The sequence below is a fragment of the Anser cygnoides genome, chromosome 1 (genome assembly GCF_040182565.1).
Source record: "Anser cygnoides isolate HZ-2024a breed goose chromosome 1, Taihu_goose_T2T_genome, whole genome shotgun sequence".
NCBI lineage: Eukaryota > Metazoa > Chordata > Aves > Anseriformes > Anatidae > Anser > Anser cygnoides.
The window spans coordinates 42,646,095-43,121,106 of record NC_089873.1 but is presented as its reverse complement, the minus strand read 5'-3'; the positions used below and the strand labels follow the sequence as shown (position 1 = coordinate 43,121,106).

At 38.1% G+C, this 475,012-nt stretch overlaps 2 protein-coding genes and 1 long non-coding RNA gene across 9 annotated transcripts; 2 read left to right on the top strand and 1 right to left on the bottom strand.

Moving 5' to 3' along the window:
* Positions 1–12,422: 12,422 nt before the first annotated feature.
* On the top strand, positions 12,423–94,497 carry PAWR (pro-apoptotic WT1 regulator). Its single transcript, XM_066993415.1, has 7 exons — positions 12,423–12,954; positions 13,130–13,777; positions 52,974–53,102; positions 75,064–75,098; positions 84,029–84,176; positions 85,554–85,658; positions 89,861–94,497. The coding sequence occupies exons 2-7, from the start codon at positions 13,292–13,294 to the stop codon at positions 89,945–89,947; spliced, it is 990 nt and encodes a 329-aa protein (XP_066849516.1). The 5' UTR covers positions 12,423–12,954; positions 13,130–13,291; the 3' UTR covers positions 89,948–94,497.
* Positions 75,105–84,019, top strand: LOC125184648 (uncharacterized). The gene is made up of 3 exons (XR_007168971.2): positions 75,105–80,427; positions 80,936–81,014; positions 81,126–84,019. It is a non-coding gene; the product is annotated as an uncharacterized lncRNA (long non-coding RNA).
* A 22,108-nt stretch (positions 94,498–116,605) lies between the features above and the next one.
* Positions 116,606–472,782, bottom strand: SYT1 (synaptotagmin 1). 7 transcript variants are annotated; one of them, XM_066993398.1, is made up of 11 exons: positions 472,606–472,782; positions 393,389–393,503; positions 347,558–347,617; positions 246,148–246,339; positions 212,108–212,292; positions 198,564–198,686; positions 195,256–195,423; positions 191,658–191,825; positions 170,970–171,087; positions 124,533–124,666; positions 116,606–119,751 (listed from the first exon to the last, which is right to left on the bottom strand). In XM_066993398.1, the coding sequence occupies exons 4-11, from the start codon at positions 246,317–246,319 to the stop codon at positions 119,545–119,547; spliced, it is 1,275 nt and encodes a 424-aa protein (XP_066849499.1). In that variant the 5' UTR covers positions 246,320–246,339; positions 347,558–347,617; positions 393,389–393,503; positions 472,606–472,782; the 3' UTR covers positions 116,606–119,544. The 7 variants fall into 7 exon arrangements, with proteins under 7 accessions (XP_066849499.1, XP_066849513.1, XP_066849505.1 ...); XM_066993412.1 differs by having other exon boundaries at positions 198,564–198,677; XM_066993404.1 differs by having other exon boundaries at positions 246,148–246,336.
* Positions 472,783–475,012: the final 2,230 nt, after the last annotated feature.

Below are 475,012 nucleotides of genomic sequence, written 5' to 3'. Positions count from 1 at the left end.
ACCCCAAGAGGAGGGGTGAGCACACGTGGGGAAGCAGCGCTGGGTGCAGGGAGGATGGAGGGAGTGTGTCTGTAGGGGCTGCAGGACTTACTGGGTCCAAACACTAGCAGTTACACCTAGAGTAAGAGGCTCTGGAGATGGAACTGTGTTTTTACCCACCGCATCTCCCTCACCATGAACAGTTTCCTCTGGACCTTCCCACTTCCTACCATACGCCACTTCCAGACTTCTGCTAAATGTGTCAGAGAAGCTCTTTGTGTAGATTGGTGCAGTTGTTTGTTGAGCACCAAATACAAAACATGAGTCTTGGTGTTACTCTCCATGGTAAACTGTTTTGTGCTTAGATGAGCATTAAAACTGGATATTTATCTTCCCTCTTCAATAGTTGTAAGCCACTGTTTGTTTGGTGGTCTTGTCTTAGAGCAAACGTTCTCTCCTTTCTAGAAAACATAAATACATAGAGGTCATCTTGTAGAAGAGAGAAAAGTATGCTCTTGGGGAGCTGAAGATACCTGTGTCAGGAGATGTGCATCAAGGGAAAAGTTTTAATTATTCCCTTCATCTTTATCATACAGAAATGGGCTCCACATGAGGTGACTCCTATCTCTGCTATCTGACTTAACAGTGAGGTTTATATTCAAGAGTGAAGGTACCACTCAGTGCCAAAAAGATGAGTAAGACGGTAGACAGGAGATCTCTAGTGCTAAAGAGGAGCAGGTAGCGAGGAGGAAGTACGGCGCGATGCCAGGTGCTGTAAGGCATCACCACGTCAGAAGCTGAGCGGTGCGTGTGGAGAAGGGTAGGGGGCACATCAGAGCAAAACTGGCTGGTAGCCAGAGTTAGTGCCCCATCGCATCTGAGTTCCTCAACAGGAAAATTGTCCAAAGTTAGCAACGCTATGAATTGTGCCTCGCTGCGGGCTTTTAATACTGCTTGGAGGAGGCGTTTCTCTTTTAGTCATTTCTTTCTAAATGACATGGTGAAAGTAATCATTACTGACTCTTACTTGATCTGGGTGATCCTGAAAGTGGCTTGACTCTACACAGCTGGCACTTCACAGTTCCTTTACTGGCAGCCTGTCTTCATCCCAAGGTCGTGCCTACCTGTGTAGCACGGTGGCTCTTCCAGAGAGGGGCTGGCGCCGTGTTGGTATTTGCAGCAGAAGCAGAAGTGATCCCATCGGGCACGCCGCAGTGAAGTGCAGCCTGTGGTGCTGGGAGCTGCAGTTGTGGCCTCAAGCCTGTCCCATATGGAAGGTGTGGGCAGCTCTGCTTTCAGTGACACTGGGAGGTTTTTTCCCCTTTTAGTGGTAGCTTCAGCTCCTGCAACTTCACATGATGCAGTGTGGTCAGTAGATAATTTTGACACTTCAACTGTGCAGCTGATAGGTTAATGTTTTATAGATAAAATTTAATTTCCAGCTACAATTCTGAAGACTGTCGCAGCAAAATGCAAGACAAAATCACTGGGTAGCATACAGTTTGAAAAACTACACAACTATACAAACTTTATGTAAGTTGTTGTGGAACCTAATTTTAAAGAGGGTAAAGAAAGAATTGCAGTTGCCTTGTAGAGGGTTGCTTTCCCATGTTTTTTTTTTTTTAATTTCTTCTTTTCCTTAAATTTTGCAATTGTTTATTTTTTCAGTGGCTTATGAAATACCTTAATCCTTCATTTCTACTGCAGCTTCTGCTGTAGAATTTCCAGCATAGACTGCCCGCGAGTTCTTAAATAGAAAACTCCAGAAGCTTACGGAATTGTTGCCACAGGATTGTTCTAACTCTACAAAACAAAACAAAAAACAACAACAGCAAACCTATACAGGGCTTTAAATCTTAGAACAATATTCTCGCAGTCCTGAGAATTGTCTCTGTGAAATTACATTTTTTCCCCATGTAGGAATAGCCAGTCTGTCTGCCGTGAGTAGAGCAGACAATTTGCTGAAGTTTTTCAGAAGTTGTTACTCTACATGATTATGTACACATTGTTAACATTTAGCTATGGTGATTCAGCTTCCTCGGGTTCTTAGGTCGAAGCCACTAATAACAAGGGAAAAAAAATGTTGGTGACTGGAGGTATTTGCTTTACATTTGTTTTGAGTGCAAGAGCAGCAGTTGGGGTCTGTCAGACAGTAACAGCAAGTGCCCTGCTCCAGTGACAGTGCTCTGCCTCAGCACAGACTTAAAGAATATACCAGTCCCAAAGGTGACTGCAGATTCTCATATGAAAGACAGAATTAATAACCCTCCCCCCCCCCCCAAAAAAAAAAATAAAGCTTCAAAAACCCACAATGAATTGCTGACGCTTTAAAGGGAGAGCTGCTGCCACACCGATGAAGTCATCAGCTATTCTTACTTTTGTCAGCACCTCCCTGGTCTGTATTACTGATTAGATAGCAAAAGTATGTAGCCTTTAGAGAAAGGAGGAACTGTTCGTTTTTTCGTCTGAAAACATCACCTGTTGGATGTCTAATGTTTCTGATCTGGCCCAGGGATAATGATGGCAGGGACAAAAGCCCCGCATTCCAACCCTAATTATTTCACCCTTCTTGGTTGGGTTCTACCCATCTGTTTCGCAAGCCTATTAAAGCTTAGCAGAAGTAGTTAGCCAGGGCAGCACAATTCATCTTCCAGTGTGGTCCTTCCAGCGTTTATAACGAAGGGGAAAAAACAGCAAGAAAAAAAGGGGGGGGGGGGGGGGAGAAGAACCCTTGGTACCGTCTTTGGGAGCTCCACCTGTTGAGCGGGCAGACGGGCTGGGCAGAATGGCCCCTTGAGCAAACTGTACAGCGAGAAGCAGTTGCAGACCTCGCTGGCCTCGAGCTGGAGCATCTCTGGACCCCAGAGACCCCGGCACCGCAGGTGGCTCTGCCAGCCCCAGCCCTCCCCTACCAAAGAGGAGTGGGAAGCCAGCCCCGTTGCCTGTGCTCGTGTCTACATCACGTACCCTTGTTTTCAGGCTGCATCTCGGCCTCAAGAAAGGACAGGCCTGACTCGGGGTCGCTACGCTGCAGCTAAAATCAAGCTGCTGCTTTCAGGGGGGCTCACCCAGCCCCGCGCCCTGAGGCTTCCAAGGGAAAGGAGCACAGCATCATCCTGCCAGCTGGCACTGAATACACGTCTAGAGAAAAGGTACACAAAATACACGTGTGGGGACACAGTGTACTCACTGCCCAGACAGAAGATTTAACGGAAAAGTGAAATTGTTTAAAAAGAAAATAAATCCACATTTGCACAAACTGCTCTTATCACGAGCACGGTTCTCCAGCTGTCACCAGCTCACCCCTCAGGTTTTTATGGCGAGCAGCAGGATACGAAGTCTTTCCTCCCACCAAATCTGCAGCCACCGGTGCTGCTTCACGCCCGCTAACTCAGCCCCAGCTATCCCCTTCCTTCAGCTGCCGTGTCAGCCTGCTTTTGCCGCTAGTTTCCCCCCCCGCACCGACAAGGAGCGACCCGCTCCCGTTTAAAATCCCCGGGCGGGGCCGTGCCGGGCCGTGCCGGCAGCCAGCAGGCGGCACCCGGGGGCCGCGGCAGCCGGGCCCCGCTGCCCTGTCAGGGGCGACCCGGGCCCGGCCCAGGCCCTCGGGCACCCGGCCGGCCTTTGGCAGTGGGGTTTCCGGGGCTGCCCGCTCTTGTTCCTTGGGGGTAGCCCCCCGAGGTCCTTCTGCCTCTGTGCGAGCCGAGCCAGAGCTGGGCTGCGGCAGGGAGCGGGGCGAGGAGCAGAAAACTCGAGATAATTGAGGCGTGAAGTGAGGCTGAGCACAGCAAGGCCTCCGTGCACGCACCTCGTACCAAAAAACTGTGAACGGTGCGGAGAGCTCTCGGCCTGCCTAATGGGCTGAAACTGTCCCCTCGGGACAGGCTGGTGAGCCTGGAGGAATGGATTTGGCTGGCGTGGCCCTGCTGGAGCCTCTTGACATCGGTATCGGCATTGGCACTGGTATTGGCATTGGCACTGGCATCGGTACTGGCACCGGTGCCCTGCACTGTGCCAGCTGCCCTGTGGCCTGGGAGCCAGCACATGCAAAGCACCTCAGGAAGGCTCAGCTGGAGCCCAGTGAGGAGGGGGGGGGAGGGAAAATTTTAAAAAAGGAAAAAAAATCCTCCGTATCAGGCGTTGGCAAGCCTGCGTTTTATAGCAGTACTGAACTTGGCTGAAATGCCAAATGCAGATTAACTCCTTGCCCAACCCCATTGCAGTGTGACCACCATGCAAGTGTGTTGCTTACAGGCTTTGCTTTGTAACCAGAGCACTGTGTACACTGCAATATCTCTAGTCTCCTTTTCCTCTGCCTCAGTCAGTCTCTCCTCCCTGATCATTGTTTTGCAAACACGTATACTATATCACAAGCACTGCTCACTTTCCTTTTAACATTATTCTCCAGTCTCCTCCACCTTTTCTCCTCAGCCCTGCAGGGTTCTGCCCCTATTTCCAAGCCACCATTTATACCTGTTCTGTGTGCAGGAGAGAGCTTTGAGCTACATTCTCTGTAGTTCAGGGTGATAGCCACAATAACCGAAAGATCCAAGAAGCCACTGCCCTGGAGACCTTAAGCACTCTGAATTTCCACAGTTTCTGGGGAGTGGCACTCAGCATTGCTACACGCAGACATCCAGCGTAAGAACTCCCTTCATGTTTTACTAACAAGTCCCTACAAGCTTACTGACATGCCACAGCTTCTGGAGAAAACTGACTCCATCTTCTGCTCATCTCGGCTGTCAGCCTCCTCAGCCGCTCCTGCACGCCACCCAGATTTCCGGGACCCTCCTGGGGCATTCAGCTCCCAGCACTCCTCAGTCAGTTCTTCTAGTCACTGCCGATTTCTGCCCCGCTAGGCTGTCCCCACCCTTCTGCTTGGTCCTTGCATTTTCTACTCATTTGCTGCTTCCCTGTTGTTTCACTCACTCTTCAGAGCTGACCATGGGTTACTTCTTGTCTTGCTGATAGTTCCACCGTGGTATCTTCCATCAACTTCTCTGCTGACCACAGCTTCTGCAGCCTCAACACTTGGTGTCCTCTCCCTCCACCCCTGCTACCTGCCGCCCCTTCCCCCTTTTCTTGCACCTCCTTATCCCGAGCCTCTCACAAGCACACATCCCTAATGGTTTCAGAGATGCCATTAATCTTTCCTGACCACAGGATCTTTTTCCCCTGATAATCTAATCTTTACTCAGGAGGAATGAGGAATGCCTCTACCAAGCCATTTAGTTCCCACCTACTCCAGTTTCTCTCTGACCCAAGGGAGTGCTTCTACCATAAACCAAGCACCATACAAGTCACCTGTTCCTGTTTAATCCAGTTACTGCCCTCCTCAGGAATCAGCACTATTTTTCATAGGCTTTGTTCCTATTCTTCTCTGTCATACCTCTAAACAGGTTCAGGTTGAAAGCAGTTAAAAGTCGTACAGTTTTTCCATTGAAATGTGGCTGCTTTGGGGAAAATTTACAAATAGCATTGGCTGTGGACTTGCTTGCGGGCAGTACAAAGTATGCAGCTTGTCTTCTTCCAAGTAATTTTTTAACTTAAAACTTCTTTTCAATATATATTTGAAACTTGTTTAAACGCCTTAGCAATTTTCACCTTGAAATAGCGAAGAATGTATATTATGAGCAAAACTCAAAATTCAATTTTAAGCATTGCCCACGCTGGTTTATATAAAATGGTTACGATATAGGCACATAGGTTTTGTTGCTCAGCCCCAAGCTTTCATGCTAGATGTTTATAGCACAGACAGGTATCACTGAAAGAAGTTTCATAAAGTACCATCATAATTTTAACAATAGAAAGTAAATTTCATTTTTATCTTGTTTAAGCTGTTCTCTCCCTTTGTATTTTGTTTGCTTTCTTAGCAAGACTCTGAACTCTTTTCACCGCTCCCCCTCCTCTGCTTACACTCACTGATATGTCACAGCCATTGATTGATTGCTGTTTGTGTTTGTTTTGGACACTTCCAGATGATTGCTACTAATAACCAGTACTGAATTCCTGAAATATCTCCCTGATTCCTTCTACAAGGCAACTTCTTTATGGTCCGTCATATGAAGAACCCTGGGTCCTAGAAATACTGTGGTGCAAGAGAAAAGTAATTGCCAAACAAAGAGCTAGCTCAAGCAAAGCACTGTAAAAAGCCGTCACACTAAATTCCGCGTGCACCCCAGTGAAGGCCCAGTTTCCCAGTGGGCCCTCTGAGGTCGGTCAGTCCATCCTAACCGCATGCCTCGGGGGGGACACGGCTCTGAGCCCCCCGCACGCCTGGTGCCGGGAGCCCTGCCCTGCAGTGGGTGGATTGGGAGGAAGCTGTGGAACAGGTTTGCCAGAGGGACACGGGACAGTCCGGAGACCTACTTCATTTTTACTGGCTTTGCCTTGGCCCTTCAAAGAATCAAAACAATTCATAAGAGCTAGAGGGCTGTTTATCGAAAAAAAGGAAAAAGAAAAATCCCCGAAGGTTTATAAAGTGTAACTAGCAGACACAGACAGACAGCAGCCCAGTTACCACTGGATTTGGTTTCTGATTATTCATTTGCAAGCTTGCATCTGGAGAAACAGAAAAACAGGAACTGAATTGTCTTTGGCAGGGACCAGAATCTGTTGACCCATGCTTTAAACCTACCCTGAGCATCAGCTGTATAGAGGCAAGTCTGTTCACAGCTTGCTGTCTTTAAGAGGAGGGAACAGGCTCTGCTGGTGCCAATAGTCCTTCAGCGCTGGTAAAAGCTTCTTGGTGTACAAAGAGTTTTACATTAAGCACTAATGGAGGTCATCAGATGTTGACATCCAGTCTGGAAACGTATCAAACATAACACAAAAAGCAACAAAGGTGGCGTTATTCAGATAACTTAAGGTTATCTTAACTGTAATGTAAACCCCTGATATTATTTTGGTCATACGGCTAAGTCAGCCAGCACTGAATTGCCAGGGTGACAGATATTATCTGAGGTGGCACAACAGCTTTGTGACCAGGCGGCCCCTCTGTACGGGTGGCAGCCCAGCTGGCTCCCTGAGCAGTGTGGAGCACAACGTGCATAGGCACACGCTGCAGAAAGCATCTAAGGGTAGCTCATGTCCGGAAGACTGCATGGTCCCTTTCTTCTGCGGGGGACTGCAAGGACACCAGAGCACCTCTGTTCGTTCCCAGAAGCGCAAGTGTAGAGGCTGGACTAATAAGCCAGCACGCAGCCAAACCCCATGCCTCCCTGATATTTTTGCTATGAGGGAGCACGGGCACTCTGGGGGACCATTTTGGTTTGACAGACTCGGTGCTGCTCAGGTATGTCTAGATCATCGAATCATTAAGGTTGGAAAAGACCTCCAAGATCATCAGGTCCAACCATCACCCTACTACCAATGTCACCCACTAAACCATGTCCCTAAGCACCAAGATGTTACATGCTCAGATGACACCTTAGAACATTCTTCCCAACCCAAGTCTCTTCACGTTCATCTACACTGAATTCCATGTACTGCTTTGTCACCACCCCTCAGCTTGGCAATTTGTGATTTTTCACTTTATCAAATTGCGTTGTTTCTTTTCAATACTTTAATTTTCATGGATCCTCCATAACGACGCGTTGTGTGAGAACCTCCCTAGGTTCCTTCACAGGGAACAAGAAAGTGGAGCCAGAATGGAAAGACTGTCTCCTCTATGTGCTTCTTTTGTATCATGCTCTTATCCTATATCCTGGCCCTACTGGTTCACTGTCAGGGTTTTGGAGTTTTTCCATTCCTTTTGCAAACTGGTCCTCAGGCATATTGCTAGCCTGCCTAAGAGCATTCACCCTTTTCTCCCTTCTCCCCCAGACACTGTAAGATTTGTCAGCTTTGGTTTTCCTCCACCTTCTTATACCTCACCGTGTAACATTCTGAATCCACGTCTGTTTTCCATCCCACTCCTCAGCAAGTTGCTCTAGGGCATACGCACTCAGTTCACCGTTCAGATCTGGCCCTAGAGAGTACCTATTTCGACAGTGAAAAAGAGGTAGAGTGGTTGCTCAATAAACTATTTCAAAGCTATGCTGACTGAACTTCATCACAAATAGCGAGGGGCAGCAAGATAAACAGAGCCATAGGTCTTTTTTCCTGTAAGGCAGGAAAAGCATACAGTGCAGAATGCGAGAAGCAGCGACTGTGAACTGTGGCAGAAAATGTTCTTATCAAGCCTTTGAAGTCATCTCTACCGTCGTTCCTATCCAACAACTGCAAACTGGAGACAGATGGCAATCTCTGCATGAGTTTCTCAAACTATAAGATGAAATACTTCGAAAATCAAGTAAACTTCCTTCTGTAAATTTTTATTTTTCTTTCCACACTGCACGCCTCCATCAGTTCAATGAATGAACTTTGCTGCAAGAGATGATAGTACATGGTTTGAAGAAACTATTTCGTTATTTATGGTCAAATGACAGCAGAGTTCAAGAACGGTAAAGCCACATACAGAAAGCAGACTAGAAGGTATGGCCCCTAGGACTGATCCTGAATGCTAATAGCTGCTGATAAATCCAGCTATTTTACAAAGCTTTGTTATAGTTGAATGCAAGATTTCAAATCAGGACCTAGCACTTAAAAAAAAAAAAAACGTTTTAAACATCCAATTCAGTAACACAGCAAATAGTATACAGTTGGTATTTCAGTGAAGGAAGGAATGCCAGATTTGTATGAGTTTCCAGACAAAAACCAGAACAAAGTAATACAGCTAAACCATTGACCACAGGGACTAGAACATCACTAACTGTCAGAACCTTACAGAGGACCAGAAGTTTAGCACTGCGGCAGTAAGCTCCAGTGAGGGGAAAAAAAAAAGAAGAATAATTTAATTAAAAGCTGGAAGAAAAGTTCAGGAAATAGAAATCCATGCTGATAGGCTAAGCCTCTCAGCTTTAGATAGCGTGTACAGCTCTGAAGTAGCAGAAAGTTGTATTACATTGCAAGGGATAGCATTTTATCCACATTTAGGCAAAAATGCAAAACCAACCAAGACCCAGTGATAAGAGAAGTTGGTAGGTAAGATGAGAATAACCAAAGGTTAAGAGAGAATTTGAAAAGCAAACAGTACGGACATAAACAGAAATAAAGCCTCTCTCTACATACCTAAAAAAGAAAATTTTTAGAGACAAAATATGCAATCACTTTGCTGTCCTGAAGCCAAATGGGAAGCATCTCCATGTTATCCTTCATAGCTTTGCTTCTTCACTGGGATCCACCACAAATGAATCTTCTGAAGCAGGGGGAAGAGGACAGCGGTCAAGGCTGCGGAGCACCACCGAAGTTTTTAAACAATTTTGACTGTCTCTGACAGAAACACAATCTTCTGTTAGAGATATAACTGGGAATAGCAAGAGAGTGCAAGGAGGGAGACACGTACTTGCAAAGTGTACTTCACCATATCTTGCCCTAGGGACATGGTCTGTGGCAGCGTGAGCGACCTGAGGCAGGAAAGCAGGCATTGCCACCAGATAGCAGGGCATTGGCTGGGAAAGCATTAGCAAGAAAAGGTTAAAAGAAGAGTCAAGATGGACAGCAGTGCTATGTCATAGGATCGTTTTACTTTTACATGAAGATTTGACATTAGAAATTTCATGCAGCATAGGTGGGGATTTTACAGAAAGAGAGGAGTTACAGTAAGTCATTTAATGGGAAAGGTTTAAAGAGAAGGCTTTTGAAATTCTATGGATAAAAAAAAAAGCATGTATTTCTAAGAAAAGATAGCAATAAGATTTCACTGAAATAGATAGGCTATCTGGGGTACAAAGTGGTATGGGTGAGGATTATCCAGAAGGTGAAATGCAAAGCAGTGGAGAGGGGAGGTTTAACGGGACTGTGCTGGAGAGAGCTGAATAAAATTCGCAAGAGTCATGGAGCAGGCCGAGCAAGCAGGGGACTGACAAAGTTTGTGCTGGGAGAAGCAGCATGAAGACTGTTGGCTGAGTGGGCTTCAGAGGGAGGAGAGGAGGGCACACCAGGTAGGCGCAGTGAGCGGCAGCTTTGGGGATGCTCAGGTAAGACAGATGCGGCTGGGGTAAAGTTGGGAATGGAAGGAAAAGTGTTTTCAAAAGACAGGCAGGGAAATGCAGCAGTCTCTGCAAAGATTTTAGGGAGAGCTTCCAAAGATGCTGAAGAAGGAGAGAGTGTTTCTGTGGAGGGCATATGGGCATCAGCCGGTACAACAAACGCTAACCAGGAGCCTGGGGACAACAGGCAAACAGACATTGGCCAGGAGTTTGGATGTTGTCCTTAATTTGCTCAGTTGGTAATACATTAAGGCATTCTCTATTTTATTTTCCAGCCCTTGAAAAATGCTACTTCATAAAAGATTATGGCTCAGATAAGTTTGTACACAGAACCTTAATAAGGTTGGATAATCGGTTGGATCTCTAGCAGAAGTCACAAAAATCTGAAACAACTTGCAACCTTATAAAAAGGAACCAGCTTTAATGTGCCCAATCCCACAAGGCACTTCATTTCCTCAAGATTTTAGGAATAAATCCTTTTTTTTTTTTTTTTTTAATTCTAAATTGAAAAGACAAAGTGTTTGGTTTTTGCCTGGCAAAGGAGATCAAGATCATCCTACCAAATCCTGGTGGTAATTTTACCTCTAGTGGAAAATCTCATTCCATAATAATGAATATACAAAAAACAATATTTTAAGGCTTAGGGACCCTTGTCATCATGCCAGCTTAAAACGTAGCTAATAAAATGAATTGTATTTCTAGGCCTTAAGTATATCCTCGAGATTTTTTTTTGTAAGAAAAGAGAAATGTGCCGTTTGCAACCTACTCAGCTGTTCTCAGTTGTGGCTGAGGAAAACACGCAGCGTGATACTTAAACTATTTGGGACTTTATCCCTGAAAGCTCTCCAGCACAGACAATCTTATTGAGATGCAAACGTCTGACAGTCAGCATTTTTGTATTGGGCACTCAAAGCCCAACCTCACTCACCACAACATAACTCCTGTTAATATATAACAGACCGTAAGGAACTCAAAGCCTTTTTGGCACTGAAAAAAACACAACAACAACAAAAAAGGCAATGTTTTTTATAGAAGATAGAAGCAGTAAATCTAACAGCAATGGCAGATGCAGCTAAAGCCCAGCTGCAGCACTCAACCCACGGGAGAGGTGGGCAGGTAAGATGCTGCCCAAGCCTCGCAGGAAGACCTGGGTGACGGGGAGCTAAGGGAACCCTCAAACTGAAATACACCACTCTGTTTCTCCATATGCACAACGTATTACAACTAATGACTTTGTTAAATGATTTTTACACATTTTTAGCCAGATAGGCTGCTCATGGGGAGCAATGGCAAGGGGCGAAATGCTGGTGTTGTTACAGCTACGTGATACTCTCAAGGACAGCTCTTCATCATGTAAGAGGAAGAGTCTGACAGAATGGGAAAAGTACTTTGCAGGCAAGAATTCACACTAAGGATCCTTTTTCTAAATTGTGTTTTCTAAAATACAGCTCAATAGCTTTCTAACAAAACTCTCTAGAAGATTTGCGAAGGTAAGAATGTTTTTTTGAGGCAAGAGCTAGTTGAGTCAAGATTAAGTCAACGCTTCATTAAATGCTTGATCCGCAAATAGAAATATAATCAACTTCAATAATTTTTTACTGCTGAGCATTAAGGAGTAGAGCTAGTATAGACCTGTATTTTCAACATCTACTCTTCTGCCTATTAACAGCTTTCCAGCATAACATGGAACCATTAACCTGTTTTGTTTTGGGCTTTACTGTTAGCCTGAAAGATGAGAGGTTTTGTCTGTGCTGGGGATGCAGGTATCTGAACTTCTATCTATACAGACACATAAACTCCTTCAGAACCACCTGCCTCCCCACGAAAAGCCCTAAGCCCAAACCAGAGCAGAAATCAGATACGAGCGAAGTGAAATGCCCAAGTAAATGAATGATCACCAGCTGGGCATCGACGGTTGGTGAGGTGAGGCACAGGAGGTTCCCTCTGAACACCAGGCAGCACGTCTTTTCTGTGCGGGTGACGGAGCAGTGGCACAGGCTGCCCAGAGAGGCTGTGGGGTCTCCTCCTTGGAGATCTTCAAAAGCCGCCTGGACATGGCCCTGGGCAGGCTGCTCTGGGTGGCCCTGCTTGGGCAGGGCTTGGGCCTGGTGGGCTCCAGAGGGTTCTGCCGGCCTCAGCCACTCGGGGAGTGAGTGAGTGTGTGTGTGTGTGCGACTGCGAGTGTGTGTGTGAGATTCCCTGAGGCATTGCCCACCACTGCAGGCTGCAAGGCTTGAGCAGGAACGGGGATGAAGAAGCCTGCTATGTGCGCTGTAGGGCACAGGCAGCCTCCCGCAGACATGTGGGACCCCGTTTTGCCAGGAATTTTTAACCTGTATCTATAGCATCTGTACCGTTTCTGAAAAAAAAAAAAAGAAACCGAAACCGTTTCAGAAGTTTACACTCTAAACTCGTAAGGACTTTTATTAACCACACGGCCGGGCTCAGCATTACACCTCAAAGTCGGAAAAAAAGCGATGAGCAACCGCGAGACGTGCTGCCGGCTGGGCACGGCCGGGCTGCCCGCGCCCCTGCACCTTGCTCCGGACCTGCGGGGAGGGAGGGAAGCGCCAGCCCCGTCCTTCACTCCCCGGCACGCGAGGCAGGACGAGGCGCACGCACGGCGACAGCGGCGACTTCCAGGCGCAGCCCGGACCGAGCGTCCCGCGGGCGGCTCCCGGGCGGCTTTCACAGCCCCGGCCCGACGGCCGCGGCCCCGGGGGAGCCCCGCGCAGGTGCCGGCGCCCCTCGGGTACCGTGCCGGCAGCTCCCGGCCCTGCCCTGCCCGGGCTTTGGCCGAGGGGAGGGGAAGGGGGAGCCGGGGCCGCCCCGGGGCCGCGCCTTCCGGGCCGGCGGGAGGCGGTGCCGCTCACCTGGGGCCGGCAGCGAGCGAGGCACCGAGCGAGGCACGGAGCCGCGGCCCCGCCGGGCGGCAGGGAGGGAGGTGAGCGCCGGGCGGCTCCGCTCCCGGCAGCCAGGGTGGGAGGCAGGGAGGGCGTCGGGGCCGGCGGAGGGCGAGGGGGGCCCGGGGGGAGCCGCCCCCGGCGGCCGGGGCGGGAGGCAGGGCGAGGACGGGCTGGCAGCGGGACGCCTGACGGCCCCCCTTTTGTTCCCCGCAGGGTGTTCGCCGTCCGCCGAGCCTCCCTCCCCGCCCCCGTCTCGCCCGCCCCGCCGGGCCCCTCTCGTCGGCGGGCGGCGGCAGAGCCGCCTCGGGGCGGGCGGCGGCGGAGGTGCAGCCGGGGCGCTGCCGCCACCACCACCGAGCCGACCCCGCCGGGAACATGGCGACCGGCGGCTACCGGGGCGCCGGGGGCAGCACCACGGACTTTCTGGAGGAGTGGAAAGCCAAGCGGGAGAAGATGCGGGCCAAGCAGGCGCCGCCGCCACCGGGGGCGGCCGCCGTGAGCGAGCCCAGACCCACGGGGGTCGCCGCCCCGGCCGAGCCCGGCGGCGGCAGCTGCCTGCCCCCCGCCGCCCCGCCGGACCGCCCGGCGCCCCCCGCCGGCGGGGCCCTCAACTGCCTGGGCCTGGGCCGGGCCGCCCCCGCCAAGGAGCCGCCGCCGCCGCCGGGCCTCGCCGGGGGCCGGGGCGCTGAGCCCGCCGCCGCCTCCACCGCCGTGCCGGGCTCCCCCGAGGGCGAGGAGAAGCCGGCGGGCAAGGGCAAGGGCTCGGGGCCCAGCGCCAGGAAGGGGAAGGGGCAGATCGAGAAGAGGAAGCTGCGGGAGAAGCGCAGGTCGACAGGTGTGGTGAACATCCCGGCCGCCGAGGTGAGCGCGGGGCCCGCCGAGTCCACGCGGCCGGCCCCCATCCCCTCCCCTCATCCCTGATCCCTGCCCTGCGTTTCTTCCTTAAGCCGCTGCTGGGGCCGCTGGAAGTCCGAAGGGAGACGCGTGCCCTCTAACAGCGCCGTCAGAGCGAAGGAAAGCGGGTTTGTGGGCGCTGAGTAGATGTTCAGGTGTAAACAGCGCTCGGTTTGGAGCCCGAAAGAATTTCCTGCGCTGGAAAAAATGTGGTGGTTGAAAGAGCATTTTTTTTTCTTGAAGGCAGAGGAAGATATTTTTATCAGCCAACACCACTGTCCTCTGTGGTTTGCTACTAGTATAAAAATCTGGCATTGATTTATAATACTCCTAGAGGAATTCAGAAGAATGATAACTAGGTCTTTAGCTTTTTTCTTTTTTTTTTTTTTTCAGTTAATAAGAAAAGCCACAGGAAACTTTAAACAAAGCTGTGTTTTACTCTCCAATTTTGCATTAATGCTGATTATCTGTCTCTCCGTAGAAAGCATTTCTATTATCTGTTCTTCTGTTACAGATGGCTAAAATGGCAATAAAAAGTTCTCTTTCTAGAGCAGCAGGAGGAGAAGGAATCCTGTTTGCCATACCTGCAGTCATTAACACTTTCTTTTTGATACCATAAACGCGTTCAGAGCAGACACTTTCACACAGGACGGTATCAGAAGGCAGGGAATGCCTTTTAGGAGCTGTACAGGTCTTTTAGAATCGCATTTTTTAGGGGCTGGTCCTGCACTTGATCAGACTCTTTACTTGAACAGCCTCTACCTTGAGATAAAATGTTTTGGTGTGGGTCTTGAATATTACTGCTTTGGAAAGTAAGGGGCACAAGCAAGTTCTTTAATCCTCTGGTTTTAGAGCCTGCACCCCTCCTGGACTGCCTTTGGTTGGTTTTGTATGTTCCCCCCTCAGTCTGCCCCCATGCTCCTGTATGGACTCTTAAAAAATGCTGTGCCATTATTTCCCCAGGTAAGGTGGTGCCAGTTCAGTTAATACTGGCTTTGTACATTGCAGCAAGCGTTCATCGTAAAACATCTTACTTGAGGGGCCTCTGCCGTACCCCCTACCCACAGTCTTCCGCCACCCCCCCTCGAGGCTGGTGTTCAGCTTCTTTGAACTGGTTTTCTGAACTTGTGTTCTTGTGGCTTTTGGTGGTGTGGTTTGGGGTTTGCTGGTGGTTGGATTTCTTGTTTGTTTGTTGTTTTTTTTTTTTTCTTTGTTTTAAATATTGCTCAAAATATTCTTTGCTTTCCAGGAACACACACTCCTTGCTCAGCAACTGTTAGGTTCTTCTGTGTCAATTTGCAAGTGTAACCTGCTGCATTGCTAAGGGTGGTTTATTTATTACGGTTGAGATATTTAGGTGTTGAGAAGCAAGCTCTCACCCATTCACATCCTGTTGAGGGCCTGCTCGTTTTTCTGAGTGTCACCATGTGCTGGCATTTCTTGCAACCCTCTCATCTTTGTACTGCTTCCTTCTGAAAGTAGCAATTAGCATCACCTTACCTTTCTAAGGTCAGATTTTTATAAATGCAGATACCTGTTGTACGAGGTGTTTCTGGGGAGACTTGTTGTAAAGCGTTGCATTCTGGCTGGCATGTATTTATACAAAACTACTTCTTTCCAGCATTTCACATTTCTTAAATGTTTTTAATCATTACCACTTGCATTCCAAAGAATTATTTAACTAGGGAGCACTAGATCATTCCTGATGGTGGACAGCTTCAAAAACTGTGTCCAGTGTCAAATGTGAGTAACTACTTACTAATGAATGTTTTACAGAGTATTTACTTGTGCTGTCTTTCTGTTTATTCATGAGGAAATGCTTTAAAGCACTGATTCAATACGCTCAGCTTAAGTTCTCTTGACTCTCTGTGACTATGAAGCTGAACTCGGACCAAAGAAGGCTGCTGCTGTGTAGATGATGGCTTGTAGACTGAACTGGCTTGCTCTTACAACACTCCAGTTACTTGTCGTCCTCCTTTAGATGCTAGGCTTAGCTTCACTGTGCTGTGTGGTGATTTGGTAGTAGTATACACTGAATTTAATCGCTCACACCATGCAGAGCTTCAAGTGCTGTGCTTTAGAACTGCTTTTTGGAAGATGTTCTTTTAGAGCCTTATTGGCTGTTCTGTTGTCTTAGCTTTCAAGGAAACAGTCTCTCTAGAACAGCATTGTTGTTGTATAATCAGCATGGCACTGCAACGGGGAATGGCGAGAAAGAGGAGATTCTGGTACTCTGAAATGAGACCAGGTAACTGGCTACAGAATGCACCTGCAGAAGATACATAATGCCCACGAGCTTCTTGGCCCAAAAGAGAATATGAAAACAGTTTTCATCACCAAAGAAACAGGATGTAATTTCAGTTCTAATGCTGTTGGAAAATGTAGTATTATGAAGTGGTGGAATAAGGAAAGTTCGGGTTGTCTCGTTTATGTTGAAGTGGTCATGAAAAATGTTAGCAGATCGTTATTTGTTAATGATTAATTTCTTTTCTGTTCAATAGGAAGGGAATGGAGCTAGGTCTTAAACAGTACTGTCTTAAAAGTACAGTCTTAAAAGTATTTTGTATTTAAGTGATTGGAGGCCAGAAACCAAAGGGGAGGCCGTGGAAACGAATGGTGACAGGTTGGGTGTAGTGGCGAGGCTTTGTGTTTAGAGGCCGTCGTGGTGGAATTAAAGGTTGGTTTATATCTTCGCAGCACTAATGCTTATCTGGGTACAGATGCCTTTTGAAAATGGCTGCTGAAATGCTTGCAGCTTTGTTACTTTTCAGCGTTTTTAAAGTAGTGTCTTGATAGCGTGTTGAATCTTAGTCGTTTAATTTCACTCTGAGTAGTGTTAAGCGCTGTGGGATTTGGGCTTTGTTGCCTTGCAACAGGTTGTGAAAGGTAACTAAGTTGTATCTAATTATCATCACTCCTTAAGTTTACTTTAGTTTATTTTTTTAAGTATTAAGCTTTCCAGCCCACCCCACAGCTATCTGTTAGAAAGCATTTTTTCAGTCTGTAGATACTCACTTGATGCAGGTGTTAAGTTTACTCATACCATTTCCCCACTTGGAGCTGTGCTCGCATCTGTCCAAGAAACACACAGAGTTCCTATCGTGCTACGCTGACAGTGCTCTGCGAAGACCCACAAGGATGATGAGAGCCGTGTTTCGTGTTGTTAAAGCAGTTCTCCTGTCCTGCTCCAAGCAAAACAAGCTGCGCTGGTGAAAGTGCAGCTTTACTTTTGTAACTGTTTACACTGGAGGATTCTGCTGGCAAAGCTGCGCTCGTAAGCTTTTTCTGAACCCCAACCAGCAGAATAACAGCAGTTGTCGTGGTTACCTTTTTAGAGAGGTATATGTAGAGTCAAAGTCTTGGTTGATCCAGGAGGGAGGATAGCTGGTTTTGCTGTAACGTGCTTATGGACAGAGTTTACATTTCACCTGACCAGCTGGAAGTCCTCTAAATTCACATGTGTTCTTCAGCTAATAACAGCGTGATGAATGATTTAAAAAGGTGTAAAGAACTCAGATCTGTGTATTTTGCACATGAAGCTGCCATACGCGAGACACAACAGTCTCCTGACCTTTCTGTGGAAAATCCTAATAGCCTAAAGGTAGCGTAACAGGTAAAAACGTGGGCTCTGCATAGGATGTGCAGCCGATCTGTCCATCCGTTGTCATCTCACCAGCAGCCCGAAGGGTTTGCCTTCTTGCAACCACGCCGGTGGCCCGCTGCCTTTCTCCCTGGAAGGGACTGCGTGCATGGTGCTTGGTGGGTGTCGTACTGAACGGCAGCGTTGCCAGCAGAGGGATGAGCTCTGCCTGTGGGGAAAGAAAGGGTTCCTGCTACCAGAAGCCAGCGTGCTGCGATGAGTAGCTGACAGAAGGCTGCTGCGTTCCAGTTGGAAAAACCTAAGGAAACTTTAAATGCCAAATGTGTCAAGCGTAGCAATTACCGTGTAAGTTGTGAAGCAACTGAAACGTTCTCTGAATGGCTGGAAACTCGAGAGAAGAGTGGAGCCCGGTGTTGGCGATTGGATTCTCCTGGGCAGAAGTCTCCCTTCAGCAGAGTCTTTCCCAGCAATTCCCTACCTGAGGACTAAGGTAACTGAAGGAGCAGTTCTAGCCTTCTCTTCCTGTTAATGGGAAAGCAGCTTTGCGTTGTCCAGCGACTCTGAGCGTTTTCTTGTAAAACAACTTGCTTCTCTTTGCTTATGTTGGAAGACAAGTGTCTCAAAAAGAGATGTTCAAGAAAATCCTGGGAGGTTGAACAAAACCTATTTTTGACCACTGATACCCTTGCCATCGGTGCAGAGGTGTTAGTATTATGACAGAAGTTTAAAATATATTTATTTGTCCTGGATGACCTTTGACAGCATGTTAGGCCATCCTCCTGCTTGCTTTGTCAGTGAGCACATGTTTTTTACTACTTTCTATTTATGCTTCCTCCTTCAAGTGTGTCAGGGTAAAAGAAGTGATAGAAGCATTCTCAGGTTCTGATAAGGGATTTTATCACAATTACTTACATTCAGTCTGCTTCGTTGTTGATACCTTTGTGAATTCTCATTTTGACTTAGCCTCTGGGCAACCTATGCAAAGGGCATTTTCTTTTTCCACCTCTTTTCAGTACTTAAGCTTCTATTACTGCTTTTATTTTTTCTGCTTCTGTTGTTGTTTGTTTGTATATGTTCAAAGGCATGTTTTAATGCCCTGACACTTACATAGGTAAGCTTGTGTGCTCAGTTAAGTCACATCATAGATGCAGAAACCTGGGAGGTTTTCACTTCCAGTACCCTTGCAGCAGCTTCCAAGTCACTGCATGCACACCTTCCAAATCTATGGTGTCTAGGCACTAGATCAGCTCTGTTTTGGAACAAGGCTGGGCAGTCCAATAGTTTTCCAGCTGAAAATATACATGCAGATAGTGTAATTTCTCTTCAAGAGGTGATAGGGATAATTTCATCCTTGCTGTTTTCATAGACAGTCAGATTGCAGTCCAGTATCTACGGCTGGAATTTACAGCACTCAACCAGCAAATACTGACTCTTTTATGCATGTAGCTCTATCCAGTGCCAGTTCCTGCTGGAATAGGAAAGAGTGGTGGAAAAGAATCAGAACCCACCAATTTCCCCTCTGATTCTCTTGACTTTGCATTTATCTCGTAAGTGCAATTTTGGGAAGGTTGGTTTTTAAAATGATCTTTTAATAACGAGGTGCGTTTGGAAAACATTATTGTAGTTAGCTTTTTCACTCTCCTGTTTTTGGGATGAATCATTTGAAATGATACCGTTATTAGGTGGAAAATAAACACAGAGTAAGTAAAGTATTTCCTCCTCTATTGAGTACTGAATTGTACAGAAAGTAAGAAAAGTATTTAGCTTAGCTTGTAATTGGTGGTTGAAGGCTTCTTAATGTTCTGCCTTGCCAGTTACTGCCTTTTCTTGCCGGCCTGTTATATAGCCAGTTACCCTAAATAAGTGTAGATGTTGGTTGGCTGAAGATAAATATTCCTTTGTGTTGTTTTTAGGTTATTTCTCTAGTACTTAAGGGTGAAATGTTGTCTGTCCCATCATTGTTTGTTCGTAAAGCGTAATTATATGACAAGATACATCTGGAGCAACAAAAATGTAATTGTGGGGCGAAGAGAGGATACAGGCTCTCAGCTGTGCATTTGTCCACTTCTGCCCTGAAGTAAACATAGGAAGCATCTTGCTCTGCACTGTAAACGGGGTGACTTCAGCCTCACTGAAAATCACAGGCAGGGAAGCGTCGATGTGATCAATTACTGCACTGAAGTGAGCACGCTGCTAAGTATTACTAAAAATGACTTACCTGACAAATTTACAAATGCTTTAGGTATCTTTTCTGTAATAAGTAATTGCTCTGAAAACACACAATTGTTGTTTTGTAAAAAAATATCTTGATCTAACCTCGAATTGGAGATGCTTTGCTTTATTGATAGGTTGATGGTCTCCTACAAAGCAAAAAGAAGCTGCTTTTTCCTTGACTTTTGGCAACTAGTGGCTTGGACATAAATGCAAAAATAATAACTTCAAGTTCATTTCAAGAGATTTAGACTTGTATCCTAAATGTGAGCAATAAGATAATGAGGTTAGACTATAGCTGAAACCTCCCCTCATGACAAGAGACAAGTATGGACAACCTGTCTCGAGTCTGATCAGTAGATTTAATGTAGAGGTCTGTGTGAACAGCAGGTGTGCCTTCCGGCCTCTCCACCACTCCACCCCAGTTTGATACCGGCCGCAAACCTGCTTGCAGTACCTTCCATCCCGTTGTTGAGGTTAATAGCCACGTTGTATGCTGTTGGCCCTGGTACCAACCCCTGAACTGGCTGCCAGCTCAAGGTCATAGTACTGCTCCCAGCCTTCTCAGCCCAAAGATGCAGCCAATTTTCCACCACCTACAGTACACTTATGGGGCCCACATTAAACCAGTTTGGCTTTAAGGATACTATTGGGAGCCCAGCTCAGAGGCCTTTCTTCACGCTATGTATTAGAAGGAAACTTTGAAGGTTTCTGGAATTGCTGGTGCAGAAAACCATTATATGAGAGCTGCTGACACTAATGCAGCTGAATTGTTACAATTGTCTGTCTGAGAGAAATTCCTTAGGATTTTCTCATTTCTTATTGGTAGTGGAAGTGCTGCACAATTTTTACTTTCCTTCTAGGGAGCAGGACTGAAAAAAAGGCAGTTTGAAAGATGGCAAGAGGTCAGTCTGTCCTGTTCTTTTACTTAATGTATTGTCTCAGGTACATGAAGCTACTAATACTTTGGAAGAGTAATATTTAAAAAGATTTACTTTGGAAAAACTTACGATAGTTTGATATTTAATTGTTTAAGGAACAATATTTTAATCCCCTAAAATTGAGAGTAGTCTAATGCAGCTATGCTGAATGATGAAAAATGAGTTGGTGTTTGGCTTCATTCCCAAGGAGGATCACCTTTGCTATCTTATCTCTCTTAAATATCTCAGTATTTAAAAGGGTATTCCAATGGTAATGGGATTAAATAGCAATCTCGAGTATTTGCATAGTGTTTTCTAAAGTAAGTTGTAATATTCATGTAGCTGTGGAGGAAATAATAGCTTAGTATTATAAGCAAATCATGAAGACTGCAACAATGAAAGGCTAAATGAGCACTCCAGAGTTCTGAAACCTCATTGTTTGCATTTGTCATGTTTTCAAAATCCCTTTGTGACTTTGGGGACCATGGTTCATCCCACATCTGAATATTTGGAGCTAATTGCTGAGAGGCTTATTTATTTAACACATTTAGAAGGAGATATCTGGAATAAATTAACTTACAATATATTTTGTATTTCATAAACTTAGAATTTTGAGTTCCTTTTATACTAGAAGGAACAAATTATAGATGATGCACGTTTTAGATTTGTATACTTTGACTACTTCTAGTGAAACTATGCTGATTGTAGTTTTTAATTTCCAAAGCTATAAGTAAATTAGTCTAAATGTATTTTTCTACTGTAGGTTCAGGAGACTGAAAAATATTGTGCCCCCCCAAAAAAGGTGGTGGTATTTTTAATAGAGTGAGAGACTTCTGTCTGAACTGAGAAGTGTGATTTGTTTGTGATTTATGGCTTCATAACTATATATATATATATATATTTGTAAGAACTATTTACGTGACTTTTTTCAGTACTTTTCATTAATTAAAAAAAAATACAACCCTTGTTCGACTGTGTTTCACAGATGTGACTTATGTGAGGATACAGAAGAGTGAAAACAATGAATGGATTTCAGCAGTCATTTATAAACCACCAGAAGTCTTGTGAATTATTTTGTTACTTCTCCAGTTATTATTTTCCTTTCCAGCAGCCTTTTCATGCTTTGAATGTACTACATCCCGGATGTGTTACTTTCAAAAGAAGCAAGCTAAAAAAAACAAACCAACAAACAGCTTCCAAAACAAATAACCCCTTACCTCCCATGCCAGACAAGCAAAAAAAGCCCACTGTAGCCCCCCACCCCTAAAGAAAATCCACCTCTTGACTATTATGCTCAGCAGACTGTCTTACCCTGTTCCAGTTTTGCTTTACGCAACTTGAATATTCATTCTTCTTCAATCTGAGTTTGAGCAGATCTTTTTTTGTGTCCCTTTATATTCTGACAGGATTTTTTTTTGATTATTTTTGTTTATTTTCTGTATACCCAGTAAGAGCTGGTGGGAAATGACCTCTGCTTGTCAAAAGGAATCTAAAACAATTCCCCTCCCATCTCTAAGTAAAATACAATAATATGAATTGATGCAAAATATTTGTTTGCACAAATGTAACATTTCTTACTTCATTGCATCTTTAAAATTTACATGTTTTCTAAATTCTCTTATAGCTCTAAGCGTAAAGGGGACTTATGGAAAGGTCACTGTTAAGTGCTCAGTTCCACACAGCTTTGAGCTGATTCCTTAATATTATCTTCACAATATGTGGTTTGCATCCATTACATACATGTGAACATTTTATTGTGAATGTTTTTCTCTGCTATATTTCTTTTAAGTTGGAGTTCTATATTTAAAGACTCTTCAAGTGAAAGACCGTAGGTGGATGACTATTTCCCGTGCTTTACAAGGTCATGGGAAATTAAAATAAAAACCACAACCCCAGTGTTTTGTTTCAGGATTTTAATGTGTTTGATCTGCTTGCATGTTGCTTGGAAGGGCTCGATGGGATATTTAGGTCTCTCAATCCAGGCCTGCAAATGCCATACGCAGCTCTGTTGTGTAGTCTTAACCGTGTAATCCTCACGTCATTTTAAAAGTAACCTTTATTTTGCCTTACATAAGAACGTAATCCTGGTTGAAGGTACACTTCAAAAACAAAAACACAAAACACACCAAACAAAAATGCCTCAGTGAAACACAGTAACATGTCAACAGCACGCTTTGCCTATCTCAACGCTCATCTGTCTTCAAACACAAACGTGGAGTGGGTATGTGCTAGGCACAGGCTTTGCACAGGAGCTGTTACGCAGTCCTTCATCAGCACTCATTTTCTTGATCTGAAGCCTCTGTACGTAACATTTTGAACTTCTCTAAGTCAGAGAGTCTGTAGCAGCTGAGAGACTTGGAGGAGCACGGTTTGGGGCAGCACTGAGTGCTCTCTGTGTGTAGGCCTTGGATCTAAGCGTCACTGAGGTGGGAAGGAACCTCAGGAGGGCTTTAGCCTGACCTGGTTGCACAGGGCTTAATCCAGTCAGGTCTTGAAAACCTCCAAGGATGAAAAGGGCACAGCCTCTTTGGGCAGCCCTTCTAATATCTGACTGTCCTTGGGTTTTCTGTTCTGTTTGGTGAGGGCCTCTCTTGTTTCGATTTATATCCATTGCCTCTCATTCTCCTGCATGGGTCAAGCCTGGCTCTCTACTTGCTGGCTGCCTGAGATGGATGGAAAAAAAAGATGCTTTTTTATTTTTTTTCTTTGGCAGGGCAACAACCTAGGCCTGCTTTACTCAGCAGAAGTAACAGGTGCTAATAGGATTTGAGGCACAGAGGCAGGATAGCCAGGCAGAATGATGGCAGTATTCAGATATGGAAAAGGTATTATGGAATAACTGCTGTTTAGCTCTATATACGGCAGCTAAGCCAAATTCATTGACCACCAGAGAAACCAGAACGATAGGCAGGAGCAACTGGGATTTCTCCTCTTTCACCATTCCTCTTCTCAGCCCTCTCTAACCTTTTTAATTGTTTTTGAAAATAAATGGAATCAAGGAAAGCTGTGCTTGTCCTACCCATCTGCTGCAGAAACTGGTGTGTATTTTATGAATTAAGCACCATGCAATATGTAGTTCAGTGTCTGTAAGCACATGGGTTCACATAAGTGACACCTACGGTCATCTGGACCAACCTCTTCCTGCCGCATGCCTATAAGGTTCATTTAATCACGTTGCGAAGCTCTAGCTTGATTCTTTCTCTCAGTACACTGTAAGAAAATAAGTCTAAATATAGTTGGACTGGCGAAGGAGCCACACAGCTCAACGTTCTGCTCCTACAATGGCCATAAACAGACATGCAGTAAGGAAAAATAATGTGGAAATCTTATCACGTATTTCCTGTGAATTAATTTTCTAGCCTCTTGACAGTTTTCAGCTTGAATACCTTCAGTATCGGATGAAGGTTTTTAAGTAGACAGAAATCCTCTTCCAAGTACTTTTCAGTCTTAACTTGAATGTATGTTAAATATTAGCATACAGTAAATCATTGGGTAAGGAGGTCCATGTTTCTAGCAACTTTTACTTATGATGAACTACCTTTTTATGATTATTATTTTGCCCCCCCCAGCCCACAAAACCCAGCGTGGTATCTGTTAGCCTCATTTCATGATCCCTCCTCACTAGTTATTTCTGTGGCAAGGCTGTTGTAATGCTTAAGAGGCTTCCTATTTTTTGCTCCTTCATTGAGGAAGGTGATCCATCTGATGCTCTGCCAAAATTTTAGATTGGTTTAAGTCACTATGGAACTGTACCTAAAGATGAGTTTTTCTCTGCAGATCAGTTCACATGCACCCCATGTTTCCTTACAGACTTCTGCTTTTGCAAGTATTCCTCCCAAAAGATTTAGCAGTTTTTTGAGATACAGGACCTCACTCTCCTACCACTTGGATGAGAAGTTCAGGATCCTCATCATACAGGTTCTTGTACAGACTTCTCCAACCAGCTCCTTTATCAGAATTAGTCCTTCTGAAATAAGTATCTTATTAAAGACCTTCTTTAAAAAGGAAAGCTAATTATCTTGCTGGCTGTATCTGCTTGTGGTGGTTCAGTACAAAACTCTAATGTCCTCTTTGGTTACCAAAATACAACCTCTTATTGCTTTAGTAATTTGGATAAGAAGTCTGTGTACTAAAACATTTGGAAGTATTCAGGTTCTACCAGATAAACAGATTGACTTTTAAAATGTTGACATCTGTTTTCCTTGTATATTTTACCTTTTCATTTCTATGTTCTATTCTGGCGAGAGCAAGGGAAAATTGACCTGAGTGTTGCAGATTGCTGTTGGATTTTATTGTTTTGCTTGTAAGTAAAAAAAAAAAAATAATAATAATAAAATTGTGGAGTATAGAAACCGAGGCTCCTGTGTTTACAAATTGTGTGTGTATAAATGCTACATAAGAACCTAGTTCCTAATGATTGAAGTTGTAGCAAAATAAACAAATTAAATATTCATTCTTGAATGGGTCATTAATTTAAAATAGCCTCTTAATTGTTTACATAGTGCTTCTTGTCTTGTTTTACTGCCTTCTTCAAGCCAGCAGCACCAACGGAAACTAAGCTGACCTACATCTTTTATAGTTGGAAAGGGTGGAGAAGTTGTTGATATTGAATGCTATGGTAGGTGGTAGCAAATAAGAAATTTGATATTCGCAGTTTTTTCTTCCTTCTCTACAGTGTTTGGGTATGTATTTGCCCACCTAGGTCCTTTTTTCAGATTAATAACCAGAAAGCTGTTATGCTGAAGCTGAATTAATATTTTTCTTAACAAAGTAGTTTTTTCTTCCCCTTTTTTAGAACATTTGGTTTTCTGCCCAGAAATACGAAACTTTTTGATTTGATATGCTTTTCCTGTGTTTAAAAAGTAAATATATCCAATATATTCTTTTCAGCTGATGAAAAAAATGACCTTTATTGCACAGTTCAGGAGCTAATTGATGTTCTGGTAGCCCAAAGCAGATTATTAAACAGGCCTAACTTGGAGAAGCTCTTAAAACATCAGTATGCTGTGAGTAGTCATTTAGAAAGAGCTCTAAGGACACTAATTTAGTCTGATAAATTCTTCCAAGGTGCAATTTACAGTTCAGTTGATGATGTGAAGTATAATCTCAGTTTCTTCCATAAAAACACTTCTTTGTCTTTGCACGTTAAATTAGGAATTACTTATTATTGATTGATTAAGCAATGCTTTGCCAATCCAGAACTGTGCCAGTGCCTTATTAATCTTAGTTTTTAAAAATCTTTTAGATAGTTGTTTTGAGTTTGGCTACACATCTGCTTGTCGTCTGTGTCCCAGGGTGTCAATAAGAAGTTGGGATACAGGATGTGTATTTTTTTTTTCACTTGTGCTGATGTGGCTTATCAAATTCTGTGTAATAAATCCAGTCTGAAATAATGCCATGACCTCAATCTTCAGGCTCTTCGTGAAGCTGATACCTACCAGAGTTGCCTCTAGAACAGAAAGTCAAAAACTTGTCTTCCTCTTATTTTCTTAGGTGTTGAAGGCTTTTATGTAAACAGTCATGTAATTTCTTGCATACTTATGTTAAAAGTTTTCCGTGAAGTCTGTTTTGAATGAAGATCTGTACATTTTGGAACATGGGAGGTGGTATTGAACCTGGAAGTGCTTGGTCCTGCTGCGGATTGCTTTTTAGACTTGGCACTAAACAGGTTGCTTGGCCTCTGTGGTTAGATCATCTGCTTTGCAGCCAGGGTTAGTTATCTTTTTCTCCACTCCTATAAAAGCTCTTAGATCTGTATATGGAAAGGTGCTGTGTAAGTTGAACTACTAACTCCAAGATGAAAGGTTTAGTTTTTAATGTGTGTATGACATTGTCATTTCAATTAGACCAAAGCTACAGACATAAAAAAACTTATAGAATGTGCAGAGAGATTTTGCAGAGAAGTCCTTTGGGTCCATCCATTAAGAAAAAAAAAGTGAAGCTGTTGAATTGAGATGTTCTACACTAGCATTTGATGCCAAAAACCTCCTTAAAAAACAAACAAACAAAAAAAAAAAACCACCACAACACATACCCATTTCTGATACAGAATGCTGTGTTGAGTTTAATGGGTGTTTGGCAATTTCATTATTAGTTTGCACACTTGTAATTTTTGTTCATGAAGTTTGAGCAGACCAAATGGCTTCTGATCTGGGGGAAGATGAGACAGAACCATCAGACAGTCAGACGCGATAAGGTGTTACACAACTGGATGTTGGGGAGGCTTGGGACAAGTATTGCTGAAAGTCTGACTGTAAGATGTGACATGAATGAGGCGTAGTCACGTTTCTTTCACAAACTTATTAAATGCTCTTAGTAAATGCAGAAATGTGGTAAATTGTCAGGTTTGGGAATCTACAGCTGGATGTTTAAGTAGCATGTATTTGATGTGCTAAGTACTCTAACAAAGCATTCCAGTGAAGTGTACTGAGACTGGGCGTTTTGAGCATACTTGACAATTAAATCATATATAGGGGCCTGCATTCAGACATTTCTGGATAATGGCATAGCTAGAGTCCTAACATATCTGTGAAAGAATTTCCTATTCAGCCTATTTCTCTACTCTTTTCATTTGTTACTAATCAAAAGAATTGGGGAAAAAAAAAAAGTCCTTAATCTCACTTAATGAACTCCTGTGGCTAGAAAGACAGAAACCCTCAAGGTAATTCTTCGTCAAAAGGGAGGTAAACTAAAAATGAAGAAAATTTATACAGTAAGTACACATAAACTTGTAATCTGATGAAGATGATGTGCAATGTAATTATCTTTCATGAAATACTGGCACCTCAGGCAGCTAACTTTTATAGCAAAATGTAGCACTTACTTTTAGCCAGAGGCAGAAACCCATTATCTGACAGTTTTCAGCCATTGTGTATAGTCTAAAACATAAATGGGTGTTTTAATATAATCCCACTTTGTGGGTTTGCTTCTTTCAATTAAAAAAAATTAGGCTCGTCAGATGTCAGATCAGTTTTTGTCAAACTTACCCAGAGGCTATTTGAACGCAGGTGTTGCTAAGCAGCTCAACACTAGAAACCACTTCTCATAGCATGTTACATTTTTTATAAGGTGAAAGGATGTTTGCAAATCAAAGCAGAAGAAATTAGAAATGGGTATGTTAATGTATTTTTGCATGCATGAAATGTTCCTTGCTACCACTCCACTACCCATTTGATTCTTCATGAATTTCTTTGTGTTCTGTTTATTTAGAAAGATTTGGAGGTTTATTTGTGTGTTTGTATGTTGTAAAGCTTTCAGCACTTGCTGTTAGCTGGCTCACAGAGACTGGAAACTGAGATCTGAAGCCTGAATTCTCGATGTGGTAAGCTTTCAGTTAATTGTCTGTTCCACTATGATAAGGGTAGAGATCCGTATGGCTTTTTATAAGCTGGTACAGTTTTTTAGTTTAGGTTGAGGATTGTTGTTCTGCTTTGAGATTCCACTTGGGTCGATCTGGGATCACTGTGACAGTGTGCATGCACTGCTGAACTTGGGGCTGCTAAATCTCACTGACCTAGCCTGGCTCCATCTAGAAGCCCTGGGAAATGGGGATGTGGAAATGTGATGCAGTGGTGTTCAAGCAAACTCTCAGACCTTGGGATGCCAGCATTGCTTCCCACTTCCAAGAGTGTTTAGTGGGCTTGCCATTATGTTGCATAAATGTAACTAAGTTCTTAAATCAGGGCATATTTTTCATTGATTCATGTTGCTGAGGAAATAAGCCCTTCCACAAGCTTCATTTTGGAATAAATGGTATTAGAAAGAATTGACTTTGTACCACTTTGGCAGAATAAAATGGTGAAGATTTATCTGAAAATGTGATTCTGTCCATTTGAAATATGCCAGTAAAAATCTTCAACTTTATATTTTAAAAAACTAGATGTATTGAAATTGTAGCAAATAACAAAGAAGGCTAAACTGAAGAGTAAATTCAAGATGTCGTTATCTCTTAATACGTTACAGAACTTCAGCAGAGATCACAGCAGCATCTTTAAGAATGTTCTGACATTTAGCAAAAGTGGATGATGAGGACCGATAGGTAACTGTAGTATGAAAAATAAATGAAAATATACAGCTCCGGTCTTGCCAATATCAGTATTAAAATAACAACTTTAGGACATTAACACTGCAAATATATTCTTAAAAAGCAGGTAGTTTTTAGTCATCAACACAGAAGTAGACTAACGAAAGCACTAATGAAATCTGAGAGGAGTATCTGACAGGAGAATCGTGAAATGCATTTGCTAATTAGCCTTGCATTCATAGCAAAGACTGAAGTTTCTCCTCTTTAAATTAGGCTCAGTTCTCAGATGTCTCAAATATCATACAGGGATCTTCTAGTTAATGAAAGCTCAAAATACCTGTTGCTTATTTGACTTCTTTTGGATGATGCTGAAGGAAAGGGTGATTCTTCACCTAGACACAGTTACAGAAATTGCACAGGAGTAGCTTGTGTACCACCTTAAAGAGATTGCCATCAAAGATGCAGCCTTATATCTACACTTCAGCCTGGCCTGTGCTTTTCTGCCTCTCCTGATGTGCATAAACTATTTTTAAGACATGACGCTGGCTCATCTTAATAGATGCCTGGCTGTAAGAAGTGAGCTGAGAGGGAAAGGTACTGGTGGGGGAACCCAATGGGCCGAGTGTGGCCTGGTGGGGTGTGAAGCGGCCTGTCTGGGCTCAAAAGCCCAAGGGATTCGGTGGTAGGCTGCAGGTGTTTGTGCGCCGAGACAGGGACCTGCCTCTGAAATCTGCTCTGCACCTAGGCTGGGACCAAAATAAGTGCGGGTGGTTTGCTTGGGAAGGGTCTTGGCTTCGAGTCACCTGCAGGTGCAAGGAAGGGCATGTTTTCTCTGCTATAGGCAATTCTTCTGAAAAAAGGCTGTAAATAATACGTTCTGTCTGTTCCTTGATACAGGGGAAACTTGTTTTAAAAGAGTTTTTGTAGTTTACGTTGTAGTTACGGAAATCCGTACCTTAAAACAAATTGCTTTGAGAAAATTATACATTTTATAGCCAGTGTTTATGTGAGTCGGCAGCTGTTGGTAGAGATTGATTTGAAAAGTGCAACTGTAAGTGGAAGTTTCTTGAAAACAAAATTATTCACCTTATTTTTCACTTTTTACTTTTCAATGCTTAATTCAAATTGTAGGTGTCGCACATCATGTCTATAAGAGGACATTCTCTTAATCAGTTGTAACTGCGGGCTTTATTTAACAAGAAAAATCTCAAAATGGCATGTTCAGTCATGCTGTAACTGCGTGACAAACAAAATGCCTGAAGCCGCTAGAGATAACAGCAAACGGGGACTACCTCCTAGCAAAGAGACCCTGGCTCATTAAACAGCCATGTTCATCCCTTGTCTTCCAGCCCTTTCTTTTCTTTCTTTCCTCAAAATTCTGGCACTGCAGTGCACCGGCACCAGCATGCACTAGTAATTAAAAGGAGAAAGGATGTGAAGCCTATATGCCCAAACAAGTTCACTTGAGGTAAAAATATGTAGAACTTCTCTCACTGATAGTTGAGAAGATTTAATTTGTAGTGAATTTTTTTTCTTTTTTTTTCCCCCCAAAATAGAAAAAAAAGGGAAAGAAGGGGGGGGGGGGAGGAATAGAGAAAAACTCATTTAAATTGCAGCTAACGAGCTCCTAATATCCATGTTGTTTGTGTGTGTATGTGTATAGTGAAGAGAGAATGAGGGTGGATAAAAAGCCAAAATAATCTTAGAGATTCTATTTTAAAACTTAATTCTTAAAGGGGAAAGAAAAAGATAGGGGAAACTGTATGTGTCTTTGCTCACCTTCATTTAGAGCAAATAGATTTTGTTCTTGTGGAACTGTTTTTTTTTTTTTAATATTATTTCTGATTTGTCTCATAACCTGTTTGTCTTTCTGTAAGTAATTTTGTTTTTCTGTAAGTAATTTGTTTCTGACTAAATTTTTAATAGCCTGTTAATGACCATGTCTATTTCTGTAATCCATGTATGATTTACTGTTGTTCATTCTCTACCCACAGTATGTAGTTTAATTAAATGAGGCCGATTGTTTCATTAGTATGGTAGCCATTTAATTCCTAAATTCATCATGACTTTTAAATGTATACTTCTTGGAATTTATTCCTTATTTATTGCTTTAGGCCCTCATTCTTAGCGTGAGTTTGTAATGTTTATGCAGAACTATGCTTGTTAGGGGAATTTAATAAAAATTACCTTTTGAAGATTTAATGGGTTGGGTTTTTTTTTAAAGACTGTGAGCTGGAAGCTTTAAAATAAAACATCCTTTCAGACTGTGAATGCATATTGCATGCCTTGGACTTTTTTTTTGTCTCCAGGTATGTCTGAGGTAGAGCAAAGGTCAAATGTTAACCATCTCCTCAAGTTACGTTTCAGATTAAGAAGACATGAATGTCAGGAATTCGCAGGATTGAGTTTAGTGAGGCCAGTAATGTCAAGGTATTAGCTGAAAATGCGAAGAGGGGGGGAGAAGGGAATGTGGCAAGAGGGAGGGGGATATTTTGGAGGTATTTAAATGTGTTTCACTCAGAGCAGGCAATGCGTAATGAGGGATCACAGACCTAGAAGTGTGTATGTGGTGAAATTGTGTGTGTGCGTAGATTTTTTCTTCTAAAGAAACTATTATTGGTTGGGGAAATGTTTTGATTTTGTACTAAAAACATTTGCTGTTGTTTGGTTTTTGTTGCTCTTATTTTTGCTCAAATGTTTTAACACCTTTGAAAGTCTGCAAAATAAATAGGTGGAGCTGTAATCAAGAATGTTTAGTATTTTTTTTTAATTGGGAAGCTTCTCAAGAATGTGCTTATTTTCTGCTTAAATGCATTTGCTGCTTATAATTTTAATGAGTTTATAGATGAGTGCATTACTTTCAAGACCAATCCTCTTCAAAAGATGGAACCGTCCTTGAAAGGTGGATTTATTTCTAAGAGCTTTGTAAAAAGCCATTTATCTCCAAAGGGTCTTTTTATTGTTCAGATCATAATCCTCTCCTTTAAATATTTCATCTATCAGTCAGAATGTTTTATACACAGCAGTTGGATTGCATCCCTTGATTTTTAGGGAACATTGGACTAGAAGATAGCGCTATGGCTGAGTCAGTTTTTGCTGCAACATGGCTAGATTGCTGCTGCTGCTGCCATCAGCACGAACAGCAGTCCAACACGAACTTGTCAGGAATTCAGTCCCCGTGGTTATGTTATGTGTAAACTTGCTTATGTCATTGGTATGTCATCAGCAACAAAACCTGGACAAAGGATAACTGAGGAAGGAATGATTCCCACTCACCTGTTTTGAAGCATTTAGCAGGAAGGAGAGCTGCATAGCCCCTTGATAGTAAGTAGTGAAGGGGAAGGTGCTGTGAAACTTAACAGATCAACTGCACTCACTGTGCTGCACCTGCTGGTAGAGTGCTGTAACGTAAATTGGTGTGCCACTTCCAGATGTGTTTGCTAGGATGTTTAAGTACAGCTTGTTTTGAGGACCAGAGGACCAGATAAAATGAAAATACACTGATCTGTGTGCCTTTTTTTCCTTGAGCTTGATTTGAAGGCAGCCTCTATTCCCAAGACAGGCTTTTACCAGTTTTATGTTGATGTGATTTGCCCAAAAACTTTTGTTATTTTTGTCTTTAGTTCTTAACTTTGATAAAAATATTCGATATCTGTTAATTTCTGGCATAGATCTGACTTTGTTAATCCCACTGCTCACTCTAGTTATTAACTGCAGGTGTATTTGTTTTAAACAAACAGCCCTTTCCTATCTAAGTGGGCTTTTGGGAAAATCATCTTGAGAATAAGCTTGAGAAGTTACAGAATCACAGAATCATCTAGGTTGGAAGAGGCGTGCAAGATCACCTAGTCCAATCTCTGACTTAGCACTAACAAGTCCTCCACTAAACCATATCACTAAGCTTTACATCTAAACGTCTTTTAAAGACCTCCAGGGATGGTGACTCAATCACTTCCCTGGGCAAGACCTCCAGGGAGGTTACTTTTTAATGAAAAGTACTTTCATTACTTTTTTTTACTTTTTTTTTTACATTTCATTACTTTTTAATGAAAATAAAGTTTGCGTCATATGCCTTGTTGTATACCAAACCATTGTGAAAAATAACTTACTTACTTTACTGGAGATAGGTATGTTTGGACTTAATTAACCAATGTGTTTTGTAGACAAGTATGAATCAATTTCATTAAATTCAATAGAATTCATATTTGTATTGCCATTATTTTTCTCATATTTCATCACAAGTCCTTGCTCAGGATCCTCCAAAAGCATGCCTTTCAAAATTGGGTAAAAATGAGTTTGAAATCATTATGGCCGTGTGTCGTTCAGTTATGGCAGTTGGACTCTATTATACATACAGTGTATCTCTTCAGATGGTCTTCATTGGTGTTATTTTCAGTGACATGTGAAACAAATTGTTAAAAGCTTCGCCCGTATGTCCCTTCTTGCTAAGATAAAGGTGTGGGAGGGAAGTCATGTTAAAAGTAATCTGCTGTGGTCATTTTTCCTCTAGAGCTTTTAACTCATGTATTCATTTCTTGTTTTCCATAAATTGGAGAAGTTGTGACTTGTCTGTGTGTGTGTATATGTATATATACGTATGTAGCCAGAAGAGTAGGAGTTGGAATAGTCAAAGCGTTAAAAAAAAAAAAGAAACAAAGCACTCAGATAGGGCAGCTCACTCTTCAGAGGCTTATTTATAAAGCAGATTTTACAGGAAGAAGCATACATCTATTTGGGTTAAGTGTGTTGTCACCAATCCATCTTTCTCCTTCTCCTGATGAATAATAGCCTATCAACTTGCTGTGTCCAAAACAGAAACTTCGGCTTTTAAAAGCTTTTCCTTTGAGTGTTTTAGAGCTTTCCTGCTTATTCTTCTTAAAATATACGTCTGATTACATTTGCTTTTATTTTATTTTTCCCAATTTTGTTGTTTCTGCATTTTTGGATACATTTTCGGATTTGTGCCCGAATCCTTCTTTGCACAGAGATTTGATTCACAAAAGATTTTGCCTGAATTGTCTTAAGGAGGAAGTATTAATCTATAATGTTGCCCAAATGTGAGAAAAAGCCAATCCAACCATCAGATTTCCAGGTTGGGGTGGGGAGGGAATAGCAGGGAATAAATCAAGAAAACCCCACTGACTCAGTAAATGCATAGAAATGTTGGCTGAAAGAGGCTTTTGGAAGTCTCAGAATATTACTTTCACCGTTGCTAGATCAGGTCAGCCATGGCTTTGTCTGGCTGAGACTTGAAAACTTCTAAGGATGGAGGTTCCACCATCTCTCTGAGTAGCCTGGCCCAGTGCTGTACTGCTGCCCTTCACTGAGATGTTGATCCTGGTGCCCAGCTGATGTGTTTTGTGGCCGTTGTCCATCTGCTGCCTCCAGCAGCCTGCCTCCATCGTCTTTGTAACTAACCTTCATGCAGTTCTCTAGGTTGCTATTGCATTGCTCCTTGTCTTCCTCGTCAACAACTAAACCAACTCATCTTCCTCAACCTCTCCTCCCAGGCCATGTGCTCGTGCTCTGTAGACCCTCTCTAGTTTCTTCTCCTGTTCACTTGGGTCTCTCATTTCAGAAATGGCTCTGATTTTGTACACTAGTCATCTTTTAGTGTGAGTAAGGGGAGTATAAAGTACCTCATTTTTGCTCTTTCTCCTCACCCTTATTGTCAGTGAGCAGAAGCATATCTGAGAGAAGTTTAATTTTGTTGTTTCTCCTTCGTAAAGTAACCAGTAATTGGAAGCATAACAGAGAAAATGTTTTGTTAAGGGAAATGAAACAAAGAAAATTACATTGAAACAAAGGTGATTTACCAGCTGTTAGTTAAAAGTTTGCATTTTTCTCAGGTACTTTTATTTTTCTCCAGATCTTTCTGGTTCCTAGGGAACTCAATTAATTTAGCTGTTCTTCCAATGGTGGAATCAAAATGGATCGAGAAAGGATATGTACAACACAGTAATTCTAAGTAGGAAATATTTTTTAGGTTGTTCTTCATTTTTGTAACTGAAGCATTTTTATTGGTAACAGAACCAAAAGTATTTCTAGTAACAAAAATAGTCAATGTTTATTTGGATAGATATGTATTCACATATTTCTGGTATTTTAAAGACTTCTGCTGTTGCTTGCAGCAGCCATCTAGGAGACTCATAATCTTAGTGAATTATGGAATGCAAATACAAATATATCTATTCTCCAGTTATAGATAGCTGATATTTCAATTTGAATGTGAAACAGCATTAACTGTTTCCTCTGACCAGTAAAAAAAATTATTAATTTCTCAGGTCTATCCTAGCATCTTAATCGTTCTGATTGTGCTTGTCCTGGTAAAAGTTATTTGCCTTCTTTGTGCTAATAAGGGAAAAAAAAAAAAGAAAAAAGACATGCTCCATAATTCAGGGAAGAACATTTTCTTTCTTGAAAGTTTTAAGAAGAGTTTAGAGATAATATGGACTGCATAGTGTTATTTTTAGAGGGCGGTTCTGAAAGTCAAATGGCGCTGCTGTTTGTGAAGCATCACTAAGCCTGGTGTTTCCAAGAATGGTTTTATTTCTTTGGTTTCCTCTCAGAAAGCCAAATTTTAAGTAATGTGTCCAAAGAAATTATTTTGTCTTCTTTTTAGCTTCCTGTAATGGACAACATGAATCCTCAAGTATGTGCTTCCTGGTGGTGAAGTTCTCCTCTGCTCAGAAGTTGAAAAAACCCTCCATCTTTTGATTCTGAATTGACTCTTTAGTCATGTTGATATTAAACTTTTGCTTGGGCAATACAAAAAGGAGATCTGTTCATGCTTCGTTAATAGGAATGATGTGGAATGACATGCTCCTATATGAGTGTTTGATCTTTGCTTAGTGGTGGAGCCGAAAAGCAACTTGGGGAAAGTTCACAAAGCCATTTTGTCATCCTAGGACTTGCCAATATTATATTTTTATTTATCACTAAAACATGTGCTAGGGAATGAGAGCTGGCTATTGAGGTGCCTAAAAGTTATTTTTCTTTGACAGTTTGAGAGAGTTTCTCCCTCAAGTTGGCACTAGTCTTCCACTAGTGAATATCTGAATTGCTGGTCTGTGCATAACTGTGCTTACAGTGATTCAACATTTGTGGAGGGGATTAGCCTTGGTAGTAGTGTTCAATAATAATGGTAGGGTAGCCATAAAATCCATATGATATGGTCTCATTTGCAAGTAATGCTAAATGAGTTGTTCCCCCCTCCCCTGCCCCCACCTCCTTTTCTTTCTTTATGACTTGTATGTAAGAAGAGTTGTTTGATTTTTAACTACTTTGCTATTAAACTAAAGGTCATGTGAGAATCCACAGGAATCGGCCAGTTTCCAAGAATGTGACTCCTGAAAGATGGTCTGCGCTAACACGCTGCTCCCGTAGCCATGGTGTGCTGTGTGCCTGGGTAAATTAGAGCGCAGCTTATTCATCCTCCTGCTCCATCGCAGGAGCTGCATTTTGCATACCCACTACTCTTTATTCTTCAAACTTCATTAATAGTTTCGGTGCACGAGTAAAGTTCTAGGTCACTGGCCCTTTCCCTGTTAGTGTTAATGGAGCCCTCTTTAAGTCTCCTGGAATGCTAAGAATGAGGTTTTACTTCCTTTTTTGGGAACTCCTAATTTTTGCCAGTTGTATGATTACTTCAAGCTTCTGCATTGCTTTAAGCAATACAACAGAATCACTAATTTATTTACTATGAATAATTAGAATTTACAACACAAAGAAATGACATTTAAGCCTTAGCCTTTCAGGAAACTAATTATCATGTATATGAAGATTCCCTGGAAGATGGGAGCTGAATGCTGAGAAGATTTAATGAGGCTGTTTTCAGTTTCTTTTTTATGTTAAGGCCTGTTTTTACTCTGATGCCCTACTGATAGGCTGAGGGGAAAAATCAGATTGGAATGAACAAGTAAGAAATTACGTTAAGACAAGCATGTCTCAAATCCTAGAAAAAGATGCAGGAATTGTAGTTGAAGTCAAGATGTGCAGTTCTATTCCTTAATGTAAAATTACCTTTTTACGTGTCAGTTTAAGACTAGCAGCTTCAACTTTAAATAGTGTGGGTTAAATAGTGCAAGGTTAGATCCTGTAGTAGCTTTGAGAACTGCAAACATGTTTAATTTATTTTAGAAACAGTGTCGCAATAAGTATTTTCCTCTTAGCAAAATAACCCCTCATATTATCATATTAAAATGGACTTTGCATGTTGATGGTTGTGTTTTTCAAGGAAAACGATCAGGAGGAATGCGAATGCTGTCTATTTTGTGCGTGTGTGACTGTATCCAAGTTACTATCCGTAACCCAGGTTTTGTTCTGCTGCAAACTAATTTAAATCCTCTCAGGAATGCACAATATCCTTGCCAAAGGGTTTCACAGAGCAGTTGAAAGCTGTGTTTCAAAATAGGCATTCTTTACAAATTCTTCAATTAAAATGTTGTCTTTCAGAATAGACTATAATAATGCATACACTTTGTAGCGAATAGAGGTAAATGTTTAGTCTGCATGGCTGAATAACTCAGAGCTCAGCACCGCTAGCTTTGCGAGTAGTGCAGCTCAGTAGAGGGGGGCGTTTGAAGAAAACCACAAATTAAATCACCGTAGGAGCATAATAAATAAATAAATGAACAAACAACTATTGGATAGATTAAAAAACAGTTTCAATTCTTGTCTCATCTCTCTCTTTTATTTTTAAAAGGTTGTAAATAAGTAATATATCGAAGCCAGCGTAGTCAGATAAATCCTCCAATTTTCCGCCATTTGTCTCAATGCACAGGTGATGCAGTGGCTTTCAGGTCTTCACTCTGGAAGGACACAGCCAGCATCCCTTACTGAGAGCTGTGAGTCCTGCAGCTTGGGCTGAACTTGCGGCACTTGCAGTAGAAGCTGCATTCATCTGCAGGGGAGGTCCACAGGAGACTGCTTTAGACTTGAGGTTGTGATGAGCCATCGTCTGTGAGGGTGATGGTACCCCCTTTCACTCACCTTTCTCACTGAAGGTTTGGTTACTGGCAGTGGGTGTGCTATTATCCAATTACAATGCAAAATGAAGGGCTTATTTCTGTTGGTTTGGATACTATAACAGAATCTCATCAGTTCACAGGTCTGGTAACATGGCCATGGCCAAGTGCTACGTTTCATTTGGAGGATCTGGCCTCATTTAAATGTGCTTTTTTTTTTGTTGTTTGTTTTTTCCTCAACCAATTGTTCAGTCATAATCTAAGTCATGTTGCTTTCTCTTTCTGGTTAAATGAGTATTATTATGATATATTATCAGGTGTTTGCCATTAGCCGTACAAGAAACATTTCTGCCTGGAGGAAACAGGATTAAGTATTCATGTCAAAAGAGGATTTTCCAGGGAGTTCTTTCCTCTATAATAAGGATAAACGTTTGGAAGTGAGCATGTCCAGATAACTTGCCCTCAAAGTAGTTGACCAGAGTAGTCTCTGGCCCATAAATATTAATTTGTCAGAAACATTGAAATAGTGGAAAAGTTTTCAGAGAATTTGAATATGAAGTTAGGGTTATAATTAAAAAAAGGCAAATCCAGTAACATAAATCTGGATCAACAGATGTTATTTGGTAGATGTCTGTCTAGATAAAATAGTGGGAGATCTATTTTATTTAATTCTCTTGGCTAAAGGACAAGCAGTGTAATTTAGCAGGTCTTTTTTTCCTAGGATTTTATCTGGATGTTTGAGAGCTTAATTGCAGAAGTCTGTTGTAGTCTACTTGTGAATAGCTTGTGTTAATAGGAAGGCAGAGGTTGTAAGAAGGTTAGTAATTTTGACTGAAAAACTCAGGGAAACATGGATCACAGTGCCTTCAGTAGATAGGACAGACTAGTACTAATTGAAGTTAATAGTATGGTGCAGACAATTGGGTAAGGTCAAGGGGGAGAATGTAATTTAAGAACTGATTTTCTGTGCTTCTCTCTTGAAAAAAAACAATCTGAACACTGAAATGACAGAAGAGCAATCGTCCTCATTCCAGGAAACAGTCTTTCCATCCCACCATCCTTTCTTGGCAGGGATGAGTAGGAAAGTGTTTAAGGACAAAGTAGGTACGGGGCAAAATTCTTTATTTCTGTTACCTTCCCAGATTAGAGCAAGAATCCGCACAGGGAATTCTTGATGCGTGCATCCAGGTCTTCTCATGAAGAGCCAGAGTGCTGCAGCTGTGTAGCACGATGGTGTGATAGCAGAATTACCCGGCTTTGATTCTTGCTTCTCCCAGTCCCCTGCCTGACTGCAGTTGGTCTATGTGGGATCTATACATAGACCAACTCCACGGGTTGGTGGGGAGAAAGGTCTTCTTTGTGAAATTCACTGTATTTGTTATATTTGTTGACACTGAAACTTTTCATGCAAAGAGTTTACTATTGTAAAATCTTAGATAATAAAGCTGCAGGGGACCTTGACGGATTATCTAGCTCATCATCTTGTCCCAAAAGGATTCTTGTATATCTGTCATCCCTAACATGGTTCATCTGCTGTGGATGTAGTTGATACATTCTTTAAGATCTCTGGTGACAAAGATTGCTTTTCTAGACAGACTGCCTTTTTGTGTTTGTCTGTGTTTGTTCATTTTTTTTTAATGCAATGCATTTGTTGTTTTTGCAACAAAACTTTATTAGGTGCAATGAGGCGCATAAGTGCATCAGTCTACATCCTATTTGCAAGGTAATTATTCTGCTGTTGATGACTCAATAACGTGTTCATAATGTTAGCTGGATTATTTGGCACAAATCCTTTCTTACAGTATTTCATATCAATGAAGAATGACTCTGAAGTCTTTGTGGGTGTTTGATGTGACAGTGCATAGATGCGCTTAAGTTTTCCTTCCTTCTGTATATGTTTTAAGAACAGTCTTCAAACACAAACCATACATTAAAAAACAGCTGCAGAAGGGAGTCAGAGCCTCTATTAATATTCTAGAATCCAGTAAAGAAGACACTCTATTATCTATAAATAAAGATGGCCAAAGTTTCACACTTTCAGATTCACTGCCAGAAAAGATCCTAGTCCAGATTTATATTTCAGGCATAAACTGCTACAGCTTAATTTTAAAATACTTTCTGTTTATTTTATTGCAGCTCTGTGTCAGAAGTACAATAAAATATCATAGAAGTGTGAATGGAACTCTAATTGTTTTAGGAAATGGGAGTTCCACTTAACACTGGAAAATGTTGCTTAAAGCAGTAATAAGAGAATATCAAAGCCGTAATACGTAGGGCATAGTGTAATAGCTGTGTTACGATCTCTGTGGTCTTGATTTCATTAGATATTTCTTTCCTACAATTGCCTGCATATGTTAGCAGGGGAAATTACTAATGCGAGGAACACTATTGTAAGGTATATCATAGAATCATAGAAGGCTTGGGTTGGAAGGGACCTTAAAGGTCATCTAGCTCCAACCTCCCTGCAGTAGGCAGGGATGTCACCCGCTAGATCAGGTTGCCCAGGGCCCCAGCCAGCCTGGCCTTGAACACTTCCAGAGGTGGGGCATCCACAGCTTCTCTGGGCAACCTGTTCCTGTGTCTAACTACCTTGAAGAATTGTGAAAAGTGAAGAATTTCCTCCTAATGTCTATTCTAAATCTATCCTCTTAGCTTAAGACCATTCTTCCTTGTCCTGTTATTTTCTACCTGAGTAAAGAGTCCTTCTCCATCTTTTTTATAAGACCATGATAAGTATTGAAAGGTTGCAATGAGGACTCCCCGGAGCCTCCTCTTCTCCAGGCTGAACAGCCCCAGCTCTCTCAACCTTTCTTCATAGGAGAGGTGCTCCAGCCCTCTGACCGTCTGTCTTTGTGGCCCTCCTCTGGACTTGCTCTAACAGCTCCCCATCCTTCTTGTGCTGGTGGCCCCAGACCTGGACACAATACTCCAGCTGGGGCCTCACAAGGGCAGAGCAGAGGGGCACAATCCCCTCCCTTGACCTGCTGGCCACCCCTCTGTTTTTGCAGCTCAGGATGCAGTTGGTCTTCTGGGGTGCAAGCATGCACTGTTGGCTCATGTCAAGCCTTTCGTTCACCATATAAGTTAATAACTTTGGTAGCATATCTGTGCTCAGAGAGGGGATAATTCAACACAAATTTCACAATGTCTTAGGCCAGATTCAGTGGTTCTTGTCATTGTGTTGTGTCTCGTGTTGTGCTTGGACACCTTTTTTATAGTAAGGTAAGTATCAGGTCTGAAAACAACTTTTTGCTGTTGTTTCTGATAGGTTAATTTTCAGCAGGATCAGTTCCTGTCCACTCAAACAGTTGTGCCAGCACCAAAGAATGGGCAGTGCCAATATGAACAGAGGTTGAGGTTAGGTTGTTTGACCATGGTCTGTGGATATTTCCAAGTTCACGCTGTTTGTTGTGGGAAAGCTGGGTAAAGAAGTCCATCTTGTCCTGTTTTTTTAATCCTGTTCATTTATATTTATGTTGCAGTTTACTTTTCTTTCAGTTGTAATGGCCCCACTGCGAAGGGGCCAAGCTGTGAGAAGGTGTACGTTAATCCACTGCCAGTAACTCATTTGGCATTTTTACGTTAGGAATCATAACATGGGGCCGTGCCTTTATGTGAAGACTTCCAACAGTTGGGTGAGCTCTGCAGTAGGCCCCTTGTTGCTACGTCCAGTGGTAGCAGCCATGCAGGTTATGAAGTGTTCTGTAGTCCACAAAACCTGTAGGTTGAAGAAGTCACCATGACCATGTGTCAGAGCTCTGAACTCTTGAGTCAGTGGTTTTTTTCACCTTAAAAATAGTGTTTACCATTATCAGGGGCACTACTTAAATCCCAAAGTAGTTGATTTGAGTAATGTTCCACATCAGTACGGGCTTTAGATGAATACTTCAGCATTTCTCTGGTTCGATTTGCTGAGATCTCAGTTCTGTGAGAGTTCAGGCATTTCCAGGTCAGGGCTGGTGTGGATCCTTGCTTGCTTTTTGCTTGCCTCACCCCTGCTGACTCCAGCACTCTTTGATCCTGTAGCTTGCTAGACTGAAGCGTATAAAAGACTTTTATAGGGTTAGCTTTATGCCAGTGAATTACCCTGATGTGGCTTGCCTGGAGTGGTGGTGCGGAGGACTGGCAGAAGCCCATGGGCAGAAGTGGAAAAGGGGAAGACTAGGACAGTGGCTCAGCCTTTGTCCCTCACGTTTGTTGGGAACTGTCAGGGAGGGAAGGCAGTCTTGTTTTCTTGGCTGGAAAAAAGCAGTTCCAGGGGTTCACCTATTTTATATGGAGGAAAAAAAAAAGGAAGTAAATTAAAATCGAAGTAATGCAGAATTATTTCAATGTCCAAATAAAGTTTGGCTCAACTTTTGGGTGAAGGTTCAGTTCTGATTTCACCTGGGGCAGTTTCCTTTCTTTAAGTTGCCTAGTGTCCTCATACAGTTGGTCATAGATAGGCAGAGAGACTTTTTATTTCTACGTTTTTTTTTTTACCATGTTTGAGAGACTTTGGGATTCCTTACTCTTCCAAATCTACAGATGAAAATCATGTGGCATGGAGGGGAAGGGTTTTAAGTCGTTGAACAAAAAGTAATGTTGTGTATGCAAAGCCTTCTACTAATTTTAGTATCTTTTAGTGCAGGTGCTGAAAGGTCAATTGCTAGCCTATCACTTGTGTTGGACCAGGAGGCTTTTTTCTACCCTAAAGCAACGTTAATGTCCATTTAAGGAAGAATGTCTGCAGGAGCCGGTGGTATTTACTAACTGCGCCTGTGAAAACATTCCTCCTCACCCTCAGATGCTCACTCAGCCTTCTGTTCTCCAAGTGACATTATTACAGGCTTTAGCGTGTGGTCTGAGAAATTAAAAGCACGTTTTAATAATGTGAATAGCAGGGTCCGGACCCTGCTGACACTTCCTCTCTTGCCTTCCCCTAGATTTCAGTGCAAGTGGCTGGGAGATTTGGGGTGTTTTTTTTTTTGTTTGTTCGTTTTTTTTTTCCTTGCTTACAACATGGACACCCCTACTGGAACATCGTTTTATCCATGAAAGTTTCCTGTCCCTGGGATTCTTACAAACAGATTTTTCACCGATTTAAGGCACTGTTTGCCCTTGCGGCGGTGGCTTGAGGTGGGAGCTCGCCTGTGGTGCTGCAGGCCCGCGCCAGCCCTGTTCACTATGCTTCGCGGGCTGTCCTGGGGCAGCCTGAGCACTCTTGGGAGAGGTAAAACTGCCCACCTTTCCTCTTCTGGGGATGGTGAGGCCCGAATTACCTCGTGTTCGTCCCAGATTGGCGTAGGGAAAACAATGCGTGTGAGCAGTTACCATGGAGAAGATGGTGCACGTTAATTGGTGTGTCAGTCTTAACCTTCACCTCATGCTCTCTTCGAGCTCAAAGGAACACGGGAAGGGCTGTCAGGGCCCTTTTGTTCTGCGCCTCAGCGACCCAGACCCTTGCCAGTGATGTGCTGCACAGAGCAGATTCATGGATTCCTGTCAGAATATAACAGATTTTATCAAGCATCTGTAATTGATGGATCTCTGAGTGCTTCAACAAAGAGGACTTCACCTTTTATGCCTGTTATACAGCTAAGAAGTGCGTGTACAGTTGGTGTTTTGAATCAAGATAACAAATGCCTTATAAGCTGAAATCTTAATGATGTGCTTGAGCTGTCTGGCCTGAAACGCTAAGTCTGTTGACACGCAAAGAACCTCTCATTTGCTGAAGATCTGACAAAGACTTCTGCTGTGTTTTGTACAAGTAAAGGTATATCTAAATACCAAAAACCTTGTCAGGCACTCAACAAATCTGGAAAAACAAACAAACAAAAACCTCAGCCCTAATGGAAAATTGTCTTTTTTGTTGTTGTTGTTGTTGTTCTACACATTTTTCTGCACTTACAGGAATAAGTTTTGATTTATCTATCTGGCCTTTTCCCTGCTGTATTTATTCCTGCCTTACTCTGGTTCGATTTGCCGCAGAATCCCATAGCTCTCCAGCATAACAAGGAATGGTAGCGCAGGGCTCTGGGGAGTGCAGTTGTTCTGAACCAGCTCTGTGACGTGACTCATTCCTCCCACTGCTACCCCACACCACATTTCCTCACACCTAGATTGATCTGTTTTGTGTCTCTGCATGTTCTTCTCTCTTCTGAGGTCACCATATGCAAATGTTGCTGCTGTAGTGAAGCCCTTGAACCTGCTTGTACTGTTTTGTGGGCTTAAAGTGTGCACAGGAAATGGTCTTGAGTGGCAAAGTCTTGTCTGGCTGCGTGCTCCCATCCCGAAGTCCTAATTTTCCTTACCTTCTGCAGGAAGCGCTGTCTTGACCATGGTAATCAAAAGGTAAAGATCTGGGGTGAGTGCTGCAGGGAAAAATAAAGCAGATTGCTCTGGCAGTTGCAGAAAAATCAAGAAAAAGTAAAACGTGTAGATTTGCTTCTCCGAACGTGACACAGAAGTGTCTTCGCTTGCTTGCTTATTTTTGCTGCTGCAATCTCCGCTTGCTTGCATAGTTCCCTCTCACCAGGCATTGGCTACATGTTCTTTCTATGATCCTTTCCCACAGCTCTCTGTCCTCCCACTCCTTCTCCTCCTCACCCCAGCCCTCCCTAAGTCAATACACCACCGGCTCCCTCAGTTGCCCACATAGCCTTTGAATGGGAAGAGCCGAGCACCTGCTGGGCTGTGTGCGTGCTGCCTGCTCAGGTGGGAGGCTGACAAACCGCGTCTGTCTGCTGAATTACGGTGACAGCTAAGCTGCATCTTGCACTTGAAGCAAACTGGATTTTCAAAACACCTTGTGCAAGTTTCATATCTTGAAGATACTGACCTGTTATTATGCTATTAATATTATGCGTTGCTATTTGTAAACTACCTCCCCCTTCCCCCTACTGGTGACTTAATCAAAATATGGGTACAAAGGAACTGTGATTTCTGAGCTTGGTTTTTGTAAAGAAGTGGGGGCACAGATGCTGATGATCGAAGACCTTCATACTGCTAGGACTTGCAGCATGAGAACCTAGCCTGGATTTCCACCAGGAGCCTCGGACAGTCATAGGAGCATTTATACAAAACCAAAACTGTTGGCAGAGCCCCCAAGGAAGACATCTTCACTCCAAACTGCAGAGCTAAAGGGTCTTCTCAGAAATCTGAGTTGGGAATCAGCTTCACAGTATTGTTGCTAGGATTAAATTGTGGATATAAGGTCCTTTCTTGAGAAATAGTTCCAATATCAATTGCAGCAGCAACTTTAAACTGTTTCTATCTTACCTGGGTATTGCCAGCCTGGCAAATATTAGCAACTGGGGATGTGCTTTGTCTGCCCACATGGCTTCTGTCAGTATTTTCTGTCTATTCCCAACGCCAGTGCTGGAGGCTTCAAAAGTGCTTATTTATTGCATTGAACATCAAATTTAACAGTTATTATCCAGCTATGTGTCAGTCCTGTCCAATGTGATTTTTCAGTACTTTCTTTCCTTTTCTGCTTCACAGCAGAGTGTAGCATCCTCATCTGTCTCTGGTAAAACATTTGGTTGTTTTAGGACTCAAAAGGAAACAAAGTTGGAGAGATGAAAAACTAGTTGATATTTTTATCAGTTTTTCTAGGGATTCAAAAGATCCCACTGCCAAATCAGAAATGCAGTACAAGTCTCAAAAAAAGCATTGTGCCAAAGTTTACTTTTTCCCTTGGAATTGGTTCTGGTTCTAAGTCTATTGTTCTGACTTGTCGTGCTCACTTGGTTGTCAGCAGCCTCTTTCCCTTTGTTTAGTTTGACCAATCCCACAGCCACTGTCTGTAAACACTGAATGAGATTCACTTGGGTAGAAAAAGCAAAATGACAATTAGCCTGTTAAGCAAGAGAGCAGAAACCTATGAAAGCACTGTACTACATTTTTAAAAAGCCATTTTAAATGCAACTTGATACTCAGACAATATAAATTGCTACAAACTGCATGGTTAAGGGGACAGGATAGTTAGAAATACAGTACACATTAACCTGTTTGATCTCCTTTTAGAACATTCCTCAAATACCGATCTCATCTTTATTTCTTTTTAGAAATACCATCTTTAATTAAGGGAAGAAAACAGGAATTAGCTGCCTTCCATATTACCTTGTCACATGAAAAGAAAAGCTTCTGTTTTGAAAATAGCATGCTAATCTCCAGGATTTGTTTCTCTCCCTATTCTTCTGGCTTTAAACAAAGGGTGCTTGATCTGTTTGGTCTTCATCGACATGAAGATGCATCTTATTCTCTTTTGGAGCATTGTTTCTGTTTGTTTAGTTTTGGCATGGCATTTGAAGGCAAAACAGTGGTGGTTACAGGCATTCAAACTCCATTATCCATGTGTTCCCTGAGTGGCTTTTGTTTAGCCATTGTTCCAGTGGGTAAACTGCTCCTATTTCAGACAGTTTATATTGTCTCCATTACCAAATATCTCTATGAATTGTATCTAATAGAGGAGGACGTTCTATAGGAAAAAATAGTATAGGCAGGCACTGAGCCTATAGACACTTATTTTCTGTATACCCAGGCAAAGATCTTGCTTCAATTTTTGCAACCTGTAACTATTGTTTGCTAACATACAGGGCATGACACAAGTTGTGAAATAGTCCTTCCATGTATGGTACAAATATCTTCAATGTTTCTCTCTTCCTTCTGTCTGTAACAGGCAAACCTTGTTTTGCCAAAGATTTTTTGTCTCAGCCACTGGTTTGCAATCTCTGTATTAGGTTGGATGCATCACTTTAAGATGTTGTTCAGGAGGCTAAGGTGGTGGGTTTGGTGGTCAGCTCAACTCTGGAACAAAATTAATGGATTTTTCTTCTGGTTTCTGGTGTTTCTTGGGAACATTGCTCTAACTTTGAGATTTGTATGTTCAATGGTATTTGTTAATGATAGCTCTATACTAGGCATAACTAGCAGCAAAACAGGGAAAAATATGTTTGTTTTTTTTTCTAATCGGCAAAATCTGATTAGAGCAGGTAAGAAGAGGAGTGTGAAAAATTTTTAAAGGGGGGGATGTTTGTTTTCACTCTTCTAGTGTATAGAGCTGTGCTATATTTGAAGTTTGGACCCTTAGTTCTGAAGTGAGACAGAATGGATCATATCCATCAACAAGAGGAGGATTTGGCTGCTTTTCTCCTAGCTTCTTTATTTTCTGTTGGGATTAGTTCTGTTTTCTTTTTAAGAGCAGGGCATGAATGCTTTATCATTTAGTTGAGTGATTATTATATTCATATAATAATTTCCCAATGGAACGGGTGTCCGCAGTTTGACTTCTTTGCATAGTGGTTTTCCATTAGTTCTGCTGTTTGAGCTTGGTGTTTAATTCTGAAAGCTTGCCAATCCATATTTTCTATTCTGTTTTTCTCTTTTCTAGAAGGATTTAAATAATGCTAGATTGACACCCTCCCCATCCCCCCAGTTTCTCTTCTATCCTCTGGTATGCTGGTATTTCACTGAGTGACTTTAATATTAATATCACGTACTAAGTAGTTAAATTGAGCATTTCCACCAATCATTCATGACAAGCCTTGTGATAAAGGATTCTTTGGCGATTAGTTTAAGTTAAACATTTGACTTTTGAACTCATTTTTGTGGTATGTTTGAAGACAGTGGTGGCCAAACAGTGTATTTTGCTGAGTAACAAACGGCAAACATAGCTGCTTTTTGTTATTATAATAGAGGGATAATTGACATTCTGGTGTTGATGTAGTTGATGTTTTACTTAGCTTTAAAAGAATTCAAAATACTTTGTTATTTTGCTCTAATACGGACAAATAAGGTCATGGCTCACATCCCCTTCATTTTTAAGTGGATTTTCAAATGTATCCTGTTGAAACAAAGAACGCAAATTGCATTTGCTTGGAAGTAGAATTAAGCATATAAAGGGTGTACTTCAAAGATCTCATTTTGGGTGAGAAAAGGATAGACTTGAAACAAAACGTAGCTGGGACATATAATCATGAATATGATGAGCTCTGTAGAGCAAGACGTGCATCTCATTGTCCTCCAAGTGATGGCTGTCTCTTGGCTGCGCTTTGTAGGCAGCGTGGTCAGGGTGAGCACATCCTAGGGCTGCGGTCAGCTGTGCTCTGGCCCACCTGCTGTTCGCTGACCCATTGCTGCATTCGGGTCTCTTTTGATCTTAGATACCAAAGATTCCTGTCTTTATTCCCTTTCTGGGTTAAAAATCCATGCTTGTGATCACACTAATTGTTGATATTGGAGCGCTTCATTGGGATACGGAGACTGTCAGAAGTGCACAAAGATCATTCAGATAAGGTACCCGAGTTCAGTATCCTTTTTTGGATTCTTTTAATGTGAGAATTAAGGTTAAGTGCTTTTTTTTTTTTTAAATTTGCTGGGTGATCTGTATTCATAACACTGTTTGTATGTTTTACATAATTCCTATGAATAACATTAGCTCTTTTCACCCCCATAGAGATGTTTTTCAGCTTGCCTAAGTGCTTTTCTTTACACGTTAGACCTGATAAAGGGTTTGTGTAGTGAAAAAGACATAATTTTTCCAATTTTACTGCTGTTCCGCTGTAAGATTATATCACTGTAAACCCATTTTACTTAAATATTTTGGGTACTGTCTGGACACTTTACAAGAAGTGTGTTAAAATGTGTGGTTAAAACCAGTGTTTCTGAAGGGGAAAGGTAATGTAGTCTCAAATCGTTGAGGTTTGGGATTTTTGCTTGTTTTGTGGAGTGCATTCTGAGGGGGTGATGACAGAAAGGCTGGATGTGTGCAGAGGTAGGAAGCTGGAATTTAGCAGATACCAGGGCTCTGTGTGATAAAGACAGAAAGCCTTTGATTCCCCATGCGGCATGAAGAAAAGTGATTATCAAGAAATGATGTGTAAAATAGTCTTGTACTTGCAGATAACTTTTCCAGGCTTTTCTGAAGGGTTAGCTGGGTTGATTCCCAAAACACACTTCATTATAGTTGATTTTCTAGTCACATTTTAATGCAGAGTGAAAAGCAATTCTTCATCTCATATTTTTGTCGTGGAAGTTTTTAGGAAGTAGTTAAATTTAACATAGACCTTTGTGCTTTTCCAGCATCTTGGTAAGAACTTGCGATACCATACTTTAAACTTTTACTAATCCCAGAAAATGACCTCACTGTCCTTTTTTAAATTGTTTAAAGTTGTTTTGGGGCAATGAGAAGAAACCTAGATTTATTTCCTCTCCTAAATTGTTGGTGTATTTCAGAAGCTGAAGAAATGTCAGGATAGTGCCTGTGTTGTGAAGATTCAATTTATTGCCCAAACATGAAGTTGAAAACAGAATTTTACTGACTATACATAGACATCTGCTCACACGTCTTGCAGGACTCCTTAAATATGGTACTGTCTCAAGTGCTCATCATTTTTGAAAAGCTGATGTAGCACAGCCTTCCCTGGAGCTGTGTGAAAGAAAGAGCTTGAACCTGCTCGCATCTGGTTGAGACAAAATACCTGGGCTAATTAAAACTGCTGAAATCAACCTGACTGATTTTTCATGAAACGAACTGGGAAGCTCCCAGATATGTGCTCCGCCAGCAGAACTGCAAGGCGAAAAAGCAAGTTGGTGCAGGAAGGGGGATGGGGACGGGGACAATTTGCATCAGCACAGTTGCGGCCAGAGTCACTTGTGTGTGTTTCGAAACCTCTCCTTTTGCATTTAGAAATGCTGCTCGGTCTTTTGGAGAAGACGGCCCCTCCCCGGTTTTTGTTTGTAGGGTGCCCAAGTGTTTATCGGAAGCGACCCCAGTGAATCACGCGGGAGGTTCTGCGCAGCGCCTGCTTGAGCTGCAGGCCGGCGGTGTGCTGGAATGTAGGGCTGTCTTTGGGGCCGCTTCCTTCATCCTTCTGATTCTTTCAAAAGCATCTCATTCTGCTTGTATTTTCCATACTAGAGGTTTACAGAAAAATGTTTATTGCTAAAGCTTCAAACATTTACTGAAATGCTACAAAACCTAAAGAATTTCTGTGGATTCCTTATATTAAGATCAGATGTGGGAATGTCACATTGAATGCCTGCTTTACAAAACTCAGATGATTTTAATGGAAAATAAGCATCTGAAATGGTATGTGCCTAGCAGCAAAATAAAAAAGCAGGGGGAGGGGAACGGACGGGGGAACGATATAATGGGTTGGGATCACACCTCGGTGGTTCCCAGTCCGATCCTGGGCTGCCGCTGACAGAAAGCGATTGCTGTGCTCGCGGCCCTTTCAGGGGCGTGGAGCTGGTTTCTGAAGCGAAGTGCTGCATTACAGGGAAGCCGGCAATGCAAGCAAAGCACTAATCCGCCCAGCTGAAATGGCCTTTGGGTTCAGGCAGTTTCAGCTGTAGGGCAGTTTGAACAAAAAAAGTTCAAGAGCGTTCTTAATTTTTCAGTCATAATTAAAAACTGTCAGGTTGACTTTCATTGATTTTAATTGATCTAAAAGCTAGCTTAGAACATAAATAGCACTAGGATTTCTGAGGTAACTAAAATTGCTGGTATTGTGTGTAAAGTATTATTTTGGATACAGAAAGCTAATTTTGTCATGAGCTTTAAGATCCCTTCCAACCCAAACCATTTGGTGAGGCTTAAGCAATGGATTTCCTCACTAAGGCTAATGGTTATTGATTGAAAAATCTTAGTAACTCTAATAAAAAATGTTCAAATGTTAAACTTCCATAATTGTTGGGCTGTAAACTGGTGCTTAGCAAGCATTTCTTATGAGGGCACTGTTCAAATTGACTGTGGCTTGGGGCTTGAAAGAGGAACGTGACCTTTGGGTTTGGGAAACCAGGGAAGCCTCTGGCAGCGCCTGGCAGCCTGAGGGGAGGCCCTGCCAGCCCCAGCCCGGAGTCGCAGTGCCTGCAGCTCCTGAGGGATGTCCCAGCCCAGCCGGGCCTCGTCTGCCTTCCTTGTAACCCCAATGGCAACCCACTGCTGCTGCGGCCCCCACCGCTCATAAGCGTGCTTGCCCAGGCTGGCCCTTGGCCTGCTCCCATCAGCGTTCACTTCCCCGGAGCAGGCCGTCGCTGCAGAGGCTGTGTTCTCCAAGTGAAGTTTACAGCAACTGCTCGGCTAACTGTTCTGTGCTTGGGAAGGGAGCCTTTAACTGTGGGAGCATGAGCTTTTTGGGGTTCATAATACCTAGCAGTGGCATCGATTTTCAGTCTGCTCTGATCCTCGCCCTTCCTGAGAACGAAGGCGGGTGGGAGCGCGCACCCCTGGCAGGCCCCAACTGCGAAATTCTGTGGCTGGAAGTTTCCTGACAGATGATGACATTTTGTCCCTGCCCAAAACTACCAAGAGGGTAGCTAGTAGCAGGTGATCTTACATGAAGAGAGGAAAACATTCTTCCTCACAGATGTAATTGTATTCAGGGACAAATAGTTCTGTGAAATGCGTAGGGTCTCTAGAAAAACTTAAAGTATGTATCTGGAGGAGAGAACTTGTGAGGAAAGGAGCCCTTGTCTGCTTGGTTGTTGCAAAAACAATTTTATTGCTCGTACAGCATTATAAGCTGAGCTTCACACTTCCCTTTAACGAATGTTGACCCTCAAAGCTTTTTTGAGGTCTGCAATGATAACTGTTCTCTTCTTGGTCCTGTTGGTTTTCTCCTCAGTTTATCAGAGGCTGCTCTTCCAAATTCTAGTCAGACGGTCTCTTTCCTTTGTGTTTTTCTGGGATCTTAATCCTCTACCTGGACAACTTGGAGGCTAGCAGAACAAAAGTTTTTTCTGGTCTTCTAACAGCATGTCATTCTTCATCTGCATGACATTAATCTGAATTTATGTGAGGTTCTCCATTAGCCTCAGAGGTCTTTCTGAGCAAGGCTGGCTTCACATGAGCTGAAGATGACTTCGTTTCTTGTTGCACTGAAGGCATAGATTTATTTCTAATTTTGTCACTTCAGAATGGACTATTAGGATAGTGAGATAAAATAGGATACAGACTTAAGTTTATATTACCAAAATTTGTAACTGTTACAGTTTATAAAAGGTAGAGGATGTTGATTTAAAGATCAGCTCCTAGAATGTGCTGTGACAATGTTTTTTAAACTCTCCGTTACTAATGGGCCTGAGAGAACCAAGTGAAATATTTTTGATTTATAATTACTTAATTTGAAAAGATCACTTCTTGAAAACATTTTTTGAGTGTATAATGATTTAGATGTGATAGTTTTTCAAGTGTGTCTTTCCTTTGTGATAAAAGTAGGCAGGTCTACATTAAAATGTTGATTAAAAGTATACTGGTGAAATTGCGTTAGGATTCTGGCGTGGGTGGGACTGCAAAGAATTTAAATGGCCTTTATTTGGGTTAACTTATGTTCAGTTTTGGAAGCATATGCCCTTCTAGTTTGTCAGTTTTCCAGCACTTGTCACTGTGGAGTTTGCTTTGCAGCAGCTAAAGTTAGTTTTTTTAATACACTGATGTGATTTTCAATTAGCAAATAACTGTGGTTTTTCTTTTCAAAAAATACTGCATTCCACCATTCTCATTGTATGCTTTTGCCTACTTTTGTGTCCTCTGGAAAAACTGATGTCAAAGATTGTCCGTATCTAGGCCTCAGAATGGTGATTTTTTTTGTGTGCATTAGAAACTGGCATTCAAGTCATTTGACACGTGCCTCCGTACCCTTGTAGCCCAGCTCTCTGCTTCTCAAGCTGTTAGCCATTCATTTAGAAGCTTTTTTGAATGCCCTAGAATAGTTCATTCTCTGCGTTGTTTTAGTGCAGAGTGCTAGCTTGTGATGTTATTTTTTGGGGGGCTTCACGTCTGCTTCAAGATAGTCTTCCAAATAACTAGATTGTAGTTTTTCTTTCTGTAAGGTTGTGTCAGTTAAGCTAATATAGACCAGTCTAGACACAGCTGACTTAATCCAAAGGTGGTTGAGCTCTAATGTTTCTGCCCTGTGTTTCAGAAATCAGAAGTGCTTCTGAATTTTTTTTTGTACTTTTTGTGTCTCTCCTATCAGCAGTCAGTACTTTAGAAATGTAATCTTTTGAACCAAGTATTTCAGTAAATCTAGTATGAAACATTAGTGGTGTTCTGTACCTCTTTCAGATCAGTCATGTAGAGGTAAAATTATTGCTCATGACAAATGGGATTGTAAAATCATAGAATCATTCAAATGGAAGGGACCTCAGGCACAGTCCAAGCTCCTGCTCAAAAAGCAGGATTAGCACTGAACTCAGACAATGTTGCCTAGGGCTTTGTCAAGCTGGATCTTAGTTTGATTATTTCTTTTTTGTGATTAAGTAAAAGCAGTTAGTTGTCAAACTTTATTCTTGTACTGGAGGTATTAATATCCATTTAAAATCAATTAAACTTTTTTGAAATGTAAAATTAATCTTTGAAAATATTAAGTCACTGATGCATGAATTTTATGAAATGTGGGAAATACGTGAAGCAACATAAAAAGACAATTTTATAACTGCATATTTTTGTTTTTAGAGCCTTGATGAATATGAAGATGATGAAGCGGGGCAGAAGGAGAGAAAGAAGGAGGATGCTATTACTCAGCAGAATACGATACAAAATGAGAGTTCCAGTGCAGATACCACTGGCTCATACTTACTACAGGTGAGGTGTTAACACTTTCTCCTTTTGGTATTTTACTCAGTTCTTAAACTGGTGTTGCCTTCTTTTTCGTACTCCTACTTAACAGTAGATTATATGATATATGGAAACAAACATGAAATTTAGAAGCTGTAACATATCTAGAAATAGAGCATAAGGTTCCTTTCCCCAAACTCAGCACTGCTGAGACTCAGCTCTAACAACAAGATTGTTAAGATAAAGGTATAAGTGTCCACCAAACACTCATTTGATATGAGATAGAGAAATGTGAAGATAAGTGAAAAATACTTGTGGGTTTAGAATATTCAATTAATTGGAGGTAAGCTTTTCAGATCAAGACCCTTAGAATATGAAATAGTCAACTATTGGCTGCCTGCATATGTGATTATTGGTGCTTTCCATGCATCCAGTATGGATTTGATTGGTAGGAGCAGAGGTAAAATTATCTTCTTCCATGCAGTATTCTGCTTCTTTTTGTTGTCCTTCATTCTCTTCCCCAGAATCACTTGTCTCATCCATTGTTTACCTTTTAGGATGTTTCTTTGCACAGTCCTGACTTGTCCACTCTGTCACAGCCTATGATTCTGATTCTGGTATTGAAGCAAACACACGCAGAAAACACCTTGCCTCTACAAAATCTCTTCCCCTCCTTTTTATTCTCCAGTCCACTTGCAGTAGGTGATACTCTGTCCCTTCAGAGGCACAGGAGGTTGGGGTCATTGCCATCTATTTCCATGTGATTTCTCCAAGGTGTCCCAGTGGGACATGGGGAACACAACTGCTTCTTCTTCATGTGACTGAATGCTGCAGAGAAAGCACAGCCTATAATACCTTGCACAGCCCCTCTCAGCTGCCTCTTCTCCAAGCTAAGGAATTCTGTTTTATTTAGCTCTTCCTTGTACAGAAGACATTCAATAACATTCTGTACTTTTTCTGCTTTGACTCTGCTTTATTTGGGATCAGGAAACAGAAATGAAGAGCATGTTCAAGATTAAGATTCAGATAAACCACTCTACAACCGTGTGCTCTGTTTTTTTTTCTGCTTCTTTCCTGATAATTCCTGCTAGTCTTCCTTCTCAGTGTTGCTGAGCACTGAGTTTACTTTCTTTGTTTGTAAAAGTTCAACATTTTGGGTTTATCCCTGAGTCATCGTAGCTAGCTCATATTCATGCACATGTAAGTTGAGATGCATTATTATCTTTTTGCCTCACTTGGTGCTTATGTACACAGTATTTCACCTACTGTTTTGCCTCCCAGCCACTCCTAATAGAGAAGTCCTACATATTTCAACAGTTGATTCTGTTCTGAATAGCATCTGTGGACATCACCTCCCCAAACGTATTGAAAAGCACAGGTCCCAGAATGAGTTCCCATGGAACTCTCTCAGGTACTCCATTCACTTCAATAGCTTCAACAGCACTTCAATAGCTGGCTGTCAGGTCCTACCATCGTTTCATGGCTTTTCACCGCTAATTTATTCATGGAAAGACATCATCTCTTATTCCAGTGTAGTTTAATTTCTTAAAAAAAAAAAGGGGGGTGGGGAAGGGGGGAATGCTGAAATTCAGTAGACTGTCAACCAAATTTCTCTTCTGGACATCTTTTGACTTAGTTACACTTCAGAAATCTCGTACAGCTTTCTATTTTACAGGTGCCCTGGTGACTCTTCCAGACTATATCATACTTATTTATTTACTTCCTAATTCTGTTAGACTCATTAGCACCACTTTATTCAGAATAAATATCAGACTTACTGGTCTGTAGCTCTCTGGTCCACTCTAGAAACTTCTTAAAGATGGTGACTGTGTTAACGACTGCTACAAGGGCAGTTTTAAGTGAGAGATTAAGTGAAAAGAAAATCATGAGGAAGTCACCATGGATTTACCAAGGGGAAGTAATGCATGACCAACATGACGGGGTTCTATAATGAAATGCTCAGCCTGATGGATGATGGCAAAGCAGGGGATATTCCTAGACTTCATTAAGGCCTTTGGCACTGTTCCCCCTAAGATCTTCCTAAAAGAAGCTGCTGAAGCAGGGTCTGGATGAGCAGACAGTGAGGTGGATCAAAAAATGGCTGAACAACCAGACCCAGAGGTGGCTGTGGTGCAGTCTCTACCTGGAGATCCCCAGGGGTCAGTACTGGGTCCAGTCCTGTTTAACATCTTCATTAACAACCTGGATAACAACTGAGGGTAGAGTGCACCCTCAGTAAATTTGCAGGTGACACAAAACTGGGGGGAGTGGCTGACTCACCAGAGGCCTGTGCTGCCCTCCACAGGGACTTTGACAGGCTGGAGAGGTGGCCTGACAAGAACCTCATGAAGTGCAACATGGAGAAGTGCAGTCCTGTACCTGGGGAGGAACAGCTCCAGGCACCACTATATGCTGGGGGCCACCCACCTGCAAAGGAGCTTTACAGAAAAAGACCTAGGAGTCCTGGTAGACACCAAGCTGAACATGAGCCAGCAATGTGTCCTTGGCACAAAGGAGGCTCCTGGTGGCCTGGGCTGCATTAGGCAAAGTATTGCCAGCAGGTCGAGGGAGCTGATCCTTCTTGTCTGTTTGGCACTGGTGAGGCCAGGTCTGGAGCGCTGTGCCGACTTTCGGGCTCCCCAGTACAAGAGAGACTTGGACGCAATGGAGAGAATCCTACACAGGGCCACCAAGATGATGAAGGGACTGGAGCAGCTCGCTTATGAGGAAAGGCTGAGAGAGCTGGGACTCTTCAGCATGGAAAAGAGAAGGCCTGGAGGTGTTTCATCAATGTCTGTACGCACCCTGAAGGGAGGGTGCAGAGAGGGCACAGCCGGGCACTTCTCAGTGGTGGCCAGTGCCAGGCCAAGAGGCAATGGGCACAAACTGGAACACAGGAGGTTCCCTCTTCCTGAACACCAGGCAGCACGTCTTTTCTGTGTGGGCGATGGAGCAGTGGCACAGGCTGCCCAGAGAGCCTGTGGGGTCTCCCCCTTGGAGACCTTCAAAAGCCTCCTGAACGTGGCCCTGGGCAGGCTGCTCTGGGTGGCCCTGCTTGGGCAGGGCTTGGGCCTGGTGGGCCCCAGAGGTCCTTTTCGGGATTCCTCATTCTGAAATGTTTTTATACATTTTGGAAGTTGTTTGTCAGGCTTTTTTTTGTTGTGCTCTGCTTTCACTTTTTCAAGAAGCATTCCAGAAGTTGTCACTTCGTTTCCCTCGTGTTATTATTATATAATATTTTGACTGTATTCCCATGTCCCTGTTTTTCCATCCATATATTCTATTCATTTTGAGCAGCAGTCTCAGTTTCTCTTTAGCAGACTGCCTGCATTAATTTTACCCTGCACAGTTCCAAGTTTGTCACCTCCAAATTCAAACAGGCACTACTTCTTTGCTGACAGAGCACAGCAGGGGTGTCTTGTCACTGACAATACAGTGTCCCAGTCCTTGGATCTGGCAAAGACCCAGGCTGCCTCATGCACAGAACAGATGGAACCGTAGCAAGTTGAATCTGCTAAGACTTAATCAGTTTATTACTGACTGTCAACTCGCTTTTAATAGAATACTTTTATAAGTGGCCCAAACTTGAACAGAATTTGACAGTGTTATTTCAGCTTTGATGAATTAGTTTCATTTTGATGGTACACTGTGTGACAGTGGAGCCTCATTTTGTTCTTAAAATTGAGGTTATACTGTAGATCTAAGAACTCAGTCAACTCTAGTTGGTTTAACCAGTATTTATTATAATTCTACCTATTAAGCAAAGTAACTGCATTTCTTCAGTTATAGACTTTTTCACTGACTTGTCCATTCTATGATCATTTTATGAAACTTGTAAATAATTACTGTGACATTTATATGGGAATCACAGATAGTAATGACTCTGTGTCTGATAGACAAAAACATTGCTGAATGATATTCTCTTGTTTCTAGTCCTTAACCTGATCTTTCAGCTTTATTTTAGTTTTATTTTAGGGCATTGTGGGCAAAATGCAGTTTTTGAAAACAGCTTTGAGGGCTTTGAGGGCTCTGTCTGAATTTGAAGTCCTTGATCCAAAGCACAGAGATTTGAGATTTATTTAAGAATAGATAGGAGAGTGTTTTTTCCTGAAGCAGGACTTATTTTAGTTGAAATCAACTTTTTTAAATTTTTTTTATTTATTGGAAATGTGGATGTGGTAGGTCTGGCAACTTTATCTAAACATTAAAAATACAGTGCGATCAGAACTGTCATTTAACTTCGGCAAAAGATAGTGTGGAAAGCTTTACCTCACCGGTTGAATCAAAACTAAATCTACTCCCAAACACAGAACAAGTGTGCTGACTGTCTTGCTTAATTTTTCTGCTATATTTCATTGTGCAGCTCTCAGCTTGTGGGTCAAAATGTTGCCAAATACTGACTGAAGTGTATGGGGATGCAGGCTGAGAGCGGTAATGCTAAGGACAAGCAGTAACTACAGCTAGGAATTGTCAGTCTGGCAATTATACAGGTCCATCTCTTGCTTAGCAGAGAGGGTAAAATTAAAAATAGTGCAAAAATATTTGATAGCAATGTCTTTCTTGCAGTTGGACAGAAGTGTTGTTACATTTAGGGTAACGTCTCAGTTGAGGAAGGGGTTGATACCTACTCAAAATAAAGATAACTTGCATCAAAAAACCCTACAAGAGTTGGCTGAAAAAAATGATCAGTCCAATGAAGATATTTTTAAAAGCCACTTAGAACACTTGATGAGCTCCAGAAGGTGGAAAGATGCAACTACTGTGTCAATAGTCAAAACATATATATATATAAACCTTGTGGGTGTATATATAAAAGTATATATATATACACACACATCTATATGCAAGGCCTTATCTTTTTGTATTAAAGAATTCAGGTCGTGCTGATACCATGGACAACTGCCTCTTGGAATTCAGTGGCTCGGGGAAGATTTTAGGAAACTAGATGCACAAATAAGTGCCCTTCTTGGTGTAATCCTGTTCAGGAAGTGCTAATACTGCTTTTGTGTCATGTTAGAACTGATACCCAAGTGTGACACCACATTGTGTCTGTATTACTTCGTGGTGTTCATGGAAAACCAGAGACCAAATTGGGAAAAAAATGAGAAGGTTAACCCAAAGCCTATATATATATATATATATATATATAAATTTATTAAGAAAGGAGAGTGAGAGTTGGCATTACAGTGGCTGTAGTAAACTACAGAGGGATGATTTATTGATATATAGTAGAGTTTTCTCTAGGGAGAAAAATGGGGGTAAAAAAGCATTCCTAAGGCAAATCAAGCTCACCATAAACGTAAAGCTTGCTTTTTTCACATTGTGGGTGATCTGTCAGTGTGAGAAAAGGGGTGGGTAAATGTGTAGATTCTCCGTTCCTTAAACCCTTCCAATCGGTCGTGGCTGTTTCTTTTTTTCTTTTTTTTTGTTTTTTAATTTTTCCAGAAACGATGCCACAATCATACAGACTATCATTTTCAACACACTGTAGTAGTTTGAAATCCTGTGTTTTGTGTTATCTTAGCTTCCTTTCTGCTCACGTTTTATTTCAGATGTTGTAGTGTCTGTGAGTGCTGGTTGTTGTGCTAGGCATTGTGCGAACACACACAAAAATGTCATCTGCTCCGAACAGTGTGACATTTAAGTATAAGATGTGGGAATAGTTGAGTAAATACGTATTGGCAAGAGCACCGAGAAACAATAAGGTATTTGAGATCTGCAGTTATTTTTGACTTTGGCATCGGGATAGGGTTTATTGTGTTCTAGATGTGTGTTTTTCTCTCCGGTGAGTGATGACAAAAGGAGTCTGACTAGATCAGATGTAGACATCTAAAATTAGATGGGCTGAATCCTTTCCTCTCCCTGGCAGACTTGGACCAAGCATGTCAGAATGTTTTGGTTCTAAAGGAGTTGGAAGTGGGTATCACATTAGCGATAGTGTGAGATCGTGCATTCAAGCATGAAAAGAGGATACTCAAGTCAGTTAGCTGATGAGGTTCAACCTTTGTGAAATAAATACTCCGAACCCTTCAAGTGAAAGGTAATGATCTACAAAAATCAGAATGTTGTAGAACATCCTGCCGTAAAATGGGAATGCTGCTCTTCATTACCGTCACACAGCAGCACAAGTTGTCCGGTTAATTTCTTAATACCTGCTTAAGGAGCTGCAGCTGATAACTGGCACAGTCACCAGTACCTTTGTGTGAGGAGTGACTGACAGAAGTCTCCACAGTCTTCTGCTAGACACCTGCTTTTGGATTTGTATTCCTGGCATGCAGCTGGTAGGGGAATTCTGCTTCTCAGAAGTTCTGAAGTCTGGGACTCCAGTGGGAGATGTGACTCATGCTTTTTGTTAAGCCACACCTGCTGTTTTGCTGTACCTGATCACATATTGCGTGCTGCTGCGGAGCCCAGGAACGTTCTCAAGGCCCTTGGGCTCTACTTAAGAGATTACGGTCATCTTGTTCCAACCATTAATTTGTTTTTATGTGTGCTATTGTAATGGGCATTTCTTGGAGTTCCCGTATTGCTCTTACATTGTGTAGCAACAAGAAACTCAAGAAATTTCAGGATGTTCACTCTTAACAAATGATTTTATGGAAGATTCAACATCCGTAGGACATACCTGAGACAGTTAAACATCCACACTGGAGCACAGTCAACAACACTAAAGAGATTTGCTAGGCAAAAGATTTCATTACATTTATAAGACTCAACCTTGTGGTTATTGACATACTGTATCTTGCATCAGATCCCTAAAATAAATTCAATTTCTGTGCAGTGTTAGACAGGCTAAAGCTTGATCCTAGTGCTGTATTCCTGTGGAGCTGCTAATCCAAGACAACACAGGGAGAAGTTGCAAAGCTGCTTTAATTTTCAACTCATAATGCAGACCTGCATACACAGCAGTATTGCCACATCTTGGGCTGCTGTCACTCCTCTCAGTAATTCAGATTTTTGTTCTTTGCAAGTGATTAGCTTGTGATAGGTGTTTGGGTTATCATTCTGTTTCGTGTACAAACTACCTGGTACCTTGAAAAGAATCTTTCTGATGGGAGATGAGGATGGGATGAAATTTTTGTTCTCTACAAGAAATGGATTCTACGTAAGAATGCAATTTGTACTTAGTCAGCATTCACCTAATGATATAACTGCAAAATTATGCCACAGCTAATTGGGTTCATCATAGTTAACTTCAGCAGCGAATAGGTTAGAGGGCTGGTGAAATCCCCTAAACTTGATTTATTAGAGAGACCATGCAGTTACGACTTGCACATTCAGTCAGAAGTCATACATGAGCATATAAATTGAAGGAAAAACATGTATGATCTTCTTTTAACCTTTTGTTCTAAGTAGGCTTAACATTTCTCTGAAGCATTGCAGGCGATTCCTAAAAGAAATGCAGCCCAAGGGGGTTCCCGCAGAAGCACTCTATGGCAGTTATATTTGCTTAAATACTGTCTTTTGCCTCAGATGTGGCCCAGCACGTTGAAATTCTCAGAAGCAGCTGTGCACGCCAGTGTTACAAAGCTGTAAATGTTTAATAGAGGCAGCTTACAAGCTATGCTGAAAGCAATAAATAAAATCAAGTTAGGGAATGAAAGTCTCTGGTGGCTTCTAAGCTGTGTGAAAAGCCATGAGGAATGCAGGGAACTGAAGTATTACGTGGATCTCCATTAGGAAACAGCTGAAAACCTGCTTGGCACAAGCATCCCAAGAGTTTTCTGCTTGAATCTTATGCCAAGAACATGCTGCCAAATAAGCTTCTTAACTTGCATTGCAGTTTATACCTGTCTATTTTGCGTTTACTGGCTTTTTATTTCGCAAAACAGTGTAATGACATACAGCATCCCTTTGCAATAGCTATTATCTGTTGCAGTAACGATGTTCATATCTATTCGTACCTGACCACAGCTTTTCAATGTTTTCTATCTAGGTTTCACATAGTTCTTGCAAAGGAGAACTGTGTGCCTGCATTTAAGAGTAATAATTCACCTTTTATAAGTGTATTTTCATGGTGTTACTTTCTGTTCATTGAGTTATGCTACAGGGAATGCCCCAGTTTATTGACATGCTTTTATTTTTTATGCTATATTTGTTCAGATGTTAGGCCAGGTATTATTTTACATAATAACATGATCATAATACTGGCATACTTCTTTAAAAAAAAAATTAAATAATATGTGTTTAAAATACAGAAATATGTAGATTAGGAGAAGCTGTATTTGAGTGTATGAAGTTGTATGTAGTTGTGCAAAATCAGATTGTAGGACTCTGGCATTTGACAGTTAAATTACCAGATAATGTTGGGTTTTCTCTTTGCAGATTAACGACATGATCTGTCTCACAGGGATGGTACAAAACCAGTCATTTGTATTCACAAAGCACTTAGACAATAACAGTGAATGCAATAGAAAGACTCATGAGGAAATTTTATTGTATGTCCAAAGTGTTCCCATAGGATGGATTAAAAAGTACTGAAATCCAGTGTTTAAACATTGAAGCATCACTTATTTATTTAATGCACTTACATCTCAAGTAGGTTTTCCATGTGCAGTGGTTTTAAAGTGACATTAGGTACAGGGGATTTGCTGCTTTGCACAGTTCCTGACACGAACCAGGTACTTCCCATGTTTACCTGAGATTCTTGGCATGACTTGGGACACCCAAATTATTCCTTTGATCTCTCTAAGGAAAATATGAACCCAGGAATTCCATCTTTCCACGATCATGTATGATCAATCCATCACGCAAGCAGCAGCCTACGGTAATACAGGCACATATCCAGAGCAGTTTGAGTACACCAAGTGCAGTGAATACGGCATGGTGGCTGCTTCTTGAAAATGCAACAAATGCAAACCCTGGGCAGTACTCACAGAGTACGGTGCTTTGTGTGGTGTTTCAGAGGTCTTGTGCAAAAATGTGTCATGTTAGGACACCATGAGAGGCAGCGTCAAACATGTAGCTGTAAGGATTTGAATAAAAGTTGCCTAAATTATTGACATTCTGGTGCTTTCTGGGCTGGTTGACTTTGCACTCTTAATAATTGTTTTGTAACGCGTTTTGTCTGTAGTGTTGGAGACTGGGGAATGGGACAAAAAATGAACGTAGTAGCTTCTTCATTAAGCTACAAGGTCACTGCTCTGAGTTTAGGGGTGATAATGTTGCATGGTGGTCTTGTCTGGTATAATTGGAGTCTTTATATACACTGAGTTAATTGTTTTGCAAAAACGAGGTTGCTAGATTTTAATTAAATTGTGTGCGTGTTGTTATTGTTGCTTTTGTAAAAAGGCAGTTTTAAGACAGTGGAATTCCTAGCTGAATGGGCTGCATAATCCTCATGGCTGCGGCAGCACAGGTTTATTTGCCAAAATCTTCCTCCTGTGCTCTCCTGTGAGCAGCCTGTGTGTGTGCGGTGCTGAGCCACGCGCGTTCGGTAAGTCTTGCATTCCCAAAGGATCTGCACGCGCTCAGCAAGTCTGGTTCAACTCTATCGCATGTGTGCTACCGGACACTGCTGCTGGTGAGGAATGCTTTAAACAGCCACGTCAGGAGCATTTAATTTAGTAGAGGAATCATTCCAACTTCAAATCTCGTTTCAGGAACGCATTTCACTCCCGGTAAATAAGTCAAATGTACCCATGAAGTCTTTTCTAGTGGAGTAGTAGTTCCTGTGTGCACACCCACAGTGATTCGTCGCAGGACCTGCATGAACACTGAAGCTGAACCAAGCCTGAGCGGTGGCTACTTGCTGCTGCTTCGGGTTCTCAGTGGTGCCTGGCAATGGCAGGGGTTTCAGGCACTTCCTAAATCCTTGTGCGGACCCAACGGGAAGCAGAGATTGTACATTATGATTTCTTTCTTGTAGCTTCTGTTAAGTTGTGCTGTGATCTCTCCATTAAGATTTTTTTGCTTTGTCTGCTTTTCCTTTCCTATTTTCTTATCACCAGATGTTGCTGCCATATACTCAGCCTGTTTTGAGCAGGTTTTTGTTCTGTGGTTGCTCTGTTTGTTTCTTTCACTGTTGACTTCATGAAGTTACGCTCCAAAATTGCATAAGCTTGCACATTAGCCTTTATATGGCCAGAATGAATAGGAAGCAGTTTCTCAATTTCTCAGCTAATGCTTTTGAGCAGTCAGCAGGGGCCTCATGTCAAGGAATTCATTTTCCCACATGCGTGCTTTTTTGGACTGGCATCACTTTTAACTCAGATAATTGAATGCTGGTTTGGAAAGCTTCTTTTATTCCCGAAGGAGTCAGTGTGGAAATTCTGCTCAGCTGTCAGAGATGATGATGTCTAAGTGGGTATCTCCTCCCAGTCTTAAGATTCCTTGAATAAAAAAGGTGACCCCATGGAGCACACACTGCAGCTGAAGTCTCTGTGGGAAGAAGAGCCCTCTGGTAAATACAAGCTCGTTGAGCAGGGAAGGACTTCTGCCATATCTGCTTGTGCAAATAAATGACCAGTGTGACTGATGGTAAAAGCTCCTGTAAGATACAGAAGTGCTCGGGGTGTGGGCACAGGGGGGAGGACACTTCTGCAAGACCCTGTGTGGACCAGAGGGGTCCTGCTGAATGCCCTTGTGTACAGGGGAGGGGGGAAAAAGTTACTTAGTATTGCAGAAAGATGAGCAAAAATGTATGCAGCTCTACAGAAATAGGCGTAGCAGTACTTGTCAAACATTTTTGTGAGGTGGATCATACCTGCAGGTTATTCACAGTAAGTTACAGAGGATGGCAGTGGTAGTTGCTCGCCTGGGCTTGCGCGTTCAGGTGCTGCCTAGTCCAGCTCCCCGGTGGGCTGAGGATGGGGTAGAGGCCCCCTTCTCACTGTGACCGTCGTCCAGTGTGAATAACGTGACAGCCTGGGAGGGAGAAGGACTCCAGGATCCAGAGTTGTTTGGTGGAACCAGTCTGGCTGCGTTTATACTGCTAGACAGCACAAGGCCTGGGCGTCAGCTCAGCTCCTGCGCTGCTGATAGTGCCTGTGGCTTAATGATTAGCAAGACTTTCTGGCATGGTTCTGGTTTGTGCAACCTAGTGCTGTCCTGTGTCGTACCCAGGGACTGTTTGAGGACTAATGCACCAGGAACCAGCCCTTGTAGCCAGTATGAATGTTGCAGCACGGGGTTTGGTTGCCTGTGTGGTGCTACTAGAACCTTACTAGCCTCTGCGTTCCCAAAAAAAGCTGTGTGCCCTTCATCCGCACATTGGGGGTGTGCAACACAGACCTCGGTTTCATGCTGTGAAAACACTACTGTGGGCTGCCATTCAGCCCTTGCATTGTTTTCAGCTGCTTTTAACTTTAGGGGTTAAAAACCACCACCGCCAATAAACAGCACAGATGGTTGTGGCTCCACTGGAGAAGTTGGGTTTGTGACGAGTTATGTTTCTAGTACATAGTGTGCAAGCCACTGCATAGACAAGTCAACACGTAACTTACCCATAGACAGGTTGAAAAAGTTACAATGCTTGGGAAGTGTGAGATGAATCCCATCAAAAAGAACTTTGGGAACTTGTATTTTGTCTTTTTGTGCCTCTGGACAGAGGCTAGTGTATGGTGAAGTGGAGATGCACCTAGTTCCATGCAGGATTTTATAGTTTTTTTATAGTTATACTTGCTATAAACCACCCCAGCAAATTATGCTTCTGTTTTCACTGTTGTCATCTCTACTGTGGATTTCATAGCACAATTCAGCTCTTCTGTGACTAGAGGTCCTGACACTACTTTCTTAATTTCTCTGAGCTGTAAAGGTTTATGCCCATTTGAATTCTGTCTTTTAAAAAATGTTCTCATTTCAGTGACAAGTAATGTGTGTGCCTTTCCCTTATGTGCTGGAGGTCTTCAGGTTTTTGGCAGCAGTATTGATCCTCTCTCTCTCTTTTTTTTTTTTTTTTTAAATGAGTGGCTGACATGCTGCATTCGGGAGCTTTGTTCAAGTATTTCCAAGCTCCCATTTTGTTTTGAAACCCGCATCTTCCGTTTACTACTGTGCAGTGCTGATCCATGAAGGCTGTACACTGCTTATAATCACTGTCTTTCTGATGATGTTTCCAGCCCTGCTCCATCAGTGAGTCACTTCAGGTGCTGTCGGCCTGTTTTAAGCAGCTCTCCTTGTCGTGTTCTCTGTTGGAGTGCCTAACTGCTTGTCCTGCGCTCTTCTGTCTCTTTGCGGTTGAACATTGCTTGGGTAGAGAAATGAAGAAAAACGATTAAAGAAAAAACTCTGCTCGTGCGTTCAAGTGTTTGTGGCTTCCTTATTTTTTAAGCTGTTTTCTTCTTGATTGTACTTGACTTCCCCAGGAGTTGCTTGATTACCTGCAGGTGTCTTTAATCTTTTCCCCTTGCTTAATGCCCTCAATACATTGCTTCTTGGGTAGGAGTTGAGGGTCTTTACTGCCTTGTTAGACATCTGATTTGATTCCCTAGACATTCTTCCAGAGTTTCTCAGAGGCCTCCTGGCTCTGTGTAAGCAGGGAGATGACTCAGAATTCTTTTGGCTTCACGACGGTAATCCCTATCACTTGCATCCAGGTGTTGTAGCATGTCTGTGTTACTTCTTGTTTGAAGTCCCTGTTAATTATATATTAATTAAAGGCTGTAGTTAAGGCTTTAAAAAGTAATTTTAAAGCTCACTTGTATCCAGAGCTACAGAAAGTTAACTTTTCCCTGACTGAAATCTGTTTTTTACAAGCTGTTTTTTCCCCCTGCTCCTTTGGGGGTTACCTGGCTGTACAGGCTGATCACTTGCCCTAAATAAAACTTTCACTGTATTTCTTTCGTTTTCTCTTTCTCCAGTGTCTCCTTTGTCTGAGCAAATCTGTAATGAACAATTTTGTTTATTCTGCTTTACAAATTATATGTAATAATTTTGAAACTTCCCGGACATAGTAAAGACATCATATAGTGTTACTTAAATCACAGAACTGCCAATGAACACAAAAGTAATATGCTACAACTGAACAGGAAAAGGTACACCATATAAAAATACTTACATGTAAGTGTATGCAATATAAATACAGCATGCCTTCCAACCTTAACCTCTCTGTGAGTCTGTGAAATTAACATCTGGTTTGAAGCTGATTAAGAGATAGGGGTGAACTGTAAGAACTAATAAACTTTAAAATCCTCCATTTGTTTGTATAAAAATGCAACTATGTTTGTAAATCTTATCTACCAAGAAGTAGCCCAGAAAGTTAGGCATTAAATTTTAGTTCATGTTTTCCAGGCACAGAACCACCGTGACCCATGTATTCCAATCAGTTTGTTAATAGAAGACATTTGCACCTTTGCAACTGTGGAGCTATGCAAGATTAAAAAAAAAAATGAAATAAATAAAATTGTAGTAGCATGATGTGAAATCAGTCTGACCTCCATGTTGTGCCACAGTTGAATAATTGGTGTACCAATATACTGGATTTTTTTTCCTTCACAGTTGGGCAGCTGGCTGATAGTTGGATTAGCCGCATTTGACCCAGCAAAGTGATTTGGGACAGGCAGTGCGTGTGCTCCAGAATGCTTTGGGGAGCATGGTACACAAGCATTTTGGTAGCTGGGACAGAGTAAGTGTGCATGCAGTAGCTGTGAGCGTTACTGCCCACGCTGCAGTGTGGCTGGCTCCTCACCAAGGCGCTCGAATATCCTTGAACCATGCTTCCCAAGCCGGGTGTGCGGGAACATTTGAGTCACCCGGCGGCAGCCAGAGCCCGAGGGTTCCCCTGGATCCGGGCAGGTCTTGGGAAGAGGCATGCTTTGCCCATTGTTCCCGAGTTCTGGAAAAGCAAAACCTACATGTGAGCAAGATCTGCGCGCAGGCGTGTTGGATGTGCAGTACTTAATTGAGGCTCTGCTCTGTCAGGCAAAGTGAGCACGTTGCTCATCTGCAGTCCAGAACCACACACACATTACGGAGAACTGCATGCTTGCAGAAGATACCTGTTTTCGAAAAATAATTAATTGAATAGCTTTTCTCCCCAAAGGGTTGTGCAGTCAAGAAAGAGAAGACCTGAAACCTGTTGGAGATGCAAGGGTTTTATATGGGCTGCAGCGAAAGGGTCTGGGAAATTCCAATTGTCTAGGGAACTGCTAGCTCATGATGCTAGCCTAATTTATCGTTATGGTACAATACCATACTACCTCTGAAGTGGTGTCTTCTCTTTGGGTCTTGTTTGATATTATGCCATATGTATATCAACATATATTCTTGTCGTTTAGAAGTATTTGTATATCTAAATGTGTAATGTAGATATATACACACAAATACATACAAAAAAGACATTACATACGTATAAAAGAACTGAATGCAGATAAAGATGTTTGAAGGCAGATGCTCTAATAGATTCATTTAATTATAAAACTTAGCCTTTTATTTTCTGTCCTTCCTAAAGAAAGCATTATCCTTGTGTAGATCTGTAATGCCATTGCCTTTCCACTTCTATGAATGCCTACCTGAATCCATCAGACAGTATTTCATAAACAGGTGACTAGAAGCTCTATTAACCTTAAATTTCCTCTCTTTAGCATAGGTAAAGAAATTGTATTCCTCTTCTCCCCTCTGACATTTTTGTTAGGTCTCAGTTGTCTACGCCAGCTGCCTCACAGGGAAGAGATTGTTCTTTATTGCTGACCTGTGTTTAAATCTCTGGGTGCTTCATTATCAAAATAGCTCTGACTATTGCATTTGAATTTCCAGAATACTGGAATGTCTTTTTCCTGCTCAAAGATTTATTAATTCTGGTACAATTCTATTCACTATGGCATGTTTTAAAAAGATCGGTTGGATGTAAATTAAACAAAGCTCTTTTAAAATGTGTTGGTTCCTGCTTGACAGAGTACAAATCAAAGGAAGATTAAAATATGATGCCAAGCTATTTCAGAACAGTAGGTCAGCTTTTATTTTTGTTTGATCTTACCAGGTTCCTGTTTCAGTTTATTTTGTAACTGATTAATAGGTGGTGATAACTTCATGCTTTCTTAACAGTTTTAGAAATAAAAGCTCATTTTTACAGTGGCTGCTTATAAAAGAGATTTACTGGGTGTGTAAAGTGTTTAAGGTCAGCTCTAAGAAATCCACGCCAGAAAAAAAATAAAATGTAATGAATCTGAGCAGTAGATGTAAAATCTTGGCAGCTAGTTGACTAAGGGGAGGGGAGGAAGCCTGGGATGGTTTTGTGTGTACAAGGCTTCTGCCCAAGTAGAGATTTAGAAATTGCACAGCTACAGGGGGTGCAAGTAGTTCAGTAATATAACTTGAGGCTCTAAAAAGTACCTTGGAGTGCTTCTAAAAGGAGTGGTTTCAATGGAAATAACCTTTATCATTTGGGGTGAAACTGGTGTTAAATTCCATGGAAAACTTCTCTAGAAATTTTCAAATGGTTTAGAATCAGGAATGGAAAGTAAGTGGTACCCTCATGGCTCTGTTACTCCTGCGAGATGCTTTTTCATGGGAGTTTGGATGGGAGGGAAAAGTGGCATACCTCATTTTCCTTCCTCCTGCTATTCGCAGCGGTAGTTATTTCTGGCTTGTATTAGCATCGGGTTGCCTTTCAGTTAGCCAGCATTCAGAAGTAATCGTACTTCTAATAGCTGAATTAGACGTAGGCTGCACTGCAGAACGTCTGTAGCTGCTGTTTCCAAGGAAATGGCAATAAAAAATTGTACTGAACCTGAGAAGAAAGCAGTTAGAGTTGATCAGGATGTGATTCATGTTGGAGATTTGAGTTAACTTGATTGCCTGGGTGGAAGTAGAATCCACCTGTTCCTTGGTATAAAAAAAACAAAACAAAACAAAACAAAAAAACAAAAAACCCTTCCTCTGGGCAGTGAAGTTGTATCTGCTCCCATCTTGAGGAATATTTAGGAAACTTCATAAGGAAACCTGTATTAGGATTGCACTTGAAAACTAAAATTGTTTTGATGGCCCGTTTTCAATCAAAATTTTACCTTGCATGTTGCAGCAATATTGTCATGTAGTCAAAATGTGAGTTTACACCAGTATTGTCAAATGCGAAGACACTGCCTGTATTATACATACCAGCATTTACACCAGCGTGCCCCAGCAGCCTGTTTTGATACAGACAATTAGCTTTAATTGTTTGTGAAACTTTTAAGTAGTCTTCAGGGTATCCCAGTGAAATATTTTCATAGTTTGGCTGACTTCTAGGGTTTGTACATGTTTTAAAACAATGTTTGTTAATACATTTTAACTAACGGATTTGTAATGGTAGTGTTGGCTTAACATCTGGAAATCTTTGTCAGACACTTGTAAACACGGACAACTCTATTTATTTAAAGCCTGATGACCAGCCTGTTCATCTAATCTGTGCATCGGCTGGATGAAATACCAAGATGAGCCAGGAGGAGAGAAGGGAATTAGCAAAGATGCTTACCTCCTAGTTCGACACAAGTTAAATTGGCAGTAAGTGGTTTCGTTAAAGGAGTGGTCCCAGCTGCCATTTGTGCCCTCGTGCTCTTGCGTAGGTATGTGTTAGGCTGCGTGGTGAACCAGATGGAGCTCATCTGCAGTGAGACAAATCTGTGCTTTTTCCCTGGTGATTTCACACCCCTGGTGCATTAACTTGTGGCTGTGCAGACTTGACTGTAGGCACGAGGAGCAGGATCGGGGGCTTTGTAGGCATGGGGAAAAGGGAGCGTGGCTGGTTTCTGGAGCAGTGCTGACTTCTGTCTGTCCGCAGTGACCTTGCACTCCCACTTGAGATGGAGTGAGAGCAAGGCTACTTGATTATAGAAATTATTAGTGGTAGTATGATGTTAAAAGATAATATAAGATGCCAGATATGTGCAAGAAAAGTAATTATTTTTTTAAAAAGAGACTTCCAAATAAACTGATCTCTTTTTGCTCATAAAGAATTATTTTGACAAATCATTCATTTCTGTAGTAATTATTGTAGATTTTAAACGTTGGCGAAAACTCAATTTAAAACAAAATAACATAATATTTGCAAATTACTATATTTATGCATGCCTAATGGTCTGCTTTTATGTTATTTTTTTGTAGAACAGAAATATTCTTCCTTTCCCATCTCTATTTCCTGCCAGCCTCTTCTTGCTCCTTGCACCATTTTCGGAGAAAGTCACAAGTTGTAACACGTATTTGCGTCATTTTAAGAGTTTTTAAATTGTTTGAAAGCTTAAAGTAATTTTTGTTTAACAGACACATAATGTTGATTTTAGTGTAGCTACATATATACTTGTTTTTGTAGCAACCTTTGGACAAATAAGACACAAAAATAAATTTCATAATGTGAGAACAGAGACCAAAAATGGATTTCCCTGGTGCTTGCATCACTGCCTTAAAGAATGAGTAGTTTGTATTTACACGGGAGAATGCAAAATAACAAGTCACAATTTACAAGGTCTGCAATGTTAGTTTGGTTATCAAAGTATTGATGATAGGAAATCGTTTTTACGCATCATTTGCTGTATATTTTTAACTTTCTTTTCATAGTTATTTCTAAAAACAACCCCCCAAAAAAACTACCATAGAAACATCTGCTACAAAGGACTAGTTAGTATTCTGCTGTGTTTTTTTTTTTTTTAAGTTTTAACAGCTGTCATTTGTAGCAAATGAGAGTATTTGCTGTGAACTTTGTTCTTGAGCATTTGTTTGCTTTCCCAGCTTTCTCTTTCTGAATAACTGGCATGTCTGAAGAGTACCGGCAAACTTCTAGAAGCCCTCTGTTGAGGTGCATGCACAAGTCTGTGTGTTTAAGTCGCTTACCAGCCTGTATTTGCACTCACTGGATGAAAAAGTCTCATAAATTTGTGGTTATAAGATGTATACATTACATCCTTTTGGTGTCTAGAGTAGGGAACAGGCACCAAGGCTGAGGGATTTCTTTGTACAAGGAAACGTGTGCTTCACTGGACTGCAATGTCACGTGCAAATTCTCCCCTTTTGTCCATTTTTGCTTTTCCTGGCATGTTCATCGGAGAGCACAGCCATACTGTTGAGGCTTCAGCATTTTCCTTAAAAAGAAGCTGTTTAAAAAATGAAAGTTGAGGAAGCTTAAAGCCTGAAGTTCCCATTTGGTCCAAAAGGCTGAGTCACTGCTTTGAGGAAGTATAGCATAATCCGGGGTGAAGATTTTTACCAGCAGTATTAGAGGACTGCTTTAAGCATCTCGAATGAGCAGTGCAGCACGTTTTAAATGATTAACAAGAACTTTTCCACAACATAGCAGCAAAAAAGGCAATTTTATGAATATGTTTGTTATCTTTTGACCAGTCAGTTGAGTGACAAGGTTCACTGAGTACAGGGGTAAAAAGATAATCATAGACTTCATCCGCAGTAGGAAGTTAGTGCAGTACTGCAGAAGAAAATCTGCAGTGAAACTTCCAGTGCTGAGGTGTTTAGTCTGCTTGATTTTTTTTTTTTTTCCCTCTGACAGTGTTTCTGACCTTGTGGCCTGAACACCTGTGAGCATTTGGAAGACTTTCACAACACATCTCGTGCTTTACTTTCATCCAAAGGGAATCCAGTTTGCACATTCTGAGAAAGCTTCAGGATAAGATCTGGAGCACAGGAATAGGAGGCGGTTGGGAGGCGGGTTTTGAGAGAACACTTGTGATCTGTGCTAAAAGACCAGTAGAGATGTAGCACGGGCTGCAGGAGCACAGAATCACTAAGGCTGGAAGGGATGTCAGGAGGTCTGTAGTCCAGCCCCTGTGCACAAAGCAGGGTCAGCTAGAGAGAACTGCTCGGGACAGTGTCCAGTTGGGTTTTGAATTATCTGCATGGGTAGAAACCGCGTAGCCTGTCTAGGCATCCTGCTCCAGTGCTTGACCTGACAGTAGAAAGAGATTTTTATGTCTGAGTTTCCTGTATTTCAGTTTGTGTTCACTGTGCCATTTTGCTGGGCACAACTGAGTCTGCCTCCATCTTCTCTTTACCCCATCAGCTATTTATATGCATGAACAAGATTCCTCCTGGGCCTCTTCTCCAAGCTAGACATTCCCAGCACTTTCAGCCTCTCCTCATATGTTGGATGCTCCAAACCCTAATCTTCATGGAGCTGGACTCACTCCGGTACGTCTTTGTTGTACTGGGGAGCCCAGAACCAGACCCAGCATTCCCGCTGAGGTCTCTCTAGGGCTGAGCACGGGGGAAAGATCACCTCCCTTGACGTGCTGGCAACACTTGTCCTGGTACAGCCCAGGATCCTGTTGGACTTCTTTGGGCAGACTGCTGGCTTGTGTGGTACTTGGTGTCCACCAGGACACCTAGGTCCTTTTCTGCAAAGCCCACCAGTCCCACAGCACATACTGATGCTTGGGATTGTTCCTCTCCAAGGTGCAGGACTTTGCATTTCTCTTTTTGAACTTCATGAGGTCTTTGTACATCCATTTCCCTGCCCTGCTAGTGTCCCTCTGCATGGCACCGCAGCTATCTGATGTATTAACCACTCCCTCCAGCTTAGTGCAGTCTGTGAATGTGCTGATGGGGCACTTCGTCCCATCACCCAGGCCATTACCAAAGGTGTTGAATGGCCCTGGTCCCTGCATCAAGCCTGGGGCATGCTGCCCGTGGCTGGTGTCCAGCTGGATGTCACGCTGCTGCTCTTCACAACCCCTTGAGCCCAGTTCAGTCACTTTTCAGTGCACCTCACCGTCTGCTCACCATATTCCATCAGTTTGCCTGTACGTATGTTATGGGGGAAGGTGTTGAAAGCCTTGCTAAAAATCAGGATATACAACATCTGCTTTCCCCTTGTCTGCAAAGCTTTTCCCCTGTCATCTCATCGTAGAAGGCTGTCAGGTCAGTCTGGCTTATTCCCCCTTCATATATCCATGCTGAGTACTTCAAATCACCTTCTTTCTGTAATAGATGGGTTTGTTCCATCGCCTTCCCAGGGACAGAGGAGAGGCAGCCTGGCCTGTAGTTCCCTGGATTTGCCCTTCTTGAAGATAGAAATACCATTTGCTTTCTTCCAGTCTTCACAAACCTCACCATACTGCCATGTCCTTTAAAGATAATGTACCTTTCCTAAACTATAAAAATAACATGGGTATCGTTTAAAATTATTTCCTTGCCATTTTAGAGGTGGAATGAGGTTGCTGTTTCACAGCTGTAAATTGCTACTTTTCAGATGCTGTTATAGATAAATTACCTGTGTTAAAACAGCAATTTTGCACTACTCTGTGGGTTTCTTTAAATAATTAATTCTCATGATTTAAACAACTTTGTTCAATATTGTTCTTCTGCTTACAGTAGGAAAAGTGTGGCATATATTGCAGAAATTGAAAATGTTTCATAAATTAACACTTTAAAATCAAGGTTTTTTTTCTGGAATACAAATTATTTACCAGCTTTATTTTCTATCATAAAGTCTTGTTATCCTCATTCTTAGCTAGTTTATTGTTACTTACAGAGACATCAATAAACTGATCATTGAAGGCAGTGTGATGTTTCATAGGATTTTCAGTGGATGGAAACATTTCTTGCATCTTGTTTTAAAAACTCATTTCTTCCTTTCTGTGTAATTAGTATCATAAACAGACAAAATTTGATGCTTTGCCATTATATATTTTTTTACCAGTAAGGTAAATTATTAAGGTAAATTACCAGGCAATTATTCAGTTCATTAACTCCTTAAATATTCTTTTCTGACTTTTTACCTAGTACTTGCTGATGCTGGGGGGGGAGGGGAATTTTGTCTATGACTAATAAAATAATTGGTTCACGTTCTTACAACATCCTAAAAAATGTTTGTGGATTTACTGTCTGATCTAAGCCATCTTTTATCCAAGTGAAACATGTCTTAACTTTCCTGTGTGATCAGGCAGTTATTGAAGCTATGAGCATAGCGTTATCAATGCAAATGTATTGTTTCAGGTTTTTTTTCTTAGTTGTCATAATGCATCAGTGGGTTTTTTTTAGGCATTGTGTAAAAGAATAAATGAGCACTTTTTCCCACTGCATTTTTATTTCCATTTCCGTCTTTACAGAGCAAGAATAAAAGCGTAATGGGTTATGTTATTATTCTTACTGCACTTGTGGGAATCTGAGAAGTAATGGAAGTCTTCACACTAGAAAAATAATGAAAATACTTAAAATTCGCAAATAATCCATGTATATATCTTTGAAGGGCCAGATGCAGAGTTCTTGCACTGTTGAACTCTTGTTTAAAATGTGTTCTGTTTCTATTTCAGTTAAGATCTTTTCCAAATAGCATTCAAAGGAGAGGCAGAGTATACGAGTTTGTAGTCAGAATGCCTTAAGCCTCTGCAGGTATTTAGAAAGCAATGATCTAAAAAATTAACTTCTCATAGCTTGACAAGTTACTGCCTGACATTTGAGTGCACAAAACAGCCACATACAGACTTCCAGCCTGCTTTCTTACCAGCAAATGCCAAGAGAACACCACTTGAGTTAGCCTGACTGGTGGGCCAGGTCGCAATACCTGGGTTAGCGTGGTGAAGGGCATACCCATGGACAGGTACCATGGCCTAGCTGGTATGCATTAACTTGATTTGGGTCTCAACCCTGTACTGCTTGCCAGCTTCCATTTTTGTGCAGTCTGGAAGGACAGCAGTGCTGTCAGGAGATTTGGAGCATTTTTGCTCTTCTGCTCCCCCCCCCAAAATAAACAGCTGATAAACAGCTATCAAAATGCACAGGTATTAGCAGTCATAGTGCAGGTGTATTTGTGATAGATTTGCATACTGTTTTAGTAAACTGCATGTTCTGAACATGCAAGTGCATCACATTTTAAGAATTAATGAGAAATTGTCATTAAGGGTTCTGAGCTTGTGTTCAGAAGCAGTAGCTTGATGGCAATAATCCTGGTATTCTGTCTATTCCTGACAGCCAAAAGGTGCAAAACTAAGTTACTCAGTAGCTGTTTGAGGCATGGACCTCCTGCTCTTAACTGCAGGATTCATTTTTTATGACATAGTAAAATATTATGGAAATACAAATAAAATAAAAATATTAATAATGACGTTTTGCTTTCTGTTTCTTTCAGGACTCCTCCAGGGTGGTTTCAAGCAGATATAAAAGGTATGAAATCTTTGTACTTAAAACATTATTCATGTACATAGTTCTGCCAGATGTACTTTGCACACCAAGTTGAACATGATCCAGCAGTGTGCCCTTGCCGCGAAGGAGACTCATGGTGGCCTGGGCTGCATTAGGCAAAGTATTGCCAGCAGGTCGAGGGAGCTGATCCTTCTTGTCTATTTGGCACTGGTGAGGCCACACCTGGAGCGCTGTGCCGACTTTCGGGCTCCCCAGTACAAGAGAGACTTGGACGCAATGGAGAGAATCCTACGCAGGGCCACCAAGATGATGAAGGGACTGGAGCAGCTCGCTTATGAGGAAAGGCTGAGAGAGCTGGGACTCTTCAGCATGGAAAAGAGAAGGCCTGGAGGTGTTTCATCAATGTCTGTACGCACCCTGAAGGGAGGGTGCAGAGAGGGCACAGCCGGGCTCTTCTCAGTGGTGCCCAGTGCCAGGCCAAGAGGCAATGGGCACAAACTGGAACACAGGAGGTTCCCTCTTCCTCAACACCAGGCAGCACGTCTTTTCTGTGCGGGTGACGGAGCAGTGGCACAGGCTGCCCCGAGAGGCTGTGGGGTCTCCTCCTTGGAGACCTTCAAAAGCCTCCTGAACGTGGCCCTGGGCAGGCTGCTCTGGGTGGCCCTGCTTGGGCAGGGCTTGGGCCTGGTGGGCCCCAGAGGGTCCTGCCAGCCTCAGCCCTTCTGTAAAAGCCAATTTAAGTGGGGTGAGTGTTTGATGTGTAGGCTGTTATACTACTGCTACAAATATATAGCCTGATTTGGGGATAAGGACCAAAGTGATGCACCAAACTTACCCAAACCCTTCTGTTATGTTACTATTTTAAAATAATCTTAGCTAGTATTCTGCTGGGTCTTACTAGTTGTGAAGCACCAACTTCTTAAGTTTGACTGAGGTAGATAATTTTGTTGCTCTCCACAGTAGTATTGAAAGGAATTTCTATGGATTTATCATACTAATGTCTCAGTTTTAAGGGATGCTGCTCACTTAACATGTCCTGTTTTGTTCGTTATTTGCCTGTCTTTAAGACAAGTATTACTCTTGTCATTTCTCAAGTTCATCAGTCAGAAACATATCTCAGACGCTGCTGATGCACCTGACAAGTACATGAAATTTTTGTCCGTGTGGAACATACTGACTCAGCTATTGCATTTATTAGGAAAATGTAATGTTAACATGAGGTTTAAAGTATGTCAACTGAAGCAAGGCATTTTTGGAAATACATATTTATTTCACACATGAATTTATTCTCTTTTAAATATTTCCTTTATTCAGGTAAAATATATAGATGTTTTATTCACCTGTATTTATATATCATGGCTGCAGCAGTAACTGCAAAGAGCACCTTCAGTTACCTAGTATTCACTGGTGTATTTTCTACACCTCAAACTTGTACACATATTCTTTTAGGCTTTACATTTCTTAGTGTGATGCTTTCTTTTGTATTTAGGTTACTGGGTTCCCATAAACGTGGCCAAGTGATACTTTTTATTGCTGTGGGGTTTTTTGAATCACTTTGTTAAAGCAGAATGGGTGGACTTATTTTCACAGCCTTAATACCCGTGTAATTCCATGATTTCTTTTCTTATTAATCAAGCACAATTTAGTTGAGTCTCCACTTCCTCTTGAGTACCTGTGCGGAATTTTGTTGCTGTTAATGTCTGCCAAATACTTAGTTGTGTGTGTCATAAGTACCTGGTGGGTTTTCCTGAAACTTTATATTTACTCTGTACTCCCTTGCAAAAACTTGGTTGTGTCTGGGGTGGTAATAAATAGAAGTTTGAGTAATCACACACATCTGTAACTTAGTTGAAAATAAACTAATTCTTCTGATAGCATTGCAAAAAATAGGAAACTCCTAAGTTAGGAAATACTAAAATAAGACTTGTTTGTGCAGTCTTCATTCAGTCAGTTTTAGTTATATGAAGGATGTACATTCTTTGTTTATGAACTTTCCCCCTCAGGACTTGCATCACTTTCAGGATGAATCTGACTTGCTGTGAGCTGCAGTTCAATATTTTGTTATGTATGTTGCCATATATCTTACTCATTGCATAGTCCTCAAACCTCATTTTGAGAACAAAGGATTATTTTCCTGTGAGGTCATCACAGTACCCAGTACCCAAATATTAAATGGATTTTATTCTAACAAAACCTCGGTAGGTGTACAAGAGCCAGTACTTTACAGATAGAGACTTAATGCCTACTGTGATTAGAGATAGAAGTATCTACTGATTTTTCTCTATATTAAAAAATTTCTACCCTCCCCCAAAGTAATTTTTCAGTTAAGAGCACTTGAACAAGAGTGGCTGCACTTCCTGGTGTAAATCCTAAAGGAATCAGGACCAGGCTCCTCTTTTCTTCTGACAACATTGGGCTTGTTCTCCTCTTCCCTCATCTGCAATGCAGGAAGGTCCTAGAGAAAACATCCTGTTCTACAGTAAGCATTATTATTAAGGCCCAAATGTGTTCAACATAATGGGCTTTTAACAACTTTGTACGTACTTCCTTAGGTTTTCAGGAGAAGAGAGAAGCAAATTCCAACCTAGGGCCAACCACTTTGAGATCCCATTTGAAGCTGTTACTTGCACTGCTTTAATGACAGGTGGTCAGTACTTGTGGAGTGGGGAAGAGAGAGACTGTTAGTAGACTTTACAGCAAATGACAGCACAAGTGGAAAGAGTTTTTTCCTAAAATCTTTGGCTCTGTTGTAGACCCCCGTGGGAAGAATATATTATTTGTCAGAAAATTTCCAGTCATTTTCCCACATCTTTACTGCTTCTGACTTACTCGTTTGCTTTCTCCCTCTTTCCTAGTTGTTCCTCACCAGAAGTGACATCTCAGCATTTTTCTTCGCTTCCCTGGTTTCCATTTCCTGGCCCAGTCAGGCACCCTTTCCTCTCTCTCCCCCTTTCTCATACATCCTCATATTTAACTACTGAGTTGCTAGTCTTTGGCATTTTTCTGATCTCTTATTTTCTTCTGTTCTGTCTCCATCTTCTGACTTTTAGCCCTCAGTCACAGATACCATTCCAGGCTTCCAGTACCCTTCCTCTCCCTTCCCATGTAGCTGTTTTCATGTCTACACTGAGATACCCATCCTCTTGGACCCAAGAAGACAGGAGATTTATCAACAGCAGAGAAGAAGGGTCTGTGCTGTGTGTTGTGATGGAATTCCTACTCTCGCAATATATTCCAGGGCTCCAGGAATTGCAGATTTTACTACCTACTTAATCAGACATACTGACTACTTTGCCTTGTATGGATGCAGGAATCCATGGTTAAACATTTATATGACATTGCTGAGAAACCCATTTCACTGAGTGCCCTTTGACGGGAAGATGTGTTTACAAATGAAATCTGCTGGCTGCTATGTTGTTCGGCTGACTTGGACAAACTGAGCCTGTCTCCTTATACAATAAAGTAAATAAAAGTTTGGGATGAGGCTCTTATAATTGTACTCTGTCTTCTGATTTTTTTTTTAATTCCACGTTTATATCCTAGAATTTTGTATTGGGGTTCATTTGTAGTTGCATGAGTTAACCACATAAAACATTTTCAAAAGAAAGTGATGGTTTTGTTGTGATCTGGAGTGGCACGGTAGGATGCTTTAAAACCATGACCAGTATCTTCAGGGTCATGCTTACATGAAGGCTGCGGGAAATGCTCATGAGCTTATATGGGAGTTGTGACCAGTCATCTGTGCTGACTGTGAGCTACATAGAATGGCTTGGGTTGGAAGGGACCTTAATCATACAACTCCTGGGATTAGGGGATCTAACTATCCCATCTAACTCATGGGATTAAAACATGTGGGTATCCTTCTGGGGCAATAGCCCATATCTATTTTCTCATATTTAGTTTTTCCCTAAGCTTTTCTAAATACGATGTGCTGCATGTTGGCCGTTCCAACTGCTGTAGCTGGGTCTACCATTTTCTGCACTGCTTTGCGTGTAGTTCTTTTAAATCAAGAGGCACACTGCCATTGGTAAGGGTGGTTTTCTGAGTCAGTTCTGATGCTATCACCAGAGTTGGTGTCATCAGTGATTTCTCAAACAAGTCAGTGACAAAGTGTATTGTTTCTTGAAATACTTGAGTGCAATCTACATGTAAACATGAATTATGTTTCTCTTGCATTCTGTGAACTAGAAGTTTGCGAGTAACAGCAAAGCGGGATATGCATGTGGGCATAGGAATATTTTGGCTTATTTTAAAAAGCCATTTAGCTTCTTTTTTAGAAATGCCTTAAATTAAAACTAAAACCTTGCAAATTGGGGTTTAAAATAATTCAGAAGATTTTGCATGGTTCATGGATCAGACAGATCAGGCTGGATCAGTTTACAGAAAGAGTCAGATTAAAATCTCTTAATGGTTCAAGGGTGTGTTCCCCTTATAAGTTTGTTTATTAGTGGAAATGAATGCAATATGGTGTGGCTTTATGGCTTCCAGGCAAACGGCAGAGGGATTTTTCCCTCTTTCAGGATAGCAGTGCAGGCTCACACGGAACCCAGCAGGTGGGGACCCTGCCCACTAATTCTGAAAGACCGCGTTGGACTCCGGTTTAACATTCATGCAAGAGTAGAAAAATAAATGAGGTGTAACAGATCACCTGCTCCTAGCAGGAAGTGCTGTGAAGGAGATGTTAAAGCCCAGCTAAAATTCTCTTGTTTGGTGGTTTTTTTTTTTTTTTTTTTTTTTTTTTTTTTGATTACTGAAAATCTTAAAGCGTAAGGAAAAAGCTTAAAGTCTACCAATTTACATGCCACCTACTAACCTTGGTCTCACTGCCTCAGAAAGGATGCAGCTGCAAAATACCGTTTCGTAACACTGTGCCCGGACTTGCCTACTCGCCCCGGTCTGGGAGTTGTGCAGCGAGGCCCCGACGGCTCAGGTTGCGTGCTGAGCACTGTCTCGTCACGCCTGCCACGGCAGGACCTCAGCTGTGCCAAAATGAGCACTTAAATAGGCAGGGATCACCCAAACGGCTTTTCTTGACTGTCATATCCCCTTTTCCACTAATTGTCGATGTTACAAAGTAGTGGAAAAGCTTTGGGTATTCCTACAGAAGCTTATCATGGCCTAGCTTGGGCCCCCTGCAGTTCCTCACTGTAGGATGTGCCAGAGCGGCTGGGCCTGGTGGTGCCTGAGGGAGCTGCTGTGGCTGGCAGTCAGAGGTGTCCTGCTCAGTCACCTTACGGCCAGGGCCAGGACAAGGGGATGTGAGCTGCAGGGACGACACGGCTGCCTTCCTTAGCTTGGCACCGACAGCCTCTGGCATGGCTTAACCGGTCCGAAGCAACAGAAGTCTGAGGTAGGCTGTTTAGAAACGCTGCCTTCTGCTCGTTCTTCCAAAGAAGCTGCTAGCTGCTGGCTGGATTTCAAGGTGACACAATTAATTATGAGTTTCCAAATCAAGTCTAATTACATGATTCTGGAAATGAACATAAATGCATTATAATTGAAATCATTGACATTTGCTTTTGACGATAGGTGACTTTAATTGGATGAAATTGTCATTTGGGCAGTGCTTCATGAAAACATTGAAAGAGACATTGAAAGGAGCAAGATTTTTTCCACCCTCCTGTAATACTGCTATTAAAGCTGACCCTTTGCAAATAACAGGTTTTATTTTATTTTAAAGGAAGTGACTGGAATGTCATTCTAAACTAAAACTTTTTGTGTAAGAATAGTCAGAAACTGCAATGTGGGTTCATTTCTTTGCTAGTTTGTTACAACAGGCAAAATAATGAACTTTATTTATGTCACTTTCCTTGTATTATGGACTAATAACTTAATTTTATTATTTTTTTAATCCCTAGAAGTCGTCATGATATGTCCTTTATACTTATGATACTGAAAGGGAGTGTGTTCGGTAGGGCCTTCTCCCCATAAAAATAGGTGAGGAAATTTTTAAGCGTGAGTTTCAGGGAAAATACAGAAAATGTCTTGATTTTCAGTATTAATGAAACTCTTCCTATCTAGTTATTCTTTCTTTTAACTTTCCTTTAGGAACATCTGCCAAGGTCACTCACTGGAGTTGAGATATTCCACTACTGGCAACAGGGATCGTTTCTGAGTGATGAAAAATTCAGTCTTTTTTTGGTGTGGTCTCTCCTTGTGACATTAGCAGCATGAAACAACACATCTTTCAAAAAGCTAAATAATCTAGAATTTATAGAGTTAAGCTAAAATATTTCTCTTATGTTATGTTGCAACATGCGTATCCGGTCCCTAGAAATGTTTTTAAAAAAATCTTCTAGATGGAGAATAAACAGTGCTAAATATGGTAATAACATTAAGCTACAAAATTCCTTACAATTGTGTCAGTGTGCCTTGGAAACTTCACACATACTGGAGCAAAGCAACATTTATATCCATGAAAAGACATTCTTTTGCCAGATATGCCTGCTTTTGATTTGCACCGAATCCATCTAGATTTGCACGTTGTCAGCAGGGGTTTTCTAGAGTTATGAAATGCAAAACTGTTAAATGAAAATGTTAATCATATACTCTCCTGTGTGTTAAAGGAATTGTTGTAGGGATACTCATGATGCTTTTTATTCTTTCCCTGAGTGCTCTCAAAAGCCTTTATATGCATGTTGCAGTGGTGTGGTTTCACAAAATCCCAGAAGGGCTGAGGCTGGCAGGGCCCTCTGGAGCCCATCTGGTCCAACCCCTGCTCACGCAGGGCCACCCAGAGCCACTAGCCCAGGACCATGTCTGGATGGCTTTCAAATATCTCTATCCAAGTTCTGGTTAATGGTGAACAATTATTATTATTTTTTTTTTGGCCATATAGATGTATATTTTCAAAGTTTTGGTAGATCAGAGAGTGCAAAATCTTTTTCCCTCTGCCTGGTCCTAGGGTCTTCTGTTCTGCTGTTCTTAATTATGCCTGTTACAACTGTGGGAAGAACACCATTAAATCTGTGACTTTGAAAATGCTTGACTTCTAATATTTATATTTCTAATTCAGTACTGGTTTTGTACATAATCACAATGCCGAGACCATAAGCTTTTTATAAACTAGTTCATGCGCATTCGCAGTGATTATCTGTTAAGATTCCATTGCAGTGCTTTTTAAGGTTACGTGATCTAACGCAAAAAAAATTATCACCAGCCTGATGTGATAAATAGGTAACTTTAATATATATATATATAATATATATATATATATAAAAATACATATTTAATCAGAGGAGTATCACTGCAAATATTTTGTGCTGATTTTTTCCCATGGTGCTTGTAACCTGTTGTGTTTTGTCTGGCTGGGATGGAGCTGACTTTCTTCATAGTGGCCAACGTGGTGTTGTGCTTCTTCTTTGAAGCAAGGCTGGGAGAGGTTGGGGTTGTTCAGGAAAGAAGGCTCCAGGGAGACCTTATTACAGCCTTTCAATATATAAAAGGAGCTTATAAGACAGACAGAAGAAGACTTTTTGCCAGGGCCTGTATTGACAGGGTAAGAGACAATCATATTAAAGTGGAAGAGCTTATAAAACTATTATCATATTAAAATGAAAAAAAAATATTAAAACTGAAAAAATCGTATTAAACTGAAAGAGATTTAGATTGGATATTAGGAAGAAATTCTTCACTATGAAGGTGGTGAGGCACTGGAACAAGTCGCCCAGGGCTCTGGAACAAGTCACCCAGAGACGCAGTGGATGGCCTGTCCCTGTAAGTGTTAAAAGTCGGGTTAGATGGGGCTTTGGGCAACCTGTTCCAGTGTTGATAACTCACTAGTAGTTTGGCTGTTGCTGAACAGTAATTGCACAATGTCAAAGCCTTTTCTCCTACACCTTCACCTCCCCTGCAGTGAGCAAAATACTGGGAGTGGACACAGCTGGGACAGTTTCCCTGGGCTGACCAAAGGGATGTCCCATACCATATAATGTCCTGCTCAGCAGTAAAACCAGGGTAGCAGAAAAAGAAGTGTGTGTGGGGGTTGTAGACTAGCTTCCAGAGTAGCTATTGCTCAGAGACCAGTCTAAAAGATAAATAAACTGTCTTCATCTCTCCCCATGAGTTTCCTCTGTTTTGCTCTTTCCATTCTCTCCCCAGTCCTGCTGTGGGGAAGAGAGGAGGGAGCGAGCAAGCAACTGTGTGAGTGCTTGCTTGGCTGCTGCCCGGGCTCAGCCCACCACACCCAGCTTTGCTCAAGTTCTGTTGGCCAGTTTCGTATTCTTGGTCAATTCCTTGCAATACAGAGATACGGCTGTTTCAAGGTGACCTTCAGGTAGCCTCTTTAAAACTCTCTGAGAAAGCAGGGATCAAGGTTTTATTTTTTCAAAGAGTTGATGAAAATTTCATAATCACCTTTCAAAAAAAGCAGGTTAGTACCTTTTTCTGAAGACTTGAAAACAAAACAAAAAAGCACACAAAAATCAACTATTTGCTGTACTGATGAGAAATTTCCAAACATTTTGCTTTGTGATATCAGACAGGCTATATGTCTCCTGAATTTTATACTGAATTTAGATAACTTTCAGGCAAATAAAATGGGATACATTTCATAGGGATACAGCAGTAGAGAAGATCAAAAACTTCTCTACAGTGAATTCATATCTGCTGCTTAAATTACCCTGGCCAGAAAAGAAGAGATTCCATAGGGATCAAAACAGGCAGGCTACTATAAAATACTAATCTAGGGAAGTTGTGAATTACAACATTTTATCATAAGGAGATACACTCTAGATTCTTGGTACAGGTTGTATCTTGAGGCAGTATTGTGCATGATTCCTTGAGGCAGTGAATTCATTGAGTTCTCAGAAACACAAAGCTGTGAAATAGCTGCTCTGCAGTTTATTAGACTGACCTCCTGAGTGCTTTGGAAAGGACTCTATTGTTGCTTCTTCCTTTTCCATTTTGTTAAATCTCTAAATAGGTGTCTGCTTTGTTCTATGCCTTTGTAGCACAGCTAATGCTCCAGAAGACGATGCTCTCAATAGATATTCCCGAACAGAGAGGACAACTTATAGCAGATACAGCAGGGATACAAACTCTTCTGGGAGCTCTGTACCAAGTACTGCTTTGGAAAAGAGGATTGAGGAGCTTGAAAGGGTGAGTACCAACTAACATGTGCATGGTATAAATCTGAAATAAAGTACCTTTGAAACTCCATAGGGAAATTACAAGTAAAAATACATAGAAATGATGCTCAGTGCTTGAAGTGCAGATACTTATGTCTATAAACATGTATGATGAAACAAGCAGACTGAAAGAATGTGAACTTTCTAATCATTATAAATGTTTAGTTTTCATTTGGTGTAGAAGTGCAAAATAATAAGGTAAATATAATACACTTAGAGAGCCAGCTGTTCTCTGTGTATTTGTCATATGTACCTTGTGACGCACCAACGCAGGGCAGATAACTTGTGGGGAGGAGGGGCTCACTGGCTGTTCAGAAAATAAGCAAGTCTGTTTCTGATCTACTTCTAGTTTGAGTTTTTTTAATGTATTGAAGTGTTATAAAATTTGTTATTTAGTTGTTCACTGAAGTTTTAAGCATCTCAAATATATTTAAAACAAAGTTTTCATTATTTCAGACATTTTTCATACAAACATATTTGGGAAAGTGTAATAATGTTAAAGCTGTGTTTTTCACTTAAAGCATTCTTTTGGCTAAATACATCGTGTGTAATCTATTATGGGCTTCTGTTTCTTCCTCTGAAGTGTATTTTTGTGGGTAACTTGCCAAATTTTCTTGAATTCATATGGATGAAAGTTACTAAGTAAATGCAATTTGAATAGACTTTTTTTTTTAAAGGGTGAAAATAGGGCGTGTTCTGTAGAAATTAGTTTTTTTGTTTGTTTGTTTTTTTAAGACTTAAGGAAGCCAGCTTTGAATAAAATGTGCTGTAATCCTCCAAATCAACTTTCTTCTGAAATAAATAATAACAAATAACTGAACTACCAATAACAGAAAATAGGAGAAGATCTAAGGACTTCTTTTTGCTATACTGAACACTAATTTACTGAATTCCTAATGGATGTTTTAATTTTCTCTTGCATTTGAGCCCACAGACGTTATGAGTCTTCGTTTCCTTTGTTAACTGTAGTATGAAACAAAAAGAAAAGGAAAAAAAAAACTATAAAAATTTGGAATCAGAAACTTTACATTTACTTATTTGTCTTTTGGGCCTTCTATCCACTTCTGGGCTCACTCATGCTTAAGGTAGATATTAAAAAAACATCTCTGGAACCAGAGATAGCACACAGGTTTGATGTGGGTAAAATATCTTATTAGATGTGATTCATTAGCTCCTTGAAATATAAAGGCTTGAAGACATATGGGTTTGGCTCATAGAAAAGAAATTACAGGTAAGTGCTTGCGGTGTGTGTGTGGAGGGTTGCTTTGATTAACTTTAATGTTAGTTACTTAAAACTGTCTTTAAGATGCACAATTACATTTGACACCAGTACATATTCTGTTTTTAGGAACTTGCAAAGGAGAGACAGGAAAATCTGAGATTAATGAAGATGACACAGGACAAAGAGGAACTAATTGGGAAACTGAAGGAAGAAATTGATTTATTAAACAGAGTAAGCACATATTTTCTTATATGGTGCTATATAAAGAGGGGAAAAAGCATCTCATCTGCATTCTCAGTGCTCTGTTTCAGGCACTTATATCCACTGGGCAAGATCTGAATAGAATTAAGTGTTGGGAGTTTTTGTTTGTTTGTTTCTATTTATGTAACTTTTCTACAGGCATGTAAATAAGTTCTATTTCCCAGGTGGCTTCTGTTCATCATCATTAACATCATTAATCTCTAGTGGGACTTGACTCTTGACTGATGTGCAGAGCCAGGATGTACTAGGGAAATATGCTTCTAGTAGTCCAGTGCAGGCTTTCCTATAAAAATTCAACAAAAAATTTCAAAACTGGCCTTGGTTGATCCAACAGTGAAGGGAAACAATAACTCTATGTGCATAGTGCTAAACTTTCACTTGCAACAATGGAGGACAACATACTCAAAAATTCTCAAACTAATCTACAGTACTGAAGGAGCTGAGAATATTCTGAAACATGTCTGTTATTTCTTTTTATAAAGAAAGTTGGAAATTATAGGATAAGTGAAGTATTGTCTGTGTTTTGGAGAGATTTCTACTTTAATGGGGAATTGATCTTTATGCCACTTTTATATTCAGCAAGGGATCTCTCACATCTAAGCTGATGACCTGAGTATTAGTCAATGAAACTGTTCACTCCTACATAGTGGGTAGCAAAGCTACTTTAAATGCTGGTCACATCTGATTTCCTGTCTCAGAAGTCAGAAAAACAACAGCAACAACAACAACAACACAACAGAAGTACCCGATTCACTCAAAGCTTGTGCTTTAGGACCATGATAGTTTCTAAGGTTTGCTTTTCCAGAAGAGTTCTAGAAACAATGTTCATTTTTTCTGCTGTATTTGAAGGATGATGTCCTAAATTAAATCCATTGAGTATCTGACTAGGAACTATCTTATAACATGTAATGTTAAGCAGACCCTGTGTATTACATGCATTGAAGTACGATGGCAATTTCTGCTTGTTGTGTGGAAAGAAAGCATAAAATGTAGTCCTCTGAAAAACCTCTTCACTACAAAATGACTAAAGTTGTACCATTCAATGAGATATATGTGGTGGTCCCTAGGTAGCCTCTGTTAAATGGAGAAGAGAATGCTTTCTTATTTTTGTTATCCATCAAGTCAGCATTTATCATATCTATAACATTATCTATTAGCTTTATTGCAGAGCAAGTATTTATGTTTGAATCCCACAGACTTTTCCTATCGAAATAGCTGCCTTTTGAATTTCTGGCCATTTTACAAATTTGTCTTGCCACAGTTTGAAGCCAGCATGTCTCAAGTGATAACTTCCATTAAAACAGATAGTTTTACTTTCTTTTTAAATAGTTGTTGGATTTATGACTGCTTTTATATTGGCTATCCATGTGGATTTAGAAAGAGGAAAGCTTTAGAATGTTAAGAAAAGCTACAGAAGTATTGCATCATTCCCATAAAGGAAAGGAATGAAAGGTAATATGCGATCATATTTGCCTAAGGTTTGTCTTTACAACTGCAGTCACGAGAGCCAGCATTTAAACATCCATCTGCTCTTCATAGAACATTGCTCTGTAGACCTGGCACCAGGACTGGGTGCTTTACATGGAGGAACAGTTGTGATCTTCAACCTTCTGTTTGGATAAGCCGATGACGTCCTGATGACCTAGTGAGCTTACGCAGAGATCTTTTTAAAAAGTTTTACTGGTAGGGAACCTGAATAGGGGTCTTGAAATTTGACCATCTATGCATTCACAGTATTTCTCCATTCATCAAAAAATGCTCCCATTGCATGTTAGGTTGTACAGACTTGGAAAGATTTTCAAGTCAGAGAGCCTAAATGCCATTTTATTGCATAGCTTTGTGACTGCTTAGCCCTCATATTTAGAGAAGTGCTCTTTCTAGAAGTTTCGGTCAGTTCATGACCACAGATGCATCCTTCATTGCCAGAGACTGTGTGTTACACTTGAAAAGCTGTTTTTCCAAGAATCCTGAAAACTTGTTGGCAGACTTTTTCTTATTTTAAGTAAATATATTTATTTAATGTAAAAATAAGATTTTACTGAGAACACTCAGTACAAAGATACTTAAAGAACATTAGCTGCATTTATATTGAGAACCAGAAAAGGCCTTTTGTCATAAATGGCATTTTTTCATTCCAGTAGATTAGCCTCTAAAAGTATGTCTGCCACTTTTTTTTTCTTTTTCTTTTTTTTAAATAAGATAAAGGCAATTGCTTAACAAAAGCCTCAAATATGTGAAAGGAAAGGCATCTCAAGACATTTAAATATTTGTAGGCTATGTTCAACTATTGACTAGTTTGTACTCAGTCATTTCTGATCTTACTGTCCCTATAGTTAAATGCACGTTTGGACTAAGAATTCACAATCTACTTAGTGTCAATGGTGTAGCTATTGGTTCATTTGGAAATCCAAACTTTCCAGCTAGTGTATTTTATTTACTAATAAGAGTAAGTTAGCATTGCAGTTTTTAATTTTGATAAGAAGCTTTAAATTCCAGAGTGGCAAAAACCATCTGCATCTCTCAGTCCATTATTTCCTTAGATATTTAAACTGAATTAGTTATTTTTCTTGGATCATATTCAAGAACTTCTTTGGAATGTTATTTTGTCAGCATGAACTTTCACAAACTATTTACATTTTATTTTGAGTAAACAACAGGTATTTTTATACAGAAGGCTTTTAGGTAAGCTTTAATTGAGCTATCTAATATCTCTGTTAACAGCAAGATCAAATGCAGTATTACATATGCTGAACTAAAAAAAACACATTTTATTGAAAAAGTATTTTGTTTTCCATCTGATTATTGATCTGCTCAAGAGATAAAACTGTGTGGGTTTTAAAATTGCATAGCTGTTCATCAAAACGTTTACATATTTAGATTTTTAAGTCACTTATATCTGTTACTTTCAGAGCAATCAAATGCTTTTCCTGGAAGTCATTTGTTCTGTGACGCAGTATTACCTCTGTTAGGTAAAAAGCAATTTCTGCTAGTGATTTCTTGATTCCACATTACAAAAACAATACACAACTTGCAAAGGTATAGGTTAGCAGTATGGATTTGGTTTGGCAAACTGAAGAGGCTTTTAAAAATCAGAATACCCATTAACACACAGTCTCTAGAATGCACTTCTGGAATGACCCCACTAAAAAGAAACAAGAAAATAGGCCCCTTATGTCAAACAGTGCTTAACGACTTCAAGGAACAAGAGAGAAAAATCTTTTCACTATTACTGTTTTATATTTAATCAAGCATGACAACAGCAGGAATTTGCAGACAGATCAAAAGGCATCTAAAAGCTCTGATCAGAGTCCTGGTTCTTCCTTCTTTGGCCTGCCTTTCATTTTCCTCTTCAAAGTGCTGTCCCTGAGGTCACACTCCTATTTCCTCAGTTTTTTGTTTTCATTCTGTTTCTTCCACGTTGTTTGTACAGTAAAATTATTTTTACTGAACTAATGCTTACAGCAACTGCCAATTTCGTCATTATTCAGTTTAAAATCTTGGAAAGACTTGGTAAGAAGTCAAGCACTGAATTGGGAACTAATTAAATACAGTAGTTAGTGGAAGAGAGACGGACATTTGAGGTAGGATCAATCTATTTTAAACACAATTTTTTAGTATTTGTCTGTTCTTTCAGTAGCAGTTTAGATAGAAGTTACAATATGCCTTTTACTCTTTTTCAGAGAAAATGAAAAAGATGGGCATGTGTTACTTTTCCTGAAAAATGTTATGCTTAATTTAAAATACAAAGCAGACTTTATTGCAGTAATAACCAGCGATGTGTTCATCAACACAACAAATGGGATAGTTGCAGACAAGTGCAATCCAGGGAGCAGAGGTAGTAGCCAAATAAACTCCATGCTAGTAAAGTAATCACACCTATCCAGTTTTGATTTCTTGTTGTTTAATTCCTACTGCAGCTTCAGTTTTGCTTATGTATCTTTCCACTTCAAGGTTCTTATAGGTGGGAATATAATACTAATGTTTTCTACTTCTGGTAACACTTGGAAAAATGCCAGGTTTAGCAGATTTAAGGAGATAGCTACTGTGACACAAATTCTTCCCAACCCCAACTTCTTGATTTCAGAGCTAAGATGCTAAATTCCTGCTGCTACTAATCAAGAGTTTGTATTTAATGTCCTGAGAAATGTGTATTTTTCTTTCTTCTTTCACAGGACCTAGATGATATAGAAGATGAAAATGAACAATTGAAGCAAGAAAATAAAACCCTCTTAAAAGTTGTTGGACAGCTGACAAGGTAGAAGATTCAAGCCTCAATGAGGAAAGATTTAAAAACTACTGATTGAACATTAAGGTCAATATAGTAATACTTCCTGTGTTGCATTATGTTATAATAACTGTCTTTATATTTATTGTTAGGAAACCAGATGAATGTTTATTTTCATAGTACTTTCTTCTTCATTCAATGAAATGGCATCAAAATTGGGGTGTATTTTCATTTTCATTTCTCATAAGAAAAATAAAAAGTTTTGACATATTTCAAAATACTAAATTCAAAAATATGGGGGTTTTGTATCTTCAGATTACATCTGGATATATCAAAGTAATTTAAAATTCAGAGCACCAAGATCACTTTCAGTCCATGTGGATGTATATTTTTGAAATGAATAGAAGCAATACATACATATGAGCTTTGTTTACACAGATCCAAAATATATATTTTGTGAAATATTTACTTTTTTGTTTCAACATCTGTAAAGTGGATGCCTTTTTACTGTTGTATAACATTTTGCAGATTGATTTCTTGCTCTAAAAACTCTTGTATGTTGACTTTTTTTTTTTTTACTTTATCTGAAAGACTGACAATAGAGTAGTAGCAATTTTTTTTTTGTATAGCAGTATTGTGGCAGGAGGGGGAGGTCTTATTAAAAAATAAATAAATCACCTGTGGTATCAGCATTAATGAATTCTTAGAATCACATTGAAGTTGTGCACTGCAGTTTATTTTAAAGCTTTTGCTTTAGCAATGAAATGCAATTTTACTATCAAACAGTTTTGTTTGCTGTGTTGAGAATACAAACAGAGCCTGGAGCTTTCATTTTTGCAAAGATATTTTTGCAATACATTTTTATTTAAAGGTGTTGTCTTAAGGTGATCGTAACCAATGTGAGTTTTTTGATGTTTCATTTTTTAAGCTGGGTCAGAAATTTTGTATATAGCAAAATAGAGAGGAATAAAAGAGATTCATGCATTTTTGAAACATCATATGCTTAAAAAAACACTTTTATCCTTGATTTTAAACTAACAAAGTGTTTAAGAAGTGCCTGTTTAGATGTTACAGTCCACTTACGAGCACATACTGATTCTTCTATAACATGACAGTAGACAAAATTCTCATTTTACATAAACCACAGACAATTGACAATTCCATTCCTAAAATTCTTATTAGGCAGAAATTTGATGTACTTTATTTCATATTAATACAACATATATTTCATTCATTTCAATCAGAAAAAATATATAGGTCACTTGAGTGAGGAGACTTGAAAACATTTCAAGGAGTCCAGGCTTTTTTTTGATGATTTTGAAGTTTCGTGTCAGAACATTGCATACGTATAGTTTGTGTTACCTTAAAACTTAAAGGCAACTTCAATATGTAGTAGCAATCATCTTTTCAGATTTGCCAGTTGTTTCCATAACATGTATTTAATGACTGTAAGAGATTCGTAAACTTCAAATTCAGGAATTATTGTTATGCCTTGGATTGTTTTAAATATAGGATATGTTTTTTTACACATTTTACATATGTGTATTCTAATGAGGAATTTTTCAGAGCTTTAAAGTATTTTTTAAGAAGTATTTTTCAAGATATGCCAAGATGCCTTGGAGTTTTCCTTCATAATGGAAGAGATATCCCATAGGACACTGTTTAAAACCTTATCTCAGGGTTTTAAGTGGTATGTGGGGTTTGTATTGGCCCTCTAAAGTATGGTATTCACCAGTGAATATTTGTCTTAACATTAGTCAAACAGTAAGAAGTCCCTTCATTTATCACTTCCATAAAGTTAAAATTGAAAGTCATAAAAAAAGAATAATTTGAGGTGTATGCCTTCTAAATAAATACAAAACTTTTATCTGGAACAACATCTGATTTCCTTCTGTGTATGCTATGTAGGGAATATACATACAGACTTAAAGCATGGGATGTCAAACATACTGAAACATCTCTAAGGACTTAATGCAGAAACACAGATACCAATACAAAGTTGTAAATGAGGTATTTCACAGTTTGTATTTCATATACATTTTAAACCAAAGAACAACGACATCAAAGTATATCAGCAAGAATTGCTTGTCATTGTATTTACCTCTTCTTGGTTTGCATGTGTATTGACTAAAGTTTAGCAGCAGAAACCCCAAAATTGGAATTTCATTTTTTAACGTGGACACCCAGTTGATGGGAATATTTGGCAGAAGCACTTACTATATCCTACCTTGAAGAGGTACTGGCAAAAGGAAGTTTCCAAATATTTGAAAGCAGTAAACCTTCAGGCAGAAAGTGTGAACAACAGAACTGTTGGGAACTCACACAGAAAGTACCTAGACACTATTGTTTGTTTTGTATACAGATGTTCTGTATACAAATATAAAATGCTTCATAGTCCTAAAAATACCCACAAAATATATCTTTAAGCATCACATTTTTTCTGACATTTTTGAAGATTTACATGGGTTTTTATCTACCTTGCCAGCAATTCACTAACTTGAGCCCATGTGCTCTCCCATCCCACACCTCAATTTTTCTCAATTGTCTGATCTGAAAGCAAATAAATACACTGCTGCAAGTGGGAACCCACCTCTCTTGGGAAAGCTGTATGATTCTGGGATGAATCTGGATAGTAACATACCTAGGCTAAATTAGAGCTTTTTTTGGAAGGGGGTGTTATTACGCAATATTAATTGTCTGATAAAGATTTCTGAACTTTCCTATCTTTAAATTTGTACCCAACTGCCTAGATCTAGCATCTGTGTTTCTGGGTAACTTGAGTCATCTAAGGAAATCCAAACAGAAAAGTACCCTAGTTGACTAAAAGAAATGAGAGAAAATGCTTTAATAATGAACAGCACATAATACTTTTTTTAAGAATGCAAAATGATGCTCCTGTTGTGGCTGCATATTGTATAGAAAAGAGGTGCATCCAGAGCTGAAGGTTAAAATTGTGCAGAAATATTTCTATTGATGATTACATTACAATTCCACAGATGTTTGTGGGATTTGTTCTCTAAATTAGAAGATTTGCCATGTATAAATGTTGCTGATTTTTACAAGGAAATTCAAAATTACGCATTTTTCATTTCAAAATAATTAAGTGGCGATGTGTAAGTGCATTGTTACTTGATATATATATTAACCAAAAGAGTACAGTCTGTATTTGCAAAGGAGTGTTTTTTCTATCTTTAAAGAAAAAAGTTTCTTTGTTAATTACCAGATTTATGTTGACATATTCAGATATTAATTATTTTTCTGCTATTTCTCTTGGCTCTGAATTTGAGAGGTAGAGTAGTAAAGAGGGTAACAAGAAATAAATGAATTAATTCCAAACTAGGAAGTATAACCTAATGATTTTTTTGATTATTATTGTTCAGTTGTACTGAGAGGTAGCTGTGGAAAGACTTGCAACTGACACAAGCATTACAAGAGATACAGGGGTTTTGATACATGGGAAGCAACTGATTAATCTGCATCAAAACTTTTAAAAATTTACCTGATATTATTACAACTTCTACCATAGGACCAGAAGGAATACTGGAGATCAAATTACTTTTTAATTCTCTCCTAGGAAGGCAGAGGAACATTGACTCCAGCTATTCCATAGTTTTCTGCACGTTTTTCTGTCTATTTCCAGCTTGAATTGAAACAAATCAGTATTAGTAGCCAACAGGAAAAGTAATTATTGGGAAACAAACACTCTATAGATACTATCAGTCTACGACTTGTCAGTATTTCTTAAGTTCAAACCCTTTTTGAAGATGTCAGTTGAGTTCGGTCCATTTTCATCAGTATTAATGATCATAAACATCTGACACTTTTAGCAAGACACAACCATTTTCGTTGGAGAAACTGCCATTGCAAGCCATAACTTAAATATGTACAATAAAATAAATTTGTGCTGGAACCAGTATCTGCTGAGACTGAGGAGCTAAGGATTATATTTAAAAGTTCTGTTAAAAAAAATAAATCTGGATCTTGTCACTTAATTTGATATGGATGATCTCTACTAAAAGTTCATTTCAGAAAGTCATTCCAGTGTCAATACCTGTGTAAGGAACATTTCTACTCTTGTTATTGAGCATTTCTTTAGGACTACTTAAATATGTCCAGGACACAGATATGTGTTTTATGTACCATTCATGGTCTTACAGGTATGGTGACTTACTATAGTAAATCTCCATTCCTGCTTGTACTGCAGCAGATGTACATTACATTGTTAATTTAATCCTTTTGTTTTTATTTCTGGATTTCTGGTGTAACTGTTCTTGTTCAAGGTTACAGCTAGTTGTGGTTTTTCTGTTCTGCAAAAGTTGTGATAGTTGAGTTTACCTCTGAAAATAATCTCATGAGGAGTCATTTTTTAAAATACCCATTTTATGCATTTAAAAAGATGAAGCATCATTAAACTATAAATAACTAAATACCCATTTTAGTTTTGAACACTGAATAGTTGTAGTATTATCTGTGGTATCAGATTAAATTTGATGTTGAGATTTACTATTGCAGGTAAAAGAAACGCGTTTAATCTAACAATAAAGACTGTGTGCCTTTGTCCAAATAAAACAAAATTCTTTTTAATCCAGGCTGAGTATTTATTGTGTTCACAGGAGAATTAACGTTGTCTGACTAAAATTCTAACTGGATTTGTCACCAAATATGGAAAGCATTTGGGCAGGAATTGACAAGAGGAATATTCTGGTGTATACATAGTAGTCTGAAATAGTGACAGTTCTGTATGGAGGTCTAGTGCTTTTTTCACCTGCACTGACATGTTTGAAGCTGAGAGCTTCCACTCTAGCAGCCGACAGCCTTTCAAACATGGAAACTGATGCTTACATTTTACTTAGCATTACTAGAGCAGGAAGGTATGCATAGTCTCTTGGTAATATCTCAACAGGGTTTTATGTGTGAGCATAATTGACTGAAAATTTCTAGATTCACTAGACATTTGAAATAATATTAATCAGCAGACACAGGAAATGGGTAGAGTCTTATACCATGTAAAAGGATAGCGTGTAACTTTCTTAGGCAATGTCAAGTCTTCTTAGGCAATGTCAAGTCTTCTAGGCCTTTTTTTTTTTTTTTTTTTAAGCAAAAGTTGCTGCCTTCAGAGAAGACTCTTAACGCTTTTAAATAGGACTCATTTTATAGTCTGATGAGGGTGTTTGCCTTGAGAAAAACAAAAACTCCAGTCCTTCTTTTCACAAGCACTAGAAGTTTAGCTGGAAAAGTTCTTGGGGCAGAGTTGAGGGTTAAGTATCAAAGGAAGTCTGTAAGTCTTTTTTTCGTTTGTAGAAGAAAATTTTGCTACAGATGAAAACCAGCAGTGTTTGTGAGTGGTGGGCATCGATGTTGTCTCTGCACAGCAGAATCCTGCAAGTACCTTGATATATTGAGGAATAACTGCTGAGTGCTAGAAATGACTGACTACATTTTCTGCTAGTTCAGCCCCCTTTGTGCAAAACATGGTTAGTAACTCGTAATTGAGTTGTAGTTGATGTTGCTGATGGCATAGGAAAAGTGAGATTCTCTTGCTTTTTTCATTTTATTTTAGACTTTCTTCAGAAATGTTTCTTTAACGTTAATCATTGAGTGATTAAACGGTAACCTTTGGTAATAGTCATCTAAGACTTAGAATCTTTGAGTTAAAAGTTTCCTTCTTAGAAGTCTTTAACATCTTTGACTTTTAGGTATTTGTTACATGGTAAAGCTCTGTTACAGATTGTAACCTATAGTTACAGCTTTCATCTTTTACTAATATGAGTATCAATCTGTTTTGAGAACTGGAATTAAAAGGGAGGTAATGAAAAAGTATATATATTGGAGCTAATTCTGTGCTTTTTTTCCCAGTAAACAGAAGATGTACAGGTTGAAGATGAAGAGGTTCTATAATTGATATGCTCATTGTTGACTTCATGTTATGACTAAAAAATATCCATGCTTTCTGAAATAGCAAAAGGCCACTTTTATAATGTAGTGACTGCAAAAATGAAAAGTTAATCTCTGCTTAGTCTCTTACGATGGGAACTCAAACAATTTTATCAGTTTCCTTTAATGAAATAACCTGAAGATATTTAGATATTACAGGCGCATTCAACAACCTATTGCACAATCTCATGCAACAAAGCAGTATCAACTCTTCTTTGTACCAAGGTATCTTCTAAAAACCCTAAGCATAATTTTAAAGAAAAACATTTTTTTTTCTCTTGCACAAGATTATATTTGAGAAAAGTCCAGATTGATAATTGGCATCTTGACACAAGCTCCATTAGTATTTATCTCTGCAAATCAGGTTTTGTAGAGCAAGAGCCTGTGGAATGAAATCTTTTTTTCTCTCTCCCTTAGAAATGTTAATCTCTGCATTTGCCTGAAGGCTCGTTATAACAATGATGCATTTTAGAGAGTTTAAAATTTTGATTGCAACAGTGTAAGTGTAGTTACAGCCAGCTACCAAATATATTTAATGGGTGGGGACAATAAAACCACTGAGGCTTTGCAAGTTGAGACTGTCTAGAAATAACTCTCATATTTCTCTGTGAAGCAATTATTTAGAAAATGCTAATTGTTCCCAACTGAATCACTCCTTCTACCCATTTAACTGCTTCTGTTCATTATAGTTTGTAATAAAATATCACTTATAAAACCCTGTTATAGTGGCACTCTGGCTTTGTATAAAGCAGTGACATTTTAAAAAAGACGGACCACTTTCAATTCTCATTCTCCAAATTATAGGATTTACAAAGATAGTTAAAGCAAGGAAGAAAATTAGGAAAAAATGTAAGGGATGAGACTGTGCTGAACTGAACACTAGGGAGAGGAACAGGTATGTGAAAATGAAGACCTAGGTTTTCTCCAACATTTTTTCATATACTTTTCAATATGGAAAGGATGACAAACTGATCTTCCTAAAGATCTACAAATGGTTCTAGTTATTGCTACAGTCCAGTATTATTAAGAGAAAACATGATCTCCAGCCCTTCATGTTCTTGTCTGTACACAAACGCTTCAAAGTGAAAAGAATAAAACTCTCGGTCCTTCAAGAAATATAAATTACTATTTAAAATCGCAGCTTTGATCATGTCTTTCCTAGACCATGCTAGGCTGTAGATGAGTAGGCAGCAATTTTGGACATTGCTTTCCAAGTGTTACCTAATTTGTGGTACTACAGTATTATCAGTTAGTGTGTCTGATGTTTTTAGGGATGTGTAGGGCAGATACTTAGATTTCTAGCAAAACCATGGTACAGCTAATTCTCAGGATATGGTGTGAGCCCCTTGCTAAAGCACCAGGGCCTCATGGAGAACTTCTGACTTGCTTGCATCTGAGAGCCCTTTTTGCTCCATCCTGCGGATTTAAATAGAACAAAGTCTTGTCCTGTAACTGCTGAAAGATTTGTGAAAAACAAAAGACAGCTGCCTTTGCATTATACCAGCTAGTAGTGTGCAAGTGTTACAGAACAAAATAGTAATTAAAGAAATCTTTTAAAAAGCACTCAATATAATATGAATGCAGTCATGTAGTACATTTTCATATAATTCACTATGCCTGTTCTAATGTTGTGCTCATAGGATTTTTAAAAACACATGGAATAATTGAAAATATATGGATTGTAGTTCTATGTTTACAAAGTTAGAATCACATTTTATGTAACAGAAAAACTGTATTCTGATGCTTCCTGAAGTACATCCATTTAAACAGCTGTGCTTATTTGAAAAGTTTTCTTAGAGGAAATGCTGAATAGAATTAGCAGATAACTGCTGGTGTGATGGTCAATCATTTTTTAGTACTAAATGTTTCAATACAAAAATTGATGGCTTGAAATAAAGTTCCTGTAAGAACTGCAATGATTGTTAGCTGTATTATAAGTAAAAACTAAGACCACTTAAAAATGAGGTAAATAAAACCTTATTTCCCTTTTCTGACTTTATTTAATATTTAGGAAGTTCAATAAACTATTTGCCTTGTTCATCCATTTCACCGAGATTTTATATGTATATTGTTGTCTGATCTACATAGCAGCAGGAGAAAGACACGTCTCTGGGTGCAGTTGACTGTAGAAGCCCAGAACTGGTAAGGACCTCAAGAAAGATATTTCCTATTTTGAATAAAGAGTCCGGTACAGCTCTGTAAGTGTGTTCTTTATTCAGATTCCTTTTAAGCAGCTGTCAGCAGTCTACTCTGAGAAGCTGTCTACTTAGTGCTCACATCCCTTTTATTTTATAACCTGCCCATTGAGTTTATGAGGCTTTCCGAATGCTGCTAATACTTTAGCTGAGACAGTTGAGAGCAGATAGAAGTGCACCAGCTGTCTTCTGTGGGAGCGTGTTCCACACCAGGCCCCAGAGAGCAGAGCTCAGCGCCTGCCCCTCCGCTCCCCTCGTGAGGGAGCTGCAGGCCGCCATGAGGCCTCCCCTCGGCCTGCTCTGCTCGGGGCTGAACAAACCAAGGGACCTCATACGTCTTCCCCCTCTAAACCCATCACTGTCCTCGTTGCCCTGATGTCTTTGGTCTTTCTGTTCTGTAGGTAAACAAAGAGGCAGACTCTTCACGTGTTCTGCTTTGGCGCTTCCATCTGTTCTGTAGGTAAATAAAGACACAAGTCTTTCAGGTGCGTCACTTCTGTATCCTTGGTTCTTCAGCAACAACGTGTTTTTCTTTTGACAATTAAAAACAAGTAGATCTCATTTGGCTACTTGAGGATTCCAAAGTAGGAGTGTAATTGTGCATTTTCTTAGTTTTATTTTCTTCTGTTATCTTTTGTCTTGTTTCATTATGACACCTCCTGAGACTTTTAGTGCTGAAGCTGAAATACAGTTCAGTTTACATTCTAACGCTAAGGGAAGTTATCCCAGCAGATTACCGTTTTCCTCTGAAGTTGGAGTGTTCTGTATATTTTGCTGGATTTTTAATACCATGGGGGCAAAAACATTTAGCGAAGGGTTCAGGAAATGCCCGTGTCGATCCCTCCAAACACTCAGTATTGGAATCTATTAGCAATCTTTTCTGGCCCATGTGATTATGTGGGATAAGCATCTGAATGCAGGGGACAAGATTCAGGTAAGCACTATGGTGGTCTTTTATTGTTTTTTTCCTCTCCTGGGCTATGCACTAGACTATACAGTGCTAAGCTTCTGTGACTAGACAGCTGAACCAACATATTTCAGGGCAATACCATTAACCGAGTGCTGATATGAAAACCTACCGGACAGGATGAATCAGCTTCCATTTATTTGCAAATTGGCAAAATGTCACGTTCCTCCTCTGTTCTTCCTCTCTGAAATTTTCGCCTGCTTTTCCCACTGCTCTTTTGCAAATAACAGTGTGTTCTGATACGAAGAAACAGGAAGGTTTTAAAGCAAGTCACCTATTGATTTCTCGGCTGACTTGTTCAGCATTGAGGCACTGAGACTCAGGATGCAGTTTACTAGGCGTTGGCACTACAGAGAATTTTCCTCCTTGTAATATGGCAAAGCGCCATATCTCCTCAGCAAAGAGACCGAAGCAAAACATATTTTTCCTCGTAATTATGTGAAAATTAAAATAATAAACCGTTTTGAGATCTTGGCAAGTGATGCTTTGGATTTTAATGAAGTTTAATCACCTCTCATGAAAAGTAATAATTAAACCATTTTGTATAAAGCATCCTAATTTGAAATCATGGACAGAACTTTTTTTTTCCCTGTTCCGTCCCCTGCATAATGTTACATTATTTAGCTTGTTAGACATTCTTGGCACTTTCAAGAAGAGATAAAATGACATTCTGAGGAATCTTTTTCAGTGCTTAAGAAACCAGATCTCTATAAAAAATATCCTAATGAGCACAGAATGTAACTAAATATTAGGCCTTTTTCCAAAGGAGAAAAGAAAACGTTTTTATTTAGTGTGAGTTTTTAGCAATCCATGTTCTGCTTTGTGACATGTGGAGACTAAATGCACGTGTAGGAGAAAGTTTTGGAAGGCTTGTCTTTGTGTTAGAGTTAAATGTGGCTTAAATCCACAGAACAATGGGAGCTTTGGATATAGTTTACATTATCCTGTGCTGGTGGCCAAGATAGCAACCCATGTTCAAATTAAGCAATGGCTTAAGGATGGCTTAATAAAGGATGGCTTTTCTTGCTAACGTGGCTACTCAGTCACAGGCCTAGGTTGGGAAGTGCAAGGCCAGGCAGAGCAAGCCCTTGCTTTGAACCCAGCGTCATATAGTCGGGGGAAAGGCTGGGTGTTGTGTATAGCCTTTTATCCTTTGTCTAACTACACTTTCTGTGCTGCTTGACTTCACTGCGGTTCTCCTGCAGGTCTTTTTTGTTTGTAAGTCACAGAAATTCGGGTGTGTCAGCTGGGGATGGGAGCTCGAGCAAAGGTCAGGTTGGAGAGCAGGTAGGGACTGAGGAGCTTTTAAGCACGCCTGCAAGAAGTGCATTTGTGTGAGGTGACCGTGTTTGGCTTGGGAGGGGAAAGACAATGCTATTTGCTTGGTATGTTGGCATGGAGATAGTTAGCACAGAAGCAAGGCCGCGCTGGACCTGTGGAAAATATTATTTACTATTTCTTATTTAAAAATAAGTCCTCGTGCATGCAGGTTTTTGTATTCCCTTTTATTTATTCAGTACAGTATAGAACAATACCTCTGGGATGGAGAGGAAGCAGAGAGGAACAGACAAGGGGGGGCAGAGTGTAAAAACTGAATATGGCAGAGGTTTTAAAGCAAACGGGCAGAGTAAGTCATACGTGAGGGGAGGGTGACTGCAGTCCTTTCGCCAGCAGACAGCCTGTCCCAGCACTCAGCAAAATAATAGCAGTCAACCAGAAAGGCATCCAGTCAACTTAGAAAGGCATCCAGACTGGGCTGTGAAAGGTAAGAGCCGGAAGGTTCTTCCTTTTCAGGCATGTAATCTTTTAAGGCTACAGCTTTAGTCAGTTTGCACCTGATAAAAAATCTCTATGCTGTTACTAAGCCTATAATGTCCTTGATAAATGATGCAGTACAAGACTTGAATAAATTATTTAATTTCAGATATAGTTTGAAGGTGTGTTTGAGAGATGTAATTTTTAAAATCTTCTTGATATGCAATAAAAGGAGTAATGAGAAGGTATCCATAGGTAGTGAAGAAGGCTCAGCAGAAGCAATAGCAGATTTTGAGCAACATCTGTGAATGTGGGTGCACTTTGGTATATTCTGTTAGTTCTTTTTATTTTTATTTTTAATTAATGTATGGCTGAGTCTCTGATGCTTGCTGACAGCAAATTTAGTTTGGTGGAGATGCAGAGACATCTGGGAGTTTCCAATTCTGCAAGAACCAGCCAGAATATAAAAGACAGTTCATGAAGAAAGAATGGAGTGGCAGAGATACTGTTGTTGCCTCAATAAGTGAAGAGGGGAATTTGACAACAGGTAGCAGCAGTAAGGACAGAGCCCTGCAAACTGTATATACCAGTATCAGTAGCAGTAATAATCTGCTCCTTTGAATCACAGCCAAAGTGAGAGTAGGGTTATCCAGTCTGCGAGGGAAACTAAAGAATAGCATAGGATGATCTTAGCATTAAGTGTTTTTTCTATGTGTTGAAAAACGGGGCGGTGTCTGGGTCCTTTGAAGGGATCTTTTACAAGGAAGGAGAAATTCCATTGTCTCATTCATAGGGCCAAGTACATCTGAAGGAACCTGAGTTTACTGTTTGTATTTCTCTGCTCTGCTGAAGGAGGATTCTGATTTTATTTAAGTCGGGTTTTTGTTTGACTGATTGATAAAGGGGACAGATCTGCCCAAAGGTTTTCCACAAGATCTTCGCAGCTCTGGATTTTTCTTTGTTTTATAATTCATGTTTAGTATTCAAGAGAACAAATGTTTTAGCTATCTAGACACTGTAAACACTTCTTATTCCTTTTCCTTCTTCCAATTAGGGTAAATGGTAGGAAAAGCATTTGAAATTGTCATTTGTGAGAAGGGGAGAGGTGGATTTGATTACCATTGCTAAGACTGTGATTTAATGGTTTTTAGTGTTATTGGAGAGTTGGGTATTTTGGAAAGCATGCCCAGAACTTAGGATGGCCATTCTGGAACCAGTTTTTAATACATTCCTAAATTAGGAATTAAAACCAAATGCAATACAAGATTAATTAGTCTCCATGTACTTTCCCTTGTCACCATGGAGTCGTTCTGTGAGAGCTGTGTGCCAGAGAGGCAGGACAAGGGCAGTCTCACCACAAGTAATTTCATTGTACAAGAACAAAAACTAATTCCCAAGTTTCCTCCCAAGTACACTCATGTTAAGTAGAGGATCTGTTCAGGATTGTATTACTAGTTCTGTAGCAATTACAAAAAATGCCTACATGGAAAAGCAGCAGTAGGAAAACATCTGTGTTTCTAGCTTGTCTCTATAAGGTTTTCTTTCCTTTTGTGTTAATATAATACAGATATAACTGTGCAATCCATTTTTTTCTTTTAGTACATTTTTTTCTCATTTGTTTTTTCTCTTCCTAAGAGAAATGAGTAGAGTCAGCTTGACAGAGCTAGCCAGCTTTCTGTAGATCAAGGGCATGTGATTTGTGGCCCATAGTTGGGAAACCACTGGTATTAACTTGTTTATGAAATCTACTTCTGCAGCCTGATGACTGGAGAAGGACGCCAGCCCTCAGGAGGGATCAGGCTTGGTGCACTGCTAAGGAGTAGGGGAGAAAGAAACCCCATTGCTTGCTTGACCACAGGCTGTCTAAATCACTCAAACTCTGGTTGAAACACTGACCTCTTTGCACAATTAATAATAGTCCCTTTCCAATAACCCTCTCTGCCTTGCTCTTTGACTTGCTGCTAGGAAATCTCTGTCCAGTCTATTACTGGAATATATACACACTAGCTTATGTGCAACTGGTGATATGAATTCTATCCTCTATCAGCATTTTTGCTTTCAATAGCCTAGTTACTCTTTAGACAGAAATACTTAGATATCTCGGTCAAGCCCCTTTGATCGGCTGTTTGCTGGAGGCAGCTGTTTCTTAGAGACCTCGCCTGCGTGCTCTTCCAGACCAGCCTGGGTAGGGTTGCACGAGGGCTGAGGCTGCCAAGGTTCTTGGCACCTTACTCAAGGTAGAAGTACTGCAGGGCAACACGTGCTGATAATTTCATGAAAAAGGCCTTGTGGAAAGGCTAGGATCAAAGAATTGTAGTACGGGAAGCAGCCTGCTTGGGAATGAAATCAGAAGCCATTTCAGCAATCCTCTTTTCCAAAAAGATGCAAACAAGCAGTCTGAGAACTTCCTGAAGGGGTTGGAGCAGAGGCCTGGACAAGGAAAAAGAAGAAAACTTGTGGCAAACTTCTGCCCACATTCAAAGTCCCACACTTCCAACTCCTCTGGGGCTGAAAGGGGTGTATCTAAATGGGGTTGTGTATTAGAAGCCCTGTCCCTAAGTAAGGGAAAAGGGATTCAACAAAAAACTGACTGCCCTTGGTACAAGGTAAGATAAAAAGGGAGCTGTTTTACTGAGTATGAAGGACTTGTGAAGGACTTTACATGGTAAGAGACCAAAGCACCTGGTGAGATCCAGATGCCCAGCTCTATTTGTAGTGACGTTTCCCGTTTGAGCTCTTGTACTGAAGTGGCAAAGAAAGAATTCTTTAGCTGGAGGCCAGATCATTTAACAAGGCCTGAAGAGACCAAAATATCCTGAATGAAAACTTGTATGTGGTGTCAGTAGGTCTTGGAAAGCTAAGTATTACTTCCTTTTTTATTACATATATTGCAGTCTGTTGGTATTGCTGTTTAGGAACATATGTTCTGTATCTCATCTGTATTTTTTCAGGTGTAAGAGCTACTCTAATTTTAACATCAGACATACAGAACTACAAAGGCTATGTAAAAAGGAGAGAATAGCAAAACAAAACAACAGAAGAAAACTCAAAGGAGCCTACTGTGTGGCTATCTTCATGCATAGGTAGAGGACTGCTTTTTAATTAAAGGACAATGGAAGTTTTTCTCATGAGGAAGAGGTGGGGCTTACGTTGTTTTGCCCAAATGATGAGTCACATGCCAATTTAATTCAAAGGGGAATAAAAATTCAGTCTGCCTTCCCTCTCATACAGAACACTTTAATGTAATTCAGTTTTATGGAGTATATTCCATAAAATAAAGTTCAATGGTTTTACCTACTGCTTATAAGCAGACCCCTGAAGGTGTACAATGACACAAAGTACTGCTCTCTGAGCCTTTAAATTCCACAAGAGCCAGAGTTTTGATGAAGTCACGTCTCTTGGCCAGTCTGTTTACTGTCTCCCATTTTCAACATTCTTCTCTTGACCTGCAGTGTTAGTTTATTAGCTCCATTAAAAATTCCAGTACTCCAGGTCAGTAGACGAGTAGAGGTTTTAAGTAATTCAAGGCTGGTTTGGCATGGAGTAGATATGGGTGTGTGATTGAGTCAAACTCAAGTTATGTGTAGTTTATCCTTATTTTACTCAATTGAAACAAAATGACAACGAAAAAAATCCCAATAAAATGGTGATCAATTTACGTGAAATATGGACAGTACCAAAGTTATAGTTGCAGGAAACTAACAGATTAATGAAGCTGCAGTATTACAGCTGCATCTGCTCTAGCCTTTAAAGTTACCCATCAATTTGCAAGATTCTTTAATTAGCATACATTTGTAAATTCATAATTGATTTCTCAACAGTAAATGTTGCTTACTGCTAATGCTGTGAACATTTTAGAGACAGTAAAGTAGTTTCGTACTGTAGACATGGCTTTAATTGTATTTTTAATGCTGGAAATAGAATTCTTTAGATCTACATTCGTAAAGAATAGTTGAACCCAAAATCTATTCACTACCCCACCCCCCACTGCATTTTTGACTAATGGCTGGGACAGCAAAACCGTTCTGTCCTGGGGCATTGAAAAAGGACACTGGCTCTTCATTTGAAATGCAAACTTTTCTCTCTATTTCTTGAATTTATTTGAATCTGAACCATGTGGAGATGATCACCAGCTGAAGACAAGACAGACCCATCACATCTCAAATTTTTAGGGAGCTAAAGCTGGTAAAGCACCAGTGATTCTTGCTGTTTCTGTGGGACCACTAATAATTAAAAACTAAAACAACAAAATCAATCAAACAAACACACACACACAAAACAAACAAACAAACAAAAAAAAAAACAAAAACAAACAGACAAGAAAACACATTATCTCAGAATCTCTTCAGATGGACTACCAGTTGCTACCTGCCTAGCACTAGCCACTGGGCAGAAGTGAATCCACATGAGAGGGTTTTTATTGTTCCATTTGTCATCACAGTATTCAGTAAAGATTATGGATGGGTGTAAGGAAATAGAAAAGACGTCATAAAATCTACTAAAATACTTTTGTAGCGAGAGCAAAATCCAAAGAGTAGGTAAGCACTAGTCTTAAATATCATAAACCTTTAGGTCTACAATTTACTGAACTCTGTTCTATTCATAGTAATCTGTATCTTCTCTTGAGTACACCAAAAGGGAATATGCAGAAATAAAAAGTGCAATAGTCAAACACAGTTCTCCCTATGTTTGTTTTAAAACCTCTTCAGTCATTACAGACTTTACAATGTCTACTATGTGAATTTTAGTTTCAGAAAGTTGTTGTAGCACATATCAAACAAACGTCATGCTTTGATCCCAGTTGCGTGCAGGTTTCTGTGTGTGTGCATGTGTTTACACAGGCATACATGTATGTTGGTTTGAAACATTTTTCTGGTCTTAGTCAAAAATATATATATATACGAAGTATAATACTTCTGAAGTATTAAAAGAGCTAGTAAGAGTAGACCAGAGATATTTTTACTTTTGATTTTGCAATACAACATCAAAAACTCTTCTGTCCTATTTTTCCCAATTTGACATTTTTCTGAAGGATGAAGTAATGACACAATATTAGCAATGACATTTGTGCCTGTCAAGTGATTTTCAGTTGAGTGTTTATTTCTGTCGGTTTGGCTTGTTCAGGCTTCTCCCCCTGCCACCCCCTTGTGCAGAGATGGTGGCATTCACAGTCCGTGCCTGACATCTTCTGGTGGCATTTCCATACTGCACAATAGCCTATACAGCAGTTGAAGAAGAAAATTATAGGGTCTTAAAGTTTAAAACAGAACCGTTTTTGTGAAATTGTCCTACTGAGGACAATGGTTTCATAACCATTCAGGATTATTTTATTTGTCTTCTTCTGCACCATCTCATTTACATATACAATATCTTACACAAATTCTGTGTTTGGTGTTATTCCTAATTTTCCCTTGCAGAATTCTTGATTTTCATGACATTAAAATAAAGGGGAGGGGTGGGGAGACGACACGACTTTTTTTGAAGCATATACCAAATAGATAAATTTTATCTTAACTGCACTGTGAAGTCTAAGGAATTTTTTTGAATGTATTCAGCATCTCACAGATTTGGGACTTCTGTCATGTAGCCACAAAGCCTCATAACAGTACAGGCTTTAGATTCTCAGAAATTTCATTTCCTTAAGTAAAACTTAAAGCAATGTCTTCTAGCATGCTGGACTTCTGCCTCTCGTATTTCCGAGGAATTTACTGAGCTGCTGTGCATATACGAAGCAGTAGGAAGATAGGTATGTGTTTAATTTAAAAGAGGCTGATGGTTTTGTTTACAGGAATTACATTCTAGTCCTTCATTTTCATTCCTTTCTGCATTCCTTTCATTCGGAGGCTCAGACTGTTTACATGGTCAGCTTCCCTGGAGTGAAGCTAAAGCTAGGAGGAGGACATTTCGATTTCTGAAGAGGCCTGCTTGGGAAACTCCCCCCAGGTGAATGGCTGCTGTGCAGAGCCGGTGGGAACTGAAAGCCCTAAACTGCCAGCATTAGCATGGGGATTTTTTCAGTACTCCTGAAACAAGGGCTGCTGCCCGTGCTCCAAGTGCCTGCTTCCCTCTTGAGGTGGCCAAGGATACGGTGTTCTTGGGTCCAGCATGTGCTGTAGCCTCTTACTAGCAGTGTTAGCTCCCTGAATTTCTTTAAAGTAAGCAAAATCTCTTTGGACACAGTTCCAGCCTGAGCCTGTGGCCTGGTTCCTTCTGTTTCCCTCAGAGCCACTGCTGTCCCCTTGTGTGGTCCTCAGTGGGAAGGCTTCAGGCCTCTTTGTACTGGCCTTCAAGAGCTTTCCCTAGGTTGTACGCAGGTAAGTGAGGCACAGGGCAGCACCCAGCTTTCTTACATTCCTCCTTTGGGATGCTGTTGATTTTTCAGTGCTCTCCCTGTACTTTTTGGGGTGAGTGGACAGAGCAGTGTGCTACATTGCTGTTGCATCCCTTGATGCTTCCTGCAGTCTTCAGAGCTCCGTAGGCGATAGAAATTGAAGTACACTTCTTAGCACTTTCAGTGTCATGTCAAAAATCTTGTAACTTCTTTTGCCTGATTGTTTGCCATTCTGGAAAGTCCTGAAATTACTTGTGAAGAGTCTTCTGAACACGTCCATCTCCTGCTCCTTTTAGAGACCTGGGCAATTCTCCTCAGACAAGGTCATCCCTGAAATGAAATTACTGAGACAACAGAATCATGAGGGAGTGTTTCAAAGCATCTTTGCTGTGTCTGACTGGAGTACAGCTGACAGAGCATTAAAGGCATTTGTCCTACAATACAAAGCTCAGATAGCACCCTCACCTACTAAAAGGATAATCCAGCTCCTCTCTCTTCCTATTAGTCTGATGTGGCCTGCAGTTTTGATCAAATTGAAGTGACCAGCACTTAGGAAGGCTTTACCATTCTTGGTCTGGTCTGACATAACATGAACTTGCATTTCAGTGTGCTTGCTCTGCTGAAGATCCAAGTGGAACTTGTGTTGAGAAGGGTTCCTAAACTGCTTCAAAAATCTCTTCAAAGCTAAGTACCAGAATAATGCTTTATAAGCCAACTTTTTAGAAGGTAGCTCTGGATGTGTTATGAGGGATTTATTATGACACTGACATTAAATTGAAATGCCCTTTCAGTCTCTACATGAGCACTGGGTGCCTAAGCTTCTACGGTAGTCACTGGAGCTCAGAGAGAGAGAGGATGCTCCCTAATGTACACACTCCCTGTCTTGCGAGTGAAATTGCTATCTAACCTGCTTTGTCTGTATTGACCACATCTCTGCTGTCTATACTGGCAGTTATACATCAGGTGCACTTGTATACACCTGTATGTGGACACCTATAGTTGTATGTCTTAAAACAAATCCCCACCCACATTACAAACTGAATTAAATTTTGCAGCATCCAAAAGTAATAGCTTTTTTTTTTTTTTTAAAAAAATCACTCTTCCAAATCATTTTCCTTGTAAAATCATTTCAGTTCTGTCCAGTCAATAAGTAGCCGTACCAGATAGCCAGTCTTCTTCCATTGTATGAAAAACATTTTTAAAGATTTTAACATTTTAAAGATTTTAAAAAGAAATCATAAATATAATTTAAATATGTTTAGCTATTATTACATTCCTTTAAGAACATTCATAACTGTAGCAGCTGAACACTCAAAACCATGCCATTTCAGCTCCAGCATTAACTATAGAAGTGGTAAATTTCCTGAGAGATAAAATAAGCAATTTCTATCAGAATATTCAACAGGATACTGAACAGACTGAAAAATCTTCATTCTTCCTTAGGAAAAATGGATGTTTGGTTAGGCAGTTTCCATGGCTGCGTATCTAGATATATAGGAAATATATTTGCCTTCAGTTTTTAGCTTGCTGTATTTTACAGTTGATTTTGTATATTTGGATCTGGGTAGAAGGAAGAAATACAGCAAAGTATTTGGAAATATTTGAGTGCCCTTCAAATTGAAAAAGAATGAGAAATGATCTTATTGCTCACTAATCTTTGCTGTCTGATTCTGAAAACCCACATTTCTTATACATCTGCTACCTTCAGAAATCCTCTTCGTACTCATGCAGTTAATACACCTGGCTCACTCTCTGCTTTCTTCATCTTCCACAAAGTGGAGCTCCAGCTGCACAGAGAGAACATAAGATGGTAAAATGTTTGAAGCATAAGGTAAGAATATTCTGCACTGAAAAAAAGTTGAAGCTTGACAGTTGCACGTGAAGGAAAGCTAATTCATCAGTCCAGCTAATTGATCGATTCCAGCTCTATATCCAGAAGTTAGGCTTCTCATCTTAATCCATCCTGAATGAGCGATGAAGTGTTTGCACATGGTGTACCATTTCTTTACCTTGGCACAAATCTTATTTGAGGGTGTCTAGGATTAATGTTTTTCGGAGGAGACTTTGGTTAGTTTTCAAACCAGTAGTTTCGCTTACAAGTAGAGACCAACCAATATGATGTTTTTCTCTAAGGTGAAAGTGTACTGCAGTTTTAGTTTCCTTCCTAGGCATATTCAAATACACTGTCATACTTCAGTTCTCTGTGAAAAATCTAAATGTGTGGTGGCACGTGGCTAGTCGGGAATAGTTTCTACACTGACTCCCCACAAGATACTGCACAAACAGCTTTGTGAAATCTCAAAAAACTATTCAGTGATAATTTACTGCTGAGTGAGAGCCTGCAGATATTCCTGAGGTTGGAGCTGCGGCAGGACCAAAACTAATCACTGCTGCAGCTCTGCATGGAGTATAACTAACCTTAGGTCAAATTAGTGGCATTCAATTTCTGCCTACAGAGAAGAAGAATAATGCTTACCAACTCCTTACTGAAACAATTCTTGAGATATCATGATCGAGGTTTATACCGCACCTTGACAAAGCACTTAGTTATAAAAAAACCTAATTAGGGTATTAATGCTATTGTTACTATATAACTGTTACATACTACCTACAACACTTGTTTTCTTCAAATTCTCAAAGAGAGAAAAATTTTTTTCCTAGTTACATGTGTGGAAAGAAAGGTAGGAGACACATGAAGTAAATTACATGAGATTCCATAAAAAAAACACACAACACAATAAGAGTCAGGAGGCAAACCTGATCATCCCAATGTAACATTCTGCCCGTCGGGCCAGCGATTACTTAATTAGCTCCTAAACACATAAGAAGTTCAATTATCTAGGACAGTAAGCCTGACATAAAAAAAAAATAATTAGCTGCAGCTGTGGCTGGAATCAGAGAAGGTTTGGGAAATGTAGCCCTGGACTTTCGAGCAGAGAAGAAAATACAGTGTGCATGCAGCTGCAGAGTACTGTTACTGCCAGTGGTGTCAGCTGGAAACCTAGAAAGGCAGTGTTTCACACAATTTTTATTTACAGGATCAGCACAGTCCAGAAGATGGATCGTCCATGTCTGTGTATGAACTGGCACTCATTGATCTGAAGGGGGGAAGCCTGGGGAGGTTAAGCTAACACTCTGGCACAGCTGGTGCGTGAGAGGCAGTGGCTGATGGGTCACTGGGCTGATGAGACTAATGCTGGACCTCCCTGAAATACAGATGTTCCTGCTCCTTGCTGTTATGTTTAGCAGTAAACCTACATCCCACCTCCCTTGTATGCCTGTTACACCATGCAGAGAGGAAGGGAAAGTCAAAAGGGATGGTGTGAAACCCAGTTCTGCCCAAGCTGAAGTCCTTAACTGCCCCTCAGCTTTATCTCCCTGGATTCACCCACTTCTAGTGGAGAGGAAGACCTGAATTTAGGTCTTTGCTGCATCCACTCTACTTCTTAAACACAGGGAAACTGCCTGCCTGCCTACCTGCACATACTAAGTAAGCAAAGAGCTTGCTTGCTGCTGTGTACAAAGTCCTTGGTTTCTTTTAGGCCTAATATTGGACTGTATTCTCCAGACAGTCTCCAGAAGCCATGTGTAAGGAACTGGTTATTTCATGGTATTGTCCAGATCAGTAATTTCCAAAGTGTTTGGATTTTTTTTTCTTGATGAGTACTCAGTGGCTGTGTTATGGAGGCATGTGTTGAATTATATTGCCTGTCAAAGAAGACCATGTTGCTGCTAATAAGACCAAATGCATTCCATGGATAACTGTTTTAGATTATTAACAGGATCAAATATTTTCGTATGTTCTGCTAAGTAATTCAGATGAAAAGGGTACAATTCTTGCAGGATTTTGAAAACAGATCTGTCTCTACAAAACCATGTCACAGTAAGTGGCTGTTCTACACTATGGAAACACATTGATAACGAGATGATCAGGAACTGACATTAATCTCTCTCCCTTTTTTTTTTTTTTTCCCTCCTTTCTTTTGCTCTCTTGGTACAACAATTTTTAAGGATAATGAAAATCCAGAGGACTTTTGATTAAGATGATTTGACAAAAAATAACATGCTTGTTTAGTAGATTACGTCAGTGGTAATTTCAGACCTACAAAGTTAAAAGCATTGGATCTTGAAGACTTTTGCTTTGGCTTTGAAGTCTATATAGCTAGCATCATTAGTATAGGAATGCCCAGGTTCCCAAATTGTGGACCAGAATTCTGCATGGTGCACATCATAGGAAAGAAGTCAAACATGGCAACAAAGTGAGTGTAAATGAAGTGGGAAAATGTTGTACATGCCTTGTATATACTCAGCAGGGAGCAGTCTGTTGCTGCTTATGTGTGGAGGAGACCTACTGTTTTAGAGGTGCTGAGGAATGCAGTGTGCCAGTGCATATTTGTATTTAACAGCTGTTAGTCAAGGAACATGCTGTGTAATTTTGTGGGGACATGAAATATTCTGTCATGAAGGAGCTCCTCATCTATCCTTGAACATATCAAGAGTGTGAGAGGATTTATGGAGCTGTCAACTAGGAGATAACTAATGCACACACATATGAAAGAAAGTAAAGATACTATAAAACAGCCTGGCTAGCAGGAAAATGCATGAGTTCCCGTTTAACTTGCTAATTCTACCAACACATTTCAAAATCTGGATTCCAGTGTGGTTTACTTTTATTTCAACTATATTGGCATTCTGTGTAATGTTTGCTAATGTCTGTATCATGTAAATTTTTCTTTATATGAAAACTGAAAGTGGATATGGGATAGTGGTGTGACCAAAAGTTTGCTCCCCTTGAAATGCCTTAAAGGGAGAAAGTAAGTCAAAGCTGCTTAAGCTGACTCAAGAGTGGAGATGGTCCTCCTAGTATGTGATCAGAGTGAAGTATTTGTGCTGCCAACTTCAAACGAGGCTGGGAGGAGACAGGCTGAGGCTAACGTGCAGTTCGTATTGATTGTTCAGCTACCGTGGTTATAATGAAATGTGCTTGCATTATGGTGCTAGGCAGACACAGTTTGCTCTCTCTTGGGTAAAGGGTTACAAGAGATTTGATGAAGGCACTTGAGATGATGAAAGTCTTGGTGAGAACTGACTTAGAAATTCTGGTGCAGGGCAGAAAGAAAAAAAAAGGCCTCAGTATCGCCCCGTCCATCACATTTCTTCTCCATCAAAAGTGCCACTGCACTTCTTTGAAGTGCTGGTATGACTCATCATCGCTAATAAGATATATAATAAGAACATGAAGAAAGTACACTTTAAACTGCACATGTACAGGAAGGTACTGTGGGAAGTGATTGTAGCATCTTTGTACTTTCTACTCTGAAGCATGTGTCAACTGGTTGCAAAGGCTCTTGCAACTCAGTGTTTTTTCCTCAACCCATGTTTCTAAAAGACAGTTAGGTGCCAGTTGTAACAGAGTGGTTTAATAAACTTTAGAAAGGAAAGGAAAGTTGGCTAAGCAGAGGTAGAACATGAGAAGGAAACCGAGAGAAGAATCAACAATACAAGAGTCTGCTCAGCTGGGTGAGGGAACACAGTAAATACAACACAAAGCGGAGCAAACATGGGATCAGAATTTTAGTTAGAAAATATCTTGTTGCTTTGACATAACAATGAAATAGAGAAAGAGTATGGCAAGAGACAACAATATGGTCCCCTGGTCTGCAAGTGATTTCTTTTTCTTCCTGTCTTTTTCACATTTATTCCCCTGTGTTATCTGTGCTTAAAATGTCAGCTGGAGAAGATTGCTTACTTTTCTTGCTTGCCATTGTTGCATTACTAATTACTGCAGATTTAGTTATGGTCATGGTGCTCAAACCTTTCAGGCAGCTATTTGTGTTAATTCCAAGGAATGAGAGCATTAAACAATTCTTACCACTGGACTGAAGTGAGACATGTCATTCTTTGTGTGGGGAAAAAAACCTTTCTGAAACACGGAGCAAAACACCAATGGTAACCTGAATCTTCTCAGCATTTTATTCTGGAGACTTAGAAGTCTCAAACACAAGGCAGTATGAAGCCTGAGGCAGTATGAAGTATGAGGAATCATCTTTACTCTGGTATGAATTTGTAGCTAGATGCTTTTTCTCTAGTTCTAGTATCATAGAAATCTGTAGCTACAACGCATTCACTTGCCAATTAAGTAATTTAGCCACTTGCTATTAACTTTGAAGAGGTGGCTTAAAAATTCCTAACTGATTTAAACACTAGAGGCAACCTTTCACATGAAAGAAAGAAAATATACGAAAGCCATTTGACTCTGTGAATGTCACAGAAAATATCTCAAAAAAAAAAAGTTTAATAATATTGCTAGTTTCATGAAGAAGAAATGCATCTTGTGCAGGATGCAAGATACTGAGCCTCAGAGTTCACCAGAATGAGTGGATGATAATGTTTCTGACTAAGCGCAAGAGAATTGACTTCAGCATTACATTCCAGGCTACAACCTGCCAGGCTTTCAATCAGGATTTACAGCCAGCGATCCTCCTCCTTGTGATGAATGGTCCAAGGGAGCAGACAAATATAGCCTAAGCCCAACCTGGAATTCTTCAATGACAGATTCGTGTCAGTGTTTTGGAACAACCTTTTAGTGGGTGCTTCTGCTTCTTAGGAAGAGTCATGAAATCTTCTAAGGTACAAATACAATTAAGTACAAGGAGAGAACTGTCCCTGGACTCTGGGAGAATACAAACAAAATCTGGGAGGTTTTTACAGGTTTGTGGGATAATCACGAATAGCAGCAGATCAGAGAATATTTTGCTGCTCTTGTGCACCAGTCTTCTATTTTTGAGAAAACTGATGTTGGCTGTGTTTGGTGTATAACATCAGTGCACTGCCTACAGAGCTTTCCTTGTTGTAAGTAATAAAAGAGTATACAAAGATATGAAGTGGTTGACAGAAATTAAATGTCAGCCATCAAACTGGTAAGTCTGATTCTGTCAGAAGATGAAGTATTTTATTTTTTATTTTTTTTCTAAATGATTGTTCAGAATCTTGGTATGTTATTGTGCAGTGCATGTCTAGAACAAAAAGACCTGCCCCCTCCTTCACCCCAAAAGCCTGAAGAACTGTCTTCATTTCCTCAGCCTATTTGGCCTCTTCATAACCTCCATTAAGGATGTCATTCTCTTCTTTACAGAAATTTCTTTTTTTATGTTGAATGCAGTAAAACCTTGAAATAAACCTCTCAGTGTGGCTCTTGTGTCTGAAAATACTGCTGTAGGTATCATTCACAAGGTACCACAGAAAGTTAAATTCTTCTCTGCACTAGTTTTTCAAATACTACTTTTTGGTGCAATATTACAAGTATTTTCTGTATTGAGCATAGAAGGATTTACTGCATATAAGGTAAATGCAACTAAGATTGGGTAAAAGTTCTTGTGGTATACATAGAAAAATATATTCCATGCTTTCTTTAACACCTGGATGAACAACAGTGTCTGAACTGACACTGAAAATAGGGGCTGGACATGACTGTGGTAGATGTGGGGGTCGGTCTCTTCTCACAGATAACTAGTGATAGGACTAGAGGGAATGGCCTCAAGTTGGACCAGTGGAGGTTTGGGTTGGAAATGAGGAGACATTTTTTCTCAGAAAGAGTGGTCAAGCATTGGAATGGGTTGCCCAGGGAAGTGGTGGAGTCACCGTCCCTGGGGGTGTTTAAGAAAAGGTTGGACGTGGTGCTTAGGGACATGGTTTAGTGGGTGACATTGGTGGTAGGGGGATGGTTGGACCAGATGATCTTGGAGGTCGTTTCCACCTTAATGATTCGATGATTCTATGTATGTTCTGAAAAGCAGGACAGTATGTATAGAAGAAACTGAACTGGAATCCTGGAGTGAAAATGCTAATGCATAAATAAATAAGGGCATTGAGTGTTAGTTTAATCAGAAAATATAATGTTCTAATTCTTGCTTTGCATAAGTAACAGGCAATTAACTTTCATTGACTCATGATGTGAAAAGAGATCGAGAGATGTAGATCCTTTGCTTTGGTAACAATCTGTCAGTTGGGAAGAATGTTTTTCTTGACAGTTGATTAGGGGTTAAATGAGCTGAATAAAATTGGTAATTTTTGCTGCATTTCTCACTTAGTATAACAGCTATTATATGAAGCATTTTTCCTTACATTAGTTGTAATAACTGGCTTTAACTGATTAGCCCTGTTGGAAGAACTGTTTTTGATTGACAAAGTGTTTTGGTATTCTCAAGATCAGCCAAAATGGTTGTTAGATATAGAGCCTGGATCAAAAGTATTTTTATCGACTTTCATAGATTTCAGTCTGCTCTTAAGCAAAGTGATGCTCTTAGGGAATCACATGCTTGGTCTGAGGATGCAACAGCTTATGTCGAGGAAAGGAGCAGCAGCATCTCATACCTCCGTAACATGGTACCTGCCTGTATCTCTGGGGAACTGCACTGCACTACGAGAGCATTACCTCGCTCCTGCAGACCAACAGGCAGCGTCTCACGGCAGACGAGTCACAGACGATGACCCCAGTCATTGGCAATCTGGAAGAGTACCGCTGGCAAACCCACCAGGCCCACGAGAAGACGTCGGCCTGCTCTCACTCGCTGATGACCGAAGTGGCATGGGTCTGTCTGGTGCTCACTGACTCTAGACTGAAAAAAACCTGAACATCTGGGAGAAAAGAGCAGTTTCTGAGCAGTGGGAATAGGGAAAAGGGTCAACTCTGAAAATGCCTGTAATGAGCTCCAGCTCTTAGTAAGGCCTGATGCAGGCAATGGCAGATAAGTATGGTTAAAATGATGCATATCAGTAATTACCACAGTGTGGTTCCTGACAGGAATGATAACACTTCTTCTGAGGTGGAGGAAAAGGCAAAGGTAGAGGGGATTGCTGTGGAAAATGTTGCATGTTACATAAAACAAACAGGGCTACAGAATTTTTGTTTGTTTGTTTTTGAACTGTTTCTCTTGGTAGGCTCAGGAACTTCAGCTGTTTTTTAACACAGTGCTTTTCAATCACTTTTCATCCGTGGATTCACTTCTTCACATATTTTTTTCTTTTTTTTTCTTTTTTTTTTCCCCATGTAATGTTTTTATCTCTTATTTACTGATCTTTAGTCTACAAGAGACATGATTTTAAGGTCAGCATTAGAAGTAGCTTTTGGATGTAAGTTAAAACATACCATCTCTCTCCAAACAAACAACTCTCTAATCACAACTGTCTGGAGGAGTACTTACTGCAGAGGTAACTACTTGGAGTTCTGGTCATGGTATAGAAGGTAGTCTATTTTTTGATAGGAAATGATGCTTTTTGTTGCAAATAATCAGACTTCTTTGGAAAACAGGGTAGTAGTCTTTCATCTACAGTAGAGACAGAGAATTCACCTCCTGGAGAACTGCTGGCTGGGCCATGCAGGGGAAAGCAGCTTTCACAGCCCCTCTAAAGGCGCTGTGCCACTGCACTTACTATACTTCCAAGTTAATGATTGTACTAAGGTCCAAGAGTGAAATGTCTTTCTAAAATAGATCAAAAGAGAAACACTGAAACATCAACAGGAAATAAAACATTTTTATTGAATATCTGTGTAATATGTATGTTATTTTAACGACAATTGGAAAACTCTACTGTGGGAAGTCACTACACAAAGTGAAACAAAATATAAACCACCTCATCAAAAATGAAGGTAAAATACGGCTAAAGTTGTCAGCTCGCGGGCCACGAGCGATATGGCAGGATAAAACACCCCAAACATTTCTACAAGATACAGAGAAAACCCACACAGAGAAACACTCAAGCAGGCAGTAAATATACACAAAGGCAACTAGGATCTTTCTACAGCATCAGATTCTAATACTTCACACAGCTTTGTCAGAAAGGTACATGTGGCTTCTTTGAGGATGAAAATGTCATCTTGGTCATATAGCAGGTTCAGTCTCTGAGAATCATAGTACCTTACAAACCAATTCTGCGGTGACATTCAGTCTGGCAGTGTAGGAAGAGAAAGCATTAAGAATACCTTAACACAATGAATCAGTTCTGGCAGTTTGAACCTGCAGCTATCCTGAATGAACAACTGAAAGCTGGAGACCATGAAGCTGAGTATCTGCTGTTACACTGGAAAGCTGACTGTCTAGTTCTCCTCTTTGGTGGGGTTTGGTCCTCAAGATCAAGATTTTTAAGTATTCCAGCTTGATGCTTTGCATGTGTGCGCCTGTTTCTATCAGAAAATGTCTCACTTGTGTTTTTTCCATGTTTCATGTAAAAAAGAAAGAAAATAGGTCTTGCTATTCTTACTTTTGGAGGTGGGGAGAGATCCAGATTTTTACTCTCCTCCCACTTCTTTGCTGCTTCTCTTACCCTCCGCATGCACTGAAAATGTTGGAGCTTGGCTGTCACTGCACTGACCTCTCAGACTGTCACACCTCTCTCAGAAGCAAAGTCTTGAGGGAGGGTGAAAAATTTCGTTTTCAGCACACAGTTCCCTGATTACATTCATTTTTTTTTCTTTTCTTTTTTTTTTTTTTACAATAATTTCTTTTAGATACAATTGAGAAGAACATCACTGATTAATGTCTCATGCCTCCCTCCAAAAGGTATAGCATTTCCGCATTTCTGGGGTAGTTTGCATGACTGAAAATAATGAACTTCTCAAAGCATTATAAATATATTCACAGCTTGGAAAGATAAGCAAGAGGCCTCAAAGGACGGTACATGAGATAGAAGTGATGCCCTAACTGACTTGATGAGATGGTACAAGCTGAGATGACATGCTGGCTAGCCGTAAGATGATTATCTACAGTAAAGCGGCAGGGGGCGAGGGAGAAGGAGGTTGGAAATGTGGAATATTGCACAGGGCTTGACAAAATGCTGCGTGGTCAACCCATTCAATATAGCCTCCTTGTCCCCTGCATAGCTCTCCAGTTCTAAATTGGTCCGTAATAACTAGAACTGCTTGTGCTATGCATTCCTTCGGCAGTGCAGTAGAAGGGAATGGCAGTATTATTACAATATCACTACGGAATAAATTGATTGCTATCCACTGAGAAAACTACATTTCTAAGCACACACGGCAGTCACAGTGATACACAGAGCAGTCTTTCAAGACTCTTATGGAATGACTAATAGCTTCATAATAGTGCCATTTACTACATAATAACATTGAAAACATTTAAAAACTCCTCCTGAAACGAGCATCTAGTATACAGAAGAGGTTGCTTCAGTTTTCTAGAACTTGTTCTTTGTTTTCACTTTTTTTTAAAGGACAAATTAAAACTTAAGTATAAATAGTATATAAAAGGTCACTAGCTGTTCTCTTTTGGCTTACTTTGAAGTGCATTTAGAACTATGGCTAAATTTTGTCATCTTCTGATGGGATTACAATACTGTCTGTTTACCATGAAACTATTTTGTATAATAAACTCACACGGCTGTGTCTAAAAAATATTCTGCATTCCTTCTAATCTGAGTTAGTATAATAAAATATTTTGTTACAAAGTCTAATGTGCAAACTCATTATAATGTGAAATCGTGGATGGAATTCACAGTATGCAAATTTTGTATAAAGGTGATAACGGAGAGCTACTCTTGTTTTCATGGCAGCATTTCACGACCGCTGCATCTCCCCCCTCCCTTCCCCCCCTCCCTGCACAACCTCTAGAATGTTCTTACTTTGTATGTTAGATGAAATCATTGCCTCCTATGGAACTGCTTCCTCGGCTTTCAATCAAAAGCCATTTCAGTCTGTTATGTGTTTGCTTTGGAATATATACAAAAAAATTATATCCTGGCTTCTGGCTACATCTCCTTGAGGTCAGCCATGGAGCTGCTCAGATCATGCTAAGTTGCCCGTGAAAGAAGTCTACCAAATTGGATGTGCCCCTCCAAGATTACGCATAGCGTGTTATTAGAATGGTCCAGTTGAAAGCTCAGATTTAAGTTGTCCTTTAAGATGTCAGTGTAACACTACTAGTGCCTTACAAGTTGGAATTTTTTTTCTGGAATGCAGACGATACAATAGTTACCCTATAATATATTATCAGCTCTCCTATATCTCAGTCAATTTACATAATTTAAAATAGAACATCTTATTAAAAACATCTAGATATACACAGATTAGGAAACGCTTACAACATACAAATACACAAACTAGAAATAAATTCTCAGCATACTGGTGTATATATACAACTGTGTGATACAATAAATAATTTCTGTCATGCTCTATCTACACATCATATTGCTTAAAAGAAGAGTAGATCTGGGGGGGCAGTGGTGAAATGAAGCGCCATTAGAAGGCTCTCTACATTTAAAGTTGTGCAAATTAAAACAGGAATTTAAAAGTACAACTGATCTGTGTCAGGAACACATGGCTGGAAATGAAAGGACCCATATTACTGAGGTATTTACAGATACTGGCTAAAGAGCACTATGTGGGCAAATGCAGAAAGGCTTCTTCTTCTTCATAATTTAATGTAATTTAATTTAATTTACTTCTTGACTGCCAGCATGGCATCTACCTCCTCCTCGGGCTGCAAGGTGTGCCACTGTGCAATGGGCCGCCTGGGGTTGGCCAACATGTCTGACCAATGCCGCAGCTCCGCTCCAGTGCTGTTGTAGCCCACAAAGACTTTCCCGATGGCATCGTTCTTGCCAATCTTGTCATAGTCCAAAACAGTCACAACAATTTGCACTTTCTACAAGGAGACAGAGAAAAACCAGTGAGCATGACAGGAAGGGGCAGGCAGGCAGGGATGAATCTCGGCATGGGCACAAACAATTGAGACTCCATGGATGAGAAGCGGGCAAGTGCATGTTCCCCTAGCCATAAGCAAATTCAAACTCTTGTCTTTGCTTCTTGTCAGCCTTCCAAATGCATTTAGGTTCATAACCTACACATTAACTTGAAATTCACACCCTTGCATCAAAGAGCTTCACATGGGAATCGAGGTTGCATTTCTCCTTTAACAGATTAGCAATGTATAGATTCTGTTGTTGTTACTGAGGAATCAGGCTGCTAGAAATCTGTAGAGCTAAAAGTCTTAAGATAAGCTAATTCAAAAGTAGCTCAATTTAACACATCATTATTGTTTAAGTAAGTTAAACTTAGCACTTACAATTCAGAAATGGCTTTGCCCCAAGTTATCGTTTTCACTGTTGTACTATATTCTGTTTTTTTGCTTTTATTCTTCTAAACAATTGTGTCCCATCTATCTAGCATGCTAGCATGCTTTCAGGGAAATTCAAAAGATAGCCCTTACAGTTGCTATATAGATAAGTACATATCTGTGTGCATGCACAATCATAAGTATGTGTATATACTGTGTATAGTATATATACATTATAAAAGGAGTCAGGAAAATAGGCTGTTTACTCAGGGGAGCTGGAAAGAAGGACCAGCTGCTGTGTCTGAGGGCTCTGACATAGTGGTGCTGCCAGGCGCAGTAAAGTCTGGCCTATGGCTGAGCCGATGGGTGCAGGGGTGCCACTTCTGCTGCAGGAATGGTAACCTCTGGCAAACAGGGTTAGACTGCCCACAAAATCTGTGGGAGCCCATCTGTCAGAGCTCAGAGACCATTTTTTGTTCACTTGGACTGGGCACATTGAAAGGTGGTGTTCAAGCCAGGCATTTGCGTATGCATTTGCGTGCACACACACGCATTCCTCTCCATCAGGTCATTAATATTTGTCGAAGCAGCACAAACAACTACTCCTTCGGTGGAGTGGTGTTCTTCCTCAACAGCATCTAAAACGTTAAACAGCCTTGGGCTGATTTTACTTAACTATAAATGCTTCTCCTCGGGGACTTTCTTTTAAAGATGAACATACAATTCTTTTCCTGACTTCTTTCCATCCCATGATAAACACACACAGCTCCTTATGCCAATGTGAGCTTTCTGAACTGGAGGCAGAAATGCACAGAAACACATTTCTTCCAGAAAAATCTTTTATTCTCAAGCATAAATTTTTAAAATTTAAATATGTGTACAATCTAGATTTCTTACTAGCATGATTAATTTTTTTGCTTGTAATAGGATTTATCTTTTAAAAGTAACTAATGCTTAAGCATACCTGCAAAACCAGACTCATGAGGTCTATTTTATAGAGTCCATTCACTTACAAGGTTCTGTAGTTCTCTGATCCAGAGAAAGAGATGATTCCAACAGGCACTAAAGTATTTATATGGTTGCTGATGACAAAAGTGTACATCAAACTCAAGACTCTCTCTACCCGGAGCACTCAGGATATATGACAATATCCTGAAGCAAGTATTTCTAGATGCCAAAATGATGTTTCTGTGTTGCTGTTTGCAATATACTCACTTTAATGTTGATGGTACCTCCCCAAATGGACATTTATGTTTTAGATGCATGATACAATCACAGATATAAAAAGTAGACACGAGTATCATTTTACAGTATAAAAAAGTTGCCTGCTGTACCTAGAAGCTTGGGAGCAAGTTACTATTGGATTTTGTTGTTGTTGTTGTTAATCATAACGCAACAGTGAGCGCTGTAAACAAAAGACACTTTTTTTTTTTTTTTTGATCTATAAAGATGCAAGAACAGCTAGCTCAGATGGTTAACGCTGGGATGATTTTCACTTCATGGTCTCTGACTTAAACCTACAGAGAAATGTAAGCATCTCTGTGCTTTTGTACTTTATATTAAAGGAACAGCTGCACTGCAAAAAACCAACAGGTGCTAGTAGAAAGCACTACCTCTGCTAATACACATTTGGATTAGTAGTTTCCTTGGCATGATTAGGCATTCTTTGGAGTAAAAGCGCCTGTAGACTTTGCTACTTACAGATGTGGTCTGTCTCAAAAGTGGTGAAACACGTGCTTGATTTCCCTGTTAACAACAGGGTTTGACTTCCCAGTGGTATTCTCACATTGTCTTTCAAGATCCCACTTTCTTACACACTTATTTCACTTAAGAGTCAAAGTCCATATTTGCTATTAAATTGTTTGGCCCATTTTAAATTACATAGATGTTCTGCTATTGAGCTGCTTTCCCTCCATCAGCTCTTTCTTTGCTCTCCGATGATCACAAAACTTATATAACCATTATTTTTAATTGTCTCTGAAAGTCTCTTAATGACTTTTACATGAATTACCCAAAATAATTCTTACCATACTAAGTCTAAATAGCATTTAAGATGTGTTTTTCTAATGATGAAATTACTATAGTAACTATATTGAAATAATTTGTAAATATATTCTTTTATAACTAATTACAAAATACATTGACATATGACCAAAGTCCATAATTACAGATTTTAAATTGAAGCTACATGTTGAAGAAAATAGCCATAATTATTCCCACATACTTATCAAAAAAGTGGCAAAATTTTAGAGAGCTAAACTACAACACTTTATGAAAGGTCTATGTCCACCTTACAAAACCGACAGGATCAGAAAGCAAAATGGCCAAGTACTCACAGAATGTAATCATGCCAAAGCACATGTTTGATAACTTGGAGGTATCTATTCAGGTTCCCCAGTCCTGTCCCTATTCAGAAATCAAGACATTCCAGAGAGGCTCGATGTGATTGATCTTTTTTGCCTCTGGCTCTTCGGTGCTTGTTATGAGATTTTTCACAGGCACAATGACCAGCTTTCATTAAAATCAGCGGGAATTAGGCTCCAGTGGATTTCCCACTTTTGATTCCTAGACTCCATAGACATCTGTACATGCTGTGGGGTATGAAGAAACTCCTGAAAGGGACAGTCATGCATCCAAGTCCCAGTGCCTCATCTTCTCTAGCTTTATTACCTTTGTCAGTACCAAGTCAATAAAAGGCAAGCACACAGCTTTTGTTGAAATGTAGGCCCTAGCTGCTGGACTTCTCTCCAGTACAACTGCTATCAGAACCCAAGATATAGATTCTTAAAACCCTTACCAGGCTCTCATCTAATCAAGAGGAGGCTGCATGTCCCTATTTGCATTGCAGTTTTCCCTGAAAATGTCTGTTGGCTGTCATTGTCTTGCTACATGAGGATTTAAATGGCATCAGTGTTAACTGATGGCACCTAGCTTGTACCTAGACCTCTTTTAAAGCCCACAAAAGCATGTATTCCCAGACTGTTTTAATTATTGTCATTCAACCTGGGAGGCCCCTGAAAGTAGACTTTCCATACTGAGCTCCATCCAGAAAAGAAATTATTTTGCTTAACATCTGCATGGTCCCAGGTTCCCTCTGGGAGGGTGGGATGCCACCATGCAATTCTCTTCTCCTTCGAGGTTATTTAAACCACTGCATCTTTCCCTGACAATGAACACTCTAACAAGTGAGCAACAGAACAATAACAGCTTAACACTAGCAGGTAAGACTTAACAAAAATGGAGGTGGCCTGTACCAACTTATCATTACGTGGCTTACATTTCAGAGATCAGATCCAAGATCAGTCTTGCCCTTTCCAAGTGATCCCCCCAACAAACAGATGAACTGATGCACTGTGGTCAATCATATACTTAGCTATTTATGAAAAATAATGAGTGTTGCACTCCCAAAACAAGCCATAGTCTCAGGTGACAAAAATACTTCCTTAAGACATTGCAGATCAAGGTTCAAATTCACTTAGGGAGGGGACTGAACTCAGTGCAGATTTTCCATATGTCTCCTGAGATGGCTAAGAAGACCACCTCTCTTGTGAGAAAACGTTATTTAGCTTGAGAAGTCAAATCTCACTCTCATGAGTGAGAGATGACTTGACTTCCAGTAGCTCAAAGGTAGGCATCTGAGTCCCTGAAAACAGATGACACTGCTAGTGTAGGCAACCTCCAGCTCAGCGTGCTGGCTTCTGAGCCTCCTAGTTTTAAACACTGAAATCCTTGGGAACAGCATCCAGAGAACTACTAGAGCTCCACCGAGCTGACAAGAAACAGATCCTGACTGATCCCTGAACCTGACTGAACCAAACTGACCCCTGAGATTCTCAAATCTCTATTTTCCAAGAGATGTAGAAACCACTGAAAAAGTTCTAATTGTTTGGTGGGTAACTGGAAAAAAATGTGATTACAAAATGTGTTTTACTAAAGAGCGATGTTACAGTGCTTTCAACAAACAGGTCCTAAAAATGCAGGGAACACAAATATGATCAATGATATTGATGCATTATTTGAAATAATTTGGAGGAAATTACTCTATATGCCTTTTCTTCTATCCCTATACATTTTTTGCAGGCACATTCTTTTGCTATCTCCCTGTGGATTTTTTTTTTTTTTCAGAATCCATTTCTGTTAACATAAAATGTCAGTTATCCATTTCTCACTGATGAATCAAAGCTTCATAAATACTGTGCATTTTATCATTTCCCTCTTGAAGCAGTCACACTCATCTAATGTAGCACAGTGCTGGCACCTAGGTGCTAATGAAGGCATGCACACGTGATAATTAACACGAGTCCTGTTAAATATTTATAAAGGCTGAGAAATGGAATGCAGAGAGAAGACAAAACACTGTTTGACATTACCTGAATTTGCTCGAACGGTACTTCAAAGCTGAAAGACTCATTGTAGTAGGGATTCAGAGTATTCTTTTTAATTGTGGTCTTTTTCTTCTTCAGCCTCTTACCATTCTGCATCAGATGGATTTTCACATAGGGATCTAAGTAATCAAGAGAAGAAGTAGAGGTAAGAAAGGTAGTTCAGTGCACTTTCTACAGATTTTAATCCCACAAATTCCAGACTTGATGAAAAAAAATAGCAACAAGCAATTTGCAATTTAACAGTCTTAGTTTCCACTGTAGAAAAACTCCTATACAATTGCAAAGCGTTCCCAATGGAAAAGGTGCAAAATATTTATTGCACTGTCTGCTTAACAGCGCAAGGGAAGAGTAAATTCCCACCTAACTTTGTTCTCCAGTTCATTAATTGTCCTGGAAACGTTTTTACTGAAACATTATTTACTAACTGCCGACATGTCTTAGCAATGGGCCTTAGTGCTGTGAGGAGGGTTTCCCACGGAGCTCTGAGCATTGCCGAATACAGGCAGGGTGTGCGCGGGGCTAGAGGCTGGCTACTCCTCCCCTCACTCCCTTGTGATGTTTTGTGGGTTTTCCTGTCCCGAGCTCCCCGGGGAGCTGCACAGAGCACACGGCCAGGGCATGAGGCAGGAAGGGACTTTGCCCCACCAATACTACTTCTCTATCTTAGCGCTGCATGCAGCCGGAGTAAGGTTCAGGCCATATCAGCATAAATTATGAATCGGTTTTGCTGCTCCCTACTGAAATCCTATTCTTATTTTGTATGACTTCTGGTGGCTAAGTAACAGCAATGATTTAGTACCTAATCAGGTATTCCTCGCACAAGCAAAACTCATTGAAGTTACTGCCATGAAGTGATATCTCAGTGGTTATACTTCCAATGGAAATTTCGCCTGCTTAAAAAAACAGCGCTATCAGTCTTTAATCTGTTACAAGAGCCATTTAGAGAATGAACTAGCAGTTCTTCCATGGCGGTGTTAATTAGCAACACCTTCACTGAGCTTGTGTTTTTGTTTAGGCCTACCATAAAGCACCATTTGAAGAGTCTCATGCTCATCCTTTTCAACAACCTGTATGGTACAGTCACCAAAATTTAGGTATGCACCCCTTTATCTTTAGGCAGCTGAACTATGATGGAATTGAGGCAAGCCATCCCTCTAGTGAGTTGGTAGGAGCTGTACAAAACACCCATCAACCACAAGTCAAGTGTGGCAAATATTAAGAGAACCTGAATGCAAGCTATCACAGGAAAGGGCTTCTCCTGAGAAAAGGATGGGGCACAGAAGAACCACAAATGAACACTGAAATTAAATATTACCACTATGAGCAAACCATGCTTTATGACCCTCCAGTGAAGTTCATGCTTGGAGTATCTGAGGAGAGTAATTGCATTCCGCTGTTAAAAATGTGCCTTACTGTGGAAGACCGAGGAGTTCAGGACAGTTAAGTTACTGGAGTGACTTGATCACAGTCTACACTACCTCCAAAGGGAATATAATTTTGGTAGTGGACTCTTCAAGTCAGCTGACAAGGGTATAATAAGATCCAATGGCTGTGAGAAGAAATTATACAAATTCTAGCTTAGAAATAGAATGAGGCTCCCGATACAGCTGAAATAGCTTCTCAGTGTTTGTGATGAGCTCTCTATCACAGAGGGTTAAGATTCCTTCTCCCTCAAATGACGTGAGTTCAAATACAAATTAAATCTGGGTAGTTTTATGCTCTAGGCTACATAGGGAATTGCAAGGGTTCCTTTTGACTGCACAATGTATGAATAAGGGCAGAGCAGAAACGTGAACAGCAGAAATGCTAGCAAAAAGACAACAGAATTCTATTTTTTTTTTTAAATACTGGGTTCAACACCATGGCATACTGTGTTTTGAAGGTGGAAAGCTGGCAGACCTGGATTGCTTCAACATTAGCTGATTCTTGAGAAAAGCTCATCTACCTGGTTACTTTTGCTCAGGCTCTATGCTGAGTGCACAATTGTTTTGACATGCACAAATGATGTTTTAGTTATAACTAATATACAGTGAGAAATTTCAGTAGTCAAGGAGCCAGTGGTAGTGTGTTATGATATGGAAATTAGATATAATGCTGTTAAAATATAATTTGAGTAACTAGGCTGGGCTGGGAGGCTAAACAGTTCAGTAATACATTATTATTAAGGGGATTAGAAATGAAGAATTCTATTAAAATAAATGTAGTCAATATAAGAAAATCATTTATTGACCTGTGTTTATACACAGAAAATATACACAGATTTGATGATTATTCATATGCCTATAAGGAACTCTATAGCAATGATTTATATAGCAACACAAATACATTGCTATCTAGATAAACATTCCATATTTTGGAAAGAAACGTTTTAAACCTAGAATTCAAGTGCAAGTGAATATTTGGGGACTACATGTACCTACACTTTAAATAATTGCTTCTATTGACTTTAACAGATGTTCTATCTTTCTGCTGTTATTATAGCAAAATTTGACCTTGGATAACTCATGGCCACAGACAGGCAAAGAAGATAGGTTTTGTGGTTTCTTTTTCATGTTCTAATCAGTTTCTTATGTTTGTCCGTCCAGGGATTTGAGTTAGGCTCAGAGAAATGCCAATTTTTCAGTGGGAAAGATTCAAGTGGTACCAGGTTGCCCCCGTAGTGCAGCTGTCAGTGGCAGAGGTCCCAAATGGAGCACAGAAGGGTACATAGCATGCATGTACATACCATGTGATATAATAGCTTCAGGTTTTCTCTACATAGGGTGAAATTGTCAAGCCAAACCAAATACAAATTAAAAAACTAAAAAACCTAACTGAAACCATGTTCCTTCTTTTCTAGTTTTAGGGGAAAGTATTAAATAACTATACTCAAAACTATATAATATATATATATAACTAATATATGTATATACATATAACTAATATATGTATATAACTATATACAAAAACAGAGCAAATCAGAATGAGGTGTCCAGCTCAAGTATACAAATGGACAGTGGAGATTTTAACTGAGTTTATCCTCATTAGATTGCACATCTACTTTCTGTTTCTTGAAGTATCCTGGTCTTACCTAGTTCTCTCCTCTCTTTATTCTTCTACATCTAATATCTGACTCCTCTCCAGCACTGCACTATCTTCAGTTACACTCTCCTCCCATACCCCACCACATTAGCCCTAAATCCATTAACTTTCCAGTAATCTATTTGTTTGTAACCTACACAGACAAACTGATACCTGCAACTTCACAAATAAACCTCTGAAAAAGACAGGTTCTGTTCCACCATGGAAGGATAACCAAAAGAAAGCAGAAACTCTGAGAAGCACCAGTCTCTGGTAATTTTTCTGAGATAAGGTTTAGTGCAAATGGAAACATCTCTCTACTTGCAACGTAACCTCAGTTGTGGCACCATTACTCATGCCGAATAATGCTTTAATATGTAAATAGTCTTATTGAACAAGTGAGACTAGTAAGGATGACAGAACTGATATTACAGACTAGCAATGATAATTTGTATGCTAAGTGCATAGCACGGGCGCAAAGGCAGAATTCTTTTGACCCTGTGTAAATGTCTACATCCAATCCCAATGAAATTAAAAAAACATTTTTATTTATGTACTCTGGATAATTATCTCATTCCAGAGCAGATATCTGTCTTTGGTCAAATGGATTGTACCCCAACATATTATTTCTCGCCACCTATACAAGGCAGCCTATAAACTTTGATGTAAACAGTTATACTGCAGAAATTTCAAGTTAGAAGACATGAATATCACTCTGTTTTTTCCTACAGTTTTGTTCCTTTTGAGTAAACAAGAGTTTAGATCTACATTACATCCCCAAGACATTACATTACCAATCTAGAAGGGATATTGCATCCAGGGCACTACAGATGTTCCTCTGCTAAAGGGGACAGAATGGCTGTGTGTGCCTTGCTTAATAATTCATGTTAAGCAATGTGTGTGATTAAATAAAATTCTGCTGTTTATTCCCTCATTAATGGTCTATCCATGAGTGCTAAAAAGCTGTAAAATTCATAACTATTTGTGCATTGTAAATTTTACACTAACATCTCAAGGGAGGCTAGCTGAACAGCTTTTAGAGCACTGGGGGACCAGCTGACATACTTTGTTTTCCTGAAGTTTGCAGTAAGATGCCAATATGTTATTTAAAGGATAAATAAAATGGTATGTCATATCGGGCAAAGACATCTTGATTCGTGTGGACTGTGATGCCCATATACGCAATTAGAATCCACTTAAAATAATGACTGGTTCACCACTATCATGTTGTAGGAAAGATGCTCTTAATTATCAGAAGTTTAGAAGAAGCAAACTTGTCATTTGGAAGAAAATACTACATCAAAAAAGAAGAAAATCATGGCTAATGAGTATATCTAAGGAAAAAGTGGAACTCAGAATGCCCATCAGTGGGTTTTAAGATGAAAAATATGTTATAGGGATCAGTAGTTAATGAAAAATCATTTTCCACTTAGGTAGCACTGAATTCAGCATACAAATTTCCACTTGTATGGATCTTCAGCAGAAAAATGTCAACAAAGTACTCAACTTGGAATGGCTTTACTACAGTGGTTTATTCTGAATGCAAACATAAGGATGGTGCTGATCTTTGATAAATATTTGTAAGGCTTCTGTAATCTCATGAAAATATGAAAGCAAGCAACTAGAAAGTTGACAAATTTGAAAAATGCTGCAGGGAAAACACTGGACTTGATTAGGTGTGCAATTACAGTCCCCAGTCTGTGTGCTGGGGAAGAGTAACTGTTGAAAGAAAAAAATCCCACACAGTTCTGTGCAGCTGGACCAGAGAAAACCCTCTACAAGCCTCAAGGAAGCCTAACATCATTAATAGAAAAAAACTGAGCCAGAACAAACTAGTCATAGATAGAGCTGAGTAAAGTTTCATATGACAAACATTGTAAAAAGAAGATGTTCTCAAATACAATGTAGAAACCGAGGAGAAATACAGTGCCAGAATTGCCTTCAGCTGTACTTTTGTCTTGAAAACGTTCAGGATAACTGGGTGCTAATTAGCACATGTTTTTCTCTATCAGAAGAAAATGTATGCCAAGCCCGTGCCAAAGCACACATCACTGACATTTGGAGCAAAGGTGTCAGCAGATAGCGGAGTTTCCATTTCAGGAAGCAAAACGAATTCTTGAAGAGCTTGGAAATTGATCCAATAAGTAAAGAAAATCGGATTTGGAAATTCAGCCTTAGAAATGGCTCTGAACACATGGTTAGGGCAGAGGTGACATGCAGGGCGGATCGTTAGTTCCATGCTAAAGAGCTGGAATCACTCTCATCTTGCAGCAGTGCAGCAGGGCGGAAAGCCGAGCAACGCCAAGCTCGTGCCTTTGACCAGAGCAGGAGGGGTGCTGGATTCAGTACTGCACCCACAACCTGTTGCTATTCTGTGCAAACTCACTTGAAAGATTTTTTTTTTCTTTTTTTCTTTTGCTTTTCTTTTTTACTTTTTGGCTTATGGCAACAGGCAGCAAGGAGACCAGCAATTTTATGCAGCAAGCAAGTCTATTTTCTATAGCAGCTCTGCCAGGGATGAACGCTGACAAGGGACAGCAGTATCTGTATGCTTTATCCTGCCTTTGGAGAAAAGCAGCAGTGGTTGCCACAGCAGTGCTACGTACAGAAAGCATCAGGGCTGCCGAGAACAGAGCAAAGCAGGACAAACTTCCTTGGTAGTTCCCACAGATTTGCTGATTTTTCCCAAGGATCATGGGACTTATTCCCCCTGTGGGCCTATAAACCCTTCTCTCCCGGGAGAGGGATTATTCACATGATGCCTGTGGCTTTCAGGCCATGGATAATTTGCCTTAACTTTTTATTCTCCTGCTTATTCATGTATGGATGAGAGAGGATAATTAAAGTCTCTGAAATAATGAGTTTAGAGTGATATTGTGCCTTGATTGTCTAAGCCAATATTTTTCAGATGAATGGAATGCTGCAGAAAGGGAAGGAAAGCCAGAGGGGGGGGAAAATATGTTATCTAGGGAAGAAACAATATAAGGCACAATTACTAAGAAGGAGTACAAGTGCTAGGGTACTTTCTAGATTGAACAAAATATAGGGTTTATATTCATTGATGCAAGCTAGTGGGTCTTCTACCTTCCTCCACAAATGTGCACATGAAAAGTGGGACATAATTTTTAAGCAGCAGCTGACATCCCAAGGGAAATATTGCAAAATATTCTTATTAGGAGCAATTATCTTGGCATAAAATATAGGTTTTATGTTTTTATTTATTTATTTATCCACAACATTTCCCTGAAAACAGGAATGTTGATTTTTATTTAAAGTTTATTTGTTACTTAGTGTCCAGTCCTCAGCTAGTGTCACTTGGGACTTCATCATAGTTTCCATAACCCCACTGGGCTATAGATTACTTGGTGTTATCAGCCAGATCTTGAGCTGTAGCCAGTAATGCACACAGGAAAAGTGGGTAGCAAATATATTTGCTGCAGGTTCCTGTGGTGGCATCTGTGCCAGTTCTGACCCCAGCAAAACACTTTTAAAAATCAGTTTAGTTAAGTGGGCTGAGGGTTCAGCTGAGTGCTGGGAATATTCTCCCAACACCACCCAGTACCATAGCGGCCATGAAAAAAGTTAAGAAATTGCAATCAGCCTGGACAGGGTGTCAGAGAGGCCACAGATAGCTGTAAACAATTTAGTTAAAAAGACTCAGAATGCATGTGTTAATATTTATCTGTGCCCCATGGGTGGACTGCTCCAGATGCAGCACGCTTACATGCTCAGGACCCTTTTTTGCTCATATTATGTGTAAAGTTGGATGACTTCAATTATGTATTTCCATAAGCATCTTTAATAGAAGAAACTCAAAGACTAGATAATTTATAAATGAAAACATTTGCAAATACATGTTCAATAACAGGGGGTGGATTCTCACAGGAATAATGGATTCCAATAATCCATTTACAGTGGGGGAAAAGGGGTCAGTATTTGTAAGAACTAACAATAGCCCCCCACAATAATGAAAAAAGTTAAATGGCGAGTATAGCAAAGCAGTCTCAAAATAACAACTCTTCACCGTTGTGCAGTTAAGTGAGTATCAAGTTGTTATTGAAATGCTGCATTCAGAGAACCAGAGAGCAATGGGAGGGCGGAGGTGTTGTAAAACTGACAGCAGAGCCAGCAATTCCCTCATCTGAGAATCCCAAACTGAGATTGCAGAACACGTAGAGCTGACAGAAGAAACAGAAACATTCACAGTGGCCTAAGGGCTATTCAGCCAGCAGATGAATCTATAATTCCACCCCTAGTGCTTCCAACTGGAACATAACAACAAATGTTACAACGCCAGATGGGGAAAGTAGCATAGAACTGAAAAAAAAAAAAGAAGCCAAAACTCTTATTTAAAAACAGCACAAATTAGCGCTTATGAGCTTATGATTAAGTTTACTGCCAGAGCAAGGGCAGTTGATCTGTCTCTCTTGCATCCAAGCAGATCATTTCAACATAGCTGCACATAGGCAAAACAAATAGTTTTAGAAAGCTCACTGTGGGTTGAACCAAGGGGAAAATGCACCTTAAGTTTTGGCTGTGTGTAAACACATAATACCCTGGTGCAAAAGCCAAGGAACTTAACCCAACACTTTGTAAATGTGATTATATGCAAACTTCAAGCATCAAAGCACTAAACCGTACTCTTCTGTATTTGCACCAAAAAGGGAGCCTGACTGCTCATGAAGCTTGAATTTAGTTATGAAATACAGCATGGCATTGTAAAACTTTAATATGCTGGGGAAGGGGAACAAATAACAAATAAAAAAAGCACACCGTAATATATAAAATGTTATAATATGTATCATTATGTATGACAAAATATACAGATGGAAAGAACACAGCAACAACTAAGATGAGGGAGGAGTTAGCATCAAAAGGTGGAATGTTATTAATTGGGGTTGCTGATACAGGCAGACTGTCCAGTACAGGAATTCAGACAGAAACCAAAGCAAACTGGCAATATTTCAGGCAGCGAATTCCAGCAGATTGCTGAGTCTGAATTTATGTAATGCCTTTTGATGCTATAGAGAAAAAAATTAATTACATTTCTATTTGTTAAATTGGTGGTACTGAAAATAACGGAAAGAAGATAATACATAGAGGTTTAGAGAGATTCAGAGTACTGTCCTGAAGTGAACTGGGGAGGAGGATGGGGGAACACAAGCTGACTGAGGAATAATGACATATAGAACAGGGAAAGAGAGAAGTAGAAGCACATAATATGGAAAACAAAACAAAAACAAGGAAAAAGAATGGGTCACGTAGGATGCTTCAGCAGAAAAAACAGGAACCAAGTGTATAATGGTACGTCTAGCTGGACTGTTTGTGAGTACCTGGAAGCCCTGCAGTACGGGGCTGCCGATCTAACCAGGTCATTCAGGGAGGGGTATCAAGATTTGGGGTGGAGGGACAGAAGTATAGTAACTCTCTCGGAGACACATGCTGCCTGGTGGAATGAATCCACAAAAACAACAACAAAAAGCAAGCATGTGAGGAGCGTCAGGTGGAACGGATGGAATTTGGACAGGCCAGGCACCTGGGTAGGAAGGTGCCTTAACGTGCCTGGAAAAGTGTTCGGGAGAGGAATTACACTTCACCTTTTCAAGTCTCCGATGTTTTACTCCTGCTGTGCCAGCTTAGGCTTTTCTGGTTTTATCTATTTTGTTTTACAGAATAAAGCAACCTTCTTTTCTCTCCACCCCTCTTTTGCTGATAGCCAAGAGGTCCAACTGCTAATTGATGACTAAGGGTCTTTAGACCCCTCTGTTGGCTAAAGGGATCTGAATGCTTATTTCCAACATCCTGAGGCTAAAAGATACAAGAAACAGGTTCTCAGTCTGCTCTGCTGAGAAGAACGTTGCATTTTGAGTGCTACTATTGATAAGTCAGTGGAGCAAAGGCTGGTGCCAGGTCTCCCTTCTTTGATGTGAGTGCCTTCACTTGCATTGCCTGTGCAATCATCATCTCTGGGCCTCTGTCATATCAAGTATCTGTTCCTGTGGGTATTTGCTGCAAATAGCTTCTTGCCTGTGCACTGGATGATGGTGTGACTATCAACATTTTAGGAGACTTGATTGAAAGAAGCCCAGGGGGATTTACAAATTTTTGTTAGTCAAGAATTTCTAGTTGTCTGTCGATGTTTCTCTGTGCTTCCAGGCTTAAGTATGTGGGATGACTGTCCTGAGGATGATTACCATGCCAGACAGAGACAAGGGTGAGGAAAGACACCTGAAAATAACTGGAAGGAAGCAAAGAAAGCAATTTCTTTCATGTAGTGGAAGGCTGTGTTCATAGAAAGAGCGATCTGAAAGCAATTAATGCCAATCAGGAAGAAGTACAGATAATAATCCGAAAGAATATTTTGCCACAGCCAAGCACTGAGATACCCTTACTTAGGACAGACATTGTGGAAACTGCAGTGGGGTAGGGAACAACCTTCAATTTCAATTTTCTGTCTCTGGAAACAGTTGAGACAATTTTCCCTTCACTTTTACTGTACATCCAACAAACTGAAAACAAATTCCTCTTTTGGTTATGTCCTCACACCCCCATGAAAAAAAAAAAAGGCACTGACACTAAAAACCCAAACCCTGTAGCTGTGATGCAAAACAAGTCCTAATCTCAAATTGCATAGAGGACAAATAGGAGTTCTAATATTACTATCACTGAAGTGAGTTGCAGTATTCCCTGAAAGGAATTAATCAACACTGAAATACAGAGAAACTCTATTAAAAACAAATAAAAAAATGTTCTAGCTAGTTTATTAGCAATTTATTGTAGCAAGAATTTACATTTTGTGTTATGGACTCCTCATGTCAGCATTGCCACAGAAAAGTTTCATGGCTTGACTGCACATCAGCATTGTATCACTGAATTCTGATTGTCTCTACAGTAAAAATGCTCATACAGACTGCTTGGGGGTAATCTGTATCCTCTCCCACAGAGGGCTAGAAGCAGCATACTCAAAAAAAAGACAAAGGCAGTGATAAAGGCAGCCTCACATACAAAACACTGAACTATGATATTAATTACGTCAGATTTTTTTTTTTTTAATTTCAAATGCAACAAACCCAGTTATAACTGCATACTCCATATCCTGGTGGCAGTTGAAGATAATGTTACAGGAATTGGAAGGAAAAGCAAAGGATAAAAAAATAGAAAAGCAAAGCAGCAGTATCTATTACCTGCATGCTATGTAAAGAGTAAGAAACCCATAAGGAAAGCCTCAGTTTACACAAATGAGTCATAGGAAAAATGCAAAACATTATACTGAAAAATAATTCTGATTTTTTTTTATTTATTTTTTAAATATTGCTGATACTTTACAAACTGCTTTTCTCATTCAGGTAAACATTCAATCTTAGACAATGTGAAAGCGATATGTTTTATGAATCAGATGATTAAACTAGAAATATTGAGAGCTAATACTTTCGGAACATTGCAGTACAGAAGGAGTTAAAAAAAAAAAAAGTCTTACAACATCTGTGACTACCAGCAAAGCAGGCTGGTATGAACTCTTCACAGCTGAGAAACCAACACCAGTTATGCTTTATCAAAGGTGATATGTATTTTAAGAGGATATCAAGACTTTCCAACGTTTCATTCATCAGTGCTTGTATAGAAGGGGAGCCCATGAGCACCTGGTTTTCAGTCTCAGTTTGAAATATCATTCCTAGTACTTTTTCTACCTCAGAGATTTATATTTGTATAAAGCTCAATTCTCATTTTGCTTCCATTATTTTTTTTCCCTGTTAGATTACAGCTACATGATTGCAGTCCTGCTTTTAGCCTATAAAGCATCAACTTAGAATTACTAGGAGAAAATAAATAGCTCTCTTTCCCCCCCCTCCTTCTCAACACACTGCATGTCTTCTCAGCCTGGTTTTGGTACGTATTTTCTTATATAAACTTATAGTCTATTTTTGGCACCTAATTTAGTGTGATTCACAGGATCAAAGTATTTGCTACCTCAACAAATACAACACCAATCAAATATGAAACCTAAAGCAACCCATGACACAGATATGTATTTGTGCCCTTTTAGACACAGAAACCACATGAAACCCTTCCCTCTTGTCTGCCCAGAGCAAATCCAACTGACAAGAGTTTACTTCTTGGTGGTGAGAAAGAGACTCTTGGAATACTGCAAGGCAAGAACTGTGTCTACCAAGGGCATGAAAGGGGCTATTCCAGGTGGTGTTTCCCAATATTGTTCTGAAGACTGACTTTGTCTTGGATGAAATTTAAACACAATTAGGAAGAGCAGATCAAAAGAAAATTTCCTTGGGAAGGGCAACATCTTCATCTAAATCTCAACAACAGAAGCTATTAGGTAGGTTAAACTGACAGGCACTTTCAATTGAGTTCAACTATGTTACGTCTGTTTAGCAAAAAATGACAACTGAGTGAAAACATATTTTGCAGTATAACAAAAAGTTTTGAAAAGCCTGAAGGTCAAATTTTGAATTCAGGCCCTTGCAGAGCAAGGGCTGCGGGACTACATTCCTGTTGACTCTACATAATGAAAAGCAATGACCTGAAACTCAAGCCAAATTTTTACTTAAACAAGAGTAACATCTGGATTATGCCCAGGGTTATGTAAGTTATGAAGTCCTTGGTAGAACAAAAAATTTACCTTTCTACAATGCCCTAGAAAAGTTACAAGAAAGTACAAGACAAGGAGGTCTCTGTGTTGCAAACACAACGCCATGGGGCATTTAAAGGCTATAGTACAAGCCTTTGTCTTGTCAAGGTAGACTATAGTACAAGCATTCAAGGCCAACAGCATCTGCAGTATGAATGCTCTGCTGCTGACAAGAGACCAAACAACTTGACAAATGGCAATATTAGATGAAAGATGGAAGTACTTCTGAGAACATCACCAGTAACTCATGCCCCAATGTACCCCAAACTTCTTCAAATTCTTGCAGCCATTTAATGGCTACAAATGGATATTTGACTGACATGTTATGGTTTCACCACTCACTGTACACCACTTTAGCTTAAAAGGCAGTCAAACGCAACATAAATGATCAGAAATCCAAAGGTACATGATAGTTTTCAGCTTGGGTAACTGCTACAAATTTATATAGCAGCTATCCAATTTGTTACAGAAGTGGTGGAGCAATCTGATCTTGTGCTTCACTGAGAAGCCAGATTGCATCTGTGCAGCTCACAACATTTTTGTGTGCTACTTCACTGAAACAAGATCTGGATGTAGTCTAGTCATGGGATCATGTTCTATAATCAAACAACCCAAGAATCCAAAGAGCACATATGAATTTCACAAACCCTTTGGCTCTTCAGAATTGAAAGTAGGAATATTTGAAAAGACAAGCCTGAGTGTGAGGTTATTAGATGAGGAGGAGGAAGAAGAGGATGACACAGGAGTGAAACTGGTAAGTGTTGTTATTTGGGATCAATAGACTTCAACAATGGTAAGGGAAGGGTGGACGACACTGTTTCCAAGCCAAGTCAGGGCTTGTTGTGTATAATTGAGAATATAAATAATTCCAGCAAAACTAAGCTGGAAAAACAATATTCTTTTCAGGCAATGTTAGCCAAATTTAGAATAGATTTTCAAAGATATTAAGTATATTAAGTATTATAAATATATTAAGTATTTGAAATTGTAGATGGGTCCATTGGCTGCTGAAAGCTTGGATGGGTGTACGCTTTATTGGGTTAAAAAATTGGCTGGGTGGCTGGGCCCAAAGAATTGTGGTGAATAGAGTTAAAGTCAGTTGGAGTCCAGTACTAAGTGGTGTCCCCCAGGGCTTGGTACTGGTGCCACTTCTCTTTAATATCTTTATCAGTGACCTGGACAAAGGGATCAAGTGCTCCCTCAGTAAGTTTGCAGACAACACCAAGATAGGCACGAGTGTTGATCTGCTTGAGGGTAAGAGGGCTCTGCAGAGGGATCTGGATAGACTGGACTGATGGGCCAAGGCCAACTGTATGAAGTTCAACAAGGCCAAGTGCTGGGTCCTGCACTTGGGGCACAACAACTCCATGTAATGCTACAGACTAGGGGAAGGGTGGCTGGAAAGCTGCCTGGTGGAAAGGGACCTGGTAGTATTGGTCAATAGCTGACTGAATATGAGTCATCAGTATGCTCAGGTGGCCAAGAAGACCAATAGCATCGTAGCTTGTACTGGACATAATGCACCCAGTAGGACTGCCCCTTGGTACTTGGCTCTGCTGAGACTACACCTCTAATACTGTGTTCAGTTTTGGGTCTCACTACAAGAAGGACATTGAGCTGCTGGAACATGCCTGAAGAAGGGCAACAAAGCTAGTGAAAGGTCTAAAGTGCAAGTCTTACAAGGAGCAGCTGAGGGAGCTGAGGTTGTTTATCTTGGAGAAAAGAAGGCTCAGGGGAGACCTTATCATGCTGTACAACTACCTTAAAGGAGGCTGTAGCAAGGTGGGGATTGGGCTCTTCTCCCAAGCACCAAGCGATAAGGCAAGGGGAAATGGCCTGAAATTGCACCAGGGAAGGTTTAGGTTGGATATTAGGAGACATTTCTTTACTGAAAGAGTTTTGTGGTATTAGAATAAAACCAGGGAAGTTGTTGAGTCACCATCCCTGGAGGTCTTCAAGAAATGTGCAGATGTAGAACTTAGTAGCGTGGTTCAGTGGCAGGCTTGTCCATACAAGGTTAAAGGTTGGACTAGATAATCTTAGAGGTCTTTTCCAACCTGAATGATTCTACAATTCCATGATTTTCAAATGTACATAGCTCCTGTTAAAAGTGGTAAGAATATGAAGCGGTCAATTCCCCTGGAGCCTATACCTTCAGGTTTCCTGTGGAAACTCCGATCGAACACTTTTCTGCACTAGTGAATACGTGGGTGACAAAAGGCTTTTTTTTTGTGTGTCTGTGAATAACGAAAGCCAAGGCTGTCACTCAACAGCAATAATAAATAGTTAAAATTCCTTTTGTTTCATGTACATCCCAGTAAAGGCAATTAGCAAGCAATAATATTAAGTTTGTGGATTTCAGAAAGACAAAATATTCTCCTGTCAGAAATGAAGATCACAAACATTAAAAAGAATGACCTAAAGACAATTGAGGTTTTAATTAAAAAAGCCAGATTTAGCAAACAATAAACTTGCCTTTCTGATACCCTCAGAGGAGAGGAATGGGGAGAGGGAGAGGGAGTACCTCCAGTTAGCTTGCCATTAGCACAAAGGAAAACAATTGCAGGGCTTAGGGAGGATTTAGCTTTAACAAGTGCTTATCACAAAGTCATGTCACTGCACACTATTGTTCTGTATTTGGAATGAAATTATTTTCCAACTCTATATTAACCTTTTAGAGACCCTGCTTAGTGGAGGAATTTAATCCTTTGGCTTTTGGTACTTCACCAGAAAAGGCCATTTTGAGATTTTGTGTGTTTGGCACCTGAAGAACACTTTATTAAAAGGAAAAATAAATAAACAAATAAACAAAAAAAATAGAAAACTGGTTTCATTCCATAATGAACAACAAAAAAGTTGAGTGTCTAGAATCAAAGTGATAAAGAAAATAAGACAAAAGGGGAAATCCTAAGTTTTTTTGATTCCCAAAGCATTTAATTCCTCTGTGCTATAATTAATCCACTGATACTGTGACAGAATGCTTTCAAGCTATGCATTAGTATAATGAAAATTTCATTGTGATGGAGTAGGTGTTTTCCCCACTTATTGAAAAAAAATGTTTTCTGATATGTTCAACAAAGCCTGTTCAGCTAGATAACACAAAACAATTTTTTGTTTTACCATGAAGTAAGACAAAAGTGGTGATTTAGAGAGTAGTGAAAGCGGAAATTTTAGTGCATGTGGGGAAGCCCATTTTCTGGTCTTTATTATTATTAGTGCAACAACTATCGTTGTTCTTCTCGGCAGGGCTCTTTTCTCGCTGCATTCCCCAAGCTGAGAGGAGCCCTCTGGAAGTCATACAAAATCTGCTTTTGCTACCATATTAGGAATCAAACAGAGCAGCAAAAGCCCCTGGCTGAGTGGGGATAAATCAACAGGGAATGCATTTGCCTTCCAGCCAAATGAGTATAGCAAAGTGATTCAGGAAACAAAATAAATAATAATTAAAAAACAAACCCTAAGCAGTAGGACTTACAGCTTCTTTATCTGTTTGGCTTTTATCATACTTCCTACTGAAGTGTTGCAGGAAGTAGATTTCCAGATATGAGAAAACCCTGTTCCTTACTTTTTTTTTTTTATTTTTTATTTTTTATACTATGGAGTGAAATAATCCTTAGATGCATATCAATGACCAGCTTCAAATGTTTTTATCACATCCTTTTTCACTGGAAAGGCATCACTATACTGCAGTGCAGCCAGTATAAATTGCTCTCACTTTATTGACATAAATTTCAGTATACAGCAACTGTCACTCTGGCCCTTCCACCGCGACTTCCCCTTGTCATGGCTGTAGTCAATTCTTTCACTGGTCATCAGCTGTGTAGTCCATTGGAAATCTCACCTGAAGTAGAAGCTTCGCTGAGGGTTCAGCTCTTTGTGTGTACAGGCAGAATACAGGACTTGCTACTGTACTTCAGTACGTGTGTATGGACTTAGTTTGAACAATCTTTAGTAGAGAGGGTCTGTAAGATATCTAATCCATTACACTACTGGTGAAAGGATGTAATTCCATGTAGATATGACTGAAATCTATAGATTTTGTATCTATTCTGCATGAATAAGGTAAAGCCATGCCAGTGCATAGCCTATAATATGTGATAAAGCTTTACTTCTATTGTAACATATTTTGGGAGTGCAAACTTGGTGTAATGAACTTTTCTATATCCATACCTTGTTCTAACCCTCAACCATTAGGCTCCTGTGGCATCCCTTATCTTACACAACCAAAACGAGTGGAGAGATTTCCCCACAGAATTTAATTGAAAGGGTTGTAAAGACAGTGGCAGAAATTCTATTTTGACTGTAGAAATATCGCCACCTCTTTTGATACAAGAGGTGGTTTGTGGAAGGAGGTAGAGTAACAACAAAAAAGAAGATTGCATGTATGCCTTTCATTTATTCAGGGGAAAGAAATCAGTAGGATTTTGTCACCCAGCATATTGTCATGGTATAAAAATAAACAATGGCTGAGGGAATGCACAAACAGGATGGCAGTCATGGCTTTCTATGGCTTTTGAGACAAGAAAAAAGCTGCAGTTTCCTAATTATATACTACACCCCCTCAAGCATACTGATTTCATTCTTATCTCTTCTCCTTTCTTGCTCAGGCTTTGTAGCTGCATGCTGCTGTCAGCTGCAAGTGTGTTGATTTTCTAAAAGCCAGTCTTAACTAGTCAAATATCCACAAACTATATGAACATTAGCAAACAAAAATTGTGTATATTACAGTGAAAATTATGGCAAGATACTCCTATCCACCCCCCAAAAATCCAAAGGAATGACAAACAAGTTGAGAGGACACTCTGGTATCTTTTACACTACTGCGCTGCCTGCCATGCTGCTGCTGGCCAACTCTTCACATGATTTTCCCTTTGCCCCATACTCAAAACTGGTCATTTATCCCTTGGGAAGATCAACTTGTGAACCAAGAAGTGGTGGAAGATCAGAAACAGATAGGGTGTCACACCGTCAAGCACTTGTCCACCCTGGGGCCTGGGACAGCCCCGTGGTTATAGCTATATGCAGGCTGATTCACTGAACAGCAATGTGGTGGCAATCCAGTAACTCAGCCTACAACGATCTTGCTGCTAGCTTGGGTTCATTTTTCTTTTTCTGGCTGGAGTGAGCAAGGAGGATGCATTCTATTTTCTTAGTTGTGTTTGTTGCTTTTTTGAAAAGCTGGGGCTCTAAGTGGGAATTTAAGAGGAATAGGGTATGGTGAGGCTTGAAGCCCTGTTCCCCACCATTCTAGCTTAGGGGACTTGTATTTATACTATTAATTGAAATTAGACAAAAAAGGTACACAATTTACAGGAGACTTTGCATTAAATTCATTAGATTCTCCTTTGCAAGACAGTTATAACATAGTCTGTAATAAATATTGCCCACCCACAAAGAAATATTGTTCAATTAAGAGTTAGTGTGTAAGGAATAACATGACGTTGTCAGCAAAAGTTGCAGATTACAAAGAAAACCGATAAAAAGAAGTGAAAAAATATAGCTTTTATACTGCTACAATTTTCTGTCAATTAACTTCCTCAGATCAACCAGAAATGAAAAAAAGAATGGATGGGATTTACTCTGAGTCTTGCTAGCACGTTTGGTATCTTGATTAGATTTTCACAAAATAAAGGCTTAAAATGCCTTTAAAGCTTCAAAATGAGCTCTGTTGTATAAATTTGCCTACAAGTTATCCACTGCACTGCACCACAGCATTTCAGATTTATTTTTCACAGCATACCTCTCACTTGAACCATGGCAAATTCCAGACAGTGCTGTAAGCAAAACCCACAGAAGCTCAGAAGCTTTTGAAAGGCTCGGTATCTTTCTGCTTCTCCTGGAATTATCAGTGCCTTTGTTTCATAAACTTTTGAACTTTCCATAAACATGTCTTGGCATGTTAAAGTACTGTCCTTCACCCAACGCCAGACTGTGAAAATACAGTAGATTACAAAAAGATTTGACATTTATTTAAAAAATACCCATATACCCCAACTTCATATGTTTTACTTTTTGTAAGTAAAGAGGTGACTTTGCCAACCATTTCTAAAGGATTAAAAAGCCTGCTGTGTCATCTCATATATCTTCGTTCAGTCTCTAATGCAACCAGAGAGCACAAAGGCTGAGAGAAAGCCTTTTATCATTTGCAGTTATTGACTAGGCCAGAATACAGTATTAGGTACCTTAGAAACTTTTAGCTAAAACTTCTTTGCTTTGAAAAATGGCTGATCTTGTAAGTGAAAGAAAGCAAGCATTCTAACCTTAAAAAGGTTGTTATTATTATCCAGAAATCTAACACATTTTAGGGAAAAATCGTGAGGGGTACTTTAAATAACCTATTTTCTACTACATTGCTACAAAAGTCCAAAAGTTGTTGGATATTTCAAATACACTAGGATGAAAGTTGCTTTGGGAGAATGTTAGCTGCCTTCAATGATAAGGTCTTTTATTAAAAAAAATATATATATCAGAAGGCAAAGGCAATTTAAAAAATTGCTGCTTCAATGGAAGTGAAAGCGTTTTGTTCTGTAGCTCTTTGTTGAAGATGCAGCTGATCTTAAAGTTAAGGGTCTCCAGCAAAATATTGGCCCTTTTGTTGGTCCTTTTCTCCTCCCAGCCTCTTGCAACTGTTGGTGCATCTTGGCATTCACAAACTAAAGTCAGAGGTAAAAGCTGATATTAAACACCGGAGTAATGGCCAAACTAGGTGCTAAGAAGTCTGCAAAACAACCATATAAATTATATACTTTATATATAAATTTGTAACTTTTACTTATATAAAATATATTTCAAGAACCTTTCTATTTGCTGTTGGTTCTGGGGGTTAGGTTTGCTTTTGCATTTTTCTTCTCTTTCAGTATGGACTGAACCTGGACTTTATTCTAAGCACTATTTACTGTCCAGAGATATCCTACTGAAGAACTCTGGTATTGATATTCATGCCAGCAACCAGCTCCTGTAAGTACTGTATCATTAGTGAAGTGAGACTGTAAAATCAACTGTATGCAAACTTTAAGAATATTGCACTGCTGCCAATTCTTGTGATTTTATCACAGTCCTTGAGATATAGAGTATATTTCTTGAAGCTTTAGTTTCTCGGCTTTATGTTATCATATGAGATTCTCAGCTTTCATTTCAAATCAAAAATAACATCTCTAACCCTCATGGTTAGAAATAAAAGTCTGAAAGCATAGAATCCAAAGCTTCGAGTCAGGAATGGTTTATTTATTACTACTTAAATGTGTTGATTTTTAAGCCAAGAGAAAGAATTTTGAGAACCTGGGTTTGGCAATAATGATAATGTCCTCTAATTACCAACAACATGCTATAAAAACTGAGCCACTTGTGCCCTTTTCTCTTACATCTTCTCTTAGTTCCCATTTCAACCATTGTCAATATGCAATGATAAAAGCTTTAAAGGCATAGGAAGGCCTTTTACCAGTAGTTTTCCCTGACATTTCTCCCAGGAAATTTTCACAACAGAGTGATGTCAGAATCAGTCAAAAGAAAGACTTGAGAAAATTCTAGGAGTCCTCTTAGGATGGTGACATCCCCAACTGATACCCATGCTGAACTGGGCAAAACATCAAAACAGACACAGGAAAACCACCAGAACTGTACTGGTTGACTCACTATCAGGTCAACATGAACTCATCCACACAGGTGTTCTCACAACTTTGGTAAATATTTTTCTAGCTACTGTAGTCAGTGTTACACTGCTTTTACTGTTGGGAGAACATTTATCACTAAATTTCCTATAGCCCTCTTCCAGCTGTAAGTGTGATAGAAAGCTCCTTTGTCAATTATTATTTAGGTTTCCTCCTGGGGAGAAAATAAAGCAATTGACTAATCAGACAAAAGTAGGGTTTTGAAGTGCTGGACACAAGAAACCTCCCTGCAGTTTCCACAGCAAACTAGCTGTGCCACGTAATTCTCAGATGGTGCTTGTTTATTTGGCCTCAGTTTTGTCAAAATCCAACTTAGAGCTATGGTGAGTGTGAAAGAAGGGTACAAAGCAGCTGCTCTCATACAATCAGGAGGATAGCAGCACCTGGCTTATGTTCTTACTCCGAATCACTCGGAAAGAATCTGTCCTTCTCTGCTGGTCAGAAAGGGAGATAAGCGGGATAAAAAGACTCTGTCTGCAGTTATCCTACCTATCCTCTATTATCCTAGAGATTCCTTACTAGTCTGGTATCCTTCACCCTGATGTACAGTGCTCATGTGACCTCTGTGTTTTGTCGTGCTCAATTAAGACGAGGTTTCTTGCCCTGATTTATTAACACGGAACAAATATTTGGATCACCTTAGAATCATAGAATCACAGAATGGTTTGGGTTGGAAGGGACCTTAAAGACCACCCAGGTCCAACCCCTCTGCCATGGGCAGGGCCACCTCGCACCAGACGAGGTTGCTCAAGGCCCCATCCAGCCTAGCCTTGAAGACTTCCAGGGTTGGGACATCCACAGCTTCTTACCTTAACCACATGTATCCTGCTTTCATTTTATGTCTGTAGAAGGTAACTATCTCATATCTGTTTACATTGTGGATCCACCTCTAAAAGTGACTTTGAAGGTGGAGTAAATATCTAGATCATCATTTTATTGCCTCAGTTCATAGCACAGGGCATCTGACTTCCACTGACAGTTGCCCATGACTGCAACCTGAATCGAGACTTTTTCCTCCAGAACTCAGTGCACAAACTACCTTGTTGTTTATTTCTCATTGGATTTTATTTTTACTTTTAAAAGCAAAGCAGGAACACTGAGACCAGCCAACCTGATCTTTAGCATACATGTGCACTATTTTGCCAAATGATTACTTCATCGAGTTTGTATCTCTTGGGATGACTCTCTTATTACCTACATTATCAACCTTCCACATCACTCTGAGGTGCTTTGATAGAATTTAAAGAAACCCAATGAGCACAAAAACCTCTTAATAGCTACAAGTATCTCTGAAAATGATATATTCTTTTGCTTCTTTCTGTATTGATTCTGGAAGTTTTAGCTTACGTGGTAGCATTTGCTAAAGACTTGGTGTTCACCATTTAATGTTAAGAGGTAAAAATAAAACAGTAACACATCTATTGTAGAATACAAAAATTAGTAATTGAGAACAATTATATAGTTGTTCTACATTACATAAAGTAATGCCTTATAGAAGCCCTCACAGCTATTACAAACTGCTTATGTCATGACACATTCAGCTTGGAAGAGTGACAGTACTGAATATATTCAGCTTTGTTTAAAGATAACATCTCTCTTTTATCTGTTGATTACAGTAACTTTTCTAAAATAAAAACAACAATTAGAATAAGAACTGGAAAAGTTCTCTCTATTTGGTGCTCTACAGGTCTTCCAAAGAGCTAGATGAAAACATGATTTGCATTCTGGCAGACTTAATCAAATAGAATTGGAGGAGAACAGCAACCCATTCATATCCAGGCCTAGAGTGAATAAAAACAGTTGACTGGTTTCAAATGAGATACCTATTAAGAACTGAAAGAGGCTAGCCAACTAATCTTTGCATCATCATTCCCCCTAGATTTTTTTTTAAATCATATAAAGAAAAGGGGCTGTGTTACAGCCTATTTGGCCTTTTCTTACAAAAAACAGAGAAAGAAACAGAAAGAAGAGGTAGGGAAGGAGCATTGAACATAACGGTTAAGAAAGATACCTGAGAGGTGGGTCAAAACAGTTGAAATCTTTACTCCAATGAATATTCAGTTATTTAGAACAATAATTTGAGCAGAGTTAATCTCTAGGAGCTAGTAATGTAGCATGGGGGGGACTCCCCTGGGAAGGAGGACATCTGGTTCCCTGCTCCAAATGAAGTTTACATGCTCCAAATGCTGAGTTTGAAAATCCTCCTGGCTGCATTTATTCCTAGGAGTAGAAACTTTGGTACCCATAAGGGTGGACAGTAAGTTTTGAGGAGCTAAAAGAGTTTTGAGAAACTCAGAGGAGCCAAGAACTAATTCTTTTTCTAAACTGTTGTCTTGATTCCCTAAATGCCTCACTGTAAACACTGTTATTTTCATGCCACTCTTTCCTATAATGGATATAGAAATTTTCTTTCCACAGGCACTGTTTAACAGTCTTCCACTGACATGATAAAGTAACTGTGTTTTGCACGAACAAGGCATCCCAGATTGAATTTACTGGCAATTAAAAATGCTGCATACAAAAACTCGGATAAACTGAGAAACAAGAATTGGCTGAGTCAATTGCAGACTGCAGAATAGCAGCAGAACAAGCACTTGGGTGAGCCCTGCAGTGTCCATGAGAGGTAAGCCAGTGGGATTTTTGTTTGACTAACAGCTCTGTGTGACACACATAAAGTAAAGACAGGGCACAATTACAGCTTTTATGGTCATCGAAGCACAATTCCCCAGCTTGCGCTCAATAGACAAAGACTGCTGATCAGTGAAAATTATGTGGTGCTCACCCCCAAGAGAAGAAGAAGGACCACATCGTGTTACATATTTAGATGCTAACCAGCACCCTGCTAGGTCCTGATCCCAGACTCCGCTCTCTGGCAGTTCCCATGCCACAAAAACCAATTGTGCTGACCAAAACTGCCTTTGAAGCAACCCCCGTGAGAAAAGAGTGAGAAAGTGATTCTAACAAAGCAAAGACAAGAAGGCACTTCAAACTACATCAGGTAATTTAAAATTGTGCACAGCTCCCTTCCAGAATAAATGGGTACATCACCATCTTTGGTGAAATTTTATCTGTTCAGATAAGCAGAGAATTGGGCTGATAATGCCCTACCAGACAAAATTATATAACTACTTATCTGTAAAGGTTAGCTTTGTTTTCTTTATAATGGAATTATCTCCACAAAACCAGTTATTTAGCCACTTTAGTTATAAAACCATGTAGGAACACCACAATTTCTATCATCAGTTTATGACCGTCTTTCATTATTATTAATTCCAATAGTGCTATACAGTGATAATGAATCACAACAGGGGCACTGTTTCAGATATTGTAGCACAGTATAGCCACCAGACCTGAACAACTTCCTACTACATTAGGATAATTCTCACACACTTTGTCTTTTTTTTTTCAACCCTGTAATGTTTTTGTTCCATGTTTTATTTTCTGTGCTTTCAGCTTCCTAATCTGAGCAAAACCAATGATAATATTTTCCTCTTTGATAAATGCCCTAGTGACATCTCAATTCATATTCATAGCAATCTGCCTGTTTCAATTCAGATCAATAGTCAGACCCAATAGACGTGTCAAGACCAGCAAGCGAAAAGGCATACTTGTCAAAACTTGAAAAGTCAACTCTAAATACACCATCCAATATTTTAAGCATCAGGAATGCTCCATAAACAAGTAACATGGCATACTTAGTTGTTCAAAATAATGGGATTATGTTTTGTTAGACCTGGTCTCACTGCTTTGCATCTTGCTAAATTATTTACATCCATGTTCAATGAGTATAGAGTGGTGCCTTTACAGCCTGGTTGCACTTTATGTCATCTTTCACACAGAGCTACATGATTGAACAAGTCTTTTGTTGAACTAGAAAATCAGGTTCATGCTCAACCCTAGACCAATTCTGTAATAATCATTTTCCATCTTTCAATCTGACGTTCAATTCAAGGACTGAGGGGAGATGAAAACTGTCTTTTTTCCTCATGAGAATTTGTCTGGTTCAGATCTAAACATCAACAAAATATATGTTAGGAACGTATTGTCTTCATTTATATGTGAGTAACTTTTTACTTGTTCGTTCTTTCTCTGGCTCTTGAGGATAGCCCCCTTCTGGCATCTAAAAACCCTGCCTGCCATTATCTTGCACTGGGGAAGTTATTTACTGTTGAAACTGTTAACCCCTCTTTTTTTTTTTTTTTTTTTCAATCTACTGCTTACACATATTAAGCATAATAGATGCTGCATACACTTTTGAAACCCTGACAGCATCACCCTTAAGTCTATGGATATATATCTTTTTCACTATGTGAGACATGTAAATGCACAGAGAAAGACACTCTAACCTGGTTTACTGTTACAGGCATTTTCTTTTTATTAATTGCTGTGGCATCACATCTTTATTTGTAAGAGAATCTGCTAATATATTACTGACTTTTTCATACTGTCCTAATTTTCTTAGCATATAATTTGTCAGAAATAATGCTCACTTGACTTTGATCGTATGCTAAATTAATTATGTTTTATGGATCTTATGTTTCATTTCTCTTCAATTTGAATACTTAACAATGTTGGAATTGAGCTTTACCATAACATTCAAAAGACAACCTAGCGGTTGTTTTCCATATTTACACAGTATTTTGGTTACAGTAAAATGAGCATTTTCATAGCCATTTAAAATGCTTAAGTGGGGCAGAGTATGATAAATTTTTAAGAATGGTTTAAACAGTCATCAGTTCATGAGGGATCTCAATGCACATTAGCCCAAAGACTGTTGTTACCTCAGATGTTCTCGTGCTGTTATCCTGTTCCTAGCTCCAGCTAGCTGCCTTTTTTTAGCCTCATGTTGCTGCCTTGTATTTTCTCACATATTTTGCACTCCCAGGAGGCCAGTCTAGTATCTGCTTGGCACAACAAGCAGGGCCGCCTGAACAAATAGAATCTTCTGCTATTTCCTAATTGCATTTCTCTTAATCATGCAATAATAGGAAATTCTTATTTTCTATACTCAGAGGTTAAGTAAAGATTGTAATAATTCTCAAAGAGGATGTCTTTCTCTTTTCTTGGAAATCTTACCCATGAATAGAAAATAATGAAAAGAGTCCATTTCAGCTGTTGGCCATCTTCTTGATATACATGTTACAATTAATGACTGTGGATTTTATTTTCCTTTTTTTTTTTCCCCCTTTTTTTTTTCCCCCAAATTACAGCACCAAGCTCCTAGGTATTCCTTACACAGGACTAGAAAAAAAATGTTTTTTTCCCTTGTTTTCAAACTTCTTTTGCAGCAATTGCAGCAAAAATAAACTGGAGCAATTGCTCTATTCAAATGACGTTCAGAAATTTGGTTGGATGCTCATTCTGATATCAACACAGTTCTAGAAAGGGATTACAATTCTACTCATTCACATATAGAAATGTCTTTGTCATTAGGTTTCTTTCAATAGTTTTCATTTTCTATGCATAGACAAACAGAGTAAGGTATAATCCTTGCCCCAAACAGTCAGCAATACAAATACAGCCTATAAACATTTTATATATATAACATTCCTCTTCCATCTCATAAGCTACTATCAGAATATCAATTTAAATAATTCCTCTGAAAATATTCAACAATATACACTTTGTTTATTCAATGGTGGAATAAGTAAAATCCAGTAGTTAGTAGCACTATATTACAAGTGAAACAATAGAAGTATTGATTACTTTTTCTGGGAGATTGCTTAATTACTAAATGCATTTATAGGCAGAAAGGACAAATTTTAGGTAAGTAGGCCTTTTCCTTTTAGCCAAAACAGTCATCTGATTGATCCTTGAACTAGCATGGCAATATTTACATGACAGGAAAGTCAGAATTTACTCACAGTTGGAGGCTAGTATTCACACTGCTAGTTTATCATTATAAACTGTCTCTTTATACAACCTAACAGAGTTGGATCCTGATCCATGACCAAGACTACTGTGTACAAATAAACAGTAACAACATGATTGCTGTGTTGATGAATTATAGGCTAAGCTGACAGGATAGTCTCAATTATTATTGTATTGAAGATTTTGTTTTCTGCATAATGAAGACAAGATGTTTTTATTTTGCTGTCTTGAACTTACACATTTGTTAGCAGCTCTTAAGAGTTATGCCTAGGTTAGTCCAAGTTGGGTGTGCAATACTGGTATTTCAAACTATCCACAAATCACTCTCTGAGGATAATAATCAGTTGTAAAATGAGAAAAACCAAACATTATTTCAGAATTTTGGTATTAAACACCCTCCAAACAAATAAAGTGAGAAAAATAGTTTGCATAAGACAGGAGAATGCCATTTAAGTGTATCAGATAAAGAGTAACACATTTCTTTCACACAAGAAAACAGAATAGATATGATAAAGGTATTTGTCATTCTCCCAATTCTGTGATGGTATATTCTGTGAGGTACATTAAACTAGCACTATAAAGGCTGAATGCAGAGTTCTTCAAAATCAAACTACCTCTATATAAAATTTTTGTTTTATCCTTTCACTTGCAAGGTAATTTGTAAAGTGATAAGATCAGGATTCATCCAAAATAATTGAATTGCGTATAAACTGGCATCATTATTGAAGAAGACATAAAAATGGGGAAAAGAGAAAAACATACAAAAAGTATTACAAAAATGGTTTATACTAATTTTTGTAAAGCATGCCACCTAACCAAAACAGATGAGAAAGCATTTGCAATTACTGGCAATAGGAATGATGGAACTGACCGCTGAATAAAATGCTTACCATTGAGTCCCTTGGAGCAGGAAAGACACTGCCAGCCACAGCTACATGTACAGCTGTAGCTGTGAAGGTGTTCAGCCACCACAGAGTGCAGTCTGCACACCTCCATACCGCTTCCAGAGTACATGGTTCCCTTAGTACCCCTGCCAATGTCTACAATCAGTCAGAATTTCCACCAGTTGCAAGTTACTGTTGCTCAGAGAAGTAGCAGGTTTCCAGTATAAACCTAATAACATACTGAGCCCCAGAGTAGTTTCATTTTCCCTAACTCCAAGAGAATCATATTGTTTATCACACAAGAGGCAACCGTGTGGAACCATTTTTTATTTTATTTTGGAGAACTGTATGGTATGATACCAAGTACATAGGTATAGATGTGATTTTTTTCCACTTTTTTTTTTCTCCAAATAATGAGTCCCAAGCATCCATGGACCAGTGAAATACTGTGGATTTCTAAACATTACTGTAAAGTCTGACATAAATCTCACATAAATCTTAAAGCACTTTGGTAATATGGTTGTAGTCTTTTTTTTTTTTTTTTTTTTAAATCTTAACATTTTCCAGTTGTTCAGTTGAAATGCCATCAATACTTGACAAGCTAAAAGACTGTCACTTAACAAAAAACTCTGCATCAAAGTTTATTAAGTCTATGTATACATATACTTACATGCATATGCCTGGTCAGATTGGCCGTATATGATGCGGAATGCTGATTTAATGCTGTATGTGGGGAATGTTTATTCATTTCTTTCAGTCTGTCTTGGTTATAAGATCTCCAAATTATTCTGATTTGGAAGCAGTGTGGGAGTGGGGGAGGACAACACCTGTTCAGTACCACTTCTGCAGGAGTACTACTCCCACACATAGGATTCGCATAGTAATGAAAAGCAGTATTTACAGGTTTGTATTTACTATATAAATAGATGTACACCATATATTAATGACCAAATCACCGAGCATAACAAACTAGAACTCTGTTCACATCTTCATTTGTCATAGCTATGAATTCCAGTTGTTCTTCTTGCATTATTTTTCTACCATACTTACTCCTCTGCTTTCATCTCTATTATCAGTACAAGAGGTGTGCTGTAACATACATATTCCCCCCCCAAAAAAAACCTGACACGTTACATGTTTAGTCATTTAAATCATGAAGTGTTCAGCTTCACAATATTATCTCTATTTCCTACATGATGTTGTACGTATCCTCAGACACACGTGGTGGACTGTCTCAGCAGTGCTAATTTCCTTATAAAAATATAGTGCGGTTCAGCAACATTTGTCCAACCGAAAAGCCTTTGAAAAATATTTTCTAGTCATTAGGCTAGATGCCGGACTGTCTTGCACCCTTTACCGCTACTGGGTGATCCACAGCTTCCTATCTATCAGAATCAGTTCAGCAGGAATTGCTGTTCCTTCCCTATACCAAAGAAAGAAGATTGCAACTAACTTCTCTGGAAAACACAAGCTTAGTTCACACAATTTAAAAAAGCAGTGGTGTTATCTACTCTTCTAAGGTTACAGTTATCTAAACTTACCCTAAGGGAAAGGATTCCCTCCCCCAAATAAATGGCTGTCTTGCATACTCAGATCAGTAACATCTCCAACACTTCCTGCTCAAACGAGCCAAGGTCTTTAGACAGGTCTTTGCAGAATGAAATCGATCAGAAAAGTAGAAAGCCTTCCTGCAGTCTGGAGAGTGTCTGGATTGCACCATCCAGGAGGGAGAACCACAGCTCAGCAGCCTTGTCTGCAAGGTCCTCCTTCCCTCCTTCTCTATGTGTCCCGTGGGGCACGGGCTGCAGGAGCTGCCTGCCATCCTTCTTGTTACTGGTGTTCCTGCAGCCTTACAGGGCTCCTTGTATTGCTTAACTACAAGCACATTCATCTTATGACCGTGACATTTTCTGTCCACAGCATGAGAACAGATAGGAAGGAGATACCAGCACTTTGGTCATGTCGTGAGCATATTTTCAGTTGCATGATAGGAGAAAGATTGGAGAATTTAAGCCCTGCTGTGCTCCTATTCTAGGTGAATAGCTGCTTTAAATTACGCTTTAAGCTGTTTGGAAGAGCTGCAAATATGTGAAACTGCAATGCAGTTGTTTCTTAGTTTTCCATCTATTTTTGTATTTCATTTTCTAACTTATCTTGTTACATAAACCGAGCCTATTCCCACCCACTATTCAACATCCTTTATTTCATATCTTGTTTTTCACTGATCTTCTCTTGACATAGTTTTTTAACTTCGGGCTATTTTATTTTCAGGAGCTCCAAATATTTTATTACTGTTGTGAACGATTTCAGTCCTCTCTAAAGCTTTCCTAGATAGTTCATTTTAATTCAGTTTAAATATTTTGGCTGATTTCAAAGAGTTAACAACTGATATCGTGTGCTGTTGAACAAAGTATTCTTTTGTCTACCTGTGCATCAGTTTGCTCCATGCTTACAGGTAACTAGTAACACAAGTCTTAAATACATGGATTTGAGATTAATGCAGTCAATCACGGATTTGAGATTAATGCAGTCAATCTATCTATGTAATCCAATCAATTTGTTCATGTTTAAGTATGTTTGTATGTTGTGATGGCATTTGGGTACCTCTTATAACTAAAATCTAGCACTAAATTAATAATACCCACAGAGAATTGACAGGCCCCAATTGCTTGTGTACTGCTGCTGTCACTAAACTGAGTAAATAGTCTGTCTGCGTTGCAGTACAGACAGTGGGGATGATGTATTGTAATGCAGATTCCAGTCCTGCGCATTAGCATTAGCATAGCGGCTCAGCGTATGAAGCATTTATACTGTGCTAACTTAAAGAATTGGCTTCATCCCCATGTAATACACAACTAATAATTACACTGAAAAGCCTCCAATTAAAGCTCTATCTGAAAGCTTTCCATACCTGCTGAATCCCAAACAAGGAATGGTCAATGTCAAGTAAAAATTAAATTAAAAAGTGTTTGATAAAAACCTTAATTAAAAGTGTGTCAGAACAAATACACCTCACTTTATGTCCTGAAGCCCATTAAATTTCAATATGACAAAGTGCCACTAGGCGTGAATGTCAGAGATCCAGTGCTGCTAGAGATTCAGTGCTGCTTTCCCAAAGCCCTTTTTGGCATGAAAACTTCCCCTCTGCATTCTGACCGTCTCTGCAACAGGAAGGCAAAGCGGCATCTCAGGAAACTTGTCTCTGAAGCCCCCAGGAGTGCAGCTAGCCTCTGGGAGGTGGCAGAGAACAGACACAGGTATTAAGTGTTCCCTGCTCCTGGCATACAGTGTGCTACCAACGCTGTTTGCATCAGCTTCTGGGGAGCTGGCAAAGACAAATAGCAATAATAGTATTGGCCTTCAGTCCTTTCTGCATTGAGATTCAACAAGCACACGAGCAAACAGCCACAGCCGGCTAAGCACTGAAATGGGCCCCAGTTCTAGCCCTGAGATAAAGGACAGCAGCAGCCTTAAGAGCCAACATAACTTTAACCAGCAACAACCAGGACAACTCCGAACTGTCTTCAAAAGCATGAACACTACACCCTCTACCCCCCAGAGGCAATCAGAATAAATCCCTGCAAAATACTCCACTAATTTCCCCCTACAGAAACAAACAAACAAACAAAAACAACAAACAAACAAAAAAAACCAACCTTATTTTCTTGTCTCAGACTAATCTTGGATGGGTAACACATTTTTAAGACCTATATTTTAGGTACTAAGGAGAAAGACTGAAGGATCGCAGAACCTAATTGTAAAATATATGCTGCAAAATACTAGGAGAGTACTCAGGCCACTCAGGCCATCACAGGCACAAAGTTTTTTTTTTTTTTAAAAGACAATTAGACAAAGTAAATGTTTTCAATTTCAAGTAAAGATCAGACAGCTTTTATTCAGTTATTGCTAAAAATTAATAGACTAATATAATGGAAAATCAATGTCATTTTCATATATTGGTATTCTTGCAAACAAGGGTATCTTGATAATTTTTTGATAACAAAATGTTGAATAATACTGTTCCCTGTTATAAAAAATACCAGAGACATATTCTTTAAACCTGTGGCAAAACCCTCAGAGAAGAAACCCAAAAATCATTACAGCACTCTATAATTACCTTATGATTTTATCAGTGTGTGTGTCGGCAGGAGCAAGAAAGAGACTGCTCTTCACACAGACAATTCTATCACAACAAGGTTTACAAAGATATTAATGTAAAAGCTTCTCATTGTCTGAAAATCCTTTGCCATGGCAACTTAAAATCAGCTGCTTCCAAGTGATTTTAAAGCTCAGCCGTCCTTCCTAACCCTTGAGCTGCAGACCTGGTATTTCAACCACAACTATTAAATCTTCCTAACAGGTGTATACATTATCTCTACAAAGACCTGCATGATGAGCAGGTCCATTTACCCTGCAGGGACAAGTAATCATTGTGGGTCTCATTCGTGACAGAAATTATTGTATCAGAAATCCTGCATTCAAATCACTCAAACTCTTGCACACACACTCCCAGAATGGCTAGGGCACTGAGATGTTTTTTGCATTACAATGAAGCTTCTTTTCACCAAACTGTATTTTTGTGCAGCTTTGCACTTGCTGACAGCATTGATCTTCTTATCATATTCAAGGATATCTGATAAGAATTATCTGATTCAATGGGAACTTGAGACAGTTTCAGCTACAGATGTACCAAAATTTACTTTGAAATCTACAGATGCTCTTCCATTCAGCCAGTGAGACTGAGTACACAGATAAGTCAAAAAAAATGTGTTACAAATTTGAACTAGAGAATTGCGTACCTCAATTTCTGTGAATATAAAAAACTACAGAGAGTACATTTTCAGCTGTGAGCTTTTATGCTGTGTTGGGCTAATGGTTCTCAGGCTTGTGTATCACAAACAGTGGCTGTAAACAAGTTAACCTCCCTGACAAATTACCTGATTCCATGCATTTCATAAAGACTGCTTATATTTCCTATTCATCCATTAAATTCCTGGTTCACGTTCAGGTGATAGCAAGAAAGAATAATATTTAAATTTCTGCTATGTGGTTTTGGGGCAATTCTTTTTGGGTTATTTGCATGATCAAACTGACTGGAGATCTTAATTAAGTACAGTTATGATACAAAGAATACACAGTCTCATAGGCCATGTAGTCTCAGGTAAGAAAGGGATCTATCTGCATACAGATTGAAGAAGCTGAGAGAATCTCAGAGCTCTAGACAAAAGAAACAGTGAATTTACTTAGGAGATTCAAGACTTACAACTGTTATTACTGCCACAGTAGCACTCAGAGGCCTCTTTCAGTTGGACATTGGCTCTATATGATAAGAAGCATGTCCCACATTGGCAATGGTATCAGTGGAAAAAAAAAAAGCATAAAGAAATGCTCTTCATGGTAAAGCCTAGCCAAATACCTTTCATATGGTCAAAAACTAACTTAATAGCAAATCTGGAAATAGTACTTAAACTTAAGATTCAACATAATGTTTAGATGCATACTGGACAACAATGGCACATATTGAAAGGACTAAATGTAAAAATACCTTACACATACATGTGAGAGGACATAGATATCAGTGCTTTCTGGAAAATGATTTCTTTTTTTCCTGAATGTCCAACATCCCACCATGGCACTTCCCACAGAACACAGCTGTTTGGTGACACAATGTCCAATGCCCCTGCTCTCCTGAAATGTTTAGGGTTATGGAAAATGGCACACTTCAGATCCCTTTAGGATGTGGTCTGATTAGCATGCTCAGCTCGTGCTTAGCACAGAGATAGACAGAGCTTAAGTCCAAGCCCTGCAAAAAGCACAGCCTTCATATACTCAGTAAAAAATGTAGCTGCCTGTGGAAACTGAGAAGGTGGTTCTGAGGACTGGGTCTTCATGAGCAGAACCTGCACTTGGGAAGCAGGAACCTTGGTCCTGTCCCTACACAATGAGAGGGAATTCAATCCTCCACCTTATCAGACCATTTGGATACACACATATCCAAATACAATTGAACTTTTTCTCTTTTGGTTTCGTTTTGATGCCTTAGAAAGCCAAGAGTACTTAATAGTCTAAGCTCTCCTTTAAATAATATTTTTATCAGCTTTTGGACAAAAGAGCTGAAGGGAGTGAGCAATATGCACATTTTCCTTCTGAGTGCTCCTTTTCAGATATGGCTATTCAAGTAATCCGATGGATGGTTAAATCCACACGCAACTCTGCTATTTCCCTATTGACTGTGCATCTGAAAGACTTGAGTAAGCATTAGCTTAAGCCTCAAAACATCTACAGAGCCTTAAATATTAGACTTTTTTTTTTTAATTTGCCCTCTAATTTATTAAAAAAACCAACCAACCAACCAACCAACAAACCCTAAAGAACAACAACAACAAAAGCTTCACTGTGCTGTGAAAGATCTGTAAAAGAGATTTTAGTACAACTGAGAAGCCATCCTTCTTTTCAGTTTATCAAGACTTGGCCCTGAACTTCTCATTCAGTGAAAATTTGGTCACTGTGACTGACTTAATCAGGAAAAGTTGGTAAAAGTTGATTTATAATGTACTTAAAAGCCTAAATATGTATGGGATTTTCAAAAGTACATCGCTAAGCAGCTATCAGAGAAGGACTGAAAATCCCATCTGAACTCCAATCCTGTATCTCAAAACACATAAATTACTTAACAGTTGTGGCCAGATGTCTACACTCTTGTTTTTAAAATTCATTCTGTAAAATTCACTATTTTACTCAGTAATTTTTTTCCATAGTTAAGTGTATTTGGATATCCCTTCTGTCTTTTTAAAATCACCTGTCTCTCACAAAGAACTGAATGCCAGTTGTTTACATGAGCAAGAAGATGAATAAAGATGTACCAATGGCCTATTCATGTCTGGAAAAGAAAGAAATCCAACACTCCAGTCACTCACTGAAGCTCAATTTCATAGACTGTACTTGTTTGAAATAAATGTGTTAGCAGAATTCCTGATCATTTTAGTAAGGGTTGCCATACCCTTCATTGCCTTTAATTTATTAGCATGTTATCTATTGAGCTTCATGCCCATGACAAAGAGTAGAACTGGAAGTCTGATGTCAGCATATGCTGTGCTGTCAAATGTGTTGATGTAAAGCTTGAAAATATGCATTTGAACCAATGTTAATGCTTCAGCTTACCAGGACTTTAGAGAGGAAGAGGCAAGCTTTATGTGGATTTAGTGTGGTTATTGAAAAGTTTGTATTGTTCTACAGTTTGTGTTTTATGACCATTGTCAAAACCATGATGTGACTGTATTTCAGCTTGCTCGGTCTTTGGTGATTCATAGATGGCAACTCTTTATGTCTTTTACCAACCTAGAATTATTGCCTTCCTGACAGTCTGCATGTAATTTCTTTCAAATACTGTTAACTGGAATTGTTTACCTTTTTTTTTTTTTTTCTTCTTTCTCAATTTCTCTAAGCATCATTATTTATCATGATACCTGATTAAATATCATGCTAACCTGATTAAATCATTAAGTGATTTCCTGTTTCTTATATGCATTAATTCTTTTATTCTGATCAGCTTGTCAGACAATCTCTAATCACTGTGATTTTTCTCTTTAATAATGCTTGCAGATTATTTAGAAATATGTGCTGTTTAGACCTCTTTATTATCCCCATGTAAAAATTCACTGGGAAATTGTTGACAAGAAATAAAATCCACAGACAATGGCAATGTTTCTTGTCTCATAGAGGCAAAAAGGTGGCATTCATTTATATAAACACAGAACAAACATCCAGTCAACAAAAAGTACTCCAAAAAATAGCCAAAACCTTTACTAATTCTGTATATGTTTAAACAAAACAACATAAGTGAATCCAAAATCTATCACCTTTTACATGACAAAATAGAAACTTCACCTGATGGAAATCAATAGGACAATTTGTGTATGTCTTACTTGTATGATGTGTTACTCTGCATTACGGCCAGATTTTACTTCTTAAGATATGTATGCAATTTGACATGCAAGGAAGAAAATGAACATTCACTGTATAGGATACTATCACTGAAGGATAAAACTGGCAGATGGAGAAATATGGCTTTTAAACTTATGAAAATAAATAAAAATTAACAGAGGAAAAAAAAGGCAAAAAAGTATAACTGAGCATGAAAGTTTTGCATATGATCAGAATGATATCTTTCAATGAAACAACATTAGAATTAATATAGAATACTATTGTACCATATGGATGTTTGGATCTCTGCCAGAAAAATTGCACCATCTGTCCTTTTACCAAAAAGTGGACCGAAATGTTATGTGTTACAGTAAGACTACCATTCTTTTCAGTGTACCAGACATGATACTGACTAGGAAAACACACTTCTCATTCTACTGTGATTAGTAACGATCCCAAGACAGCGCAAATTTAATCTTCATGACTGTGGAATTGTCATTAAACATACTGAGAAGAAGCTTGGAGCATTTTTATGTTCTTTTTCACTGAAGTGCAACATTATTAGAAAAAAAATAGACAAGAAGTCCAAGCTCCTCCACCTTTCTTATCCTGCTGTGAGTACCATAACTTTGTATTGTCCACAGATGGCAGCACTATCAATTTACTTGCTTCACTCTTATCAAACACATGAGATAACAGCCATAAACAGCACACACAACATGCGCTTATACAATGCATCTCATTTAGTTTGCCTGATTGCTATAATATAAGTCAAACAAACAAAAGAAAAAACACATTCCCCTAGGGTTCTTCAAATCTGAAGCAGATTTCATGGAAATTTAACTTGATTTCAGGAATATAATTGAACTAACAATCTGTTCTCTCAGACAGGATGTCCCCGGCTTGATATTATGCAGGGCTGGACAGATGCCAGAGCAGATTTGAATGTACCCCAAAGTGCTGGTGAAAAATGACTGGGCTTTTCTAAAAACAAGATATATGTGCTGGGTAGGTCAGGCAGCAGTACTGTGGATGATGTAAGTCTTCCCTTCCATTTAACCTACCAGGGCTCAAATGTGCTAGAATTGTAAACAAAGAGAAAATGCAGCAAACAGAGTGTAAACAAGAAAAGCCAAAGTGCTTATCCTGTGAATGCTCCGCAGAAAGCAAACCTGTATGCAAATACACAGTGGTGGAATGCTTAGGGACTGTGCTCTATGCTGAAGTATGAAGCCAACAGCCAACAGAGCCAAAATATGCTTTCCAAAATCAGAGTATGACTTAGTTTATTCAGATTCAGGGTCTCGCATGCACAGAAAGCAATTAAAACTAGAGAGGCAGTAATGGAACGATTTGGAACAGCTATATAAATTTTTTTTTTAAAGTAGTAATTCCCTTTATCCAAAGACCAGAAAGATAAACAGACTCACAGCAAGAAAATGAGAATAGATTTAAATATGAATCACTAGAGCATGATTTTTGATGAATTTGAAATAAAACAAAGTTTTTTGTTTGTTTGTTTGTTCGTTTGTTTGAGTTCCCAAGGAAGCAGTGTAGGTGATCATTCTGTCCTCTTTATGTGCAAGCACCAGTCTGGTGACTGACTGCCCCCTTTCTGTACTTTCTAGTATATTGGTCAGTGTCAATCAAACTTGACATGATCAGAGGCCTCTCCAGGATATTAAATTCCTACAGGCTGTGTAAATATAGGCAGCCAGGTGGAATGGAGAGAGCCTACTAAGTATCTCTCCATGAGGTGAAAGCTGCAACATGGTCTCACCTCTTATTACCCACCAGAAAATACATGTGTGAAAGACGTATTATGAAGGTTCTGACTGGAAGTTTCAGCTGAAGCATGCATTTTTTTAGACATTAGAATAAGCACTCACACTCCAAAATTTAAAGGAAATCACGCCCTGTAATTCCTCTGCTCACAGAACTGTTTTAAATTACTAGAGGGCTACTGTGGGCCTTGGTCTTTTGACAACGCGTAATGAAACAGAACATTTCATTAGTGCAAAACTTAACTTGAGATTGAAAATCTGTCAAGTCCATGCCCCCATCTACCTCATGGAATCTGTAGTTGAGAACCGTAATACCTAGAGACTACAGCAACTGGCATGTTATAAAGATCATGGATATATTAGCTACATAAAGGAAAGTGTTCACTGGTGGATATGGAAGGTGCACTTGTCTGAACAATTCTAATTTATAAAACATATATAATTGTCTATGTTTTGGCATGGACTCTCTTAGACTTCTCCATTTTGTTGCTGGAAGTACCCAAACCCTGATCAAAAAGATGCAATACATGCCCAGATTAGAAAAAAGCAACATCTATTTCACATTTGGGTCTATTTTTTGACTAATTAAGGTCAAAAAATTTGATCAATTTAGGAAATCGGTTGCTTGCTCTCCTGCAGGGACTACCAGCCACAAAGTATGAGCAGACCTGCAGATGGAAAGATCGTTCTTGTCAAGTACTGTTTTTTCTGACCAGAAGCCAGGAAGCAACTTCCTAAAGTAGATGTTCCTCAGCAATGGGGCACTATGGATGGTCTCCAGGAATGGCTGAGCCAGTCCCTGACCTCCATTGTCCATGGAGAAATGTGATCTGATACCATTTAAGCTTGCTTAGCCCCAGTGAAAGCGTCTTTGAATAACAATAGCAAGAAACCTCTCCCAGGAGCATCCTTGGTTCTCCCCTCCACCCGACTGCACTTTCCAGCTCCAGATCCCAAATACTTTGTTAAATACCATGCAGCTTATTTTAATAAAATATTCACCTCTATTTTTTTGTCATGAGGGAGCAGCCTGAATTAACTTAGCTCCCAACCAGCTGAAACAATCTGCAGTGCAAGACTTGCTGATGCTGCCAGATAGTTACATAAGCATTTCTTCACATCCCACATATCCAGGGCTTCTGAACTTAAAAAACCTGTCATGTTGCATGCTCTCATAATCACCACTTTTAGCATCCTTCAAATGTTGACAAGCATGTGATGGTTTGCTGATGGGAAACTACTGATATAGCTGAGTACTCCAACAGCTTCCTGGAACCTGCTGCAGAAACACAGCCCCTCGCAACAAAATTATAATGATAATGGCCCTGGAGCCAGCTGCACTGCAAAGATTTCTGGACAGACTCAAACAGAATTTAAGATGCTTTTCTCAGTAAGGCTAAATGAGGACATTATCATATTCTCTTCACTGGAAGGGTGGATTTAACCTGTAGACCTGTAGGTATGAAGTGTTCTATGATACCACCAGGAATCTGAAGAAAAAGAGCTACCATGAATTGGGTTTGATAGCTGAGATTATAAGAAACCCTTACTTCTCTGACCTGAAGCAATTCCTACAGAGACACTGCTGAGCTGCAGAGATTACATGTGGATCCTGAAATCCTTGTGTGCTGCTGTTTAAAATTTGCTTCTGACCACTATTAGATCATAAGCAGTTTAAAAATATATATCTGTATCAATATATATATATATATTTTGACAAACTCAAATCTGAGAGATATGCTGTGAAAGCCCACAATACAGAACTTACAAATCTTCCTTTTTGCCTTCAAAAACGAACAAACAAACAAAAAATGAAAACAGCTGACCTTTGCTGTGGGTGGGATTCATTTTAACAGTTTTCCTTTTGGGCATGTTTTACAAGAAAAACTTCTAAATATTATTCATTGGTCATTGGTCAATTGTGTAAGATAACGATTGAATTTTGCAGTCAAATTAAAAAGTTTATGTCTGTTGGCATACATACAGGACAGTTGCTATATGATCTGTGCTTATTTTGTGTTTTTCCTGAATGACCACTATATATTTTACTTTTCATTTATTACTTTACTATCTAACGTTTTAAGATGCCAAAATAAAAACCTGCATACGAATGATTTTGATTTAAAGGGAGCAAAAAATATTGCTTTTTGTAAATGTGAACACAGTTCAGCAGAAACAAAAAAAATCAAATAGGGAATGAACAATAGCATATTCTTCAACAAGACATAAATAAGGCAGCATAATAAACAAAAATGGAATAAAATCTTAAATGGAATAAAATCTTAAATGGATAAAATCTTAATTTCCTCCTAAGGACTACAATCCCTGGACTAACACCTATAAAATGTCAAGAGATGTTCCCTCCATATTGCCAGTTTTGCTATTGCATTATGTTACTGACATGCATCAGTTGAAACACATCTGGCACCATCTTATCAACAACACTTGTATAATATATAACAAACACAGTTTTCGCTTTAAAAACAATCATATTGTTAGGGGAGATTCCTTAGATTTCTCTTACCTTTAGCTTTGCAAAACAATCATCATCTTAGCTGTCCTAAACAAAGTATCTAAATAGAGGTGTTGCTTGTGTAGATACCTCACTCATATCCAGCCTTGTCTTTCCCTTCAATATATCTGAAATTCAGTGATAAATGCACTTTACAATAATATGCCTGAAGAGCTCAGTTCAATCTTTTTTTTTTTTTTTCCAAAGAAGATGTAAAGATGCCTTTATCATGATACAGAAGATACAAACACCTGCAGTGTTGACTTCAGCAGCTAATAAATAAAAGCACAAGAAAGGGTACCTAGGAATTAAACCCTGATAAATCCCCACCTCCGTCACATAGAAACATCTTTGCAGGGAGGAATAGTGGCATTTCTAGGCTTCAGTTTTCCACTGTGTCGGCAGGTAATTTGCAGTTAATCGAAACACTGTGACTGACACAACTAGGGTAGGGTGGCTCTAAGACAGTGAGGACTATGCTGGCAGGTTGGAATGAGGCCCAAATGCTGGTTTTTCTACCTCATCAATAGGATCACAAAACGAAAGTGAGGGATAAAATATTTGGAAAGAGAATCCTACTGAGATCCATGTGATTCTCCTGAGATGCATGAAAGGCACGATGAGAATAACTGAATGCTGGCATGTTAATCTCAGTCAGCAACAAGGTTATATTTATCTCCTGTTACTTAGAGAGGGGTAATGGGAACTTTTGAGGGGATTGTATCAAAAGAAGAAAGGGCAGGACTTGACTTCTGCCTTCAGTAGGAAGGTTTTGGAAAGTGAAATTTGGAATTGGCAATGGGAAAGCTTCTCTACCGTTTTTGTTGGAATGACAAATATCTTGTAGCTGCCAGTGGAGAGCTTCACTTGCCAAATGTGTGAGCAGCTTTGAATAACTAGCACAGATAAAGCATGTATGTAAAATAAAGATACTGACAGAGAAGCCAGACCACCTTATTTCCTCTCTCTCATTACACTAAAGTACACAGTTTCTCCATCTTCACAGATGTACTTTCAGCACAGTGGAGACATGCAGTTCCCTTTTCAGTATATGGCCCCTGCTCGCTTCAGGCATAATTCAGGATTGGGATCAAGGGTCTCATTTGTGAAATGTTTCTGTCTGTTGAGATGCACAAACAAAGTGGCTACACTTCGGAAATGGAGTCAGGAGGCCTATAAGAAGTAACCACATAAAGGCCTAGCAGAAACTAGTTGTCTTTCTTGCCCACATGGGATTAAACAAAGAAAAAATGCATGAGGGATTTAAAGTAACATACATATAAATTTTATTTAAAAGTTGTTTTTGTTTCTTCAGAAAGCCCTACAAACTTAATCAAACTCCAGCTGCATAACAGTGCTAATATAATGCTTATGCTGTCTTAAAAATGTGTATGTCTTTACGTAGTCCTAAAGAGGAGATACCCTTGATTATACTTTTTTTTCACTTTCTGCGATCATTTAACTACCCATCTAAACTGTATTTATAGAGATGAAAAAAGGACGTTTTCTTTTTGAGACCATATTTTATTTTTTTCTTCCAACCCATTAAAAAAAATAAAAAGAAATAGACTGCCATTTTCAGAGAGTAAAAATAAATTAAACTTGCTCGTAAGAGAACTGACTAATTTCCCTAAGGATGCCTGAATCTATCTACAGTATTTCTACATCTATTTTATAGCCACTCATATTGCTACGAAATTTTAGTAGAGCTTGAAAACCTAAGTATTAACCATCTTATTTTCATATAAGTAATTAACACACACATCTTCACACTTGCTCTGGGAATGCACAACCAAATAAAAACACACTATAATTTAATCAGAAAAAAGCACACACACACACATACACACAAAAAATAAATGTATTATTTAGATGTGGATATGCAAATAAAAAAATGAGAAGTTTCCAGGTTCTCTGTTTTGGGGAAGGAGGGAGGAAATCAACAGCAATGCTAGAAAATTCTGACTGCTGGCCGAGTCCATACAGCTGGGTCCTGATCTCCTGTACCTTTGGTCAGCATGTATGATTAAGGAAATGTACACGTACAATAAGCTTTCTTTCCTTTCTCAAATCAAGAAGTTGTTCAAACACCTGCTGAGCCAAGGCGCTTTTGTGGCACAATGTTTGTCCTAAGGTTACTAAGGTTTTTCAGAGCAATGCCTACAGGTTTTGTCCAGCTTCACTGGTAATCAGATAGCACAATCTCTTTTTCCTCATTTGAAGTGTAAGAGGAAAAAAAGAGCAGAACAATTTGACTTCGCTTCTTTGTAGGAGCTGCTGCATTTGATGGTTCATCTAATACAATATATTGTTGTGTGAAATAGCCTGTGGCAAATGATTCAGTGGAAATTGTGTACTTGCTACAAAATGGACAATTAGCTAGCAGCTTCCTCATAAGAACCTCCAAAATGCCCTAAAATATCAGAGTTCATGTATCCATTAACATGGCTTCTATGATGAATATGTTTCAATTTTTACTGTCTTTTGATTTTGGAATTACCTTCATCAGGCTCATTACTTCACACGATTTAATGTTGAAGGTTTGAGTAGTGAGTAGAAGAAAGCTTAGACCTGATTTAGCCATTGAAAGAGGACCATTTCGGACAACCCCCTCTGCCCCCATCACTGCCCAGTCCTAGGGAAGATGTTACCAACAGAAATGTTGTTCTGTGAAGGCGAGAAGGATTTTGATATGACAGAGATTTGGTGACTGATCCCATCACCACTGTCGGAGCCCAAAGTGAATTTACTGTGATGCTGCGAGGCTGTTTTGCAAGTGATAGAGAAATGTATTGTTGCAACCATCTACTGTTGGAAGTTCTGCCCATCAGTGTACTGCAGTAGACATATTGAAATATTAGATACTGTAGAAATACTCACTGAAAGTAGAGATCTTAAAATATTTGTTGGTACTGATCTCTGTTGCATTCTTTTGGATTAGGCTAGATGTAAATGCAGCTGTTGTGTTTTTATTTTAATTTTGTCTTTTAGTAAGGCTGTTTTTCTTTCACTTAATATTCATGGAGTTATGCTTACAATATGGATTATAGCAAGGCCGTGGCACTAATAGTGTATTTCTCTTCACATATTATTACATTCGTGTTAGATAGCTTTTAAGGTTTCTTAAGTTTTAATGAAGTTATTAAAGTGAATGCTCTGACTGCATAATTCATGAGTCTTCATTCTGTCTTCAAAGAAACAGTCTCTAAACAATTTTTTATTTTACAAATCTTTTTTTATAATTTGGTCCCCAGAGATAGTTGAGATTTATAGTATTTGCTTGACAGATACAAAGAGGTGCTATGTATTTTCTATTTATAACTCATAAATATTGAGATTAGCTTTCACACATCATGGGCTGGGTTATGGGCTACTTTCTCTTCTGTGTGGTATCTGCAGGTTCCTGCAGAAGGAAGATCACATGGATCCAATCAGTCTTTGCGGTTCTTCCTAAGCATTAATTTGGCACAAATGGATACAGTTTAGGGTTTTCTATAATCTGAATAATTTCTATAAACCACAGTGCCTAAGCAGGATCTGAGCCCATGCCAGTTAGGTCCTCACCTCCCCATTGGTAACCTGAGTCTGACCTCAGGGACGTTGAGAGGCAGCAGCATGAAGGAGATAAAGGGAAGAAAAAGCTTCCTACTAGGATACATTCCTAGTAATTAGATTCACTAAAAGCTAAGCATACTAAAACAACACATAAAACAAAAATGCAGTGTCTGTTTTTTTTTTTTTTTGGGAAATAAACCTTGCTGAAATTAATCCTAAAAAGACGATAAGCTATGTTAAAGCTTGCACTTATTATTAGCTACTAAGAGATGAAACTTTTTAGAAATGAAACAATATTTTGTCAGTAATACATATAGACACTGAACTTCTTAAGAAAAGGCATTTAAGCCAAAGGGCCTGCGTAGCTAAACACTCATAACAATGGTCTGTTCAGGTGCCAGCCTGTCTCAGGTAATGTATTTCAATTTCTCAGTCAAAGCAGGGAAAGCTACTAGAAAATTGAAATGAAAGCTTTTATATTTCATATTAGGAACAAAAATGAATATAAATGCAGGCTACAACTAAATACATTGAAATCTATAGAATTGCCTACATAAATGTGTGTTAATATTGGAAATCTTCCTATAAAATAAAAAAACACTATTTATTTTACAGTATGCATTTATCTGCTGTCAGATGTGCTAAGGGTTAAGCTACCATTTCTTTTTCTTTATAAAACAAGCAAAAAATACAAATACAACACAAGATTAAAATGAATTTAGATAAAAGTTTCATACTCATTTAAATCAGTAACTGAAATCACTACCATTCTGATTTAAATGAATATCTCACAAGTTATAATTGTATATCTCACAAGGTATAATAATATAAAGACAATTTCTGCTTTCTTTCTGGAGCAGAAGGGATTGTAAACCTGAATAATGTACTGTAATTCATAGACAACCCCTGTAAACTGAAATGCATTGCTGAGCTGCACTGTGCCCTTATCAAGGAATTAGTTGGACTGTGTCTTTATCAGCTGTTTGGAGAGATTAAACGGCAAGCTGGTTTTGAAATCTTCCAGTTTTGCAAGTCATCTAAAGGCAATTAAAAAAATACAGTGACTTGGGAGTCTAATTTTCCTTGATTTTCAGTAAGACATAAGCTTCTAAGCCTCTTAGAAATTTTGGGTGAAATATGCCTATAAAGCCATGTAACCCCAGTTTACCAAATTCCAACAAATAAAAATAATTTCTTCATAGCTAACATTCCTACATATCACCTGCCAGATGTCAGTTTCATTAAAAATGCATTTGAATATAATTTAAATAATTAAAATGCCATTTTAAAACATGCATAATTGTTTGCCAGAGGCCCTTCCTCACCAGAAGTAATAATTTCCACTTGTTGTGGCGACTTGATGAGCTCAGGCTGAACAGTTCCAGTGTTTGAGCCAAGGTTTGCTTTAGTCACAGCCTGATGTTGCAATTAAGTTTAAGACCTGGGAGTTTATTGCTCAGATGGGTGATCTGGTTTTGCTACAAGGAGTCTAATGAATTTGATGATTAGTTTGTTGTCTTTTATTATCTGTCTGAAGTAATTTATGCTAGGCTTTTGACTGTTAATAAAATTTATGGAAAGGTTCAAAATGCAGGAGATAAAGACTTTTTTTTTTCCAACTGTCATAACCATTAAATTGGACGCATAGGCTGACTAGCTGGATTAAGGTTTCACCAGTAGAACAACTGTAGCCATGCTAGGAAAGATGGTATTTTAAAACTACTTTGATTGTTTTCTTGCTTTTGATAGGTGCTTTCTTAACTGGGCTCTGTTTCTGCACAGCATAAATATACATGTTGAAAACCAATAATGTTTTAAAGTATGATTGACCACAGTTATGGATGCATTCCAATTTTTAATAAATTATTATTAACAAGAAGTTCAGAATACTACTGAACCACAGTGACTGACTTGGTCTTTGTATTGGGACAACAGATGCATAATTGCTAAAGCTTTCCACGTCACTGAGGAGCAAAGGTATAGCAGATATTCACTAGAAGCAGTTATACTTAAAACGTGCAGGGCAGCAGCCAGAAGGAGACTGCAGAGTTGCCTGCTGTTTGCTGTGAATGCTTGGCAGTGCTGTCAGACCTCCTGCAGGAGCCAGAGCCTTGCTTCTCCTTTGTGCAATGCGGATAAACTCCACTGAGAGGCAGAAAGGCTAGATGGAGGAGAAAGAGGAGCCATTTCCAAGTGTCTATCTTCTCCTTTTCCAGCATCTTCTCCAATATAGGAGAGGATAAAAAAAAAGATCCTAAACTCAAAAACTAAACACTTCTCAGCAATTTTTGACAAACGTCTAAGATTTTTTTTTTCATCTGTGACACCTACGTAATTTTCACCTCTTGCTAATGGTCTCTCCTTGGTGACAGTAAGTGCTGTTGAGTATATAGGTAGCATTCAGTCTGAGATAATATTTGATTGTTAGTGTTTTCCCACCTCCACTGCAATGCAAAACTTTCAGTTTTGCAAAGTGAAAAGCAATTCTAGTGTCTAGAGAAAATAACGAACTAGTGGGGAAAGTGTTTCCTAATCGAGATAAAATCCTGCCACCTTCACTACCACTTAACAGTACCTTACTCTGAGATTAGGTATTAGTTAGTGTGAATAATAACAGAATCTCAGCTGGATTTCAAGTTATTTCTGCATAATTTATTCAAAAGATAAATTCCCTAATGAAAGATACTGTATCCACTTTAAACCAATGTTATTTCATCTATAATTACTGCCTCAGGTGTACCACACTAACTGCCATTTATCACTGTCAGGGACTTTTGAATTCCTACTACAACTATGGTATCCCATTGGGTTTGTTTGTCCCGGAGAGTACAAGATGTTTCTAGTTTGGTATGGCCCTAAAAAAGAAGAACAAAACCTGTCATCCCCTAGAAATACATTTGAATGTCCTTTACTCTGTTCTGGCACTTCATCACATAAAGGAGAGTAAGCACATTCATTTCCAACAATGCATTATATTTTTCATCTCAAGTTGATAGAAGATCTTCAGTTCATTGGTACTTCTCCTGCCACTTTCTTTTCTTAGGGGTTTTGTAGCCATTAACCATCATGTCTTTCAAAATTTGTAAAACAATACAGACGTTCTGGCTCTTTGACCTCTACTGTAGTCAAAAAGTATCACACTTCCTCACCAAGAGAATGTATTTTTTCATTAGGAAACAATTATGAAGGAAATGTTCTTAAGAACTGTAATTTGCAATCGGTTCAGTACAGGCATTGAGGAAACAATTAGTGGTGTGTTCACATTTTAGAATGGGTGTTCAAAAAGTTAGATTTGATTCAGGTAACAACCACAACAACATTTTGATGTCTTTTATTTTATGATATCTGCTGTTGTACAGTGGAAGACTTTAGAAGCAAGTAAAATAAAAGAACAATAACTGGCTACTGGTATGAGACTTTGTTTCCTTTCACTTTATGAAGGCTATCCTGTTGTTGTTCACCTGAAGTGGTAAACAAAACCTCCAGGCTTACTTCGAGCATGCCCCCATTCCGATGTGCACTTTGTATATAACTCTTGCTTGTATCATTTTGTTTGTTTCTTGTTTATTCAAAGTGAGCAATTACATCATATGTGTGTTAGTGACAGCTGTCAAAGTGTTCAGTTCTGGAGCTGTGATAGAAACATCCTTATTCTCAAAGGTTTTTAAGAGAAGGTATATAAAATAAACTTCTCCTGCAAAGACCTTTCCTTATGAAGCACCTTGTTATTTAATTTGGTCTCAGCTAATTGGCAATTCAGAAAGTAATTTGTGTCCGAGAATTCCAGACACAGCAGAGAACAGAAGCCTATGTGGAGCTCCGCCAGGTCCCCAGGACACAGACGTGGTGTCACACGTGCTGACTGTGCCCTCCCTTAGAGATGGTGTACATCACCTCATTCACTGCGTGCTTAGCTTTACTATGAGGACTATTTGTAGGTATCAACCTCATCGACTCCCACAAGTGCAAGACTGTCATTTTGATTGCTGGTGTACATGTAAATGCAGAACAGTCCCAAATCTGTGCATGGGAGCAATCACACCTGAGCCCTTCAAATGCAGAAACAATTACCCTAGCACCTCAGACAGTAGTCAGCACAGTGACCTGTGATGAGTTCCTCTATTATGTATTATCAGTAACATTGTAGGGAAATGTTCACATTTTGTGAGATTAAACAGACAATAGGAATTGTAGTCAGATTTCTTTTTCTCTTGCCTGAATAGTCCATATTTATCTCCAGGTAACAGGAGAGAAGGAAAGTACAGAGAGCACTATCTGACTGCTTAACTCTTCAGACCTTGTCTTGGACTGGAATGCGATGTATAATGAATTTCCTTTTTTAAATCTAGAATGAGTTCTGTTATACCCAGTCAAGCTTTAAGTTTCAGAAAACACAAAATGCATTTTTCAGACAGTGAACAAGAGCCCTTACCCTCTCAACCAAGAGATCTTCAATGGAAAATGAATTGTTTTTCTGCCTTACAAACCTGCAAAGTCTACAAGCAGATTTTCATGCACATACCTGACAGTCCACCGACATCCATCTTCTTCAGGTTCTTCGCCTCCAGAATGACAACAGTCAGCTTGCCAGCAGTAGGCACATAGCGCAGGGAGAAGCAGATATCACCCAGCTTTTCTTGCTGTGAAAGCAAACAAGTCATTGTGTTATAATTTTATTTTTTTTTTAAATCATTTTGAACCTTTTTGAGTTTGAAAAACCAGGATTACATCTCAAACTCCTGTTGTAAAACAAACCATTCAAATTAACAACATGTCTGCCACAAGTTAAATCCTTGGTAACCTGAAGTCCATTGTAACAACTGGAGTTCACAGCAACTGTGCTGGATGGAACCAAATGACAAGATGTGCTGGCTGCAAAGCAAGCTACACTGCCCCCCACTTCACCTTGGACAATCAGGATCCCAGACTGTTTGCTCTGTAATATTAACCAAGTCAGTATTTTTTCCAGTTCGTGTTTCAGTGGAAATCAATTAACATACATATGCAACCACTACTGTTTTCTGCAAAAGAGTAATGTTGGTTCTTTCTCATCACGACTTGTCACAAAAGCAAAATGTAGATAAAACACAAAGCACAAAACAATAAATGTAAGAAAGACCTGTCTCCTATCAGACAGGCAAACTGGGAAGGCAGATAGGCAGGGAGTGTATCCCTCTTCACATCGGGAGTGGTTGGAAGTTTTGCCTTCAGCCTTTGCAGACTATTATCTGGGATTCTGCCAAACACAACCTTTTGCCACTCATTGCTTAGTACTTTCCTAACAGTCCTGGCAAAGAGGGAGAGGCTGAATTATGGGCAGAATTACTGGAACTTCGTTTTAAAACTAGGAATAATATATTTAAACTTGCAGATACAGGAGAGAAAAGACCAGACTACTGCTTAGAAATGATCTTTAGGATGATCCGAGCTTTCCTTCTTCCTTTCAGGCACAATGTTATCTCTAGGTGAGTAAATAGGTTTCCTTTAAGAGAAGAAGAATCATGTTATACTAAAAAGTCCAATAAGGCATTTTAGACAGCACTGTTTCTCTTTCAAAGACTGTCATGCTTATGGCACAAATCTGTTTTCCACAGTTTATTCTGGCAGTAAAGTACATTTTTATCAGTCCCTTCGGCTCCAGTGTTCTGTTAGGATAAATCGGAAGGTTGGTCGCTGAAAAGTTTTGGATGTGTATCCAGGCTTTTGGTTAAGACACTGGGTAATTCTGGCAAAAATTATGCACTTTTTCCCCATACCACAAATATAGGAAGGACATGGCAATTTACCAGCTTCAAGGAGTCAAGGGGAAATATACAAAGGCAGAACCTTACCTAAAAAGCTGTGGGAAAACTACCGAAAGTAACTGCTCATGGGTCCACAGTTGTAGTTGGAATGTCACAAAGAAAAGACAGACCACATCCTAAGGACTTTACCATGGAAAATGCACCAAAATATTCTTCTCTAATGTCATTTATGAGAATCTGAGCTTTAACCACCAAGCCAAATTTTCAGCACTGGTAACAGTTAGATATAGAGGTCTAGCTATACAAATGCTCAATAACTGTTTTTACAAGTACTTTCTACTGAGAGTAAAGTGCCTATGCTGTGTTAAACTAGGTTTTATTTGCTGAATTTTATGCAAAGTATCTAAATATCTGTGTGCACGAGCATTTTTGAAAATGAAATTCCTACCGAATAACAAGCATCTATTCTACTTTTGTGGTTTCCTTACATTCTTCTCACAATAGCTCTTAGACACAAACACTTTTTTATCCAGGCTTGGATAAGTATCTGCAATATATCCATCTGAAGGATGCATTCCAGATACTCAGCAATACTTCAAAGTTTACATCTTCCTCCCATATCAAAAGGTGTGTAAGTCTGTCTCAGAAGAATTTCTTCTGGACACAAGAATCTGCTTGTGTTTTTCTTGCTCAAGGACTGGAACCTTATATATTAAAAATTACTCAGCATCATGTAGTTATTGATCTTTTTAATGTGCAAAAACTTGGAAACTTCAATAATAATTCAATACCTATAAAGTGATAGACTCTGAATGGATTATTACAAGTCAGGAAAGAGACCATGGGATTGTAATAGATAGTTCCCTGAAAACCATCAGCTCAGTGCTCAACATGGCCAGAAAACATATAGAACAAACACAAAAGTTGTGTATAATTAGGAAACAATCAGGTGGAACAAAATGAAACAAAACAAAAGCTTATAATGTTAAATGTATGTATCATGTATAAGATATGCACACATGCCTGTATCTTGAAAACTGGTGTGGTTATGGTATCCCTCCACCTCAAAAAGGATATAGTAGAACTGGGAAATATTCCCAGAAAAGCAGCAGGAATGATGAAAAATATGATACAGCTTCTGCATTAGGAAGAGTTAAGTAGATTACAACTCTCCAGGCTGGAATGGGGATATTGGGAAAGGGTATCTTAAAGACCTTGGTCAGACCCAGGAGGGCCATAATGATGTTATGCCTTTGTTCAAAGGAAGAGATCCTGATACCACAAAATTTACATTTTTAACTCATATCTAAAATAACCTAAGATGTCTTCCACAGCATGAACTGAATTTTTAAGAAAGGACTCACTATTCCTCTTTGTCTGCATAGGCTTTTATAAATCTCAGTATAGATTCTGATCATGGAAATACAGATTTCAGCATAGTTCACTTTTGACTGTGAGTGTGCAATGACATGGTGATAGCAAAGCATGTTTTTGCTACCCTGTCATTCGGTTTGGGAAGTTTGTGTTGGCTGGGCTAATGGTGAAGTTGATCTATCACTTGCAGCTTGCTCAGAATGGAAGAAATCAATTGCTTATTGATTCGTGTTATCATGATCACAGCTCACCCAGCCACCTGGTGTTCCTCGCTGTTGCTGTTCTGTTACATGGTAGACTTGGTTTAAATTAGCCTGGCTTACTCACAGGCTGAGTAAGACTGAAACGGGAAATCTGAAAGCTCGTCATGGTCCCCCATCTCAGACATGTTTGTACTCAAGTATCAACCAACATTCAAGGGCTCTGCCCTCACACCTAGATTGACTAGGCAGTACGTCGGTTGTAGCAGTACAGGAGCTTGTATTCCTCAGAAATGTACCTCACTGACAGAATATCTAAACATCTATTTTGGAAGGAATTTTTGAATTAATGACGTATTTCCGATTGGTCCTTTGATTGTTCTTATCTTTTTTTTTTTTTAATGTTTGTACTGAGACTGAAGTGTCTCAATAAAATCGTGCTAGGATTGTTTTTGCCAAGCAGAGTGCCTCAGCATAGGCTGGAGAAGGTATTTTACAAACAGTTATTGCCACAGAGACCATCACCTCTCACCAGCCTTTCTCCATCTATAATCATGTTATGCTTCTGTGCAAATACTGCAATTGTCTACACAGAAGAGTAATTTTATGAGAGTATTTAATGCATTTTTAGCCTCATCTAATGTAATTTTAGCTGCAGGAAACATGAAGAAGGCAGCAGCACCATGTAAACAGCCAGTTTTCCATAGATCACCAGCAAGCCATGGGAAATGGCAGCAGATGATGGGCTTATTTCAGTGAATAACTTGAAGAAAAAGCAGAGATACCTGTTTAAATCCCCACATAATCACATGTAGAGCTTTTTTGCTGTCATTAAAATCTGTAATAACTAGTTTTCTTGAATATTTCTTGTAGTTTAACATTTCTTCTTCGCATTGCTGCCAAGAGTTTTCTATTCCTAAGCTGTGGTTTTTTTTTTTTTAATTTTAAAAATATTTGTCAGGCAAGATACTGCAAGTGGCAGCACTGCAATGAAGCAACAGAAAACAATCACTAGAGGTGTGGTTTGCAGGAGATAATTACAAACCCCTGCAGGGCTATGAGGTACAGATGAGTGCTTCTGGTATGGTGATTATCTCATGAAGGTGCCTTATTGTTATTATGAATTTCTTTCAGCTCTATGTATAAATAATTTATGTTAGTAAATTACTTTGATCTCTGATGAAAACTGTAAGTTAGTGTTAGAAAGTTCCAACTGGGAGGTTCACAGACATTAACCTATTCATGTATAACGCCTAAACACCAATCAAAAGACTCTCTCCATCTAAGCAACTTCATAACTTCATTACATTTAAAGAGGATGCAATGGAGCAGAACATAAATGACATAGCACTGGTAACACTTCTTCAGCTTAGAAAAGGCTGTTTGAGGTCCTATTGAGAACCTGATCCTTTTAGAGAAGACTGTAAGCCTCTCCTGCCTGTCTCATGTTTTTTCTTGTATTTGTCAGTAGTCATTTTTACCTTGACAGCACACTTTCCTAATAAGCTACAGAGAAAAATGCTATTTATGCAGATTACTCTCATTCACACTGCAGAATCTCTAACAGTGATATCTGTCTTCTTAATACAAGCATTCTCCACGTTTTGTGTAAGATATTACAAGAAAGTTGATGCTTGCAGCTCTCTTGGTAAAACAATACCAAAATAACAAGCCACAGCACCACACTTTTTTTTTTTCCCTAATTAGATCTAAGACTCCAAAATTGTCAGTACAAGAAAGATATAAACACAGTGCAGTGGGTTTCCAAATTCAATAGCCAATTTTGATTGTAGATATTTGCATGAGACTAAAACAAACAAAATAGGATGTTGTTTGTGGGTAAAGACCCAAAATACAATCTTCCACCAATCCATGTTTGAAATATAAGCTAATAGTATTGATAATAGATGATCAAAGGGCTAGAGCACCTCTCCTATGAAGACAGGGTGAGGGAGTTGGGTTTGGAGAAGAGAAGGCTCCGGGGAAACCTTACAGCGACTTTCCAGTACCTAAAGGGGGCCCGCAGGAAAGCTAGGGAGGGACTCTTTGTCAGGGAGTGCAGTGAAAGGACAAGGAGTAGTGGCTTTAAACTTAAGACAGGTACATTTAGATTAGATGTAAGGAAGAAATTCTTTACTCAGAGGGCAGTGAGACTCTGGAACAGGTTGCCCAGGGAAGCTGTGGGTGCTCCATCCCTGGAGGATGGGGCACCTAGAATTAGGAAAATACTGCTCCTCCAGGTTAAGTAAGGATCATACTGGAAAAGGAAAATGAAATACTGTGGGTTTTTTTTGGTCTTCCATCTTTTTCTCTAAGCCTGAAATTTTGTTGCCACAACAGCTATCTTCAACATTACTGGCTTTGAAGGCATTGCATTTTTGATAAATATGCTGTTAAACAACAAAGAAAATTTCAAGCCTGCAAGAGGTAAAATCAGGAAATAAGATATTTTTCTCTTACACTTGCAAACAGATGACCCCACAATATGAAGACGGTTCTGCCACAATTAGACGAACGAGTGGGAAGTGAACAAGAAGGATATAAAATGCAGTTTGCATAAATAGGCTAGAAATAGGTGGTGCAGCAGGGAAAGAAAAAGGAGGACCAGAAAGAGAAAGAAAAGCTGGGGCTCATGTGTCAGCCCATTACTACAGCACTTTCAGAGATTCTTACATGAATATGTATTTACACCATGTAACATTGAACCCCAAAGTCTATGAACTACTTTGGGGATATAGTGCTGAGAGTGAAGAGGAAAGGCAGAATTCTCCCCCACCTTTTCAAGCAAAACGTTGATTACAGAAGCAGGTATTTCAGACGTGAAATGTTAACTATAAACCCAGTCAATACAAACTTAGGATTTTAACAACTAAACCATTAATCTGACAAGCAGAATAATTCCTTCACTGTCTAAAAGGATTTCATTCCCATGAATGGAGCAGCCACACTATTATACAGCTGAAAATAAACAAGTGCTAAATGCCTCTGGAGATAAGGAAGAACCTTCTTCAAGACTGTACCTACTGCACTTTTGAAGAAAATATTTTAAAATAGTACAAATATGAACAGACAAGTGTCCTACCACATGCTTCCTTATTCAAGGATCAGCCTTTATTCACAGGAATAACCCACTTGTCTTCCAAAATGGATCTACAGTGTTTGTGATCAAAGGTCCCTCTTGTTTGCTTTTACTAGCATTATTTCAGAAGTGCTTTTGTAGGTAACACTCTCCTCAAATGTGAAAACTTGGCCATAAAATGAGCTCATTTTAACGTACAGTATTCAGTTACAAGCCACATAACAAGTAAATTAAGAACCAAAGCTAAGTGAAATAGGCTACAGCAGGAGATCTCAGAAGAAACAGAGGGTTCTTGAGGCACAGATCCAAAGGGCTTGTTTCGGATGCTATAAAAAAGGGATTAGCAGTGACAACAGTCTAAAGGAGAGATGGAAAGGAAGCTGATGCTAGGTGAACAGAGAACAGAGATAGAAGCAAAGGTCCAGGAGGTAAGTTTTAAAAGGGAGTTTTAGAGTAGACAGGGAACAATCTTTCAAATGAAGGGAATTTATTAAAGGTATCAGGAGGTGGTATCTGTAGGGATATAGTCATGGTATAAAGTAGGTGTGCGGAAGAGCCAAAAGAAACAGCTTTAATTGCATATTCCTTTCGACTGCTTTCCCTACTACAATTCTACTCTCTGACTCCTTTGTCATACAACGTCTGTATGCCAGCACTACTTTTTACCTTTGCTTAAAGGGAACAAGGCCTGGCAAGATCTTCCTATGGAAATAAAATCTACTTTATTTTTTCTCTGAACAGCACTTGACATAGAATTCTTCACAAATCTCTGCCTTCTTATTGCAATATATATATGTAGTAGACTGCATTTCTTTTAACTGTCCTAATTATGTTATACTCTTCAATACAATGGTAAATCAGACTTGCAAGCAAGTTGGGCAACAATTTGAACTAGCCAATGTTATTAAAATATTAACAAGTCAGGTTCTGTCAGGTTCCCTCTTTTAGACCTCTTCATTACATTTTTAACTGTTTAGAGAAAGCACTTCTATTGCTGTTCTCTAAAAAGCAGAAAAAAATGGGGGAGAAAACACTGTTATTATTAGTAGAAAATGACACTTCATGGTCATCAGTTTAAAAGCATTACAATCAGCTGCCTCTTCCAAAATTAGAAAAGCTGTGGCTGAAGGCACTTGAAATCAAAGATTAGCAGAAACGCACCCTTTCATTTCCAAACGAGAGACGATGCTACCAAACATATTGAGTTCTTAATTAAAGAAGACAAAAAAAAATAAATCTTAAGTAAATGAGAAAGGGAAGAATGAATTAAAACAAACATATACACCCAAAAATCATAGACTGGTTTTCAGTAGCTCTTTGCCTATCCACAAATGCTTGCAGCTGTCTGCTCTGCTTTAATGATTGCATCTTGCTCTATTTTGCCACTTCATTTCTCCTCAGCTCTTGCCTGATCATATTTCTAAATGTCACTCACGTTTATGCAGGCCAGTGCGCAAAACAAAATTAATTTAACTGAATGGCACATTAATATTATTACTTTTGACAGCATGGAAAACTTATTAACTATAGCATGTCACGAGGCTAGTCTTCTAGTGAGTGGTCTAAGTACAACATAGAAAGGAAATGTAATACAGTTGAAAGGTTTTTTTTTTTTGGCTTATCAGGCACCAGGAGAAGTCAAATCTCAAAGCTTTTCCATAATTAATAGCAAATTACATGTACATTGTAGTCACTCTACAGAAAATCCTTGTCCTCTTGTGATAGGACATAGGAAGTCACAGTACAGTACCCTCACATTATTTGAAAACATCTCTCGAAGTAAGTATGGGTGCTTTAATGCTTAGTTAATATAGTTTCCACTATGAAAAGAGTGTCTTGTTTCCAAAAGTGATTGACTCAAAAGCTTTAGACTGTAGATTGAAATTACAGCATACATCAGAAAATATATAGGGTCAGCAGACAGAGAACTGTAATTAAGAATCAAATCAATTACAGACTTCTTACTTGTATCCAATATAGCAACTTATATGAGTGAGGTACTTTTTTCTTTAAAGTAGCACATGCAGATTTTGGTCAGGATCAGTGTTGCACTGTATATGGTGCTGTATCAAAAACCTGTCACAAACAGAGTCCTTGCTAAAATGACCATACATTTGCAGTTAATGACAAGACAGAATGCACAGATTAAATGAACCAGTAGCTGAGAATGAGTGGCAAGATGGAGTGAGTAATTCTCCATGGATGCTGGTAAATTCTGATGAAATCCAACAGCCCCAGTGAAAGACTATCAGGTGAATTCAGTGACTCCATTACTGAAGCTATACAGTATATTTCTGTTCGCGAACCTGCAATCTGCAAGAACCACAAAGGGAAATTCAGTGGAATCTGTGGATTACTTTCATAGGCAGCTATCTTTTTCCCTTTTCTTTGCAACAAACTATGAAGATAAAATGACCTTGCACCTTGTACCAGTCACAGATATGTTATAAATAAATGGCTTTTTTTTGCAGTGACACTAACTCAGCCTGGTTCATTCAGCTCCTGTGGATATATGTCCTCCTTCCTCTCATTTTTTGCTTGCTGTAACAACAGTTCAGCTTTCATGCTCCCCCATGATATCCCCCCACACTACCTCCAGCTCCCTTCTATGACCCCAAATCACAAACTCCACACAATACGGCAGCCTTCTTCAAAATCTCCTAAATTGGCAGTTAGATATCTAAGAGGCAGTATGTGATGTAGTTGTTCTGAAACTAGAAATGCGCTGGTTAGCTAGTGGCAGGCTGGAGATTTCACCAGTAGGTGAGGTCTTAAGGCAAGACAGTTCTCCACCTGTAATTTATCCAGATGAAGGCTTTTTGCTTCGTGTATAATTTCAACCAACACAATGCCATTTATTATTATATAAATGCTATTATTTCCACCCACTGCTTCTGTTCTACAATTACTGGCAGGATTTGAAATCCTGTTCTGTATCCCTGTTTTTCATTTGGAAAGTTTTCTTACATTGCCCTCTTTTACTAATTTTTGCACTGGAGATTTTTCTAGAGCACCCAAGCTTCCTAAAAATATGAGGTAGGGTAAAGGATACACAGCTGGAAAAGAGGCAAGCTGAAAACCCTCAGAAAACCTCAGAAGTGCTCTTCATGTAGGGCTTTCTAGTTTCTGGGAAGTTGGAAATATGTAAAATACTCTTTCAGATGCTTTCAATATTTTTGTCTTGGTTCCAGTTGAAATGAATAAAATAATGCATGCCCCATGAACAGAATTTTAGAATTCAGCTTGGTAAAAATCTGTGCTCAGTTCAAAAATGATTTTCTCCTAACTATTGCTGTGTATTCAAATCTATTAACTTTCTCTTACCAGACTCATTGCCACTTCTTAAACCAAGCATTCAAAAATACATTTTTATGAATCCACTGAAATATATTCAAGTTTTTGGATAAATACATACAGGTAAAAGCCTCTTATATTACTCCACTTCCCCAGTATTTCACTTTGAAAAATGCATTCTCTTAACGCATTCTTTAGGAAGACAAGACAGCTCATCAAAGGTCATCGTAGCAATCAGTACAACACACTGAATTTCATTAATCTCTTCTGTAAAAAAGAACGAGGTCACCACAATCATCTATAAAAATCTAGGAAAGAAGACTGTACTTATCATGAAATCTCTGGCTCAATAATATTCATTTTTAATAAATCTTAGACCACAAGGGAAATTCCATAAGACTGGAATGGTGCTAATGCTATGCCCATCTTACTCAAAAAAGGCCAAAGGGGATGAAGGCAGAATCTATCAGCCAATTGCCTTTTATCAAACCCAGATAAAACAATGAAGAATTCATAAAAGTTTGCATTAATGATGGTTTAAAGGATATGGAATGTAATGAATGTGAAGTCATATGGTTATCTGGAAAACAGGCCTTTTCAATTAAAATCAGATTCATTCTTTCATAAGATTGTAAATTTGTCTGATGAAGGAAACATGCAAAAAAATCATTCGAAGGTCTGTTGCTGTTTTTACAAATATGAAAGTAAATTTTTCTACTGATAAAGTAAGCAAAATTATCATAATAATAACTACTAATGCAACAGGTTGGTCAGAAAGTGCTAAATCACCTAGTCACCTGGAAACAATCACATAGATCACATTTTTATACAGACAGAAGCAAAAATCTGACATCCTAGGAAAAAGAACTCAGACTATTTCTATATATATACACTGAATCGGGAAATATATCTTACAAGGCAGTGTTTCCTGCTAAGCAGTTAGGGTCATAAGCTATAGGCCATGAACTGAAAGTGCAATGCTATGCTAAAGAGTCAACAGTAGAAGAGCAGAAGTAGCATGTGGCTTTGCTTCTCTGGCAAGAATAGCACGAATGCTGCATACAGTTCTTGTGTATGTATTTTAAAAAGATTTTGAAAAGTAGAAAGAATGTGAAAGGTCACAACTCTTATTGGGAAACTGGAGAAAAAGCCTGATCATGAGAAACGTGAAAGATGAATTTCTTCAGTTTTTTTAAAAGATGATTGAAAGTAGCTTGATTGCAGTGCATAAGTACATCCATGGAGAGGAAGTATCATAGATTAAATGGCCTGAATCTAGTGAAGAGCATAACAAGAATCAGGGACTTGAAGTAGAATCCAAAAACATCCACATAAGAAATAAAGTACACATTTTAAATGGAGAGATAAGAGTAATTGTTGAAGTTATGAGTGATGTGTTACTTTCTCCATTACTGACGTTTTTAACTTCTTTGATTTGTAGACTCTTTAAGTGTGTTCCAACAGCGGTGCAAAGCTGCCTATAACAAATGCTAGTCTATTGACAACAGCCTTAGCTTCGTAACACTTGTCAGTATGATCTCACACAGAATTATCCAGCAGGATTTTCACAAAATTCTGATTAGACAATATCACAATGTGTCATGGGAGAGGTATTTTGGTGAAATTCTAAAATAAACATGCAGGATAATGCCACAAGGCCTGAGCTTTCAAAGTCTGCAGTCTGTGGCCAAGTAGCCATGACAAAACATCATGAGCTGAGAATCAGAGGGTTTCTAGCTCCTTGCTCCAAAACCAAGCAACACCTAACTTCCAAGCTTGTTAGAGCGTTTCCTTGTGTCTCCCTCTCTCCCAGCATGGCACAGAGGTAACGCTACTGTCTTGCAGATGCAGCAGGTTTCCTAGTTTGAGTATGATTATAGGAGATTCTTTACATTCTTTAAAATGTTCCTTGAAGATTTAGGAGTCCCTCAGATTTAGGGCAGACAACCTCATCTAATTTAGAAAAAAACATCCAATTTGATAGGAAACCATACTATTTCTAAATAAAATATAGGCTCTTGGAATGACAGATTTTGTTGTTGTTGTTGTTGTTCCAGAAAGAAAATGTTAATGTTAGCTAGTCTAGTCTCAGTGCAAACAAAACAGATCAGATTTAAAGACCCGTCATCCTCAGTGAGTTGTAAGAACTCAAATAGTGGTGTCTTCTGGAAATAAACCCAAGTAATCAATGAACAGGTGGGCTAAAAAAAAATCTAAGGAGCATGTCCCAGTGTTTATACACAAGATATTCACAGCTTTTTATGTAGGGATTGTGCTCAAGGCTGACAAGCAGCCAGTTTTCATGATAGGGAATATATAAACAAGAAAGTTTCAGGGTCTTAAATTCTTATACAATGAGACCAGGGTTTGTGCTTGCAGGAACTTATGCAGAGCTCTAGAGCTGAAATCCAAGCAGGAAGCCAATATTCTCAAGTCATTCTGGAACACATGATTGCTGCAGCAAATCTAGTAGAGCTTAATTAAAATCTGTTCTCATTTACAATTACCATATATCAGGCAATATTAATTATTGTTGGACTTCATGTCTTTAAATATGAAAGATGTAACTTCTAATACACTAAATGAACATTTTTTTCATTTAGGTAGATGGATCAAACTAAAATTACACCATTCTCTGCTGAAAATTAGTAGTATGGTATTACAGACAAATATTCTGAAGAAATACTCATGCCTTTTAAATGACTTTAAAGACTCAGTGATTCAAAGGATATGTAGAAAAGTATAATTCTATATTTAGAGAAACATTATTATTATTTCTATATCAAATTGCAATGAGACAATTTTTTGTGGAAAAAAAAGGATAGGAAACATGCTCTGGTACTGGATGGCACATGAACTTAACGGTGTATTTTTTATTTTATTTTATTTTTTTTAAGGCTCTGATGTGTGTTGTAATATATAAGTTAATGCCTGAGAGTCATAGAAAAAGAAAATGCAGGAAAGAAAATCTGCTATGACAAGATAGAAATCATGGGTTACAGAGATGTGCTGTGGAAGAACTGCTTTAATTCTGTGTCACTGAATTGTAATAGTTGTACCTATTTTCCGTACAATAAGTACGAAAGCCAAAAAAAAAAAAAAAAGTAATCAAAATTAATTCAAATGACCCACATCTCCTAGAAAACTTGCCTGCTCTAACCATCACAGAAAATTAATGTTTGGCTTGACTGATTAATGTGAAAGTCTGAATGAATGAAAACACTTTCAGCATAATCCACAGCTATCTAATTCCGGGCTGGGCATTAACAGACAGGGGACGTCAGCTGCAGACCTCAGGGCACTTGCATGAAAATAAGCTGCCGCCTGTTGTGAAGCCTGAACTCCACTCATCAGCAGAGATCCTCCTGTCAATTTTGCATGACACTGAAGAAGACATAAGAAAGCAGAGGTAAAATAACTGGGTTCCAGACAACTCAGCAGCTCTGAGGACTACCTGGAGCAATTTAAGTAACACATACACTTCATTAAGAATCTAATTGGGAGCTCTGCCTACTGCTGTCCATACCAGCGAGAAGCTGCAGTGCCATGTTCTACACTGGTGGCATCTAAAGCAAGTTATAAACCCCACATAACAGTAATCTTATAGGGAGTGATTTAGGTTAGAATTTTATGGCAAGGTCTGTATCTAAGAAGAAAAGATTTGATCTCAAGGTCAGCTACAAGTGGAAAAAGGCACTAGGGTTCCCAAATTTAGTTGCCATTATCAGTGACAGTGGAAGTAGCAATAATTTCTAATTCTGTTCTGTTATAGGTGAATGCATCCAACCGATCAAGCAGCAATAAAATACCACTTTGAACTCTTTTTCTTTCTGATGGTTTGGAAACTCCTGCCTTTGGCAGTATTTCTATAGTTGTAATTGCAGATATAATCCTCAAGGAAAATATCTTGGCCTATGTGTCACTGGGTTCAGCTGCAGGTATTTCTCTTCATCTAGTGCTATGCCAGCAAGAAGCACATACAGACTGGTTGCAAAAGCATACCTGCGTTCAGAAAAGAAAGCAGAACTGATGACTGTAACTCAAAGAAAGTAGTGTTCTGCTCTAAGTAGACAGCAGGGGTAGTAATTCTGTGGTACTGAACATACTCAGGTCCTCCACAGAAACCAATTCATATTGTGGAAGCTCTGCCAATGGAAGGGACAGAACCACTGTTCTTCAGTATCACTCCATCCGTCTGTCAGGCAGCCATCCAAAATAAAAAGTCTCAGTTAATGCAATTAATGGCTGCTTGTGAAACTACTGAAGTTTTCACAAAAGCTTTTTCGGTTCCATCACAGAAGATACATCATCAAAGAAAGATGTATTTCTGCTCCATACTCAAGACCACATCTTACACACAGAGTGAGAATATGGTGAGAAACGAGGAGGTGGAGTGATTCACAGAAGTTTGATCTCTGGTCAACATAGATACTAAAAACCCAGTAACTTTAGACTGCGGAGGCTAAAATGTGCAGCTTAATTATTAACCGACTCAGGTGTATAGAACGATGGTAAAGGTTAAAATAAAATGCCTAAAAGAATAAGAAACTGAGACACAAGACAGCATTTTATGATTTTCTCCCTATGTGTGGCCAGTGATGTGAAAACCTACAGAAAGACACATAGAGGAGAGAGGAGAAATGGTTTTATGTTTAGACAGTGCCATCATTCTTGGAGTAAAATTCCTCACTCTTAGAATTATACATGACAGAGACATTACAAAAATGAATTGTATAGCACCAATATTGTAAACGTTAATGCTCAGATAAGGTACAGAAAAACATTTATATCTATCTTTTTCCTCTTTAAATCTTATGATGTAGAGTTACCTATGAACATCCAAGAATAATAATATTTGCTTTGATCTGTGTGATTGAAAGTGAAAGACTAGCCAAAATCAGCCCTTCAGAAAGAACTGTGTGTGTGTAGCAGAATGCAAGATCTTAGAAACTGGAAATGTCAGTTCTCCATTAACCTACATGGTAAGAATACATAAACTGCAGAAACAGCGATATTCTATGATGATTTTTTTTTTCTGCAAATTATTATTTTGTACAACAGCATTCTGCCCAGACTGAATTAGACATGAACAAGAGAAAAAGGCAATGCTATCCAAAGGTTTATAAAATCTAATTTAAATCCTCATGTCCTGAGTGTCGAGTGTCCTATAGTTATGATGATAACATTCACAGAGTAAGCTGTAGAGGGCTTTGGAAAAGAATGATGAAAGTATAAGGTTGATTGCACTAAAAACACACAGTTACATCAACAGTACCATATCAACATAACAACGCATCAGCCAATGTGAATAATTTCCTACAGGTAACTGTAGGAATGAGTTACTATCTGTTATCAGTTTAGCCTAGAAATAAGACCTGGTAAAACATTCTAAATTCATATACTCTGCTTCTTAAAAACATTAACATAAAACCAATAGGAGCTCAATACCACCAAATTGAAAATACAGTACTATATTTTAGATTCTAACTGTGATTTCTCTAAAATAAGAGCATTTGGTGCTACTGCCTGTCACAGGTACAGTGCAAAGTGCTTCAAATGCCAGTTAAGCTCACTGTTAAACTAAGCTGAAACACAATAAACAGGCTTTGAAAAGAGGTTAAATGGTTACTATGGTAATCCCTGACATGGTCTAAATTGGTGTTTAAGAGCTGACAGAGGAAAAAAATGAAGAAAATGACTAACCCCTTTCTTTCTCAGACTGCTATTGCTAAATCTTTGTCTTTAACCTTTTCAAAAATACATCTTTCTCTGGTGTTTCTGGAAACCAAGATGCTCTAGTCTGAAATGGGGTGGGCACAACAACTAGAGGAGACCACAGTCCCATACTATGCTTCAACCTTTTCCTGAAAAACCTGTCTTCTTTGTGAGAGCTGGTTGTTCCTTGTGCCTGTTAAAATTCTGGTCTCTGATCTGAAGGTTGCTGACAAAGTTTCCTCCTAATGACACTCACCTAATGACACCTGGTTCATGTAGCAGCAATCAGATAATGATTTTTCTTACTCTGTCAGTTTGCAAAAGGAGGTAAGAAAAAGCAATAAATTATCACCTTGGACTACTGCAAATCTTTTGCCTAGAATCCCAGTGAGAACTGCAACTTTTGCCTCTGGATAATGCATTCACTGGTGCTGGTAGTCAGAAAAATAAGTAGGCACATAAAAGTCCGTGTGGAGAACAATACAGGAGAATTTCATTTATGGTATGTTCTGTGGTCGTTCCATGCAAATCAGCAGACTCTGCACATGTGCTTACAAACCCTCTCAGACTGCAGAGTTTTATAACTGGGAGTACCATGAGTTTGTCTGAATTCTCTGGAATTCCTTCTATGCTTCAAACCAAAACATCTCTTTGTAGTGCAGTCTTAGTTTCTTCCCCTTGGAATATACTTCAACTCATGCAAATGACTGATACCTCAACAAGCCGAATGAATCACCTTCAGGTACCTGGCAGAATGCTTCCAGCATCTAAACAATATAGATTCTGCTTAAGACTTCATAAAAAGATCTCCTATGATGATTTTGATCCCTCTCAGCATATTTCTCAAAAGGCTCCCCAGAACCTTGTTATCCAAATGCTACTGTGTGTTTAACATCCAAGTCAAATGCTTTTGAGCTCCTTGGTTGATCTGGCTTTTCTCCTCTATTAAGCATTTTAAAATAACCTGTATTTGAGCAATTAAGAAAAAAAACCCCAAACATTAACATGAAGAGGGGAATTGTCCGCTATTCCTTCCTTTTGTGTCGTAACTTTTGGCAAGGTTGTTAGGAATGTGCCTTGCCTAGAACCATTATTAATATTGTTTTGTGTGTAGATTATTAGAAGATGTAGAGCACCAAGTATAGGATGCACCTTGTCAGCGCAGTTTAACCTCAAGATGCCCTTCCACGCTTGAAAGTCAAATGTGAGTAAGCATGTTTTGGACAGTTATGCAATGCAAGGTTTTTGATCTGAGAGAGAATACTATCCAGAATCAGTGGGGTCCAGCATGGACAGAATTTAGCACTATCAACCAACTCCTGCTTCTTGTCTACTGTCCTCTATACTTGAATTCAATGTCTATAAAGCCAGAGAGTCTGACGTGAATCAAGACAAGTTCCCTTTTTTTTTTTTTTATTTTGGTTAAGCCAATTACATTATTTTTGTTATAAAACAAGAATGCCTCTGACCTCTAAGGCTTGGTGCCTTTTCCAGAGAGGGAGCAAAGAAACATAATACCCAACAAATGTATACAGGGGGATTGTCAGCAGTTTGAACATGAAAGGTGAGAAAAGAAATGCAGAATTCTAATAGTCTGAAACAGTACAGATGCTGCTCTACTTAAGTCACATCTTTTTATCTTTCAAATTGTAGATTTCAATATCTTCAATTTAAAGAGGAAAAACAACTAGTTAACTGCTGAATAATTTCATATCAGGCTTGCTTATTCTCAAATTTTAGCTATCTCCCTCATATTAAGATCTTCAGTTTTGTTCCCTGTCTCATTACCAAATTCAGCCGCTCTTTAGGACAGCTGTTGTACTTATTGTATATTCAACATCCTGCATTTACTGCGTGTAATTCTGCCACAAAATCTGAAAATTAAAACACCCTTAAACTTAACATTTTAGAGTTTTAACTGGGTGAAAGATGAAGTGAATTTGAGAAAACTTGAACATCACACAGAAAACATAGTGATCCAATATAATATGCAGCTAAATAAAGGAGACCTCACATTTTAAAATTTGACACTCTGACAGCATCTCCATAGGGATAATGATACTTTCTTTTTGCAAAGCACTATGATATCTGCAAAGCTGTACAAGAGCTAAGTGTTATTATTAGAGATAGGAAAAGGCCCATTAAATCATCTGTCCATCTCTGATATAACGGGAAATGACAGTGATTTGCTGCTGTGATTTGACAGTGACATTTGTAAAAATGTCCTTTCCTCTTAACTTTCTGCAAGTTTCAGTGCTGAGGATTCAATAAGCTAGATGGCTTACTAGTTCTGTCAGTCTCCAACTTCTCTGAAGCTTACAGAGGTATTAAATAAATATACCCATTTCAGGCCCACTTTTCCATCTCCATCTTTCAACTTCTATTTTTTGAGGAGGAAGGGAAGAATAATCCACATGAATAACACGCTTGTCAAGCTTCACAGAATTGCTCTTCCACTCCCCAGCTGCAGACTGCCTGCTTCTCACCCATCTGCAAAGCAGTACTGTAGCGTCTCTCCTGATTGGGATTGTGCATCATGTAGGAGGGAAGCTGTTGTCCACCTTGCTGGTGTTTTCTAGCAGATTCCCACCTCAGAAGCCACGTATAAAATATACCCATCACAGCCCACTGTGATACAAACACGCATACATCAGGTAATTCATCCACAGTGGGTTCCTTGTCATATACTGCATGTAGTCTTATGTGATGGCAGTCATAAGAGGTCTGCAGAAGTCTTGGTGGTGGATACTGGCAGGTCAAAGATCCTTATTCCCATTGAATAAGGTTCTGCTTCTCCACTGCTTTCAAAAGCAAGAATTGTTTCTGCTCTTCCTTGTATTACCCCTACTCCTAAAAAAAAATAATTTAAATGTTTGCTGCAACAGGTTTTCAATTAAAGTGCCAATATAACAAAATGGATGGAGAGAAATCAGTTGAAGTATGCAGGAGATGACTCTTGGTATGATTCATACTGCTGTGAGCAAAGAAGAGGTCTGTCTGGCCTTCTGTACCAGAGTGATAACAGATATTGGATGCAGTGTGTACTCAGATAAAGTTAATGGCAGTGACATCTGGTAGGTGACACAGAGGAGCAAACTCCTATCATCTGTTTTTTTACGCTCTGTGCCCAAACCATTATATGTCAGACTTGGTAAAAGTGAATAATCTTTCAGTATCTACCACTCTTCCCTCCTATGCTCTCAGTCATAGGAGACTGAAGGACTACTAGATAAATCACCATCATATATTCACAAAGACAGTGGAGCTCAAAGCAGCTAGGGAAAAAGGATTCAAGGAATGTAGCTCGTTAATAGTGGCCTCCCCAACATTTAGCAGTCATTGCACAGTCTCATACTTTTCCAAAGCTCTATCTCGGTCATAGCAAAAACTTACATAAAGTCTTGCACCTTCAAAGTGATTCACCAACATAAATATATTAATAAGACCTTTCCCAGAAGACAATGGAGTATCAGAGAGACGGCATTCAAATGGCTGGGCTGTGAGAGGTAGAGCTTCAAATAGTTCATTAAACCTTCATCCTCTGCCATCAATTTCAAGCTCATTTAGAAGAAAGGATGGAAAGTACTGTATAGCTTCATGAGCAAATAGAAGAGTAACAGCTCATAAAATGATTTTGCCCTCTATGATTACAGTGTTAATTAAATTGTATATTCTATGATGTGCAACAACTGAATTCTACATGAAGTGAAATAAAAATAAGATTTTCATACTCAGTTTGAATGATGCCACCTAGATGGCTCTTTCAAAGTGATTAGTGACAACTGCCACTGATGTGCTTTGGCATAAAACTTGTTTTCAGGTCATAATGAAGACATTAAGGATATTTTGGTATGTGATCCTTAATTGTCTACATATTCAGAATTCTAGTTAGTGGTAGGTTTTTAAGAACAGACAAACCTAACTAAATGCTGTAAGGGCTAAAAAGAAAATAAATCATATTCTTCAAATAATGCAGACTATGTATAGAGGTGCTTTTCAGGGATGAATTCATTATGCAATGACAACATGTAGAATAGTCTATGAAAGATTTTTTTGTGGTAATAGAATTTCATTTGTCATACAATTTTAGATGAAATCCAGTTGCTTAGGGTTTTAATTCAATTTTATCATGTTTTCTTACAATTAGTAAGGCAGGCTGCCATGTGATGTTTATGGTCACTGTCAAGACACACACGTTTCTGTTGTTATGCATCTGCCCCATGTAAATCGTGTTAGTCTTTACATGTGCAGTACTGTATTTGTTAATTCTGGAGCCAGAATACTGCTTGGTCAGAGGTATATCTGCCATGAATTCTTCAAGGTCTGCTGTGGCAGCCAGTAATGGGTTTATAGAGATAGGGCCTCTCCCAACCCTTTCTGTCCCTTGCTAGTTATTGCATAAAATCTACTGGAATTTGTTTGGCATTTTTGCTGCTGAGCAAAGCGGCTGGAATATCAAAGGTGGTGAGGTAGTCAAATCTGGAAACATGAATAACATTTTCTGTGAAACACAGCTCCCCAAACCACTGACAGATGTAACTCTCTTGGTTCTTGGTAGAGATTTCTTTTCCAAATTGTGCCTTTTTATCTTTAGCTCTATACTTGGAAGGAAAATGTACCATAAAGCCTTGTTAGCGACATCAGTTGCAATAAGAGAGCCACGCAAATGCTGCCTCAATGAAATAATTCCATGCAGAATAGTCTAATGTAGCAGTGACTTTCAAATCAATGCACAGTGGAAGAAATTCATCTGAAATACAGTCTTTAAAAGCAAATATTCAAAATGGCAAGATTGAAATCTACTATTTTGCAAATCTGAGAAGGCAGGATGATTCAGCATTTGCTGTTATTTTTCACAACTTGCAGTCTCAACCCAATATTCATTTTTTTTTTTCACTTGTATTACGGTAAGATTTCATCCAGAGATTGTCCCTTCTATTATAGAAACTGTGGTTCGAATTCAGAGCAAATTATTAGCTAAATTAGACAATGAGGAATGCAGACTCAGATTCCTTCTTCTCTCACCAGAGAATTGAAGCATGCTGTGTAATCTGACTAATATGAGTGGGCAGATATTACGTAGCAATCAAAAGGAAAACTAATGAAAAATTGAGCACAAAATAGTCTTATAACAAGCAAAAAGGTGGATGTGCCAGTATGAACAGCCTCACAGGATACAAAATATAGTGGTGAAATATTTCCAAAAAGCATCTTGTGTACATGTACCATTACACACACTAAATAATGAATGTATTGGATATTGGCACAGAGAGGAAAATAATAAAAGGTGATTAACATTTGAGAAAAACGTCATTCTTTCCAAGGTATCTGTCAAATCCATGTTCTAATCAATGGATATTATTACATAGAAGTTCAATAAAATTGTAAATTATTTTAATAAAAAGCTACTATTTTCTTTATGCACAATAAGATGCTTTGAGATGCAAACATTCAGAATTATTTGCGCCATAAAAAAGCCTAAATGCACAGTATTCTTATGATTCAAATGCAAATTTTCTGTATCCAAAGTGCTCCAACTCAATAAAAAGTCAAACTCATGAAAACTTCCCTTAATATGTTGCATAAAGTATCAAAAAGATTGAAAATAGGATTAGCAAAGGAGAATGTACCTTTCAGTGAGTATTGGAAAAGATGATTATCAAAATTTATCAGGCGAAGTAAGTCTGAGAAATGCTGATAACAGATGGGAACTGTCTTGGCAAAAAAAAATGTTGCTAGTTTGACTGTTTCTCCGACTGAGTACAAAAGTATCTTGAAAAATAGAAGCAGCCAATTTTTCTTACCTCTTCTTTCTCTGCACTTTGCAAGTCCCTCCACTCCTCAGTCACATGACCGAAGTCCACCGTGTTCATCGCAACCTTATATTCCCCTATGATATCATGTTTGGAGAAACGATCAAAGTCATAAACTGCCATCACTAAAGTTTTTCCACCCAGCTCGGAGTATGGCACCTGTAAAGAAGAGAGAATGACAAACTCAGTATCTCAGACAATAAAGATCAGTCCACTACAATGCAAATCTATTTCTTTGGTTTATCAGCTGTCATCTCAGGTAAATTGAAAAGCAGAGAAAATTATGAGGTGTATTTGTTTCAGAGTCACCAGATGCAGTATTTTTCAAGACCAGGCTATGGCACTCAATAGAACAATGTGGCAGCTCACTCATCACTCTACGGGTTTTTCTCATTTTACTTCAAATTATATTGTGGGTGATGAAACTGAAACAGGAAGCCCAATTATTTGCACTGAAGATACATGAACTTTTCACACAATGGTGTCTTTTCCTCAATAAATCAAGTGTCATCACTCAGAAATGGGTAGCTCTCAGACTGATGAAAAAACATAACTGCCTTACTGTATCTGACACGAAGTAATTAGACACTAAATAGTTTTCTTACAGTACCACTACCTATTACTTGCCAAGGCATATTTTTCATTATTATACCTTTCACACTGCAGACACTAAGGTGCCTATAAGTCACAGTGTACAGTTAGATATTGTGGTGGCAGAAGGCCAACTTCTGACTAATTCTCCAGCTGTTCTGATGTGTTTCAGACAGACGCTGTGGGTTTGGATGTTTATGAGTCACATTTTTAATATTCAGATGAAGATGTGCAGTTCAGGTAAGCTACACTTGAGTGGCTGTCTGGAAAAAGCTGAATTAGGAATTGTTTGGACTTATATTGAACACTTGGTCAATATGAATATATTCTGCAAGTATAAATGGTTTCCATGGGCTTCAGCAAACATTTCTCTATTAATTGTCTCTATAAGAAGAGAACTGAAAGCATGGCATTGTCACTGGCCTTGTTAACCGCTATATGTTCTGGTCTGTTTAAACCCTAGGGTTGTTGTCCTTTGGTACTCTTTAGCTTCTGCTTGCTCTTTAAAATACTGAAGAATGACATGAGTAGTTTTTCTTTTTCATAATATTTTATATAATGTTTAAAAGAAGCTTTTCAAGTTGAGAGCCAGCTCCAGCTTCCATCACTGAGTACAATAATTTCAATGAGCACAGGGTTGTGTATTACAGTAAAAGTAAATAAATACTACAGCAAAGCCTACTTTGATTCTGTAAATTATTTATAGCTTCTAAAAAGCTATAGAAGACAAATGTATGTGGAAGGCAAAATTCTAAATAATTTCACTTTTATTTTTATGCAGCATCAAAAACAGAAGAGAAATGTTCTAAAGCTTCTTTCTCCTCCAGTTAATTATAGTGCCTAATGGATTCTGGTCATTTGGAATGCAGGAAAAGACTACATATATTGTCATTCATTTTTTATCATTAACTTGACCTCAGTGAAGCTTTATTTTTAAAGAAGATCTAGTGGCAATGCTTCCTCCATTCATTACCTCTAAAGCAGCCTAAGCCTACAGCTTCATTCGGGACAACCAAGGATGTTCCCAGCTCTTGTAAAGGATTGCTCCCTCTCCCTGCTTTCTGCTGTGCTCAGAGGTACTCAGCCTCTTAGTGCAGATGAGACCTTGCTTAAAAGACACATATAGAGTCTTTTTCTGGCACAGACATGTCACCCTTCCAGACACAAACCCTCTCTCTGCTTTGGGATAGATGCAGGAGCCTTTCATCGGGAATCATTTTAATCATCATTGTGGGCCTGGGGAGAAACACTTTTGTCTTTTCCAGAGTGGTATAGCCCAGCTAGGATTTCTCAGTTTCCTTTCACTAGCTCAGTGCAGGTATACAGTTCAGACAGCTGTAGCCTGATGAACACCTAAACCCTGGAATGGCACCATGGATGTCTAGGAAATAAAAATGAAAGGGGACTAACGCAGGGAACTACCTGAAGAAGATCCTAATCTTGGACCTATTAGGTCCAGGTCTCAAGACACACTACAGAAGAAAAACTACTCATATCTTCCACATTAGCCTTTCTTTCTGGAAGGAAGGCAGACAGCTCACAGCTGTGTCCTAGGAGAAGGTAATAAAACAGCCCTGGGTTTCCCTGTGGGCAGCTCTGCTTGAGAGATGGATAGGAGGGCTGCCAGCAGAAGCTGTGACCCACCTGAAGTGGGTCACTGGAGTAAGACTCTGCCCAAGGAAGTGAGATGCTGTCAGTAATTCCCAGGGAAATTAAAGTTGCAGCACTAATTAAATGGTCACTTGTCTTCTTTCACAGTAGTCCCAGAACAATGATAGTACTTGGCATGCTCCATAAATTTTCTCTTGAGTACAGACCACAGTACTCAGGGGATGATCAGTACCACATTGGGATGCACCTAAACACTTCTGTCAGGTCTTGCTTGGAAAACACACATTTTTCAGTAGAGTAAAATTTGCTTATTATGATGTGACTTAAAACAAGTGGACATTATAGTCCAGGAGTGGATGCTCTGATTTATATTTTGTGTTTTCATCTTAGGTGACAGCATTATTGGTTCTTGCTTTTCTTTTGTGAGCTGCACGGGAATCTGTAATTTATATCACTGTTTCTTTTTAAATACTCTCTTAGGGAAGCTCAGGAAAAAATAACTCCCCACAAAAGATTATTTTTATGGACATCTTCAAGGGAAAACATAAGCTTATATATTCAGTAGTAGTTCTGGCCTCCAGGGATATCTTTCTCATTGAATGATTACATAGCCTGAATCTCTCACTGTTCCTGTTTTCAATCTGTAGCTGTCTTTATAAGATTGGGCATAGAAAAAAAGGCCTAAAGTAACAGCAAAAGAATGTATATTAGGAGAAGCCCTTTGAAACATGCTGAATAGTGTACTTTTATTTTACTTAACTGGGGTTTAGGTATGGCTACAGTTTTAGAAATATACTATTGAGATATAACGTTGGAACAACTTAAACTTTACAATGTAAGGTATAGCTACATTTATTTAATATGTATATTATTAACCTGAGACATGATTTCCGTTCATATATAAAGTAGCATGGTAAAGGATTACTATGACAGACTAGCAAGATTAATCTGCCATACTGTCCTTCATCCATTTACCTTCCCCGAGTTTTTATCTATTTCTGAGGCAAAAAAAAAATGGTATACTGAAATTCATAGATCAGACTACAAAGAAATTTAAAGAAAATGCTGGTTCAGTGAAATTCACCTGACAGTTGTCAAAATTTCAGTTTTCCTACCTTCTTGTAAGTTTTATCTAGCCAGAAAATATGGATCAGATTGTCACAAATCAGGATAACTGAAATGCCTAAAATCAAACCATGCCTTTTACACTACACAGGTCTGCCCCTGAGCTATACCATTTTCATCATAAGACTGAATATTAGAGGTTTCTACAACATGAAAAATCACTATGTCACAGTTACCAATTAACTAAGATGTTTAACTTCGTAGTCGAGCATGAGATGCATAGTGGCTAAATAAAGAGTTTCAATAATTATCAAGAAAATACCTTGAATGTAAATTGCTCATTGAAAACAGGGTTGAGGGTCTTTCTGTGGACTTTTGTCTCATATTTCTTCTTCTTATCAGGCAGCAGGAACACTTTCACATAGGGATCAGATGTACCACCCATATCTAATGCAGGCAGCTCAGCTGCTTGAATAATCCCAACCAGAAGCTGAAAAGACAGAAAAACAGCAAAATGAAATTTCAAACAGATATTTATAAATGAAAAACTGTAACAGACAAGTACACATGCACACTCTATTTCTGGTCTATGAAAAACTATTCCCCTCGACCTTCAAGGAAGGCAAGCGAAGCAACACTATAGACTTTTGAAAACCAATTATGGCAGATGCAGACGGTACAAAGGCTGTGTTTAAGCAGAAAAGAGGTTTTCAAAGGGCAGCTGATTACAGCTAAATACAGACTTCATCTTTTTAAAGACTGCAATCAAATAACTTTCAATTGCCATCGCCTCTTGTGCATTATTTTTCTATGCTGCGCACCATGAATAGAAATCACATTATTAAACAATCAAGAATGTCTAATTTTGACTACAAAATTTGTATTCTAAATCCCCAACACATAACCTTCCCCCCCCTCCAAAACACAAAAAGGTGATATATCAAACACAAGTCCTCAGGTAGAGCTTTATTGAAAACAAATGGGTCTTGCAGTCTTTCTTATTTTTAATTTCTCTTGATACGTATGTGGATTGGTTTAGGCAGTAGTCTAAGGACACCATATTAAAAACAAACAAACAAACAAACACAACAACAACACCCACCATGAAAACTGACATCTGGTAACTAAGTCCTAATAACAATTCTTAATCTCACTGTAAGACAGAAAAGTTAGTTTCTTAAATCTTTTACATACTTTTAAAATAGGACTGCAGCACATTTGAAACTTGTAAATGCCATGGTCATTTTTTAGTGTTACAAATGAAGTCATATGTTATGTTATGTTATGTTTTCTAGACATCCCAGCCTATATTAGGCTGCATCAGCATAATGGAGTTAAGAGAAAGAAAATACTTTTAATTCTGATTTAATAGGCATGAAACTAAGCTAAACATTCAAATGAGTCTTCAAGGTCAATCCGGAGACAAGTGATTAAAAACTGGGAAAAAAAATCTGAAAATACTTTCTTCTAAATCAGTGCTTCAGTCATAATGTATTGTCTCCTCTCATGGATGAATTGTTTAAAATTGGAATCAGAAGCTCTAACAAACAGAATACAGAACACTATAGTCAATCTAGGAAAGAAATTCCTGCCTTCTGAAAGTCTTCTCAGAGTTGGACTATCTTTTTCCAATTGTAAATTCTCCGTATGGCCTGCATGTTTTCCTACTTATGGGCCTCTTAAACTCCATGAAGCATTTTCCTTTAGCTATATGAAACACTTTTTCTCTTCTCTCTTGTTCTTATTCTAGATGCATAGTATTTTATAAATACAAGAATAGGCTCAGAATCTACATCAAGTCTCACATCAGAGAGTGAAAAACAAATCTATTCCGTCTAATTAACAAACTGGAAACACAATTCAATTAATTAATTAATTAATTAATTCTCCTTTAAAAATTGTCTCTGTAAAACTGAAGCATCACGCTAGAGAGTAATTTGGTTATCTTGTCTTCAGTCTTAACCCTGTGCAATACGTTAATAACCACAATTTTGGTTTGCAGTTTCAAGCAATACCAAAACTATACCATAGTCTACCGACCTAAATCCCCTCTTCTACTCTTTCATATAATCTATTCTCAGACAAATTCCAAATTGAAATGCATTTTAGAGCAGCAAAATAAAATAGGAATCCATAACTCAAAGAATTTACTATATTAATTAAATACTATACACTTTAAAGATTTGTTGCTTTCCCTTCCTATATCATTTTGTAAAATATAGTTCTCAAAATCTCAAAATTTCCTTTAAAAATAAAGTTCTTTTTCATATTCTGAAGAAACTGAAATCAATTTGTCAGAACACAATTGCAACTTTCTCTTCCTCCCCTCTTCAGATCTTCTGCTTTTGAAGGGTCTAAAGTTTCACGCTGATTTCATAGTGATTTCAAGGGGGATCAGTTTGCCCCAGTGCATGGCCAGAGAATTTTCTTTGGGAGTCAAGGGAAAGCTCCTTTAACTACAGGTTCTTGAAAAGCTTCAAACTCTTTTTCTCTCTTGTGTTGAAAAACAAATACTGGTAGTCAGAAGATGGGGGAAATATTATAATAGCTTTGTGCAAATATCCTGCTACTGATAGCAAATTTTTTCTTAATTTCTCTTATTTTCTTTCTGTTGTAACATGTAAGTGCACTGCAATCCATGAACAGCATGAAATAAAGAATCTGAATGTGGAAATAAATCACAAGTATGTGTGGAAGTCAGTTCAGATGAAGAATTAATAAGGATTTAAGTTCAGCATTTTTTTTTTCACTAAACAGAGAAGAATGATGTGTTTTTTGACTGAAGTTGTCAAAAAATGAAATACAGGCTGTGTATTTTCAAGTTCACTGAAAGACATGGAGTAGAAGTGAATAAGTAAGATGTATTGGTGTGCTTTGGTCCGAAGTTAAGCACAATGAGCTTTAATGTCTGTCTATGAGTTGGTTGAATGGGTCAGTTGTATATCCTAATCACATTATGGTATCTGTTGCTACTGAAAATTCGGGGAAGTAAGCCAAAGTTTGGTCTTAATATCTTCAGAGTATGGCATGAAAGTAATATCTGTCCTTGGCTGGAGATTCTTCCTGTCCAACTGTCCTATTCTTTGGAGGACAGAACTTTTCATCTGGATTTTAGTTCCAAACTAAATTGTCTTTAGCAAATAGCTGTACTTCATGGAGAGCAGCAGAATTTGAGATTGCTAGTTAATAAGGCAAAGATGACAAGATGCAGTGAAAGAAAGCTACTTCTGGTAATCTTACAAACTTGCTAAAAGACCCACTGATGAATCAACTTACTTTTATGTCTCTCTTTCCCCCCTGCCCCCCATCTTTTTGCTTGTGTTTTAAATATGCAGAGGCAGAAGCTATCTTTTATTGTTTACATGTAGATGCTGTAGGATCATGTAGCTTGACATTGATTGGTGACACTTTAATATGTTATTAACAATTAGATAAAACTGTCTTCAAGTTTGATTAAAGGTATAAATTTAGAGTACATTGAACCCCTATTTAGTAATATTTATGTCATGAATCTTCGGTCTTGCTTTCTCCCTTTATTCAGTGCAAGCTATATTTACCATATCTACATGTATAACTTCATTTTCCCTTGACCACAGAGAATTGAAATGTTACAGGTTGGTTGTTTCAAACCTGATTGTTCTGGAAGTCATAATCCAAAGAATATTGGATTTTCCCTAGTTTCTCCACTTCTTTGGGTTCTTCTTTCTCTTCTCCATCAGTCAGCCCAGTCTCAGCATCATCATCCTTAAGAGCCTAGAAAGAAGTAATGTAAAATTAATATATAAGGCTAACTCTTAAACACTGGTTTAAAACAGACACTGTCCTCAAATCTATTTTGAAGCCATTAAAAGCAAGCATGACAGCAGAAATCCAAGTATGCAGTTTTCGTATATATTTATACTATTTAAGTTGCTCAAAATGTTATAAACCAGCAAGCAAGCAATGGAAGTAGGAAGAAAGCTTCTTGAAATATTACAAGCAACAACTGTTATAAAACCTGAAAGTAGAAAGAAAATATCAACTTGATATCAAGGAATTCTTCTGGGCTCACACTGTCTCTTAAAGAGGCACAAGGAGGCAAACATGCTATTAAATATGCAAAGTCACGCATTCACTCAAGTTAAGGATATCTTGGCAATGTGAAACCTAGTTGTGCATGCTGTGAATTGTTTGCAATTGGCAACACACTTCTGTAGGATTGCTATGATAAAGAGCATGTGTTGTGGATGTGTTCTTCCTACAATCATATGCCAAACATTTCTCATGTTTATTTAGAATGAATATGGAAGCAAAGGTATCACCATGCCATTAGCAAGTGCATGTTTCTCCTTTTCCCTCCCTCCCGAGACCAATTTCATTTTTGTTCATTCTTGCTGTAAAGCTTAGCTGAACCAAATTGATTGAAAACTGATTCTGCTTTGCTTGGAAAGAAATACAAACATAAGAAATACAGAACTCCATACAGTTTTGCCTATTATATAAAACCTGCTATTTTTAAAGGATGCAGCAGTTATCTTAGTTTTTATACATAATGAAAATACTAAGTGATGCCATTATTTTTGCTGTACCAGAAAGCAGAAGCATCTGCACAGTGAAAAAGCGAATTTATGCCATTATTAAACCGTAAAAACTGTACTTAACTATGTAGTTCTTATTCAAGCAGATTCTTTGCTATGTAAGAACTGAAAACGGGCAAAAGTGATGAGGAAAATAGTGAAAAATTGTGGAAAATGTGAAAATAAAGTTTAGATTGTGAAAGACAAAGAATCAATACTGAGAGCATTCATCTAGAATTGTGATTTGCACACTACAGAGTGAGTGATATAAAAGTACCTTCAATATGGAGCTTCTGCTTGCACAGACAGACTATTAAGTGCAAGAATAAGATTTGCTCTGTTTTATTTTGTTCTTTTTTTTTTTTTTTTTCACAATGTGTGGCAGTCTGAAGAAATCTACAGCATTTAGACACAATAGGTTGCAGCTGGAGCTCTTTATCTGAAGAGACAGCGAGGCTGGAAAGTAGCAATACCCACAGCTGATGGTGGCTTGTGAGAAAAAAAAATGCAGAAAAGCGTTAACATTCTCACTCAGCCATGAAAGCTGTGGGGGCTATGCAACAGTTGTGTGGGTGTGGTAAGAGGAAAGATTGATCTCTGAAGTAGAAAATGTTATTTTTCAGAAACCGGATCTAAAATTCAAAAGGTCAGACTGAAAACTGTACAGTATTAAGTAATTATTTTTCTACTTTTTGAAAAAAAAAGAAATTCAGCTGGCATAGCTCAACTGAAATCAATGCAACAACATTGATTTATGCAAGCTGAGGAGCTGGGTTACAGTTAAATACCTGAATGTTAGTGAGTGATGGACTCTTTACTAGGAACATAAATTACAGCGTACCAGCATGAGGTCAGTGAGAAAGGTTGACAGTGGATGAGAATCACCTGTAATGCTGGAAAAGTAATACTTCTGAACTAAGCCAATTCTGTTTGGAAGGGCTGAACTGCCTGATATTAATGTTATTTTGAGATATTTTAATTGCTGAGCTGCTAGTGAGTTCCCTGGCTGTGGCACAACAACATTTTTGTTAACACAACAACAAAGATGGCACTTAAAACCTAGCAGGTTCTACGGCAAGAGGATAATGTTGGAACAAAGCCAGTCTGGGACGCAGTCCCTTCAAGACCATACACTGGACTTTCAGGATATGGAATGGCGTGATTATACCAAGCATCTTGCTTTCACTGGTGATAAAAATAAGGCTGAGATTCTGTGATCACACACACACAGAAAAAAAGATGTGACTCAGTCAAACCGAAACAACCACATTGATCTGAGCCTGGAGACAACAGGAAGCAATAACTCAGAGTAGGATGTTAACTCCAGGACCCACTGCTCTGAATCATCACAGTATTGCCCTAGCAGAGGACTCCATGATAAAAGAGTGATAAACAGCTCCAGTATATCACTGTTTCTGGGATAAGTACTGGCCTTTCTGCTATTACATCTACTTTTGACCTGGATTTTGTTTGAGCAGAACAATCCTGAAGCCATTCCTCAAGAATAAAATGGAGAATGCAAAGAGAAACTTCTGTGTTAATTTCCAGCTACAAGGCATCTGTAACTATTGCATCAAGGCAAAAATTACATACCCATACGCTCTCTAGAAAAACTATATACTCTTCTGCATAGCTGATCAAACTGGGAGATGTGCCAGAGCTGTGGGTATCTCAGAGGGATTTTTTTTTTAACTATGTCTCTAGAAATTACAATGGGAAGTTAACATCCTTCTTGCAAGTGAGTTCTGAAGTGCAGGCACAAAACATTGCATGACTGGGAAACTCTTCTCCATAGGTTATCAAAGTCCTATTGGAAGGTGAAAGCTATTTCCCAGGAGAGATGGAAAATGTTTCATATTACTCACATCAGCTGAGTGGCTATATTGTTCTTGACCTTGACTCAGATACATTGAAGAACTAAGAAACACTAAGAATAAGATGGTGTTCAGATTTGGCCAAGGTTTTGGAGTCAGGGGAGGGAAGAAATAACAAATGGTTATTTCTAAAGAAATCAGTATATAATAGTTTTTACCTTCAGGAGAGGAATTTGCTTTCAAACCAAAGGCCAATGCTTCAAGAAGAAGCTGAGTCAAAGGAAGCACAGAAGTTTCTCATGTGTGATGCAACTGCTGTGTTCCAAAGAGGAAGAAGAATTGGATTGCTTCAAAGGACTTGAAATACCCCCCAGGGATTTTCATTTTATATTGAGATTTTCTGAAAGATCAATATTTAATGGAATCGTACTGCAACCCACAATTTATAATACATTATATCACACTATATTGAATCTTATTGTTGTATTGCTACAATCAATTAAAATAAGCAGCTATATTTTATTGGTTTTGGAATCAGTAAAATGTTTTTAATTATAAGCCAACTTTCTCCTCAAGCCTTTTCATCTGACATGACAGTGATCAGAAAGCCTGGATTTCAATGCAGAGCAATATAAGTCTTACTTTTCCTACTATTTCTTTTAATTCCATGACATTTTAATGCATTTTGTGCATGTGTGTGTGAAATACACATCACAAATCTATTATAACATCATGCTGATAAACAGATTTTTTTTCTAAGTTGGGATGAATGTGAAATTTGCTCAGGTGAATGTATGCAGAAATAAACAGCAAGGAAAAATCTACATCCTCTTACATGTGTGTAAGTCTCTAAAAAATGCATATTTACAGGTAAGTAGGAATGTACAAAAAAAGTGTTGATTCATCGCGAGGTGACACTTTCACATCTAATGAAATCAGCAAGTGGGAAAAGTTACGTTGTGCCAAGGACTGTGCCAGAGCCATTCAATATATGATATGTTTTCTTAGAGCTGGAAGACAAAATGAATTCTTTGAGCACCCTCTGATTTAATCCATATTTGAATGAAATCTGTAACTAGTTTGAACCAGGGGTACAGACATAAATTTACATATGCCATTAGGATTTTCGTTTCTGTGCCATGCTTAGTCAATTGTTCCCAAGCTCATCTACTCTGCAGTGGTTCCTACAACAAATAGGGCTAAATTACAGCAATCTGAGATCCACAGTTCAATCTGCTGGCTCTTTCTTCACTTCCATCACATAATTAAGGGTGGTTTTACAGTCTCCTCTTTTCTTCTGGGTTGTTAAAGAAAATGCTTTGTTTTCAATTTTTTGTAGTTTCATCTTTTGCATAAAAACTAGAAAGAACAAAACAAAGCACTGCTTTTGATCACAATTCTACAGACTCCACACCCTGCAGTGGGTTTTTGCAATTCCTGGGCTTCCTCCCCGCTCCACTCCAGCACTCAAGAGAAGCCTCTTGATGGTGACACTGCCCTTCTGATTCTTTGAACATCCCTTGCTTCCAGCTCAGTTCCACCAACGGCCACGTGCCCTGTCACTGCTATTCACCACAAACCACAAGATATCTTTGGGAATTTAAAAAGCTTTATGTATTCTTTTATTTACTCCCTCCCAACAGTGTATTTTCTTGCCCTCTGTACAGCAAAGCAGAGGCCACAATTCCATCTGAGTCACTGTGAGGACACGAAGAAGGTGTATACACCAAGAAGGTGTATTTTGCTTTTTGATTCTGCTCTCAGTTATCTTTGTGTATCATTGTTAATGCCTACTTCACAATCTATTGAGGACAGCAAGCAGAAACAACGTGTTTTACTGTTGTATGTATGTCCACAACACTTTCATTAGCAGTGTTTTAGGGTTGCTTATATTTGAGGGGTGACCTGTGGCATCACTTTTAAGGAAGCAAGTTACCAGTAAGCCAGGAGACGTGTTAGATTGAAAGCATAACTATGACTGCTGTAAGGTTATTTGTGGCACAGTGCATGCTGCAGTCTGAGTTCTTTCTACATCTGTCCTATCAATAAGTCTTCTTGTTCATGTGGGGCCGAGGATTTTTCTTAACATGTGAGTGATGCCCAGCCCTCAGGCTTGTGCAATGCCTGCTGAGTTGAATGGAAGAAAACAATATTATTTTGTAGCGAGAATGTTCTGTGCCATGTCCAACAACAAATTTATCAGAAAGGCAATTTTTCCTCCTATTGATGTCCGCACCTAGGAATGGCTGCGTTTCCACTAATGGTGGTGCACGTCTTATCAATTTTCACATTTGAGTAGACCACAATTCTGATGTGGCCAATTTTTATCCTGGGGAAAAAGAAAAGCCTTTAAAAATTCCTGGCTGATTCCCTATCACAAAACAGAAAAGCCTGCAATTGCAACACATTCTCTATCAGAGTCCCTCAGAAGGAAAGACAACATTTCATTCTTTCAGCATCTGCCTTCTCTCCATGAATTAATTTAAAGAGCATGTTGTGCATGGGTTTCCAGTGGCTGAGCCAGGCTTTGGTCACTGTGAAATCTACTTTGCCATTACTGCTGTAAGACTGTTGGCCTCACACATCAGCAGTGGGCCACACCAATGCACAGAATGAGCACAGCCCTGCTGTGTCCAGCATGCGATGCCTTGACATTACTTCCTTGCTTGTTATCCAGGTTTTAAATGGTCTGTTGGATTATTCAAAGGCTTTCTTTCTTTAGGAGCTTGATGACACAAGGCCATCACATTCAGCTTAAGAGCTCCCTGAATTGTTGGGGTACTGAAATACTTACTACTTTTGGTTCAATGGAGGAACACAGCAAAAAGTTGGAACTAAGTCCCCAAATCATTTTTTTTTTCTTGTAGACAGTGTTTATTTGCTGAAAAGAGATGCAGTCAATCTCAACCTGGGGGCCTATTTTGGAAGTTCACCCGGTGGGTCAGGGCTGTGCTTTGAACACAGGGCCCATGTGCATGAACAAAAAGAAGCAAGCGTTTTTGCAAGTACGCTAGCATGCTCTGCCCCCACTTCCCATATGGCAGTGGTTCGTTGTGCTAAGCAGCAGGCTGTGAGTAGGAGGCAGATTTAGGCTGCTTGGCCAGTGCATGCTGCTCAATCAATTGTTCTTCATCCTCCCCAAATGAATGGCAAAGGGCCAGATGGAAACATGCTTTGGGATAGAGCTGGATCCTGGGCATGGGAGGACCACTCCGAGTACTAAATTTATTTCTGTTTGAGAAATTTGTCATACTATATAATTAGTGCTACATCTATTTAACAGTGAAAATTAATCTAAATATAGCCAGACATGATTTATTGGGTGCAACATTGACATACAGAAGAAAAAGCTGGCAAAGAACTGTCCTTTTGGCTTATTTGCATAAAAAGAGATAATCTTTGACCATCCTCTCAACAGTACCTTGTCAAGACCCAAGATATTCTCATGCTTTAAGGTTATTCTGCTATTTATACCTATTATCCACTATTTTGTTTGTAAACAATAAATTCCTTTGCTTAAAGGAATTAAAACACCAGTAGGTTTTGAAATATACACATTATTGATATGAACTGCTGTTCCTTTTGTAGGTTATTCATTTCTGCTAACTTCAGGCACTTAGTGTAAGAGTTTAGCTCTCCATATAATCAGTAGATACAGGTAAATGTGTGATTCAAATCACTTAATTTACAGAATAATTGCATACTCCCTAGACACCATTCATTAGAAACCTGCAGACTCTGGTCTTGAATAAAGAGTTCAAAACCTGGTCTGTTAATCAAGAGAATGCAAGAAAAAAAAAATCTTAACTATGGAAGCTTCCAGTAGCAAGACCTTCAGTATAGAAAACAAGACATGTAAGAAAATGAGTAGGATCCATATCTTCATATCATTCTAACATTACAATAGGTTACAATAAAAGTAATTAATTATTTTACAGGACAAAAAGGAGGAAAAAGAAACTAAGGAAGCAGGCAAAGCAAGCTTCTATGTCTTGTTGGGAATGGCTGAGAAGAAGAGATAGGAATGCAAATAAGCCCAGACTTGTGGCTCACAGCTGTTGCTTTCATAATTTCCAGGTTCTGAAGTCTAATATAAATCTGAGCTAAATAAGAGTATTGCAGAAAACCCTGCAGAACACAAACACTCATATATAGCACTGTATCTTCATAAACATTCTGCTTTCACATTTTTCAGGAAGTTTTATGCATCCTGCACAGTTGGTTTCTGAGACAGGTGTTGAAAAAAAAAAAAAAGCAGGATGATTGCTCAAGCCTGAGGTTGAATTAATACACAAATGGGGCTCAATCAACCCATTTTGACTATTACATTATAGTTATTGTTCTTGTTTTCGAAGAATGACTTGTTCACTTTATTTTTGACTAGTTTTCTGCACTGTACTGGGTCTGAAGCACATATTGTCTTTCTGAGTGTGAATAGGAGATACTTCATTGCATCATGGATAAACCATGGTGAACATTAATGTCAGCATGGGCTGAAGATGCCAACAAATGGGAATTGAATGGGAATTGGCTTGATGAGACCGGCAGACAGCACCATGGAATAAATACACTGCCTACTCTCTAGGCATTCAACAGGGAAAACAAATAAACACACGAGCAAACATTGCAGAAGAAAAGACCAGCAATGGAATTGCTGTCCCCCAAGAAGATCCCATTGGATTATATCTGGCAATAAAGGCTTGGGTTCCCTCAAATGAAATCCAGGCTCTCTGGAATTTGTTTCAGATTTTCCCCAACTTCATTTTTGGTATCTTCTTCACTGGCAGTTCACAGGTCAACACACTACTTTGAAATGTTTCTGAGAGCACCTAACATTAAAAAGCTTTTCCCTTCAGTATTTTGTTTCTACGAGGGGAAGGGTGTTTACTGCTCAACAGCTAAAATCAAAAGGTGAAGTAGTCAAAGAAAATCATTACATGCTGAAGTTTGGTTGAGTGAAATTGCAGCACTCACTATCATATTACTTTATAATGCCCCATAATTTCACTGCTATTAATACACGAAAATTAAACAGATGAAGTTATGATGAAGTCAGTACATAACCCCACTGGAAAGGAAGGCCTACATAGAGGAAAAAAAAGCATACAGAGAAATCAGTGATAGACTGAAGGCCACAGTAAGTCAGCAGCACAGTCAAGAACATACTTTATAGGTTCCAGGGTATAGTACATATACCTGATATGAAGTCTCCTCTTTCGCCTAACAGACACATCCATTGTAAAACAAAAATCTTTCACTAGTGACAGTGTTTCACCTTGATGCAATGAAGAATGACTGAGATATTAAATCTCCTTCTCTACAAATGCTTTGTGACCTAATAAAAGGTACAGCCAACCACAGCAATTATTCTCCAAGCAATAGGGATAAATTTTACTAATTTTTCAGTGTTGCTGTTCATGACTGAAATGATTACGTCTATTCCTTTCCTCAGCAGAGGCTGAGCTTAAGCAAGAATTTTGCTGTATCAGTGCATTAAATTCAGACCCAATAATTCAGCAGCAAGAATAGTGTCTAGAGCTGGATGTTTGGGGCTTTTTTTTTTTTTTTCCTAAGGGAAAAAGTAGTGGCAGCCCTACTGGAGGCATGGAAGAGACTGGAAAGTTACAAAGATAAAAATTGTGAAGAGAAGATCTCATAAAAACACTAGCGATAGTGGTCACTCAGATGCACCAACAGAAATCTGCAGTAAGACCACTTAAAGCATTTACATGGTGTATAAAGAACTTAAAGCATGTGTACTGTACTGAGATGATAGGAGAGCACACAATAAGTTTCATGAAGTACCAATAATTTTAGTGACACTAAGAAAAAGACAGTAAAAATACATACTGCTTTTGTCTACTTTTGATATGATGACATTTATACAAGAAGAAAATAACACTAGCAAGTTATTTTTAGGTGCCTATCAATTTTAAACTTGAGCTTTCTAGTACAGTTTGATTTAATATTTTAACTAAAGAAAAAATGACAACCTCTTTTCTCTATACCTCTGCTAGCCTCCCCCCCACCAAGAAAATACCCAATCAGTTTGGTTCAGCTTCTTGATGTGTGTACCAAAGCTACTACATATAAATCTCAGCTGAGGAGCCAGCGCTGTCAGAAGACTATATGTATCAGAGCTTTAGACTAGGTGCGTCCAAATAGTGAAATAAACCTACCGCAAGTGACAATCCAGAACAGTCATGAGACACAACATAGACAAGGAGGACATAGAAGGAAGAAATAAAAATTAAAACATCCACATACAAACATTAGTAAAAACCACGGAGAAATGACCTTTTCACAGTAGTACATTCTTATAATAATTTGCCTCTCCAGAAGGAATCATACCCTCCCCCTAGCCCTTCATGGAGCTGTGTGCTCTACTTGAATAAGTAACCACTGCCTGCAGTAGAATTGTGTTTAAAGATTGAAAACCTAATCTTTACTTCATCTCTTCTCCAACTTTACTGCAACCAAATTTGCAGTATCTTTACTTATGTCAAGCTATATGGATCTATAAGGGTTTGGCATGGATGTGCAGGTCTGCATGGGCACAAGTAAGGGAGAAGTTCTCTTTGACAAATGAAACCAGGCTAAGATGGAAATTATACTTCCAGAGGCTGATACTTTCAATTTGCCAAATGCTGCTCCCTTTCAAGTTCTGTGTGCCTAGGGAACTAGGATCTTGCAAGATGCCAAGTGCCTATCAACTGCTATTATGTACTCTCAGCTGAAGGCAGCAGGTAATTAGCGCTTGCACGTTCAGGCCTAACAATGACAACTAAGCTTTTTGTTTTTTGACAACATTTCAGATCTTTGGTACTGTACATTGCCCTTTATAAAGAAAGTTATTATTATTTTTGTAACCCTTTCTATTTTATGGCAGAACCTCTAACGTGGTTCATTTCTCTTTATTGAAATATTGCACATTTAAGATTGCCTGTAGCTCAGCATGCACTGATAATTCAGAATTAAACTATCAGAAGAAACAACTGGAAAGAAAAGATAGCAAAAAATTAAAACATTAGGAATTACATTGCTAAAAACTATTGAACACCAAGGACTTAAAATCTGTACACTACCAGACTGCTAGGTAAGAATTTAAAGGGCTAATTCAAGTAGCCTGTTTTTGAAATCCCAGACAGTGAAAGGGAAGGTTGGCTGGAGACTTGGTGATGCATTCACTTATTAAGGGTCTGACATTTACATCAGCAGAGATTCTATCTTCAGGTTTAACTGTGCAAAACAAACCATGTTGGTTAAATTGCAAAATATTTGGGCAAAAGTATAATTAAATACCTATATAGAATATTTTGAAAGGAATCATCTTGAAATAGCTAATTATGAAACATTTCAAAGTTTGAGCTATCTTTGTTGACAGATAAGAAACCATGATTCAGCTTTTTATCATTTTTTCCCATGAAAAATAAACTCCATATTAATTACATAATACAATTTTGCATTTAAAATATTTATTTTCCAAGAACCCATGGTCATTTATCCAGGTCCTAACAAATATAATTAAAAACACTGAATAATATATTGTAAGTGCAACAGTGGTCTTAAATGATACGGAAAAAACTCCACATAAATATCAACCAACAAATTGTACATTATTTATCCTACAACAAAGTGTTAGGTTTGGTATCATTAGTAACATTGGCAGAATACAACAAATGTCACAACGATTTTTTCCACAAACATAATCAAAGAGTTCTTCCAAATTATGCTTGCTTCAATGGGAAGAAGTTTGCTAACAGTAGCCCAGGGTGACCCAACAATTGATGATATGATTTTCCATGCGTGGCTGTGGGGAAATATCTCACAATTACTTAATAACAATAACCAGAACAATATCTATAAATCCAATACAAGGAATTCTTGAATCCTAAACCAAGGTGCTTAAAGAAAAGAGGTTTCACATTTGTCATATAGAGAAAACAAAATCAGTAAAATACAAAAATCTTTTTCAGAGGAGAACCCAAAATTTCTGTTGTCTTCTGAGCTCAACCTCACTAATCTTCCTGAACTTGGAACAGGTGCATCTACATTAGTGATTTTGTGTTCTAATGAGGTTGTTTTCAGGTACAGATTTGCCTCGTGTCTACACTTGGGAGTTTTGCACTTCAATACACCAGTGTGACATATGAAAAACATCTTTCCTCCTGGTGGAACCAAGGTTGAAACTGTGCACCTGGGTGCTGTCTGAAGTGGTCCACTTGCAGTGTGGATGCAAGGGACTCTGTCCACTTGCTCTCTTTGCTTGTGTAGGAGTCTGTGAGTTGTGGTAAGACAATCTGGGATGGCTATAGGGAAATCTGCTTTGTATTTTCACAGATTCACAGATTTCTCTAGGTTGGAAGAGACCTCAAGATCATCGAGTCCAACCTCCGACCTAACACTAAGTACTCCACTAAACCATATCCCTAAGTTCTACATCTAAACGTCTTTTAAAGACCTCCAGGGATGGTGACTCCACCACCTCCCTGGGCAGCCCGTTCCAATGCTTAATAACCCGTTCGGTAAAGAAGTACTTCCTAACATCCAACCTAAAACTCCCCTGTCGCAACTTTAGCCCATTCCCCCTCGTCCTGTCACTAGGCACGTGGGAGAATAGACCAACCCCCACCTCTCTACAGCCTCCTTTCAGGTAACTGTAGAGAGCGATGAGGTCGCCCCTGAGCCTCCTCTTCTCCAGGCTGAACAACCCCAGCTCCCTCAGCCGCTCCTCGTAAGACTTGTTCTCCAGACCCCTCACCAGCTTGGTCGCCCTTCTCTGGACTCGCTCGAGCACGTCCATGTCCTTCCTGTAGCGAGGGGCGAGTATTCCTGTAGCGAGTATTTCCTACTGGCTGTAGACACATGACTACACCTGGAACCTACAACTGGTATGACCTTTGTTAGCTGTAGTGTAAGATTAAGCCTCACTCTTTCCTTTGCCTCTCAGATGCTGACAGTGTGTACAATGGCCACTACAAAATGTTCATACATACAGCTTGACAGTAATGAATTTTGCCAAAGTTTGGTGTAGTGTATAACCTAGAAAAGTTAACTACTGTCTAATATATTAACATTTCAGTAGTAGCTATTGCAATTAACTAGTATGAACAGGTAAAAAACAACTGAATTTTTAGTATTTTTCTTTTCATACTGTCCATTTAGCAACAACAACAAAAACTGCCCTCTTGTGTGATGTTGGAAACTTGATATAGCTCTGATAGCTCTGCACCTTTGAAGTGTATCCATTGTTTTCCTCCCCTTACCTGAGCTCATTTCACACTCCACTAAGGTGATCCAGCTGCAGTTGGCCATCAAACTTGTAAGGTCTCCTCACCCACCTTTCTTGCTTTCCTCCTATCATATCTCACATACTTGGAGAATTGTGCTAACCTGTTCCAAGACTCTTGAAGACTGGGTGATGAGCTCTATCCATTGCTGCTCCATCACTGTATAGTGGGATCCCACCACTGGTTCTGGTCTGCTCTGTTCACCTAGCTACTGTACTCGAGGGTTTTCTTCTTGGACCTTGTTCTTGATCTAATGACACTAGTCCTCAGGTTCCCAGATTTAGCTTGTACTAATCAACTTGCTTTCAGTTCAGCTTTCTTCACACACTAAATTGTGTCCAGCTTATTGAAGGAACTACTCATTCCTTACCTTGCTTTTATCTTCTCTCTTTGGCTGGATAAGCATTTCTGGTTTGCTCTGACTCAATCTTACAAAGGGTCTTGGAAGCACAGACACATGTAATATCTTTACAATAGTCTCCTACTGAGGAGGTTTTGCAAAGGAGTTCTCTAACTCTCCTGAGAACTTTCTGTTTGAAAAATGCAGCCCTTTGTCTTAGCTTAGGAAATATGGCATTGCATTAAGGACACATGAATTCTTCACATTTATTATTTCCCCGTTCTTCTGCTTATTCTTAACAGTTTTCCTTATGAATTCTTAGCAGCAGAATCACCAGGAAGGACAATACTAAAACCCTGGCAATATATATATATATATATATATACATATATATATATACACACATATATTTATATTTTTTCTTTCAGGAACATATTAATTAAGTCTGTGGCACTGAGGATTAGGTCCTGTAACCTTCTGCTTCTCTTGCGTAAAACAGATCTAAATGACAAGTTTTCTTGCCCTCATGAAAATGATACTACTCAAAGGACATTATGCTAATCTCTTCCTCCAAGTTACTCCATTGACTTACAGCTACAAGTACGTTCTGTTATCTTTAATCTCCTCCTCTCTAATACAAAATCTCCCAGCACCACTGTGCTGAATGACCCATGCTCGCTCTTTTTGATTGTTTTTCCTTGTTTCTATGCTTCTCATTTTCTCCTCTATATCGTTGTTTGTTTCTCAGTTGAACTTATGCTTTTGTGTAAAAAGAGATTCAGAGTACAGATCTGTTTGTTTATCATTGATGCTCAGAACCACTGCTAGAAAGACATACAAATGTTGTACTTAGTCTTGGTCAAAGTCCTGAAAAAGGACAGCTGAAAATTGCACACATTTACTGCATTTTTGGGACAGCCAAGATACTGTCAATAAACTTGCCCCTTCCAGATGAGTCACTACACTCCTGTTCATTTTTTTAGCAGAGAAGAGAAACTGGCTGACTGCTTTATCAGTGATGCCATACCCATATTCATTTTTTGTGATACAACTGAGAAGATGCTGACAATGTCTCCTCTTCACAAAGCCACTATTGAGGCAAAAAACAAAACATTTTTGTAGATGCATCCTTCAAATACAACTCAAGAATTGAAGAAAAGGAGAGGTACTTTACCTGGTCTTTCATGGTTTTCCCTAAATCTTTAACATCTTTCATGTTAATAGCATTCTTCCCTCCCTTCTCCTTTCCCTTCTTCTTGTTCTTCTTTTTGAACAAGCATTTCTTACAGAGACAAAAGCAGCAGGTAAGGATTAATAGGACTACAACTATGGCTATGGCTATTAAGGCCCAAGGTGGCACTGGAAAAGAAAAAGAAACACACACAAAAAGAAAGTGGTAAACTGTTAGTAGGGTTAAATCTAGAAACAAGCACATTTCTTTCACAGATAAGCCTTTTGCAAAGAAAATACCTTGCAGAAATACCTGAAATTCGTTCTAAAATATGCTGTCATCATTTGTACATTTCTCCCAAGCAAGCATTTGCACACACAATGCCAATTTAACTCATCTATCTATTTAAGTGCCTGGTGACACAGATCAAACTAACTTGCAGCTATTTTGATTAATTGACCATCTTAAAACAGTATGTCCAAAATATTTACACTGTGCAAATCTGTAAAATGCTTGGCACATTTAGGCAATTGCTTCTTTCTTTAATCATCTCCACAACCCACCTGGCACTGTATTGTGGCTGAATAGGGTGGAACTGACTTGGACTTTCCTGTTTTCAGAACAGCATCCGTTCCAAGCAGTCAAGTTTTGATGAAGAGCCCTTCTCCTCTGCCCATTGCTGTACCTGACAGACTCACAGACTCCTCACAACAGATGTAGGTTGAGGCCACCAGTAAACACTGACCAAGGGCACAGGACTGTCAAACCAAGGGCGTTTGTGCTATTAGTCATCATGCCCTAACACTAGCAGAGTTTTAGTACATAAGTATATTTTCACCTATAGTTTCCTACCAAGAAAAGCATAGTTCAAAGTTCAAATATTTCATTCAGTCCAGGATGCTGGACACAGCTGTAGTATGAATAAATAATACAAAATACTTACTATGATAAAATGGTCTTGTTAAAAATCAGAGTTTTGGAAAAAAATGAATTAACTTGAACACAAGTAGTCCAGGAGTGAATTGTCTTCATTCAACTCAGCTTTAATGACCACTGATGCTCACATTTAACCTGAACACCCAGTGAAACTTCAAATATTTTAAGCTGTCATTTTCTAAAATCTCTAAACACATTCACTCTACTAGGTCTGTAGGTTACTTTCTAACTGTTTTACCTAAAGGTCTGTAATATGATACAGAGCAAAACTGAAGAGTGAATAAAATTTGACAAGTTGACATCAGTGAATCACAGAAGTGAATGGACAGCATAAATAGAGAAAATTAATTGCTTAAAGAAGCTAAGCAGAGTGTGAAGAATGGTCACTGGAAATTCCAGTAGAATTTACCAGTTCAGAAAGAGGACAAAGCACCTAAACCTTCCCTACTCTAAGTTTAATGACCACATTTCTAACTTTTATTCAAATGTTATTAGTGACAGATACAAAAATCATGTAGGAAAAATAGTTAAACAATAATTTCTGTAATACTTTTTGTGCATCCAAATGTTCATTAAATGCAGCTGCTATAAAAGGGAAGCTATGTACCATATGTAGAACAAATGAGAACTGATTACTAAACAAATGAATGTTAAAAGATAAAGAGTGAACAGATTAACAGCTGTTTATGGGATGTATTTTATGGAGTCAGCAGCAGCAATTCTGCAGTAAAAGTTGCATTAGATCTGCACTTATCACATCTTAAAATGTGTATTTCATGCACTAATGATTTCATTTTTACTTCAGATCTGGTGTGATAACTCCTCGTAGCACAACTGACTCTCCTACTAAATTTTATTTTTTCATCTGACACTCACAAATGTGAAAGCATTGCCTTTTAGAGGCAATGTGTATTCTTTTCAAATTTAAACTTCATGCATGTGCCTAGACTGCACTAGACACTTGGCCTTTGAAATTGTATTTATATAACACTGTACTTTATATCTGAGCTAATTCTTAGGAATTCTGACAATATGAAATGAATGATGTGCCTAAATTTATCAGCTATTTGTTTTGCTCCTTGTCAGGAGTGCTCAAAGCATGATGTGAGGGAACATGGGGAGCAGCAGTATGGGATAGGTTTGGGGCGGGATGGCACTGTGGGAGGAAAAAGAGGACGGGCACAGCTAATGCAGGTAAGCTAGGAGAATCAAGGAATTGAGACAGGGAATGTGGGCGTTAATAGGATATATACATACACATCCTACAGATGAAAAAACTTGTGTAGGTAGTGAGTTCAGATGCCTATGTGCTGAAACTATTGTGCAAAGTGGTATTCTGGCACTGTTGCCTTGGTTTTCTGGAGCATGAACAATGTAGGGTGCCTTGGGGAGCATTTTAAACACTTGCAGTACCTCAGCTTCTTTTTTATCATGTATTGTCTGCTCTCATCTATTTGTAATTTAATGTCACCCAATAGCTCTTGTGATGCAATTAAAGGACCACCAAATTAATATCTGAGACACCAAAAATTATGCAGAATTCCTCATTATCTCTTCAAAGAATATATACTACCTTTTTATTACAGAAAGCATAAGTAATAAATGATAAAAATTTGGGGGTTCCCAAAATCCAGACATTTTCAAAAATGCCTTCAGCATTCAAGACTGAAAAAGCAAAAAGGAATGAACATTTTTTCCCCAATAAAAGTGTACTATCTCTGTCAAGGAGATGGCTCAGCAGAACGTTGTCTCCAACAGACATTGCTAAATCTAACACTGCTGGCAGGGGATGTACATGCTAGATTTAAGACAAGTGAAACGTACAGTTATTGTTAACTTTGAAATGATGCTCGTTGTCTTTCAAAAGCATTATTTAAATAAATGTTAATAATTTTTACATGACAGCCAAGATTTTACAAAATTATTAAAAATCCAACATTATTATTATTGTCCCAAAATTATTAAAGACTTTGAAGGTTCTACTCAATTCATGACACTGCCAGAAGATCTTGAATTCCAGAAAGCAATAAGTTTCTAAAAATTAGTTTTGTATAAAGTATTCTCAGGGTGGACAGTCCAGAATGAAGTGACCAATGTCACTATAGCTTTGGAATACTCAAATCTGCAGTCCTTAATTTTTTGGCATACCAACTGTGAATAATATCTATAAAAATTTTATGGACAGCATATGAATTTGGTGTTGTAGATTGGCTTACTTTAGAGCTTCATAACGATTAATTATGGTTGAACTTTCTCGCACATAAGCAAGACTTTCAAATAATTTCATTTTCCTAGTGTTTAAATGGACAGCAAAGGGAATCTACAGTTTGAATACTACCTCCATCTATATTAAACGAGGTTGATCAGGTTCAATAGTGTAGTTTGAAACCTCAGTGGGTCTTTGGACATAATCCATTAAACAAAACACCTCTGCAGCAGACGAACTGGGATGGGTGACACAGAAAACAGATTCTGACCAAGGGATTGAGAGATATCAGAGAGCCAGAAGCGACTTGTACAATTTGTTTTACCAAGTACCAGCACAAGGGGGTGCTTTGAAACAAGCAATACTTAACCAAGCTATCAAGGAAAAGCTATAGGTTTAAGTATAATTAATATGTGCATAAGCTTTCTGGTATTTCAGTACTATTTTCTTTGTTCTGCTCCCGTGGACAAATACAGAATACTTATCTTGAAGACACTGTCATGAATCACTACCTGATTTGGTGATTCTATAAGGCTCTTAAAGACAAATCTGTTGGAGGGGATCTGCTAAGGTGGCATAGTTAGTAAGAGTAAAGTTTTGAATTAGTAGCATCGATCCAGTCCCAACAGGGTACATTCCAGGACTTAGCTCAGAAATGCAAGAGTGGAGTAAAAGGAAATTGCAGTGAACATGAAAGCTTTTTCCTGACCAATAGTGGGTCACTGAAAAGAATAAACTCTAGGATTATGTTGATAATGGAGATGTTTTTGGTACCAATACTGCATCCTTCACTCATGCTGAACATCAGTCAGACATGTAAGCAGTTAAAGGACTTGTGAGGTTTTCTTCAATATGTTGTTTCCCACCATTAAGGTCAGCCCATGTTGTATGCATATTGTGGGTCACTTGATGCATCTGTAACCATTTCATATATATGGCAGCTGTTGTGCACTGATATTATCATCTCAGTTTGGACTTGAGAAGGGATTGATGAGGCAGATCTCCAGGCCATCCCCACTTACCGTGCTTGAACTCATGGTGTGCATGATGAAAATAATGTGAATATAGGCTCCCAGAGCTGCCCTAATGAAAAAGGCACTCATGCCCATGTGAGCAAATCTAGTCAGAATCATTACATGAAGCATGCAGTGTGGTACTGGGTCCTTGGGGCTGACTGCTTCACACCACAGATTTGCTTCTATTGCACTGCACTAAACATAGCTTGTCTTCCAACCTGTAATCAAATCTTGTTCCACTGAATACATTAGATTCAAAGGAAAACATGTTTTACTGAGTTACTTGATTTAAGAGCTACAAATTGTGCCCTTTATGCAAAGATATCCTTACTTAGCCTTACACAAAAAGCTTGGAGGGGTATAGGCCTTGGGTCTAAAACTGACATTCCCGTTAGGCGATCTAAAATTATCAAATGCCTCAGAGGACATTTGACTCCAGAGGAAAGACAGTAGAGGGTAGTCACAAAATGTGTACTAGAATCAAAGTGCTGCAGTCTATAAAAGAGAATAAAACCCTTCATCCTAATAAGTTTCCTCTCTTTCTGTGTGTAATGTCACAGGAAATTTCATTAACTTAAAAAAAGAATCTAAAGAGAGAGAAGGTCAAGAAAAAAGATGAAGAGAGGAGCTGAATTAAAAAGCGAGGACTTCCATACCAAGAATGCTGTCCAATGATAACTCGCAATTAAGCAATTAAGCAGCCCCATTTAAACTGTGATAGCAAAGGACTATCAGATGATGGCAGATTCCATATTATTGTACAAAGGAGGCCCATGGCATGTTGCAATTGATACATATTAATAATCTATGTTTCAGAGGGGGAATGCTACTTAACCAGAAGATGCAACCGTCACATAGTTGTATGTAAAGCACATCACATTAGGCTAAATCTCTGGTAGCCTGAGCATGAGAGCACTGGCAGTTTTTATTTATTAAACTGTACTATTTTTTTTTCCACTTACTGCTTCTTATCAGGAAGGAAAAATAATATATAGCCATATTAAGACTTTCTGTATAGCAACTCACCAGGGGCCACATTCTGGGAACCAATTTGACTTTCATTAGAAGTTACTTAAAAAAAAAGAAAATGTACTAAAAGCACGGTAATAGATACCACTACTCATAGCAGAACGAATACAAAGGTGATCAATGCAAAGGAAAGGAAATGCTGATACATGGTAGAATGATTTGTAAAGGAGGCAGGGAAAAACTGCAAATACAAACTTAAAAATAATGATTTAAATGCTAACCTTCAGGTTTATACAGCTACATTTCCTCCCCTAACACTTATATATGAAACCTTGCTTTAACAGCATCTTAGCAAAACACTATTTTCACTTAAATTTATCTCTGATTTTTTATGTGGTCCAAGATAATGGCTTTGACCCATCACTAGAAGGAACCTCTACTAAATATCTTAACAAATGCTCTCATGCTGCATTTCCCCTTTTCTATTTTTTGAGCAATGTGCTGTTACATAATACTATCTCTATGAATAGTTTATGGGAGATACTGAGGCTTTAACTGAGATAAGAGATATGCGTTTTGACAGTGAAAGTTCCCTATGTGCAAAACAGTTTGTGAAAGTGTACTGATTACATGGGCTTCAGCCACCAAATATACTTATGCCTATAGCTTCTTTGTTAGATATCCTCATGTGAAATTATTCTGACTTCTTATAGCTAAACATTCATGTCTTTGCAAATAAACTGACATTGAATTTAGCAGTAATCCTAGACATTGCTATAAATTTAGCTGAGGAACTTGGGTCACTCAAACACTGCATGTACCTATTGCATGCTCCCTAAGCTGGAAGTCAAAATACATAACATGACTAAAATATTAACCTGAAGGTGAACCCACACCTATTATTCGAATTTTCAGGTCACTTGAATTTATAATTGGTAGTATTAATTCACCTTTTAGGATGCATGGCAGTTGTGCATTGTGGTAAAACACATTTACCGAACAGCGTATCTTCTTTCTGTAGAGCAGAACTATTTTTGTCTTTGTTGCTCTCCCTCTCTCCCTCTTTCCTACATATTTTGCTCCCTCTCGCCCTCCGCTCCTCACTGCTCAGTCTCATCAGCTCCTCTGCTCCTTGTCACTTGAGGTACATGGTGGAGAAGGTAAAGCCAGGGAGTCTCCAGGTGAGACAGGATGGTGAGGCAGCAAAGCTGCTGAGATGTCTCCTTGACGGAGGTACCTCAGAGAGATCACAAAGGCTTTCAAGCTCAAGTGTCAGGTTTCATCTGAATAAATACTAAAACAAAAATAGCTCCTCTGTTAACCAGACTACCTCCTCTCAAACTCAAAATGAAATAGAATAAAAGCAAAAGAGTGTTAAAACAGATTTCCCCCCTGCTGCCTGTGTTGCTGCTGGTCTGAGCCACTCTCTCAGGCTTGCCTTCAGCTCAGCTGCAATTGGACACAGTCCTTGAGAACCATGACATGGTGCTGTCACCTCCCTTCCATCCTTCCACAGCTCCCACTGGTAGCTTCCTCCCCCTTCCTTGGGAAAATACAGCCATTTTGCCCATCACCCTCTGCATGAGACCCATATCCCCACTGCCTCCAACATGTCCCCCTCAGCTGGCATGCAGCAGACCAGAGGAGAAACCAGAAGCCTAGCCCCCTTCTGCACAGCATGTTCCTTGTGAAGAGCTGCAGCGTTGGCCAGTGTGACAAATAGACCAGCCTCTCCTGTCCAGCAAAGCCTCTAGGTCACTTGCTACAGAAAATGGAGTAGGGAAAGAAAAAACCTTGGTGGAAGATGCTTTCTAATCAAGTGGATAGTATTTTTAGACTGATGCTTCCTGTCAGTTCATTATATCTGCTGCCATAAAGCTTTTAACACAAAATAAATGAATTCAGGCTCTAGATAATTGCCAGAGAAAGCACTAAACACACTCAGCAGCTGGGGAAGATGAAGAAAGCTGGAGCCTCGAACTGGACCTGGAAGCCAGACAGGTTTGCTGAAGGCGTTCCAAAAACTGTGTATGTACCAACACCAGCTGAGGCCAAATACTTCCCTGAGAAGGCACAAATCAACTCATGGGGCTAATATTCAACACTGACAAACAAATCTGCAGAAGCTTGAGATGACTGTTTTCCATCATGTGGACAATGGCATTTTGTGGTTAAAGAGCATTTCACTTTTCCTGTGACACATACTGCGTGTTGCACTTCAAATTTTGATTGATAGTTTGAAGGAAAAGAACAGTAAAAAAAAGTCATGCAACTGCTTCTGACTAGAATTTGCTAATGGACAAAATACTCCAGTCATATCAATCTGAGGACTTGGAAATCAAGATAATAAGACTCAAAAGTAATGAAATTGATGGAAAAAATCAATTATGCTTATGTATATTTGATTTTCTTAGCTGATTTCATTCATTGCATGAATGAACACTGTTTTGTTTCATTTTCCTTACTTTTTTTTTTTTGAGCACTTGGGAATGTATTTGTGTCACTTTTTCACGGCTTTCCCTGCAAATGAGGAGCAGGGTTGTGTTTCATTTTTCAAAAGAGGAATCACATATCTTGCATACCAAAATTAGTCATGCATAGTACATGTTCAATGTTAGAAGTTTCAAAATTAGATAAAAAATCTATTGCCAACAAAGGAAATGCTATGAGGGTATAATGTCATCTTAAAAAAAAAAAAAAAGATCTATGATTTCTGACAACATGAAATTATAGAAACTATCTGACTTTATGCCAATGGTCTGTTAACACATAGAAACGTTAAACGCAGGTATAAATGAGAACAGCTACAACTAACAGAATTGTCAACCACTGGAGTTATACACTAAGTTCCTACTGAAAGTAATTACCAGTTTTATTCCTTACTGAGATATAATATTCATTTAGAAGGTCACAAATAAAAATGGTTCAGTTATAGCATCTTTCATAGGTAGATCACAAACTGTCTTATAAATAAGGTAGGTAATATGTGAACTGCAGAGATGCAGACATTAAGCCACAGACAATAAAATGACTGGTTAGCATCATATAGAAGACACTGTGGGTGCATCAGTCTACGTTACTGACTAGTATGGTGCACAGGGAGCAACAGCAGATTCATCTGCTGCGTGTTTCCAGTATCACGTGTCCTCGCTCCAGCAGTGGAGCTCATGTCCGCAGCAGGTCCTAGGCATGCACCTGGCAACTGTGGGGAGCGATGTGCTGGAGGATGCCACGTGCTCTTTGCAAGAGAGGCACACCAGAGAGTGGCCTGGGGCACAGCATCAGCCTTGGGATGCACCTCAAGCACCACCCTGGAGTGTGTGGCCCCCAGCTCCCTAGAACACAACACAAACTCACACCTACAAGGAAGCCCTCCAGCACACTAAATCACTAGTGCCTAGTGCCGTGTGTGACACCACAAGTGCCCTCAGTCTCTGCTCCAGGCTCTTAGAGCTGCAACCTTTCCAGCATGTCTCTGGCACATCACCTCCTCCAGTGCCTGGAGCTTGACTGCACCGTTACAGCACCTCTTCCACCTCACTTCTTCTCAAGCCGCAAGCCAGAAGACTACTTCCAGGTTTTCTGCATGGCTATTCCATGCAAAAACAGTGAAGCTGCAGGAAAGAAGGGGACACGGCACTTCCCACCCAGCTTTGGAGCAGCTCCTGCCAGCAGGGAAGCGCAGTGACATGAAATTGCTCCAGGATTGCAGGGTGTCTGGACCCTTAAAACTCAATTTGGTTTATAACTATAGAGCTGTAACATAAACACAGAGACTGAAATTTCATTTGTCACAATGTACTACTTTGAAAATAAATTTTAGTTTCTTATTGAAAACTTTAAAAGCAATATTTTTTCCCTCATTCCTGCCATTTTATTATCCAGCCAGCAATAATGTGTCCAGAATCCATACACTCAGACAAAGCACGAAGTATGGGATAGCAAGGGGTAAATAGACTTTACTCACTTCTCATCCATACCAAACTGATGACTTTACCCATTGAAACAATCCTCCTGTTCCTCAGCTTTGTTGCTAGTTCAGATTTTCATTTGTCACCTTTTTAAGATTCCCTTCCTGAGGATGACGGTGGAGTACTCAGTGAAATTTACTACCTTTCCATGTTTAGTAAGAACAAAATGTCAAAATGCAAAGTATTTCTAACTTGTAAATAAGCAAACTCTTTCTGTTTATAAAAAGTATGACACAATTTCCCTTAGGACATGATCTTTTGCCTCTATCCATCACACAGCCTGGTAGAGCTGTATTATTGACTTTGAACAGATGCTAAGCAGGTTCATATATCTGTTTTTATTGAGCCCTTGAATAGGCCTGGGATAAACTTGTTTTTTCCCCTCAGATATATAAGATTAAGATAGGTTAAAAAGACTCATTCACAGCTTAGAATGTACTACCTTTACATATATATACATATATATGTGTACACATATATGCCATCTGCCATCCACTTATTCAAGAAACATATGCATTCTGCAGTCAAGAATCATGGAAATGGTTTATTTCTAAAATTGATTAATACTTTCAGATATAAAAGCCTTTGCTGTTTTTCATTTTTTGTAAATCACTTCAGCAGGAAAATATTTGCATACTTAAGCAAAATAAGCAGTGAGAAAGGCTAATTTCTAATAGGTTTGGGAACTTTTTCATATAATGTCCAGAATGATTAAAAAAATTAATTTCATACCTGTAGTTCTAAAGAATCAATTATAAAAACAAACAAACAAACAAACAAACAAACAAACTAATCTCCTTCTTCCACACAGAATTAAAGCTTTGTTTTTAAATATACTTTTTTCTGTATGTTAGGCCACTTGCAATATGTAAGCAGTAATTGCTAGTCTGAGAAACCATATTTTCTTCTGTGACAAATATATATCTATAAAAACATAGTTCTTTTGCTGGGCATTAGTGTATACCCAATGAAATTAACTGAATGCCTGCATTTCTTGATCCGTTATTTTAAATGTACAGATATAACTTTGAACAAGATTCTTTCATTAAATATTATCATTATTAATAGACACTCATTTGTGTGTGGGTAGTGCCTAAAGGCACCGACTCAGAAGAAATGCCTCACCAGATCAGGCAGTGCACACAGATGAAATAAGAAGGCAGTCTGGCCTGAGAGGCTTTGCAGCGTAAGGTTCCAAGCCTGTGGCGGGTACATGGGCATCTCGGTTCAACCAATTGCTCACAAGGGCCAGGGCCTTAACCACGCATCAGCCTACAAGAATGCACCAGGCTTGTACGCTGCCAGCTACGGTTCATCCAAGCACATCGCCCAGCACACCGCTGTGCACAGCCATTGCAAAATAACCACTTTTATTATCTCAACAAGATCCTGCTAGGATCCTGTCCACCCACAACATGAATGCCCTCTTTCTGGGTGGCACCCAGCTAGCCAGCCAGCCTGGCACCTCCATAGCTTGCCATTGGCCAAGGTTATGGCTAAGACTGGGCCCTGAACAAATGGCACTGAAAACCAAGAGACCCTCTTTGGCTGGGACCCTCCAAAATGAGTGCCTGAGCTGGCTGCATTCTCAAGGCAGAAGCAGTTAGTACCAGACAACCCAGGTTTCATAGAATCATAGGATATACCAAGTTGGAATGGACCCATAGGGACCATTGAGTCCAACTCCTGGTTCCAAATGCATTGTCCAAATGCTGCTTGAACTCTGGCAGGCTCAGTGCCATGACTACTGCCCTGGGGAACCTGTCCCAGTGCCCAACCACCCTCTGGGTGAAGAACCTTTTCCCAACACCCAGCCTGAACCACCCCTGTCGCATATTCATGCTGTTAAGGACCAGATTTCAACTGTGGCCCTTTCTGGTTTTCCAAATCAAGCTCCAAATCAAGACAGAAATTGTTCTCCAGGCACTCAGGCATCTATGAAAACAGTTGGCAGAGAGCAGCTCGTAATACGAATGCCCCAAGTAAAAATATAGTACATTCAACAGCTCTTCAACACAGTCTAGTCTGTGGCTCCACTCTTTTCCAGAAGGTGTTTCCAGTGCTTGAGGCCCTGATGCACCTCAGGTATAGGCTCACATTAGAACTGATTTTGGAGACGATCCAGGACGGGTGCAATTCCACACCCTGCCTGGCCCTGCTCACCCTGGTGGGACTAAGTGAGGCTGGCCGTGGCTGTGTATCTGATCTTTGCATGGGACAAGGTTGTGCAGGGTATGTGGGAGAGCACTCCTGGCAGGCACCTCTGTTGGCGAGGCGCTCCCACGATGCTCAGCAGAGGGCAGAGAGCAAACCAGCCATTCTGCAGGTGTTTTGGTAATGTTGTATGGGTGACATGGCATCGTGAGATGGAGGGCAATTAGGTGAGATATTCTGGAGTGAACAGCCTGTCAGACTGCCTGGGCTTGTGTGTGTGCTGAAGGACTGAATGGTCTCAAACTTTCCCCATGCATTCTTGCTAGAAAATTTTCACAATCTCTATGTATTGCTGATCAGGACACTTGTACCAGCTTTGCAAATCTGGAGGGAGCTGGTACTAATAGCCCAGCCATCCCAAGCCTTGGGATGACAAGAGAGAGCCATTGCCACTGCACTCCTCACCTGTGCCTCAACAAGCAATGTATAAGGTAACTTCCTTCAGTCCTTTCTGGCTGGGCCAACCTCCCAAGAAAACACTGCTGACATGAATATGCACAACAGCTTTTGCAGAAGTCTGTTCTACCGGCACATGGCTATCAATATGAAGACGTGTATCAGAAGGTATTATAAAGATACGTTTGGTGGAACCTGTATGTTATTAGACACTTATACAGTTAAAAAAAAAAATTGTTTAATTTCATTATTCACTGACAGTATACAATTCAAGTCTATTAGGCAAAATGGTTTCACATGCTATTTAAAAAATTGTAGACTTTGATCTTTCTGTTTAATTGTTCAGTTTTATTTTAAAAGACTGAACAAAGAATCTTAATATGGGTTGAGCACTTGACTAGTATTTCAACCTCCTTTATTTTGCAAGAAGCTATCAGGGCTGCAACCCACACATCAGGAGTAGCCTTCGTAGGAAGAAATCTATTTTCGAGATACAGTTAAGGTTAATAGCTATGTTGCTCTTCTTTTTCAGAAGCTCATTTAGCAGCACTATTATGATGAGGATGATGATGATTGATTACTAGCTTCTGCCTTTTTGCACAAAAAGCACCATTCCTGATTGGCTAACTAGCAATGTGGTAATGGTCATTAACTTTGTTGCAGGAACCACTGCCAAAGTGATAAATAGATTTGGTTTACATTAGCTACCAGCCTAAAAGCATCATTTGACCTCATTAATAGCTCTAATCAAATCTGGAGTTATGCTCCCTAAGAAGGAAGGCTATCCTTTTTAGGTTGGCAACTCAGAGTCTTTTTATTCTGGTCTACGTAAATACAAAAGTTGAAATTTTATTCCACTGAGGTAAGGTCACAATCCTCTCCAAAACACATTGTTTAAATGCTATACTGTCATTTTGTCCTTACTCCTTGTTCAGTCTGAGACAAGTTTAAATTGTTCTTAGCAGGAATTGAAAGCTACCCACAGCTGTTCTTTTTGCCATGCCCAGGAAAGGTGCTTTTCTTGGAAAAGTGGCCAGTTTGCTGGAGGAAACTAGAACATAACTTTTGTTTGTATGTTTGGAATTTCATGTTAGTATCTTGAAATCTGCAGCAAAACCATATGGCTAATGTATGGATTTAGTCTGTCAGGTCTGTGGAAGGAAATAGTTGCAGACTGCATTTTGAGCTCGTAATCCAGATTTCCTTCATACTATCTGCAAATTGTTTTTTGTATCCTTTATCTTTACTTCTGTAAAGCGCAAGTAAAACACACCCATCACTGGTGCTGTGCTTCTGACTTTGCAATCTAGCAACGTTAGAAGTTATTAATTTAGCAAGCCTGGAATATGTTTTCTCTCATGTTGTGCTTCAGTCTTCTGCTAATTAGCCTGAATAATTAATTCGCACAAGCTTTAGTCAGCCCCTATATTCAGCTAGGCCATGAATGTATGTTACAGCTGCAAACCTAAGTTGGCAGTATTAGTTCAGGGGGATGATGTGGATCTGAAAAAAGCCTGGAAAGGATTGTTTTCTAAGCAAGCATACCATCCTGCAGGACAGCATAAAATGTTCTCATCCAGTGTGGATTAGAGCAGGCAGTTTGCCCAATGCTTACTGTGTCCTGTTAATATCACTGGCTATCAGCAACAACAACTACTATCAGTTTGTCTCATAAGACAGCAACTCTCCCTAAAAATCTGATCCAAGTACTTTTATCTGCTTTTTTTTTTTTTTTTAAACTGGACAGAAGTTGAGGTGAAGTATGACTGTGCAAGAAGCTTTGGCACAGAGAAGAAACCATAAAAAGAAGACCCTTTTCATCAACGCCTGTATTCTGTTTGGTGATTGCTTCTTCTAAAATTTAGCAATGTGGAGAACAGGAAGAGGAAAACTTTCTCCCCTCTCAGTGTGGCCTTTATTTTGAGTTATTTTATACACAATGCCGTGATTTCAACATAATTTAAAAGTACTGTCAACCATTATAGCTTCCGGCTTGATGAAGGAATTTAATCTAAGTCTCTCCAGTTCCTGGAGGAGCACTCTGACTTTCAGATCAATATGTAAGAAGAGGAGAGCTGTGCTACTGGCGTATCAGAAGACTCAGCCTTTTTCCATTCCTATCCCCCTACTACCCCCAAAAAAGGGCTGCAGGCATCTGTCTTTCAAAGGGGAATTTTTCATCTTGTGTTAAGTGGACAGATGAACCAGTTGCTGCTCTGAGAAACCCTGCATCTTAACCCCTGCATCTGGCTTGCTGCTGGACAGCCAGCCTGTGAGGCTTTTCATTGTTCTGAGACCCCGTGACTCCCACCTGCGCTGAGTTTGAAGTCCAGCCATGTAACACTGAATGCAGGCTGCAAGCTGTTCTTAAATTATGTCAGTCTCTCCTTTTTTTATTTTTTTCCTGGATATGACAGAAAGAAATAAATCCCCTCTTTCAGTATCAGAGTCCACCTTTGATTAACTGCACTAGGTGTCAGTTTTGCCTTACACTGCTCAAATGAAAACCAGACACATTCTAGGCACTTACATCCCTTATGGGATCTAATTGAACAAGCTCCATTGACAGAATGAGCATCCTCTTCCTCTGTCTCCTGATGTAGTGTCCTATTGACACTGAGTGTGCTCAGCACAGATTGATCCTACAGGTACATCCAAGCCAGACTTTCTTCACTAAGTGAAGCATCCCTGTAAGGGCATATTGAAAACTCCGTGCTGAAATGTTACCAGCATCTTCTATTCATTGGGAAGGAAACAGGAATCAGAGCCTTACACCAGCTCTGAAAATCAATTATTCAACATTCTTGTCTGACTTTTGCTTCAGTAAATGATCATCACTGTCTGACGCAAAAGTTCTATAGGAAACTTGGATCTATAGTCCTGTCCTCTGGATTACAGAACTCCAAGTTCATTGTGTTTTATCTTTGAAGTGCCTTCTGAAAGACAAGTTGCTAATTGGCATAAAGGAAGATAAGTACTATTTTCCTTTTAAAGAAGGAAAGCCAGGAGAAAATGACCTGTGACTTGTTTTAGGGATTTCAAAGAATGTCACTAAAATCTGAGCATAGTCAGCCTAACCCCATGCCTACAGTACGTTTCTCTCCTGAGACTGGAATATTTTCACTCTAGTAATATTTTGTTCCTAGTATTTATAGTCAACCTTAGCAGCTGCTCTAGATGGCACATTTTCTTATTGCTATTTAACAATTCCTGCATCCTTTCCTTGCTCAAAGTGCATCCCGTTTATTAAAATCATTTAATTAAATTACATTCTTCTCATTGGATTCATTTCATTGCTACTGATCAAAAAGGCTGAAAAATTATCAACTCTTAAAATTAAAAGTACATATCAGAGTTCTTACTTCTGTCCCTGTTTAAACACAATTGAGCATGCAGTGATTAATCTGAAGCTTGGCCAAAATGGAGAAATAAAAATGAAAAGGGAATGCTATAACTAAACATTGGAAAATAGTCTCTGCTGGAATAAGAAATGAGGGTAAAAAAATCATTCTGCTGAAGCCAATGTCCACTGTCTTGGTGACTTTTGCCCAGTGAGGCTTCTGCCCCAAGTTTCCAGTTTTTCTCGCAAGAATTCTGTCATTAACTAAAGAAGCAGCTGTGCTCTCTCCTGATAATAAAAACTTTGCAATAGCTAATCGACAATTGTTTCAAACCTGTAGCATCACGAGTAATGAACAATTAATCCTCTGTCTCCTCAGAACTGAGTTAAGCTCAGAATAGAAAGGGAAAGGCAGCAAAAGAAAATGGGCTCTGTGAAGCATGAAGAAATAAAAATGAAAAGATCATAAAGAAAACAAACATTAAGGGTAGAAGAGCAATCAATAAAGTCCAAAGCTCACAAGATTGTCTTGGAAAATAAGCACTCTAAAGGAATTTAAATAAGTACAAATGGAATTCACAGAAAGATTTATTTAACATTGAATTAATTCTTCAGTGCAATACCCTTTTCTCTTCCCCTGCATGATTTTCTTTTAAGCTACTTCACTTTCTGTGTATGGTGCCACACAGCAATAACAACGCAAATTATATAAGTTCTTCCACAGTGATTATTCCAGCAGGCAAATGGTTAACACACTAAAATAAATGCAAATGAGATGGTGGTTTGTTATTGGCTGAAAGTGCCTCAAAACAGACTAATAGTGATACATAGATGCAACTTTGCATCTGTAGTCTAATTAAAACTAATCTAATTAAATATGGTGCATCTGTAAAGCAGCTTGAGCACTGCAGATAACATGCAGAATTCCTTTTATAGTTGGAAAAAGATACCAAGAGGCAGTGTCTGCCATTTCACTTTATTTGGAACTACTTTAATAGCAGGTGAGTAATCAGCAAATAAATTCTATGTAGCTGCTCTGGAATTGTTCATTCACAGAAGCAGAAACAGTGATAATGTATCCACAGATACATTACTACAGCAAGGGAGGCCAGATTGACAGGGGGAGGTAATGGCCTTTCATTAGACAAAATGATACAGCTTGAAAACAGAAAAAAGCTTCAAGCCATAAGTCATCCTTCAGCCTTACTTATTAAGGCAGAACTCAACTACAAAAAAACACTTTTGCAGATGTGTTATGTTACTGACATGAGCTATCCACAGCAAAATCAGGCATGATCAAAACCTTGTCTTGTCAGGAGATTTCTTTCAAAATATTCTTACAACAGAATCACTTTTTTTTTTTTCCCCTTCTTTTTTCCTGGCAAATAAACATTCCACAGACTCTGTGTTCAGTATGAAAACTTAAAGCTCACAACTGAAATTCTGCCATAAGCGACTTTAGCATTGAGAATTAAAATGGCCATGAGGCAATAAAATAATGTGTATGACCCTCCACCCAGCACACACTCTACAGGCTCTGAGAGCAATGTACAAGAATGAATTCCAATAGTTCACCTTTCTTCTTTCCCCCCACAAAATTTCAGGTAAGACACTTCAGGTTAGAAAACTGTCTTAAAAATGCTCAAACCAGATGACAAGGATGAAAAGAAGGTCAGGAGGGCAAATCTTTACAAAAAGTTAGTCACAAAGTATTTCCATAAGGTATTATAGTAGACACAGACACTTGGCATATTCCCCCCGAGAGAAATAGTCCAAACTGTCTTGATCTTATTGTACCTTTAAATAGCTATGCTTGTAGAAAGCCACAGGTATGAAGGCATGGAGTGTAAAAATGGATGTGCACAAGTCTGGATCCGCACAGATATAGGTGCTCTCCAGATCTCATTGTTTTCCTTCTTTTTCTCTTTCTCAAGGCTCACCAGACTGCTAAAATGGTGAATTCCAGTATGTGTGACAGGCAAGGCCCTATATTCCTGGGAAACTCAGGAAACACTTTATGTTAGAGCAAGATTTACATGTAGTAATTATACTGTAGATAGGACACTCTCCTAAAATGCCAGCAAAGTGACTCTTTGTACTATTTTCAATGTAATATTCACTGTAAAAAAATGGAAATAGGCTTGAGAGTAGAGTTCTGGACACCTCTTTTCTTGTCTGCTACCCTACACAGTGAGCTTTTTATCCCATTTAGGCCAGAATCTATGTCAGATTTCCAGCAGAACAATCTTCCAGATTCCCTGGATCTCCCATGGAGGACTTCAGCCTCAGCCTCAGTGAGAAGCATGAGTAATGCCTCCAGGCAGTCTAACCCATAGCTTTTTTTCTCTGAGAGTGAGATACAAGGGGTTAAACTTGCATAGGCTGAGCAATATGCAAGCCATGTTCTTCCTCCTCTTGTGATAGTGCCTCAGCAACTGTCCTTATTACATAATAAAATGGGTGACAACACTATCAGCATTTCTTTAGCCAGTCCAATTAGTTCCAAGAATGAAAATACAACCTCTAAGTAAAAGCGCAATAGAGAAGACAGATGAATCACGCACTGAAAATTGGGTCTGTTATTTGAAAAATGTACATAGAGGGTTGTATTATCAAAAAGAAATCTAAATGATGAAAATTCTGAAAATTGTCCCATTAAAGTAATTTTCTTTGCCATCTGATATTTCTGGAGAAGCAGAGCACTGGTTTGAGTCCTTTCCGTTGTAAACAGTTCCATTAATTTCAGCAAAACTATACTGAACAATGTTTGTAGGATTAGGTTTGGAGGTGAACTTACTAATACACAGGGAAAAAGCATTGGATATTTTTGACAGCATTCCATAAACCTAGGAAGTGTAGCTATAAGCGTAGCTATTCACAAAAAAAGGGATATTTTGGTAAGTCATAACTAATTATCAAATGAAATATCAGCCTGAGATTGCTAATCAGTCATTTTCACGGTATTTTTCTATATGATGGTGTAACACTTATTGCACTGTAGAAGTATGCAAAAGGCATCTTTCATAATTCAAAACCTACATTAATGTGAGGTTTATGTGCTGCATGGGCTATCACAGAGGCCCGTGCACAAGAATTAATATACCCCTCTGTGAATAAGTGCACTGATAGTTAACAGAACTGTGCGCTACAGTAAAAAGCCTTGAGGTAAGAAGGACTTCAAAGAACTTGTGTTTTCTTTCTCTTAAATATGCAACATGAAGAAAAGTTTGAAAGGAAAAGCACTTAACTTTACACAAGGGAAATTTTATTCAGATCTAGATTTTCTTAATGTTATATTTTATCTATGTATCATACATTTACTTAAGGAATGAAAAGGAGACTGTAAAATACGCTGTTACTTTTACATCACATTTTGATTTCAGTGCAATTATTAGCTTTTAGAGTGTGGTACAAACACGTTGCTGTATACGCACTGCATTAAGGACATTGCATTTACTCAGAATCATAGAATGATTAAGGTTGGAAAAGACCTTCAAGATCATCTGGTCCAACCATCACCCTACTACCAAAGTCATCCACTAAACCATGTCCCTAAGCACCAGGTCCTGTTTTACTCTTCAATATTTTTTTACTAGTCATTATTTATTGTTTTTGTATTTTAATTTATTAATTATCTTTATTATCACTCTTGTATTATTTTGTAGTACTTTTCTCCTCCGTTACCTCAATATATAATACCCATAAGACAAATTACTTTTATAATGTATGAAGACCTCAGCCACCTGTGAATTGTCTTTAAATCAGCACAGACTTCTAAGCTACCATAAAAATAAGATGGTAATTTATATATTGTAAAAAACAGATAAGATACAAGATAGAGTAAGATACTAATTAGTTTTAACAATAACATAGTAAAACTGGTGCAAAGTTTCTTCTTCCAGACTTAAAAGTTGCACAGTACTTAATAAATTGTGACTCTTAAACCCACGTGGCCTTTGCTGTATTTTCAAGGACCAAGGAAAGCAGCAAAATCAGTATTAATTTACCCAAACTCTCTCGGAATCAAATCTCCAAATATTTGCCTCACTTTCTGATCACTGATGCTAGCACATCACTCTTCAGTATAACAAAATTAGGACAGATATGGTAAAAACTCAAACGAGGTTTCCAGCAACTAGTAGGTTGCTGCAGCTCATTTTGAATGTCAGTTTGAGTGTTTCTAATCAGACTTGTTACAAACTCCTGGATCTGCTAGGTGATGAGAAGCCTGTCCTTCAGCTGAGGAGCTGAAGAACTGAATCATGGATACATGCAGGGACAATGTAATGTATGAGAAGCACAGATGGTAGGGGTAAAAGTAGGCCTTTATATTATATTGTTATGGCAAAATAGTCCTTTAATAAGGGTACAGTTTTAATTTCCATCACCTGCAGTATGCAGCGAGCTTATAAGGTAATATTTTTGTGCTATGACTAGCATTCAACTCATCCCATAAATAACCTACATTGGCAGTGCTGTCACAGAGGACTCCACTAAAGAAAAAGAGGATACTTATATTTATTCAGGCACATCATGTAGAGGTGACACTTGATGAAAGAGTAAGTCCTTCCCTGGAGCAGAGCTAAATGCCATTTATTTCACTGCTGATAGCTTGGAGATCCAGTGTCTCTGCAGTGGCTTCCCCAGATCCAACCACTGAAGAGTTAAAAATACCACCTCAGACTAAGCCCTATTTGATATCTCTCTACTTTGTCAGTCAAAGTATTTAAGTATGGCCAACTTGTAGACTATGTTTTGACTGATAGCCCTTTTATCCCTTTATGAAATCGGTTTCTGACAGGCATATCATTTGCAAGTGGCTAGTAGTGATTTAATTGGCCTCGCATGCCTTCAAGTTAGGTCATCTCATGCCAGCAAAAAAGTTTCTGGAAGCCAGCACGGGAACTAGTTTTCCTTTGGCTTCTCTCTAAACTTGGCAATACTGAAGTTTATCCTGGCTTGTCTCTGTTCTTGGCCTTATCTGAGGTCACACACAACTTTGCTAACTGCCATTGACATTGCAGGGCTGTATGCAACACTTTTCTGACACTCCTTCCAAAAATGTTTCTTGTTCAACTAGTAGCATAGTTAGTAGTAGTTAGAAAACACTTGAGCAGGGATATGAGCTTTCCAGTTCATGAGTCAGTGGAGGAATATGTCCAATGTATTCACAAGGTAAAGAACAGCCACTGTCAGGAGCCCTATTAGTCTTGAGCTAAAAACCAGCTAGTCCTGCCCTCATTACTTCTGCCACTGTGACAGGAAAAAGCTGTATATTTTACAGTACGTTAAGCCCAAAGTTACTTAAAAATAAACACCAGTATTCAGTCATCTGCTTCAATAGAAAGTTAGCTGAATGATTTTCACTCTTTCTTAACATGATTTTTGTGAAGTAGAGGGAAAAGTAGAGAGAGATTGGTTTATATTTATTCTTTTTCATCAGAAGCATTCTATGGCAGACAGACAGCCCGGAGAATGGAGCAGAGACTTGCACTGGCGGAGAGCCTTATGTCTCTCTCAGCCATATGTCAAAAAAGTTTCACAGACCTAACTCTTCTACTCTTATTCCTCCAATAGACACAGATGCAACTATATTCTCTGTGAGCCTTAGCACTGCAAAACTTTTTTTTTTTTTTTTCCTTGAGAGGTAGAAAGCGTAAATGAGAGGTGAAGATATTGTGTGATGAGGGAACCAGGAAAAAGGAAGCAAAAGAGTCAGAAGATGAAAGCCTGTGGGAAGAACTGGAGCTGTTAAGTCACAAATGAGTTATTATTTATTCTCAGATCACAGATGTGACCTCTAATGCTTGCAAGTCATACATCTTATCAACATACTCTGTAATAGAAATTCTCATAACATCAGACCTATTGATATGGAGATTATGAAGACATATACTGTCACTAATGGTCATCTGTCTTGTAGAGGCAAATGTTGCACTTTTTTGGAGAAGAAATAATTTTTTTTCTTCTTCTTCTTTTTAATTAGTAAAGGCACTTTTAAGTTCACCTAGCATCAGGACAGGAACATAGATATTTTCCAGCTCTTCATTCTCCACTCCCCAATTGTCAGTGAAAAAAACAAACAAACAAAAAACCAAAAACTGGTGCAAAACACCTTTATTTCCTTATCCCATAAAATATTGTGGGAAAGCAGATAATATCAGCATTGTTTTATTACATCAAGCATCCTCGCTGACGCTTCAGTCTCCTAATGGCTCCCAACCATTGGTGTTGAGTGAGTAACAGACTGCTGTAGTTCAACACTCTCACCATTTGAGTGATGGGCATATTAGGTTTGGGAACTGAATGGTAGGTACACTCCCCAATAACTGTAAGTACAGACATCTTTTATTTCAGTCCTATGTTGAGGTAAGTATATTATAGCTTGTCTTTACTTAAAATAAACAAACAAAACAAAACAACAACAAAAAACAGCTTTGAAACAGTGGCCCTGTAACACTTGCTAAATGCTCCCAGCACTTTATAATTTACAGTTATCCCTGATACAAGAGGGAAAGATTAAAGCAGCCTGCCCAAACAGAACTATCCATAGCATTGGTGGCAATCCTATACTTTGGTCTTCAAGGAATCAGCTGCTGGGGTTCAACCACTTCAAGGAGTATTGTATATTGTGATAATCTGATGCTGACTTTCAGATGCTTCTCAGCACCGTTGCTGAGAGGAGGGAAGAATCAGGGAGGCATTGCATCTGCTGCCTGCTTATTGCCACAGACACTCCCATACACCCACCGAACAGCTAAGCAACTCACTGAAGTTCATGGATGACCTAAACCCAGAAGAAAGCTAAACAACATCATCTGCCAGCATCCTGGATCCCTCTCAGGCATAGAAAGCAGCACCATGGTGGCCTGCTTCCCCCTGAGTCAGTAATGTTGAAGAACAGCAGTGGAGACACATCGATGCAAGAGCTGCTGTGCTTTGGAGGAAGCATAAAACCAATGTCCTGAGCTTTTGTGGAGAGGAAAGATCCCCTGGGATTTTCCCAAAAGGGTTGTAATGCCTTACGGCCCCATCCAACTCTCATTAAAATAAATGGAAAGAACCTCAATCACTTCTGTGGAAATTGGATGTTTGCAGGGTTGGCCCAAATCCCAAGTGAGGTAATTACATTCCTCCAATGGCTTCCATTGCAAAATTTCAGTGTCCCTCCCACCAGTGATCTCAAAGTAACACTACTGATCATTTAAACTAAATGACTTTTCCTAAATGCTGTCTTTTTTTGACAACAATCATGAGAATGTGTGTCGTGATAATAAGCTATGTGACAAAAGAGGGTACAAATCTCAGCAAGCAGCTTGCTAAAATGAAATGGGAGAAAAACAAACTACACTGATATTTATGAAGATATGAAAAGAAATTTGCTGCTACCACTACACATATGTGTAGTACACATCTCCAAAATTACATCATTTGTAGAGTTATACACTTTTAAAATAGCCACACCTAAAGTAAAATTAATTTATATTAAATTATGGATTCATGTAGCAGTTCAACATATAAATTGCAGCATGTATGAGAAATTTACTTATAGTCTTGATCCTTCAAACCACCATTCATTTGCATGCAACAAATTTAATTAAATGGGCTATTCTGTAGCTTAATGGTTAGTACACATTTAAATACTTCCCTAGATTAAACGCTTTGAAATTCTACAATCTGCTGTGTACCATTTCAGTACCTGAACTCAGACTACATACTCAGCTTATACTTGCTTGGCTATATCAAATAAGAATGTACTTCTGTTGTTTTTTATGTTATTTAATGGAGTGGAGTATGTTAGTCAAGAAAATGACTTGAAAATGAGAAAAAACTTGTTCATCGGCTTGCACTCTGCCTGCACTGCAGGCTTCAGCTAGCGCTTCTATGTCATCAAGGATTTGGTATCACAACTTATTTTACTTAACATTGACACAATATAGGGGTTTGTTTGTTTTTAAAGAAGATGTATTTTTTTCCTTCCTTTCCCAGGAATTACTGGGATAAATATTCAGTTCATTAGAATGAAAGTGCTTCTTGTCAGTATCACCATAAAATTATACCTAGTTTCCTTATTCTGAGTGACAGCGAGAAGCACTAGCAATGTTGGACAGAACCATGTACTTTGCAGAATCAAAAAACAACTATCAATAGTTGCCTAACAAAAATAAGCTGTTGCAAATCAAGGATGTTGCACAGTTTAAACACTTCGGTTAATGCACTAACTGAATAGAAGAAAGATTTTTGTAAATAGTTTCCCTCTTCCATTCTGTTTCTTTCTGCATGTCTATATTTACATCAAAAAAGCAGCGAATTTTTGTACCACACAACCATTGTTAAATAAACACAAGGCTGTTGTAGAATAGGAGTCAGTAAAGTCAATTCTGACATTTTTTTCATGCTATTTTATCATCATTAATGGTATGCCCTGAGTTCAGATAACAATAAGCTTTCTTTTCTGCCCACTGTTCTTGCCCTCACCTTCCTGACACTGTTTTCTGTCAACTTGGGCACCTCGCTGTCCTATGACTTAAAACCCACCAATAAATATTTCATGAGGCAAGAGAGTTTGGAAATTGGTATTCTGGAAGACTTTCACAGAAGCGATTACCATCACAGAGTTGTAATCTAAAATGCTACGCTAGACTGAAATTTATGAATAGTAAGTTTGCCTTATCTTCCTCTGTCCTCCTTGCCCTGCTCATGCTGCAAGTAAAACTGCACCCATGGTGTATTACAAACAAACAGCTAACTCCTGGACTGAGATCTGAAATGCTACAACCCAGCTCAGAGCATGTGTTTACTGAAAATTGGGTACTGAGGTCTTAGAAACCATGATAAAATAGCTGTCTTTGGAGGGGAAGCAGGGTTCAAAACCTAAAGAAACACGTTTGAATGTTGGGTTAGCAAGCATATTGCTTGTGCCAATTTTTTCATGTGAGTTCTGGATAGGAAAAAAATGTTAATACATTTATAAATGAAATAACACAGAAAGAAAACAGAAAATTCAATGAATTCTGGTGAGGAGGAACTATAAAATGTTTTCAAGAAAGGAATAAGTTTTTTTAGCATTTTTGTTGTTGAGGGGAAGAATGTATTGCCTCTGTATAAACTGTTTTCAGTAAAAACCCATCTAATACCTGTTCTAGTTCTGTAGATTTCCTCCCTTCTGGAGTATTGCCATATGACGGATGGACCTGGCACAGCTCACAGGAGAGAAGGTTTCTTCTGTGGAAATGACTTTCAATACTACTGGCAGCTCACTAGCTTTAGGATATTTCTTCTCTATTCCTTGTCAAGAAGTGCCACCCCTTCTCTACGATGTCAAACAAATGTTTTGTGTGGATGCTTCAAGCTAACAATATGGGAGCTGCCTGCATAGGCTGGGAAATATCATTTGGGCTGCAGCCTAAAACACCTGAGTTCCTGATCTTCCTGAGACTAAAGGGGGTCAAGTTGGAAAACTCACTTAGATCTGCCTTTCCTGCAGCAACAGTGGAAAAGAAACACAGGATTCCTGGGGTCAGGTTCTGGAGCTTAGTGTAGGATACTTGTTCAAGAGTATGGAGCCCTAAATACTCAGTGCATTTGCTTATTTTGTCCATTGACATTTCACAACAAAATGCATATGCTGTCCTTCAGCCAGTGAGTTTCCTTGCTCTTCATCAAATTGTGCACTGACAGAAGAGAGTGAACCTACTGGTCTCAAAGTGAGATAAATCAGGTCTGTAAGTTTACAGGCTATGAATCCACTTGTTCTAAAGGCCTAACCTAGGGCTCTCCCTAAACATTGAAGTCTGTGAGACCAGTATGATTTCAGGCACATCTCCCTCCAGTTTTTTGTACTGGGTAAACTGGACCTCCTGTTTCTTGTTTGCTCTGAAGGGGACCTAAAGAATTTAACTCAGATCTGTGAATCTGATTCCCAGAGCTCATCTCTTCAAAGTTCAACGTGGAAACCCCGAACATTTCTGGAGCTCCTTTTGAGATGTGGGCTGAAATGCCTTTCCCATCCAAAAGGACAAACCCCATCTTTTATTTTGGTGGCTCTCACTGCGATAAGGAAACAGTGCCAGCTACAGTACTGAAACATGCCCCCAGATGATATAGGGCCTATGAGCAAATTAGGGAGCTCTTGCTGAAGTTGATAATTAAGATTAGAGGCAGATTCAGAAACCTGCACAGGAGTAGGCAGATGGCTCGCTCAGCTGCCAGCTGGAACTCAGCCTTCCTAAGGCAGTCATTCAAGTTCAGCAGCACAGGCTCCTTCTGTGGAGTCAGAGCAAAGTCTACCCGTACCGAGAGCTGTCTGAAGATTTGAGGCCACCTCCACAGCTCGTGCAAACTGGCTGCGTGCTCTGGAAGCGGTGGAGGTTTTCTCATCTAGATCAGTTCAAGATCTTGCTTGAAACACAAGCCAAACATAAGATTAAAAGAATGCAGGAAAGGATGCTATGGACCTACAGCATTCCTGAAAGCTCCTTCTGGTGGTCAGTGGCTTAATGTTTTACCCACCTTGGCGATATGGGCTTGATGAACAGAATAAATACTTCATTTAACAATAAAAGGATTTTTGTCTCTTTAAAAAAGTTTAAATACTTTAGACAACATATATCAGCCAAAATAAGTGGGGGTGTTATGTATATATAATCCCTCAGTGAAGACTTTAGTTTAGATAATTGTCAGCAGCAAACAACCAGTGCTAAGTAGAATTATTAACAATAACAACAAAGAATGACATTCTAAATCTGTGCCAATTTACAACAGTGCCTCGAAATAACAGAGGCTTCATTATCTACTCTTGTTTTTATAAAAATGCATGAGGATATCTTATAACTTGCTACAATGCCTAGGCACTAGGCAGAGGCACTATTAACAGAGGTAAGGATGTGATATCAATCTTACCAGTAATTCCTGTATTTTCATTGCCCATTTATACCATGTATTTTTAAAGCAAATCTATTAAACATAGTCCCAAGTGCTTTTTTCCTTTTATGAAGTACATTGCTGAGAAGCAATCTTTAAATGCATTCTCAATTTTAAGTTGAGAACAATTGTTCCATGAACTCTCTTTATAGAGCATTTTCAAAGCAAGATTACAAACCAAATTATAACAGATAATGGGTAATTTCTGTAGACACTTCATCTGTAGGTAAGTTAGAAAAAGACTAGCAAATATTGTGTTTATTTTATGTATGTAAACATAATTTTAGTGCACACTTCCCCTCACACAAAGTAATGAAATTTTAAGATATGTTCTCAGTACTGAAAGGAAGCCAGCAACCATGCTCTGTTTTCTCCTTGTAAATTGAATTCTCTACTCAATTTATAAGGCACTGGCACAACTTGACATATCTATAGTGCAATAAAATACCTACCAGAGTCATTGTAATATATAAAATAATGATCAAAGTGATGGGCAAGAGGAGACCATTGGGGGTACTCCAGCACTATTTGTTAAACCCTGCCACCAAATCAAAGGTAGATGCTCATCTCTGTTTTTGTTATAGATAATTTTCAACCCCACGGATGCAAAAGCTAATCTGCAAAAGTTAAAGGGGGGGTTGTTTTCTTATATTTTGCTGAATGCTCTCAGCATCATGTATTTTACTGGACTTGCTTCTCCTTCCCCTTGTTTCAGATTACACAACTCAAAACCAACCGGTATTTCTAAAAATGATGCTTTAGACACGTCATTAATAATGTATAATTCTGTTTGACACTGAGGTTATACTCTCAGTGTACTTCTGTTTAACAGGCAACATTTCCTTTCAAACAGGTAAATCCTCAAGATGCTACAGGAGGGCATATGGACTTAGGGTCCTCCCGGGACTGGGATGGAGCTGGTACCCCAGGTCAAGCTGTAGGAATCTGCTTATTTTTCTCATGATAGAATTGATCATTATGATACCAACAGAGTATAATTTAGCAGGATCTCAGACCATGAGATCCTGCTCCTTCTACACATGGTTTTTCATCCATGTTCTGACTCGTTAGATTTTCTCTTCCATTATTCTAGCCCCTCAGCAACTGTTTAGATACTTTGGATTTGAAAGCTGTATTTCCAGGAACCCTGATTTCAAGCATTCAAAACATGTTAGGTCCCTAAGATTAATGAAGTTATTTTCATGCTCTGAATTTATAAAATAACAAATTTGAATTGTTTTTCCTTGTCTTGTGATTTTTATGTCTTCTAGATGTGTGTGGGCAGTGTTTTCAAGCTTCTCCCTACTTGCAGGTGGTCTAGAAAATTTTATTCAATGAAGAATGCTGAAGTTGTCATGTAATCATTGAACTCTGGGGCTGGGGGATTCAGGGAGAAACCAAAGTAATCTGAGATTTGCATTTAAATTGCTATATTTATAAATACTTTTTTTTTTCCTCTACTATTGCACTGTAATAGTTCTGTCTTGTACCTGTTCCATGTTCTAAAATAAATCTTTATTTCTAATTTCCCTTGTTTCTTCCCCAGTGTAAAGCTGCATGTATTTCCCTATCAGCAACTGACAATGATTTGATGATAGAACAGAAACAAGAAGACTTAAATTTATGCCTTCCTGCTTTCTCCAGCGCTGTTCTTCAGACTTGCTGGAACATCAAGAATCTTCTCTCTTTATTCTTCTCTAAATTTCTCCTGACAAGTCCTCTTTGCCAGGACATGAATGTCAGACTGCTCCTAAGCTGAGACCACTGCTTATTGTAGTGATATATATGTGTGTACACTAATTCATGTATGTATAGACATAGAATCATAGAATCATTTAGGTTGGAAAAGACCTCTAAGATCACCTGGTCCTACCTTTAACCTAGCACTGCCAAGTCCACCATTAAAATCAGAAAGCATTCTATTAGCAGCATTTCACTTCTTTTTTTATGAACTTCAAAAAAAAAACACAACAAAACACCTGCCTTCTCTTTCTCACGTCAGTGCCACCTATACTCAAGAAAACATTAGAAGAAGTTGTGAAATGAACAGTCGGAATTTATTTTCTGCAAATGACCAAACCAGGAGGTTGATAAAAATTAAGATTCAGAAATACTTCATGCACAAAATTTTTAATTTTCTAATGAATTATAGACAAAAATCAGCAATATCTCCAACCTGAATCTTGATGCAAAATAATAATGAAATATTAAGAAATAAACTTCATTGCCATTTAAAGAGGATAATAAGCTGGTCAATCAAGGAGGGCAGAAAAGCAGAGACTAGTAGGAAATAAAATAGAGGTGTGTCTAGAATGACTACTGAAGGCTGTAACTTTAATTTAAATGGCTAAACATATAAATCAAGAATTATTTTATTTGCTGGTTTACCCAAATATATCTACAAGTCAGTACGTCAGCTTATTAAGCTGTTATTTAGAATTAACCCAGACCTGAGTCTTAGAGTTATTTTTACATTTTTATTACAGTTTCTTCTATAGCCTCCAGTCCCATTTCATTTTGAGAGCTATTCAGAAAGCCAGGGAGAGGTAAACAAACCTTTCTCTGCACAGCTGTAAACAGATTGTGAAACAAGTCTGAACAGGATATCGTTTTTTTAGCCTGAATCATCACATAGCTTTGAGCTCCTGGTTTGGAAGACTATCAGTCACTTGTGCACAATAAATCAAATTTAGGTGTTTTGAGGGCAAATGGAGGTGTGAGCCAGCCAAATATTTTAGAATAAGGTTGGTATAGAAATGTAACTTTTTCAATTACAGTGTAGGACAGCAACAAGCATTAGCAATAAGCAGTAACTTCCTATTAAAGAGGTAATGATAGTATCCAGCACTGAAAGCATTCAGATATTGCCGCTATTCAGGATTATACCAGAAGCACTGACAGAGTATGATTATTCAGTCAGATGTGTTGTGGGATTTTTTTGGTGGAGTTTTTGCTCTTTTATTTACCTTGCCAGCAGAACAAGGTCTTCTGTTCATAAAAGAATGTATTTTTAGGAAACACATTAAATACACTTTGATTTTACAAACATGCTCATTAAGTAAATTAAAGATAAAACTTAACAGTAATCAGCATTGTATGGTTACTATCGGTATCTTGACATTTAAAGCCTCCACTCAAAAGCTGTTGTTGTCTTGCATTCATTTAGTCTTGCAGAACCTAGTAATTGCTTTTTGTAAGTATATGGCAGGTATTTTCCCAGCCAGTAGAGAACGGCCCAGATGGAAAAGCAGGGAGGGAGAGAAAGGAAATAATCAATATAGCTTATAAAGACTTTTAATGCAGTTTTGTTGTCAGAAGTGTGAAGTACTACCATTTTGTCTCTTTGCTTTACCTCCTTTTTGTAGGAGCTGAGATGGTACCTTTTTTCCTCCTTCTGGTCAACAGCTTAAAAATCCTGCTGATTAAAGATAAACTAGGATAGAAAATATAAGAATCGATTAAGATAGAGTGACTTTTATACACAGTGCAGTTGAAAAACAACTGTCCTGTGATTATGCAAATCAGCCACTCTCAACCAAAATGCAAGGATTTACATAACGGAGAACAAAATTCTTCACAGTTATGCCTCAGTAACCTTACAGGATTCTTGCACTTTAACTGTATGACTCATTGTAATACAATGATCCCACTTGCTCACTCGCATTATTCAGAGTGAAATATATGGTAGGAAATCACCATTTTGTACGATTTGTGTGTTTTTGGAAGACTACAATCTCCTGCCACAAAATGTGGAGTATGTTCTTCTTTAAAGAGATACAAATCAACAAAAAGCTTGTATCAATCAAAATTTCAACTGGGTTTACATATTGCATCACTGCTCTTGTAGTAAATGTATACTAATACAAATGGTCCCTCTGTTCTTCTTGGAACTTTTATTTACTCATTTTTTTTTTTTGAATGCATCTGGTTTTGATAAATATAAGACTTCTCTGGTGCATGTATTACAGGAGGAAACATCAGTGTCATTTAAATTGCACAGACCCTATCCTGGAGTTTTGCGGAGTGAAATCTTATTGGCGATTCTCATATTTTTAGTTAGTTAAATATATCTAGCCTATTTAACTTGTGACTTTTGTGTGTTCTACAAAACATACTGTTTTTAAAAGATGTCTGTTCTGATATAAGGCACATGGATGGAACAACTATTTATTCAGCTGGGTATACTTTGCTGTACCTTTACCTTTGTCATCACCATTATTTGATTTTTTTTGTGTGTGTATATAAATATGACTTGATATTACAGAATTTTGATGTAAAGACAGAAAGAGGAGAATATTTATGAATTAGCCCCTACTACAGCTGGGCTTTTTATCACTTTAAGTTGATTGCAGGTGAGCTTTTTCACAATATGGCAATATTATATCTTATTATACTTCCATTAAATCATGATGGCTTATTTTCCATCTGCAGTCATCTTAGGCAGAAGCAATTAAAACATTTAATTATTTCTCTCTTGTAAACAGACAATAAAGCACTGGCAAGAAAAATACTCTCCCAGTAACCAGCAAGCTTTCAAAGCCTTCCTTGTCACATGGTGATATGTCTATCCTAGCCGAAACCAGGACAGGATGAAAAGACCTTTGGAAGTTTTAATGAGAAAATACATGAGATAAAAAATATGTTGGTCCATGCTGGTCTCCCATCAGCAAACATCAGAGAAATTGTTGACTATGTCATTTCTCTGCTATGTCTAAGATTCAGGGTCAGGTCTGCAGTCTGAATCTACCAGAGAACATAATGGTCCACAGTCCACATGCCACAACAGTTTTTAGGCTTAAGTATCTGTGCTATCCCCAAGAGGCTTCTACACCATTTTGCTGCTTTTCTATCTCTCACATGGCAAGAAATTCCTAGAAAGACCCTGTCAAAATGATTTTGTTGGAACAAATTTACTTTCTGCTCTGTCGTAAGAGAGATTCACAAACAAACAAACAAACAAATAAATAAATAAATTGCAACCAGCTGTACTAGTGAAGGCTTGTCAATTTTTCTTCCAAAATGAAATCCTGAACTTTGTTAGGGGCTAACAACACCTCACTGACAACTGCCTACTGACAAAAAAACGATCAAATAGTAAGGAAATGCTTTAATCTTCTGACAAGGAAATGAGGCCGGTATGGCCTGGTCTGGCCTGGCCTTACCCCATGATATTTTGGAGACAGTCTACTTAAACTTATTTTGTGATCTATTTGTGTTAGTTTATAAGGGACAGCTGTTTATTGGCAAGAAGCACATTTAGACCTGCCAACTAAAGTCCATTTATGTAGGATTTGTTACTGTTCTCAAAGGAGAAGCGAAAGTTATTTGGATACAAAATGTGCCAACATTTCAGTGGCGTTACTTCTTATTTAAATATTAAAAAAAACACGCCCAAGCCCTTCGCAGTACAATGTACATTTAACTCTCTTCTTGAAACATCAAAATTAATATATATATGTGTATAAACAAGCAGAATGTTATGTTAAAAAGTCCCAACATTTATTTGATGGAGATGCTGAGAAAATCCAATCACATCTCCAACCTCTAGAAGGTAAACATGGGACTGGCATGGCATTTGTGATCACCCAGGTTTAGTTTTCTACCACAGAATTCCTGCGTGATCTTAGATAAGGGTTGGGATGTCTAAAATGAAGGCAACAATATACACTTCATGCAGTCATAATTTAAGATGACCTTTGTAAAGGTTGTGTAAGTTTTTAAAAAAGTATACTAAACGTAGCGCAGACAGCCTTGACCATATTTGTTCCCATAAAGCAGCTACATATTCTAAACAAAAACTATATCAAGAATTTTTTTTTTGTCTTTGAAGAATTAAAAGTAGCTTTTATCTCAAAACTGGAAGGAAAGACATTAGTGCAAATAAATGTTTGCTGGGTAACGGCTGATGCGCTATTATTACTGAATGGAAAAATTAGAAGCATAAAATGCAAGAGGTAATAAGAAGACACACTGATAGTCCTAATTTTTAAAGGTTTTGGTCTTGCCTTTCAAGACAGGGAACTGATGGAAACTTTAAGAGACTATTCTGCCAAGCAAAAAGGAGACTATTACAGGTAGAAGGAGAAGCTAATACAAATAATAAAGATGAAAATGGATCAAGCAGGTCAACAATCAAACTAGTCAAAAAAGGCAGTGTTTTAGATTAATTCTTTGATCCAGGGCAGGATTATCAAGACTTTCCACAATTCTCTAAAGAAGCAGATTCCTATTTTGTTTAATGTGACATTCAAAGAACTTCTCTAAGTTAGGAAAAAAGATCTGCATGATGTTCTGTTCTTACTCTCAGCATAAGGCATCTTATTTTATAATTACTAAAATGTATTTCATCATAAATAGAGATGTCTTATGGCCTAGTACATTTTCCTCTACAAGCAATTTCATCATATAAAAGTAGGTTTTTCTTTCTTTTCATGATAACAGGAGAAGTTTTATTTGGAAAGATTCTCAAAATGGGACCTTCCAATTGTCTTTATGGTTGTTTTAAAAAAGTATGCAGCAGTGAATTCAAAGTTCCTATCTATGTATTTTCCTAGATCTATCAATTGTAGTTGCTAACACAGTGGAGACAATCCACAATTTTGCTATTCTGAAACTAAAAGCTTAAAAATAAAGTAATATCTACAAAAAAAGTCATCCACCTCATTGATATAGCATGATGAGCTATAAATTAAAAGAGAAAATATTTTGAATGGACACCATTTTTCTCTCAATATCTTGTCTTTTCTTTTTCCCTCTTCTTTTTTACTTCTAGCAGTTTTGTTTTTCCCATGATATCAGCAGGCAATTTCATTTCAGTATGGTCTGCACTGGACTGTGCAGATTATCAAACTAATGACATACGGACTTCTTACCACTGTAACACCTCTACTCTTGCAAGTGAGAATTTCAAGTGACAGAGCAAAGCTGTTTGCTATCAATTTTGCAAAAACTGCATCTGCCAGATTGCCAAGGTACATTTCAGAGATAAAAAACCAGTTAATATTCTGATTTGTTATCTGTCTTTATCAGTCAAACAGGATTTCTTTTTACAAATGATAATGTTCTAAAATGAAAACTATCATATATGTTAAAATAGCTTCCTGAAAATATTTTACATTTAGTTATTCTTTTGAAGTAAAATCATTAGAGATTGAATGTCTCTATAGTGCTTGCTATTGAAACACACATACATACATGGTGTCCACGTTCATTTCTACAAAATGCCAAAATTATCTGCTTGTCTCTTTAGGTGTTTTTTAATTTTGGTAACAAAAGAAGGATTTTTTCTTTCTTATATAAAATGACACTGAAAATGCTGAATTAGTTGTGTGTTTAATGCCAGTCTATGCATACGAAAATATACCAAACAGGTTCAAGCAGACAGTAGTTATCATAAACAGCAAAAAGCTTTGTGTACAAACTGACGCCTCAACTTTGAATCAACACTTTCTAACAAAGGCCAAAATAACGCTACTAACAGAAATATACACCGGTACTTTAAAAGTATCCTGCATAGGTCCAAGAACTCATGCAAACAAAGTTTGATGGCAGATCTAACAAAATTACTGAGAGGGAAAAGAATGTCTGTTTTCATACATTAATGATGTATTAGAGATATTTCCTTGTTAAAAAGCCATTATTTTTCTGTTTCTACATTTCCTAGTCCCCAAAGATACACAGTTCCTTTATTTCTCAATATTTATGGTTTGAAGTCAAATTCTGCTTTAAGGTAATATGACCACACTATTTATAATACACATGAAACCAGAAGCATTACTGTTAGGAGATACTTCGATCCTGTGGCCACTGTGAAGTCCAGCTCTGAAGATTCAGCAATAATTTGTTGGAAAAGTTACAATGACATTATCAAGAATAGGCTCAAATCACAAATGAGTTTGTTCTCATCTTTTCTACTGCAATTAATTCGGAGGAGCTTATTACACCAGGTATATCTTCTGATTTTTTTAGTTTGAAAACATTTAGTCTGCACTCTAAATAAATGACAAAGACAAAAATTTCAAGTTAAATCTAATCTGCCAGCAGAAGCTTTTAATCAATCAAGTTTTACTTACGTGGAATTTTGTTCAGTTCATTCATGAACTTCTCTTTTAATTTAGAAAATGCATCTTCTTTTCCTCCCCCTCCTCCGGGACTGGCTGGTTCAGTGACATTACTTGGTGGAGCTGCTGCTACTGTGGTAGCTGGCGGTGCTGCCAGGGCCTCATGATGACTTTCACTCACCATTTTAACCCCTGTGGAAGCTGCTGTTGGGAAAAAAAATATATATATATATTTACATCATGAAAGTGGATCTCATATCAATAAAAGACTAAATAGGCAGAATATCACTTGGTGCTCATGCTTACTGGGTAAATATGACTGCATCAGCAGACTGCTTTGTGTTCTTCATACAATATTTATTAGACCAGAGAGAAGTCTTTTCCAGGGTTAATTTCAGACAGAATCATTTTAGTGCTTAGTGTTCTTTTCCAATAATGTTGATTCTCGAACTGCTGAAATTGAAACCTCAAAATTCCTGTAAAACGCTCATGCAGATTTACCTTTTGCTCTTCAATTTTGAAAGTATAAGTACATGGGGTGATAAGTGCTCCCTACGTGCAAATTTCACGGTGTATTTACAGAATTATTTATCCAGGAGAGTTACAGAAGTGCAGATAATAGCCAAAGTTTCTACGTAAAATAAATGAAGTGATAAGAATATAATAAAAACACTTCAAGATTTCTTGACAAAGTAATAACCTATTGTTTTATACTTAAGCAAGTTGTATATTAAAAAGAAATTGATTTGCATCCATTTTTATCTTTATTTATTGAAGGCAATTTTCCTTCCAGTTATTTTGTGTGACATTTGCTACTGACAATATTCTGTTAAATTATTCACATGTCTCATTGGTGTATTCATGAAACCACGACATCTGTAGGGTATCTAAATGCAGCCATATTGAAGAATCTGAAAGACTGTCACAAACATAATCCTACATTGGCATATTTTTCATTTAATGTTTAATGGGCATTCTGCAAAACCTCTGTTTGAGCTCATGGTACAAAGTGAAGAATCTGGGGCCTGTGCGGTGAAGGTGAGATGAGATGTTCAATGCAATTTCAGTATCACCAGAAGGTTGGCTGAAATGTTTACGTTGATTCTGAACACAATGTTCTGATTTTCTGCTGCATCCTAAATATCACTAATCTGAATAATCACACTCTGTTTTCCTTCAGAAAACCAAAGGGAGAAAGGGCTTGAAAGATAACAAACATTCATTATTGCTCTGAGTGTACAATTGCTCTCAGTCCCAAAAGAAACTTGGCCTTTGACCTTGTGCTGAGAATTTTAAACATCAGATGAAAAAAGGCAACACATCAAAATTAAAGGAGCATGACTGCATGCAATCTGACTGCAGCAATGGATGTTGCTGAAAGTACTCAAATCACTAAATCCAAATGAGGATTGGCTTTTTGTCCTTCAACTTTTCTTCTGTAAGCCCACAGTAAGGAAGATCTCCTACCACATGCCTCACCGCAGGAAGAACAAACCTTTGGAAATCACCCTGACCATTCCCATCATTAAACAGGGGTTTGTGCTTAAGTGTATTCTGGAACAGAAGTCATCCTTTAATACCGTCATTTGATGAAAAAGATTTTAACTAAATAGGGGATTGGCCTTATTCTGAAGAAGCAATGTGATGGATATTTTGCAGCAATTTTATTGACGCAGCACTGAATGAAGCAGTATTCCCTGCCCGCCCATTGCTCCTGCCTTTGCCCTCACAGTCTCTAGCCTAATATAAAATCGTGTTGATGTTGACACAGAATATGTGTGTGATATAGCTACATAAATATTTCATACACATGCAGTCTTATCTATTTGCCTGTAACAACATGGGAGCAGTTCACTATCTAAAGCAGACCAAAGCTGCTGGAAACATTCCAGTTAATATCCATGAACTTTGGCTCATGTCTGATGTCTTCAAAGATTTCCCCACTTGCCTCCCACAATAACAATCGGGAAAAACATGTAGTGCATAATTTGTGTAGTATGGAATAACGTGCCAGCGCTTTCAGACTGGGAGACTTTTTCCATATGCTCTGATGAATGCCAAATACTATGAAGCAAAACATGCAGAGCCATCAGCTGTAAACATTAATGTTGTTTTATATTATAGCATTTTGTCAATGAATGTCAGTTAAATCAGAAGAAAAGTTGTATGATATATCATAATTAAATCAAAATTAAATTGCTTAATTATAATATATTGCTTAATTATTTCAGGCCTGGCAGTTGACTATTTTATTTTGTAATGGAAGACACAATTTGCAGTGATGACTTTCAGCTAATTAAAAATTAAGGCAAATGTAATTTATTTGCTTCCAGTTTTGGAGCTATATTTTGAAAATATATTAGGAGAACAAATTTTTTACTGTTACATTTTCATTTATCCAAAAGAAGGAAAAAATAACAAAACAGAGTATTTCTCTAATCTCCAGGAACAAGCCTCAGTAGAGTCCTAGTGCAGTTAGAGGTCACTACATCTAATGAGGCATGCACAAATGCTTTGAGACTTGCTACAGAGCCTTTGACCTTTACACGCCAATGACAGTGTCCTGATATTTTAAATAGGTGTGAAGGGGCTGAAAAAGCATCTTGTCTCAGAAGAAGCTGTCTGCAGTAAAGAATTTTCTGAAGAGCACATGCCCACTCCCTTACAGAGATAACATCTGATGGCTTCTATTATTGTAACACCTGCAGCAGCTTCCCACAATAATGGTATAAACACTGCCATATTATTAGAGACTGCAGAGTACTGGATAATTAGATTTAAATTGGCATTTTACAAAAAAGGGGTTACTTTAATGCTGCAGTGCATTGCTAAAGGTGAAGATCTACAAAAGACTAGCAGAGTACCTGCCATTTATGAAATGGCCGTTGAAAGCAAAAATTTCTTATAGGTTAAAAAATTAAATATCATAGAATTCAATTATGATTTCCAGTGAAGTGTTCACTACAATGGTGATACTGCTAGGCATGAAATGCTGTACGTTGCATGTGCAACATGCAGTCATAACTAGGAGTACATTTGTAGTCATAAATAAAATTATTTCATTTACATGCTTCTATAAAGCATAGAAGCATTTCATTTACATGCTTCTATAGAGACTATATTGCTTGAGCATGCTGATTCTTTGGTATACACTGTCCATTCTGACTAAAATCCTTATTAAACAGATGTAAAACAAACAAAAAAACAAACAAAAACCCTGAAAAAAATACATGGAATGCTTGGAAGCAATGCTTGTCATTTCTATCCAGAAGTAGGCAAGTGTTGACTGAAAATGCAGAAATGATGATTTGAACCCTTGAGGATGTTGGGGATTTAGAACCTTACTATTCCCTATGCAAGAAAAATTTTGACAAAAACAAGTATCAGCTCAAACATCTACAAAATTTCTACATAATTTCCTCTGAAAAGGAAGAATCTGAATAATATACAAATGCACCCCAGAGATTCACAAGAAGGAATATATTTCCTCACAGAGGTACAAAGTATTGGCTGACTGCTTGCGTATTCTGGTATGGATACTGGTGGTGAGAGTCTTGTTGGAACACACCTCTGAGAGAGCAGTAAAGAAGAGGAGTCAGACTTTAGACATGGCTGATTATAGGGCATGGAGTAGCCTCTGAAAAAATGTGTTCCAGGGGCAACAGCCTCTCTTTGCAAACATTCAAGCATATCCAGAGTGAGAGGTGGGCTAATCCCATGGGAAATTTTAACTTATTTTAAATTATTCTCGAAAAATAAACTGAATAATGTGACAGCATTAATGAGAGAAATGTAGAATGTTCACAGTGATTCCTATGAAAGGAGGATCATCATCATCAGGATTTGGAACGAGAACAAAACTCAGAGCAGTGTATCATGTTATGGCAATGGGGAGATTCATGCTAGAATAGAAAGAAGAAAGGAAGGAAGGAAGAAAGGAAAAGAAAGAAAAAAGAAAGAAAGAAAGAAAGAAAGAAAGAAAGAAAGAAAGAAAGAAAGAAAGAAAGAAAGAAAGAAAGAAAGAAAAAGAAAGAAAAAGAAAGAAAGAAAAAGAAAGAAAGAAAGAAAAAGAAAAAGAAAAAGAAAGAAAGAAAAGAAAAAGAAAGAAAGAAAAAGAAAGAAAAGAAAAAGAAAGAAAGAAAAAGAAAGAAAGAAAGAAAGAAAGAAAGAAAGAAAGAAAGAAAGAAAGAAAGAAAGAAAGAAAGAAAGAAAGAAAGAAAGAAAGAAAGAAAGAGAAAGAGAGAAAGCTCAAATGACAGCAAAGAAATTTGCATGGTTTCTATGTGGTTAAGTTACAGCAGGTATACCATAGCATCTGCTGAAGGATTTAGTGAATACTTAATCCCAAGGACAGAAAATTGGTGTATTCCTTCTGCATGGATTTCAGTCAATACAATTTTGCTAACTTCTTCCCTTACCTGATGAATACAAACTGGGTGGAGTGAGATGGTGAATAGATCAGACATGCCATGCTGACCAAATAATTCTCTCACAATGAGAGATTTGTTGGAAAGTGCCATTTTACCTTGCTACTTCTCAGATTTTTCTGCCATACTAAATATTTAAATGTGGTTATTGAAAATGTAAAAATATAGTGTTACTATGAGGAACTTTATAAGTTTTCAGAAGTAATTGTCACTATTTGTTCAATGGTTATTGCTGTAACTGTAACAGAGCTGGTCACTGAACCCCAATAAACATGCCAAGTTGTAAATTGGCATCTAGATTGCTAAATAGTATTTCCTGTACAGCTTTATCTTTTCAGCATCCCAAACATGTTCAGCTCAGCAGTTATATTCAGCTTGGAATGTAATCACAACACTTATCCAAGAAAGAAAAAAATCACACATAAACATCACTTGTGTTCCTATGGCATTTTTGTTTACAGTTACCATGCACTGAGAGAGAAAAAACTATCAGCTTTCAGTGCTGCTTTGTCCAGGGTACAGTCAGTGTTACCAGAGAGAGGTTTGACACCACACTGAAAATTTACCTTATTCCATTAGACTGTTTTTAATGAAATTAATTCATCACTAAGAAGATGGGAACATTACCAGAAAGTCTAAAGCTATCTACAATAAACGATCTCTTCCTAGATTGAAGTATTCTGGGATGTTAATAATACATTTTATACTCATTCATCTTCCCATTAATGAAATATGCTATCTTTCTAGCTTCAGTAATGGACATTTATTTTAAAAGACAAGCTCAAAAAAGAGACTTTCTTGGCTTTTTGTAAAGATGGGTCTGTAACTACATTTTCAGAAGAATGGAAGGTCATAGTAAAGATGTCATATCAAAACAGCCTTTTCACCACTACCACAGAGGCTTACAATGCAATCCATATTTAATACTGCTTTAGTGAAGATAAAGGGCCAACATTTTATGGGAAGAAAAGGTTTGATGAAGATCTTGGGTGGGAGAATTCAGATGTCCCATCTGTGCTGCTACAGATGCACAATAAACTCCCCAGCAAACCCTCAAAGAATCACTTTTCTGCACCTTTTTTAGCGAAGAAATATTTCTCCTGCTGCCATATGTAAAACATCAGTTCAGCTGAAACTTTCTAGACTCCAATTTTACATTAGATCTTTAAAACTGTCTCTAGTGTTTACAGCTACACATCAACACATTTTTTTGGCTTAGCTGAACAAGCAAGATAAGGCACATAAATCTGTCCCTAGAAGTCCATGGCTACTTTATTGCTTCATTTTAGAAATGTCTGTGCCAGTGGCGTCCTGTCAAAGGAGCATCACTGATTCTGCAGCAGATGGCAGAACATCATGTTGTGATATAGGAACGGTTAGTTAGATGTGATGAAGACCTCACATATGTGGAAGGGAGAGACCTCTGAGTCCAAGTTTAAGCAAGTGTGGGGGTGGCAAAGGAGTCACGTACCAAGTCAGACAAAAGTGTTGCAACCCCGAGGTAGCAGACAGTAGGAGAGCTTGGCAGAAATATTTTTTGACAGTTAGTCAAAACTGTTAGTTTTGGGAACCAACTAGGAGACTGAGTTATCTACAGCACAGTCCCAGAACAGGCAACAAATCTTCCCATTATTAGGCATGAGCTCAGCATCAGACTCCAGAATTTGCTTAAAATAGGAAAAAACATTTTAGAAAAACAGCTGAAAGCAAGTAATGTGATGGCTAAATCCAAGCTCATCTTTTTTATTTATTTTTTTCTTTTCTATTTGTAGGCTCAAACATGTTTTGCTCCTCTCCTCAGACATCTATTTAGTTATTATTTGAGGTGCTTCTGGCAGTGTAACTGTCCGGAAAGTTTGTGTATTTAGATATGAATGTCATCCTTATACCTCCTCTAGTATTGAGGCAAAGCATGCATGTGAAGCATCTGAAGAAGCATCTGAAAAGTCAGGAGAAAATGAAATCTTGTATGATTTCCAACCTCATATTCATACTGAAAGCCTATTATCTAAGTATGGGTTATATTCAAATAATATCCAAATCTTTGTGTACTTTTCTTAACCTGTTTAACTTTTAACATTCATTTTATGTTTAATAAATGTAGAATATATGTAGAATACGCTCAGAATAGTTCACAGTTTTCTGTCATGATAAACATAAATATATTTTATTTAACTGAAATGATAAGAAAGTATGATTTCATCTCTAAGCATGTTTCAAAGCTAATGTCACAGAAAATGATCTGCCCAGTGTACGACAAGCCATCTAATTTTTTTCATAGCCATCTGATTTATTTTTGTGAAAAGTGGAGTAAGACAAACTCCTCACTACATGGTAAAATATGTGTGTTTCTCTTTTAGTTTCCTGATCACCCTTACCAAATAAGGTGGAGCTATTCAACGAACCCGGCTCTGAAATATCTCATGTTGCAGAGTCTCTGTAAGGGAAACTTTGGCTTCTCTTTTCAGAAAGAACCTCAGTCTGCTGATACATGATCTATGAACAGCTAATCGCTGTATGCAGCGATCTGCATACCAAACTATGCAAAATGATATTTTCAGACACCCCTTAAGTTGTTGATAAGACTGCTGTTAATTTAAGAACAGTGAAGCTAACACTAATTCTTTTTTCCAGCTAAAAGCCATAATTTTTTGACTGCACTTCAAACTTACTTTCCTCAATGCAAGAGCCAGAGGAGCCAGAATAGCTCACAGAGAAACATAAAAGTCGAGAGGAAGGAGTAATGTGGCAAGTCAAGAGTAGCGAGCCCTGTGCACAGATTCACTATATAAATGCCTATTTCCCTGACTGCGTTCTGAAACTATTATTTTCCCCTAAGTATATGATATTTCTTAGTCGAGCATTTCTTTTGATTTTTAGAGGTAATGGGGCTGGAGACAGGCCTGTCTCTCTGGATGTTGACATTGTTGTCATGTTTCAGCAGCAGTGAGGTTACCAAAGCTGTCAAAGCATCAGAATATGTATAATTTAACCCCTCTGCCTTCCTCTATTGCTGCAATGCTGTTCCAAAATGACTGAGGTCCTTGATACTAGCTAGAGTTATGAATAGGAATGAGGGAAAGAAACTACAGCAATTTCCTCCCACATGATCATTCTGTCATCTTTCACACTTGCATCTTGTTTCCTGAAGCTGTAATCTGCATTTCTACTCCCCTGGTATTTACTTTCAGACTTCCTTTATACAGCAGTGTAAGACAAAAGAATTCATATAAAAATTAGTGTTCAACTGCATTTAAGCATGAAATTCTAATACAGTCCACAGAGAATTCTTGCTGTTCCAAAATCATTTTAGAGTAATCCCACAAATAATGAAGCCCTTTGTATCAATAAAATCCTTGTTATGTACATTGCGTAAAATCAATTTATATTCACATATTTGGCTACTGTCCAATCAATGTCTCCAATAAAGCCTATAAACTAGGAAAGTGCCACAGAGACTAGCTATGATGTCGAAAATTCATAAGGAACAAAACAACAGAAATTGTAAAATAATACAGAGAGAAACACTATTAATATTCCTGTTTTGGTATCTTTGAATTGTTCTTCTGTTGAGATTTCCTGTATGTCCCAATTTTTGCAGTCAGTAACTGTGAGATTAGTGAAATTAATTAGGAACAAGCAGGATGGTACATGCACTAAAGAAGCAAATACAGGGGGGACCTGAGATATGCAATTCACTGCTACCTCACAGATTAGTTAAATCCTGGACTTAGGTTGTGAAATAATTGGCAACTCTGAGTGTGATTCTACTCTGACAAGTTACTATACAAAAATGGCACCTTCCTTCTGAAAAAGATCTGCTCCCTACGTATATTCAGTCATATATGCTGAATTTAATGAGTATCACATTTCAGCTTCAATACTGATTTTTTTTTCTGTTATATCTCCAGTATAAAAAGCTAAGAGAACATGAGCAAGATTTTATTCCTTCTGTGCATCATGAATGCTATTATTAACTAAATTTCAAAGACCAGTTGATTACATCTCTGAGAACCTACTGCATGTTAAGCAGTTATACCCAAAGGCATGGGATTATATACTTGTAGGCAAGCACATAAAATTTGGGCTGTGTTACTGGTGGTAGGTGGGAGAAGGAAAGAGCTCAGCTAGTTTTTCAGATCTTATGATAAAATTACATGGCTGGCATTTAGAAAAATGTAAACAGTTGGTATTTGGCATTAAAGCTCTAAGATGCGTCACCTAAGTGTACTAATGGGAAAAATACTCACATGTGACTGAATTATGTAGATCAAGTTTTGCAAATTCTGCGCGATAAAGGATTCAGATTTTTCAGATACAAGCAATCTAGTATTAAAAACCTCAATAGTTCACGACACGGATATCAACCAGGTAATGCTAAGTACTTGTGCATGTACAAATATACCTGTCTGTATATATACATCATGGGTACATAGCTATCATGTATGCACAAATGACATGCTGCGATGCTTGCTATGAGGTGACTAAGAAAGTATTATGACTTCACTGTCAGCAAAGCAAACAATGTGAGTCTGAGTCCAAGAATTTTATAATAAACAGTTTTGCAGTTTTATAAAGATAGCAGCTTTGTAGGGAAATACACACTTTTCAAGAACTGTGATAAAAATTTTCAGAGATTTCTTCAGCCACATGACAGCAGCACTGAAATCAGAAACAACCTGGCAAAACCATGAAAGTAAGCTGACTGGCTGTGACAGGTTCTGCTAACTGCAGCTATGTGGAAATTACTTTTTCATGAATGTCACCAATCTAGGAAAGAAAAGTACAGGGGTGCAGGAAGCATCTGCATTCATATTTTTTTAAAGTTTAAAATAAAATAAAATAAAATAAAATATATTTATGGCTAATTACTGTACTTACTCTTTGAAGGCAATCTTATCAGCACATAGAAAGAGAAATAGTGGAAATTGGAACTAATTGTCCCATAATGACTGATATTTTTTCCTGCTGTTGAGAATGATATGCCGTCATCCAATAGCTTTCTGCACACAGCAGGAGGGAAAATTATCAATCAATTATGAGACAATTAATTCCTAACTTGTAACATTTTTCTACTGAAAAGAAAAAAAAGATCCTAATTTAAGATTAAAAATTATGCATTCCCTATGGTGTTTTGGAAAGCCATCTCTTTAAAATATTTCCTTATAAATATCTAAAATTATTTTCACAATTTATAGACCTACACTGAAGCACTTTATAAAATATATGGGTAAGCACTACTCTCTGCTGATAGTACTATTAATTCTCATTCTGCAGATATTTCTATAGGTGAACAATGTAGCAAGGATGCCATCACAAGAATGTTGTATCTAACTCATGCATGAGCAATACTAAAGAAAGCAACTTCAGAATAAAGGTAAGGAAGTAAGAAAAGAAAAGTAAAAAAAATACTTGGATTTAAAAAAAATAATTATAATTAAGGACTGAATGGTAATTTAGGGATTCTCATAAGTTTAAAGCTTTCAGATTTTTTTGCACACGCAAATGCTTGGTGTGGCTATCTTCCCATCTCTTCTCTAGACCAGAGAGAGCTCATGCGACATAGCTTTGAATCCCTTTGGATAGACCTTGGCCTTACTGCCTCTGTTTTGCTGCATCTGTGCTCTGAAAGGGAAGAGTCATCCCTGTTCAGCTTTTGAAAAAAAAGCTCTTTGGGTGCTTGCCAGGAGAGGACACATACCTTACCTGGAAGAAAGTGGTAGAGATGGTTCAGAAGAGCTTTATTTATGAGTCACTCCTGATTTTAGCATACCCTGCTGATTAGGCAACCACTTGCTCAACGTTCTGGCTGCTGAGCATCCCGTTTTGAGGTACTCATGTCTCTAAAACCATACAGGAAGCTTGGTCTAAAGCTATGATACAGTCCAAGGTTGTAGAGAGTAAAGGTATTTATATAAACAACATAAAGGGCCCTCTGATCAAATCTACAACCTGTATTTCCTCTGCTTGCATATACAAGATGACCAAAGAAGTCTGGAGTCTCCAGCTGATGGTATGACCCTTTCCGGGTCATGAATATCACCCATTTCAATCTGGAAGTTCAGCACATCTTTGAAAGAAACTCTTCAGTCATCTGCATCTTCCAAGCTCTCAGCTGGATTGAGGCCAACTGAGATGCCGGGGCTGAATCCTGAAAACCATCCTCCTGTGTGCCTCATCTATGCTGGCAGGTAAAGTCCCAGAGCATTGTGCCCTTTTAGACTGAGGGATGGATCTACCCTAAATCTGGACAACAGTCTGCAGTAGCATTCTGACGGAGGCAGTGATTGATAGACTACTCTGCCTCATTAGCCACTTACTGCTGCAAGAGGGCAACTAAGGTTAGCGCTATTGCCAAAACAACCTGGGGAGATAGAAATCCTATTTAATAGGCATGGCTGATTTATTGCTATTGCTGGCTTTCCCTATTTTGTTCTGTGCTTCTTTCTTCTGGCCAGTACAGTTCTCCTTGTTTTAAACCATCGACTCAGTGCTTGTTGGTGGGAAAATGCTGTTCATCAAAAGCCTGTAAGTAGGGTAATTCAGTTTTTCAAGTTTGTGGATGCAAACTTGAGCAAATTTTACTTATGCTTTCCAGAAATAATCTACTAGTAATTGAACTTGGACTGCACTGAACACTCACTGGTTACTGGATGGTTACAGGAATGCTATTTTTCAACACAGGTACTGCTGCTGTGGTTAGATGTCTAGCAGTTAAACACCCTAGTACACATTGTCACATACTTCGCTTTCCTGTAGATTTACTTGATTGAGCTGGCTGTCCAGCTGGGACATCAGAAGGGCTGCATGTACATTAATTGCCATACATTTAACATTCATGCAGAAAAAAACAAACCACACAACAGTTTTAAGAGAGCAAAAATGTGAGAGAAACCAAGTTCTACTTTGTATCGACATCTTCTTGATATAAAAAATAAAAAATCTCTTTTAGATCTTAATTTGATGATTATCATATACATATTGTCTAATTGCATGCTTCAATGTGTTAATGCTTTTTGTTTATTTTTTCTTTTTTCTCTTTTTTTTTTTTTTTTGTGAAGCTCAATGTTCAGCTATGGCATTATAACCATTTGTTGGTTATAAGCCTCAACCTGGACACGTCTGTTTAAAATGAAAACAAAAGAACTTGCTGATCATACAGGGATAGGAAAATAATCTGTTGTCACAGAGCACAGAACAAAGACACACAGTGAGCTCCCACTTTTCTACATCACCATAGCTGGCATATAACTATATATCTTTGTCAAACTTAGCTGAAAATAGTATCAATTTTACTATTATGAGATTGGGGCTCTGCTGAGCAGCATGGCAGAGCAGACGTGCAGTTGGGGAGCTTTGGCACTAAAGGCACACATCCTCTGAGCTTGTGTGCTACCCCTGCGTGGCTGGTATGCTTGGCTACCAGGCAGGGTAGCACCATGCTCACGCTCCCTGCTGCTCCGTGTGCTCAAGAGGAGGAAGTGGCCGGGACTGACAAGGGGTAATTTTCACTTCATCTCCAGCCTCTGGTAGCTGTCCTCTGTGCTCTGCAATCTGTAAATCATAGTGCATTGCTCTGGAAAGGATGAGGATACTGAGCCAAACCAGAAGCAGGATGTAGGGAGGCCAGCATGGTCTTTAAGACTCTTCCAGCACACGTGTTTCTGCTTTGTTGTACGGGCATTTTGCCTTCATGAAAGCATGTAAACACAGGACTGGAATCCAAAGATAATGCCAGCACTACTTGCAAGAGCTTGGTCCTCTATAATGAATGCAGCACTAATTATTAAAGAAATTCTTGGCTTTCTTTAACAAACTTGCAGCCAAGAGCTTTCCAGAGATTATATCTACATTATAAAAAAGGAGCACAAAAGCATTCAACATGATTGATGAAAATGTTTGCTTTCTCTTTAGCAGAGTAATAAATAAGTTAGCATTTCAAAGTTCTCTGAAGAGAAGAGATACTAAAGAGAAAGCACGTGGATGCATTGTTCTGTAACACAGGTATTTGATGAGCTCCAGAAATCTCTTTGGAAGAGAAAAGATGTATTATGGTGTGTGAAAAGAAGAAATCTTCAGGCTGTTATCTAGTTGCTAAGGGCTGGTTCTTGATGAAAACAGAGCAGAATAGAATGGATAGTTTAAGCACTGTGAGGTAAAAGCAGAAAATTGGACTTAGAGCACAAGGGACATTCACAATGAAATGAAAGTGGATGCAATAAAATGTTAAGAATGTGACAAGGAAAAGATTATTCTAAATATGAAGAGACGAAAGTCAAAGTTTTGCCTTCACTTCAACAAAGCCTTTGGAGAAAAAAAAAAAAAAAAAGAGGAATTAGCCCTCCTGTAATGTACATTAGCAAAGAAAAGAGAAAGATGAAAAGAAGAATAACACCTCAAGGTCATTTTAAACCAAGCAGCAGCTATTAAACTTTTAATTACAACCTTGTATTGCATGTTTGTTTATTTTTTTCTATAATTGCTAGGAAAAAAAAGAGAGAAAAGCTTGAAACAACATATTTCTGAACTTCACTCTGTTCGTACTTTTGCTGCCAAAATCTTAAACAGGATAATTTAAAATTGTTTAAACTTAGACAGAAAAAGACTTTTTATGCATTTGAAAGAGTGTATTATCTAGTTCCTTTAACACACACTAGAGCAGCACTTTTTTCTTGTCTTCTGCCCATTACAAAACCAGCAGTTTTAAGTTCACATAGTACCTACAGACTAAAAGCCAAGGTATCTCCTTAGAAGTTAGGCACAATTGCCTTGCCCTACACCTGTGCAGTCTGATATTCCTCGAATACTTTAAGAAACCCAAAGTCAGTACCCGCTGGAAGTCCCTTCCTATTGAAACCTGGGCTAACATGGCATCTGTGTTTCAGATGTTACCAGCTGTCACTGTAGGAAAGTGCGAAGCAGCATTTATGGCAAACAGTGGCATTTCTTTTTAATCCACAAACAAAAGCAATTCCTGGAATTTTCATCACCTTTCCAACCATTTGAAAACAATAATTGTTAGCTCTGTTAAATACCTTCTCTTTCTAAAGTAATACTCTCCAAATGCAAATTGTAGTCACAGCTGCACAGGAAATCTACTGCCAAAATACACCATTGGGAGAGAAGAAAATATAGTGGCAGCTGGCTGTCTCCAAAGAGGGGGAGTGTCACCTCTGTGAAACAGTCAGCTCTCACAGAAGAAATGCTAAAGAGCAAAGGACTGCAATACCACCAGGCACTGGCTGAGAGTGGACACTGCTAACAGGAACAAATTGGAGGCTGTGAGTGGACACTGCTAACACGAACAAATTGGAGGCTGTAACTTTAGCAGAAGAAGGAAAGGTCAGGAAGGCTGACAGAAGCACTGGTATGCCTTTGCCTACATGCACAGTGAAACTTCAGTCAAAACTGTGTGGTTTAAGAATGACTTTTTGGTTAGTTTGGATTCAACAAATATTCTTTACATCTCTTGCTCAACCATTTACTTGTGTTTGCAGAATCCTGACTAAAGCCTGGGGACTGCTTCACTCGTTATTGGTTTATCTCCCATTTCCGTGAGTTTATAACTAGCAGGGGACAGTTTAAGGAACAAAACTCAGGGAGATGGTGATGTAGCCCTTCTGTGCAACTTCACAAATCAAGTTGTGATGTCACAACATTTCAAAGAAATCCATGTTGCCTGTGACATGGGAATAGCTCAGTGCAGCAGCTTTTCCTCCTGACAGATTGGGCAGATTCAAAGCAGAGATCTACAAGGTGAGAAACTGCAGCTGATGAGAACTGTCCTACAGCATCCAGTCCTGTGGTCAGAGCCCAACTTGGAGGGGAAATGTGTCACAGGAACACTGAAATTATAATCTCAAATTTGCAGAAGACACCCTGGAAGCCTTATATTCCTACTTTTTCATCTAACATAACCATAGTTATATGATTACTACATATTTTACTGGGTCATTTGCAGTGCTTGAATCATGAACTTTTGGATTTACACTGCAGCTGCCCTCCAGCTCAGTTTGCTACTAAGAGCAGTAGTTTCTGAGCCTAGCCCACATGGGAAGAGAACAGCGCACACTTTGATGGGCTTGTTATGAAACCAGTTGTGAGATGGCAAGGAAATAATGGACACTAGGGTCTTAGGTGTCTGTATTCTGCTTAACAAGCGTGACTATTGCCTTGCATTTAGAGCAGTGGCTAGAAACATTACAGGCACATTTATTTGTCTATCTAATTCTTTCTGACAGGCAAAGGTAGTAAAGGGAGTGAAGTGTGCTTCCTTCTGTTGAAGCCTACTCACACTTCTTGTGACAAGCTAGCCTGTGACAACATGGGCAAGCGATACATGATGTGAAATGAGAATCTGGTCAATAATAAAGCTTGTGAATTATGTGGAAATACACACACTTGCCTAAAAGGCATTTAGAGCTAGCTGCACTTATCACTTATGCCTGAGATCTATGAGCGTAGCCTGAGTGGAAGCCACAACATGTTGTAATGGGTCTTCAGTTTGGAAAATCAGAATCAGCACCTTGTGATGCACTGCAGACACTCTCCTTGTCATCACCAGATTTCTCAGAACAACTTGCATAAAAGTTAGTTTCTTTTAACATCAAATACTTGTACTTTTTTTTTTTTTATGGCTGACTATCTTCTTCTGCTTATTTGGTGTGTTTTTAGCTGTGTGCCACCTCTCCTATTCCCTTTATGCTCCCTGTTTCCTTATCCTGGTGTGTGACTCATTGACTCATGCTGCTATGCTACCCCAGGAACCGCATTGCTTGGTTTCATTAACTGCCTTCAGCCTGTCTCTTTAGATCCCTCCTCCAAGCATATTCTCTCTCCTATTATCTGTTCTTCCCCTCTATCTTACCTCAGTTTCTGTGTAAAATTTATGAGAAAGGTTTTCAGAAGCAGACGGGGATATCTAGACACTTAGCTAACAGTCACACCTTTGAAAAATCTCCTCTTACACCTTCATAGTTCTCTTGCTATGCAGTAAACCCCCTTCCTACTTTTAGCTCTCCTCCCTTGCATCAACCATCCTTTCCTTCCTTTGTTCTCTGTATCCTTTTTTGCTTACCTAAGGTAGGCCACAGCTATGCCAGCACATCTTTGCAGGTCAGTCATGCCAGCAAAACTTCTAAGGCATGCAGTTATCTTAACAGAAACAGCTTTTGTCAGCCTGCATTACCCAGTTTCAGAAGTAAGTGTGACTTCACCAGCAAAGATGCCGCTTCTTCAGCATACGTTCTACCTACACATGCAGGAATGGGTCAGCACAGTTACAGAGGACAAGACTTCAGACAGTCCCTGATGCAGAGACCGTCCTTTTAGAATCAAAAAAGAGCAACAAAGGACGTTCACTGCCGTGCAAAATAAATATCTGAGAGAATGTATTTATCAATCTCTATACTCTGTATCTATCTAATGGGCTAAAGAAATGGTTCGGTTTGCAGAGTATAACTTCAACTGCTCAATACTTTAACAGATGCAAATAGATCTATTCATTTAATATAGCTGGAATGAATAATAATCAATTCTCCTCAGACTTTTTTCATAAGTCACAACTGTTTAGGAGTGATGGAAATTTTAATTTAAAATGGCTGTCTCATTAGAGCATGGGACTGTTAAAAGAATTGTGTAAGAAAATTCATTATAATAGCCTAGAAAACAAAAGACTGTTTTTAGCAAACCTGTTCATCTCACTGCACATTGCAGCCTAATGATGCCGTACAAAATTTAATTGGCTATATTGCAAGCCTGCTACTGCCACTTGCAACAGAAACTGGTACCGAAAAGGTAACAGGAAATTGTATCTTGGGCACCTATCAGGAACAACTCTTAATTTTTGTTAACAAAAATCTCCATAAACTCTTTAGGGTTTTTATTTTAACAAGTTTTTTGATTACATTCTAGGCATACACAACCAAGAACCTCTCTCCCCTGAGACACATTGGAGATTTAAAAAAATGTATTTTGTGTAAACAGAGAGACACTGTATGTACTCTTTGGGAAATGAATTGTAATGTGACCTAAAGTCTTCTCCCACACACTGAATCCTCTTTCTTGAAACTACATTTACTACCCCTGGAAAGCTACAAAGCCTCATTCCTTTATGCAGGTATCAAACCCCGAGCAGTAAAGGGTTAGGAGTGATTTCCCATGTGACAGATTAATCCACAACAAGCTGTTTTAGGGTTTCTTGAAGGTCTATTCAAAACATCCCATTCTAAATACGGCCAGACACGATATACTATGTTGGATGGGTACTCACCTACATTAAACGCGATGGAATACAGGTTTAATCTAGTGTAGTAAATCTCTATATTTTTGTGTACTCATAAACATAGAACAGCGCTTGGCCATATTCCAAGATCTACTATGTTTCTGTTGCATACTTTACACACAAAATATGAATCATAGTTAAACCCTGTAAATATGGGAAAGTAATAGTCATCCAACTCATCTTCATTTAGTTATACTAAAATGGCTATAATGCTCAAGAAGCCGAGAAGTTAAACAACCCGATCCACTTCTCTTGGAGTAACTGCTTCTTTTTTTTTTGTTTTTAAATAATTTATCATCATTTCCCTTTAAGGAAACTTTCCATTCTTACCGTCTGTTGTGCAAATTTTTTAAATTATTTTTGCTTAATTTTTTATTGAGTAGGAAAGGAATATAAAGCAAGGATATAAAAAAGGAAGAGTTAATTTTTGAAAATAACTTCTTCACACTGAACAACAATAATCACAGTTCCTGTTCTGAATGCCTGAAGACAATATTTTGTGAGCGTATCTCCAACTGCAGAATGTAGTGAATGTGTAATGTTTAGGGTAGATATGATTGAAATGTTTTGCTGTTCAGAGAGAATAAAACGTAAGTAGCTAAAAATGTGATTTGTCAGGTATGCAGCAGTCACCCCTCTTGTTCTGGGAGGAGCTTTGAGATCTGTGTGTGAGAACTAATACTATAGCTAATATGCAGGTTTTGTAGATGAGCATAGCTCTAGGCAGACAAACATTCATCTGTTAATGAACTGGACATAAAGAAGGACAGTTTTGACCCACGAAAACTTTTATTGTTAAAAAAATAAGAAAAGGAAGCAGATTCTGCTTTGACATCTTTGTTCTGCTGCACAGCTTGCAAACTGCACAGCAGGGCTTTTTTGTGGGTTCAGTTCCTAAGCACAGAAGAGAGACTTTCCCTGGCATACTGTAAAATCATTGGAAGGGCAAACTGGTGAATCACTTTCAAATGGTGAAGCTTATGAATTCCACAAGCTGGAGGCATTGGACATAGTTCAAAGACATTACAAGCTTCACAAATTTAACAACCTTGGATTTTTCCCTTGAAAACAGGAAAATAAAATGTAGGACTTAAAGGTACCAAGAATAACATGACATGTTAATGTTTGTTTGCAAATTCTACCTTTGAGTATGCAGTTCTGACATTTCTATTAACTCATCTCAAGCAGATAATGTTTCAAAATTTTGAATAATTTCTATTCAGTATTTTGTTTGTTTGTTTTATACTACTACCTCTATGTAATGCATTACATCAGTTCAATACATATATAAACAAAACATGTTTCACAACAGAATCTGTAGAATTTTTTTTTTTTGAGAACTCAGGCAAAATATTTGTAATACTGCAGAACTTAGTAACTGCAGATTAGCAATGGGCTGTACTATTTGATTTATATTTTAAATTCCTAATTAAAGTCATTCACTTGTAAAGAGTTTAAACTTGTACATCTCTGACAGCTGAAAGTTAATAAAACATTTTCAACTTCACAGAAACTGTTAGTGGATTTAGCTGGTATAAATGAGTATGTCCAGCACACAGTAGGTAGTAATGTCACATTTATTATAAATGTATTCATAAAGCATTTCAATCCCATTTTTTTTCTGTATTAGCACATAATACTTAAAGAATTTTTAAATCATTACACTACACCAATTTTTGTTTCTGTTTGTGTTTCAGTGAATACTGATATATAAAACATGGATTATTCCAGGACACTTTAAATCCTTAGTTATGCAGTAGGAAAGAAAATATATGCAATCATATTAAAACTATCACAAACTACAAACTGTAGCCAGCCAAATTGTCATTTTAGCTTCAGTTATATATTTCCTGTCTTCCAAATGCTTAGAAGACTTCTTGGGATTTATGCAAGGCATTTTTTTTCTCTCTAAAGACACATTAACACCACCCTTTTTACTGTCTACATTCTAGTGGTTTCATACGATTTTAATCCCAAAATATCTAATCAGAAATCTTGATTTCTAATGCAACTTTGAAGTTTGGATGCATTTTTCATAAGTTCTAAAAATAAAGAGTTCTGTCTTCTGCAGTGACATGTCATGCATATGTATGAAGGCACTGTGACAAAATTCCAAGGCATTTAAATAAATGTAAATGGAAGGGAAAACATACTAGCAAAATATGATGCAGCATTTTAGTCTTCTATATACAGGAAGTCTTTGAATATATCAATATAATTAAGGGCAACCCAGTGACAATGGCAGACAAAACATGGTCCTGCACTTGAGTTACAGATTGGAGACTGTTACAGGTACAGTCTACAAGTGAAGTACTCATTTGCTGAAACATAACATGTCTTTTTAATGTGAGCTTAAACAGCACTCATCCCAATTATACTGAAAAACAAATAGAGAAAAGAATGAGGCTTTTGAAAACTGCTGTTATCAGGAATGACTGTTTTGTAGAGTTGTGAAAGCTTAGTTCACTGTTCCCATGTTAAAAGAATTCAGTCTAATTGTATCAGATGGGTAAGATGCATGGCTGGGTCAATATATTTTGATTTCTAGAAAAACCTGTACATTTTTGTACTGGCTCTGAAATAATTCCAACTGGTAAAACAGAGCACCTCCCACTTATCCATAAACAAACAAACAAAACCTGTGAAAACAGATCAGATGACATGAAAAGGGTAAAATGTGTGCTTTCACATACAGACTTTTACAAAAAATGCTTCCTGGGAGACCCTCTGTAAAAGAACAAGTGTTGAAAACAAGCATTCCAAAAAAATGCCCCCATAGTCTTCAGTGTTTGAAGAATGTAGTCCAAAGTGAAACTTAGCTGGAAGATAAGACAATTAAATCTAGATTCCAGTACTCTACTACTGCAGTTAAGAGTGTCATACAGTCCTTTCAAGAAATTTGTCAAAATTCCTCTTGAATTCTATTCGGGTTGTTTCTCTTCCTACTCTTACTGAATCTCATTGCTCTGATAGTTGGAAATCTTCCTTTAACTTCCAATCTAAGTTTACTTGTGGCCATTGATGTCTCTTAGCTTCATAAATATTTTTCCCTTCCCAATATTTATATCACCAGTATTTTTCAATGTTCTTAGTCTTTTCACTAGAGTGAAAAAGCTTGTTCTTTTTGTAAAACTCAAGTTATCCAGTCCCCTGGTGATCTTATTAGACTTATTCCTATTTTTTAGCATTCTCTTCTTAATCTGGACGTATCATACTAGTCCTAAGAGCATCTGCTGTCATTGCCAAGAGATTGATAGAGAAACAGAACCTTAGAAGAAATTAGAGAGGTACTCAGAGCATCCTGAATGGCATTGAACCTATAATGACACAAGTAGGCCACCACAATTACTGAGAAATGTAGTTTTGCCTTGTGCAGCTGCTACCTATGATCATCTTTATCCTCTCTTCATTACGCACCCACATTTAAAAGTTATTTTAGGCCCTGCTTACTGAATACCTTCCCAGTTCCTGCTACTGGCACCTCAGGAGCTGGTTTCATGAAACATTTGTAAGGCACTGAACAGACAGAGTAGAAAATAACCTTTAAAAGCTCAAAAATAATTTTATTGCCTAAAGCTAAGTATTTTTTCAGACCTAAACATAGCTTTCTTTTTGAAGATGAGTTTTATTAAAAAACAAAACAAAACAAATCAAATCACACACACACAACAACAACAACCACAACAAAAAAACAAAACCCCATTTTTAGATTTTGTCATTTTTTTGGCCAGGATAGAGTTAATTTTCCTCCTAGTAGCTGGCAGGGTGCTGTGTTTTGAGTTTAGGATTAGGATGAGAATAACGTCGATAACATGCTGATGTTTTAATTGTTGCAGAGCAGTGCTTACACTAAGCCAAGGACTTTTCAGCTTCTCATACCAACCTGCCAGTGAGCAGGCTGGGGATGCACATGGAGCTGGAAGGGGACAGAACCAGGACAGCTGACCCGAACTGGCCAAAGGGATGTCCCATACCATATGATGCCATGCTGAGCAATTATTATGGGGTAGCTGGCTGGGGTGGGGGGAACCTCACTTCAGGTCTGGGCTGGGCATCAGTCAGCAGGTGGTGAGCAATTGCATTTTGCATCACTTGTTTTATACACATTATTATTATTAGTGCTATTATTATTATTATTCCTTTTCTGTCCTAATAAACTATCTTTCTCTAAGCCCACAGGCTTTTACTTTTTCCAATTCTCTTCCCAATCCCACTGGGGCAGGGGGACGGTGTGTCTGAGCGAACGGCTGTGTGGTGCTTAGCTGCCAGCCGGGTTAAACCACAACAGATTTGTACATGGGGATAGATGCATCTGAAGAACAGCATACAAGGGCTGATAGTATCCAGAAGTGGCGTTCCCAAACAATGCTGTTTCAACCATGTCTGTTCTAGCCACGCAGAGAGATTTTTCTCCACTGTTCCTGTCCTTTGGAGGAGAAATAAAGAGGTACACAAAAGTTCAGATTACATATACAAAATCAGTGAAGACTTGGCTAACTAATACCTAAGCGGTGGAGCCTAGTGCCATATTCCAATATCCAGTGCACTCCACTAGAGCCATTTTTTCCCACCATCTTCTGTTGTTATGTAATATTTATTAACAGACTTCAGATAAGAAGATTGTGGAGTGTAGTGATCAAACACCAGAAAAAGCAAAAGCAGAAGTCAACTTCTGTTAAGAGAAATAACTAATTAAATAGTAATGGCCATGGATTCAAAAACCTGTGAGTCTGTAAATCCCTCAACTCTGTATTTCACAAAGCCCAATATTAACATTTAAACTTGGTGAGAATTTAAAAGGACTAGTGTTGTGTTCCTCTTTGACCTTAATTGATGTTTCAGACTGGCATTTCAGCCTTCTGAAGTCAGCTTCCTCCCCTGACACCAGGAGTAGCAACTGGAGAAAGAACAGTTTGGGCTGAATTCAGATGCAGCTTCCATCTCCTCTTTACAGGTGAGGACAGAATTACTGTCTGCCCACTCCCGTTTCTCCTGCTGCAGAGGGAATTCGGGACTAATGCTGAAGGGGAGGAGACAAGCCTGCAGGGAAAACACTAACCTAAAAATGCCTACAATGGGAAGGAAAAGGAAATCCTGAAAGGGGTATGTATAAAGGAATAAAAATGAAGGAAAAATCACTTGAAAAGTGGTACAGGTAGTAAAATAGTTATGAAAGAAGGTGGCAGACAGAGAGGTGTGATTGTTGACTGCAATCTAGGAGGGAGAATAGAAAAACAAAAGAAGAAGAACAAACTGTGAGAACAGAATCTAAGAGAAAAAGTGAAATATGGAAGAGGGTGAAAAGAATGCAACAAAGGAATGAGTTACAGGTTATAAGAAAAGTCACAAGAAGGAAAGTAAAAAGTGGAAGGAATGAATAAAAAAAGCTATCCAGTCTTATTTTGATCCACTTATTTTGTATCACACAATTCTGTTAAATATGCTGGATTTTATATTCAAATAGTGAAAGAAAGAGGAAAAGAAATTGTAATTAATTTTTTTTTCTTCCATTTTCTGGCAAAGCTAGGCACCTGTGGACTGGCTGCCTTAAATCTATGTAGTCACTATGTGCACCACAAAGTGGCCTCTTGGTGACCACCTTGTATTTCCACAGCATGCTGGGAGGCAGACTCTCTCTTGGAACAGAAACAGAGCCAGAAAGGAGAGGTGAAGAAAAAAGCCTGCCCCTTCCTGTCTAATGTCCTGTACAAAGGTGCCTATGTGAGGGATTCAACGGACAGGAATGAATTCCTGTAGGGGCTACTGAAAAAACCTGTGCTTGGCATCTCATTTGAATCTTCCTGAGATGGAACATGTTCCCCTTCCATTGATAGACCAGCTCTTAGGCAAGGTGAACAGTCTTCCACAAGCTGGGGCAGGGAGTCTTGTCTCCCTCGGACCCCTTTTTTCACATGCAACTAAATAGACTAAGGAATGAGGTGGTGACATGAACCCCAGCAGTGGACTGGCAGGAATGGGGCCCACATCTTGAACAGGCTGGATGCAGAAAGCATCACACAGGTAATGGCTTGCAGCAGGAGATGCAGTAGAAGCAGTGAGAGTAGGACAGCTCTGAGCGATGTGTAGGTTTTTTCCCCCCATTCAAGGCTCCTGCTCTGTCACCAAAATGGGGTGATTTTTGCTGGATTCTTCTCATTATCAGGTATGATCCTTGTGGACCACTTCTGGTGTGTGTCTCCTATCTGCTGAGTAATCCTGCTCTAATCTGTGCCTCCAGAACACAAAACTGGCTTATTTGGCACAAAGGTTAGTTTAAAGTCATCAAATTTTATGAAGCAATTTAAAATGGGCTTTCACATTCTATTTATAAATACAACTTATTTTATGAAGGCTCCTTGCATAATCTTCATCCTTCACAGTCAGCCATTATCACATAATGTTACATTTTTTTTTTTTCAGAAACTGGTACACTAGTTTATAACAGCTATTAAAATCCCCATGCTTGTACATGCTACACAATTAGTAATGTAGATGTTTAAAAATTCCTAGATACAGTGCAAACAACAGTGCAGTCTATTGCATATATTGTTGCCATGAGACCTTCAATATTTTCTCCTCTATGTCCTCTGTGAGTATAAGAAAATGTTCTGAATATAGATAATTTGACTAGAAAATATAAATGACTTTATAATACAAATGAAATAACAGCATAACTAGTTCATCAAAAAACTTCCCCCCTATCCCCTTATTATTGTCTTTAACTCCTAAAGAAACGTGGAACAAATCTTATCGCTGCTGAAAACACCAAACTTCACGTTAACCATAGCAAACACTAGCCAACATTTTAAATTTATACAAAAATAACAAGATTATTGTACACCTGTCTCCCAAAATGTTTTCTGTTCAGTAAACTCATACATAGTACAGTATCTTGGTTAAAATATATATATATATAAATACCATTTATAGATGTGGATAGATAGATTTATTTGTCAGGCTTCAAAATAAAAGCAGCCTCACTCTCTAAAAGGAAAGGTCCAACCAAACATAAAAGCAAAGAAATGAACAGTAAATTCTATAGGAATTGCTCTTTGGGTCCATGGAGTACAACTGGAAACAAAAAATCCCTTTCTGAAGACTATAAGTACAGAGTACACCGTTGACAGTCTGTAATAATAAATTACACAGCCATTCGAACAATTTAACATTCTACAGAAAAAAATATAATTTGTCATTTTAATAGAATTATCTATGTAAAATGCAGTAGCATTATAGTTGTCCTAGCTGGCCTTTGGTAAACCATGCTTCTTCACAGGTCCTGGAAATCTTAATTCAAGACCAACAGAAGTTGTCTGCTCATACAAAGCAAAAAACAACTCAAGACTGAGAAGCTATTTGGTAAAAAACTATGAAACAGTGCAATCTATGACATTTTGAAAGCAAAACATACCTTCCTCATACAGCAACAGGCAGATTGAAAGCTATTAAAAGCAAAGCAGAAATTATTGCTAGTATTCTGCTATTCAACATGCATACTACTGAGATGTACTGTCCATAACATGTATTGTACATTTGGCAAGCAATTAGCATTCAAATCTAAAGAGGTAAAAAAAATCTTAACAATGAGTACAGAATGTTTTAATGCAAATTTGCATATCTTTTCAATTTGTTCTTATCTGCAGTGACTGTGGAAAAACAAACAGGATCACTAAAATCTGTAATAAAGTTGAGAATTGTACAGAGACTCTTGGAGACTTCAAATATCTAATATACAACAGACAACGGAAAAAATAACAGGGAAGTAGAGTAAGAAATATTTTAAAATGTTAAAGATGACCTCAAGCTTGGATTACTTACGATAGGTAGAATAAGATTATAGGAGTAATTATATTTCCATGGATGAAATTTTGTCAAACCAAGAATTATTCTGATCTTATGTAGTAGGTGGTGTGGCAAATGCTACCTAAGAGTAATAATGATGACGATGTAGAATATCATCCAACCTTAACACAGTGTAATGAAAATGATTCTGGAACAGAAAGCTACTACTTTGTGAAAGCAGAAATTGTGAATTAATTCTATTAATTTCATTTATTCTTTGGGCTATAATATCCACAGAAGATGCCCTGGACAGCATGAACTATAAATGCTAGGTCTGGTATACTAGTCCACATCACATTACGACACCTACATTACATTCCCTTTTAGCTAAAGACCTTGTTTTCTCAAAATGACCAAAGATGCTTTTCACCAGCTACAGCTATGGAAAAGTGGATAAATTGTGGAAATTCCCATAAAATTTTAAACTGCTTCTACAGCAGTTTAAAAGCTACCAAGTGAAGGAGTGGTACAGAAGCTGTGGACACAGAATAAAGGATGCAGTTACATTGCCTAATGGAGTGAATGTACAAAGTTGCTGCAAAGTTGTTGCTGTTCCAGAAGTCAGTTTGGGATATTTGGAATACAAAAAAGGTCAGAACCTGGGCAGAGATTGCTAAATCTCTAAGCGGAGTTTCAGTGACTTGATCCAGTCAGGATTTTAGGATGAAAGACAGCTACAGCAGATCCACCACACTTTGATTAGCATCTCTTTCTGTAACTCTGTCAAGCTACATACAGCCAGGAGGATTTGGCCTCAGAAGTGTTAATATTTCAGCATAAAGAAAGGTGACACTAGTTAAAGCAACACCACCCCACTTAAAAATATACTGAAGTACCTCGTCTGTTTTAATGAGACTTTGATTTATAATTTAATTGTCTAAGAAAAGAGCTGAGCACACTGATTTGCTTTACTGTGTAGAGGTGATTATTCATTATTAGAGAGAATGTTCTCTGTTATTAACCTGGAGGCTGCTGATGTCTTATATGTAATCCAGCTTGCTCAGTGAATTATTTTTAGCAGGAAATGTGGCTTTTATTCCAAACGCAAATTTTCTCTGCATATTCCATTGAAGCAATATATTTGTTAAAATAAACACAGGAAAAAAAGGTATTTCAAATTAAATGGTTATTTGCAGATATCACAAAGCAGAGACATGCCTAACACTGATCATGTCTTCAGAGCGTATTGAGGGAACAAAAATAAAAAGCCCAGTCTCACCTCTGAAGTGAAAACAGTCAGCTTTATAACACATTTGGGTGTAACTCATTACAACAATGAAAGGAGATGAGAAGGGGCAAATGCTTGTTTTCTGTTTTAAATGGGTTACAGCATATAAAGTATTTTTAGCAAAACAGCATGGATTTGCAGAGATTCTGGGAAGACACAAATCTCATTGAAGACAATGGGAGAGAAGGTACTTAGCAATTTTGAAAATCAGGTTATTGAAAGACCTTTCTAATGATTATTTTAGCTTTCTTAGCAATCTTGCTGCAGAACAAGCTTAAATGAATCATGATTTCTGAAGCACCTTGTTTAACTTCTCAAGCTCAGCTTATATTTAATCAGAGAGGTGTACATAATGTTCTGATTATTTCTAATGCTGCCAGCCCTGTAGCTCTGTAGCTTCTTTTGAGGCTGACTATCCTGGTGGTGGTGTTATTTTAGTCAGTAGATGGCATTAGCTGCCTCAGTGTCATTTTTGCTGTATGATTTATCAAGAAGTGGGTCAGCTACAGCCTGTGGGTGTGTGGATGTTCCCAGCAGGCTGAGGAAAAAAAAAAAAAAGAAAAAAAAAAAGAGTAAGATTTTGTTTTCTTTTGTTAATTACCCTTGCCATAGTTTAGTTGTTTCAATGGACAATATAATTAGACAATAAGGAACAGATCCACCAGTAGGCACACATCTTCAGATTGCAGTGTAAGAAATTGCACAGACGTTTGTGCTCAGACAGCAATCCTCAGCTGTAGATACTGCTCAGGGTTACGGGGAGTTGGCACAGAGGCTTTGAGGACAGCAAAACTGTTCAGAGACAAGTGGAAAGACAGCTGACACAGCTCTACCCTTCTCTTACCCCCCTGCTCTATCTGCCTCCTCACAACTTCTATTAATAAAGAAAGAGGCATGTTAGATATCAAAGCCAGATGTAAACTGATTGGCATGATTTATATTTTACAGATTTTTTTTTTTAAATATATCTAGCTGCTTTTTAAAAGGTTGTTTTTCAGTTATCTTTGTAATAAGATTTAGGTTGTAAAAATACACACACGTATATATACCGTAGACAAAATCTTAATCCTTTATTATTCCAGTATCCAGTGGGAATGTTCAAATATTCCTCTGAAGTGGTTCCAACCCAAACCCTGCAGTTAAGTGCCATGAAAGTGTGTTTGTATGTGTTTGAGACCCACAATCTGAAATTGCCTAGTGGTGAGCAGGAAACAATTCTCTGCTCATGTAAAAATAATTCAAGCAGATTTTTCCCCCTTCCATACTGAGATGAATTTGACAAACTTCAAAGTCCTTTCCTGCAAAGTCTGAAATACTTCCACTCCCTTATCCCATAGCCAGTGACGAGAACTGGCACTGGGGACACCCAAGAAGTTAAAGATGCATCAGTTAAAGACTGAGTTTCCACACCCTTGCATATGTCTAGCCCACTCAGGCAGTACTGCACCTCCTTGTGGTCTGGAAATCTTTGTTTCTTCCTCAGCCCTTCCAATGCAGTGCATACATTCCCACCGATTATTTTCAATCTGCAGGTGCTAGTCATAAAAACAGAAAGATGCTTCTATTTTGTGGGAAGGGGCAGTGTATTTCGAGGGCATGTGAAAGGAAAACGGGTAGATGATATACTGTGGCTTTCACTATGTTACAGGAAACACTGAAAAACAACATTTTCAAGCACATTTCTCACCTTTTTGATTTCACATTTAATTGACTTACATGGTTTACTTCATATTTCTTTTATTTTTCAAGGCAAAAACTCACAAGAAGTATTTCTAATTTGCAGGTAGTGTTTCCTCTTGAAATTCCATGTATTTATTTTGGTTGTATATCTGAACTGGAGCAAATTTTCAAGAACAAATCTAATGATTTTGCTGAGGAACATGTATTTTTAATCCACATTAGCTATGCATATTATTTTATATTTACCATTTTACTGCTGAAGTAATTTTCTTTCAGAAATGTAGCTCCATTCTTTTATCCTATTTGCCAGCTCTGCATATTGATATATATGACAGGTGAATCCTTATCTAGTCAAACAACTATATGCTCAGGCAAATCAAAAAATGAATGCTTCAGTACCTTTAGCCCAGCTACAAACAACAAGATAATACAAATACCCAAATGCCAAGCCAAACAAAGCTAGAGTTTTTCAGACTGTCATAGAGTGTAACTGAAACAAATCAGTTCTAAACAAGTAACAAATGCTCCCTTTTCTTAAAATTCTGAATTAGTGGGATTATCCTCTTCCAACCCTCTAAATATAAATGTCTGGAGTTCCCTTACCTAGCTATTCTGAGTATTCTCTTGCTGTATTGGAGAAACAGTATGGGAGGCAGTTGGGAAACATTATTTTAGTTTCATATGTGGGTAACTGAAACTCAGGAAAATTAAGGACTTTATCAGGACTTTATCAGGATTGTATAGAGTATTATGGAAAAGCTTATTCCCAAATTTCCAATTCCACTATCTTTACATCAAAAAATTGCAAATATGCTGCCATCCATAGCTCTCTAAGTGCCAATAGAAAATGCCAATGAGGCATTAATAAAGTCAGCTAGCTAGAACACAAGGGTGCTATACTGCTTTTGCCATAGTCCAGATAGTGATGTGAACTGGAGATACATGAAGATAAAAAGTCCTTAAATACACAGAAACCCAGGATACCATTTCATCAAGGGTAAAAGATTTTGCATCCAGCCACTAAAATATCCAGTGCTGGAATCAAGATGCTTCTTGCCAGTCTACATATGGCATCACACTGGCGAGTTCACAATACAGAAACCATGTGCCCCAGAAGGGCAAAATGAGAAATTATTGATGAAATAAACCAATAAAATAGAACAGGGGCTCTTTAGGACTGTAATCCATCTTGCTCTGTTCTCACAAAATTTATGCCACATGTTCAAACTGCAAATAATGTCAGGATAATTATTTACCCTAAAAAAAAAAAAAAAAGACTTTGGCTTCAACTTTGAACATCATATTTTTTTAACAACAAAGGAAAACAGTGACAATTTCAGTCCCCAAACACTGAGCTGGCAGAAGGCCTGAGCTGCTGTTCTTAAATTCAATGACACTGAAAGCTTAATAAAATAACTTTACCAGGGAGCTCATAACACATAAAGAACAAATGAAGAGATCCAGTTCTGAAGGGAAATGAAGAATTTAGAAAGACTCACAACGGTGATCATTTTAGAAGTATATTTCAGTGTTGAAACCTGTATTTGATATTTTAGAAGAAAAATTGGAAGGAATGAAATTTCAAGGCAAGCAGGAAAATACCGAGCTCTCTCAGATACCAATGCATGTCTAGATAAGGGCAGATAACTATCCATGTATACTTCATACCACAAACGATGTAATGACAATAAAACCACACACACACTAGGACAAGAGAAGAGGTGATTAGATCAAACAAGTATCTTGAGTCTTTTCAAAACAGAAAAAAATCCCCCCAGCAACTCTTCAAATATGAAATGACAGTCATTATAATAGATGATTTTTTTTAATTAGCAATTATTTCCAAATTTGCAATTTTCAGTGACTTAAACATCTGCTGAAAATTTAGTGCCATGTCTGAATACCCTGAATATTTCATATGATGTGCACATTAAAATTATTATGCTATTACACATGACTTTGTAGACCTAGTTGTATGCACTTAACACTGGGGAAGCTCCCAGCTAATGCAACTTTCTTAGATCTGTGAAGCAAACTCAAATTACCAGATGAAGGCAAGCATTTTAAACAGTGTGAGCGCTCTCCTATACAAAAGCAGGGAAATAGGATTAACAATCTGTGTGAAATTATTTATTTTTCTGGTTTTCCTTGTCTTTTATCCAGCTGCATCTCCCTGGCAAGGCCCGGCCGAAGTGGTTCTGTCTGACATAACCTTTTATGCCAGCTGAATTTCAATATTTTTTCAAAAGTATTTGCTGTGCTGGAATAAGACTTGGCTTGAGTTGCACAGATTAACACCACAAATATTGACTCATATTTGGTATTTCCAGAGCTGCACAGTGTGATGCATACTGAGTTTGTAGTCTTGGAACAATCCTGAACAACAAATAATATGTAGGAGGCTCAGCTCAATGTAAATTTCTAAATGAATAAATTACTAGAGTACCTATTTCTCCAAAATCTGGCCCTAATGTTAGAGTAGCCTAACATTATTCAAAAATGAAATTATTTAGTAGAAAAGGTATTTATTCCAACAAGTACAGATACATCTTTTCCCTTTACTACTTATCTGAGTACTGTGCTGATCAGTCCCTTACAAAAATTTTGAAATAATACTGTTTGGAAATACAATGCTTAGAAAGAAAAAGACTGAACTCCCAGGGTTTCTCTACTGGGCACCACAATATAAGAAGGACATAACATTACTAGTGAGTGTTCAAGCAAGGGCTAAGAAGATGGTGACGTGTCTAAAGGGTAAGATGTATGAGGAGCAGCTGATGTCCCTTGAGCAGAGCAGACTGAGGGGAGGCCTCATGGCGGCCTGCAGCTCCCTCACGAGGGGAGCGGAGGGGCAGGCGCTGAGCTCTGCTCTCTGGGGACAGCGACAGGACCCGAGGGAACGGCATGGAGCTGGGACAGGGGAGGGTCAGGCTGGGTGTTAGGGAAAGGTTCTTCACTGGGGGATGGTCAGGCACTGGGACAGGCTTCCCAGGGAAGTAGTCACGGCACCGAGCTGCTGGCGTTCAAGTGTTTGGACAATGCTCTCAGACAGATGGCATCGATTTTCAGATGGTTCTGTGTGGAGCCAGGAGCTGGACTCAATGTGGACCCCTTCCAACTCAGGATATTCTATGATCTTTTTGCTAATAAAGTTATACCTAACTTTCACCAGCATAAATACAATCAGAAGAACAATCCAGCAGCCAAAATGCTAGCCTTGGACTTTGGATTCAGTTCTATAACAGCAATGATCATAGAGATCTACGGTAGAAAGCTCATATGAGCTTTGATGGGACAATAAAGTATTTATTTCCTAAGTATGTTTTAGTATATTCTGAATATCTTGGTGCAGCTCAGTGTTTAGATATCTGTTCATTGCTGTGAGCTGCTAAAATGTCACTATAAAAATACTGCTTAATCACATGCACACAGAAAGTTTAATGTAGGGCTTATGAAAAATTGGCACAAAACTAAGATTAAGAAATTGTTAAAAGTGGTACCACATTTCTTACACTGGATATTAAGAAACACAGGAAAATTAGCACAGGGATCGAAGCACTACATTAAATTTATATTTTCTATTTAAGGTTTATTGGAATCATTTTCCTGCCTGTGCTGACCACCAGGGTCCCTGTCCAACCCCTGGCTAACTGATAGTGCTTACAAAATGAGTTTCCTTCATCATTCCCTGGTCATTTAATAAACTTTCTCTTCATCTGCTCTCATATGGATTTATCTCCCTGGAAGTGTGATGGCAAGAACTGTAGATAGCATTCCAAGTAGAATTTTACTAGTGTCACTAATTAACAGATCTCTATTTTTCCTGAGTATCTTGACTAATAACTTCTAGAAATCTTGCAGTTTTTAATGGTGGCTTTTCTATTCACCCATGGCTAGAGATGATTTTTTCCTTCTTTGTTGTTTTGAAGGTTTGAGAACCCAGATAGGGTAGAAATTTTTATGCCTGTTAACCTTTCATTTATTATTTTTACAAACTATCTATTTCTAACAATCCTCTCCTAAATCTCAACCCATTTCCTCAGTGAGATCTCATTCTTTCTACAAGCTGCAAACACTTTCCAACTTGTATCAGGAGCAAATTTTTTTAGTCCCCTGACTTTCTGGGAACAGTTGTTAAAGCAGTAATAATGATTCAAGTCCTATGCTCCTTTAAGAACTGTATTAATAACCTCTTCCCTTTTCCATAACTTTAAACACAGCCCATCATCATGCTTCCCCTTTTTGCTACTTTGTTAATCATTTTAGAGCTTTTGTTCATATTTAAAACACAACTAAGATCCTTTTTTTTAAAAAAAAAAAAAAAAAGTTTCCATATCAAATGATATAAACTCCATACAGATAAAGTTTGCTGAGCTTCATTTCTTGAAAAAAAAAAAAACAAAACAGTTATTTCATCAATGAACATGGTGGAGTTAGTCTGGAATGCTCTATATTTGGTAACTCCATGTCGGCTTCAATTGCCTCCATGCCCCTAATCATTGTTTCCATTAAAATATCTTCTAAATCCTTGCATATTACTAAGGTCAGACTAATGGTCTATTATTGCTCAAATCATCATTTAACATGAAAGCAAGAAAATAATTTTGTGCCTTCTCCAGGCACACTTTAAACCATAGGCTTTTAAAACATCATTTTCTAAATCTAGGACATCTCTAAATTATTTACAGTTTAAAAACCACCACCACCAAACAACGCAGGCAATAGGAAATGAAAATAGGCATGATAAATCAAAAAGAAACAACAACAAAAAATCATTTCTGAAAACTTATTTTGATCATCATTGCTCATTAATCAGACTATTTTAAAGATGTGTTTTAATTATTTTATCTTGCTTATTAAAATGAATTTTAAAATATCAAAGTGCCAGAAAATATAAAATAGCTAATCCTTAATCTTGCTTTTCTGAGGAATTAATATTTCTCTTTAATATAATCCTTCTGTCAGGCAGAAATGTGGATGTGATCCTCAGATGTAGAATTGCTAGACTATAATGTTTCATTTCTCAGCTGAATTGATTCACCTGTTTATCATTTCATGAGTTTACTAGAAGTAGTTATGAAACACAAGGCTAAACTGGTATCTTAAAGATGGCTCAGTTTTCATGTTGACTGCCAAAGAACAAAGACTTAAGCAAGAGACGTAATATTTAGCATTGCTGCATACACACATATCTCTGTGAGATAAAGGGACATTTTGGGTTCTCACCGCTAGAAACTTCAAAGGAGGTTTCTTCTTTAGGTAGCTTCTGTGTGCTTAGCTTAAACAACTCAATATACATGTCTTTATAAAGTAGCACATGCTGAGTGTAGATAACATGAATCAACAATTCTTATGCAGACACAATTTCTATAAACAGTAACATGTTACCTGTAAAATTTCCTAGATATGGTTTGAATTGAAAATGGTATATACATATAAATAGACATCTAATGGACATTGTTGTCTATGAGTTTAACTATATTCACTCATAAAGTATATAAATCAGTGATACTGTTCTTTAGTAACAAATCAGTGTTGTCTTACACTTCTGTAGAAAGATTTGCAAGAATTTAGTTAAGAATTACGTGAAATGGTGTTAATGTAATATTAAAAACTGCCAATAGCTTAGATTTCAGTAAATCCTTATGTGAGAGGAATGAACAACTTACAACTATCTCTGTAGTTCAAGTAGCAGTTTATGGGTTATTTAACTGGAAAACACAACAGATTTGCAAGTTCCGTTAGTAGCAAGAAATTGCAAAATAGAATAATATCAAATTTCCCTATCACAAGCACTAAAACAAGCTCATTAGTGTCTGTGGAGACAATAAATTTGTACCCCAAAACTATCTGGAATGAAATTCTGGAATCTTTATTTAAAGACAGGGTGGAGTACTAGGTACAACCTCTTGTGCTTATAATGGTACAAACAGAGTAGAGCAAAAAATCAAACTGCTATAGGATGAGGATGGTGTAAGGTGAAAGAGGGTGAGGACAGAGGAAAGGAAGAGTTCCTTAAAGCTAAATGCCTGCTTCTGAGACTGCCTTTTATCATCAACTTCAATATCTTTTCATTAGAAAAAGTGTTTTACAAATCACTATTAGCACTTTTATGTCCAGCTCAACAACCTTTCTTCCTTAATATCATAATTTATATGCAAAAATAATGTGCCTGATTTAATATGCTCATCAGTCTTTCTACTAATTAATGCATACATATTTTCTATCAGCAGTTGAGCTTAGTAACAGTAATTTTAAAAAGATACAAACTGTATATCAAAATAATCACTATGCTACCATGAACTTTTTTATTTTTATTTTTAATGAATTCCAATGTTCATGTATCCTTTCACATGTGCTTAGGACAGAATTAATGCTCAAGACAGAATTCAGGAGTTTTAGCACAGCAATTTATATCACAGTGCATTTGACAGAGAAACTGAAATTTAATTACTAGAACTTGGGAACCACTTGGGAACCACTCCTAACAAAGAACAACAGGAACATGCTTCTTTGGAGCCCTTCTCCACCACAATAAATGCAACAGATCAGATATTGATGGATGAAGTCTGCATCAGCTGTGAATAAAAGGATCTGAAATGACAAAGATTTAAATTGCCACCTTTATCTGCCAGCAGGTTGCTAGAGACAAAGATAGATTCGAAGAGTTGGAAGGATCCCCAGTTAAACTGACCAATTTTGTGCAAACTCTTGATGTTATTTTGTCTGTTTTTCTACAGCAAAACCTAATGAGTTGAAGATAGTAGCTACAGTCCTGAGCCAAAACAGTGCTTCCATTTGTCTATATCAATAATATTTTTGTAAACTCATTTTGGGGAATAATGTCTTTAAACGCTGTTCAGCTAGGGAATCCTACCATGGGCAGTATTTATTTTCATTGCTGGTGTTAGTGGCATACAGGCTAAATGCTGTACTGCTAAGATAAGATGTACTTGTCTCCTAAGCTGTGCTTAAGAATTCTTGTTTAAAATGTTGCTCAGGCACCTTACAATGCTTTTCCAAGAAGCATTTCATCTTGGAAATAGAATTTAAATTTTTATGGATCCCATAAAATACTATGAACTTTTGCAACACATTTCAAGCTGACAGTGACATCATTAGTAATCAGTACTTTGTGTTGTTTCTTCTTCGCCTAACTTCAATAATCTATAGGCAGATGAGTATTTTAACTGCAGTTCTTAGGGCACAGAGAACTTTCCAGACTTTACTTTGGATACTGCGTTTGAAGCAAACTGCAAACTAGGAAGAGAAAAAAGAGAAACAGATGTACGGAAGATACTTTATACAGATTTTATTTATTTATTTTTTTTTTTAATCTATCTAATCTATGTATCTAACTTTATCTAATTTTTATAAATCTAAAATTAGGTGAGATGAATGTAATTCTTGGCAAGTTTATGAGGTGCCATGTGTCGAACTTTAATTTATTTTCCAGAAGACAGCAGCCTGGAAAATAATGATTCCTGGGAAATAATGACTCACCCAAAAGAAAAGGGTGGGTCTTACAAGACTGTAAGTGAGGAAAGGGGAAAAGCATAGCATAGGTTAATATGAATTTGTCAGAAACCTGAAAACTATTTTACAAACTTATAAACAGGAAAAGTAAATTTCACTTCGGCTTCAATTATTCTATGTACAGCTTTAGTAACAACTAAGAGGAAGAAAAATGGAAAGAAGAAAAAAATAGACCTGAAAAATATAAAGAAGTATAGGATTCTTTTATATTTTCTTGCATTTAGACTATGACCAGTATAAAAAAAATAAGATTTAAAGATTCATTTTATTTGGTTAGAGAGAGAATGAAAAGGAAGTTTTTCTTCCAAGCACCTGGCCTTTGGAAGCATTCACTGTAATTGAATCCATGTGAAAAAGGTGGGTTGCTATTTACAAGTTTCATTTATATGAAAATGACCACCTGCTATGGTAATGAAAAAGTCAGTGTGTTAAAACTGGAGAAATATCTTTTTATGAGCTACTCCTTCACTATCCTTACAAATATCATGGAATGGTAATAAAAGCTATTTTTCATATTTTCTGCTTGAAGTTTGAAAAGAAGAATCCCTAACTTAGAACAACAGTTTAGTAAGAATGGAATAAAAGGGATTGACCCCAGTTTCCATCATGTCCCCAAAACTAAACAAAATAAAATGAATTTTCAGCTACCATTAAAGCAATTCCCCATTTTGTATTCAAAGGGTGTAATGACTTTATATAACTACACGAAACTGAGAAATGGTTAAGAAATGTACCTCATTCCCTATTGCCACTTAATCCTACCCAATTATATGAAATCCTTGGCTGAATAATATTGATTTAGTTATTGATTTATCATTGATGAATCCTTTTTCCACTTATCTGTTACCTGATTCAAGAGATATGTATGTTAATACTTATTACAACTAATATACTCACGTTATAGAAGAAAGTATTTTACACTGGAAATACTATTCCCACACCCGTGGATGTCTGTACTTACAGAATTGTAATTATGGTTCAGTAGAAATGGTATAACAAGAACTCTCTTGATTTGAAGGAAAGAAGGCCAAGGGACTATTGGCAAGTATTTTCTTTGTTTCTAACTTTTAGAATTCATTCTCTTCTCTCCTCTTACATTTACAGGAGACCTGATTTGTCAACTGTCTGGACAGATTACATAAGTCTTTTGTGTATACTAGAGCACGTGGCATTTGGAAACAGATTTTTAAGAAACTTTTTTTTTTTTATGAGGAAATAGATTTTAATGACTTGGAAATCAAAGATTATGTAGAAGTTGGTGAATTCTATAAATTAGAATAAATAAACAAACAGATATTTATCACAGCATTTTACAAAGACCAAACACAGACTTGCTAGCATTGGAAATTTTATCAGGTTAGCCATTTCCTACCTAGAGATGACCATAGCAGCAATAGTTCAAGGAGAACAAGGAGATTTCAACAGAGAACCTAAACACTTTTTGGAGATACAGGGTTGAAGAAGCTTATAGCACCAAAACTAAACTGGCATGTGTTTTACACATTAACACTAAATCTCAAGTTAGCTATCAAACAACAAAAAGATATGGAAATGCTAAAAAAAACAAAACAAACAATTCCCCCAAAAGTAAGGATAAAGGATGGTCCTACCAGAGTTTAGGACTCACAAATATACAAAATAAATGGTGCAGTTCTCAAACTATAAGCAAGCTCAAATCTGACGCTACCCTTATCAGAACCATTTAAGTTTCTTAACAGTTCAGTGGCTCAGTATAAAAATGTATATAATTTAAGCAGTAAGTCAAAGTTTGGCTTTCATTTTCTCAGTGAGGACTTGGCATTTAAAATATCCCTTTAGCCCTGTTTTTATTTTGTGCAGATTTTCTACGTTCTGAAGAGATATACTAATATGCTAAGAGATATACTCACTCTTTGGAACATTGGAATAATCTAATTCAGCCACAACCAGGAAGACTTTTTTTTTTTTTTTTTCCACACCAAAAGAACCACCTTTGCAAATTAGAATGTCATTCTGAAACAGCTGTTATTAGACCCATTCCCTCTCCAAGCACATCTCACCGAGGTTCCAAAGCAATCACCAGCCATCAACCCAAGAAAACAGGTTCAAAGCCCCAGAGACACTTGCTATAGTTGAACTTCTGGAAATCTTAAGTCTAGACAAGGGTGCATCTCATTTCTAACAACCTGCCACTTACACAACCTGTTCCCTAAATGGAATTTGCTGAAATAAACATAAAAGATTCCCATTGCCTTCAATTAACTTAATCAAGCTTTAGCTACTTCCTCTTATCCTCACCCTCCCACTCACCTTCCCAATATATATAAATCATCCTTCTGCTCTATTTCGCTGCTTCCAATTAGTTGTGCTTTCTTTCCCACTGACTTTCCTCTGTTGACTGTTCAAATTTTTTTTTTTCTTATTCCCTTTTCTTTCAAACTTTGCTCCTATTACCCTTATGAAAGTGCTCCCCGGTCCCATGTTAATCACAGTATGGTCTTGCCACATACCTTAAAAACTCTTGCTATGAACACCTGTAAAAAAGCACAGGTGAGACCACTTCTGGAGGGCTAGGTCCAGTTCTTGCTTCCCAGTTCAAGAAAGGCATGCAGATACTGGAATGAGCCCAGAGAAGGGCCACAAAGATAATTAAGGGACTGAAGCATCTGTTATATGAGAAGAGGCTGAGAGAGCTGGGAATGTTCGCTGCACAAGCCATGACTGTTCCATCCCAATGAGCTGGAAGTGAGACAAAAATGCCAGGAGGCCTGCATGGATGAACAAGGAACTCCTAGCAAAACTCAAACACAAAAAAGGAAGCATACAGAAAGTGGAAGCAGGGAGAGGCAACCTGGGAGGAATAAGAGACACTGCTCAAGCATGTAGAAATGCAATTTGGAAAGTGAAACCCTACCTTGAATTGAACCTGGCAAAGGATATCAAAGGCAGCCAGAAGGACTTATACTATAAGTACAAAGGTGACAAAAGGAAGACTAGGGAAAATGGGGGCCTGCTGCTGAATGGGGCAGGGGAGCTGGTGACACAGGACATGGAAAATGCTGAAGTACTGAATGACTTCTTTGCCTTGGCCTTTACTAGCAAGGCCAGCCTTCAGGAACTCCAAGTTCTGGAGAACAGTGAGAAGGGCTGAAGCAAGGAAGGTGTACCCTTGGCTGAAGAGGATCAGGTCAGGGAATACTTAAGCAAGCTGGACATATGAGTCCATGGGTCCTGATGGAATACCCTCACAAGTGCAGAGGGATCTGCCTGATTCTCAAAGCCACTCTTGAGAACCTTGGAATAAGTGGGGCAATTAGGAGAAGAGCCCAAAGAGTAGAGTAAAGCAAATGTCATTTCTAACATCAAGAAGGACAGGAACAAGGACCAAGGCAACTACAAACCAGTCAGCTTCACCTTGATCCCTCGGATGGTCATCGAACAGTTAATCCTTGAAACCGTTTCTAGGCACACGAAGGACTAGAAGGTAAGAGTGAGTAGTCAGCACAGATTCAATAAGGGGAAGACATGATGACCTTCTGTGAAGAAATGGTTTGGTAGATGAGGGTAGAGCAGTGGATATTGTCAACCTTGACTTCAGTAAGGTTTTCAACATTACCTCTCATAAGAACCTCATGGAGAAGCTGATGAAGTATGTGCTGGATGAGAAGACAGTGAGGTGGACTGAAAACTGGCTGAATGGCTGAGCTGAGAGGGTGTTGATGAGTGGAAAAAGGTCTATTTGGAGACCAGTAACTAGTGGTTGTACTCCAGGGGTCAGTACTGGGTCCAGTTCCAGCATCTTCATTAATGATGCCAATGATGGGGCAGAGTGTAGCCTCAACAACTGTGCAGATGACACAAAACTGGGGGGAGTGGCAGATACACCAGAGTGTGGTGCTGCCATCCACAGGAATCTCAACAGGCTGGAGAAATGGGCTAACAGGAATCTCATGAATTTAAGCAAACAGAAGTAAAAGTCCTGCACCTGGGAAGGAGAAACCCTAGGCACCATTAGAAGCTGGGGGCTGCTTGGCTGAAAAGCAGCTATGCAGAAGAGTACCTGGGGCATCCTGGTGGACGTAAAGTTTAACATGAGCCAGCATTGTGCTCTTGTGGCAAAGAAGGCAAAGTGTATCCTGGGCTGCAGTAAGAGTGATGTCAACAGGTCGAGAGAAGTGATCCTTCCCCTCTCAGAACTGTGTCCAGTTCTGGGCTCCCCAGTGCAAGAGAGACATGGATATAATGGATAGGGCCATGATGATGATTAAGGGATCATCTCTCCTATCAGGAAAAGCTGAGAGAGCTGTGAATGTTTAGTCTAGAAATGAGAAGATTTGGGAGGATCTTATCAATGTGTACAACTATCTCAAGAGAAGGTGAACAGAAGATGGAACCAGGCTCTTTTCAGTGGAGTCCAGTGCCAGGACAAGAGACAAAAGGCACAAACAGAAACACAGGAGGTTCCTCCTGTACATAAAGAAATACTTTCTTATCGTGTAGGTGATGGAGCACTGGCACAAGTTGCCCAGAGAGGTTGTGATATCTCCCTACTTGGAGATACTCAAAAGCCTCCTGGACGTGGTCCAGGGCAACCTGCTATGGGTGGCCCTACTTGAGCAGAGGGGATGAAGGAGGTGACCTTGAGAGGTCCTTTGTAACATCAACCATTCTATGAATCTGTAGCTGTCCAGAAGAAAAGGCTTGGTAAGGACAGACAAGGTATGTGTGTGAGACATATTACCAATGTGTATAATTAACTGACTGGGAGGAGGGAATGAGAAGACAGAGCCAAACTCCTCTCTCCTCTCTGGTGCCCGCTGACAATGCAAGAGGAAAAGGGCACATATTAAGAGAAAGCAAATTTAATTCAAATATAACAAGAAACTTCTTTACTTTGAGTAAGGTCAGGCACTGGAACAGGTTGCCCAGAGAAGCGGTGGAGCTTCCATCCTTGGAGATGCTTAAAACCACCTGGACTATGGCCTGGGCCACCTGCTCTGTCTGACCCTACTTTGAGCAGTGGCATTGGACTAGATCCAAACTAGATTTCCAGCAATCTCTGTCAAACACAACTATTCTTTGAGTCTGAGAAAAGCAAGCATTTCAACCTGAACATGGTAGGAGGACAGCAGATAAACAGTAGCGTATTCTTCCAAACCTCCCATCCCTACAGCCAGCTGCTATTATCTGTTATCTCTTTTGTTGCTCTTTTGTCTAATTTTAGATTGCAAACACTTCAGGGCATGGATGACATTTTTATTTGCTTAAGATGTGAACAGCAGCTATATATAAACTATATAAATGATTAATAATGATAATAGCAGCAGCACAAGAGCAAAACAGAGCTCTGTCTCCACCTCCTATTTAATAATCCAAGAAGCAGAAAAGTCCACAAATGAGTAAACTTTTTAAAACTATTTTTATATTTAGCCCCTATAATATTTTTTAGATATATTGGACAGCATTTTCCACCTTTACAATGCTATGGAAAGTTGAAGAAAAAAAAAAAAAGAGATCCTAAATTTCACAAATTCAAAGAAAACTTGACTTTTTCTGCAAAATAAAAAGGTTCTCTAATTCAAAAGGTCAGATAGAAAATGTTAATGAAAACAGAACCCAGTCAAGTCAAATAAAATAAGAAAATAAACAGGGATTTTGCTTCAGGCAGCTTGAATTTGATTTAAGCAGCACTCTTGGAAGAATCCAGCTGTTGTTTACTGAAATGTGAAATAGCATGCTTATTCTTTTATGTGACAGCATTCATGATCCTTCAAATCAGGATGTAACATATTTCTTCTCATCGCCAATAATCTAAGTTCATTTTATGTGCAGTTACTAATTTGACCAATTACCTGAAAGCTAATTACTCAGACTTTACAGGATGGGACAGCTAACCCAATGTATTTTGATTTTAATTACTGGTATTTAATAAGGAGCACTGCCAAATACATCCATACATTAATATTTTACAACAGAATTACAGATATTTTAATAGTGATTGAACAAGTCTATGATCATCTTTGTTTTATAGCCTCAGAGCTTAATCTAATTTTACCTAATACAGAACTAGGCTATGCTTTAGCAATTACTGTATATTATTCATGTTAACAATTTACTTCTTTTCTATGAATATACACTGATTTTTTACGTTCAGACGTCATAATTCTCTCAGGACAGCAGAATAACCCAGAAGGCTGAAACCAATGCATTATTAAGAAAACACATCATTCTTCAGGAATATAACTTGTGGCAAGTGTAGGCACGGATGTACTCAGCCCAGACTAAGTGAGCCCTCAAAAGCATAAACTGCAAAAAACATCTGCACTTCTATCTAACATATCTCTTAAAACCAACATGCAGCCATTCCCTCATCTATAGTTCCCAATTATTAACAAAAAAATTAATGAAAGACTAGTGCTACTACAGAAAATATTTTCCTTTCATTGTTATTGTGCTATGCTCTATATAATTGCATATATTATATACATTCCATAGTACTGTGCTAAATGTTCGGTGCAATTTTGCACTGCTTAAAAGCTAAAAAAGGTCAACAGGGAGAGATATGCTCCTACAATCCATGCTTAAACATTTATTTCAGTCTCATGGTCTCCAAGCTTTCACAAATGCTTTAAGAGGAGATTGGAAAGAATTTGCTGCCCACTCACGATGATGTCTCATAAAAGGTTCTTCAAAAACGGATCAAAGGCTGTAATTTCCATGCCATTTTTGTTCAATTTCCTTTTCTCTTAATGTTTTCATTTTTGAAATGGCTATGATTGCAATCCAATTTTGCCCACACAGCACTGCAGGTCTAAATGAACCATTTATCACAAACTTTTTGTCTTTTGGCTGCTCATGATTTTATTTGCTTTGCAATTTTTTAATTTCTTCTTTTTTTTTTTTTTTTGGTACTACTTATACTGCATTGCAATTACCTTCATAATTATACCTGCAGCGATTTACATTATTCTGTTCCCAGATGCATCATCAAGACTTCTGATCCAACCCAATTGCACTTTAATATTGATGTTAATTTTTCCTCCTCCTCCTCTATCACCAAAAGGATTTTCATAAAGATCGTTCCAATTGAAGAACTTTTCTTTTTTTGTTCTTCCTTCAGCATGCACAGAATGCTGATATCTTGCATTGCTTTTGCTAAGTGAGGCTGCCTTAGTTTACAAGTGAACCTCTTTTTCTTTCATTCTACATCTTCACATACAGAGGAAAAAAAAAAAAAAGATGATAAAGTTTAGTGCATATTCCGTTGATTCTTATCATCTCACCAGACAGAATGTAATATTTTGAATAACAATTGTGTTGCTCTTCTTCAACAAAATCTGTACCAGACATAAACAGATTCTCCATCGTTTGTCTAAACGTTTTCAAGTTCCTTGCATCTGATTTAAAAAAAAAAAAAGCTTTATATCTCTTATTAACCAACAAATAATCTTTCAGAGGACATCTCACCTACTAAATTAGGAGAGAAATTTCAGAATTTATAGTAATCTAGTCCTTTATCAGAATAGCCAAAGAGTGATACATTTTCCTTTAATATTTACTGTTTTCCTTTGATTTCTCCCTCTGTTCCAAAACTTTAATAATAGTGTTATTTGTTACAACTTATGCATATCACAAGACTAAGTATTATTTAAAAGATAATTTTTATTGCTATACTTTTCTTCAAATTTATCTTTCAATATAAAACAATATGGTATATTATAAAATGCAAAATAGATTTGTTTCTGATTTAATGGCCTTAAAGTGAGAAAAATAAACTATATATAATAATCAGGGGACTGATAAGTGAGACAGACAATAAAGTAGTCAATAAAGCAATACTCAGAAGTCCCAGCAATCCAGTGATACATGGCTAAAATACTCCAAATTTTTGTTGCCACAGCATTCACATCATTGAGACCAGTAACTCACAATATTTCAGCTACACACAGTACATATACTATAGTCTTGTGAAGGCTAAATGACACTGTGGCTGGAAGTCTGTTATTTGAAGACAAAGGACTATATATGCTTATGTGTGTATATATACGTGTCTGTGTGTGTGTGTTTGTATTTATATATCTGTATGTATATTTATTTATTTTTTGGAGAAGACATCTAAATAAATATGTTTAGTAATGATATCATAAACAAGGAGCAAAAATTCTCTCTGAATTTTCATGGGTGGGCTTGTTTAACAGTTGGCTGGACTGACGCAGCTCAGAAAAATTAAGTCCCATTTGGTGAGGTTATTGGAAATCACTGGATACCATACTGAACTTCTATACATATACTCCTGTCTTTTACATAGGTTGTAAACAAAGTTGTAAGCAAACTACAAAATATGACCAAAGTAAACTAGAATTCCTATGGAAGTGTAAGGGGAAAAATAAATATCAGATAAAATAAAATTTGTGGTTATTTGTTTTGCTATAGTCTTTTTCCCATGAACAGGATTTCCTGCTGTTTGATAGTAGAATGCATGAAACAGTGATGGAAATTATCATAAATACATTTGAAATACTTTGATTTGGAGTTGGGGGTATGTCATACAGGAAATTAAGTGAAAGACTTCTGCAAGTCATTCAGTAATGATGAACAAGAAAATAAAACAATTAGGCAAATAAAAAATAAATTCCCAAATGAGAGAGATATTCTGTAGTACAAAAAAAGAAAGTCTGTAGTATGGAAAGAAGTAAACCAGCTCTTTTATTGGGTCTCAGTGCTTGTAAAACCAGCTTAACTGCAATGAAAGTAGATACTTAAAGGAAAGAAAACCCTAAATGTTTCTTTGCTTAATTTAACCAAGTAAGATTATGAGGGGACAACTATTAGATGTTGTTTCTATAGTCCTTTAAATATTTTTCATCTATAAACATGCAGGCCACATTCTGTTCTCAGAAATACTGATAAAAAACATAAACTGAAAAAAAATATGACATTGATTTCAATAGAGCTAATCCAGATTTATAGTTACATAACTCTGAGTGAAATCTATCCCTGTACATATTATCTGCTGAAGAATCAGAAATTAATCTGTACATGAATGAATTTCTGTAACATTGCATTCTATTTGAGGAGTAATTAAAGTCAGTGATAGCTGCAATGACACTTGCTAGTATAAGATCTGAAACTGCCTCAATTCACCCTAAGGAAAAAATACGTATACGAAGTAAACAACAATTGATTTAAGTTGGTAACTTTGGATTCTTCTCGTGTCATGTAGACCAGCATTTGTTCCACAGAGACTGTCAAGATATCTTTTATTAGAGATGTGACTTTTGCTCCTAGAGTGTTATGACCCATAGGTACAAAGGTCTTCAGGAATTATTAAAATCTCCTGAATCTAGACTTAGAAATGCCTTGTGAGTTTGAGCCTTAATGTGCTTTCTCTCATCAGGGTAATTTTGTTTTCCCAGCACTTATGATTCTTGGTTTTAATGGTATGGAGAAAGATAAAACCAATTGATACTTAGTCCTTTTGATTTTCAAGAAAAAAATGCCATATATCGGTGGTTACAGTCAGTGACAACTGCTTTTATTTCTGGCCAAGGCCATTGACCATAAGAAGATTACAATGGTAGAGATATTTTCTTCATTAAGAAAAGCAAAATCTATGGTCAGTAAACACTTACTGTATTATAATAAAATAAGAAGAAATAATAAAAGTAAAATGAAATATCATTATTTATTTGAAATTTTAATCTAATGTCAGCTCTTCTTTTCTTCACAGGCATGATGCCAATTTTTAAACAAGTAGAAACACTGAGAACATGGCATATAACACAGTGTAATATGTAACAGAAAGTGATCATTCAGTTACACTATCATTCAGTTCAGATAGAGAGGCATAAGTGTAAATACAGGTGGTGTTCGTTAGGTGGGAAATAAAAAGCTCATTGTAATATTACTTACTAGGAAATTAACGCAGCACACATGCCATGTGAATGTCTGTATATAGTAAAATGTATCTCATATAACTTACATAGCAATAAACGTTCTTTTTCAAATGAAAATGAAGTATATATACAAACTGTATGATTAGATTTTTGTTTTGTGTCCCTAAGTCTTACACCTGTTGTCACCAGCTTGATTTACTCTATGTATAAAATGGCACTTGCTGATACAGACTAGAGTTCCTTGCTAATCTATAGCATGTTATCTTTTATTACCAAGGTCAAAGAAAAATTTCATACTTCCTTCTATATTGGATGTTACTACCATAAATAAATATATTTAAATTTGCCACATTGTATGACATACATAAAAAGAAAGCCCTCAAGCAATGGTTGATGGACATTTCAATGGAATTCTACTTCTCACAATAAACTCTTGATTAACAGTGTGAGAATAAAACTTAAATCTCACAATGGGATTGCATATGAGGTGAATGAGATATAAAGGGAGATAGTTACACAGCTATGTTCCTAGGTATCTCTTAGATTTTTCACCCAACTTTCACTTATGTTGCTGTAATTGATTGATTGCAATTTCCTCCATTCCAAATTTTTGTGCCAAAAAGAAACATTTTGTTCCATTTATCTTAGCAAGTGACAATGTTCCTTGGCATGTGATATTAATAAAAAGTCATGTTGCCTGTCTCTCTAGGTTGGTCACATCAAGGTTGATTTTTAGTAGCATTTAACGTTTAGTGAGATTGTTAGTCACATCCCTATTTAAATAATACATTTCTGAAAATAAATACAAGTATGGAAAAAAAAAAAGCCAAATTTAGATAAGTTACATTGCATGTTCCCCCAGCACATCACACCCTGCACTCTCTTCCCATATAGAAGCAATAGAAAGGCCTTAGATTTGCTTTTCATTCCTTGGTGATACCTTCAGGTCACTAACAGTGAGATCAGATTCATACCTGGCCTCCTGCATGGACCCCGTTTGAAGCTCTATTAAAATGCTGTGTAAATGACCTAGAACCGACATTCCAGGTGACAAACCTGCCCACCATGCAGCTTGCTACTCATTGAACCATGATCCTAACAGTTTGAAGAGCTTTCCTGAGGTTTCAAAGTATGCACAGCAATTCAGGGTTACTGCATTCTGCTTGAAACACATTTCCACCCTTTCTTTAAGCAATGCTGCTCACGTCTTACACAAGACAGCTACTCAAGCACATTCAAGGGCATCCCCCAAGAAACAATATGCTAATTCCGTATCTCTAGCTAAGCTGGGTCCTGCTGCACACCCAAACACACTGACAAAAGAAACTAAAATCAATGACACAGACTGTTTAACACAATGAACAGTGCTGGTAAAGTAATATATTATTACCATGTCATAATATCACACATAATATGCACACATATACATAGGCAAATATGGATATGCTTTAATGATGAATAATTAAAATCATGTTGGAGAGTACAAAACTGGAATACAGGCATACTATAAAACTAGTACAAATCTGATTTTAGTGCACTCATTTCTTCTACACAACTTCTGTTTAAGCTATAAACGTACAAATTTTACCATTCCAATACCAAAAAGTCTCGGATAAAGGCATTATTCTAAAGATTTTTCTATATTCCTGAAGCAAATTCATCATTCATCAGTATTTATATTGGGATAAACCATGAGCTTATTTTGTCTGTTTTTGTTTTCTTCTGGAGTTTGTCTCTATGCTTCATATTTAAGCTCACCTATACTTTATATTAACACTTATTGAACACTGCTGCAGTTATATCAATTTGCACAAACACAAGAGACAGTAAAACAAGGTGTTTTGTAATGGAAAAAAGCTATCCATTATTTCCTTCATGAAATGAAACATTTCTCTGTGCAGGGATAAAATTTGTAAGCAGTAGGAATCGACTAGCAAATTATGCTGGACAAGGGTAGAAAAGTACAGAGCAATGTAAGGACTTGATAAAGAACTTGTGAAGACCGAGGCTATTCCTTCGGTGATGCAGCACAGGTCATTTGCATGCAAAACACTCACCATGTGGTCAATCCTAAAAAATGTACTCCGTAACTAGCAATCCCACAGCTGACACTTGTACAAGGAACAATTATTTTTGTCTGGTGAAAGCTACAGCCGCATACTCTTAATGATTTCATTATTTTGCAGACATCTGGTTAGGGATGCTATATAGCAAAAAATAACTAATTATTGCTAGAAGGAGATATGCTCAACACCATGGTGGTGCTGGTCATGACCCCTAGTGGCTGAGGGGCAGCACCAAGAGTTGTATTTCTATGGTTTAAGAAAATGGAAGGAGAGGCAAACTTTGCATGGAGAGTAAATATCTTTCTTCAGATAAACTGAGACAACAAAGAAAAGTGTGTATGATTTTGAATTTATAATATCAAAATGGGAAGACTGGAAGGAAGTGACAGTGAAAATGGGAAGTCTTGCCTTCATTCCTCCTTATTCTGTTTCCTATTCCTGAGTCCCAGTGTCATGAGAGCTGGTGAATGCATAGACAGGGGAACTAGATAGTCTTTATTCTGGTGGCAGAGAGCTGTTAGACTACAGACAGAAGTAATGAAGCTCCACACTAAAGAACTAAATATATAGGCAAGTAACATTAAGTATCAACTTAAGAAGTTAATAACTTCTATACCTATTGGCAAATGTTTGATGGAAGGATGGTGAGATAGATAATATATATATGTATATATATATAATAATATGGGATCATTATATAGTAATGTCAAGTCTTTGGACTTTGTGTACTCTGATTCATGACCTGTAAATCTCACCATCCCCTGCACCATGGCCACCTGTGTAGAGTAAACCTGAGCTCTCCAGTTGCATGTCATTCTTAGCAACTCCTCAGCACTTCTTAGGGAAAACATGAATCACTTAGACCACCCTGCCAGATTACAGACAACAGGCACCAAGTCAGTGAAGTCTCTTTTCTCCTTTTTCTCCAGTCAGGAGGCAGAGAAAGAATATAGGTGAAGCTGATACTAACTCACAGTCACACATTCACAGGGCCATGCTGTCATGCTTAGATTGCAGTGAGCTCTTTTGCCTTGGTATTAACTGGCAAGAACTCTAGCCACACCGCACAAGTCCCAGAAAGCAAAGGTAGTGACTGATAGAATTAAGAAGAGCCCACTTCAGGAGATCAGGTTTATGACCATCTAAGAAACCTGAGGGTGCAGAAGTCCATGGGACCTGATGATATGCATCTATGAGTCCTGAGGATGTTGATGGATGCCATTGTCTATCATATCTGAGAAGTTGTGGCAGTATGGTGAAGCTCCCACTAACTGGAAGAGGGTAAACATAACCCCCATTTATAAAAAAGGAAAAGAAAACCTGGAGAACTACAGGCCAGTCAGTCTCACATCTGTGCCCAGCAAGATCATGGCACAGATCCTCCTGGAAACTATGCCAAGGTACATGGAAAATAAGGAGGTGATTGGTGCCAGCCAATGTGGCTTCAGTAAGGGCAGATCATGCCTGACAAATCTGGTGGCCTTCTACAATGGGGTTATAGGGTTGGTGGAGACGGGAAGAGCAACTGATGTCATCTCCCTGGACTTGTGCAAAGCCCTTGACATTGTCCCACATGATACACTTGTCTCTAAAATGGAGATTTGATGGATGGACCACTTGGTGTGTAAGGAATTGGCTGAATGGTCATACTCAAAGAGTTGCAGTCAATGGCTCAATGTCCAGATGGAGATCAGTAACGAGTGTTCCTCAGGGTTTGGTACTGGGACCAGTGCTGTTTAATAACTGTGTTGATGACACGGACAGTGAAATTGAGTGCACCCTCAGCAAGTTTGCCGATGCCACCAAGCTGTGTGGTACAGTTGACACGCACGAGGGAAGGGATGCCATCCAGAGGGAGCTGGGCAGGCTTGAGAGGTAGGCCTGTGTGAACCTCATGAGGTTCATTGTTGAACCAATTGTTGGCCATTGTTGTCAATGAACCCTGTTGGCCAAGTGCAAGGTCCTGCATCTAGGCCAGAGCAATCCCAAGCACAAATACAGGCTGGGTGGAGAATGGATTAAGAGCAGCCCTGAGGAGAAGGACCTGAGGGTGTTGGTTGATGAGAAGCTTGTCATGAGCCAGCAATGTGCACGTGCAGCTCAGAAAGCCAACCATATAGCGGGTTGCATCAAAAGCAGCATGGCCAGCAGGTTGAGGGAGATGAGGGAGCCCTCTACTCTGCTATCATGAGACCCCACTTAAATTCCTGTATTTAGTTCTGGGGCCCCCAGCACAAGAAGGACATTAATGTATTAGAATGAGTCCAGAGGAGGGCCACAAAGACGGTCGAGGGGCTGGAGCACCTCTCCTATGGGGACAGGCTGAGGGAGCTGGGGTTGTTCGGTCTGGAGAAGAGAAGGTTCCGGGGAGACCTTATAGTGGCCTTCCTGTACCTATAGAGGGCCAACAGGAAAGCTTTGGGGATCTTTGTCAGGGAGTGTAGTGATAGAACAAGGGGTAGTGGATTTAAACTAAAAGAGGGCAAACTTAGGATATAAGGAAGAAATTCTTTACTATGAGGGAGGGTGGTGAGACACTGGCACATGTTGCCCAGAGTTGTGGATGCCCCATCCCTGGAAGTGCTCAAGTACAGACTGGATGGGGTTTTGAGCAACCTGACCTAGTGGAAGGTGTCCCTGCCCATAGCAGGGGGGTTGGAATTAGACGGTCTTTCCCTTCCAACCAAAACCACTCTATGACTCTATTCTATGAAGATGCCCATGACACCACATTGGGACTTATCACAGGGTGATGAAGAACTGCGATGCAAACATGGCAACTTAATGCGAGAGCAGCAAGTTGCAAGGCATACTGTTGCTCTCTGCTGCTTCATTTGAAAGGAAAGCTGGGTGTTTATTCTCACACCTGTGATGTATACTGTTGAAATTTTGGGGGGGTGTCCAAATGCTGTTCTTACCACTCAAGCAAGACATCTACCACTGTGAATCAAAGATATATTCTAAGTAACTTAGATTCTAGTTCACAGTGTTCAAGGTTTTTTTTGTTCTTTTTTTTTTTCCTTTACTGTGTTTCATTCTGCTTCCTCCATTTTATTATTTTCAGTTAGCTTTTTCTCAGAAACATTCTCTCTTTTAATAATACTTAAGTAAGCAACCAATTACTACAGTAATTGCTCTTTAAAATTAATTAATATAACAAAATGGCATGTCTTAATTTGCATGGCATAGATATCACAGAATTCTGGCACTCTTTTGTGAAGGATGTAGTTCAAGCAAACAAAAGCAAGTGTACTTGCAACACATATATTGTGAGGAGTAAGGAAGTCAATCTTCTACAGATACAGAATTACGGGAGGATGGAGATGAGGTAACTTTACCACATTCACCCCACAGCAAAAAGAGGCCCAAGTTGAACCTCTCACAGCTTATCTCTCCACAGCTGTGCAGAAAAGTGAGGTAACTGAGAGAGTATCAGAGAAAGGTTTTCCTGTACTACTGGTACAGATAAGCTTGTTGTTTGCTGTACATTAGGTGGTTTAACCATAACAGTAGCTTCAAATCATAGTTTAGACAAAATAGCAAAGATTTCAGTGTTTTATCAACAGCTACCACGTGAATTTGAAAATTAGCTTTTCTTATTGTTTTCTTCCTTTGTGTTTTATACATCTAAGATATCTAATTTTATGCCCTTAAATAATTTGTCTTAGGCTACCTGCTCAGACAATATCGGGAATTGGAATCAGTACCAGAAACATCAGAAATACCTTTACTTTACAATTTTTATCTGTCTCCTTCACAAAAGAACCACCAAAAAGAGTTAAAACACTAGGAGAAAGTCCTGCATACTCAGGCAATAAATATCAAAGTCTGATTGCTACTCCTATCTTCCTGTTTTATGCCACAGAGAATCTGTTAGTTATTATATTACAGACTAGGCCAGATGAATGAGTGAATATTTTTATTGTGCTACAGATGTTTTTACAGTGTTTTTTTTTTTTTTTTTTGTTTTGTTTTGTTTTTTAAGCAGTCAGAAAGAGCATTGCTTGATATGTGCAACTGTATGTATGTCTTCTGCAGATCCAAAATCAAGGAGGGAAGATTCAGTAATAATAACGCCAATACAAAAATGCAAGAGGTTGCAGAATTATTTTTTAAACATGATCTTTTTATCTTCTTTTTCAGGTTCTCTTTTTTCTTTCAGTGCTCCTTCTTCATTAAGTTCTTGTTTGATAAACAGAGTACACAGGAATATATAAAGATCCCAGTGGTCTCACACATGATCATAGGTAATTTTTATAACTGATCCAGAAACTACTCAAGCATAAGGTCCACCTGTCTGAGTGGTATAAAAAAAGCTGAAAAGCAACCAGATGTGGACAAGTGTGAATTCCCTTCACATTTCTCACTCTTGTATAGCTCCCACCACTTAATATCAGCAGAGCAGCCAGAGCAAATCTCACATCAGCTAGCACATATGTGATGGCATTAGGGCCAGGTGGCATAAATTAACATAGTCCCCTGATGTTCAGACTGACACTCCGATTCAGCATAGCCTAAATCTGTCCTAGAACTGGAGTGCTATTGTTATTCCAGTGAGATCAGTGGAGTAATGCCCAAACTGTGGAAGGTTTTCATTAAAAAATGTTAATACAGATAATAAAAGGTAAAATAGTATTAATGATGATCAAGTTTGCTCACTGGGTAGATTTTCTCACCTTGAGACAAAAAATAATCTGCAAAATGCTCATATACCTTTTAATTAGTACGGCACATTAATACTAAAAGTCATTTTACTACCCTCTGTTATCTAAGAGCCAAGAGAGGGTATGGAAAAATAAGACCAAAGTAAACCCGAAACATTTTTGAATATTTTCTCACTTAGCACATTTACTTATTGCAGCCTTTTCACCATCATGCTCACTTAACCACCTGCAGAATTCTTACAAAGCTATAAAATGGGACAGGGCAAAAGAAAATGCATAAAAATACTGACTCATACCTTGGAATATATTCTGATTCTTTTGCAAGGTACTGCAATATAAACAGGCACAGCCAAGCATTACATTGTGCCTATTTATTTTTGTCGTATGGTAAATTAAACAAAATGAACATTAGCATAAAAGAGTGTTTTTAAATGGAGGAGACATATATATTCTGTATTTCAAGTCTGTAGTTTAAAGAAAATGGTTGCAAATCTCTGAACAATAAACCATGAACAATAAACATACTTTGCTCTTAATTTTGATGTGGGTCCTTTATCTTTCTGTATGTATGTACATATTTTAGCGATATATGCAGATATTTGATAATAGTACTGTTTGAAGGTTCTTTGTAAAGAAAAAGCATTACAATGTTAAACTAAAAATGAAAAATATTAAAATATTTCAACCGTAATATGTTTATACTGCTGATCTAAAATGTTTGTATGAGGGAGGTAAAATGAGTTCAGTTTTCCTCTTAAAAAATTCGGCTTTCATTTTAAGAACTCATAAAAATCTATAACTTATTTTCTGGAAGTGATGTATTTAGCTAGGGCTGAAAATGGCATATTCTAATGTCACACTGGTAACTGTTAAAAAAAAAAAAAGCTAAGATCAAATTGGTCTTGTAAAATGACAAAATATTCCTTACACAGTACATGGAAAGGTTTGATAGGGTGGTCACCTGTAGAGCTGTAGAGATACTGACCCATGGCATCTAAACCACTCCACAACGTGGTACCAATACTTGCAAAACCTTCATCAGTAACCAGCAGACCTTCTCATGTTGTTACTTAACGTTGAGGTTTTTTGTTTGTCTTATTCTCAGCTCTGAAAGTAAATTTCTGAAATTAGCATAGTCTTTATTGTGAATGCTGAAATAGTACAATTTTTCAGTGCTCCTCTTGTGACCAAATGCCAGTTGGAGAATATCACCCTACGTATGAGCCAATGGCTATGTATCAAGTCCTATTCTAGCAAGACACTAAGTTCTCTGAGAGTCATTTACAGCAAAGCATTAACGTCAGTGCAACTCAAAGTCATACCTTCTTTTCTGACTCACAGATAGATTAGAATGCCAGAAAGGACTATTGTCATCATGTGGTCTGACCTGCAGTATTACAAAGTGTGTAGGGATTCCCAGAAAGGATTTGTAGCAGAAAATATGTCTCAAAAAATCATGACTTTGATTTATAAACTTTCAGTCCTAAAGAATATACCATAGGTATTTTCAGAGGTATTGTGACAATTCTTTATTTATTGTATGAATTCATCTTTCAATTGATAATTTTATATCTTTGTCTGCTAGGCTTTAAGTTTTGTTTTCAGTTTTCTGTTTTCCATCTTTAAAATTATAGAGTGTTATAAAGTCTTCCCTAAATGATTTTTTCACTAAATAAATTGAATAAAACTCCTCAAGATAACGTATCACTATACAGAATATTTTCTAATGAATCTTGTGGTTCTTTGAGTCCTCTTCAGGTTTCTAACATCCTTACTGAACTGGAAATGTTTTCTGTATTCACTAGCTGGACATAGGTAAAGGGATAAAATGATATTCTTAGGTTTTTTAATATATTGCCCTGTATATATGTTCAGTGATTACATTAGCTCTTGTTGGCTATTGTTCTGGATAAAAAACTTAAGCTGCCTTCATTATTACTATTCATTATGGCAACAAAATGCTTTTCATGGATAGCACCCCCTATTCTGTAATTTGAGCTCCCTTCCTTATATCTTGTGCTTGCTAAAACATACTGTTTGCTTCGGCACAGTTCAATTCTTTTTTATTCAAGTCCCACACCTGCATTTCCATTATTTGGCTTGAGACTGATGTCAGACTGACAGGCTTATAATTACCTAGGTTATCTCACCCATTTAAAAAAAAAAAAGTTAGCACAACCTTAACTCCCACAGGCTTCTGGAACATCCCCAATGCTTGATACAATGAAAATCGATATTAAAAATCCAGAGAGTTCTTTTGCCAATCCTTTAAAAATATTTAGATATGAGTTACCCTAATGTACTGACTTAAGATTTCCAGCATTAGTAGCCTTAGTGACTGCTCGAGTGGGAAGAATTTCATAATCACAATACTGTATTAGTATGACAGACAGCTTACTCTCACACACAGAGGACAAGCATTTATGAACACTTGGCTTTAGCTCTTTGTCTGTCACACACTATTCATTTGATCAGAGCCATCAATTCTATAATGCTGGCTGAATTATTATTGTTTAGTCTCCTTCAGAAATAGGAACAAAGTAGCTAAAACTTAGTACACTGTAAACATGTATGCATACATGAAAACATGCAAGTAGCAGGGTTTTGCCACAGAAAACACATAATTGAAGATATTTTAAAGGAAGAAGAATGACTATAATGAGATGAATCATCATGACAAAAATCAGTATCCAAGAAAATTTTCCTTAAGGAATCTGAAGTCTAGGCATGTATATGTTCATTCTTTACATTTGCAAAATATTACACTCTTCTTTCCCAAGAGCTAAACACCTGCTTAATTTTCTGTGAAAGCAAAAAGAGCAAATACTGTAAGATTCTACCTAGCAAAGTAACAGTAAATTTATTGCAAAGTTATGGTCAAGTAAGTGAATTTTGTAGAAGGTTCAAAATAATACCTCATGCTGGACCTTTAACATCAAGAAATGGTAAGTAAAGTGGTCCCAGAGGCAGAGAAAGCAATTCAAAAGTCAAGACTCTCCTGGCAATACACAGCTGGAGAGGATACGTTTAAAAAGGTAGCTCCTTAAATAACAATCCATACATTTTCCCTGTCCGTAAATTCAAACTTCATTAACAGTCAGGAAAAAGCTGTAAGAATAGAGACATAACACCATGCAAATAACTACCTTTGTACGGAAGTGGTGACAGTCACACATGGTAGGGATGTTTAATAGGAAGATCTGAGGACTAATACTGGTCTCAGGTTGTGCAGCAAGAGTGGCAAAAAATTATCAACCATGCATTTAAAAATATGTATTTTTAATACAAATGGAAAATAATTTATTAAAAACAGTGGAAATTGTTCCACAGGTAATTCAGCTGTAATAAGCTGATCTTCAAAAATCTTTTTAACAGGATCCTGAAATTCTTCAGTTTTCACTGCAAGTGTCAACAAAAGAGAACGCATTTTTACCTAGTAACAAACAACTGTTATATAGGCATCAGCAACAACAGAAATGTACAGACTTAGAGAATTATTCCAGTTGCCAGTATTTTATTACCTGATTACTTTTGAGCTCTAAACTGTTAACTTCTTAATCTCACAATGTGAGTGTCAACTGTTAGTGATGAGGCAGACACATCAGTAAACACCTTTTTCTAGGTGCACCTGCTTGTTCTTGGCTTCGAGTGACATTTTGTGCCTTTGAAGGGATGTTCTGCAGAAAGATGTTCCCAATACAGTCAGAAGCTGCCACAGCTAGCAGCAGTTGAAACCAAACTAGGACAGATGGGGGAATATTTTATTTTGCCTAAGAATATCACTTGAAAATAAAAAATCACTGCATTACCACCAAGAGATTAACACTCAAAAACATGATACGTTGCTATTTCTCTATTTTATTTAGATTTAATATTATATTTCTGGAATGTAAGAAAATATTCAAAACATCTTTTTTTTTTTTTTTTTTTGCATAGGAAAAATAAAGAGATCTATAAAAACTAGCTGTGTCTTATAAAGTTTTTAAGGAAATGGTGTCTTTTCATTCTTTTCCAGTACTAAATGATCTTTAAGATCCCTTCCACCTCAAAACCATTTTATGATTCTGCATCATTTGAAGGAAGCAAGTAAACCAACCTCAAACAGTTATTTTTCATTAAACTTATCCATAAAGAATTTAAACTTTGCATTTATACTCCATCAAATTTTCCTAAAACCAAATACTTTTATGTGAGTATTTACACTTGAATTATCAAATTGAAAAGGCATTCATCTAATGTATCCACATTAATGCATCGAGAGAAGGGGTGAGTCAGAGTTATGCAGTAAAAAAACATGGGCAGAGAGGTGGGCCAGCATTATGAGAGGCCGCAACGTCTAATGTGAGACTATGGTAATACACCCGCATCTACCCTGTAAATGTATTTTGTAAGTTGCAACATGTGATAAAAGGTAGATTAATATGAACTGGTACATTGCAAACGCCTGAGTGCTCTGAACACGAAATTAAAGAATTATTATCATTGCTATAAATATTTGCACTGTATCTTACTGTATTTTTTATCTGAGAGGCTGATATAGCTGTACCTTTCACTTCTTCTGATAATGGAGGAAAATGGTAAAATTGGTTAAATTGGTAAAATATCGTTACATGGCAATACAAAACAAAATAATACTAAAATTGTCTCTGTTTCTGGCCTGACTGAAAGCATAATGATCTCTGAATGATACAAACATAAGCTGAATAGAATGGGCGCAGGCATAGCTTCCAGTTTTTATAGAACCCCATATCCGTTGAATCATCACAGCTCCAATAAAGATAACAGCATTATTTAATTTCTTAATTAAATCATCCAGCTCTCTTTCCTGTAAAGCAAAATGTTTATGGCTCGGTTACGAGATATTTTCTTCCTTTCACCCTCCAAACTCTGCAAGATGCTCTGTACATTATGCCTTCAAAGGAAAGTAGAGATGCAAAGTTCCTGCTTGTCTGAGGACCTTTGGAAAAATACCTTGGTGAAGACTTTAAAAGACTGGTGTTTGAAATACCATTCTAATGTCATAGTTAAGTATCTGAGAATATGGTACCATGAAAAAGGTAATAGGAATGTGTACATCAGGAACGTGAACACTGCCTGTGTATTGAGTTCATCTGTTCATCTGGTAACTGTGAGATTGTTCTTTCCTCATCCACAGCTTCCAACAGATTCAGAAAAAGCTTCTAGGTAGTTACTTTGATAAAGCGTGACCTAGCATTTGAGTGCCTAAAGAAGGGCTTAGAACCCCACTTCAAAGGTAAGTATTTTTAAAAGCAAGCCTAAATTTATCTGTTCCACTTTTTTCTATTATTTGTTGAACAATAATAATACTGCCTCGCATTTACAATGCACTTTGGGATCTCCAGCTGAAAGATGCTATTCAATTACTGTCATTAAATCATTGTTAAAAATGAGATTCCCTATTATGCCCATTTTCTAATCAGCTCAGGGACACTAAGTTCAAAAGTTCACCTTGATTCTAACTGGATTCCTAATCTGTTTAGGAAATTGAAAAGAGAAGGCAGAAAAGGGGTAGGAGAAAAATGTCCAGTGGTAACAAAACAAAGGGAGAAAAGAGCAAGTAAAATTAAAGAGACTGTAAAATAATTGTGAGAAGGCAAGAGAAAAAAATCAAATTATATGTATGACTGATTTCATAAATAGACTACTAGCAACATTAGTTTTGTCTTTGTTCCTGCTGTCATAAATTATACACAATTCCTAATAGTTTTTTGTAATGTATTTATTTAATGACCTTCCCTTATCAAAATTCCACAGAGAAGAAATGGCTGAGAAACCAAATGATTGCCCTGCCTGCCCACAAAATACTTTTAAAGGTTAATTTAAGATATGTCAGACTGTAGAAGTTTTTTTCTCTCTTTATGATGTTGATCTGATATAGATACAAAACCATCCCCTCAGACCCACAGCTTTATGTTAACCTGTACTTCCTATGAAATACAAGACTAAGGTATTGTCACACATACTGTGGAGACAGACTTCTTGATACCAAAATGTGTAAAATGATATTTTTAAAGGCAATTTTAAATGTCTTTAAAATTTCCAACATAAAACACATTAAATGGATATGATTTTTAGAAATTACTGGGCACTAGGTTTTCAGACATTGATTCACCATTATCTAAATATTAAACTTTCTTAAACACATGATCAAATTTTTAAGGAATTTTGTTTCTAAGCCTTATTTTCTTAAAGTAACACCTCCACTTGGTTTGGCAAAAGAGTAGTTAAAGTTTACACTAGATGAGGATGTCATATGTCAGCACAAAGCAAAATCATTTTACACTTCTCAGATATTTCCCCATATCTTTTTTCAGAATACCATACATTCATGGGGCAAAGGCATATTTGACCCATTCATTGAACCATCTGTTCAGCTGGAGAAAAGTACCTTATGTTCATGTTCCTTTCCTCCTGGCATAAAACAAACAAAAAAAAACAAACAAAAAAACCAATACAACAAAAACATGTGTTCTTCAGGAAAGACAGATAACCATAAAAACAAACACCCCCCCCCCACCAAAAACAAAGACCTTTATGCATAAATATTAAACTACAAATTCACATCCCCTGTACATACAAATCCACTTCAATATTTGCAGTTTCCACTTTTCTGAAGTAATTGTGTATTTCCCTTAAGTATTTTGAGTTTCAGATATGATTTATATTTCCAGGAGTTGGACACAGCAAGCTGCATGGCAAGTTCATCTGCCCTAATTTAATTGACAGACACTATGTTCCTTCATAGTCAATGGCGAGAAACAGCTCCCTTAGAAGATGAGTCATCCCATCCTATAATAGAGGTTGAAATAAAATAAGATGAATTGCCCTTCCACTGGCTGTAAAACCAGCTGAGGTCAGTACTGTGAAACTGGCTTATAGGTATCTACCACTAGACAAAATGAATCCTACTCCTTAGTTCTCAAATCATTAAAATTAAATCTAAATAAGATGAGAGCAACATTTACAGCAAATGACCAGTTTACACTGCCTTAGTCATTTTTTCCAGTTTCAGCAATAGTATTAATCTGTTTGACTGGCACTGCTAACTGCAGTTTTCACCTTCGCACTTCATATATTAAAACATGTCAAACCAGCACTGCTATCTTATCACATCCATGTTCTGATGTCAGTGTGCCTTCAAAGTGTGGCGATTTACAACTGAAGATAACCTATGGAAACAAATTGGCTGAAAAAACATTGCAAAAACCTTGCAAAAATATATAAATGTTCTAGCAAGTGATGCTGTTGGAGAAGGGACAGAAGTTTCTTGTAACATACTGCAGTGACAAAGTAACTTTGGGATATATCAGAAATAAGCATCAGTAACCATACAGCTAATAAAAGAACTAAATCATGCTGGGTGAGAATTTTTCAGGTGAGTCCACACTGCATCCAGGCAAGGTAAATAGAGAATACAGAACATGGAATCACACATCAACACTGTATGCTCGCACTTAGCTATTTTACACATAAAACTTATCTGGGGTACTGATAACCACATGCAATAAAAGATGCAGATTTTGCAGACAAAGCGTAATGGTGTGTTTTATTCATCTGGTCCTGTGTGTGTTTTAAATCAGGAAGTGCCGAGGTAAAAAGTGCAATGAAACAAGTACGAATCCTGTTTATTGAAAGCAAAACAAAAACTTTGGAGTTTGGCCTTAGCATGTTAGCATTTAGCTTTCAAGCCTTTGCAATTATTTTTAATTGCTTACATCGTGTAATATTGTTTTAGTGCCACTCAACAGGAGAAGAATTATGGTTCTATTTTAAAATAAACAGAGTAAAAATATTTTGTAAATCAACAGCCAATCTGCCACTATGCTGCAAGTATTTGGCAGGGAAAAAAGCTGTTTGTAATGCATTTCAGTGCAAGTTTAAAAGTTCTTTTCTCCAGCAAAGCTGATGCAATTAAAATATATATATATATTTATGCCATTCTTCTCAGGAAGCAGTAGTCCTTTAGCAGTGATATTATTTAATCTTATGGGACTGTTTTACGTTTGTGTTGATGAAACAGCAGGCAAGAACATGAGGACTACACTTTGATGCTGTAACTATGGAATTAAATGGATTGATGGATTAGATATATTTTTTTTAACCAGTTATATTAATAGAAAAAGTCAGAACAAGACCTAACCATCACATTGATTTTAGGTTGCAGAACTTGACAGAAGCTTTGGCTAATTCTTCTTCGAGGCCGTACTCTCCTTGGGGTACCTGAGATATAAAGTTAAGGCCAAAAACTGACAGATGGATTGGAATTCTTTCAGTAAGGTTAATTGCTGAGACCACTTCCATCTCCATTAGGCTCTAAAGTGGCAACAAATCCACTTTCAAACCATTTCATCCGCATTCTCAACTTCCTATCCTTTTGGCAAAGGCAGCGGGACTGTATGTTCCACAAATACATCCCCAATTTGGCTCCCAATGCTCCACCCCCAGCCTGGCACGGTACCCCCTGACAATTTCGTCCTGAGCTGTGAGTGGAGGGGTCCGCAGAGAGACTGGTGTGTGCACCTTATTAGCAGTGAGCTGTAAGAAGGGAGGACCAAGTCTGGCCTGGAGTGAAACTGGTGGCAGTAACTCTTTGCCTTGAGGCTGTTGGCAACAGTGACCAGACAGTAACACGGCAAAGTGAATTTGGCCCAGAATTAACATGAGGAAGAAACTGGCAGCAGGAGATGAAAGGGATAATGATCGGATATTTGGTTCAGCAAACCACAAAGTGCTTAGACCAGGAGTCTAGTGATATAAACCAAGCATGATAAAATACTGCGTGCATATGTTTGACTCAGAGACCTCTAAAGATCCCAAAGCAGCAGCCTCCTGTAGGTGTGACAGCTGTGTGGAGGCATGGCCTCGCAGGAGGAGGCCCGGAGCCTCACCTGTTGAGGCAGATGCAAGGGCCATGGCTCCCTGGGCACAGCCGGGCCATGGGCTACCAACAGTGTGCAGCTGGGGCAGGCTGTGAGCGAGTTCGCGGGGTTATTATTCTAACTGCTAAGTGTTATTATTTGTAATTGTTCTGTTTTACGTAGAGTTTTTTCAGTATTATTGGTATTATTGCTTGACTATTTTTAGATATCATTGTCTTATCATCAATAATCATCAATAAAACAAATACTTGAATTGGGCAAGAACTTTTCTCTGTCCCTGGCACAGCCTCACCCACACAGTATGCCATGACAAAATCCGGCATACGGTGTGTGGGCAGAAGGCACTGAAGATAATCAAGAGCTGCAAACCCGTCCCTGTGTTCCAGCGCCATGAACACACGGTGACAAAGCAGCGGTGACAGCCAGCAGCGTGTGGCTGCCCTGCGACAGCGTGGGGGCAGCTCACCTGAAGGGAGGTCTCGTGTTCCTAACCCCACTGCTGCTGCTGTGAAACTTCCATGCTCATCTGTGACAAATTTATAATGCTGTCCTTTATGAGGAATAGCTACAGTCCAAACACTATCATTTTCAAATATGACCAAGAGAGTAACAGAACAAAGGTAGATATTTCCCCTTTTGTTTGCAAAAATACTTGTATTTGAGAAAAAGGGGAAAGGATGATATTACAGAAAGGAATTCAAGCCTATTTTACGCTTGCAAGTGCTGGGGATGCTTTCTTCCTTTCTTGGATAAATGGATAATTATTTTTTTTTCTTGAATAGGTCTGATATACTGAAAAGTAAGAACTTTTTAGAAACTGTTATCAGTGGGCTAACCAATGAGGGTAGGGAGACTGCCATATATACTAACAGTATGCTCTGTTATAAAGTAGTACTATATTTGATAGATCCCTTTGTAACCTCTTGAAAGACACAGAAAAGGCAATTAGGACAGAAAGGTCTTTGAAAGTGTGACGGAGTGCCACTTCAGTACATGATGATCTTGTTCCTGACCTAAAACAAGTGAACAACAGGGCAAGGCAAAAGGCATCTTTTCATTTACACTACAAAACAAAACAAAACAAAAAACCAACAACACCTAAACCAAAAAAAACCCTACTCTCTTAAAAGCCATTGTATAGATTGTACAGATCTATTTGTGTTCTAATTGCACTTTTGTATCAAGTACTGTAAAGGTGTTTGTTCTACAGAAGCCTCATTTCAGTTACGATTAGGTAGATTGAAAAGAGTGAAAAAAAGCACTACAGTACCTAAATTAGCCATTGCCCAGTTTTGCCAGTAGCGCTCTACTGTAATGATCAAACATCCCTTAAGATGCCAAGTAAATCTACCTTGCAGTGGCAAGTAGTGATTATTATCATCTGCCAAACTTTTGTACTGACCTAGTATTACTGAAACTCTTAAGGTGGCAGGAAATTCACACACACATATATATATATATTAATATCCACAGAACAAAAAGATCCAGCCCACTCTGAAAAACGTTTTCCTTGAATTGGTCATTAGTAATCTCATTCTTTTCAAAATGAAAAATGACTGTAATATGCACATGATATTAGGAGCCAAGGTAAGTTAGTAAAGACTTTTTTTTTTCCCCTACTACAGAACAAAGGACCAAAACTACTTTTATTTCCAGTAGATTTTTTTTTTTTGGCATTGAAAGATAGCTAGGTAAAGATGATGATGTTCTTTCTCACATCCCACTGAAGTTCATTCATTTTTGCACTTCTGTCGATGCTTTTGAAAAAGTCTAAAGAAATTCTTCTAATTTATATGCCCTTCTTACGCCTGCATGCTGCCAGTTTAGATGTCACCTGCAATAACAATGAAAAATTGCTGTGTGCCTTATGTTCTATTCTTCTCATCTGCTTTAGAAACTCACTCCAGCTACCAGAAGGGAGTTCAGTTGTGAGTAGTAACAAATCTAATTTAACCTCACTAAGTCACAGTTTTTTCATCTTAATAGCTATTCTGTACAGCTTGGAAAACTCATTAATGGAAAGACTCTCAAGTCTAGTTCACCTCTTTTATGAGAATGGACAAGATTACCAAATAGAATGTATTTCTTCAAAAGACAGATAACTTAAAGACATCCTCAACTATAATTGTGAGTACTATACAGTTATTGACACAAGCAGTACCTTCATACTGCTTCTTGTATCACCTTGAACAATCAAGTATGCTTAACAACAGTGAGTGACATGCAGAGAAATTTAAAATAAAGATAACCATAAATGTTAGTATGGAAGTGAGCTGCAGTTCAGTTACTTGTATTACTCAAGGCAGCAGCATATTCTTTCATTTACTGCTCTGATGAGATGGTACTAGCAAGACAGACAATCAAAAGGCATTAGCTGTCTGTAACATGTCACCATTTAAGTTTTACGTTAACTAAGGAGGCAGCAACTCCTGCTTCCTTCCACCAAGAGACAAAAAGTGTTTCTCACTAACGTGACACTGAGGACAACTTACAGAAAAATCTGGATATCTAAGTAAAGCCTAAAAGTGCAGAGTTGCTTTGCTTGGTGTGTCAAAAATAATGATTAAACATCTGTGGCTGAAAGCCCTTAAACTGTAGAATTCTTCTGGGAAAGGAAAAAGAAAAATAAGAAAAGCAGAGCAAGATGTGGACAAAAGGAAAATGCTGTAAGAAACGTGTTTTCTGGGTGTGACTACAGAGAATCAATGCTCTGTGATTTGGGAAGAAAGCAAGCAAAGAACATTTTCTCATCTTTGATGAAGATGTAAAGAAGAGATATGCTTTAAATATGCTAAAGAAAAGAACAATTTATTTCAACATAAACTTCCTGATACTAGCCCATTTCCAAAGTGTATCCACTTTTGGTGTGTTAGGAGCAAGATTTTAAAAGCAGTACTGGACCCAGCATGAAAGTATACTTGAAACCAGCATAGAGACAAGCCAAGATAAACACAAAATAAACTGCTTGGCAAAAAGTGAGTTAAGACTACAAACTTACAGTAATACACATAAACACAGGAACTAAACCCTGAATTCCAAACAATCAGTGGCTACATTAGGCACAGAATTTTGTAATGGATGAAAACAAATAAATTCAATGTTATTCTTACAGAGCCATCTATTAAAGAAATGAGTATTTTCAACGAAGTCAAAGGAACTTAAGCATACAATAAAATAGTCAACAATTCATCTTGCTTAATTTTAAATGCCTCCCATTTATACATCTGCAACTGAACTGGTAAACATTGTGACTAACCAATATATTTAATAGTTCCTAGTGTGCAATTCCTCTAATTTTAAGTAAAGAATATATCTAAGACAGGGTGATTAATTCAATCTACAAGTTCCTATCTTCCCTACTGATATCAACAATGAAGGCATTTTTATCTAAGCCAGTCATGCTGGGGGCTCTGTACAATCAACAGAATTGGTATTGACTACATTGGACCAGCCCCCCCCCCCCCCTTTTTTTTTCTTTTCTTAAAGTAGGTATCAAAAGCAGATGTACCTTTAAAGTGTTTAAAGTGTCTACTTCTATTCACTGACAATGAAAGAAACTAAGGGTAACTAAGTTGTGTATGTATTGCACATACTGAAAGAAGCCTGCCTTAGAGCCTGCAGTTGTGAAGCCTCATGAAGTGCTAGCTTGTTGCCTCTGTATTGATGGTGAACTCTAGTTTGGAGTTAAGAGCCTGTTAGCCTGTTTTCCACTCAATCCAAACTGTACAGTGATAGCTTTGACCATTTCAAAAACTCTAATCACTTGGAATTCTCATTTTCATATCTTCCTGCACTTCTGACCAAAGAGAGAAAGGAAGAGTGAGACAAAGAATGATCATTCTTTGTTCCAAGATATATATTATATATTGGAACATATATATATATGTTCCAAATCATTCTACCTGGTCAGAAATCAGGACTAATCAGGACTGTGTGTAAGGAAAAAAAGGTTTTACTTTTAGATTGTGACAAGAAAAGTAAGAAGATCTCCCACAGCTGTAAAGAAAGGGTAATATATCACCAGTTGACCATGACTTGTAGTAGTGTAACAGCTTCCTAGTCATAGCTTCACACCCTATCACCATCCGATAACTGATATCTGGACATTTTCATCCCAGTACAGATAACAGTCTTCCAATTCACTAAGTCAACATTCAAGAAAAACAGAAAATGGTTCATGTGCTGAATCCTTCCTTACTGATACTTAACAATATTCCAAACAAAATCCCACGTAAGTGTAATTTAAAAATATTTTTTTACTCTACATACAAGTGGTTTTGTCTTCCTTTTTGTTGTTGTTGTTGAGCTTTCCGAACATTAGCTTATCAACAGCGAAATCTCATCTTCTTTGTCTGTCAGAATCAACCTAGAACTTTCTGAAGATTTAATTCTGAATATTTCGGTATATTGATCCCTTACTTGTATACTCAGAATTATCATTTTGCTTTGACATAGTACCAATACTTATCACAAACAAGGGCTGTCTAAATAAGTGCTAAAGTTAGCAGTATGAATTTTGACTGAATTTCTCTTTTCCACAGCTCTTCCATAACAATTTTGTAGTCATTACTAACTACTTTCTATTACAAGATTTGATTTTGATAAGAAGAGCAGTAACAGTAACCTCTAGTACTTGGAATGCTTGAGAAGTTTTGATATTCAGGGCTGATGTTTAAACAGACTAAATCTTACCCACATAGTCAAGATGGTGTATTATATTACCATAAATATAAAATCAAATAAATACATGCAGCATATACAACTTGCAAACACTCCTGCATTACTGTATGTGTAATACACATAGCTGTAAACTATAAGGTTGACGCATAGAAATTGTACGAATAGGATGTCTACATCAAGCTAAGAGGAATAAATAACAAGATTAAGATCTATGCTTCTCTTCCTAGACTGCTTCAGGTACCCTCAATAATTGATTTAAATCTAGCTCTGGTGTCTTTTTATTATACCACATTCTGCAATACAGACTAACCGTCATGCATGTTGGTCCTAACTATGGCCTTTAAGAGGTACAGCGAATCAAACAGTAGTAATAATATTCAACACTATTGCATTGCTAGGGGAGAGGGAGGCAAAAAATAAAATAAAATCAGGAGATAAAAAATGAGGACCTCGGTGTGCAACTTAAATCTGTCATCGTCTGGTAGGAGTATTCATAAACAGAAGACAAAGTTTCTCATTGCCAGCAAAATCCATGAGATGGCTTTGATATTTTATTTGTGTAACCAGAAATAATTTAACCAGCATACTTCTGTTCTGAGTGTAATGCTATTTCCTTATTTGCCAAATGGTTCAGGAACTTAATAAAATCCAATGTAAAGCACAACATAAAAAGGCTTGAACAGAACCATCAGAAAAGGAAAGGCATAACAAGCAAATCACCTTTAAAATTTATCAGACTAATACATGCTGGAAATTTTTACATCACAGCTTTGTCTCAAGTTATACTGGTGCCTACTTTGTTTTAAAGAACGTTCTCAGTATGCAAGGCTGCAGGCTTGTGTATTCAGTTTTAATTGAAGGAAATTCCACTAATTACTTATTAATCCAGTACAGTGATTTTTCACATGCTTTGTTCATACAGAATAAAATCTGTGCCTTTAAAATTTTAATAGATGGAAGCTAGACTGTGGGGAGTATAAACAGATTTTTTCACACTCATATCAGTGGTTCAAATCCACATAATGTTTCTGGGGACCAAGAGAAACCATCTGTTTAGAAGCCTACGTGAAATGAGTCGATGATCTCAAATATAACCCCTAACGGCTGTAAGTTCTTCACCTGCTTGATTGACACACATACTGATAGACAGCAGAGAACAAAAACTGACCTATTTTCACATCAAAAGCTGAACCTAAAGAGCAAAGATGAAATATATTGCTATGGCAATCAGCAGAAGATTATATTAATACTGTTTATACTGAAATTGTTCTGCAGATAATACAGAAATAATTTCAGTTGTCATCAGTTGAGGTTGGTAGGTACTAAATTACACAAATAGAATTGGAGTAAGGGATAGTCTGTTATTCTAAATATCTATATGGTGTTCTTCACATATGTTTTTCTATGCATAGAAAATGTTTCTATGCATAGAAATGAAAAACAAAAATGTTCTTCCAGCTCAGAACAGTCAAAATCTCTCTAAAGTGGGTGAGAGCTGGTTGAATTTTGACACAAGGCTTAAGTGAAAATAGATTGACCTAAATGCGAACTAACTCATCCACTCTAAAGAAAAAATATCTTTCTCCCATTCCAAGTTGTTTGTCTCCCCATCTACATTTTTCTCAGCTGTATCTTCCTTCTTTACATGGGTCTTTTCATTTACTCTCTGACTATCTAAGCTAGATATTACTCTTACACAAAAGTGATTTAAAGCTAATGCTTACATTTTAATTTTTTATTAATTTAGACAGACAAAACCACATTCTACAAATAGTTCTGAAACTAATACAGAAGTCAGAGAAAGATAACTAACTTTTAAAAAAGTTTTCAGAATCCACTGCACAAACACCATTCCCCTCTCATGTTCTAACAGTATATGCAATGTAGTGTCTATACACTTCAAACCAGTTAACTACTACCATCACCCTTTCATGAGAAATCACTTTGTCATAGATAATACTTCTCAGGTTCTTCCACTCATCTGTCTTCTCACCAAGAAAGTGCCCCTAGTACCAAACAAGCACTGGAGCAGTGAAAAAGTCTAAGAAGTTCCGCCTCACACCCTCTCCTCCAGGCTGTCATAATCTGCTAAAATGACCAGGAAGTCTCTAGTCAATTTTCCACATGGACAGTTCAAATAAAGAATTTCTAAAAAAAACAAACAGCATCCTGTGGCTTTCTTGCACTTGCTTCCTTTTTAATTCAAAAAGGTAGGTTTCAATAAACATACAAAACAGTAAATTTTATGCATGGCAGTAGCACTGCAAAAGAAACTGCACCTAAGCTTTGACTGATAGATAATCAGTCATGTGTTTGAAAATAGCAATAAAATAACAGAGATCCTAAAGACAGACTGACAACAAAGGAACCATATCCTATTATATGATACTTGTATGGGTCTAGATCATGACATTACATATCCACACTAGCACTGTAGTCCCAGGAGTGCAGGCAAGCCATCCTTGATCCACGTGAATGGGCTGGAAATAAAGCAGCAAGCATGTCCATTTTATCTGCCCATGACTTTACAAAACGATGTAGCAACTTGACAGAACTGAAGTCATCCTCCCTTTTATGGTGTTACCTGTGATCTGGGAACTATCACACAGGAATCAGTTCACTGTCTCCCTACAACTTACTTTAATACGGCATTTGTCCACTGTACTTTGCGAAGTACACATGTACCTCAGTTTTTTTTTTTTTTCTGATATAGACATAGTTTGATTCAAGTTGATACAGTATTTGCACAGCACAACATCATCATAAGGACTCAAAATCTTTTTTTTTTTTTTTTTTTTTACATTAAATATCAGTAAAGAACAAAGATCACAGTGAAATGCTCTTCATCAGGAGATAACTGATCTGTTAATATGTGACAAAGAAGAGACTTTTGTATTATTTGAACCCTGGAGTAATGAATGCATGAAATGCCAAGCTTCTGACTTGTAGCCTTCTGAATAAATATGGTTGGAGATCCAAACTTTAAATGTTCTCCACTCAAAGGTGACTTTGTTCTTCAATGCTGATTGAAGAAAACTGCCAGCAGTGACTTTCTTCCATGCTCACTCTGTCCATGACCTCTTTGCTTTGCTTATGATGAAGATAAATGTTTATTTCCCTCTTCTGGTAATTTGCCTCAATTATCAACATTATTTTCTTGGCAAACCTGATTTAAAATGCTTTTTTTGTCCTGCCTTCAACTGCGTTAGACCAAGAATAACACAAAGGTCCATCTTCAGCCTTTTAGGAGAGCAGTCTCAGAATTGTGGACGACTCAAAAGCAGTCTCTCCATGTCTATTCTTTAAAGCCAGCTGTTAACAGCTACAGTACCCTGCATGGAGGCTGTTTTCATCTCAGAGGGTCTTTGTGATTACTTGACCATGTCTACACTAGGAATACTTTGCTGGAATAAGTGTTTTCTCTGCCGGTGACTCCTGATTGGCCTTGACAGGCAATCAAAGTTTCCCACCAGGTGATCTATTATTTAGTTATCAACAGGCTGAAGTGCAAACTTGAAAAAACAGCCTGATGTGTGTGCCTTCCACCTTTTTGTAGTGGGGGTTCCAAGTAAATAAAGGAGCATCATGTTTAATGAGAGCTCTGTATCACACTCATCTGTAACTCACTCCAAAAGGAAAGCAAAAGAACAGACAACACAGAAAGATCCTCTTTCCAAATGGATTTTGCCACATGACAGATACACACAAACCACTCTAAATATCGAATACTGCAAGACTGCCACAGTATTGTGGATTACAGTAGTTCATCAGAAAGGATATTTTCCACTGTACCTGTTACGTTGTTCAAGTCTAATGGCAGAAACTCATGAGCAGTCCAACTACTGCCCTTGAATAATAAAGGACAGAGGACAGAGGAGCAGCTCTATCTGGCTCCAATAAACTTGATTCTCTGCAGAATTGTAATTTTGGCACAATGTAGTTCATCTGAACTCTCTGAAAATATACAGGGCAGACCAACTTTTGGACTTAGAATAGAATCATAGAATCATTTAGATTGGAAAAGACCTCTAAAATCATGTGGTCCCACCTTAAACCTAGTGTTGCCAAGTTCATCATTAAACCATGTCCCTAAGCACCATATCCACATTTTTTTTTTTTTTTCTGAAGACCTCTAGGAATGGTGACTCAACTACTTCCCTGGGCAGCCTGTTCCAATACTTCATAACCCTTTCAGTGAAGAAATTTTTCCTAATATCCAACCTAAGCTTCCTCCAGCACAGCTTAAGGCCATTTCCTCGTCTTATCACTTAGTGATTGGGAGAAGAGACCAATCCCCACCTTGCTATAGCCTCCTTTAAAGTAAGTGTAGAGAGAATGAACTTGAATTAGCATAATTATCTTTGGAAATACTAAAAATTGCAGCCTTACACCTCCACCTTACCTACTGTGAAAATGCAGTATTATTTACAAAAGTAGTAATGGTGAATATCATCACATTCTTAAAATGACTACAGATTCATTAAGGCATCATTTTTTTGCAAAATTGCGTTTGCTTCATCCTGAATCTTGCGCTTTTTTATTCCAACAGAAATATTTCAAATCCCTTTCACCACTTTCTTCTATACTGTTCACTTACAGTTTATTTTAAGTAATATTCTATGGTATCCTCAGAAAATACAAGTAAAAAAAACCTATGCTGAGCAATCTAAATCAAAGCAGTTTCATATATTTCAGTTCAAGTTTGTCTGACTCTTTGATACTCACCCCTAAATCCTTTGTCAGTTAGAATCTCATGTTTCTGTAACAACTATAAGGACAACTCCATCAGTACTTGATTTTTACGTCAGCACAACACCATGAAATATATATTTTACATTTTAATGGAATACCTGAGGAATACTGCAACAAATACATGTACTGAAATATTAAACCAGTTCATCAAAATAAGGCTTATCCTAAGAAAAGTTGCTAAATCAATAATTTGGTGAGATGCTGTAATTTTGTGTTTATACATGTTTCAGGATTTATTTAAATGATTAATTAATTGACAGAGGATTTCATGACTCAGTTTACTCTTAGTCTCTTTACAAATCCACCTACTGTCCATAGAGTAAAATTTCAATATTCTGTGAGGCTATTTTGTCTTACTGCTCATTCCCACGCCCCCCCAATTTGCAATTCTAATCCTCACACATGACATATGAGATACAGCAAGGGAGATTTCCAATCCAAGCAGAATTAGCACTACAAGGTTAATCCTTTCTCTCATCATTGCTTCCTTACTGCTGTTGATCCTGGCCATCCTTTTTAGTCCATTACTGGATGCAATGTTGATTATGAGATAGGTAACAAGAAGGCTTTCTATTTCTCTCCAGAATATAACATTCTGGATCTGCCTAGTCCAGAACAATTTCCCATTACAACAGATATTTCCTTGGTACTTGTAGACACCCAACACAATCCTAAAACACATGAAGAGGATTAGGAACTCACAAATAAGAGTGACGGGATCATCTGTTAATCACTAGAGAAAACAAATGTAATTATGTGAAAGGAGATCACTAGCCAGTCTGTTTTGTCTCAGAGCTCTTCTGAGTTGTGGTCAAACAATAAGCTTCACTCAAGTGAAGGCCTGATAAGGCAGCTAATCTTATTTAGTTACAGTGACCTTCTCCATTTTGTTTTTAAGTTTTACAAATATTAATACAATTTACAAAACGTATAGATGTATGCTTAGACCTCAAACGTTAATGGATACTCAGTAGTCTGAGGCACCGTTTTTAGGTATAAATATTCTTGGAGAATATGAAGATGCCCTAATGAATGTGTGAAAAGATTCTTAAGTCCTATAGGTCCTCCACCTGCACTCATTCATAGACACTGAGACAGTGCAAGTGCAGAACACTTCAGTGGCCTTTCCAACACCCAAGTTAGCCCTGAATTACAAGAACAAAAAAGGTTTTTGAATTTCATAATGTTTCTTCACAGAATCTTTCCAAAATAATTACATTTCCTTGTTGACTTTTACACTCTTCATGCACTCACGTATGTATTTTAATAGTAGAAAAGACTACATATTATTATGAGTATTTCACATAGTTACATTCTTGTATTTCTACTTTTTATTTCAGGGCAATATATAGAAGGGAAGGTTAAGCCTGCCCAATAAATGTAGAGATGGAAAAGCTTTGTAATATTCAGATGTAATAGATAAGAAATACACTTTACCATTTCACAAATGCTAAAATTAACTTACTAGTAATAGAAAAAGAATGATATTTACTTTATCCCATTTTGTTTCTTCTGATTTATTAAAACAAATCTGAAACATAATCGTAAAAGTTCATTCCTTTCTAATGTATTTCTACGTTCATAAAAGGTATTCTAGAATCATAGTAAATTTGATGACTGGAATAAAATCAGAAAAAAAAAAGGTAATTTCATATTGTTCAGACACAATAAATGATTTACTATAATTAATATAACATATTCCCTGAAAATACATTCTTAGCTTAATGACTATTTAAGGTTTTCATGTACTTACAAAGGGCAATACTACAAGGAGTTTCCAGACTTGGAAATCACATGCTTTAAACTTTTGTTCCTATATAAGGAAAAACCATTAACCTATTTTTTCCCCCTCAAAATTGCACACTTGCAAATGATACCTTTTTCAACTTTATTCTTTTTTTTGTCAAATTATTTTCAATTTTTGGTTTTAATGCACCTTCAATGATTTGGATAGAAGGCAATATTTGAATAACATAGCATAAAATATCCCATTGCACGTTGTCTAGGGTAAACGGTTTCCATGAAATGCAAGAAATTATGTTTATACTGCTAAAGACAGCTTTTCAATACTCTGGTTGTAATTGACAGCCTGAAATCAATGGATTTAGTTGAAGATACTGCTTTGAAGATGTGAACTGGACTGAACACTAACCCTGATTTAATGTCATTGCTTTCTGGATATCAAACAAGTGTTAAACACAAGTGGACCACTGCTAAGTAGTGTACTTACATAGATGTTGGTTTCTGGTTTGTGCTTCATGCAATTATTTCCACATTTGTATCAGTGAAGCTCCAAAGGACAAAAAAAAAATCAATACTAACATACTGGACCAATTCAAATTTGTTCTCCAGAATATCTTGTTTAGTGTGTTACTCACATACTCTGAAATCGTATGTGGCAAGCCATCAATTTTTAGATCATAAAAAGTCTTGTTTTTCTTAAATCAGATCCATCTTAGGAAAATGCATATTAGCTCAGAAAAGAACAGAAGAACTCAGTTACATAAAAACGTCATTAAGAAGCCACCACTGACAAGCTGTAGTTCTCCACCTGGACCACAACAAATGTGCTAGATCCATGACTTTCTGAACTGATGACTGTTGGCACCATTCGGCTCATGCTAAAGAGATCTTGTTTTTTATAGAACTAACGTCCAGTGTACACTGAAAATAAAGTTCCTTTAAACCCCCAGAACTAAGTATTCCTAGGTGAACACTGAATATAAAATGTATGCAATAGCATGGTTTGCATGTACTCCTATTAAACAATGGCGAACCACAGTAAGTTTGAAGTACCCAACAGCTATTTCTATCTCAATATTTACGAGGATGTGCAATGTTTTAAAAAGAACACTATGCTCACATCTGAAATATTTTAAGCAAATTCTAGAACTAATGTTCCACTATTGCTATAACTGGAAAAGATTATATGTTTCCTCCTTTGCTTCAGATCCAGCTGGTTTATTCTGTACATTTGACAACAGCTGATTAATAGTTTTTCTAACATCTTCTTTCCCCTTTCCTGCCTTCCCTTCCCTCCTTCGCTCTTCAAGGGAAAAAAAGAACACTGCAACAATGAATTAATTATATTGCCTAAATTAGGAGGGAGACTCAAGTAGTGGTGTTCTTTGAAACTAGTTTAGAATACAAATCTTTATTTAAAGTAGAAACATATTATATACTAATGGTACATTTATGACTACCAACTTACAATAATTCAGTTCAGCAAATGGGTGACACAAGGTGATAAATCCTAAATAGCTTGACAAGATGTCCCCACTAAACTTCATTTTAGCTTGTTAAAAAATCCACTACACATTACTTTCCCTGGAATTTGATTTTGAATTAAAATAAAACAGGCTAGGCTATTATCTGAGTTAGAAGTTAATGCAGAGATTTTTCTTACCAAGTTAACAACATACTGCACAGGATTTAATAAAAACATAATTTTATAAGCCAGGGTTAAAAAACAAAAACAAACAAAAAAAACCCCACCACCACCACCAAAACATTTGCAGCCAGCAGCAAGCAGGAGGTATGGTGAACAAAATCTTAGTGAAAAAGACAAGTCTAGGGCAGAGTAGCACTGAGGCTTTGACCATTTTGTCCTTCTCTGTAGGCAGTTATCCCACACAAGACTAGACAGAGAGATCATTTTCACCCCCAAGTTGTTACACGGTCATTACTGGGATAGTCCCCGCAGGTAGCAATCAATGAGACACAAACGTTTCAGTATGGATTGGCAGGTGTTTTTCATCTCAGTCTAAAGTGAACAGAGAAATAAAAACAGCATGCAGAAAAGATGCCACTATTATTTGGTCTAGATTAGTCAAAATTCAGCTAAAATAGAAATGACTCTTCACACATACCAGTTGTCTGCTCTCATTGCTGACATCTATTCTTCGCATCATTTATTGAGATAGAAGGAGACTTGTTCAAAAAGTGAAATATGAGAAGTCAACATCTATTACATTTTAAATTTGAACAGCTAAGGTATCAAAGTTATTATGCCTCTGAAAAAATATTTTATGAATTCCAAAATGAACATTCAACAAAATTCATTCAAAAATATAGCTTTTGTAAACAATGAAAGAAGCGTTTAAAAATACTTTTAAAGCATCAGTTTGTTCCAAAATAATGCTACTTGAACATAATGTGGCATTTCCCCATGATTTCCATGTAGAACATGTTACATAATGGAGCTGGATTTCTATTTGCATTGAGGGCAGAGACAATGAATGCTGTATGTATTTCTTTATAACTATAGCTAACAGAAAGAAGTCAGTGTTTCATAAAAAATAAAAAAAATAAAAAAATTTATGGGTCTAAAAGTCTTCACCCAAGAAATAATCAAAAAAAAAACACAAAAAACAAACAAACAACAAACATACACTTGTATAATTTGACAGCTGCAAAATCACTAATTTTAGGCATTTTTACATCTTCAAAAACATATTTATGACTGCTGTATATCATAGTTAGATGCATTGAGGCTTATTCAATTAAAGGATGCTATTTTGGGAAAGATGCCATAATTTTTTGAAAGTAATTTCTTAATCCGAAATGAAAAAATTAAGTAGAGTCGGTGGAGGAATATTTTACAAATTCATGCAAATCACCCCGATGGATTATAAATACAATGTGTGTATAAATATAAAATAAAAAAAATGATTTCATGGAGAGTCTGCTGTATGCAGCAAGCTATGGCCCTGGGAAAGAGCCATGTCAAATGCCATTTGATGCTGCTCAGCCAGGCACATATAAAGGCACATTGCACCAATAATATTTGACAACACTGGCTGTGCTTTTTCTGCTTCAGTGGCTAGCTTGTCCAAATTCCAGGCAAAGCAACGCACAAATAGTTTATAAGCAGCTACACTGTCAGCATCATCCTTTCAAAGCAATGACCACACTAGTTTCCTAATAAACATACTTCACATTTCAGGTTTGAATTGATGAAATAACAAGAAGGGGATGAAGAGAAATCTACTAGCCTTGGGCCATCAAAAAAGACATCATGTGAAAACAAAATTACCAGCAGTTAGCTTGACATTCAACTTTAATGTCCAGTAAGCACTTATTTTTCTTCAACAGTGCTTCCAAAGCACTTATTTTATTTTTATTTTCCCCCCAGCAACTACACAGTACAGCTCCTGCAGCTGGACAGATGTTTGAACAAAAATGGCTTACACTTCACATTCAAAAGTGGATGCATCTCAAAGCACAGATTTTGGTTGCTGCATTTTCCTAACTGCTGGTAAGGAAAAAATACCAAGCTGTGTAACAACATAATAAGGAAGCTTCAGACACGAATAATTTTCCTGTATGGTGTAATTTATATGCATTATGAGAATGATCTGTGCTGAAGTCAGGAAGGGACAGACTCCTTCCACAACTTCCACAGTCACAACAATGAATCACTTTGGTCTCTTCTCAACAAAAGTATTTCTATTCTTGGACTACAGCAACACTACAGTTTGGTTTGCACACCATACTGCATGTTTTCTTTCTTCCTTCCCTGACGCTGGAGTCTGTGGAGGAGCCTGGAGATACTCGATGTTAGACAGAGGCTTAAACCTAGAGCCAAAGGCTTGAGGCCCTGTCCCTCCCACACTAAACTCCTTAACCTGAGCCATTTAATTTTGCTTAGCCTGACTAGGAAGAGCTGGTACAGAAGGCCACAGCCCTACGACTCCAGGCAGAGACTGAGCTCCCACTGAACTGGGATATCAATGCAGAGTCCCAGGAGCTTCTGTGGTCCTTTGAGAAATGATGATTGAACTTTAAGTTATCATGCCTCTGTTATTGTGTGGGGATAGTGACAATGTGCAAGCTCTCCTACACCACTTCAGAGCTAATCAAAAAGTGAAAGGCTTAAACTACTCTCAGTACTGATGATGTCTTTCCAGAGACTTTATTCATCTTCAGTCTCACTTCAGCAATCATAGCTTGGGAAAGCCTCCATACCCGCAAGCCTTTATTGAATAGCACAGGAGCACTGTCAGGCAGCTCCAGGCAGCACAGGGGTGCTCTGGCTTGAAGCTTTACATAGGCCAGTCTTAAGTAGTATCCAAGCTCCAGGAATCCATAAGCAATTCAGTTGTGGCTTTCCATGCCTCTGACAACTGAAACCAATGGGATGGCTTATGGGTGACTAAGTGTTCAGCTGGAAAAGTGGAGGATTCAAAAGCCTTGTGTAAACAGTTCCAGCCAGCAGCCCATCAGTCACTACTCCTAACACTCATGCAGTGTTTGAGGGTCTCACTGTTTGGAAAGTCAACTCATTTGTAAATATCACCTAAATGAATTGTTTTTCATCTCTGCTCTGTTACCCTTTCCTCCCTTGCCAGCACCTAGTGTCCTCCAGAAGGGTGAGGGGAGAGAACAAATGTTTGCTATCACTGTTGCAGTGACAGATCACTACACAGCTTCTTCCCACCTCCTGTGTTCCACACCTCCTGGGAGCTCTGATCTGCTCCTTCCACCCTTCAGCTCTGGAGAATAAAGCTGGTTCCTAAGTGCAAACAATATGGAATAAACGTCTTCTTTTGCACTAGGTTTGGTTAATATGTGTGGAGCCAAACAGGGCCCAGCTATATTTTATGTTATGTGACAAATTTCACGTTTGATTACCCTCCTCCTTCTTGCTCATCTTCACTCCTTCATGTGTGGATACAATACCATGTTGTACTATACATAGCTTTTTCAAACCCGTGTTCTAATAAATAATAATCACCATTAAGCTACTGTACTGTTTCCATTCTAATTACCTTGTATATTTAATATTATTTATATTTGCTTATTATCAAAATGTCATCAGGTAGTCAATATTATTACAAAATCACTAAAACGTAAGTCAGATTGCATCATTTTCATGCAAGGGAAGCTCTTGTTCTAGGAAGGGTGAATCCTGCATAAGAAGTAGGGCTACGGAAATTTGGAGCTAACTTTGGGAAAGAGGGGCCCAAGAAAGCTGGTTAGTATTCAAGGATCACCTTCTCCAAGCTCCGGAGTGAAGCATCCCAACAAAGAAGAAGTCGAGTAAAAATCTTAGGAGGCCTGCATGGATGAACAAATTGCTCCTGGCCAAACTCAAGAACAAAAAGGAAGTTTCCAGAGAGTGGAATCAATGACAGTTAAGCAGGAAGGACTACACAGACGTTGTCTGAGTAGCCAGGGATCAGGTCAGGAAAGCTAAAGCCCAGAGTGAATTGAATCTAGGCAAGAACATCAAGGGCAACAAGAAGGGCTTCTACAAGTACGTCAGTGACCAAAGGAAGACTAGGGCAAATGGGGTCCCTCTCCTGAAGGAAACAGGACAGTTTCCTACCCAGGACAGTGAAAAGTCTGAGGTACTGAATGTTTTCTTAGTCTCAGTCCTTACCAGCAAAACTGGCCTTCATGAATCCCAGGTCCCAGATGCCAGGCTGAATGGCTGGAGCAAGGAAGATGTATCTTTGCTGGAAGAGGATCAAGTCAGGGAATATTTGATCAAACTGGACATATGCAAGTTCATGGGCCTTGAAGGATGCGAGCCCATAATGATTGTGAGGCCACTGTCAACAATCTGCTTGATTGTGGCAACTGGGAGAAGTGCCTGAAAACTGGAGGAAAGTAAATGTCACTTCTGTCTTCTGGTCAGCCTCACCTTGATCCCTGGGAAGGTCATGGAACAACTAATCCTGGAAATGATTTCCAGGCACATGAAAGAGAAGAAAATCATCAGGAGTAGTCAGCATAGATTCACCAAAGGGAAGTCATGCCTAAACAACCTGGTGAGGTTCTATACTGCAATCATCAGCCTGATGGATGTCAGGGGAGCAGGGGATATTGTCTTCCTAGGCTTCAGTAAGGCCTTTGACACTGTCCCCCATAAGATTCTCATAGAAAAGCTGCTGAAGTAGAGTAGACATGAAGTGAATTGAAAACTTGCTGAACAGCTGGACCCAGAAGGTAGTGGTCAGTGGTGCAATGTCTAGTTGGAGGCCAGTAATGAGTGGAGTACCCCAGGGGTCAGTACTGAGTGTAGTTGGTTTAACATCATTAACAACCTGCATGATGGGGTAGAGCGCACCCTCAGTAAATTTGCAGATGATACGAAACTGGGGGGAGTAGCTGACAGAGCACTGGTACAGGTTGTCCAGAGAGGTTGTGGAGTCTTCATCCTTGGAGATCTTCAAAAGCCATCTGGACATGGTCCTGGACAACCTGCTGTAGGAGGTCCTGCTTGATCAGGAGATTGGGCCAGATGACTTCCAGAGGTCCCTTCCAACCCTAACCATTCTGTCATTCTGTGATTCTTCCCTGGTCTCTAAACATCTAAAACCTGCTCAGCAACAGTCCAAAAGATTTAACTTTGGGTTTTTGCTGACTACATTGGTCCATGACAGAGATCAGAGGTTCACAGCATTTCTGAAGACAGGTCTTCCAATAAAACTCATCCAGCTACAAAGAAGCACAGACTGACTAGAATTCACCACCAAAGTGTTTAAGTATAATATAATATTTATATCTGTTGTGCTGCTTCCCCCAGTGAAATGGCATGAAGAGCTACGTGGGAGAAGGGCATAGCAGGGAGGAGAGAAGGAGAGGGATGAGACCACAAGGTGTGTCCGGAAATCATATATTATTTGGGAGGGAAGTAGGAAAAGACATCTGACCTGTGCCCAAGTGATTTCATTTTCCATTTTGTCTGAAATTATCCTGTCTCTAACTTAAAACTATATCCTGACTGACAGCCCAGCCTCATTCTGTCTGCTAGCTGGGGACAGTCTGTACTTTCAGTCACTATGAGGACATTCTGAAACAGTTCTCCCTCCAAGCTTCACTGTCACATATGGCAAACAGGATGAAAGGTTTAAATGAAAAGATGAGGTTAAAATGAAAGTGCTGCACCGATTAACTGTTTGGATTTTTAGAAATGTGTGGAGCAGTTCATCTTCTGTAGTTATGGAGCCCATAATCAAAGATAACCTAAGATCACCACTGCAAATTGCTAAACCTGAGTTGTAGTTTTTCATTTATATCAATTCGCTTGACAAGTCAAACACTTCACAGCATTTTTTTTTATTTTTATTTTTTTTTCTCTGCAGGAATTAGAGTACAAAAGAAAGCTGGAGGGGCTTATACAAGGAGCAAAATGTTGTCAGCTTTGTTCGAAGTCTGATATTGAGTCTCCTAACTTCTAACCTCCCACTGGTCCATAATAGGCAGATCAGCAGTTTTGTCACTTCCCACTTTTCTACAAACAGCTTTTGTGCTGCTGTAAGGATTTAAGTCAGTAAATTCCAAAAAGAATTTTTGCTAAATCAATCTCAAGTTCATGTCTGTTTAGCTTTTCTTACACAACACCTTTGATATTAGACTGTCTAAGCCTTAAATACAATTGCCAGTGTGGGATAATACATATTAAGTTACTTTCTAATTAATACTGTGGATTTATTTGTGAAAATTTATAAATTTAAATAACTTGTCTCTTCTTGAGACACCAAATATTTAATTATACATTTCTTTTAACTTATATCTTCAAATATGCAAGAAAGAAAGCCTCATGAACATGTACTTACATACTTTTGCCTCAATATAAAAGACATTCTTGACATTTCTTGACAGAAACATTTCTCAAAATGTATTCAAATATGTGTGAGTAAGAAGCCTATGAAAAGTCTTCTACAGCACACTTCTACAGAATGGTGAATTCTCAAGATATTTGGAAAATAAAGAGTTTTTGCTTAGGATAGAGAAAGTTGTTACAGTTGGTATCTAGCATTTCAGAAAATGTTTCCTAGCTTCAGCCTTATCACAGTACCCACTACACAGTGGTATGACCTATACTAACTTAATATTCAATTGTTCTCTTCCTTTCCTACAATACTTCTATCATGTTCCATGTAAGTTATTTTCTGTGGAGCTAATAATGGACTAGGAATGTTAAATATTAGTTTAGTTATTATTTTTTTTGTTGTTTTTCAGTTCTGGACTGAATTATTTTGGCAGAGAATTTTTTTTTTTCCTGTGAGAAAACATGTGTATCACCCAAGTAAAATGTTCCAGCTCCAACTAATAACACTAAGCCATCAGTTTCAGCTCATTAAATTCACTACTCTCTTTTACAATTAAAAAATTATAAGTGTAAAAATAGGAACATTTGAGTAGATCATCTATCAGTAAATTAAATGCACTTTTGCATTAATTTGCAATTCCATATTTGACCTTGATATTTTCCAAGGTTCTGACAATCAAAACAGAAAAACAGTATGCTGTAAACAAGTACTCACCAGATTTCTTGAGAAAGGAAGATGGCACAATATTAAATAAGTTTTTGAAAATGGGCTTAACTTTTTCAATAGAAGTAAACTGTCAGTTAATGAAAGTCTGACAAATACTTTTTTTTATCCTTTCATGGCAGTCATTTAAATCAACACAATACTCTATTAAATCCTGTAATTGATTTTTTTCTTGCTTTGCTCTACTGCTTAATGAGTATGATTTATATACTGAATTTTATAAAGAAGTAAATTCAGTTTACTGTGAAAGATGTTTATCTCCAGTCCACAGCTTATCAATTCTGTCATATGGAGAGATGTAGAAGAAACTATTTTAAACACTACGTGATAGGCAACAACCTCAGGCCTATTCTTAAGAGCTGTCAGTACTTCTGATTATATTACTGTTTACTGTGCCAAATCTGTTTGCCATTGAAATATCCACACTGTGTATCTTCCTCAAATTGATTAAAAATATACTACTTGGGGAAAAAGACATTTTTTGGGGGAAAATTCCTGTAAATGTTTCATGAAGAAATTTTACTTCCCCACCTGTTTCCTCTCTGGCAGAAGGTTCACCTTGGCACCAGAGGTGTGCTGATTTCTGTGAAGTGTCTAAATTCAGCTAATTGACAAGTCTTCAGGAAAAAAAATAAAAAAATTCCTCAGTTCTTCTATTTGTACTAGACTAGAGATGAGCATCCCTATCACCAAATTTCCATTGACAATCAATTTGTTCCAGCTAAGAACTGGAAGGATCAGGGATTTCTACTGTACAGAAGAAGAAGAAAATTATAAGAATATTGCCATGGAACTACGTACAGGAACACAGAACAAAAGGACAATTTCTTCTGTATGAATTACTACAGGCAAACAGTAAGTATGAAAAAGCATGCAAGACAGACTTGATTGGCTTTCAATCAGAAAGAATGGAATAGATAAAGATAAGAATCATCTTTCTAAGGGGGTGGATGGCTGTTGGGGATGTACATGTTTGTATGTCCTAGGACCAGCACCAGGCAAGAAGGCTAGATAGGGAAAAGGGATGGAAACTGTAGGCAGTGCCAATGGACCCAGCCAGCCCAGCAACCCAGGAAGGAAAGGTGAGCTGAAGAAAGGAGAGAAGGGACAGAAGGCGAGAAGGAGCTGGGACAGAAGCACGTATGTGTGTATACAGACCAGAAAAGATCACACAAGAATGTGACAGGGTAGCATGAACAGTTCCAGGAAGACTGTGTGTGTGTAGAAGATGAACTATTACAGATGGAAGAAATCTAGAGAAAAGAATCAGCAGTTGCAGAAATAGAATTAAAATGCAATGCCATATAGAAACACTCCCCTCCAAGTACCCGGCTTTGAATTCAGCTTCTCCATACTTTCCTGCTCTACTCAAATCACGGTGAAGCCTGCTAACTGTGTGTCTTGCCTCCTTCCAATTTTAAGTCCCTCCAAGTGAGGCTTTTAATGCATTATATGCTACAAAAAATACAGCAGTCTGGAAGAATCAAGATGTTAAAGGTCTTATGCTCACTGGACACACAAAATGAACGGATACTCTTGTGCATTGTGTGCTTTGCTGACCTACTTATAAAATGGAACCAAAACCTCCTCCTCTTTTCACACCCACGCTGCAAGTTTCTTACTATCTGTGTACTGTACTATTACCCTTACCAGATAATAAAGCTATGTATCACAGGCAAAAATAATGACCCCATCTTCAGTGAAAGATTTGAATAACACATGTAAATATCCCTCTAAACAATGAGGATAAAACCAAACTCTGAGTACCTGCTCTTTTCCTGAACATTCTCCATTTTGTTCATGTTCTGGAATGCTCTGTCTCAGTCAGTTTAGGATATGGTCATACAACTAAAATTGCGTATGTTTTAGTAGTGGAAGCCTTGTTTATTAATACCAATCCCTAGTTTTAAGAGGTTTGATTTAAAAACTGTACTGATTTTAATCTACATATGCTACATGCATCTACAATGATACTGTGTTGTGATGAAATTAAATGAAATATGAAAAATACATGAAAAAATTGTTTGACGGTTTTTAGTGACAAATTATTTCCATTCCAGACTTCAGCTTGTGGCCATTAAATATTAATACTTCATTCTGTATTTTCATCATTGCACAACTATAGTTTATTAATTTGGTATTTTAATGACAAAACAGGAGAAAGCATTCATGTTGCATTCTCATGGACACAAACTTATACATATTAATATACACAAAAGGTGCATAATTTAAAAGGCGCACACACAAATTTTCATATATAAAAAAATAAGTACATTAACTCCCCCCACACACCCTTCAACTACGATCTTATATGAATATATCTCAGTGGGACAAACAGTATATTTGTTTTACCACAATGACAAAATCCAAATTTAGCCTTTTTCTAAGGACAAGTATAACTCACTGAACATTGAATTTCTTTGCATAGGACTGAAAATGTCTTTTGTTTCCTATCTTGAAAAGACCATTGTCCCTTTCAGTGAGAATACTTGTTGGATACATAACACTGAATAATGAAAAATTATAATATGATGAAAGCAGTATTTACAATGATAACGATCATAGCTTGAATCATCTATAGAACATTACTTCTGTTATGACATGTTAGACCCAGGGTCTCCTGTTTCTAATGTCACTGCAGAACTCAGGATGAATATTTAAAAATATTTCAATACAAAGAATATTTTGCTAAAAATGAGTTTCTTACCTGTACTGGTTGTCTTTTCATACTCACTATATATTCTCTAACCTTCCATTCTACTTTGTTGTTATTCATATATGGAGAATAACACTAATTCACAATGAAATAAGTTATGACAGCACAGAATTCACTTGCATTATTTTTAGACAATACTGAAATCATATATTCAGATTTTTTTTGAGATTGTTCTGTTTTCTCACCTGCAGCAGTCATTGCATCAGATTATTATTAAATTTATTCAGACATATAAATAATAAAATTAAGACTGTTTTTTCAAGCCACTAAAAGCATATTGATTTGTAACCCATTAGCTCATTTTAAACATTCAATTTGTCCAAGTATACTTTCAATCCAAACAACTCTAAATCGAATCATGTACATTTCATCAAACAGTTCTAAAAGAATACTGGGTTTATTTTTTGAGTCTTTCTAAACCAAACTGGCCCAAGTCTGTGAATTTTGAATGTCTTGACTTGTGCTGAAGAGGTAGTTGAAAATGGGGGTTTGGTTTCCAGCTTGTTCAAGATTTCCTGATGCATACAAAGAAACTAGTTACTCTCCATTTAGAAACCTAGGGAACACCAACCACAGTGAGCTACTCTTCTTTCCAAAGTAAAAACAGAAACAAATTACTTACAGAATGAGCAATAAGAATTTACCGGAGAGCAACTGACTTAGTTGAACAAAGCCCATGTTTTAAATGTCCAGTAGCATTTACAAGATAACTGAGGTGGCAAGCTAATTTTCATTTCAGCCTTGGGTTTGACAAGTAGCACTCAATAAATATGTTGAGGGTTATGGAGCATTCTGTTTCTGTTGCCCAGTGTAGTGTACCTTGCAAATTCATTTACCCAAACTGGGTTTAGTTGTTCCAGCCTGACAGACAACAAGATTTTTCTGAGCCAGCTTGTGGAAGTCTATAAGGTAATTCTTATGCTCAGGAAAGCTCAAGATCTTTTTCATTCAGTCTACATCTGTAGGGGTAAAATGGGTTCTCTGTTCATGATTTAGCTGAAACATGACTGATGAAGGGGACGGGGCAAAAAGATAATGGAACAAAAATAGGATAGAAGGAGAAAATACTGAGCATAGAAGTAAAGGGGAAGTACAGAGGAGGGGAGGGGAGAGGAAGGGAGAGAAGATGGAAAATGACAAAGTGAGTACTTAAAATGGAATAAAAAGATTCCTCAGTTGAAATTTGTTTGAAGGGGAGCAGCACAATGTAGAAAACCAAATGCAGAACAAAGAGAAATTTATTTATCTATTTATTTTAGAGAAAGCTGCCGTATTCAGCTTTTTGAATTTAAGGCTTATTAAGAATCTAGCTAATTCTAGTAACAACAACATAATAAGACTGATGGCTTTTGACAGAAAAAGGATGACACATTCCCCTCTGGGACTGACTCTACATAGCTGCATGGTCACTCTTGTATCCCCTACTTGAAAAACCTGACATGATAGCAAAGCTTATAATCCCCTTTCATTAATATGACCAAAATCCAGACATGCTTCACTTTTTTTTACTTTTTTTTTTTTTCCCCCCCCAGTGTTTCAGAATGGGCACTTTCCAGACTGATATAGGATCTACAGGTGATAAAGAATTTTCATTTTGCTTGAATGGCAATTCAAAATATATTTTTCATAATTCAGCCCAGATGTTGTGCTGTCATAAAGCATAAGCTCTGAAAAGCTGTAAGGGGAGCTTTTAAGCTGTCTTTCTGAGAATCTGTTTTTGCACATTTTCACCGGGGAACTTTTCCACTGGAGAGAAAAAACAAACAAACAAACAAACAAAAACAACAACACAGGTTTGCGAAATTATATTGACTTTGAATAAAACTGCCCTGAAATAAAGATTTGAAAATAAAGATAAATTTATTGAAATTTTATATTCAGAAAGTTACTGGGTTTTGTCTTTAAAAACATTTTTTATTTTTATATCACAAAATTTGTATATTCTGTATATGAATTCAAAACATGATACGACAGACTACTTCGTTGTTGCTATTGCATGTCAGACTTATTTAAGTAAGCTGTATTTCTGGATCATAATGATATTTATCTGTACGTGATGTGCTCCATGGGAAAACATTGTGGGACAATGATCATAAATTGAAACAGGGAAGCTCTAACTGGGTAAGAGGGAAAACACTTTCACAAAAAGGACAGTTAAGCATTGCCACAGGCTGCCCACAGTGATTGTAGCATCTCCACTCTACAAGTATTTCAAGACTTGACTGGACAAAGTGCTGATTCTACTTTGAACAGAAGGCCAGTCTGCAAGACGTCTCAAGGTCCCTTCCAACCTGAGTGATTATGTGATTCTACAGTTTAAGAGTCCAACGAACTCCATCAGGTCACATAGTGGGAATATTACCTGGTTACTGGCTAATTGTTGCATCTCCTCTTAGATCTCTGTGTTGTCTGCTCTTCAAACCATTCATAAGCAACTCTGACACTTGCAAGAATGGGCTGCAGGAGCTGTACATGTCGATATTGCAATAACCTCTTAACCATGACAATACCTCATGTGATGGAATGTTTTCCATGTACCAAACTATTCAGGTTTATCATCAGAAGAAACTTCAGGATAAAGTACATTACCTTAAAGACATAGATTTACAGTACTGTCAGAAAGGTACAAAACGGAAAAAGAAATGCATTGTTTTGATTATACTTTAAAAAGATACTCTTCACCGAAGATCTTCCCTCTTTCCTTGTCTTAAACTAATCTTGTGTTTCCCCTCTCAAGCAAGGAGGAGTTTCTCTTACTTCCTTTGCCAGAGACACGTACTGACACCAGTTCCCCTCTTTGCATTGATTGTGGAAGGCCCAGTTAGAAACTTCTGAATCTTTTCCCATGACATCTTAGTTCCAATGCCACAGCTGCCCTTCATTTTGACAAGTTATTGCTTTCTTGACTTGTGCAGTTCCAAGGCCATGTAGGGCAGCTATGCAAACAAAACAGTGACAGTTTTGTTTAATTTAGAAAAACACGGGCAGTTGAATCTAATCGGTTTATTTTTCACATCACATTAATATGGTATTACAAATATAATAATCATTTTACTACAATTATTAACAACATAAACTTACATTTGTTATTAATGAAACAACAAAAGAAACAGTGGTCTCTTATGACCAATTTTCATGGCAGACTCCATTTTCATCACTGTGGTTTCCATGAGCTGAATTATTTTAATAAAATTAGGTACATCATAATAAAGAAAAGGCCCTAAGAGAAAAGACCAAAACTCTTAAATGTATAATGGATACTGTTTTAAAAAAACAGTAACAGGCATTCATAGCTTACTATAAAACTTGAGGAGGTAAAAATAAACTGATAGCAAACTGATAAGATTATTCAAGCCAGACAGAATTGCCTAACTTGGAAATCTAATCTTAGTAAAGCCGATAAAAATGCAGTATGCACAGGTGTAAAATATGTAGACTAAGACGAAATTTGAAGATCAAAGCTGATAATTTACTTCTTACATAGCTAACGATAATTAACTGCTGGACACTTATCTGCCTGGAAGTAAGACTGCAAAAAAAGTTTTGTGTTTTTAAAATTGCATAATTATTTGCAAGTAACCATGGGAACCAGCATTAACCAAAATGTCCTTTCCCGTGCAGCTTTCAATTATACATATACACTTCATCTCTTCCCCCTACAAAGCCCCTTCTTTCTTCCCCAAGCTTTGACATAAAATATTAATTTAGGGATAAAGAATGAATTTAACGTTTACTGTGGAACGGAAAATAACAGTGTAGGCAATAATAATTGATCTTTTTCACAGCTGCAGGTTACCCCCACTGAAACAGCGATAATTATATACACCCCAGAAAACAACTACTGGCTTCTGATATACGGCTTTTACCTATTATTCCCAGTTCTATTGAAGTCCATTATTCACTCCTTTTTATGTCCTGACATTTCAAGAGACCATGAACATGCCCTACAGTAAACAGACTTATAAAAACATGGTCATAAATTAAAAAAATAAAAACATGCCTTTTCAAGCAACACTTGGAGAAATTTACAGAATTAGAGAATATAACTCTTTTTGTATGGAAAGTCAATTTTGGTTCTCATAGTCAGTAGCTAAGACATCATCTTGGGACAAATTCAAAGTTTCACATACAGATGTGTGAATTGTTCCTATATTCCTTCAACTCCTCTTTACTTATTCATTTATTTTTAAAAATGCAATGTGACTTGGAAAGTCCTACTAGATATCACAGAAAAAACATGGAAATGAACAAATGCCGTATCCCATAATTATAAATACCTAAATCATCCACCTAGAGAAATCAGACTTGAAGAAACCAAATATTTACTAATGGCCAGCAACTGAAAAAATGATAAGAAGCTAATTAAGAGAACTAATTTTGTTAGGTTATCTCAGACATAGAATCATATAGTCATTCAGGTTGGAAAAGATTATTTAGTCCTACCTGAAAGTATCTTTAATTAAAAAGCTAAAAAATTTACCTGTGTGTCATGACAGCTCTGCTGGGACAAATGCATCCATTTCAGTCATTATATTTCAGAGGCATCACAGAGTGCTTTGGATCTGATCTGGATCTTTGGCTTAGTCTCTGATAAAAGGCCATCTAATGGTCTCTTTTTAAATAACGCTCAGCTGCTAGTTTAAGAAAGGGCATTACTGTAATCTGGAGGTGAAGTGACTGCCTGTGTTGATAACATGATATTCACCATAAGCACTAGAGAAAATGCTCTGTGTGTTTCCATAACCAGGCATAAAGACAATTGCATAAGTGGCACGAGAGTGCAGGAGCAACCAAACGTAAACTACAACATGTTATCTGACTTCCTGCAAGGGACGTGGCAGCTTTGGCACCTGCCTATCTTGTAGTGAAGACTGAGAAATAGAAAGCCAATTTCCTTAAAGTACAGGATCTCCTGGCACATACAATGTTCATGAAAAATTCCTGAAGCTGTTTCAAGATCTCAAGTTTCAAAGTTCATAAAGTTAGACAATATAGATATAGACACTAACCAAGATCTATCTGTGTCTCCAAATGCAATAAGCACAGCATAAACCATTAAAAGTAAAGAACACACATAGTAAGATGAATAACACCAAGAATAATGTAATACTGAGCATAAAGAAAAAAAAATATCAAAGAAATCATTAAAAAAATGAAAAAAATTGGAAAGAAAAAACTATCATAACTGAAAGGAATAAGAGCCTCTAGAATGGCTCTCATCTTTTTTATTAACAAGGCTTACCCAGCCAGAAGTCACATCTTACCTAGCAACAGCTATTAACTTCAGTAGAAATGTGCTTTATACTTCACTGAACAAGAGAAACTGCCTTCTCCTGGAAAATTAAATAAGATTTTCATGAAAAAGCCACGAGGGAATAGAAGAGTGATATTTACCCAAAAAACTTCCCCATACCAGCTAGCACTTTTTCAGTGGACATTTCTGTAGACTGTAAGTTATGCTGTCAGATAAGCCCCATGTAGGATTCCCTTGTCACAGGCGCCACTGTTTTTATCAATGGGGCTTCTGCCAAACTCCTCCATTTCAAGCATTTGCCTTTTCTGTACAAGACTAATTGATTTCATAGGTTATCTTCTAGAACTCTAATCTGGAGACCGCGTTGCTTATGAGTTAATAAGGTACCAGGCATACACAATAAAGGAAGGTGACTGAATCTTAGCAGAATACATGTTAGTTTATGGTACTATGTAAATTCTTATGAATTGTATACAATCTGCTTAGTACTTTTTATGATACTATCACAAGGTGATAAGATAATTAGCAATAATGATATATGAAACTCCGTCCAAAAGCAAAGCAGCAAATCTCACACTCTTCAGGTTTCTCTGAGGGAAGTCTTGTTCTAAGACTGGAACTCATTGTTTCAGAGGAAAAAATAAAGGAAAAAAAAGAAGTGATGTGTTTGTAAATTTCAGCCTGCAGAAGAAGCATCACTGCCCCAGAAGCACCAGAAAATGACAGGGCAATCAAGCTGTGGATAAGCTCCCATCAAAACAAAACAAAACAAAAGTCCTAATACACAGAAATACATAGCTTTTTGTATTGGCGAGCTAATTCTGTATGCTTTCCATAAAGGTATAGAAAATGAGTGATGTTTCCCCAAACCCAACTGAATTATAATGAAAACACCATACAAAACCGACACATCCCAAACACATGTGAAACCATTTAACCTGTGAACAAGCAACAATATAAGCTACAGACACCTAGCTGTGAAAGCATCTGAACAAGATAGCATTCTACGTCATTTCAGAGTACAACAAATGTTGCCTACAGATCAGACACCATTTCTCACTGCCAAATGTTTCTACGCTATTTTTTTTTATTTATTTTTTTTTCCAGGCACAATCAAAATGAAAAATGTTAAGCTTTCTGAATGGCTACTTTTATTTTGGGTGAAAATGACAGAAGTTCTACCGAAAATATACAGCAGGTCAAGGCTACCATAAGGGAAAAACAACTACCAGCAATTTTTCATCAGGGTATCTTGAGGAGCTTGCTCGCACGTTGACAAAACCTGCACCTGCATTCTTCTTGCTCTAAGTTATCATTGCTCTTGTTTACCAATATAGCTAACTCATATGTGTAAAAAATGTCCTTTTCATAACACCTTTTTTTTTTTTTTTATCTTCAGAACATAATTCTTGGGCCTCTTCTTTTCTTACATATAATACTATTACCTCTTAACTTACCAAAGAACATCATGAACTTGCATGCATTTACTCACCACTTTTTCAGTGACAGTTTCCAGACATATCTGCTCACCCTTATTTCTTTAATTTCAATCTCTTGCCCTTTCTGAGAGAAATCAATGGAACAAGTCACATTAAATTCTAGGTGACCAAATAAATTTCACCCAGTCAGAGAAGAGGTAACAATACATGTATTAAGAATCTTAAATAAATGCAGTTACTATGGAGACCCCTTTTAAAGATAAATAACGGTGATCCTTCATCCTTTTTCCTCTGTATTATCACTGAAAGTCCCTAATTCTTTTTTTTTCTGCCCAGTACAGTGTACCATATTTTCTAACTATAAGTGGCCTAGAAAAATTTCTGGTCACTGAAAAAATAAATGAACAAATCCTTCTTTCTACTGGCACTACACCAAGTAAAAACACGAAAATTGAAATTAAGAAGTCAGCATCATGAAAGGTAGATGCCATTATTTAGAAACATTCAGACTTCTCCCATTTTCTAATTTTTGGGATTTTCTCTTGGTACTGGTTTGATATTTGTTTGCTTATGACATCTAGAATTGTGACTGGAGCCCATGGTTCACCTGCTCCTCCCGCTTATTCCCATGAGAAGTAGTAATTGCTCTTCAATTCACTTAAAAAAAAAAAAAAAAAACACAAAAAAAACCTTGTATTATCTTAATCTCCTGTAAAGCATTCTAAATCCAGTCTGAGAAAACTCCCATAAGGCAGGTTGCACTATAGTATATAATCAACTGACACAGCTCAGTTCATTTTAAATCTGTGAGTTTCAAGTTGTTAAATGAATTGTCCAATTACCCTGTCATAATTTTCATAGGCATCTTCTGCTAAAGAAGTTGTGACAGCACTTATATTGTATTCCTAAATTAATAAACTGACGAAGCAACATTTTGGTAACCAGAATGTCTACAAATAGGCAAGGCTGAACAGGGACAGCTATGCTGCACGCTGATTCACACCTTGAAAGCCACCTGTTATGTTTAGCCACACAGCACTATTGAGTGCAATAGAAATGCTTTTACTCAGATCTCAGTCAACTTTACACAGAACCCCCAGAGAATGCCTTAATGTCTCCTAGTAGCCAGGACATCTTTAAGCAGCAGTGATTCACAACTGTCATACAGTTCTTAGAGTGTAAACTGCTTTCCGTGTACCATGCAATTCATGACACTGTAACTTTTAACCCGTCTTTGTCTTTCTCCTTTGCTTACCAGTATCCAGTATTTAACCTATGAAAGTGGTTTATTAGTCAGTAAACAGGCTGTTCAACTGTTTTTTATACATGTGCATCTGTACACTTTTTTTTTTTTCTTTAAATCTCCTGTTGGTACTGCACAGAAATGGATGTGCTGTTTCTGGAGAAAATAGTGACTTGCTTTATCACTCATGTATTTTCAGTGTTGTATCTGTATCACCTAGTTGACTGATAGTTGCACTTTGGTGTTGCTGTTTCTGGGAAGCTAATGCTGAAGAGATGCTGCAGCCCTGATTTAATATATTGCAACAAATAAAAGGGCACTTAGGATTAATAAGATGGAGCTTTATTTATTCTGTAGAAACAACCAAGTAACCCCTCATTCAGATAACCCCTCGAGGTTTCATAATCTTATCATAACATTTCTGGTTTCGTATGCTAAATCTTGGAGATCCCTTTTCACAAGCCTAATACTCTTCTTTTAGTAACACACTTTTGTTCATTTAAGACTCTTAAAATTCAGTTTCACTGTGAAAATGAAACATTTTTCTGGAGCTTCTGGTTGATTTATTTCGATTCAGCACTGGAACTTCAGCTGAGAAGAAGCTATTTGACAACTAAGGACATAACACTCCAGCGAAATAGAGAAAAAGAGCACAGGAGAGAGCAAGACCAAGCACGAGAGGGAAAGACACAGAATGATCACACACATAAGAGGAAAAGGAAGAAGCATAAACTTTTTTTTTTTTTTTAATTCTTACTAAAATATCTAATCAGCAGAAAACAGCAGCTCATCAAACAGATCAAAACCAGTGTGCTATACACAGATATATTAGGGAAATATGCCAAAGTTAAGGGTTTGACTACCAACAAAAAGGCAGGGAATGTATTAATGTATCACCTATCAGCAAAGTGTTCTAACTGGGGCAATGTAAGCTTGTAGCCCCATGCCCATAGAACATAGAAAAGGAAGCAGCTGCAGAAACAAAGCTACAAAGACAGTTTGATGATGGAGATAGAGAAATGTCCAAAGAACTCTGGGATTATGTCAAAGAAACACTTGGAGTATATAGAAACCCCGTGTTCCCTTACCATTCTGTAGCATGACAGTAAGATACTTGAGCACCAGAAGGAAGGAAGGCATATATAAAAAGAAACGGCTCTCTCTGCCTAGACACATAGCTACATGAACAGGTACTGGCCCAGCTTGAGTACCTCTTTGGAAGGTCAGTCACAGCCTCCCCACAGGACTCCAGCAGATGTCAGGTGAAAGAAGCCTTATCTTATCCTTGTTAGAAGAAGATAAAGGACTATGGAAACTATGAAAAGACAAATTAGGTGACACTGGGAAATGAGGGATCTTTTCCAGAAGACTATGGCCAAGGTAGGTCCAGAAGGGGAGTAAAGATTTAGGCAGAGCTGCAAATAATACAGCCATGAAGGGAATATAAAGAAAAATGAAAGGCAAAAGGACAATCAGAAACAATATGGGACTTGATGTTATAGCAGTAGGTAGCAGATTAGGATAATTATACCAGAAATTTCCTCTTCCCTAGCCCCATCCCATAATTCAGGCTTGTAAAGTCTGCTGAGTTTTCCCAGGAGAATGAGTAAGGAAGGCAGAGAGTTTACATGGGTAAAAAATGCAGCAAGGAAGTCTGATGTTTGTAGGATTTGTTCACTGTCTTACATGGGCATTTTCAAGTTCAGAAAACACTAAAAAAAAATAAATAGTGGTTTATAGTTATTTAACATTTATTTAACAACAGATATAATCTCAGTTTCTTTTAACATCCTTCAAAAATAATCAGGTACTGATGAACACATTTATTGAACAGACCAACATGATGGCATCTTCTAAGAAGTATGCTCTACTAGACAAATCAATATTCAGAACAACCTCTGCATCTGAAAGAGTAACGATAAGTAATAGCAGTACATAGATCTGTAGCTCTTCAAGGTCTTTGCAATACTGGGATGCTCATTGGTTCTTTCATTTCATGGCAGTAGCAATACTACCAGTTTCACTACAGGAGTGAATTCCAATCCCCCTGGACAGTTATGTGCCACCACATTCATTTTTAAAAGGAAAGAGACTCAGGGGGCTTAAGCAAGTTCCACAGGTCCACTAGCTAATATCCTTGGAAAATTTCAGTATCAGTCATCTGGGTTTTTCAATGGCATAAGTACTTTTTTCTACATAAGACACCTCAAGCTGTGAAGCAAAATGTCATGGGAAAAAGGATGCTCAAATTAACTGAAGGTTGGTTAACTGAAGCTCTTTTTTTGGAAAAACACAGTTAAAATGTGACACAAAAGAGAAGTACATTAATGAAAAAGGAATTTCCGGCAATCACACCAAAAAAATCCTGAGAAGTACAAACCCCCCTTCCCTCTAGTTCAGGATAGGGCTTTAATATTCAGGACAGTGGCATGATCCCTACTAGTACTGCCACAAATAGATGGGGCAAGCTGAAGTCTCTCTGTTGATCAACTACAAAGGACAGCCCTCATAAAAACCAGAAAGTACAGCTGTCATGCTTCTTGAATGCCAGAAAGCTGTGAAAGCCATTGTGTAAGATCCATGATGGGGCTGGATAGCATTGCACAGCTTTCCACATGCTTGAAGTCACTGATTCAGCTTCAAGGGCAATTAGCGCATGTGGAAATCTAGCTGTGATTCAGTATAATCATAGAATAATAGAATGGCTTGTGTTGGAAGGGCCCTCAAAGATCACAGAATCATAGAATGGATTGGGTTGGAATGGACCTCAAAGATCTTCTAGTTCCAACCCCCCTGCCATGGGCACCCACTATATCAGGTTGCCCAGAGTCTTGTCCAACTTAGCGTTGAACACCTCCAGGGATGGGGCATCCATAGCTTCTCTGGGCAACCTCACCACCCACTGAGGGAAAAATTTCTTCCTAAACTCTAATCTGAATCTCCCCTCTTCTAGTTGAAAACCATTACTCTTTGTCCTATCATTATCTGATTGAGCAAAATTTGCTCTCCATCTTTTTTATAATGATCCTACTCAGTAGATTATCAAATATAAACAACAAGTATTACTTTGGGATGAAACAGCCTTTAAAATACATGTGAAAATTGTACAGAGAGCTTGCAACATTTTTGTGTGCTACTGATAGCCTCACAGACGTTATATATAACCTACCTTCTTTTGAGCAACTGTTTTTTAAAAGGCAGTCAGGCTTCAAATTCTTTCAGAGTTTACTATTATTTTTAAATGGATATAGAACTAGTCCATTAAGGACTGGAGTGTGGACTGGTTCCATAGTGCAACCAGAATGTTTACAATGACAGGTCATAGCTCCAGACACCAAGGCTGCAAATAGGCAAATTTCAGAGAAAAATACAAAAATGATAGTGATACAGCATCTGAGACATAACAATTCCTTGTTACAAGAATAGCTGCGTTCTGCAAACATTTAGATCTTTCTGAAGAATATACCACTTTACGTATGAATGGCCATGGCTTCTATTCTCCTTAAGAAATGTCTAAGTACATAATTATAAAGTTTAGATGTAATTCCCTTTTAAAACCTCCCTCAATGCATATTTGCCCAATAGACCATAACTCTCCAAAAGGAATCATTGTTATCTGCAGGATAAACTATTAACAGTTAAATAGCTAGTGGTTAAATAACTAATAGTTTAATGCAGTTTAAAGTTCCTAAAATTATTTTCCCTGAAGTGAAATTAGATCTTTAAATAAACTCTGTTGGTGTTAAGCATTTCATTTAAACTAAAGATTCAAACATGGTGACAAACTTTAAGAATAAAATCCCATTAAAAATAGCTAAGGTTGTACAGTCTAAATGACATCTTACTCCTTTTTTCTCCTCATCCTTCTTTCTAAAACAAATGTTCTCACTTGCCATCACAACTTATAAGGATGGGTGATATAGACTTATGGTATAAGAGCAGCCTGGGCACTATTTCTCTTAGAAATGAAAAGGTATTGGGAGACCTATTATTGGAAAGATCAAAGTGTACTGCTGTACAGTACTAGCAGAGACCTCCAGGCTATCATGCATTTTACACAGGATTGCCAGACTTTGCAATAAGTGTTTGGGAGTTATTCCTAGAAGCTCCAACTTCTGGATCCATGTGATTGCATGAAAATCGCACCCTTCAATGAAAAATACACTTCTTAACCTTTAAATTTTGGAGAAACTGAAGCACAGTCATGGAAATCAGGCAATAATGAGGAAAACTCCCAAATATATAGCTCATTTAAAATGACCTAATGACTTAACTAAAGCTTTTTAGTGGTGGAGACTGGGAACATGGCCTATATGTTATGTGCGTTATGACCACAATACTCAAAAACATGTGCCTTCAGCTCAAATCATTGTTGCATTTATTAATGTAGCTACAAAAGTCACGAGTAGTAAATGTATCAACCAAGTTTGCTCTAAGAACCCTTGTATGGAGGATCTTCTTCCAGGAAAACCACATCCTTGCCTCTTTAGCTTACAGTTCAAAATGGAAACTACAGCAGCAGAAGCACATTGCAGTTCCATTACCAATATATTCAATATATTCCAGTGCACTCCTAAATTGTAGATGTAGTTTTATGCAATAAAAATCTCAAAAAAAAAAAAAAAAAACACAACACTATCTTAATTTCACATGACTGAAGCAAGGAATAATGCTTTTCAAAATCACTTAATTTTGAATTTTACTAGTATTTTTTTCAAAAGTATTTATTGCAATAAGAAAAATTCAAAGCAAATTTTCATACGCTTCAGTTAGCAAGATAAATACATAAGATTACTGTCATAAAATACATTTTTAATCTGGTATAAATTCTATCAAGTGTATATCATGTATTTTACTAAAACTGATACGTTGACTTCGGTAATGGATTTGAAAAACATTTTTGTTTACATGGGAAAGTAACTGAATTTCCTATTATACTTCTCTTCGCATATTCTGAGAAAAATGCTGTCAATATACTAGTAACTTAAAGATATCACTGTAAACAGGTCTAAGATGCATCTTTTTATTTCTGGATAGACTGACTTGAATGAGTTTCATTCACATAAGAAAAGCTGTCAAAATGTGATCTTTATGATGGCTATATGTCTTCAAAATAAGATTTACTGCATGAAACTTTAAAAGAAGGAAACAAAATCATCACTGAAAAACAAAATCACACTTGGAGAGGATTCAAAACTGCCGAATAATGCTATTTGGCTAGTACAAACTCCACGGGTGGGAATCACTTTAACCTTTCAGTATGTTATCACGGGTATCATATTAGCTATTTTTTTAGTTAATCATAAATGCCAAATAGCTGAGTTGACAAGAAACAATGTTCTTTTTGTTCCTCGTCAAAGCTAACTCACTACAAGAACAGTGACAGAACAGGTTATCTCTGATGTTCTACAAAACATGGGTTGGAATTCACCTACCACGAATTACCAAAGCTAACCTGGTAGTCTTTAGAAAGGGTTTGTGCAAAGACAGTAAGAATTACAAGCAAAAGATAAGTATTGATTAAAGCTCTGTCACAAAAAAGAACACCAAACTGTCCCCCAAAAGCATACAACACCAGAGATTTCTACTAATTTTGTTTGACTGTACTTGAAGACAGAACTACAGCAGCAGTTGTGTCATAGTGCAGCTTTGCTGATGTTGGCAGTATAATTCTGCTTACTAAGAGATTTTAATCACAAATCTTAAGTATAGCTGGTGACTAAATAGTAAAAAAATAAAAAATAAAATAAAATGATCAAAAGACAATTATATGAGAAAGGGAAGTTTAAAGGTAAAACTTCTTTGATATGTGGATCACAGAAGCTATTCATTACAGTAGATCATTGGAAGTTGCCACAGTAATTGTGCAAAACTGTTACCATGTATATACACAGTATGACTTAATAAAAAACAACGCTTTTTTAAATTAAAAGCTGAATGTGACTCTTAAAGAACCTGATTTAAATCATAGCCATGTTGATATTCTATGTAATGTTTAAAAATAGCAAATTACGGTATAGAAACACAGTACACAAGATGAGAAACAAAGCATATGTTAACCCTACTGACTGGAGCTGTCTTGTGAAATTCCAACAAGCAAATTAAGCTAGCAAAGACTTTGCATTTGAAACCTAACATGCAAAGGTGGCTAAAGCCTACTGCAGTAGCATCAGCCCAAGGTTTTGGCTCCTACACTTAAAAAAGGTGCTCATTTACTTTGCTATTTTTTGAAGGACAGAGATGCAGTTAGTAAATACGCATATTTCAGAATAAATAAATACACTAACGTTGAAAAATGGAAAATGCAACACAGATTTGAAATGCAAAACTTCCAAGTAATAGACACAATATGAGCCAATAATTTATTTAAATGGTTCAACTCCTAGCTGAGAAAAATAAGATTACATGACTTCTGGGGCACTTGGAAAACACATCATTTGAAAATGTGTCTAGAAAAGTATGTGTTTACCAATTGAAGAAAAAGCTGAGAAGCTGCAGAAGACAAACTAAATAGTAGAGAGTAATCACTCACAGTGCTAAAATGATAAATGGCAACTAAACTGAAGCCCCAGGGAAGTACATACACATAGCCATTTTGCAAAATTAGGTTGCATAACTAGCATACCTCAAAGCACTACAGAATCTAAATCCATGTCAGAGATCTCACATTAAAAAATGCAAAGCTGTGGCTGTAATGCATGATCAATAAAAAAAAAAAAAAAAGAAAAATGAGTTTTTGAGGCACAAGATTTTGTAAGCAGATGAGTCACAGAGAATATACTACTCCGAATAGTATTAACATCATAACCAAGATAAAATAATAATAAAAAATCCTTACACTACGCAAATATTACTATACACTTTGCCAGAAGTTCATACTTCCACTGTGGAAAAAAAAATAAAATTGAGAAGTGAAACTAATTTAGGGGAAGACCTCATTAAAGAATTCAGGTAGTGTGAACAGTCAAATGAACTCTTTTATCCAAGCCTACAGTATATGCACATGAATTTTAATGGGCAATGAGAAAACCTGGGAGCACAGGGAATGAGGGCACCTCTATGCTGCTTCTAGATTATTGCATTGCAATGAAAGATTGAAACTGTACTGTAAGGGAAGATTATTGTGATTAGCAGAGAACATTCAGAAACCACAGGCCCATTTCCTTTTGAAGGCTCATAAATTCAACTTTTACAGAACTGACCCTTCCAAAACCAAGGAACCCTTCATTTAGCTACTTTGTCTCTGGTACATTACACACCCCTGGATATAGTATGGAAAATGGTAAAATATAAAACCCAGTAGGCTTTTGAAATAGATATTAGGGTAAACAATGGTAATATTGCACGCTCATGAGCTAATGCTAAGTTAGTTCCCCTCCATGTACTGGAGTCAAACCGCCCATGCAATCACTCTGGGCAGGCCAGGCCTCGCCTCACCCGATGGCAGTCAAATGCAGCCAGGCTGGGTCTACCTTGCATTAGCTCTTCAGCCGTGCAGTCTCCTAATCCATGCCACATTACCCAAACTTCTCTTTATTGCCCAAGAATAATGAAGAAGCTGCCATTAACCAGCAGCCACCGAAGATGTCAATTATAACATAAAGCAGAGCATGTGGCAGATGAAATTTGATTGCTGCTAAATACACGAGGTCAACAAACGCCTTCTGTGGAACACACTGTGAGATTTTCCCCTCTACAAAAAGCCTCACCTCTTGCAGCATCAAAGCCAAATGACAAAGACCCTTGCATTTAAAATAAAGATGAGAACTATTAAAACCTACTAAATATAATTCACGTTCCAATTTTTTTATTCTATCATTTTCTTAGTAAGAACTAATATTAATTTTATCCTCTTCCTATATCTGTAATCCAATACTTTTGCATTCAGCAATCGATACTTGGAAATTTAGTTTTTAATTCAAGAAAACAGTCAAGAAAAATCCTTTAAAACAAGGATGCACAATTAATTGATCTCAGTGTCAGAAGAATGACTTATAGCTTAGTGTATGAATAACAATGTTTAGAAGGATGTTTTAAGCAGGCCCAAAGGTAGCGCACATGAACCTCCCCACATGGAGGAATGTATAGCCTGATTCAAGCCAGTAACATTGCTTCTCACTGATGATGGATGAAATTTAAATGTAATTTTATTTCTGTTTTATTATTCTAATTTTCCATGTATATTCCAAAGAGACTGTTAAATAAATTACATATTAAAAATGTTAAATAACCACTGTACAGTTTCATTTTGATAATTATATATTCATTGTTAGGTCATTTGTAGTTTATAATCATAATACCATGACTGATAAAATTAACTGATGGACAATATGAAAAGGTTCCATCAACCTATTCTGCTAGCAGAAGAGAGAATTTATATGTGATGGAGTACCAATAATAGTTGATTAATTTTTTCTCACTGTGCACAAATAAATCCACGCTATTCTGAAACAGCTGCCTGTGAGTTCTGGCCACTTGACAGAGGAATAATAGTGAAGAGAAAGTGTCTGAGTGCCTGCAATAATGAAATTTGCTTTCTACAAACAGGTCTATCACAACTCCAGGATTTTTTGCATGCATACATCATTTGAGTTAAATGAATTGCTTGGAATTACTAATATTTATCTATGTTACTATCAGTCATCTGCTGCCAAGACTTCTGATGCTGGAGAACAGCATAACTGGTTTGTCTGAAGGTAAACCATGCGTCAAACAACTCTCCAAACTTTCACCATATCTTTCCACAAATAAAAAATATTAGAGCCGATTCATAGTACTATATATTGCAACCCTTCACAAAATTCTCATGTATAGGTATATGGCATTATTCAGTACATTATTTACTGGTAACACCTATAATGCTATAATGCTCTTGGTCGGTAAAGTATCTATTTTATACTAGAAACAGCAAGCTCAAAAATTTCCAAAGATTGGGAACATACTGCAAGGCAACTCTGCAAATATGAAGACGAGATGGCACTGTGTGGGAGACGTGAGGAAAAACTATGAAGTTGGAGCAGGTTAGGTGTGTAGGTATAAGACCGGAAAGACATAAGAAGAGAGGTGTGACACACGTAGGGAATATAAACCACAAGATGTGACGGGGAAAATGCAGAAAGAATGGAAAGTATGATTGACAGAAGAAGCAATGGAAAGCTAAGAGAAATAGGTGAGTTTTGACAGGGATCTTTAAGCTTTTTTTTTTTTTTTTTTTTTTTTTTTTTGTTTCCCCCTAATGTTTCATTATAAGCTAAAAAATGCCTACTGGTAGCACAGTTTGGTACATTGTATAAATAATCGTACAATCGTACATATACAGCACCAGCTTTTCAAACATGTTGCCCTCACATTCAGTGAAATGTCACATATTTCCTTTCATGATGACTGATTAAATGTAACATTAAAACTCATCGCTGATCTTGGTTGCCCAGAGAAACACTAGGCATTTTTTTAGCTTCTGAGGTTTATAAATATATATTTTTTCCCACTAAAGCATTTAATTTTTAATGCTTGCCAAAAAAATATCCAAGATTTATTTATACCCAAATCTAGTCCGTTCCATACATCAGCTTGGCTAAATGAATAGGGATTTCATGAATGACAATAAATTTCTTCAGTTCTACTGCATAATATGCTGTCAACCGTATGGTCTGAAAGTAGAATAGTGCTGAACAGCACCTATTCTCAGTACATTACATACTGTCCACAATCTTCTCCCACGAAGAATCAGGCTCTATTAGCACGTAACACAGAGGAACTGTTATGTTTGAACTGTTAATAGAAATGTCTTAGCACACATTTATTTGCTTTGGTTCTTAAAGGATATTGCCACCTTTTGTTACCCAGTAATGTAGTACAACAATATACACTGCTACTTTTCCCAGGGCATATTACTTAGGATTGGCAATAAAAGCAGTGTCTGCTCTCCGCTGTATCACAACTGGTACTTCACCAGGAACCTGAGATATTTTCCAGAGGACGACATCAATAATAGCATCCACACCACAAACACGGCTTATTTTCATAGCTCTTTGTCTTAATGGACAATGAAGCCATGCATTGTAAGTTTGCAGGCAATTGGTCATACTGGGAAGTGAACAGCACAGCTCTCACCAGCGCAGTTCTGAACGACTAATCAGTGATTAAGTGGATATCTCAAAACCATAACATTCTCTTGCTCATGTCCCCACCCAACAGAATCTGTCTGTACTGATCCAAAACCTAACTACTCTTCTGCAAAATTTCAGGTGTGAGCCAATGTTAGTGTAACACTATTTTATCCTGGTACCTTCTAGCATTACAATTCACTTTGACTGAGAAGAAAAAGGCAATAACAATACTTTCAGTACGGGCAGTGATATAGATGCATTGCACGAATTATCTGGGCTTCTTACCTAAGGTGATTATAGGATTAATAATAACCTACTCCTGTGAAATGAAACTGAGTTGGATAAAAGGCAGAAATGCTCACTGTACTAATTTCTTACACTTGTTAAAAGAACTGCAAACAGGAAAAATACAAAAATGGAAGTACAAATAACATTCACTTACTATTCACAATACAGACTGTGCTTAGCTCTCTTCTCTTTGTTTATTCAGGGTTCTGTGTGTCTGTAAGAAAAACAAATAAGTGTATTTATCATCTACATAAAATAAATGACCTGGTTTCATTTGTAGCAAAGAAGTTTACCATTTTTATATTAAGGTTTGTTAAACGCCAAGATATAAAGCCTTGAGCTTTTGTGAAAGAGTCTGGAAAAGAAGAAAATCCACAAAGGGCTACTTCCTTAAAAGACAATTTGCCAGTCTTATATATAGAAGCAGAGACGGGAAATCTACATGTTCTGGGGACAAATCTCTTAAAACCTCATACCAAATTCTGATTTGCATTTGGACACCTGTGGCTCTTCCCAGTTCAGGGGAGGTGAGAGGCTTTCACACCCATCATGTTGGCAATCCTCTGCTCAAAATTAATTTCTCATGCTGTATTAGACCTTGGCTGGATTACCCTATTAGACTGAGGAGCTAAGGAAAGAACAATGTGTACCTCCAAAGACAGCCACAGCCTCCCCCACAGCTTCCGAAGGACAGTGGGACATGCAGCAGAGGGGTGTTTGATGCTTCACTCCCACTGTTTCATGCAGACAATTACCATAATAAGCAGTGATCACAGCACACCAGCTGCTTAGCCTCTTTGGCAGTTTACAGGCATCACAACTGAGGTGAGTTTTAAGGCTGGATTTGAAGGAACACAGCATACTAGCTTTGCAGATTTTTACTACTTACAATTTTCATGAATAAAGGTTGCATGAGAGAAGGGAGGAAATTGGGACTGATGGGCAATAAGGGTTGTGGTAAGGGCAGCAGTGATGTGAAAGAGCAGACAGGATCAAACTGTGAAGGCAGTTAAATGCAAAGGTGACCAATTTGTTTGATGCTGTTGAAAAAGGGAGCCAAATGAACAGTTACCAAGGTAGGTAAATGTACTTTTAATTTTACACCAACTTTTTTGGAGCAGAACAAAATTGCTATTACCTGAAATTGTCAAACTACATCACATCAACCCTTAGCCTGCTCTTTAAAAAGGCCAAATCATGATTTCATCCAGCAACTCACTCTAAATTAACCAGGCTACCATCTCTAATGACACAAATAATAAAAGATTCAGAACATAATAGATTTAAAAGTCTGTTTTTCCTATCTTTTCAGTAACAAGTTAATGTTGCCTTCTGTATGGTTCTTTCAATATCTGTGATATCCCAGAAATCACTCATTTCCATGTCAGTCTACTTAAGATACTTGTTAGGCAACACGTTTGAGCTGAGGACTACAGCATCCATGAATCTGAAGCATACTGTAATATTTGGATATGAACTTTTAAACTTGCTAAAACAACATGGATTAGCTCTTTTGCTATTGTTATACCCTAGACATCAGTAAAGAGCTGTGGGGGACTCAAGCAATGCAAAGTTAATAGGACGATGCTATGAAACCCCCATTTCGAAATGGTTTATAATTATGCAGAAGCTGGTGTAGAACACAGCTGTAGGATAAACTCATTTCCTTCCTAGAGTTTGCAATACATCTGAAAATAGTCTTAGCAGGCCTTATAAACTTGGTGCTCCTTATTAGCTGTATAAAATATACTGGTACAGGCTGTGACAGACCAAACCTGTACTCAAATACGTCTTGAAGGAGTTCAACTCAAGCTTTGCCTCTCCCTGTCATTTGAGCCCTCCCAAATTGAGGGATCTGAAATTCAGACAGGTTTCAGCTAAAAGCTCTAATCCCAACCTCTTCTCAGGGTTCAGAGCCAGGGCTTTCGTGCAGGTCCCTGTGTACATCTTGCATTTGAACAGAGGTAGCTACAAGTGCCTTAGAGAAATTAATACATAGAGTCACACCTGCTCTGTGGCACACTGTCTCAATCTTCCCCTGTTTCTCTAAGCTGTCTGTGTCAAGCTGTGTCATATTATTACTGAGCCTTTCAGAAAATTAACTATTTCCTTCTGCTGCAAAGACAGAAAATGCAAAGGAAAGAAAAGGCAGATATTTACTGGAGAATTAATTGGGAAGGATTGAACAACAATACAGGTTGTGTTCGAGATTAGAGAAGCAAATTTCAGAAGAGGCATGAGTAACTGTGGTGTGTCAGCAAGAACAGCCAGCCTGCCGGCTCCCTTGGAGTTGACAGGTGGAATTTCCGAAACATTCAAAAACCATAAAGCAGATCTGGAATAAACGAGTAAAAACCAATCAATAAAACCAAACGACAATCAAGGAGACTAAACACCAGCACCCTTTGCAAGGATTTGCACAGCTAAAATAGAAATAAAGTAAACCAAAGATTTGTGTAGAGAAAGGTCATAAAATTACCAGAAAAATTCAACTGTTTCTATTGCTATTAAAGAGAGGCTATTTTTTATGAGATGTGTTGGAAGATTAATTCATTCACCCTTGGTTATGGACTCCTGTGGGTCTTCAGTGCAGATCTCCTGCAGTGACAACTGTATTTCCAGAGCTACAAATAGCATCTGTCATACTGCTAGCATCTTTCAAGGCTCACTTTTCATTTCAGTAATGTTTGAAGGGGAAAACTTTTCCTAATGAAAACCATTGGAAATATCAACAGAGACACATTTTGATATGCCTGAATACATCTTGTAATATCCCTTTGAAGCATAATCTATATTTTACAAATGGTATCTACAGAAGATACTTTAGGGCATGTAATTTTAGGGTAAGTAATCAAGTAAAAGATCTGCAACTTTTATTTCAGTTAGTCATAAGGATATGCAAAAGCAATCCAAACAAAACCTTTTTAGTTAACTTTAAGTTCTCTGTTTTCCATTACATTTAGTGGCAACCAATTATGGAAATAACTCCTTAAGCCAGGATAGAAGAATGGGACCTCTGCAATAAATAAAGTTCAGTCAGCCACACTGAATTTAAGAACACACAGGCACATCTTAGCTTATGAAATGAAATCCTGCTCCACTGAAAAAAAAGGACTTGCACGTTTTCTCAGGAAACTCTTATTTACAGAAGAACTCTAACAGAAGCACTAGAACTACATTTATTACAGGTGACAAATAACGTTTTCAGTATCACAGAATCGTGACAAAAATAAGTCCCTTTATGACATGGTTCATTATTCACTATGAAGCATATTATAAAAGATAAAAGGGAAGCTGCATGGTAAATAAAGATCTCTTAGGCCATCTGCAGTTTTTTTTAATCTATTCCTATTTTTAAAGCCAGGAAGAGCTGTGTGATATTTTATAAACTGTATGAAGAAACAATTTTTGTCTGTTTAGGATTCTGGACTAAAACCTCATTGGTAGAGCGTATGGCTATTATTAAAATACTTTTTCTCTCTTCTTTCAAACACCGAGGAATGATTTTGCAGGCAATTTCTATAAGCTGGAGTAATAAGGAGCTGATGATATATATTGGTATCATGTTTTCCTGACCATTTGGGAGGACAACTGGACAATATTTTTGTTACAAAGAACCAAAAACTCTGGTAATCAGTTAGTTTCAGGAGGGTTTTGGTTTTGACATAGCTGAAACTTAGTCCAGGTGTGCTGGGGAGCTTATTGATCATCTTTCAAACCTGAGTAAGATCCCTTCATGTGGCGTATCTGGGAATTTTTGAATAAACGATTTGAAAATGTTGGGTGGCAAAATGAAAACGTAAAACAAGCTTCAAACTAAAAACAGCTGATGTTTAGACTGATGAATTTAGCCACACTGCCTCAAAACTGCTTCAACAGTGCTAGAAATGAAAATGGGAATTTCAAATTTTATTATCAGCCTTAGAATAACTTACAAGAGAGAAAATCAGAGTAATTGAAAGTGGAAGTTATACAGTATTATGAATAGACCGACATCCTCTAAAACATAAAACCTGACATCTGGGAAAATGAGGATAGCATTCGATTATGAAGTATAAATTAGCTAATAAACCAGTACATAGTCTGGATAATTTCTAGTTGCATAATGTGCAACAAATTAAATGTATTTTGGAAAAAAAAAGATGTGGGCATTTATTAATTGCTGCACATACTGAAACAGAAATTGTCATACATGATGAACTTTAAAGTCCTTGATCATATGCATATTCTAATATTTTATGGGCTTAATTTGTTCAGCATAAACTTTTTCCTGTGAGTAACATTGATTTTGTTGAAGCCTCAAATAAGTCACAGAACAGATCTGAGGATTAGTTTAGAAGGGATTTAAAGCACACACTGTGAATCCCTATACAACCACCACTTAAAACACTATCCGTTCAGGCCCAGATGGATTGCTATGGCAACAGAATCCCAAATACCAGGTTTGTAACTAACAAAAATGTAAATTATTGATGAACTCAGAGTTGTCTCTCTTGGACACCCTCCTATTCAAATACCAAGCCTTATGGTTAGAGTACAGAGAAAAGGTTCATATGCAATTTCCCCAGCCCAGTGAGCACTAATCCCAAAGGATTTCATTAAATCTTTTGGCTTAAATTTTTATTCTTGGAACAGCAGTCAGCAAGCAGGGATTACATTAAAACAGGCACTATTGAGGTCATTACTGGCTGAATTCGGACCTGTAATATAGCAAAAGAGAAAGCAATTTTAAATTCACCTCCACAAAAATAGCTAAATAGCATTCGTCTAAGTTACCATGTATTAGACGATAGCATTCTTCTCCTCACACCCATCTACCTCACTCCTTGCCAAAAAGAAATGATGGACAACAGTACAGGAGAGTGGAAAACCATATACATGCTATTTGATAAAGAGATGACATGTATGATGGTAGAGGTGATAGTACATAAACAACAAGTTGCAGAATAATGAATGGACAGAACCACAGTAGTCTGATATTTCGTATATCAAAAATGTAGAGCAAAAAGTTCTCTAGCAAGCTGGAAAAAAAGTATTTATTGTCATCTTTATTGCGCATTTGGTGAAAAGCTGGTAATTAGCCAGTCTGGTTAGGAAATAAATAGTAGTAGGAAAGCTGAACACTTCTATGAACTACGTGTTTTGGAAAGCCTCTCAGACTGTACACAGAATGGAATTAAGTCAGTGAGTACCACACAAAAATGAACTCAGCAGCTCTCACATTTTGGATTGCATCAGTCCAGAGGGTTTTAAAACAACCCAACGCTTTAAAAAAAAAATTCTCAGCTGCACGCCTGCCAGTAGGTGTCAGTGTACAGAGAAGAGACAGCAAACTTCTGCCTGTAAGAGCTTGATTCCAGCGTCTCTGTCCTCTCAAAACTAGGAGGGAAAAACATGACAGGGAACACGTTTGTGGGTACGTGCTGCTGGTTTTCCTAAGGCAAAGAAAATGGCTACGGAGTGGGAAATGAAAGAGAATAACCAAAAAAAAAAAAAAAGGAGCCATTTTTTTTTCAATGCAAGGCAACAAAATACAATCAATTACAATCAAAATGCAATCAATTACAAAATACAATCAATTACAATCAATTCAAATACAATCAATTTAGGACAACAGAATGAAAAATGACATATAATAAAAGATAAATAGAGAAAAGGGATCAAAATGATACAAAGAGGGAGTGAAAAACTAGTTGTGACAAACTTATCAACAACCATTCCAAACTTCTGCTTTATCCTCATGCTTGGACTGGTAAGAGCCATCGACTTTGATATTTCAGTCACTCCCACTTAGGGCACTACCATAACTTCATGATCAATAAACAGTCATATGAATCAGTGGGCACCAAAGAATTCTCTTTTCATGCAAGATCACCTATTAACAGTGATAATGTGGCCAGTGACAATATAGGGAAAAATTAGTATCTGAATTGATTCAAGCTTATGTTCCTAGGACAGCTCTTGGCCATACACAGGAAATGTCAAAGGATCATTGGGATTTTGGGCAGTTCCATCGCTCCCTCTGGAGGATGGACATTATCCAGGACAATGTACGGCTCTTCCCCTATGAAGGCCCATTTTACAGTGAAGCTACACTACTCTTGCTGTATAAATGGGATGTCAGATGTGCTAGAGATATGGATGTGCACCAAATGTGGCAGAGGCTCCCAGGAAATCTCTGCAAGTGACAGAGCATTACAGTAGACAAGCTGGATGTGTTCACGCTATATAGAGATACTTCAACCACTTTGCTGCATCTGCCATTTAGTAGCTATAGAGCTGCTCTGGGAAGAATCTTCACCATGCATAGCTTGCTATTCTGGCTTTCTTGGCCAGTATCTTAGCATACAGTAGAATTTATAACTTTACTTGTAGCATACATTTTTGCAACTATGAGCACACGAGAATACCACTAACATTTAAAAGTAACAAAAAGACTGAGAAGTTAATCAGAGGGTAACTATGCTGAAACAACCAGCACACCAGACATGGAACTTCATCAAATTTAATTCCAAATATTTTCAGCCTTTCCTAGACTAAAAAAGATAAAGAAATTCCACTATCTTATGAACCATTTCAGAACAAGGAAATCCAGTCCTTAACAAGTTGCTTCGTAACATTATTTATAGTGTATTTCTTTGATTATATGAAATGATCAGAAAATAATTCCTAGTAAAAATTGATTTCAGAAGACACATTTAGGTTGTTTGTTTCAGCTATAGATCAAGATTTATAAATCTAGTGAAGGTTATTAATCAGTCTCCCAGATCCTACTTAGATGGATAGCATAAATTTTTATATTAATAGCTGGTGTATGTTATAGAACTAACACAAGTCTTCTAAGTATAATTACAAAAACTTCAGTACCTTCGATACATACTTAGCTGTATTTCAGTGTTTGGAGATTCAAAATTGCTTTTATCACAGGACGAAAGAACCTGCTGCAATATCCACTGCAGGAAGTGATTATATGTTACATAACACTGCTGATCTTTTTGTTCTGCGAGTTTGGCGTGAGGTTTTTTAATGTATTTCTCAATTCTACTTTACAAAAATGTTCTAATGTGAGCCAGCAATTCACCCATGAAACTTGACAAAGAGTATCAGCACATCAGCAGAATAAGCAATGTAATCTATGGGTAAATTCTTTTAATACCCCTTCTATACTACCCTGAATAGACTTAGAGTGGCAACAACTTCAATTTTTGCTGGCCACCTAAATGCATCCCTCCAAAGAAAGCTGTTTAGAGAAACAGCTTATATTCTGAGGTTCTCTTGGATATGTGCAGTAAAAGATGGTAATTCACTGTGGGTATAATGTTAGCCTACACTTTCTCTCATAAAGTAAGTTTTATTCATGCTGCTGTTTTAATTCTTCTAAAGAAAATAATTAAAAAGAAAATGAAAATCTACCAGGCCTAAATGCAAGCAAAATCAAGTTACTGTGTACTGTTTCCTTTACTAATCCAAAACGTAATGGCTTATAAACTGCTTAGGCTTCTGGAAAGCAACAAAACAAATCCAATGAAAACAGGTATATCATTTTCCAAAGCTGCCACCCACAATCTCTCACATTCCTTTTAACATTGCTTGCTCTGCACCCAACATAAAACATCTTTTGCTCTATGCCAACTGCTCTCTGCTCCCTTTCATCTTCCTGAAACTATCTGGGACCTCTTATCCCAGGACTACTGCTTTTAAACTTCATGTGAAATTTCACTACTCACATAGTCACAGTTGGCAGAGGGTGGAGTGAGTGGGGGGCATGGGGGGCACCTTTTTATTTTTAATTATTATTTTTGAACCATAATAAGAAAATGTAATATCATCAACTTAAATTAATATTTTTCTTTAGAAAAAAATAAAAAAAAGTTTTTCCTGTGGTCAGCAGCAGCAAAGAATGAAAAACTCAAAATTTAGTAGCCAAACTGGAAGCAGTGATCTTTTATACCGACACTAAATTGTATTAATAATAGAATCACTAAATAAGAAATATACTTGCAGATTTAAAAGATTTTTCCCAGTTACAACATGTATTTTATTAATTCATTTACCCAAACAATTGTTTCTAATCACTTGCTATGATTTAACATTAATGTTAACGTAATGCAAATAAACAGCTGTATCATCATCAGTGAAAATACCTTACAACACCATAGCTAAAGAACTTGGATGATAAAATCATGAGCAATAAGTTAAAAATCCTGAAATATTTGCAGCCTTCTAATTATTTATTTTAAAACAATTTTTATATCTTTTATATATTTGTAAGAAGAATAGATTACTATTATGAGTCTGTTGTATAAACATTGCAAAGACTGTCGAAAAACATGAATTCATCTTGCACCATCTTCTTTTTCTTCCTCTGCAGTAATGTAAGTGGAGGATTAGCTCTCCTTACAGTTAGCCAAAAAGTCTTAAGCAATTGTTAAAAACTGGGTTTTGATAAGTCAGGATTCTATAGCACAGAAGCCCAAAGAAACCAAAATAAAATGGATTAGCATGAAAATAACAGGATTTGTAGAGATGCCCTTGGAAATTAGAGCTGTTTTTTAAAACTGTCGGCTGTATTCACATTTGTCACAGTCTACTTCTGACACTGACAAGTGTCATTCTTATTTAGTACCGTCCAGAACATTATTTTTTCCATGACTGTCATTGTAGCAGACAGCCCTGTCTCCTGGGAGGGGCAGTGTATAGTGCCATTACAGAAGTAAAAATGAGATGCGCTGATCAGTATCACTGATCCTCAAACACGAGTAATGAGATGACCCGTACATACAGATCTGTCTGCTTTTTCAGTGCTTTTCCTTTTGCCTGGACGTAGATGAGCAATCACACAGACACCAACAAATAAACCAAACCAAACCAAAAACAAGCAAACAAACAAACAGTGACCAAAAGCATTGTCTGGGTATAAAACACATGAATTCCAAGAGCGGTGCAAACCAGTGTTTACAGGCAGGCAGCAACTTGCTGAGGAAACTTTTAAAACCTAAATGCCCAGAGCGAACCTTGAGTGACAAATGACAACAGGCTGTGTTTTCAGCCCTGCCTGCATGTTTAGTGGCCACAGCTGTGAATGCCACCTTGACTCTCAGAAGCTGCAATGCCAACTCAGCAGTAGCTGAACAGTTCAATGGAAATGCCTCTTACCCCAGAGATAAATGTGGAAGTGAGAGAAGAATTCGGTGGTTGGAGTTCCTAACCAAGCACAGGTGGTGTCTTGGTGTAGCATGGCTAAGCCACGCCAGTTCCCAGAGTAGATCACAAACAGTAACGTCCTACCTGGCCCCCTTGGCTTCCTTACCTGACCAATAATTTCAGTAGGGTTGGCCGGGTCCGATAAATTAAAATTCTTCTCCATACCGATGGAAGCACAGTAAAAGTTTTAAGTAGTCTATTGCAGCTGGGATTTGGGTCTAAATTCATAATGCTATTACCTCATGCAGAGATATCACTTCAGTATCTTAAAGCATTTTTTACATAGTATGTGCACATACCTGACAATTGCAGCTGATTTTATACTCCCAGAGATGAAATTTTGAAGCATCATGACTTTTTTCATCTTTAAACTAGAAGCAAAAACCTAGAGACTGGGGAATTCAGGCAGACCTTTTAATCACAGGTGTCACCCTGAGCTGTGACAGGAGAGCTTAACAGCCAATCCTTGCAGATTACATGCAAAGATACTACTACAAAAAGCAGGATAAAAGACAAGTGCTGGTTTTGCAACTCTACATGAAAGGAAGAGGAAACATCAAGTCCACATGCAGCAAATCTGATAGCCTAATCAGAAAGTAGCACATCATACACTGCATAGTGTCTAGGTACAGATGGCTAGGAACATTAAAGGAGGTGGTTATGGTTATTGTTCCTTACGTAGTTGAGTAAAGAAAAGACATCTTGATATTGTATTTGGCTATAAAATGAACTTCCTCAGCTAGATATTGCCAGAAGGAATCTAATGGAAATGTCTATTTAGTGAAAATCAAATAATTACTGTGTAATTATCATCTCATGTGTCACATTTAATGTTAGCATCTCTGAATCAAGGAAAATTCAAGAAAGGTCTATTTGAAATCCCTAAAAAACCCAAATGGCAAATATTTTAATTGGGCTACTTTTGCTAATGAAGCTAAGTATTTCATGCAGCAATGTTTCTCCTTCTTTATAGAGCCAAATGTTAACATAAACCACCCGTTAATTTAAGCTTCCTATGCATCTTGAGGAAACATGTTAAATTTTTGATTATTAGATTCTCTGAAATATAGCTTATTCAGACCTAACTTTAGCCACTTCATAAAAACTACTGATTTGCACTCAAATAGCACACTGGAGCAGTTTGAAGAGAAGAAAAAAAAATAAAAAACATTTGTTCTGTCTCAGCTGATGTATAGAGTAATTTTCTGAGATTCTTTCATTGCAATTTGCAAACACATTAGCTTAGACTATAAAACAAAAGCAATCTGTACTACCCATAGCCCAGAAGAGGCAGAAGCAGAGAGTTAGAAAACATAACAAATGTCTGAATCATCTTGAGGCAGGGACGCACTCTACCTCAACACAGAACATCATTATCCAAAATGTGTCTCATCTATTTTTCTAACTGACAAACCAAGCCTGGCCACTGAACACCTAATACTCCAACATATTGTTAACACCAGCTGTGTTATACATTTGAGGAGGGGCCTAGAGAAGGAAAATGTATGGCAGACTAATTCAGGGGAGCAACACTAGTTATGTTATGAGACTTCTTCTGTCCCCTTTGTCCAGTTATTTCCCTTTCTTCTTTCTCTAGCAAACTGCTACAATGGCAGAGGTCTCACAGCAGCCCCAAAATAGGGCAGCTGCTTAACACCAAAATGCTTAAGTTCTCTGCTGAATGATACAATGCCGAATTTAACAGGTCCCACCAAACAGGTTTGGTGTTTGTATATTTTTTTTTAAACAAACCAGATGTAACGGAATAAATTGTGAGTAGGAAGGTGCATGTGAATAGGGCTTTGGTAAACAGCTAGATGAGAGCACAACTGAATTCATGGGTAGGATAACAGCATAACAGACATCACTAAGCAGAGCAATTGTTTCAACACCTCTCAGCATGGATTTTAAACAAATCAAGAAAACACCACATGATGTATCTAAAATTGCATTTCGGCATCTGGCAAAAAAAAGGAAATATCTGTTCAAGATCATCTAGTTCAAGGAAGCCCTTAATAAGAGTTTCTGTAAAAAGAAAATTTGAAATTGCCTGTCAACAAATCAGTAGATGCCCTTTCTGAAGCTGACAGGTGCTTTTTGGCATTAATGTAATGACCATAAATATTTCCTTGCACAGGGTACAATCAATTGCTTTAATCAATTTCTACTATCACTTATGAAGTATGCAGACAATTTTCTAATCTATGCTTTCCAGTGACATTAAATACGTATGTTCAACAAACTCTGGCAGAGCTGACTGTCAGTTTCTTTTCCTTTTGACAAAAATCAGCATTTTGCCTATAAGGTTACAGTCCTGGCTCAAGAGCCGCTGAAGTGTGGGCTCTTAGGCTAAATGAATTCCCCTAGAATACAATAACACAACCCACAGCAGTGACAGTCATTAGCGAAGCTCTGTGATACATGGAGATTCTAGGATGCAACGTGAAATGTTGCTTTATGAACAGAACAACCTGACAGCTGAGAACAGGAACATTAGGGCTAAAATTAGGTACATGGATATATAGCAATAAATGAAACGTCTTCGTTAACTTTTTCCTTAAAGCTTGGTCCATACATCAGACAATTTACATCTGTATAAGATAAGGAAGAGTCAGAAAGAAAATAAAATATCAGAGAAGCCAAATGTCTGGTCCCCTGGCCCTGGCTTAATTTACTCCTTCTTGATATGCTTTTCTCCTTCTCCACCTTCTCCCTAAACTAAAATGGGCACCAGACAAAGTTGCTAACTTGCTTTCATAGAACATTCTGAGTTGGAAAGGATCCACAAGGATCATTGAGTCCAACTCCTGGCTCCACACAGGACCACCCAACAATCGGACCACGTATCTGAGAGAGTTGCCCAAATGCTAATTGAATTCTGGCAGGCTCGGTGGCATGACCACTGCCCTGCTTTGCACCTAGACAGTTCCTCTGAGCATACAGTAAGAAACTTCTCTACAGTACTTTTATATTGAATCTTGCAACACCCCTAAGAATAAGCAAAAAAAGGAGAGAGAGGTTAAGTTACCCCAACTGCAAAACAATTTCTGCTCAATATGAAATCCAGATCTATTGTCTTGTAATTTACCCAGTGTTCTCTCCTAAAGATGAGTTTGCAATGAGATATAACAACAAAACAGACCAATATGCTTTTTGGTCTTTCAACTGCTATCTTCCGTGCTTATTACAGACAATTCCCCTATCTGGGCCTGTTGAGAAAATACATCTGATTTCAGTTTTTGCTTTGTCAATATTAAGAAGTAAAGCATTTGAACAGATCACTGAAAATGTTGAGAAAAGCAAAGAGGACTCTCAAAAGGGAGATTTAGAGGAAATGAGGCAGACAGGTACTGCATAGAAGACAAAGGGCTGAAAAGAGAGTAGGAAGCATCTGAAAGATTGAAATTTGGACAATATTTGGCACATGACCAGCACTGTAAGCAAACAGAATAGAATAGGGAAAGAGAGCACTGGCTGGATATCAAAAACTCTTTTGTTCTAAAATACTTTAAGGGATATAGTAAAGTTCAGCTATGCATGAAATTTAAAGCTGGACGAGGAAAAACATTATAAAGTAGACAGTTGAAACCATCAGCTGAGAAAGTAGTTGAGCTAAACATTCGTTTTATTGTTTCCACCTTTCCCCTCAGACAATACTTGTGGAAGCAAGTGGAGCAATTGGAGCTAATGCGGGGTGAGAAGTCAAGAATGCTAGAGCTGTAATCCTGGATAGCTCACCAAATTGCTTTGATACCATGTTCAAGTCACTATTCAGTTTCTCTACTAATAACACAGACACAATAACAACCAACTTATGAAGGAGCTGGGAGAATTAATTAGTTAAAAGTCTGTAGCATTTTGAATAAACAATGACACCTTTTAAGCTTCCTAGAGTACTTACAAGGATCAGACTATAGGACTGGGCCTTAGCTTATGTCTGTAAAAATGCTGACTTCAGTAGGAGAGAATCAAGGCAACCCTTGAGTGTTTTCAAAAATGTCACCTTTGAATTACTCATCTGTTTGCTACGAGGAATGAATGTCTGCACTTCTGGGACCTTGTCTGATTTCCAGAATTAAATCACAGAACAGTCTGAGTTCTTCTTTGTCCCTAAGGCCATAGATTTTTTTTTTAAAACATTATAAACAATAAAATTTTTATTCCTCTGTATATTTTTTGTACCATCTTGTTTCACAAAATTCTTTGAAGATGCAAGCGCTTCTCACCAATCATCTGTAGAGGGCTCATCACATCTGACTCTCTGGGCAAGGCTGTATTAGAAAGAAATAACGTGTTTGATAATAAATTTAGCATGGTTCACCTGCCACTACTATTACTGCTAAATCCCAAAGAGGTATCCTTTACCAGTGGAAGAATTATTCAATCAGAAAGTAAACGTACTCGTGGAATGGTCTAAACCAAGATGAAGAAGTACAGGGCCAAAGGACTGCAAGACTGAACAGTATTCTCCATCAGTTGACAGTATTTACTGGATTGGTTCTGTTTCACTCCCATAAAGTTTTTATTTTGCTTACTGTTTCTTTTGCAAATTGCACTTACTACATTACATAACTAAAATACTAAGATAATTAATTTTTATATTCAGCAGCTCTAAGTGCCTTATGTATAGGCACATGTCTGTATTTGCAGATGTATGCCTCTGTCAAACTGTATCCACACACACCCAGAGCCCCCAGAAAACAAAGGTCCAAGCCTGCAGCATTCAGATGTTCTGGATTTATTCTGGGATTTTTGGTTATGAATTAAAGTGCACCATAAAATGATTGGATAAAGCTCAGATGTATGCTCCTGGCAGACATAAATTATATTCTTCTTATAATTAAAAGACGGAGAGATAAATACTTACTTTGGACTGCACACAGTGCAGTGACACCAGTATCTGCATGTAACTGACTGTGTGAACAAACATCACAGTAGAAATTTAATTGTTGTCATTTCTCAATATATAAAAAGGTATAGTCTTTAGAACAGCATAGAAAATATGCTGTTAAAGGATCACCCATATCTGAGATACTGCACTACACAGACTTGATTTACACAAGGGAAGAGAGGAGATGATCCCAATTTAGAAGCCTCCATGGTAGCAGTTAAGAGATTTATATCCCTCTGTGCAAAATCAGTGAGGCTTTTGACGCCAGGGCTGTGTAAAAACCTTCAGTTTGGTCAGTGTACCACTGCAAAATAATAACCTTAACACTATATAATTTATAGCATAAGAATAGCAGAGGAAGATGGTGTGCTCAAGCCCAGATATGACACAGAGTGAGAGACATTATTTAACTGGGTTCTAGGTTTTTATTCTGCCTGATTCCCTCTGAAGTCTTTAGCAGGGTAACTAAAATAGAGACTGTAACATACTGTCATTTATAGTGATAATTACCTTGGCAGGAGCCAAAAAGTTGTGCTGCAGGAATACAGGAACACCTCTTTTGGAAGTGCACTAAATATATTGATTTGGCATATTCTGTATCACACGCCAGTTTATTAAAAACAACACTTTACTTATACTAATCTTCCAAACATCAATAGAAAATTTCACTTCTGAAATTTCTGATTTAACATAATAAATACAAATAATAACTATTTTTTTCCATTACAGTACCCTGAATAAAGTGGATAGCTCATTGCAAGAAAGGAAGGAGCCAGAAACAAAACCAATTATCAGCTCTTAGTTATTGTATGTGCACCAAGAGTATATCCATGAGGCAATACTATGCTAATACTATACATACTATACAATACATGAGTTAGATCTAGTTAGACTTAGGCACCATACAGCATGGATCTCTACCTGAAGGTAACAGGTGGCACTGGAGATGGCAGTCCCATTAAACCTATCCCCTTGAAGGAGGGAGGCAAAAGACGTGTTCCATTTTAAGATTAAAAAGACAAAACAAAATGGAGTCAAGTTCAGCTGGGTAAAGAGCCTTGCAAGAAGGATTTCTACCTCGGAGGCTCCAGGGATAGCACTGAGCTGGCCAGACTGCTGGCCTTAGCTGCTCCTTAGTACTGGAGAATGACCTGGCCTGAAATTTTTGGTACAGCATGGAAAACATTCTTGTCCTGAGAATCAAAGTAGACGGACTACTACAAAAAGCTGAGTCTGATTTTTTAATTTATTTTATTTTTTGGCTGAGACAGCGTAATTCATCCTCCTGCTTAGTTCAACCTACCTTGTTTAAAGCAAAGCCATACAATTCTGTGTGACTTCACAGTTTCCGACAGAAACAAGATGCTAGCACTGCTTTGAAGTGACAGAGAATAAAACAAGGAAGTCCTAAGACTTTTGGTACTTATTGAAGAACCATATTAGAATAAGGAAAAAAAAATATCCCTGAGGGCATGGAAGGGATCTCCCCAGGCACTGAGTGCAGCTGTCCTCAATCCCAGACAACCATGGAAGAGATGGTTAGGCCAGAATGGCCTTAAGGAACATTCTGTGTGCATTGCCTAGACAAGTTGCAGAACACTCCCTGCTACCCTGAAACAACTTGACAATTTTCATGCCAAAAGCTAAATAAAAAGCACACAAAAGAGATAAAAGCTGTCTAAGTCTCTAAATCACTGAAAGGATGAAGGAGAGCTCAAAAATACCCAAATATCATAAGAAATTCTTGGGTTGTGGCAAAGCCTTATGTGAAAATGCCCAGTGGGCAGCACAAGGGGATGGGCAGGACTTTTCTACTTGTTCTACTATCTTTTTCTCCTATTTGCAGAGTGGAGGGGAATATTGAGTTCTTTGCATTAGTTTTGCCCTTCTACAGTGCTCACATAGCTTTTGAGAATTTTTATTCAGCTCAGTGGAAAGCTGGAGGGCCTTGCTCACTTCACCAGATCCTAGCATGGTTCAGTAAAATTGATCTCTGCAGTTTTCATATGGCGTAATACTGCATCCCAAAACTTCCCTTCTGCCTTGCACTGGCTCTCCGTGTTCCTCTCCCCAGGTAGTATTCCCTGTCATTGTTAATATACTAAAAGTAAATGTTTGGATGGTTGGCTTTACATTTACAGTTGGCCTTACATTTACAGTTCTAAACATATGTGCTTCTCCCCAAATCAAGAAACAGCTATTTAGTTTATATTTAGACTTTGCTTTATATTTAGCCAGTTTAACATGATCAGAAGGCATTTTCCTGTGAGATGCCAAATTCCCTAACAATAGCTATAGCTTGTAGAGAGATAAAGAGACTCAGCAAGATGCTTAAGAACATACTCAACTAGTTGTCTGAAAACCTCTGAGACCTGTTCTGTACTTAAAATTAAACATATGTTTATATAACTAAATCAATGAACACTACTCACAGTCAGGGTTGAAGAGAGCCATAATGGTAAAATTCGGTGGAAAAAGCTCAGATGTTTTCTGACAATAAATCAACCACAAAATCATAGCATTTTAATTATGGCTTGTTGTTCTGCTCAGAGATGCCTACAGTTTTGATTTTTGATGGCTGCATGTTAATTTAATTCTGTACATGGACCAGGCATGCCCTGAGACATATCTCATGCATTATCATATTGCACCATCAGACATGGTTTTCACGAGTCAAATACATTAGCTTTCTACATGCCTTTGTCTCATCTTGAAATTAATTCAATTCATAGTATGTGAATAAAAGGTAAACAAACAACTTATAGAATTCCTGTAACACTAGCATTCAACAGAAGCCAGGACCACCTCCTGGATCTTCCCTATAGAGACTATAAATACCCTATCATTGACCTTGTAGTGATTATGCACATCTTAGGCTTAACAAACTTTCACTGTTAACTTTGGGTTATGCTCCTTGGCATCTAAGACTCAAATTATCCTAACACTGGTCTGCAATGATTATATAAATATTTTAAATTACTGCAGATACTCTCTTTCTCTTGAAAATGCTCTTAAAGTTGTAAGCAGTCATTCATCCCAACTGTCATCTAACTCCACAACTAGAAATGATCCCATGTTGTAAAAAGTTAGATTTTGAACAGTTCTGGAACAATCAGTATTGCTATTTCAAGGAAAGAGTAGTATATTTCGAAATAAAAAAACTTAAATGGACTTTCCTCAGAATGTCTTTGTCTTCCACATTCTCAAGTCAATTACCTTTAAATTTGGGTATATTTTTTGAATTAAAGTAAATGTAAAATAGTTTTTTAGTCAAGTAAAAGGAAATATAGAGTAGATTCCAATACCCTAAATTGCTTTGTGTTGTCCTTTGCTTCTAAATTATCTCCATTCATCTATTTCTCTTATTTGAGAACTAGCCATAGCTCTTGTCATTAAAATTAAGATAGGGAAAATAAAAGTATCTGGTACATTAATAGTAAAGTAAAGTAACTGAGTTATAAAATACAAATAATTAATTCAGATGTATGTACTTATATTTGAATGTTCTTTTCAATGAAATAAACCTATTTGTCAATCTTTTCCCCATCTACTGATGAGCTCCAGCTCTGTCCCTGTATATTCTCCGACATATGGACAAAACTGCACCCTAATTAACATATTCAAATAAATCCTGTAAAACTGCATTGCTACCTTTTATCTCCCAAATGCTACTTTTTCCTCTTTGACGATGTTTTGGAGAAGAGCTGAAAAGAAGTTAAATGGGATACTCTATTCTAAAATTAAAGAAGAGGGTAGAAATTCCAAATTGGAAACAATTCTCAACTTACAGAATGGAAACCAATGAGAATTTTAAAGCTCATTTCAACATTAGCAGGATCAGATTTGGCAAATCAGTTACTTTACGGAAAAAAAAAAAAAAGTTAGCCTGGCTTTGCTGCCAGGTCATTTCTCATTGTCTAAGTAAAAAAGGATATTCTGTAATGTACATGGTAAATATTCAAAAGAATGAAAATATTTCAAGTAACTAATTTTGATATCCAAAAGGATTTTTGATGAGCTGTACAAACTGACATTAAAAAAGAAAAATCATTTTTAATAACTTAAAAATTACTGACTTGAAAATGAGAACGTTTAATAAGAAAAAAATGTATTTAATATAAAATGTCTCCTTCATACAGTTCCTCCAGGATGACTTTTCCAATACCATTAAAGTATATTACTTTTGTAATGCTGGCAGAACTCTTAGACTGACTCCGAGAGAATTTTTTTTAAATGGAAGGTTTATAAAATTGATTGTTATTTGAAAGCAGACATTGCTTTAGATTATCTTGTATGCTTTCATTCTATAGCTACCTCAAGTACAAGGAGTTCTAGAAATCTTAAAGCCTGATGAATGCTTTGTATGTAACCTATCACCCAAAAAGTTTTTGGAAGGATTGTCTTTTCTTTCATTTTTGTACATTCCCTTGTACAAGCAAGGTTGGTCCGTAATGCAATGGTCTTAGCCACTGCTATAGCAGTAATACATTCTAAGATATAATAATCCTCCTCCTCATCCTGTTCTCAACTGCCCAAAGACCTCCTATTTTTTTGGATGCTTAGCCTTGAACATCATACAGTCTTTTGACAGAAAAATGAAAGACTTATGCTCTCTTTAGCTATTAATTCTCCGGGTTTAAAAAAAAAAAAAAAAAAAAAAACAAGTTTGCATACATTGTGACAGAAAAAACAATATCTTTTAATTAACTACTCTGGATAATTTTTTAAAGAGAGCTTGTAAAGTGATTTCTATTTTGATATTGTTGAAAATAAATGTTTTGAGATAAATGTGTTAATAGCAGTGACAACATGGCTCAGGGTCTGAAAGGACATCTTGTACTTTGCAAAAACTAAACTGTCTGTTAGTTTTCTGATAGGTCAGCCTATACAAGAGATTTATGGTTTGAGGTCAGGACAAAGCTGATGGATTTCGTGAAATATGAGATTCCTTTTAAAACAATATAGAACTATTTTCAGCTCAATGAACATATATTTTGCGGTCCCTCCTCCTCCTCCATTCTTCTTCTGACCTACAACCTCCACATTCCATTTCCTATTTCTGTTCATGCTGAATGCCCTTGGGTGAAAAGCTAGGACCAAATCAATTTCTTTCACTACAAATCTGTTCTGTCCTCTTTCAGATCAGCTCCTGTCCTGGCCAAGAAGCAATTATTTTCCAGTTCTAATGAATATCCCACATTCTGCTTATATAAAGTTTTCACTTTACCTCAACCTCTTCTACAGTCATGTGATATATGAATTTCTTCAGCCAGTTCAGGAGTCAGCCTACCTTTTCAGGCTTTTCTATCTGCTGCGTACCTTCTCTCCTCTTCTTCCATTTCCCTCCCTCCTCCTGCTCCCAGTTCAAACCCTTTTTAAACTTTTATTCCTTCATCTATTCCATGTCACTTTGCCTTGAATTTTCATCCCCTGACAATGCTGCAGAATGCGTTGTCCTTGTTGACTCTTCCGTCCAGTTTCTACCGCCTCCCCCAATTATTTCCTTCAGCTCAATTCTCCTGCTATTTCTGCCCCTGCTCTTTGACCTTCTGATCTCTTCTGTTTTTCTGACTCACTGTTTTCAAATACTAAGCAAGAATGAGGCAATTTCTAGTTTCAGTACTTTTTTCCTATGATCATACTACTGAAAATATTTGTCTCGGCTACTGCAGCGTAGTGTGGGTGCTTCACCATCCTAGTTCATTAACTGAGAGACTTCTGGTCAGTGATGTCAGTCTACAAAACCAGAAATGCTTGTGGTTCATATTTATCGTTAAGCCTGCAAGTGGTGCAGTTCTCCATAAAATAGCCAAGATTTTCAAAAGCGATGACAAGTCATTTTGTGTGTCTGACAGTTTGGATTTATATTCAGAAATGAATTAAAAACGTATGGCTTCACAATATTAAGCACCCTTCCCCAGCAGGAAAAAAATGCTGTTTTACGGTTGGACATGGAAAAAAACATCATCTCAAATCCCTATACCTTTTGAAAATCTCAATGGGTATATATTAATATACGGATTTTATTTTTTATTTTTTAGCCTGTAGAAGATTGCAACCAACCTGTAATTTTGAGTGAGCAGAGAAAGACAAAAGGGTTTACAGGTACATTACAAGGAAATGTGCAATGCAAAAATAACAGTATGGAGCATTTTTAAATTTGCAAACAGACTTCTCTACATAGAAGACATACACTAAACTGACCCTGTACAGAGACAATACAAGTATTTATCTCTTTTTTTATGACATGTAATATATGGTAGGAAGACAAAAACTACCAAGATGCCTAACTGTGTCTTGTCCCTCTATCTTAAAGATAAAAGGTGAACAACCCAATCCAGATTTGCACATTAATAAGTCTTTCATTAAGATGTGGTGGAAACATAGTATCATGTCTTAAAATCAAGTGCAGTTCACATTCATTAATCTCAAGCCATCCCAAAGTATCACTCAATTTTCTTTGCTAGAGTTCAAGAGCACTTGCATTTATATTTGTTTTTGCTTCCCATCTAGGAGCCTCACTGTATAGTTCATTCTTTCTCAAGAATTTGTTTAATAAATGGACATGAATCACAGAATGGTTTGGGTTGGAGGGGACCTTAAAGACCATCTAATTCCAACCCCCCTGACATGGGCAGGGATACCTTCCACCAGGTCAGGTTGCTCAAAGCCCCATCCAGCCTGGGCTTGAACACCTCCAGGGATGAGGCATCCACAGCTTCCGTGGGCAACCTGTTCCAGTGCCTCACCACCCTCACAGGGAAGATTTTTTTCCTTATATCCAATCTAAATCTACCCTCTTTTAGTTTAAAGGCATTACCCCTTAATCTATCACTACAGTGCCTGATAAAGAGTCCCTCCCAAGCTTTCCTGAAGGCCCCCTTTAGGTACAGGAAGGCTGCTATAAGGTCTCCTCGGAGCCTTCTCTTCTCTAGGCTGAACAACCCCAGCTCTCTCAGATTGTTCCTATTGGAGAGGTGCTCCAGCCCCTTGATCATCTTTCTGGCCCTCCTCTGGACTTGTTCTAATACTTGTGTCCTTCTTGTGCTGGGGGCCCCAGAGAAGAACACAGCACTCCAGGTGGGGTCTCACGAGAGCAGAGCAGAGGGGGAGAATAATCTCCCTTGCCCTACTGGCCATGATTTTGATGAATCAAAAATCTATTAATAAGACATAAATAAAATAGCTTTTCCTAATTTATTAGCCTTTAGTTTCCAATATGACCATACTTATTTCCATTTCCAAACTTGTAAAAAAGTGATGCACATTTCACTGAAAAACTAGTGGGCACAAGAAGAAATTGTTCACTTGAGCATAAAGTTAAACACACGGATCTTGTAATACAGGACCTCTGATTTTAGCAACACTGGATTACAGGAAAAATAAAAGCAACTTTTTGCTAGCCATTTTTACTCTTCATCGTGTAGTTATGTTCCAGCTAATATTTGTCTGTTATCTGTACAACACAGTGTACAGCTCCTTACATAGGAAAAGCTTGCTTTATGATGCCAAACACAGGAATTGTAATAGTTTTTTTTTTGTTTTTTTTTTTTTCGGCCAGAATTTCATCTGACTGCCATGAACGGAGAGACAGAACAAGGTAAAGACAAAAACAATTTTCCTAATTGAAAGCCTGAAAGCTCTTTACAAGAAGTGCTGACTGCCTTCTGCGTCCAAATTTCTGAATCCCTTTCAACTTGCTCTTTGCAGAGCTACATAGCGAGAACAGATGCCATTGTTTGACTCTGTAGTGACTTCATATAATTACATTTCTTAATCTGTTGGCACTTGAAGATCAGCTTGTTATATTGACATCTTGTGTTTCTACAGTTACCTGCATTTCATAATTTGGTTTCCTCTTGTTGTTACACAGTAAAGCTACATCATAAATTAAAAAAAAAAATCTCTTTGGGTTAAAGAAAGAGTTATTATAAAGAATTATCCCAATAGCTTGAGTTGCATGAATGATGTGTACATCTCCCTCAGATGAGATCTTTTTCAAACACCAGAGCCCACATTTGGACAGTAGCTGCTGTGGAAATTTTGTCAACTGGAAATAGCCAAGAAGGCTCTCAGGCACACAAATCTGTCAGAATTTCTTCTTTTAGCTGCTTAATGCTACCCACTGGCATGAAGCAAATGAGTCACATTCTAGCCTTGTCCCTGGTTAAATTGATTTAGGTAGATTGAAATTACATGTTTGAAAATAACCAGAGTTCATAGATACATAAATTAAAATGCTGTTAATTTATCTTGATGGAGGAGGACCTTGGCAACGTGTTTCATTTACATTGCAGGGCACAAACATTATTAATATCAAGGTCAATGAAGAAGAGAGTTGACCTTCCAAATAATTTGTTTTAGTTTTGAACTGTCAGATTCCATATGAGCTACGAATGTAGTATTCACTCTCCTGCCATGTAAAGTGACATGGGTTTTATTTCCCAAAATGAGGTTTTGTAGAAGCTCAGAGTGTAAGTGTCACTACACAGTGAAGTGTGGCATTCTAAAGCAATTTGTAAGATTATTGGTAGAAAAGATTATTCCATTTATGTCAATGTGGAGCAGCTGCTTCTAAAATGAGGTATATATATATAAAGGAAAATATTTTATATAAATAAAGAGTCAAATAACCTTTCTGTATTCTTTCTCACAATTATTCTCTGTCTGCCGCAATGAAAGGAAAAAGAAAGCTGTTGGGAGCAGACTTGGAGGCAGCACTACAGCATTCTGTAAGTATTCTTCAAGATGTTTAATGCAGATACCGTGCTTCTGTCAGATGCCAGTAATATTCTTTGGTTTGCAATCTTTATGCTGATGAGCTATGTTAGCATGCTCCAGTAACTCTCTTACCTATCTTTTTAATGACCTAACGGACTTAGGTCAGCTGCCCTCAACTACAGTAATTTATTAGTTACCTTAAAGAAATTATATTTTATAGAGAAGCAATAGGAAGAGTTCACTTTTAGTCTAGTACATAGGTTAGTCAACCAATGTGCAGAATTTGTATACAGACTCACCTATACAGATTAAACAAAAAATCAGTAGTGTTTCTGTCAAAGCTGCAAAGTCTAGCAGCTGAAAGTTTAGAAATGTTGTACAGCCTTCATTTTGCCCCCTAGTTAATCCGTCCATCATGCTAAATCATTAATATCGCATCAGAATTTCACATCCACAATGGAGAATATGAACATTTTAGAGGATACGTTTGAGTGCTTAGAGCAGTTTATAAGAAGTCATTCCTTTTTTCTTCTTCACAAAGGGGGGAAATAAATGTGTATCACAAGCACAGTTTGAAGTCTGAACCATTCCAATGCTTCATGGGATTATTTTTTGCTATATGCTTGAACTGCTGTAAGCGGTAGTTACAAAGTTGAGAGATGGAAGTTGGTATTCCAGCTGGGAGGAGGTCAGGTTGAATTCTGTGTCCACCTGGAAGATCACAGAATATCCCGAGCTGGAAGGGACCCTATAAGGATCATCAAGTCCAACTCCTGGCACCGCACAGGTCTACCCAAAAGTTTAGACCATGTGACTAAGTGCACAGTCCAAACGCTTCTTAAATTCAGACAGGGTTGGTGCAGTGACTACTTCCCTGGGGAGCCTGTTCCAGTGTGCGACCACCCTCTCGGTGAAGAACCTCTTCCTGATGTCCAGCCTAAACTTCCCCTGACTCAGCTTAACGCTGTTCCCACAGGTCCTATCACTGGTGTTTACGGAGAATAGGTCACCTGCTTCTCCACTCCCCCTCGCGAGGAAGTTGTAGACTGCCTCAGCCTCCTCTTCTCCAGGCTGAACAGGCCCAGTGACCTCAGCCACTCCTCATATGTCTTCCCCTCTAGGCCACAAGATCCACTAGGTGATGGGAGACAGGAGAAGAAAAGTGTGGTTTTACAAAAGTCATGTAGTGGACATGAAGCAGACAAGCAGAAAGAATCCATGGGGAATCCATGCTTGAGCTGGATTGCTTCAGCAGCATCTAGGCAATCTCACTGCACTGTTGCTATATTCCTATGCAGCTCCTCTGTTGCAGATTGGATATTTCATATCACACAATCTTATCAGAAAATCTCTTAGGAAGTATACTAACCCCATGGGAATTTCTAGTCAAACTGAAAAAAAAAAAAAAATAAATCATAAAAGGAAGGAATGGAAACTGAATTAATGCTGAGCTACAAAGAAAATATTTTCATTATGTATTTCCAGTGCTTTTTTTTTTTTAAATTAAGTTTATGCATACCTTAAGAGATTTTAAGTAAAAACAAAGCAAACAAAAAAAATGTTTTCCAGATGTCTACAAACTTCACATCAGATATTACTTTTATGGTAAATCTGAATGGATATTAACAAATCAATTCCAAGAATCCATGAATAACGTAAATACCTGAATGAACCTGAATAAAGTTCAGTGTAAACTGCTGAATCAAAATACTTTCACTTCATAGAATGATTAGTGTTGGAAAAGACCTCCAAGATCATCTGGTCCAACCATTCCTCTACCACCAATATCTCCCACTAAACCATATCCCTAAGCACCACGTCCAGCCTGTCCTTGAACACCCCCAGGGACTCCACCACCTCCCTGGGCAACCTGTTCTAATGCCTAAACACTTTTTTTGAGAAGAAATGTCTCCTAATTTTCAACCTGAACTTCCCCTGGCACAACTTGAGGCCATTCCCTCTAGTCCTATCACTAGTTACCTGTGAGAAGAGGACGACCCCAGCTCCTTTCAGGTAGTTGTAGAGAACAATGAGGTCTCCTCTGAGCTTCCTCTTCTCCAGACTAAACAACACCAGTGCCCTCAGCTACTCCTAACAAGACTCATGTTCCAGGCCCTTCTCTGGACATGCTCCAGCACCTTGATGTCCTTCTTGCAGTGCGGGGCCCAAAGCTGAATACAGTACTCGAGGTGCGGCCTCACCAGAGCAGAGTACAGGGGGACGATCACCTCCCTGGTCCTGCTGACTACACTATTCCTGATACAAGCCAACCACAGCACTCTGCCTGTGCTGGATCTTATTTTAAAAACAAAACAGGATACTGGGAAAAAGTGTGGCTTTGACATGAAATCTGATTTTATATAAAACATACATTCATGTAACTCTTTAAACGTATATGGCATTTGACTGCAACCACGATGCTGAAAGCAAAAGGTAAATTTTAATGGATTGTATTTCAATCAAACTTGAGGAACATTTCAAAGGATGAATGCAGAAGTCCTTCTCTAGGGTCTTAAGATTTAGGAATAGAAGTAGTAGAAGCCAAATTGCAAGGGAACAAGTGAAAGCTATCTAGACCAGGAAGAAACAGTTTAGCTCAGGAATTTAGAAGTTAACAGATAGCAGCATGGCACTAAGTTGCAAAGGAGAGCAGAGAAAAGTGAAAAGGTTGAGATATATTACAAAAGGAAAAGAATTTCTGAACAGGGTAAGGGGAGAGGTTGCATATATTTCCCTATTTCTGAAAAAAAGAAAGTAATTCTGTGTTTTTGGTTTTCCTCAGTGGAATCAGTGGAAAAATAAAAGAAAGCTAAGAAAGCTACTAGACAAACAGAAGTTTGGCAGTTATTGATTATGCTTCCATAGAGTTAGAGAAGTAGCAGATTTTGCTTGTGACTATTGACTTTAAAATACCAAGCACATGCTCAAATATAAAACTTGAGAATCAATTGCAAAAGCTGCCATCAAGGAAAATAACTCAGAATAAGCAAAAGACAAGATTTTACACTCCCTTTTTCCAGTGAGCAATATTTTCAATTCAAAATCTAGTCACACTAGCAAAGACTAATGCACCTATTCAAGTACTCATTAATTTTAGAAAAGTAGTTTTTACTTTGAATACATGACTCTGTCACAAGCCTATGTTTCCATTACTGTTGTTGTTGGCTAATATTTAAATTGATTCTGATTTTGAAAAACCTGCCTATTTACTTTAAAAGTAGCCCTCATATATCAAGATTAAACAGAATAGCCATTTTGCACAGCATTGTAATTACAAACAGCACAAAAGATACCCAGCTGAAAATCACAGCTGTTCAAATACAGAATGTGCTGCTTGTAAGACAGATATATTATTTAAAAAAAAAAGAACAAATTTAAACCCCAAACCACAGTTTTAACTCCATTTAAAAGTTTCCCTTAGAATCAGTAATGTGTATGTTTACCATCACAGATATTAGCACAGAGCTTATATACAGCTGCTTAATGCTAAGCATTAAATGTGTTTGAAAATGGTATCAGTCAAACTAGTGCAAGAACAATACTAACAATACTTGAGTAGCTAACATGCTGAAGGGAAAACTTTACTTAGGATATTTTATTCAGAACACAATTAAAATCAGGAAAAGTTTTAAAGAAAAGAAAAAAGTTACTAAACATGCTGCTGTTCCTCCTGTTCGGATGATTTTCCCCACAAACCATGTGAAGTTAACAGCTGACAACCCGCTCCCCCTTAACAGAGCCTTGGGTTTTACTAATATTCTAACCCAATTTTATTTATCATTCACATTAATGTTAGAATGGGCTGAAATTAATTACATAAACTTTGTGAATATGATTTGCATATGAGAAGAATTTAATAAAGAAAATACTGCCAAAGTGGGGAAGCAGGATAGGAATATGGACAGAGGACAGTAGTGTGAAATTTCATGTAGTAAGTGCTATTTATCTGGTGAAAGTAAACCAAGACCACCATAGACCTGCATTCAAGTAACATGGTAAAAAGCACTGGTGGTCACATGTACAGAGTCATGTGTAACAGCTGTTTGTAAAGGCTACTACAGCCTTAGGGTGCATAAGCAAGGGGATTACTTATAAATCAAGAGAAATAATGGTTCCATTAAATAAAATCCTCATGTCAGAGGCTATATCTAACTTCTCTGGGTTTTAATCTTTGCAATACCTGTATATATTATTTTAAAGGCTTAGTCTCTGCGTTTGAGCTTTCCATAAAGCAGATAAAAGTGACTTAGCCATTTACCTCTTCAACGGCAAAAATGTGATCAAGGCAATCTTCCAATAGACAGCATTCAAGAGAGAATCAAACTTAATAGAAGAATCTTGTTTATTGTGCAGGGTGGGAGAATGTGTATGAGTTGAAATACTCATAAGACAGAAGGATATAGTAGCAGCTATTAAAAGGAAATCTGATGAACTCAACTAAAATTTATGTCAGTAAATTATGAGCTATTATCTAGCTAATAACAAAAAATACACTGATTGCAAAAGAAACATCTGTAGACAACCAAACTGTTCAGCCTTTGACATGCAAGCTACTTTTCTACATGCTCAAAACACTTATCTCTCTGAAGACAAACTTATTCTAAAAGCATATTCATTTAGCAGGTAATAAGAAAGTCATGTATTTTTAAGACCTACTGTAACTGATGATTATCAGGCTGGCTTCTAAGCTCAAACTGTAAAGACGACCAGGGTATCTTTTGCTAACTTTTGCCCTGTTAGCTGTTCCATTTAAATAAATAAATAAATGTTAATAATAATAAATAAATTAAATAAATGTTCTATTTATTTAAGCTAAAATGGATTACTTGGACTAGTAGCTGAATTCGCTACTAGAGTCAGTCAGAAAACACTGCTGTTGAGGCAAAGAGAAGTAGAAATATCTGTTTATCAGAATCTAAAACAAGAAGTTGGAAACTGCCTTTTTTGACCAGAAATGGTAATTAAAAAAAAGGAAAAAAAAAGACTGAACAACTCCAAAATGCAAGCTACAGACATATGCTATATACCAATCTTGAAGTGCTGTTAACAGTTCAGGATACTAAAGTGAAGGACATTCAAATTCTTTAACAGAGAGGGCCTGGAGAGCTTATCTGGAAATCCAAAGGTTATGTTATGGTGAAAGACTTCAAGAGTTCTGAATCTGTTCAGTATTTAAAAGGGTGAAATGGTCATAGCAGGTACTGGTGAACCTTAAATAGTACTGCATAGATTATAAGTGCAGCAGAATGAAAAATAAGGATAGGATAGGAAGATAGAAAAGGAAGTAATACACCCAAAGAAGGGGAGATCATATGTCTCTAAGTTGTACAGGAAGCACTGGAACATATGAAGGTAGTGAAAAAAATTGTTAAGAGGATTGACGGTTGCTTCAATTTCAATATCACTGTTTGCCAGCTGGTAAACTGGCTGCGTATAAATCTATAAAGGCAACTGGATGGAGTTCGTGAATCTGTATATTTTCCTCAACTTTCACATCTGCTAGTATATTGTCAGAGCAATTGGGATTGTTTGTCTAAGCAGAGTTTTCCTGCCTGAAATTTTAACAACACAACATACACATTTGTTTGGTATTTCATGGCTGAAAGCAGGACCTGTTACTGTAATATCTCTTTTTCTAACTTGTTCAGGATCTCACGCTTTTAATGGGAAGAAAATCCAATGGGCTTAGACTTATTTCTTCTCTCCTTTACCTTTTTTTTTTTTGTGTGTGTTTACTAACTAAAGCGTCTTCCTCTTGTTCTATTACTTATTGTTTGTGACACTATCATTCTTGTCATACTGACTCTATTTCTTGCTCCTACTCCATTCTATTTCAATAATATCTAATTCTGTTTGCTGTTCCATAGGCATTGCAAATTAGACTTTCGACTCCACCTGCCATTTTACTATCCATTTCACAGTCCTATTTTCATCCCTTACCTTTCTGAACAATTTTTAAACATAGTTTTAAAGGTTCCTTATAAAATGCATATGTTCATCTTTCCTTACCAGTGTTTTCTACTATACTGATCAGTTCTTAGACATGTCTTAAATCCCGCTACCCTAACATTTCTAGATCCTTTCATATTGCTGTTTACACTCTTTTTCTTAACATCTTTTACAGAATCTGTCATCCTGTGGCTTAGCATTCACTCACCTAACTTTTGCCTTACAGTTTCTCTTTCTCTATTGTACTGTACTTTCCCACTTTTTAATCTCTCTGGCAAACATTATGTGGACTCAGCTATAATTTGGGTCAATGGCTCACCCCTTCTCCACAACCAGACCATTCTGTGTTACACGTTTGACTTTCTTTCCAACGTATTGCTTTAAATGGCCTGTTAACAGCTGCAACTTACTATGCCTACTCCAGAACAACTTGGCCTTCTCTAAATCCTTTCTTTCTTGGTACTTATAATCTTGCCTTTCTCCTCAACTCTTGCTCACCTTTCACAAGCCTCTCCTGATCTGTTCTTCAGATCTTGTTTCTTACTCATTCAACAAAAACAGGCTTATCAAAATAATCGTATGTCTTTTAGTTCTTGATTTTAAAACTTCTTTCAAGCTGCTCCCAAACAATGCGATCTTTATCAGGTCCCAACATATCCATAAATAATCCATTTTGTGAATCACAAACTCTTAACTCTAAGCTCAATTTCTACTGCACCACTGTATAGTAATGAAAAATAAAACCATAAAGGAAACATTTCCCATAGACTTCTAAGTGCATCATTTAGCTGCAAGATCTGAAACCAGAGACTGTTTTCAGTGAGTGGGAAGCAAAAAAGAGCCAATATTGTCTTGCATCTACTGAGGGTTCTAATACACGATGAATCTGAATACACGGCATCTGGAAGGCACCAGCTGGGCGGATGTAACTGGTAACTAGCCTGTTCCTACCTCAATAGGAAATTCCACTCATAAGCTAATGATGCTCCAATGTGAGTCTTTTGGTGACAATAGAAGACTATTCCCATCATACTAATAGCAAGCAACCTTCTAACACTAGCCTGAAGTAATTTGTGGACATTTTTACATCTGCTTGTTCTGGAACGTATTTAGGTATTTCATACATACTCAAAAGTAAGGAAGGTGAGTAAAGGTTTACCATACAAAGAGAAAATAGAGACTGAAATTTTGTCCGTACAGAAAAAAAAAGTGTGGAGGAGACTTGAAAAGCTTTATTTTTGGACACAGTCTTATGTTTCGTAACCTTACATCAAAAGCTGGCACACATTAACAGAGACAGAGGTGTTGGTACCTCAAATTAAAAATTAACCACAGTCAGTTAAAGTGAAAGGAAAAAAATACACAAGAGGAAGAGTGAAGAAAAACAAACTTGGTCTTATCTTCAGATCATCAACTAAGATTATTAATACAAATAAGAAAGAAAAACTAAATGAGATTAGAAATACATTCCTATGAGAAGCACTGCTAACAAGAAATATCACCTGTTAGAGCAAGAATTAAGAAAAATGCTTTTAAAAGTGAGTGATGTACAAGTGTGACAAACTATACCACTAGGGATCAGGTGATACCTATGCATTAGTTAACACTTCCTAATTCTTCTGTATACACAAACCTTGTAATATATTTTGTCTGCTATTCTTTTTTTCGTACTAGGTTGTAGCCTTCTGCCAAAACATTGGCTCTATGCAGTACGTGAAAAGTCATTTCTAACTGTAAAATATTTTTTTGAGGCTGGAACTCTCAGTATATACAAGACTATTGCCTCTTTCTTGTTCCCCACCCATTGAAAATATTCCTGAGCTTTCTGCTAATAAAAATCTAAACAAATCTCATGCCACAACAAAGAAAATTAGAGTATTAAAAAGAACAAAGTTACGTGAAATATTTTTTACTTCACAGAGGTCTTAATTAACGATACATTATTGGATTCATATTTGACCTGTTTACTTTTTTGTCAAATGTAAATTCAATAGCTGATTAGTAGCTAGACTAGGTGAAGGAACCTCAACTTCAAACTTTAAAAAGGTAGTTTAACATTTACAGTCTAAAATTAAATGTACTTTGAATGCTAGCACCATATTAGATAGCCTACCACCATCTATATTTAATGTTGTGAAGCCTACCCAAGAGAAAATTGAGTTCCTATAATATGATGTAAAGCATTTTTATTTCACTTATTTGAAGTAGATATTCCTGTTGCTGAACTTGTTTTGAAATTCACCATAAATATGAAGAACTACTTATTTTCTGTATTATTGACTCTTCAAATATGGCATGTGATATATTATGGCTGTGCTTGCAACATAGAAAAATTTTCATATAATCTCAGGAATGATCTCTGAATCCACATTTATCTCCACATAATCAACAGACTGCTAAACATTACCACATGCCTATACATATACTCACACACACATATACATGTGATCAGGTTGAAAAATCTATGCATATACATAATGTACACACACATACCTTTCCTGCAAGACAGAAAAAATGTAACTGTAGAGGTATTCAATATATACACACATATCCGCAAACATGATTTTAATGAACAAGCTAATAATTTAGAAAGAACTTTAATTACTGTTATTACTGCCTTCATATTTCTTAGGATGGGCAAAGGACATTCTTCTGTGATTCCGATAAGAATTTAGCAGCAAAGACATTGTGATCATCAAATACATGTAGTGTTTAGCAAGGCTTTAATACATGCACTGCCAATATTGACATGGAATATTAACTGAATAAGGTGGAGACAAAAGTTCAGGGCAATTCAATAAATAGAGAATCGGATTGTTTACAGTATAGTCACCTAAATATTGAAGTTGATGCTCAAGTCACATACTTTCAAGATCACCAAACAAAGAAGGTACTAAAAAGATTATTCTAAACATATTTTCAAGAATAGGCATAGATAGATTTTACTCATTGAGTCAGATGCAGCATACTCAATCCTTCATCTTGAAGCTAGAAACATATTGCTATCCAAAACCATACCTGCAAGACAGAGTAAGTTATTCATGAAAGTAAATTATGAAGAATGAGTAGAAAGCATATGGCATGGCAAGTTTTAAATTACAACTCCAACTAACCTACTGGGACACTGCTCTGACATGTTTTATTCCCTTACAAAACTGAACACTTCCATAAAATTTCTTCCCAAATTCACATCTAGAGTGAAACTATTTGAGAGTGTTTTTAATTTAGCATTTTTGTTGCATAACAGACACTGTATATACAAGATTTATTAAATAATAATTTGGAAAATTTCTGCTGTGCTTGGAATTGTTAACATGTAAATTCTTTCATTAAGCATGACATTAAAGGAGAAGATTTAAAGAAAAATTACATGATGTTGAGTTTTTCTAATGCTAACCTGTTGGCTTATCCTACCCATCTTAATCAACACAAATTAAATATTCTTACAGTTTTTAAAACAGAATAAAAATCTGTTAAAAAACACAGGGAAAGAAAAAATTATATTGATAAAATAAGCTGCTCCACTATTTATCTATTATTATTTGTTACCCATTATAATTATTTTTTCTTACCCCCTCATTCATATCCTGTTATTTTTGCTGCTTTCTGTAAATCACCAGGTTGGGTAGGTGCAAGATAACAAATCATGACAGAGATGTTTACAGATGTAACTGACCATTCATGTTTAAAGATAGAGAAGTCTTACCCAGTTTCACATACTTGTGCTGGATAGATAGGAAAAGTGGATGGCAGAAGGTATAATCACCTCCAGCCTTCTGCCCTTGCTCTTCGGGTAGTTTTTGCTAAGTTCCAGGCACAGACAAGTGATGGGATCATTGGCCAGCTCCTGCCCACCAGTTTGTAACACTGATGTATTGCAGTGACCCAAAGACCAACTAAGTCAAATGAACTGGCTGGACATGACTTCCTCAAGGGTGAGGACACAAACTCATCCCTCCTCAAGTCAACTCACTTCCATCCACTGTTAGGACCGTCAGACCTCAAAATGAAAATAGGGTATTAGTCCAAGAAGAACTTTAGGAACTGAGCAATTAAGCTTCAGGTAAGTAAATAAATAAAATAAAATAAAAAATAAAGCATGAGACAACTAAACTGAAACTAAACTGGAATGTTGGGAGAGCAAACTTCTAAGAGTGTTTGACACTTCTGCTTTTAATCTGAAACAGGTTATGATATGAAATAGCTAAATGAAAAGCAAAAGTAACAGTTTTCTTCCAAAATTTATAAAACATACTGTAGAAGATTTAATCTAAAAAGCAGGCTGAATAATTTATCCAAATGCCCATCTTTATCTCTAAATATCACACCCATTTTCCACAAAATTCTATGTAAGCAAACAAATATATGAAGAAGCCAATACTTCCATAGATTAACATAATTTGTAAGGGTGGTATTTAAAAGCAGTACAAAAGAGAAATCCTGTAGTATTGGGAAACATTCAGCATATAAATAAATTAGCAGTGAACCTCATTGTAAAACTGTTACTGTCCTGTCCTTGTGTGCATGCACTGCCATGCACAATGAAGGCTTGAGGTAATACCAGAATCACAGAATGGTTTGGGTTGGAGGGGACCTTAAAGACCATCTAATTCCAACCCCCCTGACATGGGCAGGGATACCTTCCACCAGGTCAGGTTGCTCAAAGCCCCATCCAGCCTGGCCTTGGGCACTTCCAGGGATGGGGTATCCACCGCTTCTCTGGGCAACCTATGCCAGTACCTCACCACCCTCACAGGGAAGATTTTTTTCCTTATATCCAATCTAAATCTACCCCCTTTTAGATTAAAGCCTTAACCCCTTGCCTCATCACTACATTCCCTGACAGAGTCCCTCCCAAGCTTTCCTGAAGGCCCCCTTTAGGTACAGGAAGGCTGCTATAAGGTCTCCTTGGAGCCTTCTCTTCTCTTCTCTAGGCTGAACAACCCCAGCTCTCTCAGCTTGTCCCTATTGGAGAGGTGCTCCAGCCCCTTGATCATCTTTCTGGCCCTCCTCTGGACTCATCCTAATATTTCTGTGTCCTTCTTGTGCTGAGTTCCCCAGAGCTGAATGCAGGGCTCCAGGTGGGGTCTCACGAGAGCAGAGCAGAGGGGGAGAATAACCTCCCTCACCCTGCTGGCCACACTGCTTTTGATGCAGCCCAGGACACAGTTGCCTTTCTGAGCTGCAGGCACACATTGCTGGCTCATATCGAGTTTCTCATCAATCAACACCCCCAGGTCCTTCTCCTCAGCGCTGCTCTCAATCCATTCCCCACCCAGCCTGTATTTGTGCTTGGGACTGACCCAGCCCAGGTGCAGGACCTTGCACTTAGCCTTGTTGAACCTCATGAGGTTCGCACAGCCCCACCTCTCAGGCCTGCCCAGGTCCCTCTGGATGGCATCCCTTCTCTTCTGCGTGTCGACTGCACCACACAGCTTGGCAGCATCGGCAAACTTGCTGGGGATGCACTCGATGCCACCGTCCATGTCACTGACAAAGGTGTTACACAGCACTGGTCTCAATACTGGCTCCTGAGGAAAACCACTTGGTACTGATCTCCACCTGGACACTGAGCCATTGACTGCAAGTCTTTGAGTATGACCATCCAGCCAATTAAAATTCCTTACGCACCGAGTGGTCCATCCATCCATGGCTCTCCAATTTAGAGACAAAGATATCATGTGGGACAGTGCCAAATGGTTTGCACAAGACCAAGCAGATGATGTCATTTGCTCTTCCCCTCTCCACCAATGCTGTAACCCTGTTGTAGAAGGCCATGAGATTTGTCATGCATGATCTGCCCTTAGCGAAGCCACACTGGCTGTCACCAATCACCTCCTTATTTTCCATGTGCCTTAGCATAGTTTCCAGGAGGATCTGCTTCATGATCTTGCTGGGCACAGAGGAGAGACTGACTGGCCTGTAGTTCCCTGGGTCTTCCTTTTTTCCCTTTTTAAAAATAGGGGTTATGTTTCCCCTCTTCCAGTCAGTGGGAACTTCACCTGATTGCCACAACTTTTCAGATATGATGGATAAATAGAACAAATAAGATCAAATAAGGGCACCCTTCAAGAAGTCTGTATTGTTTTCTGCCTCTTCATGTTTATAGAGTTCACATACTTCACTGGCAAATTTCTTACAACTATAAACAAGCATAAGAAATTTGGTATGTGACCCTTTTGGGGAATGTGAGTTATTTCCCACTGAGAAATTACCTATTGTTTAATAGAAAGTCATTGATCTCTGCCCACCACCTGCTTAGTCCAACTGCTTATTTAACATGTTGGATGATAGCAACACTTTATCTCAGAAATTACCCTTGCTGAAGCTAATGAATATCATGTTGTAATTTTAACTAGATTCAGATTTATTGCTAGCCCTAGCCATGCACTGAGTTCATTAGCTGCTGACAGTGACTAGCATGTTTGGCTAGCATCTTAATCCAAAAATTGGCCCACTGAAATCAATATAGCCAAACATGCAAAAGTTGGCTCAACAACTCTCAGGTGGGATACAATGTGTATTTCAAGGTGTCATTCTTTCAAGAGATCTGTATACCACCCTTGGGTTTGATTAAGAAAGCTCATTTAGGATGCTTTTATGCTACTAATTTGTAGAAACATATCCCTATCTGTAAACCTCATGGTTGATCAGAAGGCTTGGCTGTGATGCCTATGCAAAATATCGAGTAACTGATAACCTTTTTTGAAGAGAAAAAAGAACTCGTATATTCCACTCAAAATTACTTATATATGAGTGAGGCATCCTCCCATCCTGTAAAAACTTTGTAATTCAGGAAACACCCGACCGAGGAATTTACAGATTCAAAAGAATACCACCAGACACAAGTTGTATAGAAAATTGCCACCCAGGCACCTGTACCTCTTTTATGTCCTTCCCATTGACAAGAAATGTACTGATTAGTAACAGAAGCAGCTGACTTGCAGAAACCAAACAGACTGAGAAACTGGCAGCTTAGCATTTTCTATCCAACTTCCTCATGCTGCTCAAGAACAAACATGCCTGAGCAGCCATAAGCATAAGCCTGCATTATACACACACAGCTGCACACATGAATATAAGTTTCTCATACCTACTATGTAACATTATCCACTCAAGAACACAGGGAATAAAGGGAATGTATTAATACAGAATTAACAGATTGGTTGCTGGTGGAAAAAGTAGCAGAATGCACAGCAGCAGAGAGATTAAAAAGAGAAGATACATTTTTTATATTTGTACATTACTGTGGGGTAAACAACTATTTATTTGCTAAGTGATTTCTGAGCTTACAAATATGTCAGGCATACCCTCGTATATGAATTATGTATTTGCAGCAGTGGAATGAAATTTTGCAGCCAACACCCTTCATTTTATAAATAGTTTGTCCTGAAACAATTTGTCAATCTTATTTAACGGTTGCTATTTCCTGCAGTACAAGGACACTAACTGATGCAGGTTAGAGTTCTCCTGTCAAATAAAAGTAATAACAGCTGTCTCTCACAAAATACAGTAAGGGTACCTTGCACCTTTACTGCCAAAACTAATCTCATATTCTAAGGATGCCCACATACTGTCATGTATCTCTTCTTCTGTCTCTGAAAAGTAGAGCTACATTCCCTATTTCTACATTTATAATTTCTCCATAAATTTGCTATTTTTGTTTTATACCATATTCAGGTTTGTAGAATGGAAAGGAATCCCACTTCACTGCAGTCATCTGTTCCTAAGACAGAGGAGATGGACCAAGATGACAAGATGGAAGCTCTCTCCTGTCTCCACCTGCTCCCTATTTTTTTTTTTTAGTACTATTTCAGTACACTTTAAACCTTACATGCAAAAACCAATATACCAGATGACCATGATTGTCCCCCTTGTACATATACACTGTACAGCGTATATGATGTGTCCTCTCCTGGACACCACTATCTGGGGGTAGATAGTTGGAGAGTGACATTTGTTTGCTGCCAAGTTTTTTGAGTTTAGTACAAGCTGCACTACCTCATGTGCTTTGGCCAGGAAATCCCCTGTTGACATTACCACCCAATTGGAAGCCACCGCACACGTTGGACCTGGTATGGGAACAGAAATGCTAAAAGCCTTAGATACTTAATATGAGTTTCCTCTGTCTAGTGAAAATATATTATCTCTGATCACTGGGTATGCATCTTCCTCACCTGTGACCAGTTTATCAAGGGTATGGTTTTCCCAGAGCTGTACCCACCTTCCTTTTTCCTTTATACAAGCTCTTAAATGTGATGAACTCAGAAAAAAACAGTTTCTCTCTCTGCTTCTCCTGAAACACAGGCTGCACCACACTCTTGAACAGACTCTTCTGTGGCACGCAGCACAGCTTAAACTTGTTTATTGCATCTATCAAAGCCTATCAACAGCCTAAAAGAAAGCCAAAAATATTTTTAGTTTTCCTCACAATATAGAGCAGATTGACACTGTTCTTCTGTTCAGATTAGATGTCCTGCTAAGGAAGCATACAGTTCTCTCCATACAATCTTCAGTCAGTATTGAATCTAGCTACCGAGGCCAGGAGCTACAAAGTCAAAACCCTGTAATAAGACCACTCTGCACATATAGCACTGTAAAATCAATAAAGACATGCTCAAACAAAAGATATTGTGGCTTCTAAATAAACAAATATATCTGTATTTTATGGACTATCTAATATACCATGCAGAGTAAGTCTTCTTCCATGGTTTGTAACATGATTTCAACAACCTCAGAAATGATTTTAAGTTTTATCAATTCCATTCTAGCCTAAAGTGTTATCTCTTTGTAGTATGTTTTTCTGCAATTATGTGATCTTATAATGAAGGCTTTTAAAATGAAAATGGACATGATTTCTGATGCACTAAAGAGTAACTTTTTAAATTACATGATTTAGATAATTCCTATTTTGAGAAGCCCTGATCATAAATACCTTAAAATTTGAAAAACAAACACTGTAAGCTCAATTTCTTTTGGCTGGCTTGGATTGGACACAGAACAAAAAATAACTTAAAAATATTTTGGTGATTCTTCTATAATCCCAATGCCAGACCTACTGTTTTCACTAATTTTTTTCTCTCAAATAATTAACATTTTTTTTTCTGATTCAAAACTATAGTATTTTATCAACTGACATTGTACTTTTACTTTTTCGAAACAAAACAAACATAACATACATTTTTCAAAATCTTCACTATTAGGTGCCTAAATTGTTCTCTGAAGGACAGTCCAGAGAGGTAGATCTTCTGGCTGCCACAGCTACCGTCATGGAAAGTGTGGAACTACTGAGCCAAGGAGGCTTAGACAACTGAGAGACATCATGCAGAGTGCACTGTACATTTGATATGTGCACAGTGGCTTTTCTATGTCAGAAAAAATCAGAAGTTATTGGACAAATGAAACTCTGCATATATTGGAACATAAAACCCACCCAAATCTCGTATTTTTCTATATGTGTAAGTCTTACCCCAAATACTCCCCATATGTAATTGCAAGTACACCAGGCAGTTATTGTTTATTTCATTATCCACAAGTATCTCACAGACCAAAGTCATGTATTTAAACACATCCGACATAAAAGTATCCAGTAGTTTCAAACATTTACATTAGAAACTCTAAAGCAAGAGTTATGTCTACAGTTGCTTTATTTATACCCACAGTTCTTTAATGATAGGGCTGTTGTACAAACAAGATCAAGTTCTGTGTTTGCAATCCTATATTTTTTTTCATCTGACCACTCTTATCTGTAAAAAATAGATTATATAGAGTATGTTCCCTCTTTGTACTGGCTTTCTGTCGCTGTCACATCCTCCAGAGTTTGTGGAATGGACTCAAGTCTTACATACCTTACATACAGTCCAATTACTGTATCTATGAAGAGAGATGACTGATTAGTAATTAACAATTTATTCAAAAGACTGTCTGGAAAAATGGGACAAATAGTCCCACGAATGAATAAGAAGGATCTGTCTTGGCTCAATCCTTGTTTAGACAGTGATTTATTTGGTTTTGTGGACACGTTTGCCATCCTAATGCTGCTTTTATGATCTCTGTTTCCTGAGATATCTGAAAAGCTAAGTCTCATGCAAGCCTTGATGGATGTCTGCCTAACTAATGCATGTAGCCATTACTTTGTATTTTCCTTCTTTATTACATTTTCAGAATCAAAAGGAGATAAGCGTTACCATGAGCCACTGTTATCAATATCAAGGAGACATACACACAAAAGATGTTTGAACAAAATGAAATTCTACATGGCAGTAGTAGACAAGCTGTTGTTGGAAAGTGCCAGATAATTAAATTTAACAGAGAACCACCAATTTTGGACCTCTCATAGTGATGTGATCTGTCAGGCACAGATAAGAATTTGTATTTTAAAAATAGACAAAGTTTCATATTGTATCTTTTTTTAATGTGAGAACAAAATAAACTAGTTGTTTGTACAAACAGTTCTAAACAGTATGTCATGCTATATGCACTGCTTTGGTTGGGCCATCACATTTCTGATCCCACAAGACATCAATTATAAATAATAAAGTGGGAATCGATGTTCACCCAGTTTATCAAAGAAGTTCTGGGAGAACAGCAGAGGTTGAACTTCATCTCAGGTCAGTTTCCTACCCCGTGGTCTGGAGAACACACAGCAACAAGAGGAGAGGTGGGCACCAGAAGGGATATGGCAGACCTTCCCAGCCCAGAGCAGAGACCTTGCCAGCTGCCTGCTACATCTCGTGAGTGCCTCTGGCGAGCTCTGAGGGGTTTGCCTGTTCTCTGGCACTGATGTCTCTTTTTCGCTTCTAACACATCCTGGACATATAAATTTTGGATTCAATCTAATAGAGATTGCAAGCATTTCTGAATATTTTAGAGGAAGGAAAATATTTTTTTTCAGTGCCATATGTGAAAGCTTACAGGCAAAATTTTGTCACAACGTGATCTGTTTAATGTGATCTGTTTAATGTGTTCAATGTTTAGTGTGATATATGGTCCACAAATTGTATTGTGGCAAAAATGAATAACCTACTAGTTTGCATTTTCAGCACAGATTTTCAGACATACTTAATATCCGTAATATATTAAACACAAACACAACTTTGTATCTAGCATAAGCACAACCCTGCTGAAAATAAAGAATATTTTCTTAAAATATATCATGGGATTTATTTGGTTTGTACTTACAAAAGCATTTAGAAAGATGAGTTCCCTTGCAATCAGTATTGTTACACTAACTGAAAATAGGTGTCTGGGTGATCACATTATTAAAAAATTTTCAAAGTATCAAAGTTTAGTTAAAAAAAAAAAAAGTTTTCATGAGTATCCTGAGAAAATTACCTTTGCTTTCATTCACTGCTTAAAATGTTTGAGGGGAGCCTTGTGGTACTACGTGCGGGTGCCCTGGCACTGTCAGGGGGCTGCAAGGGCACCTGATGGACACAGCCAGTTCCAATGGCCCCACCACAGGGCTTGGCTGGGCCCAGCAGCCACCCTGGGGCACCTAAAGGAAAATGGATTGGGAAATGGCAAAAATCCCAGACAGTAGAGAGGATTGAGGAAAAAAAGAGAGAGAAACACCCCTGCAGACACCAAGTTCAGTGATTAAGGAGGCTTGGGGCCACATGGAGGCGAGGAGGTGCAGGAGTTGGGAGTGAAGGAATGAAGGTGAGCATGAGAAAAAAATGTTGGGTGGAGGCTTGGTGGTGGTGGGTTGTTTTTGTTTGTTTCCCACCATCCAAATCTATTTTAATCAGCAATAAATTAAATTGGTCACTGACTTCATCTCACCCTATGAGCTTTTCCATCTTACCTTCTCTCCTGTCCTGCTGCTGAGGTGGAGTGAGAGAGCGGCTGAGTGGGTGTCTGACATTCAACCAAGATCAGCCCACTACACTTGGGGATCAAGCTTGGGAACTGATTTTACTAATTTGGGTAAAAATTAGTCCAATTATAGGAAAGCAAATGGAGTTCATTATTCATTAAAATGCTAAGCATGCTTGTGACGTGACTGTCATTTGCTACACGGAAGGTAAATGGTGGTGTCTGGACACATTTCCCCCATCCTTCTTCTGTGAAGGCTCAGAGTTCTGGAGTGCTTTCAGGAGCTGCTTAAACATATTTAAGGTTTTGCTGCTGCCAAAACAGATGAGATCCTGCCCTACTTCCCACACATCACCACACTACTCCTTGTGTGTCAGCAGTAAGGCTGATCCGGCTGAAAACTACTCTGTTAATGTTTAGTGCTGGAACAAAAAACATCATTTCCAGCAAAAGTGCAGTTTTAGAGGATCGTAAAACTATAACCTCGGTCTTTTCCAAGGTCGTGACTCCAATGTACCTCAGAAAATATTTGCCCTTTATAGACTTGGACCATAGTTGTTACCCTACTTTTACACTGGATTTTCTTAAAATGTCTGTCCTGATTTATTCAGATGTAAAGCTGGGCAGATATATCCTGTTGATTTTTTTTTTTTAGCTAATTTGTCACAAAATTTTATCTGTATTGTTTGACCAGACCTGTGATAAGACCTGAGGACTTTCTGAACCACATTAAACTTATGATCTACCTAATCTTGTATCTTCTTTCTGACCACTGACAGAATCAATTATTTCAAAAAATGTGTGACCTCCTGCAGTAGTTATATGGAACGTACTTTGCTGTATGAAAAAAAAATCCTATCCACATATCCATTTATTTTGCTCTATGTATGTTTTTTTCTTTCCACTGGAATCTTGCAAGAAATTACTGTTACAATTCTTGTTACAATACAAATTCCAAGTGATTCTGATTTCTGCAAGCTTCTTCCTGTAGGAATCCGGTGGACCTTCTATCCAGACAGTTAAAAATGGTAATATTCTTCCCAGGTATAAAGTATACTATAAAGTACACTTGTAGATATATTATTTCCCCATAAATCTCCACCCCCCCCCCCCCCCCCCCCCCCCCCCCCCCGTGTTTTTAGTTTCTTTTCTGCCTGCCAAAAAGTAAGGAAAAATCATGTTCCCCCCTGCCAACTCCCCTCCCCACCCTACCACAAAAAAAAAAAAAAAGGCAGGAAAATGAAGTCTGTTTTCTGACCATCACTGGTGCTGAGGTTGACTGGGAGAAACAGCAGGGACTCCAAGTACCACCTCTGGCTCAGTGAGCTGACTGTTTGATTGTTCTCATTTTATTTAACTGCTATGTATAATTGCTGCTGTTTTAGACTGTAACACAATAAATGCAGCACTGTGGGAAGAAAGAAACCTTTTTTACACCAGCAATTTCATTCTCTTCCTTATAGGGAAGAGAATAGTAAGACCTGCATTTAACTATATTACTTTGTGAAATTTTAATTTTCCCACAAAAAAATCATTTGGTATGTCTGATTTACCCTCAATTGCCAAAACCCAGAAATCTCATTGCAACCTATGTTGCCAGTATAAGGTAGTAAGCTACTTTCAACTAAGGAGGTTATACACAGTTAAATAAATTTCAATAGATTAACTGAAGTAAATTTTTCATTACTGTTCTCTGTATTTTCAATAGATTAATGCACCACAGACCTATATAAAAATCATTTTTCATTGTTGCTTACAGGTTTACCTTTAAGATGGAAACGATTACAGAAGGCAAGATGTATCCATCTACAGCCTAGGGATTTTAATTTATCAGTGGAAAGTTGACTCCCAGAAAATAAATTAAGTATTACGTCAGAAAAAAAAAAGTTAAAAATACAGGGAAAAAAAAGGAATTGTGCTAATATTTATTTTATGACAACCTTTTCTGAGACAGGTCTGGAAACTGTGGCAACTTTGTGCACCTGTAATTTTGGTGTTCACTGGAACAATGCTTTTGTGCTTGATTCTTGAACACTCCCATGATAATATGTGAACATCTTTCTAGTAGATAGTACTTTGTTGTCCATGAAATCTAGAAATGTAATATAATTATATATATATATATATATAAAGGCATAAGTTGGGAACTTTTCTTTTTCCCCCTCAACCAACTTAGAGAATACACAGGGAACATCCTCTACCTTGTGAAGAGTTTAATATTAGTTTATAAGATACTTTCTTTTTAGTGAGGTATACCACGTATAAACCCTAAAATTAATTCTGATCAGTTCTCTCCTCCAGTCAAATACACTGATTGAAATGAAGTTTTATTTGTAGTCCTTCATGCTCCATCATAGTTAGTGGTGTTTTACTAGCAGGAGGGTGATACAAGTATTCTAGGACTTGTTCTTGTTTTCCTGAATGGTCTAGAAGCAAAATACTGCTAAGGCAAGAAAAGCCGAAAAACTTGAGAGCTTTGCTATAAACTAGAATGTTTTTTTGCACTAAATGGGGTCAGAGTACTGAAAGTAGTTGGTTTGGAACCTCCATCATTTACAGCCTTCCTCTGTGCTCTGTGGGGATTCCTCTAGTGGTGACCCAAGCACCAGTCTACATTTCTTGAATGGCCAAACCAACTACAGTGGAAGTAGTAGCTCCTGTAATAGGAGAATACTATAGTCAAAAAAAAAGCAACAAAATAACACCAAAATCAACTGACCAGAAATATGTATAAATGGAAAGAGAAACTACATCTAAAACACTTGAAGGAATATTGTTAATATTTTAATGGATTTTTTAAATAGGAAGATCCCTTGTAATGCATAACTATCTACAATTATTTCTTGTTTCAGTAAACACTTTCTAATACTCAACAAGTCTCAGAAGGTGTTTCCCCATGACTCTGCTTATTAAAGTATCCCCTTTAACCCACTTTGTAGTTTTCTCAGTATTGTTGAATTGTCTATATATAATATGTTACCAAAGAAATTCTATGAATTGGATGACAGATTAAGAAGCATTTCTAGTTCAGATTTGTGTAACAGATCCTCAGGTTTTACTGCATTTTTTTAAAGTGCTTGCTATAGATTTTTTGACAAGTTCTTGGGGTCATTCTTATTGAATTTTTGCTTTGATTTTCTTCTTCATTTTGTATTTACCTTATAGTCAACTTTATTCTATTTCACATTCCTAAGAACCCTATTGTAGCTCATGTGTCTATGCAGATAATCTCTTTAGTAGCAATCCACCTCAGGACACAAGACAGTCCAATGTGCATGCAAGTCCTTGAAGCTATTGTTCAAATGAAAATTCAGATCCCCAAAATTTGCCTTGATTTAAATTAGAGTTATCTGTAATAACATATTTAAACATTGGTGAATTACTCCCAGACACGTTCATAGACAGTATTTCATATTCTCAGAAGAAACTGTCTGTAACTGAGACACGCACGATAGTGAACTGAGATGAAAATTAATTTTATCACTGCAACGAACACACTACTACCCCAATCAAAATTCATTTGCAAGTTTTGGTGGAACAGGAACAGATGCTGGGGAATTAGAAAATAAAATTTTTTCAATCTCTCTCTCCCCTCTTTTTCCACATTCAGCACAGAGCTGTACTGTGTTTTATTACCAAAAATAACAGGTAGGCTTTGGGCAAAGTGACAGCCACCGCTAAAGTCATACATCAAGAGTTAGTTTCACAACAATCTGCTTTACAACACAAAAGAGTAGTAGTATTCTTTCCAAGTGAGTTATTTTCCTTGGGGACAATTTACTTTGAGGACATATTGCTTTGCATTTTCTTATGGCTTTTCACTTGTTTTGTGAACTTTCATTGAAAGGTGCCCTGACATTTCATTGTCTTTATATGTTGTTGCTTTTCATTTGACCTGTGAATGATCTCCACTTCCACATGCTCTCTGTGAAACATCTGCACAAACAAACAGAAAAAGTACAAAAAGCTCTAACCCAAATGAAGTATTGAAGCCCTTGTCAGTATAAACAATTAATTGGTATGGGAACTGTGACATGCAAATGGAAGCCCTGTAAATATCCTCAGACTATACAGCAACTGTTTTCATCTATTAAGAGGATGGTTTTAGTGCAATGTTTCACTGAAATTGCATCAAGCCTGGCAATTATAAGGAATCTTAACAGAACAAGATTGTTTCTCTTACTCTCCTCATCCCTGGAGGAAACATCAAAGCAATTGGGTGAAGACAGGCTATCTAGGCTATAGCAAGCAATGCTGCTTAGGCATAACATATTCAGAAAAGTATCCATGCAATTTCCTAACAACTGCTTCTTTGGTTAACTTCAAATAGTTATCAATTCAAGAAGTACTGAAACAAAGCTAAATAGCGTAGTAATAAATTTTCAGTGTTGATTGTTGAAACATTTTTAGATTAAGCAGTGGCAATATAATAAATTAATTTCCAAATGTTGTATTACCAAAACAATAGCACCTAATCACCTTGGAGCATCCCTAAAAAAATAAAATAAAAAAAATAAAATGTTCCATTTCCCATTACAATAGTTAAACAGACATGTAAATTAGAGGGATGGAGAGGACTTTTGCTTACTAATATCTATGAGCTCTGTGCATTTTCACTTATTGTCTTTCAAAAATGAATAACAGCCTCCTATCAATGAAATTACCTTACAGGAAATAAAGACTTCATTAGTGTATATATATATATATATATATATATGTTTCTAGGCATTATTGCTCTCTATTATTACAATTACCATTATTACAATTTCAGCATCCTGTCTACATCACTGGTACAGGAGCTTATGTAATGACTTCGACTACAACAGCTATGTCACTACTAGTGGAGATTGAGTTGTAGAAACTAACTCAGATGGAACTCGTTAGCTAAAGACACACAGCTGAAATATCTACAACCTGAAAGACCACAGTAATGTATATACAGCTCCTGTTGCTTAAGAAATTCACATGCAAAAATGTAAGAATGCACACTAATGAACAGATAAATCAAAGACAAACCTTACTCAGAAATTATCTGTATACTGGTGCACAATGGCAGACGTCACAGCATATTTTTTTATGATGCAAGGCTACTCAAGATTATCTATGGATAATGAACCATGGCAGTTTGGGATTTGATAAAATGCAAGTTGATGGTGAGAGCAGACAAAAAATAGAAGTGCTATATGAACAGTCAACAAATGAATATAGACTGTCTTTCATGGCAATTTCAAATATCATGTATTTACACAGAACTACACACTCACTGATCTAATAGACTTTACATCTGAAAAAGCCATTACTTAAAGTCATTTACCAACTCCATTTTATTTCTAGGAAAGTGCCATGTCTTAAAGCATTTAAGCAGGTACAGAAGGTAAAAGAATCCATGTTTGTTGAAAATACCTTATATCATTGGCGTCAACACGGTTTTCTTTTCACAGGAAAATCTCGAATGAAGGCTCTATCAGTCAGTTTCTAATTTCTTCACAGCTCAGAAAAAATCCCTTTTCTTTTCTCCCTTTAAGAGAAAGACATTCCATGTAAACATTTGCCTGTACCTCTGCAGCTGTATTTTCCATCTTTGCTTACAAACAATTGCTGCTTAAAAAGTCTTTTAATTATACTTGGTTTCTTCAATGCCTTTCAGCTGCTGATTGTCAGAAGTTGATTATCATGAGAGTTAACCAGATTGTTAAGATACACAGAAAAAAAAAAAGACATGAACAGGTTTCCTTCATCATGGGCTCACTTGGTCTGTTTTCTTAGTGTGCTCCAATATTATAGATATATATCTGTAGTTTTAATAAGTGAGACACGTATAGTCAATTGTAGTGACCCACAAGGTTCCTTAAGTTAGCATGCTCAGTGAACTCATTCGATACTAAAGAGACCTGGATTTGTACTTCTGTATTTTTTTTTCCTTCTATACATAATTCAAAACAATTTGTATTAAAGGGCAAGAGTGACAGAAGAAAATTCAGTCTTTAGACTAAAATAACTTCGTAGAACAATTCAGCTTATGCCCCATATTATTTTTCTTCTATAGAGTCTCCGATTATGGTTAATTAAGAGAATTCACCTAGCTTTTTCCCCACAGCTCTGACTATATGCTCCAGTGAAGTCTGAATGCTTACTGTACTGGAAGTTGTTTGAACAAGACTGTTAGAGATCTTTAAGATTTTTGTAAATCAAATCCCCTATACACATGCAAAGGATAGGAGAAAAGCTGTATCAACATATTTATCCTACAGATGGAAGCTGAGGTACACAAAATTAACCAATATGCTGAATGTCAGACAAGGAATCTAGCTTAAGAAATCTTTCCAGCCATAGATGTCTTGAATCCTTGATCAATACCTTCATCATACACCATAAAAGCTGTTCTCAGTGCCCATCTCTTACATGTATTGCTGTTGAGTATTTTCCTTAGTGTGAAATACAATCATTATTTCATTTTGCAGGTCTTGGCAATAGTTAAGACAGTAAGAATACTTAAAAATAAAGACACTATTGCACATTGCAATTTTTATTGCATATTGCAATATTTGCACATTGCAGTTTTTATTGCATATTGCAATTCTTATTGCAAAGGCTTAATTGCATAATTCAAAAGTTCATTGAAAGTATTTTGAATAGTTTTGAAACTCATTTTTTCACGACTTATATACTAAGACATCAATATTATTAACCACAGCAGTAAAAAACAATGGAAATTTCTATAAATGTATAATTACCCTTCCAATTTTTTTAGGGAGTAAAGCCCATATTAACAGAGAGCATTGAATCATCGTCACCAAAGTCATGGGGCAACAAGAATTTACACCACCACTTAATGTGTCTTTTCCATCAGAAATTAAAGAAAAAAAAAAAAAGAGGTGATATCCTCCAAATGACTCCAAGATCTATGGCTTTAATGAAATAAATATCAGGGAAAGCTGGTTAAAAAATGTTCCGGCTCTCAGAGTCGACAATTATTTTGTACCTTGTGGCTGTCTGGATAGAATATACTTATTTATCAAAACAACAAAGTAAAATTAAACTCATTAGATGCAAACCACAACATTAATAAAAGAACGCTATTGCAATGTCAAGCACTCAAAGTTTAATTCAGCCTCTTTCTGAGGCTTTTATGACAACCTCTGAGTACCATATTTTGGGGCAGATCTAAGCTTATTCAGCACCTATGTTGCTTGATTAAGGAATTTAAAGAGTCCCCCCATCCTGCTCCATGAGTGCTTTATAATTTGTATAGAATTCACAGTAGATTCTTAAGATAAAATTGGTTTTCATTGTGAAATTTTTGGAAGATAAAAAAAATAAAAATCCACTCTTTTCTTACATCTAATAATGGATCCTGATTTTTTTTCTTGTTTTATTTCTTGAGCACACTCAGCATATACTGCATGTTCCTGTAAACTGGAGCACAGCTCTCAGTGTAGGCTCTTTTGCTGCCTTCCTGGCTCATTTCTCAACCAGTCCCAGCTCTCTCCAGCTACGATTACTGGCTGTTGCTAATGGAACTATGTTGGCAGCTCTTAGCCTGTTGTCCGAGTATTCAATTCCTTATTAAAAATGTTTTCCCTAGAGATCCCTGCCAATTCTCTTTTTGCCTGGTTAATCCCAGTTTCCCACTCCATGCCCAATTTTTATATTTCTTCCCATTCTCCAGGTTGACAAATCATCAGTAGTCTAGGGCTTTTGCCCCTTAAGCCTTGGTCACCCCCCCTCCCAGCCCAGTGCTGACAGTTTTTGTCCATTACTGTTACTCTTCTATCTACTGTGGTCCCTGCTGGGTCCCAGCAGGTACATGCAAGCCCAGCTCCCACTGCAGGGGCTGGCTCCTCTCCATTGCACAGAAGAGTTACCAAAAGCCATCGAAGGATACTGTTTATCAGTGCCATTAGTCTTGCAATGCAAGTATGCTCAGTCACTCTGCGGCGATGCTGCATATTTATCAGCCTAAGATGCTGAGAGAAGCTTGAGCACACCCAATAGTGACTGCTACTGGAAGTTTTGCATCTTCAGCATTAACAGATCTCTCTTGCCTCTGTGAATCCCAAACCTTTTTAAGGGCTTTTAATTTTGCTAATTCTAGGTGGATGTTCATGGGGATGGCCACAGCCACATCCTCTTCAAAACTGGCAACCTTACTGTGAGGCAGTAATACTAACCCCACCTAAAAGGAAACTTTCAAACATGACAGTTTTGTGTAGAGATCTTAATTGTGTTAAAAAATCCTAGTGAGAAGCAAATATTTCTAAGGAGACAGCAGATAGCCTTTGGGAGTTAGAGAAAGATGGATAACTTAATCAATAAAGTAAGTTTTAGTATGTTAATAGAGGTAACAGTGAAACGTGATCCATGTTTCAACAAGAATTTTCAGGTTTTCTTAGAGGTTTAAAACTTCTTTTTACAAGTCCCTTGAGTAGCAGAATGAACCTCTCTCACTTATTGGATGAACAGTGCATAATACTTTGCGTAATGAAATTAAGCAGCCTGAAATACATGTGAACATGACTAATGAGACAAAATGCAGCAGGAAAACCAAGCAGATGGCTTGAGTATTCTGGAACAGAGAAGCAAGGAGAAATCTCGTTTTTTTTTTTTTTTTTTCAGGATACATACAGAAACACAAACATAATCTTTGCATTTCTGTATAATACTGCATCTGTCAGCACTTTGATGGTCTATGTATCACAAATGAAAGCTTGCCAGAATACTAATATAGCTGCGGAAAACCTTTATGTGTCTTCCACAGCGATGCAAAACGCAAACAAAATGAAGGGGAAAAAAAAAAAGTTTCCTTTTGTATTTTGTATCTTGCTGTTTTAAAGGTATGAGAAGATACCTAAGTTAGTAATGTATTTTAAATGAACCGGTCTTCCAGTATTTCTTCACCAAGAGTCTGGTACTCAGAGACCTCCTCAGTAGTAAGAACATTTGGGGGAAAAAAAAAAAAAAGAGGAAAAAAAAAAGAGAAAAAAAAGAAAGGTGCAGGTATCAAAAGATGATGGGAAAAGGCTTTTTGTATCAAGAAAAGTCAATGACTAATTTATGAAGGATGCTACCAGAAACACAGGAGCATGAAGATAAAATCAGTTTGCTCTCTTTCCTTTCTGGGAAAAATGAAACAAAACAAAGAAACAACCTATACCACAAAACAACAACAAAATAAACACAGAAAAGATTAACTGTTAATTTCTACAATTTGAGTTAAAATGAGGGTCACCAGGTAGCTTCTCCTCAAGAGGTACTCTTTGGCTGAAGGGTATAATTCTGCTCTGCATGCAACCCATAATGGCACTGGCTGTTTACATCTACAAACTTCTGAAAGTGCCGGCAGCTATGTTATAAATAACAAGCTGATTCAGAAAGTGAAAGTGTCTGTTTGAGCAATTTTGCAATGTCTTCTTTCTGCCTTCTCCATCACAAATGATTGGAATATAATGCTTTCGGATGTTCGTTTTCTGACAGCTCAGATTTTTATTTTTTTTCACTAGAAAATTTTATTTAATGTTTTAGAATAAAAAAAAAAAAAAGACTACCTGTGATCAGCAATATGAAGACATCTCGTCAACAAAGTAATTTTAACCAATGGTCAGAAGAACACTATTTTATCTGCACCTGTTGGTAAGTATAATAGTCTGTTCCACTGTTGGTGGTAATAATACAGCTGTAGCCCACCTATCACGTCTTTGACTATTACATTCTCCTATTAGCTGGTGCTTGCAGTACAATTTGGTGGTGTAGAATATTTTCACTACCAACACAAATGGCAGTGGTCTAAGATCGACATTCTTTAATCCCTTCAGTTAATTTTTAAAATATATCCCTGCACTGTTTGCACCAGTTTCCCTTTTTTTAAAGTTCATAACTTTTATAATTGTAGAAAGATACTGAATAATCTCATGGTGTATCACTATTCAGCAAAAAACAACCAACAAATTTAGTTCTGGAAGACAGTAATGATCTTTATTATTTTTCCATTGACTTCTGACTGCATTACTATCTCCTGTACTAAAACAAGCAAACAAACACACATTTCTTTCAGTCTGAAGCATGTTAAAGTTATCTCTTCCCTGCAACAAGCACAGGAGTATCTAAAAACCTGGCCCCTGCAGCCAGTACAGTCTTACAATCAGCCTTGACCTAAATTCTTCAGGTGACATATGTAGAGATTTGGTTGATATCTTTATTCTACTCTAAATGACTCTTAATTACACTGCAGCACAAGTTTTAAGCTTCAACTCAAGAAATGTTATGAAGTATTCATTACATGATAAATGACCTTCAGTGAGAACTACAACACACATATATCATTCCAGCCCATATTACTGGTATCAGGTCCCCTCTGACCTTGCATTATAAACCTTGGCCACTGTTCAAACTATCAGCAAAATCCAGCTTATGTCACCTTCCCTGCAGCTTTCAAACATAACTTGTGTTAAACATGAATTAAACCTATCACAATACCAATAAAAATGTGGGGTTTATGATCTCAGTACCTTGTATTTATGATCAAATGGGGTCTGCAAATGACCTGAGAAGCATTTCTACCAATTGTGTATGGAATATTGTACAATGTAAATACAGACCCAATAGAGTTTTGTGAGTTAAAGTATCAAGTGATAATTTCTACCTTGTTACTGCTGTAAAAATGATATTCTCCTACTGTAGAAATGTTTTTAAATAAATTCAACTGTAAAGCAGTTTTTGTGATGTTCTGCAATAATTTGTACCAAAACAGAGTGCTCAAACTGTACTTTTATACCATTTTAGAGTTCAGTATAATGTTTTATATATAGAAAAACTTGCAACCATAAAGGAAGCTGGTAGGATCAAAGTTCAAAACAAAGAAAATAAGGTGGTTCTTTTTTCAGTGGTGGCAGATCTATGAACTCTCAGAAACATACTAGGGATGCAAGAAATTAAAAAGTTTCAAGCTGAAACTGAATTATCACTAAGAAGAGCAATTCATTGATATTTAGACAAAATGCACCAGAAATCCCTTGAGCTGAAAGCAGTCAGAGGCTGGGAGAATTTTCAAGAAATGTGTAATATTTTCTTGCCCTCTTACTCTTTTCTGTGGAAATCTATGGCTTGTTGGAGACAGGATGCTGCACTCTGTAGGTCACAGGCTACAAGAATCCCTGGTCTGAACCGATGGGACCATTCTTCCATTCTAACAAAAGATGCTCTGAATTTGCCCTATATTTTTGCCTAAGCAAGGGCAAGGAAACAGATGCCATCACATTCAAGGAATTAGGCAAAACCACTGTATGATGCATATGCATCACCTGGTCATCGTTAATACTGCATGTAAATTCATTTCTACTGAACAAAATTGTATGTCTTAAACTTGGTATGTTCATGATAATCATTCCTTTAGCAGTAGTACCACTGTACCTAGAGTGCAAGTTCTTTGCCATCTAGAAAAAATCATAATTCAAAAAGCCCATATGAGGGTTTCACCATATCACAAGTGACGTATATCTGGACATTCCAAACAGTCTGTAAGTACCTTGGGATTAAAATCTGCAAGAAGATTTTACATCCTAACATAGCATATGTTCTTATGAGGCAGACAGGTGTAATCACTGAATCCATCTCACCTGGAAAAGCAAGTGCAGTGCATGAAGTGACTACAGTACAGAGTCATGTGTACACAAAGACTTGTTACCATCTGATTTGGTAACTGCAATGGAGACAAATTTGTTCTCTGCTTTGTTATAGGTATCCATACTGTACCATATAGTTACGTATATATAAAAACCTGACCTCAGAGATACATGGCCAACAACTTTGAGTCGTCACCCTTCAAGAAAATGTGCCCATCCACAAATGACACTATTCAAGCTCATATGTGTTTTCTAGTCTATCTGGTCTCAGTAGGAAATTTCTGACTTTCCATTTGGGGATATTTTCACCAAGAGAATTTTATCTTAAATTCTTGTATATCTGTTAAAGTTATACACATTTATGGAAGGAAATTTTGTTCCCTTTCTACTTCTTTATCAAAAGCAGTAAGCAATAAATGTACGCAGAAACCTTTTTAGTATGCACTGACAAAAGTATCAGTCTTGATCTTGTTATTTAACTGAGAAGAGTCAGAAAGTATTATAAATATGGCCCTATCTTATTGGACTGTGTGAAAAATTCAATATAATTATTACCCTCTTACTCCCACTTCACTTATGTAAAGAGTTTATTCAGTAACATTCTTTCACTTTAACTACATCTCAGATAAGTAACCATGAACTTTTCTACTATAGCCAAAACAGACTGTTTCAGACACCTTGTTCTGATATCCTATATATTTTTTTCCTCCACATTAATGCTGAAGCATGCAATAAAAAGTATGAATCAATAGTTCACTACAGTGTGAACACATCAATTTTATATCATTTCCTTATATTGTGCCAAGTCCTATCCTCAAACTTTCATTCTGACCTCTCTTACCAACTTAATTCCATACTGATCAACTCATTTACTTGCTATTAAGGAACAATTTCAAGCTTAAACTATGAGTGTGACCTTCAATTTATGAAAGACATAAAACACAAGATCAATCTGATGGTATAGACCTCACTGTAGATGGAAACTAAACTTTTCATGCTGTAAATGAAAACAACCCAAACACATAAAACTAACAAACTGCCAAAGAAAGGGTAAGTTTTTGAGGTTCTGTCTTCCATATCTGTGCATGTGCTCAACTGGCAATTATTAAAGTCAACTGATGTGACCAGCTGACAAATTATAATACCAAATTAAGAGTTTAATGTTCTTTGCCGACATCCAGCTGATGTGCAATGTTCCATGCTGAACCCATAAATTCTGCATGTCCTTTTTAAGATGTCAAAACCATCTTCACAAAGCTTTCACAATAGGAGTTTACAGCTTACCAAGATCCTGTACGTTATCTCAGGTTGTACTCTCTTCAAAACAATAGTTTATTATCCAATTAGACTGAAAATAATCTTTTTTTCCCTACAAACCACTTTCATGAGTTGACTTGCCATTCCTCTCACATACACAAAGAAAAAAAAAATCCACTTGCAAAGTGTTGTTTCCTAACTGCAACATTTAAAGGGAAGGTTGCTATTTCCTCTGGCAAAGACTTATGACTTAGACATAAAATATGCTGTAGCCATGAAACCATAAAAAAATATACAATCAAATTACAAATCTCAAAAGGCATGAACTTATCACGTGCATCCAGGCAGAGTTCTCACAGCTAGGGATCAGATAAAGATTTTAATTAGCTCCCTTGAAAATTGCTGTTCACATTTAGAATGAACGAAAAGTTCATCATCACTTCTTTTTCATCCACTATCCAGGAAGCTTCATTGTCAGAAAATACACTAAAACTCTACAATCAAGTGATGAGATAGGTGCACACATAAAGCAGTCAAATTATGCTAAGTTACAACAAAAAGCTGTTTGGAGTGGGAGTGCTAGGGGAGTGGGAGTCCTATGAGGAGAGGCTGAGAGAGCTGAGACTGTTCTGCCAGCCCTCCAAAGAGGAGGCTCAAGGGGGACCTTGTTGATGTACACAAACACCTGAAGGGAAGGTGCAAGGAGGGTGGTGCCAGGCTCATTTCAGTGGTGCCCAGTGGCAGGATAAAAGGCCAAGGGCACAAACGGAAACACACGAGGTTCCTCCCAACCATTCCACCCTGGTTTCCAGGCACACTGATGAACAGGCAGCCAGGATCCCAGAAAGTGTTTGTCATGCAGTCTAGATGTAGCTATCGAGGTCACAGTCCTCAAACCAGATGGCACCTCTGCTGCCATCAGTCTCATTTCCGACTCCTTGACATGCCACTCTTCAAATGCCAATACAACAAGAAAAAATACTTAACTCTCTCAGCTCCAGGTTTGTGTTAGAAACACTGTAAACACCTAATATCTACAACTGTATCACCTCCCTTCTCTCCCCCTGGCCTTTTTTTTTTTTTTTTCTGCTTCATCCAACTGCATCCTCTTATTTTGCAGCCTGCCAAAACTTGCCCAGTTCTTGATCATAGAATCATAGAATGGCTTGGGTTGGAAGGGACCTTAAAGATCATCTAACTCCAAGCCCTCTGCCATAGGCAGGGATTATCTCATTATCTGTGTATTTAACTTATCTAGGCTCCTTTCTACTCTACATATTTCTTCAGTTTCTCTAAAAACTCCAGCTAGACCCCAGCCCATTAAGGAAGTGTTCTATTATATCCTCTGTTGGTTCTTCCAAGCAATTACATGCTTGAATGGGAGTCGTGCAGATAAGAGATGAATAGTAGCCCTCATTGATATAAAAACTTCTCAAGGTTGTGATTACACATGTATAAAAGGAAGTAGAAAGATGATGAAATAAATAAATCTGATTTTCATACCACTTCAAAGGTTAGTTCAGGAATATTGTAACATGGTTAAAATATTATTGGAGGCAAAAATTAATTTCCAGTATAAATATTATATTGCATTGCATTCAGGGAAACAGAAGGTTGACTCACTACACTGTTGTCCGTCTATATTGAACTGAAACAAATTGGAGAAATAATTCACAATACAATAGCATTCTCAGCAGTTGCACATGCTGTCCAGGTTATTTAAATATTTTATAACTAATGGCTCAGAAAGGCACAATTGACAGTATGCAAAGACTGGATGATGAATCATCAGGTAGTTTAAGTAAAATTTTGTTTCATTAACTGTTTTGTTTTTAAACCACCTGCACTGTATTGTCTTATGTACTAAGACAGATCAAATTGTTCTCAGTCTTTTGCTAAAAACTAGACAAGCTTACAAATGATAAGTTTTATTGTATTACGAGATTGATGCCAAACTGAAGAGCTGTGTATTGTGAGATTCTAATTATCTATTTTTTTGGCCAAGGATTTAATATCAGCCATTGTTAAAGATGAAACTAAGCCAGATTTATCAAACCTCTAATAGCTTTGTGTCATATGGAAGTAATTTTCCTTTTTGTCTCCCCATCTTCAAAATACATTTATTAGTCCTCTTGAAATGTAATTTTTCAGTTGAGGTTTTTCTTTGGTCAGCTGGCAACCAAACAGATTACCGCTAGAATACCTTCAGAGTGAGGAATAAATGAACACAGACCATTGATTTCAGTCAAATCAGACCTGACTTCCACCACTGTAAATACTGTCGGTGCATGCAGTCCTTTGTTTGGACAAGAGGCTGAAGTATTTAGATGCCTGAAGATGCACATAAGCACCTATTGGAGTTTACTGAAGTGTCTAAATGAGTAAGTGCTTTATTTCCATGAACTTCATGGGAGTTAGAAAACCTACTATGCATTTCACTTCAGCTTTGCTCCCCTCCAAATATTTTTTACTAATATACTTAATATTGTTAATTAGAGATCTCTTTTCCCAAAGGGTGACCATCAAGACGTAACATTCATAGCGATATAGCAAACCTTAAAACGATATGAGAAAATCTATGAGATTCTCAAACGGTATGAGAAATCTAGTAGTTCTAACTTTCAGCAAAAACATCTTAGGTTACTGCATCGGCTCAATTTCCAGGTTTTGTGACTGCAAGATTATTCCTTCTGGTATATGTGTAGCTTTAGCTCTATCTACAAGAAATATTACTATGCAATGTTTACAATATACTAGGTTTTTTCTTTATTGTCACATGATTTCAGTTTCTGGGTCACCCTTAGTTAAGAATTGTAATTGAATCATAAGGAAGATCCTTTTTTTTTTTTTGTAGTCACAGGACTGTAGATTTATGTCATTCATTGCTGACAAAAAATGATGCTAATATAATAAGCCTGCTAACCACCTGGTCTTACACGTTCCTTTATGGAATTAAGGAACTAAAACAATTCTTTCTTTAACCATTGCTCTAATTGCTGGTGGGTTGATTTTGGCAGTAAGGTGGAGAGTAAGAAGGGAATTTGTTACTTCATCTTATGTGTTTTTATGGGACTCCAGCTTCTACTCTCTCACATTTTCCCCAGAAAATTAAAACTCATTCCTTTGTAAGCTGAATCCAGAGGTTCAATAAACATTGGAGTTTCAATGTATTGGGAACTGTGCAAATATGCAGATGAAAGAAAACCATTATAACAATAAAACAAAGAGTTTAAACATGCTAATAACGTACTGGAGTCAGTACATAGTACCTGGTTACTATCAGAAATTCCCATATATGAGTATAACTCCAATTTCTATCAGAAAATCTACTAGAATTCCTATCAAGCAGAGCCAATTCAGTAAGAAGGCTATACATTACTAGCCAAATGAAGGTGTAAAGACACAACATAGAGGAGAGCTGGAAAAAGCCTCGAAAAAATATTGGATTTTATACATAGAAAGGAAGCAAAACATAAGTTCTTTAGTAAACATATCCAGATTTTTCTTAATTAACTCCTCAGAATGGTATTTCAAGAAATAACATTTATGGGTAGATTATGATTTGGATTTTGGAAGATTAGCAAAAAAAAATAAAAGTATTTCAGTTTTTGTTGTATGTACTTAGTGTTTTCGGCATTATTTCTGTTATATACTATAAGAACATTCAAAACTATATTCAGTTCAAATGACACATCCAAACAACTTACCTCTGAGTCTATTTTAAGACATACATTCTAGCACATCAAATGGGAAGAGCCTAGAACAGAGATGCAAGGCCAAGTTCTGCTACTATTTCAGGCTTTCTCTTGTGGAGAATTTAGATGTCAGTTACGAGCATCTTATAAATGATTTATGTTTTCCACAATCACTATTGATTAATTATGACCTACATTAGCATTCAAACAGAACCTTAGCATTATGACCCTTTAAGACTGTACACAGTCATTTCAGGTGAATTACTGGTATGATCCCACAGAATGCCAGTAAATAGAGAATCTCAACACAATAACTATTGAGGAAGTATAAAAACAAACAAAAAAGCCTAGCAATGAGTCACAAAGTCATGTTTGTGTAGATATTACTTTTAAGTGTATCACTTTGAAATTATTGATCCCTTCTGTTAATGGCTATTCTAGTATATGCCATTCAGCTCGTGAAAGCAAGAATCACTTAAGATCCACCTGCTGTCCTGGATATACTTATATCCATGATGATCTCTGCATCAGTCTATGTATTCTTTGAAACACATGTACAGAATGATACTAACATTATGACAATTTAACATCCCAGGGTAGGATCTTCCACCATCCTTTAAGTGGAAGAGTACATGGATATACAATGAGCAATACTGGGAAAGAGGGCATTATGCTGCCACAAAAGCATTTTGCAGCATGCAATCCAGTAAGCTTCTATAAAGTAGAGCTGCGATTGAAACTAAAGTAAGTTTTCGTCCCACTAACAAACTGCTGAAGATAATTAAAAATGACTTGATTATTTCTGCAAAAATAGCTCTTAACATAAAGGTGAAAAATATAGGTGGGTGGGGAAAAAAAAAAAAAGAAAAAAATGATCATGTAAGAAAAATCAATAACATTTTAGTTGCAAGTAGGAAAACCGAATGCCAACCTGTGTTTTCTTTCAATGAAAGAACGTAATAAAACAAGCTACTGTAATTGGTTATTAACAACATATTTTTCCATAAATGCTATTTATGTTTGCTTCCAATTACATTGCTAAAGTTGTGCAGAAAGACTTTATTTCATTAGATCCTGCTTATTTACAACTATACTCAACATTACTCATTAAACTGATGCACCATTAAGATAAGGGTATTTTTACCCTAGTCCTTTAAATCACTTTAATATCTATATAATTCCTTAGGACTAATTTAACAACTGATACAGCTGAAAATCTAGCCAGCTGAGCATCTTCATCCCTTTCATCTAAATCTAGTATCTCCAATGATTAATGAGAGAGTAGATTTGCATAAGAGTCCCATATAGCCCCATATAGCTATAAGCCTTCCTATTAACACAAAAGGGTTTATCACCTGTTGTTATCATTCCTTTGGGAACTTAGATGTTTTGCAAAGATTGTTCCCCCCACAAATCTTAAATAACCTTTATAAGAATTCTTTAAATACTAAAAATCAGGAGAGTAACAAATCACTCCTACTGAGAATACACCCTACTAATAAAAAGGGTATTAAAAGCTCACTAATAACAGAGGCTGTGACACCATATTTGAAAGTGATTTAAGTCTTCATTAGATATTTTTTGTTCCAAACAAAATTTTGAGGAAGTAATAGCTGCTGCTGAAACTAAAATTTACGAGGAATGGAGCCACATTTTCTGAATCCTTCCAACGATGCAGAGGACAAATTTCAGAAAGCAAAGCAGTGCTGACTAATTTTAGAGCCTCAAACCACAGTGCCAATGAGTATAGTACTTGTTAAAGCAGTCAGTAGTACTGCTAACCTGGCTAAACCCTATTAGGTACAAAGGCTGCAGAAATGAGCTGTTTAACTCAGGCTTATGATCAAAACTAACCAAAAGTTATGCATTCTTTAAAATCAGCTTTCCAGGACTTCTACTTTCTTCAGCTGTTATATCCAGCTACTGTCTCTTGTCTTAAACTGGACTTCTTTGTCAGTGTTGTCTTGTCATTACATACAGTTAACACCTCACATGATGGATCTACATTTCTTGACTAGGTATTAGAGCAGTCCCATAGTCATGAAGTTCAAAGGGAGCTTCCCCGGGCACTACAACAAGCACAGGAGTATTTTTCTGTTTTGAAGTTTTCATCCACTTATTTCTCAAAATATAAGATGCTTGGCATTATTTCTAAGATTAGGCTCTTAGTTTCATTAAAACATACCAAATTATTTTCTATCCCTCAATAAGACAGAAATGCCTCACCTAGGTAATGGCCTAGTAGCAATATGCCCATCATGGCTCCTTCACTTTTGCTTGGAGGAAGGAGCTGGTACTTCAAAGTAGTTAACAAGGCACACTGAGGAATTGTGGACTATATGCAGTTCTGAGCAAGTTAAAGACTGTTTTTAAGCTATACCAGAAAAGCCACTGGACCTTTGTGAAAGCTTGGCCACCTCTGTTCTAAAACATACACCCACATCCTTCCCTCTCACTGTAGATATTATTAAACAAAACTTTGACACATGCATGCACACACACAACAACCTCATGCGAACAAACCCACAGCAACCCAAGTGTACCATGATACTTTCATGATCCATTTCTTGGCCATGCAGATGTAATTAATCAATGTTACTACCCAGGGATAGATATATTATTATTGGTATAATCAATAGCGTTATTTTAGACACCTGGTTGCAAACAAATCAACACAATGTTGTTTTACATATAAGCAAAAAAATATTAGAAGTCATCCATAGCTCAAAAACAAACAAACTAAAACAAAGCAAAAACAACAACAACAACAACAAAAAACAGGAAAAGAAATAGAAAAGGAAACCTCAAAAGAAACCCTGCAATCTCCTGAGATACACACTTCTGGGCTTTGCTCAGTATTCCTAAATTAATATACCGAAGAGTTCTAACACCGTATGTCTATTATCCATTATCATCATTATGTCTAGCATCCATTATCAAAATCCATGCAAAAGCAGTAGGAATTTTTCTTAGTACTGAATTCTTTCAGCAATTAAACTTTTTTTTTTTTTTTTTAACAGCAAGCTGAATTACATTAGTGACCCAGCATTTGGCAAGTAATGCAACACATTGTGGAGTACTTGAATTATTCATAAGCTTGAAAAATACTATACTCCTTCCAAAAGGCAAAAAATAACCCCATGAATAATCATATCATACAGACAAAGGAGGTTATGAAAGTTAGCAGAAGTTTCCCTAATGTTTTGGTAGGTAAACAGGCAAAGCAACTAAATGCAAATTAAGCTTTGACCTCTCACTCTTTTTTTTTTCCTTTTAACCTTTTTCACTTAACTCAAACTTGGCTAGAATCATACATTGCCACTTTTTCCTCTCAGCTGAACAAATTATTACAATGTTATTAGTACATTGTCTTAATTTACACTAGTCTCCTATTATGCTGTATCACTGAACCTATGGCTGTCTCCAGTGTGCATAAAACTTTCTCCCTCAGGCTCAAAATCTTTTTCCTCTTATTTTTTTCACCTTGCCTTCTCACATTCTTTTAAGTTGGAAATATCATTCATCAATCTTCTCATAACAGACATCTTGTTCCTACCCCAGTGAAATACCTAAAACCCATGATCTGCCTAGCTCTCACTTCTTCTTTACTGTCTATACCTACCTGGCAATAGCTTTGCTCATCACTTTTTTTTTTCTTTTTCTCTCTTCTCTTGCAATATCTGTGCTGAACTTAAAAATTGTGATTCTGAAGTGCTTCAGTTCATACTTATTGATTTCATGCATTCAACTTTTCTTTGGGGAACATTCTCCCAACTACGATTTGACTGGCATTTTCCATTTCCTCCTTTCAGTCTTCCTTAAACCCATTCAGTTTGAGCACTAACTCGACTTAAGCAACAAAACAGAAGCCAAAGACTTCTTTTAAGAAATATCATAATATGAAATTGTAAATGTATTATTTTATTTTATTTGCATAAATTAGGCTAGATTAAAACTTGAATGAAAAAAAATCACATTGCTCCATTGAATATCTGCCTAACCCTATCTATATGCATTGTAAGTAAAAAGTTGAAGGTTTTGTGTATGGAAATAAGGAAAAAAATCCAGAGGTCTCAAAAATATTTGTTCTTCATATACACACATACATATATGCACAAGGTATAACAATAAATACACTAGCCTTGTTCCCATGATGGTTAAAGTAGCTGTTAATAACAAGATAAAAACTTTGTACTTGAGCAGAAACAAACAGTAAAATAATTTTTACCTCTAGGAATAAAATACAAACACAAAAAATGAGAAAGGGATCATACACAGTGAGGGTGGTGCAGAGGTGATAATGCAGCTTGATTATGCTGAAAATACTGAATGAAGGGATGAAGGTAAGATGGATAACAGATGAGGTAATCTCAGTTATGTTAATTATACAACTCAGAAGAAAAGCTCAAACAAATCCAGCTGACAGTGACAGTACAGCCTCTAGCTCAAATTCTGAAAGAACAAGAACATGATATTTCAGGTAGGAAGATCCCTATTTTGTCCTATATATATATATATTAGTAAGTAGAATAACTTAGAGTAGTGAAGTATGAGAGAAGAGCAATCTGAGCAACTGATGGCCGATAAGCATCAAGAATGTGTATGTTTTTAGAGGAAACTTTCAGAAAACATACATTTAAAGACAGGCAGGTCAAGGGAGGATTAAAAGGTGAATCACACTAGATCAAATCAATAGCTTTCTTCAAGGTTCTGTTTGTTGTTGTTTTTTGTTTGTTTTGCGTGGTCTTTTTGTTTGTTTGTTTTAAGACACTGGGAATGTGATAGACCTCACATATCTGAAGTTCAGAAAAGCATTTTCACAGAACACCAACATGGGAAATCATTACTCAATCTAGAGGAAATTAGGAGTAATACCAGGAATATTAGCTCAATAAGAAACTAACTAAAGGAAAAATGGAAGTGATTAGTGTTGAAAAGTTTCAGGCTAGAGGGAAGCTATTAAGAGAGTTTCTCAATGACCAGTCTTGGGAGCAATCTCGTTAAATATTTTCATAATGACCTTGGCAAAAGTATCAGTACTATACTGGTGAAATCTTATGATAATTCATTTCTTGGGAAGTAATCAATACTGAGGAGCATTAGGATATCCATATGAAAAGAACCTGATGACCTTGAGGACATGAATATTATTAAATGAAATGAAACTGTAAGACACTTACGGCAAGGCCATCTCCCTAAGGACTAATAAAAACATTTATTCTAAAAGCCAGAAGCTCATCAGTTGCAAACAACTGAGGTAGAAAAGGATCAATCCTAGGATTTAAGTATGAGCTGTTATTGTTATATGGACAATGCAATCCTAAACTGTATCAGACAAGATTTTTCTGGAGAGAAGGTAATACTGATATTATTGTACAAGATCTGGGGGAAATCTAATCACTGATATCTCTAATATGCCACAGAATCCTGCTCACTCATGTTAAAGCATGATAAGCTTAAATTGAAAGAGGTGCAGAAAAGAGCTGCCAACATGATCAGAGAAATGGAAAATCTATCTGACAAAAAGAGACTAAAAGTGCTTAAGCATATCTGGTATAGTGAAATGGAAAAGTATGAGAAAATATGCCAGGGAACTGAACAGTGATGGAGAAAAATAATTATGCAGTCTATGGGCCACAGCTGGCACAAGAAAGAATGAATATAAGATAGCTATGAATAAAGTTAGGCTGTAAATTAAAAAATAAAAAAAGTCTAAATATTAGAACAATAAGAATCTGGAACAGCCTTGGTATAAAAGAAATGGATGCAGCTCCTATCCTCTCCTCAGACTAACAACTAGGTGCATGGTGCTTTGGAAGCTCATAATATAGACCAATAGAAAGAGCTACTTGAAACAGTAAGGAGACGCAGCTGGCAACCCTACCAATCTTACATTTGCAAAATTCCTTGAACAGTAACCAGGATTTTTCATAAGTACTGATATCTTTTTACAGGATCGTGAACTGTTAGGTGACATTTTCATATACTTAAGTATCAACTCTGCCTTAAATAAAGCAAAATACCTAGGAAAGATGGCATCCAGTACCAGCCATGAAGAATCCAATTTCTCAGCTCTCAAATCTACAACTCACCCTCTTCTCAATACACATATATTCCTGCTTGTTTAAAGACATGCAGGCATGGCGATTTCCTTTGTCTGCTTTATATGACTTCAGATATAGTATAAAAGATGTATTTACTTGATGCAAACCAAATGAATATAGAAAAAGGAGCTTTCATAACACCACTGTGTACCTGTACTGCTCTTCCACTAACAGCCACTTTCCAGAACAGGCTCACACGTGCAATTTATTCCTAAGGAGGTAAGAACTGACAAAAGTCAAGTATTTATTTTTTGTAAAGAAAGAGTCTAATCTAACTAGATACATGAATTTAGACAGTTCAATTACCATAGACCCTTGTGAAGGGATATTTAAAGAGCAGTAACCTTTTCATTTGTCTAAAAGGAAATGACTGAGGATCAAGGAGAGGGGTGCGCTGAAAGAGGAATGTGTCAGTGAGATGTTGGCAGTGCCTTCTTTTATGATAAGGTCAAGACTCTTTACTGGGCCAAATGAAGAGCCAAGGAAAGCCATCATAGGAGGTGCCTTTTAAAGCTTAGTACTTAGTAATACAGCTGTTGACTGAACAGCATCCCAGCTAATCATCCTCTGCCCAGAATGTGGGCCATTACAGAAAAAGACACTTTTTCACACTCTATGTTTTGCATTGCCATATTGTTGGAGTGTTTACCAGAACATGCTTCTCAGATCTTCAGAAGCCTGACTGAAAGGGAAGTAAACTGCTTCATACTATCATTAGGCATTATTCTTTTAAGTCAACCGTGCACTTCCCAGCACAAGCACATGCCTTAGATTTAATTGCCTAATGCAATGATTATTGATAATGTATTTAAACTTATTTTAAATACACGCATAAGAAACCACCTATATCGAAACACAGATGGTGAGAAAATACACTATTAGCAAGCGATATTTAGAGCTTGTTTCTGGGCTAGCATAATGTGAGGAAAGGCAACGTTAACAGCAACATAAGAGAACACTTATTTTCTATATAGATAGAAAAGGAAAAATAAACAACTGTGTACAAATTTCATTCAGGAAACAATTTTCTGGTTGACTATATACAAGTATCTTCTGTGTCCAACACTGCCCTGCAATGAAAAGGTATTCAAATTTGTGCTTTTATTGTTATTATGACAGTTATTTTCCAATACTTCCTGACTACAGTGAAGTTACACAGGATTTATATGTGTTAAGGGGATAAAAGACTGCAGCTCAATGCCTTCAATTCAACCTGCTCTGAATAAAAAGTTGTTCATCCTCTTTTATCACCAAACTTGCAAAAAAACATTTGGACTTGGCTTACAGAGGCCTCCTAGAGGGTTTCATGGAGGCCTAGGATGCGTGTGCTGTGCTTAATGAAAGACATTCTGCTCTAGCAGGGTTCAAGGATATCTATTAACAGCTACACTGCAGTCACTGTGCTACTTGTGAAGAGAGCGCCATAAAGGTTCCTGTTTACACTCAATTGGCTTCATTTCTTCCACCCAAGATATGGCTTGCTCTGTGCCCATTGACATAAGTGGTGTCACGGGATGTATTGCTGTGCTTTTGCACTATTTAAGCGCAAAACCTACCATCATTCCCAATTTCTCTCCCTCTCTTGGGGGTATGAGTATAGAAAGAATCTGATGAATTATCATTTTTGTGACCTCATTTGAGAGCTGAAAATACAGATCATATTTTTATGGAGCCTTCCAGAATTCACTTTCTGTTCATTCATTTTTTCAGTATTTGCTCTGAACTCTACCTTCAAGGTAATTCACATCTCACCATCAACCATCTTGAAAAGCTGTTTTGCTATATATGTGCTATATATGACTTTGATCCTAGATCCCTAGAAACACAGAATGATTAAAAAAATCACTTTGATAACTGAACCCCAAATTTACATTTAAATGAGATGTTTCTTGAAAAAATAACTATTCCATGTTGCTCTAAAACTATTAAAATGTTCAGTTTTAGAGCTTGCCTTCTTTTATGTAGCTCTTGAGTATTAACTTTGATCAATGCTCAGATGTTCCATTTATTCAAATGTGTCATTTCATCTGCAGGATTTGTACTTGTTTAGCATTGCAGTTTCATCAAGATCTCTTAGATAAGCTTGAAGAAAAGGTGTTGGATTATTATAATCTTAAGTAAAATAAACTCAGTGATTTCCCTAGAAATCCTTAGAGCAGTAGCACTGAGCAAAATTAATGGAGAACTGCATTTACTTTTGTTGTCACTTAAGTGTTTTCTCTTGTTCTCTTTTATTTCTAGCAGTTTCTAATCAGCTAATTGGTTTTGTCATTATTAGGCTCTGCAACAGCAGTCTACCTAGCAAACTATACAAAGAGAGCAGCTGCTCGCATCATGTTGCTGTACATTGCTTCACTTCCTGAACAAGATTTATCTCCCTGGTCCAATCTGTCATATAATTTTGAGGGAAAAAAATTAAAAATTGCTGGTTTACTAAGAAAAATGTGTAGATCATAAAAGTAGAACACTTTCCAGTGAGTGTGGAAACACTGCGAATGTGTTGAGTATTCACATTTTTCCTAGGATGGTGGGAAACTAATTTGTTTTTTTCCTGTGCTGGTTAAATAGATGATGTTGTTATCTCAGGTGACATGTCAGCAGAAAGCTAACACGCAGTAGAGGCAGTACACAATACTAATGAAACACTCCAGAGGCAAATCTGGTACACTGTCACTAATTCAAAGTTTATGGTAGGTTTTCTTATCAGTGAAGCCACCTTTTCCAATTTCTCTTTCTCTACCTGCTTTATCCGCATTAAGCTCAAAGGAGCAAGAAAGCTCTTGGACATGGCTTGCTGAATATTGGCATGATTAATACCTGCTCCCTGACAGCTGTTTGAATTGAGGTACTCTCTTATTGTAAACAGCCTGGACTGTGCTCATACTGAGGCTTGGCTTCTGAGGAAGGACCTCTCATACACAGAAGAGGATGGCAGAAGAGAGGGGCTGCAAAACCATTTTCCACACTCACCCTACTTTCTACAATAGCTTTTGTGTCACAAAAATAGTCAATGTAGTCACAATCAGGATTACAGCGTCAAGGATTTTTAAATAATGTTAATTCTGAACTAGCATCTGATGCCAACAATTTATTCCATATTCAAAAAGGTGGCGTTTACTTGGCCATCAAGAGGCAGCTCCAGCTGAAACACAAATGGGGTCCCGCTGATTATGCATGACAGCACAAATGCCAATAATTAAAACAGTTTTCAAAGAAAAAAAATGCTTCAACTAATTGCAGGTCTGTGGCCTGAGGGTCACTGAAGATTTCTAAACAAATCTAAATTGCCTTTTTAATTTAGCCATCATAGCATCTCCATGATAAAAGGCAACTATTGTTGCCGTCTTCCAGGGGAGATTGATAGAAAAAGGTGATGGCATGAGGGGAGCAGATAATGTATTATACTAATCCCTAGTATTTATAAGCTAGTTTGCTTTTGTTCTGTCACATCTCTATTCACCCGTCCATCCTCTTCTATTCTCTATGGTAATTGGTTGCTGTTCACCACAAACTGGAGACATCTATCACCATGGCTTCACTAAAATTTAGATGGAACCCATAAATACCTAGGATAATGTTTGTAAACAACCCACAAGATCAAGTTTAGCTCTGTTGTTACAACTGAATTTGATGTGTGGTGTTCACATCAGAACTCACGTGAAACATCCAACTTGAATTACCAGTGCTCACCTCTAAGAGTACCTTCACATGACAGAAAAACAAAACCAACACACCAACAAAAAACTATTTTTAAGGAAAGCTTGCATTAATTAAAGCAATTGACAGCATTTGGCCCTAAAATATAGTCTCTCAGCCATACAACTACAATCTTGATTTGATTTTTGTTCCAAAAAGCTGCTGCTGTGTGCTGGTGCCTGGCTTTCCATGATAAAAACAAGACTGATTTTCAGTGGCCCTGAAAAGCCAATTCTCTTTAGGGAAAAAATGTTTCTTCCTACAGCACCTCCTTTTCCTCTCACCATAAATGTCATGTGCACACTTCAGGAGCACAAGACACCTTCCTGTTTTCTGCTGAATACTGTTTTTTGCTCAATTTCTAATCAACCATTTGTTTATGGAGAAGCAAAACCACACAAAGAGAGCAGCTGTTCCCTTGCTGTTGCAAACACGCAGCAAATGCTGTTGCAGGCACAAGCCAGAAGTGGCTGCTAACACAGATTAAGGCTTCTTTGCACCCCAAACTAAGTACCTCTCATCCTATGGCATAAGCAACTGAAGTCCCATCATCAGTTTAATATAGGTTTTAATCTCATGAAAACCCAAAACATTCTGAAGATACTACTTTCTAATAATAGTATGATCAAAAGACACAGAGGATGTTTTAAAAAATAATAATAAATTTATTTTTATAATATTTTACAAGTTTTGTACCAGAGTATTATAAGCACCGAAACATTTGGCAACAGAATATAATTATCAAAATTAGATGTGTATCTACGGTAGATATATCCACTAAGGTATGCAAAAATAGTGTTTTCTAAATCACAGGTCAATGGTAGAAGGCATACTTAGTACTGAACACAAAAAAAGGATAGTTCAAAATTAAAAAAAACATCTAGGCTGATACTCCTTCATCTCATTACACCTTGTAACACTTGGAGAGTTTTTAAATAGGCCATACCTGTTAAATGTGATTTCTTTAATGTTCTAATTCTGGGGAAAGGAAACGGGGGGTAGGGGAGAGGCAGGGAATCAGGTTTACATGAAAGTGCTTAAACACATATGGTTCTCAAACGGGTTCTCAATGGAAGCTGTTGGTATGCTGATTCTTTGAAATACCTCCAGCTGAGCATACTAAAACACAGAACCGCAAATACAAAGTCAATGATTTCAAGGGAAGTTTCAATGTTTTAGAAAGGGTTTCCAGGGATTTTCAAATGAAATAACTTATTCCCTCCCAAGAAAGAACCTGCCTTTCCATACTTTGCTTCAGTGAAGATCCCTTGTGTCAGCAGAGCTCTGTGACAGAGATATGGCCATATGGATTAATTTGAGGTATCTCAGTCCAAACCTCTACTGCTCAAGAAATTCAAGATTCATACAGCTATTCAGTTCTCAAGGAACACATATGATCCTCCATTGAAAAAAAAAAAAAAAAATGCGAAAGACGAGAACAGTGTTTGTGAAAATAGTTTTTGTTTTTTGAAATACCACCAGAGATGAACTACTGACTTGGATACCTTCTAATTTTTTCCTCAATACTTCAACTGGGTTTAAAATAAATACTATTTTTGTTTACAAGGAAGCTTTTTATACCGCATGTTTTACAATGAAGTTTATCTAGAATGAGTAAAAAACAGATAATCATGTTGCCACCCTGAAAATTGCAAAGAAATTATCTAATAATAGCTGTGGTTTGTATTAGTGTGCAAAACAATGACTAGAACAAATTAGGTAGATTTTAACAAGAATTTAAGCATATTCTACAGTGATTTATACACATTGTAATCTAGTCATCAACAGAAATTATTTGAACAGTATGTGGCCTTTTCTTAATTCAGTTTATTTGATAGCTGTAGATCATCCAAGTTACATACATATTAAATATACATAAGTAGAAAGCAAGATATTGAACAGCAAAACGTCAAGTTAAATCACAATAAAAATCCACTGCAAGACTCAAATCCAGATGCATTTTGAATTTAATAAAGTAACTATACATTGTTACCTACGTAATTGCTGTTACTGGTAATTGCAGTGAAGTATAAATTAAAATAACCCGTTTCACTGAGAAAACACAGACTTGATATTCTTCAGAGTATTTTGTACCTAGAAAAAAATCAGTCACCTATACAATTATATATCCCCAGATATCACAAATAGAAAGCAGTTTTGCTAATTGCTAGCACTTAGATTTTCGGTATGTAGAGCAAACCTGTACTTAAACTTCTATTTATAGAGTAATTACACATGAGAAGGCTGTAATTGCGCCCATCTAGCACAGCGTGGTCGACGTCCTGGTGGCACACTGTGCCTGCATCCTGTGCAGTCAGGGGTTGGCCCTGGTGCCACCAGCAGGGTCCCCATGGTGGGTGCTCGCCACATGAATGTTGCGGGAGGCCCCGAGAGACACAACCAGATCTGGCTGTGGTTGGAAAGCACCTCATCCACCCAGAAAGCTGTCCTGCCCCTGGGAGGCCTCTGGTGATGCTCTGGGAACAGCTGCGGGATGTCGAGTGGGTGCCCCCGGCCTACTCCCCCTGCTCGTGCCCCTGGCAGCAGGAAGGAGCCCAAAACAGACATTCACAGCTCTGCCCCATCCTCCCCACCCTCTCTTTGGTTCTCACAACAAAGGCACAGGCCCATCATCTTCAGAGGCAGAAAATATCATTTTTATCTACATATTAGAAAGTCTTGAGTGGCTCTTTATGAGACTAAAATTACAATTTTTCCCATTTCCACTAGCTGATAAAGTGAAGGAGAGAATCAGTCCCCTAAAGCAAATGATACTATGCCACCTTCAGTGCGAGGGATATACATAAAATCTAAAATGCTTTCTATCTGAGCGAGAATATAAATAAAATTATGCTAAGTATATGCTCGTGACACAAAGTAATTTTTGGTGATAATTTCTGTGTGGGAATGTTGCCTAGGCAATAGCCTGTAGGGTAAGGACACAGAACTAAAAAGCCTTCCTGGAAAAGGTAAGAAAAAAGTATGATAATTTAGAGTTGGACGAAGTTTACTGAGTTGCTGGAACTGTTCCTGTTAAGCTGTAATCTGGTCTGGCTGTCATTCTTGCTCTGGTACGAATTTTGCACAAAGACTGAAAAAAACAGCAGTATGTTCTCTCTGTCTCATACCATGTATTTATCTTGCCCAAATTTCTCTGAGAACCACCATTCTTAGCTATGGAAAAGTCATGTTTCTTTTTTCCTGGAGTTTCTTAATGAAATGTAACAATAAACAAACATTTTCTGAAATATTCTCTTCACTCCTCATACATAAATCCCTTCCTAAAATCTAGTTAGCCTAAATCTGTCTCTGCTAAGAGAATCATACCCACTGCCTATATAACCCAGCAGGCAAACAAGCACAAGCCAGGAGCATCCACATATACTAACAAGATGAGATGTTTTAGACAAACGTTACTTGCTTGTTAAAGAAAATATGCAAGTGGGTCAAGTGATTAGCTTTTTAGAGAAGTTACAAAAGAGGTACTCTACTTCAACCTCTGTTATTCCATCAAAATAATCACTCAAGTTTAATGAAATATTTGAACTCTTTAAAACATTTAGGCCATTTCATTATTATTTAAGACTGAAAATGATGGGGAAGAGGAGCAGCTTTAAATCTGAGAAAGATTATATAATAGGTCAACCTCAGTAATAAACAAAACTATGTACACTGACCATTATCTAACTTTAGCTATAACAAGTCTTAACAGGCATAGACATATGATGCATTAAAATACTAATCGCATTTATGCTTTTTTGAAATACAATATATATATGAAATTATTGACAGTCCAGTGACCTCTCTTGAAAAGGCTGTATTTTTCTGATTCTACTATTTTTATAAAAAGAATTTCATTAATTGGAAAACCAATACAAAATGCATACTATTAAAAAAATAATACTAAATAAAACACTCCACAGCTATTTTCTAAGCAGAACGGAAGGGTGGTAAAGAGCAGGAATCAGTAAATGAACATGTAGACATGAGCACTTGAGGTTCCCTTTACAGTCAGAAAGGAAGAAACAAATTTAGAGGATGGCTCTTTTTGCTTACTTCAGGAATCTACTCTAGGTTAAGATGAACTGTCTTTAGTCAGTTTTAAGTGAATGTTTCTCTCTCCTGACTACAAAAACAGATGTTAGATAATGTTCTGATGGTTATAACTGTACGTATCTAGAAGGCCAGTAAGCTGAATTCCACCCAGTTTCCAGATGCTAGCAAAAAAAATAAATAAAAAAAACAGAAGTTAAATCTGGTAAGTAGAACTTGCTTAGCTTAGAGAGCAAGATTTAGGTGCAATAAGATAAAAGGAAAGAGAGAAAATGTCTTCCCTGTTCACCCAGGTCAGAACACAGAGTAGTTAAATCACAGCCATGCAGACTGAGGACAGGCTTCCTAGCGGTCAGTTAGTTGTTGTCGATGCCTAAGCAGACACCATAAAGACGCCTGTGAAATCTCCACACCCCAAAGTTTTGCTAAAAGACTTGACACCTCTTGGAAATGATTCCTGTTTAACATGTAGTTGACAGAATGGAAAAATTCTTAATAATCCCTCCACCTTAGAAGTGGTACCTGGCTGATCACTTCAATATCCGTCTTGCATACACATCTATCCTTAGGTACTTTTAAAAGCCCACCGGCCACCAGGAATCACTGTCACCCAAGCCTGGTAGCACCATTCCAGCAGAAAAGCTGAGGGTCCACAAATGCGTAACACATACAACATTTTTTTTTCCTCTGTTCCGTGTCAGAAACAAAGGCAGCATGCCTAATTTCATTATGGTGTTGCAAATTAGCCTCCTTTAACCTAGCAACAGTCATTTGGCACAGTGGCTTAGTTTTCCATTAACTTCACTAATCATATTCCAAGTCCCAGTAATGATTTAATACCTTGTGTTCACTGCCAGTGCCACTGCTGCCAGCATTTTACCTGCCCTTCTCCCTCTCACAACCCCCTATCAGCATCACACAACCACATCAACACGGGGCCCTTAGCAGTGCTCTCACCACCACTAGTACCTCCCTGTGTCCCTCACCCTCACAAAAGATATCAAGTCTCCTTGCGTCAGTAACTGTGCCCTCAGCTCCAGGAGCATGGAAAGTCCTTATCTATGGACATGAGAGGCATTAGTTTCTCTTTGTTTCCTCTGTGCCAATAAATTTTCATAAACCACATAAATTTGCTATGCTTACCCCCCTACCAAAACAAAATATCATTTCTAACTGGAAATTCAGAAAATTTCTGCAAGTTCCAAAAATTTTCTATTTTATCTGAAAATTCTGTAAAAAGCAGTGCTTTCCCATGAACAAAACTAAAACAAATAAACAAAAACACAAACAAAGCAAACAAACAAACAAAAGCTTTGGTATCTGCTCAGTAGTATTTTTCAGGGAAATTTTGCAATCCATTTTTTCCAATGTAGAAGGAATTAACTGTCTCTTCTCTTATGCTGGAAAGGTGCATTGACCCTCAACAATAACCCAAACCCACACATCCTCCTTATGCATCCTTTTTTCTCCTTCCATCTTTTCAGCCTACTGTGGTATTTTTTCTTTACCTTTACTTCCTTTTTTTTCCAGCACTCATGTCCAACACTATCTTTAAAGATACTTCTTACGCTACTACTGCTGTTACAGATGAGTGAAGCTGTTAGTGAAAAATGACAACAAGAAAACATTTTAAGTATTCTGGAACTAATCACCCTTTGGGGGGAATTTGGTTATGTACAACTGTGTGACGATACCTTACAGATTACAGATTGCATATCCTTTTTACTACTTCGACTAGACACCTAAACCACACAGATACAATTTCTTATTGAACTACTAGCCTATACTAGTGTTACACCTTGTAAAGGAGAGAGACACTGCCAAGATTTTTTTTTTTTACTTCCTACTTCTATAATTCAGTCTACCTCTTCAAACTCCCCAGGTTTTAAAATAGCTTGAGTGCTTTTGCAACAGAAGTGGAAAATGAATGTATTGGCCATCTCAAATTTTCCATTAAACTTCCTTTTGACACTTGAATTAACTGAATTTGGTAACTGTTGTGTATGTTGCCTGTGTCTCTTTATGTGGAATTTTTATACAGTGCTTGCTATAGGAATGAAGTGCACATTTCCTTCTGCCCCCTTAACATTAGCTGTGGTTGCTGGTTTTCCCTACGTCCCTGATGGAGATAGAAGGAACACTTAATGGTCCTTCTCCTGGCATTTATGCTGTTATATTCAAAATGGGACCAACGTGCAACCAACTGGTAGCAAAAAATCTTCCCATATCATGGTCAAAATTAGTCTCAGATGAGACTGAGTGCCTTAAAATAAACTGTAACAACTAATCTGAACCTGTTTTAAGCAAACACCAGTAGTCATTGTCCTAATTTAAATAAATTATTATTTCCCACCCTGTCAGTACACTAAAACAAGCACAGAGAAAAAATCCAGTAGAAACTTTCTTCATGTACAGAAAATAATGGAAATGGCAAATGTGTTAGAACAATTCTGAACACTGTGCATTTCATTAAGTCTTGATAGGTCAAATCTGAAAGGAGAGCACACTGAAGTCTGAAAGACTTTAAGCTAATATTTGAAATCTCTTTGATAAGTAAGTATTTCAACCTTTCCTTTAAGTTCTTAGTCAAGTTTCTACAAGAAAGCATAAAAGTACGCTTTACTGCTTACAAACTCAGCGTAAAACATGCTCTTAAGTACAAATTCTGTACATGTGCACTGGAGGGAAACCAGAGTGAATGGGAATACATCACTGTTGTTACTGGTAGGGACAGAATATGGCTGCATCTTCTTGCCCATGCTCAAATGTGTAGCATGGCTGTTGTAGGTATCAGACCTCTTCACAGAACAGTGACAATCAATAGCATATCCAGGATGAAGCTAGAACCCAACGAGGTTCGAGAAGACCAAGTGCACAGTGCTGAAGCTGAGTTGGAGCAATCCTGGACATGAGGGCAGACTGGGTGAAGAACTCATTGAGAGCAGCCCTACAGAGAGGGACTTGGGGGTTCTGGTGTATGAAAAGCTTGACATGAGTCAGCAGTGTGTGCTTGTAGCCCAGAAGGTCAACTGCAGCCTGGGCTGCATCAACAGAGGTGTGGCCAGCAGGTCAAGGGAGGTGATTGTGTTCCTCTGCTCTGCCCTTGCGAGGCCTCACTTGGAGCGCTGCATCCAGCTCTGCGGCCCCCAGCACAAGAAGGACATAGACGTATTAGAAAGAGTCCAGAGGAGGTCCACAAAGATGATCAAGTGGCTGGAGCATCCCTCCTATGAAGAGAGGCTGAGAGAGCTGGGGTTGTTCAATCTGAAGAAGAGAAGGCCTTGTTGAGTCCTCATTAATACTTAAGGGGGACTTATAAAAAAGATGGAGAGCAACTTTTTACTTGGTCAGATAATGACTGGACAAGGGGGAATGGCTCTAAACTAGAACAGGGGGAGATTTAGACTAGATGTTAGGAAGAAGTTCTTAATTATGAGGGTGGTGAGGCACTGGCACAGGTTGCCCAGAGAAGCTGTGGATGCCCCATCTGTTGGAAGTGTTCAAGGCAGGTGTCCCTGCCCATTGCAGGGGGGTTGGAACTGGGTGTTCATTAAGGTCGCTTTCAACCCAAGCCCAGCCCATGATCAGCCCAGCTCATGCCCAGCTATTTAAGATGCAAGTGAGTAAGGAAGTAGAAGAATTTGCACACCCATACAGAGAACAGTGTACCTGTGTTTAAACAAACAAACAAAAAAAAAACATTGCAAGAAGACTTGATTATGTGAAAAAATAATAAAGCCTGAAAAAATAAACACACATTGTTAGTATACTACTCCTAAAAATTAGGTGAGCATTTATAGAAAACTGATGGAGCTTTCAAGATACAGAACTCTCTGGCACAGAGTAATTCAGATGTCCTTTTCTGAAGTATCTAACTCCATGACTTTCAGCAATTTTGCATCATTACACACCAGTCTCACTGAAAGACTACCCAGAAGACTGGAAAAGTCAGATCTCTGTTTTGTGCAGTTATTGGTTAGGTTAATTTGTTTTCTCAGTCACTTCAACATGGTGATGTGATAACTGATCTTTACTGAGCGCTGTGAAAAAGCAGTAGGAATCAACTAGTCAGGTTCTCTTTTCCTGATGGCACCTTTTGTATTGACTCTAAGGCTGGAATAATAGGAAGCTAAGATCACAGTCCTGCACCATCTGATAAACTGCAGGGCTTTTTGGTAGATGTTGTCGAGCTTTTTTCCTAGCAATACTAGTAAGGACTATGATGTTTACAAGCAAGTCATTGGCTTCTGAAGCAGAAAGGAGGGGTTGCTCCACAGGGGAGTTTTCCCTAGAGGAAAAAGAGAAAAACACAAGACAGAGATTTGGCAGCAGCATGCACTAGACAAGGGACCTTCAGTGGACAGGTGATACAAAGAGGCTAGCTGCAGCCTTGCAGATGGTTTTTTCAGTGTCTACTTCTACAGTCATTGTCAAGGAAAGATAATAGACAGGAGAAGCTGTAGCTACTAAAAAAATATTGACTTAGGCATAAATACAAGTCACAGCAAAGCCACACTTCATAAATTTATATACAAGCACAAAGAGATGGGAAAACGGAGAGAAAAATATAGTTGACATTTCTAGAGAAATGAACCACTAAAGAAGCAATTAAAAGCCTCAGTTTGAAAGAATATTATCAAACAAACATATAGTCATGAAAGTAATTAAAAGCATTTGATTACTTCATATTAGGCAGAGCTAATCAAGCTTGTTCACAATCAAAGTGTGTTCTACTCATTTTAAAAGTAACTATAAAAATATCGAAACAAATAAAGCACAGGATTCATGGCAATGTTGTAACTTCAACCTGGATAAAATCTACACAAGTATACCATATCCACACCGGTCCCTTGCACTCTGTATCTGCTGCATCAGAAGGATGAAAGAGCATCTGCTTATCAACAACCCAGCTACTTACGTCCCAGGGAGGCTGCTTCAAGTAGGTCAGGGATGTGGATGGGAATGTGTGGATCTGTATTTCTGTACTACTCGTGCATCTACGGAGAGCAGCTGGCATTCCTGCCCATAGGCAACTGTGGTACAACAGACTGCACCCATCAAAGAAGGGTGAGGAGACTTCTGCATACACAACTGGCTAGGGATCATTTCAGTCCTCAGCAAAGGAATACTATTGTTAATAGGAATGAAAGCAAACCAAAGCATTTTTGCTCCTCCCAGCCCACTCCTTATTAAAGCTTCGATTAAAATAAATGCTCATTTAATGATGGTCGGCAAAAAGAGGGAAGAAATAATACAGCTGTACAATACAGAGGAATGCACCATAGGCCTGACATACCAATCTTTCTTTGTCCATCTTTATACAGTTAGTGACATGACACTGATGTTATGATTTACTCTGGTAAATCTGGAGTAAAAAACGGGGGGGAGGGGAAGAAAAGCAGTGCATTTTTGAGGGAAATTCTTTGCTATACTACCTAGTATTCCTAAAAGGCAGGAATGTGTGTGTTGGCTTATATACAAAAGTAGCAGTAACTCACTCTCCAGTGGCATTCAACAGTCAATCTCAAAACATTGTACCAGGGAGAAAGCACTACTTTCTCAATGACACAGATGGAGACCATGAATAATTTGCCAAGGGTCAGCACAGGCCAAGGGTAGAGCTGGGATTGTAACTCGAGTCTTTTGAGCACCAGCCTGGTACACTAACAGATCAAACTAGATCGAAACAAGCAGCAAGCATTCTCTTTTGTCATGTAACATCTGAAAGCATTATAGACATTGAATATACATGATGAATCACATTATAATACCTAAGAAATGTAACAAAAACAATCATTTATTATTGACTTGACAGTTATTATAGTCTGAATTTTAAAACAAATACAGTTTCCTATTTGAAACAATTCACAGAAGAGTCTGAAGGATGAAGAATTCTAGTTTATTCAGATTTTTGGGTACAAAAATTCTCTGATCAACTAAGGAATTTCATTTCCACTTAAGAAATCGAAAACACTAGACTGACATCTTATTTCAAAAAAAAAACAAAACAAACAAACAAAAACACAACAACAATAACAACAACAAAAACTACAAAACACCAACAGTAGGAGCTCCTTGAGGGCTACTTAAATTCACATTCATTTTTTCAGCAAACATATTGATGTTATTATTTGAAAGATTTTGGAATACAAAACAAGGCTGGGTCACTCTCCTTTTGTACCTACAATTAATATAAATTTGAAGAAAGTGTTACTGTTGCGATACTTGATGTTTATGATTACAAGTTGCTTTGCTGGCATGAACCAACATGTCAATACTCTTCTAGTCAAACTTACAGTCTATCCCCTCTTTTAATACTTCCCTTCCTACTATACAATCAGAGCATAGCATAGACAGCGGGGAAACAGCCTACTATGACAAATACAGGTCAGCTTAAATATTACACATAAAAATTGTTTATTCTGGGTATTGCCACCCATATTCAGGGAAACAATATATATATTTTGTTGTTGTTGTTGTTTTTTTTTTGGTGTAGATTAATAATGCACAGCCAAATTTATTAAATTAAATAATCACAGTTATTAGAAACAAAATTCTTACGTATAGATTAATTGTAATACTTAATGCAGCCTTTCTGAAAGCTTCGACTCACTGTTTTTATTGCATATCCTTCACCATACCGGGACTGCAATGGAATTTAAGACATTAGCTATGGGGAAAAGCTCCATTTTTCATTCACAGGAGAAGTCACAAGTAGCTATTTTTTCCACTCTAGATTTTTACCCGCAAGTTCTGTGCCTGCTTAGCAAATTACATTACAGCTGGTATAAGAAGGAACAGAAGGTATTTCATTTGTTCCTTCCTTTGCCTCTGTCCCAGTGCCATCGTACCCTGAGAAGAAAGATGAAGGGTGTCAGTCATTTTAAATCCCAGATCATCCCAAACTGGTGAATGCTCATCACACTTTCTGACAATGAGAAACTAGTAGTGACCTACATACATTTGTTACTGAATTAATCAAAATTATTAATGTATAAAGGCATATAAATCAAAGTTGAATGAACAAGGGGATTCTACAGCAGCAGACACTAAAAACTCAAGTGGTTTGATGAGCACAGAGCAATCTAACAAGGGGGTGCGGGCTGAAAAGAAGCCTCGTCTCTCTCCTTCCCCTCCTCCTGGCCATACGCCCCCTCTTCCTTGTCTCTTTCTGTAAGCCAAGCTGACCACCCTAACATGGGTGAAGTGGGATTGCTACTTTGCCTAGTCAGTTTTCCATGCAATCAGTGAGCTGAATCAGTTCTTGGTAAGTACCATCCCCATTCCCACTGCGAATTGGGAGGAAAGAAAAGGCAGATATGATGAACAGAAACCTCTGCGCAGGCAGTGCATTGTCTGGAATCCCACCCCAAATCACTAAAAGGAGCGATGGGGAGAGTATTATCTCTCATCGAGTTGATGAATTGTTAACTGTTTAATCAATACAGAAAGTAACACTGTGTCTAACAAAGAGACATTTATGTCTTCAAAGGAACAGAAGGATCTTTATTGTAGTTAAGAAATATGCTGATTACAAAAGAAACAGACAAGTTTTGGGAGAAAGTATCAATCTGCATTGATCCCTTGAAGGATTTCTAGGAGGAAGTTAATCAGAAAGACAGACGCAGTCTGTGGTTACAGAAATACAGCATTTCTTGCCAGGCAAGGAGCTCAGAAGTCTACAGCAAGTCTGCTGGATGAAGGGGGTATGGGGTGAAGGAGAGGGAGTAGAGAGGAACAGGGAGAGAAGAGGAAGAGAGCTTTCCAATTTAATTTTAATAATGAGACCTAGTATCACATATCTTCCATTTCTTCTTTCACACCTTTTATAAATATTTTATAGACATCTTATAAGCATTTCACACCCAGGTCTCCAGCTTATATTCTTCAAATAGCTAAATGATAAAGGAGTGCATGCACCCACACACATGCTGCAAAGCATATGTGGAGAATTGGCATTAAACTGGTCTGGAAGAATTGTTGGTACAAAATGGTGATAACTTCAGGACTCCTTGGCATGCAGTGTGCCAAACCTGTGAAGGTCTCCAGGAAATTTTCCATGTACGGTCTATCTTCTGCATGTTCTGCAGTCTCACCAAAAGCCTGTTATGATTTTGCAAGTGACTGGATTGTACTGTAAAGGGAAGCCGCTTGATGGGTCTCTCAGCCTACACAGGATGAGCAAGAGGAGCAGAGACTGACTTTGTGAACTGTGACACTAGCAACAGTTTTTAGCTGTAAAAGTATTCTGCATCATTCCTCTGATTATTTAAGAAGTTGTTCAGCAGCTGCATTTTTAGGAAATGAAATAGTAACAGCATAATAGGTGCAAAAAACTAAATGCTGTAACATCAAAATATAAAATAAAACTGTTGTATGTATTTGCTTTCTCCTTTGTATTCGTAAGCTACCCATGATATTGGTTGTGTATAACAAAAAAAGCAATTGGATTATGTTAATGAGTCCCTTTTGAAAAGCACAGACTGTTCTGTGAACTCTAAATATAATAAATTGCCATTTCAAAAAGAATAAAGGCTGTTGCATCAGCTAAATATCACGGAATCCACCTTACTACAATTTGCACAGTAGAAGTTGTTTGAAAGACTATAGCAGGAATTATTAGTATTGGTTTCTATTGTAATTTTACAAGTGTGAAAAAGAGATGACAAACTAGGAACTTGTCAAGACTGCTGAAATACTTACTTTACATCAATAACTTCCTCAGAAGTTCATACACTGAAAAATTGGACTTACTGAAATCATTAGTCTCCAGCGTGACATACTGTTTACGTTATACTGTGTTCAGTTTGAATCCCAGATAGACTCAACTGCCTCCTACATAATGCAACTGTCCTGGAATAAAAGGACTTTTTTTTCCTTTCAGGCATTAAATGTAGGAACGATAGAAGCAGGCAACATGTCTCTAGTGCAGCATTTTGGCTCTATTAGTTAAAGTGTTGTATTCCTTAAGTATACATTAGAGGATAGATGTGCACATAAAATACCATATGTCAGTTTCAAAGCTATAATTTACATAGTTATTTAAACTTATGCAAATGAGGACATTAAAGCTGAGACACACACCAATAAAAGGAAATTATAAGTTAAAGCTGCCACATCGTCCTTAACTTCCTGCAAGTGACTAGGTATAGCAGAACATATGGCATGTACGCTCTCCCACTGCTCCTGCCACTCCTGAGAGAAGGCCATATGTGCTGCATTACCTAGGCACAACAGGGCAAGTTCGGAACACACGGTAGCCTTACCTCCCTGTTTAACTCTTAAGAATTACTTCCAGATAGTTGCAAGCTTCTTAAGCAGTGACCCTGTTATCTTCACCCATTAGTTCCATGCTTTCCAACAGCAGAAAGGAGAAAAAACAACCAACCAACCAAAAACAACAAAAATGCACACACAAAAAGTTCATGGCTTCTTTCAAATGCAGCAGATTAGATATATAGGTCTCATCACCACACTCTACCACACAGCTCCTCATGAATCCATCTACAAGAACAGAGCTGCTATTTAAAAAAAAAAAAAAAAAAAAAGATTCAAGGTTCCTGAGACTGCTTATTTCTCTCAGCATTAAATTGTCATAAACTGCAAAGCTTTACAAGACATCTTAATTCAGTCCTATAAATCTTACTCGAACATATTTGAAAACAAATAGGCTGACAAATGGTATTCGTTACTGTCACTGTCTGCTAGAAAGTTAGAGTTACATGACAAAGAAAGTAGTTGATGTAGAAGCGGTATCTTTTAAATAAGAAAGTCACCGTAGACTTCATAACAATAACTCCACCTAGCCACTTTTTCCCCGAAGTGGAAAAGCAGGCGCATCGTTTCCATGAACCTTCCCCTTTCCCACATCGTGACGTGAGACACTGCTAAAAGGATCACACGCATCAGGGGAGGAAGGGGAGGGGAGCAGTCTGAGGGCACGTAGTATGCCTGCATACACGTATCTACTAGTGACACATGACAGAAACCAGGGCTTACAGCTGCTCACTCTGCCAAATGCTCTGCTGTGCTTAGAATATTGCTGCTGTTCAATTCGGAATGCACAAAACTGGAGCCTTGATGCAGTGAGGGTTGGCGGACCTGGATTAACCAAACCCCTGACAGATTGAGATTTGTGCCTCTGTATTTTATATTACACTGTGTAAGCATCCACAGGATACATGCCCAACAAAGTAGCCCGGCATAAAAACCAGCTATTTAATACATGTTTGAAAATGCTGTTGCTGATGGCTCTCCAGAAGTATGGACTTGGTGTAAATTATCTCAAGGTCACTGAAACTCTGTGCAAGTTAATTAGGCCTGAGGCTACCATTATTTCAAACAATTGAGGCCTCAGCAATATCAGCTTTATTTATCAGCTTTTGCAAAGTTTTTGTTGCAAGAAGGAGACAAAACCAAGAGGGACAAATAAATATTCCTTACTCATCCTGCTTGCCTCAGTTTTGAGGAACATCCTCGCAGTTGAAAAACTAAAACTGAAAAAGGATGTAATGTTGCTAGGATCTCCAAGAGCCACTGCCTTGGGGATGTTCCTGCAAAACTGCACAACTGCTAGCATGGAAAAAAAAAAAATTTAAACATACATAACAGAACAGTGCTGAAGGTTAATCTCCAAAAATTTTATGACTGCACTGAGAAAATGAAGAGGAGCTCCAGATGCCACTGTGAGCTGTTATCTGAACTTTAAAAAGGGTTTAGAAATGGTAGCGATTGGTATACGTCAACTCACTTTTGTCTTGTAAACAACAAACGAAGTCATTTTACTACTGTTCTTTTCTTGAGGCATAGCTCAGAGAAGCTGCATCCTTCCAGTATACACATCCTGTTTGATCGTATTTGATGTCAGCCTAAAGCAACCCAGTTAATAAGTGAGGTTATTTTAAAGTTGCATTCTCAGAGTAGATAAAAGTATATTATGTCCAGGTTGAAAAATCTCAAAGGACATAAAAGTACATTCCACTGGATGTGTTGAGGAAAGCAGATCCTGACAAACACTTTTATTATTTGTGGAGTCCACATTTCATGGCAAATACTGACCATAAAGAAAAAGGTAGGGATCACAACAAATTTTCTTGGTGAGTATTTCTGAATGAAGTATTTCTGTAAGGTTACATGAGTGTGGAAAGGTCATGAGGCATTCCTTTGGCCTTCAAAAACACCTTTCAAAACCTGGAGATACGATGGAGCACTGTGTCAGATGCAGATGGCCAGTGGTGCTGCGGAGGACTTATCTACTGAGATCTTACACCATCTCCTCTCCTTGGCCAGAGTCACCAGTCCCTCTAAGCAACGGCATCCACTATTTGGACAAAACATTCTGCCTTCTGGCACTAGCCTTTCAAATGAGGAATTTGGGATGGTGGGAGGGGTTATCACAGCAAGGGACTCTGACAGGACATTGGGCCCAATTAGTAAGAAAGTGAGAATGGAGCAGCCACAGAACTCAAATGGAGAACACACCACAGGGAAGGTTATATGCAATGTTCATCCTTCAGTGACCCTTCTGCTGCTCAGTCATTTCCCCTTCTCTATTGTCAAAGTTAGTCACTCAGAAAAAAGAATCATGATGTGTCAAGGAAGAGAAAATTTTCCTCTCCCTCAAGCTGTGAAACATCTTAGCTGAGCAATACTTAAATGTCAACACAAATGTGTTCTGGTGTACAGAAAAAAGTATTATTATTAGAAATCACAGCTGCTATTGCATTTCATAGTCAGGTGGATTATGTTGTCTAGAAATAGTTTTAGAGAACAGCTCTTTGAAGTGCCAGCTACATACTGTAACCAATTTCATCTGCTCTGTATGGAACCAAAATGTACTAAGGTCTGAATTCCTTACCTGAATACCGACTTTTTGAAAGTTCAGATGCATTGTGATTACAGGTTATGGTCTGAATTCAATTAAGTCAGCTTAATTTTTGCCTAGGAGGCAATAATCATTTTCGAACTCAACCCAACTCCTGGACTCCAAAGGTTTATCACAATGGTGAGACTATTTGTATTGGGGGGAGAAAGAAAAAAAAAAAAAGCAATGTGTTTGTTGTTGTCGTTGTTTCCATATTTAGAAAATAATACAGGCAAAATGACCTGTATATACCCATTATTGTAAGAGGGAGCCAAAGGTCCAACTAACCTCTCTTTGAGAGCCTGGTTCTTAAACCACTACCAACAGCATTCCTCTGGAGAAACTGTTTTACTTATTTTTATTTTTTAAAAAGGCAAATCTATAGAGAAAATTTTTTAAACAGTGTATTTTTGTGCAACTATGAATTGCCTATCCTATTAAAGCAACAGAGTAAGGCTTGCCTTCTCTAACTATTGCCAGTGTTCCCTGCTCCTCTTCTATTTCCCTTTCCCTTTTGTGTACTTTTAAAAATCAGCAAGGTGCTCCATACTTTTGAATTTTGTGGTTTATGCCTTTGTTTGCCAGATCAGATTCACTGATTAGCCTGAAACAAGAGGATAGGACTTGTCAATGTTAACGATCCTAGCACTGCCTCTTAATAAGTCCTCAGCATTTGCTGTTTTGCTAATCCATCTGGCTAGACCATATAATAAAGTTCAACTGCATTTTGCATCTTAAGAACCAGCTATCTAAAACTACTCGCTTTGCATTTGAACAAGAAGCATAACGGAGTTAATCTGTTTAATAATACTACCGTTTCTATATAATACTGCAAAAAATACACCAAAATTAAGTATTCCAGAACTATTACAGACAATTCCATGAGTTATTGAAAAGTTTCCACTTTAGTGCACAATGAATCAGACCCTATACATCGTATGTTGAAACTAAATTACTAATGTTTGATCAATGACCACATTTACTGTTCTCTAGTCTTGCTGATTATTTGTAACATCACAAACAACTCCCCATGACTTGCAAAATAATCATACCTGGCACTTAATTTATTTTTTTCTCCCTCTTTAAGCAGTATTATTAATTATAAATGGATTTTCTCTTCCTTCTGATGTTTGTTCTTAGAAGAAACGGGTTCTTCATCTGGTATCGAGTTTTGCTGGTGTCCAGTTGACAAAACGTTTAAAAATATAACTAAGCTTATTTTTTCACTGATAATACAGAGCTGGTGACACCCACATTACACCTATCTAATGTTTTTTTAATTAAACAGTCATTGTTAGATGCTTATAGCTTTGGGAGACTGAACAATGGGACTAGAATAATCTATGCTTCATCTCCTACTCAAGCAGACATGGGTGGAGGGTTGGGGGGTGGAGGCAGGCAGACATGACAAGCTTTTAGGTTGAAACACTGATTTTGAAAAATTAAGCTGAGGAATACATATATATATATTCCTCAGCTTAATTTTTCTCTCTCTCTATATATATATATCTATATCTATCTATCTATATAAGTGCTAGCATTCTCACCTTCCTATTCCATGTCCCCTGCCCTATTTCCAGTATAATTCTTTTGTTTGAAATAGGAGGGCATATAGGAAAGGAGTCAAAGGCACTGACCAATAAAAATACATGCAAACTTGGTCAGGCTGAAGCTATTAAAAATTGCTAGCTGTGGCTTCTCCTAAATCTGACCTGTTATTCTTGCTATAGAAAGCTGGCACCAAACCAATGACAACATCAACTCCACATGCATTTCCTCCAGTTCTTCATTGCACGTTACTGGTACCATACTGAGCAAGATACATACAACCTTAGTTTAGCCTCTTGTGGGTCTTTAATTATATATAAAGTTTCCAGTCCTCTGCCTCATCTGGGCAATGAGATGGGCAGTAAACATGCCAAGGGCTGCAAGAAGACTGAGGACAGTCTTTGATCAGAGACACTGATCGACAAACCTTTTTTTTCTCTGTTCCTGTATAACAGTGGGGAAAAAAAAACATACTATGACATGTAAAGATAATGGAAGTAAAGTTGCCTGGGCAACATTATAATCAGCACTGGCTAGGTTTTAGTGCTTGGCTTTACAGCTTTAACATTAATATTCTCTATGTAATTTTATCCCATATATGCATGCTAAATTGTGAGAAGAACCATCTGAGATCAATATAAGCTTCTCCATTCTGCAAAATGATACCTAGATTATCCACCACAAATAAAGTACAACTCACCTCTTACTAAGTATAGAGACTAGCTGTTTGAATATAAGTGAAAACAGTCTTCAAATAAAGCAGTATGCTGCTCATACTTTCCCTTTCTTCTAAAAAATAAAATTTTACTTGCAAAGAAAAAAACACCTTCATTGTAATAAAAGATTTTGAGCCTGGTTTCCAGATATATCACATAATCAGATTTTCAAAGTTCTTGTCAACATTTAGCTACATAAATGAAGGATAAATTATACATCTCATGTTTTAAAAAATAGTTATGGAAAAATGGAGATTGCTATGTTAAAGCAAAAGGCTATAAAATAAGGTACTGCAAAAACTGTCTCCCCTTTCACTGTGCATCTCAAACCTTAATTTAGCACACATCACAAGATGTAGTTTTGCCAGCCAAGGCTATGTCAAATCACAAATTCTTTAAAGTCATCAGTAGTGTAATTATCATTTAATACTACCATAGAATATCATTCCTGTTGCAGGTAAGACTTCATCCATAATGCACATCAAATTAAGTTTTTATATGAGAAAATTGAAGAGTATTACTTAAAATATTAATTGCGCTCTAGCTCAAAGTTGGAACGAAACTTTTCCCCATCCTATTATAAGACTTAAACTTATTAGATCTGTTCAAGTAATTGGACTCTTCCTTGAAATAGCAATTTCCTTGCCAAACCTAGTAATCGCAGCTCCCACTCCTGTTGTTGCAAATCATTTTTTAAAGTTTGGTATATTTTGCATAATGTCTGACTATTTTTCAGTATTTTTTTTTCTTCTCAGAAAAAATTCATTTGAAGTTTGATCCATTTCTCACAGAAATCAGGGGAAAGGTTCAAAACATTTGTAAGAATAATTGTATTGGTCCTTAAAGTCTTAGAAGTGACTGGCTGGTCCATCATTTCTGTGCATTTAAATATTTTTAGATATTTCTTCCTCTGAAGCAAGGTAACAGGAGGGTTACAGCCTCTTACACCCAATCTGAGGTGAACAATACCAGTTTCAACTAGAACTACATGACCTTAACAAAAGGGAAGATGATTACAGTAACTCAGTTCAGGTTAGCTTAATTTACCTTTTCTTCAAGTATTACCAAGCCAGGAAATGTCACCTGGAGAGATGCAACCATTTACCATGCTAAGAATGTGCAGATGATAAACACTGATTAAATTATTGTGTGTATAACTTATAATCTATTAAGCTTCAAAGCCAGATTTTTAGTATTACTCAGCAAGCATAATAAGGAAGCATCACAGATCCAAACAAAAGATGCTAGGCATTGTCTCTTTTTCCTGAGCAGTGCTGAAACTTCAGCAGTGAAAAAATCACAGGAACACAGTGTTTCAGCGAAAAGCAAATACAACATTGAAAATGGCAACATTTTTTTTCACAACTTAGGCTGTTACTTGCTCCAGTTATTTGTCCTCAATTACTATTTGCTTAGAAATAACACTGAAAAACATGTGTGTCTAAGCATCTGTTTGGGATTTCATGCAGTAGCCCTGAAGTAGGTTTTGCACAGAAATTGTTCTCTTATTCAATGTTACAGTAACTTCTGACTTTTAAAGGCCCTAACACACTAATGGCCCTTTTTAAAGGCCCTAACACACTAATGCACAATAGCGAATAGTCTATTTGCGGGAGAATCAGGTGTCAACTAGTTGTGACTTCTACTGTGAGCAGACCTACCTCCCCAAGTAGTCAGCCGCTAGCCACACGGGAGACTTCTGAGCAAGATAACTTCTCCGCCTTGCTCCCGTCCGATTCTAGTTTTTGCTCTGCCTAAAGATATCAGACTTGTGATACTAGCTTATCTCTTGCTCTGATTTGACCTATGGATCCATTATCACAGACTCCTGATCTTGATAACATCAGTATTTTTCTCTTTGTCTCTGGCTCCCTGGCTTCTCTTCCTGACCCTGGTGGTGCATTTGGCAAGGGGACACACTGGCTCTCCTACCAAGAGGCCTCCCAGCCTGCCCACCAGCAGCAGCTCAAACCAGGGAGATGACAGAAGCACAGCTTCTTTTCTAAGTTCTCTCTTATGTTTAACACAGAACAATAAAGCTACATCTGACCTATTGCTTCCAAAACATTGCTTTCAACATTCTTCTAAACAGTCTTTGTCTTTATTACCCACATACTTCCCCTTCTCGTCCATCTCTTCAGTAGGCCTAGAAAAATCTGTCCTTGTGCTGTACGCTGTTGTAAGTACACAGGAGTAACACAGGCCACCAGACTGATGAGGCAATTTGTTTTACTATTAATTTCTCTCATGTGCTTTTAGGACAGGTATTTTTCATTTAAAGGTTCAAAATTCAAACAGTAAGAGTTCCACAAATTCTGAGTAGTTAAAATATTATGACTTCAGGATGTGCAAGGCTGACACCATCATCCACAGCCAGCAATGACATAGAGCCGGGACAGAGAGTGTCAGAAGCCAGAGAACATGATATCACTCTCACCTCTTCACCACTAACACACAAATCCTCAGCTTTTTACTAGCTGAGGTATATTCACTATCTAAATAATGCTCAATAAAGAATTTGCAAATGAAAAAAAAGGTAAATCAAAGTCTTGAACTGCTTGAGTGATCTCATACAGAAAATCATGTCAATCACTGCAGCAAAGGAGATTGAAAGATACCCTTAGTTCATATTCATAGTAATTAATTATGTATCATTAAAGTTTTACTAAGAAAAATTCTAGATGATGTTTTAGAAGGAACCAAGAAGGAGACTTCACTGTTGGGAAACAGGGACATTTTAATAACAATTAATTTGTATACTTAATTCCTGTTATTGATAAAATTTAATGTCACACAGTCTATTTACTTTTGGGTCCCACAAACAGATTAAATTAATCCTTGTTCACTGACTGTATTCATACTGTTAAAAGATAAAAAGGATGTGTTTTCATTTTAACTAATAAGACACTTTCAAATAGTATTTAAATAAACACATGTTTTAAAAACAAGGAGTGGGACACTGTTAAAGAAGGTGCTTTTGATAACAGATATTATAAACAGTTTTATGTGATCTGATTCTTCCTGGACAGATTTTATTTGAGTCTAAAGAGAAAATAATCCATAGCTCAGTATAAATGGAGTATGTTGCTTTGTAAGGAAGGGGGGCTAGCATGCTAGATAGTGACAATTTTCAAGCTTTACCTACTAACTATCCCTAAAGCTCTCATTAGTTTGATCATTATCATGAAGAATTACCTGACACTTCCACTGATGACTAATTTTGCCACCCCACTGTTAGCTGATCAATTCTTTCTTGCTGCACATATGCTGTGCACATAGCTTCCAAAACGTCTGGCAAAATACTCAGCATTTTTTCTTTCACCTGCATTCATAAAGCATGTTATGTCACTGTCTTGCTTGGTTTCCTTCCACGTTTTAATCTTTTCACTCTGGTATAGATGTCTGTGCAAGATAACTGAGACGAGGTTTACAATCTCATAAGTGTTTTGCACGACATATAAAACTGCAGTCACAGAGGCCCCCAGTAAGGTGTGCAGTGCCCTCTGATGTACCCTGGGGTACACGAAGCATGTCCCAGAACCCCACCTGCTGCTGCGGTGGGACATGGAGTTCTCATAAGTCTTCTGTAGTACCTGTCAGCCCCACAGAGAAATTTCACATAATCTAAGACATCTCAGAAGGAAGAAAATGCCTCTGTGTGGGCAAATGATTCAAGTCCAACACTTCTAATTGAGCAGCAACAAAAACGTAAGGTGACAACAGAAAAATGTCACAATAATTCAAGCTCAAGCTACCAAACAAAACGTCTACGCCCATTGGGACAACAAAAACCACGCTTGAGTTCTCCCTAATCCTTAGAACTACTGCTGAAATATTCTTCCCCAGAAGACCTTCTCCTTCTCATTTGTCCTCCATCACTCGACTGGACAGCTGTGAGTATTCACCCATTTTCCATGTACTGGTAACTTGAGACTCAACATCCTGCACTGTAATACAACGTTGCCACAGTCTAAGTAGTGCCTGGCTCTTCATGGAGAACAGGGGTCACTAGCTATAGTAATATCATATACATAATACACAACTTGAGTACATTTCCATTTTTTATGGTATAGTTAATAGAGACATGTAATACATTTCTATTCTTTTCCATCCATTATCTTTTCAAAATAGTATCTTAACTAATCTACTGAGTTCTTTAAATTCTCTACACGTACAAATGAAACAGCCCCACACTAGTTGGGACTAACCTTCTCTTAAATTTCAAGAAACATAAAATTCAGCCAGAAAACTCAGTTCTTTAAACACTCTCTAGCTTGAAGACTAGACAGAACTATTTTTGCAGACATGGTACTTTAGCCTCTAAAACACAACAATTAAAGCGGTGTGGTATTTTAAATTTCTTAAATATAAAACCACCACTCTCTGCTTCTGAATCTTCTTTGTACGAGAAAACTTCTTAGAAAGTACATACAGTCAGTATTTTTATTTTCCCAAGGTCCTACATAGGCATGGCTTGGAAACATCTCCACAACTTGCATTTTCAGCATCTCCCATAAACCAGAGCTACAGCCCTAATACAGCCTGAACCGACAAAGGAACTACTGACTATGCAGCCTCCTATGGTAAAATTGTGAACAGAAATGTCTACAACCTCTCCTACTTAATTACAGACATAACAGGAAAGTAACTTGACATTTCTGTGGAAGGAAATTGTGTTACTATGCTACAGCCTGACTACAGAAAACCTGATTTCTTCCTTGCTTGAATTTATGGCTTAGACCAAAGAGGTAAAATCACAGAACATATTTCTGAAACACAGGAGTAACCATTAACAATTTAAGTTGCCACCTAGCAAACAAAGGGAAAGAGTGAGGATAACACCTCTTGAATTTCCAGGACTAGCTATGACAATATTTCCCCTTGTGGCCTTGGGCAAGTTACTTAGCCTCTCCAGATGAGAGTCCCTGTCTGTAAAAATGAGCATAATGATATTTACTTACCTCTCTCAGAGGAGACGTGAAAACTAATTAAAATAATTTGTGTAAAGGGCTTTGAACCTGAAAAGCACTACATAAAGTGCAAAGGAAATAATGTTTATATAAAAGACTGAGGGGAAAAAGAAGATTTGAGTTCCACTGAAATCTACCAGTTTACAAAAGAAACATAGCTTTGTTTTCTTTTTTGTTTTTGTGCCCAGTCAAACCTGTGTGTCTGAGATTTACTACTATGATATAAGGGCAGTTATAAAAGACAGGAGTATTGATGCATTTTCATGCTACTGACCAGCCTGTAGACCCATTTTGTCTAAACTTAGCCAAGTGGATGGTCAGAGAAAGTAACTAAATTTGTCCTTCATATTTCAAAACACATTATATGAATAAATTGCTAACAAAAAGGCTTGGTGACCAAAATTGGTTAGGATGTTTTCTTACTGGGTAGTAGTGTGACACTTATTTTGTTCAAGACTTGGATACTGTTTATCTACTCACACTGATTTCAGTGAATATCATTGTCTTCAAAGGGATCAGATAAGTCCTTTGTTACGTTATTCTACAACTGTGGAAAAAACAGTGTAACCAAACATCAGGTAATTGGAGAGATGCGTTTGTTTTTATGCACACAACTGCATAGCTGGATCTCAAAAGCGGCTGACCATTTTACTTCGATTGCTTGTAAAGACAGCATGTCTTTTTGGGAATGGCAGCTTGCCTACTGAGAGCAATGGAAAAGTAGGTTAAAACATACAATCATCTCAACACAGCACCAGAAAACTGTGGGATGACATACTCTTACACAACAATGCTTGGTTTTTAGGCGAGAAAGATCTCTTTCTAAAGACACCCAAACACCAAGTCAAATTCATTGATAATCTTTTAGGAAACCACAGGAAAATATATTAAAGAATGATGTCCCAAAGCTAGTAAAAACTCATTCTGAGCAAGAATGCTGTTAGAATTAATGCCATGACTACTTCTTAACATCATTTAAGTTTTAGAATGGTATTTAGTAATAACTAAATAAACAGATATTTACTCAGTTCAGAAAATAGCACAAAATTCACTAAAGTTTACAGCATCACAGAAATAAAATAGATACATCTTCATTAAATATGTAAATTCTAATGGTTGGTTTTGTTCACTGTTCATTAATGCGAAGGCATTGCCAAGTCATTCTCTGTCAGAAAAAACTAGATGCATTGGATTAGGGTAAATTCTGTTTTCAGAGGGTTCATAAGAAAAAGGATAAATGTAATGTAAAGTTAAATAGTTCCTAGCATTATAATAAAGTATTTAAATCAGTAGCCAATATACCACATTTTACTTAGAGCTCCATGCCAGTCCATGGCTTATGATTAAGGGAAAGCAAGAGGAAATCAGAAAAAAAAAAAAAAGGAATAGTTACTTTAACAAAAAGTAAATAAAATTCCCTCTTCATACTTATTGGCCAAGTCAGCCATCTACATCAATGTATTGAAAAAGACTTTCCCCTCCCTAGCCCCCAAGAAGGCTAGCTAGAAGGCATACTTTCACTGAAGCAAGCTGAACAGTGGAGGCAGCCACACCGCAAAGAGAGAGAAACCAGTAGTAGAAGAGACCAAGGTGACTAACTGGGCTTTTAAACAGGAGAAGACTAGTGTTTTGGGGAGGCTTTATCTTCTATTATCAAAAGAAGAACCAACACAACGAACCCACCAAAACAGGAAACTTGCTCATACACATTCAGGCACTAGTTTGAGGTTATTTCAGTGCTGACAGTACACAGACAATAATAAAGCAGCATGGAGGGGTGGCTGACTGACATTCACTCGTACATGCCTTGCTCATTTAAAACCCGTGCAAGCCACTGTGCTCTTGTATCTTTGATCTACTAACCTAGGCCATACTGTTTATTTACGTACACCTGAACACAACCCAGAATATGGAGTTCAATTTTTATTTGCATCTGTGTTTTCTTCCATTTTGCTCATGATTAAAAATTACTAATCAGACAGATCAGAACAGTTGATTAATGCACTTCATAATTACAAACAATTCTGTAGATGGCATAATTGTTTTAAAAGGCACTTCTTGATTAGTATAAATGCATGAAAAGAAGTTTTTGTCTAACAAGGGAAAAACACGACTGTGCACATAAACAGCTTAGCAACTCCCTCAGCATCACTATACCAGCTCTGATATCCTATTGCCAACCAAAGTATTAGCATGCTGAACAGTAGTGAAAAATAGCAACCAGAATTATCTCTAGTTTAATGTTTTTCTAGTTGGATAATTCTGTTATGATTTTCAGAGGGCATACTTCATCATTGGAACAGTTAGGTACTACTTTGGGTTATTGGTGTTGAAATTGGAACAACTGGAACTAATCTAGAATTCTGTGTTGCTTAATCTTTTGTGCTTTAACTTTTAATTACTTTACTACTTTATTATACTTTCAAGAAGAAAGTCAGCCTTGGGCAGAAAGATTAGAAAAGATGTTTATATCTCATAACACAGTTTAGGTAGCGTTGTGGGGTGTGCATATCAATTGTTTTGTTGTAGGGCTTCCTCCCTACCCCACCTCCTTCCACCCTCCTCATAAATGAGCTTTGTGATGCATTTGTTATTTCTCCAAGTTGATTGCTAATCATCCACACAATAATGCCCTGCTGGCCGCTCTGCTTTTGAAGGGATTTTTTTTTTCTTTGCTTATTTGTTTAAACAAGTTGATAGCCATTTTGAAATACCTACCTAGAAGTAAAAACAAGATGAATCAGTATCATCAAAAAGTTATTCTGATCAATAACTTAAAAAACAAAAACAAAAAAAACATTTCAAATAGTAACTAAAACCAACATAAAGAAGATAAATTCTAATGCATGTCAGCTATTTTGGTTAAAGAGAAAACAGTCTGTGAAGATGCAAATAAAGCAATTCTGCGTGTTACTTTTTCTAAAGAAAAAAGCATATTTTTGATCATTTTATACAAAACCTAAGTTAATTCCTACTCTGATCATTTCTATTACTTCAGTAAAACCTAGCAGTAGCAGCATGTAAAACCTGGCAGTAGCAGCCAATAAGTTTTGTATTAGAACTTGCATTAACGTTTTCTAAATTGATAAAATGCTTAACGAGTAAGTTACACAATTAAAATAACTGAGCTGGGAAATTGTGTCAAAGAATTCAAATTTGAGTAAGAAAAAATAATTTAATTTCAAAAAAAAACACATTCCTTTAATTCCTTTAAATTAAAAAAAAAATCCTTTTCCCTTATTCTCCAGATAAGTCAGTCTTCCATAAAAATGTAATTACAATGTATTTTATTTAGAAATTAGTTTTTGTTAAAACAAAGCTGAAGTGATCATCATCAGGACCTTCCCAATAAACAATTCTTAGAAAAGAATTTAAAAAGCCCACGTTTATAAAGTCTCACAATTGCACCTTCTTCTCACCAGCCACATTACAATCTAAGAAATTACTTGGTCATAATGACTGTGTCATTATGACAAATCTTTATCCTTCCTTTCATGGGCAGAATATGCAACACGTTTCAAACATATCTGAGAAGTGATATGCCTCAAAATGACTTCAAGACGGAGTTAAACTATCTCAAGTGTTACAAACAAAACTTTCCTCTTGGCATGTGACGGCTTCTGTTGTTATTTTATAAATATTTTATATGTCTATACAAACAGATTATATATACACAAAACAAAACCATATGTATTTATTTTTCTTCCCCAAAAAGAAAAGTAAGGTTTCTGTAGTATGGGTTGCACTCCACACGAGTGACAGATTTACTGAGTGGAATGAAGGTGTGCATTTGTGTTCAGACAGAAGTTCTAAATAGGCTGAAATAAGTATATGGATAAAAGTATTATCTTATAAATCCAAACATCCATCAGCATGTTAGTAGCCCAAATTTCAATATGCATTATTAACTGAAATAAAGTTGTCAGTGGATGCTTGGATAAAGGTGGATGTGACGGAAATAAATGAACTTAAAATAAATAGAACAGTCTCATGTAGTTCAAAAGCTCACAGTAACAGTATCAAATGAGGATTTATGAACTAATATACTATAACCGTTCTTTTTTTCTTCAGGGCTGCACTGTAAACCTGAGTCACAGAAATTACAGTCTTATAAGTAGATACTGTACTGATAATGTCTTTTCAAGGTATTTTATATTTCAAAAAGTAGCCAGCCTATTTCAGTAGCCTTCCCATTAAAGTGGGTATCAGGGTTACAGTGAATACTGTTACCTTGAGACGGGTAGCTGCTGTCTGAAGAGTATGGTCTCTTTATCATTTTCCTCTTCTCAGCACTTTGATATAACAATTTTTGGCATCTATGTCAGGACTAAGCCTTTCACTATTTGTATGGCAATTGCAGTATGAAATTCTGTAGGATTTCCTTCATTCAAAGAGATGCTGGCTTTTGAGGAAACTTGTTTTTCTTTAACAATAAATACCCCTTGTCTTTTTATTAAAAGCCCCAAAAGGTTTTCAGTGGAGCTACACACCTGGGCCACTACAGTACTGATAAGTACAAACATACTCTTGGACAGCACTTTGCATAAAATTTTATAGTTGCCACGAGCAAAGCCACTATCAGACCAACTCATTAAAAACACTGGCCTATTAAGATTTTAATCACTGTTCCTTGAGCTAAAAATCTGCCATCTGAAACCATACAGTGCCTATAAATTAGCTTTCAGACAAGTTTTACGTGTTATAATAACTAATAATTGTTCTCAGGTATAACACCCCTATGCACCTTCAGTGGAACCTTGCAACCAGACCTCTCAGGACTTCACAGAGAGAGAAGGCATCATTATGTTTTGGCTTGGTCCCCATCTTCCTTGTGACAGAAAACAGAAGCATTGATGGTAATTAGATGTTTCTAGTTACCATCTTCTCCTACAACCGGTTTCAGCTCAGTGTGAGTGGAACAAAATGTTTTAACGAGCAGCATTAACAACATCATTATTAACAATGCTTTAACAAACCCATTTTACTGATGAAAAGACAGAAATGACATAATGAAATAAAGACAGGAAAAAAAAAAAAAAGGATACAAAAGAATTATACTGTTTCCAAATCCCATGTATAATTCTCAAGTTTTAAAGTACAGTGTGTCAGCCTGGTAGTGCTGACAAAGTGAATAAAAGGAATAACAGGCTATAGACAAAGAACGGAGGTTTTAGTTTCAATAATTTCTGCATGCTAACCTATTCTTAAAAATCTATCTTTAATTTTAAAACATCGATGAAGTACAAAAGTAAATCACTAAGCTCAAGGCATAAATCCCTGAAATAGAGTTTATGCAGAGCTTGGATGACAACTCTTCTGCTGGCTCTGCACAGAAATAACTTCACCCCCAAGGTGATGACGAATCTGCTTTGCGTGGGGGCACCCACCAGCAGTTTGGATTGCCTGATGAGGAGGGCTCCCTCCTGAGCTGCACCTTGCAGTCCTTTTACCTCTGCATGAAAAGCTTATTCTTGGGAAGTGCAACCCAAGCTTCAGTTTGGATTTACAAAGCCTGTTTCCTCCCTTCTCTAAGGTGTGGAACTTCAATAATGCTAATATCTTCTGTTTATCAAAAAGAAAAAAAAAATAAGGAAGGCTCCTAAGTCTTAAATTGATCACTGCCACTAGTGTATTGTTCTCATCTGTTTTCTGAGATTTGCTGTCCAAACAGAGCAAGATAAGCATTCACCATCTTCCATTAAAGAACAATTCTCAATGCAAGCACTCAGTCAAATGGTCTAAGAGATAAAAGGCACCATAATAACAGCAAAACACCGACAGCTATACAGACAAAGCAAAACCACAAGCAGTTTTCAATCGTGCCTCATGCCCTGGGCCACATTACATCACATATTTCCTTTTTAGTTTTACAAAGCTTGTATTTTTTTCCAAGTTTCCACATTTCCTCCCCAGACAGAGAAGAAACATTCAGCATCAAAATACTTGAGGGAGAGGGAGGAAACCTTTAAAAAAACAAACGACAAAAACAACAACAAAAGAACACCATACTCACTCAATGCACATTGATGCTTTCCCCTCTTCCACACTTCGAGCCTAAATTAGTACCTAAAGCTTTAGTAAATCACGAAAACAGGGTAACAAACAAATAAGCAAGATTATGGAATACCTCAAATGGCTCTTATAGCTTTTCCTAGAAGCAGTATTCGTTTTGCTATTTTCCTTTTAGTTTTGTCAGAAACATGTTATTAGACCCAACGCTTTAACTGCCAGGCAACCAATACCTCTGCCAGGACTTCTGATAGGTAACATTATCCAAGTTTATTTTAGGAAAGACAAGCTGTTTGCCTAGAGGAAATAGGCTAGAGCTTAGAATAATAAATTGCTGAGTGACAATATCTTAAGCCACAAATATCTTCATCAGGTCTACCGGGTTTGAAAATTTTCAAGAAAATCTACAAAAAATAACTTCAGAAAAACTTTAGTAGTTTTCATTTGGTACTTTGCAGAATTTTTTAAAACATTTTCTTAAATACTGAGGCATCTCATTTTAGATTCACTATGGAGATTAGACAGTTAGCTGAACATGCAGGAAAACTTCCACAATTAGTTAGCTTTTGGCTTCAGAGGAAGAACAGAACCTGAAGATGTAAACTCCATCCCCAATTTCACCAGATGAGACTTACTCAACATTGGCAAAGCTGTCTGTTGTACTAGCAAAGAGGAAACAAACAATGTATTCTAAGATTAGCCACCTGTTAAAACAAGGATTGCATGCTCTGATAGGTAATTGCAAGGTTTATGTCACTGTATTTGTTAAATTCTTCAACGCTGAGATGAACCTAGATGGAACACATAGCTAATCCCTTTGAAATGGGACTCATGTGAATTCTGTTCCCAACACAGCAAGGAATTCAGCAGATAGTCTTCAAAAGGCCACTTATGGTATGGATAAATAAGAAACAATAGATTTTGGGTGCCTCATTTTAGAGCAGAACTAGATACACCAGTGGATCTGACTTGCAAAGCAGTTACGATCTTATAACATGGATGGAGTGAAGAGATCACACCTTGAATTTGTCACATTGTACTTACATATTACATGTATTTGTCAGGCACTCAGATGTAATACAAAACTTACAGATTTATTTATAAATGAAGAGCATTATTTCTGTATCATAAAGAATAACCTGCAATTTTGAGATATCTGTAATAAGAGTAAATTACAGTTTTCTCCAGGTGAAGCAATAGTAAGTATGACGATTCAGTTCAGTAGGTTAAAAGTAATGACTGTAAAAAGTCCACAGGTTAAACTTAAAGAAAATTAATTTCTAAATTCCCACGTCCAAGGAAAAAAGCAGTTTTACAGTGTAATCTAGGATTACTCATTCCCACGTACCACCACTCAGGTCCAACTTCTGCCCTCTCTGCTTCTCAGTTATTTTGTTCCTTCTCTATTATAAGTCCGAGAAAGGTGGGGTAGTCCTAGAATTTCAACTGCAAAGGAAGTCCTGATCATACTGGTAAGGGTCATACGCAGCACAAACAAAATGTTAAGAATGTGTTGACTGCTTAACTGTAAGGCTCTGATGCAAAAGAGTATTTTAGAAACACAACTCCCACTGATTTTAAGCCTTTCCACTAATGATTATTCATGAGACAAATTTCAAGTCCAACTAAAACATGGACACAGCAGAGCTTCTGATAAGGTCACTAAAAGTTGTTGATATTCCTAGCACTACAATAAACATTTGACGTTTGCACAACAACGTAAAAAAAAAAAGGCCAATACCAATTTCTTTTGAAAATGCAGACTAGAAACTGAATTGTTGACAAAAAGCTATTTATTTATCCATCATGTTTCTCCTCTTGTGCACTGGTCTGAAGCCAAGAATACCAGTTCTCAGGTGCTATGTACTGAAGCAAAAGAAAGACCAGTGAACAGAAGTGACTTCAACCATTTACTGTGTGTGAGCACACTCATTATGGACCTCTGAAATCAGCAATCTTAAAGTGCTATTTGACAGAGTACAGACAAGAAGATCTTCATATTGTCCTGAATATTTCTGAACAGGTATTTGGGTTTACAAGGAACTGCTTCAAGGCATAAAATCTTGGCTCCCCTGAAATGAGCCTTTTGTATAAGCTAATGGTAAGTTGCATAGTGACCTACACTAATGCCAAGATCAATAAAGTAGTCAGGATAAATTACAGCATGGAACAATAGACTCGTTTCACTTCTGTGCGTGAATATACTGATATAATCACTTGTAAGTTATTAGTCTCTCCACATACTGCACTGAGAAGAATGACTATCCAAAAGTAGAAAAACAGTCATGATTCTTCACAGATGCAACAGTACAGGGGAAGACTTTTGGGGATGCCAAAATAGCAAAGTGTGATATTCTCAATATAACGTGGGATACTGATACATCTTTCACTCCTTAAGATAAATGCCAAATCAACCCTTTTAACAGAGAGGATTAGCAATAAAAGGTCACGCATACTCTATTAGAAAGGGTTAAATACAGACTTACAAGGAAAACAATTACCTCCCTCCCCTTCCTAACCACATAGCAAGAAAAATCTGTTAGAACATATTTATCAATCCTGACTGCTTTTAGCCCCTCCATTCGTCTAGAAAGTTACTACCAACTGTACAGCACCATAGCAACACCTAAATGAAGGCTTGAGGCTTCCTGCTCTTCTCCCTGCCCTTGGCCATGCAATTGTGCCTCTTCCTTTGCACTGGCACTCACGCTCAGATGAGCAGGTTATGAGCAAGTCCAGTGATCTGAGCCAGGCAAAATAATTACTCTTTTTTCCTTTCCTGTTGGCTCAGTTCCTTGAACTGACTTACCATCTGGTCATACAAGAGCAAGAAATGGCATAAGAGGGGTCTGGACCACAAAGCTGAAGGAAAAGGGAAGGTTTGAGGGCAGTCTAAGCCAAGCTGCTGTAGTTTGGCACTCCCCTACTCTTGTTGCAATGTGCAGAATGACTCCTAGGTGTAACATCACAAAGAAAATGTAGGAACTATTCAGTGTAATACGTATGGGGAGATTAATTCTGCCACTGGACAAATATATACCAATCCTAGTATAATTGAAGGGAGTCACTTAGATATACTTTTTATACGTTTGGCATGATGTCTATTAACAATCAAACCAAATGACCTCTCCCTATAACGGTTATATACAGTTGAGTAATTTCATATCCAAGGAAGAGCATTCAGTATTAATATCTGGATTTTCAGTGGATAAGACAGTGAATTCCTACAAATTTGGAATGTTTGGTAAAGCATTTCCAATAACACCAAGTCAGAATTAAGCTATGAAAAATTTGTTTTAAATATGTCCAGTTATTTTAAATTCTTATGCATAAAACAGTAAGAACATTCTTCTGACTATTTCAATAAAACTTCTAGAAAACAAAAGAATTTACTAGTACTAATATTATAAAGTCTCCATAAATTATAAGTCTTATGTAGAACTAGAATTCATGCTGTATTTTAGCAGACTGGTAGAATGATTTTCCGTCTCTCTACTGCTGTTCTCGTGTTCACTGCTCAGTCTTATTTGCTGTCAATTTTCTTGAGGAAGGAGTTAACCCAAACTCTAATTGTGAGCTTTCTTTAGCTAGAGAAAGATAAAGCAGGATTTAAAGACCATTTTCAACTAGCTCCATAATACACTAAAAGGTCACTTACTTCAACTAATTCTGACTTTAAGTTCATCAGCTATTTTAAAGACTCTGATCTTCAAAGTACTTTTATTTAAAGGAGAGAGAAAATAAACCCAGATTTTAAAACAAACCCCAGTAAATGCCCTATATATTTCTAATTTATCATGTTCTTCAATTAATTAATGGTAGTAGTTCTGGTTACCTAAAAAGATTTAAACATATTTTATTTTTTATATTATTAAAGTTAGATCTCTTTTAGTCAACATATAGAGAGGTGGATCATTCATGTGATAAGAAAATGAGGAAATCAAAAATACATACCAACATCTGCTCTGACCATCATTTCTCTTTTTTAGTCCAAGTCAGATAATTCCTTTATTTTCATTATTTAGAGAAACAGAGCAGTGAACTGTAATATACCATAATATTGCCAGGAGAAAAAGATAACTTAAAGTTGTAAGCTATGCATGTTGCTTCTTTAAATCAGCAGATTAATTTGACATTTATTTAATGTAAAAAAATCACAATACTAACTTGAGAGTTAGAGTTACATTCAACTACTGCTTAAGAAGCTCTGCCTACCTTTTAGAGTGTTTTATTAATCTGCAAGCATGAATTAACATTTCTTGGAGGGAATTCATTATTGAAAGAATTAACTTTTTCCTATTAGTTATACCGCACATCTTTCAAGGTCAACAAATTTATTTTCTCAATTTATGTAAGTTACCTACTTAAATTTTTATTGTTTGAGTTGTGGAATAGAGAGGGAAAGTGAAATGAAGGTTGCATCATTTGGGGACCCTGATGTTCTTATTTATACAGTTTCATATTCTAGAAAAGAGTCTGACTGCAATGTCTCGTTTCAATTACATGTATTTATAGGAGTTCATTATAGATAAGTATACACAGATATCAAAATCTTATATAATACTATTACAGCTACACGGAGAATTCACATTCTAAACAGTATGTGAATGCATCTAGCCAAGTATTTCTGACCTATTTTGTTGGGTATATTTTTACATATATAATTGGGTCATGTTCCACTAATATTATGCTTTCCTCTTCAACTCATTTTTATTCATTTATTTTATCACATTTGAGCAGCTTCTGCTAATCCTATTCTCTGTCATATTTGGATTAGAGCAGTGCAGAACTTTAACATCATTTTAGCTGACAGATAGGATTTCTGGCAACCCTAAAGATGTGGGCGAAAAAGGCTGCAGAGTGAAATGGTTTTCTTCATGCACACCTATTTGTTACAGTACCAGGCTGCACTGAAAGACCTGCAAACAAAGCTTGAGATTCAAAAATATTCTAAGAAAATGCTTCAGTTCTTTTATGATTAATATTTGTAATCCAACTATTAAATAATTCACAAAGGGTGCTTACTTTCTGACTGCTAGGTGGGTCAACACACCTGGAAGCAATAGCTATTTACACAATACAGATGAAAACGTTGAAGATGCGTGCTAGGATTTATAAATCGTTTTCATGGTAACAGCATTTTTGCAAGCATCTCTGTTCTACAGTTCACTCCTTAGAAACTACCTTCCTAGATTTCTGTCTGCAAATCTTTTATTTTCATAGTATTTTGAAGGTAAAAGTGATTAAGTAGTAGGCAAATTGTATCCTCAAATCAACGACACAAGGTCAGTAAGAGCTGTACATCCACCTGCGTAGGATATACCAGGTTGAATGTTTCCTGCATACTCCACATTTGTGCATATAATTTGCCTACATTTATCACAAACCCTTCTCTCTCAGACCTACATTAAAATAACACTAAGGTTGGTAAGATGAGCACTCTAAAGTTTAGAAAAGCCAGAGCTGAGATGGCTCGTGCAAAGTTAATTCAGCCCCCTAGTGCAATACAGTCTTTAATTTCTTTTTTTTAAGGCTCTACTATTTTTCTCCACGGGATCCTACTTCATTTAGTGCACAGGACGCTCTGGGGATTAATTTAGTTATATAGTAAAGGAGACTGTCAGTAGAATTCATCTGCTGCAGTAAGGGGAAACCATGTAGTAAATGAAGCAAACAACTGCCTCCATCCCTTCCTTTCCATCACTCACTCCCAGATCCATTCTGCTTTTCCTTCTTATTTCCCTGACTCACATCCGCTTCCTCCAAGTTGCAGTGCTTTTGACCAGGCATTTCACCCCTTCCCTGCAACCTCTCCTCTCCCAGAACAGCACCTGTCACAAGGTTGGCGCTGCCACCTAAACACAAACAATGGGGACAGGTTCCCTTCATGCACCATCTGGGCAGCTGAAGGGAAAGCACAGGCTCAAGAGAAAAAAAGTCACGCACTTTCCGTACTCAGGGCTTAGTCAAGATGAACAGTTCTGACAAACAACATCAAATCCTGGGATATCTAATATATAAACAGTGGCTATTAACTATTTTGGGGGAAGGTAGTTTCAGAGGAGTGGCTGATACCCCAGAGGGCTGTGCTGCCATTCAGAGGGACCTCAACAGGCTGGAGGGATGGGCTGAGAGGAACCTCATGAAATTCAGCAACGGCAAGCACAGGGTCTTGCACCTAGGGAGGAATAACCCCAAGCACCAGTACAGGCTGGGGGGTGACCTGCTAGTGTGCAGTCTTGAAGAGACGGACCTGGTAGTCCTGGTGGACAACAGGCTGACCATGAGCCAGCAATGTGCCCTTGCGGCCAAGAAGGCCAACAGTATCCTGGGCTGCATTCAGAAGAATGCTGCCAGCAGGTCAAGGGAGGTGATCCTGCCCCTCTACTCAGCCCTCGTGAGGTCACACCTGGAGTACTGTATCCAGTTCTAGGCTCCCCAGTACAACAGGGACACGGAGCTACTGGAGTGAGTCCAGGGGAGGGCTGTGAAGATGATGAGAGGACTGGAGCACCTGTCATACAAAGATAGGCTGAGAGAGCTGGGCCTGTTTAGCCTAGAAAAGAGAAGACTGAGGGGAGACCTCATCAGTGTGTATAAATATCTGAGGAGAGGGTGTCAAGAGGATGGAGCCAGTCTCTTTTAAGTTGTGCCAAGCGACAGGACGAGAGGCAACGGGCACAAACTGAAGCACAGAAGGTTCTGGCTGAATATGAGGGGGCACCTCTTTACTGTGAGGGTGACAGAGCACTGGCACAGGTTCCCCCAGAGAGGCTGTGGAGTCTCCTTCTCTGGAGATATTCAAAACCTGCCTGGATGCCAACCTACACAATGTGTTCTAGGTGATCCTGCTTGGAAGGGGGGTTGGACTAGATGATCTTCAGAGGTCCCTTCCAACCTCGGCCATTCTGCGATTCCATTGTGATTCTGTACTTCCCAGATTCTGAGCATGTTCTCCTCCTTTTACTTTAAGTGCTTCACCATAGAGTTCATGGAGAAAACTAACTGAATTCTAACTTGCTGGGCATATTTATTAGAAATACTTCAAATGTATTATTAATATAATTAGTGTAGTGTTAGTAAACTTATTTATATTATAACTATTTCAACTTTTATTCAGACTTCTGAATCCATAAATGCTAAGAAGTAGCTAGAGGCCAATGTCAGTTCTATACATGACTCCACCAAGATGACTGAGTACAGCTTTTATTTAAATAATTGCCAATAGTAGTATCTTAAGCTTTTACAAGCTTTTATTCAATTTGGACCTACCATGTCAAGAAAAAGAAATAGGGTAGCTGCTATTTTTTAAATATGCCCAGATACAACACCGCATTTGCAAGGGTGTAGGTAGCAGCCAGAGAAGCATGAAGTCATTACTGCACATTAGAATCACAAACAGATCAATATGCAATTGGGGGAGTGAACAGCATATACAGTGACTCCTATTAATTGAACTCAGTTTAGGTGGAACTCTTGTGTGATGTATTTCGGTAATAAACCTTAGAGTTGTATTCAGCTGTAGTGGGCTGGAATAGCAGCTGGGTAGCCTGCAAAATCAATTTGTTATTGTTTCCTTGCACTCAAATTTAGGACTAGCAGCAGAATGTATTATACGTCCATTCCTGCATTTCTAAAAAATCCTATTCTACATACATTTCTCAAATTCAAAATAAAGTGCAATTATTATAATACTTAGCTGGGGCCTTTTTCCCTGAAACCCTTAAACTCCATGAATCATGACTGTCTGACTTTTCATCATGTAATAGAGTTTCTAGTGTTCAAATCAAAAAACAGATAAACATTTGAAGTGATTTTTAAAACAAAGTTTTCTACCAGTTTTGTATTTTCAGTCTAATTCATGAGTTTTGAATACCTACAATAAACAATTCTTCAAGTAGGTAAGGCAATCAAGAAAATTATCTCAATTTCCTCCATGATGCTCAACACATGCTCTTACATACACAGCTAACTTCTGGAAACAGCAAGGAATACATCATTAATAATCAAAGATAAAGGGAACAAATCAGTGCCATGAACACAGGTATATTTCTATCCTTGTTATAAGAGAATGTTATAAACTTTCTAGAATTTTTATCCATCAAAATCCCAGTAAAAGTGTAAATGCTGCTTTGGTTGGTTAGTTGAGACTGTTCTTCCTGCAGATAAAGAGATACAAGAAATTTTAAAGTTTCAGATCTCTTCACAGTTATTCCCAGGTCACAAAACTATACCATAATTTAAGGCTCTACCAGGATCTTTCATAATGGAAAGACAAGTGTTTATGCAGGGAAAAATCACCTCTGTTTCAGTATTACCTTCATCACTACACCTGTTTCTACATATTAATGCTCATAGCATTGTAGCTTTTACATCACTGCTGATGGGCCCCCTCCAGGAACTCTGTGCTCCTGGTTATCATACTGCAGGCCCATTTCCTCACTCATCATGTATAAAGTACACCTGTTGTCTCCCATTATCCAGACCCATATTTTCCCACTGTTCTAAACTGCTCCAGTAATGGTTGAAATGCTACTCTGGAATATCTGCACTCTAAATTAGTGCTTCTCAGGTTTGTGGGCCCTTTATTTATCTGTTTACGTGCAATACCGGTTGGTTTTAGTCAACTTGAAAACAACAAAATCCTTTTTATACAATGCTACCAACTAATAAGATACTTTATTTCTTTTACACTTCTTTATTCCTCCCTCTTAGTGTTTCAGCTTTGTCTCCAATTACCATTTTTAGCTTCTCTTTCTACTATTTAACCAATATTTTCTCATTACCTTAAAACAACATAGAGAACACAAGTTGGAAAACTACATTTGCCTTGTTAGACATTGGGGATCATCATCTGATACACATCATTTCATATCTTTTCAACCATCTTTTTTGAAAGATTGATTCATACGCCTCACTTAAGCAGTCCCCCAAAATAAATGAAAATGACAGACTCCTCTTTTGATCAAATGCATACCAGCCACATAAAAATTTCTAAATACCTGAAATACCAACACACTAACTCTATTCCCTATATTCATTTACTTTTGTAAAATTTTCATGGAAAGAAACTCCACAGAGTGGACTCATGATAGTAAGAAATTGAGGTAAGAAGTTGTAATCATGCTTATATTAAACGTAATCCTTTAGAAATTGATAGTCATACACCAAAATATATTCACCTAGTATAGAATGACAGTGGTCATGTTAGAATACAGGTTTACCAATCTAAACAATTTTTCAACTTGTATCTATACTACGCAGGTCTCGGGCACATTAAAGACATTTATTTCTAGTGTGTGGTCTAGAGAGATTCATTAAATCTGTATGGCTTAAGTAGCTCATAAAAACAAGTCAGCAAAGCTACATATATCAAACATTTCAAATTATGAGCAACGCAATAAGAAAGAACATGTGTCTCCAGAACTACTGACTGCAAAATTATAATGATGATCCACAGTTTTAACCACATTTTTTTTTGCATACTATTTCATAGACTTACATTGCCTAAAGCTTCCAAAGTTTATTAAACTAAATGCAGACCTGTAATGCACTTCTTTCTGAAGAGAAGACAGGGTTGAGTTCAAATATACTCCCTTTCTCATTCACACTGCAGTTTTGAAAGTTCATCTTAACTCCCAGTTCAATTTACTTCAGCCTTCCTCAATAAGGTTCGGAGAGCTCTCTCTTTTGGTCTATATGCTGAAACTACTAAGTCTTATGACTACTTACCTTCTGCTGAGATTTATTCTTCCTTAGAGCAACGAGTATACCAACAGATCCTTTTTGCTTGCTTGCTATTCTAGACTAATTTCTTTTGGGCTGTTAGTAAAAATAGCCTAAAGTTCACAAAGAACATCTAATTATGCATATAACCACTTTTTCATCTCTTTTTACACCATTTTACATTGAGAATTAGCGCTCCAGCTTTTGGAAAACCTATTCTATATGAAATTACGATTCCTATGTTAACCAGTATGGAATTTTACAAAGTTCACAAGTGTCAATGGGAAGATAACTGTGATTCTCAGCATGACAATGTTTAAGATTCTTTGAGGATACAGGACTAAATAATTCAAACACAAGGTTGAACAAACAAAGTCAGTCTTCAACTGTCCAAACATTTTACTATTTGTTTGCTTAAAATCAATATTCTTATTAGCCACCACTCAGGTGTTATTAGGGACCGGGTTCCCTTAGCAGCAGGTTAAAAAAAAGCCACCACTTTTTTCCCCCCCTTTTTTTTCTTTAATGCTTTGACTATTATAAGGTATTCATTTATAGCTGTTCATTATCTTTTGCAAGCACTTAAATCTTTTGGAACTGCCTTCTGAAATGTGATTGCTACCACTAGGAACAAGACCTAAGGACTTCTGTCTTTGGGGAACACATAGGAAAAAGTTCTTGCAAGATTATGACAAAATTCCAAGAAATAACTCTGCATCTGAGATTTCCTCCCCCTCTCCCAAAGATCAACCAGGAATGTCAAAAACACTTGTTAACATGGACTAGAGCTTGGAAATTGTGAAAGAGAAATAGCAAGTGACAACAAATTTATAAGCTTCTTGGATATCTGGTGCTTGATATTGATAATACAACCATCAGTTTGCATGCTTTGTAGTTGCTCCTTAATCAGGTCATTTTATTGTATTTTATTAAAAGAACATCTTATTTACATAGAAATTTACAGCTCTAAAACATGAGTTATGCTAGCTTTTTCATCCTAAATTAACTGATGGACAGCTAATACAGGTATTTTGAACAAAGAAGTTATAGATCTTCACGACATCCTTAAGGATACAAAATATTTTTATTTACACACACATTGCATATTTGCAGACATTTCCACACTCATCTTGAGGTCTGTATGTTCACAGAAATTTTGTGATCAAAGGCTCGGTTCTGACGAACTGGCGAGGTGATTTGCATGTACAGTACCTAAATGCTACACACGACTTCAAGGATATTCTGGAAATACATTGGTTAAGTGACAGTTACTCAGTGTCTCTCAATTCTCTCCTGCAAATAGGGAGTGACAGAATACAAGAAAAAGCATGGGCCCCTAGGAATAGCAAAGACTTGCCCAGGGCCAGAAAAAAAAATAATGCCAGGCTAAAATCATTATTATTGGCAGATATGCAAGTTGTGTGATGCCAATGTCTACCATATGTGGATGCACAGTCGTGTGCACATTCAACTCACCTAAAGTAACAATACTTATGTGAATGTGGGATTGACAATAACATACATGAAGTCAGAAAAAGAGAAAGCGTGAGCAAGAGATTTCTGCTGAGACTGTATACTATATATTCAGAATTCTCTTCTGTTTTGGTGTAGCAGTAGGTATCTTTTATCCAAGATCTGAAGAAAACAGTGCTTAATGGCTGGTCTCTCTGGATCCCATTAAATGACCATGTAAACAGCATAGTACTGAAAGGTACTCAACAGAAACCTATTAGTAACATTTCATGTCAGACGCAGTTTGTGTTCTGTTTATTCCTTTAGGAGATGTAGAAATGCAATCAGGTTTGCAGAACCAAAACACCGTGTAAGAATCAGTACCTGAATACCAGTTGGAGCATCTATCAGGTACAAGTATCAATAAAGATGAAATTACATGGACATAAGCAATATACACGATCCTGATTCACAAAATATTATGGGCATGTTTTTCATCTTTATTCGGTAGTGTTCTGTGATACTACATAAGTAGAAACTTATTTAGTCCATTTTTTAGATCACTATCCATAAATAAGTCTTTCTAAGCTACAACTGGACAAATACATAAAAGCACACACTAAAGTTTGGAAGGTTGGTCAGAATAGAAAAAACATATACTAGCACTGTCATACTGATTAAAATTAATTTTTTCTTATTCAATACTCAAAGACACCTTTAGTATCATGCTTTAAGACTCCGTTCACAAAATCCCTAAAAAGTGGCAAAAAATGAGTCCAAGTACTGTTTACAATTAAAAATCCCTATGTGCAAATTAGGATTTCCTTAATTTCTCTACATATTTATAATTTCAGTACAACTCACCACAAAACCTTTTATCATGAAAACTACCTTCAAATAACATTTCTTTCTGAAAAGAAGTCAGTACCACCTATTTGTTTCAGAGACAGAAGATAAAGAAAATTCTTGAAAAATAAACTCTTACATTCTATTCAACTTTTTTTTTTTTTCCTTAAATACTGGGCATTAGTGAATCTTTTTGAGGCAGACATTGCATCCTCCTAGACCAACAATAGCTACTGTGGTTCCCACTTCAGGCAGTGGAGGAAGAGCTCCGGTGTCCAAGTATGACTCATCACCATAAAATGGCTATCTAAAATGGGGACAATGAAGTATCCTTTCTTCTCTATTAATGATAAAAAGTCACAATTGGCTGCTTAGACTAGACAACTACCTTAAAGATGGTTGTCAGGTGACAGTGAGGGTGTACTAAAATTTTTATTAATTGTTTCATATACATCTATTCAGTGGATATTGCTAAGATGATGGGCGTGGTAACAGCCTGAAAGAACCTCCTAGAAGCCACTACACTGGTTCAGCAGTCTATGTTTGTCCTATTGATCACACATTACACAGTACAACTATGCTTATTTCAAAGACCTTACATGGGATGAATCACACCCTGAAGGTCCCTGGCTGGGAAGACAGGCCTGTAACACAAGATCAGGCTTTCCATCCAGGCTTTCCTCTAATCACAAGAACGTACCCAAAGTTCACCTTACAGTTTCTCTAACATATAAATAAAACTTGGCTTTGGGTCAAGTGTGCATACAGCCTGATTTTAGCAGGATGAATGCCCAGCACATGTGGAAAACAAGGCACTTCTCAATGTGCTTCAAGCTGGGCATTGCTGATATAACTGGTCATTTACAAATCCAGACCTGCATAAACAGTGATAATAATTTAGCTATTCAGTTTTGCCATTCACCCAAGAAACTTGTGGAGGTATCTTTTATCAAGTATTACCTCCCATATATTTCTAAGGTGAACAAGTTGTTATGCATTTATGATCCTGACACTGTTACATTCTTATCAAATTAAACTTTTCAGCATCTAGGGTAGCAAGTATCAAGCTGTTTATCACAGTAGCATCTGTCTTGGATAATTCTTTCTCTGGCAAAAAAAGCTCTTTAGCAACAAAATAATCCTAGGAGCACATTGACCACATCTTGGGTTTGGGCATATGTCCCAAGTATATCTATTTCGAAAGCAATGAAGCACAACCTGGAATTGAAAGGAATAATATGTCACTATCTTCTACAGTGGAAAGGGACTGCTGTGCAGTTTTTTCTTCTATTCTTTGTTTGGAAAAATAACCTTTGAACCCTTTACCTGTAATGTGATTACAGCCATTGTCAGCATAAGAAAAATGATTTTCTTCCCCCTGAAAAAAAAACAAAAACACTCCACAATCTACTGAAAACTGAAACAGTATTGAGAAGACCTGATGTAAAAAATTGGAAATACTACTTGTTTCAGGTGTCTATATTCTTCTGAATTTCTTGCAGTTTGAGCCTGCTTCCACAAAAAAAAAACAAAACAGTTGTGCATTTCTATGAATGTTAGTGAAATCAGCTGGGAAGGTCAAAATACATAGCAAAAATGCAGAGGAAAAAAAAGAAAGTGTCTTGACATTCTTACAGTATGAACCACTTATACTTTTTCAGTTTTGTTCAGTTATACATTTTTGTTCAGTTGTCCACAGAAAGTATTAAGATATTCTACTCCACAGTAAGTATAGAAGTCTTAAATCCCAATTACTTGTATAATTGGCAGTTTAAATGAACTCTAGCTCATACAATGCTCTACTTAAGAAGTATGGACAAGAGGAATTTAGAGGGTTATATTTGGCTTTATAACACATAGAATTGAGAAATGACTTCTCATTTTGACAAAGATTGATATGTCTAAAGTGTTCAATGTCACCAAGTGACTTGAGTAATGACTGATTTTCTGCCGTCGAACAGAAAATAAAACCATTTAAGCAACATAAATTCTGAAGTGCTTTATTTTACTAGAATTCAGTGTGGGGAGGATTGTTCTGAAAAAAAATAATCACATGATCTAAACACTTCAGAGAATGCTAACAGTAACGTTTTAATGCTAACAGTAATGTTTTCCACATGGAACTTTTACTTCCTTTACAGCTGCTTGATGTGATAGCCATCTAAACTTACTCACTTAAACTTTAACACAGCTATACTACAGCAAAGGTAAAAATACACTTGGATTTTCAAGTGGAAGTTTCAAAAGTAATTTCAGGAAAGAAAAAAAAAAATCAAATATCTTGAGCCAGAAATCTCACTGCAATAATGAACTGGTAACTAAACCTAAGTTTGCAGAAGAACCCATATTTGCTAATAAACCATAACAAAAAGTACAAGGGCTCAATAGAATTGCTCAGACTAAAGCAGCAAGTATCTATTCAAGCGTAATAGAAGCCTAAAAGAGTTTGTTTGGAAAACAATAGAAAATCATGCCCTTCCCATAATCTATTTGAAATACTGCAAATTCTCAATCCCTGGTATACTTTTTACAAGCAGACATATCAAAAACATGTTGTCTGAAGAGATTCCCAGATCAGATATGCCATGTTTTTCTTATGAAAATAATTATATATGGTGAAAGGTTTTCGCTGCTAAAAGATCCTGGAAAGTAAGTCTACACAGTGTAGCCACGTGATAACAGTATCTCATACTTCCATTTCAAAAAGCTTATTTTTTTTGAAAAAAAAAAAGTACACTTTCACTAGTACAGTTTATTTTAACTTCAAAGGGATTTCCAGAGGCTCAGAGAGGATGCACAACAGGATAAGTGCCTTACCACATGGACTTCAGTGTTTGCCCATCAACCACCACCATGCTTTCCAGGAGAGCAGAACAGCACCACTCAGAAATTCAGACTTCAATCACTGAAGAACTGCTGATTAAACCCCCTGAATCACTGTGATAAGCCACCCTGGTCAATAAGGTGACACCTAATCACTTTGCCTATTATATTAACAAGAGTTACTTTTTGACTACATACATAGCAGATCTTTAGCCTTTCCAGTATGCTACATGCTACGTATCTGTTTGTCTTCTAATCAGAGCTTATTACCCTATCTGTGATTAATTTTTATTCCCCTCCCACTCAGTTTTTAAAAAAGTATGGGAGAAAAGACAAGGTATAACTGAAGATGTGGGGAAAGTGTCCAGTCAATTCAAACCCTAACAAAGTCATAGGTAAAAGCAATCCAAGAACAACATTTGGGTTTTCAAGAAAATAAGTAGAAATCCTTCCTCCCACAGAAGGATGCTGCTTCAGTGGCTGTGGGGTGGGAAATGAAAGCACTGGAGCTGATAGCTGCAGGAGAGGCCATTGCACCCAGTACCTCAGGCTCTGCTTGAGAAGACACATGCTGCTGAACAAACTGGCCAGTGCACATCCTAGCCCTCACACATATAGCCACCATCTGGAAACAAACAACTCAATCATGAAAGAGTAAAGATAACGAGGAAAAATTGAGCTCCCTGATCAAAAAAAGGAGATACTTGCTTATCTCCTTATTACTCCTGTTTTAAGCCTCAGTGAAGATGCAATTTTTATCTCCCTTTATAAGTATCCTTTTAATGACTACATTAAGAGCACCACCACTTGAAAACAAAGTCAACTACGTGAGGCAAGGGCTAGTACATTGTTAATCTGATGACTGTGACCTAGTAAGAGGCATCACAGACAGAGCACGCACATAGTCCAGCAAGTTTCACTGGAGATCCCTGTGAGGCTGGTGAGACCCTTGGCATGGTGGATGACATGCAACTAAGTTGAAGGCCACAAAGTCTCTCTGAATAATACTCAAGAGAAACAGCAGTTGGGGGAGGGAAATTAGAAGTTAAATTCTGCACATTATCTGAGTTCAGATTTTGGCCTTCCCCCAGAACAGTCAGCTGGCAATTAGCTACCCTAATAACATGCTATTTAGCTAGGCCAACGTCATGGCAGCTCCAGCAAGTGCCTAGGCCCTGGCATACCTGCAACAGCTACTGAGAGCTGGCCCAGATGCTCCCCAGCTTCAGGAGTCTACCTATAATGAGCGTGATTACATTGCTTTCAAGGTAGCCTGACTCCTGGTTGCACTGCGTGTTTCAAGTGCTTTTCACAGACCCAGGGGAAAGAGATAGATGTTTTTGGTGAGCCTCGCTGCGATGCCAGGACGTTCCTCCATCTCAGGCTCCACTCCTGCTCCCAACCTAGGGAGACACCAGTGCCTGCTCTCAGGAGGCACTGGGAAAAACAGCTGGAAAAAATACTGCAGAACAAAATATCCTAATGGAAGACTGAACTGGGAACTTATTACAGCCAGTCCTTAGGCGAAGAATTAGAAACTGCTAATAGGTTAAAAAACACATACCTTTTTAACATGAAGTGATATAAAAACAAAGATTATTGCCCTCATTAAAAGGTGCTTTTATTTCCCTATTCACTACCCTAGGTTTCTAACATAAATTTTCCTCTGCTACTGACAACTTCTGCATTATTTATACAATGGCTGAAGTATAATTGGCCGCTTTCACGTGGGTGAATATCAACTTGTAGGGAGGAAAGCAGGGCAGGGAGAAAATGCAGATAACTAACAATTTCCATATTTGTAAAGAAAAGTCATACTCTGACAGCGTGACGAATTTTAGATCTACTGTTCTGTACTCATATATAGTTGTTGTCTAGCTTATAAAGGTTCATTTAGCTATGAAAACATCATATTTAGCTGCTAACTCAAAGGAGGATAGAAACAAATGAGAAATTCTGGTGACCGAAGATATCAGCAAGACAACCATTTTGCTGTGATGTAATTTTTCAGAGTATTGGATTTTTCTTTCTAGACCATTCAAATTTAACGCTTTAGACATAATGTGAAAATACAGTTCTTACTATACACAGTACTGTGAAAGCAATAGTCATTTTTGAATTCTTTAGAGGAAAAGATTGTATAAGCTTAAAATATACATCCTATTTTATTCCCTGCATTGCCAGCGTCTGTTTTATCTTAATATAGCACAGTTTTTTCCTGTTCTGCTTTTTCCTTATAGCACTTCATTGAAAAAAATACTTTACACCCTGAAGCTTTAACATCACAGTATATTCCCATGCAAAGAGATGTGATGCCATGATTTTAAGGGGGTCATATATTACGAGAATCATCTGATTAAATTTCTACGTACAAGTTACAGAAGTCTATTAACACAGATTCTGCACTACAGCTCGGAAAATTTAATTTCAGTCAAAAACCATGACAAACCACAGCCTTAAAGTACATAAAGGTAAATAGGTGGGAAGACAAACAAGAAGGAACCAAGCTAACCCCCAAAAGCACTGCATCTGATTCAGATGCAAAACTTATTGCAGCTCTTGGGAGGAGGGGGAAACCCACACACTATAGCAATGTCTGAACTGCTGCTTTTCCTCTCTCCCCTGAGAGCTCTTCTGAGAGAGACAATAAAAGTCTCCCCTTACTTTGCCAAGTTTGATTATTTCCGTCACTCCCATTTGTGCAGATCTGCACACTTAGACAAGGTCTAAAGCCTAGCAAAGGAGGTAACACTGTGATGGTTTTTAACATGCAGGTCTCAGGAAACAGTATCTCGCAATTGTTGCAATGCATAGGAATGTAAGGAGTCTCCTTTCACGCAATCCCAATTATCAGTGCAGACTGGACAAGACCAACTTTAGCTCCGATAACTATTAGTAGAATATTCTCTCCCTGCCCCCAACACAACAGACCTTTATGGTGTCACTGACAAGATATCCATCTTCCTATGGTCCCCACAGGAAAGTTTTAATGACTATTAAAAATGCTACTTGTGGATATAAAGCTTGTTCTTTCCTGACAGCTCTGCAGATTCTGAAAAGACTGGTCTGTTATCCTATATAGCAAAACATGCAAGTTTAGCTCCGAGTATTCTTTTTAAACCTAGAGTCTTGCATAAAACTACTGATTTTTTATTTTTTATTTTTTTGATTCCCACAAATCACATACTAGACTGAGCAAAAAAAAAAGAAATTGAACCGGATTTTAATTTACTTTCATATATACCCCCTTTTTGGTCCAATTACTTTTTATTTGCAACTGTTGAATGCATTTTTTGGCATTTAATATGTATTACTAGTTTTAAATGATCTAACCCTCTTCACAGAAAAGATGCTATTGCAATTAGTGCTATTAATTTGAATTCATAAAACCTAGGTTCAGTTTTCAGTCTTGCCCTATGCTCCTCGGTAAGGCCATAGGCACATAATTTAGGATTTAAATGGTCCATGTTAGGCATCTAAAAATTAGCTGATTAAGTCTCATCTAGTGATCTCAGACTCTTTTTACAGTCACTGGAAAGGAACAGATACCTCCAGAGAGCAGTCCATCTCACAGCCCAACTTAGGTCAAATGAATCACCTTCTGAAGGTATTTAAAGTTAAATGAGATGAATCCTATCCTTAATCTCCCTCTGCCATTGATCCCCATCTGTCAAATGGGATTTATGTTTCACTACATCAATACGACTCATACAAAGCCCACCTCGTGATACTTAGTTGTTTTGTTTAGATTGGCTGCTATGTATTATATCTGCTGCACACAGACTTGTATTTATTCACAAAAAGCTAACCCTAAGATCTCTACCTGAACTCTTGGTAACAGTTTGGCTCTATCTTTAAGACAGACTAGGTAGAGTCTTGTCTTTCAATTTGTTTCACACATTTACAATATCACATATCAGACTGAACAGTTTCTCCTCCTGTACCAACTCCTGATTGAAAGGGGGGGCAGAAGATTCCAACAATTACACCAATCTCCAGAGAGAGGAACTGGCTCTTGTACTGGGCAAGCTGATGTAGCAGAACTCTGCTAATTCCCCTATCACAGAAACCTTTAGAAATTGTTTTCTGGCATGAAGTAGCTAGCCTCTTAAGTATTACTGGAGTTGGAACTAGTTTATCTGCTTTACGCCAGATAAATTCCCTCCTGGCCACACAAAGCTAAAATCCAGCCCCTTTGTACCATCCCTCCTGCAAGTAATTCAAATCTCAGTTGTGAACATGGCATTATGCATAAAAACAGCTTTCTTTATGAGCAAGCCAAACAGTTTACCCAGTTTTCAGCTGGAAAGTGGCAAATCACATTACTGGGGAACTCTCCCCCCTTTCCCCCATTTAAAATTGATAGATTCATAAGTTGTATCAGGATGAAAGAGGTTGTAAAGAATAACTCAGCCTGGTCTCAAATTGGAACTGTAAACTGAGTGTCCAAGTCCCCCAGCACAAACAGTACAGCCTCAATGACCAGCAAAACAAATTATATCTAACAGAATGCTTAACAGACCTGTTCACTTCTTCATGTATGAAATTTGTGACAATTAAAATTAAAATCTCCTTTCAAGGAGATAGTCAATATGTTTACAGCAATGAATTGTTTAGTGATCTCTAGATGCCTTAAATAATGTCACTTTTTCAACATTTGGGCTAATTATTATTTGTTTTGCACAACAGGCCACATCCTCAGTCAAAGCTCTGGATCCTATTATGTTAGACACAGTATAAACACATAACAAGGTATGTCAGGCCCTGTTCTAAAGAGACTGCAAAGCAAACACTGCTTCTCGCACACATGGAGCAACACTTGATGAAACAGCTGTCACTGGTTACAACCCATATTTGGAATTCAGCGTTAACTGCTCGCCTCTTTACATCCTCCATCAGCCCTTGCTCTTTTTCTTTGTTCCATGAAAAAGCCTGCCTACTATACATTAGAACGTCTGCCAAAAAAACTAAAGTGCCACTTTTGATTTTTCCTACGTGTCAAGGCAAGCAAGTAGCCTACGAAATCAGAATAGGTTTAAAAGCCTAAATAGCTATTTTAAGTGATGGTGACAATAAATGACTTTTTATGCAACCTTCCAACTCATATGTAAGTGCTTTGAAAAAACATGTATATATACAAGTTTCTGAAATGTAATTCAACTCGTCTAATGAAAGAAAATATGATTTACTGAGAAATGTATTACCAAGAATCCTGGTCTAAGCCAGCCAGAATCAGACATACAACATTAAGGCAAATCCAATGGAAAAAGCAATGTGGCCTGAAGCAGTTGCTTGCTTTGTGACAGAAAATAAAATTTCAGCTTGTGTCCATTGTAGGCTAGATCCATGCACCTTAGGAAGGGATGAAAAGAAACAACAATGTGCATTTACTGCAACTGATAGTTCTCGTGCACACTTCAAATGCATATCTGCAAGATGCTGCCTCTTGTTGCATACTAGCCTTGCTGAGACTAACCAGCTGACCTTGGTTACATCTCTGGTATGTAGTGATTCAAACTAGAGAATCATCTCAGCACCAACATGTACAGAATTTTGATTGTCCTTGAACAACATACAGCCCCTCCATTCTCACACTTCACTATAAGCCAACATTACCTTTAGTTCCTCCCTGTCCTGTTATAGTTTCATGTGCACAGAGAACTCATGCACCAAGTGATAATGAAGCAATAATTTTAAACTAAAACAAACCCGACTCATCACAATCAATGGACTTGCTGATGGCCTTAAAGAACAGAATAGTTTCAGTACATTTCCCTACTTTTTTTTAAAAACACTAGGGCATGAGATAAACAATAACAGTTGCAAATTTACAAATACACCTCTCAAACTTTGTACTTAGACATAATTATTTCAAATAAATTCTAAGCCTGATTGAAACAACTATCTTAAGTTATCTTACTAGCACTATGGCCATAGTTCAGCCATTTTTCCCCTCACAGTTTAAAGGTGTTTATGTTGCCTCATCAGCATAATTCCTTTGCTATTCAAAAGTCTATACATTTATCCTAAAAGGGCCCGTAAAATATTCAGTATTTGGCCTAATGGAAGGGAAAAGCACCCTGAATAATCTGTTCACTGTAATAGACCAAATACATCTTTGACTAGGCTTGGTACTCACTACATCCACCTATGGTCTTCTGTCCACCTTTGCAATATATCCTTTCAACTTTGCAGTTTCACCTACTTAAAATTTCTGAAGCCAGCACCCTAAAAGTGATGCTAAGAGTTTGTTCTTCTTAACCCCTCCCTTTCCCACCCCCAAATTTATTACTTCACTTCATCACAGAAGTCTGAACTGTGTGTGGCAGAAAGCAGTAACACCGCTGACTAAAAGATGCCAGGTGATGACCTCTTCCAGCAAATCTAGCTTTATTCTGTGAAATCAGTGAACACTGTTGAACACTTCAGTTGTTTTAAGATAAGAGTAGTTGAACAGTCAAACCATTCCTAAGAGCCAAATTTCAACCCGAAGCAAATTAAATATTCCAGAATCATTTCCACACTAAATGGAAATTCCAAAGCCATAACTAGAGGAAAATTGACAAGTCCCATTAAAACTGTGCTGATTACTTCTTTCTTTCATCTGTATGCAATACTACTATCTTGGAATCCCATTGATGGGATTTCCATCCGAACTAAGTTATCTGGAGAAGCAGAAGTAAGTTTCAGCTTTAGGGATACGTACGAATTCTCCAGTAACTGACAGGGTAGACAGTCTCTACCATGTCTGCAGAAGTCTGATCCACCACTTTTAGTCAACATTTGGCTGGTTGCTGCTTTGAAAGACAGGTGATACTACATGGGTAAATAGTACTCAGTTCAAAGTTCTGCGTTTTACCTGCTTGACACTGAGAACTACTATTATTATTCTAGAATGATGATTTTCATAGCAAGTTCTATGCCTTGTTCACCTATAACCATATGGAACTTTCATCAATATTTATGAAGAATTTATTCTAGAGTAAACAGCTCACAATTATTAGCCAATGTACAAATTGTAAAGCCAATATTTGCATATCAAATATTAAAGTAAGTCCAAGTTATTATCCAAATATATGTCCACTTTGATAATGACAAAAAAAGTCTATAGCCTATGACTTCAGGCATTTTTGTCCCAGATGATTTTACTTAAGTTTTCAGTTTTACCACTTTCTCAGTAAAGGAGTACTCATACACATTAACATAGAAAAATACCTTTCAATCCTATTGTGCAGGATTGAAACAAATTTACAAGATAAGAGTGCTGAAGGCCTTACCTAGCTACAGCAGAACGTGAAACAGGAATTGACCTCTGTCAAGGTCACACAAACATTCTCCTGTTGTTTCTCTGCTGTAAGTAGCAGATGAATAAGCTAAGAAAGCTTAATGCAATAAAAGCTGAATTTGAAGAACAAATGCAAGATATCTTCTTGTTCTTAATATAGAAAAAACAGCTATGACAAAAAGGAAAACTACAGAAAAAAACAGACTTTATCTGAGGAGATAATAATAACTCCCAGATAGGCTTATCAAATGCAACAGTTTAACAAATTTATCTTTAATCAAAGATGTCAGCTGTTATAAAAAAGAACATTAATTTCAGGACGCAGAAATCCTAGAATTTCTACAAAATCCTGCAGAGTTAAAACATTGTTCCATTTCTGGTCAAGTACGCGTTTGTATCCCATCCTTGCCTAGACTATGCAAGGACATATCTTTAGCAATTCAATGGGAGGATACTCTCAAGGAAACCTCACTTTCCATTTTGGTAAGACTGTATCCTTCTTAGAACAGGCACCTATTGTGCTATCAATACCAACAATTAAACACCCATACCTTGACAGGTGGAAAGAGGACATGGAAGACTCTAGGCGACACAAAGTTATCCTGGTGCAAGGTACTGTGCAGGATGCAGAGTTCCCCAACTCAGATACCATGCCCAAGCATTGCTACATGCAATGCTAGCTCCAGAACAGATTTAGTAGAATGCAGACCTTCAGGTAGAACCGTTCTCTTGGGCATCTGCAAACCAATGAAGGTACATTTCCACAGGCCCAGGCCAAACTGATGAGATGCAGGATATTGCTTGTTATTCTTTCAAATGTGGGAGGACCAATATCCTTTTAAACAGAATCCTATTTTAAATACAACATATGGTTTTTTAAGTTACTGTTCTTTCCATTTATTTCAATGAGCTTTAAATCAGGTCTCAAAGATTAATACCACGTAGATAGATACACAGAAATGTCTTGTCAGTAAGGCAGGACAAAATAGGATTATAAAATGAAAGGGCAGCTCAAGAGAATTTCAGACCAAATCTCTTCACACTACAAGAATAACATGTCACAACACCTTTTACAAAAAAAAAGAAATAAAAATAATAATCTCATCCAAGACACTCAAGAAGAGTTAATGGCAGCAAGTTCAATAGGTCAGCAATTTTAAGGCCAGATGATTATCTGGTCTGTTCTCACGGATTAATACAAATAAAAAAAATATCCAGCAACTTCCATATCAAAACTAGAACTTGTACTTGAAGTAGATAAAAGATGAAATACTGATCTAGGGACTTTGAGTAGAAAGTGTTATCTCCTCAGTAAACTGGCCCATATGCTTACTATTCTAACAGATAAAATCTGATACCTTCTAGTCTGAACTCTTCAAGCTTGCAGACCCACCCAGGCTGCTCCATGACATACTATAGTACTATAATTAATATATTAATAACATAATATTAATATATTAATAACAGTATTTTCACTGTGCAGGAATCAAGGAAGCTCTTGTTATATACAGTGTTCCAAAGAGAATACTATGCTCTTTCGAGTCTCACCAAGAAGCATATTTGGCCTATCTCAAAGACACCCTACTCCCAAGTCTCTTCTCTAAACCAATCGTCTAGTTGTCCAGCATCCCCTCTGAAGTTGGGCATCTTTTCTACCCTCAACAGTTCAGTGTTTATGACCACATATGGCTTCTCTGCTCTTTAGTGATGATGACAGATGATGTTCCCTGGATGTAATCCCTAAATCTTTTTAGGGTCACTGCTTTGGGAGAAAAGATTTAAAAACAAAACAAAAACGACAAAAAAAAACTGGAAGTAGGCAAAATAGTACACTTCAGTTTGTTAAAATACACATTTAGATGTAGTAGAATGAGAAAACAATTGAAGACAGTCTATAACACTTGCTCCAACTTTATTACTTTTTTTTGTGCCAATTTTATTCTCATGAATATGTATTTTATTCCTAATCTTTGTATGTTTGTTAAAGATAATGAATAGAGTTGTCATAATGGAGATGGTGTTTCCTCCTATACTATTTCTTCTGCGATTGATCGAGTTAAAATAAAAACTAATCCATTCACATCGACAATGGTGCTCTCCTACAGTACTATTTCTTACTATCCGAACACCACATTAAGCTAAATCACATGCCTTATTAAAGTCAAAACAAGAAAGCAGACAATTTCAACAACATACATTTGTTTTGTACATATAAATGAAAACATTTTCCTTTAAACAATGTAGATTTGGATGTATTGTGCTATCTCGATCTTTAGCCTTCAGCTCCTTGCCAACAGATTGTGTCTTCTATGACACTGGTTCAGAATGACACCATCCCATTCTATTATTTCTTCAAGTTACTGCATGGGGCCTTTTAAAAAAAAGTAACACTCCAACTGTAACTGTCACACCAGCTTCTAAGACTTCAAGATTTGATGATAGAAATCAAATAGAAATAGATTAATTGTAAAGAAATACTCTCCATAGCTCTAGAAGGGAATAAAAATTAAAATTGCATGTAGCAAGCAGTTATTAAGTTTTCAGAATAAGAAGAGCTAGGTTTAACATCCACCTGTCAACTGTGTATGTGCATGTGTATATCTAGAAATTTTTATCACTGTTAGTGAGCATCCTGAACCAGGTAAACCTTTTTACATGGGTCTTTATTTCCACAATGCCTTCCACAAAAGCACTCCAATTATTAATTGCCATATCCACAAGGCTATTCAAATACAAGAAGATGAGGCAGCTTGCTAGCAATCTTATGTCTCAAAGCTATATTTGGTGATGTTTACCAGCTTTCCCATATTGCAACTGCTACATTGATTTTCAGCTACACGTAGGAAGCCAATACCATTCACATAAAGGGTATGAAGCAGAACTCGCAAATAGATTTATAATCAACTTCATTAAATCACTGAGCAGCTTTAAGGCATGTATTCTCATGTATCTGTGGCACTGTACTACCCAGTCACCATAACTTTGGCTACATTATTAAAACAATTACATTAGGGTACTACTATAAATCCTGAATAATAGCTGATAAATGTAGACAGCATAATTAAACACATTGGTTTTAGCTACTTCTAAATAAAGTTTTATTGTGTTGGATTATTATATTAGTATAACTATCCAGAGTTAATGAAATCCAACCAGTTTGGAAAATTTCTGATAACACTTTTTTTGTATTTCTATGGTCTTCCATTTTTAAATAATGGTATTAGTAGCTTATCAGATAATTATGCTAAACAGGAGGCATTCTGGATTTACTTTGTGTTCTGACACATCCTCCCCAGCATCTTTAGGGATGACTAGAAAAGAAAGTGACATCTTGAATTGGCAACTCTCTCGGAATCTAAAAGATGGCAGCATCACTCCTTCTACAATGGAGACGAAGTGTTCAGTGCCTGCAATTCCAGGAAAATGCCTTCAGACTAGTAACGATAAGAAAACAAAAGTGCTAAGGGAGTTGTTTTATTACAGCTAATCTCTTGCTTTTGCATTATGTCTCAAAAAAAAATTGGTTTTTGCTTAACTTATTTAAGCCAGACAACTTTTTCCATGCACTGCTTGTACAAGCCACTCCGCTTGTTCCTGTACTTCCTGACAGAGATTGCCTGTAGCCTGCTCTTACCCTCTCACCAAGAGAAATCACGAAGAGCCAGTTGTCCTGCTTCTAATCCACCTGCTTTGGTATCTGGTATTTTTGCAAAAGATACAGCAGTATAACCAGCATTTCTTAATCCCTCCTCTTAACAGTGTATTAGGAAGGAGTAAAGCTCCTCTAGCAAAGACAACATTTGTACATAAAGATCCTGAAAATATTTGTTAACATAATGCTTTGTTTATTCAGTCTGGCAAATGCTTTTATTTTAACCTCAAGTATCTTTAGTAAATGTCAGCGGTAAACACAAATTCATAGTTGGCTAACAAGCTTCCCTTATGTGTATTTCTAATTAAGCTTCTTCCTAGATACAGAGTAGTGTTTAAGACAAGCGTTCTATAGAGAATCAAAGTAAATCAGATGACCAAGTATTTCTTTGTGAAACTGAACATTTTTAAGGGCATCACCAGCAGAGGGAAGGAGATCCTTGTATCCATGAGTAATAACTCCTCCATGCTTCTATTCTGGAGCATGTAGAGAAATTTTTTCTTTTCAATTGTATTCCAAACTTTGATGTCTCTTCCACAGCAGGTAATACAAGGCTGCACATGCTCTTAATTTGGAACTTCCTTCCCAGTAAGAAATCATATATGCATTTAAACTCCCAGATAAATATAAGACCACACACGTTTACATAGAAATATTTTTAAAATTGTGATCAGACTGCTGAATGGACAAGAAAAGCCTGCAATATGCTAAACGAGAGCCTTGTTTTCATGTGAGAAAACATCAATTAGCAGAGTTCTGTACGGCTGAGTGGCTTAAAAACTTCTGCCAAGACCCTTAGCTGCTACTACTTTTTTTTTTTTTTTAAACATATAACAGCGAGCCCTGCCAAAAGACCATAAAAATTGATTTTATGTTTCCGGTCTCTCCACGCCAGCTGGAAAACTATAGATTTCTCCCCCCCCCCCCCCCCCCCCCAGGTTTCTGACAAACAGAATCTTTCTTTATCTTACACCTTCTAAGCTACTATGCTAACCAAAGCTGAACATTTTCTGGGTTCTTACATCTGATTCAAGTTACGATTAAGGTAAGGGAAAGTTTCAGATTGTTAAACCAAATTCTGTTTTAAATCTGTAGTTCGGAAAGGGCTTCTAGTGTGTCACTGTCACAAGGAATGCTGTATCTCATTTGCACAGTTATGGCATACATGGCGAGTGATTATTTTCCACACTTGTTCTGTGAAAGTGTTAGAACTGCACTGTTAGTCTGTGAGCTACCTCTTTAAATTCCAGTATCAATCCTTAAAATGGATTTAGCATCTTTTGCATCAAACATTAATAAGGCTCACTTAGGCACTCTTAATGTGAAGGAAAATTGGTCTTGTATGAAATGGCTACACTGGAACATTTCATGCTTTTGCAAGTGCAGGAGTATGATTATTTCCTACAGTATGTCATTATCTTCTGCCCTGTGGTTCTTTTTTAAATTATCTCTTCTCACTCAAGCTGCCTACACTATGTTTTTAAGCTATGTAGTTTTCAATTTATGAATTGCATGCATGCAAATTTTGAGCAACTATACCAGAAGCCAAGTAATAGACCATATTAAAGTATATTCCCCTCGGACACTACTAATGGAACTACAATCCCAAAAAAGCTTGTAAGAAGAAAAAATACATATATATACACACACATGCACACACACATATTTGTTTCTGAAGACATAAAATCAGGTCGTTTGTTTCCAAGAAACAAACAAGTGACAAGAAAATACTATTCTAGGCACACATGGAATTCCCTTACACTTTCTCTGAGCAGATTTATTTAAGCATGGCAGGAGATGTCAATTCATACACTCAAAGCAAATTAGTTTGCTGCCCACTTGTCCTTGTACCTCAAAGCTCCCCCCTTTTCAGGGTCATTCTTACAGCAACTGCTCCTCTAACTCTAGATACCTACCCACCAGGGAAAGGAGTCTCCTCTTGGGTCTCCAACTATTGTCTGCTGTTTCTCAGTACGAAAGAACTCTCTCAGACAACAAAGCAGTTCAAACAGCACGCAATAGATTAACGCCGAACACGGACGGCACATTACATAGCGCTCAAAGGATCAATACTGCCGTTGCTGATCCAGTAGCCTTGCTGTGGTCTACAACATGTATGTGTGTCTAGAATTACCATACTGACCTTTGTACGGAAAATAGTATTTCAGAGTGAAATACTATTGAATTACAGCATTCTGCATTGAGTTTACAAGGTCATAAACACAGAGCTCCTTGTTCTTCACTTGCAAATGGCTACTAAATAAGGAAAATGAGACTTGACATCCCCCTGACAATCAAAAGAAATGATTTATTTGGATGCTAACATCTGTCTCCAGATTGTGGCCAAGTGCTTTTCTGTGCTCATTTAGGACTCCACTTGCAAAGCTTTTCAGTTACATTTACCTAGAGATTTCTCTCTACCACTTCCCATCTGACAGAAATCACTCAGCTGGGTCTGATGAATAATAGCAAAAGGCAGCTCGTATCAGAGATGATTGAATTACAGATTGTTGGAAGTGCCATAAAGGCTCATTCCAATGACTACATTTAATTTACTTACTATGCGGACTACTAGAAGCCGATAGACGTTTGATATCTTTATTTCAGAAGCCTCGAAACAAAAGAAACATTAACATTCTCCACCACTTCCTCACTACTCCACCTCGAAGAGTTTGATAAGCCAAATTAACTTTTAAACAGAGCGCTGATGCCATACCCGGAGCGGACGAGCATTCCAGGCAGGGCACAATACCCCAGAAACCAGAGCAAGGCGGGCAGCACACAGAAGGGGAGGGCAACAACGTCCGAGGAACCCCAGATGAAATCGCACGGAAAGAAAAAGAATCGGCTTCATAGCTAAGTAATATGGGATGGCTTTTTTTTTTTTTTTTTTTTAATTGTAACGCCAGTGATTAGAGGCTGCCCCTACGAGGGGGGGGAAGGTGGGGCCGGGCGCTGGCACCCGCCGTGCCCCCGCCGCCCCTCCCGGCCGCGCCCCGCCGCCACCGGACAGCGGCGGAGCGCCCGGCCGCGGGCAGGGCACGGCCGGGGGAGCCCCGACCCGCCCCGGGGCGCCTCCCCGCCGCCTCCGGACCCGGGCAGCGCCGGGAGGGCGGCGGGCGCCGCGCCCGCTGCCGGAGCGGGGGGAGGACGAGAGGATGGAGACGGAGGAGGGTGGGAGAGGGGGGCGAGGGGGGCGCCCCCGCTGTGCCAGCCGCTCCCCGCCCCCCCGCAGCGTGCGCCCACCCCTCTTTCCCCCACCCACCCCCCACCCCCGGCGGCGGGCAGCCCCGGGGCGCTGCCTTACCTGGCAACCGGGGCGGGCGCCGCCGGCGCGTCCTTCAGCGCTCCCCCCGCGGCGGGGCCGCGCTCAGCCCCGGCCCCTCCCGGTGCGCGGAGCGGCGCGGAGCGGTGCGCCCCCGCGCAAGGCAGGCTGACACCCCCCCCCCTTCTCCTCCCTTCCCTTCTTCCCTTCCCCTCCCCGTCCCTATCCCCCGGCGGGCAGGCGGCGCGCCGGGCGTTAAGTTCGGGCGGCGGTGGGCGCCGGCGGGCAGGGCGAGGCGAGGCGGAGGCGGCCCGGGGGCTGCGCGGCGCCGGGAGCGCCGCCACACTGCAGCGTCTCCAGGAATCCCTCCCGCGAGAGGCAGCCCATCACCCCCGGCCCGCCGCCCTCATTGGCTGGGGGGCGGGGAGAACGGAGCCGCCGGCCAATCGCGCGGCGCCCAGCATGGGTGGAGCCGCCGCGCCGGCCTCGCCCATCCCGCGGCCGCCCGGTCCCCGGCCGCCCCGTCGGGCGGGGCCGGGCGCCGAGGGCATCCCCGCGCGGCCGCGCGCACCCCGGTCCGTGCGCGGCCCCGCGCGGCCCCGCGCACCGCTGCGGGAAGCGGAGGCGGTGGCGGTGGCGACCCGCCGGTGCTGGGCTCTCCCCGGAGCAGCCCGCATCGCCCCCAGGTAAGGGCCCGCAGCGGGTAACTCGATTCCCGGGGGGTGTCCCCACCGAGCCGCAGCTTTGATTAACGCCGGGCTGCGAAACGTAACCGTGACACGTTCAATTAAGGGAAGCGCGCTCCTTCTACTTTTAATTAGATCTATCCTATTTGTCTGGTGTTTAATACAACGTAAGGAGCTGCCCGGGCTCCAGAGGGAAATGGAAATAGATTTAGATGTAAGTTTGGCTTTTAGAAGCACGGAGGGCTGAAGTTCTTTGTTCTTCAGCATGTGTTATTGCTGCATCTGTACCTCAGTGTCACGGGAGGAAATCCTAATCTCTGTTGCAAGACTGTAAAAATAATAGGGTGATATTTAGGTAAGAGATTCCCGTAACCTTTAATGATGGGTACCCAAGATGCAGGTTCTAGCCCAGACTCGATGCGCAATGGTGCGGCATGTTGCTGAATTACATTTCTTTGCAGAAAACTTGAGCAAGAGGTGATGTGTCCGACGACCACGTAGTTGACTTCCCCTAGCACACACGAGAGTGACAGTCATCTAAGTTATAGTTTAATCCGATGAACAGGAAATCCTGGCAAACAGGGGAGCCCATTCTGCATGCCATCATTAGCAGGTACCTGAGAAAGTCGAGAAGCTCCCAGGCACGTCTCAGAAGTGAGTGATTTATCTGTGCCTTCCACAAAACATTATCGTGCTGCCGTTCCCCAGCCATACTTTTGTGGTGGCATTTGCCTCTGAAAACTGCAGCCCTTTGCCAGCTCAGTTCACATACACGTTTTCTGATCCCATCAGTGTTGGACGTGCTCTTAGGTCTGTTAGTCACGTTATGACTCTTGTACCGGCACATTTGGTCATGAGAGAGAAGACAGGAAAGGAAAGCAAGTAACAGCTCCTGCTGAGCTACCTAAAGGAGGAGCCAACTTAATTTAACCTGCGCATACAGACATACAGTCACTTGTGCCCAGATCACCCTGTAGAATTTAAAAAAAAATGACTCCTTCTCTCTCACAGTACTGCAGATCTCAAGGACTGTTTTCTCTGGGATCATTTATCTGTTCAGTTAAAAAATAAATAAAAAAATAAAAATTTCAATGCTAATAACTATATGGACTTGATACTGTGCTCCTAACAGCCACACAGCCAGACCTCTGAGGGAGTCTGGTGTTTGCAAGGCATGACACTTCATATCCTGTCTTTGTATTTGAGCAAAGACAAAAAACATTCTTTAAGCCTGATGACTTTTTCATAGTGGACAGACAGTAAGGAACAGAAGTGCTATGTAGCAGTAGCCCTGAAGAGTGTATACCATCCCTTTCTCGCTCTCTGCCTATCACAGAGCATACACAATTTATCTGCTACACACATATATATACATATATATTTTTTTTTATTATTATTTTTTTAAAGGACAAATTTGGTAGGGGCTGGCAGGTTGTGGGAGATATTGCACCTAATCTCCTTTTCCGAGCTTGATAATTCGCACTGGAGAAATTGCTGCAAAAGTTTAATTCCTTCTAGCACACACATTTGCTTCGGTTCCTTTCAGGCCCCAAAGCTTCTTCATGCAGAAAGAGGTCTCCAGTTCTGCAAGCCAGTTTTATTTCACCACTGCATCCTCAAGGAAATAGAGAGTTACTGTTGAGTCGTGGCATTTAATTTAACCCAAGGAGGCTGTGGAACTTGAGGGATGATGTACATGCCCTGAATGGGCAAGGACATTCTAGAAGAGCTTGGAAATGTTTGATGAGCACTGGGAGTGGTAG

Coding starts and splice junctions, on each gene's coding strand:
- PAWR (XM_066993415.1), top strand. CDS start 13,292: ATGGCGACCGGCGGCTACCGGGGCGCCGGGGGCAGCACCACGGACTTT. Junction 13,778..52,973: donor TGAACATCCCGGCCGCCGAG/GTGAGCGCGGGG, acceptor TTTTGTTTTTAG/AGCCTTGATGAATATGAAGA. Junction 84,177..85,553: donor GGATTGAGGAGCTTGAAAGG/GTGAGTACCAAC, acceptor TTCTGTTTTTAG/GAACTTGCAAAGGAGAGACA.
- SYT1 (XM_066993398.1), bottom strand. CDS start 246,319: ATGGTGAGTGAAAGTCATCATGAGGCCCTGGCAGCACCGCCAGCTACC. Junction 212,293..246,147: donor TGAACTGAACAAAATTCCAC/GTAAGTAAAACT, acceptor TTTCTTTTCCAG/TGCCACCTTGGGCCTTAATA. Junction 198,687..212,107: donor GGAAAACCATGAAAGACCAG/GTAAAGTACCTC, acceptor ACTTCTTTCTAG/GCTCTTAAGGATGATGATGC.